General features: G+C 41.3%; 1 protein-coding gene across 1 annotated transcript; it reads left to right on the top strand.

The window, feature by feature from the left end:
- The first annotated feature begins 114,201 nt into the window (after window positions 1–114,201).
- LOC136862082 (aminopeptidase N) lies at window positions 114,202–380,911 on the top strand. Its single transcript, XM_067138861.2, has 16 exons — window positions 114,202–114,231; window positions 182,872–183,016; window positions 191,545–191,665; window positions 205,223–205,412; window positions 210,988–211,143; window positions 235,239–235,547; window positions 257,915–258,098; window positions 265,122–265,278; window positions 286,068–286,336; window positions 295,279–295,495; window positions 302,053–302,330; window positions 319,948–320,141; window positions 352,484–352,651; window positions 365,988–366,131; window positions 374,464–374,545; window positions 380,237–380,911. Exons 1-16 carry the CDS (start codon window positions 114,227–114,229, stop codon window positions 380,390–380,392), a joined length of 2,775 nt encoding a protein of 924 aa, XP_066994962.2. The 5' UTR covers window positions 114,202–114,226; the 3' UTR covers window positions 380,393–380,911.
- Window positions 380,912–576,716: the final 195,805 nt, after the last annotated feature.

Raw genomic sequence — 576,716 nt, 5'->3', positions numbered from 1 at the left:
AACCCTACTGTCAGCAGCCCTGAAGATGGTTTTCCGTGGTTTCCGCTTTTTCACACCAGACAAATGCTGGGACATTACATTAATTATGGCCACGGCTGTTTCCACTCCTAGCCCTTTCCTATCCCATCGTCGCCATAAGACCTCACTGTGTCCGTGCGACGTAAAGCAAATTGTATAATAATAATAATAATAATAATAATAATAATAATAATAATAATAATAATAATAATAATACACTGACTGACAGAGCAAATGCAACACCAAGAAGGAGTGGTCAGAACTTTATGCCAATTGCAGGGTAGACTGACGTCACTGAGGTATGCTCATGATGTGAAATGCGCCGCTGTGCTGCGCACGTAGCGAACGATAAATGGGACACGGCGTTGGCGAATGGCCCACTTCGTACCATGATTTCTCAGCCGACAGTCATTGTAGAACGTGTTGTCGTGTGCCATAGGACACGTGTATAGCTAAGAATGCCAGGCCGCCGTCAACGGAGGCATTTCCAGCAGACAGACGACTTTACGAGGGGTATGGTGATCGGGCTGAGAAGGGCACGTTGGTCGCTTCGTCAAATCGCAGCCGATACCCATAGGGATGTGTCCACGGTGCAGCGCCTGTGGCGAAGATGGTTGGCGCAGGGACATGTGGCACGTGCGAGGGGTCCAGGCGCAGCCCGAGTGACATCAGCACGCGAGGATCGGCGCATCCGCCGCCAAGCGGTGGCAGCCCCGCACGCCACGTCAACCGCCATTCTTCAGCATGTGCAAGACACCCTGGCTGTTCCAATATCGACCAGAACAATTTCCCGTCGATTGGTTGAAGGAGGCCTGCACTCCCGGCGTCCGCTCAGAAGACTACCATTGACTCCACAGCATAGACGTGCACGCCTGGCATGGTGCCGGGCTAGAGCGACTTGGATGAGGGAATGGCGGAACGTCGTGTTCTCCGATGAGTCACGCGTCACGCTTCTGTTCTGTCAGTGATAGTCACCGCAGACGAGTGTGGCGTCGGCGTGGAGAAAGGTCAAATCCGGCAGTAACTGTGGAGAGCCCTACCGCTAGACAACGCGGCATCATGGTTTGGGGCGCTATTGCGTATGATTCCACGTCACCTCTAGTGCGTATTCAAGGCACGTTAAATGCCCACCGCTACGTGCAGCATGTGCTGCGGCCGGTGGCACTCCCGTACCTTCAAGGGCTGCCCAATTCTCTGTTTCAGCAGGATAATGCCCGCCCATACACTGGTCGCATCTCCCAACATGCTCTACGAGGTGTACAGATGCTTCCGTGGCCAGCGTACTCTCCGGATCTCTCACCAATCGAACACGTGTGGGATCTCATTCATTGGACGCCGTTTGCAAACTCTGCCCCAGCCTCGTACGGACGACCAACTGTGTCAAATGGTTGACAGAGAATGGAGAACCATCCCTCAGGACACCATCCGCACTCTTATTGACTCTGTACCTCGACGTGTTTCTGCGTGCATCGCCTCTCGCGGTGGTCCTACATCCTACTGAGTCGATGCCGTGCGCATTGTGTAACCTGCATATCGGTTTGAAATAAACATCAATTATTCGTCCGTGCCGTCTCTGTTTTTTTCCCCAACTTTCATCCCTTTCGAACCACTCCTTCTTGGTGTTGCATTTGCTCTGTCAGTTAGTGTAATAATAGAACAATCGCCAGCTGTAGACAATCATCGCGTGAAAGAAATTAAATGTTTCATAATAATTTTCCCCCTGTAATATCAGCGCTGTGTCCAGTTCAGTATATTGCATTGTTTGGTACGCAGCGTACACTCCTGCTTCTGTAACCAATATGCTCTGCAGTACTTGAAGCTATTCAATATCTGATTATTAATATTGAAATTCCTTCGAGCATAGCACAAATAGCAGAGCGTTTACATGAAAGATACATTTGTTACAGAATACGGTCCGCACTTCGTAGCCGGACCTGAGCTTCTTTGTCCAGAATGAGTTTCACAGTATTCTTTCACATAAAACAACATATCGTTGTATACTGTGCAAAACCCAGAAATACGATCCTCATTATTAGTCAAGCACCACTACATACGAAGAGATGTAGTGAATGGAAAGCTACAGGAAACAATAGACTACACACACAAAACATCCACAATACTCTATGTAGGGTGTTTCTAAATTAAACCAGCAAACTTAGGGATCGGATAGATAATCTTGTTCCAGACACTTTTGTTAAGGAGCCCAAGTGCTGCGACGTATCGTATCAGTGCAAGAAGGTTCTTGTCATTAATGGCGCAACCCAGTTTGGTTACTCTTCGAGCTCAGTGTCACATATTCACCCCTTTTTGATAATGATGATTATTATCATTATTATTAAAAAATACGTCGCGATTGGGAAATATTTCCCCTATGGAAATGATCACGGTAGTGTGATAATAAAATAAAGTAAATTCGTAATTACCCTACAACAACTTCTTCTAATACTACTACTACAAGAACAACAACAAGAGTACAACAATCAGTTCCATGGAAAGTAAATATTACAAGGAATTCTACTAGTTTAATATTCTAAATCCAACATCATCATATACAAATTCACACACAACCCAAGTATTGCCATTGTTTAACACTACGGCTTACAATACCACAGGATGAGCTCAACATTACGAATGGTAATGAACTAAAGTTGAAACATAATTACTTATCAACAATAACAACAAGCAATTCTACGGAAGGAAAATATTACATGAAATACTACTAGTTTAACATTCTAAATGCAGCATCATCATATAAAAATTCACTCACAGCCGTTCGGTCTCACTTTGTCTTGTAGGTACTATGTGAATCATGTGGACTACAATGCAGTGCTTAATTTTAATTTCCATTACGTATGTAGCCTATGTATGTGAGAAAATGGCTGAACAGAATTTAATGAAAATCGGTATGTACATTCGGGGGCCCCGAGCTTCTCAGCGCCGCTGCTGACTACAGACTAGGCTGTAAATAATTTTATTCACGGTGAGTGAAATGGTAGTTTATGGGAAGGCCTACCTTTCAAGTCCCAAATATATATGTAACAATCCGCGCCCCAAGTTCTCGCAACGTTGGGTATTTCACGTCAAGATCTAGCCTAATGTTGATTATGGAGAGCATCATCGCCGATTCCGTAGCCGTCATCCACCATCACATTTATGTGAAGAAATAAGTACGGAAAATAATTGATTATATTTTGTCAAATATAAATGTAAACGCGTGCACAACAGATTGTCAATGTTGATTGATTTTAGTACACTTTGTGTTTTGGCAACTAGATGAAAATCTAGCAGTACATTTGTAAGTAAATATTTTCTCCCTGTCCCTCTCTCAGATCGTATTAATGAATACTACGTAGCAAAATTGGAAGATAATCTAATTTCTGTTCATTTATGTCTTCTAGTGTTTTATCGTACCGGCTATGATAACAGAGATAAGTATTAATGAATTAACCAGGCAAGTTGGCCGTGCGGTTAAGGTCACCATGCTTAGGGCTTGCATTCGGGAGATAGTGGGTTCGAACCCCACTGTCGGCAACCCTGAAGATGGTTTTCCGTGGTCTCCCACTTTAACACTGGGCAAATGCTGGGGATGGGGAGTCCGTACCTTAATTAAGACCACAGTCGCTTCCTTTCCACTCCTAGCCCTTTCCTATCTCATCGTCGCCATAAGACTTATCTGTGTTGGCGCGCTATAAAATATTTTTTTTTTAAATAATAATGGATTTAGATTTTTGTTGCTTAGTCCATATGAACGCCGAACATCACTAACATGGAAATACTGTTCAGTGTTGTAAGTGGTGGTGATTATTGTTTTAAGAGGAAGTACAACTAGGCAACCATCCTCTATTAAACACTAATCAGACGGAAAAATGGAAGGGGGCCGACACTTCGAAAAATGAAGATATCGGCCAAAGGAAGACAAGGGCCACGAAGGGCGTGAAAATGAAAGACTCCCTAGCCCTCGCAAACCTAATAGCGTCGGGGTCGGAAAAGAACAAGAGTTGACCAAGGGAGGTCGGATAGGATAGATGAAAGTGAGGAGCCTGGCACAAGTAAGTGGAAGCAATGCCAGGACTCAGCTGAGGGCCCCGTGGTCGCCAACCCACGCTCCAAAGTTCAGAGCCCCTGGGGCTCAGTGTTGTAAACTGGCGATGGTGGTTGTTTATGAATATTGAATTTTCACGACCGCATTGTAATCGAAACCGACTTTCAACCTATTAGGTCGTGTTCCGTACGTTTAGTACGTGCTGAAGGGATGAAAATAATTATACACCTTCGGAAAATATGTACTATCGCTAAACACCGATATTCATAGTAAATGAAATACGAATGCCACTTTTATACATTTAGAATCAAGGAAATTATGGAAAAGAAAAGGATTAGAGGGACAGGAAAGGTACGGATAGGAAATAATAAGCAATGTTAACAGTGACAAGAAAAAGAGAGAAAAAATAGGAGTGGCGAGGGTGAGATATAGTAAAGATCAGGCTGCAATAATTGAAAGTTATTATATCACTCGCATACAGGTCGCATATAAAAGTTCCTATTAATCAGTCTTTCACTTGATTCAATATTAAAACGTTCGCCCAAGCTATGAGTCCTCGTGGCAGAAATGTGCAAAATTTAGTAACTAAGCGTTGACGATAAAAGCCCTGCAAAGGGCTGAGTTTGAAATACAAATAAGGCCTGAGGGGCAAAGTTCGAGAAGATTAATCCAGAGTATCTAGAGTAACATAATAAAGTTCTGCTCACCCAGCATAGTGAAGATTACACAAAGTCACGCTGAAGATGGAAAAATTTTAAAATCGCAACAGACCGGCCGTGCGTAACAGTTTCTGCTCCCTCCGCTCGAGTTTACACAGAATGCCTGACTGCCGGTAATTTCTTTTTCTTCGGGGGGGTCCCCGAAGCCCGCTCCTCCCGCGTGACCATCCACTCAATCTACAAGGCCTCCGACATGCTATTAGTTCTAAGAAGAGAAAGAGCAGGGAGGAGTGGAAGTGTGATACTACCGGAGTATCTGCCTGTGCCCATGCTCAGCATGCTACCAGGCCAGATATGGTGGTGGGTATAAATAGTGGTGTAATCGGGTAATAAGGGTCAGGACAAAACCACATAGGCAGAAACAGAAAGATGCCTGCATGTAAAACCTGACATTTTTTAGATAGCACATGCAAGGATGTGGTTCTGGAGAGGTCCAGGTAATTGTGTTAGTTGCGAATAGGTATCATGCACTAGTCATAAGCCTATTCCTCGCCATTCCAGTTATTCAGGGGATCAGACCATCTGGGCATTGCTGTGATTAGCGCGGGCCGTGCCAGTTGCCGAGCCATGCGGCAACAGCCACTAGTGCCTGCCGCACTGCCTGACCCTCTTGAGGTCCCTCGTACCTAGTCTCCAATCACGGAGAATGAGGCCAAGCTCGCCGAAGCGAGGACCTGCTGGATGGTTGTGGGACATGGCGCCGGGCCTCCTTGCTCTCTGCCCGCGCCATGGCCCGGTATACAGGGCAACTGCGATGGGAGGCCGGGTGGCCCCCCACGCAATTGGCGTACACCGGCGCCTCCCTAAGTGTAGCGCAGGCCGTGTAATAGTGATCACCACCACAACGGTTGCACCTTACTTGGAGCCCACAGCTGACCTGACGGTGGCCCCACCTCAAACAACGGAAACACTGCAAGAGCTGTTGAGGGGGACGTTCTGCTCTCACCTGACTGCCGCTACCTGCTGAGGTCCTCTCCCGATTGGTTCCTCGGTCGACTGCTGTCCTGGAAGCAGTCCTGGATTGCGGCTGGATGGCCCGCTCCTGGTGGGCCGGCCTCGTCTTCTTCTTTCTCCTGGTCCGGGGGCGTCGTCTCCTCCTCGGGGTTTTCTTCTCGGCAGGGGAAGAGGCCACGTCCTGGTGGCCCTCCTCCCGGCCTGGTGACGCCGGGGTGGCTGGCGATCCCGCTGTGTCGACTGACTGCCGGTAACAGGGCAGTGGCGAATTATATAGTGCAAGAGGAGCGGAGCCGAGAACATGCGAGAACATCCTGACGTAGTAGAATGGGGGCCAGGAAGTAGAGGCAGCAAACAGTCTCATTTGGATCCTGTGAGCAGATGGTGCAAGATGAGTTGAGTTGCAATATAGACAGCAGCAATCCGGCGAAGTAGGTAGAAGGTAGGATCAAGCATCAACGTAGTGAAAATGATTAGGGATCTCGTAACACAACATTGCGGCGCGAAGGGATTATTTAACGTTATTCCGTTGTTTTAACTGAGTTTGGAGTTAGTGTGTAGTGAAGCAGAGGTTTTCTTGATTGTGAGCGTATTATTTGTGTATGTTTCAGACAAACGGATATGAAATGTCAAGTTGAGAAAAGTGAGCATAGACCATTTCCGACACATTTTGAGTTTAACCGAGGATCCAGTGCATCAGGAGCTACGAGAACAATTTGTAAAGTGTACGGGAATGAAGCAATTGCTGAAAGAACAGCACAAACATGTTTCTCCCGCTTTCGAGCAGGACGATTTGACTTGTCTGATGATCCACGTTCTGGAAGACCTTCAGATTTTAACAAAAATTGCTTGAATGAGTTGCTTCATGAGAATCCTCGTCAAACAACGCTGGAAATAGCGAATGTTTTAAATATGATCAGATCAATCTACTATTGTACGCCATGTGTATTCGATGGGTAAGGTACAGAGATTGGGTACATGGGTACCACATGTGCTAAGTGACAGTAACAAAAATCAACGAGTAAACATCTATTCGTCATTGCTTGCCCGGCACCGGTTGGCTTGTGATAGGCACGAAGCATTCCTTTCGCACATTGTCACCGGTGACGACAAATGGTGCCTGTAATGTCAACATGAAGAGGAAAGAGTGGCTCAACCCATCAAAAAAAACTCCTCGTGCCAAGGACAGTGCCCATGTACAGAAAATCATGTTGTGTGTTTAGTGGAACAAAGATGGCATTCCTCACCATGAACTTCTTCCGAAAAACGTAACGATTATTTCTGCTGTGTATGGTGACCAGCTAAGACGGCTTGCCGTTGCTATTGGCAACAAAAGACAAAGACAACAACCAGTCCTATTGCTCCATGAATATGCTTGTCCGCATACAGAGCAATTGACCAAAGGTGTGATTGCTGAACTTGGTTAGGAACCTCTTCCTCATCTTCCGTATTTCCCTGACCCCTCAGATTTCCATCGTTTGCGCTCTTTCTAACCAAATTAAGGGCAAGTGTTTCCTGGCGAAGCTTCTGTTGACCAATGGCTAACAGATTTCTTCCAAACAAAACCGAAACATTTCTATAGGCGATGCATTCAACTGCTACCTGAACGCTGGCAAAAGGTCATGGAGAGTGGAGGTGAATACATCACTGAGTGATTATGATTGTGAGTGACAGTGACAGTAAAATAAAATAAAATAAAATAAAATAAAATAAAATAAAATAAAATAAAATAAAAATTATAAGAACCACACGAACTTATGCATAATAATATTTACAGTATCCTTCTCGGGTATATATGAGTTAACTTGGGAAACTCTAGGCCATTCAGTGTGTAATGCAAAATTGTATAGGTCATGCATCACCTGCTAGCGTCAACTGGGAGATTTTAAACAAGCAGTCACCAACCACGCAGGTTGATTACAATCCGTTCCTGGATATTTCTCCCTACAATTTTCCCTAAACTACCTCCTCCATATAATACTTCTCCCTTGTATATTTTCCCAAAACACTTATTTTTCTAGCCGGACTGAGTGACTCAGATGGTTGTGGCGCTGGCCTTCTGACCGCAACGTGGCAGGTTCGATCCTGGCTCAGTCCGGTGGCATTTGAAAGTGCTCAAATACACCAGCCTCGTGTCGATCGATTTACTGGCACGTAAAAGAACTCCTGCAGGAAAAAATCCAGCTCCTCGGGGTCTCTGAAAACCATAAAAGTAATTAGAGGGACGTCAACCAATAACGTGAGTATTATTATTATTATCCACACGTATTCTTTGCCAGAACTATTCTTCCCAATAAGATTTATTTCTAGGGTAGCGTTAAGAATATTTACCCTAAATGTTCACTATTGTTTGCCAAAATTATATTTTATCTGTCACTTTCATTGAGCAATGAAGGTGGTCATTTGGTTCAAAATGTAAATTGTAAATTGTATGGTGTTTGAAATGGTATGGCAGCGATATTGCTCAAATCAGGAAATAAAACTTCTGGTGTTTCGAACAGCATGTCAAACTACAATAGAATTATCGTCTCAATTCGAGGGAGTCAAAAGCTACTATGCAATGGATATGTGAATAGGAGGGATACGAGAGGGGAAACGGTACTGAACCTGCCTAAAGAATCCAGAATGCAATTCAATAGGTGTGGGCTACATTTTCACATTATGAAATAAATCACCCGGCAGATAATGGATTCGAACTCCACTGTCGGCAGCCCTGAAGAGGGTTTTCCGTGGTTTCCCATTTTCACACCAGGCAAATACTGGGGCTGTACCTTAATTAAGGCCAAAGTTGCTTCCCTCTCACTCCTTCGACTAAAGAAAATTCTGAAAGAAAAAACCTAATTTATGTTCCGATTATAAGCGTTTGACTTTTCAACACATTACACGCATATTCAAATAAAATGACTTCAGGTCGTACCGAACGAACTGGTCATGCTATTAGGGTCGTGCAGCTGTGGGCTCGCTTTGGGGAAATATTGGGTTTGAACCTCATTGATTGTAGCCCTGAATATGGTTTTCCATGGTTTCCCATTTTCACACCAGGCAATGCTGGGGCCACAGCCACTCCCTTCCCTCTCATAGTCCTTTACTATCCCATCGTCACCATAAGACATATCTATGTCGGTGCTACGTAAAAAGATACAAGAAGTAAAAAAAAGAAAATTTGAAACAAACTCTGGACATATTCAGTTGCCTAAGGTGTTAATAAGAGGAAGTCTTTAGAATCTCCTATTTAAGCATACATAGGACACTCCTGAGGGATGTGCTGAACAGTCTATCTATCAGCCCCACATCCACACAGTGGAGAAGAATTGTTCTTCCATTTGAACAGGAGGTCCCAAAGTAATCCATATTTAGTCGAATTGTTAATGATTTTGAAATGTTATAGCGTATGCTGATACATGCGGGATAAATTGATTTTCGGGGAAAATATATTGCGGAAAACTGGCTGTGGGTGGAACAGGTTTTAGGGGAAAATATAATATTGGGTAAAATGGCTCTAGACAAACATTTCTGGGGAAATTGACCGAGAATTGTCTATTAACAATTACTGTACTTAGAAGGAGGAGAGGACGGTGTTGGTTTCCTGTCTGAAGACTTCGCCTTAGAACAAAGCCATGCTGCATGGAATCTGGGAATCTTTACGGGAAACAGAGGAACAGAAGAAAGTTTTGAAAGTTGTTAGAAGAGCAAAGTGCGGAAACTTGTTCCATGGCCCAAGCTGGCGCTACCTTTGACGTTTATCCAGCGTGCTCTTTGTAACGCAGCTTGTGAGATATTACTTTCATATCCCAGATATTACACAGGGCTGACGGTGGAATGAGGTCGTTAGCTCATACTTTCATTGAGAATATCTCACTCCATTGTTCCATGTCTGAATCGACTAATACAGGCGTTCGCACAGTATAGTAAAACAAGCTTTATTGCTAGAGAACATACTATTCAGGGGATCAATACTTGTAAGTAAAAGTTGTTCAAACTGCACCCAGTAATTTAAAAATTCAAGAAAAGGATGCATTGAACCTTGTATTATTTCAGTACGACAGTGCATGGTTAAATAGTGATATAAAAGTGATATTTACTTGGTTTTATGCTGAGTGAAATAAGGGAATAAGGGAAACACCAGAAAATCTCTAATTTTTGTGCTGACTTGGATTTACTTACTCTGACCTCAATAACATATTTGATTTTAAGTTCCATTAATTACTCTTCGGATACGCCTAGGTGCCGAATGTAGTCCCACGGGAGTTCTTTTACATTCTGGTAAATCGAACTGCAATAGGCTGGAATATTTCAGCACCTTCAAATACCACAGGCCTAAGCCTAAATCGAACCCGACAACTTGATCGCAAAAGGCCAGCACTCCACCTTCTGAGTTACTCAAACCGACAAGTAAACCACGGTTGTTCCGTCAGAAGTGGGCCAAGATTGCTCTTAAAGGGAAACTCTCCGTTTCGTGAAGACTTTGTTGCTGTTCCTTAGAATCTGACCACGAGTTTTCTAGATAGATAGATAGATAGATAATGCCTTTATTGGTGGCGAAGTTAGGGCTCAAGGCCCTCTCTTACACTTAACCACTAGGAGAGTATACATGTACAGTACTTATAAATACATTTAACACAAATAATATTAATAGCAAAAACAAGAGTAATAATATGAAAAATGACAATAAAAGATTACTTTATTTTAAAATACTCAAAGTAAAATACACTTAATCCGTTCATTCATCCCATTCACTCAACAATTATCCAGCAAGTTAGCAGGAATCTAATGGAATACTTTGTGATTTGAATGTGACACGTGAAGGAAGGCAACAGAAAAAGCTTCTAGACAAAAGGGAATAGGAGGTATGTTACAAAACGACATTCCAAGATGTCCTGGGGACATTATTGAAGTTTCTTCTGATTGCTCTGAAGCATGTCAATACTGGGATATGTGCAGCATTTGTCAACAACGTTTGTAGCATATTGAAACGGGAATGCCCTGCGAGCATTCACGTTCATGTATTTCTTGAGAGGAACTCGCCAACACCCGACTGTATGCATTCAAAACTAGCGCCGAGCGCGCAGGCATTGTGGGAGACAGCATGCAAACTAGCACTGCTCCAGAACGCCAGCCAAGGCCAAGTGACGTCACACCGAACGTTCTCTCTTGTTCTATGGCATTTTATCATGAACGGAATGTAATATCATAATTCCGAGAACGTCACCTTGTAGGTCTGAACAATAAATGTTGCTAGCCAAAATTTCATGTAAATCGACGGAAGGATGGCCGAGATATATTTTTTTCTAGATGCCCACATGTGCAACCACACCGTCCGACCTTCGGCAATAAAAGGGAGTCGCCAGCCTTGAGTAAAGCAGTGTGTGCAGTATGCGGAGAGTGCGTGTGTCACTCAGTGTGTGTGTACGAGCAAGCACATCGCCGCCTCGCTATACAGTTCGTTACTCTGTCCGGATGAGTACATGGGTTCGAAAGTGTTAGTGTTGAAAGCCTTCTCCGTGGACTTTGACCTTGCGCGTGAACGAAAGCTTATCAGTCTGAAGAGCTGTCCAATTGTATTTCGTTTGTAGATTGTGAATTTAAAGAGATTGTACGTTTGAAACTGTGCTGTAGTTGTTTCCTCTAGTGTGTTAAACTATCTCGTAAAATTGTGCCCTAGCGACTGAACAATTATTTTACGAACAGTGTCGCGTTATTTTGTAAAGAACAGTACCTACTTTTTTCCCCCTTAAAGACTGTGTACTCCGCGTGAAAACAGTGTTAATATTTCCTAACATAAACTGTGCCAACCCTCATTTCATTCAAAGACTATGTCAATTCCCCTCATAAAACTGTCTAAAATTACGCCCCAGTGATAACCTTGCCTCTGAGAAATTACGACATAACAGAATTTGGACTGTCATAAACTGTTTCTTTATATTTTCGTAGAAGCTCTAATTTATTTCAACGAGAGTGTGCGTGCTGTACTCATTGCATACAGTGCAGAGACTGTATCCGAAGAATTTAATTTATTTTTTTGAGTGAAGTGCTTAATTATTGCATCTCGGAAGGTTCCGGATTGCTTTCATTATTTATTATTTCAAGTACGATGATGCCTACTGCATTATTCTCACGGAACTGTGACTTTAATTTCATCTTCGTTTCAAAAGTGCTTCGCCTTAATTCCCTTGACATTCTGTGTGGAAGTTCTTCATTTCTCCGCTCCTTAACAACTATTTCACGCTGCACGATCTGCCTCAGGTTCGAGTCGCCGTCAACGTCCAGTGCTGAAACAACACCAACGACGCGGACGACGCCGACACCGACGATTAAAGATGACGCCGACGCCGCAGAACAACGTCTCCTCCACACCTTCAAGGGCAATCTCACAATACATCTGTAAAAGGTGATATAATTCCTTTGCTTATCTCTTGAATAAACTGCAAGTTCCACTTTAATCATAAATTTGTTTCACTACCCTTTTCTCATACTCTCTAAGCATGAGCCGTACACGCCTTGACGTTATCCATGCTCTCCGACAAATTGAAGTACGGGCGTTCCTGTTTCAATATACAGATAACAATCGAATGAACATTGGCCTATCTTCCCCGTGTTAAGCTGGGTCTCCCCCCTTAACAACTAGATACTTAATTTAACACTTTATTCAGCATTAAATATACTACTGGAATCAGTTCTGAAGGCTAAAGAGAAAGTATTTTGCCCACCTGGTAGCCATGGTTGTTAAGACTGCAAGTGTTTATGGTCTCACACCATGACTAGACGGTGCGAATCCCGTTTTATTATGTTTTCATTCCCCACCCTGAAGGGGTGGGGCGGGCCACCTAAAGGGTACCCTAAGGGTAACGTCCTCTCTCTGGTCAGGAGATTAGACGGGGTTTGGGAAGAAGTGAAAAAATGAAGGAGATGGGTAAAAGGTGATTTAATTAAGAGAGGAGATGTGTAAGCGGGGTGTAGTTATATATAGTGCTTTATTGACAGAATTACAAATGCAAGTGCTTTATAACTGAGATGAAAAGAGGGAAGGTTTAAGCTGGGCTGTAAGGGATAAGATGAAGGGCAAAGGAGGAAAAGTTGACAAGTGAAGTGAGGAGAAGGATGTCAAAGTTAGATGGTGGTGGTGAAAAGTGACTGGGTTGGGGTGGGGGTGCTTAAGGTGGGAATAGGTGGGTTGGGAGGTGGGGCAGGCTGGGGACGGCGACGAGGTGTTGCAGGGATGGTCGAAGGTTGACAAGGAGAACGTGACTCTTCGACCCGGTGGTGGCGGCCGTCGAGCTCTATCCCCTGGTTGATAAGTTGTTGAACATCTTCGAGTGTAGGAAGTTGGAGTCTCATGAGATACGAATCCTGTTTGTGGAAAAAACATATCGCCATCAGGACGTAGCCGCATTGATAGGAGAGGTAGTAGTATACAATCACTAATCACCAGATTGTGTACCGAAATCCTGGGCTCAGTTCTAAACTTCTCTGCAGTGTTCATATAGTGTGTGGACATATGACGCTGCTAATGTTGATTCGTCCGTCGGATGAGGACGTTAAGCCTTAAACAGACCTTAGTGTACTTTGACAGAAATAGGCCTTGTGTCAACACCGCATTTCACACACTCGCTACCTCACTGCCATCATCTCATACTCCGACTCGTTGGATGAATGGTCAGCGTACTGGCCTTCGGTTCAGTGTTCCCGGGTTCGATTCCCGGACGGATCGGGGATTTTAATCTTCATTGGTTAATTCCAATGGCTCGGGGCTGAGTGTTTGTGCTGTCCCCAACATCCCTGCAACTCACGCACCACACATAACACTATCCTCCACCACTATAACACGCAATTACTTACACATGGCATATGCTGCCCACGCTCGTCGGAGTGTCTGCCATACAACGGCTGCACCCCGCTAGAAATAGCCACACAAAATTATTATTATTATCATCTCATACAGACGCGTGCGGGACGTCTATGGGTGTCAAATAGAAAAACCTGAAACAGACGAGACGAACATATCCTCGGACACTCCCAGTACTAGATGATCTAAAAAGTCTTTAGATCTAAAAATCCTAACTAGGTTAATCTTTAAAAGTGAACTTCTAATGGTATATCTCAATCCAGAAATAAAATTCTACATTTCCCTGCACACATTACTTTATTAGAACCCTATTGGTTCAGCATCCTTTCACCTTCCACGGATTTTATGTTTTAAGGAAACATATGTTATTTGTTCTACATCCTTTCAACTTCCATGCACCGGGCGAGTTGGCCGTGTGCTTAGGGGCATACACATGTGTGCCTGCACCCGGGAGATAGTGGGTTCGAACCCAACTGTCGCCGCCTAAAGATGGTTTTCTGTGGTTTTCAATTTCCACAACAGGTAAATACTGGGGCTGTACCTTAATTAAGGCCACGACTGTTTCCTTCCCACTTCTAGGCCTTTCCTATCCCATCGCCGCCATAAAACCTATCTGTGTCGGTGGGACGTAAAGCAAACTTCCAGGGACTTTATGAGACGCAGGAGGTCACATCAGTTACTTACCGTACCAGAAGCAAAGGGTGCAAAAATTACCACATGTAAATGCCTTTAAATAACACCAGTCGCGACTGGCCTCCACTCTGACATCTCTATTCTATTTCCAGCATTCACACTAAAATAATTCATAATCGGTGTGATAATAATGCTATTGCATTCTTCTCCATAACACTCATTGCCTAATAAACCTTCCTTGTTCCTTTAATACGTACATCATTGCACTAAGACTTCCCTAATCGTAATTCCTGTAACCAACAGATCTGCTCACATCATCGTTCACTGATGTGTCTAATAGAAACTAACTGAAGAGTATTTTTGCTCTATCCGCTGGCATTCCATACCAAAATGTCCACGTTCATATTTTGTTTCTTTGCTCTTCACCAATATATCTAACTACATATGATACCCAGCACTGTCAGCGGAATTTAACCGGAATAGGTCTTCCGGGTACGTCTCATTTATAGTCTTGTGGGCGATAGCACAAGTAACTCGAGAGTCAAAACATGCCGCGAACGGAAGACGGCTATTTACAAGTCAAGTTCTGTCATTTTGATGGTGGGAGAAGTGAGGAATGGTGAAGCGAAATAAGGTGCGGCGCTGTTCTAATATGCAGCGGGTTCAGCATCCCAACAAGCGTTTATCCTAGAGCCTTAAATTACGAATTGCTTGGCCCTAAGGACTAGCGTCCTGTACGAAGTATGAATACCACAAATTTAATGAAATACGCTACCTACCAAATATGTAATTGGGCACCTATCTACAATGTCCAAAAAGCAAAGCAAAGCAGTCATCTCCGTAAAGGCCGTGAAGGCCCTTGGAGTGGTGGAAGGTAAAGGCTTCCACTATTCGTAACCTCGGCACTTGATGGGGTAGAGTGGTTACTTCTACGCCGGGCCGACTTTGCCCCCAGGAATTAACCTGGTATTCATTTTTGGTGTAGGTTGAGTGAACCTCAAGGCCACGTGCACCTCCGGAAGTGTAAATCTGTTGTTGTTGTTGTTGTTGTTTGAGTCATCAGTCCATAGACTGGTTTGATGCAGCTCTCCATGCCACCCTATCCTGTGCTAACCTTTTCATTTCTACGTAACTATTGCATCCTACATCTGCTCTAATCTGCTTGTCATATTCATACCTTGGTCTACCCCTACCGTTCTTACCACCTACACTTCCTTCAAAAACCAACTGAACAAGTCCTGGGTGTCTTAAGATGTGTCCTATCATTCTATCTCTTCTTCTCGTCAAATTTAGCCAAATTGATCTCCTCTCACCAATTCGATTCAGCATCTCTTCATTCGTGATTCGATCTATCCATCTCACCTTCAGCATTCTTCTGTAACACCACATTTCAAAAGCTTCTATTCTCTTTCTTTCTGAGCTAGTTATCGTCCATGTTTCACTTCCATACAATGCCACGCTCCACACGAAAGTCTTCAAAAACATCTTTCTAATTCCGATATCAATGTTTGAAGTGAGCAAATTTCTTTTCTTAAGAAAGCTCTTCCTTGCTTGTGCTAGTCTGCATTTTATGTCCTCCTTAATTCTGCCATCGTTAGTTATTTTACTACCCAAGTAACAATATTCATCTACTTCCTTTAGGACTTCATTTCCTAATCTAATATTTCCTGCATCACCTGCCTTCGTTCGACTGCACTCCATTACTTTTGTTTTGGACTTATTTATTTTCATCTGGTACTCCTTACCCAAGACTTCATCCATACCATTCAGCAACTTCTCGAGATCTTCTGCAGTCTCAGATAAAATAACAATATCATCGGCAAATCTCAAGGTTTTGATTTCTTCTCCTTGGACTGTGATTCCCTTTCCAAATTCCTCTTAGATTTCCTTTACTGCCTGTTCTATGTAAATATTGAAAAGGCGAGGGGACAAACTGCAGCCTTGTCTCACTCCTTTCTGCATTGCTGCTTCTTTTTCAAAGCCCTCGATTCTTATCACTGCAGACTGATTTTTATACAGATTGTAGATAATTCTTCGTTCTCGGTATCTGATCCCTATCATCTTCAGAATCATAAATAGCTTGGTCCAATCAACGTTATCGAATGCCTTTTCTAGATCTACGAATGCCATGTACGTGGGCTTGTCCTTCTTGATTCGATCCTCTAAGATCAGACGTAAAGTCAGGATAGCTTCACGTGTTCCTACACTTCTTCTGAAGCCAAATTGATCTTCTCCCAACTCAGCTTCAACTTGTTTTTCCATTCTTCTGTAAATAATACGTGTTAAAATTTTGCAGGCATGAGATACTAAACTAATGGTACGGTAGTTTTCACACCTGTCAGCACCGGCTTTCTTGGGAATAGGTATAACAACATTCTTCCGAAAATCGGATGGGACTTCTCCTGTCTCATACATCTTACACACTAAATGGAATAACCTTGCCATGCTGGTTTCTCCTAAGGCAGTCAGTAATTCAGAGGGAATGTCATCAATTCCAGGTGCCTTGTTCCTATTGAGGTCACTCACAGCTCTGTCAAACTCTGACCTCAAAATTGGGTCTCCCATTTCATCAGCATCAACAGCCTCTTCATGTTCCAGAACCAAATTATCTACATCTTTACCTTGATACAACTGTTGGATATGCTCCTGCCATCTTTCTGCCTTGTCTTCTTTCCCGATAAGTGGTTTTCCATCTGAGCTCTTAATATTCATACACTTAGATTTCCTTTCTCCAAAGGTTTCCTTGATTTTCCTGTATGCAGCATCTACCTTTCCCAGGACCATACAGCCTTCGACATCCTTGCATTTCTCCTTCAGCCATTCCTCCTTAGCTACCTTGCACTTTCTATCCACTTCATTCTTTAATCGCCTGTATTCTTTTCTGCCCTCTTCATTTCTAGCATTCTTGTATTTTCGTCGTTCATCAATCAGGTCTAGTATCTCCTGAGTTACCCACTGATTCTTAGTTGATCTTTTCTTCCTTCCTAACATTTCTTCAGCAGCCCTACAGACTTCATTTTTCATGACTCTCCACTCTTCCTCTATAGTGTTTCCTTCAGCCTTTTCATTTAGTCCTTGTGCAACATGTTCCTTGAAACAATCCCTCACATTCTTTTCTTTCAACTTGTCTAGATCCCATCTTTTTGCATTCTTTCCTTTCTTCAATTTCTTCAACTTCAGATGGCATTTCATGACCAACAAGTTGTGGTCAGAGTCCACGTCTGCTCCTGGGAAAGTTTTGCAATCCAACACCTGGTTTCTGAATCTCTGCCTAATCATAATGAAGTCTATTTGATACCTTCCAGTGTCTCCAGGTCTCGTCCACGTATACAGCCGTCGTTTGTGGTGTTTGAACCAAGTATTGGCAAGGACTAAATTATGATCAGTGCAGAATTCAACCAGACGACTTCCTCTTTCGTTCCTTTGTCCCAATCCAAATTCTCCTACTGTACTACCTTCTCCTCCTTGGCCTACCACTGCATTCCAGTCTCCCATCACAATTAGATTCTCGTCACCTTTTACATATTGTATTAAATCTTCTATCTACTCATATATTCTTTCGATTTCTTCATCATCCGCTGAACTAGTAGGCATATAGACCTGCACTATTGTGGTGGGCATTGGTTTGGTGTCTATCTTGACGACAATAATTCTTTCACTATGCTGGTCGTAGTAGCTTACCCGCTGCCCTATTTTCGTATTCATTATTAAACCAACTCCTGCATTTCCTCTGTTTGATTTCGTGTTGATAATTCGGTAGTCGTCTGACCAAAAATCTTGTTCTTCCTGCCAACGTACTTCACTTATGCCAACTACATCTAACTTTAGCCTATCCATCTCCCTTTTCAGATTCTCTAACCTACCACAACGATTCAAACTTCTAACATTCCACGCTCCGACTCGTAGAATGTCAGTATCCATCTTCCTGATGATCGCCCCCTCTCGTGTAGTCCCCACCCGGAGATCCGAATGGGGGACTAGTTTACCTCCGGAATATTTTACCCGGGAGGAAGCCATCATCAGTACATCATTCATACAGAGAGAGCTGCATGTCCTCGGGAGTTAGTTACGGCTGTAGCTTCCCGTTGCTTTCAGCCGTGTAGCAGTATTAACACAGCTAAGCCATGTTGAGTATTATTACAAGGCCGTATCAGTCAATCATCCAGACTGCCGCCCTTGCAACTACCGAAAGGCTGCTACCGCCCTTTCGATGAACCATTCGTTAGTCTGGTCTCTCAACAGATTCCCATCCGATATGGTTGCACCTGCGGCTCGGCTATCTGCATCATTGGGACACGCAAGCCTCCCCACCGCGGCAAGGTCACATGGTTCGCAGAGGAGGCGTGTAAATCTCGTTTCTTAAATTTTAAAAAAATTAATTTAAAATTTAAAAATTTAATTTAAAATTTAATTTAAAATTTAAAATTAAAAAAAAGTCGTTTCTTAAATTTTACGACTTTCTGACAGGGATTTGAAACCACGTCCTTCCGGGCGAACCGAGCACGCCTTTACCGCCTCGGCCAGGCAGCCCCTACCTACAGTGTCCACCATGTAATAACCTCGTAGTACCAACTCATGTGGTAATAACAGCCACCCAGTCCGGCATTCTCTCGACGAGTTTTTGCAAAACATCCACTAGGGTTCTACACCATTCCTCCTGCAACCATTCCGAGAGATGGACAGTGGAGTTTCGCCTGCTCCTCCCGAGACCTCACTCGGTAGTCCATTTCTTCCCAACGCTGTTCTATTGGGTTGAGTTCGTGACTCCGGGAAGGCCAGTCCAATCGGCGAACACTGTTATCGACGTACCACTGCATAGTACCCCCAAGACGTGTCACCTAGCATTGCCATCCTGGAAGTAACAAGGTTCCATTCCGTAAACATTGCACAATTTTGGGTACACTTCATAATCTAGAATATTACAATATGCATCTGTGAACATGCTGCCACGGACAGACACCAGTGGTCCCACGTCAAAGTACGAGAAATAGTCTCACACCATCACTCCACCCCCACCGAATTTTCTGGTTCGTTCTATACACTCCTGCGGAAGCCGTTTCCCATGTAGACACCACACCCATACACGTCTCTCAGATCAAAATAATGTGATTATCGACCCATCACTTCACATAACCAATTTCCACTGTACCAGTGTCCAACTGCGACAGTCGCCGAACTTTATTTTCTCTCGTATATGGGGCGTATATGCCGCTGTTCCTCCGGAATATCCGAGTTTATGGGCCTCTGTACGCTTGAAACATACTCTTGTTGCTGCAAGAAACTCTTGTCAGATAATGGATTTTAGGTCTCAGAGAGGGTGCGGCATTGGCACAATGCCCATCCACCTTCCACTCACGCAGGACAAATGCTACTGTTGATTTTGAGCTGATTTAACTTCACTGATATCGCCCCGCTTGACAACACTGACAGCCCAGAAATATGCCCTTATCGATGTCCGATAGCTCTGTGCCTCGTGCCATATTTTTCTCAATTTGGTTCTGGTTCGTCCTAAAGAATACCGGTATGTCAGCCACACAAGTCAACTAACATAGATACTAAATTGCTACCCATCTTGGATGACCAATTACATATTCGTAGACAGTGTAGTCTGACACCCGTTATACCGGCAACCCGACAAACACATCTGTGAAGCAGTATTGTATACAACAACCCAGTATGGAAAAAATGGCCGTTTATATTCATGTTCGGTCCTTTCCCTTTGTGTAAAATATGTCCTTTTCTGTCTCCCTTGTCTGCCACAGAATCGTACCTCCATCATAATCACCGTAACAAACAACAACTACAACAACGGCATGTTGTCTTCAGCTTTAACTGCCATTATGAGCGAGAAATGATTTTGTCAGTTATTATACACTGTCTAGTCATTAATTAATTTAAAATTGTCTATTAATATAATGAGAATACAGTGATAATACGAAATTTACAATATTTTAATCGTTTATAACAAGAAGAGATTGCCTCGTTTATAGCATTTATATTGCAGTTTTCAGATCGAATGACAAATTTCTCTGAACACATCCCAGTGTATGTGGCAAAGCTAATGACACTGAAATGATTGCCCATCTGTTGTCAACGTTTCCCTAACAACAAAGTATTTGTGTATCTATACAAATAAAATCGTAACGACCGTGTGTCCGTACATTTACTATTTTTGGCGAAATTTTCATTCAATTATCCGTTTCAGGAGTAATAATGAGCATCTGCGTATTTTTTAGGTGTCTGTTTGTCTGTTTGTCTCAGTTCCAATAACTTGGAAACTTCTGGATATATTCCTACCAAGCTTCATATTTAGAATCCACCTGTCCTTGGGTAGGTTTTAGGGTCAATATTGCTTCTAAAGCCCTGAAATAACTGGGGGTTTATAAGAAACCGAAACAGCGATTTTGCACTCCCACAAAATGTACACAACCAAACTTAATGGAAACCTACCTGCCTTAAAGGAAATCAATTTATAAAACTTTTTCTCATGTGCATCATTTCTATACGAGAATTAATAAGGGAGATATCATTAACGGACCGTTTTTCACTCTAAGTTTGAGCGGACTTAGCCGAAAAGCGCGTCCGTGTAAAGCATATTTCTTAAAACTGCAGAACTACTGAAAATATTTTAGCCAAACTTCATATTTAGCATTCCCCTGTCCAAAGGTAGCTTTCAACGTACATAGCATTTCAAATACTCGGCGTGCATTGGAAGTTTATAGGAAACCGAAACGAAGATTTTACTCTCCCACAAAATATACCTGACCAATCTGGATGGGCATCAACCAACATGATAGAAATCCGTTTCTAAAACTTTTGCCTCGTGTGCACTTTTTCGATAGGGTGATTGATAAGGGAGATATCAATAATGGACAGTTTTATAAGCTAGCCCAAAAGGTGGAGTATGTGGAGCAAATTCCTAATCTGCATACTGTAAATAAAATCGTAAAGACCATGTGCCTGAATATTGACTATTTTGGCAAAGTTTTCATTCACTCATCTGTTTTAGGTGTACCTAATAATGACCATCTGCATATTTTTCAGCTTTGGTGTCTGTTTGCCTTTTCTCTGAGTTCTTATAACTTTAAAACTATTGGATGTATTTCTATTAAATTTCTTATTTATAATCCAACCTTCATTGTGTAGGTTGTAGGGCCAATATTGTTCCTAAATCCCTGAACTGACTGGGGATTTCTACGAAACCGAAACCGTAATTTTGCCCTCACACAAAATATTCACAACCAAACTGAATGAAAATCTACCTACCTTAATGGCAATCAATTTCTAAAACTCTTTTCTCATGTGCATAATTTCTATACGAGGTTTAATAAGGGAAATATCACTAAAAGACCGTTTTACAGTGTAAGTCCGAGCGGACATTTTTAGGGTTTGGTCGATTTGTCTGTTCGTCCGTTTGTTGAGTTCTTATAACTATGCAATTACTCTATAAATTTCCACCAAACTTTAGAACTGTCGTTGAGTAGGTATTAGGGACAATATTATTTCTAAATCCCGGATTGGTTTGGGTTTTATAGCAAGACGAAACAGTGATTTTACCCTCCCACAAAATATACATGAACCAACCTTAATGAAAACTGCCAGCCTTAATGGAAATCAATTTCTTTTCTTTCTCTCGTGTGCACCTTTTCGATAGAAGGGTAACAACGGAATTATCGTTAATGGGCTGTTTTACAGGCTCGTGTCATTGAAAGTTCGGTTAAATGTTTTAACTAAGGAGCCATTTTACTCTTTTCGATAGAACGCATAATAAGGGAGTTTATCGTCAACGATAGGTTTCATGAGTCGTCAGCCCCAGTGTCACTCCCGGTTTCAGATGAACAATCTGTAACCGAGAAGTGGGGAGAATTACGCACAACTTCGGATAAGGGACTGTATTGTTCAATAAACTCTGCGATCCACCCCATTCTGTCTCCACTTTGTTCAGCTTTATCGTACCTCACGTTATTGCCACGTGCTTTCGTAGAAGAATGTCAGTTTAACTTGCCGTATCAAACGTTTGACTACAAGCATGTAACTTCGCATAAATTCATGAAGGAATCGTGAAATCGATTACCAATTCCCGTACGAAGAACGGGTACATTTGCTAGTTGTATATAATAGTTTGACATGTTGTGAATTCAGTGTTATAATGAATTCTGGAATCATAGTTCTCACAAAGAAGAAAATGTTTATCTTACAACATTATGTGCGGACATACAAAGTGAGAGGTCAGAATGGGCCGAATTTGCTTCACGTTAAGGAACAGCATGCAGAGCGGTTTAGGAAAGAAACCCTGACTTATCCGCGAAACAGTAAGATAGTTATAAATGAAACCGTGATATATTGTCGGGAAGGTTTGAAAAATTTATTTAAAATTGTTATAATTAGAATTTTGACAGTATTGAAGTTGCTTCTGGTTGCTAGGAAGCATGCCGGTACTGGGATATGTGCAGCATTTGTCAACCACGTTTGTAGCATATGTAACAATCGAATGAATATTGGCCATTTCCTATCTCATCGTCGTCATAAAACCTATCTTGGGGCGTAAAGCAACTTGTAAAAAAAAAAAAAAAAAAAAAAAAACAACGTTAGCTGCCCTTGAATCAGTCTTACGTTAACACAAGGGGACAACAAGGCGCGCACAGACGATAATCATATACTAATTCTCCAACAGGTGCTACAGTCGCCAAAGCGTGGTCTACGAAGAATACCGCTGAAACACTGGGTCTGTTCAGTAGTTGATTTGGACATCGCATTCGAGTTACTATGCGCCTAACAGAAAGGGACGAACGAGCTCGATGACAAAATTTCACCGAGCGAATTGGCCCTGCGATTACGGGCGCGCAACTGTGAGCTTGCATTCGGGAGTTCGTGGGTTGGAAGCCGACTGTCGGCAGTCCTGAAGAAGCTTTCCCGTGGTTATCCGTTTCCACACAAGGTAAATGCTCGGGCTGTACCTTAATAAATATCACGGTCACTTCCTTCACACTCTTAGCCATTTCCTATCCCATCGTCGTCATAAGACCTATCTTGGGGCGTAAAGCAATTTGAAAAAAAAGCGATTTTTCCTCATCACGTACGAGGAACCAGAGTTCTTTTGCAATTTATCATTTTCATATGAAGGCAAAGTTCACTTTGTTGGCTTCACCAACCCACAGGCTACTTGCTTAATAAGGTCTCAAAGGACTGATGTCCTAATATAGAAGCCGCTACTCAGTTTTTAGTTTACGATTTGGAGCAACGTATCGCATCATGTAATATCGGGCCGTTATTTCATCGAGGATTCTGTACAAATACAAAATAAGTGGACCAAGTAGTATACGGGGACCTCATTATTACCCAATTCGTGCGGTATTTACGTCGATTTTGTCACGCCAGAAACTTTTCCCTCCAGGCACAATGAGAGCATCAAGAATGAACTACAGCCACACCGCCGGTGAGTCACTTACCCATCTGTTACGACACTTTGGACATCGCCTAATTCCTCGTGGAACTTTATTCCCCTACCCCTGTTGTCCCCGGATCTCACGGCCCTAGATGCTTACATATGGGGCATGTTGAAATAATCAATTCTCGAACATGAACCACACACCCCGTAATCTTCTTACCTTCTGATAACGCATTTTATGCGATGTCTTATGTCTGTCTGCCATGGCTGCTTGGCATCATGAAAACCGTGAAGGATGTGTAATTTATCCCTATTTAGACAGAAGGCAGCTCATGCCATGAGGATCGCCAAAGCATTTCTTTTTATCTCCTATGCATGTTATGTGATCTTTGACAGTCTGACGTTAAGAAAGAATAATAAGATGGTGACGGTGTTTTGTAATGTAGTTTTCGTCTGTTACAGAAGGTATTGTAAACGTTTAAAAAATTATTCTGTACGACTCTAAGAGTTTCGAGTCGGTACATGAATACTTCTTCTCGAGGTAATGTTCGTTCCTATCATTCACAGTTTGAAATGTTTGTTCCTATCATTCCTTGTTTGCCATATGTGGTAATCCTGTTTATAAGGAGGTCTCTAGTTTTGTGTGTTATTTCTTTTATATCGTATTGCGGATACTTTTTCCGTTACCTCCCTTCCTTTACATGTCTGCTTATGTGTGCTCATTTCGGCTGAGTGCGAAAGGTGGCATCGGCCCGATTGTTCTTGTACGTAATGGTTTGCTTGCTGTTTTTGGTTGGAGACCTTTTAATTTTCCTTTATTTTCGATGTCTTGGCTAGAGTTTGTGCTCTACATAGTATTTCGTCGCTGATACTGTATGATTAATGTTCGTCTTTCTGTACGATATGGATACGAGTTATGCAGCGAGTAAGCTGTTTACGTTGTGTGTTCTGACTGGGTATGCTATGCCCCTTTTGCGGCAATCCAGGTTACTGATCTGTGTTTTCAGATCGAACACATGAGCCGTTGACAGAAGCATTTTATGCTGCATGATTTTTGTCGTTGTGTGTCGCGGTACTCTTGTGCTTTAAACTTCGTATGCCAGTCTCTATGTCTGTGCTTGAGTGTGGTGTGATTACCGGGCCTATGATACTTTTCATTATCTAGCTAAAATTTATTATTGTCATTGTTCTCATTTTGTATTACTTTCATGTCTGGCCTTCCTAGCCGATTTATCTGTTTGTTTTGGATTTTAACCTCATTTTTACGCCTTTCTGCTGCGGGTTTATTTATTTCTGGTACCTACGCCAACCTTTTTCCTTACTCATTTGTGTTCCATGATAGTTCCTTTCAGCCGGACTTGATTTCGCCGGCATCTTTGATTTTGTTGGGGTTTTAATCTCTGTGTGGAGATTACAAAGAAGTGACTTGAAATTCTGATGATGTACCTCGGGAGAATTATTTTTTCCTATTTCGAGAGGGAAATGCTTTGAATCTGATCTTAAGCGCTGTGCTCACTGTGTGGCGAGAGAAATATTATATTACTAAACTGATTCCTCTACCGTGCTTTGTTGAATCTCATAAAAGAAATATAGATTGTGTAACATTGCTTTCAATGGACTTGTACATCATTAATGTAAGTAACTGACTTCCCATATCCATATTTGTTTATTCTTTTATGCCAGTCTTGGACTGATTTCTTCCCTGCTTATATTAATAAATGTGTTTCATTTAATTATACCTAGATCTGCGTTACTTTGTTATTACTTTTACGTGCCTTTTTCGCTCTCTTTATAAGTCTGAGAGGCCCGGATTCAGCTCCTAGCGATTTTCTTAGCCAGTCTCGACCGATCCAATGAAAATAGGCTGTAGTATGTAAGTTGGCTGAAACTACGCGAGTAAAGCGAGAAGATAACGTCCTTACTAGAGGTCTGCATTTTCTCTGATTTTTACCGGCGAGTACCGCTCGCCTCTCTGGCTCTCGGGAGTATGCGGCCGAGCGTCCTGTGCAGCCGGTTGCGGCCTACCGATCATCAGCGACTGGCCGAGCGCGCCAAACGCTCGGTCGGTCGCCAGTAACCGGCGGACTCAGTGCTAGCCAGCCAGTGAGCTGCGCTTCGCCGGACTCGAGATCATAGGCCACTACTTTACATTAATCCTCACCTATTTCTTTTACAAATGTCTTTGTTTTTACTATCAGTTCTATAACCTAAATATCACAATTGTATGTTACATTTGAAGTGTGTTAAAATGTTGCAGACTATTGGATTTTCGTCTTTGAGGTGATTATGTATTCCAATAATTGTAAAGTTATGAACTGTAATGTCTTCATATAGTATTTTGTTCCGTTTGCTAGATAAACCGGGACACAGTAATAGTGGGCTATGTGTAGCCTATCTCCAGACTCGGCCACATATACACTGTACTAATATCAAATGCAGGATCAAGAAGGAGTGCAGGATTGTTTTTAAACAAATACTCATCAATTTTCATTTTACATGCGTTAATTTATAAACAAATTATGACCTGTAAATAAAGTTATATGTGAATCATAAATATACAATTCGTTTTCGTCATTGGTGCTGGATTCCTTTGTGTTCCTGGAGCTACTACTACAGCTGGCGGTTTGCACTTCTTCATGTGAAGTAAATGTAAGTGGAATCATACATTTATAGCGTTTGAGGAATGTTTCCTTTCTTTTGATTACGTGGTATGTTCAAAATACTTACGAAATTGTGATGGATCAATAAGCAATCATCCACCTTGTCTGATTCCAAGCACGATCTTTCGCTGGATAGCAGGTGACCGGCCTGGCTAAAATTTCTCTCGCTGGTGGCAGGAATGCAGAGTACTCTTTGGCTACTACCAACAGCCTTGGAAATAACTCCGCATGCGTTTTCCACCACTTCAAAAAGTGTCCTTCGGCACAGTTACAGTCGGATTTGGAGAGCGAAAGGTACCTGTCGAGATCATTAGTAGTATTTGTGTGTCCATCTTCGTCGTCCTCATCCGAACTCCAGTCCACCTTGGACTTCTTCATGGGAAGAACTTGGTCAGTGTTTGCTTGAATGGGCTATAGAAATGAACAAAACATCCGTAATGCATTCCTGTCACCTTTAAATATGTATAAAACTTAGGATTACTGGTTACTAAAAAGCTATATTTCCAGTGAATTCCTAAATATATCGCAAAAATTACATCAAAAGGCATTGTGGAATTTTTAGACTGCGAAACTCTTCCCAAATATTGTACATTTTAGACGGCATAATCGCTGATCTAACGAAAGGTGGAAGATTAGACAAACAAACATTCATTTTGTTGTCATTAATGCTTTCTCGGCCCGTACTTAAAGACATGATCCTGTATGGGATTTTGGGCTTATGCCTTATTTTCTTGACACGGCATAAGCCCAAAAGCCTATACAGAAACATTCGTTTACTAAGTTTTTCAGTGATTCGACCTTACCATTTACACGCACATTTACGAGCACAATCGTCGAACTTCAGCATATGCGACCTGCTTTTCTTCTGCTGTGACTTTCTTCAAATGACGTCGTGATGGTCATAGAACCGTGGCTTTTTAATGGATATCCTCCAATTTGCACTTCTGTCTGATGAAGTACGCTGCTCTCGTTTTTATTTTCGTCATGCACTGAAAAGGATAAACAATATATACATAATTTCCGATAATTCAGCAGGTTTATAAACGATCGTAACTTATAAAAATATTTCTTACTTCGTTGTGACTCTTTTCTGGTTCAAAATGATGTAACAGACGCGTGTACCAAGGCAGCACACGTTCCAGCCTTGTTACGGTTTCCAAATCCAAATTCGCTTCTTTAAAGGGGGTTAGAAAAGCGATAACTTCTCGTACGCACTCTTCATGGAAAGTTTCTAAGAGTTTCGATTGCCCACGGGATTCTAGTAGATCTCGAATATCGTCAATTTGACTTATGATGGAATTGAGCATTAATGGTATACTGTTCCACCGCGTTACAGCTTCTTGCTTCACAGAGTGCTGCAGACTCCCCGAGTGACCCGATCTCTTCAAATAGCCTACTATAGCTCTTGCTGATAGCAGACACGACAGGAATTCAGGAACTTCGTCTTCTAAGGACGTCTCTTAAAATGTGTGACGAAGCGCAGTCATCAGGAAGTGATCAAAGCAAGGCAAAAGGTCGTAAGATTCAAGTGCCTTCTTCATATTAGCTCCTTGGTCGGTGCCAAAGTAACATTTTGTAAGATAATTCTTGTTAATTGGTAACTCAAGCAACCGCTCTTCGATTTCGTGCCGAATGTTCTCTCGCTTAGGTATATCCGGAAACTCAGTTGTTAGCAAAACAAGCGTTTCTAGCTGCCACTCATCGTTAACATAATGCGATGTCACAGTCAAAAAATTTCTCTTCTTGTAGTTATCAGACCACAGATCAGCGTCTAACGCGTACATTTTATTCTTTATGGAACATATTAGCTTGGGCACCATTTTCGCCCTATTTTGTCGGCCTTTTCTCTAATATGCCGTGATACAGTGGTAGGGTGCGGAAGAACATCTTCTATTATTGACTTTGCCATAAGTGGCGCTAACATTGATGAGCTCCGGCGAATAATTCTTGAAGCCAATCTTACTACAAATATTTGACGGCAGCAATTCTATTCCACTCATATCGACCAACTTATCAACACCAACTTTCTTTATGCTGCTTGGTACTGTACGTGTTCGGTGGAATTCTGATCCTCAGTTACTTTTGCAGCGCCAAATCATACTGTTGTGCTTGGCTGGTACGAAAGTACAGTATCACATGTGGCACACTGCACGAACCCAGAAGAAGCCTGCGTGACAGGATCCACTACAAGTGCAAACGATTTCCAATCTTCACTCTTCGCCTCCTCTTCCGACATATCTTTCTTCTTCAGGAATAATGAGCCGTTCCTAATTCTCTCCAGAATATTTCTCTTCGTTTCTTGAATGCAGCGTTAACGACCTGTACTTGGTTGATCCATAACGCTGTCTGCACTGCTCAACTGATTTTACACACGATTGCTAATGAATTCCGCACTGTATAGCGCGCGGCGGTTTTACTGTCACCGACCGGGATTATGATTACGCTCGAGAGCCCGGCAGTGCTCGACAGTTCCACTGATCACCGAGAGGTGAAGGACGGCCGGCCACATGGTCCATTAGACGGCCACAGCCTTATCGCAGCGCGGGCTTTTCCCAGCCGTCGAGCAGCGGCACGAAGTGGGCAATGCTCGAGCGGTTGTTTTCTTCCAAATGCAGAGCTCTAGTCCTTACAACAACCCTTGTTCATCAACATGTTCAATAATTTTCAGGACTGTTATGATCAGTGGGTGACACGTGATGGTACACATTTTTAACGCATACTCTACCGAGACAATTATAAGGTGTGATCAAAAAGTTTCCATTTCAGTGTGTTGCTGCAGTGGACATGCAACGTAGCGCGCCTTCGATGCGGGTATATAAGCACGAACATGTTTGTAAATGGATTAGTGAGGCTGTTGTATCGTGCCGAGGTGCGTGCGTTAAATGCGGCCACGTGAACTAAGGCGACGTTGTTATCAAATGCGACCAAACAAGACCAACATGTTGTTATTCTGTTCTTGGCTGAGGAAGAACAAACACCGGTGGACATCCATCGGAAAATGAAGACTGTGTATGGGGCAGCAATACTATCGAAAACCACCGCTGTGGAATGGTGCACCAAGTTCCGTGCGGATCGCGTTTCGACACAAGAAGCAGGTCGATCTGGGAGGTCAGCCTCATCCATTACGGACGACAACAACAAGTAGGCAGTGGATGATGCGATTAGAGAGGACCGGTGCATAACCATTCGTGCGCTAGCAATGCATCTCGACATCATCTTCGGTAGCGCCTTGAAGGGTCGACGCATCCTGTCGGACCAGGATGTGCAGCAGGCGGTTTCGGACTTTTTCCACGCCGCAGGACACGGTGTTTTAGAACACGGGGAAATTCAATATGGTACGTTTTCAGGATGGATGCCTTAATGCATCCCGATTCAGGACTGTACGACAGTCGAACGGACACCTTTTGATTGCCCATTATAAACAGCATCGTTGTTTGGTTTAGAACCAGTACCGCATACGGACCAAATGAAAATTTTACACTAGAAGGAACAACTTATAAAACTGTAACAATGGTACAGAAGTCTCAGAATTGCTATCTTATAAGAAAACAGCTGAGCTAACTTTTAAATAAGATAAAGAACATCATTTATGTACGTAAATGTCAACGCTAGTTCCGCCATAATAAACCGCCGCATTTGTCCGCATTCTGTTAGCTTCGCAGTATTGTTTCTCCAGCTACTATATTTGCAGGGGCAAGATTGGTCAGCCATAAAATGTTCGTCTGAGTGCAAGCGTCCCGTCCTGTTCGATGGTTTGTCGAATTCGAACTGACTCTAAACCAGTTTCTGCAGGATTCTACCATGGATCCACAAGCCATGTTCGTCATATAAAGAGCGTTAAGATGAGCTGAATTTGATCTACATTGATACTTTGACCTTTCCCTTAAACCCTATTGTAAATCAAGCCAGCAAGAGCATAAATATGAAATTCCATGATTATTAAATGAGGAATTTTCCCATATTGAGGTAACACATCAACAATCAGACAAAACAGACTGAAAAATCATTGGATAATGGTTTTAGTCGCCAGAGAATGATAGGCTTACAAAACTCTTTCAGACTCTTCTCTTCTTCTGTGGATGCCGGGCTGAGTGGCTCGGACGGTTGGGTCGCTGGCTTTCTGAACCCAACTTGGCAGGTTCTATCCTGGCTCAGCCCGATGGTATTTGAAGGTGCTCAAATACGTCAGCCTCGTGTCGGTAAAGTTACTAGTACGTAAAGGAACTCCTGCGGAACAAACATACGGCACCTCTGCATCTCCAAAAGGTCAAAAAGTAGTTATTAGGACGTAAAAAAGCTATAAGATTATTATTATTATTATTTTCTGTGGATCAGTGGTAATGTGTTGGCTGCCGAATCCCAAAATTATGGGATCAAACTTGACAGAGGTAGTCGAATTCTTGAAGGACAGAAAAACGCCCATTCGGCCCTCTACGTCGTACGATGTCGGCATGTAAATGATCTCTGATGACTTATTCGATGCTTACCCGACAAAATTAATCTTTTTTCAATAAAATTTCGGTTTCTCTTCCATCTGGTAGAATAAAAGGAAATTATGAAATGCATGCATGATTAGCCTAATGCCATCAAACTTAAATAAAAAACTAAGGAGCAACCAAGTTGTTATTATTATTATTATTATTATTATTATTATTATTATTATTATTATTATTATTATTATTATTATTATTATTATTATTTTGCTAGGGGCTTTACGTCGCACCGACACAGATAGGTCTTATGGCGACGATAGGATAGGAAAGGACTAGGAGTTGGAAGGAAGCGGCCGTGGCCTTAATTAAGGAACAGCCCCAGCATTTGCCTGGTGTGAAAATGGGAAACCACGGAAAACCATTTTCAGGGCTGCCGATAGTGGGATTCGAACCTACTATCTCCCGGATGCAAGCTCACAGCCGCGCGCCTCTACGCGCACGGCCAACTCGCCCGGTATTATTATTATTATTATTATTATTAAGGTAATTTAGGGATATCTCGACACGCTAAGTAAAAACCTGTAATTTTGATCATGCTTTATTTGCAAAATATTTCAATTATTTCCCTGGTGATTTTGTATACAGTTAGTTTATGTTTTCTATCATTTATGGCAAAAACATTTCATAACATGTTAAATTATCAAATAAATAAGAGGTGCAATAATGTCCATTTCTCTCGCACTTAGGGAGAACCTGACACTAGATAAGACCTCCGAATAGTTACACAACTATTGCACACAGTGGGTACATATAAACTGTTCATCGTTTTCATTTTACACTCACATCTCCTGGAACCATTTGCTGCATTCCCCACTACATTGAATCCATCTCTCATTACGGTTGTTGTCACATACTGCGCAATAATTCTCAGACCAAAGAAGACTGTTTCAGAAACTAGCTTCCCCTTTGCACACGCCGAGGTCTCATTGTTGTCCTTCGATTTGAAGGATTCTTTTCATTTTCACGTCCCTCTTTTTAAAATTTTCCCGGTAATCCTGTGAAGTCACCGTGGCGGATTCTTGCGCTCTTCTTCCTCTTCCTTTTCCAGATCGGAGTCTTAATATCGGAACAGGAGACAATTCCTGGCCTGAGCAACTGAGAGGTGTTAATGCACGTGAAGCTTCATGTTCCTGTGATAATGTAAGACTATTGGCATTATCTTCTACAGCAGGGCCTCTCAGGGTGCATGCGCGTGGTGCATGCACTGTGCACGGTGCAAAAGACGACTTGGCCTGGTTGACCAGAGTGCAGACCCCCCACTCCTCGATTTGGAGCAATAGCGCTTACTCACTCTTTCCTCACGCCTCTCTCGCTCGCTCCGCCTGTCTCCCTCTGCCCCACTTGCGCCGTAGCGCTCCAAATCCGGGCTGAGTTGAGCCGAGTATAGCCGAGTTGAGCCGAGCTTAGCCGAGTAGCCCAGAGACGAAGCGTTGATCCGAGCTATACCGAGCGGCACCGATGCACAGTGCACGGAGCTCTTGCGCCTCGCTCTGCACGCTTGAGATTTTGGGCGTTTGAGAGGCCCTGTTCTACAGTAATATTTTCTCCAACATTAAAATAATTTGAACCATTTTCGTCCAGCACAAGGTCATATCGGAATTGTAGGGATAAATGCCACATTTCCGAAATCGGCCGGTAATATTTCCTGACGTTGCCGATTTGTGCTATGCCAGCTTTAGAAGGTCTCCAAAATTATCTTTAGTGATCCCTTTTCCCGGGTGAGCGCGAGCAAAGTTTGTGGTGGGCTCATTGTGAAAATGTTTGAAGCTCTTGCAGTAAGACACATCTAGCTAGTGGCAGCGTTGAACAGTGGGGGGGGGGGGGATCACACCACATCTCTATTCCTAAAGATGATGCCTTATCAAGCACATCTGGATCTTTTCAGTGCGTTGAGTGTTTGTGGATTATCGACCGAATCCTCCCCTGTAGTTTGTAACGGTTGGGGTGATCAAGGAATAATGAAAATACCTCAGTGGTCATATACTCTGATTCGGACATTTTAACAACTGATCTACTGAGCATTCCTTTTGAGTAAGTGTCTCTTTACCTTACCCCTTTCATTATAACAAAGAATGGGATAGCATTACCACACACCGTTACTGTTACCGTAGATCTTTTTCTGCCGTGGTGCTGTGAAACACGTTTTTCTTTCCTTTTTCACTGATAATCTTACCTGCCATAAATATGAGCTCAACGCCAGTTTCATCGGCACTGAAAATAGTAGCAGGCTCTTGCAAAACCATACAACCATTGTATTTTGTTTGTTAAATATTCTTTTTAACACCATTCCTCTGAGTGAACCTAAAAGCCCTTTCTCGTAAGTCGGTCACTGTTAGTCCAAACCCTTTAGAATCGAGAAGAACAAAATGATTGACTAACGAGTCCTCCATAGCTTTGTCCATTGTTGCTCCTTTTCCCAGTTGTCTATTGGTAGATATACCAGATAGTATTCTGGATCTGAGTGTGTTCCTTGGAACACTGAAATACTTCACAGCTGTTGCCAAAGGAGTTCCATTTTCTTTCACGTCCTTAATAGCAGCAGTCATATCTTCTGCATTCCATCGTCCAAGTAGACCTTTGTACACATATTTACGCGGCATCCTCCACATATAACCAGTTGGATGTAAAACTATTAACGCAAAACTTCTACTTTATCATCAGTTTCCAACCTTCGTAATTTGCGTTTAACTTAACAAAACAATACAAATAATATTATTAAAAAATCGTATTACAGAAATATTATAAATATCCTAGTACTCTACATTGTTATCACTGATTAATCCAACTAAACTGTAATATTAATGCACCATTAAACCCTGTCCGCAAAAATGTATCCAGGTTTAGAGATTCAGGGAGATCTCGACAGTGTCGAGATCTCCCAGCTTGTCGTGTCTAGATCTCCTCGAGTTTCACTGACAGGCAAGAGGTGGCAGCACTTACCAAGCTGAAGGTTTGGCGATTTGGATATGACATGACCGCTTCTCCAAAACTTGCTTTGTGCACCTAACCTTAAACAGTATCTTAAAATTATCGCGTATCTACCTATTTCGCTACACAACCTACTCATTATATTATAAAAAGTTACTTTAAATCATACATCACTTACCCATCTTCAAGTGCTCATATGCCTTGTATTTATAGTGATAATCTTCAGCACACACTGAAGAAGAAGATGATTATGAAACCCCCTTCCATTATATCCCTTTCGACTCACCTTTCCCTACATAAGAGAAATGTGACGTCCTCATCCTACCTCTTCAGACATCCGGCCCGATCCCACTCACCAGAAAAACCACCATCCAATCAATTAAACCCATCCTGGAAGATCACATCGCCGTCGCAGAAGAAACCCACAACAACTTACTCCTGATCACTCCAATAAAGAACAAATTCACCCCTATCATCACAGAAGCAATCCTAAAAGCAGGACTTCCTCAACCCATCCTGATAAACCCCCTCCATCTCACTTCAGACCCCGCCTGCACCATACCCAGAAACCCACGATGCCAGCACTCTTACCGATCCAAAACCTCCAACCCGCTCACGAAATTCACAAACAGACCCACCGAAACCTACCCAGATCCAGAAAACCAGACTAAAGACCAAAATAACCCAAACCTACCCACTTACCACAGAACAAACCGAACCAGAACCTTCACCACCCGTCCCACCATCTACCCAATCCACAGTAACTCAAACCAACCCACAGCCAACACTCAGACACAAACAAAGAGCAGACGTAACAAACCTGCTCACACCGCACCAAACCGGCACCGAACCCAGACTCCCTCACACCCAAACCTCATCATACAGTGCTTTAATTGCCTGGAACTAAACCACGTAGCCAGTTTCTGCTCTAAAGCCACCCGATGCAATAGGTGTGGTGGTCCTCACCGCCACACAGATTGTAAGGTGCCACAGGCCCAGGCGAGGTGTGCCAACTGCCAAGGCAGTCATGCAGCCTCATTTCCTGGCTGTCCGTTCATCAAGAGCGCAATTAAGGCACACTACAGACAGTCCAGACAGCTACAGACACACATGCAACCACCCTCATTACTCAGCCTACAGACCCCTCCACCCACGCAACCGAACCCAGGACCTACGACTCCTTACCACACCCCACCCATACCAGACGTAACCGCACTCCTACAGCTCCCCCTACTAAACCTAATCTCATCCCAAACCGGATCACTACCCACGCCCACCCCACAAAACCATGCCAGCCCCCAGTAACCGCCCCCACCAAGTCATTTTCCCCACAAAGACAAGAGCAAGAATCATGAAATTTCTCACTTCCTAAAAACGACCTTCTAGCCTATCAAGTCCACCTACATCCTATAACAGTCAAACCACCCAATCAAAACCAGTACAATCTCCTAAAAATTCAGACTACCACAACTAAAGAAGCACTGGAAACAACCGGAAGTCGAGGCGGATATTCAAAAAAGTTGCAACTTCATATGCTGTCTTTCTAAATTTAAAGTATCTCAAACAGCCGATACTCGTGAATAAAAATTTTATTCTAGCAAAACAATCCAGCGGTAAGGCCCGGTTAAACCAAAGTATCACCGGGCGTGGCTAAGGTTTGGATGGGAGACCACCCTGGCCTTGCCCTTACCGCTGGCTCAAAAGCAATTTAGAAACTTTTACTAACACCCAGCCATGGTCAATACGGTCAATAACGTTATGATTAACCATATTACACACAACCGCACCAACAATACAGTAAAAACTCCACCACTTCTATTATTATTATTATTATTATTATTATTATTATTATTATTATTATTATTATTATTATTATTATTATTATTATTATTATTATTATCAACTTTATATATTTATCCTTTTTATACTTATTTTCACAAACAGGCCAGGTGAGGAGCGCGGCATAGCGCACCGGTACTGGCACCGCACTAGACACCCCCTCGGGGGTGTCCAAACTGACATATGGTTACTAACAGAATGACCATGAGCACAAAACCATATGGCTCCAGTAAGTGTAGTTACAAGTTTGACCTGTAGACCTGTTGACTTTGGTTACCAGTGGCGCTAAGCTTAAAAGTGTCGAGTTCTCCCTCATGTCGGGATTTCCCTAAGTTACCTTATTATTATTATTGTCTGGTTGAGTGGCTCAGGCGGTTGAGGCGCTGGCCTTTTGATCCCAACTTGGCAGGTTCTATCCTGGCACAGTCCCATGGTATTTGAAGGTGCTGAAATACTTCAGCCATGTGTCTGTTAAAAGAACTCCTGCGGTACTAAATTCGGCACTTCGGAGTCTCTGGAAATCGTAAAAGTGGTTAGTGGGACGTAAAGTAATTATTATTATTAGTATGAGTAGTATTACCATTCACCTCACTTCATATCTACCTGTAGAGAAACGGAACGACGGTTGGACACACATAGCATTTGTTGTTATTATTATTATTATTATTATTATTATTATTATTATTATTATTATTGCTAGGGGCTTTACGTCGCACCGACACAGGTAGGTCTTATGGCGACGATGGGATAGGAAAGGCCTAGGAGTTGGAAGAAGCGGCCGTGGCCTTAATTAAGGTACAGCCCCAGCATTTGCCTGGTGTGAAAATGGGAAACCATGGAAAACCATCTTCAGAGCTGCCGATAGTGGGATTCGCACCTACTACACACCGGATGCAAGCTCACAGCCACGCGCCTCTACGCTATTATTATTATTATTATTATTATTATTATTATTATTATTATTATTATTATTATTATTATTATTGTACCGGGTGGTACACCTCCACGCCGCTAATTCAAACTTTGCGCCAGTTAAAATTCCTCTACTGGAGGAGGCCTGAACTTTATCTTCCGTATTAATTCTCAAGTTTCTCAGAAGATGTCCCTACTTGTAAATTTTGAAGTTTTCTGAACTGTGTTGTTTTCGATGTATTTTTGTTTTGCCTGTAGTAAGAAGTGTGGACATTCTCTTCTAGATGGCACTACTTACGAACTACAACTATGCACCCTAGTGTGAAGTGAAAGAACTGTGTTTTTGGAGAAATTTTGGGTTCATAAGTTTGTTCTTTGTTAAATTTCTTTCAGTCATTGTTTAAGTTGGCAATATTAACCCTTTCTTTCCGCCAGTTTTGAATTCGACCAATAAGGAATTTCTGTAATTAATTTTCCACCAATAATGTGTTTCTTCTTCATCTAGTGTAGGGGTTTTCGTTGTTAGCCAATAAAATAATTGTGGGCGGGTGTTCTCATTCCTGAAACGCCTCGAACTTTCCACGAGGGTATATAAACTGCTGATTTTCGGGTCTCCGCGCCACTTCAGTAACATCTATCAGTGTGTAAAGTACGTAGCAGGGGGCGGGAAGCGCCTCTTTCTTCGGGCAGCAGTTCAACCACCAGGTAATGGCCGTTTAATAACTTCTTTTCTTGCTAGCTCAGCAGTTTAACTCTCCGGGCAGGTCCTAAGCCTTTTAACATGTAACTTTCCCATAAAATGTAAAGACCCTTGGTATCAATTCTATCTTTTAAAACTATATATTGGGATAGAGAGTGCTTAACCCTCTCGAGCTCCCACTCATATTGCGTTGAGGTGAACTTATTTTCACAACCGTTTCTTCCTTAACGTAATGTAAATTGTCTCCTTCTATAAGTCACCTCTTTAGTATGGGATTAGCCCTTGCATTAGAGGCCTAGCGCCAAGTAGGTTTTAAATAAGGTGTATTTGGAGTGCAGTTTCGCCTCCTCTCAAGTTGGTATTGTGGAGGCCATGTAATATTTCTGTTTCTTCACTGAATAGGCCTCAGTAGGTTGGGTATTTTTACCCCTGTGTATATGTCCTTGGAGGACAGCTTGAAAGTGGAGTTTGGTGTGGCCTTTGATAGGCTTGAACTTAAGAGCGGGTTGCTCTTTCTTAAAAATATGTTTCCGCGTGCCTCGAGGAGGCTTTACTGTGTAGTTGGGAGCAAGTGCTCCTGGGCATGATTGGGGTTTTCTGCCCCTTTGTCGAACCTTGTATTTTGGTAAAGTTGGGCTAATTGCTCAAGAATTGTGAGTCCGGGGCTCGAAGCCCAAATTCCGTAAAAACTGTAATTGTACATTCTTAAAATGTTGATATTCAACTGTGTTTCTGTTATTCTTGTTATTTTTTGATCTTGATAAGAAAATATAACCTTGTTAAATTTTATCTTAACTTTAATTTCGTATTTTGAGACCTGTTCACCCCCGCACCTTCTTTCACCTCTGCACATCCACAAAACGCGGTAACAAATATTATTATTATTATTATTATTATTATTATTATTATTATTATTATTATTATTATTATTATTATTATTATTATAGTGGTGATAAGGATACAGTAAATTTAGTAGGGCCTCCATTCCGGTGGTATTCACAGATTTTGAAATGGCTAAACATCCTGTATGGGCTGCCGAGCCTAAGCTAACGCATCCATCTCCGTTGACTTTTTTTCTGGTATTAAGAGAGAGAAGTAGATGAAGACGTAATTCAGAATGTTTTTGTGGTAAAGGGAGAGAAAGAGAGGCGATGGAAGAGAAGAACCATATGAAATCAATAGCCAGCCTGCTACATTGAGAAACTGTCTGAAACTTTGTGAATGCAATCCGCATTGGGACTGGATTCACTGTGTTCTATTTACGGATCACGGAACATGCCGTGGATGCAAACATTTGCCCAATATTCGAGCAATCCAACTTGAAAACAGGATTGAAAAATAGCTTGTCTTTTGTTTAGGCTTGCCATTGATTTCCCGTCTCACGCCGGGCGTGCCGAAAGCTGAAATTGCAGTCGCTCTCTTCAGGCGAATTATAAAACCAGCGAGAGCCAGTTTACAAGCCTTATTGTACTAATGGCGTTCGATCATACAGTTACTTTTATTTACTTACTTGGCGATCAAGACAGCCTGGCCTTCAATTACTGATCATAGTGACATTTTGCATATAGTAGATTCGATAGTACCGAGTGAGATGGCCGTGTGGTTAGGATGGTGCAACTGTGAGCTTGCATTCGGGTGAAAGTGGGTTCGAATTCCACTGTCGGCAACCCTGGAGATATACTTCCGTGGTTTGCCATTTTCACACCAGGCAAATGCTGGGGCTGTACCTTAAGTAAGGTCACGGCCGTAACCTTCCCACTCCTAGCTCTTCCCCATCCCCATGTCCCTGAAATCCTTCGATGTGTTTGTGCGACGTTAAACAAGTAAGCTATGTTTGTCCAGTCCTCAGCCCGAAGGCGGGTTGGATCTTCAACAGCTTCGCCATCAGCTGTCATACATGACCTAGGCATAACTGAAGAGGCGTACTAGGGAAATGAGGAGTGAGGCAGTTCCCGTTTCTTTCCTCACTGAGCCAGAAGTTGCTATTACAGATACGTTTTCCAAGCCCACTGAAAATCATGCACCAACCGACACTATCAGTAACATTTTCACACCATCCATATCGGGGACTGCCTGCATAAGAAATGGTATTACTAGCATGACTCAAACCTCCGTCACTTTCATATTGTCAAAGTCAAGGATAAGACGGAGACAGATCAATGAAAGTAACAAAATTGCTCTGGCCTATACCAGAAGACATAGTGCACCGTAAATACTAGGTACCGCCAGTAAAGTCATAGTTAAACAAGTGCCAAAAAAAAAGGACAGTATAGAGGGTAACACTGGGACGTAATTGAAGCTAGATAACTGCAGTCGCTTAAGTGCGGCTAGTATCCAGCATTCGGGAGATAGGTGGTTCGAACCCCACTGTCGGCAGCCCTGAAGATGGTTTTCCGTGGTTTCCCATTTTCACACCAGGCAAATGCTGGGGCTGTACCTTAATTAAGGCCACGACCGCTTCCTTCCCAGTCCTAGCTCTTTCCTTTCCCATCGTCGCCATAAGACCTATCTGTGTCGGTGCGACGTAAAGCCAATAGCAAAAAAAAAAAAAAAAAAAAAAACAAGAAAAAGAGAAGTCAAATCGCAGCATTACATTTGCTAAGAGGCTAAACAAAATAACTGTGGCACATAAGTTCATGCCCCACTTATCACATTCTCAGTCCACTGTTGATGCATTCGCTAATTCAACACCAGCTAAATCCATGCACTGTGTGAAAAAGAAATTACGGAGCCATGCGCGTTGAGGCAAGTTGGAGAATGCATAGAAAACAAGAAATTGGTCATAAGCGAAGACAGGCAGAATATGAGACTTCATATTCTAAGTTAGCCATTCCAAATCAGCTTTTGAGTGCTAAGGAGCCCTGAAGATGCCCCGTGCCTGCCAAAAGCTCATCCTCTAGTATCACCTCTCGCTGCGGCCGTGATGATCTAAGAGCGTGGAGAGTGGAAGAAGGAAAGTCTTTCTCATTGGCTGAATGGTCAGCGATTGAGACCTTAGGTTCAGAGGGTCCCGGGATTGTAACCCCGTCAGATTAATTCTTCTGGCCCGGGGACTGAGTGTATATCTTTTTCCCCACACTTTCCTCTTCATATTCACATAACATACTGTACCCCGAATCACCACAGAAACTCGCAGTAGCGACTGTATTCATCCATATAGCGTTGGTGTCAGACCGATCGTAAAAATCCACATCGGCAACACAGTTCACACCCGTGACGCCACAGATGAGGGAAAAGCGGTAGAAGAAAAAGAGAGGAAGAAGGAAGAGGTCCAATCCTTCAAAAAATGAACGTATCGGTAAAAAAATGATGGGCCAGGAAAGGCGTGAAAGTAAAGACTTCGTGGCCTAATACCATCGGGGTTGGAAGAAAACAAGAGTTGACCTAGGGAGGTCAGATGGAAAGTAATAAAGTTAGTTCCTTGGCACAAGTTTGTGGATGGAATTCTAGAACTCAGATAACGGCCCCATGGTTGCCAACCCATGCTGCCAAGCCCCTGTGGCTCATTTTATTCGCCTCTTACGACTGGCAGGATACCGTGGACGTTATTCTACCACCCTCAGCCAAAAGGTGAGGTGATGTAAGAACGAATGCTCTGTGTTGCTGACCTTGCCTTTTTAGCCGACATTACCAAATATTGTCCGGCTCCATGGCTAAATGGTTAGCGTGCTGGCCTTTGGTCACAGAAGTCCCGGGTTCGATTCCAGGCAGGGTCGGGAATTTTAACCATCAATGGTTAATTTACCTAGCACGGGGGCTGGGTGTCTGTGTTGTCTTCATCATCATTTCATCCTCATCACGACGCGCAGGTCGCCTAAGGGAGTCAAATCAAAACACCTGCACCTGGCAAGCCGAACCCGTCCTGGGATCTCCCGGCACTGAAAACCATACGCCATTTCATTTACCAAATATTATAGTGATTTAAATGTTTTTTGTGAGGTAATTAATAAATTAATTTCACGTGGCTATTTCTAGCCGATTGCAGCCCTTGTAATGCAGACCCTCCGTTGAGGGTGGTCGGCAACAACCATGTGTAGGTGGAGGATAGTGTTATGTGTGGTGTGTGAGTTGCAGGGATGTTGGGGGCAGCACAAACATCCAGCCCCCGGGCCATTGGAATTAACCAATGAAGGTTAAAATCCCCGACCTGGCCGGGAATCGAAAGCGGGACCCTCTGAACCGAAGGCCAGTACGCTGACCATTCAGCCAACGAGTCGGACTTTGCGAGGTAAAATGTAATAATTGGTGCTGTGCAAGACACAATTCGTGAATTACTAGAACTACCATTGTTCAAAAAACGGTTAGGAACACGAGGAAGATTTTGAAGAATTCTCGTCTCTGAGACCATGTGACTTGTCCGATTGTAACACTGATAGTTAATGTGAGGCTCTACAATTACTCAGACATATCGAAGAAATATCACCTGAACAATATTTTCTGTAAATTTTGAGTAGGCTCCTGTCAAATTAAGAGAACGGACAATGCTTTAATGCAACACAATTCGAAAAGAGAGGTATTAAAATATTCCAGGCAAACTCGTTGCATTTTATAAGAAGTTGGAAGAAAAGGAGTTTCCTCGTATCGACGCATTGGCATATAAGTTAGTGACTATATTTGCCTACATACCTTTGTAAATCTCCGCTCCTCTTCTCCAAGGATGAGCTTCATATCTTCCCTTCTGTTATTCTTGTATAGCAACTGAATATATTTTGGGTCTTTGGGATATTTTTTCTTCTGTTGCGTAGAGTCGCCTTGTTGGACAGGGATTTTAACAATGTTCTGAGCATCCTTGGTGAATTTAAGAAGAATCCCTTCGAACTTCTCCCAGTTGTCATGAGAGGTCCCTTACCGAAGAATGGAATCCAGTGCAGGAATATGAACGTGCAGAGGTGACTTGTCGTCCATTTCGATGGCAAAGTTATCTTCTCGGTCCGGCTGATTTTCGCCGTTATGATGTAAAATAATGTCGTCGTCGTCGTTAGCCGTAGGATCTCGAGGAGGGGCGTTCCCGTCGGTGGCACGAGAAAACGGGGGAGTCTCAGTCTCGGCAGGTGTATTACGCAACTCCCTCATGGTCATGCCGTTTTCAGAATTGATGGTATTTTCTGAATTAATTCAATAAAAGATCAATATCAGGCGAGACATTTAGAATTAAATCGTCATCATGACCAATGCTGGGTGATACACTAGAACGCCGCCCGACCCGATGCCCACAAGATTGGATGGGCTCGGTATTGGTGCGGGCACAGCTGAAACTACAGAGCGTTCCGTTGCAAGCACAGCACTCACCTCAGCCTGTTCCGGAGCGTGCACCATCCTGTACCGGTGTGAGCACTGCTGGGACCTCAGCCCGTTCTGGAATTGCACGACCGCCATCCCTCGTTCTACAAGACTTCCTGGTCGCTGGCGTCGGGGCAGTCACATCATTTTGGCATACAAGCTGGTCACGATGCCAGTGCAGGTGGATCCTCAGTCCCCCGGGGCTCGGGAACGTCTGCTCACACTGCGTGTAGGCATAGGCGATAATGGCAGTGTTCACACGAGCTCGCCGTAATGCCTGTGGAGTAGAGTATCCGCATGAGTGATCTGAAGGACGAATGCCTAACTCACATTTACATTGGCAACAAAAATTAATTGTAGATGTGATGCAAATGTTATAGTTCCTCTCTAGATGTCTCTCCAAGGACCTCTGCGTAGCCGTCCAGTCCTTCGTCTTAAAGGTTGACCTGCATTTACAATTACGCTCAGTGCACACATGTACTAAAAGAATAATGTAATGTGGATAAAATATAATATACTTATCCCGTTTCGCAAGTTGCTTTACGTCGCACCGACACAGACAGATCTTATGGCGACGTTAGGACAGGAAGGGGCTAGGAGTGGGAACGAAGCGGCCGTGGCTTTAATTAAGGTACAGCCCCAGCATTTGCCCGGTGTGAAAATGGCAAACCACGGAAGTATATCTCCAGAGCTGCCGACGGTGGAATTCGAACCCACTCTCACCCGAATGCTGGTGTGAAAATGAGCCACGGAAAATTATCTTCAAGCCTGCCGAGAGTGGGGTTCGAACACACTATCTCCCGAATACTGGACACTGGCCGCACTTAAGCGACTGCAGCTATTGAGCTCGGTTATTCCGTTTTGTAGGTCATAATCATCGTTAAAGAGTTGTGCAGTTACTGGCTACAAGGAACCCCATGCTGACTGAATGCATTCCCCTGTGGGTGGGGGTGGTAGAATAACACCCTCGGTATCCCCTGCCTGTCGTAAGAGGCGACTAAAAAAGGTGCCAGGGGTTCTGAACCTTGGAGCGTGGGTTGGCGACCACGGGGCCCTCAGTGAGTCCTGGCATTGCTTCCACTTACTTGTGCCAGGCTCCTCACTTTCATCTCATCTATCCGACCTCTCTTGCTCAACTGTTGTTCTTTTCCTAAACCCGACGGTATTACGTATGGAGGCCTAGGGAGTCTTTTATTTTCACGCCCTTTGTGGCCCTTGTTTCCTTTGGCCGATACCTTCATTTTTCGAAGTGTCGGACCCCCTCCATTATTTTCTCTCTGATTAGAGTTATATAGAGGATGGTTGCTCAGTTGTACTTCCTCTTAAAACAATAATCACCACCACCACCAGTGACTGAATGCACTTCCCCGTCCAGCAAATGGCTGAAACAATAGGCAGCTTCAAGTTCCTAAGCAACCTTGTAAGTGCACAGTCTGTTCATAGTTCCCATGGTACCTAAAACATAAAACAAAATGGGAGGTAGTTCGAGCAATCAATATTAACAAAATGCAACGAGTTACTCGCTAATAAGTGTGTTCTGTGAATCAGTAACTAAGATTGACGAACTTAAGGCAATAAAATGTAAACATATAACGCCCTTTAATACTAATAAATTGATCAAAGACACACGAGATAACACTAACACAAGTTCTTCTTTAAAAGCATGCAAACCACGCAGAGACACTACATATGATCTTTCACGGGGTAACTACACTGTTTTAAGGGTGTCACCTTTAGCAGTTACGCGACCTTCATGGGTGTATGAAAGTTTCTGATCACATGTATTTGTGTAGAATCTATTTTGGTATGGATATTAATTATTGGAGCTAGGTTTGGTAAGGATATGGTCATTGTATTTTTTAGAAATGTACATCTTTAACACCTCTCTGGAGTTCAAATGGGACGCTATAAACGTTTTAGCTCTACGTTCAGGTAAATTTCTGAGTACTGTCTCAGAAGGGCCTTGTTATGTTTAGGGTAGCAAGGACAGTTTTACCTGAATAAATCAATCAATTTGTCATGCTGTTCACAAAAATCTGACTCCAACCAGCCCTTAATGCTACTCTGTATGACCGTACTGAAGTAAATGTACTAGCTCTCTACCTTGAGAGTGAATCGAATACCTTTCAAGGATCATTATACAGTAAAATTAGCATGAACTCGCTTTAGAAGAAACAGTCGCTTAACATGAAAAAAGGTTTGGTTCCGGCAGGAATATTTTACATTTCATCGAGGAACAACACATGGTTTTCGCTATCGCACCTGTAATAGGAAAGGCCATCATCATCTTTTTTCTTGCTAGTGGCTTTACGTCACACCGACACAGATAGGTCTTATGACGACGATGGGATAGGAAAGGCCTAGGAGTTGGACGGAAGTGGCCGTGACCTTAATTAAGGTACAGCCTGGTGTAAAAATGGGAAATCACGGAAAAACCATCTTCAAGGCTGCCGACAATGGGATTCGAAACCACTATCTCCCGGATGCAAGCTCACACCGCGCGCCTCTAACCGCACGCCCAACTCGCCAGGTAAGGCCATTACCAAGTGTTCAATGAATGCATGTGCGAAATCTGCGTACTATACTGTTCATTATACCACCTGTTCGAGAGCACACTAATAATCCTCCCAATTTCCCATTATGCTAACGACGACAATTGGCGAAGACAGTCAAACATTTTTTTTTATTTTTCGGTACACATTGCGTTTAATAAATCTGTTATTTCATGGGAATTCTTATCGCTTAACACGAACATTTTTTTACGTCGTTTGAGGTGAATTGTCAAAATTCCGCCATAGGGCAACCATGTCAAGGAAACGCAGGCAACAGTGAAACATCTTCCTCGATGGTCATATTTCCACTGACCGCGAAGAAACCTCTGCGAATGTTCAATGACGTTATTCCTGTTGGGCCAACGGGCCTCAAACAGAACAATAAACAGTGGATGTTCTAAATAATGAGCCAGTGCAATTAGGTCGACAATCGCGAATGATACCGCCTAAATACCGCTTTTAATCCGCACTTATCCGCCTCCGTAGCGTAACGGTTAGTGGTGTTAGCTGCCGTCGTCGGAGCCCCGGGTTCGATTCCCGGTACAGCCAGAAATTTAGGAATGCCCGGAGGGCTGGTATGTGGTCAAAATGGTAACATGAAGCTGACCACCTCGGGATGAAGACACGAGTTTACTTTACTTTAATCCACACGTCTTTCAGTAGCTAGCGTTCATTTTCAGGAAAGAACTAACATTCGTTAGTGCTGATACTACATGAAAGAATAAAACATGGCTGTTTCTGTAATTCGCTTGCTCGCAGTCAGTATGTAACAATGCAGTGGTTTTAATATTATCCGGAGTAGTAAAATATTAACCCATTTAACACGAACAATTGTAACATAAATTTGATATTTTCCAGTCCTTTCGAGTTCGTGTTAACGCGATTTTACTCTACTTCCAGTCAGCGGTTTTTAACTGTTCACCTTCACAATTGCGAGAAGTTTGTAACACAGGCAATACGTTACAATATAAATAAAAGCTAGCAACAATTCACCTTGAAAGGTTTTGATTAATAAATACAGCTATATCTTCTTATCCATGAAGTCTGTGTGGAAAGCGAATTATTTCAGACTGATTTATACTCAAGGAAGGGTTTTATATGCTGATGTGAGAATTGCGGGGCAACTTGCTAACGTAGTATTTGAGGCCTGTCTCTGTAATGGGCTATTAGGAATAGTCGCTAACCCGCCTGAGGCCCACATCACATCAATCACTCGGAATAAGCCTCTAGTGCTGGGGTTGGAGCGTTCCTCGAATGTGGTAAGGCCGGTCAGAGAATTTGTAGCCGTCCTAATGTGTTTCACACACCACGTGCTAGATTCTCAAACACAGAGCTCTGTGAACCATAGTTCTCTCTTGCACTATTGTTATGATAATAGGAGTTCGAAAAAGACAAACAGTTACAGGCGAAAAGCACTCCAAAAATTTCCACTTAAAAGGTTCCTGAGAAACGAGATCAATAAAACATAAAGGGGCTCAGGTGTTCTTTATGAAAGGTATATTCCGAATGTAGAGCAAGGATTCTCAATTAAAACCTTCGGATGTACATTAGTCTTACATAACCTAGAGTTGAAATCAGCAGCGTTTGTGTTATAGTTACAAGATTATAATAAGACTTAATGAAGGTGCTTGTCGTGTGACACTGATACAAGTGAAATATGTTGATATTCAGATTGCACTACTAGTACGCTACTAAATCTTACATTAAAATACAGAACAAGAACAATATGATCAAGGTCAACAGTTTTACAGCGAATGTGATGGTCAGATTACAATCTAAAACTCAACTTTCGAGGCTTCTTAGAAAATAAATTCAAGAGGTCTGTTGGTTTTACAATTAGCCTATGTCTGTATAAATCTTCAAAAGATCCAAGCCACTGAGTCGATTTTCACTAGTTTATTGTGAGTTTCTGTTTATTTTATTTTGTAAAAATTCCATGAGGATTTCTAACCTCCTCCCCCCCCCCCCCTCCCAACAATCACACCTCTGTTACATTCATGGCTGTAATTAATTGTAAGCAATGAATTTTGAAAAATGTCCAGGATTATATTCTCTCTATAGCCTACATAACTCTTTGAGTGCCAAGGGATGATTTTTTTTTCATTCCTCATGCAGACTCCTTTAGAAACCATCGTAGTTCTTCCTTTTCCGTTAGATGGTAGCACATATCAGTATATTCTTATCAACGAAGGTGTGTAGTCTCCAAATTTACCACTAGGAGCCGCATAAAATCATTTGTTTTCGTGTGACGAAAATTTTAAAATGTGCAGGCCGTGCTTGTGCATATGTCAACAGTGATGGCAGACTTACGGGACGACGTGTTTACAAACAATGATGGTCTAACTGATTACATGCATAGTTTAGGGAATAACTATTTTTTATTATATTAAGTCACAAGGTGAACTGGACTTCATAATAGTGTTGAAAACCACCTCACCCTTTCCTCGAGTTACCTGGACTGAAACATGCCCCTACTCATAATGCTCAGCCTATAGCTTATATTTTGATTTTTAGGACGTATTTATTTTGAAATAATGATCTGAAAATGTACTATTGCGAAATTATTTGCAAAATCGCGTAATATGAGTTCAAAATCAGATGCTGTCAGTGTGTTCCTCGCTCAATCACGCCAAAACCTAAGCTGAAATTCTGTATGGATAAATCTCAGGCATTCAGTTCAAACAAAGGTCTATTATAACCACACTGCTACATTAATAGGGGCATTACCTGGGTCCAGTGGGAGATCACTATTAAAAACCATCGTTAAAATGTGAAAAAAGGCAATTTTATATCATATTTTCGCATATTATTGACCCGTAGATTCCAGTTCAGTCCGCCTCTCTGATGTAGTGGTTCGTATGATTAGCTGCCACCCCCGAAGGCCCGAGTTTGATTCCCCGTTCTGCCACAAAATTTGAAAAGTGGTACGAGAGGGACTGGAACGGGGTGCACTCAGCCTCGAGAGCTGAACTGAGTAGAGGGGGGTTCGATTCCCTCCTCAGCCTTCATCGAAATGGTTTTCTGTGGTTTCCCAAATGTCCTCCAGGCACATGGCACGGTCTCTTCCTTCCCTGTTCCCAGCCGATCCCTTCCAGTCTTCCCCATCTATACAAGGCCCCTGTTCAGCGTAGCAGCTGAGGCCACCTGGGCGAGGTACTGGTCGTCCTCCCCAGTTCTATCCCCCGACCCAAAGTCTCACTCTCCAGGACACTGCCCTTGAGTCGGTAGAGGTGGGTTCCCTCACTGAGTCCAAGGGAAAAGCCAACACTGGAGGATTAAGAAAGAAGGTTCCATATCAATGCACTGTTCCAAGAAAGAACTGAAGGATTAAAATAAATAAGGAGAAATGTTTAGTATTTATCATCATGTAAAATCAATTAAAAACTCCATACATGTGTGCACTTGTGTACATATTATGCTATGCTTTTGCATTAGGCTACGTTGGAAACGTTCTTTATGGCTAACTGAAATGTCAACATATTGCTATAAACAAACTATTAATTATTAATTAAATTACATGGTACTTTATTGAAAATTGAAAACACTTTATATCACCTGGGTCCGGTCTGTAAGACGTACGCAAATGTTCAACAAAATATATCTCGTAATCACCTGAGCGATTGGTGCATTCCAACTGCAGGTTGTTTAAATTCTTGCGCTGAATGATTCCGTGGCCGAACATTTCCATTTTGAAAGGAGAAATAGCGCGGTCTCAAAGGCCAGATCCGTGTAGTTAAGGAATAAATATTTCAAAGTGGTGGCCTTTAATACGTAGGTATTTACTGAATTTACGCATGAATGATATGATAAAACACAAAATAATCGGCGAATAATTAGTCGTATCACAAAATAAGGCCCAGGACGTGTACAGTATTCTACAAAAGAGGTCATATGTATTTTCTTTGTAACTGTAATGTTTATCCAAGAAAACACGTGCTAAAACACACGTACCAGAACCTCTAAAACTAATCATACATACATCATTATGGACCGTTATGCCTTTCAGCGTTCAGTCTGCAAGGCTCTGTGAATTTACTATACGTCACAATCCTCTATTTGCAACTAGTGCTGTGGCCTCATTTAGTTCTACACCTCCTATCTATAAATCGTCAGAAACTGAGTTAAACATCGTCTTCTTGGTCTCCCTCTATTTCTCATACCGTCCAGAACAGAGTACAATAATCTCCTAGATCACATCACCTCACCAAAGAAGCCGATTTATGCGTACAGCTTCACCAATCGAGTTCATTCCTAACTTAGCCTTTATCTCCTCATTGCGAGTAGCCCTACCCTCCTGCCATTGTTCACACCTGTTCCTACTAGTAATCATTCTCGCTACTTTCATTTCTGTCACTTCTAACTTGAATAAAATATCCTGAGTCCACACAAATTTACCTCCTGTAAAGAAAAGTAGGTCTGAGAATAGATCGATGTAAAGATAGTTTCGTCCGGGAGCTGACTTCCTTGTTACAGACTACTGTTGATCGCAACTGCGAGCTCACTGTATTAGGTTTACTGCAACTTGATTAAATCTCACTTACTATATTACCATCCCTGGAGAACACGCATCCTAAATACTTGAAATTATCTACCTGTTCCAGCTTTGTATAACCAATCTGAGATTCAGTTCTCTTGGATTTATTACCTACTACCATCAGTTTAGTTTTTGAAAGGCTAATTTTCATACCATACTCACTGCATCCATTTTCAAGTTACAAGATATTAGACTGCAGGCTTTCGGCACAATCTGCCATTATGACCAAGTCGTCAGCACAGGACAGACTGCTTACTACTTTTCCACCTAACTGAATCCCTCCATGCCACTTTATACTTTGCAGCAGATGATCCATGTAATCTACGAAAAACAAAGGTGAAAGATTACAGTCTTGTCTAACCCCTGTAAGTAACCTGAACCAAACGTTCATTCTACCATCAATTCTCACTGCAGCCCAATTGTCAACATAAATGCCTGTGTTTGATTTTAATAATCTAGCCTTAATCCCATAGTCACCCAGTATGGCGAACATCTTTTCCCTCGGTACCCTGTCATATGCTTTCTCTAGATCTACGAAACATAAACATAACTGTCTATTCCTCTCGTAGCATTTTTCAAATATTGACGCATACTGTGAGTCCGATCCTGACCCACCCCTGTGGTCTGAAACCACACTGGTTTTCATCAACTTCCTCTCAAACACTGATCGCACCCTCCCTTCCAAGATGCCAGTGAATACTTTGCCTGGTATACTAATCAATGAGATACTTCGATAATTGTTGCAATCCTTCCTGTTCCCTTGCCTATAGATAGGTGCAATTACTGCTTTTGTCCAATCCGAATGTACCTTATCAACACTCCACGCTAATTTTACTACTCTATGAAGCCATTTCATCCCTGCATTCCCACTATGCTTCACAATTTCAGGTCTAATTTAATCTATTCCTGCTGCGTTATGACACTGGAGTTTATTTACCACCTTTTCTACTTCTTCAAGCGTAATTTCACCATAATTTTCCACCTCCCCATGAGCTCGGTTGCTCGCGACACCACCAGGAAAATTTCTTTTTACGTTGAGAAAATTTTCAAAATATTCCCTCCGCCTGTCCAGTGATTCCCTGGGTTCTATTATGAGTTTACCATATTTTTTAAAACACTGTTCATTTCCATTTTCCCTCCCTTCCTAAGATTCTTTATTACTGTCCAGAACGGATTCCCTGCGGCTTGACCTAGCCTTTCCAGGTTATTACCAAAATCTTCCCACGACTTCTTTTCTGATTCAACATATATTTGTTTCGCTCTGTTTCTCTCATCTACGAATAATTCCCTGTCTGTCTCAGCCTTTGTTTGAAGCCATTTCTGCTAAGCCTTATTTTTACGTTTACAAGCTGCTCTAACTTCAACATTCCACCAAGATGTCCGCTTTTACACATCTTTACACACAGTTCTTCCTTGGCATTCCCTTGCTATTTCTACTACAGCATCCCTGTATTCTACCCATTCGCTTTCTATATCCTGAACCTGCTCACTGTCCACTGTTCGGAACTTCTCACTAATCATACCTCCTCGTCCTGAATATTCTGCATCCTTATTCGTTTACAGACAGATTTTACTGTCTCTATCTTAGGCCTAGAGATACTTATTTCACTACATATCAGATAGTGGTCTGTATCATCAAAAACTTCACGTAAAACCCGTATATTCCTAACGGATTTCCTGAATTCGAAGTCGGTTAAGATATGGTCTATGATTTGTAGCGGCGAATGGCCTTATGTTTGAAGATTATATTCGTAACTGCTAAACCCATACTAGCACAGAAATCCTGGAAACGCTTCCCATTCCTATCGGCTTCCATATCTTCCCCACATTTACCAATCACTCATTCGTATCCTTCTGGTCTACTTCCAACTCTCGCATTGAAATCACCCATTAGCAGTATCCTATCTTTGTTGTTGACCCTGACTACGATGTTACTCAATGCTTCATAAAACTTATCAACTTCATCCTCATCTGGATCTTCACATGGTGAATAGACTGAGACAGTTCTCGTCCTAATTCCTCCAATAGCCAATTCTACCCGCATCATTCGCTCATTTACGTGCCTACGGAAACTATGTTGCGTAAAATAGCATTCCTGATGAACAGCCCTACCCCACACTCTGCCCTTAACACCCACCAAGTACATTTTATAATCTCCTATCTCTTCATCGTTATCTCCTTTTACCGGAATATTACGTACTCCTAGCATATCCAGACGCATCCTATTTGCTGACACAGTCAGTTCTACCTTCTTTCTTCCATAAGCCCCATTAATATTGATAGCTCCTCATTGAATTCTATTTCGTTCGCCAAGTTGCTAAAACTAATCAACAACAAAAAAATACGATGACACTGTTGTTAGCTGAAATGTGCTTTGTCTCTACTACTGCCATTTTTCTTCGCCACAATTGCATAAAACTAAGCCATCTGCGACGAGTACAGCAGCTAATATAATATATAAATAATTGTATTTCTGCCTGTACAAGTCGAATTTCCGAATAATGCCATGCTTTTGTCGTAGGTGGTGTATGATATATTTCTTCCTTGGTTTCATTTTGTCCGAGGCCGATCACCTATATGTTAGGCCTATTTAAACAACAAGTATCACCATCATCATCATAATCATCATTTTTGGATGTTTGTAGAAGTATTACGCTATATATACTAAAGTGCAGTAATTAAAATAATAAATGGTATGTGCATAAGGAAGGAACTCTTGCCTACAAAGTATTACAATATTACAAATTACAAATTAGAGAGGGTGATTAGAGGGGATTCGTAAATGATTTTGCTCATATTTACATACTGGCTGCTTTTTCGAAACAATATGCATATAACCGTAAATAACCGTTGTGCAAAATTATTTTGAGGATATCGTTTGTTCAGCAAATTGTCTAATGGGAAGAGGTTAGCACAGTGTGTTGTGGCACGGCTAGTTATGGCAGTTATGGCTCTTAGCTCTGTACTCTGGAAAAAAGTTGGTTCGAATCCCCCGTCGGCCACACTCGAAATGCTTTCCCGTGGTTTTCCGTTTCAACTCCAGGCGAAAGCCAAGATGGTTCCTTTCTCAAGACCATGACCGCTTCCCTCCTATTCCTATCTCGTACAATTATACCTACACCCACAGACAACACCCTCACTCAGCGGTTCATATAGCTCACCTCCATGGGGTGTACCGGGAGAACAACTACTAGCAAGCAGAACATGCCCTCAGACACTCTCAGCACTAACAGACATACCAACCAACCAAACCCCATGGCACAAAATCCTGGAAAGGCCTTGGCCTTTGCCTGCCAAGCGACGGCTACTCAGCCCGCAAGTCTGCAGATTGCGACAATACCTCTCGGCCGTTATTCTTGGTTTTCTAGTCCGGGGCCGCTATCTCACTGTCAGATAGCTCCTCAATTGTAATCATGTAGGCTGAGTGGAACTAGATTCAGCTTTCAGGCCCATGTAAAAATCCCTGACCTGTCATTGAATCGAACCAGGGTCCTCCGGGTAAGAGACAGGCACTCTAACCCTACACCGCGAGGTCGGCTACTGAAAAAAATTAAAATGGCGTAGGCCTATGACTTTTGTTGCCAGAAGTGTCCGAGTACATGCTCGGCTCGCCAGGTGCAGGTCTTTTGATTTGAAGCCCGTAGACGACCTGGCCCATCATGATGAGAATGAAATTGTGATGAAGGCGATATATTCACGCAGCCCTCATGCCAGCGGAATTAACCAATGTTGGTTAAAATTTCCGACCCTGCCAAGAATCGAATCCCGGACCCCTGCGACCAAAGTTCAGCATACTAACCAATTTACCCATGGAGCCGGACGGCCGACTACTGAATGATACACTTAACACAATACTATGATTGATACAACTGCGGAATACATTACTAATAATAACAATAATTTCATCCGAGGGAAAAACCAAACCTGGTGGGCAAACGGATTAAGAAAGGGAAAAGACAATAATACCAAAAAAATATAATTTTAATGAAAATAATATGTGTAAAATACTTCTTTTATAACAATGGGACGACACGAACATATAAATGAAAAGTTTAATTTGTAATAGTTAATTATATGTACCACACCTGGTGGCCATGATCGTTAAGGCGTTAAAGTCTAAACGGTCTGGCACCGTGGTTAGCCGGTTCGAGTCCCCTTGTTCGAACAAATTCTCAACATCAGAATGTTGGTCGGCAGGGTAGGGGAGGTGATGGTATACAATTTATAATCACTAGATTGCGTGCCAAAAGCCTGGATTAAATTCCAAACCTCTCCGCAGTGCTCATATGGAGTGAGGGTATATGACGCTCTTAATGGTCATTCGTCCGTCGGGTGGTGATGGTCATTCGTCCGTCGGATGGAGACGTTAAGCCATGAACAGACCCCTCGGTACTATTTGACAGGAGTAGGCTATGTGCCGGCACCGGGTTTCACCCTTTCTCTTCCTACTACCATATGTCATGTCATTCGTTCCATCTCAATAATTCCCCTGATGAGGTTGACGTCAGGAAGGACATCCGGTCATAAAGACCCGCCACGACAGATTCATCTCATACCAGGCACTGTAGAGGAAAGGGACAAATGTTGGACAAACTATCACTAGAGAAACTATCACTAGTCCAAATATCATCTAACAAAGGATTAAACTCGAACGTTACTGTTTGTATTATAAGTATAAGAGAGGGCCGTGAGCCCTAACTTCGCCACAAATGTGAGGAATAAATAAATAAATAAATAAATAAATAAATAAATAAATAAATAAATAAATAAATAAATAAATAAATAAATAAATAAATAAATAAAATAAATAAATAAATAAATAAATAAATAAATAAATAAATAAACATGCGATCCCTCTATATGAAAATAAATTGTGTCTGTCTGTCTGTCTGTCTGTCTGTCTGTCTGTCTGTCTGTCTGTCTGTCTGTCTGTCTGTCTGTCTGTCTGTCTGTCTGTCTGTCTGTCTGTCTGTCTGTCTGTCTGTCTGTCTGTCTGTCTGTCTGTCTGTCTGTCTGTCTGTCTGTCTGTCTGTCTGTCTGTCTGTCTGTCTTACTTCCTAGGTGGCTGCTGGACTATTGAAAAAACTATCTTTACATCGGTTTGTTTTAAGACTGACTTTGCAGTACGGGAGTGAAATGTGGGTGGACTCAGGATATCATATTCGTAAGTCATAACTCATAAGTAACAGATATGAAAGTAGTGAGAATTATTGTTGCTACAAACAGGAGGTAAGAATAGCAGGAGGGTGCTCGAAATGAGGAGATAAAGGCTAAGTTAGGAATAAACTTGTTGAATGACGCTGTGAATGTGAACCGCCTTCGGTGGTGGGGTCGTGTGAGGACAATGGAGGAGGTAGGTTAACTTAGGATAACAATGAACTGATTCTTGAAGGATAAGAGAAATGAAGGGAGACCAAGGTGACGATGATTAGACACAGTTTATAATGATTTAATTAGAAAAGTTGCGGAACTAAAAGACGGGTACATTGTGCTATGTTCGCTTTCAAGCTGTTGACCTGAAGACATAAGGTATAGGGAATTATTTCAAAGAATCGTGTAATAATTTAAAATTAGATTATGACTATTTCCCGCCCAATCACGCTTAAACTACCAGACCAATTCGCCTGAATATAGGCCTATCTCTGAGATTCAGTTCAAATGAAGGCTTATTCTAGTTTTTTATTATTAAACATTTTCTATATGGTGGCTATTAATATACAGGTATTTACGGAGGTTGCACAGATTTTACCTGCTAGAAACGGAGATACTTGGCAAATAGTTAATCCTACCACCAAATAATGCCCGAAGCGCGAACTTAAAATTTATTTTCGACAAGAAAGTCCATTTGCATCTTTTTGACCTAAATATGTCGTATGGCTGGGATTCATCCGAAAATTGGCTATACAAAGTATGTGACGCGATGTTATTTAGCAACCGCGCAGAGCACTTGGGCCCCTTTAGTCACCTCTTACGACAGGCAGGGGATACCGTGTGTGTTATTCTACCACCCCCACGCACAGTGGCCAGATTATTCTCAAAGAAGTGCGATAGAGTACAGATGGTCAATATGATCTTGCAGCCTTGCGTGGGAGTATTGATGGATAGCCATAACTGAGAAGCATATGGACGGCTCTTTCATCAAAGAGACCTCATCTCACCATAGTCTACAGAACTGATTATTTCATTTGTGATAGTTTTATAGGCCCTGAGTCAGATTGTTTGCATGAAGGAACTTTACCAAGTGAATGGAGAGTTGCTATAGTATCCCCTGTATATAAAGGAAAGCGTGATAGACATAAAGCTGAAAATTACAGGCCAGTAAGTTTGACATGCGTTGTATGTAAGCTTTGGGAAAGCATTCATTCTGATTATATAAGACATGTTTGCAAAATTAATAACTGGCTTGATAGAAGTAAGTTTGGATTTAGGAAAGGTTATTAAACTGAAGCCCAACTTGTAGGATTCCAGCAAGATATAGGAGATATCCTGGATTCGCTGCTACTAGAGGCTTTACGTCGCACCGACACAGATAGGTCTTATGGCGACGATGGGATAGGATAGGCCTAGGAATTGGAAGGAATCGGCCGTGGCCTTAATGAAGGTACAGCCCCAGCATTTGCCTGGTGTGAAAATGCTAAACCACGGAAAACCATCTTCAGGACTGCCGACAATGGGATTCGAACCTACTATCTCCCGGATGCAAGCTCACAGCCGCGCGCCTCTACGCGCACGGCCAACTCGCCCGGTATATCCTGGATTCAGGAGGTCAAATGGGCTGTATCGCGATTGACCTGTCCGAGGCATCTGATAGGGTAGATCATGGGAGACTACTGGCAAAAATGAGTGCAATTGGACTAGACAAAAGAGTGACTGAATGGTTGGCTCTGTTTCTAGAAAATAGAACTCAGAGAATTAGAGTAGGTGAAATTTTATCTGTCCCTGTAATAAGAGGGGAATTCCTCAAGGCAGTATTATTGGACCTTTATGTTTTCTTGTATATACACTGACTGACAGAGCAAATGCAACACCAAGAAGGAGTGGTTCGAAAGGGATTAAAGTTGGGGAAAAAAACAGAGACGGCACGGACGAATAATTGATGTTTATTTCAAACCGATATGCAGGTTACACAATGCGCACGGCATCGACTCAGTAGGATGTAGGACCACCGCGAGCGGCGATGCACGCAGAAACACGTCGAGGTACAGAGTCAATAAGAGTGCGGATGGTATCCTGAGGGATGGTTCTCCATTCTCTGTCAACCATTTGCCACAGTTGGTCGTCCGTACGAGGCTGGGGCAGAGTTTGCAAACGGCGTCCAATGAGATCCCACACGTGTTCGATTGGTGAGAGATCCGGAGAGTACGCTGGCCACGGAAGCATCTGTACACCTCGTAGAGCCTGTTGGGAGATGCGAGCAGTGTGTGGGCGGGCATTATCCTGCTGAAACAGAGCATTGGGCAGCCCCTGAAGGTACGGGAGTGCCACCGGCCGCAGCACATGCTGCACGTAGCGGTGGGCATTTAACGTGCCTTGAATACGCACTAGAGGTGACGTGGAATCATACGCAATAGCGCCCCAAACCATGATGCCGCGTTGTCTAGCAGTAGGGCGCTCCACAGTTACTGCCGGATTTGACCTTTCTCCACGCCGACGCCACACTCGTCTGCGGTGACTATCACTGACAGAACAGAAGCGTGACTCATCGGAGAACACGACGTTCAGCCATTCCCTCATCCAAGTCGCTCTAGCCCGGCACCATGCCAGGCGTGCACGTCTATGCTGTGGAGTCAATGGTAGTCTTCTGAGCGGACGCCGGGAGTGCAGGCCTCCTTCAACCAATCGACGGGAAATTGTTCTGGTCGATATTGGAACAGCCAGGGTGTCTTGCACATGCTGAAGAATGGCGGTTGACGTGGCGTGCGGGGCTGCCACCGCTTGGCGGCGGATGCGCCGATCCTCGCGTGCTGACGTCACTCGGGCTGCGCCTGGACCCCTCGCACGTGCCACATGTCCCTGCGCCAACCATCTTCGCCACAGGCGCTGCACCGTGGACACATCCCTATGGGTATCGGCTGCGATTTGACGAAGCGACCAACCTGCCCTTCTCAGCCCGATCACCATACCCCTCGTAAAGTCGTCTGTCTGCTGGAAATGCCTCCGTTGACGGCGGCCTGGCATTCTTAGCTATACACGTGTCCTGTGGCACACGACAACACGTTCTACAATGACTGTCGGCTGAGAAATCACGGTACGAAGTGGGCAATTCGCCAACGCCGTGTCCCATTTATCGTTCGCTACGTGCGCAGCACAGCGGCGCATTTCACATCATGAGCATACCTCAGTGACGTCAGTCTACCCTGCAATTGGCATAAAGTTCTGACCACTCCTTCTTGGTATTGCATTTGCTCTGTCAGTCAGTGTATATATATATATAATATCAATGATATGTGTAAAGAAGCGGAATCAGAGATAAGGCTTTTCGCAGATGATGTTATTCTGTACAGAGTAATAAATAAGTTACAAGGTAGTGAACAACTGAAAAATGACCTCGATAGTGTTGTGAGATGGACAGCAGGCAATGGTATGATAAACGGGGATAAAAGTCAGGTTGTGAGTTTCACAAATAGGAAAAGTTCTCTCAGTTTTAATTACTGCGTTGATGTGGTGAAAGTTCCCTTTAGGGATCATTGTAAATATCTAGGTATTAATATAAGGAAAGATCTTCATTGGGGTAATCACATAAATGTGATTGTAAATAAAGGGTACAGATCTCTGCACATAGTTATGAGGGTATTTAGGGGTTGTAGTAAGAATGTAAAGGAGAGAGCATACTTGTCTCTGGTGAGAACCCAACTAGAGTATGGTTCCAGTGTATGGGACCCTCACCAGGATTACTTGATTGAGGAACTGGAAAAAAATCCAAAGAAATGCAGCTCGATTTGTTCTGGGCGATTTCCGACAAAAGAGTAGCGTTACAAAAATGTTGCAAAGTTTGGGCTGGGAAGACTTGGGAGAAAGGAGATGAGCTGCTCGACTAAGTGGTATGTTCCGAGCTGTCAGCGGAGAGATGGCGTGGGATGACATCAGTAGACGAATAAGTTTGAGTGGTGTCTTTAAAAGTAGGAAAGATCACAATATGAAGATAAAGTTGGAATTCAAGAGGACAAATTGGGGCAAATATTCGTTTATAGGAAGGGGAGTTTGGGATTGGAATAACTTACCAAGGGAGATGTTCAATAAATTTCCGATTTCTTTACAAGCATTTAAGAAAAGGCTAGAAAATCAACAGACAGGGAATCTGCCACCTGGGCGACTGCCCTAAATACAGATCAGTAGTAACTGATGGATTTTTATCTCTGAAGTTATACTTAACAGGGTTTATTGTAACTACGGCCACAGCAGACACCAAATATGCGCTGTACAGCTTTTTATAACGCAGTCCTTGTGTCACTTTTTAACCATGTAAGTCCTGAAATAAAACCTATTCTACGTCAGTAATAATAATTATTGTTATCATCATCATTATTATTATTATTATTATAAAACAGACACCGACAGACACGAAGTCCAAGGTTTGAGGACGCCAAGAACCAAATTCTCATCATTTCTCCCATCAAGAAGAAGTTCATCCCTGCCTTAAGTTCCAACCCTGGTATTCCCTACAAAGACATCTTCTACCGAGCCAAAGTATCAAAACCCTATATATACCGCTACCACAAACCATAACATAATCCCAGTCCGCTTAAACATCAGCTCCCATCACCCAAGCTGAATTACAGACAGAAGACAGCCCATGCAACCACTCAAACCACCACAATAGCCCACCCACCACACCACGCACACCGGCACCCAAACAGAAACCCTATCCGAATACAAAAGCACACAGACCACTAACATCACACTTCCACAACAGAAAACCAAAAATGCATAAACTATTCAACAACATTTTACACTCGTTGGCTGAACGTTCAGCGTACTGGCCTTCGGTTCAGAGGGTCCCGGGTTCGATTCCCGGCCGGGCCGGGGATTTTAACCTTAATTGGTAAATTCCAATGACACGGGGGCTGGGTGTATGTGTTGTCTTCATCATCATTTCATTCTCATCACGACACGCAGATCGCCTACGGGAGTCAAATAGAAAGACCTGCACCTGGCGAGCCGAACCCGTCCTGGGATATCCCGGCACTAAAAGCCATACGAGATTTTTTTTTTTTTTTACTGACTGACTATTCAGTAGGTGTGCTCTGTATTCTGCTGCCTCTCATTCCTGTTAGATGATATTTCTGCTGCAGATTGGAAAGGCCTAATGAGCTTTAAAACTGCATTATTCGCAATTGGTACAATCAGTGTACTGTTTGGCACATTATTCAACTCTTTCGAAAAAATTGTCTCAATTTTCACTATCTTAAAATTAAATACGATAATGATATGAGTGCAGATCTGAAAACCAGATTCAAATACTAGGTGATTCCATAACATAATGCACAGGTTGATAGTAGAGTAGAACTCCGTTTACCCGAAATAGAAGGGGCGGAGCCACTTCGGATGATGCGTTTTTTCGGGATGACACATGGTATCCCCCTGTGGGTGGGGGCGGTAGAATAACATCCACGGTATCCCCTCCTTGTCGTAAGAGGCTACGAATAGGGGACCAAGGGGCTCTGAACGTTGGCGACCACGGGCCCTTAGCTGAGTCCCGGCATTGCTTCCACTTACGTGTACCAAGCTCTTCACTTTCATCTAACCTACCCGACCTCCCTCGGTCAATTCTTGTTCTCTTCCGACCCCGACGGTATTAGAGCACTCGAGACCTAGGGAGTTTTTCTTATTCACGCCAATCGTGGCCGTTGTCTTTGGCCGATATCTTAATTTTTCGGAGTGTAGGATCCCTTCCATTTTCTCTCTGATTGGTGTTATATAGAGGATGGTTGTCTAGTTGTACTTCCTCTTAAAACAACAATAACTACCACCACCTGACACATGGTGAATATTATCGAAAGTTAAATATCGGAATAAAAATGCATAATGTTAAGCAAAGGTGTATATTGACATTAAAATGTTTACATAATGTCACCAATTGTATGAAAATCAGTGAAGTTTTTTGGTGTAGCGCTGTTGTGCAGCTATGTCACGCCACCGTTTAATCAACAGCTGGTCTAGATTCATTGTTTTGTTCAACAAAGCGCAAAGCGACTACTAAACTGAATATTGAACACAGTAATTTTATTACAATACTGTAATTAAAACGTGTGGTACTGTATTTCGAAATCAATCTTACCTCCAATGCATTAAATCTATCATCTGCTGTAACCCGATTCTCAGAACTGCTATTATCAAGGTCGGAGTCGTCTGCTTCAACCCTTGGCAGTAACACAGAATCCACTATTTCTTGGTCTGTTAGATCAAGTTCACCATCATCTGATTGTAACCACCACTCGTTCACCTCACACTGGTTAATATTCTCACATCCTGGAATTTGTTTCACCATCTCTTGCAGGTTGTCATCATTTTCGTCATCTTCCGAAAAAATCCCTCCATATAGTTTGTTCCAGGAATTACAAAGGGTCACTGATGTAATCTTTTCCCAGGAGTGGGCACACCAATAAATCAATGTTTCATGTTCCTAGACTTCAACGAATCCGTAAGACTTTTATCGGATAATTCACAATCATTCAGAATAGATCGTAGCAGAAACGCACGATAGCGGCGTTTGAATGCTTCCAGAACACCCTGGCCCATGCGTTTAACTAACCTCGTCACGTTAGGGGACAGAAACCGAGCAACAATATCACCACTTTCCAACTTCCCTGAGTGTCTTGAGACATTGTCAATCAACAAAATTGCTTTCCTGGACAATCCCTTAGACTTCAAAGAATATTCAACGCTTGGTATAAACTTTTGAAAGAACCATTCTTCAAAAAGTTGCGACGATATCCAGGCACTTCTTTGAGCTCTATAATAAACTGGTAAGGCAGTCAAGCAATATTATAAAGGATAATGCCTTGTCGATGCAACTACTCTCTTCTTTCATTGGCTATTCGTTTCATTCCATGTAATTGTCATAACCTAATCTCTTCTTGATGTCGTCCAAATACTTCATCCTAGTTCTTCCTCTTCCTTTATTTCCCAGAACTTTCCCTTCAAGAATGCTGGTGATGAAAGTGTTGTGTCTGATAATATGTCCAATAAATTTTAATTTCCTGTTTTCCATTTCCTTTAGTAATCTTCTTTAATTTCCCTTAAGACTTCCAGGTTGGTTTTTCTTTCCGGCCAGCTCGTTCTCGTCATTTTCCGCCATATCCAACATTTCAGAAGTTTCAAGTAATTCCTTTCTAATTTACCCAGAGTCCAACTCTCACTTCCATATTGCAGTGTACTCCATAAGGCAGTAGTGGCTGTATTTTTAAGAGCTCTAAGGTTTTTCGATTTTCCTATGCACGTTAGTGGCAGCCTATGAGTGTCTGAAGCATAAAGCACGTGCTAAAACCGTAATCCTCTCCTTATATTTTGTGACCTGGTGCATATTTTTCCTTTATTAATGCTAAGGAAGTAATTGGCAACATTTTTAAATTAATTCTGTTTCGTCAGCATTACACCAGGTGGCTCAAGAACGCCGTACTTTCTACTTACAAATGTCCCGCATGCACAAATTATGAATGGAATGTCTACCAATTGATTTTCACAGGTGCACTACTGCCAGTGGGTAGGTTACGTCAGAATATGAAGAGATAAGGACCAGCCTGTCGGTCGCAGCATGTTACTCAGCACTACAGGTCTAATGCACCCCTTGCAATAGTAAATATCGTTTTCCACCGCATATATCTAGGTTGGTGTATGATACAGCCGCACTATATTTGCTGTCAGCATATCGGCAATGGCTGGAGTGTTCAGCAGCGGCAAATACACAGATTAAAATAATATCTGGACAACCTGACAACCTGGTCGGAATGCAGCCGAAGCTCCAAACAGCCGTAGGCCAATGCCTTCTACACGCGTATTTCACCGAACAGTATTAGTTTTTGTTTCATACAAGCAACTCTGTTATCGAGTGGAATTCCCGCAAGTGAGGCATCGTTAAACACAGTCTACATAATCTTCATGACGAATAATATAATAATAACAAATATGATAATTATAACAATTCAGTAATAATAATAATAACAATTCCTGCTTGTTCAAGGAAAATGTATCATGGAACGAACTAGAGGGTAGGAAACAGTTTTGTTTTGTGTTACACGTGCATTCTGGCATAAGTCATAATATAAAAATAGTTTTTGCCTAGTAGCTCTCAGAACATATAGCAAGGTTTCGGTTAAGCGAAGTTCGGTTAAGCGGGGTTCTACTGCACTGCATATTGGATGGCGCAACTGTAGTGAAGGTGACGATAGTCGTAGTTCAAGGCTTGAGCAAGACACACATATGTTCATTTCTTTCACTTTGCCTTACGTCGTACCGACAGACAGGATGGGAAAGGGCTAAGAGTCACATGGAAGCGACCACGGCCTTGGGTAAGATAGATCCCTAGCATTTGCCTGGTGTGAAAATGGAAAACCATCTTCCGAACTGCCGGGGCTTGAACCCACTATCTTCCGGATACAAGCTGACAGCTACGAGACCCAAACCACATAGCCACTTGCTCCGTAAATGCCCATAACATTTCTTGTGTGTAGATAACGAGAGCTAGAAATGGAGCCTGCAGTTGGGCCGTGTACTCTGGTTAGGACCGAACTTTTTCGTGGTAAAAACCCCACAGATATCCATCAAACATTCAGTGAAGTTTGTGATGATATTCTAGTGGACGTCACGATAGCTTCTCGTTGGGCTATTCGTTTTTGTGTTGGCCGTACCAGCATAGACAATGGCCTAAAACCTGAAAGGCCGAAAACGTCAACAGATGAAAGAAGTGTGAAATTTAAAGGCGGATGCTCTTCATAGAGATCGACATATGAGAAAGTGAGGAACTTTCAGACGGCACAAGGATTTTTCCAGCGCTATTATTCCGCATTTTGACAAATGATGGGCTCCTTGCGGCTCACTGCTGTAAAGAAGCAAAACCGCAAGGGCATGACAAAGTTGCTGAAGCAAAGATTCGACGTTGAAAGTCAAACACATACATCCTTGTGTCGAATTGTTGCTATTTTGAAAGCCGTATTAGAGACTTTAAGCCGAGTTGAAAGCACGTCTTCCCCACGACCAAAAATCATTTTGACGAGCACAGTCAAAGTTCAAGCAAATTATGATCTTTGCTTATGCTTCAAGGAAGCACCATGCCAGATGGAGTTCCATGTAGAACATGCGTCACAGCAGTGTATTACTGTGACTTCAAACAAAACCCGCGCAGAAAATTGCACCAAAATCGAGCTCAATTGCTGGAGGCTGGGCCACTCATCCTCCATCACAACATTTGTGCACACGTTGGGAATGTTGCGACTACTAAGTTTCAAAAAAGACAATTTTTACTATTTGTTTAACATCGCCCCGACACAGATAGGTGTTATGGCGACGATGGGACAGGAAAGGGCTAGGGGAGAGAAGGAAACAGCCATTGCCTTAATTAAGGTACAGTCCCACCATCAACCTAATAACATAACGATGGCCTAGAATGAAAACCTCATATCTCACAAAGTTCTTCCTATCCATTATTTCCCTTAAGACTGGTTACGCCTCCCAGCCACGCATGAACATGCAGTCCATCAGAACAATGTTCGTTGTGTTCTTTATTCCTTTGCCGACGTGTGAAGGAAAATGAACCTTATCATACCGTACTATAGGAAAGTATGTCTGCGTGACTTATTTACTAACTTCTAGAGTATAATTTTTATAAGGTTCATTTTCCTTTACGCGTCAGCATAGGAAAATAAACCCAACGAACATTGTTCTGATGGACGGCATATCCAAATGTGGCTGGGAGGCGTGACCAGTCTTAAGGGAAATAATGGATAGAAAGAACGTTTTGAGATACGAGGTATTCTGTCTAGGCCATCGATAAGTGCGATGAGACTCGAACTTTCACGTCGTCGACTTTCGCAGACAAGTACATACAGTGACCAATCGGCCACCACTCTGGCTGACCGCTGTGTAACTCTCTAAGTATATATGCGTTGCAATGGAATCGGGGATTCATCAATTTTTCGGAAATTATTAGGTTGCGGACTTGACATGTTTAAATAAAATGTGTTCCGCTTTTAGTGTTCTATCACCTTCACTTGGTCGTAAGCGGATCCTGCGTCGTGACATTTGACCTCATTTTTTCGTAAACGAAAGCGTATTGACCTAATGCCGTCCACACGAGTGTTGAGTGTCCCCCAACAGGTTCATCGAACCTCGTTGTAATTGGTTGGATGCAGGTCTATCCTTGTGAGTACTCAACATACACAAATGAAGTTTCAGTACTCGGTGAGAAATAATTGATCACTACTACTACTAAAGTGTTTTCATTTCATACTATAGTGAGGTACGGTAAGCCTCCTAGAGGATGACGTCATCTTTTAGGCCAGGAGATGTGTTGCGATGATTTGACGCGCTGAGAAGGTGACAGGGAAGAGGCCGTGGCCTAAAAGGAACTATCGCAGCAGTCGCCTTAATGAGGAGAATGGAAAGCCACTGAAGATCGTACTCAGGGCAGCCATCGATGGGATCAGTCCACCGTCTTCCGAATGCAATGATGTAAAGCCACGGTAAAGCAGTGGCCACTGTTAGCCGAAGGTTTTCTGTTCGTAATTTGTCACAGTGACACTGGTAATCAACTTACATCCTCTAAGTTTACGTAATGTTTATACAATAGAAAATAATAGAGACCTCAAAATTAATAGGTTGGGATGGAAAAGAGAATTATGAAAGCTTCTTCATTCAAGTAGCTTACTGAGCTTGTACAAATCCACACAATAGACAAAAAAATCTGTTCTATGACATGTAATCACTATCTGATCAATATGTACTGTTGTTATTTTTCTGTTGTTATTTTTGCAATTGTAAATCCTGTATGCATAATTATGAATGTCGCTATATGACTTTCTAAGTTAAAGCGACAATAAATAAACTTTAAAAGAAATCCACACAAATCGGGGAGATCCCGTCATTAAGTCGAAACAAGTTAGGAGTCGATTCAAACAGTGTGACTTCTCTACCTCAGTGTCTCCATCTGTTGGTTGAGACAGTACCTCGCAGCAGTACGGCGCTGCCTTGCTGTCACTGCTGCCATCTAGAGAGTAATGTCACACTACGCCTCCTAGAGATATCGCTATGATTATCACAGGCCCACACAGGCCTGCGCACATAAAATGATTGAACAAAATAATAACAGTTGATTACTATGGTAGATTCCAATCTACCGGAGTAAATGATAGCACTACATAATTGTTCTTAGTTGCTGCCTTTAAACGTTGTGATGATATAGCTAAAACCTCGAAGCTGCAGTCGCTTAAGTGCGGCCACTATGCAGTATTAGGGAGATAGTGGGTTCGAACCCCACTGTCGGCAGCCATGAAGATGGTATTCCGTGGTTTCTCATTTTCACACCAGGTAAATGTTGGGGCTGTACCTTGTATTAAGGCCACGACCGCTTCCTTCCCACTCCTAGTCCTTTCCTGTCCTATCGTCGCCATAAGACCTATACGTGTCTGTGCGACGTAAATCAAATTGTAAAAAAAGATGTAACTTCTTTATTCCTAATGCAGGGTAACAGTTTGTTATTTTGTACAAAGTTATAAAAATTATCTGAAAAAGCAATGGTAGTATTAAGGGAGTGCGTTTCCTTCAGAATGTATCGTTGTTTAGCTTGTTTTATATTTATAATTTCACTAAAATAGCTTAGTAAGTACATTCAGTAAATTGATGCTAACAACGTTGAAAATCTTATGAAGTATTTAGGAGTTAGTACTGTGTGGTGAAATTAAGACAAACATGAGTTTAATAGAGTATCTATTCATCAAAAAAACCTCACTAAGAGAGTATCTATTCATCGAAGAAGCCTCAGTCAGAGAGTATCTATTCATCAAAGAAAAATCAGTTTTCTTACATGCTTCGGCAGTGTCTATTCAGTGGGTCCCGGGTTCGGGTTCAGTTCTGGGCTGGATGGGGGTCTTGTTAATTCCTCTGCCTCGAGGGCTGGGTGCTTCCTTTGGTCCTAATTAGGGAAAGGAATTTTAGGCACTATGAAATGAAATGGCGTATGGCTTATAGTGCCGCGATTGTCCAAGGACATGTTCGGTTCTCCCGTAGGCGACATGCGCGTCGTGATGAGGATGAAATTATGATTAAGACGACGAATACATCCAGCCCCTGTGCCAGCGGAATTAACCAATGACTGTTAAAATTTCCGACCCTACAGGGAATCGAATCCGGGACCCCTATGACAAAAGGCCAGCACGTTTACCATTTAGCCATGGAGCAGGACCACCAGTTATGTAAGTAATTATTTATTTATTTATTTATTTATTTATTTATTTATTTATTTATTTATTTATTTATTTATTTATTTATTTATTTATTTATTTATTTATTTATTTATTTATTTATTTATTTATTTATTTATTTATTTATTTATCCGTTTACCTTCCAGGGTAAGATTTATTCCTCGGACTCAGCGAGGGATCCCACCTCTACCACATCAAGGGCAGTGTCCTGGAGCATGAGACTGACCCAGGCGGCCTCACCTGCTATGCTGAACAAGGGCCTTGTGAGGGATGGTAAGACTGGAAGGGATAGACAGGAAAGAAGGAAGGAAGCGGCCGTGGCCTTAAGTTAGGCATTTACCTGGAGGAGTGGGAAACCACGGAAAACCATTCCGAGGATGGCTGAGGTGGGAATCGAATTCGAACTCCCGAGGCCGAGTCGACCCCGTTCCAGCCCTCGTGCCACTTTTCAAATTTCGTGGCAGAGCCGGGAATCGAATCCGGTCCTCTGGGCGTGGCAGCTAATCACCGAAAAGCAAAGTTATTTCCGAACAGGCCATGAAAGTCCTTGGAGGGGTGGAAGGTAAAGGATTCCACTATTTGTAACCTTTGCCCCCAGGAATTAACCTGGTACTCATTTTTGGTGTAGGCTGAGCGAACCTTAGGGCCATGTGCACCTCCGGAAGTGGAAATCTCATTGGAAATCTCGTTTCTTAAATTTTACGACTTCCTGACGGGGATTCGAACCTACGTCCATCCAGGCGAACCGAACACGGCTTTACCGACTCGGCAGGCAGCCCCTGCTTACAATCGGTGGCAGCATAAAATGCACAATACAAAAAGTACGAAATAAAATGAAATAAATTAACTACGCTACTGATTGTGGATGTCAAGCGAAGATAAAAGTAATAATGGTGATGATATTTTACATGAAATTGATATTAAAGATGCTTCCAATAATACTTTTACTAACGATAAATATAAGAAAACATTAATAAAAACCTATCAACTTAGCAAAGTTAGAATTAAATTAAACCACCGTACTTCCGTAATAATAGATTAATAACAGTAATAATAATCTATATAAATAAAATTGCAACGACTGCATGTCTGTACATTGACTATTTTGGCGAATGTTTCATTCAGTTATCCGTTTCAGGCGATTTCAACCTTCCATTAATAGTTAGTTCAGATTATGATATGTTAAAAGGTGGAATCGCATACAAGTCCCTAGCTAATTTTATGTCTCTGTATCAATTGAAATCTCTCAATAATGTTTTCAATGTTAATGATAGAACTCTTGATCTCGTTTTAACTAATGTAAGTGGTGTTGCTGTGAGTAGAGAGCAATATCCGTTAGTCCCAGAAGATCCACACCACCCTGCACTAACAATTCTTCTAGAATCAAGAGGTGAACGTGATCGAATAAAGCAAACTCGTACTATAGCGTATGATTTTCAGAAAGCAAATTTTCTTGGTATATATAACATGTTTCGAGAAACGGACTGGTTTGATTTGGAAAAAACTGAAGATGTAGATGAAGCAGTAGAACATTTTTACGTGAAAGTAAATTCTGTATTTGAAGCCACGGTCCCCAAAAGAGCATTTTTTGTTGGAGAACTAAATACCCGGTTTGGTTTATTTCTGAAATAATCCATAATATTAAGTTGAAAGAATTGCATAGAAAACGACAAAAATTTTCTGATCATAGTAAACATATATATAAACAACTCAGGAAATATGTTAAAACCTTAATCAACAAAGCGTACAATCGTTATATCTCTGAAATTCAAAACAACATCACGAAAGATACTAAATCATTCTGGAATTTTATTAAAAATAAGCGAACTCAAAAAGATCCACCCTTACAGAGTATGAAACTTAATAATATGACGTTAGATAATAGTCAATGTATTTCCAATGGTTTTGCAACGTTCTTTAAATCTGTTTACTCTTCTTCTCCACCTTCTTACGCTATTCCTGATACACCGCGATTACTGGTAAACGATTCCCAAGGAGTAGAATTTATAACCACAAGTGAGTATAAAGCAGCTATTATGAAATTAAAGTCCAAAAAATCATGTGGCCCTGATGGGATACCTCCCTACATCCTAAAAGCATGTTCTGAAGTGTTCCTCATTCCTCTTCTGAGACTGTATAATTTGATACGTAAGAAGCAGACATTTCCCAAAGCCTGGAAAATATCGAGAGTTTGTCCAATCTTTAAATCTGGGGACAATAAGATGATTGAGAATTATCGACCTGTCTGTATTTTATGCGCTCCGTGCAAATTTTATATTGTCGTATTTTCGCTCATGTAAAGAGGGCTATAAGTGAATATCAGCATGGCTTTATGCCTGGTAGATCAATAATAAGCAATCTTGTTAATTTTGCGCAGTATTCTTTTAATGTTCTACATAGGCAGGGAAATGTTGATGTAATTTACTTGGATTTTTCGAAAGCCTTTGACAAAATTGATCACGATATTTTATTGAAAAAGCTCTCTGAATTTGGAATGACTTCGCCAATGCTATCACTGATTTCATCATACCTTAGGGACAGGCAACAGTATGTAGCATATCGCAATTGTAATTCAGGCATTTTTTCTGTCTATTCTTGTGTTCCACAGGGTTCAAACCTTACTGCTTAACGTTTATGTCAACGATCTCTCATCTAAAGTTAAGTTTTCAAACTGCCTTTTATATGCGGATGATGTAAAACTTTACAAAGAAATAAAATGTGATGGACACATCGACAAACTACAAAGCGATTTAAATCAATTATACGAATGGAGTATAGAAAATAATTTATATTTCAATATAAAGAAATGTTGCTTCATGAAAATTGCACACGGAAAATTCCCTAAAGAACACGTGTACTCTATCGACAACGAATTACTGAAGCAGGTTAATTCAATTAATGATCTAGGAGTGCGCATCACAAACAATTTGTCGTTTAACCCACACATTTATGACACAATTAATGATACCTACAAAAAACTGGGCTTCTTAATCCGACACACTAGAGACCTGAATAATATCCAAGCCCTCACACTTTTGTTCAACACACTTGTGAGGTCCAAACTTGAGTACGCGTCGGTAATTTGGTCTCCCATTTATAAATCTTATCAAAACCATGTGGAGAAAGTTCAAAAACGTTTCTTACGTTATCTTTACTTTAAAAAATATAACAGGTTTGCTCCTAGCGGCATAATTCACTATAACGATCTCCTGAAAGAATTTAACTTCACTTCATTATTAAACAGACGTATAATAAATGATCAAAAATACCTCCATAGAGTTATCAATAATGTGGTAGATAACAGTTATTTTCTACAACAACTCTCGTTCAATACCAGGAAAGGCAGTTTAAAACACAGACATCTCTTGTTTCTTCTTCCTATTTCTAAAACAGTATTTTATAGAAGCTCACCACTGTTCAGAATATGCACTACTTATAACGTCACAGTCCATAAATTTCCTGATATTGATCTAGACTTTGCTGTTAGATACAATTATTATGTAAAATTATTGAAGAAGGCACACAGCTAAAGTAATGGTCGCACTATGCTGGGCACTTTGAGTTCAGTTCACTATTTCTGAAGGTTTACCCTATAGGTGTATACTATATTTATACTTATTTCTTTGTTAATTTGTGTTTCATTTTAGTATTTTATTTTATTTAAATTCATATAATTTAAATATAGATAAAGAAAATGTAGGGAAAACTGCAAACAAATTGTCATTACTAACGTCTATTTGTACTCAAGATCTAATGTGCTGTTCATACCGATTGCCACAACTCATCTCTTACCAAACACATGTATTTCATGCGTTACTTTCCATGATTTTCTTTTTATATGTCAGTTGTCTTAACTGGTGTCAGTCTAAGATTGAAGTTATTTCTTTTGTAGATACTAATTCCTAATTTATTTTAAATTTCTGTATTTCTACTTTTTAATTCATTTTTAGATATTAAGTATTTTAGGTCATAAGTCCACTTCGAACCTGAAAAAGTCTACTTTTTTATTAATTTTTAGATATTAAGTATATTCAAACTTGAAAAAGTATTAATGTGCTGTAAACTCCGTTTGCTAATCTACTTGATAATAATGTTGTATATTTTTATTTTTAGATATTAAGTTCTTTCTGACATTTGTTATTTTTAATAATTAATGCATAGTGACTAAGCCACCTGTAATTGGAGAAACATCTCTGTTGGTGGTATGAAAATAAATTTTAAAAAATAATGACCATCTGCATATTTTTTAGTTTGGTGTCTGTCTGTTCGTCTGTATGTCTGTTTGACTGTGTGAGTTCTTATAATCTGAAAACCCCTGGATATATTTCTACCAAACTTCATATTTAGAATATGTAACCTAGAAATAGGGAGAATTACGCACAACTTCGGTCCAAGTACTGTACCGTTCAATAAACTCTCTGATCTACGCCATTCTGTCCCCACTTTGTTCAGTCTTGTCGTACCTCACATTACCGCCACGTGCCTTCGTAGAAGAATATCAGTTTAACATGCCACCGAGCGAGTTGGCCGTGCGCGTAGAGGCGCGCGACTGTAACTTGCATCCGGGAGATAGTAGGTTCGAATCCCACTATCGGCAGCCCTGAAAATGGTTTTCCGTGGTTTCCCCATTTTCACACCAGGCAAATGCTGGGGCTGTACCTTAATTAAGGCCACGGCCACTTCCTTCCAACTCCTAAGCCTTTCCTATCCCATCGTCGCCACAAGACCTATCTGTGTCGGTGCGACAAAAAAAAGCAAAAAAAAAGTTTAACATGCCGTCAAAAAGTTTGAAAACAGGCATGTAACTTCGCATAAATTCATGAAGAAATCGTGAAATCGATTACCAATTGCCGTGCGAAGAACGGGTACATACGCCAATAATAATAATGATAATAAAGGTCAATTGTAATAACGAAGTATCAATAATAATAATAAAAATCATAGTTATCATTATAATATAGTAGTAATAACAACAAATCCTTAATAATAAAGTAAGTTAATATCAATAAAATAACAATTCTACTGATAATTAAGGTGAGATGAAACTGTATACATTCCATCGAATATGTTAGTAGTCTGTCTGAAATATCAAGGCATGTAAATCCATGGTCACACAACGGGTGTAAAACAGTGAGACAATTGGAAAAAAGCGTAGGACAATTGGAAAAAAGCGTAGGAAATCACAAATTCAGTGCCCATCATTTACGAACTTTTACTTTGCACTATCACCAATGATTTTCTTAAACGTTTTGATATCGGAAGGGAATCTATCAAAGACTGCTGCAGGTAATTCCAATCCCTTATGGTCCTGTTTACGAAGGAAAATTTGCCCACATCAGTATGTTGGTTTCTGGCCCTAATTTTATGCTTGTGATCATTTCACGATAAGTACGAGGGAGGTTCAAACTTATTCCTAATACTACTCCAGGCAGCCCCTCCCGTGTAGCCATAGTTAAGACCACACAGGCGAGCTCTGGTTCTTCTAGATTCAAGACTTCCCAATTAATAGTCTTCCTCCCATTCCCGTTTACGAAACGCACCGCTCTTCCTTGAACTCTTCGACAGGGAATTTATTAAACCTACCCTGTACGGATCCCAGCATGCAGACCCATATAAGAAAATCGGTCTTAACAAACATTTATAAGCTTTAATTTTGACACCAGAGTTAGCCTTCCTGAGATTCCGCATAACAAAATATAACGACCTCCAGGGTTTCTTAACTATATTTTCCACATGCTCTGACCAGTTTAAGTTTTTCTAATAGTAACACCTAACTACTTACAACTATCAACTTCAATAACACTCCCCCACCCTCCACCTTCCAAGTTCGCAATCCATCTTTCCTGTCATTTTGTTTTTCTAATGAAACGCAATTGCTTGCCTTTTCCGCTGTGGATTTTCATTCGATTTTCAAGCGCCCATTTTTCAACCGTATCTAAATCCCGCTGAAGCAATTGTTCGTCCTTCTCGGGGTCTCCCGGTATACAACGCAATATCAGCAAAGAGGCGCGCTTCCGATTTTATAGAATCTGGCATATCATTCATGAAAAGTATGAAAATAACTGGTCCAATAACGTCATCGTGAGTCACGCCAGACGTAACGTTTATTGGAGAAGACAGAGTGTCTCCCACTCGCACCCTCTGAGATCTTCCTTAGAGGAGTTCTCGTATCCATTTTACCACTCTGATGTCAATGTCCGTACGCACTAATTTGTTGAGGAGCATATCATGTGGCACAAGATCGAATGCCTTAGTTAAATCAATCACTACTGCATCAATCCTTGACCCATTGTCGAGCTTATCCGATATGTCTTGACATACGGAACAGAGCTGGCTTTCGCAGAAGCCTTCTCTAAATCCATTCTGCCCTTTACATATAATTCCATAAGAGTCCCATTTTAACCTCAAATAATCTACCATTAATTACTCCATTTGTTTGCATACGTTTGACGTCAAACTTACCGGTCTGTGGTTATTCAAGTCGCTCTTGTCACCCCTTTGTGAATAGGAACTAAAATGGCCGATTTCCGAACGTTCGGAACCTTCGCCTTCTTCAGTCATTCAACAGATTCTTATTAAGTACGGTAGGATTGCCTAAACTCCGAGTTTAAGTGCCTACCGGAAATATAATCTGGCTCAAAAGATTTAATTTTTCTGAGTTTGGAAAGATCTTTACGAAATAATGAAGTTTTACTTTGGAAATCATTATTAATTTTCGGAAAATTGTCTCTGAATAGCTGCGCCGCCGGATTAAAAACCCCTACGTAGTGTTTATTTAATACGCTTTATCTATATCTGTTGCCATCAGTAAATTCCCTCCTATACAAAGAGAAGGAAGTTCTCTCCCTTCAATCTTCGCATACATTTAAAAAAGTGTTCCAGGAATTTCTATCTTCATTTAGGATATTGTCAAGATATTTCTCTTCAGCCACATTCTTTTAAACTAGTAAATGCTTCACCAGACTTCTACACTCCATTTTGCACGCATCATTGTTATTTCTTCGGTTGAACGCTCTCCTAGTCTTCGTTTAAGCTTCCTAACAGTCGCAGTGTAGTATGGCGGATCTGCAGTGTCCCTAATTATCTTTTTGAGAACGAATTTATTCAGCCCAGTATTTAAAATGGTTTTGAAATTTTCCCCAATGTCGTCTATACCCTTGCCCTCCTTTAACCCATATTAGTATAGATCAACCTAAAACAGTTTTGAAAACTTACGGAGTCTCGCCTCGCATAGCACCAATAGTCTTAGAAATTCCCACACGTCTCATATTACAAGTTTCCCAAGAGAGATCAAGTACCACTTCACGATGGTCATTATTCTCCTGAATTAGGTACGTCACAAGGTATAACGACGAGGCCGACGAGAGAGACAGGCCATGGCCCGTTAAAGTCACGTGACGAGGTCAGTCCCAGCAATGGTAGAGTGAAGCCGGTTATTACATGTGTTCTTGCGGTGTTGTTGTCAGTTTATTGTGGATTACTGAAGGATATAACGGAGATTTTGTGTTTATGTGAATATGTTGGTGTTGTGCAACAGTTCCTTACATTCACAGTGTTGTGTGCGGTAGTGTAAGTTAAGTATTTATTTACAAAAAATTGTATATAACCTCAACATTGTTCACGTCGTTCAGCAATGTTGGGCTGCAGTACACGAGTTGGATAAATTACAACACCAGTGCTGAGGATTTAGAACTAATATATTCATATCCTATTTAATTACAGATATATGAAAATGAAAATTTAAGTATTAGGTATGATGCTGAAGCCAGATATAAAGTGGAACAAATGTAAGACTTGTAAATAGCTTACAATAGGCCTACCTTTCACCCTGGATTCAGTAAGATATTCCTTACATGAATGTTATTGTAAATATAGGCTTAATTGTGTATTTAACAGTATCATTAGCATCATTTGATTTATGTGAGTGTGCATATCTTTACTGCAGCAAGATTTTTAGATTTTGTCATCCAAGGCTAGTAAGAGACACTATGTTTCATTTAATTTCTAACTGAGTAGGGTGGTTCCAAGGTAACTTTCAGGAAGGGAGCATAATTTAAGTGTTAAATATGATGCTGAAACCAGATTGTAAATAGCTTACAATAGGCCTACCTTTGATCCTGAATTCAATAAGATATTCCTTACATGAATGTTATTGTAAATATAGGCTTAATTGTACATTATTAACCACTTTCATTAGCAACATTTTACTTATCTGAGTGTGCATCTCTTTACTGCAGTAAGAGTGTTAGATTGTGTCAAACAAGGCAAGTAAGACACACTTTATTTCATTTAATTTCTAATTGAATAGGGTGGTTCCAAGACAACTTCCAGGAAAGTAGCAAAATTTAAGTATTAGATGTGATGCTGAAGCCAGGCATGGAGTGGAACAAATGTAAGACTTGTAAATAGCTTGCAATAGGCCTGCCTTTCACCCTGGATTCAATACGATATTTCTTACATGAAAGTTATTGCGAATATAGTATTACTTGTACATTAACCATTAACATTATTGAGTGAGCATATCTGTACCTCAGTAAGATTTGTAGTGTTTGTTCAACCAAGGATAGTAAGAGACACTCTGTTTCATTTGATCTGTAGTTCAGTAGTGTTATTTTAGTAGGTTGAAATGCGCTGAAATGTATTTTCTTTACTAGGCCTGGGGATGCATTCTCTACAGTAAGACCGGCCGAGTCACGTGACATTCAGTGTACGACGTGCGCGCCGCGGCCTGTCTTTCTCGCCGGCCTCGATATAACTATGACATCCGGTCTGACGAGAAAAACATCTAGAAGTTCTCGTTTACGCGTGTTCTTCGTAACGACTTAGGAAAAGTTATTATTCCACACTAATAAGTTAACTGCTTCCAGCGATACGGCCCCCCCGTACTTGACACAGCCCAGCTTACTGACGGCATCTTTAGATCCCCTGCGATTATAGTTCTTCTTCCGTAGCTCACATTTGCACATATCAATTCTGAAAGACGAGTGATCGTGTTTAAGCCTCATTTCGGCGGGCGATAAGCTCCAATAATAACTATATTTCGTTTATTGGGTGCGTTATTTACTTCCAACTCAATTATTTCGCAGTCATGGAGAACCCATTTTAACGTACTGCTTAGCTCTGACCTAACACAAATGAACATTCCCCGTCCTCTGGACCCCTCTATCTTGTCTAAACGTTAGAAATGTTGACCTGAATATTTCTGAATTATATATTGAACCGTTCTGTTCATGGACCAATAGTATAGATTTTAGTATTGGATATTGGGATTACATAAGACCACCCACGAAGTCATTGTCTTATAGTATATTTCATAAAAGAGTCCAGAAGAAGCGTTCTTGTGTGAAGAGAGCTAGAGCGTCATTATGAAAATCTCCAGAACCTCATTAAAGGGAGTTATGTCCCAAGCCAAGCCTCTTAATGAAGATTGGGGACGCTTCCCGGATCCCGGCAAAACTTACCTTCGGAGGGAAGAAAGAATTAAATTAATATCTTTGGTTACGGAAGAGTTGCATTGGATTTGATACAAGAATTGCAACCTGCATAATTTCTGCTTAATTTTGATATGCATTAGGGCTGCAATCATAAATGCATTCGTTAAGTAGGGTACTTGACGTGCGATGTGCGGGAAAACTTCGAGCCGCGGGCGCGCGTATCCTGCACACGATCAAGCGGCGTGGTTACGCTAACCTGATCATAAAAGCAAGGCCGCCTGGCACATCAGCCTCATTCTTTGACCGTAAGGCTGCTTGAACGAAGTCGTCATGCTACAAGTCGGCACTGCGAACAACATTTTGTCTTCGAGCTGCACATACAACTAGTACTACTGTATCTGCGAGGAAGTAAGTAATCAACTTGCATATGCAGCTAAAGTCTTGATGTTACCTGTGTTGATATGCTATGGTGAGATGAGGTACTGCTGATAAAAGACTGATGAACTAGCAGCTTCATATTTCTGTGAGGTCAAGTTGTAACTGACGTAATGCTAGAATAAGTATAGACTCAGGGTAGTTCTTCCAGAACTACATGTTGTCCGAGTGAAAGGATGGAATAACAGTGTTACTAAGAGTGGTGAAGAAACTATAGTGTACCAGGTTTAAAATTCAGAACAAGACTTGGTCAATGTAACGTGTGAGACACGATAGCAGTGGAAACAGGCATCGAGTCTGGACAGTCTGTAATAAATGAATTTGTTTTCAGTTACCCCTGCATCAAGCCAGAACGAGCTTCTGCATCATCATTGCGAGGAAGCCACAACCGGAGCTGAACCCGACACGACATCGGGAATCAATCCAGGAACGTTGGGCGTACCTGATCAGCGCGACGTCGAAGGGGACATCTTCCAACCATCTAAGGAGCTGTACGAAGGACTCACGCAAGATAGAATGTCTCCAAGTGTTCACCAGTATCTGCTGCAACCGTCGCAGTTTGTCATGATGTGGTAAATTCAGTGGTCCACAGGAAGGGCCGCTCCGTCATGTCATCAATCATATAAGGTCAGAGCTTTCCAATTCTGTTTCAAGCATGTCATTTAAATTTAGATAGGAATAGGGGGGCCGTCAGCCAACAGGTTAGTTATGGTAGGTAAATTCTTGGTAATAAAGAGCTGGGCCTCAAGCTCGAACCCCGTACATTAGGGTAGATGATAGTTTGTAGATTCCTCGTTGGTGTGTTTATATTTCATTTCGATAGTATTATATTAGCGTACGTGTTATCTTCATGGGTCACGTCGAACTCCCTTGGTCATGGTAGGTTAGTCAAACAGGCAGGCACTATTTATTTTGTCGCGTCCAGGCATTCGTCTCTGCAGACGTAGGCTGTATAGTTGAGACCAGGATTTAATCCGTCATTCACCTAGCTTTACTGACAGGGCGAGCGAGTCCGAATGTTTGAGAGATGTGAGTATTATGCATATAGCTGACTGTATGAATTGATATGAGAAAGCCCAGCACAGTTTGTGAGTGTATTGGATGCATTGGAGATGCCTTATTATGGCCATGTGACTATCGCTTACTGATTTGTGTCTTTGTATTATCAAGGTTGAGCCCATGGGAGGCGGAAATAAGATTTGTTATATTGCTGGTGATATTGAGATGAGGGCGGATAGCCCAGGTGTATTTAAAAGAGTGCTTTTAGCAGCCAGATTATGTGAGGTACTGTGAAAGGCGAGGTTTCTTAGCCCGCAGTCAGCTGAGCTCGTAAATTGTGTGGGCTGCCGCTTGTCAAGTGTTCGAATGGTGAGGGTTGTTGTGTCTGACGTCACAGTCTTGGAACTTGGTTATATTGCTGTCTGCAGCTTGTCGAGTGTGTAAGGGGGGAGAAGACGACCTTGATGTTTTGAACGCAGGGAGAGATTTTCGTTCTGTTTGTTCTACTTTAATTTTAACACTGGCCCGTTTGATATTGACCCCTTGGACATGTTGGTTGTGTTCTTTTTATATTGTTTGTATATGAGTATTCTACGCCTTACTCTTCATGGGACCAGGGTTCGTGACCGAGTCAGGACACTGTACATTATGTGTTTATATTTATTTGCACCGGGGTTCGATGGTACGAGGCATAGTAAATTTTATGGGAATTACTGTTAGATGTGTATTTCAGCAGATATCCGTTTTTCTACATTTCATTACTTACTCAATTGTAACATGCTTGTTACAGCACAGCTGTGTCGTGAAGGCAGTGAACTGGTTGTCATCGGCTCAACATTATATTTACCCCAATCATATTTGAAAGCTCTTATATTTGTAAATAGTATATTTTATGTAATAAATCCCTGATTGTTAAACTTTGAATGCAGCGATGTTTTCTGTTAGATATTTTTTTAATTTAGCTGATTCTTACCTGATTAGTCACATATCCTAGTATTTTATCTTAATGTTGTCCATTGATCACCCATGTTATCCCTGAGAAGTGCGCTATTGTACGGCCGAGCGAGGATGTGTGTTCAGGTAAGACTATGTGCACAAGCTCACTACTGTACTACTGTACTCTGGGTTCGAGACCGGCTTTCGCCTGGCCGGAACCATAGGGTCCTGTAGGGCACAATATTGCACCCATAAGCGAATGTGCATAATTACTGTATAAATTAAATGTTTAATAATTCGCATATGGGAATACTGCAGCAGGCTGGGAAAAGCTTGCAGTCTCACAAAGCAACAGTCAGGCGCCGTTCAGACTGAAAATATATCCACAGAATACGTCTTAAGGCACGAACAGGAAGTAGCTAGCCTGAGTGGTACGTCCAATTATGTTTTATGATGCCGACGAGAAGTGGAAACTTTCTATCCAGTTCCCACGTGAATCCGCACGTCGAAATTTGCCCTGCCTAGAAGAGCGAGCGAGACACGAATAATACCCGTCATCCCTTAGCAGAAAATGGATGAATCCAAGCCACCAAGAGCGCGAACGTCTCAGCCAATCACAAAATAGCAAATTTTAATGTCTTGTCATAGCGGGAATCTACAGCTAGTATTTCGTGATTTGGTGCCGGAAGTAGCTGTGAAATATTGTGTCCTGACTTCCAAACAATATTTGGGGATTTATCAGTGCAAATGTGTGGTTAATGAGTGGTTAAATAGGAAATTCTCAATTTTACATGGAAGAGTGGTATCACCCAGGAAATTAACAGTCATGGCGGGAAGGCGCCATACTCTGATAGAAAATAGAGCCAGTGACGCGCACCGTCGTATAAATTAACCTGTGATCGTTTTTCATAACGCAATGTAACACGTAAATTGGACTAAAATTAGGAATGTTTTGAGCACATTTCCTAGAATTCTAACCTACGGACATATGATAAATCGGTCCCAAGTGCAGAATCATTACGCCACATCCCTTCCACAGAACTATTTTCGAAGTGGGGGAGGACTGTTTACAAAAACGAAGACACCAGTGTGGTGAACTTCAGTCTCATCGGAATTCACAGTGTTGTGGTGAATCGCAGTCCTGTGAGAATTTGCAGTCTTGTAAGAATCTTCAGTGTCTTATACAGTAGTTGACATCCGAGTGAGTAATGTATTTATTTATGTGGGTAATATCTTAGCCGAAATGAACACTTTAACAAACTTTTATTCTACTTTAGTTTATGCAGAGATAATCAGGCAATGAAATGAACAAATGACAATGGTAGTTATATTTTCAACACTTGCCTTGAATGAACTTATGACATACTAGGATCGGATGAACAATGAATTTCTTCGTAACACGTAGCTGCATAACATTTCCCTAGTTCACGTGTAGCTTGTATATTTCGTGGAAAGGTCATATTTTGGAGGACGATTATTATAAAATTCTCCACATCAGTGGGAACATTACATTTAATTTTTCCACACTCTCATAGAACTATTATTGCAAGTGAGATATTTGGGAGTAGAATTAGTCAAGCCAGTTACAGGGAGGAAAACTTTGTTTCGCTTGTGGAATGCTGCCGCACTAAGACCTTGAGTCCAATGTTATGGTCAGAGAAGGTGAATAACCAATAATCTATTACACAAACAAACTGAGAGGGGTGAGAGAGAGACGACAGCAGGCAGGTAGCGGAGTCCAGACTTTCAACTTCACGTCAGGTGATCAATGCAGTGTCATTGAATATTCTTCGTAGGAGTGTTAAAATGCGAGTGCTAATATAAATATGGACGTGTGCAACGCTATTGTAAAAATGCATCAAGTTTGCGTGTGTGACCTCTTGGATAACATCAGCTTGAAGATGAAGTGCTAAATTCATCATGACGTGGTCCGGAGGATGATCTGACCTGCCTCCAGCACAAATAAGGTAAATGAGCAAAATGTAAATATGTAGGACTGTGAACAATCGATGATCAAAAATGTAGTTTAGAATTTTAGATAGGATTGTAAATAATTCACGGATCGGATGGTATTAATTATAGTTTGATATCATTTTTATTTTGAGTTAAACTTGAGACTACGACAATTATATTTGGCGATTCCGAATATAAATGCCATAGTGTCACGATAATTGTAATTGTGAAATTAGGATCGTAATAATAATAATAATAATAATAATAATAATAATAATAATAATAATAACAATAAATAAGTGTTAGCCAGTGTTATTTGCACAGTTTCCTTAAGTTTATGTTTTTCATAATATTATTTCTGGATCATTTTGAAGTAAGTCATGTGACATATGAGAATGCTATTTTACTAAGAAATTTACATACGGTGTAGTGCAGATTTTTAAAGTGATAATAATAATAATAATAGTAATAATAATAATAATAATAATAATAATAATAATAATAATTGCGGTAATGAGTGTCATTTTGTTGACGTTTTGATTTTGTAGATGCCGTCATGTTAGTTTAAATGTTTACTTTTGCTATTAGCACATTCAGTTTATTATTTCATGTTCTGTAATCATTCTTCAGATGACCGTTTCCAGTAGCTCTCATACTTTGTATTTCGCGACGATCTGGTTGATACGCGAAAGTTAATTTCTTTATGTAACGTGGTTACACATTTCGATAGCCGTGTTTTTGAGAGGCAATCTCGTTATTTCAGTTAAAGAATTAGTGACAGGAAGCCATTGATAAGTTAGCTCTGATATTTCATAATATAGGAAACGGTGGATGATCAAAATAACGAGCAAAGTAATAGTAATATCCCTGATGTTCTGCGTTGAGAAATGGAAAATGTGATATTTGGACCATGTCATTAATAATGTCGTAAAAAATGGATGTGTGAACGACACAATTATTTCGCCCGCCTGATATGAGCGAGGCCGTACTATGAGTTACTACGTCGAGAATATTGATGAATAAATAGAGTTCAGAGATGAATAATTTAACCGATAGTGTTAAATGTGCGATGACATGTGTTATGGTTGTAGGCGGAAAGCCTGTATTGTTTCAAATAGTTTCCAGGGAAAATAAATGCTCGGAAATATGCAATTTAGAGTCCGAGGTAAGTTGTGAACAGAGCGACCGATCAATGTGTGTTTCGACAGTCATGTATAATCATGCATGACATGTAATACCAATCATTATTGTCCGTAAAGATTGAATAGTGTCATGTCCAGACATTTTCGTCTGAGGTTAGAAGATTGCCATCAAATTCACATAAATTTTGCTACTTGAATCAGGGTAATATTTTATACTCCGATATTGCGTATTTTTTATTGTATTAAGCAGCGATTTTGGGATCTAGATTGTTATTATGATTTCTTTGTATATATTTTGTCACCGTACTATTATAGAATCTGATACGTGAAGAGTGTTTGATTTAATGTCTGTAAATAAAATAAAATAGGTGTAGTCAGGTTATTTTAATTTCAGTATTTCTTGAGAGCAGTGTTTCTCCTTTGACATGTTCATTTATGTAAATAAGACTTCATGTGTTAGGGTAAGAGATCATCGATTAGTTCATAGTCAAAACCATAGTAGTGGTATGCTCATACCAAAAGACAGTCAGTAATCACCAAGCCTTAGAAATCCACTACATTTCAGTTAGGCAAATGAAGCGATATTTAATAAGCAGTTGTATCACAAGTGCCGCAGATGACTTACATAAATAAGATGAAATCTGCCTCCATCTAGAGTTGGTACCACACAAATATGCATTCACAGTGAAAACGCAGACAGCGGCAAACTAGGTAAAGTTAACGATGTAAAGGGATCGCTTTCATCTGAGATGTAAACTTGAGGCACTTGGCCTAATTAATTTAAGTAATTTTAAGCGTCCAGACTATCACAGTTAAGTAATTAAGGTTTAACAAAACAAATGAGTGATGGTAGCACTCAGGTTTTTGGTTCAATAATTTTCTTGTTTTCAGCCACGAGCAGTTTAAATATGTGGCAAAGGTAATATAATGGATAAAGTACCATGTTCATGATTGTTTCATTTTTCCCTCTTTTTCTTTTATTGTTACACATGGTTAGTGTATTCTATTATTATTTTAAAGTTGGGTGTCTCCCAACTGAAGTTGAACATGGGTTAAATGTTTGATAGACACCTCAAGTCAATGTCAATTGGATGAATTAACGAAACTAATTAATTAATTACTGAATTTATTTTGAGAGGACATTTTTCCAAGGTATTGTAAATCATTTATTCAAATGAGACTGTATTTATGACCAGTGTTTAAATGTGGTCATGTCATCGTCATGGAGACAGTGGTTCGATGTAATCCAGAATATTTAAGTCTAATCGACCTTCAGTCAAATTTTATTAAGGCAGATAATTAACTTATTGTAATGCAGATCCTTTAATTGTTTTAAATTTTAATTTCATTCCACGTTATTTTATTTTACACAATTTTACTTTCATTTTACACTTTGCAAATTTTGTTAAATAAACCATTTTATTTATTTAAATTTTAATTCAGTCTTTGTGTACCGTCATTTAATAGTTTAGTTTACCCCATCTTTCATTTCCTCACCCCCCGATCGACGTGTGGCCCATCAACCCGAGGGATCGAAGGACGCACCACCTCTGAGGAAGAAGAGTCTACATGAGGCGGTAGGTATTTTTAAATGTCATTATTTTCAGGAGCAGCCGGCGCACATATCAAGAAAGAAGACCACCTCATTTGGTGCCTTTAAAAGGGCACAATATATTATCCAATAACCAACTTTCTGTTCCCACAATTATGTCAGGGTCACTGGCATCAACTACGTTTTCTAATTTTGCCATTTTATTACCAATACTTCCACAGTTTACCTTCAACAATCTAAGAAACTTACCCGAACCAGTCTCTAGCAGTATTCTGTTGGTGGCCCCGTTGTCGCTGTAGCTGCATCGTATCTGCTCCCGTCGAGGATCTTCACTTGACTGTCCGTTCTGCACCGTCATGCGGTTGTGTGGAAAAGGACTCGGTAACGATCGAAAAAGTTCACCTAGTCTCACCAATCCTCGCTGGTTCAGGTGAAGTCCAGTTCTGCTTAAGTCCCTGTCGTCAATTCAACTGTTGCCGTCTACAGAGAGTGACCCTGAACTTTCGGCCAACCGCTGAAGCTCTTCGTTCAACCGGGCAAACTTCTTCGATGATACGTCTGGTCTCCTTAGTATGCCACTAACTACAATATTTGCCTTCGGGACTTTTTCTTGGTAGAGTTCACTAGATCGTAAATGTCCCCACATTATGTAATCAGTCCGTTGCGTTTTAAAATCATTACTTCCTGCGTGGAGAATTATTACCTTCTCATTCCCGCCGCATTCATCGTCTATTTTCCTGTCCAATTTTTCCACTTGAAATTCGAGTGGGAAAGATCACAGTATAAAGATAAAGTTGAAATTCAAGAGGAAACATTGGGGAAAATATTTATATATAGGACGAGGAGTAAGGGAATGGAAAACAGAAGGTCGTTCGGGATCTCTGGTGACGAGTTTGAATGCCGCTGGTGGCGCTGTTATCAATATGAACACATTAAAACGGGGAATGATGATTCACGTCAGTACTGAGAACGTGTGTGTAGAGTTTCGTGACATTAGCTGCAACGATACCGAAGCGGATTGACCCTTAGTGGGAGGGCTACATAACAGCCCCTTCCGACGTTAAATATAGCTATTCTGAAATCCAAGGAATGTGCAAGAAGGTTATTTCTTGATATCAGAAAACCGGATCAGTGATGTGTTGAATTTAAAAAAAGGCAAAGGCCTACTGGGCTTAATTCCTGGAGGGAGGCAAATCCACGATCAGCCACCAGCCGTACACCAGGAGTGGTGAGGAAAGTGAAGGCCCTTGTCTCAGGTGGTAACCCTGCGCCCCCAAAGGACTATTGCACATAAGTTGGGGGTGTCTGTTTCAACACTGAACACCACAATCAACAAGGACCTGCAATAAAAGCGGCATGAGCGCCGAGTTCACAAGGTGTTGCCTCGTCACATTTCGGAACGTCGCACTAACGCAAGCAAGCTGTATGAGGGCTATCTGGCAGGAGAGAGATGGAAAAAGTGGTGACATTAGACGAAGCATATGTGTAGCTTTGTGATCGGAACATACCCCGCTCGATTTACTAACGCACTAGGAACATTTTTCGGTTTTAATCAAGCATTGTATTACAAATGCCAAGAAAGTTCTCCAAGGGGTTTCATGATCATCGCTGGATACTGCTACAATGGCAAGTTACCCATTCGCCGTGTCGCTAATAATGTGAAAGCGAGCTCTACATACTATCAGCAAGAGTTTTAACACAAATTTATAACATAGATATCTCAGCACTCTATGGGAGGGCGAATAATCAGGTATGGGTTCATGAAGATGAAACATCCAGCCACATCTCTCGTTCGACTGGTCTGTTCTGAGAGAGAATGAAGATAGAAACTGAAATTCATGCAATTTCTTTTACCCTATGGGTCACCCATGGACTTCTGTGCATTCGGACTTCTAAAAATGGCCTTAGAAAATAAACGTCCACGTAATAACAATGGCCTATGGAACGTCTGTCAGGAGTGGGAAAGAATAGACATGCTAGCTCTGCGAAAAAAGTCTGCAGCAATAGAAATGGCCTACTGCTATCAACGCTGCCTTTCCAAATGACCATGATCGTTGCTGGTGACATGGCTTTTCATAAACTAATTACTCTCCAAACATCGTCCCTAGAGATCCCGAACGACCGCCTGTAACTTATCAAGGTAAATGTTCAATCACTTTACCAGACCTTCGAAAAATATTTAAGAAGAGACTTGGTAAACAATTGATAGGGAATCGTCTATCTGGGCCATAGCACTAAATGCACACTCGACTCCTTTCAATCTACGCTCAAGGTTCCATCTTTAACCATTATATTCATCACTTTGAAATTAGAGCTTGGGGTTTGTATCTAGAGTCCGATAATTTCACGAAAAGCAGCAAATCTATATGAGTAGGCAACCATCTTATAGGAGGCCATGGTTCTCAGAGGCCCGCAAAACCAGGCAGTAAAATAAATACATTGCTTGTCACCAGGTGTATAAGAAAGGGTATAGAAAATATCCAGATAAGTAACTATCGACTGGTAGTGCCTGTTCCAGTCTTATCAAAAGTAGTAGAATTCAGTTCGAAAATGCAACTTTCAAAATACTTTGAAAATAGCAACTTAATGAATTTTTCTCAGTTTGGTTTCATGGCAGGGAAATCAACCACTGAAGCTGTAGAGTGTGTTGCCACTGAAATACTTTACAGTCCTACACAATTACTCGTGCCAGACTTATTAATCTTCGGAAAGAAAGCTTTTGGTACAGTATTATGTGAGACACTAATTTCTAAATTTTATCACTATTAAATTAAGGGTCTTTCATTAACTAAATCCTTACTTACAAATTGAAATGAAAAGGTAATATTATCTTTTATATATTAATGATCTTCTTAGGAATTTATGAGCCAAGTTCATACTCGATGCGGAAGATAATACTCTCGTAAAAGCTGACAAAGAATACCAAAATGTAGGTAATCGAAATAGGGAGAGGTTTCAGGAGTCGTTGACATGGTTAAAAGGGTATATATTTTTCTTAAATAACAAAAAGTTGAGGAAATGTTATTTCATCTAAGCAGTAAAACTAGATAGGACAACAACAAGTCAGTGAAACAGTTAGGAATCCATTTAGACTCATAAATGAACTAGAATGATCGCATATAACAATTGGCCGACACCTCAGCTGAATGGTCAGCGTTGAGGCCTTCGGTTCAGAGGGTCCCAAGTACGATTCACGGCCGGGTCGAGGATTATAATCGCGTCTGATTAATTCTTCTGCCTCAGAGGCTTAGTCTTTCTGTTTGTTCCAAAATGTTCCTCTTCATATTCAGAAAACATACTACACTACCAACCACCATAGAAGCACGCAATAATGATAACATCCCTCCATATAAGGTTGGCGTCAGGAACTCATCCGGTCGTAAAACACGGCTAAATCCACTGTCCGCACCCACAACCCCACAAGTGTGGGAGAACCAGTAGAAAAATAAGAAGATCATATACAACAACTGTGTAAGAAACTGTCCGAGTGTTATTTTCATTGCAAAACCTGAAGAAAATGCCTTAGCAATTCATATAATGTCTATTTGCTACTGCAGTATTGAACAGTAATGTGAGGGGAATTCCACAGGGGATCAGGACGTTTTTATATGGCAAAATAAAAACAGTCAGGTGCATACGGGGAATCTGGAACAACAAATCATGTAGGGTTATTTTCCAAGAACTGGGAATAATGACTCTTACCTCAACACATACTTACCAGTGCATAATATGTGTCAATGAAAATCAGCTTAATTACCCACTGAAGAAGAGGAAAGACACCAGAATAATATAAGAAGAAATAATACAGTCGCCTATCATATAGAAAATTGGAAAAATCATAATTAAAAAGGAATATCAAATGTCAGTGAAATCCTTTCAAAAGATTCTAGAAAACTGGCTGACGGTAAACGTTATTTACAGTAAATGGGAATTTGAAGGGAAGTTTTACACTTCCTCGTAAATGAGTATAAATAAATAAATAAATAAATAAATAAATAAATAAATAAATAAATAAATAAATAAATAAATAAATAAATCCATAAATAAATAAATAAGTAGTCTTGACTCCCCTAAGGGCTATGGTCTCGTCAGTTTAACTCATCAGGTGAATAGGTCCTAAGGAGCATTATTATATAGGTCATGTCCTAGTTTGTTACGCTAGAACGTATTACTGCATTTTGTACACTTGTGTAGTCTCACCTCCGAATGAATGCAATTGTGTATTTCGAGATCAACAATTCGCGAAAACGTGTTATTACATTATTGACACTCGTACAGTTCTTCAATAAATCAATCAATCTATCAATCAATCAATAACTACTTATCTGCATTTAGGGCAGTCTCCCAGGTGGCAGATTCCCTATCTGTTGTTTTTCTAGCCTTTTCTTAAATTATTTCGAAGAAATTGGAAATTTATTGAACATCTCCTTTGATAACTTATCCCAATCCCTAACTCTCCTTCCTATAAACGAATATTTGCCCCAATTTGTCCTCTTGAATTCCACCTTTTGTCTTCATATTGTGATTTCCTACTTTTAAAGACACCACTCAAACTTATTCGTCTGCAAATGTCATTCCACGCCATTTCTCCACTGACAGCTCGGAATATACCACTTTTAGTCGAGCAGCTCGCCTCTTTTCTCCCAAATCTTCACAACATAAACTTTGGAACATTTTGTAACGCTACTCTTTTCTCGGAAATCACCCAGAACAAATCGAGCTGCATTTCTTTGGGTATTTCCAGTTCTTGAATCAAGTAATCCTCGTGAGGATTCCATACAATCGCACCATACTCTAATTGGAGTCTTACCAGAGACGTATATGCCCTCTCCTTTACATCCTTACTACAACTCCTAAATACCCTCATATTGATGTACAGAGATCTGTACCTATTTACAATCCCATTTATATGATTACCCTAATGAATATATTTTCTTATATTAACACCTAGGTACTTACAGTGATCCACGTAAGGAACTTTCACCCCATCAACGCAGTAATTAAAACTGATTGGACTTTTCCTATTTATGAAACTCACAACCTTACTTTTAACCCCATTTTTCACCATACCAGTGCCTGTTGTCCATCTCACATTATCGAGGTCATTTTGCAGTTGCTCACAAGCTTGTAACTTACTTTATAAAAGAACATCTCCTTTGGTAAGTTATCCCAATCCCTAACTCCCCTTCCTATAAACGAATATTTGCCCCAATTTGTTTATAAAAGTAGGAAATATCACAATATGAAGATAAAGTTGAAATTCAAGAGGACAAACTGGGGCAAATATTCATTTATAGGAAGGGGAGTTAGGGATTGAAATAACTTACCAAGGGAGACGTTTAATAAATTTCCAATTTCTTTGAAATCATTTAGGAAAAGGCTAGGAAAACAACATATAGGGAATCTGCCACCTGGGCGACTGCCCTAAATGCAGATCAGTATTGATTGATTGATTGATTGATTGATTGATTGATTGATTGATTGATTGATTGATTGATTGATTGATTGATTGATTGATTGATTGATTGATTGATTGATTGATTGATTGATTGATTGATTGATTGATTGATTGATTGATTGATTGATTGATTGATTGATTGATTGATTGATAATTATAACTATACTTATACAGAATATCATCATCCGCAAAAGGCCTTATCTCTGATTCCACTTCCTTACTCATATCATTTATATGTTCATAAGAAAACATAAAGGTCCAATAATACTATCTTGAGGAATTCCGCTCTTAATTATTACAGGTTCAGATAAAGTTTCGCCTACTCTAATTCTCTTACATCTATTTTCTAGAGATATAGAAACCCATTTAGTCACTCTTTTGTCTAGTCCAACAATTGCACTCATTTTTGCCAGTAGTCTCCCATGATCCATCCTATCAAATTCCTTAGACAGGTCATTCGCTATACTGTCCATTTGACCTCCTGAATCCAAGATATCTGCTATATCTTGTTGGAATCCTACAAGTTGAGCTTCAGTAGAATAACGTTTCCTAAACCCTAACTGCCTTCTACCGAACCAGTTGTCAATTTCGCAAACATGTCTAATATAATCAGAAAGAATGATTTCCCAAAGCTTACATGCAACGCATGTCAAACTCACTGGCCTGCAGTTATCAGCTTTCTGTCTATTACCATTACCTTTATACACAGGGACTACTATAGTAACTCTCCATTCATTTGGTATAGCTCCTTCATCAAAGATAATCAAATAAGTACTTCAGAATGCTGCAATATCCCAACTCAATGCCTTTAGTATATCGCGAGATATCTTATCAATTCCAGACGCTTTTCTAGTGCTCAACTTTTGTATCTTTTGGTAAATGTCATTGTTATCATAGGCACTTTTTTAGTATTAGTCACCTCCTTCCCCATGGAGGGTTGAGATTCCTTCTTTGTTTCTTGTTTTTATAATGTTATTGGCTTTACGTCCCACTAACTACTTTTATGGTTTTCTGAGACGCCGAGGTGCCGGAATTTAGTCCCTCAGGAGTTCTTTTACGTGCCAGTAAATCTACCGATACGGGGCTAATGTATTTGACCACCTTACAAGTACTGAGCCAGGACTGAACCTACCAAGTTGGGTCAGAAGGACATTGCCTCAACTGTCCGAGCCACTCAGCAAGGCATTGTTAAAGCGTACCCAGGGACATTTCGTTCTTGCATAATTTATCCTCAGAGTGTTTATAGAGGTGTCTTTTAAGTTCTTGAGCTTGTCCCCACGTGACAATTCTCGAGTACACACTTTAGACTTGCGTGTCCTCTTTTCGCTATGTGTTCCGTGTTGACTTATAAGATCACTACTTCTTGCGAATGTCTATTTGACACCAGTTTTGCTTCATGATTCCCTCTTCATGAAAGCGTGCCATTGTACGTTGTATAAATGAGTAAAGATATGTAAATACTAGCACATACCGCACCCCAGTGAGCCGTAATGCTGAACAGTATGGCTACCGGTTTCAAGGAGTGGTCCGGTTTGACCTCGCTAAGGGATACTCCATTATTCTTCACAGCTCCCTGGGCAAAGTGAATTCACAGACGTACTAGCTACAATGAAATACATATCCGAGACATAATTGTTGGGTTCAATGATATCGTTGTTAGGTTTCTATATTAACGACAGCATACATCATTGAGTGGTGGGGTCGCAATATTTGTGATGTATTAATGTTGGATCTGTGTGCCTTGTCTTATTTTTGCATATCAGTGCCGTAATGTATGGCGGTGTGGGTGAGTGAATGGGTGTGTTGGAGTACATGTGTCATATCGATAACCCATTTCGATTATTCATTTCCATTTTATCTTTTTATACCGATTCTAGGCTTGTAGTTTTCTTACGGGTTGGTCTGGTTCAAATGGTAGCAGATACGCGGTTCTGACTGGGATATCTCCTCCGAAAGAGTATCGGACGAGGTAGAGCTGGAAATTCATGATGCTACACTTGGTTGACTGAATTAGTCCTGATTATTCTTCGGTCCTGTTGTATGAGGCCGTCACGACCCATTTTCAATTGTCAACGTGATTACTTATTTCTATATTCATGCGATCGTTTTATGGTCATCATAACTGAAAGTTCGTTTTTGGTATGGAACGTGATATTATCTTTAACATGAGTAACGAGAGCAAAATTTTCCCTGGTGAAATGTCCAATCTTGAAAAAGAAAAAAGGCAAGTTTTCGAACAAAGCGAGGTTTTATCGGCATCAGGTAGTGATAGGGGTAGGTCCTCGGAAAATAGGGATACCCTTGCCTGTAGAGATAGAGCCCCCGTTGACAATCGTGCGGAATCAATTCCACCGATTACTTGACCTGTTCGTGATCATTTTCCAATTGTCAACCTAGTTTTTGACATGGTCCGTAAATGGCAAATAATTTTTCTTGAGAAGGGAACAGCTCTAGTGTTATTGAGTTTCTTGAGAGATTTCAAGACATTGCTGAATGTAGCTCCTTATCCCTAGACCTTTTCGTCCCGGGCATCCCGGGAATGTTACAAGGACCTGTTTTAAGATGGTATAGGCTAATTAAAGCGAATGTGCGATCGTGGGACAATTTCGCCAAACAAATTAAACAGAGGTTTGTGTTGTCTGACAAGGACTATTGCTTAAAACAAGAACTATTCAACAGAACACAAGGGATTGGTGAATCCATAGATGACTATGCTACTGGCATCCTAACACTATTCAACCGATTGTGTGTTAAGGTCCCTGAATCGGAAGTCTTCGATCAGTTTTACCGAAATTTATCCCCTGTTTACAAGTTGTATATCAAAAGATCCCAGGTTGACAGCACTGAGGAAATTATTAATTTTGGTCGCGAGTTCGAGTCGACCATGTGTTAGAATAAATTGTACCGACCTCCTCCTGCTCCGTTCAGTTGTTCCTTTCCTGACGTCGCCTGTCACACGTCGTCAAAATGTGTCTCCTTTCGCGAAACCCCTTCATCGTCTCGTTCCTCTCGCAACTCTGACCCCCAAACCCACCTCAGTATCCCCTCTTTTACACGGTGCCAATCTTATCCAATCCTGCAACTCGGCCGTCGCCAGGGACAGCGCGAGTAAGAAATGCTGGAATTGTGGGAAATCTGGGCATATTTTTAAGATCTGTAGGTCTGAATCTTATTTAAAATGCTACAATTGTGGTATAAAAGACGTTACCAAGAATGTATGCCCGAGGTGCAATCCGCGGCGGGGAAACTGAATCCGCGCCGGTGTGATGGCCCATCGTCGGCGAAGAATAGGGATGTCGTCAAAAAGATTTGGGGTCTTCCCTCGTCCACACCTCCGGTCAAGATTCTCTTCGGAACGCGCATATTGTATGCGCTATTGGACACCGGTTCTTGTAGATCTTTCGTTAGCCAATCCTTTGTATCTAGCATGAAATTAAAATATCTCCATGGTTGTTAGAGCTCAGGGGATTTTATGTGTGCAGATGGTCGTCAAGTATGCCCTGCAGGTCGCGTGGAATGTCACATTAAAATTCATGACCTATCCTGGAACTGGGTATTCCATGCTGTTCCCGACCTATCTGTCCCTGTCATCATAGGAAGCGATTTTATGCTAGCTACCGGTCTATCTATTGACTTTATCTCCCGGACTTCTGCTTTTCGCTTTAAATCTGGCACAAATTACCCTTTCGAAATGCCTTTCCAAAGTGCTACTGTTTGCTCCGTATCTCAATCCCAACTCCCCCAGGCCTCTTGCGATCTGACTGACCATCGGAATTTATTGTTGAGCAGTTTGCTGGAAGAAATTCGTGATGTGCTAACGGCCGATTTAGGTTGTGCTACAAATTTCTCCTACTCAATTGAATTGAAAGATGATAATCCTGTCCGGTCCCCGACTTTCAGGTGCTCGCCCCCTAAACTGGCCGCTATGGGGGAGTGCGTCGATGATCTCTTGAAGAAAAAGGTAATTACTCCCTCCAAGTCTCCTTTCAGTAGTCCGGCGTTCCTTGTGCCCAAGAAAGATGGTAGATTTAGATTTATTGTTGACTATAGGAAGGAAAATAAAAATATTATCTTCGACATTTTACCTCTGCCCACCATCGAAAGTGCTTTTCAACATTTCCATGGTGCCAAGTTTTGCACTGTTTTCGATTTCAACTCAGCCTACTATCAAATTCCTTTGCATCCCAATAGTCGTTTCTACACTGCTTTTGCTACCCCTTTTGGTCTCTTCGAATTCAATACCGTGCCTAAGGGTATTGCCATTGGCGGACAAGCGCTCAGTCGCATTCTGGACTCTATTCTTGGGGACCTCAAATTTTCTTGTGTGTTTAATTTTCTTGATGACCTTCTTATATTCTCTGCCAATTTTGACGAGCACCTCTATCACCTTCGTGAGGTACTTGGCCGTTTGCGCAAACACGGGTTTACTATAAACCCCGAGAAGGTGTCTCCTTGCTCCAAGCGTTTGAATTTCCTAGGGCATGTCATATCTGACTCGGGTATCGCTGTGCATCCCGACAGGGTCAAATGTGTTCTTGATTTCCCTCACCCCAAAAATGTTCGTGGTCTGAGAAGGTTCTTGGGTATGGTCGACTTTTACAGCCGTTTCATCGAAAATTTATCTCAAATTTCGGCTCCCTAAACAGTCTTAAAAGGAAAAATTGCCGTTTCGTCTGAGGCGAAGACCAAAGTCGCGCTTTCGATATGTTGAAAAAGGCCCTATGCGACGCTCCTGTACTGCACAGTCCGGATTTATCCCGTGATATCGTGCTACAATGCGACTCCAGCGAGATTGCTGTTTCGGCTGTCCTAAATCAAAGTCTTGACGACGGAAAGCTAGCGTCCACTGCCTATTTCAGCAAACTCTTATGTGGAGCCGAATTGCGGTACACCGAGCTCGATAGCTGAAGTCGCTTAAGTGCGGCCAGTATCCAGTATTCGGGAGATAGTAGGTTCGAACCCCACTGTCGGCAGCCTTGAAGATGGTTTTCCGTGGTTTCCCATTTTCACACCTTAATTAAGGCCATGTCCGCTTCCTTCCCAGTCCTAGCCCTTTCCTGTCCCATCGTCGCCGTAAGTCATTTCTATGTCGGTGCGACTAAAGCCAATAGCAAATGAAAAAGAATTGCGGTACTCGATATATGAGAAAGAATGACTAGCCGTAGTTTTGGGTGTGGAAAAATTCCACTCATATTTGGAACACCGCCATTTCTTCATACACACCGACAATCAAGCTTTGTCATGGATGAGCGCCAATGTAAAAGGACTGGGGAGGACGGCTATCGGCCTGTAAATTCACGGTCGTGCACGTTTGCAGAAATGAGAAAGTTGTTGCTGATAGCTTGTCGCGAATTTTCGAAGGAATATGTTCGTTCGACGTCGAATCCCAGGAAAATTGTGATCCCCCTTGGTGGTGTAAACATCCTTCAAAACTATCCTTGGTCTTTCACTGACATCTCCACTCATCAGAAGGAAGACGAGGAGTGCTCTGGCTTAATGAAAGGGATCGCTGAAGGGTTCATTCGTGACGCCTCGTATGCAATCAGTCGCGGGTTATTGGTTCGACGCAACCCCAAAAAGGGGAGCGACAAGATCTTCGTTCCTCAAAAATTGAGGTCCATGATGTTGCATTATTTTTACGACTCCTATCTAGGCGCCCATTTGGGTCAATAAAACCCTACATCGTGTACCTCGGGATTTCTTCTGGCCCAACCTTAAAAAGGATGTTTTGCTATACGTTAAAAGCTGCGACATTTGCCAACGATGTAAGCCTGCTCAAAATTCACAAATCGGCCCTCCATTTTGCTGATGTTGCTTCCTATCCCGGCGAGAAATTATTCGTCGATTTTTTTTATTACTCACAAACAATGTAGGAATATTATCTGTAATAGATGCCTTTTCGAAGTTTGTTTGGTTGTTCCCAGTTCGCAAGATGAATTCGAACACTGCTATCTATATATTGTCCCGGCACATATTTGGAGTTTATAGACCATCCAAAGTGTTGGTGTCCGATAATGCCTCAACCTTTAACTGTGAAAAATTCCGTCACCTATGCTTCGGTTGGGGTGTGAAGCACGTGTTTATAAGCCCACATTACCCGAAAGCATCACACGATGAAAGATTCCACCGGAATTTGAAATCTTGTCTGAGTGCCTTTCACAGCGCTGATCAGCGCAACTGGGATAATAATCTGGCTTTCTTTGTTGTAGCTTTCAATAATGCAGTACACGAATTCCATCGTCACACACCAGCTGACTTGTTTTTAGGTAGGGGCATCCCTGATCCACTCCAACTGAAGTGGGACATCGGATACCTTTGCGAGCCCTCCAGGAGCATTGACATGAAGGGAAAACAGAAAGAAGACGTTGAACATCTGGTCACGTCCCGAAGACGTGTAGCTAAGAGATTTAATCGTGGGAGAAAAGCAGTTTCCTAAAAGGTTGAAGATATGGTAGTGGTAAGAACATTCCCAGTCAGTTCGGCAGCTGACCAAATCACTGCCAAGCTATGTTAAAGGTGGTCTAGTCCTAAAAGAATCATACAATTTCTTGAACCTGTGACGGTTCAACTAGAAGATGTGAAGGATAAAAGGGTATCAAAAGCACACGTATCTATATAAATAAAATTGTAGGGGGTCCGCTGTCTGTAATTTCTTTTGTTTTGCCAATTTTTCAGATATTTATCCGTTTTAGGTCAACTCAAGACCGAATCGGTGGTTTTTACGTTTCGTGTCTGTTTGTCTGTTTGTCTGTCTGTTTGTCTGTTCCACCATCACGTCGAAACGGCTGGATAGATCTCAACCAAACTTCATATTTAGAGTATACTCATCCCGAGGAAGGTTTCGATATGCATATCATTTAAAAATCTTTGAATACTCGGGGGGTTTATAGGAAAACCAGAATGGTTTTTCCACCATCACGTCGAAACGGCTGGATAGATCTCAACCAAACTTCATATTTAGAGTATACTTATCCTGGGGAAGGTTCCGATATGCATATCATTTTAAAATCTTTGAATAGACGGGGGGTTTATAGGAAAACCTGAATGGTTTTTCCACCCTCACGTCGAAACGGCTGGATAAATCTCAACCAAACTTCATATTTAGAGTATACTCATCCCGGGGAAGGTTTCGATATGCACATCATTTTAAAATCTTTGAATAGACGGTTTATAGGAAAACCAGAATGGTTTTCTCCATTTTCTCATACTATTGATTTTCTGTAAAATTTGTTTACCGTACGTGAATGGTCTCTTCATTATAAACAACTTTCGTTATGTTCATAATTTACCTTACTCTTCACATGACGGAGAAATTTACAATTTTCCGCTGGTATCATGCTCTGCATTCAGTGACGGACAGACCGACAACGAACCTACAGGTTACCATGGCAACGTCTCTGACTGCATGCCAGCAGGGAAGTAACGTATTGCCATTTTCCTCATCATGCTTTTAAATTCGTGGTTGTTCTTTGGGTAGAAGGCAAGAGAGGCGTCAATCGGCCTATCTACGGGATATTGGCGGAATATCGTTGGATGTTATAACCGCCCTCGAATAGATTAAGTAATAACACCATTAGTCATCTTCTTATTATTTGTTTACCTAAGAATCACTGGACCTAAATTTCTCCTCTGTTACCGCTTTGTTATATCCATAACTCATACTAGCATAATTTATTGAGGGGAATTTGATTTTCCAATACATTAACTTGGCATTTACATATTTGTCGTTATCCGGCTGTCCTCAGTTATAATCCATTTTCTATTACTTTCAACTTTCTTAACTCTATTATTTCTTCCTTAATTACGCCGTATGTACGCGAGTGCTACAAACTACTGGATGTATTTCCACCAAGATTCATATTTAGAATACACCTGTCCTTGATAGGTTTTTGGGGCAAATATTGTTTCTAAATCCCTGAACTGACTGGGGTTTTATACGAAACCGAAACAGTGATTTTGCACTTCCACAAAATATACACAACCAAAATTAATGGAAATCTACTTACCTTGGTAGAAATTAATTTCTAAACCTTTTTTCTCATGTGCATCATTTCGATACGAGAATTAATAAGGGAGATATCATTAACGGACCGTTTTTCTGTACAAGTCCCATCGGACTTGACTCACGAGCGGGTGCATGTAAAGCGTATTCCTTACAACTTGAAAACTACTGAAGACATTCGAACTAAAATTTATATTTAGCATCCACCTGTCCAAAGGTAGGTTTTAAACGTAAATAACATTTCCTGTTCCGGAATGGACTGGCGGTTTATAGGGAACCGGAATGGTGATTTTACTCTTCCAAAATATATACAGAACAAGACCAACCTGACTGGAAATCGACCAAACGTCATGGAATTCCACCCCTAAATATTTTTTTCATGTGCATTTTCTCGTCAGGAAGATTAATAAGGGAGATATCATGAATGGTCACTTTTGAAGGTTAAGTCCAGCGGACATAGCCCAAAAGGTGTTTTACATGGAGCTGATTCCTTATCTATATAAATCAAATCGTAACGACTGTGTGCCTCTACACTGAATATTTTGGCGAAATTTTCGTACAGCTTTCCGTTTAAGGGGTAATAATGACCATCTCCATAATTTTTGGTTTAGTTTCCTGAAAGTCTTAATTTTTACCCGCTTCGCCCAAAATCCACATTGAGGCATAATCTGCCAGAAGAAAAAGAAGATAATTGAAATTTGACAAAATTATACGTTTTAGCCTGTAACGAACGGAAAACATCCTAGATCATTAAATTTTTCACTTTTTATCCCCGAAGAATATCGAAATATGCAGGCAATTTTAATGATGGTGCAGACCTTTGGAAATTCCTATCACATAACGGATTGCACAATCTCCGTTCAATTTGGAATGATCTACAACCTTGGTCTTATGACTTTTTGCCGTATCTGTATCTCTTTTACGTTTGATTTTTCTCTATTAATCGATGTTAAGTCAATTTGGAATTTTCACATGCATAATTCATACCTTCAATTACTTATATGAAATACAGAATCATCAAACTCTTCACGAAAATTGGCCCACCTAGTAGCCATATGTGAGCCAAATGCTATGTACGTAGATGTCACATAATTATCCGAAAAGTAATGTAATGTGAGATAATCTTACAAAACCATTACCCTGTTCCACGTTTCTAACTCAATCTGACCCAAGAATAGATGACATATCATAGGACCAGCCATTCAAGCCACTAAATCCGGCGTGTCTTATGGTATAATCCTCTGTCGATATGACGTACGTTTAGTAGCAGTTAAACTGTAAATGAAGGTCTTCAATATTGTAAACATGCATATACACTGACTGACAGTGATAATGCAACACCTAGGAGGAGTGGTTCGAAAGGGATGAAAGTTGGGGAAAAAACAGAGACGGCACGGACGAATAATTGATGTTTATTTCAAACCGATATGCAGGTAACACAATGCGCACGGCATCGACTCAGTAGGATGTAGGACCACCGCGACCGGCGATGCACGCAGAAACACGTCGAGGTACAGAGTCAATAAGAGTGCGGATGGTGTCCTGAGGGATGGTTCTCCATTCTCTGTCAACCATTTGCCACAGTTAGTCGTCCGTACGAGGCTGGGGCAGAGTGTGCAAACGGCGTCCAATGAGATCCCACACGTGTTCGATTGGTGAGAGATCCGGAGAGTATGCTGGCCACGGAAGCATCTGTACACCTCGTAGAGCCTGTTGGGAGATGCGAGCAGTGTGTGGGCGGGCATTATCCTGCTGAAACAGAGCATTGGGCAGCCCCTGAGGGTACAGGAGTGCCACCGGCCGCAGCACATGCTGCACGTAGCGGTGGGCATTTAACGTGCCTTGAATACGCACTAGAGGTGACGTGGAATCATACGCAATAGCGCCCCAAACCATGATGCCGCGTTGTCTAGCGGTAGGGCGCTCCACAGTTACTGCCGGATTTGACCTTTCTCCACGCCGACGCCACACTCGTCTGCGGTGACTATCACTAACAGAACAGAAGCGTGACTCATCGGAGAACACGACGTTCCGCCATTCCCTCATCCAAGTCGCTCTAGCCCGGCACCATGCCAGGCGTGCACGTCTATGCTGTGGAGTCAATGGTAGTCTTCTGAGCGAACGCCGGGAGTGCAGGCCTCCTTCAACCAATCGACGGGAAATTGTTCTGGTCGATATTGGAACAGCCAGGGTGTCTTGCACATGCTGAAGAATGGCGGTTGACGTGGCGTGCGGGGCTGCCACCGCTTGGCGGCGGATGCGCCGATCCTCGCGTGCTGACGTCACTCGGGCTGCGCCTGGACCCCTCGCACGTGCCACATGTCCCTGCGCCAACCATCTTCGCCACAGGCAATGCACCGTGGACACATCCCTATGGGTATCGGCTGCGATTTGACGAAGCGACCAACCTGCCCTTCTCAGCCCGATCACCATACCCCTCGTAAAGTCGTCTGTCTGCTGGAAATGCCTCCGTTGACGGCGGCCTGGCATTCTTAGCTATACACGTGTCCTGTGGCACACGACAACACGTTCTACAATGACTGTCGGCTGAGAAATCACGGTACGAAGTGGGCCATTCGCCAACGCCGTGTCCCATTTATCGTTCGCTACGTGCGCAGCACAGCGGCGCATTTCACATCATGAGCATACCTCAGTGACGTCAGTCTACCCTGCAATTGGCATAAAGTTCTGACCACTCCTTCTTGGTGTTGCATTTGCTCCGTCAGTCAGTGTACTTTCGTATGTCGATCTATATATATTCACTGATGTCGATTTGTAGCGATCGAGAAAGGGTGGGTCTGCTATTGTAATCAGTACTCCCCACACCAACTTTGACTGGCAGTAGGAATGGGGTCCTTCTCCAACTCCTGTGTAACTGTCATTAGTAAGGAAGGCCTACAATTGTAATGAATAGTTCCCTTCTCGATTTGACTTGCAGAAGGCAAGTGAGCAAGCAGTTTTGTTTAAAACTCCCCTACCCGATTGTGTTTGGCAGTAGGCAAGGGTGCCCGCCATTATAAAGAAATGTCCTCATCTAAAATGTGACTGGTATTAGGCATAGTGGCCTGCTATTTTGATGGAAACTCACCAACTTGGTGTGACTGGCAGTAAGTTGGCTGGCAGTAGGAAAATGGTCCTGGCATTATAATGATAACTGCACAACTCAATTTCGAGTGATAGTAGGGTAATTGCCTACCATTATAATAGAAACTCCTCAACTGTAATCTGTCTGGAAGTAGGAAAGGGGGGCTGCCATTTTAACGAAAACTCCTCAAATCGATTCTGTCCGCGTAGTAGGCAAGTGAGCCTGCCGTTATATCACAAATCCATAACAAACACTTTACATGGAAACAACGTGCAATTTTAAAACAATCTTATTTACTGCATTTTCACTATTTACTTCGATATTCGAATACAATGTAGAATACCGTAGCGAAGCACGGGTACATTCGCTAGTCACTAATAAAGCCGTATCATCGGCGATGCGTGTAATCCTCATACTTGTTCTATATTATGGTTTGTGTTGTAATGTTTCAATTTGATTGTTGATGGAATATCAGTGTATTGAGATTTCCTCTATTTTTAATGGAAAAAAAGGGGGAGAGGTAATAATGAAGGATTTCAGTATACAAAAAAAAAAGAAGAGAAGAGTCGAACGGAACAAAGCAAATTTTAATTTCCCTTCACGAACATTTATCGACCAAGATGGAATATGTAATTATTAATTTATCCGCATGCTACTAAACAAAATGTGAAAGAGACTGATTCAGTCAGCACGGTGTTACTTGAAAGTGTATGGACCCTTTTGAAAGGGACTGTATATCATTTCTCAATCACCACATCCCTTGGTTATGATCCTGTACATGAGTCTAAGTTAGTAGTTTAGTTATGTTTTTAATCCTTAATGTTAAGCTAAAGCGCGCGTTTTAGATTTAAGTTTTTAACCTCCTTTAAAATGCGTCGCGTTGACTGATCATCAACTAAGGACGCATTTTAAACCGGGACAGTGAGATGATGAGCCATTTGCATTGGCTATTATCATGTCGACATGTTAATTCAATTTAATTCAAACAAAGTTATAGTCTTATTGTATTATTGTAATGGCGTCTTACCACTTCATTTCGAAAGAGTTAAATAATACCAAGTGTGTACGATAGATTGCGGAAATCTCGATGTTGGTCACCGAAGGTCAAACTTCCTGTCACCTGGGAATCTTTTAACTCCTCGACTGTGTTGGTTTTGTTATTTTTCGGGACAGTAAAAAAAAAAAACGGCTTCCCTGCACATTGGAGCAGCTTTTCTGATTTATCAGAATGTTTTTAAACGCTTTAAATGTATCTGCAACAAACTTACATTTTTCTGTTTGAGTCCTTGATAGCTCCAGGTATTTGTTGAATCACTGAATGACATTCGCAGCCCAGCGCTCGTGCAGAGCAGTCCTGACAGCACCACGCTCCGGCCACTAAGAGACTAGTACCCAGAACGCTAGTCCCACTGCCGCTATCTGCGAATACAAGGTACTCCGTGCCAGCCAAGCCAGCGCTCAACTACCAACGAGCCCCTGCACCAAGAGAATAGGCTACCAGCAACAGCCTATTCAAATCAACAATCGACAACTGTCGGCCAAGAATAGGCAGCATCCTACACTGCCTACCCTGCCAGTCACACCAGCCAGCCTGCCAAACCTTGTGCGGGCACACGAGCATTTGTCTAGTACTCAGTGCGGTACTTAGTTCGTACCTTGTCTTGGCGCGATCCAATTAAAAACTACACCTGGTACGACTAGTGCCCACTGAGTACGCCAAGTAAAGACGAAAGTCCTCATACAGAGTTTGACCGTTTCCAGTGATTCACAGCACCCCAGAACCAATCAACCCCCGCAACATGAACCCATATCCCCCAGATTACGACTCCTACCAAGCCCTGTGCGAACTAGCAAGTTAATTTGGTACCGAACCCAGAACAACCTCATCCCAGGCAAGTATGGATAATCCCGGTGGATCGAGTAGCCAGGACCCATACAAATCCCCTCACCATACCGAATCCACTTACCATACCCAATCCACTGAACAAGAAAAAGAAGAAAACTACGAGAATCCGTACCACTACCAACAATTTGACTACCCTTTCCCGATCTCTCCTAAATGCAAGTCAATCATCCTTCCACTCTTCAACCCAGGACCAGTCCCTATCACTCACCGCTTAGTGATAGAATCCATAAAACCTATCATACATCGCCATATTGCAATAATAGAAGAAACTCATAACAACCTGCTAATCATAACCCCACTTAAGAACATATTGCTCAACACCATCCTAAACCGCCTTTCAAGCTCCGGAATACCCACTCCCATCATAATCAATCCATTAAACAGCACCACGAACCAACCACTACCTTCCGAGCCAGCACCTACCAAAAACAACCCTCCACCAACATCCAGGACCACCGAAACACAAACCAATCAACCGCCACCCACCGAATCAACAGAAGCACAAACCAACCCACTTCCCCCTCCACCACCACCTGCCAAGTCCACCTACTCACAAACCAACCAGCCACCAACTAACACCGATTCGTACGCACAGACAGAAAGCAGGCGTAAAAAACCTGCCCCTAAACCACGCACACTCAAAACATCCTCACAGAACCGAACCCAGGCACACACACGCACATCCCTCATCACTCAGTGCTTTAATTGCTTAAAATTAAATCACACAGCAGCTACATGCACTGCAGATACCCGCTGCAATAGGTGTGGTGGTAATCACCGCCACACAGATTGCAAGGTACCACGGGACCAGGCGAAGTGCGCCAACTGCCAAGGCAGTCATGCCGCTTCGTTTCCTGGCTGCCCTTTCATCAAAAAAGCAATTAAGGCACACTACAAACAGTCACGACACCTACAAGCAAAGCCAACACCAACACCACTACTCAGTCTACCACCTCAAAATCCCCCGCAACCGAACCCAGGACCAGTCACTACCTCATCCCACCCACCTATCACAGACACAAACACACTACTACAGTTATTACTGAACCTACTCCTGACCCACTTCACGCAAATACAACCAATACCCAGACCCTTGAACCCAAGTACCACCGAACCCACCTCGCCAAGCATAGCGTAAGAAGCAAGAAATCTCGCCTCACTTCCTAAGAAATGGCCCAGCCTTCTCAACAGCCAGCCTAATAACCTAACACCAGCAAAATCCTCATCCAAAGTCGGCACATCCACAATAAACCAGAACCACCACAATCAACGAAGCACTGGAAACACCGGCAGCCGAGGCGGATAATCACCAAAAGCTGCAATATCAAATGCTGTCTTTCTAAATTTCAAGTATCAACAACACCTGATACGCATGAATATAAATATATTCTAGTACACAACCCAGCGACAGGGCCCGATACAGTTAAGCAACATCGGGCTTGGTCAGAGTATGGATGGGTGACCATCCGGGCTCGACCCCTACCGCTGGTCCGAAAAAATTTAGATATCCACCTAAACAGCCATGGCACGCACCGAATAATGTTGCGTTCTAACCATATCCACAATTACAGTACACAAAATACAGTTAAAACTCCACCATTTTATTATTATTATTATTATTATTATTATTATTATTATTATTATTATTATTATTATTATTATTATTATTATTATCAACTTTTTTATATTTATTCTTTTTATACTTATTTTCACAAACAGGCCAGGTGAGGAGCGCGGCATAGCGCACCGGTACTGGCACCGCACTAGGCACCCCCTCGGGGGTGTCCAAACTGACATATGGTCGAATCACTGAATGCTCCTGTGTTAGTAAGTTACCTTATATTTAAATTTTACTCTTTCTTATTTTCGATATGCAATGTTTACTCCGTTGTATGAATGGACTGTGTGCATGTGATCTTGGTACTTGATTGATATGCTTTTTTGGTTATGAGACGGTCCAGCATATACAGTATTACTGTGTCTGCTTTGTCGCTTGCCATGGACCATTAGATTGTGGTTGCCTTTCGTGTCATCGCGAGAACACTCTTGCCTTGTACGAATCGCGATCGTGATGGGAATACTTTGGTACGTTGGATTACACGGTCTTGCGCACGTTCCTGTGTCCGTCTGAGTGACCCTTGGATGACCTTGGGGTCGCAACACTTGTGATGTTGTATTAATGTGGGATCTGTGTGCCTTGTCTTATTTTTGCATATCAATGCCGTAATGTATGGCGGTGTGGGTGAGTGAATGGGTGTGTTGGAGTACATGTGTCATATCGATAACCCATTTCGATTATTCATTTCCATTTTATCCTTTTATGCCGATTGTAGGCTTGTAGTTTTGTACCCGTGTTGACTTCTCACTATATTATTTCTTTTTATTGCCAACTAGTTTAATTTATTTGGTTCCATCGTTTTTCGCACTGTTTTGACCTCAGTCATTTGTTTTGTTTTGTGATTGGTGAGCGAGCTCATTTACCCTTCTGGGTACGATGCGCATTGGTATCACCCAAATATCACTATAAAATTTGTCACAAATGGAACATAATAATTGCTTTTACACATGCGATGCACGATGCTGTTGGGTTGTTAAAGAAACAAGGGAGAGATAAGGTGTATGCGAGTGGATGGGATTACATGTTTTCGAGGAATAACATATCCCCAGGAAAGTGTGACCTTCGTGGCTTGTAATTATAGGAAATTGTCATTGATTACATTTAAAAAAATTAAAGGTTTTCCCCCTCAGTGCGATTGTGTTGAAGAATTTCATATTACGATGTGGAAATATGTTGGAATTTTAAGTTGTGAATGGCCAGGATACTACCCAAATGCCAGCGATTGTAGTACGTGTGTAATCTTTTTAATCATTTTTCTTGTTTTAATTTAATTCATCTTCTTTTAATTTATTTCTCCTTAATTGAATAAACCTGTTGTTTTCTAGTCGTATTTCATCTAGTAGCATTTGGAATCTTAATTGCTGTAAGATTAGAGCCCGATTTCCAGCTCGGGGCCTTGGTTTGTCGGCCTTTCCCAGTCACGGTCCATGGATTTGTATCCGCATATTATATTCCGGCGATGTTTTGGTTTTTATTGTTTATCGGGGAGTTTTCTTACGGGTGGGGTCTGTTTCAATGTCACGTACGAAAACGTCAGCATTCTTCCTCAGGCAATCCGGATCCACTCTTGGAAATCGGTTGCCTTTCGGCCCGAATCTGTTTGGTTGGAACCTAACCATGATTTGTGTAAGGTAGTGATTCGAATCGACAACTTCTTTCCGTACTTTAACATTCTTAATCTCAAGCATATTCTTTACGGAAATAGCAATATGATCAATTTGGAATTCCCCTAGTAATGGGTTAGGTGATCTCCAAGTTTTCTTTTTATGTAAAAGTCTCATAAAGTGCGTGGACATGAGTCTCAGCATGAATGATGTACAAAAGCTTATTAGACGTTCTCCATTCTTATTAGTCCGCCGATGTACAGGATGAAGTCATACGATTGATCTGTATTTCTTCTCTCTGCCAACCAGTGCATTGAAATCCCCTAATAATATTTTAACGTGATGTTTAGGGATCTTGCTAGTAGTTTCTTCAAGCAGTTCCCAAAAGTCTTCTACTTTCTGAGGATTTTTCTTATTGCCTATATTAGTGGGGGCATGGGCATTTATCAAGGCATATGCTTTGTTGCTTGATTTCACTGTAAGCACTGAGATTCTTTCACATGATGATGTAAAGTCGATGACTGAATCTAAGATGGTTTTCCTTACTGAAAAGGCCGTGCCAAGTATTGATAAAATCCCTTTAAAATTTATGGCTAGTTTAGCCTTAAATATCCGGAAGTTTTCAGAGTCAAAGTTGTTCTCATCTTGGAATCTGGTTTCTTGGATCGCTAGGATTTGAATGTCAAATTTGTCCAAGGCGTCAATCAGTTGTTTAAGCTTTCCCGTTTTCAGCAGGGTGTTGATGTTTATAGTACAGAGAAAGTTCCTTTTTTGGGGGCGAAGAGATTTTGATAAGCTCCAATCCTTCTCTGAAGCATGATGTTCCCGATCCCCCAGAATGCGACGATCGGGAGAAACCGGACCAGCGTCCGGGGCCTGGGGTAGTTGCACTGGTAGCGTGTGTTCCATCATGCTAGGGTTACAAGTTGAAAATACAACTAGTGGTGATCTTTTGGGAAAGATCACGAAAATACAACTCGAGAGGTCGTGGCTGTGAATAGGCATTTCCTCCTAACCCAAAAGGTTATGGTTTTCCCACCAATACTCGGGTGGTTGATTGCAGTGGTTTCCCACTGGGAGATGCGGTCGCCACAACCCTACGCCGATATTATTATTATTATTATTATTATTATTATTATTATTATTATTATTATTATTATTATTATTATTATTATTATTATTACCGTCTTTTGGTGGATCAGCAGAGGTGAAAGAAGGTGCGGGCTGGAATGGGTCTAACTACAAGTCCGAAAGATGCATTAAAATTTCAACAAAGGATATATTTTCAAAAGTTAACAATGGTAACATAGAATTTTTGAGCATACAACAAATAACAACCAGTTAAATCAGGTACACAATCAAGAAGTCCAAGATTAGAGAACAACTTAATGATCTGGGCTTCAAGCCCCACCGTATACAACTCTGAGCTCTAGGCTCACAATCACCAAAGGGCAGAAAATCCTTAATTACCTGGAGCTCTCGCTCCCGCTTAATAATGCCAGAAAGAGCGGACCTGCTCTCAATTTTACAAGCCTATGAAAGGCCACAACAAACTTCACTACTAACTGCCCTCAAGGCACACAAAAAAAACACGGGTATTTAATACCCAACCTACAGGGCCTTCGCATGAAGAAAACAAGACATCAGGTTAAGTTACTGGCCCAAAGTACAGCAAGGAGTGAAGGCGTGAACTTGCACTCCTAAATATACATTTTAAAACCTAAGTGGCTCTAGGCCGATGCACAGGGGCTAATCCCAAGCTAGGGAGGTGACCCGTATGAGAAAACTTTAATACATTAAAGAAGAGAAGAACGTTTATGAAAATGTAGTCACCTCCATTTCAAAATGAAAGGGAGCTCGAGAGAGTAAAGCACTCTCCATCCCCGACTTAAAGTTCAAGATAACATAAGTTTAGTAAGAAAAAGGGTTTACAGTTTAGTTGTTTACATATTAAAGGTTTCGAAGCCTCCCCGAGAGTTACACCGCTGAGCTAGCAAGAAATAAAGATGTTAAAAGGCCATTACCTTGTAGAAGAGCTGCTGCTTGAAGAAAGAGGCGCTTCCTGCCCCCTGCTACATATCCACACACAGAGTTAGATGTTATACGAGTGGCCCCGAGACAAGAAAATCAGCAGTTTTTATACCCTCGTGGAGAATTCGAGACCTTTCAATTTTATTGGGTCGCTAAAAGTTATACATCAACATCGAAGAAGAAAGACACTATTGGTCAAAAATTAATTAAGAAAATTCGGGATTGGCTGAGTTCAAAACTGGCGGACAGAAAGATTAATATTGCCAACCCAAAATTAAAGAACAAAATTTAGTAAAGACAAAACTTAAGAATGTCTTCAAGATAGTTCATTCCATTGCGCCAGAGTGTATTACCATAGTTTTTTGTTTGGTAGAGACATCTGTTAGAGAATATTCACACGTCCTGATCAATGAAAAACTAAAGCAAATCAAAAACACTCAGTGACCTCTTCTGATAAATCGTAGAATTAGTTCAGTAGAAAAGTTCAGAGCTCCTCCTGTAGAGGAGTTTCAATTGGCGCAAGATTTGAACTTGCGTCACGTAGAGGTATACCGCCCGGTACAATTATTATTATTATTATTTTATTTCCTTCACGTCCCACTAACTACTTTTACGGTTTTCGGAGACGCCAAGGTGCCGGAATTTTGTCACGCAGGAGTTCTTTTACGTGACAGAAAATCCACCGACACGAGGCTGACGTCTTTGAGCACCTTCAAATACCACCGGACTGAGCCAGGATCGAACCTGCCAACTTGGGGTCAGAAGGCCAGCGCCTCAACCGTCTGAGCCACTCAGCCCGGCTATTGTTATTATTATTATTATTATTATTATATAATTTCATTTTTTATTGCTAAACAAGGCTAACTTAAAAATGATTGGAGATTAATTTTCTCTACCTCTTAAGTAACCTTTGTGATATTTTATTCAAAAGTAGGCGCAGTCATTCGAAAATATGCATAAAAATTAATTTACAGTACTATAATTACACTGCAGGCACAAACTTTATTACAGTATTCTGCTGTTTCACTTTGTACATAAAAAGTTTAAAACCCTTTTCTCCACTTCACTTTTCCAATAATGCTGAATTTCTCTTAATCAAGTCATGAAATTTCTGACAACTATGAGATCAAAATGAATAGAGACTTGAATTCCTGACTTTATGAGGTTTGATGAACGTCTGTTCCTTTCATAATTCCATTTACGTTTAAGAATTGAAAAAAGAAAAAGAAAAAACCCTCTTTCAACATTTGCATTCGAACCAGGTTTAGAACATAATATACCAACATTAGTATATTTACACTACCGCTCATTAATTTCAATACACCCTGGTATTTAAGATTTACAACACAAATCAAACGTTATTTTTCACAAAAGATAATTATTTTAACTTACACATATATAATACAATCACAAACATTATATTTTACTTTCATCAAAGTATCCTCCTTTGGATTTAATGACTGCCTCACAAACTCGAGGCATGCTGTCAATCAGTTTTTGTAGGTGTCGTGAATCTATATGATTACACACATCCTTAACAATATACCTGAGATGTTCCTTGCTTGATATATTTACTTCCCTGATACGTCTGTCCACTTCATCCCAGACAATTTCAATGGGATTGCAATCGGGCCTTTGGGACGGCCATACCATATATTTCAGTACTTTCTGTTTTTCCTTTGATGCAATGTAGTTCGTACAGTATTCTGACCGATGTTTTGGGTCATTACCCTATTGTAAGGTGAACCCTTTCCATATTAAGCGCAATCCACTTGGTGTTGCATGATACTGGAGTATGCGGTGGTACTGCTTCTGATCCATTCATCCTTCTATTCTCACAATGTCGCCAACTCTATCTCCAGCAAAACATCCACAAACCATAATAGAACCTCCGCCGTGTTTAACTGTAGATAGAACACACTGCTAGGCTACCCTTTTCCCTACAAATCGGCGAACAAATTTTCTCCTTTTGGTTCCAAAAATCTCGAACTTCGATTCATCGGTGAATAACACCTTCGTCCACTCTTCCGATGTCCAATTACGATGTTTTCTAGCCCACTCAAGTCTCTTCTGTTTATTCGTGGGCCTTAGAAGGGGTTTCCTTGCTGTGATACATCATTTCAAGTCGGCTTCTATCAGTCTCCTTTTTACTGTTGCAACAGATATTGCTGTCGTGTTCATTTCTACCAATTATGCACGAATTTGGGGCGCTGTTTTGAATCTATTTCTCTTACTGGTAATTCTGATATATTTATCATCGCTTTTAGTTGTTTTACGAGGTCGTCCTGGTCGTGGAATGTCCTTATTGCTGCCTGTTGTCTTCTGGCGGTGAAGGGTGTATTGCAATCCTCCTAAAGACACACTATACTGTTTCGCAATTTGGCGAACAGGTAAACCTGCTTGGCTAAGTGCTACAATTGCAGCACGTTTTTCTATGGATATACCCACTCGTGGAGCCATACTAGCGATGTGCACACTTCAACTGTCACGAAGGAACTGACATGCAGGAACCACATGTTATGTATCGTAGCAATGCTTGCCGTTCGCTGCAGATATCACATCACTACAGGGAACAACACAGGTGCACCAAATGCGGCGTCCGTCGGTAAATAGGTAAAAAAAAAAAAACATATCCGATACGTACATAACGTTTATGTACACAACATTGTTTGTTGCATACTATTGTATCTTGATGACCACAAACAAAAACCGTGACCTGCGTACAACTGTTGTACTATTCCTTTGCTTCCTCAACCGTACCCACGGTATTAGACCTTATCTATAGAGAAGTAGTTGTCAATAATTGGGTGTATTGAAATTAATGAGCGGTAGTGTAGAACAGTATCTAAATTAACTTTAGAGAAAATTTCCCCCATTTTGAGTTCACATTACAACCCCTATCACTATCAATATCAGTACAGGTATATCTACCTCCAGCATCACGTCATTCAATGTTATGGAAAGAAAATTCTTCGTCAAAGCTATTTATAGTTATGAATTTCACTGGGTTCCGTACTGAAGTGGGATTACAGTAAATTAAATTAAATTCTTTCAAGGTCCACCTATTCAATACAATGACGTTTTATTGTGATTCAATCACATGTCAAATGGTACTAGTTTCGGCATATATGTGCCATCATCAGCCTTAAGTACAAATTAAACAATTATGTATAATCTTAAAACATCTAAAACACATTTTAACACATTATAAAGTACATTGCTATAATGATACATGAGATAATTTAAAATTATGTTACTATTGATTGCTGTAATATAAAATTCTTAAAATTCCGGCTCTTCGTTATATAGTTCAGTCTGTGTACATCCTGGATAAGCGAATTTGTGCTGTTGTATGCTATGTGAGTGACACATTCACTTGATATTAGGTGGTTCCGAGGAAGTTTACTTTGATCATGTAAGATCGTGATATAAATAAAGGTGAATTCCCACTTCAATTTAAACCTTGAGCAGCATGTTGAACGCGTTGTTACACACACGGAGCCGGACGAAGACTGTATCACTCACATTCACAAATTCACTTATCCAGGATTTGCACAGACTGAACTATATAACGAACTGCCGGAATTTTAATTTATATTACAGCAATCAATTGTAACATAATTTAACTTATCTCATGTACCATTATAGCAATGTATTTTATACTGTGTTAAAATGTGTTTTAGATGTTTTAGGAATATATATAATTGTTGAATTTGTACTTAAGGCTGATGATGGCACATAGATGCCGAAACTAGTACCATTTGACCATTTGACATGTGATTGAATCACAATAAAACGTCATTGTATTGAAGAGGTGGACCTTGAAAGAATTTAATTTAATTTACTGTTCATCAAAGCTATTCAAAGCTGGACATTTCTTCAAAATTAGAAAATGTAACATCTTTCAAATATAAAGCCTGTAGTTTCTTATAAATATTACCATTAGTGAAGTCATAAACATTTTCCAGACAATTTATTTCAGCATTGTAATATCTCTTTAGGTCATAATTCACTACATTCTTTCCGAAATTTTGAAAGGAGTTGGTCTATTAATGACTTAAATTCCCTACCGAAACAATTGCCGTATTTCCTACAATTTCTTCCTGTGGGTGGGGGCGATGGAATAACACACACTGCATCCTCTGCCTGTCGTAAGAGGCGAATAAAAGGGGCCCCAGGAGTTCTTAACTTGGGAGCGTGGGTTGGCTGAATCCTGGCATTGCTTCCATTTACTTATGTCAGGTTCCTAACTTTCAACTATCCTATCCGACCTTCCTTGGTCAACTCTTGTTCTTTTCCGACCCCGACGCTATTAGATTTCCGAGGGCTAGGGAGTCCTTCATTTTCACGCCCTTCGTGGCCCTTGTCTTTCTTTGGCCGATACCAACATTATTCGAAGTGTCATATCCCTTTCATTTTTTCTCTCTGATTAGAGTTATACAGAGAATGGTTGCCGGGTTGTACTTCCTCTTAAAGCAATAACCACCACCACAACCACCACTCTTTCCTGCAAATTAACTTGGACCTCAATTTTGACATTGTTCATAAGTTTCAACAGTGGTACGGGCTTTTCCAAGCTCAAGAATCGTTTCATTAAAAGCTACTGTAAACAGATAATTTTAACCTGGCAGGTGTTTAAATATGGGAAAAGAGCGCCCCGTGTGTTGTTAAAACGGAACAGTACATTAGAATCTTGGAAATCCCGTATACAACGGAACACCTGGCAATCCTACAGCAGTTCGACTAAACGGGATGATCCGAGCTGTCGGTGGAGAAATGGTGTAGAGTGACATTAGTAGACGAATAAACTTGAGGACCGTAGAGCTTTTAAACGTAGGAAAGATCATAATATGAAGATAAATGTGGAATTCAAGACGACAAATAATTGGAATAGAGAAAATCAGTTATCAAGAATGGAACAATCTGGTGGTTGATGAGAGTGTAGAAGAATGAAGTCGAAAGACACAAAAATAAATACTAAATATTGTAAAAGAACAAGAGAAATCAGTCAAAAGTTCGATAAATGGCAAGTGGCATGTAACATTGAAAATAAACTTGAAATGTACCCTCTTCTTATATTATTAAAATAATAGAGAATGGATGAAATGAGTCGTCTGGCTCGTCGGCTGAATGGTCAGCATACCGGCCTTCGATTCAGAGTATCCCGGGTTTGATTCCCGACAGACCTGTGGAATTTAGCAGTGGTATGTCAATTCCTCTACCATGAAAGATGGGAGTTTTTGATCGTCTTAGTACACTTCTACGTACATCCTACATATAGTACGCAACGTAGCGTAACGTTTAGCACTATTAGCTGCCATCCTCTGCGGCCCGGGTTTGATTCCCTGTATTGTCAGAGATTTAAGAATGGCAGGAGTGCTGGTAGCGTGGTATAGGGGTAGCGTGCTTGCCCATTACCCGGAGGCCCCGGGTTCGATTCCCGGCCAGGTCAGGGATTTTTACCTGGACCTGAGGGCTGGTTCGAGGTCCACTCAGCCTACGTGATTAGAATTGAGACGGTGAGATAGCGGCTGAGGTCCAGAAAGCCAAGAATAACGGCCGAGAGGATCCGTCGTGCTGACCACACGACACCTCCTAATCTGCAGGCCTCCGGCCTGTAGTGCCATGGGGTTTGGATTGGCTTTAAGAGGGCTGGTACGTGTTTAAATATATGGTAAATATAGCTCACCTCCGTTGGAGGTGTACCTGGAAAGAGCTGCACTACCTTAGGACGAGGACACAAGTTTACATTTTTTCACCCTCCACATAGTGTTGGCGTCAGGAAGGGCATCCTTCAGTAAAACTGGGCTTAATGTCGAATCCAGCTAATCAAGAAAAGGCCAGGAAAGAAAGAGAACGGAAGGTAGAATAGCAAAATTATGTGGTTCCGAGCAAGTTTTCTGTGCAGTCAGGGGTGCGCAACTGTGAGCTTCCATCCGGGAGATAGTGAGTTTGAACCCCACTGTGGGCAGTCCTGAAGATGGTTTCCCGTATTTTCCCAGTTTCACACCAGGCAAATGCTGGGACTGTACCTTAATTAAGGCCACGCCCATTTCCTTCCCACTCCTAGGTCTTTCCTATCCTATCGTCGCCAAAAGATCTATCTGTGTCGACGCGACGTAATAGAAAAATAAAATGTGATATCAGAGGAATCTGATAAAACATATCTAAAAGTAGTAGGCTATTTATGGGATATATTAGTGAGTACAAGTCCGTCTCTGTGGTGTAGTGGTTAGTGTAATTAACTGCCATCCCCGGAGATCCCGGTTCCATTCCCGGCTCTGCCACAAAATTGGAAAACTGGTGCGAGGACTGGAGCGGAGTCCATTCAGCCTCGGGAGGTCAACTGAGTAGACGGGGTTCGATTCCCACCTTAGCCATCCTCGAGGTGGTTGTCCGCAGTTTCCCACTTCTTCTCCAGACAAATGTCGGGATGGTACTTAATCTAAAGCCACGGCCGCTTCCTTCCGTCTTCCTTGTCTATCCCTTCCATTCCCCCATCCCCAACAAGGCCCCTGTTCAACATAGCAGGTGAGGCCGACTGGGCGAGGTAGTGGTCGTGCTCCCCAGTTGTATCCCCGACCAAACGTCTCACGCTCCATGACACTGCCCTTGAGGCGGTAGAGATAGGATCCCTCGTTGAGACCGAGGGAATAACCAACCCTAGAGGTTAAACAGATTAAGTAAATAAATTAGTGGGTATTCTTAACATTTTGTTGGTAGGAATATATTCAGTAGTTACTACCATAAACAAAACCTAACTTCATGTATTAATTATGATTGCAATAAACGAATATTCTCTCCCTACTTGGTGGTTCTGGATTCAGTTATCAAAATGGGCACTGGTAATCCCCGAAATTTAGGGCACTCACTTGACCTTTATTTTGCAGCCCTGTCATGGTGGTAAGATCTTAGGAGGCACGAATGTAAAGGATTGTTGTTATCCTTCATACTATATACCCAGCTGTACGGAAGATTAAGTGAAAACTAGTGTGTTGCTAAGTTTGTTTTATTCCGTGTCCACTGGTGATGTTTGGCTGAGGTGACCTGAGGTCAACGACCTAACACTTGCTCCCAGTACCTATCTAGATTACCGGCAGTCAGGAGATCTGAGCTCAGTGAGCTACCACCTCTGGTTCTTGCAACACCTGCAGTGACAGCAATGAGGTAAGTGTTTTAGTCGAGCTACAGTAGAGAACGGAACTCGTTGCTGCGGAAAAGTTATAATTTCCTTTCAACATAAAAACACATTATGTTTTTCGTGATGGAATTTTATCTTTGAAAACACGCTGTACTTTATCCAATTCTGTCCCCAAATATACTGTATTTCACTTCTCAACATTTTGTGAGACTCAGAACCATTTTTCAATCCAACATTTCTAAATGAGGGATGTGGATATTTTTATTACATTACAGATTATTTTTGGAATCATGCGTTGTTTCAGTTATTATCGCAAATGCTTTTACCGTGTTGAGTTCGTTGTAACCAGACTGAGTGGCTCAGCCGATTGATGTGCTGGCCTTTTGAGCCTAACTTGACAGGTTCCATCTTGGTTCAGTTCGGTGGTATTTGAAGGTGCTCAAATACGTCAGCCTCGTCGTGTCGTTTGATTTACGGGCACGTAAAAGTACTCCTGTGGGACTAAATTCCGGCACCTCGGCGTCTCCGAAAACTGTAGAAGTAGTTAGTGGAACTTAAAACCAATAACATTATTATTATTATTATTATTATTATTATTATTATTATTATTATTTCACTGTATGCCTCGCATCTGAATATGCCTCTTACCCGGAGGCCACGATTCGATTCCCTGCCAGGCCAGGAATTCTAGTTCTAGACTAACGGCTAGCTTAAAGAGACCAACTGACGAACTACGGGCCTGATCACAAAAACCAATTAGTACATGTTCATTAGTATTCCTAAACTTGATAACTAAACACATGCTATAAGTTCATGAGGCTGGTGGCCTCACTACATCCAGCCTTAATATATAGCAACAGTAAAGAACCGTAGGCCGTACTTGAAGTTCTTAAACCGGCCATAAACCAGTTGACCGGATATGACATGCCTCACTACAAGTGGGATGTAGCTCGGGAAGTTTCATGTTACCAACTGGACAAGAGCATTGTGACATACACCGCTGAAATGAAACCCATGCGTTTTTAGTCTCTGATGTAAGTAAACTAGGCAACAAACTAGTTCAACGAAATGAACACCTATTTACCGTTTTTATTCCGCTTACCTTCCAGGATAGGTTTTCCCCTGGACTCAGTGAAGGCTCCCACTTCTACCGCCTCAAGGACAGTGTCCTGGAGGAATAGATATTTGGTCGGGAATACAATTGGAAAGAGGGGACAGTATCTTTATCAAGTGGGCTCACTTGATATGCTGAACAGGGGCGTTGTGGGGGATGGGAAAATAGGAAGTGACAGGCAAGGAAAAGGGAAGAAAGCGGCCAGTGCGTAAAATTAAGTGCCATCCCGGCATTCTCCTCGAGAAGAAGCGAGAAAATCACGGAAAACCACTTCGAGGATGGCTGAGGTGGTAATTGAACCCCTTCTACTCCTCAGCTGAGCTTCCACTCCAGTCCTCGTACCACTTTTCAAATTTCCTGGCAGAGCCGAAAATCGACCCCAGGCCTCCGGGAGTGGCACCTAATCACACTAATCACTTCATCACAGAGGCGGACTGATCTTATCTTAATAGGAGATTATTGAAATTTCAATTAAAATCGTTACTTAATTAAACAGTGAGTAGATTGATCTATCCACGAGCAATTATATTGAAATTCTTCCACTGAAGCAACCTCGTGAAAGTTTTCCAATTTCGTGCCAGAGCCGGAAATGGAACCGGGACCTCCAGGGATGGCAACTAATCACACTAAACACTACACCACAGAAGTGGACTTATGAACACAGACACTAACAAGTTTTCGCGTAGAATTATTATTATTATTATTATTATTATTATTATTATTATTATTATTATTATTATTATTTCTTCGTTATGCCCAACTAGGAATCGCGGCGATTGAACTTATTTAGCTGACGTCGTTGACCTTTTCTTCTCCCAAAATATCTTCATCTTCACGTTGTGGCTTTTCTTGTGATCCTCTGACCAGCTTTTATTGGTGGTAGTGCACGGATGACGTTTAAAGCGGTGATTGTCGATTAATTTTTTGAACTCATATATGACTAACACAATATCACCTGTGATGTGCCAGTTTCATGAAGTCTTTTCCAATTTCGAGCAGCCAATTGTTATTTACTTTCATTGATAGGGCAAGATTCAGAATTATTTTGGTCAATCTCTTATTACTCTGATTTCTCATTACTCACTTCAAACGTATTTTCCTAAATGTATCTGAGATTTTCTCTGAGTGTTTGTACAGGTCATTACATTTCCTTATCATCCAGATTCCCCCTGAGCAGACTGGTCCAGAAATAACTATTATTGTTATTGTTATTTTATGAGATATCAGGGATGTTCCAGCTGGTTTATTGATACTATTCATTATGCGATAGAGCTAATTATATGGATCAGTAGTACAGTGTCGACACGGAATCCCAAGATCGCAGGTTCTAACACGGCAGAGTTAGCCGGTTTTTCGAAATATAATTCTGAGAGTTCTCGTCGTACGATCTAGGCATGTGTAAGATCCCCGGTGACACATTTAACGTTTATCCTGCAAAATTATTTTTTTAAGAACTCAGTCATAGCAGTGGAGGTCCGGTGTACTCTGTCATCTGGTAGAGAAAACGGAACATTTACATTTACACGCAGGTCTGAATGGCGTCAAATTTAAATGCTTGATTCACAAGAGCTGTGGCCATTCGATTTTTTTTTTTTGCTACTGTCTCTTCCTCGCACCAACGCAGATAGGTCTTACAGCGACGATGGCATAGGGCAGGCCTAGGCGTTGGAAGGAAGCAGACATGGCCTTAATTAAGGTACAGCCCCAGCATTTGCCTGGTGTGAAAATGGGAAACCACGGAAAAATATCTTCAAGGCTGCCGAAAGCGGGATTCAAACCCACTATCTCCCGGATGCAAGCTCACAGCCGTGCGCCCCTAAACGCACGGCCAACTCGCCCGGTATTATTATTATTATTATTATTGAAAATGAAAATGAAAATCAACAACCTGTTTTCCAGTCATTAAACGGGTCAGGGATGTAATGAATGAAGCAGATATAGGCTATTAGTACGATGGGGTCACCACTCCCAAAGTGATTTATTAATGACTGATAGATGCTATGAAATGAGAATGGAGAGTGTTGCTGGAATGAAAAGTGATAGGGAAAACCGGAGTACCCGGAGAAAAACCTGTCCCGCCTCCGCTTTGTCCAGCACAAATCTCTCACATGGAGTGACCGGGATTTGAACCACGGTGTCCAGAGGTGAGAGGCCGACGCGCTGCCGTCTGAGCCACGGAGGCTTTTATTGTTATTATTATTATTATTATTATTATTATTATTATTATTATTAACATTTCAATTTGTATAACGTCGCACCGACATAGATAGGTCTTATGGCGACGATGGGATAGGAAAAGGCTAGGAGTGGAAAGGAAGTGGCCGTAGCCTTAATTAAGTTACAGTCCCGGCATTTGCATGGCGTGAAAATGGAAAACCACGGAAAACCATCTTCAAGGCTGCTGACAGTAGGGTTCAAACCCACAATCTCCCGGATGAAAGCTCACAAGCTGCACGCCCCTAACAGCACGGCCAACTCACCCAGTGTATTATTATTATTATTATTATTATTATTATTATTATTATTATTATTATTATTATGCTCAATTAAGGAGTGCGTTTGAAATTATTACAATTTTTGTTTTGCTTCTTCTCTTCTCAGTACCTCCTATCCTCTCGCTGTGTTCGTTTCTTACATTGATCAGTCCACCCTGTATTTACTTCGGCTGTCTGTAAAGAAAATTTGTGTTTGTGAATTAAGGTTCTGAATTTTATTCTATCTTGAATAGTTTCTTCACTAATGCCAATTTCATTTTCTGATTTCACTGATTTCTTTTAGCCAGTTGTAATTTTTCATTCATAAGGCTATATTTAAAATTTTCTTTGTGAGCCTGTTATCATCCATTCTATATATGTGAACATAAAATTGTAATCGCCGTATCCTAGTTGTATAAGTGATTTTTTTCTGTAACTTGATAGATTTCATGTGAGTTCTTTTACATCTACGTTCCATTTTCTCATTTTTGTCCTAAGATTTTCCTTAAGTGTTTTCTTTCTTGTTTTCCGATATTTGCCACCAAATATAGTACTTCATCAACATCATCATCTGTTTACCCTCCAGGTTCGGCTTTTCCCTCGGACTCAGCGAGGGATCCCACCTCTACCGCCTCAAGGGCAGTGTCCTGGAGCTTCAGACTCTTGGTCGGGGGATACAACTGGGGAGTATGACCAGTACCTCGCCCAGGCGGCCTCACCTGCTATGGTGAACAGGGGCCTTGTAGGGGGATGGGAAGATTGGAAGGGATAGGCAAGGATGAGGGAAGGAAGCGGCCGTGGCCTTAAGTTAGGTACCATCCCGGCATTCGCCTGGAGGTGAAGTGGGGAAACCACGGAAAACCACTTCGAGGATGGCTGAGCTGGGAATCGAACCCACCTCTACTCAGTTGACCTCCCGAGGCTGAGTGGACCCGTTCCAGCCCTCGTACCACTTTACAAATTTCGTGGCAGAGCCGGGAATCGAACCCGCACCTCCGGGGGTGGCAGCTAATCACGCTAACCACTACACCACAGAGGCGGACAAATATAGTACTTTCAGATGCATAAAGTGTTTCTGTTTTAACTACCGTGTTATCAATCAATCAATCAATCAATCAATCAATCAATCAATCAATCAATCAATCAATCAATCAAGATCTGCATTTAGTGCAGTCGCCCAGGTGGCATATTACCTATCTGTTATTTTCCTAGCATTTTTTAAATGATTTCAAAGAAATTAGAAATTTATTGAACATCTCCCTTGGTAAGTTATTCCAATCCCTAACTGCTCATCCTATAAATGAATATTTGCCCCAGTTTGTCCTTTTGAATTCCAACTTTATCTTCATATTGTGATTTTTCCTACTTTTAAAGACGCCACTCAAACGTATTCGTCTACTAATGTCATTCCACGCCATCTCTCCGCTGACAGCTCGGAACATACCACTTAGTCGAGCAGATCGTCTTCTCTCAGTTCTTCAATCAATCAATCAATCAATCAATCAATCAATCAATCAATCAATCAATCAATACTGATCTGCATTTAGGGCAGTCGCCCAGGTGGCAGATTCCCTATCTGTTGCTTTCCTAGGTTTTCCTAAATGATTTCAAAGAAATTGGAAATTTATTGAACTTCTCCCTTGGTAAGTTATTCCAATCCCTAACTCCCCTTCCTATAAATGAATATTTGCCCCAGTTTGTTCTCTTGAATTCCAACTTTATCTTCATATTGTGATCTTTCCTACTTTTATAAACGCCATTCAAACTTATTCGTCTACTAATGTCATTCCACGCCATCTCTCCGCTGACAGCTCGGACCATACCACTTAGTCGAGCAGCTCTTCTTCTTTCTCTCAATTCTTCCCAACCCAAACATTGCAACATTTTTGTAACGCTACTCTTTTGTCGGAAATCACCCAGAACAAATCGAGCTGCTTTTCTTTGGATTTTTTCCAGTTCTTGAATCAGGTAATCCTGGTGAGGGTCCCATACACTGGAACCATACTCTAGTTGGGGTCTTACCAGAGACTTATATGCACTCTCCTTTACATCCTTACTACAACCCCTAAACACCCTCATAACCATGTGCAGAAATCTGTACCCTTTATTTACAATCCCATTTTTGTGATTACCCCAATGAAGATCTTTCCTTATATTAACACCTAGATACTTACAATGATCCCCAAAAGGAACTTTCACCCATTCAACGCAGTAATTAAAACTGAGAGGACTTTTCCTATTTGTGAAACTCACAACCTGACTTTTAACCCCGTTTATCAACATACCATTTCCTGCTGTCCATCTCACAACATGTTCGAGGTCACGTTGCAGTTTCTCACAATCTTGTAACTTATTTATCACTCTATAGAGAATAATATCATCCGCAAACAACATCATCCCAGCCCAAGCTGTGCAACATTCTTGTAACGCTACTCTTTTGTTGGAAATCACCCGGAACAAATCGAGCTGCTTTTCCTTGGATTTTTTGCAGTTCTTGAATCAAGTAATCGTAGTAAAGGTCCCATGCACTGGAACCATACTCTATTTGGGGTCTTACCAGAGATTTATATGCCATCTCCTGATTTTGCCTTTTTGATATAGTTATTTCATTGTGTCTGTTCCAAGTAATTTTGTATTCTATTTGATGTTTCGCAATTCTTTCTTTGTTAGTTTGCTGATTTAACCTTCCTATTTCAATAATTCCACCTAAATTCTTAAATGTGTCTGTTGGAGCGATATTTCCATATTTGGTGATAAATAATAATTTCATGTGGCTATTTCTAGCCGAGTGCAGCCCTTGTAAGGCAGATCGTCCGATGAGGGTGGGCGGCATCTGCCATGTGTAGGTAACTGCGCGTTTTTGTGGTGGAGCACAGTGTTATGTGTGGTGTGTGAGTTGCAGGGATGGTGGCGACAGCACAAACACCCAGCCTCCGGGCCACTGGCATTAACCAATGAATTAAGATCCTCGGCCCGGGACCTTCTGAACCGAAGGCCAGTACGCTGGGCCATTCAGTCAACGAGTCGGACTATTTGGTGATTAATGGTGGACTGTTGAAACCTGGTCTAGTCTCTTCCATATTCTTTGCCATACTACAGAGGCGCAGAGCCGTGGCCACCCATCCTCTGCTCGGTTGGTCGGTCGGAATGTACAGCTGTCGGACCATAGACCAGCCGTAGGTCGAAACGTACTCTGGATCCGGCGACCAAATACAGAATTCAATCAATCAAATCAAACAATAAATCAATAAAGATTTTATTCCCCACCCTGAAGGGGCAACATTCTCTCCCTGGCCAAGAAATACAGAGTTGTTTTATTCTGAGTTTAAGCAGTAGCGGAGATTGGGAATTAGAAGTAGGGGGGCAAAAATGTGCAAGCAACAAACAGTACTCGGGTTTGTCGGGTATAGCGGGCGGGGTTACAATATATAAAAACTTTTAAAAAAGCTACAAAGTAGTAAGTTTTTTGGTACTCTCTGAGCGAATTTCGAGAGAGGAGTAAAGGTTGACTGTTTAGTAACTTAAGTGCGATAATAAATTTTATTGTTTTTAAGTCCCACTAACTACTTTTGTCGGCTTTCGGGGAAGCTGAGGTACTGGAATTTAGTTAGGCAGGAGTTGTTTTTACGTGACTCTAAATCTACCGACACGAGGCTTTTGTATTTGAACACTTTCAAATAGCACCGGGTTTAGCCAGGATCGAGTGTGCCAAGTTGGGTTCAGAAGGCCAGCGCCTCAACCATCTGAGCCACTCAGCCCGGCCAATAATAGCTTTTTGTTTTGTGATTGTGAGTCAATAAAATACAATAAAACTTTCGCCAAAAGAACAACAATTACACACGAATTACAACTGAATAGTAGTACGATGTGATTATATAATTAAAAATCATTTAGTATTTGACCATACACTAAGAAACTAACAGACAATAAAGAGCCTCCCAGACTGATGAATGCGCGCGGCAAGCGGGTGAATCATACAACCATACCTCAGTGTCCACGATCTTGGCAACAACAACAAAAAAATGTATATAGCCTACTCCTGCCACCCCTCCTCACAGCAATGCAAAGTCTCCACTACTTGCTGTAGCGCTATGCAAATCGGATAGCCGCGACGCACGACATTTTTTGCGTATTTCTACTGATAATTTTGTTAATAATTAAATAAAATAAAGGAAAGAATTAGATGATAAGACAACAGGGCTAATGAAAAAAAAATGAAATGGCGTATGGCTTTTAGTGCCGGGAGTGTTCGAGGACATGTTCGGCTCGACTGGTGCAGGTCGTTCTATTTGACTCCTGTGGGCGACCTGCGCGTCATGATGAGGATGAAATGATGATGAAGACGACACATACACCCATCCCCCGTGCTAGAGAACTTGACCAATGATGGTTAAAATTCCCGACCTTGCCGGGAATCGAACCCGGGACCCCTTTAACCAAAGCCATGGAGCCGGGCAACAGGGCTAATACAAATGGCTGGTTTTTTAAAAAAATTCCCACTATTCCTATTCTTTGCCGGCTAAAATGGAATAAAAATGTAATGTTGTCTCCAGAATGGTCCCCCCCCCCCCGCCTCGCCCCTCCTCTAATCGGCAATACTGCGTTTAAAGAAAATAAAGAATATTTCTTCTCTAGTGTGTGCCTGAGCATCCAGAACATTAAACAAGTACGTTTATGATTATGGTGATCAGATGGATGAAAAACAGGTTCCTTTTGTTGAACGTCACGAACTTTCTTAACGCGTAATATAATATTACGATACTTCATCAGCATTACTACATCATCTTATAATTTCCTCCTTGCCTGGAGGTTGTGTGACGTTAGGTCGGGATTCTGGAGGCGGACTCACACTAGTTGGCAGCCTTCCCAGTCACGTTAAGTTGCTCTGGAATGGCCTAAACTCACGTACAATGTATGACTGCGTTGGTGTAACATACGTTGATGGTATTTAAGATGGAATTTCCTGGAATCAGTGACGATGCCAGTGCATGCAGTGGGATATCAGAAATTGTAGTATCTCATTAATGATTTATCGTCGACGTCAATGGCGTAGTCGATTCGTAGTTGTCCTTCAGTTCTGAAAAGAGCAGGATCGATCCCAGTTTAGGTTGGTAGCATTTGAAGGTATTTGAATTTGGTAACTCTGTGTCAGTGGCCTCCGACATATTTAAGAGCTTCTGTGTGATAAAGTTCTGCTTACCAGACATCTCTTAAAATCTACAGTAATTGAAGGGACGTTATACAAGCATTATTATTATTATTATTATTATTATTATTATTATTATTATTATTATTATTATTATTATTATTATTATTATTATTATTTATTATTTATGCGCATTTACAGAGCGCGTTTGAACTTGTTCGCTGGTCTGATGGTTTTTGCCTTCTTATCCTCCCAAAATCTCTTCATGAATGCACTGTGTTGCATCTTGCGTTCTGTGGACCACTTCCTACCAGTTTTCTTTTTAAGTTTCTCCACGAATTTGTGCTTGGCTACTGTTGTACAAAAGGCTCCACGATCTTCTATGATGTCCGTGATATGGAGGTCCGCCTTAGTTTCTTCTAGCCAGTTTATTTTGACCTCCTTTGAGTTGATTACTTTAAATAATATTTTGGTGAGTTTGTCGCTGCCCATTCTATAGATATGGCCATATAATTTCAGCCGTCTCCTGGGTACGGCATCAGTGAGGTTCTCAATCCACATTCCATTTTCTCACGTGAGAGCATAAAATTTTACGGAGAATTTATATTTCTTGCCTTTCAATTTCTGTAATAATAATCACACCCTGGTGGGGTCACGGGGTGCGAACTGTGTTTCACACGTGAATTTGGCCCTGTTTAATGGCCGGATGCCCTTCCTGACGCCAACCTTGTGTGTAGGAATGTATTTACTATTGATTTACTATTGTGTGCTTCTGTGGTGGTCGGTACTGTGGTGCGTTGTGTGTATATAAAAAGGAAAGTGTTGGGATGTTGATTTCAGTAGTGTATATGTTTTATATTTTCATTATTATTTAATTATGAATGTAACCTCCCCCCATGCGATGTCGCCTTGAGGGCCGAAGACCCAAGCACAGAGATTATATTATTGAGGGTGAACTGTACTTTATGTCAATTAGATGTATTTAATGTTAATTATATTTTATTACTCTGACAGTGAGAAATTAGAGAGAAAACTGTTATGGATTCTTTTAAAGATATCAAAATATAAATATGTAAATTTTATGTTTCTTTTACATAGGCCTAATATTTTAAAGAGTGGTTAAACCAAGCCTTTCCAACTCGAGCACTTAGTGCTGGGGCGCACCAGCGCTGCACTCAGCAGCACCGTTCCCCTCCTTCTCAACCTACCCCACGCAGTGATCGGTGCATGTGTACGTAGGAGACAGTGCATTCATTCTCTCTCTCTCTCTCTCTCTCTCTCTGCGTGTGTGTGTGTGTGTCATTCTCAGTAGAAAATATTTGATAGAACATACAGTGCAGCAGTTGGTTTCTCCTTCGTTAAAAATGTCGTTTAATCCTTCATGGGTGGATTCATATTTTGTTCTCAATACCGAAGGGTAAGCTCAATGTATAATTTGTCCTGTCGTTGTAAGCGTAAAGTCTTCGACCGTTCGACGACACTACCACGATATACATGTTTCCACCTATGATGACATTGTTGGCGCAGAAAGAACCGAGCAAATTGCTGCGCGCTGACTTGACCTGTGCTCCTGCCTCTGCCACTTCCCCTCCATCCCCCACCACCCCACAGTGCTATAGCACAGCACCGGGGCTGCTGCCGGGGCCGGTCGGGGCCGTGGGAGCACCTCAGTTGGAATCGCTTGGGTTAAACGTTCAAGTGGGAGATTCAAACCCCATAACCCCCACTCCTTGCGTACGACTCTGATTGTACCTGTAGTTTACAACCTAACTCCCAGATATTTGAAGAATGGAACAGTAAAAATGAAGTGAAATGGCCTATGGCTTTTAGTGGCGAGTGTGTCCAAGGACAAGTTCGGCTCGCCAGATGCAGGTCTTTTGATTTGACTCCCGTAGGCGAGCTGCGCGTCGTGGTGAGGACGAAATGATGATGAAGATGATGAGCCCCCGTGCCAGCGAAATCAACCAATTAAGGTTAAAATTCCCGACCTTGCTAGGAATCGAACCCGGGACCCCTGCGACCAAAGGCCAGCACGCTAACCACTTAGCCATGGAGCCGGACAACGGAACAGTCTTAGATGACTACACCAGCACCAAAATTTGGTTTGTGCGATGTATACAATTGTGCACGGCACATCTTGAGGTCTCTTAATTATTCCTACAACCAAATTCCAGCTTCATAATCGGTGTGCATAATTATGCATTGTGAGACTAAAGAGGTTTTAATGTTCTCAGATTTAGTCTTTAATTGCTTAGCTCACACATTAGAAAAAATATTCAGTTTATCTCAGTATTTCTGGAGTCACTGGAGCCACCCGTGCTCATATTGGTTTTGTCTTAGGGTTTAAGGTCGGATGTTCTACCTGACGCCACATAATATTTCAGATTAAAAATTCAAATCTAAGGTCGACTGGTATTCAGATCTCAGCTAAACCGATGAGCTAATCATACCTCCCATGTTAGCTCGTACACAATTCAGCCAAATCACCAATTACGAGGAGTTTCTGAAGTTTTCTTCCATAATGCCCGCTAAGAATTTCTTTGAGGTGACTAAGAACTTGGCAGTGAACAAGATGTGGCCTTCACACGGGAAGTAATCTGCATTGCTGCGAGGTACACGTGTATATGGTATTATATAAGAAGTTCTTACTTGCGGTTGCAGCGCTTGACAATAATAATGTTTAACTAGACTGACAACCTTCTAAACTGTTCTTGTTCTTGTATCTGCTTCTGCTGAACACTAAACATGCGCGGCATTGCTTATGTACAAAAGGGCCTTGACATGCTTAATCTATATTATCTGAGAGAGTTGAGTATTTTATTTCTGCTTTACCAGTTTGCAAAAGAGTGCATTTATTTCTACCTTGTAGATGAATTTGCTACTCCGAGCAGATCGCTATGGTGTAAGTTTGCATTCGGAAAACGAGTGGGTTCAAAGCCCACCGTAGGCTGCTCTGATGTTGGATTCTACGGTTTCCCATTCTTACTTACAGGCAAATGCTAGGACAGTCCCTATTGACAGGCCACGGCCGATCCCTTCTCCTTCGTCCTTCACTGAACCGAAAATCACCAGAAAGCAAATAAGTGCCTCATGAGCGCTGTGGTTATATCATAAAATAATATTATTGGCAAACATTTCTTCGATTACAAGCAAGCTAATTTTTTTCACAACCTGTGCGGTCAAGCAATGAAGGAGGATGAAAGAGCCAATGAATCCTGCAAAAGAGAATAATATTTTACAAACTTTTTTGAAACATGAGATTAGAGAGTATTAGAATAGCATCACTTTCAATGAAATTCTACTCATCTTTAAAATATACATCTCACTACGGCAGTGGCATTGTTTTCTTTCTCCGTGCTTCAGTTAATTGAAATCTTGACTTTCCTATTTATCAATTTGTCGCTCAAGGGAATTTGCAGCTATGATCGCAGGCCCATGCGCCCTGTTATTATATATAGGCTTGATTACTATCAGCCGGTGTGGAGAAGGATCTAAATTTGTCCATAAAGGGATGGTGGGGATTCTAAGAGGAAACAAATTATTGTCGACAAGGAGGAACCTTTTTTTTTTTTGCTAGGGCCTTTACGTCGCGCCGACACCGATAGGTCTTATGGCGACGATGGGATAGGAATGGCCTAGGAGTTGGAAGGAAGCGGCCGTGGCCTCAATTAAGGTACAGCCCCAGCATTTGCCTGGTGTGAAAATGGGAAACAACGGAAAACCATTTTCAGGGCTGCCGATAGTGGGATTCGAACCTACTATCTCCCGGATGCATGCTCACAGCCGCGCGCCTCTACGCGCACGGCCAACTCGCACGGTGATACGGAGGAACTAAGACAGTCATTTGAAACTCATTTTAATTTTCAATGTGCCTTTGTATAAGACAGCACGCGTTCATTCTAACCACTGAAACAACTATTACAGTTCAGTAGCTGGCCGAGGGGCAACAAGTTCTCGAACTTGTCTTCATTAGCATTCAGACTGTGTCGGACATATTTGTGGTAGTGCCAATTCAGCCTGTTAACGGCTAGCTACACGCAATCCTCTAAAAGAAAGATGAAAAGAAACGTATCAGTGGTGGTCATGAACCTTTTACCTAACGGTATCCCCTTCCCGTAAAATAAACTGATGACCGCAACGAGGAACCTCGCAAGAAGATCAAGGAATGAATACGAAATTAGACAAGTGAAGAGAACAATTTTAAAGAAATGTTTGTCTTCGATTCAGGTCAGTAAAGAGGATAATAAATTACATTCTCTTTTGAAACATGAAAAATTGAATGGCATCATATTCTTCTTCTTCTTAATCTGTTTACCCTCCAGCGTGGGCTTTTCCCTCGGACTCAGTGAGGGATTCCACCTCTACCGCCTCAAGGTCAGTGTCCTGGAGCTTCAGACTCTGGGTCAGGGGATACAACTGGGGAGGATGACCAGTACCTCTCCCAGGAGGCCTCACCTGCTAAGCTGAACAGAGGCCTTGCAGGGGGGATGGGAAGATTGGAAGGGACAGACAAGGAAGAGGGAAGGAAGCGGCTGTGGCCCTAAGTTAGGTACCATTCCGGTTTTTGTCTGGAAGGGAAGTGAGAAACCACGTAAAACTATTTCCAGGATGGCTGAAGTGGGAATCGAACCCGCCTCTACTCAGTTGACCTCCCGAGGCTGAGTGGACCCCGTTCCAGCCCTCGTAACTCTTTGCAAAGTTCGTGACAGAGCCGGGAATCGAACTCGGGCCTCCGGGGGTGGCAGCTAATCACACTAACCACTACACCACAGAGGCGGATGAACAGCATCATTTTCAATTAAATTCCATGGATTCCTTTCTAAATTTTACATCTCGCTATGGCAGTGATATTATTTCACTTCTCCGCATTTCACTTAAATTCAATCTTGACTTTCTTCTTTATATATTTGTCGCTCCTGGGAATTTCGATATACTGTATAGTTTTTCTTTCCGTTTTCCTTTTTCCCTAATATTATGAGAGTACGTAAGGCTGCCTACGACAGTCGAATTACTATGTGAAAAGAGAAAGAATGGATCCCGTTTCAATCCTCGTACTGCTTTTCAAATTTCGTGGCAGAACCGGGAGTCGAAACGGCCACCTAATCACACTAATCACTATACCACAGAAGGGGAAATTGTTAAATTGTTAAATTGTTAAATGCAAATTGTATCATCAGGAAACACGTTTACTATCGTCCTGTACAAGTTGATGTTTTTGTTGTAAAGCAGAACAATATTCCTGGACTTATATTACAAAGGTCTCGAAAGATTAACTTCACAGTCCGACTCAAGTTAAACAGTTAAACAGTTGTAGTTTCTCTAAGATAGATCAATGTCAAAAATAAAGAGATACGTATCCGCGAGGTTATGCCATTGTCCATGACTTACTGCGACGCTGGGATAGGAAAGGGCTAGGAGTTGGAAGGAAGTGGCCGTGGCCTTAATTAAGGTACAGCCCCAGTATTTGGCTGGTGTGAACATCGGAAAACATAGAAAATCATCTTTAGGGCTACCGACAGTGGGGTTCGAGCCCACTACCTTCGGAATGCAAGCTCACCACGCCGCCAACTTGCTCGGTCTTTAGTAGAGAGTATGATGCGGAGATCACACACTGTGTATGTTCTACAACAGGATGTTCCATACAACGAAGTAAAAAAAAAAATTAAATTCAAGGACTCAACCTAGAAATAAGAACTAATCCTCAGATATCGCCCCAATGCATTTTTACAAATGTTTTCAAACTCAAATACAGCAAATGCCCTGAATCCTTCGGAGAATTAGAGTAGGTGAAACATAATCTGATCCTGTAAGCATTAAGAGGAAAATTCCTCAAGGCAGTGTTATTGGACCTTTATGTCTTCTTATATACACTGGCGGAAAATATAACTTATACAAACGCCAAGAAGTGGTTGTTCTAGATTAATTAACGTCGGTAGGCGTGTTTATACATCTGAAAGATGACGTTGATTAAAATTTCCCACAAATCGCATTAGCGTGGCGTTAGTAGCGGCCCCATGACATCGCTGCTAAGAAGGTTTGCTTTAAATACGGGCTGTACTATGCGAGAGCGTTAGTTACCTGTGAGATTGGACGAAGTGACTGTGAATCAGTCAAGAATGTCTTTACGAAGACGAAGAGGCCAGTATCAACAGCTCACTGGGGTTGAACCAGACCGTATAATATTTTAAATGCTATTTGTTCGAGGCGTCGACGTATGAAGAACTTTTACCCCTACTTACACCATATGTGAGGAACCTGCGTGTATTATGTAAATGGCGGAAGTGTAACGTGTTGAATGTGAGGAAAGGAACGTTAAAGGACGATACAGGGCGTCTGGCTCGGAGCTGTCGTTTAAGTAACCCATTTCGAACAGTTCGTTGCGTCACTGTGTCAACTGTCGCTCAGTTAATAAGCGCTACGTGAAGGTGGATTTTCCTTCTGCGCTTTGCAGAACGACTTGGCAGGAATGTCTCCACTATGCATGCGTGCCAGCAGCAGTGGTCACGAGTAGTTACGCTTGCAAGAAGACAGGGCACTGGACGTCCCCGTGGCACCACTGGAAGGGAGGACCGCCATATTCGGCGTTTGGCTGTGGCGCAGCGGACTGAGTCTGCAGCAGCAATTCGAGCGGCAGTTGACAGCACAGTGACGCAACGAACTGTTCAAAATGGATTACTTCAAGGACAGCTCCGAGCCAGACGCCGTGCGACGTGTATTCCACTTACACCAAATCATGGCCGTCTGCGACTTCAGTGGTGTCAAGCGAGATCTCATTGGAGGTCCGTTGTGTTTTCCGGTGAAAGCCAGTTCTGCCTTGGTGCCAGTGATGGCCAAGTGTTGGTTAGAAGGAGGCCAGGTGAGCCTGTTTGTGGCGTGGACGCACTGGACCTACACCGGGAGTTTTGATCTGGGGAGCAATTTCCTATGACAGCAGGAGCACAGGGTGGTTATCTCATGCACCTTGACTGCAGATGTGTACGTCCGGCTGGTGATTCGACCAGTTGTGCTTCCGTTCATGAATAGCATTTCCGGGAGTGTTTCCCAACAGGACAGTGCACGGCCCCATGCCGCTGTTGTAATTCAACATGCTCTAGAGAGTGTCAGCATGTTGCCTTGGCCTGCTCGATTCCCCGATCTGTCCCCAATCGAGCACGTATGGGACATCATTGGACAACTGCAGCGTCATCCAAAACAAGCATTAACCGTCCCTGTATTGACCGACCAAGCGCAACAGGTACGGAACTCCATTCCCCAAGCTGACATCCAGCATCTACGACACAATGCATGCACGTTTGCATGCCTATACTCAGTCAGGCGACTGCACCGGTTATTAATGGACCAGCATAGGAATCAGATAGACTTCATACTCATCAAAAGTCATCTGAAAAGATACGTGAAAGCTGTCAAAACCTACCCTGGGGTGGATGTTAACAGCGACCGTAATTCCGTCGTCATGGACTTAACACTTCATCGTTTCGTCAAGAACATACGCTCTGACAGACCTAAGCGCATCGATACAAAGAGCCTTCACAACACCGTATTTCGAGCTCAAACAACCTTGAAGGTCGAAGAAAGTATGAGAACAATAAACAACTTGGAAATAGAGGATATGAATCACAATGGACTACACTAAAGAACATACTCATTGATACTCAAGAGCATGATATAGAACATTCGAACAGTTCAAAAAACCAGCCGTGGATGGCAGTAGATATTCTACAACTTATGAACCAAAGATCGAGAGTGAAAAATGTAACTTCCAATACCAAGAACTAAACAGGACAGTGAGGAGGAAGTGTAGGGAAGCAAAAGAACTATGGTTCGTGGAGAGATGCAGAGAAATAGAACTTCGCCAAGAAAAACATGACTTGTTTAATCTCCACAAGAAGATAAAGGAACTTGTAGGGAAACATCACAGGCCATGTAAAGCTATACTGAGGGATGCCAATAAGACCATTTCGGTAGGAATCGAAGAGAAGTTGAAGTGTTGGAAAGAATATGTTGAAAACCTATTTAGTGATGTAAGACCAGACAAACCACCTTTTATTGGCGAAGGCAGTCCAAATATTACCCAACAGGAAGTACTGTATGCAATCAAACTTCCTGAAGAATGGAAAAGCTGTAGGTCCGGACGAGATTCGTGCAGAAACTCTCATACTCATTGATGAAGGTCATGGCAGACGACTAGAGCTGCTAACTACATTATTCAACGCAATATATAAATCTAGCAGAATTCCATTTGACTGGCTAAGATCTACTTTTGTCACCATACATAAAAAGCCTAGTGTATCACATTGTGATGATTATCGTATGATCAGCCTAATGTCCCATGTGCTAAAGCTATTCCTGCGTATCATCCACACTTGAATCTACCTCAAATGCGAACGTCAAGTAGGACATACTCAGTTTGGCTTTAGGAATGGAATGGGTACTCGCGAGGCTCTTTTGTCCTTGAATATTTTGACCCAGAGATGCCTAGATATGAATGTAGATGTGCACGCTTGCTCCATCGGCTACCGAAAAGCTTTATAGTGAGGGATGCTAATGACACCATTTCGGTAGGAATCGAAGACAAGTTGAAGTGTTGGAAAGGATATGTTGAAAACCTATTTAATGATGTAAGGCCAGACAAACCACCTTTTATTGGCGAAGACAGCGAAACAAGTCCAAATGTTACCCAAGAGGAAGTACTGTATGCAATCACACTCCAGAAGAATGGAAAAGCTGTAGGCCCGGCGAGATTCGTGCAGAAACTCTCATACTAATTGATGAAGACCATGGCAGACGACTAGAGCTGCTAACTACACTATTCAACGCAATATATAAATCTGGTAGAATTCCATTAGACTGGCTAATATCTACTTTTGTCACCATACATAAAAAGCCTAGTGTATCACATTGTGATGATTATTGTATGATCAGCCTAATGTCCCATGTGCTAAAGGTATTTCTGCGTATCATCCACACTCGAATCTACCTCAAATGCGAACGCTAAGTAGGACATACTCAGTTTGGCTTTTGGAATGGAATGGGTACTCGCGAGGCTCTTGTGTCCTTGAATATTTTGACCCAGAGATGCCTAGATATGAATGTAGATGTGCACGCTTGCTCCATCGACGACCGAAAAGCTTTCGATTGAGTATCTCAAGCTAAACTTCTTGAGATTTCAAAATCTACTGGTGTAGATGTTGGTGATCTTCGCATCATTACCCATTTGTACTGGAATCAAAAGGCAGAGGTCAAAATAGAAGGAACTACTATTGAGGACAGCTATACGAAGAGGTGTCTGTCAGGGATGTGTCTTGTCCCCACTCCTTTTCAACATCTACTCTGAAGCTGTGTTCAGAGAGGCTATGGAAGATGATCTAGGTATCAAGATCATTGGCTATGTCGTTAATAACATTCGATTTGCTGATGACACGATTGTGTTAGCCAGCAACCCTAGCGATCTTCAGAACATTATCAATAACATCGTGAGGATCAGTGAAATCTACCGTTTATCATTGAATATTAACAAGGACAGGCTGATTGTATTCTCGAAAACAACAAAACAGGCCTTCCTCTACATCAACAACAACATCGTCCAACAAGTATCTTCCATCATATATCTTGTAACTCTAGTGAACCAGCATTGTGGTTCAAAATGTGAAATATCCAGGACTGGACAGCAAAAAATATGTTCAATATCATGAGGACCTTATTCTCCAGCCGAGAACTCAACCTCCAGCTCAGATTCGAATGCTTGTTGTTATGTCTTTCCCGTCCTTCTGTATGGTTTCGAAGGGTGGACGCTCAGCCCTCTATTGGAGAAGCGGGTTGAATCTTTTGAAATGTACTTATACAGAAGAATACTCCGAATATCTTTGGTAGAAAAGAAGACAAATGAAGAAGTCCTCAACAAGAAAGAGCTTCTCATAACCATCAAGGAGCGTAAGCTCAGCTACCTCGGGCACATCATGAGAGGTGAACGATATGAACTTCTCCGACTGATCATTCAAGAGAAGATTGATGGGAAAAGATCTGTGGGAAGACGGAGAAATTCCTGGCTGAAAGGCTTGCGGCGGTGGTATGAACATACGTCGATAGAAAACTTCCGTGCTGCCGTTTCGCGTGTAATCATAATCAATTCGATCGCCAACCTTCGGAGGGAGGCGGCGTCATAAGAAGACGAAGAAGAAGAAGAAGAAGAAGAAGATGGCATATTTGCGACGATTTTCTCGCGCGGATATTAACCTGCAGTCGTGTACCTTTCGTAAATGAAATATGTTACCTCGACAAATATATTGCCAAAAGTTTCATATAGCCTACTACATTCGTTATTTCATGGTGTTTGGAATGTTTTTCTGCCAGTGTATATAAATGATATGAGTGTAGAACTGGTATCAGAGGTAAGGCTCTTGGCGGATGATGTTACACTGTATAAAGTATTAAGTAAATTACCAGATTGTGAGCAACTGCATTAAGATCTCGACAATGTATTGAAATGGACAGCAGGCCATGGTATGATTATTATAATAATAATAATGCTATTTGCTTTATGTCTAACTACTTTTACGGTTTTCGGAGACAGCGAGGTGCCGGAATTTTGTCCCACAGGAGTTCTTTTACGTGCCAGTAAATCTACCGACACGGGGCTGACGTATTTGAGCACCTTCAAATACCACCGCACTGAGCCAGGATCGAACCTGGCAAGCTGGGGTCAGAAGGCCAGCGCCTCAACCGTCTGAGCCACTCATCCCGGCAGGTATGATTATAAACAGGGTTAAAAGTCAGGTTGTGAGTTTCATTAATAGGTTTAATTACTGTGTTGATGGGGTGAAAGTTCGTTATGGGGATCATTGTAAGTGCCTAGGTGTTAATATAATGAAAGATCTTTATTGGTGTAATCATATAAAGGGTATTGCAAATAAAGGGTACGGATTTCTGCACATGGTTATGAGGGTATTTAGGGGTTGTAGTAAGGGTGCAAAGGAGAAGGCACATAAGTCCCTGGTAAGACCCCCAAGGAAAAGCAACTCGATTTGTTCTGGGTGATTTCTGAGAAAACAGCAGCGTTACGAAAATGTTGAAAAGTTTGGGCTGGGTAGACTTGAGAAAAAGGAAACGAGCTGCTCGACTAAGTGGTATGTTCCTAGCTGTCAGTGGAGAGATGGCCTGGGATGATATTAGTAGACGAATAAGGTTGAGTGGTGTTTTTAAAAGTAGGAATGATGGAATTCAAGAGGACAAATTGGGGCAAATATTTGTTTATCGGAGGAGAAGTTAGGGATTGGAATAATTTACCAAGAGAGATGTTCAATAAGTAATCTTTCAATAGGTAAAAGTACAGAAAGGTAATCTGCCACCTGGGCGACTGCTCTAAATCCAGAACAGTGGTGATTGATTGTGATTGACTGTGATTGTGACTGTAAAGGATCCAAAAGGAAAACGATTTGTTCTGGTTGCTTTGCGACAAAGGAGAAGTGATGCGAAAATGTTACAAACGTTGTCCTGGGAAGACTTGAGAGTATGGAAACGAGATACTCGATTAAGTGGTATGATCCGGGATGTCAATAACCAGATGTCCATTTAATTACTCTGTCGATTAAAATTACGACACAGTAGGTTAAGATGACTCAGAAATATTGGAACAGCAAAGAAAATACCCGATGTCCTGCAGATATTAGAGTGTCGCTTGATCTGTGCGACACTTCCCTTCGCTATATTACTCGGAATTCTCGGCCGGGTTCGTTTCTCTCATTGTTCCTCAGTTGACTTCAAGATACTGAGCAACCCTTAGCCCTGTGTAGCCGGAAATTGAATACAGGGCCTCCGAGTGAAAAGGTAGACACGGTACGCGTGCGCCACGGGACCGGTTATATTGTAACACATTACCGTCAAAATAATGGACGTTTTTGCCTTTGGTCAGTCTTCTCGCTTTTCCTAATTGGGGGCTCTGCCCCAAAACTCCCAGTTCCTCTTCATTAGATTCGGTCATTTGGAAAATTACTGTGACAGAACAAACGGATTGCACCACCAGACGGCCCTTCTTGTGGTCTACGTGTTTGGTCCTATGACATTTTCTCGAATCTCGGCTATTTAGACCATAGATACAGGTAAATGTTCCGATATAGAGGAAATTACGTAAGTTTTTCACTAGGTGAGAAATTATTTTGCCAACTTAGCAGACAGCTAACAGCCTTGAAGCTTGGCAGGCGTATCGAAGACGAAACGATCTACAATTCTTGTTCTTTGAATTTTTGTCGTACCTCCACGGGGTACACCTTAAACTGGTTTAGAGACTCAGATCAGGCTGAAATTTGAGTATAATCTCCCAAAATTCCTTCCAATTTTTCCATACTTACACGGCAGCTAGACACAGGCAATTTGGCTTACATATGTCGTACGGATGTGCACGTATGTCTGCTGATTTTCATGATTCTATCAGTTTTGTGTCACAATCAGCAAACTAAATTATAGATAATGCACAACATTGACGTAAAGTTGTAAAATGCAGTTCTTTCTAAGGTATCAGGGTTTAAGATACGACTAAAAGTCATAGAATCTACGTTTTGATCCCTTAATGATGCGTGCCGAATGTGTTGTCCGGTTTGCGATACGACTTACCATCTAGCGACAAAATACCTCGAAACGATGGTCTGCACCGTCGTCAAAATTGCCTGTATATTTCGGGAGTAAAACGCTAAACATTGTAACGTTTTGGAATTTCTTCGTCGGGTACATGCCAAGAGCTATAATTTTGCCAAATTTCAATTTTCTAGAGCACTGGGAATATTGAATCCGCCGTTTTGTTTAGGGGGCTCAAAATTAGAATTTTGAACTTTTTGGAATATTTCCATGGATTGCAAGATAGAAACTTCTTGTTTGTTAAATTTCAAGTTTCTAGCTTATCTGGAAGTGGGTAGACATTAATGTCAGTTAGTGAGTGAGGGAGTCAGTTAGCCTTCTGGCTTTTTATAATAGAGACATGCATTTGCTCGTTGTGGCTACACCCCCAAACACCCGGTTACTCTGTATTAGAAGTAGTCATTTGGAAAATTACTGTGAAGAAACGGTATGTCGTATCGACAAAGAGATTGCTCCACCGGACCGTCCTTTTAGTGGCCTACATGTTTTGTCCTAGGACATTTTCGATTTATAGATGGAAGTAAACGTTCCGATCTGGGGTAAATTTCGTAAGTTTTTATCACAAATTGAGAAATTGTTTTAGTCACTTAATAGACAGCTAAAGTCTTGAAACTTGGGAGGCGTATCGAGGATGAAACGATATACAATTTTGGTTCCTTGACGTTTTGTCTATCTCCATAGGGCACATCTTAGATTGGTTTTTGAAACTCATATTAGTCTTAGATAAGTTTCCACATATTCCTCTTAGTTTTCCTTACCTACACAGCAGTTAGAATCATGAAATTTGGCTTGCGAATGGCCCATGGGCGTGTCAATGAGCCTGCCGAATTTCATGGTTCTATCAGTCTTATATGTGTACCAAACAGTAAAATGAATTTAAGGAAAAAGTTCAAAATTGACGTAAAATCGGAAAATGTAGCTCTACCTAAGGCATAAGGGATCGAGACACGATTAAAAGTCATAGGAAGAAAATTGTAGATCTTTTCACGTTTAGTGCCGAATGCGTTGTCCATTTCGCGATACGACTTACCATTTAGCCACAAAATACCTCGAAACAATGGTCTGCACCGTCAGAAAAATTGCCTCCACATTTGAACCGCACCCTACCCGCAGGAAACTCCCCGATAAGCAATAAAAATAATAATGTCGGCGGAATATAATACGCGGGTACAAAACCATGGACGTTGTCTGGGAAAAGCCGACAAACTAAGGCCCCCGAGCTGGAAGTAGGGCTCTTATCTAAGTGCTACAAAGAGTCCGATTGCTACTTGAATGAAATACGAATGAACAAATAATAAGGTTTTATTCAATAAAGGTGAATCAAATTAATGGAAGGTGAATTAAATTAAAACAAGAATAGTGATTGAAGCAAATACATACGTAGCACAATCGCCGGCGTTTGGGTAGTATCTTGGCCATTCACAAACTAACATTCCAACATGTTTCCACATCATAATTTGAAATTTTTCAACGCAATCGCACTGAGGGGTAAATTTTTTTTCCCTCTTTTAAATGTTTAAAGACAATTTCTAGCAATTGCAAAACAGAGCCACGAAGGTCATACTTTCCTGGGGTTATGTTATTCCTCGAAAACGTGTAATTCCATCCACCCGCATACATCTTATCTTTCTTCATCATTCCATCACCTTCGTCATCCGTCCCCGCATCAAGGAATAAGCAAAGCTAATATATGTTTCGAGAGCTCCAGGAAGTAAAAAAGGGGTAAACGAGCTCGTTAATCAAAGACCAAACAAAATAAATGACTGAGGTCAAAACAGTGCAAAAAAACGATGGGAACAAATAAATTAAACGAGTTGGCAATAAAAAGAAATAGTATAGTGAGAAGCCAACACGGGTACAAAACTACAAGCCTAAATCGGCATAAAAAGATAAAATACAAATGAATAATCGAAATGGGTTATCGATATGACACATGTACTCCAACATACTCACGCACTCACCCACACCGCCATACATTACGGCACTGATATGCAAACATAAGACAGGGCACACAGATCCAACAGTAATATAACACCACAAATATTGCGACCCCAAGGTCATCCAAGGGTCACTCAGACGGACACAGGAACGTGCGCAAGGAATACGGCAGCAAGACCGTGTAATCCAACGCAACACAGTATTGCCCATCACGAACGCGATTCGAACAAGGCAAGAGTGTTCCCGCGATGACACGAAAGGCAATCACAATATGATGGTTCACGGCAAGCGACAAAGCTGACACAATTATACTGTATATGCTGGACCATCTCATAATCAACAAGCATAACAATCAAGTACCAAGATCACATGCACACAGTCCGTTCATACAACGGAGTAAACATTGCATATCGAAATAAGGAAAAGCCAAATTTAAATATGAGGTAACTTACAAATACAGGAGCATTCAAGGAGTCAACTAATACCTGGAGCTATCAAGGACTCAAACAGAAAAATGAAAGGTAGTTGCAGATACTCTTAATGCATTTAAAAACATTCTGATAAATCAGAAAAGCTGCTCCAATGTGCATGGAAGCAATTTTTCTTACTTTCTAATAACAACCAACACAGTCAAGGAGATAAAAAGGTCCCAGGTGGCAGGAAGTTTGACCTTCGGCGACCAACACCGAGATGTCCGCCATCTCTCGTACACATACGGTACTATTATTTAACTCATACGAAGTGAAGTGGCAAGATGCCATTACAGAATCCAATAAGACTAAAACTTTGTTTAGAATAAATTGAACTAACATGTCGACACGATTATAGCCAATGCAAATGGCTCACATTTCGAAAGTTGGTCTGTTGCAGGCCAAAAGCTATGATTTTGCCAGTTTTTAATTTTATAGCGCACATTGAAGTTTACGTCAGATATTTTGTTTCGGTGGAGAGGTGTAAAGATGTAAAATTTGAACTTTTTGGAATTTTTCCTTGGGTTACAGACTAATAGCTATCACTTGGCCAAATTTCAAGTTTATAGCCCAACTGGAAGTGGGTAAACGTTAATGTCAGTGAGTGAGTGAGTTAGCCTTCTGGCTTTATGTAATAGAGATAACATAACGGGAGACGTGCACGCATGATAGTACAGACCTGCATTTAGAAATTTACTGTGCCAAAACTATGCGTTATGTCGACAAACGGATCACGCCATCACACGGCCCCCTTAGTGGCCTACATTTTTGGTCTTAAGACAGTTTCTCGTATATCACGTATTTATACCATAATGTTTCGAAATAGGCCAAATTTCGTACTTTTTCACAAATTGAGAAATTATTTTGCCAACCTAACCGACAGCTACAGTCTTGAAACTTGAGAGGCCTATCGATAATGCAACTATCTACAATTTTGGTTCTTTGACGTTTTGTCGTATCTCCATCGGCTCCACCTTAGTTTGTTTTAGAAAGGTTAGGCTGAAATTCGGGTAGTTTCCACATGTTCCTTTCGTTTTCAAATACATACATGACTACTAGAATAACGAAAGTTGTTTTACGTATGACCAATAGACGTGGCAAGGGGCCTGCTGAATTTCCTAATTCTACCCGTCTTATAAGTGTTCCAAGCAGTAAAATAATATATGGAAAAGAAAAAAAATTGGCCTAAAATCGTAAAATGAAGCTGAATGTGAGGTAGAAGGAGTTAAGATACAACAAAAAGTCATAGGACCAAAGTTGTAGATCTTTTCATTGTAAGCATTCAACGTTCTACCCGCTTTTCGATACAAATTGCCATTTAGCCATAAAATACCTCAAAACGAAGGTCTGCACCGAAGTTAAAATTGCCTAATTATTTCGATTTTTGGGGCGTAAAATATTAAACAATGTGACTATTTTAATTTCTCCGTCGGTTACGGGCCAAGAACTATAATGTAGCCAAATTTCAATTTTATAGCGCACCTGGAACATGAACTCCGCAGATTTGTTTGGCGGGGGCGGGGGAATCAAAGCCTTCTGACTTTATATAATAGAGATCAAAAAGACATCCTGATCTCAGGAGCAATGTCAGAGCTATAATGCTTGGTAGTCATGTGAGCTTAACAATGGAGAATCCAACAGTGCTACTTTAGTGTTAAGGATACGTCAAATAAGGTATGCCACTCTAACATGGAGTTCCTCAACTACCTCAAAAAAGAAAACCAGTTCTGTTCACAATATATTAGAATTTAAAATGTAGTAGTTTTTTAACCAAGAAATTTTAGATTGAAAGCTTTATTTTGGGAATGAAAATTAGAAAATGAAATCCCTTGGGAGAAAATGTGAATGCTTCTTGTTTAATTCCAAGGAATGGAAATATTTAAATAAAATGAAGTCTTCAGTTAAATGAAACGAAAATCGGCTATTTGAAAACTAAAATAAGGAAAAGATGAATTATAAACATTGAATTATGGTAGGGAAGACAAGGAGAGACAGAGTAAGAAGTGTTTCTTGGTTCATGATAGGGGTAGAAAATCTATTCTTCTTCAAGGAAAAAGTAACATCACAGAAGGAATTAATGAAGAGATAAGGGAAGATGAGGGATGGTCCCCGTTGTCCATAATTTAGTTATCACCCAGGGATGGAGAAGAAAATATTTCAAAATTTGAGGGTACCTCCTAAAGCTCATTCATAATTCAAACTTATGATTACTGAGAGGTTCAATGGTTAGTTCTTGACGCGGTTTCCAATCCAGAACTCTCACGCCCAGACGTCCTCGACGGTATTGACACATCTGGATGCCTCGGAGCCAAGTCCTGGTAGTGTGCAATGTTCATCGTGCACGTGATATAGCAGGCAACTCACCCGCTGGGAGGGCCTCGTGTGATTCTCTATGCTCCGGCGTAAGGGTTTACTTTCTGGCGGGCCTGCTGTGGTGGATTCTCGCAACATGGAGACGTTGACGGACTCTCATCGGACACTCTGGTAAATCGAGATTTTTTGCAATCGCTGCAGCAGGAAGAGAATTCTGATGAAAAAAGTAAAATTACAAAGATACTTCCACGAATGGCGTTGACGTAATCGAAAATACACCAGAAAATGGAGTAAAGGAAAATTACCGGTAAACTAGCCAGCTCATGAAATGATAATTAAAAGACGCTTACATAATTTCAAAAAGAATTAAAATACGATAATAATAACAATATTAATTCAAATAATATAAATAATAGAGGTAAAAATACAATTCAAATAACCGTTGTCTCTCCGAACCATTACATAACGGAAAGTTATCGTTGATATATGCAAAGTGGGTCTCGGCACGTAAGTGGCCACAGCTGGTTCGTGCTCCAACAGCTCTGAACTCTGACCGGCCAACCGAGCAGAGGAGGGGTAGCCACGGCTCTACCGTTGCTCTACGCCTCTGCATTCGGGACAGGGGGACCTCACGGCTGGACCCAACCGTCGGCAGTCCTGAGAATGGTTTTCCGTAGTTTTCCATTGTCCTGCATTATGGTGAATGCCGGGACAGTTCTTAGTATAGGCCACGGCCGCCAACCCCCTCACCTTCTCCGAGCATCTCCTTCGCCTTAATAAATCGCCCGGCCTTCTATCAAACCAGTTATTAATTTCGCAATCATGTATTATATAATCAGAAAGAATGCTTTCCCAAAGCTTACATGCAATTTAAATAAATAAAATCGTAACGAACGTGTGTCTGTACATTGACTATTTTGGCGAAATGTCCGTACAGTTATCCGTTTCAGGTGTAATAATGACCATTCACATATTATGTTTTAGCTTTGGTGTCTGTTTGTCTGTTTGTCTGTTTGTCTATAAATTGAAAACTACTGGATATATTTCTACCAAACTTCATATTTAGAATCCACCTGTCCTTGGGTAGGTTTTAGGTCCAATATTGTTTCTAAATCCTTGAATTGACTGGGGATTTATACGAAACCGAAACCGTGATTTTCTACTCCCTCAAAATATACACACCCAAACTTAATAATCATTTAGATACGAGCATTAATAGGGGAGATATCATTAACAGACCAATTTTCGGTACAAGTCCTACCGGACGTAGCTCAAGAGCGGGTGCGTGTAAAGCGTATTTCTTATAACTTGAAAACTACTCAAGATATTTCAACCAAACTTCATATTTAGCATTACCTGTCCAAAGGTAGGTTTATAGGTCCATACCATTTCAAATTCCCTTAATGGACTGGGGTTTTGTAGGAAACCGAAGCGTTTTACTCTCCCACAATATATAAAAGACTAACCTGACTGGAAATCGACCAACCTTGTCGGATATACATTTCTAAAACTTTTTCCTCATGTGCATTTTTCGACAGGAAGATTAATAAGGGAGATATCATGAACGGTCGGTTTTGCAGGTTAAGTCAGTGGACATAGCCCAAGAAGTGTTGTATGTAGAGGAGATTCCTTTTCTATATAAATAAAATCATAACGACCCTGTGTCTGTACAGTGAACTGTTTTTGCGAAATATTCGTATCTTTATCCCTTTCAAGTGTAATAATGACCATCTGCTTATTTGTTAGCTTTAGTTTCCTGAAAGTCCTCATTTTAACCCTTCCCCCCTCCACCCCCAAATCAAGCTTGAGGCACAATCTGCAGGAAGAGCTAGAAAATTAAAATTTGGTGAAATTATATGTCTCCGCCTGTAATCGTCGGGAAGCTTCCAGGATCTCTAAATATTTCAGTTTTTACTCCCGAAAAGTATCAGAATATTGAGGCAAATGTAGTGTCGGTGCAGACCTTCGTTTCGAGGTGTTTCGCGGCTAAACGGTAAGTCGTATCACAAAACGGATGGCACAATCTCAATTCAATTTGGAGCGATCTATAACTTTGGTCCTATGACGTTTCGTCGTCTCTCTATTCCTTATAATTTAGATAAGGTGCGGAAATCTGGGTGTCAATATACGGAAAGATCTTCATTGGGGTAATCACATAAATGGGATTGTAAATAAAGGGTACAGATCTCTGCACATGGTTGTGAGGATGTTTAGGGGTTGTAGTAAGGATGTAAAGGATATAGTACCATATCTGAAGTACTTATTTGATTATTGTTTGGTCGGAGGAGCTATACCAGATGAATGGAGAGTTGCTATAGTAGCCCCTGTGTATAAAGGAAAGGGTGATAGACATAAAGCTGAAAATTACAGGCCAGTAAGTTTGACATGCATTGTATGTAAGCTTTCAAAAGGCATTCTTTCTGATTATATTAGACATGTTTGTGAAATTAATAACTGGTTCGATAGTAGGCAATTCGGTTTTAGGAAAGGTTATTCCACTGAAGCTCAACTTGTAGGATTCCAGCAAGATATAGCAGATATCTTGGATTCTGGAGCTCAAATGGACTGTATGGCGATTGACCTGTCTAAAGCATTTGATAGGGTGGATCATGGGAGACTACTGGCAAAAATGAGTGCAATTGGACTAGACAAAAGAGTGACTGAATGGGTTGCTATATTTCTAGAAAATAGATCTCAGAGAATTAGAGTAGGTGAAGCTTTATCTGACCCTGTAAAAATTAAGAGGGGAATTCCTCAAGGCAGTATTATCGGACCTTTATGTTTCCTTATATATATAAATGATATGAGTAAAGGAGTGGAATCGGAGGTAAGGCTTTTTGCGGATGATGTTATTCTCTATAGAGTGATAAATAAGTTACAAGATTGTGAGCAACTGCAACGTGACCTCGAAAATGTTGTGAGATGGACAGCAGGCAACGGTATGTTGATAAACGGGGTTAAAAGTCAGGTTGTGAGTTTCACAAATAGGAAAAGTCCTCTCAGTTTTAATTACTGCGTTGATGGGGTGAAAGTTCCTTTTGGGGATCATTGTAAGTATCTGGGTGTTAATATACGGAAAGATCTTCATTGGGGTAATCACATAAATGGGATTGTAAATAAAGGGTACCGATCTCTACACATGGTTATGAGGGTGTTTAGGGGTTGTAGTAAGGATGTAAAGGAGAGTGCATATAAGTCTCTGGTAAGACCCCAACAAGAGTATGGTTCCAGTGTATGGGAACCTCACCAGGATTACCTGATTCAAGAACTGGAAAAAATCCAAAGAAAGGCAGCTCGATTTGTTCTGGGGGATTTCCGACAAAAGAGTAGCGTTACAAAAATGTTGCAATGTTTGGGTTGGGAAGAATTGAGAGAAAGAGGAAGAGCTGCTCGACTAAGTGGTATGTTCCGAGCTGTCAGCGGAGAGATGGCGTGGAATGACATTAGTAGACGAATAAGTTTGAATGGCGTTTATAAAAGTAGGAAAGATCACAATATGAAGATAAAGTTGGAATTCAAGAGGACAAACTGGGGCAAATATTCATTTATAGGAAGGGGAGTTAGGAATTGGAATAACTTACCAAGGGAGATGTTCAATAAATTTCCAATTTCTTTGAAATCATTTAGGAGAAGGCTAGGAAAGCAACAAATAGGGAATCTGCCACCTGGGCGACTGCCCTAAAAGCAGATCAGTATTGATTGATTGATTGATTGATTGATTGATTGATTGATTGATTGATTGATTGATTGATTGATTGATTGATTGATTGATTGATTGATTGATTGATTGATTGATTGATTGATTGATTGATTGATTGATTGATTGATTGATTGATTGATTGATTGATTGGGTATATAGAGAAAGATCAAATGTTGATGTAAAACCTTTAAGAATTAGGAATGTATTTCTTTGCATTCGTTTCTTCCTTCTCTTTTCAAGTTTTAAACATTGCTAGGCAATAACAAATACTCAAGTACAAGTTTAGCTCGTGAGCTCAAAAGACAATCTAGAATAAACAGATTAACAGTTTTGCAGGCTGAGCTTGAATCTCCCAATTTACAACAGTGAAAAGAGCAACCACTGCTCCATTCAGTAACTCCTCTAGGAGACTGAGTTCCCAAACTATATTACAAGAATACCTTTGCTCCACACAATTACCTAGGAGACTACTCTCCAAACTGTACAAGATCCAGGCCTCTTACGGGCACAATCTACACTTTACCAGAAAAACAACAGTCTTCCCTGTCTTATATGTTCAAAAGTCGAATTTATGTAGAAAATAGAAGACTGGTAGTTAACTTCAACAGGGGTAATAAGTACCCATTCTACATGGCCTTATTGAAAATGTTAACGTTACAGGCCTAAAATCAAAATTTTCGGAGGCGAACACTTGCACTCCTTTGAAATTCATATGAAATCATTTAAAACCCTATGGGGGCTTAGGGCCCTACGTTTACAGAAGCTAAGCCTCTACTACGGAGGTGACTAGACGAAAAAAATCTTAAGTTACAGAAATTACGAGATAGAATTTAAAGGTTACAAAATCATAGTCACCTCAATATCAAGTTTAGAGGGAATACAAGAGGGTACCATTCTTTATTCCCTTAGTTGGACTAGAGTCCTCAGACTTATTTGAAATTTACATTTAAGGTTCGAAATTTAAATTGAGAAAAATACAAGTTACATTACGAAAGATTTGAAACCTTCCGCTCCAGTTAGCTTTCACAGACTATTACATAGTTATGCAGAGTCTGCCATTACCTTGAGCTGGTGGACCTCCTGAAGATGGACAAGGCAGCCTTTCCCCTGCGTCCTTTACGAACACACTCTAAACGTCCAGACTGAAGCGATCACAAAGACAACACGGCTCATTAGCCCCCGGCTTTTATAGCTGAGAGAAAGGTTCCAGAAAACTCTGGGCTGAGGTCCTGACACACCCACAATTCCTACTGATTAATTTAATAAGCATTAACAAATTCTGATTGGTGGTTAAATTAATGTACAAAATTTCCTATTGGTTGAAATATAAGGTTGGTGGGAAGAGATAGAAATGTTGTTAACTTCAGAACACCAAAAACAATCAATAAACAATTCATTTTAGGAAACCTTAACACACAAAATTACTTCAGAAATTAATTGTTCATCCTCGCCCCAGAGGGCGTACCTAAGTTGTTAGTAGAGACATCTGCAGGTGAATGTTCAAACAACTTTTACTAGCAGTTTCAAGATTTACGTTATAGATGTCCTTTTATAAGGCGCTTGTTTTCAATGAACGGGGTGGGGTGGGTGTACCTTCGGTAGAGTAGTCATTGCTCTCCACATCGACTTCGACTGGCAGTAGTAATGGAATCTTCTCCAATTCCTTTGTAACTAGCATTAGTAAGGACGGACTGCCGTTGTAATTAATGATTCCCTTCTCGATTTGACTGCCAGAAGTCAAGAGAGCATGCAATTTTGTTCAAAACTCCCCTAACCGATTGTGTTTGGGAGTATGCAAGTGTGCACGCAATTTTAAACAAATTTACCCATCTAAAATGTGACTGGCGTTAGGCGTAGTGGCCTCGCTATAATAATGGTAACTCACCAACTCGGTGTAACTGTCATTAAGAAAAGGGGCCTGTCATTATAATGATAACAGCACAACTAAATTTTAACTGAGAGTAGGGAAGGCGCCTGCTATTATAATAAAAACTCCTGACCTGTAATCTGTCTTGAAGTAGGAAAGGGCGCCTGCCATTTTAACGAAAACTCCCCAAACGCAGTAGGTAATGGGGACTCCCATTTTAATGAAAATTTACCTACTCGATTGTCAATGACAGTAAGCAATTGAGCTTGCCGTTATCGTCACAACTTCGCAACTCCCACTTTACATTGGAAACAGTGTACGGGGAACCTCTCCCTGCCGTTTCTAGATAACGCTAGGAGACATGCAAATTTTAAAAAATCGTGTTCACTGCATGTACAGCAATTTACTTCGATATCCGTATACAACGTAGATTACCGTAGCGAAGCACGGGTAAATTTGCTAGTCATACATATAACAATTATCACCATTTTCCAACAATGGAGCCGTGATGAAACCCTAGTAACGAACATATTCAAATATCTGTCAAGCTGTTCGAATTTGTTTCGTATTTCGATATTACCACGTATGGTGTGAGAAACGTTGTTTATATAAAAGTTTGTCTTTTGAAAGAGAATTGAAGAAAATGCCTATTCATACAAACCCAACATGTGAGTACAAGTAAGTCTCTAATAAAACACAGCTTCAAGAGATTAGAGATTCTGCTATTTTTCACATTGAATAATGAAGATTTTTTCTTACTCATTGACTTAACTGCCTTAGGTTGAGATTTTACCACTGCCATTAACATTATCACAATACAATACAATACACTCACTACTGATATGCATTTAGGGCAGTCGCCCAGGTGGCAGATTCCCTATCTGTTTTTCCCTAGACTTTTCTTAAATGATTGCAAAGAAATTGGAAATTTATTGAACATCTCTCTTGATAAGTTATTCCATTCCCTAACTCCCCTTCCTATAAACGGATATTTCCCCCAATTTGTACCCTTAAATTCCAACTTTATCTTCAAATTGTGATATTTCCTATTTTTAAAGACACCACTCAAACTTATTTGTCTACTGATGTCCTACTAAGCCGTCTCTCCACTGACAACTCGGAACATACCATTTAGTCGAGCAGCTCGTCTCCTTTCCCCCAAGTTTTCCGAGCCCAAATTTTGAAACACTTTTGTAACGTTACTCCTTTGTCGGAAATCACCCAGAACAAATCGAACTGCTTTTCTTTGGATTTCTTACAGTTCTTGAATCAAGTAATCCTGGTGAAGGTCCCATACACTGGAACCATACTCTAGTTGCGGTCTTACCAGATACTTATATTCTCTCTCCTTTGCATCCTTACCACAACCCCTAAATACCCTCATAACCATGTGCAGACGTCTGTAACCTTTATTTAAAATCATATTTATGTGATTACCTCAATGAAGATCTTTCCTTATATTAACACCTAGGTATTTACAATGATCCTCAAAGGGAACTTTCACCCCACCAACGCAGTAATTGAAACTGAGAGGAATATTCCTATTTGTGAAACTCACAACCTGACTTTTAACACTGTTTATCATCATACCATTGCCTACTGTCCACCTCACAACATTATCGACGTCATTTTGTAGTTGCTCACAATCTTAAAATTTATTTATCACTCTGTGCAGAATAACATCATCTGCAAAAAGCCTTAACTCTGAATTCACTTCTTTATACACATCATTGATATATATAAGAAAATATAAAAGTCCAATAATACTGCCTTGAGGAATTTCGCTCTTAATTATTACAGGGACAGATAAAGCTTTGCCTACTCTAATTCTCTGAGTTCTATTTTCTAGAAACATAGCCACCCGTTCAGCCACATTTTTGTCAAATCCAATTGCACTCATTTTTGCCAGTAGTCTCCCATGATCTACCCTATCAAATGCCTTAGACAGGTCAATCGCGATACAGCCCAGTTGACCTCCTGAATCCAGGATATCTGCTATAACTTGATGGAATCCTACAAGTTGAGCTTCAGTGGAATAATCTTTCCTAAACCCAAACTGCCTTCTATCAAACTAGTTACTAATTTCGCAAACATGTCTTATATAATCAGAAAGAATGCTTTCCCAAAGCTTACATGCAATGCATGTCAAACTTACTGGCCTGTAATTTTCAGCTTTATGTCTAACACCCCTTCCTTTATACACAGGGGCTACTATAGCAACTCTCCATTCACTTGGTATAGCTCCTTCATGAAAACAGTAATCAAATAAGTACTTAAGATATGGTACTATATCCCAAACTATTGTCTTTAGTACATCCCCCAAAACATTAACAATTCCGGCTGCTTTTCTAGTTTTCAACTTTTGTATCTTACTTCATGTTTGTGGGTTACTGTAGTCACGTCCTAGTTCGTGAACCATGGGCAACGGCTGAGTGGCCTAGTAAGTAGTCCTGAGAGTCAGGATACCAGTTGCTATTGAGTGGGAGTGGGCATCTCGGACATATTCTGAGTCATGGCCCTCCTTGTGCTCAGGCGGCTGGGACTATACAATTCACCGGTGGTCCATAACCCGCTAGAGGAGACATCCTCACTTGGACTATGTGCAAGTAGGGTAGCATCCTGCTTCAATTTACCGAACTCAGAACATTTTAAGCAAACCTCGGACCTACGGGAGTAATGGAGTCCCACTCCCATTTGACAGGCGAGAGACTCCTCGGAAACAACTTGGCGAACGAAACGGAATTCGATGGGGAGCTATCAATATTAATGGGGCTTATGGAATAAAGAAGGTGGAAGTGGCTGAGTCAGAAAGAGGATGCATCTCGGTGTGCTAGGAGTAAGTGATATTCGGCTAAGGGGAGATAATGAGGAAGATATAGGAGATTATAAAGTGTACTTGACGGGTGTTAGAAAAGGAATGGCAGAGTCTGGGGTAGGGCTCTTTAACAGGAATACCATTGCACGCAACATAGTTTCTGTTAAGCACGTAAATGAGCGAATGGTGTGGGTAGATTTGTCAGTTGGAGGAATTAGGACAAGAATTGTGTCCGTGTGTTCACCATGTGAGGGTGCAGATGAGGATGAAGTTGACAAGTTTTATGAAGCAATGAGCGACATCGTGGTCAGGATCAACAGCAAAGATAGAATAGTGCTAATGGGTGATTTCGATGCGAGAGTTGGTAATAGAACTGAAGGATACGAAAGGGTGATTGGTAAATGTGGGGAAGATATGGAAGCTAATGGGAATGGGGAGCGTTTGCTGGACTTCTGTGCTAGTATGGGTTTAGCTGATACGAATACATTCTTCAGGCATAAGGCTATTCACCGCTACACATGGGAGGCTAGGGATACCACATCCATAATAGACTATATCTTAACAGACTTTGAATTCAGGAATTCTGTTAGGAATGTACGAGTTTTTCGCGGATGTTTCGATGATACAGACCACTATCTGATCTGTAGTGAACTAAGTATCTCTAGGCCTAGTGTAGAGAAAGTGAAATCTGTCTGCAAACGAATAAGGGTAGAAAATCTCCAGGACAAGGAAATTAGACAGAAGTACATGGATATGATTAGTGAGAAGTTTCGAACAGTAGACAGTAATCAGGTTCAGGATATAGAAAGTGAATGGGTGGCATACAGGGATGCTGTAGTAGAAAACCAGTGTGGCTTCAGACCACAGAGAGGCTGTCAGGATCAGATTTTCAGTATGCGCCAGGTAATTGAAAAATGCTACGAGAGGAATAGGCAGTTGTGTTTATGTTACGTAGATCTAGAGAAAGCATATTGTAAATGTCATTGTTATCATAGGTTAATACTTCTTTAGTATTAGTCACCTCCTCTATCTGGACATTATACTTGTAACCAACATTTTTTACATACTGCTGACTGAATACTTCTGCCTTTTGAAAATCCTCGCATACACATTCCCCTTGTTCATTAATGATTCCTGGAATATCCTTCTTGGAACCTGTTTCTGCCTTAAAATACCTATGCATACTCTTCGATTTTTCACTAAAATTTGTATAGCCCCCAATTATGCTTGTCATCATGTTATCCTTAGCTGACTTCTTTGCTAGATTCAATTTCCCAGTATGTTCCTTCAATTTTTCCTTACTTCCACAGCCATTTCTAATTCTTATTTCTTTCCAACCTGCACCTCCTTAGTCTCTTTACTTCTCTGTTATAATATAGTGGATCTTTAACATTCCTCACCACCTTTAAAGGTATAAAACTATTTTCACATTCCTCAACAATTGCTTTAAGTCCATCCCAGAGTCTGTTTACATTTACCGTTTTCCACCGATCATAGTTGCTTATTAAAAACTCGCTCATGTCTGTTTTTTAAGCCATATGGTACTGCCTAATAGTCCTAATTTTAGTATCTTCCTTCCTTTCACGTTTACTTTAACTACCACAAAAACAGCTTCGTGATCACTAATACCATCTATTACTTCTGTTTCTCTATAGAGCTCATCTGGTTTTACCAGCATAACATCCAGTATATTCTTCCCTCTGGTTGGTTCCATCACTTTCTGATTCGGATGCCCTTCCCATATTAACTTATTTGCCATTTGTTGGCCATGCTTCCTGTCGTTCGCATTACCTTCCCAATTGATATTTGGTAAATTGAGATGATCCGCTACAATCATGTTCCTTTCCTTATCGTTTCCCACATAGCTGATGATCTTATCAAATAATTCTGAATCCGTGACAGTGCTACCCTTTCCCGGTCTGTACACTCCAAAGACATCAAGTTGCCTATTATCTTTAGAAATGTGCCTTACACCTAGAATTTCATGTTTTTCATCTTTAACTTTTTCGTAGCTTAAAAATTCTCCTTTCACTGGAATGAATACTCTCCCTCCTACCACTCCTATTCTCTCTCTACGATACACCCTCCAGTTCCGTGAGAATCTACACAATCAGTCTACACATTCACTCAAAATTTTTCTAAAGATTTGTTTTCTTTATCATATTAGTTTTATTATCAGCTCATGCATTGTGCAATAATCATAAACAATATACTCTCTGACACACATTCAGAGGAGCTCAGACTCTGTGTGACCTGTTTGACATTCACATGATCCCATCTCAGTTTGATATCGCTTCCTCTTTCTTGTACTGTCATCGTCCACATCCAACCTTCCTTATTCTCTCTCCGGACTACGAGAATATGGTATTTGCCAGGTCGAATAATCATGTCATTTTCCTCCGGTATACACATTCTGTTTAACATTATACGTATCCGCCTGTTGGGGGGGGGGGCGATAGAATTACATCCAAGGTATCCCTGCCTGTCGTAAAATGCGACTAAAGGGGTCTCGAGTGCTCTCAACTCGGGATCGTGGTTTGGCGATCACGGGTCCCTTAGCTGAGTCCTGTCATTGCTCCCACTTACTTTTAAAAAGCTCCAGACTTGTCCTTTTCCGATCCCGACGGTATTAGATTTGCGAATCCTAAGGAGTCTTTAATTTTCACGCCGTTCGTGGCCCTTGTCTATGTTTGTCCGATACCTCAATTTTTCGAAGCGTCTGATCCTTTCCATTTTTTTCTCTCTGATTAGTATTATATAGAGGATGGTTGCCTAGTTGTACTTCCTCTTGAAACAATAGTCGACCCTCTTGTCCCTTAAACAAACAAGCTCAAACAAGATGTATCTTGGACAACGTCGTAGTAGTCTACACATCTCCCAAAAATAGCAGGATACAACGGAATCCGCATTATGAATTTAATCCCAACAGCTCTTTCCACAGCCAACCATGACAGGGATCCGTAAACCATAGTAATAGATCTAAGACGATCAAACGGTGACTATTTTATGAGTTTACTTAACGACAGGGCCTCCGTGGCTCAGACGGCAGCGCGTCGGCCTCTCACCGCTGGGTTCCATGGTTCAAATCCCGATCACTCCATGTGAGATTTTAGCTGGACAAAGCGGAGGCGGGACAGGTTTTTCTCCGGGTATTCCGGTTTTCCCTGTCATCTTTCATTCCAGCAACACTCTCCATTCTCATTTCATATCATCTATCACTCATTAATATAAATCACTTTGGGAGTGGCGACCCCATCGTAATAACAGCCTATATCTGATTCAGTCATTGCATTCCTGACCCGGTCAAAGACTAAAAAACAGGTTGTAGGTTTTCATTCATTTACTTAACGACAATGAAGCTATCAGAACACAGTGCTGTGGCAACAACTTCCAGTAAAAGTTATTTCACCTTATAAAGCAAACCAAACCCCATGGCACAAGAGCCGCGACAGCTGCTCAGCTCTAAGGCCTACAGATTACGAGGTGTCATGTGGTCAGCACGACGAATCCTCTCGGCCTTTATTCTTAGCTTTCTGGACCGGGGCCGCTATCTTACCATCAGAGTGTAATCACGTAAGCTGAGTGGGCCTCTAACCAGCCCTAAGAACTAAGTAAAATCCCTGACCTGGCCGGGAATCGAACCCAGAGCCTCCGGGTAAGAGGCAGGCACGCTACCTTTGCACCGCGAGGCCGGTGCAATTCACCATAATATACGCTAAAATTAACATTATTCAGTGAGGAAGACTAAGCATATGTTATGATAATAACATATCTACAGTCAAATTTGAAATTACAGGCATAGGAAATAGTCAGCATCATAAAATGTTCATTGCAGGCTTCAATTAATGAAACTATCCAAAATATACGACATCCTACATGTAGTCACAGTAAGATATTATAAGAGCCAATAATCACCTAGGGAGAGGAACCAGTTTACAACAATATGTTTAAGTAGACTGAATATTACTTTAAATGGCGCGATCAGTCACGGGTGACTTCTGGTCACAGTCACGACAGCTCACCATCTACCTCTATTTTGTGCCAGCAAACGTCAGTCATCAGTTTCCCCCACCAGCTGCCATCTTTTGAATTAGGTGGTCACTCGAAAGCGTTCTGACTCTTCCCAGAGGTCTGCTCTCTTCGGACATCCCTGCCATTTTCTCTTCACTGCTCTGTCGTCAGGCATCCATTCTACATGACCGATCCACTGGAGTATTTTACCACGGATCATATTATTGATACTTGGTCTGCCCTATCTTGCATGGATATACTCTTTTTTCCATCATTTACACAACCCATATATGAACTTAGGACCATAAAGCCTGTCACAGACTGCCACGTGGTGTCGATCGAACTTCCTTGAAGGCCTTACTCCAAGGCACAGAGTAAGATGGGTCGGACAACGGTCTCGTAAAGTCGGAACTTCGTGATGTTAAGCATATTGTACACGATCTTTTCTTTTTTATCATATTCAAGACTTCACAAGAATTTTCAATACTTCACAAATTTACTTGTCAAATAGCTTGCAATATTTGAGAAGTGTTCAAAAATCTCGAAAGTGAATTGGAACATGTTCTAATCGATCAAAGAATTGACAAGTCTTTGACAGAATTGTCCTAGAGATTCGAGTAATACGGAGCGCGCTAGACCGCTAGGCATGCTGGGAATTCTGTGAATCAAAACAACAAAAATGGCTTTATCTTTATGACCAAGATATGTTGTGTGTTAATTATTTGCTAAGTATGAGGCACATCCCTGCCTATGTTCCGTGGGATCCGTATAGTACCACAACAAAATGAATAAAACGGCACCGTACGAAGGAGATTGCAAAAGATGTGTCTAAAGGAAGTGGACAGCTTTTATGTTGATTACCGTACGGTAACCTACCGGGTGATTAATTTAAAAGTTCAGAGTGGAGTGCCGAGGATTAAGCGAGCTGGGAAGCGGAGACAGCGAGCGCAGTGCCCGCAATGGCAAGCAGGCATAGTCGGCTCAAAGAAGCGATATGATTACACCTATAGAAACTAAACGAAACTGAACTCACCGGCTACATAGATGCTCTGGACAAATAAGTAAATGAATAAACAAATAAATAAATCAACTAGGAAATTAAACTGAACTCACCAGTAATAAATAAATAAATAAATAAATCAACTAGGAAATTAAACTGAACTCACCAGTATTTACAGACGATGTTGAAAGTGATCTCCTTCAGCTGCAATGCAAGCTTCACATCTTGTAGTGAGATTTCGAAACACACGTTGTAGTTCATGGATACCGATACAACGCACAATGTTCCTAATTTCAATTTTTAATTCTTCTGCAGTTCGAGGATTATTCCAGTAAACTTTACCTTTAAGATTTATCCATAGATAAAATCACCTGTGCTTAAATCAGGTGAATGAGGGGACCATAAGCCTTTACTGATGATCTGATCATCAACGAACACTTCCCGTAACCGTCGCATGGGCTGTAAGGGCTGTTACACTATCCTGCTGGAAATAGCCGTGCCTTTTCTCTTCTTCAGTCAGTTCAGCAAAAAATGGTTCCAGAATGTTGTGAATATAACGGTCAGAAGTAATCGTGTCCTGAAAAAATATCGGACCGATAATTCGTCGGGCACTGATTGCGCACCACACACCCACCTTCCATCGTGCAGAGGTCTCGGCTGTAAAATGTGCGGGTTGTCTGTATCTCAGATTCTATTGTTCTGTGAATTGACATATCCACTCAAATGAAACCAGGCTTCGTCGCTCATAGAAAGAACGGATCCACAATACCGTCCTCGACACCATTCATTAGCCAATTGCAAAATCGTATTCTTGCATTGAAATCTGTAAGTTCTGTTTTATGGACTGAATGAGTCCGATAAGATCGTAAAAGTAACAATTTTGTTGCATTACGTGGTGAAGAAGGTGAAATACCACTTTCCTGAGCTACTCTCCGAAGCGACTTATGTGGACTGACCTGGAGTCTTGCTTGTATACATTCTAACCTCTCCCGTGTGAGAGCTGTTCTCCTTCACTTCTTTTTCTTATTGATTACGAAACCAGTACTACGCCACTTTTAAACGAGCTGATGCACGTAACGTTTTAATGGTACTGTCGCACCGGGAAACTGTCTACGGAATTTTCGAAGGTACCTTTTAACTGGTGTCCGCCTCTGTGGTGTAGTGGTTAGCGTGATTAGCTGCCACCCCCGGAGGTCCGGGTTCGATTCCCGGCTCTGCCACGAAATTTGAAAAGTGGTACGAGGGCTGGAACGGGGTCCACTCAGCCTCGGGAGGTCAACTGAGTAGAGGTGGGTTCGATTCCCACCTCAGCCATCCTCGAAGTGGTTTTCCGTGGTTTCCTACTTCTCCTCCAGGCGAATGCCGGGATGGTACCTAACTTAAGGCCACGGCCGCTTCCTTCCCTCTTCCTTGCCTATCCCATCCGATCTTCCCATCCCTCCACAAGGCCCCTGTTCAGCATAGCAGGTGAGGCCGCCTGGGCGAGGTACTGGTCATACACCCCAGTTGTATCCCACGACCAAGAGTCTGAAGCTCCAGGACACTGCCCTTGAGGCGGTAGAGGTGGGATCCCTCGCTGAGTCCGAGGGAAAAACCGAACCTGGAGGGTAAACAGATGATGATGATGATGATGACCTTTTAACTGGTTTCTTCTTCTTTTGCAAATAACACTCGACCAAAATTATTCTTTGCTCTATAGTGTATTTAACCATCGTGATAATAAACTCACAACACACCTTGAAAGTCCAATAGTTTCTAGCGAACTGAGGGACAGAGCAGGGATGGGCGCGACTGAAGCCTGGAATCGAGAGCGTCGACTCCATCGACTCCGAACACCGGTCTCGGTTCGTATGAAGCCTCCCGACTCCAAGTTAATTTGATGCGCATTGCAGGGCCGCACGTTCGCTTCGCATGAAGCCTCCCGACTCCAAGTTAACTTGATGCGCATTGCGGGGCCGCACGCTCGCTTCGCATGAAGCCTCGCGACTCCAAGCGAACTTGACTCTCATTGCGGGGCCGCTTGCGTGTCGTGGCGCGGAAAATAACATGAAATATCCTTAACCAAGACGACGAGCGTAATGGTGTAGTTGAAATAAAATTAAACGTGTCATGTCAGAAGGTATCGGCAAAGCAGACCACGGACATTTTATTTCACGTCTTTATTTGTCGTGATCAGGAAATTAATAAACAGACATCGATGGTAAATAATTATGAATTGCCCATGTACGATGAAAACAAATCTAATATGGGTAAATCCTCTAACATAATTCGAACATACACTACACCATTATAAGCCTCCGTGGCTCAGGCGGCAGCGCCTTGGCCTCTCATCGCTTGGTTCAGTGGTTCAAATCCCGGTCACTCCAAGTGAGATTTGTTTTTCTCCCGGTACTCCGATTTTCCCTGTCATCTTCCATTCTAGCAACACTCTCCAATATCATTTCATTTTATCTGTCAGTCATTCATCATTGCCCCAGAGGAGTGCGACAGGCCTCGGCAACCGGTACAATTCCTATCCTCGCCGCAGGATGGGGGCTTCATTCATTCCATTCCTGACCCGGTCACTGACTGGAAAACAGGTTGTAGGTTATCATTATAATTCAAGGACCACGTTAAGTCTTGTTGCATTATTATTATTATCAGTAGTAGTAGTAGTAGTACTGTAGTAGTAGTAGCAGTAGTATACACAAAAGCCCCTTTTCGCGACAGCCCTGGTAGGCCTTGGTCTACCAAGTGACCTCCGCCCAGCTCGAAGGCCAGTAGATTACGAGGTGACATGTGTTCAGCACGACGAATCCTCTCGACCGTTATTCTTGGCTTTCTAGACCCGGTCACTACCTCAACGTGATCACGAAACCTGAGATACAGGTAAAAATTCCTGACCTGGCCGGAATCGATACCGGGGCCTCCCTAGACTGCGGAGGCGGCTATTATGACGCACAATGTTTGGTAAAAAATTTGTTGTAAAATCATACTCCACGCACTCGCTTCTATTTTTCTGTTTTATGCCCCAGGCCAGGGGTATTAATCGTTTACAATTAAAAAACCTAACCCGGCCGAGAATCGAACCCGCGACCGCCGGGTGGCAGTCGCACGCGTTGCACCCTATACTATGCGTAACTGAATTCGGTGAAGTCAATATTGGCGATTGTCAGTTGTCTAAAAGTATACTGTCAGATTATTATTACCACTACAATTAGCGTCGTCATTATCATCATCGTCGCCAAAATAGACCTACAACATTAACACTACCGATGATAAAATCTCGAAACAATATTTAATGTTTCATCATCATCATCATCATCTGTTTACCCTCCAGGTTCGGTTTTTCCCTCGGACTTAGCGAGGGATCCCACCTCTACCGCCTCAAGGGCAGTGTCCTGGAGATTCAGACTCTTGGTCGGGGGATACAACTGGGGAGTATGACCAGTACCTCGCCCAGGCGGCCTCACCTGCTATGCTGAACAGGGGCCTTGTGGAGGGACGGGAAGATTGGAAGGGATAGGCAAGGAAGAGGGAAGGAAGCGGCCGTGGCCTTAAGTTAGGTACCATCCCGGCATTCGCCTGGAGGAGAAGTGGGAAACCACGGAAAACCACTTCGAGGATGGCTGAGATGGAAATCGAACCCACCTCTAGTCAGTTGACCTCCCGAGGCTGAGTGGACCCCGTTCCAGCCCTCGTACCACTTTTCAAATTTCGTGGCAGAGCCGGGAACCGAACCCGGGCCTCCGGGGGTGGCAGCTAATCACGCTAACCACTACACCACAGAGGCGGACTATATTTAATGTTTGCTGGCTAATAATCATCTTGTATTCATCGTATCACGTGTTTCCAAGGGAAGAACGTGGAACTATAATTCCAAGCAGTTCCGACAATAGTTGATAGATAGCGTTACTGCATCAGTGGAGTCGACACTGGAGTCGAGAGTGTCGGTTCCAGAGGTAGCAGTGTCGACTCTTCGCGACTCCGTTCGCAGCCCATCCCTAGGACAGAGTGCTAGACAAATGCGCACTTGCAGTGAACACTCCTTATCTCACCAGTGTTGACACAAGCCGTATGGCGCTCGCTCTTGAATTCCCACGGCATGCGAGCAGAAGTCTAAACTCTTAAATTATTCTCCCCGTATAAGTAAATACTATCAGAAAAGATAGATTTATTGATTTATGATGATCTTCATGTATTGTTATTAGGTGGTGGTGGTGGTGGTGATTATTGTTTTAAGAGGAAGTACAACTGGGCAACCATCCGCTATATAACACTAATCAGAGAGGAAAAATGGAAGGGATCCGATATTTCGAAAAATAAAGATATCGGCCAAAGAAAGACAAGGGCCACGAAGGGCGTGAAAATGAAAGACTTCCTAGCCCTCACAAACCTAATAGCGTCGGAGTCGGAAAGGAACAAGAGTTGACCAAGGGAGGTCGAAAAGGATAGATGAAGGTGAGGAGCCTGACACAAGTAAGTGGAAGCAATGCCAGGACTCAGCTATGGGCCCCGTGGTAGCCAACCCACGCTCCAAAGTTCAGAGCCCTTGGGGCCCCTTTTTGTCCCCTCTTACGTATTGTTATTAGGCCTATTATTGTTATGGAAATCCTAACATGTTTCCAAGTAATAAGATGCCAATTTTCGTCGCATTGCTGTCATTTTTATTCAATTCATGTGAGTAAATGCAATGTAACATAACCTCTGCAAATTAAGTCATGGCAGTAAATACATTGCAAAAATGATTTTGAAGATAACTATATTAATATTTTACCCGTGTAAATTATGGCTTATTGCGCATTTCTATTATTTTCAAGAATATATCCCACTGCTAGTGCAAGTACCACAACTGCTGCTTGCCTTTCCTACAAGTTAAAACAAAATGCTATTAAACCTTTTGAAATATTTTCAAATTTTGTCAAGCCTTCAGCAATGTTGAACAATTTTTGACAAGACTGGACATTTTTTTCTTGCAAAGTATTGATTAAAAAGAAAAGTTTTATGGTGTACAACAGGCATCAGACAGGAGGCACGATTGGTACAGTGATTTGAACAAGAAGAAGGCTGTTTCAGTGCCTTTCGTATGTCTCAGTATATACTTCTTGACGATATTATATTTGCCCTTGAGTGTCCGACTACCGAGCTCGATAGCTGCAGTCGCTTAAGTGCGGCCAGTATCCAGTAATCGGGAGATAGTGGGTTCGAGCCCCACTGTCGGCAGCCCTGAAGATGGTTTTCCGTGGTTTCCCATTTTCACACCAGGCAAATGCCGGGGCTGTACCTTAATTAACGCCACGGCCGCTCCCTTCCAATTCCTAGGCCTGTCCTATCCCACCGTCGCCGTAAGACATATCTGTGTCGGTGCGACGTAAAGCAAATAGCAAAATAATAATAATAATAATAATAAAAATAATAAAAATGAGTGTCCGACTTTTTTCTTTGCTTTCAATGCTTAATGTTTTTATCTAGGGTTGGGAATGAAATGACAAATCTATTTAACAATTATTTCACTCTTACTTTGGACGTGCCATTGTGTATCATATTTCTGTAGCAATAGGCACTAATGGGAGCGAAACATACGAAACATTTTAATTATTTGTAATGTTCTAATTAGGGATGCAGTGGTGCCGTAAAGCACCGGAACGGAGTCTAGAATCTATCTATAAAGGCGGAATGCAGTCTCAAACCTATTCCCCTTTAATCTGACTGAAGTTTCTTTGTTTTATAACATTTTCATGTTTTGAATGTCCCACAGTAATTCAAAGGCCAATACTGAAGAACTTCTCTATCAAATCTCTACTGCTAACTGTATTTCTACGTACAGTACACCACTTCATCAAATCTCTGGAATGTGTGATATTGAATATTACCTACTTCGAATTTCAAAAGGTGGCAGAACGTTTAATTTCTAAATTAAGAGAAAAAATACTAGCCGTTTTCAATAGTATCGTTACTTTCTTTCTTTCTTTCATTCTTTCTTTCTTTCTTTCTTTCTTTCTTTCTTTCTTTCTTTCTTTCTTTCTTTCTTTTTGTTTTATTCCTTGATCCTGCTTGTATCAGTTTTTGCTTCTGGAGGTCTTGAGTCTTGATCGAGTTTATAAAGTATATAAAAAGTAGTCCGGCCCCGCGGTGCAGGGGAAAACGCGTCCGCCTGTCACCCGGTGGCCCTGGCTTCGATTTCCGGCCGGTTCAGGGGTTTTTAATTGAAATGATTAATATCCCTGGCCTGGGGACTGGGTGTTTTTGACGTCCTTCATTTTCCTTTCCTCACACAAAACATTCCACACTACCGAATTTCCAATTACACGCAGGTTCATACAATGTGGTACCAGCAGGGGCAAAAGATCCACATGGGTCGACGTCCCGAACAAATAGCATTTTTGTTAAATATATACATACATGCGTGCATTATCGTTATAGACTGTTATGCCTTTCAGCGTTCAGTCTGCAAGCCACTGAGAATTTACTAAACGTCGCCACAATCCTCGATTTGCAACTAGTGTTGTGGCCTCATTTAGTTCTATACCTCTTATCTTTAAATCGTTAGAAACCGAGTCTAACCAACGTCGTCTTGGTCTACCTCTACTTCTCTTACCCTCCATAGCAGAGTCCATTATTCTCCTAGGTAACCTATCCTCCTCCATTCGCCTCACATGACCCCACCACCGAAACCGGTTTATGCGAACAGCTTCATCCATCGAGTTCATTCCTAAATTAGCCTTTATCTCCTCATTCCGAGTACCCTCCTGCCATTGTTCCCACCTGTTTGTACCAGCAATCATTCTAGCCACTTTCATGTCTGTTACTTATAACTTATGAAATAAGATATCCTGTATCCACCCAGCTTTCGCTCCCGTAAAGCAAAGTTGGTCTGAAAACAGACCGATGTAAAGATAGTTTCGTCTGGGAGCTGACTTCCTTCTTACAGAATACTGCTGATCGCAACTGCGAGCTCACTGCATTAGCTTCACTACACCTTGATTCAATCTCACTTACTATATTACCATCCTGAGAGAACACACAACCTAAATACTTGAAATTATCGACCTGTTCTAGCTTTGTATCACCAATCTGACATTCAATTCTGTTGAATTTCTTACCTACTCACAACAATTTAGTCTTCGAGAGGCTAATTTTCATACCATACTCATTGAACCTATTTTCAAGTTCCAAGATATTAGACTGCAGGCTTTCGGTACAGTCTGTCATCAAGACCAAGTCGTCAGCATAGGCCAAACTGCTTACTACATTTCCACCTAACTGAATCCCTCCCTGCCATTTTATACCTTTCAGCAGATAATCCATGTAAACTACGAACAGCAAAGGTGAAAGATTACAGCCTTGTCTAACCCCTGTAAGTACCCTGAACCAAGAACTCATTCTACCATCGATTCTCATTGAAGCCTAATTGTCAACATAAATGCCTTTGATTGATTTTAATAATCTACCTTTAATTCCGTAGTCCCCCAGTATGGCAAACATCTTTTCCCTCGGTACCCTGTCATATGCTTTCTCTAGATCTACGAAACATAAACACAACTGCCTATTCCTCTCGTAGCATTTTTCAATTACCTGGCGCGTACTGAAAATCTGATCCTGACAACCTCTCTGTGGTCTGAAACCACACTGGTTTTCATCCAACTTCCTCTCAACGACTGATCGCACCCTCCCTTCCAAGATGCCAGTGAATACTTTGCCTGGTATACTAATCAATGAGATACCTCGATAGTTGTTGCAATACTTCTTGTTCCCTTGCTTATAGATAGGTGTAATTACTGCTTTTGTCCAATCTGAAGGTACCTTACCAACACTCCACGCTAATTTTACTACTCTATGAAGCCATTTCATTCCTGCCTTCCCACTATACTTCACCATTTCAGGTCTAATTTCATCTATTCCTGCTGCCTTATGACAATGGAGTTTATTTACTATCCTTTCCACTTCCTCAAGCATAATTTCACCAACATCATTTTCCTCCTCCCCATGAGCTTGGCTGTTTGCAACACCACCATGATGATTTCCTTTTACATTGAAAAGATGTTCAAAGTATTTCCTCCACCTCTCCAGTGATTCCCTGGGATCTATTATGAGTTCACCTGAATTACTCAAAACACTGATCATTTCCTTTTTCCCTCCCTTCCTAAGATTCTTTATTACTGTCCAGAAAGGTTTCCCTGCTGCTTGACCTAGCCTTTCCAGGTGATTACCAAAATCTTCCCATGACTTCTTTTTGGATTCAACAACTATTTGTTTCGTTCTGTTTCCTTCATCTACGTACAAATCCCTGTCTGCCTCGGCCCTTGTTTGGAGCCATTTCTGATAAGCCTTCTTTTTACGTTTACAGGCTGCTCTCACTTCGTCATTCCACCAAGATGTTCGCCTTTTCCCATCTTTACACACAGTTGTTCCTAGGCATTCCCTTGCTGTTTCTACTACAGCATCCCTGTATGCCACCCATTCACTTTCTATATCCTGAACCTGCTTACTTTCTACTGTTCGAAACTTCTCACTAATCATATCCTTGTACTTCTGCCTAATTTCCTCGTCCTGGAGATTTTCTACCCTTATTCGTTTGCAGACGGATTTCACTTTCTCTACCCTAGGCCTAGAGATACTTAGTTCACTACAGATCAGATAGTGGTCTGTATCATCGAAAAATCCGCGATAAACTCGCACATTCCTAACAGATTTCCTGAATTCAAAATCTGTTAAGATATAGTCTATTATGGTTCTGGTACCCCTAGCCTCCCATGTGTAGCGGTGAATTGCCTTATGCTTGAAGAATGTATTCGTAACAGCTAAACCCATACTAGCACAGAAGTCCAGCAAACGCTTCCCATTCCCATTAGCTTCCATATCTTCCCCACATTTACCAATCACCCTTTCGTATCCTTCAGTTTTATTCCCAACTCTCGCAATCTAATCGCCCATTAGCACTATTATATCCTTGCTGTTGACCCTGACCACGATGTCACTCAATGCTTCATAAAACTTGTCAACTTCATCCTCATCTGCACCCTGACATGGTGAATATATAAAGTTAACTTTAAGAAACAGTAGATGTTTATTTCACGAATATGAAGAAGACTTTGTTCAGTTATTTTAACGAACGGGCGGACTTTAAGGAATCTGGAGAATCTACTAAGAAAAAGGAATAGAGTTTATTGTATGTGACTTAAGTTCAGATGCCAGTAGTAGTTCTACATGTGCAGCATATGTAATCGAAAGTTTGCTTTAATATCCAAAATACTGCACTGTTAAACAATCAGAAAACTTCTTGAATGCATACCTTTGGCTAGTTATTTATGATCAGAAAATTTGTTGTATGGTTATCCAAAGGGAATGGAACTTGATTTGAGCGTTGAAAGAGAATCAGAGTTCTGTATTTCAAAAGAAAGGGAAAACTCCGAGGTTACCGTATCATGAAAGCAAGAAAGGGGAAGAAAATATTTTAACCATACAAAGCCAAAGCAAACAGAACTATCACAGGTAAAGTTAACATTGCAGAGAAGCAGCAATTACATCTTACAACTCAGTACACAGCATGCAGTGCAGCAAAATGTTGCATTTCGTATGATATAACAAATACCCTGATTTAATAGATCTACAGGTAGCCAGTGAACTTTACCGGGCGAGTTGGCAGTGCGGTTACGAGCGTACAACTGTGATCTCGCATCCGGGAGATAGTGGGTTCGAACCCCACTGTTGGCAGCCCTGAAGATGGTTTTCCATGGTTTCCCATTTTCACACCAGGCACATGCTGGGGCTGTACTTTAATTAAGGCCACGGCAGCTTCCTTCCTACACCTAGACCTTTCCTGCCCCATCGTCGCCATACGACTTCTCTGTGTCGATGCGACGTAAAGCAACTAGCAAAAAAAAAAACCGTGTACTGGAAAAGGGTATAACAGGCCTCCAGAGTGCTACATCAGCCTCCAGTATAATTAACTGTATTAATATTATGCGAGAAATAGTTTCAGCTGATTCTAAATTGTCGGTTATTGTAGATGAATCGACACCAATATCATCAAAAATACTTTTAATAGTATATATCCGTGCATATTTCACTGGTGACGAAACGATACTGTAATATTTTTCTTTAAATTGCTATACAGTTATTTAGTCTGCTTCTTCTGAGAGTAGCTTATAGTGAATACCTTTTTCAACTGATTATATTCTAGTGGCCTCTCACATGAAATTCTGGCAAAAAATTTGATTGGTGTATGTAAAGATGGTGCGAGTTCTATGCAAATGAAAATCTACAGCCTGTTTCCAGTCATTCGACCGGGTCAGGAATGGAATGAATGAAGCCCTCACCTAGCTGCGAGGATAGGAATTGTGCCGGCGGCCAAAGCCTGTCGCACTCCTCTGGGGCGATGATTAATGAATGACAGATGAAATGAATTGATATAGGAGAGTGTTGCTGGAATGAAGTACGACAGGTAAAACCGGAGTACCGGAGAAAAACCTGTCCCGCATTCGCGGGACTTGAACCACGGAACCCAGCGGTGAGAAGCCGACGTGCAGCGCCTGAGCCACCCATGATGGGTAAAAATCTGGTTGCGCTATTCCCAAGTGGCACTTTTAAAAAAAATGCTGTTTGTTCGGGGCGTCGGCCCATGTGGATCTTTTGTCCCTACTGGCAACCTGCTTGTAATTGGAATGGTAGTGTGGAATGTTGTGTGTGAGGAAAGGATGATAAAGGATGTCACAAACACCCAGTCCCCAGGACTGGGATATTAATCATTACAATTAAAAACCCCTGACACAGCCGGGAATCGAACCCAGGGCCACCGGGTGACAGGCGGACGCGTCGCCCCCTACAGCACGGGGCCGGACATCAAGTGGTATAGTCTGCGTCATAGAATGGAACTGAGTGTGGGGAAATCTGTAAACTCCGTGTCTGGAGTAAATGAATTTGAGATTTTCATGGATAAAGTCTATTCATTGTACCATAGATACCTAAAGAAAATCAGTATCAGCTGCAGCCAAATGACCTAGGACTGCTAATAGCAAAAGTATGGAGAATTCTGTTTGTTGCCCTGGGTAGCTTTATCTCACTGAGCTGCTGAGACAACCGTAAAATGTTACAAAGCTCTCTATGAACATTTCCTAATGAAATCAGACGATCAGAATCACAGTTCTAAAGAGCGCTTTTATGCTATTCTATGTTATTTTATGTTATGCAGAACTGTATTATAGATCAGTTAAGTTGGTATTGAACTTTCACGTGAATCTAAAAAAATGCCTTCATTAACGTTTTGTTATTATTGTTACCGTTATATGCATTATTATTATTATTATTATTATTATTATTATTATTATTATTATTATTATTATTATTATTATTATTATTATTATTTACCAGATAATATAGAAAATTAGTAAAATGTACATTATAATAACTAATTGATAGTGCTAGTGTTCTACTACGGTATTCTACACTGTACACGGATTTCTGCGTAAATTACTGTACACGAAGAGAGTAAGATTCTATTACATTGAATATATCTTAGCGTTATCCGAGAAACACTACGGGGAGGTCCCCATACCTTCTTTCCGATGTAAGGTGCGCGTTGGTGAGTTTTGATGATAATATTCCTTTTCAGTGGTCTACATGGTTGATTCTATGATGTTTTCTCGTATCTCCTCTTTTCATGCGTTTGATTGAGTCATAACCTATGAATGGGGTGGAATTTGGGTACAGTTTTCTCACATTACTTTACTTTCGCATACTTATTTAACAGATGGAATCATAAACTTTGGCTCGCATATGGCCACTGTTTGTGCCGATGGGCTACACTCTGCGGTAGTGTTGAAATATTGGCAGCCACCCTTACTGCTATTCAAAGACGATTGTAATCTCGAACGGTATTTCGCAAATATCTCGCAGAATGGCAGCTAGATGTCTCTCTCGCCTTCTACGCAACGAACAACAATGACTTCACAGGAATGATGACGAGAAGGGCATTACGTTATTTCTCTGCAGCCAGAGACGTTACCATGGTAAACGATGGGTTCGTTGTCGGTCTGCGACAGAACACCAAACCCGTTGAAAATAGTAATTTTCTCCGTCATTCGAAGAGTAAGCGAAATTATGGAGATGACAAAAATATTTAAAATGAAGTGGCGTTTCACAGAAAATCAATAGTGTATGACAAAATATCAAACAACTCGTTGATCTCCCTATAATCCCCGGTCTGTTCCGTGATTTTTAAATCATATGCATATCATAACCAGCACCTGGATGAGTATACTAAGTTTGGTCGAGATCTATCCAGCCGTTTTGCCGTGATGGTGGAACAGACAGTTGGACAGACAGACAGACAGACACGAAAGCTAAAAGCTACTGGTATGGTCTTAAGTTGACCTAAAACCGATAAATATCTAAAAAATTGGCAAAATAAACGAAATTACAGGCATCGGACCCCCTAGAAAATTAATTAAGGCACAGCCCCAGCACTTGCCTGGTGTGAAAATGGGAGACCACGGAAATCCATCTTCAGGGCTACCGACAGTGGGATTCTAAACCACTATCTCCCGGATACAAGCTCACATTTGGGTGCCCCTAACCACACGGCCAGCTCGCCGGGTACAATTAAACAGAAGTACGGCATGATTATGCAATTAAAATAATTTAGTATTTGAATACACACTAAGAAACTAATTGGCACTAAAAGAGAGTGCCAGACTGATGGATGCGCGCGGCAAGCGGGTGAATTATAACTCGGTGTCACGACCTTGTCAAAAAAATATGTACCCCTACTACCCTTCCTCACAGCACATACAAAGTCTCCACTACTTGCCGTAGCGCTATACAAATCGTTTAGCCGCGACGGACGGCATTTTGTGCTTATTTCCGCTAATAATTATGTTAGTAATTAAAAAATAAAGGAATTATTTAGCAGATGAGACAACAAGGCTTGTACAAATAGCTTTTATTAGATAATTCCTAGTTCCAGCTGGCTAAAGTGGAAAAAATGTAATGTTTACTCCAAAAAAAAGTGGGGGACGGTGCCACTGTCCCTCCTCGCCCCACCCCCTAATCACCGCTACTGTTTATAAACACACTAATGATGCAGAAAAGAAAATTTAATAACTTATTAATTTATACACGTGTAGACACTCCACTCGATAATAGAGTTGCTTGTATGAAACAAAAACTAATACTGTTCGGTGAAATACGTGTGTTGGGGGCATTGGCCTACGTCTGTTTGTTGCTTCGGCTGCATTCCGACCTGATTGTCCAGATTAAAATAATGTATGTGTTTTTGTCGCTGCTGAACACACTATCCATTGCCGATGTGCTGACAGCAAATATAGTGCGGCTGTACCACACACTAGCCTAGAAATATGTGGTGGAAAACGATGTTTACTATTGCAAGGGGTACATTAGACCTGGAACGCTGTGTAACATGCTGCGAGTGACAGGCTGGTTCTTATCTCTTCATATTCTGACGTAACCTACCAGCTGGCAGTAGTGCGCCTGTGAAAATCAGTTGGTAGATATCCCATTCATCATTTGTGCATGCGGGACATTTTTAAGTAGAAAGTACGGCGTTCTTGAGCCACCTGGTATATAAATTGTCAAAGAATGAAAAATGGTGGATGGGTGAGACGAGATTAGAAGTTGTCAAGAAAGTAGAGTATTTGGGTATGATATTGAGTAGAAATGGAAAATGGTCAGAACAAATAAAAAGATCTATATTAATGGGTATGAGTTCACTGACAGCTATTAACATTTCGGATAAAAAGATGCCCAACACTGATTACAGAGTGTATAAAAATATTTTGAATGCATTATTTAATTCGGGGGTGTTGTACGGAGCAGAGGTCTGGTGAGTTGAAGGGAAAGTTTACACACTTGAAATAATTGCTGAAATAATTATGTAAGTACCCAGTTGTACAGCTAACTGTGGAGTGAGAACGATGTGGGATGGTGTAAGTCTGCAGGCATATATTGTTAAAAATATAATCAAATATTGGCTGAGACTGAAGTTGGGATCATGTGGCGAAGTTTTACAGATAGCCTGCCAACACCAAATGAAATATAAGAACCAAGGGTACTGGGGGGATGGGGTACGGAACATTTTGGAAACGATAGGGATGGGATACTACTGGGAAAGGGATTGCATAGAGTGGGTAACAATATCTAAATAAATATAGATCTAAGAGTTAATGCTATTGAAATACAACAAATTTCCTCACGGTGTGAAAATAAGAGTTCACTAGAGGTATTTTGCAATGCAATTAGGAGAATGAAGATAAATAATATAACAAATGAGGAAACAAGAGGCATAATACAGTGGTTAATGGGAGTACAGAAAAAAAGCATACAGACAAAACAGAGATGAAAAATGTTTACTACGTTCCGAAGAAATAGGATGGGCACACCTTATGAAATATTGTTTAGAAATAAGGGAAATACGAGAGAAATTTATAGACGAGGATGATATGAAAAAATTGGAAACGAAAACCAGCTGTATATGATTATAAAAATATTGAACAGAGAATGGATGCATCGGCAATAATTGCAAAATTATCGTTGTTATTATTATTATTATTAGGGGAATGTGGAGTAGTGAATTGGTGGAAGGACAAGAAGTGATACACACTAGTTAGTAACAAAATTGTGCCTAAGGCAACCTAGAAAATATAACTCCGTTGAAGTCTAGAGCAGTTAGGTACGTAGATTATAGTTTTAGCACAAAATTAATTTATTGTCCTAATTCTATTAGTCTGCGTGTTTTTTGTTTTTCTTTCGATAGTCAATATTAATATTCATTTCAGGAGTCGGATGTGATATAGAGGGACGGAGGATGACTACTGTGGTGACCTCTTTGGGTGGTTGTGTTTCCGGGGTATCTGATGAACCTTCATAGCATGTCCGAGAAGTTTCATTTCTTAGAATAATGTTTTTAACACACTTTTTAGGCCATTCTTTTTTCCTTTGTTCAATATCTAAATCAATTACAAATGCTGAATTTTGATTCATGATATTTTGCGGACAACGTATTATTCGTGTGTTTACTGCATGTTTTTCAGTTATGCTATATTCAATTTAGTAAACTGTATGTATCGAAAATTATTAAAAATAACAATACCCTCTCCTGAATCTACAGTCTCCGAGATTATGGGAGATGGGTATTATCTTTAATAATCTGCTAACCCTATGGTTGTGAGTTTTTTATAACCCATCAGCTACGGATAGTACAGATAGCGTAAATATATTTAGCCTTTTATATTTGATTGAATATTAAAGAATAAAGCAGTTAAGAACAGTAATGTTGAATTTTGTTCAGAGAGTATCATAGGAATAGATAAAATTATCCACACTGTGCCCGTTCACACCTCCGCGACAGCTTTCAAAATGGCGCCGAGAGAAGGTATGGCCCATTTAATCTATAGGAAGCAAAGAATAGACACCAGTTGCGGTGACGTAGAAGGCCATACGCGTCATGGAACGGTCGAGTATTGAGGGTGAAACGGACAGTGGACTGTCTACTGTATTGTTTTACGAAAAACAGTAGAAAACTTGATTGTTAAGAAATCTCCATCTTAATTTTTCTCAACGAAGAGTGAAGACGGAACTAGCAACCGCGGTATAATTTTTTTAAGGAAGAAGAAAGGATCAGAAGCTATACTAAAGGAAAAAGCGTCGGAAACGAGAAGAAAACAAGTCAATTCATCGAAAAAAATAAGCAGAGTTGATTAGAGATATTAAAAGGGAATCAGCTAAGTACCACGAGATACGCGCGGGTGGATACGGAGCGCAGTTGATCTATACTCTGCAAAGGGAGACCAAACCTGCATTAAAAAAAAAGGATCTTATAAAAGAAGAGATACATCTCGAATTATTGAATCAGAATAGAAATAAGTTTCCCAAGATCTACAAGAAGCGGCCGACAGAGATAGATTCACTGAAATCAACACCAACGAGATCGAAGATATACGTCGGAGAGCCACAAAGGAAATAATAAATTTAAGGATTACGGACTTCAAAAAGAATTATATAATGGCTGTTCACTGCACTATAATCCTTAATTTAGTTGCTGATAAGAAGACCATGAGGATGATGTGCTAAATATACATGATGGACCAAGCTGGGGACCAGTACATCTTGCTATACGACCGAGCCATGATGAGGAAGGCGATGGGAAACCATACGACCGAGCCTTGATGAGGAAGGCGAATGGAAACCGACAGCAATCCCGTGATGAGGAAGCAGATGATGTACCAGATGTCCAACCCATGAGCTAACCGCAGACCCAACTACATCCATTTGGGGGGCAGAACAGCTGGACCAGGACCAACCATGAGCGAGCTAAGTCATTTAAAATATTTAATCGCATAATTTTTGGTTTGCCTACACATGTGCCTTAGGCATGTGCCGATGGGCTAAATATAAACCGATATATAAGAAATGCAAGTGAATGTTACCAATGAAGTGTGAGATATTTAAGTCCGTAGTTACGTGATCTAGCAATATAGCATAAGATTCTAATGTGTTGGATATATATGTCATCGTATATCGGTCAAAATACACGTATGTAGCGTGAGGTTTGAAAAAGAATTTTGGAAAACAGCTGATAGTAATGACATACTTGCAGATTACAGAGATTTCGTATTGGCAATGCTACAACTCGACGTCATGATTGGTTGCGCGCGGTGTAAAATAAACATATGGAATCACGCATTATTTTTGATTCGCAATAAGGGCATTGAACTCAATCATAGGTTATGAGATATAGCAACTTTAAAATGTTGTTTTAAGAAACATAGTGTGGTAGTTTGACATGGTCATGTATTTGGGAACGCGACGAGTTAATATTGAGGCTACGATGTTAAGATATTATATGGATGTTGAAGTAAGGTTGCAATTGTGCTAACTTGAGGAAAAGTATGAGTTATATAGTGATATGAGAAGTTTTATACGCACTAAGTAGGGGCCATTGAGTGCCTGCAGTTTAAGATATGCCACACTACATTCTTTAGATTCGTATACGTGAGATTGCCCACACCGCTGGAGTGACCTAAGCCAAGGTATAAACAGAATTTACTATTGTAGAATTATGCTTGTGACGGGATCGTATGTCAACTTTAGATGTGCTGTAATGAATATCGGAATACAACGATCCGTTTTATAGCTGTATTTGACCAAACGCATTCACGACACCGATAAATATGATATTATATTTCTGAATACAGCGACATAGCGCTTGCATTGTAACTGCGTATGAATAAAATAGCTTGCATTGAAGTAGAATGTTATGGAATATAACGAAGGAAAGGGACATTGAGCCTAAAAGACATGTGTGACAGCCAAAGATTATGTTGAAGTTAGTTAGATAGATGAATAGATTAACATATTCTCTGTTTGAACTTGCATTTTCTCAACGAACTACAGCTAGGGAAATGTTAGAGTAGGAGCCGAATTTAACAGGCACTAGGAACAAATGCCTTAGTTCTTAATAGGGATTTATTCATACGGATTTATGCAATTAAATTTTTGCATCTAGATTTACTTATTCGAGTTTACTTATCAGCTACGATTTACTATTTAATATTCTCAACGCTCAATTCTAATATGATTGGCGATTAAATATATCTGTGATATATAGTTTAGTCCTGCAATTTAAAGTTATAATTTGGTTCAATTTCAAGTTTGAGCTTATTAGTGGACTTTATAGACATTTCAGCTTAACCGTGTGTTTAATTCAGACTTGTTTAATTAATCTTAAAGCAAATGAGCTCTCATAACAACTTGATTGTGTTGGTATTGTATTTATGACTTAACTGCAGTATGGACCTTAGATGTCCATTGATCGATTGTAAATATGTACATACGCAAATTTTATTTCACGAAGGAACTGATCTAGATAGTTTAAGTCTACATATTATTTCTCTTTCTACGAGCCAGCGCTGCCTCACAATCCACACTTGTAATATGAAACGTCAAGTAATGCCTTGCAGAAAATTCCAGTTAATAGTCCAATATTTAATCAATAAATATCTTGTTTATTTTCTACAATTTTATGTATCATGAGTTCTTTCATTGTAGCCTAGTTGGTAAGTTAGTCGCTTAGCTAAGAGAATTTTTAATTAAGTACTCCATTCAGTCATGACCAGTTCTCACGTAGTTAAATACTCTGCTTTTAAAAAAATTGGTTGACGATTATTACTATATGTCATGAGTTTCTATAGGCGTCACCCGTGAGTTGTTAATCTCTTCGTACTCACGTTAAGCGTATCTTGAAGTAAGATTACATGTCTTACTTGGCATTTGAAAACCCTGAGGTATCCGCTGAGCGACCCCATTTCATCTGATTAGGCAGCCCAACTACGAGTTAGAAATGGAGGTATCGGGTAAAGAATGATAACGTTTGAATTGACGCACGACGTTACAACACATTAAATTTTATGACCATCCATTGATACCAAATTTTATTGAAGCTCTTCACCGCTACTGAATATTCGTCATTTTGTCGATTCACCGCACGTTTATTATCTCTTGCTCGATAGTGGGTAGAACTTCTCCCAATTCCCTCTGTCGCATCTTTAGTATGTGATAAATCCACGAAGAGCAGCAGCAGCAGCAACAACTATAGCACAGAAAAGCATTGAAGAAACATTGTACACAACACCTTTAAGCAGATCTACTTGGGAGCTATCATTGAAAGGTACTCTGATATCTGTCTTCACTGTGAAGGTGGTCCACGCCCTTATCCGTGGAAATGATCTAGAGATTCAGAGCCTTTATTTCTCCGTTTTTGAACGTCAGTTTGAAAGTTAGGAGGAAGCTGGGAGACACCAGCGGTCTCGCAGCCAAAGGATGTACGTTATGAGGACAAAACCAATCGACCAAGGAGAACTCGTTCAGTCTTGACCTAACTGCTAATGCAGCAAGTTGCAATGATGGGTGCCAATCAGAGAGTGTGTGTGTGTGGGGAGGGGGTACGTTCTTTGTCTCCTTTCGGACGCAAGCCGTACCCAGCACTTATTTGCTGATGCCTCCGAGGCTTGAGTCGTCCCCGCGATTCGGTCGCAGACTGATCCTCAAAACAGATCGCGAGTCCTTGACCTCGTCTGGATTTCAGCTGTCACCCCAAGGACACCACCAAATACGATGAAGGGTGTCTTGCTTCCTTGACCTAAAGCAGGGAGCTTTCGTAGAGGTGATAGCTCCTTCCCGCCATCACCCGTGGCGACCATCCACTAAGTCGATGCGCTTTGTCGCCCCCGGAATCCTTTCGGACGCGCACCTCATCCCGCGTATTTGCTAATATCCCCGAAGTTTCAGTCGTTCGACACTTGGGACTGAATCCCCAAACAGAGAAAACCCATGTTCTGAGGAGCAGTGACCTCATGTCGAGTTCGGCTGTCACCCCAACGTTATTAGCAAGTACAGTGGGGTAGTACCAGCTGCGATTGCAGGAGGCTTCCCCGTAGTGATGGCTCCTCCCCGCCATCACCCGTGGCAACCATCCAGAGAGTCTGCACGCTTGATCGCCCCCGGAATCCTTACGGACGCGTGCTGGGTGAACGGGGAATAACGAAAACATTTCTTACCCTTCTTATATTCACTGAATGCGGACTGCACAGCAAACGACTTGTTCAACAATAGTATGTTTCTGTCGTGTTTTGGTGTTGACTGTGCACCGAATGTGTTGTGACTATAGAGCAGAATGAAGGCTTTTCCCAATCCCATTATTTCCTACCAGGTCTTAAAATTATGTTTCACTAAGGAATAAGGTCTAAGAAAAACGAACTGAGTTTCTCTCGTATATTATCTTGTTTCCTACCGGAGGATTGTTGCATTGGACTGTGAAACTCCTGCTCTCGCACTTTATTCTGGACACATATTCCTTTAAGGATATGAAATACTGTAGTAGTGTTACTACCTCAGTCCTATAAATGGTGCATCACGCTCAATGATCAGTGACTACCATGTATCGCATGTATTACAAGCTGCCATTTCCTCATACATTAATACGTTTTTGTGGCAATAATAAGTGTGTACGTTTCCTTAGAAACAAGCCCGACATAACAAGCTTAAAAAAAACTGAACTCTAATAATATTTCCAGTTATTTAGAGCACTTCCTTCATGATATACAGGCCGTATCGAGGCTTTCATTGAGCCGAGAGTCCACTTGCATGTCCCATAAAATCTAAATACTCCCTTACATAGCTACATAAAATGTTCCCCTCTCACCTTAAATCAGTAGCAATCACAAATAACATTTTCAATTTAACGTAACTTTATCAGAATATGTACAGGCCCGAGCTCTCGCGTATTACGTTTCATTTCAATAATCTTTCAGTAGCCGTAAATTAATCCATTCTTTTCGGTAAGGACCTCTGAATCTTATTGTTTTACAAGAACATAAAAGCCCCAGGGGTTCTTAATTTGGGAACATGGGTGGCGACCACGGGGCCCTTTTGTCTCCTGGCACTTACTTACTTCCACTTACTTGTGCCAGGCTCCTCACTTTCATCTATCCTATCCGGCCTCCGTTGGTCAACTCTTGGTCACTTCCGGCCCCAACGGTATTAGGTTCCCAAGGCCTGTAGATGGTACTTGCAGTGCTTAATTGATCTGGTGATATCATTTATATATAAAGTGAATAGGAGAGGGCCTAGGACTGACCCTTGTGGAACTCCAATAATTTTTGTTCGCCACGTTGATTTATTATTTATTATTTATTATTTATTATTATTATTTGCAACCACGATTCCTTTTTTTCTCTCTCTAATTAGTGTTATATTGAGGACGGTTGCCTAGTTTTACTTCCTCTTAAAACAATAGTCACCACCACAAAACAAGAAAGTAATTAACATAGTGTCCGCCTCCGCACTGTAACGATTAGTGTTAATAGCTGCCGTACTCGAGGACCGGGGTTCGATTCCCGGTACTGTCAGAAATTTAAGAATGGCAAGGGGGCTGGTATGTGGTTGGAATGTACATGCAGCTCACCTCCAATGGGGGTGTAACTGAAAATGGCTGCACCAGCTCAGAATGAAGACAAGAACTTTTCTTACTATTAATATCGTCACTTTTTTGTTCTATTCTTTTGCTGGTAGAACTACAACTATTCAAGATCTACAGGAAATATTATATGAATGGTTGGTAATACATTGCACCCTTCACCGGCGTATGGGTGCAATATATGCGTTTTAAAATTTTAACTTAGCATTTTTTAGCGCTTATACATTCTTGAATGAGCTTTTTATAGTGTTCTGAAGAAATACAGCCTTAGCTACCGTGTGCAGACATTTCAGTTTGACGCCATCTGGCTGTCTGCTCGTCAATTTCGACGTTCCGTTTTACTCTAGGCCCACTAGATGGCAGACCGAGTAAACCGAAACTCTCTTGGGCGTCTATGGCTGAGATTTAATGAATTTTGTCGGGTAAACGCCAACTGTGTCACCAGAGATCTTTTACATGCCGACATCGTACGGCATGGAGTGTCTAATGGACTTTTTACCGCCCTTCAAAAATCCGACTACCTCTGCCATCAATTCAATTAAAACTTGAAATCGTTTCATACTAGATTTTTTCTTTTTTTAATGTAGTTAAATAGACTAGAATTTCTAGTTTTTCTCTTGAAACAACAGTCACCACCATCACAACCGCTACGACTAATGTTTAATAACATCAGCCAATCAAAATACCTTTCCGGCGAATTTATGGTGGAGGGTTCGTCTCCGGGTTCCAGTATCGCATGTTCGAACTCGTCAAAGATAGTCATATATTTGAAGGGTGGAATAATATCCATTCAGCATACCATGTCATACGATGTCAGCATCTAAAAGATTTCTGGTGACACGATAATTACATCTCAGCAGTTGATCGTTCAAGTGAGTTCCAATTTCTCTGCCACCTGGTAAAGAATAGAACATCCGTATTGACATGCAGGCAGTTTACATAATGTCAAGTCAATATGCCTCCACACGGTAGCTGGGTCCGTACATTATTGTTTTCTTTTTCTCAACGGTATGCCCAACTAAAGAGGACGATTGAACTTGCTTAGCACATTAATTTGATTTCTTCTCTTCCCAAAATCTCTTCAATCTTTCGCTCTGGTTTTCTGCCGTTGTTCCGTCCATGCAGTGTTGGTTATCATCTTGGGTTTTTCAGCAAATTGATGTTTGATCACCAACTTTCTAAAGTGACTGCTCCGTGTAATTTCGTCTGTTCTGTTGATTTCTTGAAGATTTTTTTTTTAATTTCGATCATCCAATTATTCTTTACTTTTCGTGAGTAAGCCTTTCAATGTCCTTTCTTTGAATATGTTCATAAATTTTAGGTACTATTTTTTCTAATAGTGTCTGATATTTTCTCATAATACTGGTATCGATCAGGAGACCACCTTTTCATCCTCACCCCTTCTACTGTAGATAGATAGATAGATAGATAGATAAAGCCTTTATTTTCTGTGGTGAAGTTAGGGTTCTTTGCCCTTTTTTACACTTAACCACACACATATTGTTATTATTCCATATAATGACATTGATTAATTTAAAATACCAAGAACTAAAAATAACACTAATTTTTAAGACAAAAATATGAATATATACACGCAAAGAAGAAAGAAAGGAAATGTAACTGCCTACATAATACAGGTTTGAAAAAATTTTCAATACACAACGAAAGAAGTACGAATGTAAAAAATACTAGTAAGCTTAATAAAAATATTAAATGAAATTTAACTAATTTTATCCTTGAATGACTAGATCTAAGTTAAATACTGTACTTACTACTAGCTATTTTTAGGCTACTTCTACTTACAATATGGATGTTTTTAATTAAATTTAAATTATCATATTAAACCAATATTTAATTTATTGTGCAATAATCTCATATCATTTTCACGCACAATCACTCGTTCCACTCATACAGGTATTGTACCTTGCTGGAAGCACTTAACGAGGAACTGCTGGTAGGAGGTTTTAAATATACCTTTTGATGCAGCATCCTCGATGTCTTTGGGAAGAGCATTCCACCATCCCGAAGCGGTGATAGTAAATGATCGATGGTATGTGGTTGTTCGGTGGACAGGTATTTCTAGGAGGGACACTGAGCGAGTATCGTGGAGATGTAAAGAACTAAAGTGACGAAAATTGCTGGAGAGATAAGCAGGGATGTCTTCCGAAAGTACCTGGTACACAAGAGTATTTGCATGTGGTTTACGCCTGTCATCTAGTCGTAACCAAGATAATTGTTTATAGTAGGGAGAAACTCGAGCGTTATACCGTAAATCCATAGCATATCTAAGACAAGCATTTTGAGTGCGTTGTAGTTTCAAGCTTAATTCATTTGTTATATCCGTAAGAATTACATCACAGTAGTCAAAAATGGGAAATAATAATGACCGAACAAGTTGAATTTTTTGTGATCGAGGGAATACATTTCTGAACCGTTTTAAGGGGTGCAAGCCACAATAAACCTTTTTGCAGATATTCTTAACTTGCGCTGACCAGTTTAGAGTTTCCGTTATAATAACACCAAGGTTAGAAACTGATTCACAATAAGGTATAACAGTATTATTTAAAGTTACGGGAGGAATGCAATTTTGTTTTAAAATGTAAAGATTCTTTGATGTACCGATGATAATGGCTTGCGTTTTATGGGGGTTTAATTTAAGGTTGTTTTTAATTGCATAGCTATTAATTTGCTCAAGGTCAGCGTTTACATTACATATTGCTTGTTGTATATTATTAGTTCTAGTGTGGTAATAAATTTTCAGATCATCAGCATAAAGATGGTACTTGCAGTGCTTAATTGATCTGGTGATATCATTTATATATAAAGTGAATAGGAGAGGGCCTAGGACTGACCCTTGTGGAACTCCAATAATTTTTGTTCGCCACGTTGATTTATTATTATTTGCAACCACACACTGCCGGCGGTTTGTTAGATAAGAATAGAAAAAATAATCCAGCACTTTCTGGCTAAAGTTTAAGGACTGTAATTTGGGAAGAAGCAACCTAGGATCGACAGTATCAAATGCGCTACTGAAATCTAAAAGAGTAAGTATTGTCATTTGTTTGTTGTCCATTGCATATCTAATGTCATCTGTCACTTTCAGCAGAGCTGTCATGGTACTATATTTTTTCTTAAAGCCTGATTGGTAAGAGTCGAGTAAAGCATTTTTATGTAAGTTCGTAAGGATTTGCTCATGTACCAGGCGTTCCAGCACTTTGGACAGAGGTGGTAGGATAGAAACTGGGCGGTAATCTGAAGGAATACTGAGTCCATTCTTTTTTGGGATTGGGAGACGAGGGCATCCTTCCACGCCGTAGGGAAAATTCCTTGGGTTAAACAGTAGTTAATATTGTGTGTTACGATCGGCAGAATGGCGCCAATGATATATTTGTAGGAAGACAGAGGTATGCCATCGTGTCCAGCAGCATTTGATCTGAGAAAATACATAACTCGTTTTACGTCATTTATACCAACATCTTTAAACACAAATGTATCTTGAATTGGCATAAAATGAACATTATTATTATTATTATTATTATTATTATTACTGTTATAAAAATTATTACTATTACTTGTACAGTTATGAAAATTATTATTATTGTTATTATTATTATTATTATTTGCTCTTACAGTGGATTCGGCCGACGTGAAGTGTAAATTTAAGTCATCAAGGGATACATTCGGCGCCTGCTCTAATAACTTTCAGCCTATACCCATCATTCGTAATTGTTTCCATATTTCTGTCGAGTTCTTGCATTTGGATACTTGACATATGTGTTTATATTTACTGTTTCTGATTAACTGTTTAACCCTGTTACGGAGAACGCGGTAGTTTTCAAAGTCATTAGCATTACCCGTTCGATTAAACCTTAAACAATGAGTCACGCTTTGCCATTTCTGATTTAATCTCATTAGTCAACCACGGAGAAGGTGGTCGAGTGACCCGGACCTCTTTCTTGGGAGCAAAACTGTCATACAGTTCAAACACCAGCTCAGATAGTTTATTTACTTTTACGTCAATATCATCCATGTGTAAAATATCGTTCTACGGCAGATAATATGCTTCGTGTCGTATTCTTTCCTTGTCCAGATTTTTTATATCCCTGCGTGTTATATATTTAGTTTCATATTTTGGCATATTTAATGAATAGCAGACGTGTATTAGATCATGGGTAGAAATACCTGGCACTGCAAGCTGTCCGTGTTTTAAAACTTTCTGAGTATTGTTAGTTATGATCAAGTCAATCAAAGTATGAGTCGTCCGGTTTACTGTATGTAGGTGATTTGTAGCATTTAGAGGTAGGATGTTCAGGTCTAAGCTAAAGAACATATTTTGTAAATGTAATGAGTCGTTTGTCGCAGTCAGCAGATTTGTATTAAAATCTCCAAGTATAATTATATTTTCGTACAGTGGAATTAACTTGGCTAAGCAAATTTCAAGGTCCGATATATGTCTTACGTCTGGGGGTTTATAAACTACTCCGATCAGTACTTTTTGATTGTTAGCCAAAACTTCTATAAACATAAACTCAGGTCGATTGGGAATTGTCTGGTCTGAAGTAGCCACTATTTTACTTTTGAGATCATTACGACAGTATATAGCACACCCTCCCCCTATACGTTTTCTTCGGTCTAGACGATGTAAAGTCATGTTATTTAATTCAACTAGGCCTGAGTTTAGTGAGGGTTGTAACCAAGTCTCAGTTACACATATGCAGTGCAAGGTATTACTATCATGAAAGAGGGATTGTATTTCGTCAATGTGAGCCATTAACGATTGCGCGTTAATATGACAACACTGTAGGGCTCGCCGATATATTGAAAGACTTTCCCTGAGATTGTATCCCGCTGACGCTGTTGAAGGGTATGGTGAGGGGACTGGGGAGGGGGTGGGAGCGGGTCACTGACAAGGTCACTACAGTCAGTAGAAATAGCACTTGTATTGTGACTAGCCATTATCTAGAAAAGACTTCTGCTTACTCACCTTGTTTTCTCCACAAGTACTTCCAGGCGCACAATCACATTCACTCACACACACACGCAAATTTATTTAAAACTACAACATTATCCATTAATGCCATCTCAGTAATGAGTCCGTATCAATGCTCACTCGTGTTTTACATTAAACTAACAAGTTGTACCATTGTAGTAATTAACACCTTTCGTCCATTGTCACATAGTACAACAATGCGACCGTCCTGGCTCCAGACACGATTTAGGCCAAAGTGATCTCGTGCACGATTTAAAATGTTTTTCCTGGTACCCGTGAGCGATTCCGTCAGGAGAAGGTGCGTGCCTTTTAGCCGACGTTTAGCTCTCCAAATGCGGTCACGATCCTGGTACCGCAGGAACTTAATAATCAATGGGCGTTTACCCGTGGGAACCACATCAGCCGTTGTTCGCTTCGGAACACCTACGCGATGGCAACGGTCAATGTCTGACATATTAAGCTCGATATCCAGTTTTCTTTAATAGTTGATAATACTTTAGCGTACACGCTTTCACCTGGTGCTTCCGGGACGCCATGCAAAATTAGACAGTTTCGGAGGCTGTATTGTTCCGCTTCGTCCATCCGTTCTCTTTGCTCGTCCAGCTTTTCCTCTATTTTTAAAATATTGTTTTTTATGTCTTTCAGTTCACCAGACACTTTCTCTTGAACGCACAGAACTCCTCCTCCAACCGCTGTAGTTTCTCCTCCCGGTTGGCGCTGCTGGTCGCCTCCTGGAGTTGGGCGCGAAAATGCTCCATCACATCTTCAATTGCCGATACCTTTTGAACTAGATCCCGTAGCGTCATGATTTTTGTCAGTATTGGACGGTGATTATGAAAACTATGGAGATTAGTTCACGAATGACACTCAGTTGCTGTTTATCTTGCGGATTTACGAGTTAGCCTTGACACACACTTTATGACTGAGCTCTCCGCCATCTTACCATAAGATCCATCCTACCATAAGATGTATGTATACTGGGTCAAAGATTTTCCTAAGAATTTCCTTTTCTAATTTTTCTAAAGTGTTAGTTAGTGATCTGCCTCCAATGATCAATGTTTATAATGCGTATACAGTAATGTTTCAGGCTTAAATACCGCGTTATAATGTTTTACCGAGATAATGATTTTTTGTACCTGTTCCACATGATTCTATAGGCTTTTTTGTAATTTGGAAATTATTTCTCTTTTTGATTCACGATTCATTACGGATGACTGGATGATTTCCCCTAAGTATCTGAAATTATTTACCTCAGGGATTTTTTCCAAACTGAGTTACCAGAGATTGTTTTAATTTTGGGAACATTTCTTAGCACACAAACTAGGGGTCCCCATACTACGAAAAACGTACAATTAAGCAAATTCCTCAATTGTGACGAAATTTGAAGGGCTAAAGGGCCAGGAAGGATTTCCAATTAATTTCGGAAATCACTTTCGGCCGAAATGCAGTTCCGGAAAAACTGATAAAAATCGCTTGTTTATTTACTCGTTTTCTTTTTTGATTCAAATCCTAGCTAAATTAACCTATTTACATAATTCTTTCTGTAATATGTTCCTCGCTTCAATACCCTCAGCTGATTTTTGATTTTTTGGAAAATCTCCACACCGAATGTTATTATAAGGGCTTAAGTGAAACTTTGCCTTGACTAACATTAGCGCTCGTAGTGGTGGTTAATTGAAATAATGCATTGACTCGCATTAGCACTCGTAGTGGTAGAAAAAGGCAAAGTGTTAATCTAATCGATCGGATAACGATGATTAATAAAGGGATTGCTATTTTTAGGAATAAGTAAAGAATATATTCTTGTCCGATTCATTGGCTGAATGGTCAGCGTTCAGGCCTTCGGTTCAAAGAGTCTGAGTTCGATTCCCGGCTAGGTCGGGGAATTTAATCGTGTTTGATTAATTCTTCTGGCTGGAGGACTGGGTGTCTATGTTTGTTCCAACACTTTCCTCATCATATTCAGATAACACACTACACTACAAACCACCACAGAAACACGCAATAGTGATTGCATCCTCCCATATAAGGTTGACGTCAGAAAGGGCATCCGACAGCAAATCAAGGCCAAATCCAAATGTGCGACACAGTTCGCAACCGCGACCCCACAGGTGTGGGAAAAGCGGTAGAAGAAGTAAGGTAGGGGTGTATTCTGCCTGAAGGCAGGTTCGAACCTCCGCAGAGGTGTGCCTGAGCCGAAGTTTACACACGTAGGGTGGCCAGTTCCTTTCCGCTCCTGCATTCCCTTACCCCCATCAACAGCGCGTGGCAACCCATCCAAATCTTGACCACGCCCAATGTTGCTTAACTGCGGAGATCTCACGGGATCCGGTGTGTCAACACGGCTATGGCCGTTGGCACCATAGAAGAAGAAGAAATACATATTTTCAAACTTTATTATATTTTATTTGCCGTAAAATCGTTACTCATATCCCTAGGATGTTTTCAACACTGAGTTTCTTGCCTGAAAGGCTAGAATTGTGGATTCCTTCAAGAATCGAGGAGATCCTTCCATGTATCCGGTTTTCTCATCTGAGATACGAAGTCCAGTTTTAGATATAATTGCATGAAGTTTATTCCAGGGAGGTAAATAGCTTCTTGCCTATTGTTGGATAACGTTACTAGATCATCTGCGAAAGCCATTATTATCATCGACTAACACTTTATTATTGTTACTGGTTTTAATGTCCCATGAAGTTTTAGGCTTTCGGAGGCACTGAGGTGCCGGAATTTTTACGCCGAAGAAATACTTTTCGCGCCTGTAGTTAAATCGACTGACACGTGACTGGCGTATTTCTACATCTTCAAATAACATCGTTCTGAGCCGGAATCGAACCCGCCAACTTGCATTCGGAAGGCCAACGTTCTACCGTCTGAGCTTTTTTATTTTTATTGCTAGTTGCTTTACGTCGCACCGACACAAATAGGTCTTATGGCGACGATGGGACAGGAAAGGCATAGGATGGGAAGGAGGCGGCCGTGGCCTTAGCTAAGGTACAGCCCCAGCATTTGCCTGGTGTCAAAATGGGAAACCACGGAAAATCAGAGGGCTGCCGACAGTGGGGTTCGAACCCACTATCTCCCGGATGCGAGCTCACAGTACCGTCTGAGCTACCCAGGCCGGCTATCGTTAATCTCTTAGAGGATAGTGAATACTTGTATGCAGTAACTGTATGTTTATTTAAGAAATGTGATGAAGTTGAGTTTGAAACTGTGATGTGTTTCTTCAGCAGGTCCATTAGTCTACTTTTGCTGGTGCTGCTCATCTGGGTGGAGGCTGACCAGACGAGCTTTAGGCTGCCTGGACATGCGGTCCCCATCTTCTATCGTCTCGATCTCGTCACCTTTCTCGAGGGTAACTTCAGTTTCCATGGGAAGGTGAGACCTATAACGTATAATGTAAAAGTGAAGCGCAGAATAAGTGGATTATTTTCTTGTGACACACACGCAAGGTTATTTCCTTTACAAACCTGTAGAAAAGAGATAACCTCTGAGGGTCGACAATGGTCCACCTAATGAACCAGCCATTCTTTCTACTTACTTTTTCAGGCAACTCCGGTAATATTTTATATCCAGTTTAGTTTGGCCAACTCCTGCTTCTTCTCCATGCTAATAGGCCCAGATTTATAGAGATTTTGAGTACTTGGCGCCCCTCTTATTGTATTACAAGTGAAGTCCACAAGATAGCAACAAAACCCGATATTTAAGGATTAAGTGATTATGATTTTTAATTTGCATGTGACAAGCTGGGTTATGAAGTAATCGTAAAAACATGCATTTTGTAATTTTTGGTCGAATAACAAATTACCACTCCAAGTAATATTTAATTCTTCTTTCCTTCTTTATCTGTTTACCCTCCTGGGTTGGTTTTTCCCTCGGACTCAAAGAGGGATCCTACCTCTATCACCTCATGGGCAGTGTCCTGGAGCGTGAGACTTTGGGTCGGGGGATGAAACTGGGAAGGAGGACCAGTACCTCGCCCAGGTGGCCTCACCTGCTATGCTAAACATGGGCCTTGTAGGGGTTGGGACGATTGGAAGGGATAAGCATGGCAGAGGAAGGAAAGTGGCCGTGGTATTTGCCGGCAGGAGAAGTGGGAAAACACGGAAAACCACTTCGAGGATGCCTGAGGAGGGAATCGAAACCCCTCTTCTCAGTTGACCTTCCGAGGCTGCGTGAACCCCGTTCCAGCCCTTGTACCACCTTTCAAATTTCGTGGAGGTAGCAGCTAATAGCACTAACCACTACACCATAGAGGCGGACAATATTTAATGCATTGGAAAAATCTTCTAGGAGATCTACATTCATTAGTGTCACGACTTGAAAGCATAAGCAAAGCAAAGTCACCTCCGTACAGGCCATGAATGCCCTTGGAGGAGTGGAAGGTAAAGGCTTCCACCATTGTTAACCTCGGCAACTGATCGGGTAGAGTGGTTAGCTCTACGCCTTTGCCCCCAAGAATTAACCTGGTACTCATATGCACCTCCGGAAGTGGAAATCTCGTTTCTTAAATTTTACGACTTCCTGACGGAGATTCGAACCCACGTCCTTCCGGGCGAACCACGCACGCCTTTACCGCTTCGGCCAGGCAGCCCCTGTCACTACTGGAAAGTGATTTATTCAAAATGTTCTCTACTGAAAGCTCTTTTAAGATTTAATCAAAATAGTTTGGGATTAATCTGATCCTTTTTTTTAAAAAAAATGACGGGAACCTACAACACGTTTTCAGGCAAACATTTTATCGCAAATGCTTCTTTGTTTGAGGGGGAAAGATAATGATATTAATTACATGTTATTTAGTTAAGGTGTTCAAAGTAACTTCAAGCTCAACTCATTATTTTTCTAAATATGAACCCCGATTATTTGTTAATCATATTTTTATTTTATGCAATAAAGCAAACAAATATTGTCTAAAACATTTTGTGTGAAACCAGCCGTTATTTTATAAAAAATTTATTAAGGTTGAAAAACATTACTATATGCCAATACTTCGAAAGACGTAGATTTCATTTATTTGCGTTAAACAAACAAAAAAGCAACTTAAACACAGAAATTAAGTTTCGTTTGTTTACCTTTGTCATCAGCTTAAGAATAGTAGTTAATAGCATAATAACTGCGTTGGACTTGTAAGTCAGAAGTTGGTACCTATTGCAATATTCTTGCTAGGGGATATTCAGGTCCCAGGACAGCCTGCTGTTTAGGCATACCGATGCTTGCTTGTGTGATCCATTACATAAAATATGTTTTGTTTATCCATGCTTGGGGATTTCCTGATAATTTTTCACTTGTAAGCAACTTTATTTTGCTCGACGCCAACAGCGTTCGCCAATCTGAACGGACTCGATTGGCTGGGATTTCGCCCTCTTCCATTGGGACAAGCGCGGCAAGCGGTTGTCCAGAACAAAACAATAAAGATTACGACTAAACGCCACATTTAACACTTCGGAATCAGGTTTTTCAGCTTGCTCCTAGATAGCAGTACAGTACATTTCTAGTAAAAGGAAAAAAAGCAGTCAGATGGTCAGTTGGGATCTCCCATTTTTCCACTGAGGTACTCAATTAAAATCCTAAGCTACGTTTCTTCTAATTTGACAATTTCGTTTCGTAAAACATTTTGTTACATTGGAATTTTGATGAGTTCAATACGTACATTTATCAAAGTGTAGAATTTTCATCCTTACATACTTGAAATCCCACCTCAGATATCCGTAGTTTCTTAGTTCTTCTTGAGGCAGATGATGGTATGGTACCTAACTTCAAGCCACGGCCACTTTAGTCACTCTTCCTTGCCTATCCTTCCAATATTCCCATCCTCCACAAGGCATGGCAGATGAGGCCACCTGGGGAAGGTACTGGTTCTCCTCTCCAATTGTATACCCTACCAAATGTCTTACGCTGCAGGAAACTGCCCTTGAGGCCGTACAGGTGTGATCCGTCCCTGGAGGGTAAACGTATTAAGTAAATAAATAAATAAATAGATAAATAAAATATACTTGAAGTCGGCCTGCATCAAAAATTGACTAAAGATAATTTTGACTCAAGTGTCGAATTTTGTTGAAGGGACTAAGAGAAATTGCCTGTATTATTAAGAAACATTTGCTTTTCTGATGAGTGAATATTTTAACTTAATGGTTCCGTAAATCAACATCATTGTAGCTACTCAATTAAAAATATATATTTAGGCAGTTTACCGTCCAGATTTCCTGCTCCATCGCTAAATGGTTAGCGTGCTGGCCTTTGGTCACAGGGGTCCCGAGTTCGATTCCCGGCATGATCGGGAATTTTAACCATCATTGGTAATTTCGCTGGCACGGGGGCTGGGTGTACTGTATGTGTTGTCTTCATCATCATTTAATCCTCATCACGACGCGCAGGTCGCCTACGGGAGTCAAATGGAAAGACCTGCACCTGGCGAGCCGAACATGTCCTCGGACATTCCCGGCACTAAAAGCCATATGCCATTTCATTTCATTTACAGTCTAGGTTTGGTTTCTCCCCCAGACTCAGCGAGGGATCCCTCCTCTACAACCTCAAGGGCCGTGTCCTGGAGCGTGAGACATTTGGTCGGAGATACAACGAGGGAGGGGGACTAGTACCGCTCCCAGGTGGCTTCACCGGCTTTGCTGAACAGGGGCCTTATTAGGGATGGGAAGATCAGAAGGGATAGGCAAGGAAGAGAGAAGGATGCGGCGTTGGCCTTCAATTAGGCATCATCCCGGCATTTGCCTGGAGAAGAAGTGGGTGAGGTGGGAATCAAACCTCTGTACTGAGTTGATCTCCCGAGGCTGAGTGGATCCCGTTCCAATATTCGTACCACTTTTCAAATTTCGTGGTACAGCCGTGATTTGAACCCGAGCCTCCGGGGCTGGCAGCTAATCACACCAACCAAAACCCCACAGAGGCGTAACTGTAGGTACTCAATTGATAATACCTTTGTCACCCAGGTATCAGATATCCTATCAATAGTTTGCCTAGTCTTTTCTTAAATTATGTATTTCAAAGAACTCAGGAATTATCGAGCATTTCCCTTGATAGATTATTCCGATCCCTAACATCCTCTTCCTATAAATTAACGTTGCTCTAAATTTGTCCTCTTGAATTCCAAATTTAATATTATGGTCTTTCCTACCTTTTAAAGCTCCATTGAAACTTATTTGTCCACTAATATAATTCCATGCCATCTCTCTACTGACGGCTTGGAACATACCACTTAGTTGAGTAGCTCCTCTCCTTACTCTGAAGTCTCCCCATCGCAAGATTTGACATATTTTTATAATATTACTCTTTTTTCGGAGATTATGCTGCCTTCCTTTGGATCTTTTCCAGTTTTCGTAAGCTTATAAGTATCCAGTTAACGTATCAAGTAATCCTTGTGTGGGCCCTCTAAACTGAAACCATAATGTAATTGAGGTCTTACCAGAGACTTATACTTCCTCTCCTTTACATCCTTACTACAACCCTTAAATACCCTTGTAACTATATGAAGATATCTGTAACCTTCATATATAACCTCCTTAATATAATTACCCCAATGAAGATGTTTCCTTACATTAACACCTAGGCACTTACAATGATTCCTGTGAGGTACTTCCATCCAATCAAACGGAGAGGATTTTTCCTCTTCGTGAAACTTACAACCTCACTTTTCATCCCGTTTGCCATCATACCAATATTTGCTCATTAACGAAGAAATAAAATTAGAATCAGGAAGATGAGAATAGTAGCGTTGCTTTAAATGAAAACTCGCTTATATGCCGTCATGACGGAACACCATAACATTATACACAGAATGCTCGACAGTGGCTCAGTAATGCATTCCGGAATAGATGGATTGAGAGAAGGAGGAATGCCGAATCTCTTGATTTAAGCCCCTGTAATTTCCTTTTATGGGGCACCTAAAACCAGTCGTTTTTGAACACAGCTTGCTACAGTTGATGAACTCCGAAAGAAGATCGATCAATCAATCAATCAATCAATCAATCAATCAATCAATCAATCAATCAATCAATCAATCAATCAATACTGATCTGCATTTAGGGCAGTCGCCCAGGTGGAAGATTCCCTATCTGTTGCTTTCCTAGCCTTTTCTTAAATGATTTCAAAGAAATTGGAAATTTATTGAACATCTCCCTTGGTAAGTTATTCCAATCCCTAACTCCCCTTCCTATAAATGAATATTTGCCCCAGTTTGTCCTCTTGAATTCCAACTTTATCTTCATATTGTGATCTTTCCTACTTTTATAAACGCCATTCAAATTCGTCTACTAATGTCATTCCACGCCATCTCTCCGCTGACAGCCCGGAACATACCACTTAGTCGAGCAGCTCTTCTTCTTTCTCTCAATTCTTCCCAACCCAAACATTGCAACATTTTTGTAACGCTACTCTTTTGTCGGAAATCACCCAGAACAAATCGAGCTGCTTTTCTTTGGATTTTTTCCAGTTCTTGAATCAGGTAATCCTGGTGAGGGTCCCATACACAGGAAAAATACTCTAGTTGGGGTCTTACCAGAGACTTATATGCACTCTCCTTTACATCCTTACTACAACCCCTAAACACCCTCATAACCATGTGCAGAGATCTGTACCCTTTATTTACAATCCCATTTATGTGATTACCCCAATCAAGATCTTTGCTTATATTAACACCTAGATACCTACAATGATCCTCAAAAGGAACTTTCACCCCATCAACGCAGTAATTAAGATTGAGAGGACTTTTCCTATTTGTGAAACTCACAACCTGACTTTTAACCTCGTTTATCAACATACCATTGCCTGCTGTCCATCTCACAACATTTTCGAGGTCACGTTGCAGTTGCTCACAATCTTGTAACTTATTTATCACTCTATAGAGAATAACATCATCCGCAAAAAGCCTTACCTCCGATTCCACTCCTTTACTCATATCATTTATATATATAAGAAAACATAAAGGTCCGATAATACTGCCTTGAGGAATTCCCCTCTTAATTATTACAGGGTCAGATAAAGCTTCACCTACTCTAATTCTCTGAGATCTATTTTCTAGAAATATAGCAACCCATTTAGTCACTCTTTTGTCTAGTCCAATTGCACTCATTTTTGCCAGTAGTCTCCCATGACCCTATCAAATGTTTTAGACAGGTCAATCGCGATACAGTCCATTTGACCTCCAGAGTCCAAAACATCTGCTATATCTTGCTGGAATCCTACAAGTTGAATTTCAGTGGAATAACCTTTCCTAAAACCGAATTGCCTTCTATCGAACCAGTTATTAATTTCACAAACATATCTAATATAATCAGAAAGAATGCCTTCCCAAAGCTTACATACAATGCATGTCAAACTTACTGGCCTGTAATTTTCAGCTTTATCTCTATCACCATTTCCTTTATACACAGGGGCTATTATAGCAACTCTCCATTCGTCTGGTATAGCTCCTCCGACCAAACAATAATCAAATAAGTACTTCAGATATGGTACTATATCCCAACCCATTGTCTTTAGTATATCCCCAGAAATCTGATCAATTCCAGCCGCTTTTCTAGTTTTCAACTTTTGTATCTTATTGTAAATGTCATTGTTATCATAACAACACCCTACAGGAATATTCCTAAATACGTATCTCAGAATGTTAGACTGACGTTTGAAGATACATTAATTTTTATGGAATGAATTGGAGAACATTTCGACCACTTGTTGTCATTCTTATAACATGAACAGCTATTATTCGTAAAAGCAATTTCTATTTCATGTATTATTATATGAACCGAACCAAAACCAAAAACTCAAACCCCATGGCACTACAGCCCTTGAAGGGCCTTGGCCTACCAAGCGACCGCTGCTCAGCCCGAAGGCCTGCAGATTACGAGGTGTCGTGTGGTCAGCACGATGGATCCTCTCGGTCGTTATTCTTGGCTTTCTAGACCGGGTACGCCATCTCACCGTCAGATAGCTCCTCAATTCTAATTACGTAGGCTGAGTGGACTCGAACCAGCCCTCAGGTCCAGGTAAAAGTCCCTGGCCTGGCCGGGAATCGAACCCGGGGCCTCCGGGTAAGAGGCAGGCACGCTACCCCTACACCACGGAGACGGCATTATTATATGAAGTGTATACAAAAGAAACAACGTCTATGTTAAAACTGCGTTTGCATGTGGGTAAACACAAAAAATGAAATTTCCTTCAAAGTTTTAGCGTATCATAATGTTTCTCAAACTTATTTTTTTAAGTAATGGTTAGTTTAATAAAAATATGTTTCAGACGAAAGTTTATTTGCTTACTTTGTTTAAGACTAGGATTTCTATTTACAGACATAACCATAAAACTACATTAAAAACTTTCACTAAATAACATGAAACTAATATTATTGTTTTCGCTCTCAAATGAAGAAATATTTGCCATAAATTTGTTTCTTGTAAACGTATTGCTTACGAGACAGGCAGCTGCAAAATTTTTAAAACACCCTACATCTCATCCAGATTACTTTTCATCTATTGCTTATTTATTTATTTATTTTTTCGTGTCAGAAACATACATTATATTTACAATAATAATAACAGGACAATAACCAATCTGGTACTATAATTATTAATCACTTCTGATGATGGCAGGTAACGATGTTATTTAAGCTCTCCATAAATACAAAATCAATTACATGTGGTGTGACCAGTAAGCGGCTAATGCTTTGTTAATGGGCTGAAATTACGAAGTACAAAGTTATAAAATAAAAATACTTATATTTCTCTGTTGGAAGTTGCACAGTTCCAAGGATCCTTATATACTCGTGCTCGTATCACCGAGGCTGGGTGCAGAAAAGATGATAGAGGATTCTTGAAACCACCAGAATATGGCAGTGATACTTAATCCCCAAGCACTCACATATATAAAAGGTGCAATGTGCCAATCATTCGTTTTGATTTATTTACATTGTCTGCATTCGGTGTAGGAGAAGGAGGAACTCGATAATAATAAAAAATGTTTGATAATCAAACTGTGACATATAATATTATCAATACAAAAGCTCCGGATATTTCCAAAGCTTTTCAGCTTGACTTTACCTCGCACGGACAGAGATAGGTCATATGGTGACAATGGGGCAGGAAAAAGCTAGGAGTGGGAAGGAAGCGGCCGTGACCCAAACATTTGCCCAGTGTGAAAATGGGAAACCACGAGACTGACATCGGCCGTAAGATAAAGGTCTGGAACACGTAAAAGACACCAAGCGAGTTGGCTGTGCGGTTAGGGACGCGCATCTGTGAGCTCACATTCAGGAGATACTGTAGTGGATTCGAACCCCCTGACGGCAGCACTGGAGATGGTTTTCCGTGGTTTCCCATTTTCACAACAGGCAAATGCTGAGGCTGTACCTTAACGCCTTTCTTCTTCCTTCCTTCCTTCCTTCCTTCCTTCTTATTCCCAGCCCTTTCTTATCCCATCGTCGGCATAAGACGTAACTGTGTCGGCGTGACGTAAAGCAACTTGTAAAAAAAGACATACTGTCAGCAATGTCAGAAGTTAGTTCCACTATACGTTTTCTGTCACGTTCTCTGTCGCTCGAGAAAAAAGAACGATTTCAAGGCCATGCTGCCCTATTTATCCAAGGAAGGTAATTATAAAATATTATTTGCTGTTTTGTGAATAACAAATATATGAAATATTTGCAAGACATTGTACATTTCATAAAATTAGGATACTTGCTTATTTATCAGAGTGGTAATTTTAACTTAATCAACAATATATTATTAAAGATCGATCCGAAGGTGTATTTTGTTTATTTGATTCAATACTCAAAAGTAATTAATTAAATTGTTTTTCAGATATTTTTATCAATAACTTATTGTTTATAATTTGGCATTTTGCAACTTTCTACTTATAAATAACCAGTAAAATCTACTTTCAATTACACTAGAGTCTTTTATGTTTAGGTGTGGATCGAGTTGGAAGCAAAGCAGGAGACGGACCGTCTCACACTGCACAGCAAGGATCTTGTTATCAAAGAGAATTCCACCGCTCTTGTGCTTGTAAATGGCTCCAAGGAGGGATCAGGTACGTGTTCACGTAATTATTTCAGCTTGTATACTACAAACATAACTGCAGTGGTTCAACTGAGACAATAATAATAATAATAATAATAATAATAATAATAATAATAATAATAATAATAATAATAATAATAATAATAATAATAATAATAATAATAATAATGGTGTAGTGTTTAGTGTGATTAGCTGCCAACTCGGAAGGCCCAAGATCGATTCCCGGCTCTTTTACGAAATTGAAAAGTGGTACGAGGACTAGAACGGGGTCCATTCAGCCTCCGGTGGTCCGTAGTTTCCCACTTCTTCTCCAGACAAATGCTGGGATTGTACCTAACTTAAGGCCACGGCCTATAGGTACTTACAGTGATCTCCTTAAGAAAATTCCACCTCATCAACGCATTACATAAAACAGACCACGTGTCGTGTTAGTAAAGCTCGCAACCTTTTTAACTCTATTTATCATCAAACCATTGCCTGCTGTCCATCTCATAATGTAGAGGTCCTTTCGTAGCCCCTCGTTATCTTGTAATTTATTACTCTATACATCATCCGTATAATGGAACAGACAACCAGGAAATGAAGTACCTGGAAAATATGTTGGATTGCGTTTCATGGCAGCCAACTCAAAATTTCTGACTACCAGCTAAGGATTCAATTCTTTGTGCAATATTTCGGCCATGGTTTTCTAAAAATGTTAACGTGTGCCTCTTGTGTTTTCTTGATTCAAAGGATGTAAACGAAAGGTAAAACAAAATGTTTGTAGATTCTAAGTATTGTGTAGAACTGTTAAAACATTTTGGGAGCCGTTTAAAACGTCCCATCAGCGAAAATAGCAGGACTGTAACATAAGCTTCGAGTCAGTCAGCTAACGTATATGATAAAATTATATTTTCCTCTTCTCCCATATATTACAATGCAAAAATAATTCATCGCCAATGGTCCTATCATGTTGTTGCTGTTGTTGTTGTTGTTTGAGTCATCAGACCATAGACCAGTTTATTGCAGCTCTCCATGTCACCTTATCCTGCGCTAACTATTTCATTTCTACGTAACCGATATGTCCTACATCTGCTCTAATCTAGTTTTAATATTCGTACCTTGGTCTGCCTCTTCGTTTTTACCACCTACACTTTCCTCGAAAACCAACTGAATAAGTCCTGAATGTCTTAAGATGTATCATATCATTCTCTCTCTTCTTCTCGTCAAATTTAGCCAAATTGATCTCCTCTCACCAATTCGTATCTCTTCATTCGTGATTCGATATATCCGTCTCACCTTCAACATTCCTCTGTAACACCACAATTCGAAACCTCCTATTCTCTTTCTTTCTTTCTTTCTGAGCTAGTTATCGACCCTGTTTCACTTCCATACAATGTCACGCTACAAAAGAAAGTTCTTCAAAAACATATTTCTAATTCCTATAACAATGTTCGAAGTGAACAAATTTCTTTTCTTAAGAAAGGCCTTCCTTGGTTCTGCTAGTCTACATTGTATGTCCTCCTCACTTCTGCCATCGTTAGTTATTTTCCTATTCGAATAACAATATTCATCTACTTCCCTTCAAGGCTTCATTTCCTAATCAAATATTTCCTACATCACCTGACTGCGTTCGACTACACTCTATTACCTTTGTTTTGGATGTATTTATTTTCATCGTGTACAGGCCCGGTGACTGGATTCTCTGGCCCCTGGAAACTGAAGGGTTCGGGTCCCTTAAAATCACCCCCTTCTCACCCTCCGCCCCCCCCCCGCCTTTTCACTTAATTTAGACCATATTTGCGAACTCCCCTGGCGGCGGAGTTTGCACCAAAAATTGGTGTAATAATGGTGCAAAATTGGAGCAAAATTTTTATTGGTGCAGATGTGGTTTTAATTTGGTACAAAAGCAATGGATGCACCGATTTGATATCAATGAAAAATACACCAAAATGCTCCATAATTACACCACATATTTTTTCCGCATTATTTGACACAATTTTTACACAAACAAAGTTGGTGCAAGAGAAGTGACATTTAACACCATAGTTACACCAAAAATGAAGTACATTAATCAGACAATTTTTGCACTAAGTTCACGCCTAAACTACAACAAACTTTTTCTTTCAGCCTTCTTCTTTGTCAACGCCAGTGTTAAACCAAATTTGCTTCACAACTCCTCCATAGTTACACCAAATGTTTTGGGTGCATTTGTGAAATCACCTTGGTATCATTTTAGTGCAAAATTTGGGCAATTTTATTCGTATTTACCCCACAAATTAATGGTTCAAAATTGGTGTAATCTTGATCCAAAGTTGGCGTATTTTCGATGTATCATTCGAAGCAAGAATTGTAGTACATTTGTGGAGTAATCTTTATGCCACTTTGCTCCGAAGTTAATGCATTTTCTTTCGCAATTACCCCATAAAATAAAATACAAGATTGGTATAAAATTGGTAACAACAAGAACACTAACGTCATACTTCTCTGCTGCATACTGGTAGATGCTCTAACTTGGATTATTTTCACTTTTTAAATAACAAAAATGTGTATTCTTATTGGCTTTTAACTGTATTTAATCTTTAAATGATTATTTTTAATTCACACTCTTGGTCCGGGGCCCCTGGGCATATACCCCCTCTATCCCCACTTGTCACCGGCCCTGATCATGTACTCTTTCCCCTAGACAGTCCGGCTCCATGGCTAAATGGTTAGCGTGCTGGCCTTTGGTCACAGGGGTCGCGGGTTCGATTCCCGGCAGAGTCGGGAATTTTAACCATAATCGGTTAATTTCGCTGGCACGGGGGATGGGTGTATGTGTCTTCTTCATCATCATTTCATCCTCATCACGACGCGCAGGTCGCCTGCCGGCGTCAAATGGAAAGACCTGCACCTGGCGAGCCGAACTTGTCCTCGGACACTCCCGGCACTAAAAGCCATACGCCATTTCATTTCCCCTAGACACTGCCCATACCATTCAGCAATTTCTCCATAACTTCTGCAGACTCAGATAAAATAACAATATCATCGGCAAATTTCAGGGTTTTAATTTCCCCTGCTTGAGTTGTGATTCCCTTTTCAAATTCCTCTTTGATTTCCTTTCAAACTCCAACACTGTCTCACAACTTTCTGGAGGGCTGCTTCTTTTTCATAGTCTTCATTCTTATCACTACAGACAAATAATTCTTCTTTCTGAGTATCAGATCACGATCACCTTCAATATCTCAAATAACTTGGTTCAACCAACATTATCGAATGCCTTTTCTAGATCTGTCCTGTTGCCTAGTAGGCACTGGGTCCTCCATGAGCAATGATAACTTGTTCCATGCGTGATGGCATCGACGCGTGTAAGGCGCGAATGGCGTCCTGGGGTATAGGCATCCATGCTGCATTCGCCTGGTTCCACAGTTCATCTTTAGTGGTTGGCATTGAGTCGCAGCGCCGCACCCGTCTTTTCACTATATCCCACACAGTTTCGATTGTCGACAAGTCCGGTGATCGGGTGGGCCAGGGCAACAGTTTGACATCCTGTGACAACAAGAAGGCACGTGTTCGTGCAGCAACTTGTGGTCGCGCATTGTCCTGCTGAAATATGGCATCTAGGGTATCGTGCAGAAAGGGTACGGTTACGGGTCGCAGGATGTCATTCACGCATGTCCAATTGGTCACAGTGCCCTGGACACGCACCAACTGTGATTTGTGGTTGTACCCTATAGCACCCCACACCATAAGGACTTGAGTTGGCGCTGTATGTCTTGTGCGAATGTAGTCAATGTGATGCCTCTCCTCCTGTCTGCGGAGAACCAAAATGCGGCCACCATTTTCAAACAAACAGAACCTGGATTCGTCCAAAAACACGTTCTGCTACCATTCCTGTCCCCAGTGATGTCGTTCCATACACCACTGCAGTCTAGCATGTTTATGCACATTAGGCAAAGGTAGGCGGAGAAGTGGACGACGCCCCGGTAACCCAGTCCGTAATAAACGGCTACGGACTGTCACTCCTGACAGTGTAAGATGTGTTACACTGTTCTACTGTTGTGCCAGAGCCGAGGAGGACGCAGATCTGTCCCGCAATGCCGTTTGGTTGAGGTGTCCATCTTTTCGGGGAGTGGTCTGGATGGTGCGACCAGACCCATCTCGTCATGTTCTACGGCCTTCTGAGAACCATTCTGTACACACCCGTTGCACTGCTGACACACTTCGTCTCTCACGAGCATTAATTTCCCGGATGGATGCATCAGGTTCTCTCTTGCCAATAATGCTCCCTCTTTCAAACTCATTCATATGACGGTACGGTCTTCGCATACGTCTGCGAGGCGTCATGCACGTCTGCTCAAGTCACACTCATCCATTACCTTCGCTTTATAGCGACAACGAGATCCGCAGGCACATTTTACCAGTCGGTGGTGGTGCGCCGAGATATCGATGTGGTTCTTGAACCTGAGGACCGACATGTTTCAGATGCTAATCATTTCTTCAGAACATACTCATGCGCATGTGTTGTGAATATGAACTTCCTATCTCTATTCCTTCATGGCGTTCTGGTTTTTATGAACATGAGTGTAGAATGCCAACAAGAAGTTGTAATGGCAAACAGCCAACGAGTTTGGAACGAGCTCTCTCTGCACTAAGTATATACACTGACTGACAGAGCAAATGCAACACCAAGAAGGAGTGGTTCGAAAGGGATGAAAGTTGGGGAAAAAACAGAGACGGCACGGACGAATAATTGATGTTTATTTCAAACCGATATGCAGGTTACACAATGCGCACGGCATCGACTCAGTAGGATGTAGGACCACCGCGAGCGGCGATGCACGCAGAAACACGTCGAGGTACAGAGTCAATAAGAGTGTGGATGGTATCCTGAGGGATGGTTCTCCATTCTCTGTCAACCATTTGCCACAGTTGGTCGTCCGTACGAGGCTGGGGCAGAGTTTGCAAACGGCGTCCAATGAGATCCCACACGTGTTCGATTGGTGAGAGATCCGGAGAGTACGCTGGCCACGGAAGCATCTGTACACCTCGTAGAGCCTGTTGGGAGATGCGAGCAGTGTGTGGGCGGGCGTTATCCTGCTGAAACAGAGCATTGGGCAGCCCCTGAAGGTACGGGAGTGCCACCGGCCGCAGCACATGCTGCACGTAGCGGTGGGCATTTAACGTGCCTTGAATACGCACTAGAGGTGACGTGGAATCATACGCAATAGCGCCCCAAACCATGATGCCGCGTTGTCTAGCGGTAGGGCGCTTCACAGTTACTGCCGGATTTGACCTTTCTCCACGCCGATGCCACACTCGTCTGCGGTGACTATCACTGACAGAACAGAAGCGTGACTCATCGGAGAACACGACGTTCCGCCATTCCCTCATCCAAGTCGCTCTAGCCCGGTACCATGCCAGGCGTGCACGTCTATGCTGTGGAGTCAATGGTAGTCTTCTGAGCGGACTCCGGGAGTGCAGGCCTCCTTCAGCCAATCGACGGGAAATTGTTCTGGTCGATAATGGAACAGCCAGGGTGTCTTGCACATGCTGAAGAATGGCGGTTGACGTGGCGTGCGGGGCTGCCACCGCTTGGCGGCGGATGCGCCGATCCTCGCGTGCTGACGTCACTCGGGCTGCGCCTGGACCCCTCGCACGTGCCACATGTCCCTGCGCCAACCATCTTCGCCACAGGCGCTGCACCGTGGACACATCCCTATGGGTGTCGGCTGCGATTTGACGAAGCGACCAACCTGCCCTTCTCAGCCCGATCACCATACCCCTCGTAAAGTCGTCTGTCTGCTGGAAATGCCTCCGTTGACGGTGGCCTGGCATTCTTAGCTATACACGTGTCCTGTGGCACACGACAACACGTTCTACAATGACTGTCGGCTGAGAAATCACGGTACGAAGTGGGCATTCGCCAACGCCGTGTCCCATTTATCGTTCGCTACGTGCGCAGCACAGCGGCGCATTTCACATCATGAGCATACCTCAGTGACGTCAGTCTACCCTGCAATTGGTATAAAGTTCTGACCACTCCTTCTTGGTGTTGCATTTGCTCTGTCAGTCAGTGTAATAAAGTAGGGGCTTATCCGTTGTGCTGTTTGACATTTTTCAAAGTTTATTTGAACAGATTTTGATTTAATTTTTTCAATTTTGTTTTTGTTTTGTTTTTTGTTTTCTTTTTGTAACCGAATAAATGATTATAACCGAAACGTCTATAGTTACTGAGAAATGAAACCAATTAAAGTTAAGTACGAACATCTAAGTGATGCTAGTTTGGCAGTTCAGCAGCTTCGCTGTTAAATCACGGAAGCATTGAAATAAAACATATGAAACATTTTTAAATCTTAAGATAACGAATCATCTCTTTGTTCATATAACTTGACAATATATTGCTTTACTTCTACCTGCTGTAATTAAATTTATATTAGTTATTTGGTATTTTTACGTTTTCTTTGAGGGGGTCCAAAATTTTATTTTGGCAGGTGGGCCCGTATCGCATTCATTACCCCCCTGAATTTTTACCAGCATTTCGCCTTATATTAATGTTGTTGTTTGTTGTTGGGCATTCAGCCCGAAGGCTGGTTGGATCCTCAACAGGTCCACCATTTGCTGTTATACATAGCCTAGGTGTCACTGAAGACGCGTACTAGGGAAATGAGGAGTGAGGTCCTTTCCCGTTGCTTTCCTCACTGAGCCAGAAGTTGCCACTGCATATCAGTCTGTCAAGCCCACTGAAATGCGTGCACTAATCGACACTATGAGCGACATTTTCACACCATTCATAGCAGGGACTGGCTGCATAAGGAATGGCATTACTATCATCGCTCATACCTCAGTCACTTTCATATTGTCAAAGCCAAGGATAAGACTGCACTGTAAACACTACATCTTGCCAGCAAAGGCAAATAATAACAATAATAATAATAATAATAATAATAATAATAATAATAATAATAATAATAATAATAATAATAATAATAATAACACAATTTCGCACAATGTGCATGGAATCATTAATTTTCACAGAACATTCTTAGAGAGAAACCGCGTCGGTTTCCCTACAGAATGTGATATCTGCCACATGCCTGTCCACAGTGTTCACACAAAATATTGTAGATCCGGAACGCGGAACTTCTTCACCTTACACACTCTATGATGAAAGACGTGAACCGCAAAGTGGGGATCACTACATGTCGCAGTTTATAGTTTTAAGCTCATTCAGTCAAATGACGTCATTGCGGCGGTCGCATAGAAATCGTCCCATATTTCCTTCCGTTTCCCTTGCATCTCGTGCAATAATTGCTGATAAGGCTCAGTAGAGGGCAGGTGCAACTGCATGCAGAGTTCTTCAATGTAGTATTCCTATCAGTTATCATGACCGTTTTAAATTTACTCATTCTTATCCCACTGAATTTAGACCATTTAAGTAGTTTGTCGAAAGCTGCTCGCAACTGTTCAATCGATTCCGAAGTTAGAACCATGTTGTCCACACACATATACTAGTAATTATAGGACCTTATAAAATTATATAAAACAAAATATTAATTTTTTCTACATAAGAAGACGTCACGAAATGTATTGGAATTATTGGAATTACTATTGTTGTTACTTTAACGAACTGGGCAGAGAAAACAAGAATTTGTGCTCATTACATGAACTGGACGACGAGGCTCAACAACTCATGAACTATCCAAAAATTCACTCATATCTTGAATGTGTATGATGATGCTTGTTGTTTAAAGGGGCCTAACATCTAGGTCATCGACCCCTATCTTGAATGAACACTTAACATACAGTATACAGGATGGAAGGTAACAGATGGACCAAATTAACACAAGTAATATATCTTTGGCGGTAGCTACTGATGAGGCAGCCGGGTTACGTGCACAAGTCTCTAAACTTGTTGCAGCCTTCTGTTGTATGTTCAAGGTCGAGCGTTCGCTGTCAACGAAAACAATAACATACACATCCTCTCCCCAGAGGAACGACAAGTTTCGTTGCAGTACACGGCGTAATTTCACGGTTTAAACTTTACAAACTTAATGAACGTTCGATAACTGCTCAGCATAACGTGGCCTATTCCAATGATTCCTGCCCCTTATTTATACTATGAAGGAAAAAGTCGGGAACCATGAAACACTATCTTCAAGACGACCGGCAGTGGGATTCTAACCACTCACCATCCGATTGCAGCAAACTCGTCACAATAGCCATCCACTGGCAATCGCAGCATGCTGCTCGGATTGGCCAGTCCGTTAATAAATAATACCATAATATGAACACAACTGTCCGGCTGCATAGCTGAATGGCTAGCATACTAGCCTTTCGTCCATCGATTCCCGTTCCCACCAAGGATTTTTGCATTAACAAGTGCATTCCTATGGCTCGCTTTCTGGGTGTTTCTGTCGTCTTCAACACTTCAACAAGACACAACACTCACCACCACCACTACAAGAACACGCAGCATTTCTCCTCTAATTGTTGGCGTCAAGAGGGATATCCGGCCGTAAAACTCTGCCGAATCTCTTGGAACCCTTGACCCCGCAGGAAAAACGGGGTAAAATCGTGTGCAATAGAAACAATCCCACGGCATAGTTGCTGGCTTCTCACCAAGGCAGTCCGTTTTTGATCACTGGCCAATGCATGTCACGTCCTATGGGTCGGATTCCACATATAAATGGAGGTCCCGTGGCTTATGATCACAAAAATAAAGGTCACTTAAAATTATAAGCGTCGTTTACCTTTTCAATAGAAAAAAATGAGAACGCAACGGCAAAGTATTTGTGTGCCTTTTAGAGAGTAACAAACTCGACCAGATTGGTTGTGGAAAATGTTGCACATTTTTACAGCATGTGTACGAAATGTCCACCATGTCAGCGATACATGCTCGGCACCTTTGAAGAAAAATCTCTTGAACTAGACTCAGTACCTCGTGGTTTTGACTGATGTCCTGAGCAGCATTCAAGACACGTTCCCGGAGATCTTGCAGGGTTTCTACTTCTCCACTATACGCCTTATATTTCATGTACCACCAAAACAAGTAATCTAAGGGGTTTAGGTCGGGGATTCTTGCCGACCAGCCGATAGGACCAAACGTCTAATCCATTGCTGCGGACAGGTGGCGTCCAGGTGACGGCGCACTGCTTTTGCATTGTGCAGAAATGCTCTATCTTGTTGGAACACATGTGTCGGGTATTGAATGGAATATCCTTTAGCAGTAGTGGTAGATTGCCTTCTAGAATCTGTAGATACGAAACGCCAGCCAGTCTATGAGGTAACACCAAAGGTTCTATGATAAGGTTTCCCATCCCTGCCCAAATATTAATGGAAAACCGAAACTGGTGTGAAAACTTCTTATAGCATGGAGATTTTTCTCTGACAACACATGCGTGTTGTGAAAATTGCAGATGTCAGACATTCTCTGTATAGATGCTACAATACAACCTCTCACTAGAAGAGACGAGAATGAGGTGAAGCTATTGACCTAGAGAAGTCCGACATCGAACTAGGATAGACAATCCCTCACTGGAAGAGATGGAAATGTAGTGAAGCTATTGGCCTAAAGAGGTCAGAATTTGAACTAGGATACACAACCTCTCATAGGAAGAGACGATAATGAAGTGAAGCTGTTGATCTGGAGAGAGATCAGATTGTGGACTAGGCTAGACAACCTCTTATAGAAATAAAGGAGATGGAGTGAAGCTATTGACCTAGACAGATCAGACTATGGACTGGGATAGAGAACCTCTCACTGAAAGGGACGATGCCCATAGTCTGACCTCTCTAGGTCAAGAGCTTCATTTCATTATCTTCTCTTCCTGTGAGAGGTTGCATATCCTAGTTCAAATTCTGCTCGACAAAGCGGTACTTTCCGAACTGTTCGAAGAGAGATAGCGTGGGATGATTTATTAGCAGACGAATATGCTTGAATGGAAATTTTTGGAATAGGAAAATTCATAATATGAAAATAAAGTTGGAATTTAAGAGGAGAAACTGGGGTAAATATTCGTGTATAAACCTAGCGAGTGGCTGCGTGGTCTGCGTCTCGTAGCTGTCAGCTTGCATTCTTAAGATAATGGGTTCTCCACCGGACACGCACGGACAAACATGAAACATACATATATATACTCACCCATTTACCTCAGCTCCGAGGACTCGGTCGGAACAGGCCAGAAACAGCCTGGAACTGAACCCGTGCCTCTTAAAATTACAGGAAGGAAGTAATAGAGACATGAACCCCCAGTGAAAGATTGAATCGAAAGAAAAGGTTTATTAACACAAATAAAATGCAAATGAATAAAGAACAAAAGAAACAGGGAATGCAGAGAACACATTACTTACATAATTAGTCTCAGAGAATATTATATAATAATATTTCCTTCTGACCCCACATATCGTTTTAACAAACATCAATAAGGTTGGTGTAGTAACGTTACGAAGCTTGGTAAATACATTAGCAATCAAATCAAATCTTTCTCGGAACAAAGAATTAGTTAGTAACATAAAGCATTCCTTTCTCCGTAATAAGGAGTTGGACTCGCGTGAAAGAACACATCTCAATCAAAAAACAATCACGCAAAAAGGGACCTACGGTAATATTAAACTCGAGCCACCATCATAATTTCAAAAGTCGCGGGCCACAATAATCGGCTCCACAGAGACTGCATCCCTAGAGAGCAAAACAAAGAGGCAAAGCAGTAGATAACACAAAACAAATACAAGGCGGATGACAGTTGCCATAGTTACAGAGATCAACAAGGATTCCTAACAATAACGCTTATAAACAGAAAGGAAAAAAATCCTTAAAATAAACGACTAATCAGGCAATTAAAGCCGAGAGCAAGTGTAAATAAGGTGTAACTGTGGAGCTAAACTAGTACCCGCGAGAGACGGAAAATAACACAAATCTTCACAAACAATCCACACGCACAGCATAGAGACCATAGCGAAGCGAACCCAGTATATTGTCAGGGTCAAGACACGATACGAGCACGCCCGTACAGCATGACAGACAAGATCGCAGGCCCCTGAGCTTGAACAAAATCCCAGATTGTGACATTGGATCGCCGCAAAATAGCCCAGGCTCATCCAATCACAATCATAACCATCACACACAATTCACACCCCATATAGAATTCATATCACCCTAACTCAAAGGTGAATATGAAATGTACAGCATTAACGTCAAACCAAATAATATCCGAAGATTCGGAGAAAAATAATCAAGGGTCTCAAATCGAACCCACATGCATGCACACCAGTTACACAGACCGGTATCTCTTTCCGTTCTCACGTATAGAACGAAAACACACAAAATTAATGAAACGTAAACCAAATATATATATACCTCGCAGTCGAACGAAATACATAAAAGTCTGCAGAACAGAAAATCAAAACACAAGATCAGAATAACTATGACAGACTCCAAAGTGTAATAAATACCTTATATTTTGAAAAGCAGAACCCGTAGGCTCTATCTAATAATCAATATAGACTCAATGCAGAGAGTCCAGTTGTCGGACAGTAATTCCACACGAAATACCATTTAAATTCGTACATTCGCCGCGGTCCAACGTCTCAGTCCTTACCACACCAGACATTGTTGCCTCTTCCAGAGAGAGCAAAATAATCAATCGAGAGAGAGAAATGCTCTGACAATTTCAGATGGTCAAAGAGCACCATCTGTCAAAGAGAAGTGAATATTACGTCACATTAGGGAACATTGTACAGACTGGTTGTCATTGACATGGTCAAGAATGCGATAATAGAATGGTGCATCCCAAGGAAACCTTGGTGTGGCACAGTTCGAACCCCACTGTTGGCAGCTTTGAAAATGATTTTCCGTGGTTTCCTATTTCGACGCCAGGCCAATGTTAGGGCTGTACCTTAATTAAGGCCACGTCCGCTTCCTTCCTACTCCTACCCCGTCGTCGCCGTAAGACCTTCTGTGTCGGGGCGACGTAAAGCAAATTGTAAAAAGAATCGTTTAAAAGAAAAGGAATTAACGAGTGGAATAATTTACCAAGGGAGATATTCGATAAATTTCTAACTTCTTTGAAATAATTTAATAAACCAGTAGGTAAACAACCGATAGAGCCGGCCCCGTGGTGTAGGAGTAGCGTGCTTGCTTCTTACCCGGAGGCCCCGGGTTCGATTCCTGACCAGGTAAGGGATTTTTACCTAGACCTGAGGCCTGGTTCGAGGTCCACTCAGCCTACGTGATTAGAATTGAGGAGCTATCTGACGATGAGATAGCGGCCCCGGTCTAGAAAGCCAAAAATAACGGCCGAGAGGATTCGTCGTGCTGACCGCACGACACCTTGTAATCTGCAGGCCTTCAGGCTGAGCAGCGGTTGCTTGGTAGGCCAAGACCCTTCAAGGGCTGTAGTACCATGGGGTTTGTTTTGTTTTGGTTTGGTTTGGAAACAACCGATAGGAAATCTGCCTCCCGAGCTAAGCCCTGAATGCAGATCTGTGAAACTTGGTTGATTGATTGATTGATTGATTGATTGATTGATTGATTGATTGATTGATTGATTGATTGATTGATTGATTGATTGATTGATTGATTGATTGATTGATTGATTGATATTAATGTAGGGACTATCATAAAATAAAGAAAAAGACGTAATTGAAGAGGACAAGTAGAGGCAAATAAATATTCGTTTATAAGAAGAAGAATTAGGGACTGTAATGAAGGGAGAAGTTTGATAAATTTCCAACTCTTTTGAAATAATTTAAGAAAATACTATGTAATCAACTGATAGGGAATCTGCCACACGGGCGGCAGCCCTAAATGCAGATCAAGGATGAATGAGAGGTCGTACGTCGACATGGAGTCCTTCTTTCTGGAAATCAGTCAGCGTACATCTCACAGCTGTCCTACTTCGCCGTAAATTAAAATAATGTCCAAATATTCCATCGATGTGAACTATGGCACAGCTAAGCGGTATGTGTTCACTAGCTGCACACTAGTTATATCCGGGTTGTAAATACTACGTCACTGGTCACTCCTCCCCTCCTGCTAGGGGCTTTACGTCGCACCGACACAGATAGGTCTTATGGCGACGATGGGATAGGAAAGGCCTAGGAGTTGGAAGGAAGCGGCCGTGGCCTTAATTAAGGTACAGCCCCAGCATTTGCCTGGTGTGAAAATGGGAAACCACGGAAAACCATTTTCAGGGCTGCCGATAGTGGGATTCGAACCTACTATCTCCCGGATGCAAGCTCCCTCCCCTCCTAATGAGGCTGTCAACCCTGCATACCGTTCGCTTTATGGTAGCTACGTTGCCACATGATCTTTGCTACGATTCAGATCATAACCTTCTAATTATTTACCGCTAAAGGCATCGAGATATATTACAAATAACCATTAAGCATGTGTTTTGACACTTGTTCTTAGATGTTTATACAACCCGTCGTCTTGCGATTCGAGCCATTAGCCCTTTACACCACTGACTTCAAGCTAAAGACCTGAAACATGCAACATTGTGATCCTCACTCCTAGATCTATTTCTTGTGATAATTTGGTACTTCAGTTACCTTCCACGCTGCATACATCTTTACCACTTTATCTATATCATTTCGTGGTTTCTAGGGGAGCAGCAGATTGCAGTGATCAACCATGAGGAGAACACAACCTACGAGTTCCTCACGTTAAAAATCGACACACCGTTGCAGGTTGGAAAAAGATATATCCTGTTCATAGAATTCACGGGGAAATTGTCCGACGACTTAACAGGGTTTTACAAAATCTCATACCGTGACAACAACACTTCTGAGATCAGGTAAGGTATAATTTCTTATGCATTTTCTCTTCCCTCCCCACTGTTCTAACACATAACATTCAGTACCAAGTGCAGTTCAGTTTCTCTGCTCTTAAGATAATTTCGTTCTTATTGTTGTACGTTGTGAGGATCATGGCATTTTTAAAGTCAACAGCTGTACGCAAAAATAGCAATTTGTTTTAAGAAAAAGTGGGAATTGTGAAAGCGTATTGCTTGTGAAACGGAGCGTATTAAATAGTAAAATAAACAGGTGAACCAGTTCCATAACGTTAATTAAATAAAAGGGCCAAAATACATTTGGTAAGATATGTGTACAGGATGATTCACGATAAATAATAAATGTCGGGAGACTAAACCAAACGAAACGCCATGGAGCAACAGCCCCGAAAGTGCTCGGTCAACTCTACCCGAAGGCCTGCCGATTAGGAGGTGTCATGTGGTCAGCACGACGAATCCTCTCGACCATTATTTTTGGCTTGCTGGATCGGGGCTGCAATCTCACCGTCAGATAGCTCCTGAATTGTAATCACCCCATCAAGCTACCAGAGTCGCAAACATGGTCACCCGGTCCTGGACTAAAGAAGGCAATAAGAATTTTATGTTATACCGTAATTAATGCGATATTAATGAGTCGGAAATGTCCGGCTCCATGGATGAATGGTTATCGTGCTGGCCTTTGATCACAAGGGTCCCGAGTTCGATTCCCGGCAGGGTCGGGCATTTTAACCATAATTAGTTAATTTCGTTGGCACGGGGGTGGGTGTATGTGTCGTCTTCATCCTCATCACGACGCGCAAGCCGCCTACGGGAGTCACATCGAAAACCTGCCTCTGACGAGCCGAACTTGTCCTCGGACACTCCCGGCACTAAAATCCATACGCCATTTCATCAGTCGGAAATGGATTAACCTGTACATCACTGTAGTTTACATGGTAATGGCGGTAGGTTACTTGAGCTAGGAATATACAGACACCATTTTTGCAGTAGATAGATACGAAACTACAGTGCTGCAATCAAGTAGAGAAGCAATTCAACAAGTTAAGTGTTTTCTGATTCATTATCTCTCTGACTATCCGTGTTTACATTACTGTGAAACGAAGTTCAACCAATCGGAGACGATTTCTTATAAAGATCACATACATTTGTTTATATTTCCAAGAAATATATTAATAACATGGAAGATTGTTCTGTTAAAAGAATACCACGTCAGACCTAGGTAATAAAACTGAGAAAAACAAGCAGTGGAGTTACAGTTCTGGGTGAAGTACATTACCGCACTGATCTATGTATCCCTAAAAGTATTCTCAAGAAGGGAAAGAGATTAGGAAAAAATATTCTTCCACTTGATGTCCAAGTGAAAAAAAAAGCTCATAGACACCCTACTGAAAAAGCAATAGAATGGAATAGCAAGAAATGGACAGCCTCAAGTTCTACAAGGACCTCATCGATGCTTGCCATGAAAATCTACCTGAATTAGTCGAAGATGAGGCTGCCTGTGAAGGAAACGGGAGTGAATGTGTGCCTGGTCTGAGAGTTTAAAACAATGTGAATGTTTTTCGATTGTCAAGATCTATTTGTGAACCATAACTAATTCAATTAAAACATTATTCTCGAATTTACACTTGTAGAAAAGCTTTTTATTATTGAAACGCAAATTGTTAACGCAAAATACTTGATTGCAGAGACTTAGCGCCTCATTCATCTACATTAATCTACATGACATAATTTTGTGAATTGTTGATTACTATCATGTTCCAACCAAAACCCTCCAAGTCCAAAATAAAATCCACATTTACAGCAACAACAATAGGTATATGTTTATTTTTCTTCGCTCATATTATTCCCAAACCCCTTACATATCTCTTGTCCAATACACCCACAATAAGAAAAAATTGTAAAGCAGAGGCACGTTTTCCTCAATTTCTGAAAATTTTGTCAATGTGGACTTGGCGGCTTTTGCATATTATGTCCTCACATCCCAACTTGTATTATAATTTGAAGACTTATTAGCACCTTCATTTATAACATATTATTTAATTCTTTATTTATTTGAAGACCCTACTTATTCATTTATTTCATCACCCTAAACAGTATCATGCGAATCAAATTCCTCACTACATTGAATTATTTTCGACGATAGTGCTAAACTTATTTTCAACCACCATGATAATCTCAAATAGTTAAGTACCCATACCATACGTAAATCATTATAATTCGTAAAAGAAGTAAAGTATTCCATGATTTCCTTCTAATTATCATTAAATTAGAGCGTGTTTCGAAAAGATCTTAGCATGTACATTTCAACTCGTTAACAACACTTCTTTGAAGATCCAATTGTGACGTTAATTTTGCAATTACAGCTGACTATCTGTCAAAATGACATAAAAACGTATTTTATCTTACTAGATACGTCACCATCATTCACCCTAGGAGTTATTCTGCAGTACGCAATTCCTCTGGCCATGATTAGTATTGTAAAATACAGATATGTATCTACCCATTGTAAATTATTACCTTCTAAATAGTAATTGATATAAAATAAGAAAATATGACCTTAAAAACTCGAAAACTACTAGAAATCAAAACACAAGAAATATCCTACGAGATAAGAATTTTACAGTAGCAAAGAACTGAGAACAGTGAAAGTAAGATTAAAAAACTCATCTCAACATCTTGATTATATTTCGACTTCGTGAGGATTGGATTATGTTACCATCTCCTCCACCTCGGGTGACCACGAAGTCTGTTAATGTTCCATCATTATCATTTTCTCATATGTGGCGACATTATATTCCTTAAATAAAATGGCTGGTGGTAAGTGGTATGGCTAAATGGTATGCTACGAGCTGTCAGAGGAGAGATGGCGTGCAATGGCATTAGTGGACGTATAAGTTTGAGTGGTGTCTTTAAAAGTACGAACGATCACAACATGAAGATATAGTTGGATTTTTTTTTTTTTGCTAGTGGCTTTACGTTGCACCGACACAGATAGGTCTTACGGCGACGATGGAATAGGAAAGGCCTAGGAGTTGGAAGGAAGCGGCCGTGGCCTTAATTAAGGTACAGCCCCAGCATTTGCTTGATATGAAAATGGGAAACCACGGAAAACCATCTTCAGGGCTGCCGGCAGTGGGATTCGAACCCACTATCTCCCGGATGAAAGCTCACAGCCGCGCGCCTGTAAGCGCACGGCCAACTCGCCCGGTAGTTGGAATTCAAGAGGGCAAATCGGGGCAAGCATTCGTTTATAGGTAGGGGAGCTAGGGATTGGAATAACTTACCAAGGGAGACGTTCAATAAATTTCCAATTTCTTTGCAATCATCTAAGACAAGGCTAGGAAAATAACAGATAGGGAATCTGTCACCTGCGCGACTGCCCTAAACGCAGATCAGTAGTGATTGATTGATTGATTGATTGATTGATTGATTGATTGATTGATTGATTGATTGATTGATTGATTGATTGATTGATTGATTGATTGATTGATTGATTGAAGCTTGAGCCACACCCTCCCCATCTATCACTACATAAATCAGCGATCCAAGCAATAACTTAGTGAAATATTCATGGGGAACAATATTTGAGGCCCGGATCGTGTCGACCGGGCAAGGCACATACATAACCCTGAGCTGAAAACCCCCCCTTGTAATCAGGTAACAAGGGCAAGACTACATCTATTAGAAATAAAAGAAGAAATGGTTTAAACCAGGGGATTTATTAAATAAATATGAGAGAAAAATTAAAGCAAGAAAAGAAAATCACACAAAATAAATAGGGAAATTCATCGTATTACTGATGGACGTACCTTGTTCTTTCTCACATAGTTGAAACATGGCGTGAAAACTCAGTAATACTCTTCAAAAAAAATGATACGTAATTTAAAATGCTCACTGCTCCTCGACACATCGCTATTACAATACCAGCAGCTTCCTTCCATCATAAACTATTCAACCAGGTCGCCTGTTTTACCGAGATTCAAATATCCAAGGCACTGCATCATGTATTCATTAGGCAACTAACAATGCGAAAAGTTCGCATAACAATAAGCCGTGCCGGAGAACAAAAGGCAGATAAGAATAACGACAGATGAGACTGAGCACAGCCTCCATGGACCAATCAAAGCCAAGACAAGACCCAAAGAATACAATAGGTACGCCCATGCGCAAATATGAAACCAACATGGCGGGTACTCAAGCTGAGCATCAGCCATGAATGATAAATAAATATAGGTCTGCGCTGAAAACCAAACAAGGCGCAGAATTTGAAAGACAAATACAACAGGTCAACCGGCATATCAACCTTTCCTCTCCCACACATTCGAACTCACATGCATACCACATTCACGCACACACAATGAGGGTATCGGGAAAATAAAACACGAACGGCCGTTCAGATTTCGTGGTCAAATACAAACCATAAATTGTGACTCCACGGTCATTATCAGTGGGTCTCAATTACTCAAATGTTTGCGTGCGGCGTGCAATTACACATAAGGTCAGAATTGGACATTACTTTATTCACATCACTGGCTTGTTGCGCCTCGTACAACCAGGATTGGTGTCTCCTGCGGTCGAGATAAGGGGCACATCACGAGGATCACGCAGTATTAAAGCACGCAGTGCACCAAATCATAACCACAGAGACCCTTTTTCAATTATAACAACAAGACCACAAATACATTCATCCAAGCACATCGTATGACGGAGCGGAAAGATGTACGCCATCGACCGTAACATACGGGAATAAAACGTCACCAAATTTAAATATAAACCAACTATCACGTACCTGTGATTATCAATGGTAAAATCGAATAGCAGTTAGCGTGAAAGGTCCAGGCTTGAACACATTGAATGAATATTTGAGGCATAAAAATGCCACACCGAACATAGCGGCAGCCATTGTTAGTATCTGCCCCACATAGAACAGCAAAAGAACTCCACAGAGTAAAAATTATCGCTCAGCAAAACGAACGACCTCACAGATAAAAACATAGCGTGTGCTGCTCCCTACTGGACGTCATTAGACTGACACACAAAACTGAAGGAAGCTATTTACATAATTAAATGTCAAATCGTGGAACATGCGATAAGCATGGTTCAAGCTCTGAAGCTGAAAGAACTGAGAGTAATAGGTATTCTGCTTGTAGATGTATTTCACGAAGTTCTTGACTTCTACCCACTTCAAATATTATGTATTTCCTCATTCACAAACTGTAATTTCCATTTACTTTAATATCTTAATATTTTCTCATATGGTATAGATTTTTGAAAGAATCTCCGCTTATTATCATATTTAATCTTTCGTACGGCGGAGTTTTACTTCTAGGTACTCTTCTACTGAGAATATACATTCGGCTACGACCAAATCTTTTTTGAACTCATATCCTTGATATTAATAGACATCTTAAGCCTACTAGTTCGTCATACATCCGTCACGAAATGTATTTTATAATATGCTTTATGCATGGCAATGTCACATTTATCTTTCATCAGCATGACACTTTACCATCCGCCATATTGAATGAAAGGTTTCAATATGGATATATTTATGTACGTATTGCCGGTCTGTTTCCAGGTATGTGGCAGCCACAGTATTTGAGCCAGTACATGCGCGCCGCGCCTTCCCCTGTTTCGACGAACCAGCACTGAAAGCAAGGTTTCAGATCAATCTGGCACGGACGGAAAATGTTACATCTCTCTGCAACATGCCTCTGAAGTCCTCAGAACCTATGTGAGTATCAATCCAGTCCTGGTCTAAATATTATTTCAGACTATTTAATTTATGAATCAGCGACTAATCCGGTGTAAGAATATGAGGAATTTTTAAGTTTTCATTGAATCACTTTGATTTTGTCGCAAATACATGCATTTGCTTTTATATAAATTTATTTCATCATCAGAATAGCGCACTGAAATATAGTTATAGATTCTCTGACTTTAACATTTGACCGCAGTTCGCAGGTCGTAACTCTTATTCTGATGAAGCCAACAGCTGACATATTTTCAGGCTGCGGCCCAAAAGTGTTTGTGGAAAAATAAAAATATATTTCAGTGCTGAAAGGTTTGATCTCTGAATGGAGTATGGCCCTTAGTGGCGGGAGTGTCCGAGGACATGTTCCGCTCGCCAGGTGCAGGTCTTTTGACTTGACTCCCGTAGGCGATCTGCGCGTCATGATGAGGATGAAATGATGATGAAGACGACCTCATACACCAATCCCCAGTGCCAGTGAAATTAACCAATGGTGGTTAAAATTCCCGACCCTGCCTGGAATCGAACCCGGGACCCCTATCACCAAAGGCCAGCACTCGAACCATTTAGTAATGTAGCCGGACGCTATTCTGATAAATTCATATGCGTGTATTTCCAATAAAATGACAGTGATGCACTGAAAACCGAAACATCCTGGTATCTCTGATCTCCAGACCACGGCATAACCAAATCGAATGCCTATGCATTTGTTTTATATTTATTAACTTTTGTTATAATTAATTTTAAGTCAATCACTAAATAGTAAAAATAAATTCGAGTTTCAGATTCACTGAAGATTATTTTATTCTGGAGTTCTCGTTATACAGTATTTCTACAGATAAAACCGATAGTCTTTCGTAAATTTGTAAATTTATTTTTAACTAGCAAATATACTCGTGCTTCGGTACGGTATTCTACATTGTATACGGATTTATCCGTAAATTACTGTAAAGGCAGTGAGGTTTTTCTTTTCTTTTGCTATTTGCTTTACGTCGCACCGACAGATATGTCTTACGGCGACGATGGGATGGGAAAGGCCTAGAAATTGGAAGGAAGCGGCCGTGGCCTTAATTAAGGTACAGCCCCGACATTTGCGTGGTATGAAAATGGGAAACCACGGAAAACCATTTTCAGGGCTGCCGACAGTGGGGCTCGAACCCACTATCTCCCGATTACTGTATACTGGCCGCACTTAAGCGACTGCAGCTATCGAGCTCGGTAAAGGCAGTGAGTAAGATTACATTGAATTGCATGTCTCTTAGGGCTATGCGAGAAACAAAACAGGACGACGTTGTTCCAGATGTAAGGAAGGCATTGGGGAGTTTTGAATATAATGGCAGGCCACATTTCCTACTGCCAATCACAATCGAGGTCGGGAGTTTCTACCATAAAGGTAGGCTCACTTTGCAACTGCTATTCACAATAGAGATGGAGAGTTTTCATTATAAAGACAGGCCCTTTTCCTAATGCCAGACACAACGAATTTGGAGAGATTTGATTATAATCGAGAAATGCAGCGCTACCTAACGTATCAACAACCTAGATACCACAATAAGTCATAGGATCAAAGTTATAGATATCTCCAAATTGAACAGCGATTTTGCTATCTATTTTGTAATACGACTTACAGTTTAGCCACCAGTTACCCCGAAAGGAAGGTCTGCACCGTCATTAAAATGCATCCATATTTCGACATTTTGCGGGGCCAAAAGTTATACATTTGAATAGCTTGCAATTTTTCCTCAAAGAAAAGATTGTTGAGGTTTCGGTATTAGCACTCGCATACATTCGGAGTAATTAAGGAAGAAAGTAATACAGTTAAGAAAGTTGAAATTAATAGAAAATAGGATCATAACCGAGGACAGCAGGATAGGACAAACATGTAAATACCAAATGGATGTATTAGAAAATAAAATGTCCTTCAATAAATTGTGATGGTATGAGTTACATATATAAGAAGGCAGTAAAACAGGAGAAATTGAGGCACAGGGATTCTTAGGTATACAGATAAGATGATGACTTATAGTGCTATCACTTAAGCCTGAAGAGGCAAGCCAGAAGCAAGAAATTAAAGCGGAAAACAGAAGTAGAATAGAAATACAGTAAACACTATAGAAAATGCCAGAAAACACCTTACGATGCGAAATAAGGGTCTGCACTTTGCGGCCCTGTTCAAATATTGGCAGCGCTCCGTAGTGCTATTCAAGGACGATTGTAACCTCCAAAGGTATTCCACCAATATCCCGCAGAATGGCCGATTGAGTCTCGCTTGCTTTCCACCCAAGGAACAACCACTAGTTTACATTAATGATGACGAAAATGGCAATAAGTTATTTCCCTGCTGGCAGTCAGATACGTTGCCATGGTAACCTGTAAGTTCGTTGTCGGTTTGTGGGTAACTCAATGCAGAGCATGAGACCCGCAGAAAATAATGATTTTCTCCGTCATTTGAAGGGTAAGAAAAATTACGAACATAAAGAAAGTTGTTTATAATGAAGTGACGTTTAACATATAGGTCCACGTATTTCAGAGAAAACCAATAGTATAAGAGAAAATGAAAGAAAATTGTTCTGGTTTTCCTATAAACCCCCCGACTGTTCAAAGATTTTAAGAACAGATGAGTATACTCTGAATAGTATATGTTCCGAACTGTCAGCGGAGAGATGGTGTGGAATGACATTAGTAGACGAATAAGTTTGAGTGGTGTCTTTAAAAGTAGGAAAGATCACAATATGAAGATAAAGTTGGAATTCAAGAGGACAAATTGGGGAAAATATTCATTTATAGGAAGGGGAGTTAGGAATTGGAATAACTTACCAAGGGAGATGTTCAATAAATTTCCCATTTCTTTGAAATCATTTAGGAAAAGGCTAGAAAAACAACAGATAGGGAATCTGCCACCTGGGCGACTGCCCTAAATGCAGATCAGTATTGATTGATTGATTTTGAAGATTAGACAAGATATATCCAGCCGTTTCGTCGTGATGGTGGAACAAAAAACAGACACGAAAAATAAAAACCACTGGTACGGTTTTGAGTTGACCTAAAGCGGATAAATTTCTGGAAAATTGGCAAAAGAAATGAAACTGAAGACAGTGGATCCCCACAAATTTATTTATACAGATATAATTTATAAATAATCTCTTTTTGATTTTTTTATACCGCATGACCCTACAGTAGATTGGCGTTTGGTCTGAGAAATGTATAATAAAAATATTTATGTACATATACCTGTATTTACAGTCCTCTCGTAGCACATATAGTCAGTGAACCCTTTCTGGCCTTGCGGTTTCGCTTTGACGCCACCACTTCCTCGCGCGTAGACCATATCCAAACAAATCATACGTTTCTAAACGAAACCAGTGGTGCAGTTTACAAGAAACATCTGGGACCGATTTATTTGGCAATTCTTTGATGTAACCAGTACAAATGTCCTCATCACCTGCAAATAAAATTGTAATGAAATACCAATGACACTGGTTGTCCATAATTTCTGGACCTCAGTCTTCAAATCCTACCCGTAAGACGTCAAAAATATAATGAAGCCCCGTTTCCTTCAGGAGACATGACATGATAAAGGCTCTCATATACTTCACAAATAACGATATTGTGGGCTATAGTACCCCTAACAAATTGCATTTTACAAAATAGGGCTGTATGGCATGCAATATGGGTCTTTGTTTAACAAAAGATGAACAACTGCTTCGTAGAATTCAGAAAGAGAATGTCGCAGTTCATTTTATCACCAATATTTAGAAGTTCCAGATTAAATCACACTAGATGCGCAACAAGTGTAAACGTTTCGATTATTTCTGTGTAATATTAGTATTCTTGAGGTGAAATTTGTGTGTTCTTAGGAAAATTTGTATTTTACATTTTAAATTTCAGTAATGGGCCTGAAAGAGTTAAGGGTCTCAGCCTGCCAAGACAACTATTGCCCATCCAGATGATGTATAGATTTTGTAATGTCATGACGATAACCTCATCCGTATTGCCTGACTTTCTGGATCGACTGGCTCTCATATTAGGTAGATCTCAAATTGGGAGAGTAGATTGGCGGTCACAGGGCTCTTACCTATGTCCAAAATCACTTCACTAACTTATGCCCGGCTCAATTTCTTCTTTTCTATCTGACTTTTATTGAACAACTCTTGTTTCTTCTTGTTCCTTTTCCCTTTAATTCCCCATCTTGGAGGGTCATTCGCCTTAACACCTGTCATGCTACATCCTTTTTTCCTTAATTAATATAAATGTTATTTACTATTTAGACTATTGGTTATGTCTAGAAGGGAGATTTTTTTGTGTTGAATCATATTTTCACATATATATTGTACCCGCATTAGTCAGTCGATCGCGTGCGACAATCACAAGGGGTAGTGCCTCCATAATTACAACTCCCATACGCCATTATTCACGCAATAGCTATTAATAGCGCTACATCCCCAATACCATTACATAGGGCTGTTAATAAACCCGCATTATAAGATTTAACATTTTGATAATAAATAACCAAACAGTAAGAAACAAGCCCCAACCCATCTAATCCCAATAAGATTCTAATTAAATTTGGTCTAATAATCAAAAACATTATTGACAATACAAATATTAATACCAAAATAATAAATCGATTAATAGTTAAATCACCATGCATATATTCATCTCTATAAAAAATTACTAAAGCTGAAATAAACAATCCAAACCCTATAAACAAAAGCGATATTCAATCAAATAAAAAGGTTATAACAATTGAACTTCTATTCAAATTTAATACTTCTCACTCAATAAAAATTACTAAATCGTGTATAATAAAAGAAAATCCTATAATAACCAAAATTATCGCCACAATAAAAAAATAAAAACTTAAAAAACAGATAGACAATGATCATAAAATGGTTTAAAGTAGTTACCTACATCACTGGAATCACAAACCAATATTTTATATTAAACTATTTAAACACAATCATAATATTCATAAATCTCCCTTTAATACTAAAATATTTAATGGTAATCAATGAAGTAGTAACAAAATAAATTCACGACTATATCCTCCTGAACAAGAGTAAATTCCAGAATATATTATACCATGCTGACTATAAGCACATAAATATAAAGTGTATACTGCTCTAAAAAATGACAACAATATTAATATAACCATGGACACTCATGATCAAGCAACTAGTCTATTGAACAGGCCAATCTCACCTATTAAATTTAAAGAAGGAGGCGCAGCTATATTAGAAGAACTAAGAAGAAATCACCATATAGCCATTGAAGGTATATAAGGTATATTGACTTTATAAGAATACGAAAGTAAATAGTTTCACAAGTAGCATCTATCATTCGGAAAGAAAAGTCACAGCCAACACATAATTAAGATAAAAAGAAGTTTTGTTGTTAAGTTCAGAGCATAACTCAAACTAATAGGCTGGGGAAAAAATTGAAAATTACAATCATGAGTTACTCCATTGGCTCTGATTAAAAAATTAAATCTTAGTTCTTTGATTTCTTGAATGTACAACTTTCATTACAAATTATAGGCCTCTGACTCATATCTGTAGTATTTATGTTACTCAATTTCGCAAGTAATTATTCTCGAATTAAACTGTCGACCTACTCTAATTAGGTTAAATAGTTGAATTCGCTAATTGACTCCTCTAGTTATTTGTTTAGCTAGTCTTGACTTGTTACATGGATTTAGAGTTCCTAATACGTAGTAGTACCAAATTTCTCATCAAATATGAGGGATTTGCCTCTCACATGATTTCACTTTAACCTGCTAATAAGATTTTCACAACTCCACTAATAAAATAATTACTATCGAAATTATTATCGATTTTTGAGCCTAATCGTTAATAAATCTGATTACTGATTATAATCAATAATCATAGACTGAAATCTTTATCACGAATTACTATTTAATTTATTAATTTGCTTGAAAAAGTCAGCTTATATCTTCTATTGGTCTGAATCATTAATCACAAATTGTTTTATATTTATTGGCTTATTGTTTTAGTAACCTAAAACCTAGGCCTATCACTGGTCTCGCCTGAAGAATTATATACAAGAAAATTAGAAAATTAGCATCAATATTTAAAGTAATGTTGACTATCAGACACTTCTCTCTATTTACAGAAATCATTTCTTGCCAATGCAGGAAAATCTCAACAATGAAGAATCTAAACAACACGTTATCACAGAAAACTGACACACCGAAATACATTAATAATCATTCAACAATGAACTAGAAACAGCGTTCATAGAATAAGGGACTAAACTAAACTACAAGTTCCAACCGCTACATGGTCCCGACAGATATGTCTTAATTTATAAAGTCTGTTTTTAAGTCATGACTATTAAAACGTTGTCCGACGGGTCACGTCGGAATTGATAACTCTGTCATCGTTAGTTAATCACATATGATCTTCAACATGTGGCAGATATCCAGGGTGTCACTTATTAACATAAACCATTTTCAACAACACAAATACGTCCTACTGTGAGACACGTCAGAGAAGTAAACGCGTACGACATCCTAACTTATAGTAAAATCATGACGACGTCAAACTCACGAAGTATAATAGAGACTGAAATCCACTAGTATCTGCAAAATGTAACTAACATATTACTCAAGCTCACTTTTAGAAAGATACACTCAAATAATTTCACACGACCTAACTGTAATATTCTAACGACGCTTCCCCGTTAAACGTCCACAAAATGAACACATCAAACAATTCAAGTAGTAACAAACACAAAATCACGTTATGATTATTATTCCAACATTAACTCTATTAAATTCCTAAAATCCTTCTTATTATTATCTTGTGATTAGGATCATTCACATTCAAAGTTGCCACGCTGACTTAAAATCTGGATAACGTTAAGAAGGACAATGCCTCGTCGTAGGCGTATAACTTGTGAGGGAGATAGTGAAGTACTGAAGGCCAAGTTTATCTCAATTTTTCAACATGTAGATGATGTCCACTCCTGGGAAGTAGGTGCAAAATGCTTTTCTTGTCAGCATGATGAACTTAGTGAAAAAATAAAAACCACAGGGTGTACAGAAAATAATTCTACGGAAAATGGAATACTGTCGAAAATCACCATGAACAAATGATTCTTGGATAATTTATAACATGTTATTCATTTTTATCACCCAATCAGCCTCCAAATTTACCACAACTAATTATATTATATTCGGAAAAGAATGCATTTCTCTGCTTAACGAATATACGGTACATAAGGTCAATGATAGCAGTACTCGATCATAACACCCAGTGTGACAACATGGATATTGTAGAAATTAGTGTACAATTTTCGAAGGCATCTAGTGAATGGATTTACAAGGAAAAGTACACGAGAAAGTCAATGTTATGGCGCCAAGAATTGCTTGAAAATGTCATATCCGACATGCCTCGAAATACATCCGCGAAATTTGTGATTACTGCAATAACATACAAAAGTGACATTCCAAGAAATTTTAAGTCTCTGCCGAACACAAAACCGAGTACAAGTGAAGCTAAAAGAAATTAGTTTTCTCGATTAGGACTACAAGTGGAGTAACCAGTCGGCAGCTTTTTAATGTAAAGAATACGGACAACTACGGCTCTTTTTGATTAGTGAAAAAAAACGTGTTGGCCAACACAATTCTCAAGTGGAGTACCGGGGTTCGAACCACCGGTGCAGCAGTGAGAGGCATACGTTGTACCGTCTGCGCCATGGAGGGGCCTTGATTAGAGCTTCTATAATAATTATTTACTAAGTTGTTTAATTTTAAGAAATGCAAACTAACTGCTCCTAGAACAAAGATTGTTAATTTTATGATCGAATATTATCTCGTTGGAGAACTTGCAGTACGTGACTCGGTCTCGTGTTGCTGAGTTCCAGACCTCCTACACTGTAATGACACGCAGAGCCACACAATGCGGTAAAAAGGACATGTTATGCCCTATCTAATTGTAGTAAAGACTCTCAGTTTTTGCCATTCGTCTTCTAATTTTCTCTTCCATTTATCGTATGTTTATTTTTTATTTATTTTTTATTTTTATTTATTTATTTAATTTTTTATTCTTATTTTTCAGTTCATTTCTCCTTTAAAAACAGAATGACATGTTTCGTTGTTGAAAGTACATCATCAGATTCCAATAAATAACTTCTATTTTTATTATTAGTTTATTTATTATTTTTAAATTGATGAAACTTATGAACAAGTGTAACAACGTTTACTGTATGTTAAAAGTCTGTGAATACCTTCCTAATAATTGTTGAAACGTTTGAACCTATCTTAATGACGCGCTGATATATGTTTTTCAGGCATATTTCTTTATCAGACGTTTTATTAATTAATTAATTTTATTAATTCTGCATTAGTTTCGACAGACTGAAAACTTCACAGCTGTACATATTAATACATACTAGCAGTTTCCCGTTGGCTCCGCCTGCAATGTACAATGTATGGTGTTGTTCGTTACTATCCTCACGGATGTATTTGCAAACTTCCGACTTAATGAAATAAAACACATGATCTGCTGCGGTAATAGAATGTAATATTGTGTCAAGAAAACACTTGCAAATAAATCACACAAAAAATTGAATTAAAAGTTCCTTGGAACAACACTACGCGCTGAACTATTAAAAAGTCCTTCAAAGATCTTCGTCATGGAGACAAATGTACTCATAACTATTCTCATAATCTACCAATGTAAGTAGTTATTACCTCAAAAGAAAGCGCTTGATCCACTTAGCGTTTTTAGACCAAAACGATCTGCGAACCTCAATTACAACGAACGATATGTTTGGTTCAATGAGAAAAAATGTTGAAGAAATGAGACGTCAAATTTAATGTGCACTCATAACACTACGCGCCGAACTATTAAAAAGTCCTTCAAAGATCTTCATCATGGAGACAAATGTACTCATAACTATTCTCATAATCTACCAGTGTAAGTAGTTATTACCTCAAAAGAAAGCGCTTGATCCACTGAACCAATTTGAATAGTTAAAAGCTGAAATGAAAGAACCTGATCCACTGAGTGTTCTTAGGCCAAAACGAACTCCGTACCTCAATTAGAATCAAAGATATGATTGCTTCAAAGATACAAACAACTGAAAAAAATGAAATAATTTGAGGAAGGTGGAAGTTAAGTGATTTATAGTACCTGATGACAAATTTGTGCATGAATACCTTTAAGTAAAAACAAAAATGAAGGAAATCGACCGGATAGAATGGCCGGACTGACTGACTTTAGTTTTCATCAATTTTTTTAATATATAGATTAATATCTTTTCTTGTAAGCTTAAAATGAACGATTCGGTATTATGAAATGATACAAGCCTATTTACATTATATTTAATCTTGGGAGATTAAAATGAACAAATAATAACCTAACCTGAATACACGCACAGGCCTGTTAAGTAATATTTTATTTCATACTACGATCTAATTGTCTTCATCCCGTACTCAAAATAGTACGGAAAATGACACTTTAGCGTATTGGCTTGTTGTTTTAGCAACAATTTATCGAACATTTCGCTTGATAAATGAATCCAATCCTTTCATCTTTGTCCTATGTAAGTGAATACTTGCCCCAGTTTGTTCATTTGAACTCAAACTTTACCTTCATATTAGGATAGGCTATTTCCTACTTATGAAAGTTCCTTTCTTGGTTTATCCGCTTACCCTCCAAGGTTGTTTTTTCCTTCGAACTCTGCAAGGGATCTCACCTCCATCGTCTTAAGGACAGTGTTCTGGAACGTGAGACTTTGGGTCGGGGATACAACTGGGAAAACCTCTGTTTTATTAGAAATTGTCTCTGATTGTTTAAACTCGCATAGTCATGGAGATCATGAATCAAGGGACACCAAAATTAATCTTGTTCAATTTTTTCTCCGCCTGATTTCAGCACCTTTGTGCCGTATGCATATAAACAAAAAATGGCGTCCCTACATTCCCACCTCATTAATCTACCGCCATCAGAATAATTCTTGGTATCTCTGATCTCCAGACCATGGCATAACCAAATCGAATGCCTCCTGTGACTGCTGGCGAATTTCTGTGAGTGGACACAAGTATGTCTCAGTGACCTGTTACGACCGTTCTACGACATCTTACCTTCTGCCATCTGTTGCATTCTACTGATCGCTCGCCCAGCTGTTTACTGACTGGCTTGTTCTCCGGCACTGCTCTTCCTGCCTGGCCGTGACGTCACACCTACGTGATCTTCGTCGAGTAACTTCTCGAATCTCTTCACTTCGTATATAAGCAAGCCATTCCTTCGTTTCGACGGTCAGACATTTAGTGCATATTAACTCAAGTGGAGAGAGCGAACTGTTCGCTGGCGGCTGGCCCGTAGCGATGTTTTATTTCCTTTTAATTTGTGAATAGCTGCATCGTGCTTCAACAGACTGGGTGAGCAAAATTTTATAAGTTGTTGTGGTCCTTCGTTCTTTTAATCAAGAATTGAACTTTGAATGCTTGATCATTTTGTGGCGTCTCGGTCTCCATTGTAAAGGAGTCCTTCTGACCGAAAATCTGAATCAATTTCATAACTTTAAAAGACTAATTGTGCTTGGACGAATGATAGAAGTGTTGCCACCTTTTGGACATTTTCTACAGGCCCGAGTGGTCGCTTACATCACCGAAGTAGTAGTGTTTAAGCAGTCTGGAAGGACCCCCCCCCCCTCCTCTCTTCCTTTCTTTCCTTTCGTATTCACTCTGTCCCCCTTTTCTTTCCTTTATCCCGATATTGAGTAATGTAATTCTCTTTCCTCCCGATGTGTTTTAGCTCTCTTTCCCTCTTTGAGGTTTCAAATAAAGATTGTAAGAGTGGCCTTTAATTGGTATGGTGAAGCGTACTAATCCCCCCTTTTTATTGGATGTCGTGTAATCTATTAGGTACTAATTGTGTTTTCTCTTTTGAATGCGGGTCTTCAGCTTTAGCTGAATATTATAACTGGTATCCCCAAGAATTCTTAATCATTATTTGTCTCGATTGTATTCTGGTCGTCAAGTGGGCTGAGCCCTTATCATATGTTTGTATTTCCTACCCTTCAACTGATTTATATATTACCTGTTCTAGTCATTTATGCTTAAAATATAGCTTGTTTTAAATTGATTCTTCACTCTTGTATTTGGTTCGATGTATGTATCCTCTGTCCTCTCACTCCTTGCTTATTTTTTTTTTAACTCGGTACCTACCACAGACAGCCCTCTCGGTTAGCCCGCTAAGCTTCCGCTGCCTCTGTCGATTGGATAAAGCTAAGCCCGATATACTAATTTCTCTTGGTGTCTTTCCTGTTTATTGAGGTGTCGGGCATATGCCTTTCAGTGGTTTAGCAAGTTTCCACCAGTGAAATAATATTTGCTCGTATCAAGTGTTCAGCGGTCCACATACTGAACCAATACGCCACAGACCGCAAACCTCCTTGACCGCAAATATCTGGCAACCGCTGGTGTTACTGATCTGCAGGTTTCAAACGACGAGTTGTCGAAGACGCTCGGAATTTTTTGGTTCCAAGGTGTAAACTGCTTGTTTCAAATGCCCCCATAGGGAGAAGTCTATTGGCGTTAAATCCGGTGGCCTGATGGTCCAAGAGACCCATTTTCCCGGATGTGTGTCATTCAGAGGATTACGCCTAACGTCCTTTGAGGTGGAATTCCATCCTGCTGAAACCATATCGTTAAATCTTCTCCAAGTCGCACATCCTCCAGCAGAAGTGGGAAGAAGAAATATGATCCAATAAAGCATTCACCCAAGATTCTACACCATACTTTCACTTCAGTCTGCCTCTGTGGTATAGTGGTTCGTATAGCGATTCCCGGCTCTAACAGGAATTTTTTTGAAAAGTGGTACGAGGGCTGGAACGGGGTCCACTCAGCCTCGGGAGCTCAACTGAGTAGAGGTGGAAGGGTGTTCGACTCCCTCCTCAGCCATCCTCGAAATGGGTTTCCTAGGTTTCTCACTGCTCCTCTAGGTAAATGCCGGATTGATACCTACCTTAAGGCCACGGTACTTCCTTCACTCTTCAATCTTCCCGTCCATCCACAAGCCCCTGATCAGCATAGCAGGTGAGACCGCCTGGGTGAGGTACTGGTCCTCCTTCCCAGTTGTATCCCCGACCCAAAGTATCACGCTCCAGAACACTGTCCTTAAGACGATGGAGGTGGGATCCCTTGCAGACTTCGAAGGAAAAACCAACCTTGGAGTGTAAGCGGATTAACAAAGAAAGGAACTTACAAAAGTAGGAAAGATCCTAATATGAAGATAAAGTTTGAGTTCAAATGGACAAACTGGGGCAAATATTCATTCATATAGGACGAAGATTAAAAGATTGGATTAATTTATCAAGGGAAACGTTCGATAAATTTCCAAGTTCATTGAATTTTTTTTAGGAAAGACCGTGTAAATAACTGACAGGTCATCTGCCCTAAATGCAATCATTGTTTGATTGATCGATCGATCGATCTTTTGATTGATTGATTGATTGATTGATTGATTGATTGATTGATTGATTGATTGATTGATTGATTGATTGATTGATTGATTGATTGATTGATTGATTGATTGATTGATTGATTGATTGATTGATTGATTGATTGATTGATTGATTGATTGATTGATTGATTGATTGATTGATTGATTGATTGATTGATTGATTGATTGATTGATTGATTGATTGATTGATTGATTGATTGATTGATTGATTGATTGATTGATTGATTGATTGATTGATTGATTGATTGATTGATTGATTGATTGATTGATTGATTGATTGATTGATTTTGCTACAATTTTGGAACCAGATCTTAGCATAGTTACATGGTAGACCGACTTAGGGTAAATGTTCGAGAGGATGTTATATTTTTCGAAAGTTCCGTAGTCACATGGCGGGAAAGATAATTGTTATCAGAACCGTTTGCAGGTTGTGCTTACAGATAATATTAACACAGAAATGTCTACCTCACAACGATCTCACACGTTCGTTGGGCTGCAGTATAAAATATTGGTAGGGGCAGTTGATTCACTTGGTAGAGCTCAATGGCGAGTGCATAAATTATGTTTAGTTTTTTACTAGCGCGAGTTCGTGCTTTTCTTAATCATTTTTAACGTCCAGGGTTGGTTTCTACCTCACACTCAGAGACGGATACCACCTCTACCACCTCAAGGGCAGTGTACTGTAGCCTGAGACTTTGAGTTGGGAGGGATATGACTGACAAGGAGGACCAATACCTCTCCTAGGCGGCCTTACCTGCTATGCTGAACAGGGGCCTTGTGGAGGGAGGGGGATGGGAAGATCGGAAGGGATAGATTAGGGAGAGGAAGGAAGCGGCCCTGGCCGTAACTTAAGTATCATCCCGGCATTTGCCTGGAGAAGAAAAGGGAAACCACAGAAAACCACTTCGAGAATGGTTGAGGTGGGAAACGAAGCCCCTCTCCTCAGTAGACCTCCCGAGACTGACTGCACCACATTCCTGCCGTTGTACCACTTCCCAAATGTCGTGTCAGAGCCGAGAATCGAACCCAGGCCTCCGGAAGTTGAAGCTAATCACACTAACCACTACACCACAGATGCGGACGTGACTGCTGTTACTAGTGCTCTCTCGAGCGCGGAGTTGTACAGAGGAACTTCCCTGGAGCATTGTATCTCATTATTATTATTATTAGTAGTAGTTGTAGTAGTAGCAGCAGCATTCTTCTTCTTCTTCTTCTTCTTCTTCTTCTCCTTCGTTTTCTTCTCCTTATTATTATTATATATATTGTAACAGGAACGCCCGTACTTCAGTTTATCGGAGAGCATGAGGAACGACAAGGCGTGTACGGCTCATGCTAAGAGAGTAAGAGAGAAGGGTAGTGAAAGAAAAATTCATGATTAAGTGGATCCTTTAGTTTATTCAATAAATAGGCAAATAATTATGTCACCTTTTATAGCTGAATTGTAGATTTGTCCCTGAGGGCGTAAAGAGGACGTTGTCCCGCGGCGGCTGCGTCGTCTTGCGGTCGGCGTCGGCGTTGTCTTCCGTCGTTGGTGTTTGTATTAGTGTTGATGACTCGAACCAGAGGCAGGAACGGGGAAATGTGGAGCTTCCACATTTGACGTCATGGGGTACTGGTGTGACACTTCCCTATGGCGAAGCACGCCGAAATAGTTCCCACAGTAGCAAGGATAAAGTTAGAGTCACAGTTCGTATTGGGAATAATACGCAAATGAAACAATCTAGAACCTTCCGAGGTGCGGTGATCAAGCACTTCATAAAGAAAATTAAATTTATCGAGTACAGTCTCTGCACTGTACTCCACCAGCATAATACATTTGTTGAAATAAATGGCAGTCCAAATTCCCGTGCGTCGTGATTTTCAGATTAACACTGGCACTTAAGATCATAATGCAACACAGTTCAACGGTTAGACATAGTCTTTAAATGAAATTGGGGCTGGCTAGAAATACTACCGCTGCTTTCACACAGTCTTTGAACGAAATTAATGCTGGCACAGTTAATGCAAGAACACAGTCTTTAAATGAAATAAAGCTGACACAATTAATGCGAGAACACAGTTTTTAAACGAATTCAAAGCTGGCACCGTTTATGGGAGAACACAGTCTTTAAATGAATTCAAGCTGGCGAGAACACAGTCTTTAAACGAATTCAAAGCTGACACAATTAATGCAAGAACACAGTCTTTAAACGAATTCAAAGCTGACACAATTAATGCAAGAACACAGTCTTTAAACGAATTCAAAGCTGGCACAGTTTATGGGAGAACACAGTCTTTAAATGAATTCAAGCTGGCGAGAACACAGTCTTTAAACGAATTCAAAGCTGACACAATTAATGCAAGAACACAGTCTTTAAACGAATTCAAAGCTGGCACAGTTTATGTGAGAACACAGTCTTTAAATGAATTCAAGCTGGCGAGAACACAGTCTTTAAACGAATTCAAAGCTGACACAATTAATGCAAGAACACAGTCTTTAAACGAATTCAAATATACAGCCGGATCGAGAGACGAATTATGTCGCGACGGCTTACTTGCACACACTCGCTGACTCACGGCTTACTGCCGACTCACTCCACTCTCTGCCTTCAGCACACTGCCGTCGCATACCGCGCACTCCCTCTGCTTTACTGCAGGCTCTCTGCTTACATTCTGCCTTACCCCAGGCTGGCGACTCGCTTATATTTCGTTCATGCAGCAATGGAACACGAAGGAACCTTCTGCGTGACGTCGCTTGTCCTTGGCCGGTGTTCTGGAACGTCGCGAACTTGCTCGCAGTTCCCACTATGCCAGTGCGCTCGGCGCAAGCTTACGGTCGGGTATTAGCGAGCTTCTCTTAATAAAAGAATGAAACGTGAATGCTCGTAGGGTGTTACCGTTTCATCTCCCCCCCTGCTCGGGAAAAAGAAAATTGCTGGGCGATTTTCTTTTGCTCACCTCCTAGTAGAGTATTTCAAAAACTTCAACAGTCTTCTCACTATAGCCAGAGGATTAATGTAAAGTGTGACGCATTTTGATATGATTCCATCATTCTCCATCTGTTTAATGATGACCCGTGCTTCTTCCAAGTACTTCATGGGTATCGGATAAGGCCGTTTCTTATAAGGTGATGTGTCAGTAACATCTAAGTGGTGCTTGAAACCCTTAATGACTCCAGGTTTCTCGGAAAATACATCTGGAAACTTCTTGAAAAGCTCTTGGATTGCCTTTATTACTTCATCATCATCGTAATCTGGGCTTTCAGCTACATTGGCGAAAAGCGTGAAGTTGTAGTGGTCCTCGTTAAACTCACCATCGATAATGGGCGCCATCTGGTCCTCTACGGGTCCCACTTCCTCGGGTCGCCCCTCTTTGTGGACGCTTTCTTCGACAGGCGGAGCCTCGTTCATCTTGCCTTCTACTATGCCCACCGGGGTCTCACATTCCGGATTCTTCACGTCATTATAAGTAACCAACTGTAGCCCTACAGATTCGACGTGGAAAAATTTAATCACATTAGCGGGATAATCAATGATTCCCCCATGTTGAATGAGAAAGTCTGATCCAAGAATTAAGTCAAATTTCATTTGCGTCAAAATCAAAAATAGATGTTGGAACTTAACACCACCAATTTCTAACTCAAGAAACGCCTGGAATTTGCATTTAATAGCTTTGTCAGGAACTATGCCTTTAACCTTAACTTGAGCAACCGGCAAGATGGAGATGTAGGTCGTCTCCTGCGCCACATCTATTAATTTCTGCGAAATTAGTGAGGCTTGCGATCCCGAGTCTACTAGAGAGTGGACAATCATATTGCCTAACTTAATGATAATGATCGGTAAGCCGCGTTGTATCTGAGGCTGTCGTGGTGTTGAATCCTCATATAGTAAATCTGCATCCTCTAAATACCAATGGTCAATGAGTGCGCTACATACTACTTCTCCTCCCTCCGGGTTTTCAGGCAGTCTCTTTATTGCTTCGACAAAGTTTTTTTTTTGTACCCGTAGCTCTTGGATCCATTTCCGTTCTCTCATTTCTTCTCTGTATCTCCGCCTGGTATTCCAAAGAAGCTGCTCCAGGCAAACCCTCTTCCCTGTTCTTATTCCTTACATATTCCGTAGTCTCTCTCCAACGTTTCTCTAATTCTTCCCGCTGGGAGTTCCTATTATCATTGGGTTGATTAGCTGCCTGCCTCCATGAAGGTCCAGGTTGAAACTTAGCCCTCCCTTCGTAGGGGCGATTCCTAGATCTTCTATACCGAAACGGAATATCTCGGCGAGTTTCTCTTTCTTCTCGCGGTTCTAGATTTACTTGAACCGGAGTTTTCATTTCCGTAAAGTTGGTTATAGTTTCTTTGGTTCGACCTGCTTTTGCTGCGCTCTGAGTGTGCGCAGTATCAAGTTTCCTCAGGACATCATCGAGCTGCTCCAAGTCCTGGACGTTTGCTGCCACCAATATTTCCTGAACATTTGGTGGAAATTGCAGCGTTATGACCTGAATAAGTTCTTGCTCCGGTAAAGGAGGGTCGAAAAACTGCATCTTTTTAAGCTAAGATATGAGATAATCTGAGTATCGCGAGGAATTGACGGACGTGTTATACTTTCTAGAGTATAATTGAAGTTTTATCAGGTGCTGAGCCTCAGCACTCCAAAATCGTCTAAGTAAGGCTTCCTTAAATTCTTCGTAAGTGTTAATACTGAATTTAAAAGCGGTAAACCACATTAACGCCTTGCCTTCTAACAATCGAGATGCTATTCGTAAACGACGGTCGGTCTTAACGTGATTTTCTTGAAAGAATTCTTCGAGGTTGAGGAGAAACTCCTTAACAGTATACTCCTCTTTCCCCGAAAATTTGGCTGGTTTTTCCTCAGTTATTTTAAAAATTGTGGAAACATTCATGGATTCTCCACTAGTGTTGTGAAGGCTAGATGATGAAACATCCTGTTCGATTTGCGATACTTTGCTGTTGAGAGCTTCTATACCCCCTTGGAGTTCAAGTTTTAGGGTTTTAATTTTCCCCTGTACGGAATTCTCAATTTCCTTGACCTCCTTCTCTATGTCGGTCTTGACTTCTGCTACATCGCGACAGATACGAGTAATCTGCGTGTGAGCATTATCTAACTGAGTCTTGACACGTTTATCGGCCTCCTCTTGCTGACTTTTCAGAAGAGTAATTTCGTTTCCCAACTTCATGAAATTATTTTTAACAGATTCATGAAGTTTGTCTTGAATAGACGCGATTTTAGTTTGCGCAAGAGATAATTGAGCATGGGACTCTTGAAATTCTTCCTTTAAGCTTTCTACTTCTTTAAGGACCTCCTGAGAAGAAGACGGAAAAGCAAGTTTTAAGTCCTCCGCCACCTGTGATTTTATATCTTGCTTAATGGTTTCTAAGTCACGTGTTAATCTTTTATTTATTTCCGTAAACTTAGAATCCATTCTTTTGTTAGATTCTTTAAATCTTTTTTCAATTTCGGCACCTGCACTATTGAGCCTACGTTCCAAATTATTATTAACTTCTGCAAATTTTTGATCAACAGATTCTGTCAATTTTACAATGTTGGCTTCATTAGCCTCCCTTAGTTGAGTGATACTACGATTAGTTGCTTCATTAGCCTCCCTTAGTTGAGTGATACTACGATTAGTTGCTTCATTAGACTCCTTAAGTTGACCTATACTAGCCTTAGTGGCTTCCAGGGTCGCGTTAGATTCTTTAAGTTGAGCTCCTAAAGTATTGTTAGATTCTTTAAGTTGAGCTCCTAAAGTGTTATGAGATTCAGCAATCCTACGCCCGAGATTAGTGTTACTTTCCGTAATCCTGTCATTTAGACTGAGTTTTAAAGCCTCGATGGCAGCTAGTATATTTTCCATATTAATGTCGTTATTTTCACAAAATGCAGAAAATACAATCATTCACCTCATACGTAAAATCACCATTATTGTCCAACGGTAAAGTTCAAAATTTCACCAACACAAAATATCAAACACTTGTGCATAAAATTAAATATCACCATTATTGTCCAATGGTAAAGTTCAAAATTTCACCAACACAAAATATTAAACACTTGTGCATGAAATTAAATATCACCATTATTGTCCAATGGTAAAGTTCAAAATTTCACCAACATAAATATATAAGCCCGTGCATGAACATTATGCCTGAAATGTTTTACATAGCAAGAGGAAAAAAAAATAATCACTTGTGCCATAAATTTGATCAGAGTTCTGTGCCAAAAGTTGAAAATTTCGTCAAAGTCATTGAATTGAACTTCGTAAAATTTTAACACATTCACTGAACTGGAATTAACGTACGTACTATGCACTTTTATTTGAATTGGTAAGTTAAGATATCACTGATTTCAAAGTTAATTTTTATCACTTTACTCTCTTTAATCTGGCCCCAACGTCAGGGGTGCCACTATTCACTACCTTCTCTCTGTAACAGGAACGCCCGTACTTCAGTTTATCGGAGAGCATGAGGAACGACAAGGCGTGTACGGCTCATGCTAAGAGAGTAAGAGAGAAGGGTAGTGAAAGAAAAATTCATGATTAAGTGGATCCTTTAGTTTATTCAATAAATAGGCAAATAATTATGTCACCTTTTATAGCTGAATTGTAGATTTGTCCCTGAGGGCGTAAAGAGGACGTTGTCCCGCGGCGGCTGCGTCGTCTTGCGGTCGGCGTCGGCGTTGTCTTCCGTCGTTGGTGTTTGTATTAGTGTTGATGACTCGAACCAGAGGCAGGAACGGGGAAATGTGGAGCTTCCACATTTGACGTCATGGGGTACTGGTGTGACACTTCCCTATGGCGAAGCACGCCGAAATAGTTCCCACAGTAGCAAGGATAAAGTTAGAGTCACAGTTCGTATTGGGAATAATACGCAAATGAAACAATCTAGAACCTTCCGAGGTGCGGTGATCAAGCACTTCATAAAGAAAATTAAATTTATCGAGTACAGTCTCTGCACTGTACTCCACCAGCATAATACATTTGTTGAAATAAATGGCAGTCCAAATTCCCGTGCGTCGTGATTTTCAGATTAACACTGGCACTTAAGATCATAATGCAACACAGTTCAACGGATAGACATAGTCTTTAAATGAAATTGGGGCTGGCTAGAAATACTACCGCTGCTTTCACACAGTCTTTGAACGAAATTAATGCTGGCACAGTTAATGCAAGAACACAGTCTTTAAATGAAATAAAGCTGACACAATTAATGCGAGAACACAGTTTTTAAACGAATTCAAAGCTGGCACCGTTTATGGGAGAACACAGTCTTTAAATGAATTCAAGCTGGCGAGAACACAGTCTTTAAACGAATTCAAAGCTGACACAATTAATGCAAGAACACAGTCTTTAAACGAATTCAAAGCTGACACAATTAATGCAAGAACACAGTCTTTAAACGAATTCAAAGCTGGCACAGTTTATGTGAGAACACAGTCTTTAAATGAATTCAAGCTGGTGAGAACACAGTCTTTAAACGAATTCAAAGCTGACACAATTAATGCAAGAACACAGTCTTTAAACGAATTCAAATATACAGCCGGATCGAGAGACGAATTATGTCGCGACGGCTTACTTGCACACACTCGCTGACTCACGGCTTACTGCCGACTCACTCCACTCTCTGCCTTCAGCACACTGCCGTCGCATACCGCGCACTCCCTCTGCTTTACTGCAGGCTCTCTGCTTACATTCTGCCTTACCCCAGGCTGGCGACTCGCTTATATTTCGTTCATGCAGCAATGGAACACGAAGGAACCTTCTGCGTGACGTCGCTTGTCCTTGGCCGGTGTTCTGGAACGTCGCGAACTTGCTCGCAGTTCCCACTATGCCAGTGCGCTCGGCGCAAGCTTACGGTCGGGTATTAGCGAGCTTCTCTTAATAAAAGAATGAAACGTGAATGCTCGTAGGGTGTTACCGTTTCAATATATATATATATAATTCGCTGGGGCCATCAAGGACCAGGTTGTCTTGTTGCATTTGACACTGAACATGGCCTTCTTTAAAGCCCAAATTTCCCTCATTCTTTGTGAGTGAGCCTGCTTACGCTCCTCTGCCCAAGGTGCACCGTGTCTTCTCTTCGGTTGCTCGTCTCGGTTTAGCCCGTTCGTCAATATTTTCTTGCGGAAGAGATCTCTGTTAAAGGCGTCTTCAGCTGAGATATGTAGCATTTGCAGGTCTTCTTTGGTATTTCTAAACCAGGGAATTGTGGTTTTGGGGTTTGAATAAAAAAAGTGAAAGATTTCTTTAGTTAACTTTCTTCTGTCCAATCTTTTCAGATGACCGTAAAATCGTGCCCGTCTTTTTCTGATGGTGTCGGTAACTTTCATTATTTTGCTGTAGACTTCCTTGTTGGATCTCTTTTGATGGATTCCATTTCTGTACTTTGATCCCAAGATTCCTCTCACAATTTTGCGTTCTCTTTTCTCCAGTTCTTCAAGGAGTCCTTTGTTGGCATTTAGAGACAGGGTTTCGGCTGCATATAGAACTACTGGCTTCAGAACTGTTTCATAGTGACGTGTCTTGGTGTTTTGGGAAAGGCATATTTTGTTGTAGATTGTGCGGGATGTTTGGTAGGCTATTTCCAGTTTGCGTACTCGCTCCTGAAGTGCTTCTTTGTCCAGTCCATTTTTCATGATGATCTCACCCAGGTATTTGAATTTGCCTACTCGGGTGATGTCCCCGTATTTTGTGTGGAGTTTTCGTGGAGCCTCTTTGATGTTAGTCATTACTTCTGTTTTCTCAAACGATATCTGCAAACCAGTTTGTTCGGCAATTTCCTTTAAAATTTCAACTTGAGCTCTAGCGGTTTCTATGTCGGTTGAGAGAACAGCAATATCATCGGCAAATGCTAAGCAGTCTGTTGCGATCCCCTTGGATGTGGTTCCTATTCTCAATGGACTGTAGTTGGTTTCCTGTAATCTCACCCGCCAGGTTCTGATGATCTTTTCAAGAACACAGTTGAAGAGTATCGGGGATAGCCCATCACCTTGTCGGACTCCTGTTTTGATGTCAAAGGAATGCGAGAGACATCCGTGGAACTTCACCTTGGATTTTGTATCGGTCAGGGTGGCTCTAATTAATGCCAGCAGTTTCAAATCAACTCCAAATTCATTTAAGATGTTTAGCAGGACTTCCCGGTCAATGGAGTCGTACGCTTTCTTAAAGTCCACAAAGACAGACACATACTGCTTGGATCTTAGTGTACAATATCTGATGATCGTTTTGAGATTTTATATCTGTTCAGCTGTTGAGCGACCTTTTCTGAACCCTCCTTGGTATTCACCTATTTGATGTTCGACTTGTGCTTCCAAACGCTCCAGTATGGCAAGTGATAGAATTTTGTAAGTCACGGGTAGCAAAAATATTCCTCTGTAGTTGTTGATGTTCTTCATGCTGCCTTTTTTGTGTAATGGATGGATCAAAGCTATATTCCAATCTTCGGGTAGGGTCTCCTTGTTTCAATTTTCTCCTATTTGCTTTTGAAAGATATCGAGTGATTCTTCTGGGGCATATTTCCATAGTTCTGCTACTACTGAGTCTTCCCCCGGCGCTTTGTTATTTTTGAGACGGGCAATGTGGCGCTTGATTTCATCTCTGTCGGGTGGTCTGGAATCTGGGTACCTGAGTAAGGGTTCCTTGGTCTCAATGGCGCTTTACGGTTTAGAGCAATTAAGTAAATTCTTGAAGTAATCTGCCAGAATGCTGCAATTTTCTTCATTTGACGTCGCCAGTGTGCCGTCCGTTCGCTCAAAGCATAGAGATGGTGGTTTATAGCCAGTGAGTTTGCGTTTGAAGGGTCTGTAGTACTCTCTGCTTTCATACTTCCTAAAGTTTTGTTCTATCTTTTCAATGAGAGATTTTTCGTATTTACGTTTCTCAGTTCTGAACACCCTTGCTGCTTGGGCACGTTGGGTTTTGTAGGTTTCCCAATCATTTTCTGATTTCGTAGAGTTTCCACGCATTGAGTCTTTCTTGGAGGACTGATTCGCAGGTACTATTCCACCAGGTATGCTTTTTGCTTCCCTTGATTTCTACAACGTCTTTGGCGGCCTCAACAAGGAGACTTTTGGCGTTGTTAAAGTCACAGTCATTTGGTCTAGCCTTCTCCTGGAACTCCTCGACCCTTTGCCGAAGTTTATAATTGTCGAAGCGTGTGATTTGTTTGGTTGTCTTCCTTGTGTTTGCGGGAATTGGTTTGAATTTGATAAGAGACATATAATGATCTGAGGCCACATTGATGCCTTTCTTTACCTTGACATTCATTATCTCAGGGCTGTTTCTCCTGGAGATCGCAACATGGTCAATTTGGAACTCTCCGAGAGCTTGGACGGGAGAACGCCAAGTCATTTGCTTTCTGGTAGATGGCGAAAGTGGGTCGACATGACCTGCAGGTTGTGATTTTCGCAAATGGTCACCAGTCTTTTGCCATTGGGATTGGTCCTTTTGTGAGTAGGGTAATTTCCTATAACTTTCTTGTACTTCTGCTCACGACCTAGTTGGGCATTGAAGTCACCCAAAAGAAGCTTGACATGGTGTTTGGGGATTTTGTTCAATTTCTCATACAGTAGGTCCCAGAAATTATCAACTTCGTTTGGATCAGACTTGTTCTTATCGTTTGTAGGAGCATGTGCGTTAACTAGGGCGTAGGTTTTGTTCGCGCATTTAATTGTGAGTATAGACAATCTGTCATTCACAGGTTCGAAATTTGCAACCGATTTAAGGATCTTGGTTCTAACAGCAAACGCGGTTCCAAGCATCACAGCTCCATTGAGGATTCCTCTTTGCGCTTTGTTCTTGAAAAATCGGTAGCCTTCAGATTCAAAAATCTCTTCATCTGGGTACCTTGTTTCCTGTAGGGCCATTATGGATATCTGATTTTCGTGAAGAGCTTTGGTGAGGGTTTTCAGCTTGCCAGTTTGTGTGAATTTATGTTGAAAATTGCTAGAAAGGTTTTAGATTTTGGCCTGAGTTTTTGACACTTCGGGGTACACCGAGACGCTCCGACTCGTCTCTTGCATGATGTCGAGTCTCCCCCAGAATCCGAACGAGACTCGTGCGCCGTGGCGTTCACGACGAGGGATTTAACCGAAGATTTACCCCCTGGGGTATGTTTCTTGAAATGTTGTGCCATCATGCTTTTTGACGTGACTTTGCTTTGGACGGATACCCATCCTTTTACAACTAGGGTTGTTAGCCCTAGAGGTTGCCTCAAGATGTTTTCTGGCTTCTGGTCATTTACCAGTCTTCGCCGTAACCCTGGCAAGGGACCAGTTGTTTTCACGGTGGTATTTTATTTCCCTACTACCCTCTGACTCTGCTGGCGGCAGAGCCAGCGAGCTTCCCCAATTCCAATGGGACGTGCCCGATGGAGGTAACCGGTAAATCCCCACACGGGTATTATTATTATTATTATTATTATTATTATCATTATTATTATTGGTCCACAGTGTATTTTTATTTTCATCTTTTCTATAGGTATTTTCTGTACATCTTAATACATGTGTAACTCTGCTTCTGACACGATATAAATATAAATAAAATAGAGAGTAGGAATACTATTTCGAGGGTATTAAAATACTATTATTCTTTCAGGAAAGAGGCCCCCGGCTGGGTGTGGGACCACTACGAGTCGAGTCCATTAATGTCTTCTTACCTGGCAGCGTGGATGATTGGTTCATTGGAAGGCCGTGAGGCAATCGACGACAGAGGACGTCCTCTTCGAGTGTGGGGGAGGCCCGAGTTGTTGGATCACTCTCAGTATATATTCAAATTAGCTGCTCCCTTGATTACCTCTCTTGAGAACTATCTGGGGGTTAATGATCCCTTACCAAAGACGGATCTATTAGCCCTTCCCAATTTTGTGACAGAGGCGCTGGAGAACTGGGGCATCATTTCATTCAGGTGAGTCTGTCATAATAACACGGTATGTGGGAAAAAAAGACACTGAAGTTATTATTCGCCTGCTGTCCACGTTTTTCTAGCAACGAAGTCTTCATTTACTGTATATCACTCATCTTAGGGAATAAGTTAACGATATAAGTAACCTATAAGGATTAAAGTTCGCAGGGGAGGCAATATTTTTTAGAAGTTACAATACGAAATCGCGGAATCACCAAATGTCGTCAAACCATTCTGCTTTTGTATGAAACACCTTGTTAAATAATGGTTTTAGTTGGATTTTGTTTAAGTAAAAAAATGAATGAAGTGCGGTATCTGCTTCGGATTGCGAAAGAAACGTTTCTGACAAGTCATTTCCGTTCCCCTCGGTCCCATACGGAATATTCTGATAATTACTTTTCCCTGACATCTTCCCGCACACAATCCATCCATCTTCTTCCGGCTGTAGCCTTCGTGGTTCAGATGGCAGGGCGTCGGCCACTCACCGCTGGGTTCCGTGGTTCAAATCCCGGTCACTCCATGTGAGATTTGTTCTGGACAAAGCGGAGGTGACACAGGTTTTTATACGCGTACTCCGGTTTTCACTGTCATCTTTCACTCCAGCAACACTCTCCATTAACATTTCATTTACCTGTTAGTCATTAATCATTGCCCCAGAGGAGTGCGAGAGGCTTCGGCAGCCGGCACAATTCGTATCCTCGCCGCTAGATGGGGGATTCATTCATTCCACTCCTAACCCGGTCGAATAACTGGAAACAGGCTGTGGATTTTCTTTTTTTTTCCGGGTCTACCCCTATCCCTCCTACCTTCCACCTCCACGATAAGCATTCTCCTTCCCACATAGTATTTTTTTAAATCCCTGCGCTTAATGTGTCCATACTGCATTCATAACAAGAGAATCAAGCCAACGGCACATGGTGCTCCCAAGGGGTCATCCATCCAAGTACTGGCCACGCCCAATGTTGCTTAACCGCAGTGATCGGACGCTGCTAATAATAATAATAATAATAATAATAATAATAATAATAATAATATTCGCTTTACGTCCCACTAACTATTTTTACGGTTTTCGGAGACGCTGAGGGGCCGAAATTTTGTCCCGCAGGAGTTCTTTTACGTGCCAATAAACCTACCGACACGAGGCTGACGTATTTGAGCACTTTCAAATACCACCAGACTGAGCCAGGATCGAACCAGCTAATTTGGAATCAGAAGGCCAACGCCTCAACCGTCTGCGCCACTCGGCCCGGCACGTGAACGGACGCAAACCGGTATATTCAACATGGTATGGCCAGTGATGTAGACACTGTAAAACTGCCTCGTATAAAAGTGTCCTTGGTGCGGCCTTTCCTCGTAACCCCACACACCCGTCACAGCATGTTCATTCCAGATACGTCCAACCGCTCACATTGTGGCAGCACACTTGGCCACGTTTCGGCACCGTGAGATTTGTAGGTCCCACCGCACAGTTCCGCTGTGGATGGGGCAGTATAACACTCACTTTATTCCCTGGCTGTCCTAACAGGCGACCAAAAAGGGGCCCCAAGTGCTCTGAACTATGGAGCGTGGTTTGTCGACCACGTGGCCCTTAGCTGAGTCCTGGCATTGCTTCCACTTACTTGTGCCAGGCTCCTCACCTTCATCTATCCTATACGACCTCATTTGGTCAACGCTTGTTCTTTTCCGATCCCCAAGCTATTAGGTTTCCGAGGGCGACGGAGTCTTTCATTTTACACGCCCTTCGTGGCCCTTGCCCTTCCCTGGCCGATACTTTGGGTCGGGGGTTACAACCGGGGAGGATGACCAATACCTCGCCCAGGCGGGGCGATGGGAAGATTGGAAGGGATAGACAAGGAAGAGGGAAGGTAACGGTCGTGGCCTTAAGTTAGATACTATCCCGGCATTTGCCTGGAGGAGAAGTGGGAAATCACGGAAAACCACTTCCAGGATGGCTGTGGTGGGAATCGAACCCACCTCTACTCAGGTGACCTCCCGAGGCTGAGTGGACCCCGTTCCAGCCCTCGTTCCACTTTTCAAATTTCGTGGCAGAGCCGGGAATCGAACCCGGACCTCCGGGGGTGGTAGAAAATCACGCTAACCACTACACCACCGAGGCGGTCTTTTTACCATATACCCCATTTTATTTATGCCAACATTTTGGACGGTGCATTTTCCACCTTGATAATTTATAAAGAAGGATGGAGTGTTGCAAACTTCTGGACGTTTTTTATTCTTCTCCAATCCATGGACTGCCCATGCTATCCTTACCTAATTGGTCAAGCAGTTGTATCATAATGAAAATCTGAACTCTGATTGGTGGAGAACCTGTATCATAATGAAACTTGAATCTTGAACTATAATGAGCCTCATTAATATTCAGTTTTCTGGTGTATAATATTTACTGTATATTTCGGCATCGTCGAGCATTATTTTTTTATGTAGTATAGCACAGTATACAATCTCTCTCTCTCTCTCTCTCTCTCTCTCTTAATCTGTTTGCCCTCTAGGGTTGATTTTTCCCTCGGACAGCGAGGGATCCCAACTCGACCGCCTCAGGGGCAGTGTCCTGGAGCGTGAGACATTGGGTCGGGGGATACAACTGGGGAGGATGACTAGTACCTCGCCCAGGCTGCCTCACCTGCTATGATGAACAGGGACCTTGCTGGGGGATGGGAAGATTGGAAGGGATAGAGACAAGGAAGAGGGACGGAAGCGGCCGTGACCTCAAGTTATGTACCATCCCGGCATTTGCCTGTAGGAGAAGTGGGAAACCACGGAAAACCACTTCCAGGATGGCTGAGGTGAGAATCGAACCCACCTCCACTCATTTGGCGTCCCGGGGCTGAGTGGACCAAGTTCCAGCCCTCGTACCACTTTCCAAATTTCGTGGCAGAGCCGGGAATTGAACCCGCGCCTCCGGGGGAGGCAGCTAATCACAATAACCACTACACCACAGAGGCGGACGTTTACAATCTACGTACAAATAAATTTTGTACCTTTTAACAGTTTCTAATTAGTGCTGCACTGGTAGATCGAACAATTGTACCCATTTTGTTTCTTTAGTCATACCTAACATTGAAACCACAAATAAGATGTGCACTCTACTTTCTATTCACGGTGTTGCCTAGGTCAGAAAGCCTGCCCATACTGTCAGCGATCTTTATTTGCACGGTCATGAATAGGGCCCGGATTTTTAGGTTTTCACCTTTCCTCGCTATTTAATTCACACATTTCAGTATATTCGTCCGTTTCACACTTCCTGGAGGAGAATGAAGGTTTGACGCCCAAAATAACCTAAATAGTTATTTTACCTTCTTTAAATTGACGCAAATGTATTATACTAATATAACTTGGAAAAATATTATGTAACTCATGGGAAAATAATGCAGATACAGATTATTATTATTATTGTTATTATTATTATTATTATTATTATCACTTGTGAGGTGTGGCTGTGAATTGTTTACATTATTGTTATTTACGTAGTTATGTCCGGACTTTATTTGGTATAAATCACGATCGTATTATTTGTGAAGTTATGTCATGAAACATCTGCTGTATATATATTAATATGCGTTTATTTAATGTAAGAACACGTAATTAATAGTATATAATTTATTATTACCTGCATATATGATATCTAATCCAATGCGATATCGTGGAACACACTGTAATAAATCCAGAAGAACGCTAGATTTATGTAAAAACTTCCTTACATTGTAAGTAGACTATTGTAGACTCTCGAATTTACGAGAAAAAATTGTGTCATATTCTTCTAGAAGCCTGGCCAGGCAACGTATACAAAGGGGCAATCTTGTGAGTGAGAGTTTAATTGCTTTGATGAGACCTGTGCTGAAGTCGTGTTTACCGAGTGTTTGAAGTCTAGTGTATAAATTGTTTTTGTTGGGTTGGTAGTTGACATGCATCTGTTGCAGTCTTCTTCTGATCCTTCATAGTAGTGTTTTGTTCATAATGGCAGTTTATCAGATTGTGTGTATATAATTTGTGAAAATAACTTGTAAATAAAATAGTGTACACAACTGATAGCATTATGTGTGCGCGTCTTTGTGAATACATCATTGGCGACAGTGGCAACAGGACTGAAGGATAATTTTAGAGTGAATAGGAGTGTAAGTGCGAATTAGAACAAAATGCAAGTGATACTAGAGAATATGTCCGTACAACAACCCTTAGACGAACTCGCAAAGAGAAATAATCCGACGAACTGCAAGAAGAAATCACTGAAGACGCGCTTACGAGAAGATCTCATCAGAAAGGAAGAAGATCCCGAAAGGTTCTTTATCGAAATGGACGAAACATCAGACTCAGCATCGGAAGAGGAGGTAAATATTACAAAAATATGTTCCAACTTAATGACCATGATGCAGGCACTCAATGAAAAATTATCAGACAAAATCTCAGATGTCAATTACGGCCTAACAAAACAGATTGCAGACCAACTTTCGAATATAAATGACAAACTTTCAGACAAAATTTCAGACGTCAATTGCTGCCTAACAGAACAAATTGCAGACCAAATTTCAAAAGTAAATGACAAAATTTCAGCTGAAATTTCTCAGGGTTATATAGTTTTAACCGGACAAATATCACAAGTGTACAAGCAGGGTTACAAAGTAGAACAATGCATAGAATCGAAAATTTGAACTGTAGATGATAAAATTTTATCCGAGATCAGTGACGTCACCAATCAATTAACACAGCAGATATCGGACATCAGGTCAAAACTGGGACAGGTTTAGTAGATTGATAGTAGAGTAAGCCAGCAGGAAGGGGACATCTTGAACCTCAAGGAGGAGGTGAAAATCCAGGTTTCCAACATAAAACAACAGGTTCAGGAGATAATTTCTACCGTCGAGGGTAATTTTCGTATTTCTGCCGTTGAGGGAATTTTTTGGAGCCGTATTTCTGCCTTGAAGGAAGGTCAGAAAACAGGTTTTCGACCATCAAGGGAGATGGGCGGAATATAGGTGAGATTATCCTTTACGCGGTAGAACAGGACCTATCGCCACACCTCTAACTCCCTCAAACCTAACCGGCAATTCAGGACACCTAGACACGAAGGTGATTATAGAGAACCCTCCGGAATTCGACGGGCGACTGGAAGAGAACCCAACTAGCTTCATCGAAGGATCGGTCTGTCTACTTGTCACACCTCAGTTGAAAGGGGCAAGTCGCTACTTGGTGGAATAACTTGAACGGCTTAAATTTAAAATGGACCGACTTCAAGAGGGAATTCCTTGCTATGTTTAATTCCGAAGGGGTGAAGAGCTCTGTTAATAGGAAGCTATTGACTGAGGCACAACCCACCGGCATGAGAGCTAGCGCTTTCGTCCTACAGAAGTACCAGCTCTTCAAGCGGCTGCACCCGGCAAGAAGCGAGAACGAGATCTTACCAGACATAACGGAGCTACTCCACGATAAGATTCAACCCCTAGTGAAAGTATCACAACCGAGATCCTTTGATGATCTACGTAGAATCACCGCCCAGTTGGAAGAGGAACATAAGAGCAAAGCTACGGAAGAGACCAGCTCAGTTAGGAATTGCTACCAGTGTGGAAGAACAAATGCCCAACCTTGACGTCGGAAAGCTAGATCCGGTCAATTCTGGATTGAGAGGGGATTGGACCGGGAACAGGAATGCGCCTCAAGACACGACAGACAAGCAACCCTGGTCATGTAGGCGAGGTATTGGTCAGATTGTCAGCAGAACAGGCCAACCCCGCCCAGCTATCATCATGAGGATAGGCAACGATAACTTTTCAGCCATACTCGAAAGCCAAAATGGGGCTGTTGCCCGATTACTACCGCCTATGAAGTCTCACTATCTCTGAAGGGTAGTGGTAGCAACGGACGAGGTAACCTATTCCATCCAAGGACAGACTAACCTAATGGCTAAATGCACGGACCTGCCTATTGTAATTGACGTTGCAGTGATTCAGAACATAATATCTGACATCATATTGGGTCTTGACCTTCTGGTAGAATACAAGGTGATCCTAGACTATGCAGCTCATGAAGTCTTTTTGGGAAACGACAGACGTCTGGGGGTCGCCTGGCACGATGAAAATCTCCGGACTCTCAAGGATGCGGAAGCAGACGTAGACCTGGGAGATATCCAATTAACACAACCAACTGCTGAAGAAGAGAATCTGAGACAAACCTCAAAGGATTTTCCGGAAGTCATCACCAATAAAATAGGACGGACTACCACTGTAACGCACACTATTGAATGCAGCACCTCCTCGACCATCAAGCAACGTCCATATCCAATCAACCCGGATAAGCGCAACTTCGTCATTCGGAAGATTTAAGAGATGGAAGACCAAGGTCTCATCGAACCTTCCACATCCTATGAATATTGAATTTTCACGACCGCATTGCAATCGAAAGCGACTTTCAACCTATTAGGTCGTGTTACGTACATTTAGTACGTGTTGAAGAGATGTTAAGTACAGAACAAAAATGGCCAACCAGACACCAGTGGGATCCGAACCCACAACCTCCCGAAGGAAAAGAAACGTTCGGCTCAACGATCCTCTGAATTCTCTGCCCCATTTCAACTACAAGAAACTAAGCAGGCCTTAGAAAGTCTAAAACCTGGCAAAGCGGCAGGTGCTGATGGTATATATCCAGAGTTCCTTCTTCATCTTGGACCAGCTGCTGCTAAATGGCTTACTAACTTCTTCACAAACATACTAGAGACAGGTAACCTACCTTCAGTCTTCAAGAAAACAAAAATAATAGCTGTATTGAAAACATCTAAGGAGCCAAAAAAAGTTGAGAGTTACCGGCCAATAGCACTATTCAGTGTTACAATAAAGCTTATGGAAAGGCTGATACATAACAGGATTTTTGAGACAATAAACCAGCATATTCCAGTTGAGCAAGCTGGATTTAGACCTGGACGAGGATGTGAAGAACAGGTTTTAGCACTAGTTACCCATATTGAAAATGGATTTGAGAACAAAATGGTAAGCACGGGCGTCTTCTTAGATCTGACAGCTTCATATAACACCGTGTGGCAAGATAAGCTCCTTTTCAAATTTATCAGCATCATTCCTTGTCTGAAACTCCCCACATTACTCAGTAACATGCTGAGTAATAGGTACTTCCAGATTTTTTCCGAAGACTCCAGAAGTAAAGTACATAAGATACATGGCGGACTCCCTCAGGGTTCTGTATTGGCCCCTCTTCTATTAAACCTGTACACACATGACCTTCCTGTAACTAAATCCAGAAAATTCATCTACGCAGATGACATCGCATTGGTTGCCCAACACCAACGCTTCGATGAATCTTAGTCGACGCTTACATCAGACTTAAAGATTCTAGACTGTTACTTCTATCACAGCAACCTTATACCAAACCCCAAGAAAACTGTTGTGTCGACCTTCCACTTGCGGAATCGAAGTGCTGGGTACAAACCAACCACACCATTCAGAGGAGAGAATCTACAGTATTGTAGTAACCCAAAATACCTGGGAGTCACCCTGGACAGGTCCGTGACCTACAAGAATCACCTCTATAATGTGTCAGCCAAGATCAAGTCCAGAAATAACATCCTCCAAAAGCTGGCAGGCACATCCTGGGGTGCTAATGCTCAAGTCCTGAGATCCACTGCTCTTGCACTCTCTTATTCCGTCGCTGAATATTGCTGCTCTACCTGGCTTAACAGTGCTCACACTGGATTAGTAAACACCCAGCTGAACCAAGCAATGCGTATCATTACAAGATGCATCCGACCAACTAACACACATTGGCTTCCCACCCTAAGCCACATACCACCTCCATCCCTAAGAAGATCACAGTCACTGCTTAACTTGTGGAAGAAAATTGAAAACAATCCTCACCTCCCTATTCATTCTGACATAGCAGCTTCCCCAGCTAAACGACTGAAATCCAGACACCCTTCTTGGCGTACTGCAATGAATTTACAGGACACCTCTTTTAATGTATCGGACGCCCGGAAAGAACAATGGCAACAGCAATCCTCATTACCACATCACCACATCATTGACAACCCATGCAAGTGCCCAGATGGTTTTTCTCTTCCCAGACGGCAGTGGAGGATGCTAAATCGAATTAGGACCGGCCAAGGTAGATGTGGAGCCACTCTCTTCAAATGGGGATGGAAGACATCACCGCAATGTGACTGCGGACAAGGGAAACAGACAGTGGAACACCTTGCATTTGAGTGTCCTGTGCCGCAAATGAAGCTCTTCTCTGGCTATTAAATTTTGACATGGAACTTTAGTTATGAACTTGAGATGGTAGTTGTATATATTGTAAATAATATTGTATTCATCATACGCTAAATAAATAAATTAATATTATAAACAACAATTGGTGAAACATTTGTTGTAACATTCCATTAGTAAATGAAAGTTGTTTGTATTATGTACTTCAAGTTAACGTTGGCGATTATTGAAGATTATTCTGTCAGAATACATTATTGTTATTACTATTATACACAGGGCTGTCGCGAAAAGGGGCTCCGGTTTGTCACCCATTTTTGGCAATAGTATATATGTATTAAGCTTTGTATATCCAGTCCATCGTCCACAGAGAAGTGTTCACAGGGGTAAGGAATCTGGTAATAAACCATTTTCCATGGCGTAACAGCCCCTAGTGCTATGGCCTACCAAGTGACCTCTGCCCAGCTCGAAGGCCAGTAGATTACGAGGTGATGTGTGTTCAGTACGACGAATCCTCTCGACCGTTATTCTTGGCTTTCTAGACCCGGTCTCTACGTCACCGTCATCACGAAACCTGAGATACAGGTAAAAATTCCTGACCTGGCCGGAATCGATGCCGGGGCCTCCCTAGACTGCGGAGGCGGCTATTATGACGTACAATGATTGGTAAAATATTTGTTATCTAAGCATTCGCCCATTTTTTCTGTTTTACGTCATTGAAGTTTTTAAAAAGTTTTTAATGATGCGGAAGTGTAGAGTGTTGAATGTCAGGAAAGGAACGTTAAGGACAACACAAACATCCAGTGCCCAGGCCAGGGGTAATAATCATTTATAATTACAAAAACTAGACCCAGCCGAGAACCCAACCCTGGGTCGCAGGTTGACTGGCGGACGCGTTGCCCCCTACACCGCAGGGCCGGACTTACTGAAATTGATATTGGCGATTATGTAAATGTATACTGCCAGATTATTATTACCACTACTATTATCGTAATCATCATCATCATCGTCGCCAAAATAGACCTACAACATTAACACTAATCATGATAATATCCCGAAACAATATTTAATGTTTGCCGGCTAATAATCATCTTGTATTCATCGTATCACAAGTTACCTAGGGAGGAACGTGAAACTATAATTCCAAGCAGTTCCGACCATAGTTGTTAGATGGCGTTAGTGCATCAGTGGAGTCGAGAGTGTCGGTTCCAGAGGTAACAGTCTCGACTCTTCACGACTCCGTTCGCAGCCCATCCCTACAGTTTACGACAAAATGTACCTAAAACCATTTCAAAGTATCATATCGAAGGTGCGCGAGGAAAACCTCGTATCTCACAATGCTCTTCCGACCCATTATTCTCCTTAAGTCAGTTCACGCCTCCCAGCCACACATGTATATGCAGTCCATCAGAACAATGTTCGTAGCGTTCATTTTCATATGCCGCTCTGTAAAGGAAAATTATCCTTATTGTACCGTACTGTAGGATTGTATATGTCCATGAAGTATTTACGCACTCCTACAGTATAATGCATTTAAGGTTCATTTTCCTTTACACATTAGCACAGGAAAATGAACACAATGAATGTTGCCCTGATGGACTGTATATCCATATGTGGTTGGGAGGCGTGACTAGTCTTAAGGAGAATAATAAACCGGAAGATCATTGTGAAATACGAGGTTTTCCTCGCGCACTGTCGATATACCTGGGCTAACAGAAGCATAGCGATGAGCAGCGTCAGCTGGGACAGAAGAGAGCACATTCCGTGCAGCTAAAATCAAATGGGCACGTGTTATGAGAGCACCATTTTTCACCATCAGGTATCTTTGAAGTTGAGGGAAATTTGACCAAAGAACGTACTGCTGTCAAAGGCATGGAAGAATTATCCTCTGAAGACAGCTCCAGTGAATACATCAGACACTGGAATACATTTAAGAATACTGCAAATGAGCTGTCACCATTTTATCAACATCATTTAATTCTCTCTCTCTCTCATACACACACACACACACACGCGCGCGCGCGCAAAATAATATAGTCAACCACGAAAGACCACATTCCACTAATTGCCTTCTATTTACAAAGTCTTTTGTCCTCACTCAGCTGGTCTCCAATTGGGCAGTCTTTACCTGGCCGAGCGACTTTCCATAAATATTGATTGATAGCTAGCCCTACTTTCATTTCACTTCGCACGCCCAGTCACCCCCCCATAGAAAGCTGACAGGCTCGAATGCAAGGCTACTGACATCCAAAATACACGACGACTGTACCTTAGCTTGACTCCAGAGGAAGTCGACCATTCACAGAGTCAACTTACGTGGTCGCTCTACACAGTGAGCTACTCAACACTGACAACTAAACGGAGGACACATAACAGCAACAAATCAACAGTGCTAACCAGCACTACAATAATCCTCCCAACAATGGCGGTTAACACCGATTTAAATCTACTCACACCAATTATTCCACACACTGAATCCATGTCGGTCTACAGACCACGGTAGTAAAAACACAGTTCTCCAGTCACTACTCCAAGGCAGCACACACACCGTACTCCACTCAGTACTCTAAGGCAGTAATCCCACAACACTCCAACACGACGATACTCTGACATGGACCCCACCGGGACACCCACCACACCAACGCTGACGTCAGCCAGCACTACTGCCATCCCACTCCTACTACTCACTCAGTCACTCACTCCGACTGGGCGCAGATAGCTTCCTTCCATATCGCTCGTGATGGAGTACTAGAATCTTCGGGGCTCTGCAAGAGATGGAACATTCTTGTTTCGTTTTGGAGAATGCACACGCAAACCAGAAGAAAGCACAACAGAAGGAGAGACTGCGGCATGTCCTCGGGCTTGCTGGGAGGTTTTCGGCCTGACTTAATCATCCCTTCCAGGAAATACTGAAAGGGCTGGCACATAACGGTATACAAGGTAGATCTACCGCGTACCCGAGGCAGGTAAGGAGTAAAAGCTCAGAGGGTAGTTTTAATAGCAAGCAGCCCGCACAAACTGGAATGAGTACAACCTAAAGGTCAACTAAAAGTAGAGAAACCGTTGGATAGACTTATTAACAAAATGTCAGGTGGAAAATCATTGATGAAAACGTCCCTAACTGGTTCTGCATTTTGTGTAGAGAGATAAAGGAAGAAGGCATGATCGAATGTTTCGTACGGAGATTTCTCATTTAGCTGGCCGCTTTACCCTGCTGATCAGATCCTCAACTTCCGTGTTTAAAGTTCTGGGTTCAATTCCTGGTTTGATATATGAACGCGCTTCAATAATGAAGATTTCTTCCAGGAAACTCGTTGGTACATTAAAGTATAATTTTTAAGGAAAACTTGGGTACTCATCAATATTTAAGAACGGATAGTGGTTATTATTATTATTATTATTATTATTATTATTATTATTATTATTATTATTATTATTATTATTGCAATCAGAAGCAACGTCAAGTAACTATAAGGCATTTCTGGAAGCCTTTTTTGCAGCCCCAAAACGTTGCCGTCTTTCTCTGACCGCCTGTCTTCTCTCTTCTGCCCCGCCGCTGTTCTGCTTTTGCTCATCGTGGAAGCCCTTAAAGTTGTTGATCACTGATCTGTATAGTGATTGGTTAGAGATGTCCTCCTGATTTATGTCGCAACAACGCAGGCAGGTCTTATGGCGATGATGGGATAGGAAAGGACTAGGAGTGGGAAAGAAGCACCAGTGACCTCAATTAGAGTACAGCCTGGTAAACCACGAAGAACCATCTTCAGAGCTGCCGACAGTGAGGACAAGTTCCATCGCCGGGTGTGTAGATAAACTGTCTGCTCGTATGTCCGTCGATCCTGAGACGTGACATATACCAAAATCAAATCCTGCGATTAACAGAGCCCGTCGCATCAATTTAGATTTTGAGCCAGAGACCGATTTCAACCAGTTGAGAGCGGCGTTATCGGTGTAGAGCTGGAACTTCCCTCTAAGTAGCCTCTGAATTTACCCATGGCCCACATCACGGCTAAGGCTTTCTTCCCGGCAGTGCAGTAGCGTTCTTCGGTGGGAAAGAGCTTTCTGCTGGCATACTCGATGATGTCTTTTCCACCGTCACTCCTCTTCTGGAATAACACTGCTCCTAGGCCGCAGTCGCTGGCGTCCGTCTGCAGGCATATATTCCCTTGACGGTCGGGATGGGCTAGACCAGGAGCTTTGTATATTGCAGCCTTAATGCTTAGGAAGGCTGCCTCTTCCTTGTTAGTCAATCGGAACTGGCGGTTGTTATGGAGTAGAGCGGTGAGTGGTATTGCCTTCTCTTCAAAGTGTGGCGTGAATCCGCTGTACCAACCACACAAGCCGCGGAACTGACGTACTGTCGCTTGGTCCGCGGGCATTCAGCTTCCTCGACAGCTAGATTCTTCTCCGTTTGCCTTTCTAAGCTTTCAGATGTCAGGTCATGCCAAGACATTCTACACGGGACTGGGAAAATGGCAGTTCTCCAGTTGGCAGGTCAGTCCATGAATTTACAATCGTTCCAGCAATTTCTTCAGGTGTTCAAGGTGTTCTTGAAAATTCTTGCTGTGAATTCAGATGTCGTCGAGATACACTTGGCAGAAATCTCCAACATATCCTGACAATACCTTAGCCATCAGTCCCATGAAGGTGGCAGGAGCATTCATGAGTCCAAAAGGCATTACTGTAAACTCGTACAATTCTCTCCGTGTCATGAAGGCGGTCAGTGGTCTAGAACTTTCCTCGACCTTATCCACCTGCCAGTCTTCGGAGTTGAGATGGAGCGTGCTGAAAATCCTAGACCCACTTACTTGTTTTAGTGAGTCTTTCAGGTCAGGCATGGGGTAAGCGTCACTAACGGTCTTCTTGTTCAACTTGCGGCAGTCCACACACAGTCGATACTCCCCATTTTTTTCGGTAGGACGATAGGCGAGGTCCAACAGGATGTGGAAGCGAAAGCGACTTTCAACCTATTAGGTCATGTTATGTACATTTAGTACGTGTTGAAGAGATGTTAAGTACAGAACAAAAATGGCCAACCAGACACCAGTGAGATCCGAACCCACAACCTCCCGATTTCGCGTCGGTTGCTCTACCAATTGAGCTATGGTGGCTTAGGCGATCTTTGTTCTGTTGGAAAGGATCTAAGCTACAGGTCTGGTACTACTACCATCACACTGTAGAGTGCGTTTAAGTTGCCCGTTGAGGGCCAAGTCAATGAATATTGAATTTTCACGACCGCATTGCAATCGAAAGCGACTTTCAACCTATTAGGTCATGTTACGTACATTTAGTACGTGTTGAAGAGATGTTAAGTACAGAACAAAAATGGCCAACCAGACACTAGTGGGATCCGAACCCACAACCTCGGCCATATCGTCTAGACTGATGCTTGTTTTCGGTCTAATTTTGCTATTTGGTGTGTTCAATTTCCTGATCAGGCTCCAAGCTTCTCTGCTGGAAGGAGTAAAGTCTAGGGACTCTACTGTTTCTTGCCAAATTCTCTTCCTATTTTCATCTAGGGATTGTAACAGTTCCGAAGCTGTATCTGGGTCACCATTGGCCTCAAATTCTTTGAAGAGCCTTTCACTCTCCTCGTTCCAACCGGGGATGTATTGTTTACGATATCCTCTTGGGATACGTCGTTTTGCTGCACTTTTAACCACACCGATGAATCTGCTGTAGTTACTATGGATAGGTCTTATCCATCGCAGGTTGGAGTCAATCTGTTTAGAAAATTCTTCCCAATTGGCTTTTTTAAAATTCCATCTCTTTTTCGGGCAGGAGTGAACGATGGGCACAAGCAATCCAGACTGGAGAATTATTGGTCCGTGCTGACTGTGAGGAAATTTGTTGAGCACTATGCGTCGTTTGTTGCTGAGTGGGTGTCATGACTGCGTTACAAAACAGAGATCCGGGGTGTATTCTTTGTTCCATCGTGCAGAAGAGAAGGAAGCCTTATCCTTGGCATCATAGATAAGCTTAAGGTTTTCAGTTTCCATCCAGTCAGTGAGCTTTTCCTCATTACTCGCATTCTCTTTGTATCCCCATAGTGTGTGATGGCTGTTGAAATCGCCTGCAATTATACTTGGATTTTGCAGAGATGGAATTGGTGGAGACGGCCAGGGAGTTCCAGGAGATTTATATACGTTAACTACTGTCAAATCACAAACTTTGAGGTAGTAAATATTTCATTATCTGAGAAGGATGGCAAGACTTGATAGTGGGTAATATCACTCCTCACATAGGTGGAAATCCCGTACTTTGCGTGATTAACTGCGGACACTAATTTAAATCCTGGAATTCTCCCTCTGGATTGCAGCTGGAGATCATTTTCCGTGTGGGTTTCTTGAAGCAGGATGATATGAGTCTGGTGTTCTTTGAGAATCTTTGCTAGGTGTTCACACTTTGCTCTACTTATGCCCTCGATGTTAAGCTGGCATATTTTTATTGAAGGGCCAATGTTACGAACTTGTAATATGACAGAATCGTAAGTAATCGCAATATGAAATTCAATTACATAACAAAACGTATGGCAACAATTTCTTATCAGTTATTGCTTATTATAATCTATATATATAAAATAAGAGTTTTGTCTGTACATTGCTCAGAATTTTAAAAGAATGGTATTTATGTATCGGTCATGTCCACAGTAACAAGGAAATGCCATTTTTACTTTTCCGTAATGTCTGTCTGTCTGTCTGTCTGTCTGTCTGTCTGTCTGTCTGTCTGTCTGTCTGTCTGTCTGTCTGTCTGTCCGTCTGTTCACACATCACTAGAAAACGGCTGAAGAGAATTTAATAAAAATCAGTATGCAAAGTCGGGGAGTAAGTCGCTACAATCTAGGCTATAAATAACTTTACTCACGCTCATTGAAATGGTAGTTTAGGGGAAGGCCTAAAATTTAATTCTCAAATATGTATGTTATTAGTGGTGATATCTTAATAGAAATTTGTATGCAAAGTCGGGGAATAAGTCGTTACAATCTAGGCTATAAATAATTTTATTTACGCTGAGTGAAATGGTAGTTTAGGGGAAGGCCAAAAATTGTATTCTTAAATATTCACGTTATTAGTGGTCCTTTCTCATTGAAAATTTGTATGAAAAGTCGGAGAACGAGCCACTAAAATCTAGGCTATACATCATTTTATTCACGCTGAGTGAAATGGTACTTTGGGAAGGCCTAAAGTTTAATTCTCGAATATTTATATTATTAGTGGTGGTATCGATAAATACTACATAACGAAAGTCATATAGAATTAAATTTCCGACCATTTATGTCTTGTACATTTTTACCGTACCGGCTATGATAACACAGATATTCACGAATTTGTATTTTTGTTGCTAAGTCCAAATCAACGCCGACCCACGAGAAAATGGGTTAATAGAATTTAATGAAAATCGGTATATAGAGATGGCGAATAAGATACTACAGCCTAAGCTATAAACAATTTTATTCAAACTGGATTAAATTTTAGTTTAGGGGAGGGCGTCTAAAATTTAATTTTTAAATACCTATGTTATTGGTCCTATCGAAAAGTACTACATAACAAATGTTACAGAGATTACAATTTCCGACCATGTATATTTTATTCAGTTTTACCGTACCGACTATGATAGGAGTGGTATTTTAGAGTCGGAAGGAAACTAAATGTGAACGCCTACAATATCGAAAGCGCGTAATATTGATGAGCAATAACATTACATTGACCATTATTAGTGGCGGTGTTCTTTATCTCTTATGCTGCCTCTCAACTTCGATAGATGGGATTACTGCTGCGTACCGAGTATAATAGCCTGACTGATTACTGGCGGAAAACAGCCGGGGAGTTAGAAAACGTTCTTCTTTAGCATGCCAATCCTCTGGTTCATACATTTTCTGATACAGCTGGCACGTAACACACCAGCTCATCGTAGTATTTCAGCTGTTCGATCCCCACTCTGACGCGCTGTTTTGAATGACCAATGTGCATACTTCAAGCAGAGACTCACTTATGAGTAGTAGTAGTAGTAATAGTAGGCCTATGGCCTGGTCTACAATAACAATTTAGGCCTATTCCAAATTATAGCACCACAATTCACTAAATGACTCAAAATTCAACCTTGAAAAGAGCCGTCTCTTAAGCTTCTTCCTCCTCACTTTTATCAAATTCTACATTCATTTTATTCCAAATTAGCAGTGAAGAAGGGGTTTCTCCTCTGGCTTGGAGGAGAAATTTGCCTCCAAGTCAGATAGATTTTTCCCCCGCCAGTGTAGTGAATTGATATTTACCGACTCATTGTGTACTCCTAGGAAATAGATTAGTAATAGGGCATGATTTTTGCCCTAGGAGTCTCCACTATTCGATCTCCTCCCAGCCTGAAAAAAAGACGAAGTGTGTTCACGGATCACGGCTGTCTGCGGCTTGGTCATCCCAGCTCTGAAACTTTGGACTGTAATATCGGGAGCTTAGACCTGTTCGTTAAAAGTGAGAAAATGTGTGGTTTGTGATTTGATCGCGTATTTCATATGAAAGCATTGCTTTTAATTGCGCCATTCCTACTGATGTCACTGTAATGTTTGTTCATTTCAGTTGGGAAAACCAATAAAACAGTCTTTCTGAGGATGTAAAAAGGCAGGTGGAGAGTGAATGTCTACCATTAAAATGAATGCTTCCCAACCTTATTGTGACTCATGGTATGCAAGCGGGTCTACCATTACAGTGAGAATTCCCTAACTCAGTCTTCATATGAGAAAAGATATTTGGTGACATCGCCGTCGCGTTTCTAGGGTAACGTTAAGAACTTTGCAATTTAATACAATCTTGCTCACAACGTGTAAACTACCTAACCTAGAATTCTGTATACAACGTAGAATTCCGCAGCGAAGCACGGGTACATCAGCTAGTAATAAATATAATAATAATGCATCAAGACTTAACGTGATCCTTGATGGCCCCAGCGAATTATAATGAAAACCTACAACCTGTTTCCCAGTCAGTGATCGGATCAGGAATGGAATGAATGAAGCCCCATCTTGCGGCGAGGATAAGAATTGTGCCGGCTGCCGAGGCCTGTCGCACTCCTCTGGGACAATAATGAATGACTGGCAGATGAAATGAAATTATATTGGAGAGTATTGCTGGAATGAAAGATGACAGCGGGAACCGGAGTACACGGAGAAAAACCTGTCCCGCCTCCGCTTTGTCCAGCACAAATCTCACATGGAGTGACCGGGATTTGAAGCACGGATTCCAGCGGTCAGTGTCTGATGTGCTGCCGCCTGAGCCACGGAGGCTTTTAATGGTTTAATCTATGTTCGAATTATGTTAGTGGATTTACCCATATTAGATTTTATTCATCGTTCATGTGCAATTCATAATGATTTACCATAGATATCTGTTTATTAGTTTCCCGATCCACGACAAATAAAGACGTGAAATTAAATACCCGTGGTCTGCTTTGCCGGTACTTTCTGACTTGACACGTTTAATTTCAACTACACCATTACGCTCGTCGTCTTCGTTAACGATACCGTACTTCATTAAAAATCCCAGTGGGCAAATGAGCAGCAACATGTCATATTTTCCGCGCCTCGACATTCCAGCGGCCCCGCAATGAGACGCAAGTTAGCTTGGAGTCGCGAGGCTTCATGCGAAGCGACCGTGCGGCCCCGCAATATGCATCAGGTTTACTTGGAGTCGCGAGGCTTCATGCGAACACCGGGCAGTGTTCGGAGTTGATGGAGTCGACACTCTCTATTCTAGGCTTCAGTCGCGCCCATCCCTAGTAAACACTCGTCTTGGGCTTGGTTGAAGTACGTTTTTAACTCAACGTCAGGTGGTTTCAGTTGATGGGTTGTGTTTCCAGGTAACTGTAGCATGATGATACCGTTATTACGAGCGTAGTCTCTAGAGTTCTGCTATCTGTTATGTGGCCATTATGCATTAGAAGTACAGGTGGGTCTTTAGTATAACTTACATGACTTCTGAAGAGCTTGAGCCATGGCAGAAACAACTCCGAATTTATGTATTCATTGTCAGAAATTTTTATCACGCTATTTAGGACACGAATGTCAAGCTCTTGTGACTTCCTTTTCCGTTTCAATATTATTGGTGGTGTAAGGAACCCCACCGTATTGGCAGCATAGACTAATGCTGTGCTAACTCCTCATCCTCCGCTTATAATGGCTTCAACTTGGTGCTTGCCTGCTTGGGAAATCACTTTTCTTGCACAGTTGAATACCTGGCGGCATAAACGTTGTAACCCTCACTTTTCTAGAATGCTGGGTTTCGGTGCATAAACGATGTATGCGGTCAGAGTGAAGTATGTAGGAAGTTATTTTGGCAAACATGTACGTTATGCGCCTCTTTTCTTTTGTTTAAATTTCGCCACTGGTCGTGCGGGTGCAGAAACGTTGTATCAATGGAGGAGGAAAGTCATGTGTCGCTAAGTCCGAGTGTGTGCAACGATATAAATAGGGGACGAAAACGCAAAATTAAATATAGTAAATGGACGAGGAATGAAAAGAAATACAATCGGAATTCGGGGCAACCATATTTGGCCTAAAATAACAAATCAGAGATAAGGCTTTTTGCAGATTATGTTAAGTCAAGAAATGGTGTGAATTGAATTAATCAATCAATCAGTCACTACTGATCTGCATTTAGGGCAGTCGCCCAGGTGGCAGATTCCCTGTTATACAGAGTAATAAACAAGTTACAAGATTGTGAGCAACTGCAAAATGACCTTGATAATGTTGTGAGATGGACAGTAAGCAATGGTATGATGATAAACGGGGATAAAAGCCAGGTTGTGAGTGTCACAAATAGGAAAAGTCCTCTGTTTTAATTACTGCATTGATAGGGTGAAAGGTCCCTTTGGGGATCATTGTAAATACCTATGTGTTAATATAAGGAAAGATCTTCATTGGGGTAATCACATAAATATGGTTGTAAATAAAGGGTACAGATCTCTGCACATGGTTATGAGGGTATTTAGGGGTTGTAGTAAGGATGTAAAGGAGAGAGAATATTTGCCTCTGGTGAGACCCCAACTAGAGTATGGTTCCAGTGTATGGGACCCTCACCAGGATTACTTGATTCAGGAACTGGAAAAAATCCAAAGAAAAGCAGTTCGATTTGTTCTGGGCGACTTCCGACAAAAGAGTAGCGTTACAAAAATGTTGCAATGTTTGGGTTGGTAAGACTAGGGAGAAAGAAGACGAGCTGCTCGACTAAGTGGTAAGTTCCGAGCTGTCAGTGGAGAGATGGCATGGGAGGATATCAGTAAACGAATAAGTTTGAGTGGTGTGTTTAAAAGTAGGAAAGATCACAATATGAAGATAAAGTTGGAATTCAAGGGGAAAAATTGGGGCAAATATTCGTTTATAGGAAGGGGAGTTAGGGATTGAAATAACTTACCTAGGGATATGTTCAATAAATTTCCAATTTCTTTGCAATCATTTAAGAAAAGGCTAGGAAAAGGACAGATAGGGAATCTGCCACCTGGGCGACTGCGCTAAATGCAGATCAGTAGTGATTGATTGATCAGTGCCTGGGAAAATCCTTGCTGAACAGGCGGGTGCAAAAACGTTGTAAGCCAATGTGAGAAAGTCAACGTGTTTAATGGGAGATTCACATGTCTTATATTTTAATGCGTAATCAGAGATTTTATTCTCGACTGTATTACATACGTATATAATGTATTATATATATTCTATATCCATATAAATATGTCTTGCTCTCTTTACAGATTGCTCATTGTATTCATTAAACGAGGTATTGCCTGTATCTGCGGAAAAAAAGCTAATCTGCTAGACATGTGTCGATACATTCGTGAAAAATATCGAGGTTTTTATGAGAACCCAAAGACAACATTGCTGGTGTTCAGTGAATTCTGTTAAACAATGGGAAGCTCTAACAATGGTTACTGTAAATTAGACGCGTGGTTTATGTTTCATTATTTTTATACAGAATAAAAATAAGTAATATTAAAAGCTATGAATATTAGTATAATAGTATAAACGCTGCAACCCGCAAAAATGTGCTACTTCCCTTACAGTTACAACCTTTTTGCACGGACATCCAACGATCATCTCTTATATTTTGATCATAAAGTCGCACATTGTCAAAATTATTATGCATTAATAAGTAGTGAACTCATTTAAACTACTTGTCAATGGCAGAATAAGCATTCACAAACAATTCACTTTTTGGTTTTCTTCTCTCCTGAAAAATTTGCATTTTGATAGTTACAACGTTTTCGCCGGCAGGTATTCGGTTGTGAAGATGGATTCATCAACTTGGAACACAGTAGTTGCTGTTATACTGCATTATACTTATCATTAGTTTGTTCAAGTAGGTAAAAAAAAAATAAAGTTCTCCCTAAACCCTTTATCTCGTGCCTTTGAAGTTCCTTCTGGCTGACGGACGGAAAGCTATAAATTCCTACGTAAGGACATGATATGAAAGGCTAGCTTACGGGCATCTTCGATTGTGAACCCGGAAAATATCTCCTCAGACATGGGAATATGACTGGCGAGAATTTTTTTCCATTTCTGCAGAAGAAGTTCCTTGCCTACCGAAAGACTTAGTTTTAATTACGAACGCATTTTTACTAGCAGCGTATCTCTTCGTTGTATCTCTTAGCAGTCCATGTGCACGGTCCCGCTCGTTGAGCCCAAAGTCATTGTTCTTGTACGCTGCCACTGTCGTCTGCAGTGTGCCTTCGTCCTGTTTCCCATACGCACTCCTGTTTGCCATCTTGAGGACCGAAACTAAATAATCTCAGAATATATTGGTTACCATAGAAGACTAATTATCTCCTAAAATGAGCATGTCCAATTTTAGAAACACGCACTAGTCCAGCTTCTGCAAGTCATCATCGGACGGTCAAAGATGACGCTATGCTAACACGCGAAATGAAGTACTAATTTTACATGGAGTCAACATGTGGATCCATCAACGTTGAATACAGTAGTGGAAGTGAGCTTTAAAATGTGTCTTCCAAAATTTTAGGACTAACTACATTCAGCAGCTTAGCTTCCGTCACACAATAAAAGTGTATACTAACTATCAAAACACAGTAACGGCAATCCTGGTTGAGATACTGGCAGAAGATCACTGTCCACTGAATCGGGTTTCTACAGCGTTGTTGCATATCAGTAGGGCCAACTTCACTGTTAAAAATATTCTTATGAAAGGGAAAACAAAAATCGTACAAATCAGGCAACGGTCGATTTTCGGCAACCTTACTTACTTACTTACTGTCATTGCTACATCGAGAAGGAATATACGTGGTTTGTGTGTGTGTGTGTGTGTGTGTGTGTGTGTGTGTGTGAGTGAGATGAGAAAACAGTACAAATTTAGAGTGATGTAAACAAAACGCTACAATATGAAAAAATAGGAAAAGTCCTCTCAGTTTTAATTACTGCGTTGATGGGGTGAAAGTTCCTTTTGGGGATCATTGTAAGTATCTAGGTGTTAATATAAGGAAAGATCTTCATTGGGGAAATCACATAAATGGGATTGTAAATAAAGGGTACCGATCTCTACACATGGTAATGAGGGTGTTTAGGGGTTGTAGTAAGGATGTAAAGGAGAGTGCATATAAGGCTCTGGTAAGACCCCAGCTAGAGTATGGTTCCAGTGTATGGGACCCTCACCAGGATTACCTGATTCAAGAACTGGAAAAAATCCAAAGAAAAGCAGCTCGATTTGTTCTGGGTGATTTCCGACAAAAGAGTAGCGTTACAAAAATGTTGCAATGTTTGGGTTGGGAAGAATTGAGAGAAAGAAGAAGAGCTGCTCGACTAAGTGGTATGTTCCGAGCTGTCAGCGGAGAGATGGCGTGGAATGACATTAGTAGACGAATAGGTTTGAATGGCGTTTATAAAAGTAGGAAAGATCACGATATGAAGATAAAGTTGGAATTCAAGAGGACAAACTGGGGCAAATATTCATTTATAGGAAGGGGAGTTAGGGATTGCAATAACTTACCAACGGAGATGTTCAATAAATTTCCAATTTCTTTGAAATCATTTCGGAAAAGGCTAGGAAAGCAACAGATAGGGAATCTGCCACCTGGGCGACTGCCCTAAATGCAGATCAGTATTGACTGATTGATTGAAAAAATTCAAAATACATGTGTCAAAGTGACCTGCTTTACATGTTCCAGTGAACGCCACCTGCTAATTCGACCGGAAGAGATGACCATCTCAACCATGATCTCGAGTGCCTCCATCCTCGCACACGAATTGGCACACACGTGGTTCGGAAACCTCGTGACCATGGACTGGTGGAACGTCACGTGGCTAAATGAGGGAATGGCTACGTACTTCTCAGCTATAGCCGTAAACCAGGTAAGATGCGAGCACAGTTTAGGGAGCAAGTTCATCGCATTTATATCACATGAATTAGCTGCCGCTACCAACTCTTTTTGCTAAGCGCATGTGTATGTAAATCCTGAAAACGCCTGTCCTTCAGGTATGCACAGTGAACCCAGTAAAATGTATATCTTGATATTTATGGTCTACACATAAATAGGAAGCTGTTATGCCACAATATTATTAAATAGAAACCGGGAGTGTGCTCGCTACATGATCTGATAAGTAAATGAAACGTCTGCGAAAGAAGAAGCATACATTGCGCCGCAGTACAGAGCAGACCAAATGCTTCGGTGTACCAGTCTCACATGTCATAGGTTTGAGTCTGGGACAAAAATACTATTCTATTTTGTAAAAATGTACTTTAATGTACTCTTCTCAATATACCTCAAATATTCCCTTTTATACACATTTTCAGTGAACAAAAGTGTATGTGACCCTAAGAAGGGCCGATACAAAATAGGATAGATAGGCCTAGTGGGTGCGATCAAACTGCCCTATGAACTGTTCGTTATGTAAGCATGTGTCCGCCTCCGTAGCGTAACAGTTAGTGTTATTAGCTGCCGTCCTCGGAGCCCCGGGTTCGATTCCTGGTACTGCCAGAAATTTAAGAGTGGCAAGAGGGCTGGTATGGGGTTCAAAAGGTACACGCAACTCACCTCCAACGGGGTGTTCCTGAAAAGATATGCACCACCTCGGGATGAGGACACGAGTTTACTTGTCCGACTCGTTAGCTGAATGGTCAGCGTACTGGACTTCGGTTCAGAGGGTCCCGGGTTCGATTCCCGACTGGGTCGAGGATTTTAACCTTCATTGGTTAATTCCAATGGGTCTGGGGCTGGGTGTTTGTGCTGTCCCCAACATCCCTGTAACTCGCACACCACACATAACACTATCCTCCACCACAATAACACGCAGTTACCTACACATCGCAGATACCGCTCACCCTCATCGGAGGGTCTGCCTTACAAGGGCTGCACTCGGCTAGAAACAGCCACATGAAATTAAAATTAAATGTAAGCATGTGTTCGAAGTACTAACCTGATTGGGTTATGCACATCTGGGCACGCCGCTAAATGGATATTCTAGTGCGCTGTAGCATAGCCGATGTTATTGCTCAGCAGGTTTCGGCGATGAGTTGTCAAAGGCGCACGGAATTTTCTGGTTGCTAGCTGCAAACTGTTGGTTTCAAATGTCCCCACAGGAAGAAGTCTAATGGTGTTAAATTTGGTGGCCTGGTGGACCAAGAGATAGATATGTTTCATTCAGATTGTTACGGATGGCTAGCGTCCAATGTGGTAGTGCTCAATCCCGTTGAAACCACATCGTTAAACTTTCTCCAAGCAGTTCATCCTCCAGTAGAAGTGGGAGTTCATGGCGTAAAAAGCGCAGATAATGTGTATCTCTTAAATGGCCCTCAAAGAAATACGGTCAAATAAGGCGATTACCCAAGATTCTACACCATACATTCACTCCCCATATCACTTGATAGTTTGCTTGTCACACCCAGTAGGGATTGTCAGCACTCCGATAGTGCATATTGTGGCGGTTGACTGTACCATCATAGTAGAATCGCGATTCAGCCGGGAACAGAACGTTCGACAGGTATGCTGCATCATTTTCCATATTTCCTAACAGCCAATGGCACAGATACATTCGAGCTTCGAAATTCCTCCGGTGGAGCTCCTGGCTTAGATGTATCTGGTAGGGGTAGTATTTATGCCCTTACAGTACTCGTAGTACGGAAGCCTGGGTTTTTTTCAACTCTTGTACAATTGTCCGTGCACTCGTGTATGGGTTATTGCGAACTTTGTCCAAAAAAGAGCGTCCTCATTTCCAACAGACGTTATGGTCTTCTCTTCAACAGACAGTATCGTTTGAATTACCCCTGTTGCTCTTAAACGTCTTACAACGCTGCGGCAAGCCTTTGTAGTCGGATGTCGCGTGACCGTATATCTTTTATGATACAGAAGTAGATGATGATGATGCTTGTTGTTTAAAGGGGCCTGACATTGAGTTCGTCGGCCCCATGCAGAAGGAGTGCCTGCAACGAATTCTCTTTTGCTTCCTCGTAGATAAGGAGCATGTTAATGTATTCGTCCGTGGAATACATAGCGAATGACTAAAGCGAGTCCATTCCAACCATATAGAAGTGCAGTGTACGCAGTGCATAAAGCAATAATAGCGGCGTTGCACTGTTTACGTGTGGCACACACTGTGCTATGTTTAACCACTGAAGCTTCATATCAATGTAGAATTTGAACTTCCAATACTACGTGCCGTTAGGTAGGCTAACGTTTGACCATATGCGCTACGCCACAGCTGTGAGTGAGACTTCTATTAAGAATGCCTTAGAGTTTTCTGACTGATATGTTCTCCACAACCCTTCATCGGTCACTTGGTATATCTTAACATTGTTACATGGTAGACTGGCGTACAAGAAAATGATTGAAAGTATGTCATAATTTTCCAACGGTCTCTAGTCACATGGCGGGAATGAAAATAGTGTTCAGAATCGTTTGCGGGATGTGCTTGCAGTGCTTTACTATCATAAGGAATGGTAGCACAGAAATATCGACCTCATGACGTTATCACGCGTTTGTTGGGCTGCAGAACGAGGTATTGGTGGGGACTGCTGATGTCACCTTGTATTCTCCATGACGTTTGCTTGTGTCATCAAACTCTCATCTTCAGTCGTTTTGTTCTTTCCTGAGCGTTGTGACCCTATTGGTGCTTGTAAAATATTTGATGTACAGTCGTCATCTTGGACGCCCATGACTTCTCTGTAAAGTGCGCTGGAGCGGCAAACCGACCATATTATTTGCCGAAGTCGTCTGCTCACAGTAATTCCCGGTGGTCTTCTGCATTTGATCTTCACTTCCACAATATTCTCAATGTTTTCCCCATCTCTCCTCACGATGAGGCCAAGGGATACTACTACTACTACTAAACATTTTCATTCATCCCCTGTAGGGGGAGGCGGGTCTCTTAGACGGTGACGCTGTCTCTCAAGCCAGGAAGATTTGTTACGGTGAAGGAGATGTGCGGAGAAGGTGAGGGGATGGGCGGCTGTGGCCTACACTACGAACTGTCCCGGCATTCGCCTTAGTGCAGGAGAATGGAAAACCACGGAAAACCATTCTCAGGACAGCCGACAGGTGGGGCTAGGCGTGTAGTCCGTTACTGTGCCCCAAACCCGTCTCCCGAATGCCGAGGCGTAGAGCCACGGTAGATCCGTGGCCAACTTTCCTCTGCTCGGTTGGCCGGTCAGAGTACAGAGCTGTTGGACCACGGACAAGCCGTGGCCTCTTAAGGAACGAAATCCAAGGGCCGAAACCCACTCTGCATCTACTGACGCCAAGGGATTGAAGGCTCTCACAGACATGGAAGCAAAAGCGTCAAGGAATTTCGAGTTCCTCGACCAAGGTCCTGGTCAATATAACTTTTATGAATTTTGAATCATCAGATCAAAGGCTGGTTGGATCCTCAGTTCACATCTCCATTAATTATATGATTTTCGGAAAATACCGGAACCGAAAGGAGTACTGAAAATATCCGCAGCCTGTTTCCAGGCATTGGACCGGGTCAGGAATGGTAAGAATGAACCCCAATCTAGCGGTGAGGATAGGAACTGTGCCGGGCTGTTGCAGAAAGGGGTACTAAATAATAATATCAATGTAGGAATACAGTACTGAGTTCACTAGCTGTAGTATGTCTTCGGGAGTTAGTGGGTTCAAACCCCACTGTCGGCAGCCCTGAAGATGGTTTCCAGTGCCTTTCCATTTCAACACAAGGCAAATGCTGGGGCTGTAACTTTATTAAGGCTACGGCCACTTCCTTCCCACTCCTAGGCACTTCTTGTCACATCGTCGCCACAAGACCTATTTATATCGGTGTGACGTAAAACAACTCGTGAAATAAAAGGAATATAGGTTAGTAGAGCAAGGTGAATACTATATACAGTACTGTAAACAATGGAATTTTTACTTGAATCTTTCCTTCAGAACTACATAAGAGGACATGCTCGCATTATTTTAGTAACTCTTTGTGTAAAATAATTATTCCAAAACTATCTCGATGGATCAGCGAAAGACTGTCCAACCCTTGATCCGTAGATCGCTTGTTCTATTCCAGCTGAGTAAATCGACCTTTCATGAGCAGTCACAAATCTTGGTACCCCATGTCTACTGGAAGTTGCTTGTTTCCAAAGATTTCTGGCGTCACCCTCAGCGCCATAGTATCCTTCATCTTTCGGTGCTACATAGCAGCACAATTGGATTGTTGAAATTGGTAGGCAGGCTGCCTAGATGGCATCACTTCAGAAAGTCGGCACCTTCGAAGCTGAGGCCATAATATTATTACAATTTTATTATTATTATTATTATTATTATTATTATTATTATTATTATTGTTGTTGTTGTTACGGAGTTATCCGTGGTAGTTAGAGGTGAAAGAAGGTGCTGGGATGAACAGGTCTCAACTTACGAAATTAAAGTTAATTTAAAATTTAACAAAGGTTATATTTTCTTTTCAAGGTCAAGAAATAACACGTATAACAGGAACTTAGTTGTATATCAACAAGTTAAGAAAGTACAATTACAGTTTATTAATGGATTTTGGGCTTCGAGCCCCAGATTCACAATTCTTGAGCAATTAGCCCAACTTTACTTATGTATAAGGTTCAACAAAGGGGAAGAAAACCCCAATCATACCAAGGAGCACTAGCTCCCAATTACCCAGTAAAGCCTCCTCGAGGCACACAGAACCCAAATTTAAGAAAGAGCAACCCGCTCTCAAAGTTCAAGCCCATCAACGGCCACACCAAACTCCACCTTCAAGCTGTCCTCCGGACACATAAAAACAGGGGTAAAAATACCCAACCTACTGAGGCCTATTCAGTAAAGAAACAGGACAATGACATGGCCCCAAAATACCAACTTGAGTGGAGGCGTACTCAGCACTCCTAATACACTTTATTAAAACCTAATTTGGCCATAGGCCGCTTATGCAAGGGCTAATCCCATACTACGGAGGTGACACGAAATAAAACTTTATTACATTACGAAGAGATGGGAAACTGTTATGAAAATGTAGTCACCTCAAAACAATATGAGTGGGAGCTCGAGAGGGTAAGGCACTCTCTATCCCAATTTGTAGTTAAAGAGACGGAACTTTATACCAAGTGTCTTTTACATTTTAAAGGAAGGTTACATGATAAAAGTTTCGAATATGCCCCGAGGGTTAAACTGCTGAGCTAGCAAACAAAGAAGTTATTAAAAGGCCATTACCTGATGGATGAACTGCCGCCTGAAGAAAGGGGCGCTTCCCGCCCCCTGCTATATGATCACACTAGGAAAGATGTTACTGAAGTGGCCCCGAGACCAGAAAATCAGCAGTTTATATATCCTCGTGGAAGATTCGAGACGTTTCATGAATGATTACAACCCGCCCACAAAATTTTATTGGTTACCGAACACAGTTACAGAGCAGGTTGGGGAAGAAAGCCCCGATTGGTCGAAAATGAATTTAAGAAATTCGGGATTGGCTAATTTCAAAACAGGCGGAACGAACGGATTGCCAACTCAAACAATGACAGAAAGAAATTTAACAAAAAACAAACTTATGACTACAAAATTTCTTCAAAAAAAAGGTTCCTTCACTTCGCACTAGAGTGCACAATTGTAGTTCTTAAGTGGTGCCATCTAGAAGAGAATGTTCACACTTCGTGCTACAGAGAAAGCAAAAACGAATCGAAACTGACATAGTTCAGAACACTTCAAAATTTACAGTAGGGACATCTTCTGAGAAATCTTAGAATTAATGTGGTTGTTAAAGTTCAGGCTTCCTCCAATAGAGGAGTTTCAACTGGCGCAATGTTTGAATTAGCGGCGTGGAGGTGTACATTATTATTATTACTTAGTCCGTTTAGTGTTCAGGGTTGATTTTCCTTCGGACTTTGCGAGGGATCCAACATATACCAAATCAAGGGCAGTGTCCGGGATCGTGAGATATTTAGTCGAGGATGAAACCGAGAAGGAGGGCCAGTACCTCGCTCAGGGCGACCTCAACTGCTACGCTCAACAGGAGCCTTGTGGGGATGCGATGATTGGAAAGCATGGGCTAGAAAGAGGGACGGAAGGGATCGTGGCCTTAAGTTAGGTACCATACCGGCATTTGCCTAGAGAAGAAGTGGGAAACTACGGAAATAATTTCGAGGATGGCAGATGGGGTAATCGAAACCCCTATACTCAGTTGACCTCCTGAGGCTGAATGAACCACGTTCCAGTCCTCGTAACACTTTTAATATCGTGGCTGAGCCGGGAATTGCTCATGGGCCTCCGGGGATTGCAGCTAATCACACTAACCACTACACCACAGAGACGATTATTATTATTAGTATTATTATCCTTCTCTGTGGCGTAGTGGCTAGTGTGATTAGCTGCCACCCCAGGAGGCCCGGGTTCGATTCTTGGCTCTGCTACGAAATTTGAAAAGTGGTACGAGGCCTGGAACGGGGTCATTCAGCCTCGGGAGGTCAAGTGAGTAGAAGGGTTTTAATTCCTACCTGAGCCATCCTCGAAGTGGTTTTCTGTGGTTTCTCACTTCTTCTGGCAAATGCTGGGATGGTACCTAACTTAAGACCAGGACCGCTTCCTTCCCTCTTCTTCGCCTGTCCCTTCCAATCTTTCCATCCCTCTCAACGCCCCTCTTCAGCATAGCAGATATAGCCTGGGCGAGGTACGGGTCCTCCTCTCCAGTTGTATCTCCAACCGAATGTCTCACACTCCAGGACACTGCCAATAAGGTGGCAGGCGTGAGTCCCAAGCAAAAACCAACCCTGGAGGCTAAAAAAGGGATAAAATAAAATACTCGTAAATTATTATTATTATTATTATTATTATTATTATTATTATTATTATTATTATTATTATTATTCTAGCAGGTAAAACAAATAGAAAAATAGAAAACATAATAATTTGCCGTCTTTTATCCGTTTAGGTGGAACCAAGTTACGAGGTTGATCTACGAATCGCAGCAAAGTCTTTCCTCAAGGTGTTCGCCAGAGATGCACTGCGCAGTTCAAGTCCTCTTACACCCAACCTCACCAAGACGTCGGAATTAAAGCAGGTCTTCAATGCAATCACATACTACAAGGGTAATATATTTTGCTTATTCTATCTTGTGTAGACACCATCATCGAGAAACCTCGATTTAATTCTAGACTTGTAGGCATTTTAATTTACAAATCAGAAGTTTTATTGTGTTTAACATTTACTGATATGACCAGAATAACGGAAATACTCGAGTTGTGATTTTTAGACCAACTCTAACTATTTAATCCAGCATGAATAAAATTATCTGTAGCCTAGACTTAAGTACCTTCTACTTCTTCTTCTTAATCTGTTTACCCTCCAGGGTTGGCTTTTCCCTCGGACTCAGTGGCAGTGTCCTGGAGCGTGAGACATTTGGTCGGGGATACAATTGGGGAGGATGACCAGTACCTCGCCCAGGCGACCTCATCTGCTACGCTGAGCAGGGGCCTTGTGGGGGCATGGGAATATAGGAAGGGACAGACAAGGAAGAGGGAAGGAAGCGGCCGTGGCCTTAAGTTAGGTACCATCCCGGAATTTGCCTGGAGGAGAAGTGGGAAACCACGGAAAAGCACTTCCAGGATGCCTGAGGTGGGAATCGAACCCACCTCTACTCAGTTGACCTCCCAAGGCTGAGTGAACCCCGTTCCAGCCCTTATGCCACTTTTCAAATTTCGTGGCAGAGCCGGGATCGAACCCGGTCCTCCGGGGGTGGCAGCTAATCACACTAACCACTACACCACGGAGGCGGACAAGCGCCTTCTACTACGACCTTAAATAGTTCTGTTCAGTCGTTTTCTCGCGATGCGTGTGCATACATACGGAATGCTTCCAGGCATAGGGTGGATGTTGGGGAGAGTGGATAGTACAGTACAGCCCAAAATACACAAGAAGTCCCTATGAACATATGACCTACGGTTGATCGTTTGCGAACTATGCCTGCTTTAATTGTAATAGCAGGAATGGGAGCACAATTCATGTTATACCCGTCGTGATGAAGCGGGGAGTAAAACCCTGCAAAACGAAAATACGCATACCTCCGAAACCGTGCACCGCAAAACGTTGAAATTTGACATAATGATTGCTTCTTTATTTACTGTATAATAATACAATAAAGTGTACTGAGCGAGTTGGCCGTGCGGTTAGGGACACGCGGCTGTGAGTTTGCATTTGGGAGATAGCATGTTCGAACCCCATTATCGGCAGCCCTGAAGATGGTTTTTGCATTTTCACACCAGGCAAAGGCTGATGCTATATCTTAATTAAGGCCACGGCCGCTTCCTCCCAACTCCTACCCCTTTCCTATTCTCGTCGCCATAAGACTTATCTGTGTCGGTGCGACGTAAAGCCAATTGTAAAAAAGGAAGTGTCTGTCTGTCTGTCTGTCTGTCTGTCTGTCTGTCTGTCTGTCTGTCTGTCTGTCTGTCTGTCTGTCTGTCTGTCTGTCTGTCTGTCTGTCTGTCTGTCTGTCTGTCTGTCTGTGCCAGGCCCAGACAAATCTACGGCACGCAGAGATTTGAAATGTTTAACATAGTTGTGTGGGAAGGGGTCTAAATACACTTCTAAGCCGGATTTCTTATTTTCGGGTTCCTTGATGAGTTATGAACGAAAAACCGGCGAATAATTTGTGTTGCGATATGACAATCCATCGGGCAGTCGTCAGGATTAAAGGCATTGTTGCAGTGTTGCTGGGCAACGTACATACTGCACCCTTTACAGGTAGAGCTGCGGTGTCTGGTTGTGGTTCTTGCCTCGGCTTCATATAGAATACTTACCGCTAGTGGAGATTTTCTCTTCAGGGGTGATCAGTTCAATGTCGTCTTTGAGTGCAATTATAGGGATTACCAAAACAAGACTATACTGCTAAATATATAATACCCCGACACAAGCTTATAGTTTAAAATACAAGAAATTTATTAAATGAAATTAAACATTTCCTCGCCCCAAAATTAAAATAAGAAAAATGAAATAAAAGTGGCTATTATAGTGACAGTGTAGCTAAGTAATCAGACCAGCAACTTATTTGTTCTAATATTTACTTCACAAAGATTACATTAAAAGCTCATTAACAATTATTATTAATCTCGATAATTGACTTCCAAGACGGAATTGCATACCCTGATCGTACATAAAAATGACGATTTACTGCCATGGGTCATGTTTACATGACATGAATCACTAAAAAACAAAGTTTAACTTTTGATATAATAAAACAAATGTTAATGACAATTGCAGTAAATTCGCCACCGAAATAACACATAAACTGGTACACTGTGGGTGCTAGAATTTTAATACCTCAAAACATTAAAAAATGACGGATTTACTTCTCCCATTATAATTTCCCTCTATTACATTAACCATTACTAAAGTATCATTTCCAATTAAACACTGGCATCACTGTATAAAACCCAGCACGCAAAGATTACACATTATACCTTAGCCATGGGTCACAGAACAACTGTAATTGGCATTCGTTAATTGACATAAATTGGTCTATTACCTTATAAACTTAATTTACAAATTTTGTGTTCAGTGACACAATTATTGTTGTGGTTGTTGCTTGAATAACATCAACAAATCTAAGAAGTTTGTCCCCCTGTGGGTGGGGGCGGTAGAATAACACCCACGGTATCCCCTGCCTGTCGTAAGAGGCGACTAATAGGAGCCCCAGGGGCTCTGAACTATGGAGCGTGGGTTGGCGACCACGGGGCCCTTAGCTGAGTCCTGGCATTGCTTCCACTTATTTGTGCAAGGCTCCTCACTTTCATCTATACTATCCGACCTCCCTTGGTCAACTCTTGTTCTTTTCCGACCCCGATGCTATTAGATTTGCGAGGGCTAGGGAGTCTTTCATCTTCACGCCCTTCGTGGCCCTTGTCTTCCTTTGGCCGATATCTTCATTCTCGAAGTATCGGATCCCTTCCATTTTTTCCTCTGATTAATGTTATATAGAGGATGGTTGCCTAGTTGTACTTCCTCTTAAAACAATAATCACCACCACCATCATCTAAGAAGTTGTTTTCCTAGTCTTACGCGAGCAGTCTACTTTCTTAATATTAAATGAAATACTGTGAGCAACACTCCCACTCAATAACAGAACAGCCTATATTATACTGGGAGTCAAGTCAAACATCATCTACACTAGCTTATTGAAAATAAACAAAACACATCTGAAATAAAAGACATCCTACTTCTAACACTACTCTATTTATGGGCAGGCTAATCACGCACATGACTGTACAACAAACACTCTAGTACCGAATTGTTTAAATGCCTGATTCTACGAAGCTCGTTAATTTCAGTGTCCATGGAGTTCTAATCACTGAAATTAGCACTCGCCGTGACCAGGAGGGTTGTTTCATGGCTGTTCTCGGGATTTGCAATAGTGAAATTAAATTGCATTATTATTCACAACTGAAATAAATTTTGCTTACGACGAACAAATTATATAAACAGGCGATGTCAACCTAAACCCATATGGTAACAAATCAAAAGCATGGTCAAGATTAATAAAATCCTTTCTCCAAATGTCCTAGTAAACTCAAAAGGATGTTCGGGATAACTCACAATATTACCGTGACTAACCTGCCATGCCTCCCCCGGAGATAGTGAATTCCGTGGCGAGGGGGTCCGTTCCTTCAGATGAAGTGTTGCGCATTTTTGCGGTTTGAATTCAAGGCCGAGCCAGCGTGCCGTGCTGCCCATCCTCTCAAGCATAGATCTCATACGCTCTTCTGACCTGGCTATAAGGGCGATGTCGTCTGCAAAGGCCCGGGCAGATGCGGCGTAGTCACTGATAACGTATCCATGTCTCCTACTGACGTCAGTAGCCGTGCGTAGGAGGTAGTCCATTACGACGTTGAAGAGAATCGGAGACAGTGGGCAACCTTGCCGGATTCCAGCGTTGAAGGGGATGGGATTGGTACCTCCCGTCGTGGACCGAATCCTGGTGGTGCTATTGGTGTACAGATCACTCACAATGTTGATAAGGTGAGGGCCTGCATTGATATTGTTCAGTGCCCGAATGATGGGGGAATGTGGCATTGATCCAAAGACATTGGCGAGGTCAAGCCACGCGATTACAACTTCCTCTCCAGATATTCTTGTATCTACCAGGATTTCTTGTAACACAAAATTGTGTTCTAGGCAGCCCTCTGACAGCATGAATCCCTTCTGCTGCGGGGAGATGATATTGTTGGCTGCTGCGATCGAACCCAGCCTTGCTGCAGTGATGCTGCAGTAGAGCTTCCCGATGGTGTTGGAGAGAGCTATAGATCTCCAGTTCGAAAGGTCACCCTGGTCGCCTTTCTTGAAGATCAACATGGTCTTGCTTTGCTTCCAGGATGTTGGAACCCTGGAGTACCGAAGGCACACGTTGAAAATGGTGGCAAGTAGGACTCTGTCCTTGTCGACCTGCTTCCAGTTGTGGTATAAAATACCGTCAGGTCCGGGTGTGGTGTTGGGGGCCTTGGACAACTTAAGAGCCACCTCTTCTGGTCGAATGTCCTCAGTAGTTACGGGGTCCTCAATTCTCGGTAGCTTCGGTACCCTTTCTGCTGCTGGGTCGGTGGTGCAGCCATCCCTGGCCCGATGAACTCCTACGAAGTGCGTCTCCAGATCTTCTTGTGGGACCGTACAGTAGGGGATTCTTGTTTCAGGATCTGTCTTCATCGCCTTGCGCGGTATAGTCGCTGAATCTTGGCGGCCTCTTTAGGGTCGAATTTTGGCACACCCCTGCGTCTGCGGCGATTGAATGTTGGGTTAGAGTTTTGCCGTCGGTTTTCGTCTTACCTTTGCACGTTCGCAGTGGAAGGTGGTTTGCAGGTCCTGTTGCGGACGGCCTCGGCGAGATCACTGCAGGCCGTTTCGAAGACTCCCATTCATCGATGTTCTGGAATCTTTCCATCCATTCTTGTGTGAACTGGCTTCGTTGTTGTGTGCCAGTGGCTGAGCCACGGTCGTCCTGATTGGATGGTATCGTCGGGACAGTTGTTGACTCTCGGGTGTTTGGGGTGCCACACTCGTTTCCGTCGAGGCCGCCGACGATGTTCCGTGTCGGGGATACCGTAGTATTCGACGACGTGTCTTCGGGCTCGCTCGGTGTCGTCGTGATGGTCGTGGTGTGCAGGTTTCCATCGCTCTTGGTGGGCCGAGTGTGTGAAGCCCGGATGTCACCCTGGGGAGGGTTGGCAGCGTCTCGAGCACGTTCTCTGGAGGAGACGGTAGGTGATTCATCCGTTGGCTGGACTTCAGTATCATCCTGGATGGTGCGGTGTCGTTCGTCATTGCGGAAAATTGGTTGAACGTCTGAAGGAGGCGCTCCATGTAGGCGGTCGTCGGAGACCAGGCATCCTCGGGGGTTGCCGGGTTCCAGCTTCAACCTGGCCTGTCTGGGGGTCTAGGTGTAGAAGTGGTAGGAACTGATGGGCCAGGACGTGAGGAGGCACGGATAGGTGGCGGAGTCGATGGGACTGAGCATCGAGGAGAGGGGCCGGGCGTCGCGTATACTCTGTTAGTGTCGCCGTAGATGGTGAGACGACATCTTCCTGGTTCCAGGGTCTCAATTGACTGGTCCGGATGTTTCTCTCCCTAGTGCTTGTTGTCCTGCTACTTAGCGTATCTGTTGATAGAGGTTGAGAACTGCAGGCCGCAACACTCGAAAATCACCTCCAACGTGTTTGCCTGCACCAGGTGGAACTTCTTGGTGTGATTAATCAGATCCTCCTGGCGCTTGAACGTCTACTGCGGTGCGGAGCAGGCAGGGCAGAGCCATCTCAAGGTCGTGTACTGCAACTGGAAGACGATATCGGTCTCTGTGCGCTGTTCTCCACCTGGAACAGGAACAAAAAACGTAGCCTCGGTGTTCAAGCCAGGGCGAGATGCCGGGGTGTAGGTCTGATGACTAAGACTGCGGCGCAGGCTGGGGGATGCCCCCGCATCTCTCACACACAGGTTCTCGCCCATGTCTCCGTCGGAGTCCCTCATGGTGTCGTTACCGAGCTGGATAGCTGCAGTCGCTTAAGTGCGGCCAGTATGCAGTATTCGGGAGATAGTGAGTGCGAACCCCACTGTCGGCAGCCCTGAAGATGGTTTTCCGCGGTTTCCCATTTTCACACCAGGCTGTACCTTAATTAATGCCACGGCCGCTTCCTTTCCATTCCTAGCCCTTTCCTGTCCCATCGTCGCCATAAGACCTATCTGTGTCGGTGCGACGTAAAGCTACTTGCATGGTGTCGTTCACACAGCCGCACACGAATCCACAAACCCTATTTATTCCACTCGGCCCCACGCACTCCAACACTAATCCCACTCAATCCCACACTCTCCACACAAATACCACTCAATCCCACGCACTTACACAGTTATCTCACTCAATCCCACTCACCTCCACACTTAACCCACTCAACCCCACCCCTCAATCCTACAGAAATCCCACGTACTTTCACAGTTATCCTAGTCAATCCCACTTATTTTCACACTTATCCCACTCGATCCCACACGCTATGGCACCTGTCAAACTCAATCCACAAATTTCCACACTTATCAATCGCAATCCCACACACTCCCACGCTTGCCAGACTCGACCTCACACACTCCTACACTTATTCCACACACTCCCGCAACTATCCCACTCACACCACTAAGCCACGCGGGCTGCCTGAGCCACTCACATACACTCAGACCCACTCTTCCTTCCCCTCGAACTCTCACTCCCGCTCCCACACTCACACCACTAAGCTACACGGGCCAACACACTCACACCACTAAGCCACATTGGCCGCCTAAGGACCCTCGCACACACACTCAGACCCACTCTTCACTTTCCCTCTCACTCCTACTCTCGCTCCCGCACTCGCACACACTCACTCACACATTCACTAAGCCACGCGGGCGGCCTAGGGTGAAACCCTGTACCACTGGGAGCCTTGGCCGCCTCAACGGACCGTGATCAGTGGCTGGATCATAGGCACGCTCCCAGTAACAGGCAAGCCACACCTTCATCGCATAAACTCGAACGCCAATTGAGAGGTGGACCTATCTATACCAGTGTGCGGTTTATATACTTTTGTCACCGAGAGAATCAAACCTGATGTAAACAAAGAAAAATATGTATCCGTATGTATCCAACCGCGGTCTAAACGCTTATTGGAGAATCGCTGGGCTATTCCCGGACACATGGCAGGAACCACGTGGGCAGTCTTGAAACTGTCGTTACTTCGCTTGATTGCGGCGATTACATCAGGATTAGCTCTACACAGACTGTTGTCGGATACCACTGACGTCAATATGTAGTTGACAGGCAATTGTGATGCGGATTACGGCACAAATTACACTCACTGTCCGCGAAAAATAAACAACTATGAATGATAAATGGCATCTCGATATTTAACACATCAGAAAAGAAAGGTAGATTTGAATTTATGGCCGAAACGTGAATACGTAATAAATCAATCATAACAGCGCATATAAGTAAAACTTCACACATTTAATATTCTAATAAAATAAAAATCTAGCGAGGAACTTATAGCATAGAAAAGGCAATATTAAAACAATAAAATGTACAGTACTTTACCTAATCAGAATATGATAAAGGACGAGCGTCTTCCAAGTCGCCACTTCTTCGATTTCCCAGGTGTTCTCACCAATCCGTGGTGCAGTCGTTCGCTGCGCGCGGTACTAATACTCCACTCCGAACACAAGTGAACTCGGATGTCAGCTTCGCAAATCCTTTAAAGCTAAAGTCGGGTATTTCTTACAAAATTTATGAAACACATTCAATGCAATTGCCTTCTCGCCACTTTTCAAAGGTTTGCTTTTGCGATGGTTAACGAACTCAACTCGGTGATCCACATTGCACAAGAACAAGTAATGTCTCACTTATGCACTGTATCTGCTTGCTTGCCATGCTCACAGCTTAACAAAATGGCGGGTCAAGCATTAGCGCATGCGTCCCTGGTGCTCTTCAATTTGAAATGCTTGTTTATAATAAATAACATTGAATACAAATAGTTTTTTGTAAATTTCTCTGACTTAAATTATTTGAGGAATTATATTTCGGACATTTTGCATCTAGGATCACATTAACCATGATGTGGCTAACGGACTAGTTTCATGTGTCCGCGTAGGTGTCCCGCGGCAGCACTAACCAATAAACGTTAACTCAAGCACGTGCTTATGTTTACATCACGACTGGTTCTCTGGGTGAAATCTGTATAGCTGCTATTCGAGCTGCAAAGAAACAGGGTGAACCTTTTCATGTGCACGAATTGTGCAATGAAGATTTCTCTGATGTGAAAAACATTGCTTCTTTCTATTGTCGGTCTTCTTAATCTGACCGCGGTGAAACTGACAGATGTGAAACTTGTCAACGTTATGAGTGATTCTCCATATTCTATATTTGCGAAGAAGTCCTGCAGCGAGGATTTTCAAGAAGCGAGTGTAATTAAGGAAAGGAAGATATTTGCAGACTTTCTACTAAAACCAGCATTTCTTTGCAAACCAGGCCTAGATCCTAAGAAGAAAGAAGACCTTTAAGATTTACTGGAAAAGAATTTCATTCCAAAGGATTAAACACACTTTTATATGTCTTTATAATTTGAGTGATACTACAAAAGCACTGATATCATCTTCATTTCACTTTTGATGACCCTCAGCAGATGCCTATTTTTCGTTGTATTGCATTATACTATTTCAGTATGTTAGGAGACATGGACGCATGTGACATAACTATCTCCAATATGATTCCAATTTCTGTCAAGAATGTCACATTTTGATTTATGTCGTACTTTAAGCTTAATGTTTGTAGCAACAGTGACATTAGTGCGCATCAAGTCTACTCTGAGGCTGATGTTGTCTTTCTTGATAAATCTGATACACTCATAATTATTGCAATCGTTTACTTTGCCACATATTCAAACATGATGTTTGTAAATATATTTGTCTTGAAATGGCAGCCATTTAAATCTTTCAAATGCTCCTCCTGAAAACTAATAGTTTTTGAGTTATGACGTTGTTGTATTTAATGAGCGATATTATTCTCATCAGCTTATCCGCTGGCATTATTTGTTCCATCAGCTTATCCGCTGGCATTGAAATTCCTCCTTCTCCTCTCTTATTTCCATTGAGAAGTCTTTATTATAATGCTCTATATTTCCCTTAGCTTATGCGCTGGAATATATATTAAATCAATTTATCTGGACCTCTTCCACATTCAATAAACCTCGTCACTCAACATCGCACCTTTATGTAGAATGAATGACTCCTTTTTATAAAATTTACTGTCTCCCAATTGGTTTTCCCGCATATTTTCTTAAAATAATACACATGACATAATTTTACTAGACATTCTCTTCTACGGCCCATCCGGTGGGATCAGGAATCAACTATCCACTCGAACCATTGCGTATTATCTAAAGCATCTGAATATTCATCATGATTATCGTTTTGAAATATGTAATAGTTGTATGATCATGACTGTTACCGGCGATACAAATTATTATAACCAACAGTTGCCTGTCTACATCACTTAAATGATCTCCTTAAAACACATAAACAAAAACCACAAAATGTTCCTAATTTACTCATTAATATTGCTATTGTCTTCCACGACGCTACTCGCCTGGTTTAACTTTCTACATCAAATTAATCATTGAATTCAAAATCAAACGTTATTCATCTCTACAATCACGACAAATAAACACTTACGGCACATTATTTAGACTTAAATATAATATATATTAACTTCTAAATCAGTGTTGCAAATATGAATTAATATGATTTCTATAACTGTGCGTGAATAGAGAAAGTTTAATATGCAAGGATATTGACTGCGCTCCTAACTACGACAATAAACAAAGCACTGATTAATCATTAGTACTGACAACTCGCGTAATGATAATATACATTTATTGTAAACTACATCTTAGATTTATATTATGACTTACTCGTTTAGATGCAATCTTGTTCACGCCATGGTCCATCGGTGTCCGTCCTGATGCTTAGAACATATTGTTCTCAATAATGCCATTTCAATAATCTTGCCGTATTCACACATGGCCGTTATTAAATTGATTCTACATACTTACACATATCTTGAAGCCTTAAATCTAACACACATCCTACAACATACAACATTAACACACTTATATTTCTTAACTGGTTTGTTTTTACACTTCGCGCTGCTACAGTTTCCAGTGTGGTTAACGCGAATGTGTTCCTTCTGCGCTACATATTATGGGTCATTTTCCTTCTCCTAACTTTCGAGCAAAACCTGCGATTCTGAGTTTCCCCATTTTAATTTGCTTCGGCTGCAAGGTCGCCTCGTAAAGTCTGTTGGGTCCGGTCGTTAGCCTGAGTTCTAGGAATCCCTACCTGCTGGCTCAATTACATTCCATTGACCACGTCAAAAACACTTTGTACCATTGTTTTCTTGACATTCCTCGGCTCGTCTCCTTTTCCAAATTAATGAAATGTATATTAATTACCGGTTGGTTAACATTGAACATGTGTCCCGTCTGCCTGTGAAAAGTTTATGATTTGAGATTATGTAATAACAGAATACTGAAAAACGATTTGAAGTGTCCATTTCTCTTATAAAACCTCTATTTTATCATAACACTGTTACTTGAAATCTTCCCTTTTATTCTTAATGTCATTGGTGTAAAATCGACAGTGCCGTCGGCGTCGTCCTGTGGCTATGACCCACGAATATTTCCTAAGTATAATACAACTTATTCACATGGTGTAGAGCGATCACAATTCACGTCTCGAAGTACGACTGATTTGACAGGAGCTGATCTTCTCTTACTTCGCCTCGAGTTCTGGTGGTAGGATCCCACTACAACATTTGGGGACTTCAGCTACTCTGATCATCACTTTTCCATGCCAAAAGTCGTATCATTTCACTCTCTGTCTTGCGTAACTCATAAAATCACTGCGTTTCGTTTGAAATGGCTTGACTCGGAAATCGATCGTCTGATTTTTAATGACTTTGATGGCTGGGGTAGTGATATTTTTCTTCGCGGACTTGTTGACGTAGTCAAGATATGGCGGTAGCCTCTAACGTGTGCTTTGCTACAACGCACTATCTCATTATTAATTTCCTGTTACATAGGCCTAATTAACATTGTCACTTGCTCCTAAATTTTCATATTTTTACCTAGTGTTCTGATTACACAAAATCTTTAACTTATGTCACATTTCACAGATCAACTGAATATTTCTGCCCGTTAGTTTTAAAATAGGTAAAATGGCGAATTTTCATTGGCTGAAAGGTGTTCGACTTCTGTCTGGACGATTCCAAGGCAGAGTAAGGGGAGTTGGCTAGGTTATTCGTATCTTCTTTCTCTCTCTAATCTGTTTCTTTGTCTACTGTTCTGTGGAATGTCCCTACGTTTGTTCGTTGTTCCCAAACTTTCTCGAACATGAGCACCGGAAGTGGCAGGCTTTCTTTCCAAAGATAATACCTTTATGATGAAAACAAACCGCCACCTTTGGCGACTCGAGTGTCTTAGCACGCTGCTCTGAAGGTCTTTGAAAATATTGCGCTGTGCTGGAACTGAAATCTGCTGTACTGGCAAAATATCACATTCACTATTTATTGAAAACAAATATTGTATTTCAATCAGACTCGATCAGATGGGTGCAATAATATAGGTATCGGTAATACAAGTCAAGGAGCCATTTTAAGTCCATGGTGTAGGAAGCTATTTTCTGTCCCAGACACGAGGACCCATATTCAGTTAGTCCGTGATATCCGGAAGAGTTTTTCTGTGTGTATGTGTGTGATGCCCAGCCAAATCTACCCCACTAGGAGATTTGAAATATTTAACATAGGCGTATTCTTAGATAGGGGCTGCCCGGCCGAAGCGGTAAAGGCGTGCTCGGTTCGCCCAGAAGGACGTGGATTCGAATCCTCGTCAGAAAGTCGCAAAAATTTAAGAAACAAGTTTTCCACTTCCTGAGGTGCATATGGCCCTGAGGTTCACTCAGCCTACACCAGAAATGAGTACCAGGTTAATTCCTCGGGGTAAAGGCGGCCGGGCTTAGAGCTAACCACTCTACCCCATCACGTGCCGCGGTTATTATTGTGGAAGCCTTTGCCTTCCACTCCTCCAGGGGCCTTCATGGCTTGTACGGAGGTGTCTTTGTCTTTCTATTCTTAGATGAATCTTTATACAGTAATAAAGACCTGCTTCAGTTAATTATTTTCATTACTTTTTATAATATTTATTTATTTATTTATTTATTTATTTATTTATTTATTTATTTATTTATTTATTTATTTATTTATTTATTTATTTATTTATTTATTTATTTATTTCCCCGATATTTATTTCATACAGTTACAATTTGAGGGAATACGAGGTTTTGCTATACCAGCAATAAATCGTGAACCATGCTTTCTTTCAACTAACTCAATATTACATTTTATTTAGAGGAAACTTATTAAGTCCACGTGGTGGGCATGATCCTTAAAGCGTCAATTTTATATGGTCTATCTACGTTGTTAGCTGGTTCGAGTCCCGTTTGTCGAAAAATTTCACCATCAGAATGTTGGTCGGCAGGGTAGAAGGGGTGGTTGTATACAATTTCTAATCACTAGATTACGTGCCAAAAGTCTGAATTAAATTCCAAACCTCTCCTCATTGCTCATATGGAATGAGGGCATATGATGCTGTTGATTGGTGGCGACCGAGCAAGTGGCCGTGCGGTTAGGGTAGCGCAGCTGTGAGCTTGCATTCGGCAGATAGTGGGTTCGAACCCCACTGTCGGCAGCCCTGAAGATGGTTTTCCGTGGTTTCCCATTTTCACACCAGGCAAATGCTGGGGCTGTCCTTAATGAACGCCACGGCCGCTACCTTCCCAATCTCCCATCCTTCCGTCGCCGAAAATCTTCGATGTGTTAGTGCGACATTAAACAAATAGCAAAAAAAAAAAAAATGTTAGCGATTCGTCCATCGGATGGGAACAGAAAACCTTGCTGCTATTCTACAGAGTAGGCTATGTGTCAGCATCGGGCCTGAACCTCTCCATTCCTACTATCATATCAAGTCACTGATTGCATCTCATTAACTCCTCTGAAGAGGTTGACGTCAGGAAGGGCATACGGTCGTAGATACGAAGATTCATCTCACTTCACACCTGACCCCGTAGGGAAACGGGACAAGGGTTGGACATACATGCATTTAGAGGAAATATATAGTGGATAACATAAATAATAATATTAAACAATGAATAGTGATACATATATATCAGTCTAGGTACCATCTTAATTCCATAGTATAGGAAGCCATTTTCGTTCAGTCCGTGATATCCAGAAGTTATTATGAGCATGCGTGCGATGCGCAGCCAAATCTACGTCACGCAGACATCTGAAATGTTTGACCAAAATATGGCTTCCGATTGAGATAGCTAAAATTATAATTCAGGAAACCCAATCGTCAAAAATTACCAGTGTTTCGCCCAGAGTGCGGCATGGGCTCATCAGTTGGATACCGCACCTTTTCCATGACACTGGCCGGCTAGCACGCCGGTAGCGACACCACTGCAAGCCATAAATGTGATAAGTACAATGCAGTGCCGACGTACTAGGGGAGAATTGCATCTCCACTTGCTAGCCAGGGAGGGCAGTATAGCAAGTGGAGATGCAATTTCCTGAATTTTAATTTTATCTGAAATGTTTGTCATACGGGGGCACAGCATTTCACTTGATCACACATGGCTGTGTCAAAGAGCGATTCTCACTCCAAGAAATTATGCTGCCAACGTCATCAACAAGCAACATTTACAAGAACTACCCGGTGTTCTATAAATTTGCAAATATATCGATACAACAATACAGATGAAACTGTCAACTACACGACAGAGCTTCTGAAGAACTTGGCGTCACCTGGAGTACCTTACAATATCTTGGAGTGGACGACTGTGGTACCGATTATTCTTCTTACAATAGGTATATAAATCCTCCTTCCTTTTGCAACGGAACACTGCTCTCAGTCAAGAAAATGATGCCGAATATTATTGAAGCCATCATCATGACTAGAAAGGACGTGGGCTAAGTAGTACTCATTCCTCGGATTCAAATCATCCCTTCGGATATACAGTTTCAATTTAGACGTCTTCAGTTCCACGTTTGACTTTCGCTATATGCATCAATATGGTACGTAGGAGTCGATCTTCGGAAACGGTGCTTCTCCCATTGTCAACTGTACGTGGGTTGTTCAAGAGTTGGAAAGGCAAACACTCTATATACCTCAGCTCCAAATGGAAGGATACTCAACATACACTAGTTTATCCAGAAGCTCTATAAGGAAAAATTAGTTTTTTTGAATAATATGGCATTTTATTTTTTAAATATTATTTGTGCCATACCCCTACCCGGAATCTTAAGCAGTAAAAGTAACAATATTATAATAAAAATAATATATTTAATGCAATTTATGTAAAAGCTGTGTGTGTTAATAAATATAATGTCTTATATTTCGGTTTCAAAGAAATTGTTTAAAAGCATCTAACGGTTGAATTAATAAACGTGGGCGAAGCCGCGGGTACATGCCAATGTTAAATAAAATCAATTGAGAAGATAGACAAATCTAATTATATAAGCTCAGATGGAAGATCTCGTCTTCGTTCCCTGGGGAGAGATCTTTACAACTTTTCCCGACCAGGTTGCTGGCTCAAAACTCCCTATGAAACCCGTCGCAGTTCTGTACTCAAAATTTGTGCAGGTGGAAGTTTTGTATGCTTTTCAGCTACTCTCTTCAAGTTATTCACGACTAATTACGCCTGCACTCTTTCCTGTTTGGGAGAATGATCGTGATCAGTCTCCTTCAGCATAGAGATTTCTTTTCTCAGACAGACTGAGTCCTTACAGTCCAATTTCAGTAAGTAGTATCAATATTCTTTTGCACTTTTAGAATCACGTCAGTAGTTGATGAAACCATTACAGAATAATTTTCTTACTCCTTGAGGAAATGTTATAACTTGTGGATGTTGAGCCATTCTGAAGCAAAACTACTATTACAGCAATACAGATAATTACAATTACGAATTACAAATTACAACTAAACTTATTTGGGACTATTAAATTGGGAAATAAGATCATTAGTAAAAGTTTCCGTTGGAAATACTGTTTTGGGAATAATTTCTTGGAAAAAGTATCCGACAATAACATTCTACGTCAGTGGTTCCCAACCTGGAGGCGATCGCCCCCAAGTGGGCGATTTGGGTTATCAGGAGGGCAATAAATAAGTAGGGGCGATTTGGGGGCGATGAGTATTCAAAGGGGAGGAAATTAAAATAGTACTGTACAGTAGAAATTGCCGGGTAGCACGAGTCACTGGTTATTCTCAGCCGGCCAGTTTACTGCACTCACCCCTCTCCACAGTCCCCACCTGTTGTTGCTCAATGCGGCCAACTGGTGACTCAACCCCCTCTCCCTCCTGTCATCACAACACACTTGCCATTGATCTACATTCGTCTTCAGTCTTAACTAGCCTTTGTGTGCCTCACCACCAGTTTTTGTGCATGTCTTTTCTGTTTTTATGCGTTTGTTTTGAAGTGTAGAAGTTCATGTACAATAGATTAAAAAAGAAGAAGTGTCGTCAATACTCAGCTGAGTATTTAAAATTCGGTTTTATCACGTTACCGCAAAATGTGCACTTTCCACATTGTCCTTTGTGCGATAAAACGTTTACTAGTAATGAAGCCATGAAGTCTCCGCGAATGAAAGATCATTTATCAAGAGTACTCAGTGATAAAGTGAGTAAATAAGTTAGTTATTTTCAACCTCTCAAAGCTAAAGCTCATAAACGGCCCAATGTAAGTGAATTATTTAAAAAACGAGCGACCGGTGTTGACAAAGGTCGTCTTGCTTCTTACGAGGTGTCTTTATTAATCGCTAAATGTGGTAAACCTCACACAATTGGCGAAACTCTTGTTTTACTAGCTACTAAAAAATAAGAGTGGTTGAAATCATGCTAGGCGAGGGCCTTAATTCAATCGGTTCCTTTGAGAAACAATACTGGTTCCAGGAGAATTGACGAAATGGCCACGGACGTTGAATCCAAACTTGCCAATTCGTTGAAGAAAGTAAGTTTGCATTGCAGATTGAGCAATCAACTGTGATTGATAACAAAGCAATTATATTTAATTATCTTACGTGAGGTGTATCAATGAACAAAAGGAAATTACCGAGGAAATGTTGTTTGCTAGAACTTTGGTCACTGATACGAAGGGATCGTCGATTTTTGACGTGGTGCAGGATTGTTGTGAGGAAAAAGAGATTCCCCTTACAAACGTGAGAGCCTGCGCAACAGACAGTGCTACTGCCATGTCAAGTCGCCATGCTTGGTTTCTAGCCCACCTTAAGAAAGAAGTGCCAGAGGTCATCACTATTCACTGTATGATTCATCGTCGACAATTATCTGCGAAAAAATTGAGTGATGTCCTGCATGAAACCCTACAACTGATTATTACTGGTGTCAACAACATCAAAGCTAATTCCCACAATGACCGTCTGTTCCGACAACTTTGCCGTGAAAATGACGAGGAATTCGAACGCTTGCTTCTACAGTATATACGGCCGTGAGGTGGCTTTCCAAAGGAAACTGCTTGCGCCGATTCTTTTAATTATTTGACACGGTTACTGAGTTTCTCGACACATCTGATCCTGTTTTAAGTGAGAATTTGAAGCAACGCAAGTTGGAACTTGCGTACTTTACAGATATTTTGGAAAAAATGAACGAAGTCAGTATAAAGTTTCAAGGAAACAAAATGAACCTTATCAAGGCCAAATGAATTATTTCAAAATTCATCGCCAAGTTTGATATTCACGAGGTAAATATTGGCCGTAAAGTGCTGATTCAGTTTCTGACCCCTAGAAGGTGTTCATTGTCAGACAACGAGACTCCTGAACTCCGAGAAGACAAAATCCTAATTTTTACTGATCACCTTGACCAGTTAAAACTGACATGGAATCAAAATTTGAAGATTTGATCAAGTTACACATTCCCGATTGGATTCTAGATCCATTCTCGTTTGAAGCTTGGATAAGCTTAATAACTCTTTTCAGACGAAGTTTCTAGATCTGAAGTAGGCCTATGACTGTGAGGCGAAAATCATTTTCAAGCAGAGCGGTTACGAGTTAGCCTGGGTGAAGCTCATGGAAACTTACACACAGCTGTGGGGATAATATAAACCACTTCTCATCTCGTTCCCGTCAACATTCTTAGTTGAGAAAGGATTTAGTTCTGTTGTCCAGCTCCTCACAAAACAAAGAAATAAGTCGGACATTTGCCTCAAAGGAGACTTGCACCTGAACTTGACGAACATAAAGCCGGATATGCAATCTATAACTGATATCAACCAAACACAAGTCAGCCATTGAAAAGGTAAAAGTAAAACAATAACAATGATTTCAAAATTTCATTTACCTTTTCAAATTTAACCATCAACTTTCTCAATTTTTCCAGATTCCAATTTAAAAATGAAAACATGTATCCCTGTTCTTTAAATGTACGTCAATGAAATAGTTAATTATTTCACTTCATTGTTCTTAAAAATCTGTAAAAAGAAATGTACATTTTTATTTTTCTATTTTCTTTAAGAGTGACCATGTAAAACTGCTTTGGTTGTTTTTATATATGTAGAACAATTGTTTAAAATTATAAAATTGCTTTATTATTTACACTTTACTTCAAATTAAAATTAAGCATACAATGAGAATGAAAAGGGGGCGAAAGGGGAGACGGGCCACAAAAGGTTGGGAACCACTGTTCTACGTCAAAATGTACACAAGTATGTTTCATAACGTTCCCTGCCAACCAGCACAAATAAATTATTTCGCGTAGTATATATTTGTTTATATAAACATGCAGAAATAACGTGGTTATTTATTTATTTATTTATTTATTTATTTATCTATTTATTTATTTATTAGATATAGCCTATGGAGGGCCATTTTACGCTAATAATATAATTACATTTAAAGAAATAAAATAAGATAACTGGTATAAACAACAATATTAAGTGTCAACAGTAAATTAATAGCAATGGCAATGTAACAAGAATGGCAACGATAAGTGGCAAGGGTCCGTCACAGAGTTAGCAAGGAAAAAGGTAAAAATGGAAACCCGAAGGAGACTTCAAAAAAATCTTTTAATTTTGTGCTTGAAGGATGCAAAGGGTGTGAATATGCCAATATCGGGTAGTGAGCTACCGAGAGTTGGGAGACGGTGGAAGATAGAGCGTTGTTGTAAGTAGGGTTGGGCATTAATTCCCTGTTTCGGCACACTGTGCCGGTGCACAGTTATGTTCCGCTGTTCCAGAACACCGAGTGTCAATTGTTCCGAAACATTCTCGATTGAGACGGAGACACTGGCTCGCTGTCCCTTCAGAAGCGCCACTATGTACTGCCCTTCGCCTACTAGCTGAACTGTGCAGTGGGCACACGGGACTGTAACTGCGCAGTGTAGAGAGAACTTCGAGAGGCAATATTACATCCTCCGCGCCAGCGGGAATGTGCCTCTACGGAACGTGCTGTGTGGTGTGTGCCTGTGTGTAGTTATTTATTTATTTATTTATTTATTTATTTATTTATTTATTTATTTATTTATTTATTTATTTATTTATTTATTTATTTATTTATTTATTTATTTATTTATTTATTTATTTATTTATTTATTTATTAGATATAGCCTCTGTAGGGCCATTTTACGCAGCATAAAGCTGCACGGAACGTGAACAAACAGTCGGAGCACTGGAATTCCCGTCCAATAATCACATTTAAAGGCTGCTTTTAGGTTAAGATTTTCCGGTCAATATGAAATACACATAACACAGTTACAATGGCAGTACAGATGTTTAAAAGTAACTAATTCAAGAATATTTTCACCAGTTGAATGCATTGGCCTGTATTATGAGTAATTAGGGCCAGGATAAAACTTCACGGCACGTGAGAAAGCAGTCGGAACTCTGAATGAAATACTCACCCAATAAATCATGTCTAAATTTTCTTTTTAGGATAAGAATGTTTTCATTCATTCTGAAATACACCTGTCACGATTACACTGGCAGTACAGGTGTTTACAAAAGTCACAATGTTATTTTCACCAATTAAAAGTATACTCGCACAGTTGAAGAAACATTCGTCAGTGCTCTATTCACGCACACAATATACAAGCGGAACACGAAAATAAAAACTGTGGGATGTTTAAGTTTCAAATGTCTTGTCATTGTGCCGGTTGAAGGTCCCTTTGCAGACAAAATAAACATAAATTGCATTTCACTCTGTCCGGTTTTCTTCTAGTAAAAAAGTCCTGAACAGGACTCCGATGCGACATTATGCAAAGTTTAGTATTACGTACGGTTTCATTACTTTCGTGCACTTCGAATTCCTTCCCTCTCAACTTCCTTTTACCTTCTTTAATATCTCGAAAATTTCCCTCAACACCTTTTCGGGGATTGACGTTAAAAATTAATTTGGACTTTAAGGAAATTTTTAAGCCCTAGAAAAATATAGACCATCGCTTTGGAATTAGAAATATAACTGGATGAAAACATTGTTGTACTTTCATGCTCTTATGCTCTCTGCACTTCGAATTCTTTCCCTCTCAACTTCCATTTACTTTCTTCAATATCTCGAAAATTTCCCTCAACACTTTCTCGGGGATTGACGTTAAAAATTAATTTCAACTTTAAGGAAACTTTCAAGCCCAAGAAAAGTATAGGCCATTGCTTTGGAATTAAAAATATAACTGGATGAAAACATTGTTGTACTTTCGTGCTGTTATGCTCTCTGCACTTCGAATTCCTTCCCTCTCAACTTCCATTTACTTTAATATCTCGAAAATTTCCCTCAACACTTTCTCGGAGATTGACGTTAAAAATTAATTCGGACTTTAAGGAAACTTTTAAACCCAAGAAAAATATAGGTCATCGCTTTGGAATTAAAAATATAACTGTATGAAAACATTGTTGTACTTCAGTGCTTTTGTGCTCTTTGCACTTCGAATTCCTTCCCTCTCAACTTCCATTTACTTTCTTCAATATCTCGAAAATTACCCTCAACACTTTCTCGGGGATTGACGTTAAAAATTAATTTGGACTTTAAGGAAACTTTCAAGTCCAAGAAAAATATAGGTCATTGCTTTGGAATTAAAATATAACTGGATGAAAACATTGTTGTACTTTAGTGCTGTTGTGCTCTCTGCACTTCGAACTCCTTCCCTCTCAACTTCCATTTACCTTCTTTAATATCTCGAAAATTTCCCTCAACACTTTCTCGGGGATTGACGTTAAAAATTAATTAGGACTTTAAGGAAACTTTTAAGCCCAAGAAAAATATAGGTCATCGCTTTGGAATTAAAGATATAACTGGATGAAAAAATGTTTACACTCCAGCACAGGGCGGCACACAGCCGGTATCGATAGTCAGACACAGCCAAGGCCAACGAATCTATCTAGTGCGGTCTTCACACAGTACGTTCGGTACAGGCACATTCCTGCTGACGCGGAGCATGTCATGTTGCCTCTCGAAGTTCTCTCTACGACGCAGTTACAGTCCTGTGTCCCGTGTCCCGACACTTTGTATCGAAACACTCCGCCTCAAGCTCCTAATGTTGCGGAACAACTGAATGTTCCGGTCTGCCCAACCCTACTTGTAAGGTTAGGCGCGGACGGGACACATGATGAAAATGCCGCTTGGGTGTTTGGCGGGAAGAAAAGTGTATAGGGAATTATGTTGCATTTGGTATAGCCATTTATTATTTTATGAACGTAACATAGATGGGAGAACTGTAAACGGATTACCCAAGTATAACTTTCAGTTTCTCTTGGTTTCCTATGTTCACAGGATACTATCTTCTCCGCATGCTGAACCACACCCTTGGAGAGCCCACATTCCGGGGAGCCATGGCCCGCTACGTGTCCTCACACCAGTACAAAAGTGTGAAGGAAGATGACTTGTGGTCCGTGCTGTCCGAACAGGCATCTGGTGATGGTATTGTCTTGCCTAAAGGCATGGACATCAAAGGTATAATGAGTGCGTGGAGTAGCCAGCCCGGTTATCCAGTCGTCACAGTCCACAGAAACTACACTGACAATACAGCTACAGTCATGCAGGTAAATATACATCTACCCAATGAAAGACAAAATCTAAAATTTTGTCAAAATTTCTTACCTGTTTTTATTTTAGTTATAACTTATTTTATATAATACGAAATTGTGTTACTGTTTTCTCCTTTTGCTTTCGTTTTACGTCGCACCGACACAGATAGGTCTTATGGCGACGATGGGATAGGAAAGGCCTAGGAATAGGAAGCGGCCGTGGCCTTAATTAAGGTACAGGCCCAGCATTTGCCGGGTGTGAAAATGAGAAACCACGGTAAACCATCTTCAGGGCTGCCGACAGTGGGGCTCGAACCCACTATCTCCCGAATGCTGGATACTGGCCGCACTTAAGCGACTGCAGCTATCGAGCTCAGTGTGTTAGCTGTTTGACGTCGCACCGACTGGCGACGATGGGATAGGACAAGAACTTAAAAGGAAGCGACCATGGCCTTAATTAAGGTACAGTCCTAGTATTTGCCTGAGGTGAAATGGGAAACCACGGAAAATCTTGTTCAAGGTGGGGATCAAACACATTACGCCCCGAAAGCAAGCTCACGGCTACATGACTCGAACCGCGCAATCAGCTCGCTTGATAGAATATTGTGACAATAGTCTGCGGATTATTTGTTTGTTTTTCTTTAATGCTTTACGTCGCACAGACACAGATCTTATGGCGACGATGGGGTATGGAAGGGCTAAGACTGGGAAGGAAACGGCCGTGGCATTAATTAAGATACAGCCCCAGCATTTTACTGGTGCGAAAATGGGAAACCACGGAAAACCACTCTCAGGGCTGCCGACAGTGAGGTTCGAACCCACTATCACCCGGATGCAAGCTCATAGCTGCGCGGCCCTAACCGCACGGCCAACTCGCCCGATTGGATTATGTGTATAGAATCAGGTAATCTGTGTTACTATGTGATGATCTATCTAAAACAGAATTATTATAGTTAATTTACTGCTAGGTTGGAACTGATTACGCAGAACTTGAAATAGCTGTCCACCCCTCAGTCCGTTTTCTTGATACGGGGTCTGGGATGAGGTGGGATGAATTTATACGGCAAGTTTTTACGGACGGATGCCCTTCCTGACGCCAACCTCAGTTGAGGAGCTATTGAAGGAAAGTAAATGATGGTGAATGAAACTCGATAAGGATGTGGCAAGAATTGGTTCTGACTTACGAATAGGAACTATCGAGGCATTTACCTGGAAGTGAAAATATGAATCCACAAAATACAATTCTCAGAACAGCCGACGATTGCAGGCGGTTCAGTTGTATTATTATTAACAAATTCTTCGCAATTGGAAACTATCCCAGTGTCAATAATCACTTACAGTTTTTGATAATAAAGTAAATTTAAAACACAATTACCTAACAGCAACAACAAGAGTACAACAGGCAATTCCATGGAAGGAAAATATTACAAGAAATACCACTAGTTTAACATTCTAAATCCAGCATCATATACAAATTCACTTGCAACTTATTTCCAGTGCTTAACATTACGGCTTACAATACTACTGTTTGAGCTTACTACTAGCTAACATAACAATACCGTCATATACACATTCATACGCACCTTAAGTATTTCAAAATGTTACACTATGGCTTACAACAACAACAAGAGTACAAGAAGCAAGAAAATATTAAAATAAATACTAATAGTTTAATATTCTAAATTCATCATCATCATATACAAATTCACACACAACTTAATTATTCCAGTGCTGAACACTACGACTTACAGTACTATAAGCTGAGCTTACTACTAGCTTAACATTACAATGCCGTCATATACAAATTTTCACGTACCTTAAACACTTCAAAACTTTACACTACGACTTGCAGTAGATTGATTAGCATTGTAAATACAGCACGTTCATATACAAATTCGCACATAGGCCTACCCCATATAATTAAGATGCCTTAATATTAAAATTTACAGAGGATTGAACGTTGCATTAAAATATGACGCCATCAGATAGAAATGTACACATCATTATTACAGAATGCTGGGGACTATTCTTGAGGCATCTTATATTATTGGAAAAGGCTCTAAGACAGCTGCAGGTAATGCATTCCAATCATCAATTCCCCGATTTACAAACGAATATTTATCATAGTTTCCTGTAATCTACCTTATACTTTATGCGGATGGTCTGTTCTGCTTATGTAACAGGGCTTTTTCTAGTCGACTGTTCAATTCTCCCCAAGCTGGCTAATTCGTGTAGGCATTATACATGGCATACAACCGTGTTCGCTTCCTTCTAGTCTCCAGTGTCTCCCACCCAAGTTTTTTTTAAATCATACTTGTCACACTATTTCGAGGGTTGAAATCGTTAAGCGCGAATCTGGCAGCCTTTCGCTGTACAATCTCAAGTTCCTTAATGAGTCGTGTTTGGTATGGATCCCATACGACTGCTCAATATTCAAGGACAGGCCTTATGAGTGATATATAGTCCTGCGGCTTCGCCTGGGAACTGCTGCCCTATAGCAACCTCATCACGAAGTGTAAGGACTTGTACGCTTTAGTAATTACATTTCCTACATGAGTGTCCCGTTTTAGATCTCTCTTTACGCGGATTCCTAGGTTCTTGCATGAATCATTTTCTACCAGGGTGTCCGAGCCAAGATAATATTGAAAATCCCCTTGCCTATGTTTCTTTTCCATTCGTACGAGACTGCATTTTCAAGAATTTATTTTCATTTGGTTATCCAGTACCCAATTATGAAGTATATATCGGCTTGCAATAACCCATTATCGCTATCATTCTGTATTTTATGCAGTCGTACGCAAATAATCTGCATTCACTTCAAATTTCATTCGGCAGATCGTTGATAAACGCCGTAATTAGGAGTGGCGCTATAACACTAACTTGTAATACTCTAGACGTTATAGAAACTTCGTCCTCTGCGTATTGTGTGTCAAAAATTCCTGGATCCATAGAACCACCCTTCTAACAGTGTTTCCACCAATTTTCGGATCACAATGACACGTGGTACTACATCAAATTGTTTAGCAAAATCAATTACAATAGCAGCAACTTGCACACCTTTGTCTAATGAATAGCTAATATCTTGAAAGAGGGACAAAAAGGGCTCTCGCAGGAGAAACCTTACCTAAACCACGTTACCGGTCATAAACCTCGAACTTTTCTCCCATTGTTCCCTTAGATATTCTGAAAAGAGATGTTCCATTTGTCTGCATACAATTTTTCTAATGCAATTTATTCGGGACGTCGACCTATAGAGATCCTTTGCCCCTACTTGCACCCTATGTGAGGAACCTTCGTGTATTGTGTAAATGGCGGAAGTGTAAAGTGTTGAATGTGAGGAAAGGGACGTTAATGGCGACAGAAACACGCAGTCCCCAGGCCAGGGATATTAATCATTTACAATTAAAAACCCCTGACCCGGCCGGGAATAGAAAGCGGGGCCGCCGGGTGATAGGCGGACACGTTGCCCCCTACACCGCGGGGCCAGACTAAACGTAAAGTTAATGGACCGACAGTTGTCAATTAGCATTATCGGGACTACAGTTGCTTTCTTCCAGTCATCTGGAATTTGCGTATTGTTGAGAGACACAGTAAGTAGTATTTCCAAATAGAGTAGAATAGCTCCACCTTTTCAGTTTCAGAACCTCGCCAGCAATATTATCAGGCCCTGTCTACTTATTTTTCCTTGAGTTCTTAATTCTTTCCTGAATTTTTCTACGGCTAATTTGAAAGAGAAAACAATCAGGGTTATTGATAATGTCTATCGCCAGGCTATTCCACTCATTAAATACGTTCCCATACCAATGATTTAATTCATTAGCTATTAGTAAATTATCAGTAATTACCTTACCTTCTCTGGACATTATCATTTGTACATGTGCTGTACCTGGCCTGCTCTATCACTGGTTCGCTTTTCTGACGAACTTCTTGCTATCTGATACATATATGTACTCATTGACATGCCTGTCATGGCCCACCTTGACTTCTATTTGTACACGCATACTTAGCCGAAGGAGATCACAGATGTCGTCTGTGTCATAATATTTTGTTACGACGTTGTTTCCCGATCTTGTCTGTCTGGCTTTTCCATGGCTCTTCTTCTAAAGTTTTATCTTGGTGGAGGGTAATGGAAAGTGACGGAATGTTTCTCGAGGCTTACTTTTACAAGAATTATTTCAAACTTTTAAGATGAAATCACTGTTATTCTCGGAGGTTTCCAACGTGTTTTATTGCACTTGTATAAATGGCCTTATTAAGGTAATTTACTTATTTTTATGGTTCTTCCCTCATTCTTTCCTTTTTGCGTGGAATTTGGCTTCGTGGACCGTGTTTGATTTATATCACCACGTGGCATTATGCTTGGCTACTATTTCTTTATTCTCTGTAGTTATTTATTTATTTTTTGGCCCGTCTTGGTTCGTACTGTTGTTGTCCATGTAACATTATTTATAAAAGCTATGTTTTTTCTTGGTTTCATAACTCGGTACATTGATCTGTGTCTTGCTATCACTGAGTGTCTGTGTTGAGTGAATAAGCTCTGTTGCGCCTTGGAAATGCGTTACGCCGACTTTGTTCTACGTCTTGTGTTGTGGGAGCCTCTATCTTATTATTCATGTGCCAATTTTCTGTCCGATGTCCCCGCTATGTGGCCATATATCGGAAAAGCAAGTACATGGGAGGCTGGTGCTGCGTAAACATTTGAGTTGTATGTGAGAGACGTATTGATTATGTGAATTTGACCTCCGATCTTGTGTGGGTTTGGCTTCGCATATGCGCGTGAGACAGTATTTATGAACCGTACTTCTACACTTTCACGGCTCTTTCTGACCATTGTTTTCTGTTATATTCTCCCTGTTCGTTGACCCCGTTTAATTTATTGCGTGAGTGTTCGAATGTGAGATATGTAGAACGCTTATCGTATTGCCTAGTTGTGTTGTTTGTTTGTTCTTACCTTTGCATTTTCTTGGCCAGTTGCATATTCAATTTTTGGGTTTGACTTTCTATTTCCTTATCAACTCCTTGTTTATCCCTGATCTCGGGCGCCATGCTTGCGCTTGACCCTTCCTTTCTGTTTGTCATCGCCCGGCCATATTTACATTTCCGCCTTCACCTTTTATGAAGTTCGTTGGAAACCATTGTTGTGGGTTATATTTTATTTTATGACCGTGTGTCATGCTCGTTAAATACTAGTACTGTTGAAATGAATATCAAAATGCTATATTGCTTTAGGTCGAGAGCTGCGTAACACAACAAGGATATTTTGTTCTTAAGGTAACAATTTATTTCCCTATATTCTGTATATTGTTATTTATGAGGGTTGAACCTATTGACTAGATCCTTTTATGGGTAGACATGACACTATGGTGGTAGTGAAAAAGTTTATATGTGTTGATCTCAAGAGGCCAGTTTCCATTCATTATTCCATTCATTTCCATTTATTCTTTCTGATTTCCTTGTGGCCACTGGTGTTATTTTAGTTTTCTTATGTTCATTTAGTAAATTCTATGTTTCCTGCTCGGCGTTATTATTGAAGGAGGAGGAGGGGCAGCCTTTTAAATCTTATACTTTTGATTTAATAAGCTCGAGTTCAGTTCATGACTTTTCTTTTTTTTTTTTTTTTTTTTTTGTCGTTTTCGACTCGGTCGCGCAAACTATGATAGGTAAATATGTATTCATCGCTCCGTTACCTCTGGTTGATTGGAGCTTCTACTGATTTAAAAAATATATATTTCTGCCTGTGTATGTGTTGTGTTCTCTGGTTATTTATTCCTCGGTGCTCATTGCGCCCAACTCCGCCTTGGGCATGCGAGAAGAATAACATAGCCTGATCTAGCTGAAACACATGCCATATATATCTACGTAAATAGCAGAGGGGTGCACACATCATGGCTGGCTCCTTTCTTTTTCCTAACATACTTATACAGACTTTTTCACTCATTTTCTCTGGAGGAGATTATACCTTTCGTATATTTAACATGAGCAGTTTTCTTTTCAGAAGCGAGTTTTTGGGAAGCTTGTGAAACTTATTCGTATGCTCCGAACAAAATTGCCTTTTGTTGTACGCTTTCCTTACTTTCCTTTTAAAGCCCCTAATTTTCCTCTTGTATTCCGGATCTGGGTTCCGTTTTAGTAATTTAAAGGGCACAAACTGCTCAATAGCCCTGGTCTGAATTAGATATACGATTAATGTATACAAATGAAACTTGAATATTATAGAACCATAACCTTACCGAACAATATCCTATTATATTATATTTAACTACAATATTTTTATTATATAGATACCTGAAACTTTCTGTAGCATAAAATCTCAGGCAAACAAGAAGCTGCAGTAATGGAGGAAGAGCCAAGCCTCGCTGATTTCGTTTTAATAGAACTGGTTCCAGTTTCGGTAGAATGGCCTCCAAAACAGTGTTTGTATGAAAAAAAAACTCCTATTGATTTCCACTTCACTGTAGAATTCACAAGATTCTGTAATAATTCGTATGTATCGCTTTGGAGCACGGATTTCTTGCTTTTCAATAATTATCCTGCTAATTCTTCCAAATCTTCATTCATTTTATAGGTCCCGTTGACTTGACATAGTTTACATAAGTTCAAATAAGTAGCACTTAAATGACTATGAACTGCAATAAGTTCAGCTTCATAAAATTAGACTTTATGAAGTATATCGCTATTACGACTTATTTGCGCCGGAATCTGGAATGGAGTCGAGATTTAAGTTCAACTTGTATTACATAATACGACTATGAATACCGGCCTAAGTCACAGTTAGGTACATAAATAAAAGTAATTAATGTAATCAAATCCATGAAAAGAAACCAGAACCATACAAGGTTGGTTCAACGTGAAGCATTATTTATAATTCTGTAATGATTAAGAGGGGAGTTTCTCAAAACTATTATTGGACCTTTAACTTGTGTTTTCTTATAGCTGGCCCCCTCGGTGTAGGGGTAGCGTGCCTTCCTCTTACGCGGAGGCCTCGGTACGATTCACGGTCAAGTCAGGGATTTTTACCTGAATCTGAGGGCTGGTCGAGTTCCATTCAGCCTACGTAATTACAATTGAGGAGATATTGAATGTGAGATAGCGGCCACGGTCTAGAGAACCAAGAATAACGGCCGTGAGGATTCGACGTAACACGTACTGATACCACGACACCTTCGGGATGATCAGCGGTCGCTTGGTAGGCCATGGTCCTTCGGGACTGTTGCGCCATGAGACTTGGTTTTTATGTTTTGTTGTATATAAATTATGTGAGAAAAGAACTGGAATCAGAGATACGACTTTTTGCAGATGACGTTATGCTGTATAAAGTAATAAATAAGTTACAGACAGCAGGCAATGGGTGACAGTAAACGGGTTAAAAGTTTTCTCAGTTTTAACTACTATGCTGAGAGGGGTGAAGTACCTCATGGGACTCTAGTACCTATTATAAAGAAATATCTTTACTGGAGTAATCGCATAAACGGGATTATAAATAAATTTATTCTCTTCATATTGTTATGAGGATATTAGGGGCTGTATTAGGGATGCAAAGGAGAGAACTTATAAGCCACGGGTGAGAACAAAATTAGTGTATGGCTCCAGTGTATGAGACTCTAACCACGATTACTTGATTGGAGAACAATAAGAAGTTCAAGTAAAATGAGCGCAAATTGTTCTAGGTGATTCATGGCAAAATAGTAGTGATACCAAATTGTTGCAAACTTTGGGAGAAGAGTTGGGAGTAAGGAGACAATCTGCTCGACTAAACGATATGCTCTGAACTGTCAGCTGCGAGACTGCGTGGAATGACATTCGTAGACGAATAACGTTGAGTGGAGCTATTAAAAGTAGGATACATCAATAAATCATTACTGATCTGCATTTAGGGCAGTCCCCCAGGTGGCAGATTCCATATCTGTCGTATTCCTAGCCTTTCTTAAATTATTGCAAAGAAATTGGAAATTTATTGAACATCTCCCTTGGTAAGTTATTCCAATCCCTAACTCCCCTTCGTATAAACGAATATTTGCCCCTTATTCCACCTCTGTAAACCACTGTATCCCCGTAACAATCACAATAGCAGACGCCCTCCTGCTGAGAGTCACTATCGATATAAAATATTAATTATAATGGCAAACATACCCTTACATCACTAAAAATCGACTTCGATGAATATATATAGATCGACATACGAAGTATATGCATGTGATGCTATTCTGTAAAGAGTAATAAATGAGTTACAAGATTGTGGGCAACTGCAAAATGACCTCGATAATGTTGTAAGATGGACAGGAGGAAATGGTATGATGATGAACGGGGTTAAAAGACAGGTTGTGAGTTTCACAAATAGGAAAAGTCCTCTCGGTTTTAATTACTGCGTTGATGGTATGAAAGTTTCTTTAGGGGATCATGGTAAGTACCTACGTCTTAATATAAGGAATTCTTCATTGAGGTAATCACATAAACATGATTGTAAATAAAGGGTACAGATCACTGCACATGGTTATGAGGGTATTTAGGGGTTGTAGTAAGGATGTAAAGGAGAGGCCATATAAGTCTCTATTAAGACGCCAACTAGAGAATGGTTGCAATGTATGGGGCCCTTACTACGGTAACTTGATTCAAGTACTCGAAAAAATCCAATGAAAAGCAGCTCGATTTGTTCAGGGTGATTTCCGACAAAAGAGTAGCGTTACAAAAATGTTGCAAAGTTTGGGCTGGGAAGATTTGGGAAAAGGAGACGAGCTGCTCGACTAAGTGGTATGTTCCGAGCTGTCAGTGGAGAGAAGGCGTGGAATGACATCAGCAGACGAGTAAGTTTGAGTGGTGTGTTTAAAAGTAGGAAAGATCACAATATGAAGATAAAGTTGGAATTCAAGAGGACACAGTGTAAGATTGTGGTTAACTGAGAAAATTGGTAGACCTATTTATTCTACAATATCGTGTTAATGCGTGTGTTGTACTTCCAGGCACGGTTTCTACGGTCCAAGGGTGACGTGGAGACGAGAACGATCAGCAATGGTAGTGATCAATGGTGGATTCCTGTAACATTCGTAACACAGACCGAACCACTATTGGAGAACTGTACGAAGCCTCGCTTTTGGCTGGATCCTGGAGAGGTCAGCAAGCAACTGGAAGATCTTCCTGGAGGCGAATCCTGGGTGCTCTTCAATATCCACGCTGCAGGTACCGTGCATAAGCATAAGCCTTAACCACTGTTCGCTACAAACCGCTGTTTCACACCACCAGCCACTTCTTCATTACGCCGGGCTGAGTGTCTCAGACGGTTGAGGAGGTGGCCTTCTGACCCCAACTTGGCGAGTTCGATCCTGGCTCAGTCTGGTGGTATTTGAAGGTCCTCAAAATTAGTGATAATAGGACAGGAGCTAATGCGCAAGATGGCCGCTATACATGGGCCTTTATGAGACTAACTCCTTGGACCTGGGCCGGGGGCAAATGCGCAAGATGGCTGCATTATATAGGCTATTATGGAGAATGCTGGCCCAGGGTAGGATAGGCGGTATACATATGACTTAAGGAGATGGCCTAGGGACTAATGCGTAAGATGGCGGTATTATATAGGCTATTATGGAGAATGCTGGCCCAGGATAGGATAGGCGGTATACATATGACTTAAGGAGATGGCCTAGGGACTAATGCGTAAGATGGCGGTCGCGTGCAACTTCCTAGTGCTGGGGCCCCCCGAGGCAAAATGGCCGCTATACATTGGTCATATGAGACAAACTTTATAGCCAACCTCAAACTCTTACTTTCTGTAACATATGGTGGACCGAGTAGCTATAATGTTGCTGACTCCTTCATATTTTCCATCCCTAAGGGTGTTAACTCCGCCCTAGGGTACACCCTAGTTCCGGTCTCAAGCCCGGATAAAGGAGGAAAGGCACCTGAAGAGCATTTAGCATTTATAGTTAAGAGTTTTAGATTCATGGTGTTCCCAAGCTTTAATCGGTCTATGCTAGAGCTCTCGATAGGAAGTAGGGTACTGGCTACACTTTTGTGAGACGGGCTGTGACCCGAGTACAGCTCTCCCCGAGTTAGCCCCATAAGGATCTGTGTATACCCATTTTCCCCTGTGCCCTAGCACACCTCTCCCCGAACAAGCCCCATAAGGGTCTGTGTATACCCATTTTCCCCTGAGCCCTAGCACAGCTCTCCCCGAGTTATTCCTGTAAGAGCCTGTAGGAACAATGTATCACCATTAGCTTCTGGTCCATCTCCTGGTCTGGTCTCATATAACCAATGTGTAGCGGCCATCATGCCTCGAGGGCCCTAGCACTAGGAAGTTGCACGCGACCGCCATCTTGCGCATTAGTCCCTAGGCCATCTCCTTAAGTCCTATGTATACCGCCTATCCTACCCTGGGCCAACTTTCTCCTTAAGAGGCTATATATAGCCGCCTTCTTGCGCATTTGCCCCTGGCTTAGGTCCCAGGAGTTAGTCTCACAACAGCCCATGTATAGCGGCCATCTTGCGCATTAGCTCTTGGGCCAGCTCTGTCTTATTATCACTACTCTCAAATACGTCATCCTCTTGTCGGTAGATTTACTGACAAGTAACAGAATTCCTGCGGGACTAAGTTCCGGCACCTCGGCGTCTCGGAAAACCATAAAAGTAGTTAGATGGAGTAAAGCAAATAACAGTATTATTATTATTATTATTATTATTATTATTATTATTATTATTATTATCACTTCTTCAGTAATGTATATCATAATAACTAATTGTCTGATATAATTACATTCCACGCTATAACACCTACAATTGAAGGTAACTGAATATATCCTAGTCTATATTCTGAATTACGGAGAGGAACTTCCCTCTGAGTCTTACGATCCCTTTTGATTATCATTTGTTTAGGTTAACTTAATGGAAACCGTGTTGAATTTGCGAATATTACTTCTCTACCAGCTGTAAGAAATGTCCGCTCACAATCTAAAAACGCGCCGGCTATTTAGACACATTCCCGTGTGCCGCCCTTGACTCACTAACTGACAACTTCCAATAGAGGAACCTTTCAGCGTTTTCAAGACAATTACTCAAGAAAGTTTTAACGGGAAGCATTAAGGAAACGTGTTTTTAACACGGTGCAATGCATCCAAGGATTTTTAATTCCATTTTATATTTAAGTGCTGTGTACAATGTTCATTTCAGGATTTCTACTGCCTAGATGCCTGTATTTTAATGGAATTTGTGTAAGTTTGTACATTTGTTTTAGTTATTAGATGTGTTTGTATAAATTTGTCCTACGGCTGATGATGGCCAGCCAAGGCTGAAACTAATAATAATTTCGTGTGGCTATTTCTAGCCGAGTGCAGCCCTTGTAAGGCAGACCCTCCGATGAGGGTGGGTGGCATCTGCCGTGTGTAGGTAACTGCGTGTTAGTGTGGTGTGTGCGTTGCAGGGATGTTGGGGAGAGCACAAAAACCCAGTCCCCGCATCATTATAATTAACCAATGAATGTTTAACTCATCGATCCAGCCGGGAATCGAACCCGGGACCCTCTGAACCGAAGGCCAGTACGCTGACCATTCAGCCAACGAGTCGGACAGGCTGAAACTAATTCCTCAAGTAAAAAAAGTGATGCAAACATTACGTAATATAGTATTGAAAAGGTGGACCATTTCAGACTTAATTTTTGTTATTATTGTACAGTACATCAAGTTAGTAACAACGTTTAAGTGAAGAAAATCATACAACTCACCAACGCCGCATAGACCTAAATATACTGGCATAGGAAGCTGACCCTTCCTCGTTCGAGAATTCGTAACGACTAACGGATTCAGGAAAGCCGTATCCACTTCACCAATCCGTCTAAATGTTAATACAATGTATGCTACTACTGTCAAGCAAGGTGATGTTCGACTAGATGTACCATATCTCTAAATGCTATTATATTACAACGGTTCCCGTCTCGGGGGAATGATATCCGCCAGATATATACTGAATATGCAGAGTTTAAACTGCCCGGTATGGCCTCGATATATTATACTGAGGAACTAACCGCAATTGCAGCAACATGGTGTCACCCAATAACAGTGGAACAGTATTCAGTTATAATTGTAAGAACTGCAACATTCTCTTGCTCTTAATACATCCACTCTTCCAGTCTATGAAATCACCGATACTGTTCGACGTTTTCATCTTACCGATGGGCAAGAGTGTGACACTGGTTTGGATAAAGTTACGTATTGGTTTTCTTGTCAATGAATAGGCCAATAGTCTAAGTCTGCCTCCACCAATGGGCGACAGGATTACACCACTGTCCCATCACCTGACTACGTACTTGTTATGAATAAAAGGTTGCTAATCTGTTGGAAAGAAGAATAGGAGGCCTCGTCATAAATGCGAGGACGGGGCTACAAATAAGTGCATCCTATAATTTCCTCTGTGAATTGGTACCAGAAGCATCCGTGCTCCACAAATTTTACTACAACAATCGCACAACTTAAATTAAATCATGGACGATTCACACAGCCTTTCGGGTTGTTCAGTCACCTACTTGTTCCTACTGCAACAACGCTGAAGAGGTCACAAACCATGTTTTCTTCAATTGTAGTATTGTGTGGTCTACGGCTCTGTTGTAGGCACTCGTATCCCTACATAATGCGTTGCCGACTACCATACCAAATATACTAAATTTTCTCAGCTACGCTACTTATGAACTTTTGTATAAATTGCTGATTAGTGTTCAAATGGCAGTGTGAGTGGTTTATTATAGTTTGCTTCTCTGTGAAAGTTTCTTTTCAGGTATGGAGATAAGCAAAAGAACTATGTGATTACTTTGGTCATATTACACAAATCAATCAGTGTACAAACATGTTCTCGGCTGAAGGCAAGACCCCGATTGCCATTAATAAAAAAATTAAAATTTTAGGTTACGACATACTGTATGTTTGTGTCAAGATTTTATCGTAAATTCCATAACACCCGTAAATAATTATATTAGTTTAATATGCTATGCATCAAAATAAACGATTTTAAGATGTCATTTAATTGCTTTAATACAGTATGTTCTCAAAATGAAATTATAACAACATCAGGCCATTCAAACCCTTCAAAAAGTTATATTCGTCTGTCATTTGATGTAATCATCACGATTAATAAGGCTTCCCAGTCATATATTGCAGAAGAAATCTGGATCGTCGTACGTCACGGGCAACACTCGCCTGCTATACTGAAATCGGGCTCATCCTTCCCTTTCTCTTAGACTCTGAGCAACTTGAATGCGGTATGCAAATCCACCCAGCTCTTTAAACATCCGCCGAAGATGCCTATCGCTCAAACCGAGTTCCAGCAATGTTCGTCGTAGACTACGTTTTGAGGACTGCAACACCTGTAGGAGAAGTCGTAAATGATTCTCGTTTAAGGTGACGGTGTTTGGGCGCCATGCTGTCCTCGTTCGTTGATATAAGACTGACCCCGTTTGACGGAACTTATCGACGACAAGAAAGATTGTTCTGTTATTTGGTGCCTTCTTATTAAATCACTCCTCGCACTATTTTCAAGATATAACTGACTACTGATTTAATAATTTGAGAAGTCATTTGTATTCAATGTGAAAAGACCACAGTTATGAAATGTGGGTGGTGTTATGCTTTACATACCACGCGAGAGTATTTAGGGGTTGTAGTAAAAGGATGTAAAGGAGAGGGCGTGAAAGTCTCTGGTAAGACCGCAGTCAAGAGTATGGCTCCAATGTATGTAACCCTCACCAGGACTATTTGACACGAGAAATTGAAAACATTCAAAGAAAAGCATTACGGTTTGTTTTGGATGATTTTCGACAAAACAGTATTGTTACGAAGATGCTGCAAACTTTGGGCTGGGAAGACTTGTAAGTAAGGAGAAAAGATGCTCGACTATGTGGTCTGTTTCGAGCTGTCTGTGGAGCGTTGGCGTGGAATGACATAAGTAGACGAATAATCGTGATTGGAGCTTTTGAAAGTAGGAAAGATAAAGTTCGAATTCAAGAGGACAAAATGGGGCAAATATTCATATAGAGGACGAGGAGTAAGGGATTAGAATAAACAAATCTCTGTCACAGCTGAAGAGTCTACAGTATGTCGCTGATTGCAGACGGAAGTCTTATGAATAAAACGAAACATAAATTCACGTAAGAACTTCGATTATCAAAAGTCTTACTCTCTTCACTCCATTTCTTAAATCAATTTATCTCACAAATTTATTGCATTCGAGCGTCCAAAATTCGCACGAATATATCCTACATTCGATTAAATAAAAATCAATGAAATTTGTATCTGCTCCCATCAGAATGTTTGCTTGTCGGACAGCTTAGCGGTGTGTCTCCGAGCCCTTCTCGTTGGGTTCGATTGAACTCAGCAGTTGATATTTGAAATTAATAAAATGTGCCAACCTCGTGTCAGTAGATCTACCAGCAGGTGAAAGAACTCATGGGCAGGACCGGCGACAATGGGACGCGGAGGAGGGGGCATATTCCCAGGAGCCCGGAAGCAAAAAATAAAAATTTAAACTTTATATAAATGTAAATGTCAATATGAATACGAAATTTTGTTGTTTAAAAAGTGAAGAAACAAATTAAGGTTGAGCGTGTGTCAGTGGGCACCAGAGAAGTATGACGTTAGCGTTGTTGCTGTTTTTGCTGTTGCTAACAATTTTATACCAATTTTGTACTTTATTTTTTGGGGTAAATGCGAAAAAATATACACTAACTTCGCAGCAAAGTGGCACAAAGTTTACTCCCTACATGTACCACAATGCTCGTTTCGAAAGATACACCAAACATACACCAACTTTACACCAAGAATATACCAATTTCGAACCATTTTATTTGTGGGGTAAATACAAAGAAAACTGCACTAAAATAACACCAAGGTGATTCCACAAATGCACCCAAATCTTTGGTATATTTTTTTGAAGGAAAAAATGAAATGGCGTGTGGCTTTTAGTGCCGGGAGTGTCCGAGGACATGTTTGGCTCGCCAGGTGCAGGTCTTTTGATTTGACTCCCGTAGGCGACCTGTGCGTCGTGATGAAGATGAAATGATGATGAAGACGACACATACGCCCAGCCCTCGTGCCAGCGAAATTAACGAATGATGGGTAAAATTCTTGACCCTACCGGGAATCGAACCCTGTGGCCAAAGGTCAGCACGCTAACCACTTAGCCATGGAGCCGGACTTTTTGAAGGAAATTTGGTTCAACAGTGGTGTTTGCAATAAAGATAGTTGAAAGAAAATCTTGGTGTATTTTTGGCGTGAACTTGGTGCAGAAATTGTTTGACCAATGTGTAACTATGGTGTAACTATGGTGTCACTTCTCTTTCACTAACTTTGTTGGTGTAAAAATGGTGTAAATTAATGTGAAAAAATTATGAGGTGTAACTGGTGCAGTTTTAGTGCAATTTTCATTGGTTTTAAATCGGTACATCCATTGTCGCGTTTGCACCAAATTATCACCACAAATAATTACACAACGTTTGCACCGATTGAAACTTTTTACCAATTTTACACCATTATTACACCAATTTTTGGTGCAAACTCTGCCGCCAAGGGCTGATATTTAGATAAGTCTTGGTTATAAAATAACCTTCAGGTTCGCAGTTCTTGTCTAAATTAATTAAGGGACAGACCGGGTTTAGGGGCCCGGACCCCTGAGTTGCCCGGGGCCTGCTCTTGTGGGACAATATTCCACTTCCTGGTGTCTCTAACTAATAACATTACTATATTTATCGAATATTTCAGGTCTTTATCGCGTCAACTACGACACGAGGAACTGGCTGCTGCTTGCCGATCACCTAGATAGCGACCAGTACCTTAGCATCCCAGAACTGAACCGTGCGCTACTCCTGGATGATGCCATGGACTTGGCGCGAGCTGAGCTGCTCCCGTACTCGATAGCATTCAACGTGACGCGCTATTTGTATCGAGAGACCCACTATATACCGTGGATGGCGGCATTCAGCAACCTAGAGTACATCAACCGTATGCTCCGGAACACGGAGAGCACTTTCGCATTCAAGGTAAGAACAAAAAATTCAATATTCTTTCATAAATCACTTTAGGAAGAAAATATTCGTGACAGTGTCTTGGTTTTTTTTGTTTTTTTGTTTTGTTTTTTTCAATTTGCTTTAAGAAGCACTAACACAGATAGGTCTAATGGCGACGATGAGATAGGAAAAGTCTAGAAGTGGGGAAAGGAGGCGGCCGTGGCCTTAATTAAGGCACAGCCCCAGCATTTGCCTGGTTTGGAAATGGGAATCCACGGAAAACCATCTTCAGGGCTGCCGACAGTGAGATTCTAACCCACTATCTCCCAGATGCAAGCTCACAGCTGCGCGCTCCTAAGCGCACAGTCGACTTGCCCGGTCGAGACAGTGTAATGGAGAATTTGTGAGTTAGAAGATAACATAGCTATTGCACGAGTCTATTTTACCTTATACTGCCGACACGAGATTCTTTTATATTTAATTGGGATTTAATGTCGCACTAACATATTCTGGTTTTCAGCGACGATGGGATAGGGAATGGATAGGTGGGTTTAAGAAGCGGCCGTGGCATATTTTTTATATTGGCTGTTGTGAAAATGGCATAGAAAACCATCCTCAGGGATCTCGACGGTGGGGTTCCATGAACGCAAGCTTACAGCTGCACAGTGCTTAACACGCAGCCGATTCTCTCGTTTTACAGGAAATTCACTTGCCATAATGCTTTGTATCAATTATACAGAGCTGAAAGTACTTCTACCGCCAGAATAAAACTTCCAAAATGGCAAGAGAATTGATCGATGTTTTTAAGTTGCTTTGTGTCGCACCGATACAGGTAGGTCTTACGGCGGCGATGGGATAGGAAAGGGCTAGTAGTGGGAAAGAAACAGCCGTGGCCTTAATTAAGGCACAGCCCCAGCATTTGACTGAAGTGAAAATGGGAAACGAAGGACAACTATCCTCAGGGCTGCCGACAGTGGGGTTCGAGCCCACTATCTCCCGAATGCAGCGCCAACTCACTCGGTGACCGATGTTAACTTCCGTGTCTGTAGTTTTACAGTTTTAAATAAAACGGTGGTTGCTCTGCATTGTAAACTGCAACATCACCGCTACTGGTACACTCGCGGTCAGAATAATTCCGGATGGAAAGGGAAACAGGTAACGTTTGGGCGCAGATTTTGGCCACCTCTGCGGATGGAGAAGAAGCAGGTGGGGAGAACGTCATATGTGTTCGTCTTTCAAGTGTGGCTTTGTTCTCTTATTGCTTCCTCACCGCACTTCCGCCTCCTTTCTTTCTTGTTCATCAGAACCTCTGTGTGTTTTGCAATCTGGCTGCACATTCTGGCTATAGGCCTCGTGCGAATGGATGGTGATGCGCTCTGGCGGCAAACATGGAGTTCCTAATTGGGAGAGCAATGCTTGCTTCCTCTATTGTTGCATGCGGTTTTTTTTTTTACATTAGCTTCTATCTCCTATAATATGACGTCCAAAATTGATTGTGGTTCCACTATTTCTAACAGTAACTACAATTTTTGTTCCGGGAGTTAGGTGTAAATTTACGTACAGCAACTCTCCTCATGGAACTAAGGTTTTTCAAGCTTCCGAACGACAAAAAAAATGTGATCAGAAGGAATGAGTGGACTAAATCTTATAAAACTAATCATGAAATTTGAAAAACCGAGGATAGCTACGAACAATTCCGGTATTTACATCCGTCATTTTGTAAAATGAATGCTTTGAAGAGATACTGAGAGCCCTGTGTATGCAGACCTACTTAGATTATTTCTGACCTCAAATTCAAACAGTAAATGGAATTACTATTATTCATTCCACGTTAAGAAAATAGTATTGCTCTTATGACCTACTAGGAGTGAACACACCCCCGCTGAAACATCCATAATTCCTTGTGATGGGGGGATATTGTAGCCTACTGTACTTTGTAATGTTTTATGAAAGATGTATAAAATGATAAGGCATTTTTGCCCGTGAGTCATTAAAATAAAAACATAACATTATATTTTTCCTAAATACATTTGTAGGGAGGAAGCACAATGGCAGGAACAGCCATCGATTCGTTGCCTTCTTTCATTTTCCTTTTCTTTGCTGCTTTGGTATAAGCCTCGTATAGTCCCTCACTCTGTGAACCGTTGGCAGCTCACTTCTGTAGTGAAGTAATCTGCAGTATTTATTTGTTGCGTGTGCGTTCTTAGTCTTTAAATCAGTGCGTAATTGTCTTGTGTTGAGTGAGAGTTATGCGATAAGCCTACGTGTGTGATTTCTTTCTTTAAAATTAATACTTTGATCTTTTGTAGAGTCATCTACAGTATTTATTTGTTATGTCTGTTTTCTAGCTTTTTCGCCTGGAGAAATTTATTAAATACAATTAAATTCATCCCTCCCCCTCGAGCCCATAAACATTATTTGTCTATTTTCTCCCCAAATTTGCTTTAAATCTCAATGCTGAGGTTGAAGTGAATCAATAAATAGAAGTATGCAACAAAATCTGATTTTTTAATCTTCACAATACACGGTGATTTATTAATATTTGTCTCCCCTCAATACAGGCTTGATGTTTATCCCGATCTTTCTTCTACGTGAAAAATACCGGGATTGTCATTCAACTTCTCTACTTTCCTTTCTGTAGAATTCTCGAAATAAGCCGGGTTCCATTTCTCTAATGATTGTCTACGACGTGCGTTCGCTACTCTTCCGTATAGGTTCGCCCTTCCTTGCCACCCGGGGCGCCACGAGTACCAAACAGCTTCATTCGCACGCGGCCTATACTGGGTTTCCATAATGAAGGAAAACAATTAAGTGTAAGTTCATTGCGAAGAAATGTGCACGATGTAGTTTATTATGTTTGATTTAGATTCAATGAAAGCACTTAATATCGTCGCTTCACCGGTAACACGTTGTATTCCACAAAGCTCTTCCTATCCATTATTCTTCTTAAGACTGGTTACGCCTCCCAGCCACATATGGATACGCAGTCCATCAAAACAATGTCCGTTATGTTCGTTTTCCTATGCCGACGAGTAAACGAAAATGAACCTTACATGCATTATACACTAGGAGTGCGTAAATACGTAATGCAAACATACATTCGTATAGTACGGTACAGTAAGGTTAATTTTCATTTACACATGGGCATAGGAAAATAAACACAAAAAAAATTGCTCTGGTGGACTGCATATCCATACGTGGCTGAGAGGCGTGACCAGACTTAAGGAGAATAATCGATAGGAAGAGCATTGTGGAATACAACGTTTTACCGGTGGAGCGACGATATCATACATTTATTTATAATCCAATTGTTCCCATAGTTACATCCAGTTAAATAATATAGTATTTAAAACAGAAATACACTACAGGTTTACCTTTCATTTTTATTTTTTTTAAATTGAAGAGTCCATTCATATCTTCTTGCGTAGGAAGCGTTCAATTTATTTATTTCCTTTTTTCATACAGAATAAACTCTTTTGTTTCCTTAAAACCGTTCATTATGACATTGCGAGAACATCTTATTCTTCGTTATTACAAGTCACCTACCAGTTGTTGTTTTTTGTTGTTATTATTTTTTTTTGGTTGAGGAAAAAGTCTTTGTATCTCTCTGTACTTTACATTAAGACATCATTTTATGCCATTTCATTTCTCTCCCATTTCCCATAATTGTTTGTCTGTTAGATCATCAGCCCAGAGACTGGTTGGATCCTCAAATAGCACCACTAAAGGTTATGCGGTTATAAGGAAACCCCAAAAACCAATGACAGCACCAAAATTAGGCGTACTAGGCAGGATGAGGAGTGAGGTAGTTTGCCATTGCTTTCCTCACCGGGTCAGAAAGTACTATTGCAGCACGACTGACCCTATGAGCAGCACCTTTCGTAACACTCAGATGCACTAGTCGTGCTCTGAATGTCATTACTCAGCGCTACTCATACCCCAGCAGCTTCCATATTGTCACAGCCATGGATGTTGACTGGGACTTCGGTGGAAGCTACACTTTACTCTAGCCTGTGCCCATAATTATATTAAGAAAAATGAAACACGAATCGTCTTTCTAAGCTTTTAGTGAAGGTTACGTTGTTTCATCTTAATTTGTCGCGTTCAAAATTCATATTTCAGTACAAAAAATAGTAGTTTTTCTTTTGACAGCGCTAGCGAAAGTACTAAAGTAATGTAATATATACGGTCTATACTCACGAAAATAAGAGTCATCATTTTGTACAGTATTCTGACACATCTTGTGCTTTTCTATTTCAGTCCGGTGGCATTTAAAGGTGCTTAAATATTCATCCTCGTGTCGGTAGATTTACTGGCACGTAAAAGGTCTCCTGCAGGACTAAACTCCGGCACCTTGGCGTCTCAGAAAACAGTAAAAGTAGTTAGTGGGACGTAAAGCAAACAATATTGCTATTATTATCTTAACCATCTCTATCTATCTGTCTCTCTATCTGTCTGTCTCCCCCTCGCTTTGCAGTTATGAGCATGTGCTTAGCTTCTACATGGCCTTGTTCTGACCAATGAAAGGGAAAAAGAAAGTCAGTACTGGGTAGTTCTGAGTGCTGTACATATTTCCTGGCCTAAAATGAATATTTCTGGTCACTAGTTTCTAATGAACGTCAGTTTACATGCCCGCACACGTGCCAGCCGGCAGTTACATGAAATGAAATGAAATGAAATGAAATGACGTATGGCTTTTAATGCCGGGAGTGTCTGAGGACAAGTTCGGCTCGCCAGGTGCAGGTTTTTGACTTGACTCCCGTACCTGCGCGTCGTGATGATGATGAAATGATGATGAAGACGATACATACACTCAGCTCCCGTGTCAGCGAAATTAACCAATTATCGTTAAAATTCCCGACCCTGCCGGGAATCGAACCCGGGACCCCTGCGATCAAAGGCCAGCACAATAACCATATAGCCATGGAGCCGGACGGCAGTTACATGACCATCTGGCTTCTAGTGAAATGCTCACGTCACATGTAAACAAGCACACATCACCTGGTGCTGTCTTCCGCCTTGTCCCTCTTTTGCCCCTCAGAACCTGCCCAAAATCTCCCGGCCAGAGAGAAGGTGTTACCCTTTAGATGGCTCACCTTCAGGGAGGGGAATAACTACTTTAATTATGATGATGTTCATTTTAGGTTTTATTTCCGGCTAAAAACATGCATTTATGGTAAAATACCGAGATGCCATTGTTACAGTGACATTTATATTTCCGTTTTTACAATCACTTGTCTCGTATTCCAAGTCATGAGTGTGAAAAATTACTGCTAAAATTTGACGGATTTTGTTTTTCGTCCTAATAGTGCCTTAGCAAGAAACGTGTTATACATGGTTTGCTTTACAGTATATATCACGGGGAATACTCTCACGTAGTGTGGTGGTACCCTATATTCTTCAATTCCCGAGCACAGAGTTTTAAATCGAATGTGGTTTGAATATTCATGTATGTGTAGTTAAAGCTACAGCTATTATTTACTATTTCTTCAAGTATGGCAAGTATCATCGATTTGTTACCCAGAGCCACATTAGTTGTTTATGAAGACAGTAGTGATGTGGTAACAACCATTGAACTATTACGCGATCGACGTGTTACAATGTTCCCATATTATTGATAGTGAGAAGATACAATACTTTCAAATTCATGAGTTGGCAGCACTAAACTCCGACTACATAGAAATATAGACTACGTTTCCATGTGACGATTGATCACTCGTTAACTCCACTAGGGAATAAAATAGTAATTAGCTAGTTCAGTGTTACCGTAAATTATTTATTACAAGTGTCCGATCTAGACTAGTAATTAAATATTCACAATGTATATTCTTATTTCTTATAGATATCGGAAGGAGAAAAGCGAAATGGTTTAGCAGTAAAGACCGCGGTCATCAAGGCCCTACAAACGGGGCTGAAGGACTACAAGGCGTCGCGATCCGTCACTCCTCCAAAAGGAAGACATGCTAAGGGTATGTGGCAGAAGTCTTGTGACAAACGTATCATCGATGAAATACCTACGTACAGTACGAAAATTAGAAGGCATTTGTAGCTCATTAATCAGCCATTTACATTCGTACAGTCCGACTCGTTGGATGAATGGTCAGCGTGCTGGCCTTCGCTTCAGAGGGTCCCGGGTTCGATTCCCGGCTGGGTCGGGGATTTAAACCTTCATTGGTTAATTATAATGGTGCGGGAGCTGGGTGTTTGTGCCCTCCCCAACATCCCTGCAACGCACACACCACACTACCCTCCACCACATTAACACGCAATTACCTACACATGGCAGATGCCGCCTACCCTCATCGGAGGGTCTGCCTTACAAGGGCTGCACTAGGCTAGAAATAGACCCACGAAATTATTATTATTATTATTATTATTATTATTATTATTATTATTATTATTATTATTATTATTATTATTATTATTATTACCTTCCGTACAAGATAATGACATGAAATGTCAGACGTAAGTCGTAGCAAATAGAATGAACGACGCACTGCACTATTTTGAATATAAAAGTATCGAGGTGTAAACTATTCTTCATTTCGAATATTAAAGCGAAGTGACGAGCCCCCTGTACCCTCTATATTCAAAGAATTGAGATATTTAAGTTTAGTAAAATATCTATTTCGAATATACGAGGAAAGAACGATGTACAACGATGTACAGATTCATAGAGCCCTGTATCCCAGAGGGACAACTAAACAAAGTTCACAGAAAGAAGCAGTAAAGGGAACTGCCTACCTGCCTTATATCCACAAGACCACAGACCGAATTGCCAAGGTCCTCCGCAAACACATCAGAACCTTATTTGGCACCGTCACCAAAATTGCTCACATTTTATGTAAAAGCAAGGAAAATGTCCCCACTTTACAGCTTGGGGTGTACAAAATTACCTCTACTTGCGGCAAGGTATACATTGGCTACACATGTCGATCCATTGGGACTCGCGTCAAGGAACACCAAAGAAATATCTGTCTCAACCAATCAGACAAATCAGCAATAGTTGAGCACGCCCTGACCTCGGGTCTTCACGTCGTTCTCCATGACGTTCGAGCTCTTACTCTCACTAGACACTGCACGTCCAGAAATATACGAGAAGCTGTGGAAATACATAGAAATCCAAAAAAGTTTAACAGGGACGCTGGCTATCAGTTAAGTAATGCGTGGTTGCCAGCCATTTCCCTGTCCTTTCAATATCGTTATTTCGTTTCGATGTTTTACAAATTCGTACGTTCCTCGTCACTAGATGTTTCACGGTGAGCCATCTGTGTTGGGTTAGACAGTCGCGCACTACTCGTGTCACAGATCCTTGCACCAACATGTATAACTACAGGACGTTATCTACACATGTAAACACAGTTCACAACGCAGAACATATTTTCACACAAGGTTTAATTCTCCAGACCTTTACAAACCACAAACAATCGCACCACTTTCCTTTTTTACACACTCCCAGAGTCCCCCATTTCCAATGAGTACATAACCAACTTCAAAAAAGTAAACAACACAAGGAACACATATCACTGGTTTCTCACATCCTCCCCCCTTGATTGTTGCCTCCCAGCAAGTAGAGTCTCTGTAAAGGCCGAGTAAGTTCACCAGAAAAAGTCTTCAACCGTACCACTCGTACCACCCCTCTCTTCCAGGATATACTTCAAGCACTTTGGCAATAGGCCACTCGATCCGCCTCTTCTGGTCGCAACGAATGAGCACGATGGCCCATTCCTTGATTTTTATTGTTTCAACACATGATTTATGATGACAATGTACAAACTGATCCAGATATTCATCCATGAATCGCTTCCTCAAGTCCTGACGTAGTTGCTGAATATAACTCGTCCTTTTTGATAAACACTTCTCATCTATCAAGTCCAAATCAGGAGTACTCACATTGAACATGTCTTGCAGAAACATGCTAGGCGTGACTGGACTCAAATCTTCAGGATTTTCTGACATGTAAGTGAGAGGTCGAGAGTTTATCAGAGCCTCACAGTCACATATTATACTCAGTAGTTCTTCGTAGTTTAAAGATGTTCTTCCTAGCACACGATGAAGGGCTCTTTTGATTTTTTGGACGATCCATTCCCACCAACCTCCCCACCAGGCAGCGGTTGGAGGGTTGAACTTTCACTGAATTCGTAGCAATGAGTGGTCTTCTTCTATCTTGCTCAAGTCAATGGATCTGAGCAGGTTATTACTCCCAACAAAATTGCTTCCGTTGTCGCTGTAAATTATCATTGGCCTTCCTCTTTGCACAATGAACCTACGAAGACTCATAATAAACCCATTTGTTGACAGAGTGGTTATTATTTCTAAATGTACTGTCCTATACACGGCACAAGTGAATAGTACAATCCACAACTTCCATCCTCTCTTGAGGATCAGTGGACCTGCAAGGTCTGTTCCCACAACTTCAAACACCGATGCGCCCTTCACTCTATCTTCTGGGAGAGGGAATTGTACTTCTGGAACCATACCTTTGGCTTCATGTCGTCTGAATTTCTTGCATGATGCAATCACATTTCTAACAGTTCTTCGACCTTTCAGTATCCAGTATCTCTGTCTCAGGTGAGCTAGTAGTATATGAGTCCACTATGAAACAGTCTTTCATGTTCCTCCTGAATCAAAAGCTGAACTAGTTTATGCTTGTTTGGCAAGATAACGGGGCATTTGAAGTTATCATCGTCCTTCCTTTCCACAATTTTCGTCTTCAGCCACAGGATTCCTTCTGCATCCTTGAAGACACATAGAAGTTTCAAAATAAAAACGCTTTCTTTTGTGAACGTTTCCTCTTGTACCAGTTGTATAAGATCCTTTTCAGCCCTTTCTATTTCTTGCACTGTTAGCTTCCCTTTATACCTTTCATTTGTTTGTTTTGCACTATTCTTCACAAATATGAATATCCATGCCACCATCCTCACCATCTTGGTATACTTCGAAAAGTACTCCAGAACCCATGAGGTAGAACTACCAACTGTCATCACTACCCCTTTCCCCTCTTCCTGACAATAGGACTCTATGCCCACAATCATATTACTGGGCCATTCCTCCTCAGGCAGCCTTAGCCACGCTGGTCCCTCCCACCAGGCAGATTCTAAGAGTTCCTTAACCGAGCATCCTTGCGACGGCAAGTCGGGCTTTGTTTCCCAGGAACGTGGTGCCACTCATCTCTTTGTGTGAAGTTTAGTATCTCCTTTCTTCTGTTCTCTACGAAGGTTCCCCATCTTCCATGCCTCCTAATCCAACTCAATACAATAGTCGAATCAGTCAAACAATACTGAGGAGCCTCCATGAGATCTAAACTGTTCTTGACAGTGACTAGCAGTCGGACACCAATGCAGCAAGATAACAATTCTAGTCCAGGCATAGTTTCTTCACAGGTGAAACTCGTGATTTCGCTAGAAACAACTGCACTGTCATCCCACAATTACTTTCACTTCTTAAAAATACAACAGCAGCGTAGGCTGAAGCACTAGCATCACAGAAGAAATGTAAAGTGTATGATGTTCGATCGCTGCTCGAAGTAAATCATCTAGGAATTTCAACATCAGCCAAACAATGCAATTCTTCCAAACTACCTTTCGAAGTTTCTTTGCAGGACTTCTGAGACCTCAACATCCCAGCTTGTCTTCTCGTCCCACGTTTCCTGCAATAGTTTTCTCGGTACAGCAGTGACAGGACATTGTATACCCTACAGGATCAAATACTGCCTGACGGACAGACAAAATACACTGACTGACAGAGCAAATGCAACACCAAGAAGGAGTGGTCAGAACTTTATGCCAATTGCAGGGTAAACTGACGTCACTGAGGTATGCTCATGATGTGAAATGCGCCGCTGTGCTGCGCACGTAGCGAACGATAAATGGGACACGGCGTTGGCGAATGGCCCACTTCGTACCGTGATTTCTCAGCCGACAGTCATTGTAGAACGTGCTGTCGTGTACCACAGGACACGTGTATAGCTAAGAATGCCAGGCCGCCGTCAACGGAGGCATTTCCAGCTGACAGACGACTTTACGAGGGGTATGGTGATCGGGCTGAGAAGGGCAGGTTGGTCGCTTCGTCAAATCGCAGCCGATACCCATAGGGATGTGTCCACGGTGCAGCGCCTGTGGCGAAGATGGTTGGCGCAGGGACATGTGGCACGTGCGAGGGGTCCAGGCGCAGCCCGAGTGACGTCAGCACGCGAGGATCGGCGCATCCGCCGCCAAGCGGTGGCAGCCCCGCACGCCACGTCAACCGCCATTCTTCAGCATGTGCAAGACACCCTGGCTGTTCCAATATCGACCAGAACAATTTCCCGTCGATTGGTTGAAGGAGGCCTGCACTCCCGGCGTCCGCTCAGAAGACTACCATTGACTCCACAGCATAGACGTGCACGCCTGGCATGGTGCCGGGCTAGAGCGACTTGGATGAGGGAATGGCGGAACGTCGTGTTCTCCGATGAGTCACGCTTCTGTTCTGTCAGTGATAGTCACCGCAGACGAGTGTGGCGTCGGCGTGGAGAAAGGTCAAATCCGGCAGTAACTGTGGAGCTCCCTACCGCTAGACAACGCGGCATCATGGTTTGGGGCGCTATTGCGTATGATTCCACGTCACCTCTAGTGCGTATTCAAGGCACGTTAAATGCCCACCGCTACGTGCAGCATGTGCTGCGGCCGGTGGCACTCCAGTACCTTCAGGGGCTGCCCAATGCTCTGTTTCAGTAGGATAATGCCCGCCCACACTCTGCTCGCATCTCCCAACAGGCTCTACGAGGTGTACAGATGCTTCCGTGGCCAGCGTACTCTCCGGATCTCTCACCAATCGAACACGTGTGGGATCTCATTGGACGCCGTTTGCAAACTCTGCCCCAGCCTCGTACGGACGACCAACTGTGGCAAATGGTTGACAGAGAATGGAGAACCATCCCTCAGGACACCATCCGCACTCTTACTGACTCTGTACCTCGACGTGTTTCTGCGTGCATCGCCGCTCGCGGTGGTCCTACATCCTACTGAGTCGATGCTGTGCGCATTGTGTAACCTGCATATCGGTTTGAAATAAACATCAATTATTCGTCCGTGCTGACTCTGTTTTTTCCCCAACTTTCATCCCTTTCGAACCACTCCTCCTTGGTGTTGCATTTGCTCTGTCAGTCAGTGTATTTCTTCTTGTTACAGGTGGCTCTATATTTTGTACTTTCCCTACACAAGACAGACTATCAGTTGTTCTGTTCCATGGTAATCCGAGTACCGGTGTGGTTTCTTGAATCGCATCGATTTCATTTCGTGCAGTACTCGCATAACCTCTTAACTCAAACTTTGCCATGGCCATCAAAAGAGAAGCCTCCTGAATAAAACAGTTCAATTCTTCTTCCACATAAAATGAATGCTTAAGTTTTTCTGCAGTTTCACGGTACTCAGCAGGACAATTATCAAGATGATGCTCTATAACAGCTTCTAGAATGAACGGGCTGCAATTTACACCAAATACAACGCTACAGTGGCGAAAAATCTTAATCTTCCTGATCGCGTAATCATCCCAGCAAAGGAATTTCAGATAATGACGATCCACTTCGTTCACAGAGATTTTCAGAAAGGCCTTCCTTATACCTGACACTATTCCTATTTTCCTTTCTCGAAATCGCAGCAGGATGGATGATGGTAGAAATTCCAGCAAGTTGGGGCTTTTCTCCAAACAGTCATTTAGGAACAGCTTTCCTCCTTGTTTACTGGAAGCATCAAACACGGATCTGCATGTCGTATTTGAATCACTCTTGAAAACTCTACGATGAGGCATAAAGTATCCCTGTTTGTTTTCTATGTCATCATCAACTTCTTCAATGATATTTTCTTGTAGCCAGGCTTGTAGTACTGAATTATATTCTTCGTACCTGTTCTCGGAGACAAGTCTTGAAGTCATCGATGCAAGTCTTTTCTCTCTCGCCATTCTGTTATTTTCAAGATCCTCTCTTCTTTCACACCAGGGTAGGCAGACTTCATATCTACCATCGTCTTTAACAGCGACTTTTCTCTTGAAATGGCTCAGAACTACTAACTCCATCTCCTCTCTGTTTCTCCTGTCTGCTGGATCTGTAATCCTCAGCACATCTAACCTCCAAAGTATTGCCAGATCTTCACTCTGTGTTAGTTAGGATGTTACCAGGTTAGCCGTGTTACCATGCCCTGTATTTCGTGATGATCCCATTATCACCCAGCCAAGACGAGTTTCTTGTGCCACTTAGCCACACTGTAGTCGCACCATATTTCCCGTGAACAAGTTTCCTGCATAATCACATCGTATTAAAATTTCAATAGTAGAATGACCAGCTCCAGTGTCAGACTACAATGCCTTTCTCCTTTAATTCTTGCAGGCAAGCACTTTGATTAATGCGAGGAAGTGAACCACATATAAAAAGTTGATCTAAGGCTTCAATCTCACATGAATAATTTCCTGTCATACTCTGAAGTGATACTCGATATCTCCTGTGTACTTCTCTTTGCGACGAGATTTCCCCAAAAAGAACTTGTATCAGATTCTCAGATCCAACATAAGAACAAGCCGTTTCCAGAGCAGTCTTCTTTAGAATATAGGAACGGTTGGATCCTGTATATATTATCGCCCTTACCACAACCTTGACAGCCCTTAGCTGTGATAACTGCCTTTAGTGTCTGCAGCAGGACATCTGGAGAACAACAGTGGTTTGCTCCAACGACACTCGTGTTTTTCCTCCTATTATCTTCTGACAATATTAATTTCTCGTTATTTCTAGGCAGATCAGAGCACATTATCGGATAATATTTTTGTCCATAGATCAAATATTTTAGTGAGGATTTACATCCTACAGACATGTGTCCTGGTTTTAAACATGTGAAACAAGCCCGTTTAGATTTTAACATGTCTGTCTTTTCCCTAAGGCACATCCTTTGCCGCCTTAAAACACTCCTTCCTTTGCCGCCTTAAAACACTCCTTACTCTCATAAAACTTCCCACAAAATGCACAAATATTTGATCGCATATTCTGTTTTTCACCTGTCAACAGATTATATGCAGTAGGTACACTTTCATCCTCTGTTTCTTTTCTTTCATTGGATGTCTCACCTGTATCAATTTAAACCTAGTTTTCGCTAACATTATCCTCTCCTCTCCTTCCACCTCAGTCTTTAGAAATTCTAGCAACATCTTCATTTTTTTCTCTGTAATCACTTGCCTGAGTCACACTTGAAATACTCCTCATCCATATTCTCAAAATCACCTCTTGAATGCTTGATTCAACAAGTGAAAACAAAATTGCCGCATGCTTGTCAAAAGTCACTTCAATGGATTCCAGTGCTCATATAAGTAACACTCAAGCTTATCGTACAGTTGTAAAGTATGTCCTTTACTTTCACACTGGTGGCATTTTTATAACCAAACCTAGGAGCTCTCTGATGTAGAACTCTGTGAGCAACTCCTTATTAGCAAATCTTTTAGTTAGTCAGTCAGTCCAGTGCCTTCTAATAGTTTTCTGCAGTCGGTGGATAGCTGTCGATGATTTCTCGTGCTCTTGTTCCTGAAACTGTCGCCTGGATCAGGTACTGAATTTGTCTTCTGCAGCTATATCTTCATGTTCATGGATTCTGCGAAACTGACTCCAAAAGGAAAGCCAGTTCTTTATGTCACCGCTGAATTTTACCAACTCTATTTTTGGTAATTTCATCTTCTTTTGTATATGACCCAACAGAACATGCAATCTCAAACCTATCATTTTCTTGGGTTACACCTAACCTCTGAGTGTGTGCTTCTATTGTGTCCATTTTATCCCTATATTCTTCAATATTGTTATACTTATCATCATATTTCTTATTACTCCCTTTCTGTAAAACCAAGTCCAGTATTTGTCCATATAACATCGAAAGTTCTTGAAATAACCGTTCCAATTTTACGGACATTAACCTAATATCTTCGTCATTTATCGTGTCTTTGTTTTGCTCATCTAGTGAAAGTCGGGAGGTTTTCGTGAATGATATCCTCACAGGTTTCCATTTCTTACACAGTTCTCCATTGTGGCACGTACAGTCAAACTAATCACGTCGGGGTCACCAAATTAAATGTTGGGTTAGACACTCGCGCACTACCCGTGTCACAGATCCTTGCACCAACATTAAAAACTACAGGACGTCATCTACACATGTAAACACAATTCACAACACAGAACATACTTTCACACAAGGTTTAATTCTCCAGACATTTACAAACCACAAACTATCACTCCATTTTCCTTTCTACACACTCCCAGATTCCCCCATTTCCAATGAGTACATAACCAAGTTCAAGGAAGTAAACAACACAAAGAACATATATTACTGGTTTCTCAAAATCTGGTGACGAATGAATGTACCACTTTCACTTCTATTACTAACGTCTAAATTCAAACCCTCATTATTGTAGAAGTCTTCCTCGTGAACAGTCGATATTTTCTTCTGAAGGCGCGGAGCAAAGTTCTCTGCAAAACGTAAAGAGTTTCGCCTTGTTTTCTTGACAGGGCATAAGCCCAAAAGCCGATATCGTGTCTACAAGTATGGGGCGTGAAGGCATAAATGTTAATATTAGGAAAGAACTTAGTTTTCAAATCTTCAGTATCCTGATTATAAAGAAAGTTTTAAATTCTATATTAGAAGAAGATGAAAGGAATATACAGTAGTTCCAAAAATTCTACACTTGAGACGTCGGAGGTACGAGACATTTCATGCTAGAATGACGTAAGAATAGAGTACTAAGTTCTGGAACTCTAAGACTGCATATATAACTACATACGAGGGTTGTAAATAAAGTAGTGGCAACGTAGTCCAGACACTCGCAGGAGATCGCGCATGCGCAAATAAGATATGGGAGCGATCTGGTGGCGCTGTTGTCGATGTGTAGTGTGCATTTGACGGGCATCCAGTTGGGAGTGTTTTTGTTGTGTGGCGTTGAAGTGAAGACTGTCGATTTCACCGCTCTAAAGCATGTTTTCAATAGATGATCTGCATTCGTGGATTATAATCGAGTTTGCCCGTGGAAAAAATGCATCAGAATGTTTTCGAGGATGACGTGAAGCCTGTGGCCAAAATACATTACCGTATAGGACGATTGCACGATAGGTCAAAGCGTTTCGTGCAGGTCGGATTGCGACTACGGATTTGCACGTGACAGGTTGGCTGTCCATTCCTCAAGATCAGATTGATACCGTGAGTGGTCTCGTTTCCGTAGACCATCGACGGGCTGTCCGAGAATTATCCGTAGCAAATAGTCCTCAGTCATCAAGCGGTGTGACACATAGTGATGAAATATCTTACCTTGCTTCCTGTTGGGCTCCTTATCAACTCACGAACGTACAGAAATGGTACAAGTATGTGTTGGTTGACATCCACCTGGACAAATACCGCAAGGAATGAGGCGCATTCCTGCAGCGGATTGTCACCATTGAGGAGACGTGTGCACGAGCCTACGAGCCTGAATTAAGGCATCCATCGAATGAATGGCGTCATCCAGGTTTACCACGCCCACAGAAATTTCGACAGGAACCAGGTTGGGTGGAGCTTGTGCTGTCTGTGGCATACGATTACGAGGGTGTGCCTGAAGGACAAACCGTCAACAGTGACTACTATTGCCGATTTCTGGAGCGACATCCGTGTCCGACTATGTGGCACGAACGTTCACGTTCATTGCGAGACGATCGCCCTATCGCGTTGCATTTTTTATTTCGTGTGGCTATTTCTAGCCGTGTGCAGCCCTTGTAAGACAGACCCCCCTATGAGGGTGGGCGGCATCTGCCATGTGTAGGTAACTGCGTGTTATTGTGGTGGAGGATAGTGTTATGTGTGGTGTGTGAGTTTCAGGGATGTTGGGGACAGCACAAACACCAAGCCTCCGAGTCACTGGAATTACCCAATGAAGGGTAAAATCCCCGACCCGACCGGGAATCGAACCCGGGACCCTCTGAACCGAAGGCCAGTACGCTGACCGTTCAGCCAACGAGTCGGACATCGTGTTGCATGACAACGCACGTTGGCACGCCGCAAGCAATGTCAAACTCTTATTCCAACCGTGGCATTCGGAGCACAGCATGCGTAAGATTAACACCTTCGTCCGTGTGCCACAGACAGCACGAGCTTCACCCGACTGGGTTCCCGTCGAAATTTCTGTGGACACGGTGAACCTGGGAGACGCCATTCGTTCGACTGACGCTTTAATTCAGGCTCGTAGGTTCATGCCCACGTCTCATCAATGGCAGCAAAACGCTGAAGAAATGCGTCTCCTTCGTTGTGGTATCTGTCCAGGTGGATTCCAGCCAGTGCATATTGGTGCCATTTTTGTACGTCGGTGAATTGATGTGATTTTCTTCATGCTAAGACATTTCGTCAGTATGTGCCACACCGTTTGATGACTGAGACCAACCTCCATGGATAATTCCCGGATAGTCCATTGATGGTCTATGGAAACGAAACCACTCACGATATCAATCTGATCTTCAATCAGTCAATACTGATCTGCATTTAGAGCAGTCGCCCAGGTGGCAGACTCCATATCTGTTGTTTTCCTATACTTTTCTTAAATGATTTCAAAGAAATTGGAAATTTACGGAACATCTCCCTTGGTTAGTTATTCCAATCTCTAACTTCGTTCTTGAATTCCAACTTTATCTTCATATTGTGATCTTTCCTACTTTTAAAGACGCCACTCAAACTTATTCGTCTACTAATGTCATTCCACGCCATCTCTCCGCTGAACTTAGTTGAGCAGGTCGTCTTCTTTCTCACAATTCTTCCCAGCCCAAACTGGGAACGGACGGCCGACCTGTGCGGTGCATATCCGCAGTCTCATTTCGAACTGTACGAAACGTCTTGATCCATCGTGCAACCGTCCTGTACGGTAATATATTCTCACCACATGCTTCACGTAATCCTCGGTAACATTCTGCTGCATTTTACAAAGGGCAACCTCGATTTTTATCCATGAACGCTAATCACCTTTGAAAACATGCATTAGAGCGGTGAAATCGACACTCTTCACTTCAACGCTACACAGCAACAACACTCCTAACTGGATGCCTGTCTAAAACACACTACGCATTGACAACAGCGCCTCCCGACCACTCCCATATCCTATTTGATCATGCCCGATCACTTGCGATTGTTGCCACAACATTATTTTAGCCCTCGTATGTGAGATGGAGAGCAGTAACTCATGTGTTTCGTTTGTGTTTACCGCATCCACGTACACTTGCGTAATGAGGCACAGCTCTCCACCTATTCCATATATGCTACAGTGTGACGGAAGAAAAGTTATCGCCACTTACGGTGCTGAATGTTGAAGACATTTTGAGCAAAATATGTCATGTGAACCTGTGTACTGTTCTCAATGCAGAGTTATACATATTTCAAAGTTGTTTGTAAAACGCATGCCTTTAATTCGTTTCGTTTGAAGGGTAAACTTGATCTAAATCACAACGTGATCTACATTACCATATTGTTGTATTCAAAACACTCTGCCTTTCGAACAGTAACTGCTTGGTGAAAATAATTAATTTTGTTCATTTTATTAAATGTATAACATTTTACAAATTCGTCTGAAATAAAATATGAAAGCAGCTTTGTAGATTCTATTTACCATTCAGTAATAGCCATATTTTTTTCTTTAGAATTTCATGACTCAGCTAGTTTCACCCCAGTTCCTAAAGCTCGGCTTCATGGCTGAATCGGAGGAGAAACCAACGGTTAAGCTCCAGAGGAGGCAAATAGTCCAGTGGGCCTGTTCCGTCGATCATCCAGGATGTGTGAGTGGTGCTACTGACCTTTTCAGAAAATGGCGGAAATCCAATGGCAGCAGTAATCCGTGAGTATTATATCTGTGTAAACGCTGGTAATATAAAATTGATATAAAAATAGCAGTACTATTCAATAACCTACAACTGAGTGGACGTTGCATAGAGCCATGATATAATAATAAACTACCCAATGAGAATTTTGCATGAATTTACAGGTTATCGTCGATAAGAGTTGTCTAATTATTAATTGGTTGGTTGTGTTTTGAAGCGTGAATATACTTGCAATATTTTACATGTCCCGCTGCCCAAGAAACAGGCATCAAAACAACTAACGCATATTATTCTTCTTACGACGAGGCCTGCTGGGGAACACATATCAATTACAATTCATCCCTCTTTGTCGTTTCCTCCTCCGTTCTTTACAGTATTCATTCATAATATTGCACTATGCTTTATTCTTCTCACCTCAGATCATTTTGAACCGGGTTTCCTTTTGATTCTTCTTCCTTCCATTCTTAAAACTTTATAAAATTTCCCTTCTATACTTTCCTCTTCTCTGTCCGGCTCCACGGCTAAATGGTTAGCGTGCTTGCCTTCGGTTCAGAGGGTCCTGGGTTCGATTCCCGGGTGGGTCGGAGATTTTAACCTTAAATGGTTAATTCCCTTTGCTCGGGGACTGAGTGTTTGTGTTGTCCCTAGCATCCCTGTAACTCACACACCACGCACAGCACTATCCTCCATCACAATAACACGCAGTTACCTACATATGGCAGAAGCCACCCACCCTCGTCGGAGGATCTACCTTACAAGGGCTGCACCCAGCTAGAAATAGCCACACGAAATAATTAATTATTATCCTCGACTCTTACGTTATTTCTTTCTAAATTTTTCTTGATCTCTTGTATCCAGCTTGTTGTTGACTTTCTTTCCCAAAGATATCTGTTTTGTAAATCTCGTAGCATACATTCTATGGATATGTCCAAACAATACCAATCTCTTCTTTCTTATTATTTATGTTACATTTCCTATGTTCTGGTATATTTCCTTATTACATTTCCTTTGTTCTGGTATATTTCCTTGTTACTTCTTAATTTCCATTGTTCTCTTTGGACCTAAGATTTTTCCGATGATTCTTATTTCTGGTACTTCCAGTCTAGATAAACTATAGTTCAAAACTAGACATTATTATTATTCTTCGTCTTATATTTACCCGCCAGGTTCGGTTTTTCCCTCCGACTCAGCGAGGGATCCCAACTCTACCGCCTCAAGGGCAGAGTCCTGGAACTTCAAACTCTGGGTCGGGGGATACAATTGAGGAGGATGACCAGTACCCCGTCCGGGCGGCCTCACCTGCTATGCTGAACAGGGGCCTTGTGGGGGGGGGATGGAAAGATTGGAAGGGATAGACAAGGAAGAGGGAATGAAGCGGCCGTGGCCTTAACTTAGGCACCATCTCGGCATTTGTCTGGAGGTGAAGTGGGAAACTACGGAATACCACTTTCAGGATAGCTGAGGTGGGAATCGAACCCACCTCCACTCAGTTGAGCTCGCGAGGCTGAGCGGACCCCGTTCCAGCCCTCGTACCACTTTTCAAATTTCATGGCAGAGCCGGGAATCGAACCCGGACCTCCGGGGTGGCAGCTAATCACACTAACCAATACACCACAGAAAATTCTTCCATTCATAAAACTTTATTTTTTAAATCTCTCTTCTATAGTTTCCTCTTATTTTATTTATTTCTAAATCTTTCTTGCGCCGGCCCCGCGGTTTAGGTGTAGCATGCCTGCCTCTTGCACAGAGGCCCCGGGTTCGATTCCCGGCCAGGTCAATGATGTTTACCTTGATCTGAGATCTGGCTCGTGGTCCACTCAGCCTACGTGATTACAATTGAGGAGCTATCTGACGGTGAAATGGCGTCCCCGGTATAGGAAGCCAAAAATAACGGCCGAGAGGATTCGTCATGCTGACCACATGAAACCTTATAATCTGCAGGCCTGCGGGCTGAGCAGCGGTGGCTTGGTAGGCCATGGCCCCGTGGGGCTATAGCGCCATGGGGTTTGGTTTGATTTGGTAAATATTCGTTGATCCCATGTATCCAGTCCTCCTGTGGATGGGGGCGGTAGAATAACACCCACGGTATCCTCTGCCTGTCGTAAGAGGCGACTAAAAGGGGCCCCAGGGGCTCTGAACTCTGGAGCGTGGGTTGGCGACCACGGGGCCCTTAGCTGAGTCCTGACATTGCTTCCACTTAGTTGTGCCGGGCTCCTCACTTTCATCTATCCTATCCGACCTCTCTTGGTCAACTCTTGTTCTTTTCCGACTCCGATTGTATTAGGTTCCCGAGGCCTATCATCATGTATTCAGCACGTTGTTGACTTTCTCTCCCAATGATACTTGAATATCTGTTTTGCCAACATCTTATCATCCATTCTATAGATATGACCAAATAATACCAATCTCCTCTTTCTTATTATTTCTGTTACATTTCCTATGTTCTGGTATATTTCCTTATTCTCAATTTTCATTGTTCTCTTTGTACCTAAGATTTTTCCGTGATCCTTTTTTCTGGTACTTGACGTTTGTGTGAACTATAGGTCAAAACTAGACATTCACTTGCGTAAAGACATATTGGTTTCACCACAGTATTGTACTGTCTTAATTTAAGACTTTTAGATATCAATTTCTTGTAAAAATTCTTAGTGTGCCATACGCTCTTTCCATCTTGTGTTTTTTTTACAAGTTGCTTTACGTCGCACCGACACAGGTAGGTCTTATGGCGATGACCGGAGTTGGTGGTGGTGATTATTATTTTAAGAGGAAGTACAACTTGGCGACCATCCACTATTTAGCATTAATAAGAGAGAAAAATAGAAGGAATCCGACACTTCGAAAATGAAGGTATCGGCCAAATAAAGACAAGGGCCACGAGGGGCGTGAAAATGAAAAACTCCATGGGCCTCGAGTGCTCTAATACGGACGGGGTCGGAAAAGAACGATAGTTGACCAACGGAGGTCGGATAGGGTAGATAAAAGTGAGGAGCCGGCCACAAGTATGTGGAAGTAATGCCAGGACACAGCTGAGGGCCCCATCGTCCTCAACCTACGCTCCCAAGTTAAGAGCCCCTGGTGCCCCATTCAGTCGCCTCTTACGACAGGCAGGGTTTACCGTGGGTGTTAGTCTAGCGCCCCTACCCACAGGGGGCGACGGTAGGACAGGAAAGGGCTAGGAGTGGGAAGGAAGCGGGCGTGGCCTTAATTAAGATACAGCCTAGTGTGAACAATGGAAACCACGGAAAACCATCTTCAGGGATGCCGACAGTGGGGTTCGAACCCACTATCTCCCGAATACAAGCTCACAGCCACGCGTCCCTAACCGCACGGCCAACTCGCTCGGTCCATCTTGTGTAACCTTCTTCTAAGACAGGTTTATTTTGTTTTATGTGGTATTGACTCAGACAGATATGATGGCGACCGTGGCCTTAATTAAGTTACCTGCTGTGGAAATGGGAAACCACTGAAAATCATCTTCAGTGCTGACTAAAGTGGGGTTTGAAACCACTACCTTCCAAATGCAAGGTAACAGCTCATTATTGAAACCACATACCGTAACTAACTCGCTCGCTTTCTTCAAGTTTCACCTTTCGTATAGGCTACTTTGTGGTCCAAGTGCGGTGAGTCATACTGAAATTTTGAATTCCTACTATTTACAACGTATCAGAATTCAAATTTAAAACACAAGGGTTCATTAAATTTGGAGTTGATTAGTCAATTTGTTGCAAAGTGATTGAACAAATAATTTTTATATTTACATGTTGCATGGATAATGCTCCTCGTGGCATAGTTTGCATGGGTTCTTTTGGTGGTGGGATTTAATATGGCAGACTTGTCAAAAATATATACCAGGTGTATGCATAAGTTTTGCCGGTTTTGTGGCAAAGAAAGCACGTAATTTTCAAGGGAAATCTATTTTTTGTTTATTCAAAATATTGGCCATCGGCTTCTACACACTTCGCCCATCTTTCAGGTAAGTTATGAATACCATGCGAGAGAAACTGCTTGCCTTTTGCGGCAAACCATTCTTCGAGCCATTTTCCAACTTTCTCGAAATTGCTGAAGTGCTGCTCAGCGAGCGCGTGCCCCATTGATGCAAAGAGGTAATACTCAGATGACGCCAGGTCAGGGTAGTACGGCGGCTGCAGAAGGATGTTCCATCCAAGCGATTTCAAGGTGTCTTTCAATGGTTTTTTCTGTATGAGGCGGAGCATTGTCGTGTAAAAAATCACTTTGCCATGTCTTCTAGCCCATTCCAGTCGTCTTTCGATCAATGCGTAATTTAAATGAATCATTATTGTTGGCGATAGCGTTGGAGTTGCAGTAACGCCTGCAATTCTTCGTCTTCACACTTTTGTGGTCTACCACAGCGCGCACTGTCTTTCACATTGAAATCACTACGTTTAAATTGTCGAAACCATATCTCACATGTTCTAATCGATGGAGCTTGGTCACCATATGTTTCTACCAGCAAACGATGACTTTCTACAGCCTTTCTTTCTTTTGATTAAGTAAGAAAAGCAATGCGTGCCGTAAATTTTCCTTTTTCAGGCACAAACGTCGACATGATCACCGAACGATACAACGCAGACGCTAGTGTTTGGCGGACTCAACTTGTGTGTATTGGTAGGTCAGACAAACAAACTAACGTATGTATAAAATTCATACGCTGCGTACTGTTCGCTGGCGTCATCTCTTAGTGAAACCGGAAAAGGCATTTTTTCAATTGTTCACTATCCATTCCATAAGCAAATGTCTAGTTTCGTTCTATTTGTTCAAATAATAATAAAATGCAGGACTACTTTTAATTCCTGTCATACACAAATATTTTTTTTTTTAATTTTTAGGTGAATCCGATAAGAACTCTGTTGCAAAGATCTGAAAAAGTGTCAAGGTAGATAAAAGAAATTGAATGTTCTAAGAAACTTACTTCCTTTTAAACTGCCGGGAGTGTCCGAGGACAAGTTCGGCTCGCCAAATGCAGGTCTTTCGATTTGACGCCCGTAGGCGACCTGTGTGCCGTGATGAGGATGAAATGATGACGAAAACGACACATACATCCAGTCCCCGTGCCAGCGAAATTAACCAATTATGGTTAACATTCCCGACCCTGCCGGAAATCGAACCCGGGACTCCTGTGACCAAAGGCCAGCACGCTAACCATGTATCCATGGAGCCAGACAAAACTGCCCTGGACTCTTCTTACAGACAGCGTAGACCTACCGGTACTAAAGTTAAATATATTTCAGCGGTATTATTGGAATGGTAGTCCGAAAGATCTTTGAAGCTAATTTTGTCTGACAACATGAGGGAAAGGAGCGCAAACTTGCTCTATAGGCCTATACGCCGAACCCCTACCCTTTAAATCCATTAATAGCTCTAAAATCTGCGTTAGGGAAACCTGATAAAGCGATCTGAAAGAGGAGTAATTGGAGAATATTTTTAGGTTAAAATTGAACATTCGACTTTTTGGTCAAATATCGCAACATTTCAGTCTCGTCTCTCCTTATGGTGATGTATCCACAAAGACGCACAGAAAATGCTGTCCATTGTGTACACTGTTTTATTTACAAGTTATTCACTCCCACTAATATACTTCCATCTTAAAAGAAAACACTTCTACGAAGAAGTAAAAGAAGACTGTGGAGACTGCAGCACTTGCATGTCAACCAAGTACCAACGTAACAAATTCACATACTTGACTTCAAACATTTGGCTAACACGACTTCCACACAAGTCTCAATAAAACAACTCTCCTCTACTCCTGAGACTGCATCTGCCTGGCCAGGCTTCTAGAGGAATATGACATAACATGTTTTCTCGTAAATTCGACAGCCTCCAATAGCCTACTTGCAATGTAAGAAAGTTTCTACACAATTTTATATATAGTTACACACTGCGTTGTTCTTGACTTACTACAGTGTGTTGCACAATATTGCGGTGGATTATAGATCATACATAGGCCTACAGGTAATAATAAATTATATAATAATAATTAGTTGGTCTTACATTAAATAAACCCATATTAATACATATACAGCAGATGTTTCATGACATAACCTCACAAATATTACGATCATGATTATACCAAATAAAGTTCGTACGCAACTACGTAAATAATAATACTAATAGATGTAAACAACTTCATAGCCACACCTCACAGGTCATAAAAATAAATAATAATAATAATAATAATAATAATAATAATAATAATAATAATAATAATAATAATAATAATATAATAATAATCGATATTTGCATTAGTTACCCGTGGGTTAAAACATATTGTTTCCAAGTTATATTAGTCTATTACTCTAGAGTCAAAGGTTTTCACCTCAACTGTCTTCTGACTAGGTGAAGAGAGCGATAGGCAGTTTTCACTATAAGAATCTGCAATGTGTGTCCCGTGGTTTAATAAGTACCGAGGCAACGATGTCGAATTGCTTTTCTTACTGGAACTATTTCTATCACATACTCAGTTGTTCATGGGTAGCTGTATTCCGCAATGCAGTTATTTCCACAGGTCAGACAAGTAGCACTAGCGAAAAAAAGAACAGGTGTTTAGGGCTATCACCCAGGTGGCAGATTCCCTATCAATTGTTTAACTCATATTTACAAGTATTTATAGTTGTTTATCTAGCTTTTTCTTAAATATTTTATCTAACTTGGAAATGTATCCAACATTTCCCTTGGTAATTTATTCCTATCCCTTAATCCTCGTCCTATAAATGAATATTGTGAATATTTGCCCCATCTTTCCTTTTGAATTCCAACTTTATTCCTACTTTTTAAAATCTCCTACTTGAAAGCTACTATTCCTAATGTCCAGAGTGGTGGTGGTGGTGGTGCTATTTATTATTTTAACAGGAAGTTAAAACTAGGCAACATTCCGTATTAACACTAATCAGATAGAAAATTGAAGGGCAGTATTCGGGAGATAGTAGGTTCGAACCCCACTGTCGGCAGCCCTCAAGATGGTTTTCCGTGGTTTCCCATGTTCACACCAGGCAATGCTGGGGCTGTACCTTAATTAAGACCACGGCCGCTTCCTTCCCACTCCCAGCCCTTCCCTGTCCCATCATCGCCATAAGACTTATCTGTGTCGGTGGGACGTAAAGCAACTAGCAAAAAAATGAAGGGATCCGGCAATTCGCGAAGGTGTCGGCCATATGAAAATAATGGCGACGATGGGCGGTAAAATGAAGGTAGATTCCCTAGGCCTCATGACCTAATACGGCCGGGGTCGAAAAAGAACAAGAGTGGACCAAGGATAGATGAAAGAGAGGGACCGAACTCGATAGCTGCAGTCCAGTTTTCGGGAGATAGTGGATTCGAACCCCATTGTCGGCAGCCCTGAAGATGGTTTTCCGTTCCTTCCCATTTTCACACCAGGCAAATTCTGGTAATTAAGGCCAAGGTCACTTCCTTCCCACTACCAGCCCCTCCCTGTCCCATCGTCACCTTCAGACCTGTCTGTGTCGGAGCGATGTAAAGCAACTTGTAACGATGGGAATGAGGAGCCTGGCACAAGTAAGTGGAAGCAATACCAGGGCCGCGTGATCGCCAACTAACATTCCCCTGAGGTCCCTTTTAGTCGCGTCTTACGACAGGCAGGGAGCATCGTGGGTGTGAATCTATCCCCCACCCCTGTAATGGATTTAGAATTATTCCTCGCTATGGTACGATCTGTTCAGCATTTTATTCATGCGTCCCTTACTATCAGTCTCACGGTGAATTCAAATCTCAAGATTCCTTGAACTTTCTCTGATTTGGTAATGGTGAGCCATCTGGCGGTCGAGTTGGAACTAGTCGTACGAGGTGACCAAGCGGTGCTGCTATCTGGCCGGGAGTAGTTAATACTGCTAGGCCGGTGATCGTGGCTTGCCAATAATGAAATCGATAGCAGTTTTTTTAATAGAATTCTTGTTGCTGAATTGGAAGAAGACGCCTCGAAAACTACGCTTCTGGTCCTGGTTTGAGGATAAAGTACCCGTGAAGAGAAGGAAAATGATTGTGGGATTTGATCCCGGATGAGGATTTCTCCATCAGGGCGTAAGGGCCTGAAGAACTGGTTTGTTTTGTTTAAAGAGATTTCATTTCTTCTTGCGTCTGACCTTGTAAGTAGCTTCAAGCATATCTATAATGGTTAACCTACCCCATCGAAGGCTGCTCATTATTGTGTTAAGAGACATGTTCACTACTAAACGCTACGATATGTGAGATTTTCTACAGCTGATCTTTTGGACTTTTCGAGCTTAAAATTTTTAAGAATTTTAAAAAATCTGGACTTCATCATATCTATGTAATACTTTTATGTAATACTCATACTTTTGGGATTTCAATTCGAGTGTATGAAAGATATTGATGTTTGCTTTAAAGCTGTTATTAAGGTTCCATGTTAGTAAAGGTATATTTACGTTGCGGAGCTCCCAACTAACTACTATATACGAAGTGTCTGCTTAAGCTTATGGTGGTTAACTTCATTTCCTCCTTTAAATCGTAATAATTATGTTATTATTTAAATATATTCAAGCTCTTCCGAGCAAGTAAGAGGAAAAGAATAAGTTTTAGGATGAAAGCTTTTCTGATGAATTACTCGGTACTTGAGTTGGGATTTGATCATGGTGGTTGTCACTCTGTTACACCAACCGTGTAACAGAATACAAACGTAAAGGGGGCGTTGCTCCTTTGTGTCTGACACATGAGTGTCGGCTATTAGTATGTCTTGACTGTCATCTGATTTTTGGGAAGGATTGTTTGCCCGTGTTGCTTACCTTTCTTCAGTCTTGTGTGACTGATTTTATTGAAGTGACTGTTCATTGTGGGATATTTAATTATGGTGGTACTTGTGGATTTATTGCATGTCATTGAATTATGTCTGGCTCATTTCTGAAGTAATGTGGGTTGTGGGTTATGACTGTTTCTTATACCATTTGGGGTAACCGAGATAACCCATTGGAGAAGTTTTCAGCCTGCATATTGAAATATTTAATTCAAGTTTTTTTATTTTGAGTTGGCCTCCCATTACTTAGGGATCAGTATTTGAATTACAGATTGGAAGGTGGCACTTACCTTAAATGATTTGGGTTGATTTAGCATTTTAATTTTGAACTGAACTACATTGATTTATTGTTCTGGAAGATTTTCAGCGCTCATTCTTAAAACTTGATTTTAATATTATAATTCTGAATTGATTTTTCTTTCATTAATTGCTCGGAAATTTAAATTATTATTATAGAGGTCAGATGTTCTTAAATGATTTTGCCTTATTAAAGTTTTTCTTTAAATTGATCAAGGAATTATTATTTCAGCCAATTAGTTAAGCTTATTTTAAGTTGATTCGCTTGGCCTCTTGTGTCCAGTGCTTCCTCAATCAGCGACGGCCTTTGTTGGGATAATTTGTAAGTATTTCCTTTAAATTTGCTTATTTATCCCTGGTCGTGCTAACACTCTTGACATTTATCTTATGTTGAGAGACCCCCACCCATAAGGGGGTAAGACAAAGAATCATGCAGTAAGCGGCAGCTAGCTGTGCACTTCCCCATCCCACTCCTGTATACTGTTTCAGCCAAGTTAAGCGGCACCGGCACGTTACTGTCTGATTCATCAAGTTTAAACTCCTACAAAAAATGAATGGGTCCACCAATCTCAAACTAAATACCACCAAATTATAACTCCATTTTTTCTTCGTTTAGCTTTGGCTTGTTCGTTTCTGCAGCTGTTGTAATCGGAACGAAAAAATAACGTGACTTTTTGGCTTCAAAACTACATATCAAAACGTGTCACCCAAATGTGATGATATTTTTATATGCCATAGCCTTAAGTGTGCCAAACAAGATTTCTAACGAGAGTTTATCACTACGGCTTACAAAGTTGTTATAAATTTAATATGTAATGTGTTTCTCAGTTCTGCAAATTCGGACAAAGCTGTCGTTAACACCGTTATGAGCGCTGAATATACTGCTTTCCAGTAAAACACTTCGGACGGTGGGCCCCAGTTTAGTGTCGTGTAGAATGTTGAGTAATACAGTCATCAAAGTTATTACGATTTATGTGAAGTGTCGAAATATTTTCTTATATTTAATCATTCAAAGAAAACTGACACGTTTAATTTTTGGTTTCAATCTACTAAGATACTGGATTTAAACGTACAAACTACGATTTACAATTTATTTGATGGGAATGAGAGTATTTCCACTTTTTAAATGTGAAATTCCTGTTATTCATAAGCAAAAAGTAATGTGTGTTTGAGTCATCAGTTCATAGACTGGTTTGATGCAGCCCTCCATGCCACCCTAACCTGTGCTAACATTTTTATTTCTACGTAACTATTGCATCCTACATCTGCTCTAATCTGCTTGTCATATTCATACCTTGGTCTACCCCTACCGTTCTTACCACCTACACTTCCTTCCTGGGTGTCTTAAGATGTGTCCTATCATTCTATCTCTTCTTCTCGTCAAATTTAGCCAAATTGATCTCCTCTCACCAATTCGATTCAGTATCTCTTCATTCGTGATTCGATCTATCCATCTCACCTTCAACATTATTCTGTAACACCACATTTCAAAACCTATTCTCTTTCTTTCTGAGCTAGTTACCGTCCATATTTCACTTCCATACAATGCCACGCTCCACACGAAAGTCTTCAAAAACATCTCTCCGATTCCGATATCAATGTTTGAAGTGAGCAAATTTCTTTTCTTAAGAAAGCTCTTCCTTGCTTGAGCTAGTCTGCATTTTATGTCCTCCTTACTTCTGCCATCGTTAGTTATTTTACTACCCAAGTAACAATATTCATCCACTTCCTTTAAGACTTCATTTCCTAATCTAATGTTTCCTACATCACCTGCCTTCGTTCGACTGCACTCCATTACTTTTGTTTTGGACTTATTTATTTTCATCTGGTACTCCTTACCCAAGACTTCATCCATCCCATTTAGCAAATTCTCGAGATCTTCTGCAGTCTCAGATAAAATAACAATATCATCGGCAAATCTCAAGGTTTTGATTTCCTCTCCTTGGACTGTGATTACCTTTCCAAATTTCTCTTTGATTTCCTTTACTGACTGTTCTATGTAAACATTGCAAAGGAGAGGGGACAAACTGCAGCCTTTCTGGATTGCTGCTTCTTTTTCAAAGCCCTCAATTCTTATCACTGCAAACTGATCTTTATACATATTGTAGATAATTCTTCGTTCTCGGTATCTGATCCCAATCATCTTCAGAAAGATAGCTTGGTCCAATCAACATTATCGAATGCCTTTTCTAGATCTACGAATGCCATGTACGTGGGCTTGTCCTTCTTGATTCGATCCTCTAAGATCAGACGTAAAGTCAGAATTGCTTCACGTGTTCCTACATTTCTTCTGAAGCCAAATTGATCTTCTCCCAATGCAACAATGATTTCACACAGTGTTGTAGTGTTGTGCGACCTTCCCTGTTCACTGAATTTAAAATTTAACAGGCGTCCGGTGATAATAGCTAGCCTCTAAATAGTGAAAGGGAGTTTCATCACGAGTGAGGACATAGATATTTACTACCCAAGATTAAAGTACAATAACAATAACAATATCTACCAGATAGTAGTACAGTATCCCTAATTTTATTCCCGGTAAGCATGATTGGATTGTTGATAAGTTTATCAGGTAATTTAAACCCAAACAACCACAAGACACAGCTTATCCATTTTAACTCTGTATTATATTAAAACTCTTTCTAAAGCACCTCTAAAAATATAATGGTGAAATTGTAATTATTTACGTTCGTCGTTCGTAATCTGTTTACCATCCAGGGTCGGTTTTTCCCTCGGACTCAGCGAGGGATCCCACCTCGACCACCTCAAGGGCACTGTCTTTGAGATTCAGACTTCGGGTCAGGGGATACAACTGGGAAGAATGACCAGTTACTCACCCAGGCGGCCTCACCTGCTATGCTGAACAGGGGCCTAGTGGAGGGATGGGAAGATTGGATGGGACAGGCAAGGAAGAGGGAAGGAAGCGGCCGTGGCCTTTTAGTTACCATCCTGGCATTTGCCTGGAGGAGAAGTGGGAAACCACGGAAAACCACTTCCAGGATAGCTGAGGTGGGAATCGAACCCACCTCTACTCAGTTGACCTCCCGAGGCTGAGTGGACCCCGTTCCAGCCCTCGTACCACTTTTCAAATTTCGTGGCAGAGCCGGGAATCGAACCCGGACCTCCGGGGGTGGCAGCTAATCACGCTAACCACTACACCACAGAGGCGGACAATTCTTTACGTACATTATAAAAATATTTGAGGTTGCAAATCTAACTTTTTATTGTATCCAGTCAAAATACAGTAAGGGGCTGCCTGGCCGAGGCGGTAAAGGCGTGCTCAGCTCGCTCGGAAGGACGTGGGTTCGAATCCCCGTCAGGAAGGCGTAAAATTTAAGAAACGAGATTTCCACTTCCGGTGGTGCATATGGCCCTTAGGTTCACTCAGCCTACACCAAAAATGAGTACCAGGTTAATTCCTGGGGCCAAGGCGGCCGGGCGTAGAACTAACCACTCTAATCACGTGCCGCGGTTAACAATGGTGGAAGCCTTTACCTTCCACTCCTCCAAGGGCCTTCATGGCCTGTACGGAGGTGTCTTTGTCTTTGTCAAAATACAGTACATAAACTGCAATGCACATAAATAACATTTCCATTTCAAACTCGGGTATCGAGAGTGACTGAGAGAACTTCACCATTACCGAGCTCGATAGCTGCAGTCGCTTAAGTGTGGCCAGTATCCAGTAATCGGGAGATAGTGCGTCCAAGCCCCACTGTCGGCAGCCCTGAAGATGGTTCTCCGTGGTTTCCCATTTTCACACCAGGCAAATTAAGGCCACGACCGCTTCATTCCACTTCCTAGGCATTTCCTATCCCATCGTCACCATAAGACATATCTGTGTCGGTGTGACGTAAAGCAAAATAACAAAAAAAAAAGAAAAAAAAGAGAACTTCGCCCATCGTCCATGGCCGTCACTGTGCTTGAACAGCGTACGTTCATCGCCTGCCAGGGCGCCCACGGGACGGAATGCCCAGCGTGAACACCTCTCGTTTAGAGAGTGACACACACAACCAGACTGGTCGTGGGAAACTGTGCAAATTGTTACAGCAGGTGTTCAAACTGGATTATTTTCCGCCCTTCAAAAATCCGACTACCTCTGCCGAGTTTGAATCGTCTATCACTAAATCAATCAATCAATCAATCAATCAATCAATCAATCAATCAATGATCAGCATTTAGGGCTGTATCCCATGTGGCAGATTCCCCGTCAATTGTTTGCCTAGCTTTTTCTTAAATATATTCAACGAATTTGGAAATTTATTGAACACTTGCAAATGCACCTGTATACGGATGTAGAAGTAAGATTTTCTTAAAAATTGCATGTCTCTTAGCGTTATCCAGAAACGGCAAGGGGAGGGGGGGTTCCATCCGTTGTTTCCAATGTAAAGTGTGAGTTGCAGAGTTGTGATGATAACGGCAGGGTCACTTGCCAACTGCCATTCACAATCAAGTAAGGAAGTTTTCATTGTAATGGCAGCCCCATTACCTACTGCGCGGCCATAATCGATTTTAGGAGTTTTCGTTAAAATGGCTGGCCCATTTCCTACTTCCAGACAGAGTACAGTTGAGGAGATTTTATTATAATGACAGGCACCTTCCATATTGCCAGTCAAAATTGAGTTGTGCTGTTATCATTATAATGACAGCCCCCTTTCCTTAATGTCAGTCAAACAGAGTTGCTGAGTTTCCATTATAATAGCAGTTCACTATGTCTAATGCCAGTGATATTTTAGATGGGTAAATTTGTTTATAATGGCGGGCGCACTTGCCTACTCCCTAACTCAATCAGTTAGGGGTGTTTTGAACAACATTGCATGCTCCGTAGACTTCTGCCAGTCAAATTGAGAAGGGAATTATTCATTACAATGGTAGTCCCTCCTTACTAATGCCAGTCACACAGGAGTTGGAGAAGGACGTCATTCCTACAGCCGATCAAAGTCGATGTGGAGAGTAATGATTACAATAGCAGACGCACTCCAGCTGAGAGTCATTATCGATCTGTAAAATATAAATTATAATGGCAGACACACACTTTCTACATCCCTACAAATCGACTTCAATGAATATACAGTATATAGATCGACATACGAAATATTTGCATGTTTAAAATTTGGCAAACCTTCATTTACAGATTAACTTCTGCTAAACGATACGTCATATCGACAAACGGATTGTACCAAAAAACGCCCAATTTAGCTGTCTAAATTGCTAATCTTATGATATTTTCTCCTATCACATCTATTTATGGGTAATATTGAGCCGCAAACGTTGAGTAGGGTGAATTTTGGCTAAGGTTCTCACAGTGCATTACTTTCGGATAATTATGTAACAGATACAAACATAGAATTTGGTTCACATATGGAAACTGGGTGGGCCAATTTTCGTGTAGAATAACCTGATTCTGTCTTTCGTATAAGTGATTCAAACTATGAATTATACGTGTACAAATTGCAAAGAGCACGTACAATCGAGAAATAGAGACAAATCAAGCGTATAAGGAATGGAGATAGCAACAAAACATCATAGGACCAAAGTTGTAGATCACTCCAAATTGAACGGAGATTGTGCCATTCGTTTTGTGATTCGACTTACCGTTTAGCCTCGAAATACCTCAAAACGAAGGTCTGCACCGATATTAAAATTGCCCCTAGTATTTCGATATTATTCGGGAGTAAAACGTGAAATATTTAAAGGACTAGGAAGCTTTCCGTCGGTTACAGGCTAAGACATATAATTTTGCCAAATTTCAGTATCCTAGCTCGTCTAGCATTTTGTGCCACAATATTTCTTTGGGAGAGGGGAGTTAAAAATGAGGACTTTCAGGAAACTAAAGCTAACAACTATGCAGATGGTCATTATTACACCTGAAACGAATAACTGTTCGAAAATTTCGCCAAAATAGTCAATGTACAGACACATGGTCGATGAGGATTCTGCTCCACGTACAACACCTCTGGGCTATGTCCGCTGGACTTACCCTGCAAAACCGACCGTTCCCTTACTAATACTCCTATCGAAAAAATGCACATGAAGAAACAGTTTTAGAAACGGATTTCTATCAAGGTTGATCGATTTCCAGTCTCGTTGGTCTTGTATATGTTGTGGAAGAGTAAAATCACTGTTTCAGCTTCCTATAAACCCCCAGTCCATTCCGAAATGTTGACAAAGTATGGACCTAAAACCTACCTTTGGACAGGTGGATGCTAAATATGAAGTTTGGTTGAAATATCTCCAGTAGTTTTCAAGTTATAAGAAATACGCTTTACACGCACCCGCTCTTGAGTTATGTCCAGTGGGACTCGCTCCTGAAGTGCTTCTTTGTCCAGTCCATTTTATTATTATTATTATTATTATTATTATTATTATTATTATTATTATTATTATTATTATTATTATTATTATTATTATTATTATTATTGGCCTCCGAATCCCAAGATAGATAGATAGAATAGATAAGATGTAAAGGAGAGGGCGTATAAGTCTCTGGTAAGACCGCAGTTAGAGTATGGTTCCGTTAATGATATCTCCCTTATTAATCCTCGTGTCGAAATGATGCACACGAGAAGAAAGGTTTAGAAATTTATTTCTATCAAGGCAGGCAGATTTCCATTAATTTGTATATACTGAATTTTGTGGGAGTGCAAAATCAATATTTCGGTTTCATATAAATCCCCAGTCAGTTCAGGGATTTAAAAACAATATTGGCCCCAAAACCTACCCACGGACAGGTGGATTCTAAATATGATGTTTGGTAGAAATATATCCAGTAGTTTTCAAGTTATAGATAAACAGAAAAACAGACAAACAAGGAGACAGACACCAAGGGTAAAAAATATGCAATGGCCATTATTACACCTGAAACGGATAACTGTACGGAAATTTCTCGAAAATAGTCAATGTAAAGACACACGATCGTTACGATATTATTTATATAGATTTCTCTTGGTAATTTATTCCATTCCCTTACACCTTCGTCCTATAAATGAAAGTGTGCCTCAATTTGTCCTCTTGAATTCGAACTTTATCTTCATATTATGATCTTTCCTACTTTTAAAAGCACCACTCAAGCTTATTCTTCCATTTTTATCATTCCACGCCAACTCTCAATTCACAGCTCGAAATGTACCACATAGTCGAGTATCTCGTCTCCTTACTCCCAAGTCCCCCAAGTTTGCAAGATTTTCGTAAGACTGCTTCTTTGTCGGAAATCACCCAAAACAAATCGTGTTGCTTTCCATTGAATTTTTTTCCAGTTATCGTATCAAGTAGTCCTGGTGAGAGTTCCATACACTGGAACCATACTCTAACTGCGGTCTTACCAGAGACTTATACGCCCTTTCCTTTACATCTTATCTATTCTATCTATCTATCTTGGGATTCGGAGGCCAATAATAATAATAATAATAATAATAATAATAATAATAATAATAATAATAATAATAATAATAATAATAATAATAATAATAATAATAATAATAATAAAATGGACTGGACAAAGAAGCACTTCAGGAGCGAGTACGCAAACTGGAAATAGCCTACCAAACATCCCGTACAATCTACAACAAAAAATGCCTTTCCCAAAACACCAAGATACGTCACTATGAAACAGTTCTGAAGCCAGTAGTTCTATATGCAGCCGAAACCCTGTCTCTAAATGCCAACAAGGGACTCCTTGAAGAACTGGAGAAAAGAGAACGCAAAATTGTGAGAGGAATCTTGGGATCAAAGTACAGAAATGGAGTCCATCAAAAGAGATCCAACAAGGAAGTTTACAGCAAAATAGAGAAAATTACCAACACAATCAGAAAAAGATGGGCACAATTTTACGATCATCTGAAAAGAATGGACGGAAGAAAGTTAACTAAAGAAATCTTTCACTTTTTTGATTCAAACCCCAAAACCACAATTCCCTGGTTTAGAAATACCAAAGAAGACCTGCAAATGCTACATATCTCCGCTGAAGACGCCCTTAACAGAGATCTCTTCCGCAAGAAAATATTGACGAACGGGCTAAACCGAGACGAGCAACCGAAGAGAAGACACGGTGCCCCTTGGGCAGAGGAGCGTAAGCAGGCCCACTCACAAAGAATGAGGGAAATTTGGGCTCTAAAGAAGGCCAAGTTCAGTGTCAAATGCAATAAGACTTAACGTGGTCCTTGATGGCCCCAGCGAATTATATATAATAATAATAATAATAATAATAATAATAATAATAATAATAATAATAATAATAATAATAATAATAACAATAATAACAACTATACGAATGAGAATAGTAACTAGCTGAAATCCGTCAAGACATGACGCTCGATGGGGTAAGTATTTATTGAAGGACCGAGCTCGATAGCTGCAGTCGCTTAAGTGTGGCCAGTATCCAGAATTCGGGAGATAGTAGGTTCGAATCCCACTGTCGGCAGCCCTGAAAATGGTTTTCCGTGGTTTCCTATTCTCACACCAGGCAAATGCTGGGGCTGTACCTTAATTAAGGCCACGGCCGCTTCCTTCCCACTCCTAGCCCTTTTCTGTCCCATCGTCGCCGTAAGACCTATCTGTGTCGGTGCGACGTAAAACAACTAGCAGATTTATTGAAGGATTTCCTTACATATACGACATTCCTTGTACTTGATCTTACTTTCTACTACACTACCACCTGTTTCCTAGTCGAAGTGGTCATGGTCTTCGGTAAAGAGGGCCTCGGGTTCGATTTTTGGACGAGCCGGTGGTATTAATATTTTCACTCCCAGGTTCCTTCCAGCGTTATGCAAGTCCCATGCCAGATTTTTCTGGATGTTTCGACAATGCCTGAAACCGGTTAAAACAACTTGTATTTGCATAGCTACTGAACATTCATTGAAAGACATATCCTGGCTCTTTTACCACAACTTCACAATGGCGTGATTAATGTCTGCAGATGTATACATTGCAACTTATCTTCACTGTACTCATGAAAGTCAGACTCATCATAATTCCCTAACATTTGTAAATTATAATCTTCCTTCATGCTTTCTTTACCCGTCTATCCACCCTCCTCACTTGTCTTCCGGGCCTAAGTTAGATTTATAATTTGAAAGTGTTCAAATACACCAAAACTCGAGTATTTACCAGTACATAAAAGCACTTCTCTGGGACAAAATTCAGGCAAGTCGTAAGTGAAGCATCAAGTCAATGTATATATAGATCCCCGTGGCTCTACTAAGGCCCTAACGGTGTCACCTTCTCTCCTCAACCCCACATAATAGGCAAATATCTTAAGTTTAATATTTACAAGTTGCTTTACGTCGCACCGACACAGATAGATCGTATGGCGACGATAGGATAGGAAATGTCTAGGAGTGGGAAGGAAATAGCCGTGGTCTTAATTAAGGTACAACCCCAGCATTTCTCTGGTGTGAAAATGGGAAGCTACGAAAAACCATCTTCTGGGCTTCCAAGAGTGAGGTTCGAACCCACTATCTCCCGAATGCAAGCTCACAGCTGCGTTCCCCTAACCGCACGGCCAACTAGCTATGTTTTAATGTTTATATTACTGATCCAATTAATTATCAAATTTCAAGAGACGAAGAAAATATTCTTTCTTCATAGAACTTTTATTAGGCCTACTTCATAGTGGATAGTTCAGAAACAACAGTTTTAAAAAATCAGGTTTAATAATCTCATATTAATTTCTTCCCGCAAAAATGTAGAAAATTAAATATTTTTACTTTTATTTCTATGGAAAGCATTTCTATTCATTTCAGCTATTTATATCATATATGACATATTATAATCGACCTTATAGGCTTAAAATGAGCAACACAAATTCATATTAAATAGCTCAAGTGCAACGTATTGAATAATTGGAAATGGTGAAACTGATTTTTTATTTACTTCTTCTTCTTCTTCTCCTCCTTAATCCGCTCCTCCAGGGTCGGTTTTTCTCTCGGACTAAGCGAGGGATCCCACATCTGCCGCATCAAGGGTAGTGTTCTGGAGCCTGAGAATTTTTGTCGGGGATACAACTGGGAAGGACAGCCAGTAACTCACCCTGGCGGCCTCACCTGCTATGCTGAACAGGGGCGTTGTGGTAAGGGTGGGAGAATTGGAAGGGATAGAGAAGGAATAGGGAAGGAAGCGGCCGTGGCCTTATGTTAGGTACCATTCCAGCATTTGCCTGGAGGCAAAGTGCGAAACCACGGAAAACCTCTTCTAAGATGGCTGATGATGGAATCGAATCCCCCTCTACTAGTTGACCTCCCGAAGCTGAGTGGACCCCGTTTCAGCCCTCGTATCACTTTTAAAATATCGTGGCAGAGCCGGGAATCGAGGCCGGGTTTCGCGGGGTGGCAGCTAATCACGCTAACCCCTACACCACAGAGGCGGACTTTTTTTCATTTACCCCTCTATTGACGGGCTTCCAGAAAACTACACACCTGGACTGAGGAGGTTATAAATAAATGTCAAACTGACCTTTTGCGAATAACGTCGAGTTGACCATAACTTTTCTAATTAACGATTGGTTACAGAAGATAATAATAACTGCGCACGGTTGTAATAAAGCTGCAATGAATGTTTAATGTGTACCAGTAACTCGCATCACTAGTCAAGACATCTGATTGACTGTTGTTTCAACCAGACAAGATTACGCTTGTTGATATACATTTTGAAATTTATTGATTACTTCGGTGGTCGCGAAGGATATAAAATTGAAATCGTGTTCATGTAACCTTCTTTTGTTCTTCAGGAAAGAGGCCGTCTGCTCGAGGAGAAAAAGTATGCTCGGCTCATCCGGAAACACGCGGATCCGTTTCCTCGTCAGAAAAAATAAAAATAAAATATATACGAGATTTTTATTCTTTTTATTTCACAAGGCCTCTGTTCAACAGAGCAGGTGAGGCCTCCGGGGTGAGGTACTGGTTCACCTTGGCAGTTGTATTCCCGACCCAAAGTCACATGCTCCAGGACACTGCCCTTGAGACGGTAGAGTAGGGATTCCTCGCTGAGTCCGAGCGAAGGTAAACAGATTAAGAAAATAAATATACTAGGCTTTGAATTGTATTGACAAGGCAGGTCTTAAAATAACTAATGACAGTGATTTAAGTCAATACGCTCCATTCATTGGTCATTATGGTCAAAAAGTATAGTAACTGACTGTTACTGACAAAGAGGAGGATTTTATCAAGTTTGTGGGAAGATCAGTGTGTTCATCCACGTCTTTGTATGACACATTGGACATTTTCTATCCCCAAACCCAAACCCCATGACACTACAGCCCTTGAAGGGCCTTGGCCTACCAAGCGACCGCTGCTCAGCCCGAAGGCCTGCAGATTGCGAGGTGTCGTGTAGTCAGCAGGACGAATCCTCTCGGCCGTTATTCTTGGATTTCTAGACCGGGGCCGCTATCTCACCTTCAGATAGTTCCTCAATTCTAATCACGTAGGCTGAGTGGACCTCGAACCAGCCCTCAGGTCCAGGTATAAAATTCCCAACCTGGCCGGGAATCGAACCCTGGGCCTCCGGGTAAGGACATTTTCTATCATGTTCATCAATTCTAGTTATATACTAGCTGCAGTATTCGTCGTCGACGGGACAACCATATAGAATGTTCAAAGCTATCTAACTATCTAGTTACTTTCCGCCAATATTCAGGCATGCCGCTTTACTTAGGACGCAGCAGTAATCCCATCTATAGGAGATGAGTGGCAGCAGAAGAGACACATCACAACAATGGTCAATGCAATGTTATACTAGGATTTGAACTGTGGAACATGCTACTGTAGCATGTTCTCTAAAATGATTTTACCCATGTCTCAATGAATATGTATCTGCCTCACTTAAAGTGGCTTATGTACTTCTGCTTTCAATCGATAGAGGGCAGCTCCCTCAGTCGCGAGCACAAAGGATCATTATTTCGGCGAGACTATTTTATTATCATCTCCTTGGAGAGAATCTTGTTGTGTTTATGCATGCTAATTTAATCATGGAGCTCTCACAAACAGGAGCGGCATTTTTACATTTCAAATGGGTGTTTAATAGATTTAAAGCTGACCTAAACTACCGCATCTTTATCATGCCTCGATGATTGACATTGAAGGTACTGTAATAGTTTGAAATGATATTACTTCTGCATTCTCTGTTTTCTTTTTCTTTTCTTCGTATAATGGCCGACCGATACGCATCTTTGTACTGGGGGCGAGGATGGTTGGTGTGTCAGTTGTGATTGTGGTGCATTAATATCTGGGTCTCTGTTTATTTTGATGAGCTTCATTATGAAATATTTGCCATCGTTTGGAGGTATGCCCTGAGTGTCGGCTGGGAATCCATTCTAGTCGTACGCAATGTGTATGTGATGGGTTTACGCGTGACCGTGGGGTCACGAACGTCCTGTTGGCAATTGCCCTGGCTGAGCTAAGTATCTATAATTAATGTGAGACCTAATTTGTGAAACGATGAGTTGCACTGTACGAGTTGCCTTGATTCATTTAGTCGTACCAATCTGCTGGTATTGTTTGCCTAGGAGGGCAGAAAGTTGTATGTTTGAATGAATGTAAGGATGACATGTCGATCAGCTAAATTATTTTTTATTTATTCCTTACCGTGCCTTGTTATTTCTTGGGTGCGATGTCGTTTATTCGTTTGGTGTCCGTTCTGGTCGTTTGTGACCTGGAGGGCGCCATGTTATTTCGTTTCTTTCGTGGGCGTACGCAGGCTCATGTTATTCTTTGAGATTGGCATTCATTGCTCCAGAGAGCTTTCTCTCTGCCCTTTGATGGAAATCTTCCTTGGTCGTACACTATCTGGTTTAATTTATTATTATTTTATCTGCTCCTTGGTTTGGGGAATCTTTTAACGAGAGGAATTGTTGAAAAATGATTTGAAAAGATAACAGACGCCCACGCTTGGATTTAATTTTTTCTCGCTGATGGAATGATCAAATTAAGCCCGTGCAAAAGATATTAACATCACAGCACTATGTTGCGAGGTCACTGATTATTCGATGGAAACATTATATGAATAACTATGCCTGGTGTTTGAAAGAATTGATGAGGTCACGTAATGTTGACACGTTTTCAATTTGGGTCGACATCAAACATGTATGTAACTTATTGCCCTGTTTCAATGCTGGTATTTTCCCTAAATTGATTTATTTGATTTGCCTTATTTTTCAATAAAACCTTATTTAGTATTTATATGGACTTTTACTCATAGTAGTATTAGTCATTAACTTGAATTGCGTTGATAAGAGGGACATTTCCAGTTCAGGGCTGCGTCGTTCGCCCTTCCTGGTCGGAGATCTACGCCTCGTTTTTCTTTTCGATGCACGCATTTAAACATATATGTATAGTCTTTGGGGTGGGTGCGACTCAACTGTATTGACAACGCGGATCTTCAAATAACTAATAACAGTTATTTAAGTCAATACGGACCATTCAGTGGCCATTATGGTCGAAATTATAGATTTTGTGGATTATTGTCAAAGGCGAGGATGTAATGTTGTGTTCCTTTATGAGCTCTCGATATTGCAGGCCTTCACATTTAATTTTCTTCCTACTCTGGGATATTAGAGCAGGTAATGTCAAGGCAATCCCTCTTTCTTTCATGACTCCCTCTCGACTTATTCTTTAAGCGAGGGCCTCTCAAACGCCGAAAAACTCAAGCGTGCAAATTGAGGCGCAGAGTTCCTGTGCACAGTGCATCGGTCCCACTCGGCTCAGCTCGGAAAAACGCTTCGTCTCTGGGCTACTTGGCTAAGCTCGGCTCAACTTGGCTCGGATTTGGAGCGCTACGGAGCAAGTGAGGAAGAGGGAGACAGGCGGAGCGAGCAAGACAGGCGTGAGGAAAGAGAGATACAGCACTATTGCTCCAGATCGAGGAGTGGGGGTCTGCACTCTGGTCACACAAGCGAAGTCGTCTTTTGCAGCGTGCGCAGTGCATGCACCCTGAGAGGCCCTGCTTTAAGCGATCGTTCCTTTATGGTTTTTCTCATTTTCTATAGTCATTTTCACATTTTCGTTGTCGGTACGGACAGATGACCACGTGGTTTTACACCTTAAGACGATCATGACAAAAACCACCGCCAGTTAACACCATTAAATAATACTTCCATGTTAGCAATGCTTGGCATTGATATGGACAAAGTAACAAAAATCTAAATTCATTATTCAATTATCTTAGTCGGTACGGTATAACTGTATGACATAAATGATGGGAACTTGTATTCTCTATTACTTTTGGTTTGTAATACTTTTCGATAGAACCAATAACATAGGTATTTCTTCTTCTTTATCTGTTTACACTCCAGGGTCGGTTTTTCCCTCGGACTCAGAGAGGGATCCCACCTCTACCGCCTCAAGTGCAGTGCCCTGGAGCTTCAAGCTCTGGGTGGAGGCATACAACTGGGAATGATGGCCAGTACCTCGCCCAGGCTGCCTCACCTGCTGTGCTGAGCAGGGGCCTTGTGGAGAATGGGAAGATTGGAAGGGATAGACAAGGAAGAGGGAAGGAAGCGGCCGTAGCCTTAAGTTAGGTACCATCCCGGCATTTGCCTGGAGGAGAGGTGGGAAACCACGGAAACCACTTCCAGGATGGCTGAGGTGGGAATCGAACCCACCTCTAATCAGTTGACCTACCGAGGCTGAGTGGACCCCGTTCCAGCCTTCGTACCACTTTTCAAATTTAGTGGCAGAGCCGAGAATCGAACCCGGGCCTCCGGGGTGGCAGCTAATCACACTAACCACTACACCACAGAGGCGGACCCATACGTATTTAAAAAATAATTTTTAGTCACCTTCCCCTAAACTACCATTTCATGAATCGTGAATAAAATTATTTAGGCCTACATCCTAGATTATAGTGCATCATTCCCAGACTTCATACCAATTTTAATTAAATTCTGTTCACCCATTTTCTCGTGGTTCGACGTTCATGTGGACTTAGGAACGAAAATCGGAATTCATGAATATCTCTGTTATAATAGTCGGTATGATAAAAATGCTGAAGACACAAAAAGTCGGAAATTTAATTGTATATAACTTTAGTTATGTAGTATTTATCGATAGAACCATTAATAACATAAGTATTAGAAAATTAAATTGTAGGCCTTCCCCTAAACTACCATTTCATTAAGCGTCAATAAAATTATATAAGCCTAGTTTGTAGTGCATAATTGCTCGAATTTCCATACTGATTTTCATTAAATTCTCTTCAGCCATTTTCTCGTGATGCCCGTAAATACATACAGAAATGATGGAAAAAGTAGTAAGTGCATTTCCTTGTTACTGTGGACACGACAGATACAGAAATGCCATAATTTTTAATTCGGAGTAATGTACAGACAAAACTCATATATATATATATATATATATATATACCGAACAGATTAAAGCAGTACTTTGTGGCAAAACTGTACTCGGGAGACTGGTGGGTTCGATTCCTCGTAGGACATCCTCGAATCAGTTTTCCGTTGTATCCCATTTCAACTCCAGTTAATGCCAGGATGATATCTTTGTCAAGGTCATGGCCGCTTCCTTTCCATTCCTAGTCCGTACAATTTCACCTACACCCACAGACAACAATGTGGCGCAGTAGGCCGATGACAGAGTCATTTACAGAGCCATGAAAAAACTGATAAGGTACAATTCCAATCAGATCTGCATAGTATAGCTTTGTGGTGTGATGTAAATAACACTCGTATAAATGTTAAGTAATGTAAATATATACGACTAACCACTAGACAACCACTTCAGAGTCCGACTCCATGGCTAAATGGTTAGCGTACTGGCCTTTGGTCACAGGGGTCCCGGGTTCGATTCCCGGCAGGGTCGGGAATTTAAACCTTAATTGGTTAATTTCGCTGGCACGGGGGCTAGGTGTATGTGTCGTCTTCATCATCATTTCATCCTTATCACGACGCGCAGGTCGCCTACGGGAATCAAATCAAAAACCTGCATCTGACGAGCCGAACTTGTCCTCGGACACTCCCGGCACTAAAAGCCATACGTCATTTCCATTTCAACCACTTCAGAAACAGCCTACTTCGTGTGGAACCCAACTGTCACCTCCCAACTCTATCAAACTGCTTGAGTTTACGAGCAATCTGAAGTGGAACAAGCACTTGGAGAAAGTGAGGTGTAAGGCATACAGGGCAATAGATTTTGTCCGTAGATGTCTTTCCAGAGGAAGAAGTAAAGCCCTGCGAACGGCATACATTTACCTACTACGTTATGATCTTCCTTCCTGGCACCGAACGACAATGGATAATATCAGAAAACTACAGCCCATTCTATGTTAAGAAAACTATTGCTCGTATGACAATAAGGTTGCCATATCGAACAGCTCCCCTCAACAGCATCACGGGAAAACTGTGGCATATGTATTGGTGAAACTCAGTACTTAAATTCAAAATAAAAGAAGGAAGTAAGATGAAAATATTTTTTTGAAATCTAGAGTACGTCCGCCCCCGCGGGGTACTGGTTAGTGTGATTAGCTGCCACCCCCGAAGGCCCGGGTTCGATTCACGGCTCTGTCACGAAATTTGAAATGTGGTACGAGAGCTGGAACGGGGTCCACTCAGACTCCGGAGGTCAATTGAGTAGAGGTGGCTTCGATTCCCACCTCAGCCTTCCTGGAAGTGGTTTTCCGTGGTTTCCTACTTTTCCTCCAGGCAAATTCCGGGAAGGTACCTAACTTAAGACCACGGCCGCTTCCTTCCCTCTTCCTTGTCTATCCTTTCCAAACTTCCCATCCTCCCGCAAGGCCCCTATTCAACATAGCAGGTGAGGCCGTCTGGGCGATGTACTGGCCATCCTCCCCAGTTGTATCCCCGACTCAGAGTCTGAAGCTCCAGGACACTACCCTTGAGGTGGTAGAGGTGGGATCCCTGACTGAGTCCGAGGGAAAAACCTACCCTGGAGGGTAAACAGATAAAGAGGGAGAAGAAAAAGAAATCAAGAGTAGAGGGGTTGTAGACCGGGGGATAAGGGGGGCTGATTTAGATTTATACAGCAACATGGGTAAACTACTGCACATACAAAACCTCAGTATTGAAGTTCAAGGCAAACCGGGATAAAATTGACAACAGATCATTTTTATAGGCTCGGGGTGGGGGATGCAGTTAATCCCATTTACTAAATTTGCCCAGAAAACGGCGGGTACTACTGTGCCGTCATATCGCCCCACGAAATGAATGGTAACAACTTAGTGCGCTTGTGAAAATGTAGTAAAAAAAATTGCAAAAATAAAATGCGCTTAAGTAATAAACGCTAAATAACGAACGAAAGCACAGATAAAAATCATAGCGATTTTCTGTATCAGTACAAGTCATGCCGTGATGTATCGCTACACACCACAGCATTAACATCATCAGTAACAACTGTTGTACAGTACGAGAATATTAGAACATACATATACGTAAATAGACGACTTCTGTTCAACAGTGATAAGCTGCCGGCGATTCACTGCGTAACGGATTACGCGTGTCATGTACCAGAGCAACTCAGAAGAAAAACGAAGGTAACAAAGCGATGGCTGTTTCCACCATTATGCTTCCTCCCTGCAAATCTATACTAATATATAAAGAGGTAAAGTTTGTTTGTATGTAATGGCTAATATCAGGAACTACTAGAGCGATTCAGAAAGAAAAAAAATCACTAATAGAAAGATACATTATTCCTGTGTGCTATAGGCTATATTTTTATTTTCAAAACAATTCGAGGGAAGTGTGGGGGGCGACGTGTGGAGATAAAAAATATTAGGCTAATATAGGCGAAATATCGAATTTGTCGTACAAGGACGAGACAAAGCTCATTTTAAGACCCTTGACGCAAAGAACAAAATTCGGTAACCCGTACGGGCCCTAAAACCAACCGTTATTGAGATATTGGCACCACACTACCCCTGGTCTAGCAAACGGATAAAGAAATGAACTACCGGGCGAGTTGGCCGTGCGGTCAGGGGCACGTGGCTGTGAGCTTGCATTCGGGAGCCCTGAAGATGGTTTTCCGTGGTTTCCCATTTTCACACCAGGCAAATGCTGGGGCTGTACCTTAATTAAGGCCACGGCAGCTTCCTTCCAACTCCTAGGCCTTTCCTATCCCATCGTCGCCATAAGACCTATCTGTGTCGGTGCGACGTAAAGCAACTAGCAAGAAAAGAAAAAAAAAGAAATAATGAACTGCCGTAACCATGGCAACATCAGCTCCGGTATGCTTATAGCAGTGAGATTATGTACAATATATCACAAAAACTTACATGTTACAGTCATAAAATTTGATATTTGGAATATCCTTTAAAATGAAAGAACACAATATTTTTTTCAGAAAATGCACTTAAGGGGTGAGGGTTGAAAAGAAGTGAGGAAGGAGTTGAATTATTTATATGAGGATACATATATCTCAGAAACGGAAGATGTTACAGACGTTAAAATTGGTAGGCCGTACTTGGAATCTCGTTTAAAAATAAATCTACGCACTTTTTTCTGAAAAATCCACTTAGGGGGTGATTTTTTAAAAAACAGGTGATATTTTAAAATGAGTATCTTCTTGTCTCCTATCGGTTTTCCCACACCTGTGGGGTCGCGGGTGCTAACTGTGTCGCACATGTGGATTTGGCGCTGTTTTACGACTGGATGCTCTTCCTGGCGCCAACCCTATGTGTAGGGATGTAATTACTATTGCGTATTCCTGTTGTGGTTGGTAATGTGGTGTGTTGAGTGAATATGAATAGGAGAGTGTTGGGACAAACACAAACAACCTGTCCTCGAGCCAGAAGAATTAATCAAACGCGATTAAAATATCCGACCCAGCCCGGAATCGAAACCGGAAGTCTGTGAACCGAAGGCCTCAACGATGAACTCTCAGCCAAGGAGTGGGGCAGTTTCTAAATTAGTATATCTACAATATATCTCATAAACTTCGCATGTTACAGGCGTGAAAACTGGTATTTGTAATATTTAGAAATAAAGAAACCCCTATTTGTTTCTCACATGTAGAGTTCTATGTCGCATGTTCTAGATTTAGCTCTGCCAGTAGCTTGGTCATCTTAGCCCCAAAAGGCAATGCCACAAACATGGTTTACAAAGAGGTTCTGGTGTAAATGAAATACAATTTTTCGACGAGTTTTTATACTTTAGGGATTTTCAGATAAAGTCTTAGTGCAGTACCGAGGAACAATTAAATTTTATCAACTTACGAAATCCTCGCGAGCGAAGCTGTGGGTAACAGCTGTGTATTTATGAAATAGAGAATGTTAAGTAATTATTTTAATAACTCAAGGGCAAAAAAGCATCATCCATTTTCTTTCTTTCATAATACATTATAAAGTAAATTAGAATATCCCTTGATGACGAAGAAGTATGTATGTCTAAGAGCGAGGTGTGTTCACTCCTTGTGGGTCCATAAGAGCAATACTGTTTTCTTAACATGGAATGAGCTATATGTGTCCAGCGCCGAGCAGAACGTATCTCTTTAAACACAACCACTTCATTGCCACCAGTGAACTCATATCTAAATAAATAGACGTAGCCTTGCTTAAGAAATCCCTGACAGATAACACACATCTCTCGCCTTTCCACCGCCTGCAGCTTAATTACCGCTCTGTTAAGGCAGCTCAAGGAGTTAATCTTGTTCCCCCCTCGTCAGAACAACCCCATACTTAAATGGCTTTTCCGCACGGTCTGCTCGGCTTTGGAACCTTCTATTACCTGAAGTAAAACTCTTTCTTTTCCTCGCATCCTCCATGCTGAAAAGAAAATGTATAGGCTATATAAATAACAACCCATATGTGATGTATATAACTTGTATAGATTAGTATTTGAAGAATGATGAGTGCAAGTATAGTTGAATGTGGGCGAATGCTTATGCGTGCGCATGTGAGAGTGGTTATGAATGACCGGGAGAGTTGGTTGTGCGGGTAGGGCCACGAAGCTGTGAGCTTGCATCCGGGGGATAGTGGGTTCGAACCCCACTGTTGGCAGCCCTGAAGATGGTTTTCCGTTTTCTATTTCCATACCAAGCGAATGCTGGGGCTGTACCTTAATTAAGGCCACGGCCGCTTCTTTCCCACTCCTAGGCCGCTCCTATCCCATCGTTGCCATAAGACCTATCTGTGTCGGTGCGATGTAAAGCAAATTGAAAAATAAGTTATGAAGAAGTGTATACACAGGAGTATAAGTGAGGTATGAATCACTGGGTCTTGTTACTCTTAATATGTATACTATAATTTAAGATAATAATTACTCTACGAGTACAGTGTTTGGAATGTAAATTTAAAATTGTCTATTCATCGGTAAATATTTAGAAGAGTATGTTTATTTATTTAATTAATTTATTTATTTATTTATTTATTTATTTACTTATTTATTTATTTATTTATTTATTTATTTATTTATTTATTTATTTATTTATTTATTTATTTATTTATTTATTTATTTATTTATTTATTTTAGTTCCGTTTGGGCCTGCTATGGACCACGTGGTTCTTATCTCGAGCAGCTTTCTTCTTTGACCAGTACTCCTTCATTCTTGCACTGTGAATGTCTTTTCGCTCCTGAGTCCATTTCACACCTCCTCCCGGACGTACTGTTTTTTCTGTTAGTGACTGGAGAGAGTTTGATGTTCTGATCAACGTTCTGTACCTATTCCTGTCATAAATTTTACTGGGAGCAATGTCCAATTCTTGAAGGTCTTTTCTGACGAGTCTTGCCCACTTGGCATTAGACGCTTTCCCTCTAGAGATGGTGTGGAAGATTCTGGAGGTGAGCCTCTGATTGTCCATTCTCATGACTTGACCGTAGAAGTTCAATCTCCTCTTCCTCATAGATGTTGTAATACTCTCCAATTGTTGGTACAGTTCGTTGTTGTGCCTGATTCTGTACTTGCATTCTTCTTTAATAGGGCCCATGATTTTTCTCAGGATCTTCCTTTCCTTCAGCTCCAGTTTTCTAAGTTGCCCTTTTCTTACCATGTTTAGGCATTCTGAGGCGTATAGTACTGATGGCCTCACTACAGTAGTGTAATGCCTGATTTTGAGGTTAAGGGAGAGGGATTTGGATTTGTACATGCTCTTACATAGGTGGTAGGCATTTTCCAATTTGATGCATCTGCTGTTCATGGCCTGATCTTCATTCATGTTTGGGGTTATCCATTCTCCTAGGTATTTGAAGGAGTTAGTCCTTTGTACTGTTTTGTCCCCCAGTGGGATTGATTTGGGCGCATCTTTGATGTTGGTGATAAACTGTGTTTTGTTGATGGCGATCTTCAGCCCTACTTTAGCTGCTATGTGGTCGAGAGAGGATAGTTGATGGATAGCTTCCTCCACACTGGATGCCAGGAGTGTAAGGTCGTCTGCGAAGGCTAAACAGTTGACTGTTAACTTGTCTTTCTTGTAGCCTATTCTCAATCCAGAGTCATCGTTTAGCATTTTCGTCCACTCACGAATTACTTTTTCAAGTAGACAGTTAAAGAGGATTGGAGATAGGCCATCCCCTTGTCTAACACCTGTTTTGATCTCAAAGCTCTGGGACAGTTCCCCTCTGAATTTATTTATTTATTTATTTTTATTTATTTATTTATTTATTTATTTATTGCACCCTATAGGACTTAGTGTCCCAATTAAATTGCAACTACGTCATACAAACTACAATTAACATGGTGGTACTTATATCTAAAGTATATTCTACAATTTTATCCAATATCCTATAATGTTAATATAAAATATCACAGTATTTTCTAAAAGCTAAAGAACCTTATATTGATACGGTGGAACAACACACGACAAAGTAAAATAACAAAATAAATAAAGCAATACATGTATAAGCATAATATTATAGAACTTCACCTTACAGTTTCCCCTAGTTTTAGGACTTCATACAATTGCGCGAAGTAATTCAGTTACAAACTCGCGCATTGGCAGAATAAAGTCAAGGTCATTATTTTTCAGAATGGCACTATTGAAGGTACTACAGAGCCTGTTCACCGGCGAGTTATCATGGGCACACGTCCTGGCTTTTTTTCTTTCTTCATTTTAAAATGTTACTTCTGGCATTGAAGCGAGATACATGGAAATGTAAGAGAGACAGTAATTTTGGATTATAAATAGCACAGTTAACAATTTTTAAAATAAATTTTGCTGCAACCTTCCGTCTGCCAATTTCTAAACTCTCCTCTCCGAAATTGAAAAGGATATCACTATAGGGTACCATACGGGGATAGCAGCCAGTTTTTGTATATTGTAGGTATTTAAAAAAACCTTTTTTGCTATTTTTTAATCTGATGGACATTGACACCTAGGGATCCAGACAATGCTGGCATATTCTAATTTTGGTCTTAACTATGGTACTGAACAGATGAACGCAAGTTTGTGTGCTTTTGATGGGTTTTGTATTCCTGATAATGAATCCTAGGGTCTTATATGACTCAGCTATTACTTTCAGTATATGCGAATTGAAATTAAGCTCGTGGTCGAATAAAACCCCGAGGTCTTTCTTCTCGCAAACCGATCTAAATCACTGTCAGCTAGCTTGTAAGTGTAGTGGACGGGAGTTTTCCTTGTGGTGAACGACATCGATACACATTTTTCTACATTTAAGTACAGTTTATTTTCAGTCGCCCACTCCAATACACTTTTCAAGTCTAGCTGAAGCTGTTTTCAGTCGTTTGTATTTTATAGATATGTGGGTATTGAGGCACTTCCGTCTATGTGAGGATTGCCCTTTCTCCATCTATCATTCCGGGATTGCACATGCACAATTTAAAGAAAATAAATACACACGTACATACATCATCATTATATAAATAAATAAATAAATAAATAAATAAATAAATAAATAAGAAGAAGAATAACACGCTCACACCGTGTTACACATAACCACCATGAGGTGCAGCAAGAAAGGCATCTGCAAGGCTGACAAGCCTTGGACACTCCCGGCACTAAAAGCTATACGCTAAAATTAAAATAAATTACATCTCTAACCCTCGTGATGTGGTGTACCGTATTTAATAGGTATTTTTTCCTTGCTTGAGATCAATATTTTGTTCATTCATATTTGCGAAGAGAAAGAAAGAAAGAAAGAAAAAAAGAAAGAAGGAAAGAAAGAAAGAAAGAAAGAAAGAAAGAGAGAAATGAAGGAAGGAAGAAAAAGAAAGAGATATTTTAATGTTACGACCATTTGACTTCTACCCATTTTACGAGAATATCGAAGAACTTTCAACAAATTTGTTCAGCTCATATATTACCCTTTGAATGACATTTCAATAGACTGTTCATCGTTTTAGACCAATTTTTCTCTTATATCTTGTTTGCATGTTCCAGTATACCCGTGGAAGTACGGAGTATTGTGTATTGTACTGCTATCGCTCATGGTTCATCAGAAGATTGGGACTTCCTGTGGAAACGCTTCAAGAAGTCCAATCGAAACTTAGAGCGGTCTGACATGCTGGCGGCACTGGGCTGTTCGAAAGATGTTGATATACTCAGCAGGTAATTATTTTAATTTTCTTATTAATTTTATTTCTAACAGTTTAAGGGAATTTATGAGTCAGAAATTATCCAAAAGTGTCATTATTCAGTTTGGTCACAATTGTGTAGGGGAAAGCACCCTGAATTAGAATAGGCCTAAGTAGAGTTTAAGGATGTTCCTTCCAAGTACGTTTAAATAATGCCATGTTAAGTCAATTAATGAAGAGTGAATGCTGTCGTAAATCTTCTTGCTTTCCTGTGAACCTAATATTTTGCACATTAAGATACATTTATTTCCCAAGTAGAAGAAGAAGACCTCCAACCTGTTTTCCAGTCATTGACCGGGTCAGGGATGTAATGAATGAAGCAGATATAGGCTGTTAGTACGATGGGGTCGCCACTCCCAAAGTGATTTATTAATGAATGATAGATGCTATGAAATGAGAATGGAGAGTGTTGCTGGAATGAAAGATGACAGGGAAAACCGGAGTACCCGGAGAAAAACCTGTCCCGCCTCCGCTTTGTCCAGCACAAATCTCACATGGAGTGACCGGGATTTGAACCACGGTATCCAGCGGTGAGAGGCTGACGCGCTGCCGTCTGAGCCACGGAGGCTCTCTTATTTCCCAAGTATTCCTGATAAACTAATACCGTTTTCCAGAAAGGCAGATAATGGAATTTTCTGTTTCCTGTGCCAATATACATTGTTTTTGTTGAATCTATTTCATCATATAGTAAATTATTTCAAAGAATTTCCAATATTTTAAGGTTTAAACTCGATAAACGAAATTATCTGTAATGTATTAGTCCAAAATAAAAAAGTAGTAGAATCCCCGACAGAAAACGGAAATAAGGGGTACACATATAGCCTATATATCAATAGTAGTAGAGTAAAATTACGTGTATATGATTGTAGGCCTATAACTTGAGAAATTTTGCTACTACTGTATTATACGAAATACTTTCTAAATGAAGTGCCTGAACATGTTTCTGTAATTTGATTTTTTTAAGTGCTTCTTTATCTTGAGTGGGAAAGGGATGGGACAGGGAAGGATTTAATAGAAGAACAGTCCCGACATTTGCCTGGTATAAGAATGGAACCACGTAAAACGATCCTCAGGGCTGCCGATGGTGGATTATTTTGTCTTCTTAATCAAGTTACTAGCGTGCAGGTGCTGTGTTACATTATAGATGCTGTTTTCCTTCCTTTCTTTCTTTCTTTCTTTCTTTCTTTCTTTCTTTCTTTCTTTTTTACGTTGCACTGACACGAATAGATTTTATGGAGACGATGGGACTGGAAAGGGCTACGAGTGGGAAGGAAGTGACCATTGCCCTGATTAAGGTACAGCCCCAGCATTTGTCTGGTGTGAAAATGGGAAACCATATGAAAAAAATCGTCAGGGCTGCCGACAGTAGCGTTCGAACCCACTGTCTCCCGAATGCAAACTGACAGCTACTTGACTCAAAGCGCTTAGCCACCCGATGGATAAGTTGTTTTCCTTCATGCACTGTAAATCTGATTGTAGCGACAACAATCTCTACTCCAAACAGGCAAGAGTGTATTTATTACTAAAATTACCGATGATTAGAGCCAAGTTGCACCTGTACCCATTTTGTACCATAAACACTGCAAATGAAGAACTGCATGAGGAGTATCAGCTCGACCCTATCCACCACAGGATCCGTAGGACTGCTACTAAATTTCATGACGCGCTCACCGAGAGCAAAAATGCAATGATTAGGAAAATGGCTACCGTAATTAGGACACCGTAGGTCTTCGATATCGGAGGCCTTGTAAACCACCCCCTTTAAGGTAGTGTAGGCCATTTCCTGGTCTATGCGATTTTATAGTAACAGTCCACAAACTACCAACTGTAATGGCAGTTACTAGGTAGAAAACTGTTAAGCACTAGCACTTGAGGCCCTAATTGGGTCGACGGGTTAGAATTACTCATATGGTACCGGAACCTCCCGGCACTGTTGAAAATTGTGGCTTATGCACTAACCATTGCAGGTTTTCGGCGGCGGCAGGATGAGAAAGCGGTGGGATTGGAAAGGTAGCGGCCGTGGCCTCAATTAAGGTAAAGCCCCAGTGTTTGCCTGGTGTGAAAATGGGAAACCATGGAAAACCATCTACAGAGCTGATGACGGAGGGACTTGAAACCTCCATCTCCCGAATGCAAGCTCACAGTTACACGATCCTAACCGTACAACTAACTCGCTTGGTCTCAGTGTGTCTATGCAGTTTCTGTCACTTTGTTAGTGTGTAGTCAAATACTAAATGATGACTGTTTAATTGTATAATCACGTCTTGCTTCTATGAAACTGTAATATTGTTCCTTTGGTGAAAGTTGTATTGTATAGTACTGAATCAAGTCGTCCTCTGTGGTACAGTGGTTAGTGTGATTAGCTGCCACCCCCCGGAGACCCGGGTTCGATTCCCGGCTCTGCCAGGTAATTTAAAAAGTGGCACGAAGGCTGGAACGGGGTCCACTTAGCCTCGAGAGGTCAACTGAGTAGAGGAGGGTTCGATTCCCACCTCAGTCATCCTGGAAGTGGTTCACCGTGGTTTGCCACTTCTCCTCCAGGCAAAAGCCGGGATGGTACCTAACTTAAGGCCACGGCCGCTCCCTTCCCTCTTTCTTGTCTAGCCCTTCCAATCCTCCCATCCTCCCGCAAGGCCCCTGTTCAGCATACCAGGTGAGACTGCCTGGGAGAGGTACTGGTCATCCTCCCCAGTTGTATCCCCGACCCAAAGTCTGAAACTCCAGGACACTGCCCTTGAGGCGGTAGAGGTGGGATCCCTCGCTGAGTCCGAGAGAAAACAGAGGGTAAACAGATAAAGAAGAAGAATCAAACCCTAAAAAGAAACTGTTATGGCCGCAGTTAAGTTGTTTAACTGTCACCCTTTATTTCTCTGTCAAAATTCTCTCAGATGTCATCAAAATCTTACCATTCTGTAGCTGCTTTTTGTTTGTTTCTTTTTTGAATTTTTTTGTCTATCCCCCCTCCCCCCGTCCCGCCATATCATCAGACACCCGGTACATTTTTTCTGTCTATAAATATTCGAGCTACCGCTTTTAATTCCCGATCGCCGCCATTGGAGTAAGTTATATGTAAACCGGAGAGGTTTCAGACCACAAAGGGGTTGTCAGGATCCGATTTTCACATTCATTCCAGTTTGCTTGTAACAAACAGGAAATTAATCTGCGTGTTGACTGCGATCTTGTGCACATGTTGCTGAGTGGTGTGCGTCTTACAAACAAAGCATTAAAATATTGACACCATGGACACTTGATGGTATGTCACACACGTGCTTTACCTGTATCATTAATGATCTCGAGTAGAAATAATCGTTTGTATCTGTTTATAAATCTCCTGCATTATGAGCATCAATACTCTGATATTCATCCACAACATTACATGAATTTCGTTACAATAGATATTCTCCTTTTCACCGAGTGGAGCGACCGCTCATATTAACACGCAATGGCTGTGGAGTCAAGCTCTGCATTTGGGAGACGGGTGGGTTCGAACCATACTTTCAGCTGTCCTGGGAATGATTTTCTACGGTTCCTCATTTTCACTTCCACGTAAATGCCGGGACAGTTTTAGGCCACAGCCAAATCATTCCACCTGCGTCCCCAATTTAATTCCCCATAATTAATTTCACCTTATTTAGCTCCTCAACTGAGGTTGGCTTGGGTGAGTTGGCCGTGCGGTTAGGGGCGCGCAGCTGTGAGCTCGCATCCGGGAGATAGTGGGTTCCAATCCCGCTGTCGGCAGCCCTGAAGGTGGTTTTCCGTGGTTTCCCATTTTCACACCAGGCAAATGCTGGGGCTGTACCTTAATTAAGGCCACGGCCGCTTACTTCCCATTCCTAAGCCTTTCCTATCCCATCGTCGCTGTAAGACCTTTCTCTGTCGGTGCGACGTAAAACAAATAGCAAAAAAATGAGGTTGGCGTCAGGAAGGCCGTAAAAAGTCCTTATAAATTCATCTCAGCTCATCCCCAACCCCATACCAAGAAACAGGGCTAAGAAGTTATATATATTGTACCCGCTCAAAGCCTGAGTCCCAACCAGCATTTATCTCAGGGAGTGTTACGGTCCGAATCTATCGCAACTAATAAACAATAAAAAAATTATATTTTGAGATATAAGATCTCAAACTAAATGTAAGGGTGCCATCCAATCAGTACTACAGGGTTGAACGGGACACTCTAATCTTTAACTTTAAGGCTCATCATAAAACACACAAATTATATATCTATTCAGATCAAAGGGAAATTATGAAGGCTCCGTCCTAGGGATGAGGACGGATATTTAAACGGTCACCAAGGGTTTACTGTTCTACAAGAACAAGAACCTGGAACTGTTTCCTTGCAAATGCTAAAGGAGCATTTTATTTAAGTAAACAAATTAATTTTTACACACAATCAAAATCTGTTGACCCTTGATTTGCCGGTAATTTGGCAAATTATTCCTGAAAAATGATTACATAATATTTATCACTTTTGACCACCCTTCCATTTGGGTGGTAGAACCGTTGATATCTGAAGGTATCAGATTTACCTTCGTTAATAACATGACCATATTTGGTCGTGGACCAATTACCTGTTGGCTAAGTGGGCGCGATCGCATGAACTATGTTATCGCCTCCACTTTGATTGAGATGAGACCAACCCGGGAGACTACAAACTCTCCCCGGGTTCCTAACCAAGATATGCTAATCGTTAGTTGAAGGAAACGACAAAGCGTCTCTAACCTAATGGTCCAGATGTAGGGATTTGCCTTCATTTTACAACTATTAACTTAACTTATTATTCACAACACTTGACATTATTACGTTAATTCGCCAGCTGACTTCCCTAGTATCATTCATCATCAGCATCCGAAATAATAAAATAAAATAAAATAAAAATATTAAAAAATATTATTATTATTATTATTATTATTATTAACATTATTATTAATAGTGGAAATCGTGATTATCGTAACCCGTAATCATCCTCGCTATAATACTTCAACTTCTCGCTCTTATTATTCTCATCAAAAAAAATTTTAAAAAGTAGCTTCCTTTTTTATTCTTCTTCTCCTTCTTCAAATGTTCTCATTATTATTATTATTATTAGTTAAAAATCTCAAATTTTTCATTACAACTCCCAACATCATCATTATGTCCAAAATATAAAAAAGTAAATTCTTCTTCTTCTTCTTCTTCTTCTTAAAAAGTTACTTCTTTTTTTCCATATATTATCATTATTAAAGTGGTTTGAAAATTTCAATATTTTCAATTCAATTCCCACCATCATTATTGTTTTCATAAATAAAAATGAAAAATTCTTCTTCTTCTTCTTCAAATATTTATTATTATTATTATTATTATTATTATTATTATTATTATTATTATTATTATTAATTTTAAAAAATGAATTTCGCTTGTTACACGGTAGTCCACTCTTAATATGTTTAACGCATAACCCCTTTTACAATTCCGATTTATTTTGGCACTAATCAATCCAGATATGATTTACTTGGAATATTATTATTATTATTATTATTATTATTATTATTATTATTATTATTATTATTATTATTATTATTCTTTCGAGAATTTTTATGTTTATGCCCCAACTTTATAATTTAGTCACATACGTTCTCTCCCAAACAGAAATCACCAAGATCCGAATTCACATCGGTCGGGACATAATAGTGTTCGAACCCGCAACCTTATTTTCGTACTATCGTTAATTCATGGAGACCATATGCTCCTGAGACAATTCTCAAATCCCATAACACCTCGCAGTTGGGCAAATACCTCCAATCTCTGCAAGTGTTAAATTATTCCTTCCTTTTACATTTTGAAGTCCATTTATCCATCGGAACTCTTCAAAACATTTTCACTAATTAACCCTCGGTGTGTGGACTCTATTCTGCCACTCAATACACCGGTATATAAATACAACCTCTATGTGGGCCTTAAGATCCATCTATATCTTCATCAACATCAGTACAATTCACTTTCATTTCCGGCCGGATTTCTGTCCCACAAACTCCAAATCTCAACTTTTGGCTCAAATCACTCTGGGCCTCAAACATAGCGTGACAATATTATCAAAATGCCTATCTCGTTTCTACCAAAATTATTTATGATTATTATGGAGTCCAAAAACGTTAAATCAACAATTAGTGTTAAAATCGGATTCACTGCCCAAATAAAATATTCATGCCACATAATATCTCCACATTTAAATTACTTTGATTTGCAATCATTCTATCCAACTAGGCCCGTGCCTTTATTCTCAAAGATTATTATTAAACACGCCTTTACACATTACCCAATATCAATGTAACTACTTCGACACTTGTACAGATTATTATTATTTTGTCCACTGGCGAACTTCGCGATATTTACAAACAAATCAATGGACTTCATTCCGTCTCACAATAATTTAAATCACTTGGCAACCCTACCTCTGGATTATCTTAACCACATGCCTTAATATCTATAAAAGTTCCGATACTGGAAAAACACTTTGGAAGCACTTCTAAATGAATATTAACATTATCTTTACGTGAAACGTGCTCCATATCATATCAAACAACTCAAGCACTTGAATGAACTACTCAACCCTACTATACTCTATTTAATAATCAAAATTATGATGAGTGCTCGATCTAATCATGTACATATTAATTTGTCCCTTTGTCTATCTATCTTTGAAATTATACGAGCCGGAAACGGCTCGTTTCACAATCAAGTTACCATGATAAAATAATATGATTTCCTCCCCCTAACGATAGCAATCTACAAATATTTGAAAAGGTTACTCATCTCTTTTTTGTAGTCTGCTTAGCCGGACGAGAAGCACCGGCCCCGTCCAGTCTTAGCCCTGCATTCCACTGGTATTCATGCCAGCTTGAAGAATTAATCCTTGACCCTTTTCAACTTTACACATTTTGAATAAAAACAAATAAAATAACTGTTGCACTCTGGAATAATTTCCACCCTAAATTCTACTCACAAATTTTACACTCTCGGCCTTGTATCTAGCCCACTTAATGTAGATATACATTCTTCATTCCTTTCCCGGACACTAGGAACATGGGATACATCGGGATTCCCTTTACAACGGCCCGTGCGCGCACTTGAATTTCCCGTCTCACGTTCGTGTAGCTGACCAGGTGTCAGTTTAGAATCGACTGTTTACTAGGTGACATAAACACTTGTGACCGTTCTCACGTAACGCTCTTCCTAATCTGTTGGTAGAATCTCACACTCCGTAAGTTATGCTTTCCTGAGTCCTGTCTATTTGAAACACTTCATACTAGTATACTGCTCAAGACTGTAATATGAGTTACATCACGTCATGAATCACTGTACTATGTAACAATATAATACTTCGAACCCTACTCAACGAGTAAGTACACACACGCACCCCTGGCGTAATTACGGCTCGAACAAATTATCAGAAGTTGTCACGCACCCCAGGCGTGGTATCAGCTCCGACACTTTGTCAAAAGTAGTTGTCAGTCCTTGTCCACGACCTCATATTTATACTCGTATCCCCTCTCTTCCGAGTTCAAGGGAGGTTATCTTAGGACGCGCAGTCCCGATATCCTCATATGACTATTTGCGCCTTTGCCAGTGGCTTAAATATGATATCCAATGATGTAATTATGTTCTCAAATGCTCTATACCAATTCTCAACTATTATCGTTCGCTGGTAATGGATATATTTGCGAATTTAGCTGCCGTATCCCGGCCTGGGATTTCGCGCTCTATTGTGGCGTCCTTTGCCTCCTGCCAATCATCGGATAGCATTCATGAATTCTCAGAATTACACCATGCAATCTCCCGCAATTATTAACTTTTTATAAGTTTTATAATATAGTAAGGCTCCTAAATTCCACCTTATTCTGAATTGATAACTCACTCCCTTCTATCAATTTAATCCGCGGAGTTAGCCTCGCTAGTGCTTCTTACAATACGAAGTTGTCGCCTTGCTTTGGTCAAGTGAATTTTTCCATTGGTCCACCTAAACCACGTGACCAGGAAGGCTCATATTTTTTCTTCCAGTGCCAACCCCGCGTTCAACTCCCGCTAGTACATGGAGATACTCTGCCTCATTTCTTAGAAATCTGCACCCGGCACTCTGCGCTGTGGCCACTACCTATTCTGCCCGGGGCTATGAAAACTTTCCGCAACTTGTCAACAACTCGTGCCTTTCTCCTTCCCCCTTCGTCACAATTTCTGAGAATTCTAATTCTGCCGTTCATTGTGTTTGTTAATCTCAGTGGAGACAATAGTCTGTGCATGTTTCACCATAGCATCTCGGCCTGGCCTGCTCTTACTGTAACCGAGCTCGATAGCTGCAGTCGCTTAATTGCGGCCAGTATCCAGTATTCGGGAGATAGTAGGTTCGAACCCCACTATCGGCAGCCCTGAAAATGGTTTTCCGTGGTTTCCCATTTTCACACCAGGCAAATGCTGGGGCTGTACCTTAATTAAGGCCACGGCCGATTCCTTCCCACTCCTAGCCCTATCCTGTCCCATCGTCGCCATAAGACCTATCTGAGTCGGTGCGACGTAAAGCAACTAGCTCTTACTGTATGTACAGTACGATCTTCTCGCTTCTGAAAATGAAATATATATTCCTCCATAAATAATTACAATTGCATGACGCTTATCACACCCCCACCAGGGCGCAATATATATATATATATATATATATATATATATATATATATATATATATATTTTCTCTTTGCTTTACGTCGCTTCGACATAGATATGTCTTATGGCGATGATGGGATAGGAAAGGCCTAGGAAGTGGAAGGAAGTGGCCGTGGCCTTAATTAAGGTACAGGTCCGGTATTTTCCTGGTGTGAAAATGGGAAACCACGAAAAACCATCTTCACGGCTACCGACAGTGGGGCTCGAACCTTCTCTCCCGATTACTGGATACTGGCCGCAATTAAGCGACTGCAGCTGTCGAGCTCGGTGGGCTAAGGAGTAGACACACATACAGATGTTCCCCTTTTCAGGTAACTGCCGGATTCACACCCGGGAGGCTGAGGTTCGAATCCCGGCCTATCCTGCGTCGACACTTTCATCTCAAGAATCACGTGACATCAGGAAGGGCAGTCGATCTTAAATCCTCGGCCAGAACCAAAATGGGCCTGGCTGGCTTCAGCGGCCCCAGAAATAACTGGGACAAAGTGAAGAAAATTTTAGATGGCCCCCTTTTCAAAATGTGTGCATCATATGATGTTACGCAAACCCAAAAGAAATCTTGCTGGCAGGGCCTGAACCCGTAATCCTTCACTTTGATGCTCTGCACCTTAACCACTCGTCCACAGCGCAGGACATTAGCTGTGCACGTAGAGCAATATGCGTTGCTGTCATCCATTATATGACGTAGGTACCGACACCTTCGTTCCTTTCATAATTAAGGGATAGCGGCCACAACCTCGATGTTGACACAGCATTTGGTACCATTATCTATCACTTGATGCTAGTTTTGTCACATTTCATTATATATATATGGTGGCCGCCTCCTATAAGTCATAATTTTATTTGTTTTTAATGACGTATGTCTGCCTGGAGTAGTGGTTAGTTTGATTAGCTGCCACCCCCTGAGGCCCGGGTTCGATTTTCGGGTCTGCCACGAAATGTTTTGAAAAGTGGTACGAGTGCTGGAACGGGGTCCACTCAGCATCGAGAAGTCAACTGAGAAGAGGGGGGTTCCATTCCCACATCAACCATCCTCGAAGTGGTCTTCCGTTGTTCCCACTTCTTCTCCAGGCAAAATGCCGGGATCGTACCTAATGTAAAGCCACGACCACTTCCTGCCCGCTCCCTTACCTATCCCAACCAATCTTCCCATCCGCCCCCCCCAACGCCTCTGTTCAGCATAGCAGATGAGGCCACCTGGGTGAGGTACTGGTCCTCCTCCCTATTTGTATCCCCGACCAAATGTCTCACGCTTCAGGACACTGTCCTTCCACCTGCGTCCCCAATTTAATTCTCCATAATTCATTTCACCTTAATTAGCTCCTCAACTCAGGTTGGCTTGGGTAAGTTGGCCATGCATTAGGAGCGCGCAGCTGTGAGCTCGCATCCGTGAGATAGTGGGTTCGAATCCCACTGTCGGCAGCCCGGGGGAAAACCAACCCTAGAGGGTAAACGGATTAAATACCGGTATAAATAATAATTTAATAATGGATTAAATTGAATTTCTGAAGGAAAACGGATATCCTTGCGTCTGTATTTGTTATTGTACTGCACTTGCTCACGCCCGAGTCCCAGACTAGCATTTATCTCAGGGGTGACCGGTTCTTCAGTATGTGTCTAAAACAAACTAATGTATTCAAATAGGTGCTCAAGTAACTACAGGGATGAACGGGGCATGCAAATTTAAATAGGGACAAGGGTTCATTCGTAGACTCTCAAATGAAAGATTCCACAATAGGACTAGGAACTGACAGAATTGATTACCATGAGCATGACTAAATTTCTACAATAAAAAGATAATGTATCTGTTTCCTTTCGAAATTGGCAAAGGAACGCTTTTTTAATTAGGCAATATTATGTCATGGCACAATGTCAAATACGACACTAAACAAACGTGAAAAAATACAACCTGTCTTCTCTCCATCCCACCACTTGATGGTGGGAATAATATTATGTGAGGTCGTATGCTTGTACATGTAAACCTGAATCGGTCGAACACCTATCCGTATGGATCTAACCAATGGCCTGTGTACTTAGATACGTAAACCTGAAACCATCTGAGGAGACGCTGCTCCACGTTCCTTTAGTGACTTACCTCCGGGTTATTCACATATAAGATAGCCCGCAATCCTATCCTAGAAATGTTATCGTAACAAAGGAGAAAACTAGTCGGAAAGATCCTAGCCTAGCTATCCACAGTCATGAGCATGCCAGTCATAGCTCGCCAAATTTGGCCTCAGTTTAATATTTACCATTGTCATTGCGACATATAAAAATATCGGAGGGCGACTCTAAAAACCTCGTATAATCCTGACATTTACCAGCCGTGGTCTCACTCACAAAGTTACGAACCTAGGCTTCCAAGGGAAGGGTAACTTGTTGGTCAAAACCAACCCGACTCACGGCAACTAAAGTATTATTATTATTATTATTATTATTATTATTATTATTATTATTATTATTATTATTATTCCGGGGATTTCGTGGAACGCTGAGGTGTAAGAAGGTGCGGGCATGATTGGGTGAACAGAGTAAAAATCAAAATATAATTTAAAACTCTAAAATTTGAAATTTTATTTCTTTCCTTGACTCTTTGCTTTTTTAGATTGTAACAACTTGCCTTATTTCTAACAATAATAACATTCATTTAAATACATGGGTGAGCGTAACACTCTCCGAAACACAACAGTAAACAAATGATAAACACAAACGAACTCAAAGTACTCGGGTTATACACTGTAGATACCTTAAGTGCGGCGTGGATAATTTTGCGGTGAGCGGCATAACTTCTGCCCTCGGCTAACTGTTCAAGTGTTGTCTGTCAAGTCTGTCGGGAGGCCTTACTTATACTTCCCTGCCCTCGGCTTTTGGTTCATCTGAAATCAGCCCAGGGAAATGGGGGTGGTTTTCTTGAATAGGTATTTTGAGTCCGGCCTGGCTGTTCAAAGTTTTACCAATCAACGATCCGATAATTTAATATCACACGTCGTAATTCTATCAAGAATCGATCGTGGATTTCCGATAGATTTCCGTCTTCCACGTTTCGCGGGTTTCTAGCTTCGCTATTGCCGTGGTGTAGCTCTGCCCATAGCAGTCCATCTAGGGTCAATTCCGAGAAATGGATACCTTAAAATATTAAAGTTATTGCAAATGATCATGATGAAGATCTTTTAAAATCCCCACAGTTGAAGTTCTGTGATTCGAATATGACATTTATTATTAATTGGAAAGATAGCCGGATTTCGTACTTACAGGTTCAAAGCTGGTACATATGAAGATGGTCAACATAGTCACCAGAATTTTTTCATTGGCCTAGAAGATAAAGTTGGAATTCAAGAGGACAAACTGGGGCAATTATTCATTTATAGGAAGGGGAGTTAGGGATTGGAATAACTTACCAATAAATTTCCAGTTTCTTTGAAATCGTTTAAGAAAAGGCTAGGAAAACAACAGATAGAGAATCTGCCTCCTGGGCGACTGCCCTAAATGCAGATCAGGATTGATTGATTGATTGATTGATTGATTGATTGATTGATTGATTGATTGATTGATTGATTGATTGATTGATTGATTGATTGATTGATTGATTGAAAGTAAAGCGGGCCTTTTAAATATTCCTTATTGTTCCCGTAGCCAACCTTACAAATATATGCCCGTAGGCTGGGAAATTTTGTTTCTCCATTTCTAAGAACTTTCTGCGTTTTGCCACTTCGCACTGAGCAGGAATATCGATATTCGTTCCTTGGTAGCAATTAGGGACTTAGTCACGTCTCTCCCCTTTCTTTTCTCGTAGTTTAGGGAGCGGGCACTTCGTGCGATTTGTGCTGCGATAAACAGCTTAACTAGCCGGAAATGTTCATTTCTATTTTCCATATAATCTTCCTGGCTCCAGATCCGTCTGAATGTACTTTTAGGTGTACTAATATTCCCCGAGTAAGCAACCAACTTACCAGTATGCATTTCAATATCATATCAATCGTATCAAATCATGATGAGATGGCCCATCCTGCATGGGTACAGTACAAATTGTATTTAATACTTTATGATGAGGTTTGCTAGGTGCTTTACGTCGCACCGACACAGATAGGTCTTATGGCGACGATGGGACAAGGAAGGGCTAGGAATGGGAAGGAAGCGGCCGTGGCCTTAATTAAGGTACAGCCCCAGCATTTGCCTGGTGTGAAAAAGGGAAACCACGGAAAACCATTTTCAGGGCTGCCGACAGTGGGGTTCGAACCTACTATCTCCCGAATACTGGATACTGGCCGCACTTAAACGACTGAAGTTATCGAGCTCCGTATGATGAAGTTTAGGATGAGGGGGTGCCACTCTATTGATTCATCAGTTATGTGGGCGGCGCTATATGCACGATATTACTCGTAAGTGTTCATTCTACCTAGAAATAACTCGTTAACGTTCCTTACAGAGAGTTTCTTTGTTTGTTTGTTTGTTTGTTTGTTTGTTTGTTTGTTTGTTTGTTTGTTTGTTTGTTTGTTTGTTTGTTTGTTTGTTTGTTTGTTTGTTTGTTTGTTCAACCCTTGTCCAGTTTCTCTACGGGGTCGGGTATGAGTTCGTGATAAAGAATTGGTATAAAATTTGTAAATTAATTCCTTTTCCAGATTCCTGTCCTGGTCCATTAAAGAAGACTCAGGAATCAAGAAGCAGTACAGTAGGGCGGTGTTTGAGGCGGTTGCCAAGAATCCTGCTGGTTACCGAATAGCAACCAACTTTCTCAAGGACAACGTACAGAGCATACAAAAGTAGTAAGTAAACCTTACATCTATGGAACGAGTTTTACTTACTTTAGATTTCCTGAATCAGCATAAGTTACACAGTATGTGACTTCGTAGCCCATATCTATCTCAAGTAAGAAGTAATGTACACAGCGCACTATAACATCGGGTATAGGGATGGAAGAACTTTGTCTCTATCCCCTTGTCTCAGGCTAATGTTTATTCGTCTTTGACGCCACGGCAGTGGCTGGGGTATGAATGATACAATTAACACCATTCTAAGGCACGATAGCCTTAAATATTAAATATAAATCTTCAAAGTTGTAGTGGATGCTTAACTTACATTGCAATCAGTAGCATACAACTAAGAAGCATACTTGTAATCCGTTATGTACCCTTTACCTTCTTTATTTTACTCTTAATACGTTTACCCCCCAGAGTCGTTTTTTCCCTAGGACTTAGCGCCTCTACCGCCTCAAGGGCAGCGTCTTGGAGGACTGGGGAGGAGGACCAGTACCTCTCCCAGGCGGCCTCACTTGCTATGCTGAACAGGGTCCTTATAGATTTTGGGGATGAGAAGATTGTAAGGGATAGATAAGGAAGAGGGAAGGAAGCGGCCGTGGCCTTAAGCTAGGTACCATCCCGGCATTTTCGTGGAGAAGAAGTGGAAAACCATGGAAAACCACTTCTAGGATGGCTGAGATGGGAATCGAACAACACACCTCTACTCTGTTGATATGATATACGCTGAAGTGAAATTTAAAGGTGTGGGTTTGTTTTGTGTATCATGGGAAATATATCTGGAACATACTAATGCATGTAAAGTTTTAAAATCTTCCAATAACATTTTTTTACACTCAACGAGAAACTTATGTAAAGAAATCAGCACGAGCCTCGCCTCATTGAATGTTGCAGTAACCGCTCTAGAATACAAAGAAAGTTCGACTCGAATTGAGAAGAAGAGCTTTTGACAACTGGAGCAAGAAAGAGCATAAAGGCAAAGGTGTAGTCCTGTTTAAACAGTATACGCCAGTGAATACATGGATTCGTGATCATAAAGGATTGTCTTGCAGTGAATGGCGTGATGCAATAAAAATGAACGCCAATGTTTCTGCTGTGCGTACTGTACCTGGCAGATCCCAGGGCAACAGCCTTTGTCGGCGTTGCCACAGAGAGTTCGAAACTCTTTTCACATGTCCTGGGAGTCTGTCCACATGGTGAATTACTACGCGCCTCACGCCATAATGTAGCCAGATCAATGATAGCCAACGCTTTGAGAGGACAAGGTTATAATGTCTATGAAGAAGTACATGGTCTCTCCAACAGAGGAAGCAACCGACGCATTGACATTATTGCTTTTAAGCCATCCTGTTCTGAAGGTTTCATCATTGATCCAACTATTAGATTTTTGAGACCAACGAAAACCAGCCGGAAGAGGTCGATGCAGAAAAAAAGAAGAATTTGTGAAGAAACGGTGGACTTCTATAAGAGAAAGTACAAGCTCTCATCGATCTCTGTAATCGGCTTGATGTTAGGTACTCGAGGAACCATACCTATATTTTTTGTCAACTTCTGCAATACCTTTGGCCTAAACAGAGATTTCACATATAAAATCGCGATTACCATACTCAAGAAGTCCATCATGATCTTCAAGAACCATGCTTGCGGACGTCAAACAAATGTTTGACATGCCTCACTCGATTGCCTACACGTAACATCATACAATATCCATATATTGTTGTTAAGGTACTCTTTGTCTTTGGGCAACCTGCAGCTGTTGCAGGAGATTGTATAATAAATATTCTAGCTTATCGTGCACAGGCTTCCCTTCACTTTGCTAATAATGTCTCCTTTCTTTCGCAGGTCCAGCTTCACTGCTTTTAAGAAATTTTGCTTTATTTGCAGTGGGAAGAGCAGCCACCAAATTCTCCTGCGCAATTTCATAAGCCATAATTCACGACATTGCGCATTGTAGTGACTCTTATATTAGTAAAAAGAGGAGTAAATCATTTTCAAAAGCCAGAATTCACGGCAAAATGCGAGATAAATTACGTGTTTGATATATCGACCGCTCGTTCTTTTGGCGGGGTTTGGCTATGGTTGAAATTTCGACCGCTCGTCCTTTTCGAGGGGTAATTCTCTGGTTGATATTTTGACCGCTCGTCCGATAAAGGCGATCCAACCGAGTTCCTGGTTATGATGGAAGGATCAATAGACTACGTTCGTGGCTTGGATAGTTTGTAAATTGAGATAATTGTAAATATTAATTATTAGTGACGTAGCCATACGCTAAATAAATAATTAACCATAAAGTGAACGCGTCCGCCTCCGTGGTGTAATGTTTGGTGTGATTAGCTGCCACCCCCTGAGGCCCGGGTTCGATTCCTGGCTCTGCCACAAGATTTGCAAAGTGGTACGAGGACTGGAACGGGATCCACTCAGCCTCGAGATGTCAACTGAGTAGAGGTGGGTTTGATTCCCACTCCGGCCATCCTGGAAGTGGTTTTCCACTTCTCCTCCAGGCGAATGCCGGGATGGTACCTAAATTAAGGCCACTGCCGCTTTCTTCCTTCTTCCTTGTCTTTCCCTTCCAATCTTCCCATCCCCCCACAAGGCCTCTGTTCTGCACAGCAGGTGAGGCCACTTGGGCGAGGTAATGGTCATTCTCCCCAATTGTATCCCACGACCCAATGTCTCATGCTCCAGGACATTGCTCCTGAGGCGGTAAAGGCGGGATTCCTTGCTGAGTCCCAGGGCAAAACCAACCGTGGTGGGTAAACAGATTAAGAAGGAAAGAAAGAAAGAAAGAAAGAAAGAAAGAAAGAAAGAAAGAAAGAAAGAAAGAAAGAAAGAAAGTGAACGCACCGTTTATCAATACTTACCTTTCTCAATCTTTGTGCTTAAAAGTTACCTAGTTTATAACCATGGTGAAGGCAACTTTCGCAATCTTTTCGTCTGAAGATATTTTATCTCCTCCATAATGTCTTGCCTTCACCTCTATCACTTGTATATTAGACAATTATTATAAAGAAAATATTAGGTCCTCTAAGAATTGCAGAGTTTTGGAAATTAAGAAGTAACAATGAAATTTACCAGAACATAGAAAACATATCAGAAACAATAAGAAAAAGGAGTTTGCTATTTCTTGGACACTCTTTATAGAATGGATGACAATAGACTAACTAAACGAATCTTCAAGTACCTTTGGGAAAAGAAATCAACCACCACCTGGATTCAAGAAGTCAAGAAAGACCTGGATAGGAACAACATTACGAGAAGAAGAATTATTGGAAAGAAAGAGTTTTAGGAAGAAAGTCTTACAAATGGAAAGATTCCAAGGGAGGAAGGAAAAGAAAACAGGCACAAAGTGGACTAAAGACAGGAGAAAGAAGCACAGTGAAACAATGAAATAATACTGGAAGAAAAGGAAAGAACAACTTAGGAGGAAGAATTGGAATTGCAACGTGGTCCTTAGAAGGCCGGAACGCAAGAAGAAGAAGAAGAAGAAGAAACTGAACGCTTAATACAAATATTTAGTGACATGCAGCAGGCGAAAAAGGACATGAACCTGGGCTGCATGTGAGGTCAGGTGGCAGGATGTCTCATGGAGGACACAAAATGAAGTTTCCAATTATCATCGCCATGGATACCAGATGACGTATCTACTGCGCAGCGGGAAACAGAAGCCCATGCCTTATCTTATCAGCAGTAGACCTTTTGTGGAACTTTTATGAGCCGTCACTTTAGTTCAGGATTTAAAGGTTTGTCTCCTTTATTGACAACCCATGGAGTGTGACATATACTGTACACAAATCCAACATGTAAATTTATAATGTTGAAAACAAGTAGTGGTCTCTATAGTACGAAAAACGTAAAAGTAAGCAATTTTCTCAATTGTGCCAAACGTTGAAGGGTGAAAGGGCCCAGAAATGTTTCAAATTGTGAGTTTTGGATACCTCTAACAAACTAAGAAAACACATTTCGAAAATGACTTCCGGTCTAAATGCAGTTCCAGAAAAACTGCCTAAAATCGCTTGTTTCTTTACTCGTGATCTGTTTCATTCAAATCATTTACTTTTCTTTGCTAGTGGCTTAACGTCGCACCGACACAGGTAGGTCTTATGGCGACGATGGGATAGGAAGGGCCTAGGAGTTTTAAAGAAGTGACCGTGGCCTTAATTAAGGTACACACCGAGATCGATAGCTGCAGTCGCTAAGTGCGGCCAGTATCCAGTATTCGGGAGATAGTAGGTTCGAACTCCACTGTCGGCAGCCCTGAAGATGGTTTTCCGTGGTTTCCCATTTTCACACCAAGCAAATGCTGGGGGCTGTACCTTAATTAAGGCCACGGCCGCTTCCTTCCCACTCCTAGCCCTTCCCTGTCCCATCGTCGCCGTAAGACCTTTCTGTGTCGGTGCGACGTAAAGCAAATAGCAAAAAAAAAAAAAAAAAAGGTACAGACCCAGCATTTGCCTGGTGTGAAAATGGGAAACCACGGAAAACCATATTCAGGGCTGCCTACAGTGGGATTCGAACCCACTATCTCCCGGATGCAAGATCACAGCCGCGCTCCTCCTAACCGCACGGCCAACTCGCCCGGTCATTCAAATCCTAGCCAAATTAATTTATTTACATAATTATGTCTATAATGTGTTCCTTGGTTCAATGCCCTCAAGCTTTTTGATTTTTTTAAATGTCCACACCGAATGTGGTTATAAGGGCTTAAGTGAAACTCTGCAATGACTCACATTAGCGCTCGTAGTGGTAGGGAAAAGCAAACTGCTAATATAATCGACTGGATAACGATGATGAAGAAAGTCCGACTCGTTGGCTGAATGGTCAGCGTGCTGACCTTCGGTTCAGAGGGCCCCGGGTTCGATTCCCGGCCGGGTCGGGGATTTTAATCGCTTCTGATTAATTCTTCTGGCTCGGGGACTGGGTGTATATGTCCGTCCCAACACTCTCCTCATCATATTCAGACAACATACTGCACTACCAACCACCACAGAAACACGTAATAGTGCTTACATCCCTCCATAGAGGGTTGGCGTCAGGAAGGGCATCCGGCCGTAGAACAGGACCAAATCCACATGTGCGACGCAGTTCGCACCCGCGACCCCACAGGTGTGGGAAAAGCGGCAGGAAAAGAAGAACGATGATGAAGAAAAGGATTGTAATTTTTAGGAATAAATAAAGAATATATTCTCATACTTAATTATATTTTATTTACCTAAAATTCGTAGCTCATATCCCTAGGAAGTTTTCAACATTGAGTTGCTTGCCTGAAGGACTTTTTCATACATGCAGTATGTGACTTCGTATCCCAGATCTAAAAAAAAAAAGTAGTGTTCACAGCCCACAATATCTTCAGGTATAGGAGTTAGAAGAGGGGCTGCCTGGCCGAGGCGGTAAAGGCGTGCTCGGTTCCCCCGGAAGGACGTGGGTTCGAATCCCCGTCAGGAAGTTGTAAAATTTTAAAAACGAGATTTCCACTTCCGGAGGTGCATATGGCCCTGAGGTTCACTCAGCCTACACCAGAAATGAGTACCAAGTTTATTCCTGGGGGCAAAGGCGGCCGGGCGTAGAACTAACCACTCTAATCACGTGCCGCGGTTAACAATGGTGGAAGCCTTTACCTTCCACTCCTCCAAGGGCCTTCATGACCTGTATGGAGGTGACTTTGTCTTTTTATAGGGGTTAGAAGAACGTTGTTCCTCTTCAGTCTAATGTGTCTCAGTCTAATGTGTGACTTTGACGTCACGGAAGTGACTGGTGAATGAACGATCCAAAAAACACTACTGAGAGGTATAAAAGCCGAGTAGCATCATCGATGCTATGGTTCGATCCTTGCCAATGCATGTGGGATTTTTGAAATGGAAAGCCAAGTCCCTATGGTCCGTATTTCGCGTGAAACTGGAGGCCACGAGGCTGCGATCACGATATCAAATCACATAAAACTACATCAAGCTTTCTTTGAATAATGCAATTTATTAGGATAAACGGTGTGGTAACACGTCTTGTAGCATCGGCTGGAGTCGGCTTCCTTAGTTCTAAATGTACCAATCAGCTTCTAACGGTCTCAGCTTTGCCTTAACCCCAAACCCCATGGCGTAACAGCCCCGAAGGCCTGCAGATTATGAGGTGTCGTGTAGTCAGCACGACGAATCCTCTCAGCCATTATACCTGGCTTTCTACACCGGGGCCGCTATCTCACCGTCATATGGCTCCTTAATTGTAATCACGTAGGCTGATTGAACCTCGAACCAGCCCTCAGGTCCAGGTAAAAATCCCTGATCTACACATCTGGGCTGGTCGTCTTTCTCTTGTAAATTACCTTTATAAATTATCTGCGTTCTAGTGGGCTGAGGTTTGATAGCTCCTTGATTTTGCGCTGAATATGATGAGAATCTGTATCGGGTTTGTGGTGTGGACGGTTAAATTTGTAGTAGACGCTGCTTTCTAAGATGGTGATGGTAGTGATTATTGTTTTAAGAGGAAGTACAACTAAGCAACCATCCTCTATATAACACAAATCAGAGAGAAAAAATGGAAGGGATACGACACTTCGATAAATGAAGGTATCGGACAAAGAAAGACACGGGCCACGAAGAGTGTGCAAATGAAAAACTCCCTAACCCTCGGAAACCTAATAGCGTCGGGGTCGAAAAAGAGCAAGTGTTGACCAAGGAAGGTCAGATAGGATATGAGGAGCCGTGCACAAGTAAGTGGGAACAATGTCAGGACTCAGCTAAGGGCCCCGTAGTCGCCAACCCACACTCCAAAGTTCAGAACCTTAGGGGCCCTTTTAGTCACCTCTTACGATAGGCAGGGGATACCGTGGGTGTTATCCCACCGCCCCCACCCATAGGGGGTTGTGACCACTGATACACACACAAAGCGTTTTCTAGGGTTATGGTGAAGTTAATTCAAGGCTATTACTGCTTTAGATGATGGCAGTGGTGGGCGTGATTCTATTTGTTACAATTTGCTTTACGTCTCACCGGCACAGATAGGTCTTATGGTGACGATGGATTAGGAAAGGACTAGGAGTGGGAAGGAAGTGGGCGAGGCCTTAATTAAGGTAGAGCCCCAGCATTTACTTGGTGTGAAAATGGAAAACAATGGAAAAGCATCTTCAGTGCTGTCGACAGCGGGGTTCGAAACGTTATCTCCCGAATGCAAACTCCCAGCTGTGCGATTCGAACCGCACGGCCAACTCGCCTTGTAAGAGAAAAGTAAATGGCAAGAAGAGTGTGAAAATGAAGGACTCGCTAGGCGTCGCAAAACAAATCCATCGCGGTCAGAAAGAAACAAGTTGTCCGATAGAAAAGTTGAATGTGAGAAGTCAGGTAAAAGTATATAAATGGAAACAATACCAGACTCAACTATGACCCCGTGGTTGCCAACCTACCCTCAGAAGTTGCGAACCCTGATGTTCGCTTTCAGTCGCCTCTTACGACAGACAGGGGATACTGTGGATGTATTCTACTGCCCTCACCCACAGAGGGAACTGCTTTGGATGGTCCAGTAAGTGAAAATGTCTCTCAGGGACCTTTATCCCCGCTACAAAAGCATCACCTCTTCCATATCATTGGTTTGATGTGTGTATTCTCCTTGTAGTATTCTACGTTATAACACATGAAAATAAATTTCCCATACCTACCCCTCCACGTTTTTTTTGGGGGGGGGGAATTATTATGAACTTGAAATTTATTTCCTGGGTTCATTGGGAACAGTACATATGCCTACATCTTAAGGCGACACACTGGAGATAAAAATCGATAATTTGGTAATTTTCGTGAAATTTTTTATGACTGAAATTGAAAGGATTGAGTTTTTCTCACGAAGTTATTCCGCTGAATTCAAACAATTTATCACTGTAATAATGCTTAGTTTTCCAATTGTAATTTTACATTTAAATCCCGTTATTTTTCTCCCATAATATTCTGCCAAATGTAAAAAAAAGAATTGTATGGCTTATGGTCATATTACGTATGAACGTCTAGGTAGACGAAGAATACTAGTAAGTAAGACAGCTATATTAAGAAAACTGGAATTTTTGATTGCAGAATTTATTCAAGTAGTGGGGATTTTTAAATCCAAAATTTTAGAACGTAAAAATTACACAAACTTTAGTAGGATATATTTCCTTATATAAATTATCTGCAGAAAAATTGATAATTAAACTCTTTTGGAAATGCTTTATCTCTAGACACGTAAAATTATCAATTGCATCAACAATGACTTATTTCCTTGCTGTTTAATAAATTTGTACCTAAACATTACCTCTTAGTTTCTTTTTAAGTTTACATAGTTTTGTACATTTAAATGTGTAATTCTTTATTTTATTTATTTTTTTCAGTCTTGGTCCAAGTCCGCTTCTCTTGACCAAAATGCTGTCGGCTCTAGCATTATCAATGAACCAGCCGGAGCAACTGAACGAGGTACGTTCATTAAAGGTGTGGTTATTATTATGTCTTGTGCACAGTGTTAACCAGTCTTTCTGTGCAAGATAATACCTCTCATGTTACAATTCTGTTTAGGTTTTCATCAATACCTAACTCAAAGAAAACACCTTAAAGGTAAAAATTTATGCTCCCAGGATCCTTATTAATAAGCATGAAAAACCTTTCAAATTTTGCCGTGTTAAAGAAACATAGACTAAAAATTCTCACATCTTCAAATGAAAACAAATCTGTCTAGGACTAAAACTTCTCTAACAATGACTATTGCAATAATGAGTAGCTATATGATAAAGAAAAAGCCGAAAATTACAGAACAGTCAGCTTGACATTTGTTGCATCCTTTTTGATTTGTACTAGACTCGTTTACGAACTTATTCATCATCATCATCATCATCTGTTTACCCTCCAGGTTCGGCTTGTCCCTCGGACTCAGCGAGGGATCCCACCTCTACCGCCTCAAGGGCAGTGTCCTGGAGCTTCAGACTCTTGGTCGGGGGATACAACTGGGGAGAATGACCAGTACCTCGCCCAGGCGGCCTCACCTGCTATGCTGAACAGGGGCCTTGTGGAGGGATGGGAAGATTGGAAGGGATAGACAAGGAAGAGGGAAGGAATCGGCCGTGGCCTTAAGTTAGGTACCATCCCGTCATTCGCCTGGAGGAGAAGTGGGAAACCACGGAAAACCACTTCGAGGATGGCTGAGGTGGGAATCGAACCCACCTCTACTCAGTTGACCTCCCGAGGCTGAGTGGACCCCGTTCCAGCCCTCGTACCACTTTTCAAATTTTCGTGGCAGAGCCGGGAATCGAACCCGGACCTCCGGGGGTGGCAGCTAATCACGCTAACCACTGCACCACAGAGGCGGACTACGAACTTATTAACTGGTTTAATATAGGGCAGTTCGGATTTCAAAAAGGTTATTCCAGTGAGGCTCAACTTGTAGGATTTCAGCGGGATCTAGTTGATATTTTAGATTCAGGAGGTCAAAGAGACTATGTCGCTGTTGGTGTATCCAAGGCTTTCAGTATGGTAGATCATGGGATGCTGACGAAAATGAGGGCTATTGGATTAGACAAGAGAGTGGTTAAATTTCTAGTAAATAGAACTCAGAGAGTTAGAGCAGGTGAAGTATACTGTGATCCTGTAACGATTAAGAAAGGAATCTCACGGGGCAGCGTTATTGAACGCTTATGCTTCCTTATGTATGTAAATGATGTGAGTGAATATCTGGAATCACAGATAAGAATTTTTACAGATGATGTTATACTGTATAGAGTTGTAAATAAATCAGAGGATGGTGAGCAGCTGCAAAAAGACCTCAACAATATTGTGAGATGCATGGTAAAAGGGATGAAAAATTAGTTTGTAAGTTTCACCCAGAGGAGGCCCTCTCAGTTTTAATTGTTGTGTTAATGAGGTGAGAGTACCTCGCGGCGATCACTATAATTACTAAAGTGTCAATATGTGGGAAGATCTTCTTTGGGGTATCACATTAATGAAACTGTAAATAAACTTTAAACATGATGTTGGACAGTAGGCAATGGTATGATGATAAAAGGAGTTAAAAGTCAGGTTGTGATTTTCTCAAACAGGGAAAGTCCTCTCTGATTTAATTACTGCATTGATGGGGTGAAAGTTCCTGCAAAAAGACCTCGACAATATTGTAACATGCATGGTAAAAGGGATTTAAAATATCTCCATTGGGGTAATCACATAAATATGATTGTATATAATAACTGCTTATTTATTTACTGATTTAATTAAAACTCTATACAGTATAACATCATCTGAATTCCAGTTATTCACTCTGCACATGGTTATGAGGATATTTAGGCGTTGTAGCAAAATGTAAAAGAAAGACCCCAACTACTGTATGGTTCGAGTGTATGGGAACCGCAACAGGATTACTTGATTCAAGAACTGGTAAAAATCCAAAGAAAAGCAACTCGATTTGTTCTGGGTGATTTCCGACAAAAGAGTAGCGTTACAAAATTGTTGCAAAGTGTGAGCTGGGAAGACTTGGGGGAAAGGAAACGAGCTGCTCTACTAAGTGCTATGTTCCGAGCTGTCAATGGAGAGATGGCGTAGAATGACATCAGTAGAAGAATACGTTTGAGTGGTGTCTTTAAAAGTAGGAAGGAACACAATATGAAGTTAAAGCTGGAATTCAAGGGAACAAATTGGGGAAAATATTCGCTTATAGGAAGCGAACTTAGGGATTGGAATAACTTACCAAGGGAAATGTTCAATAAATTTCGAGTTTCTTTGCAATCATTTAAGAAAAGGCTAGGAAACCGACAGATATGGAATCTGCCGCCACGGCGACTGCCCTAAATGCAGATCACGATTGATTGATTGATTGATTGATTGATTGATTGATTGATTGATTGATTGATTGATTGATTGATTGATTGATTGATTGATTGATTGATTGATTTCTGTACATAGTTATGAGGGTATTTATGGGGTGTAGTAAGTATGTAAGCCGGCCCCGTGGTGTAGGGGTAGCGTGCCTGTCTCTCACCCGGAGGCCCCGGGTTCGATACCCGACCAGGTCAGAGATTTTTACCTGTACCTGAGGGCTGGTTCGAGGTCCACTCAGCCTACGTGATTAGAATTGAGGAGCTATCTGACGGTGAGATAGCGGTCCCGGTCCCGAAAGCCAAGAATAACGGCCGAGAGGATTCGTCGTGCTGACCACACGACATCTCGTAATCTGCAGGCCTTCGGGCTGAGCAGCGGTCGCTTGGTAGGCCAAGGCCCTTGAAGGGCTGTAGTGCCATGGGGTTTGGTTTGGTTTTTAGTAAGTATGTAAGGGAGAGGGCGTATAAGTCTCTTGTAAGACCGCGTCTTCAGAAGAAAATCTCGACTATTCACGAGAAAGACCTCTCCAATAATGCGGATTTGATTTTAAGAATGCTTTACCGTTGGTCATAGTAAGTGTTACGCCCATTCGTCACCAGATGGCTCGCTGTATGCTTGGCACATTCCAGGCTGGAGCTGACGACACTGTCTAAGCTCCTATAGAATGTTCCTCGATCAACGGTGTTACATGTGTATCAGGAATATCTCATGGAAAGAATTAGCCGACCATAAACAAGCCACACTGGCTCAAATCGCATCCGAATACAATGGAGGAGGTAATAGACGCATATCCAGCAGATTAGTGCAGCGTTCTCCAATGCAAGTGGGATTTGGGAGCAGAAGACTTACAAAAGTGTCCTTATTTACACCACGACACTGCGCCCAGCGTCTCACCTAGTCGCGCGACGTTGCTAATTGGACCCTGGAGGACTGGCAACATGTATCTTGATTCGATTATTCATATAGCAAGTGAGGCTTTCACGGCAGGCGCTACAAATCATATCAGGGTTTTCCAGGCTTGTAGACCGTAGTCCAGGAGCATGTGATGGTCTCGGCGTTTCGCCGAAGACTGCGTTCGGCATTGTCAAGGGTTCCGACTGACTTCGATAGCAGCAAAGCTCTCATTCAATCACATGCTCCTGGACCACGGCCTACAAGCCCATGAGACCTGTGCAGAATCTCTTTTAAGGAATGTTTACTGTATGATGTGGAATGTTGTTGTAGAATATTTTATTTCTATTCCCTTTACTTACCTAGCCTGTATGGTGTAGAATACTATTGTGGAATGTTTTGTTTGTATTCGCTTTATCTACTTAAGTAACTACTAACTTATATTGTAAATTATTGTTCTTATTATCTGTAACAGTTCAGAAAGGTTGTGACGAGGACTTTTGGAACAGAGTGTGTTGGCCCCTGTCGATTCTAGAAGCATGTCCTTTCTAATTCTGGAAGATGAAAAGTTCGCGATTAATGTCTGCCTATGTTCTGAAATATTTGCGAAAACATCGCGACTTGATAAAGAGTTCTGATTGGTAGATCTGGGTGGCGACAGCGAGGTTCCTGTGCTCTGATTGCTCACTCGGTAATCACACCGGAGCTAGCTTTGCCTTTTTAAGAGACCGAGGCAAGATTTTATGTTCTTTCCTTCTCTCGTCAGTCCAGCGATCAGACGCACGTCGGCGAATCCTCGCTCCCGAGATGGGCTACATTGGGGTAGGCACTGTCGATTTCATTTCCACTTTAACTCACATTTAATGTTTGCTTGTACTGTATTTTCACATAGGAGTTAACCCTATTCGCCCACCCTCACCACTCAATTTCTCAGATGTCTTAGAAAGCACGTTCTTTCATTTAATATTGTACTTATCTGTCATCTTACCCTCAATATTGTATTGTAGAACTTGGATTGTGTTAAGATATATTTAGTTAACCTCTTGACCTAATAGCAAAGCTCTTGGCAAAGTACATCTAAATTCGTAAATTATGAAACTGGATTGTGTGGATAGATGAATTTTGTTCGGAATTTACCTTGTAATGTTTATTTTGGAAAATAATATCTTGAATCAAGGGATCACCGTTGATTTTTCTGGAAACCCGCAACTTTCGTATCTCTACGGCGTTGGTAGGTTTCCCAGACCCGTTCCACGTTCCTTTATTATAGTCGTCATATTGCCCAACATGATATTTATTTGTGTATTGGCGCAGTTCATCTGATGTTTGTTGTATGTTAAGGTTTTAAAGTGTCGTGTCATTTGATTTATTTTCCTCTTTTCTTAACTGTGTATCGTGTAACCGCTGGAAACCGGTTACACCTGAAAAAAACTGATATGTTTTGATTCGATGAGTCACTGTTCCAGTTATTTCGAGCTGATGACAGGGTTTGGATATGGCTCAGTCCCCATGAAACAGTGAACTCCAATTGTTAACAAGGCACCATAAAGGCTGGTGGCAGCACATAATGATGCGGGATGCATTCACGTGGCGTGGGCTAGATCCGTTGATTCACCTGAACAAGTCGTTGACCAGTGACTGCTACTATGAACTGCTGACTTGCAGCCCTTCATGGACTTCACATACTCTTACCCAAGTCGTACATAACTGGTTCGAGGAGCGTCCTGGAGAGTTCCAACGACTGCTGTGACCACCTCGTTTGCCTGATATCAACTCTATCGGTCCTTTACTGGACGTGGTGGTGAGGTCCATTCAACACCCCAGACCCTGAACCGACAAATAGCATGAAGCTGTGGGTAGCTATTCAAACGGCATGGATCAGAATCTCTCCATGGGAGTTTCTTCCACTTGTGGAATCGATGCCACGACGAGTGCTGCACTTAGCTGATCTTTTGGCAAGCTAGTGTATAAATTCGTGCTAGCAAGTGATTCAGTCGGCATATTAAAAATATTTTACCAAAATCTTCGTAAAGAAGGATGAAAGTCTGCACTTTTTACTTAAAAACAACTCAATTTTTTCTAGTGGTTTAACGTCACACGTATTAATTTAGGCTATATTTTAATTAGAGAATATCGATAAAACAGGTACAGTTTTATTCGTAACAGTGTATTTTAATAATTAATATCAACACGCAAATTCTCTTACTAGAATATCTTATCATATTAACTAACACACCCACATGCAACCAAATTCAGAGCTGGTCATCCTATGGCAGAGTTACCTATTATGTTGGAGGCAGCCTGATTTATTACATTTACTCGAAAGCTGTATCAATAAATAAATATTCTATTTCAATATTTATATCATACTATTCAATATATTGTGTATTATTATCGACGAATTGCTTGTTCCAGCTCCAGGAGTTCCAGGCCCAACACGAAGACACTCTTCGTGCAGCTTCTGGAACGCTAGATCAGACCAAGGAGATGGTTCAGTTCAACATAGACTGGCTACAAAGAAATTATTTCATAATCTCAGACTGGCTCCAAGAGAGATCTTTATCATTGTGAAAACCGAAGAGACCTCTTTCTCGACGTAAGGAGACACACTGTGCTTTATGACTCCAGCAAACTACTGATTACATAATATCTACAAAGTGAAGCTAATTTCTTATATGGTGAAGGCTCGAGAGTCATTCATCAAGTGTATCTACTTCAATTGTGTTGTCCAAACGAATCACGAAAAGAATTAAATAGATTTTACAGTAGATATTCCGTCCGTTACTTGGATTGATGTAGTTCATCATCGACTTAATTTTCGAAATTTAAGAACCCCTTGCTCGTTCATTGATACAGTAGGAACGAGCTTCCTTGTCTCCTTGTATTATGGTAATAATCGTGTTTACCAGCGACATCTGTAAATCGTCGTAACACTTCATTTGAGTAATATTCAATTCTTCGACTAATGTACGTACATTGTATGCAGTACTAGTTTGCTCTGAGTTACAGTATTATTAACTACTATGTAATAACTGTAATGGAAGATTGTTAATCAACGTTTAAGAAATAAAACATATATTTATAACTCAATTTTTACCTATGTGTTTAGTTCATTACTGAAGGCTTCTGAATGATTTACAGTTATCACTTCTACATCCAAGAATCCATCTTTATAGAAATGTCTGCCACAAACTGAAACTACACTCTACAAGGTGTTTCAAAAGTGAAGGTACCAACTGGAGGGATGTGTACAGAGCAATGAAGCAAAACATTAAGTCCTAATAAACAAAGGACCAGAAGCAAACCCTCTTCGATATATGTAAACGTATTTTGCAACCATTACAACATTGTTCTGTAGTATGGCTTCCAACAGGGGTACTGCAGAGAAATAAATAGTAAGCAGAGTGCTAGCAGTTCATACTAGTGAAGTGATCGTTCCTACACTATCACTCACGTTGCAGCACAAGAACTTGCCCATGTTCGAAACTCGTTTATAGCGCAACTTAGCTTTTGTGCTATCAGACAGTAACCTACTTCTTCTGTTTGAATTGTATGATACAATTGCTTCATTTGCATGCCTCAAAAGAGCAGCTTGTATATTCACAGTAATAATATAGATTTGAGTAAACTCTGCGAATACAAAAACCATTCGAGTTACCTCACTCGCCTCTCTTACAAGACACTACGATGTTCTTGCTCTCCCCCTCTTGCCTGATGGTTGTTTCATGTCGCCAGGCCCTTCTTCCTTCCATTAGTGTTGACGAACATAATTTTGAACGAGTCCAAGAATTTAAATACATGGGGTCATTTCTGTCCAGCTGAAGTGAAGCAGAGAAAGTGGTTCGACAGCGAATACCGAATGCTAACCGCGCCCTTTTTAACTTGAACCACGTAGTCAAATCACGCCATATAAGTTATCACAATAAAATAAGAAACACCTATACAACAATCTCTTGGCCAGAAAGCTTAATTAGATTAGATTAGATTAGACCTATACATTATGTTAATTCAGCCAGTACTTATGTACGGTTGTGAAACATGGGCGACTCTACAAACAACTGAGGAGAAATTTTGTGCTTTTGAGAGGAAGGTACTTAGGAATATCTATGGGCCCGTTTGCAAGAACATAGAAGGACTATAGGAAAGAAGATTGAAAGAGGACCTATTCCAACGATTTTGAGAGACAGATATCGGTAGGATGATGGGAAGGAAGAGGCTGCAGTGTTTTGCCTACTGCCTGAAACTCTACAAGGAGATTAGTCAGCACCGTGCTCATTCACAGAAGTGATTTGTATGAAGTTTTTAACTCAATGCTACACAATGCCCTCGAAATTGAGAATGAAATTTTAGCTCCTATGATAGGTTACCTTCTCGTTGAATTATTTCACATTTTGCTTTCTCCTTAGGACATTCGACAAAAACACTTTTACTGATGTTCTGTACAATATCCTCCAAATGAAAAGGTTCGAAGTCATTTTCTCCCGGAAGACAATTGATGAAATTCGGGAGGCCATTTATTCGTTAAAGGGCGAATTTAAGTCCATCTGTGCAGAACAAGAAATAGGTGAACTAACAAAAATACATACATACATTATCATTATAGACTGTTATGCCTTTCAGCGTTCAGTCTGCAAGCCTCTGAGAATTTACTAAACGTCGCCACAATCCTCGATTTGCAACTAGTGTTGTGGCCTCATTTAGTTCTATACCTCTTATCTTGAAATCGTTAGAAACAGAGTCTAACCATCGTCGTCTTGGTCTCCCTCTACTTCTCTTACCCTCCATAACAGAGTCCATTATTCTCCTAGGTAACCTATCCTCCTCCATTCGCCGAAGCCGGTTTATGCGTACAGCTTCATCCATCGAGTTCATTCCAAAATTAGCCTTTATCTCCTCATTCCGAGTTCTCTCCTGCCATTGTTCCCACCTGTTTGTACCAGCAATCATTCTTGCTACTTTCATGTCTGTTACTTCTAACTTATGAATAAGATATCCTGAGTCCACCCAGCTTTCGCTCCCATAAAGCAAAGTTGGTCTGAAAACAGACCGATGTAAAGAAAGTTTCGTCTGGGAGCTGACTTCCTTCTTACAGAATACTGCTGATCGCAACTGCGAGCTCACTGCATTAGCATTACTACACCTTGATTCAATCTCACGTACTATATTACCATCCTGGGAAAACACACAACCTAAATACTTGAAATTATCGACCTGTTCTAGCTTCGTATCACCAATCTGACATTCAATTCTGTTGGATTTCTTACCTACTGACATCAATTTAGTCTTCGGGAGGCTAATTTTCATACCATACTCATTGTACCTATTTTCAAGTTCCCAGATGTTAGACTGCAGGCTTTCGGCACAGTCTGCCATTAAGACCAAGTCGTCAGCATAGGCCAGGCTGCTTACTACATTTGCACCTAACTGAATCCCTCCCTGCCATTTCATACCTTTCAGCATATGATCCATGTAAACTACAAACAGCAAAGGTGAAAGATTACAGCCTTGTCTAACTCCTGTAAGTACCCTGAACCAAGAACTCATTCTACCATCAATTCTCACTGAAGCCCAATTGTCAACATAAATGCCTTTGATTGATTTTAATAATCTACCTTTAATTCCATAGTACCCCAGTATAGCGAACATCTTTTCCCTCGGTACCCTGTCATATGCTTTCTCTAGATCTACGAAACATAAACACAACTGCCTATTCCTCTCGTAGCATTTTTCAATTACCTGGCGCATACTGAAAATCTGATCCTGACAGCCTCTCTGTGGTCTGAAACCACACTGGTTTTCATCCAACATCCTCTCAACGACTGATCGCGCCCTCCCTTCCAAGATGCCTGTGAATACTTTGCCTGGTATACTAATCAATGAGATACCTCGATAGTTGTTGCAATCCTTCCTGTTCCCTTGCTTATAGATAGGTGCAATTACTGCTTTTGTCCAAGCTGAAGGTACCTTACCAACACTCCACGCTAATTTCACTACTCTATGAAGCCATTTCATCCCTCCCTTCCCACTATACTTCACCATTTCAGGTCTAATTTCATCTATTCCTGCTGCCTTATGACTATGGAGTTTATTTACTATCCTTTCCACTTCCTCAAGCATAATTTCACCAACATCATTTTCCTCCTCCCCATGAGCTTGACTGTTTGCAACACCACCATGATGATTTCCTTTTACATTGAGAAGATGTTCAAAATATTCCCTCCACCTCTCCAGTGATTCCCTGGGATCTGTTATGAGTTCACCTGAATTACTCAAAACACTGTTCATTTCCTTTTTCCCTCCCTTCCTAGGATTCTTTATTACTGTCCAGAAAGGTTTCCCTGCTGCTTGACCTAGCCTTTCCAGGTTATTACCAAAATCTTCCCATGATTTCCTTTTTGGATTCAACAACTATTTGTTTTGCTCTGTTTCTTTCATCTACGTACAAATCCCTGTCTGCCTCGGCCCTTGTTTGGAGCCATTTCTGATAAGCCTTCCTTTTACGTTTACAGGCTGCTCTCACTTCATCATTCCACCAAGATGTTCGCCTTTTCCCATCTTTACACACAGTTGTTCCTAGGCATTCCCTTGCTGTTTCTACTACAGCATCCCTGTATGCCACCCATTCACTTTCTATATCCTGAACCTGCTTACTGTCTACTGTTCGAAACTTCTCACTAATCATATCCATGTACTTCTGTCTAATTTCCTCGTCCTGGAGATTTTCTACCCTTATTCGTTTGCAGACAGATTTCACTTTCTCTACCCTAGGCCTAGAGATACTTAGTTCACTACAGATCAGATAATGGTCTGTATCATCGAAAAATCCCCGAAAAACTCGTACATTCCTAAAAGATTTCCTGAATTCAAAGTCTGTTAAGATATAGTCTATTATGGATCTGGTACCCCTAGCCTCCCATGTGTAGCGGTGAATAGCCCTATGCTTGAAGAATGTATTCGTAACAGCTAAACCCATACTAGCACAGAAGTCCAGCAAACGCTTCCCATTCCCATTAGCTTCCATATCTTCCCCACATTTACCAATCACCCTTTCGTATCCTTCAGTTCTATTCCCAACTCTCGCATTGAAATCGCCCATTAGCACTATTCTATCCTTGCTGTTGACCCTGACCACGATGTCACTCAATGCTTCATAAAACTTGTCAACTTCATCCTCATCTGCACCCTCACATGGTGAATACACGGACACAATTCTTGTCCTAATTCCTCCCACTGACAAATCTACCCACATCATTCGCTCACTTACGTGCCTAACAGAAACTATGTTGCGTGCAATGGTATTCCTGATAAACAGCCCTACCCCAGACTCTGCCCTTCCCTTTCTAACACCCGTCAAGTACACTTTATAATCTCCTATCTCTTCCTCCTTATCTCCCCTTACCCGAATATCACTTACTCCTAGCACATCCAGATGCATCCTCTTTGCTGACTCAGCAAGTTCTACCTTCTTTCTTCCATAAGCCCCATTAATATTGATAGCTCCCCATCGAATTCCATTTCGTTCGCCAAGTTGTTTCCAAGGAGTCCCTTGCCTGTCAAATGGGAGTGGGACTCCATTACTCCCATAGGTCCGAGTCTTGCTTAAAGTGTTCTGAGCTCGGTAAATTCATGAAGCAGGATGCTGCCCTACTTGCACATAGTCCAAGTGAGGATTTCTCCTCTAACGGTTTATGGACCACCGGTGAATTGTGTAGTCCTAGCCGCCTGAGCACAAGGAGGGCCACGACTCAGAATATGTCCGAGATGCCCACTCCCATTCCATAGCAACTGGTATCCCGACTCTCAGGACCACTTACTAGGCCACTCAGCCGTTCCCCATGGTTCACGAACTAGGACGTGACTACAGTAACCCACAAACACGAACACAGTCCTAATTACAAAAAAAATGTTGATAATATTGATGGTCACCTCGAAATGCGCTTTCACGATTATAGGAAATTGAGCTTCTTAGGGCTAATATCTGCGGAGAAGGGAAACTATCAGAAAAGAATCCCTCAAACTGAAATTTCTTGTCTTTTAAATTCATACCCTGGCCAATTCGACGAAATTTGGTTGAGAAACGAACTAATGGTGTTCTACAGTACCACGAAATTTAATGAAAAGATTCCATTTGAATTAATGACCCTCTTTTCAGAACAATCATTAATTTCATGTTTCCAACAACTTTCTAACTTAATTGAGATCATTTGTACTTTGCCAGTGTCTACTGCTTGGGTGAAAAGAAGCTTCTTAGCATTAAGGAGAATAAAACCCTACTGAAGGATCAGGACAGGAGGAAAAGGACTTTCAAGCTTGGCACTGCTTTTCACTGAAATACTGGAAGACGTTCACCAGATTCATTTTTCGAAAGAACTCTTCGCCACTTTGCTACGCAGAATGGAAGAATGTAGTTCACGTTTAAATGATGTCAACGTTGTCGGCATGGTCTAGGACAGATCACTATGTCACTAAGCAGCATAAAATTAATAATCTCGTTATTTAATTTCCACTATTTTGGTGGCCCAAACGGTTGGCAGAATTGCAAAATATCATCCTAGAGGAATTGTTCCTAGTGCACCAAACTCTCTTACACATCACGAACCTAGACTGGATTTGAACCCTCTTACCGATTGCAGAATACTAGCTACTGGACAAATACGCTGCTGAGCTCACCTCATTCAAGTGAGTTATAATTTCATAAGTTCTTTAAAGTGACACTCTGGAGATAAAAATATATGTTTACGTAATGCATGTATTTTCACGAAATTTTGTGGGAATATTACCAACATAAAAGTAGAGATATCACGAACAATTCTTTCATATACAAATAATAGTTTTTCCAAAATATCTTTCTGAAATTTGTAATTCCATTTTTCATGAAATTTAATTAACATGTTAATGTAAATTCGTAATTAGGTAGACAATACGTCTTTTAAAAGCACTACGTACCGATTTTTCTATATATAATTTATATAAGGAGATATATCGTACTACAGTTCGTGTAATTTTTACGTTCTAAAATTTTGGACTTTAAAATCCCTACTACTTGAAAGATTTCGGTTTTTTTTTTTTTTTTTTTTTTTTTTTTTTTTTTTTTTCTTTTTTTTTTTCTATTCGCCTTCACGTCGCATCGACACGGATAGATTTTATGGCGACGATGGGATAGGAAAGGTCTAGGAATGGGAAGGAAGCGGCAGTGGCCTTAATTAAAGTACAGCCCCAGCATTTGTCTGGTGTGAAAATGGGAAACCACGGAAAACCATCTCCAGGGCTGCCGACAGTGGAGTTCGACCCCACTATCCCCCGATTACTGAATACTGGCCGAACTTAAACGACTGCAACTATCGAGCTCGGTTTGAAAGGGTTTTTTTTTTCCTTTTACTAGTTGCTTTACGTCGCATCGACACGAATAGATTTTATGACAACGAATGGATAGGAAAGGCCTAGGAATGGGAAGGAAGCGGCCGTGGCCTTAATTAAGGTCTGGTGTGAAAATGTGAAAATGGGAAACCACGGAAAACCATCTCCAGGGCTGCCGACAGTGGGGTTCGAACCCACTATCTCCCGATTACTGGATACTGGCCGCACTTAAGCGACTGCAGCTATCGAGCTCGGTGAGAAAGAATTCTGCAATTAAAAATTCCATACGCAGTTTTCTCAATATAGGTGTGATACATATACCATACAAATTTTGTTACATTTGGCAGAATATTATGGGAGAAAAATGGGATTTAAATATAAAATTACAATTGGCAAACAAAGCATTATTACAGTGATAAATTGTTTGAATTCAGCGGAATAACTACGTGACAAGAAAAACGAAACTCAATCCTTTCAATTTCAGTCATTAAAAACTTTCGCCAAAATGACCAAAATGTCGATTGTTATCTCCGGAGTGTCGCTTTAATACCTAAAATAATCACATTTATTCATTTATTTATTTATTTATTTATTTATTTATTTATTTTATTTATTTATGGTCTGATCTGTTTGAATGTTATATTTCCACTTAGTTTTATAAAATGATGAAGTTGACTTTAGAGAGTGTGATGGGGATACGATTGCTTAATTTTAAAAACATTTTTGCAACCGGGTTAACGAATGTGTTCACCGCACGCCACGAAAACTGTGTGCCCGCGCTTAATTATAGATAGTGCGACCACTAAAAATTATTCTGTGAGCTGCCCTAGGGCTCGAGTGACAGTTTTAGGAGTGTGAGTACACACAAAACCCCCTCTCTATAAGTGGGCATCGTTTTCTCTTCAGCAAGATTTTTTTCGGCCGGGTGGCCTTCACCTATATCTGCTACTCAGCCGACCTCAATTAGCAAATCAGTTGACGCCTCGTTGGCTGTCGACTTCCCCACGACCATGGCTTTTTGCTTAATTCCCGGCGTGGATCTTGCCATCCCCGAAGACGACATCTTCGACGACCTTTGTGCCGCTGGCCTTCTGGTCCACAATGTCTATCGACTGATTGATGGCCTCACTTCTACACCTTCTTCACAGATTCTGGTTCATCTCAGCGACGAGGCCGCCCTTCAACGTCTTTACACTTCAGGCGCAACGATTCACTGTCGGACCTATGCAGTGGTACCAACCCCTGCATACATTGAAGACCAGCTTTCTGCCAACCCAACTCTTGTCCCAACTGTCAATGAGTCTCCATTTCAGACGATGCTTCTGCCCTCAACTCTCACCATCCCGACAACCACCACAATTACCAGCACAATACCATCCGTATTTCTCCCTTCCTCACTTCCCATCACCACTGTTACCACTTGTCATCCCTCCCCTGTTATGTCGTCCTCTCTCCCTATTTCTGCGCCCCCTGTCTTTCAGCAAGTACCTGCTAACCCACCGGCCTTGTCTGTCGCAGTTACGCCACCGCCATCTCTGCCGCCTAGCACCGCACAGCAGTCATCATCGACCCAGCCGCCTTCACCGTCCACTTCTGCTGTGTACAGCTGTGTGCTCCGTGGAATCCCTCCAGACTTCTCCGACAGGGACATCCTCCAAGAACTCCGTGCAGCCGGCGTTCCCGTCCGACGAGCCATTCGGATCCGGAACGCCTCCGGCCCAACTTTTATGGTACGCCTCCAGCTGCCTACCTCCGAAGCAGTTCAACAGCTCATCGCCACCGGTGCCCGTGTCCACGACCATTTTTATCGCGTCGAGCCCTCTCTTTCCCCGCCTTCACCTGGTCGCCAGAGCTCAGATCGTCCATATCGTCGCTCCCAGCCAATTCCTCTTCCCATTTTTCTACCTCCACCAGTAGGCCCACCCCCTCCTCCCAACGGCTTCCTCCCTTCTCCCCTTCCAACATTTGACCTCCTCCGTCTTCTCACCGCTTCTCTTAACCATTTAACCGCTTCCCTCCATCTTCTTACTTTACACATCTACCCCGGCACTTCCTTCTAAACTCCACTTCCTCCCTTGCATTTCACATCTTCCCTCACGCATACCTTGTATCTTGATAACACATGTATTTGTAATCACATCGTTGTACTTACCATTTGTAAATCTGTCAATAATGCTCTAGATAACCTACACACCCTTAACCTCATCTCCTTAACTTATCCATTCATACTTAGGCATAGGCACAATTCCCCTCCCATCTCCTACATATTCACATCCTTTACCCAACTCCTTCTTCTGTAACATCTCCCCAACCCGCCCGCATCTCTTGGCCAGAGAGAGGGCGTTACCCTTTAGGTGGCCCGCCCCACCCCTTCAGGGTGGGGAATGAAAGCATTGTTTATTAGTTAGTTAGTAAGGAGTGTGTGTAGTGCAGTTGAGTGAAACTGTGTCAACTGAGTAACTGAACATTGAAAACACAGAGAGAGAACGCTGATTAGCGTAATAGTGTGCTGTGTTTAAGTAGCTATAAGTGTCTGCTCTCCATGTCACAATTCTATTCACCATCATGCGTTTCATTTATATTAGCTCCTCAAGGTTGCCGTAAGAAAGGGCATCCCACAGTAAAAACCTACGATATAATTTCATTCACCTCATCCCCGACTCCGTGTCAGGAAACATGACAGTGGGTAGGCATACAATTCAAACAGAATAAGGCCTTTCTATATATTTCCCCAACATGCTATATGTAACTTGTATATTGCATATTACGTCGTTTACACAGAGTATCAGAGATACGAGCCTTATATCCTGAAGTGGATGAATTAATTTTAAACCGCAAAAATGTTTTCATGAAAATCCAACGAGAACTAATTTGTTCAAAGCCAAAAAACTTAATATTGCACTTCTACCTAGATTCATATAATTACCGAGCGAGCTGGCAGTGCAGTTAGGGTCGCCCAACGGCCCTGAAGATGGCTTTCCGTGGTTTACCATTTTCACACCAGGCATGGGCTGGGGCTGGGCGCTGTACGTTAATGAACTTAATTAACTTTCACATCGATAGTATTATAAAGAAATATGTCAGACTCCTGGGGTTTGTCAAAAGGAATTGTAAAGATTTCAGTAATATTGCATGTGCCAACACACTGTTTTCTTTCCCTGGTGAGACCCTGTCTCGAGTATGGTTGTGAGGTGTGGCTCCCGTATCAGAAATGCCACATAAACCATCTCGAGAGAGTACAGATAAGGTTCATGAAGTGGACTAGTTTTGGATTCCTAGGCATGCCACACTCTTCAAGCAGGTATGAGGAATTTGTAAACATACTTGGAATGTATACCAAATACAGTAGAGACAATACAAGACACTCTGACAGATATCGAGGGACAGCGATTAGAGCTCTGTCTAGCGGAGTTCAATCAATCTATACTGATCTGCATATAGGGCAGTCGCCCAGGTGGCAGATCCCCTATCTGTTGTTTTCCTAGCCTTTTCTTAAAAGATTTCAATGATATTGGAAATTCATTGAACTTCTCCCTTGGTAAGTTATTCCAATCCCTAACTCTCCTTCCTATAAATGAATATTTGCCCCAATTTGTCCTCTTGAATTCCAACTTCATCTTCATATTGTGATCTTTCCTACTTTAACCTGGGAGTTACCTGGGAGTTACTGATTCTGTCTTAAGAGCGATTGTATTTGTTTGTGAAGTTTATGGCGTTATTTATGCGTTTGCATTAAGTTGACATAAGTAAATTGTAGCGTGTGTCATTCCTTTATATCTCCTCTCAATATGAGTGGAAAGATACATGCTGTGTTTGGCTGCAATGACTATGAAGTGCAGAGGGATTCTCAGTCTTTCTTCCGTTTACCTCGTGACAAAAAAATGTAAGTAAATATTGTGTTTGAATAGATATTCTTCCAGTTACAAAGAGATTTGTATAGTACTTCCAACATTTCTGACCTGCGCGATCCATATTTTAACTGGTTTAAAATATAATTATATTTTATTGCATAGTGCAGCAGTTAGCCTTCAATACCGATGTGTTGTAAGTGTGATCTGTGGGGTTTGATTTAATTCAAGAAAATGCATATGCATATGTGTGTGGCTGGTTATGTTCCAAGATACCCCATTTGGAAAGCCATAATGGGTTGTCAAGCACTGAAGGAAATATGGGTGATTTAAGAAATGTACATATTTTGTTGAAACAATATGACGATGCAAATTTGCTTTATCCTACTATAATGGCAAGTATTGCTTATAGGGAAATTTTGAATGTTTTTTCGGCTAAATTTGTAGATTTTATTTCTGTTAGTAGGCTTCAAGATAAAAGGAAAATTGTCCAGCTCTTAAATATAAATTCATTGAATCATGAGTGTAGGAATGTGCCGATAATTTTATTGACAAGTGTCTTAATGTGATGATACAATGCTTTTAAATGAGAAAAAAAAAACAAATCTAACCGTGAAAGTTCAGGTAGGAATACTAAAGCTAAAAAAGTAATGCATAAATGAAAGATCGAGCCCTTTCACAGCAGTCCATTTCAAATCTTGGTTGTATGTCTAATTTCAGTCTTTAAATAATAACCTGTTAAGTAAATTTTCATTTATTTATCCAGAATTGGTTTAGCAACTTTGAAGTTAATATTTTAGTAACACTTTCTTTCTAGACGTAATTTATTTATCCATTTCCGCATATGCATTTCTATTCATATTTTAATTTAGCGCTAATTTTCAGGTCACGCCACTAGGAGCGTCACTTGCGATTTGTCTCCCATTTTAACAAGGCAAAATCCGGAAGTGTCGCATATTGTCTATACTGTATTTGTCTGTACGCTGGCAACGCGTCGAAAATATGCGAACGCAATGTTAATGCTTGAAGAGTAAAGTGGATTGTCTGGCTATACTGGTGTTAATTCCACTTCATGTTCCAAGCAGACGAACAAGGCAGAAAACTACATTCCACCTGCCCAAATGTAGGGCGGTTGCATATGGAAATTCTTGGTTCATGCTAACCCTTAGGAGCATAAATCAGCTGGGTCACTGGACATTTTTCACCACCCTTCCACTGCAATTCGGAAAGATTTTCTCAAGGGTGGAACGTGATAATGTTTTCAATTGCGTAAATAATCTGTAGAAAACATGTGAAGATTTATATCTGTATATATATATATCGTATATACGTACAGTATATATTTGTATAAATATTATTTTATTTCATTTTTTATTTAATGGATAAAACCAGAATAGCCATGATGATCGCCAACGTCCGAGGCGGACGCTAAGAAGAAGAAGAATGTATTTTTAAAATTTAATTTTCTATTACATCATCTGTAATTGGGACATGCTGTAGGTGGTAAATAGATATATTCTATTCTGTAATTAAGGCCACAGCCACTTTCTACCCACTACCAGTCCTTTTCTATCCCATCGCTGCCATAAGACATATCTGTCTCGGTGCGACGTTAAGCAAATTGTAAAAAAGGCATATAGACTACTCGTAATTACACATTGCGGGTTAGCAACAGTGACGTGTTATACAGACATTGTTAACCCCTTCATACCCGATGTACATTATAATGTACATCACTTTTCATGACACTTCCATAAATCCCAGTAACTTTTTGATGCTGGTGGCTGTTTGTACACTGTAATGTACATCGTATCTGTGCACTACTTGAGTCGTTGCTGCCCTCTGCCCTCTAGAAGGACTGATCCCCTGAATAACTGGACTGGCATGGAACGGGCTAATGACATGTGCATGATACCTGATCCTAACTAATATTACCAGGACCTTTCAAGACCACACTCTTTGCATGTGCTATGTATAACATACCAGTTTTTACCTGTAGACGTATTTCTATTTTCGCCTGTGGGGTTTTCTCCTGAACCTTACAAAACACCTCCAGTACTACGTAACCTAATACCCAATCTGCTTGATAACATGTTTGACATGGGGACAGGTCGATACTTCTATGGTATCAATTACTCCCAATCCACCCTGCTCTCTCTCTCCCTTCTTACAAATTGCAGCATATCAGAGGCGATGTATATTTATGCTGATCGCCAAGCGGTGAGAGCGGCTTCGGGAGCACTCGCGAAATATATATGTTAGCGACTCGAAGCTTATATGCGATAGTAGAGTGAAAAGAGTGCCATCTACAACTCCTCTTCCAACTTATTTCCCCCACTAACTGCCTCGAAAGCACATAAAATTCAGCTGCTCATGCTACAACATGCCCAGGAACAAGCTGATCGTGATAACGCAAGAACGTACGTACATTTTGCTTAGTCACTCTCCTCGCCAGGGCTTCCCGTAATTTTCAGTACAGCCAGGGCAGTACTTTCAGGACAGCCTTGTCCGTAGAAGTGTACTTTTAAGTACACATCGAGTGAACACTTCTTAGTGCTACTTCTCTTTCATTATCACATTGCAGACGCCCAGCATAAATGGAAAGCGACGGGAAACTTTTCAACTTCGACTACGAGGCCGCAGTGCGGAATGTCATCCAGAAGAGAAATTCCTCGCCAGATCCAGTAGATATATGCCTCCCGGGGCTGATGGTGTACCATCGTTGGGGCAGATACAATCACAAGGAGACTATCTTAATGATAGACACCCTTGCCAAGTTAATGGAGCCACTCCACGAAGGAGGGCGATTGATTACTTTTCGTCCTAGGCACCCGGCCAACGTGAGATTCTACGAGAAGCAGCTTTCTCGCTATTTTAGGTCGTCGCCAGAGAAAGCCCATACGTCAACGGCAGTCAGTAGGCAGCCACCCAAACTTCGCAGGAGGAGAGGGCACGACCGTCACCACCACACTGACCGCTAAGAGGAAGAAACATAAACAGGTGGGCACGGACTGCTTTTCCAAGAGGACGCACACGCCTAAGCCACCACTCAGGAGCGACCCATCACCCAGACGTCCCGGACTAAGGACAGCAGCATGCATGTGGAGAAGGACTCCCCTTGGCATTCCGAGGTTGCTACTCATGTTTCCTGGCCACCATGTCTGCATGTGCTCTACAGGACAGGGACCACACTAAGGCACCTGCACACGCCGCCGACGCCTGCTGGGAGAGGAGGGGGACGAAGAAATTTACAACCTGCCACTCTTGGTCGTAGTGGGAATCACTGCTGGTCTCTGCAGTTGGTCCACCTGCCCTAGGGCTTCAAGCCTGATGAGGAGGAAGACAGCTAAGGAGACCGGCAATTTTAGTGGACCGGGGGATTCTCCAGAGGGGAGAGCCCTCTCCCCGTCCCCAAGTTTTGGTGGACCGGGATATCGTCCAGATGGGAGGGCCTTCTTCCCCCAAATCCAGTCACTAATCTGACCAGTGGGGTTACTCCATGGGAGCCTATGAGTTTAGGTTATGACGTCGTGACCTTGGTGGTGTTAAAGGTCATTGACCTTGCTGACGCTGCACCACTCAAAAATGCTGACTCAGTCAAATTCAAATCGCCCGCCGTGGTCGAGAACCACCCTTGCGCATACTACTGACGCTGTATATCTATGAGCTTACCACCATTTGTTCATCAAAGAAGTGAAACATACACTGCAATCGGCATTCCATGTGGCTGTCTGGAAGAAGCAACAATGAAGATTGGTTTTTGCAAGAGAATAAAGCTGTTAAGTGGTGTGAGATTTATCTCAAAATGTTACAATTCCTTCAACTTAAAGCGCCAAATTTTGGATTATCAGTAAACGTGTTGCTGGTTTCCGTTGACGTCAGATCTCAGGAAAATAATGCTTGCAAATAATAGTGAAGGCCACCAAGTATACGCTTTCAAAATCTTGAAATGTTTCTTCCACCTTTTAGGTGGTGTAATTCAGTAACTCACCTAGACGGCGCATGAAGAGAACTACAGTGGCAGTATGGTCCAAGGAATCCAACTAGGGACCTCTTTCAGTTTTCGGTTGAATGTTGAATTACCCGTGCCGCATTTCAGTTTTAGCACCCTTCGGTCCCTCTTGCTGACTCCTTAACTAATTAACCTAAAAGCTGGAATAAATAATATAGTTTATTTGCGGTCGTGAAAAACTGAACAATTGCCATACAGAACTTCAGCTGCTGATCATCATTAGCTAGATTCGAACAACTCTACCGTCAAATTCGTACCGCAGGAAATCGACTTTACATTACTCATAAAATTCAACTGGATTTTGGTTGAAAACTCAGAATATTTCTAACTGGTTTGATCAGCATAGGCTTACATATTGTTTGTCATTGCCCCTTTACATGAGCAGAATGTCGGCTTCCGAAAAGAAGAGGTTCCAAAAACGGCGCAGATAAACGTAGAACACGGAACACTATGGAGAGCGAAGGCTGCTGTATTCATCGCAGCAACCAATAGAGCTGAAATTGTGGGGCGAATTTTTCAACATAAGTTAATTTTGCATAGTATAGTTTCATCGAAGCTGTTAGGAAAACAGGACGATTTCAAAGCAATGGTAATAATGCACCATCGATTTCTCTAACAAATTTGATCGCATCAACATTTTATGTGCACAATACACAAAACGAGAAGCGTAACAGGAAGCAACGCTGGGGAATAGACAGAGAGGTTTTCAGTGGTAGGTACCCAAGGAAAGAAAACTACCACCCTTCGATAGCTCAAATGAACAAGTGTATTAAATAAAAGAAACCTTGCACAGTACACAGAGACTAATATAGAGTCTAAATAGGTCCGAGATAAAAGTTGGATGGGGACCATTAATACAATTCCTGCTTTCATTAAAGAGAAACACAGTTCGACAATTCACTAATAAGATGGGAGTAAAAAGAACTACTAGCCAGGATCACTTTCAATTTTCAAAATAGTTCACACATTATCAGGAAAACAGGCGTAGACTTTTAAAAGAACAACATTTTACAATGACATCAATAATATTTGGTCACAATCTTAGTAGAACACCTCCAGGGTGTTTACAAAAGTCTAACAATCTAAATGAAAGAAGGAGGGAAGGGTAAAGGGAAGACAATAATAGCAAGGATAAGAGAGGGAAAAGTAGGAAACTAGAGAGAGTTCATCCACCTGTTACTGTCCTCTTTTGAATGCTTGAGTAAATTATGTCGACGTTGGTCACCCTTGGTCCACATTAAAACTTTTCACGACGTAAAAATTTAAATCAGGAGAAAATAGTAAGAGTTACGGCACAGGAGAAGGCCTTGAATAACTAGAGTGAATAAACAGCCAGCACGTCTGAAGGGCTTAGCTTAAAGTTCCAATAATTAACGTGTGGAATTTTTAGCTCACCCAGATCCGACGATGTTAAGTTTCCACTTGGACGGAATAGAAATCCGCATCGCAGGGCAAGGCGCACGAGGTCAGTGGCCCCTCCACACACACACACACACACACACACACACACACACACACACACACACACACACGCACACACACACACAGTACCCAAGTCGATGCTAGGCTGGTTAGACAAGCAAGGCTGTCCATTATATATGCGCAAGGAAGCGAAGACTAGTAATTTCGAGAAGGTTGAGGGGACGTAGCAGATGACGTCAGTAGTGGTAGGTAGACACAGAACGACAGTCAGTATGCAGTGAGTTACAGGAGCGGAGAGATGGGTGAGCACAAAATATGATTAAACCATTAATACGTAAAAGCGTAGATGAGAAAAGCAGGTTGAAATATTAAAGGTAGAAAGTAGATGATCAAGTAGAAGCGTAGATGCGAAGATATTGGCGGAGCATGTAGAGACGTAGATGCGAAGATTATTCCAGAAACTCGTAGAAACGTAGATACAAAGGTTATGGCAGGAGCACGTTACAATTGGCACCAGAGTGACATACCAAACTGCAACGAATAAATTCCTTGAGGTACAGCCCCGAGCCAGACGTCCTGCAGCATTCTTACCATTAAATATTGCATATATTACAGCAGAATGGTTTATCTGTACTGTGCGTTAGTATATGTCCTTTCTTACCCTGCTTGCGAGCAAACGTTTTACTGCACACTTCAAATTTATGCGGTCTAAAATGGGTTGACAAGTGTTCATGGATTAGCACCTTCTCTGAAAAAGATTCATTACACATCTTGCAAACGTAGCGCATTGCTCGAAAGGGAGTTAACACTTCTGCCGTTACATCTCGGTCTTGAGAAAATGTGTTGCTGCACAAGGAAGGAGGATACGCCACTTCTGCAGTTGGAGTTAGCGATTGGGCCTTAGTACGAGTTCCTTGATTGAATGTCTGACTGCTATTATGTGATGAAAACGCTGGACCCTCAGTCAATCGCACAAAATCCTGCAGATTGTTTTCTTCTATGAATGCTTCATCCTTAATGTTGACAGCAGGCTCCTCGAGACTCAGGTCAGCTATTGCAGCATGTGGATCTTCCTTAATCTTAACTCGAATGCCAGAGGTTCGGAGAGCTTTTTCCTCAAAATTCGAGGTTTCTTCTGTATCTGCAGGCCATGCTGGCTCACAATTGACAAACACAGGTTCCTCCATACTTTTCAACATCTGAACATCAGTGTCATCATTCCAAGCTGCATTCTAACCTACATACACAGTCCTTGTCCGCAACGATGTAATACATAGAATACCGTTCATGCCATTAACTCAGAATCGGTGTCCCCTGCGACTTTAGTGGTGTCAAGCTAGAGCTCGTTGGAGGGTGGAGTGGAGATCTGTTGTGTTCTGAGATGATAGCCATTTCTATCTTGGTGACAGTGATGGCTGTAGGTTGGTAAAGAGGATGCCAGGTGAGCGCTTGGAACCAAGCTGACTGCGGCGTCGACACACTGGACTCGTACGAGGGGTTACATCAAAGGAGATATGTCTTTTGACAGCAAGACCACCCTCGTCGTTATCCACAGACACTTGACGACAGTGGATTTGTACGTCAGACTGGTCACTGAACCGGTTGTACTGCCATTCATTCGGAGTATTCAATGGGGTATTTTCCAACAGGATAACACTCGTCCTCATATCGCTGCTGCCACCCAACTTGTTCTACAGAGGATCAACCAGTTTCCTTGTGCTGCGAGATCACCAGATTTTTCGCCTATTGAGCACATGAGGGGCATTCAAATGAAAAACGAACACCCCCACAACACACATTCCACGCGAAAGGTGGCAACACTGTTGTTACGCATCAATATTGCCATCGCTGTGGTATGAGAACTGCATAGTGAAACTCACAGGCGTACGCAGTTGTCGGGTTATGTCTTTGCTGGTGCGCGGACTGGTCTAGTGTGTTCGTCCAGCTGCAGAAATGGAGGCAAGCAAAGAGGAGCAGAGAAGTGTGGCTCGTTTTCTGGTAGCTGAGTGTGCTGGAGTGCGCAAAACTCGTCATCGCATGTCTTCTGTTTATGGCGAACACTGCATATCCATGACGAGTGTACAGGAGTCGCGTTGGAGATTCCGAGAAGGGTGCACATCACTGCAAGACGATGCGCGTCCAGATCAGGCCCATCGAGCCATTACTCCTCATGAGATAGGGCGGAGTGATGGCCTTGTCCGGGAAAAATGACGAATCACAGAGAAAGAAATTCTTTTTCAGGTTGGCATTCGCCGTGGTTCCGTGCATGCCATTACCAAAAATCACTTGCATTTCCTCAAAATTTGCGCGGTAGTTTCCGGATCGACTGACGGAGGAACAAAAGTTTGAGAGAATGGCGTAATGTCCAAGACATCTGCAGCGGTGCTTCAAGAAAATTATGCGTTTCTATCCCGTATCGTCACAGGGGATGAAACTTAGTGCCACCATTTCGAGCTCAAGAGCAAATGGCGTAGCCAACAATGGAAACATCGCTGTTCTCCCCTCCAAAGAAATCCAAAGCTGGTCACACAAGTTCCAATTAAGTCATGATGACCTTTTTCTTTGACTACAAAGGCCTTCTGCTTGTCGACTTCCTCGAGCGTGGAACCACAGTCAATGCGCAGCGTTATGAAGACACTTTGCAGAAAATTCGACGCGCCATAAAATCAAAACGCCCTGAAATGCTGTCGGACTGAGTCAACCAATTGCATGATAATGATACCTCCAATGTGGCGGAGACTACGCATCAGTGATTTGGCTTGGAAACTCTTCACCGTCCTTCGTTACAGACGGAATCTTTCACCTTGTAATTTTCACATTTTTGTTGACCGGAAGTGAAACATTCGTGGACGTCGGTTTCATTCTGGCGAAGAAGTGCGCAAGAGTGGGTGCGGTTGTGGATTCGTCAGCGACCTACCTCGTTCCAAAAACTGGAATTGATCGTGTTGTCTCCCAGTGGGGTAAATTTATTAACTCTTTTGGTAGTTGCTTTAAAATAAAACCATTCCATAGTCACGCTGTAGCGGGTCTTCGGTTTACATTTGCTTTCATTTACTTCCTTATACAGGTTTAGAGGTACACGTGCAGATATTTCTTGTAGCGATAGAATACGATGTGACGAACCACTATATATAAATTTTTAGTAATCGACGGAAGTTACTTTCGTGAGCAAAGTTGTATAATGTTTTAGGGTAGGTAATACGCCTCTTTGATATGAATGGAGTTGAAGGCTGGTGCTACCGGATTATGACAAGCGACGCTCGATTCTCGCCAAACGGGTTTTGTTCATGTGTTTGAGCAGCCTGTCCAAGATAACAGCTGTAGGCTCGTGCTACTGGTTATATAGTGTTCCGTAACATTCTTCCCAAATCAGTGTTGTTTATTAGGGAGCGGCCTGTCCACGATAAATTGTTACCATTTTGTTTCCGTTCCAAGATCCACAGACTCCCTTGGTCATCGACGTCAGTTAAGGGAGATGTTTCGAATAGCCGGTGTTAATGTGGGTTCTGTTGCTGTTAGGTCCTTTTGTGGATTGGTGTATCTGTGGGCATCCGCCCCATACTCTGGTGAGTACAGAAATGACCTGAAAACCTGTGACAGTGCGGAATTTCTACGAGCGTGTGATATGATTATTCGAGCGCAAGGTTTTGATAGGCACTCCCAAGTACGGTACGATTCCCCGTTGTGCATTTCGTAAAGGTAGGAGGAAGAAGGCAAAATCGTGTTGACGTGTACGTAAACAAAGGTTCTTTACGTGAACTAATAATGGACAAGTTGTAAAACTAGACACATTAGACGTACCTACATTTCGTGCTTCCTGCCGGGCGAAGTAGCTCAGACGCTTGAGGTGCTTTCTGACTCCAATTTCGCAGGTTCAATCCTGGCTCAGTACGGTGGTATGTGAATGTGCTTAGATATGTCAGCCTCGTATCGGTAGATATATTGGCAAGTAAAAGAATTCCTGCGAGACTAAATTGTGGCACATCGGGGTCTCCGGAAACCGTAAAATAGTTAGTAGGACGTAAAGCAAAATAACATTAAGATAGATGATTGGTCCAAGTAACCGACCTATTAATACACCCATCCAGAGATTAATTGAGAACCGGTGCTGGAAGTTCCCTTGACGTACTGCGCGGGCTGTTCCACGTCCCATGAGTGAGTGTTGTGCATATTAAACATTCTTTGCCGTGTGAAAATTGCTTCATCTGTTCGAATAGACCCGAAAGAAAGTTTGGATTGCGTGCTAGATAAATTAACCAGTTTTATAACATGTCCATTGTTCTTTGAATCAAAACGTTCGATGTGCTTCGAAAGTTCAGTTCCGACATTGCTCATTTGGACATCTTATCCCATTCATAGATAGGTTTTACAGCGACGACTGGATAGGAAAGTGCTAGGAGTGAGAAGGAAGCGGCCGTTGCCTTAAGTTAGGTACCATCCCGGCATTTGCGCGGAGAAAAGGAGGAAACCATGGAAAACCACTCCGAACATGCTTGAGGTGGGAATCGAACCCCTCTAATCAGTTGACCTCCCGAGGCTGAGTGGACCCCGTTCCAGTCCTCGTACAACTATTCAAATTTTGTGCCAGAGCCGGGAATTGAACCCGGGATTCCGGGGGTGGCACCTAATCACACTAATCACTACACTACAGAGGCTGTCGAACATGTACTTGAACGTCCTAAGTCACTGTTCTATTCCTCCACAGAAAATGCTTGAAATGCCCTCCGTTAGAACGACAAAAAGCTTCCATGCAGTGACCACGAAGCTCTCACCCGCCTCCATACCTCCACATCAACTATCACAGTTGCGACGGCATCCCAGATTCGTTGTCGTAAAGTTGCTTCATTGGCAATTTCTTCTTGGTACACCAAGTTTTTAAGGTGCTTCCAGAAATAAAATTCGAGTGGATTTAAATGGGGGGATATCGATGGCCAGCAGACGGGACCATATCCACCAACCCACTAATTATAAAAACGGCGATCTAGAAATCGACGAACGTCCATCCTGACATCAGGAATTGACCCGTCGTGCATGAACTACATCCGCTGACGTACCTGTAGTGGAACGTCGTCCAGGAGCTCTGGCAAAGAAAACTACAGAAAGTGGAGGTAATTGGAGCCAGTTAGTCGTGCTGGCAGCGCCAATCGTCCAAGAAGTTGATCTCCCAAAATCCCCGCTCAGAGACCTATACAAAACCTGTCCTGGAAATGACCTTGGTGAATGGTATGAGGGTTTCCTTCTGTCCACTTATAGGCTTTGTAAAAATTGATGAAACCCTGCCCGATAAAGGATGCCTCATCTGTAAACAACACGTCATGCGGAGAATCTGCATTACGTTCATATTGTTGCAAGAACCAGATGCGGAATTCAGCTCTTGGTAGGGAATCCGATTCTTGGAGATGTTGAACCCTCTGGTAGTAGTAAGTATGGGTACAACAGCTGTTCACGCAATATACGGTGAACAGTCCAGTTAGATGTATCTACAGTACTTGCCTTGCCAAGATCCTTGGTCTCAGTCGATAAGTCGTAAAATTTCTTCTTCCCGCCGAACCTCCGCAGGACGTGATGCAGTCCACGACCCTCGATCATCCAAGGAGAAAGCGAGCCTGCGTCCCGGAGCCATTGGTGCACAGTGATGAACGTTCGGTTATTAGGAGTGCGGTGGTTTAGAAATCGTTCTCTATACAGCTCCCTCAATAAATGTACAGATTCTCCAGATGCTCCGTGAACGAGGTGAATATCAACTAACTCGGCACAAGTAAATGTTTATAATATGTAATCAACTGGCTACGACTGAGCGCCAGTGGAGCCTAAATCCAGTGCCACCGCCGCATTCACTTGTTCACGCTGAGTGTATCGTCACTTGGATTGTCGGTGTAACAGCTGCGTCAGTTCGTTTCCCATCTGATAAGTATACGTGGAGTTATCAGTGTGTTGAGGATAAAGAGTACATTTACAACAAGAAAACATTATGGAATAATCAGTCGAGCGAAGTCATATATAATGATAATAATGGAAATGAAATGAAAATCTACAGTCTCTTTCCAGTCATTATTCTATAATTATTGAAGCCCCACCTAATGGCGAGGATAGAAATTGTGCCGGCTGTCGAAGCCTGTCCCACTCTTCTGGGGCGATGATTAATAACTAACAGATGAAATGAAATGATACTGGAGAGTGTTTCAGGAAAGAAAAATGACAGAGAAAACCGGAGTACCCGGAGAAAACCTGTCCCGCCTCCGCTTTGTCACGCACAAATCTCACATGCATGGAGTGACCGGGATTTGAACCACGTTACCCAGCGGTGAGAGGCCGACGCGCAGCCGCCTGAGCCACTGGGGCTCATATTATTATTATTATTATTATTATTATTATTATTATTATTATTATTACTGACTACTCGCCAATAATGCCTGCCCAGAAAACACTTCTCATCGTTTATAGCTATGGATCTCAACAGTTGTACAATATTCTAAATATGATGACATTTTAAAATAGGTTTTACGTCGCACCGACACAGATAGGTCTTATAGCATCGATGGGTCAGGAAAGGGACAGGAGTGGGAAGGAATCGGTCTTAGTAAAGATACAGCCCCAGCATTTTACTGGTGTGAAAATCGGAAACCACTGAAAACCATCTTCAGGGATCCCGACAGTACAGTTCGAACCCAATATCTCCCGAATGCAAGCTCACAGCTGCGCGCCCGTAACCGCATAACCAACTTACTCTAAGCCCTAATGCCGGGCCGAATAGCTCGGACGATATAGCACTGGCCTTCTGCTCCCAGCTTGGCAGGTTCGATGGCGGTTCAGTTCGGTGGTATTTGAAGGTGCTCAAATACGCCAGTCTCGTGTCTGCACATATACTGAACCCATAATTCTACGATGAGAAAAATATTTTTTATTTTCTCAATATTTATTTCAAATCAACAAGCTACTTTTATTTTTGAGGGCAGCCATGTTGCGCTCCTAAGAGACTCGATGTCGCGTGGGAAGGATCTCACCCGCGGCAGGCTCGTGAAATACCGTGACACCTCGGCGGGCTTCGAGTGCCCGATAATTCTTTAAATTCACGGAATTCTGCGTAACGAGGGATTTTGGCAATACAGTAAATAAAGAAATAAATAATCTAAATTATTCTTAAACCCTACGTGAAGACAGAACCCCAGGGTAAATTATAAATGCAGTTAAGCCTAAGTACATGTCAGCGTCAGATCAGTGGACTAGCTCCACGTGCCAAGGTCAATGGATGAAGAAAACGCGCGAAACGTCCGGGCAGAAATAATTTATTTCATCTGTTGTGAGTGTGGTAAAATTATGAGATTAACATTGCACCCGCTCATACAGCGGTCAGTGCCAAGTTATCCCGGTAGCTCTCTATTTCTTCTCAGGGTATCCATATTCCGCTCATAAAATCTGTGATTTTATATATAATTATTTTACGTGGTTTCGAAAGAGAATTTGGTCGCTGGGATACGCATCACGGGGATATCTATACGCACAAGTACGAACCTGTGACCGATAACTTCAAAGGGATATCGCTTTTCGTTTGTAGAACTTATCAATTGCTTACATCTAGAAGACTTATCAACTAACTTATAACTAGACGTTACCCGAAAAGAAATTAAAACACAATCACTTACTAAAGAAAAAATATTTAAGATTATTTATTGACTAAAATAATATTCGATGTTAGATATATTGAAATCTGGGTAGTTTTAATTCTGTAATATTCAATCATTGGAAAAAACTAGAGTCAGCGCTGGCTCAAATAAAATTAAATAGTTAAAGCTTAAAAATGTTAACATTCTCTCATTACTAAAGTTCAAATTCGAATTAATACATATCTGAATATTCGTAGCCATGTTCCGAAAGTATTACATTTTCTCCAATTATATTCGAGATCACTGAGCATTCATGGAATCAAATAAAAATACACATTGTGAATACTGTCCCGTTAAATATTAAAATTATCCTCACAACATATAAGACGTCATACTGAGATAAAATGAATGATTTGTTAACTTGAAAACATAATAAAATTACATGAAAAAAAATAAATTGTAAACGTAAATCTGCTCATATTTTCACCTAATTATATCCCAAATATACTCTTTTGTGAGTATTAAATTGTAAAAGTGTCCTCCAACTTTCCAATCATAAGTTATAGTCTTTCATAGATGTGAACTCAGATTATTTGGTCACATATTTCGAGTACGCTCAAGTAACAACCTACGGGCTAAGGCAATACCACCCTAAAGCCTACGACATATGGCTCCTAACTAACCATTGTAATATTCTTCATAATTAAAATACACGAGTTAAAATCATTATTGCATGAATAGAAATAAACATCTAACTAATTATTCAAGTAGTTTCTGATCCACACACTCCTCTATTATTGGCTCAATGTACTCTTGCAATCTGCACTGTCTCAACATTTCACATATATACGTGCTACTGAACTTGTATGGCTAGTATAGAATGAAATTATTTCGTATTATCCTGTAACGTCACCGCACCACGAAATATTAGATGTATACTCAGTCATGAGTCTATTGAATCGTATATTAGAACACTCTCTCATACGCAGTACCTGTTATTCACCTAAATCAGACATAAATATAACTGTCACGATACACAATTCTACATAACACATGTTTATCTTACCTTTAAAATGGTCATCTGCGCGATGTTCTCTCCTTGTCATATTCTTTCAAATATGGCACAGAAACTCACCTTGTATTTCTAATATAACATTATCACGTCGAATAGCAATTCTTACACTTCCCGTAGAACATAAACAAACCTCTATACTTTAACCATTCATCAATATACTCCAATAAATAATCACATTTCAACACTATTCCAAAGACACTTTAACATAATACCGGCTTTCATATAGCCGTATGCATATAGCCATTACTCCCAAACTATATGCTAAATATTCTAGAATTGCCTTGTAAAAATACGCAGTTAATAACCTTTATCTTAACAACAGTAGTACGAGTTCAATGCCCTCTTCCTCTGAAGAAAGGAATAGTTAACTTGACAATAATCATCGTATCGCGCAGGTACTTCGTGACGTAATCTATACTCAGGTAAGCGAGATTAATCGAAATTTCACTAGTAAGTTAGACTCATTGCTACTAGGTCTTCACAAGTAACACTTCTCTCTCTTATCCAAACTAGTTCCACTGTAGATATGCTAGTGCGGTAACCTGTATATGTCATATTAGCATTCTAATTCTACACTTCCATCTTATCTTAAAGCCTTAAGTATTTCACACTTCACTTATATTACACACGCGTTCTTAATTACTTCAAAAATCACCAAATATTCAGCACATGCCAAAATAGATTGAGGGTGCAGATTACAAGAAACTACTCTACTAAAGAAATGTATGGACTTAGCTCGTCAGTTGCTACGTTTGGTCTGGTGGTTGTTCCATCCTTCGGTTGCAGCTAGACCCTTAGATCGGATCTGGACCTCTGGTTGGATTGGATGTTCATGGTCATCAGCTGGTCACAAAGCTCGTCAGACCACTCCTTATCGTCTGGACCTTTTGGCTGGCCGGTGCTCATCCACGTCATCATGTCCACAGGTTGGCCGGTCCAATCATCCACAGCTGGTCATCTGGCTCGACGGTACATATCCCCAGTTCAGTCCATCTTGTTAAATTAGCAGATAGTCATCATCTTGTATCTGTAGACAGCGAAAAGAATTCCATGTGCGCAGTAATTAGTCATGATATTTTCCATATTTCTATTATTTAAGGTAATCGTCGAAGTTTTTCTTTGCTCTGAAAAGATTTCTCCGTAAATAGTTATTAGGTTTACTGCTACGGTAGTTACTATCTTCTCGTATGAAGTTATTTAATATAGTAAAATGGTGAATTCCGATTCTTTCGATCGTTGAATTGCTGCTCACTAAACCAAGTCCGTCGTATATCACCAAAAATTATTTATTTATATATTTTTCTCGCCTCTTCTACTAGCATACACCGGTGAATAATTTAATTGTATGCTATCGCCGATATAAATAGCTAATATTCTTCTTCAGTAGCTAAGAATATTCTTCAGATGTGTAGCTCCGCTCGTTTTTGCGTCTTGCCTCCGCGAAAGTAATTTTTTGAGTATCTTCTTAAACAATCCTCCCGCTGCTATATTTTTTAAAACAATTCAAAATGAGCCTCTACTGTTCTGCAGTGTCTTCGAAATTTATCCTTTCCGTGACGTACATAGCCTCCTATACGCTGCATTGATATGAAGTTCATTGCCTTAGTAGATCGCATGGGCCATACCTTCCTACGCCGCCATTTTGTTGTTGGTCTTCGAAATGCGAACGGGCACAACATCTAAAATAATTACAAGTCTGTCCGGAAGTCTGGGACAAGTCTCATAAAAATCGGTCTATTGGACGCGAAATTAGCAGATTACGCAATCAAGCTTAGTAGTGTGTGTAGCGTCCCTTCTAAGACTATAAGAGGAACACCCCCATTGCATATTTTTCAGTGTCGATCTGGTTTTTGAAGCGGCGGTAGCTTACGCCCGTCGTCAGCAGAAAATTGTACCAGATTGATCTACAAACATCTTAGTACATGTTCGTGGCTGAGGTCCACCCAGTCGGTTATAAAGGGAAGGTGGCAGAAAATTTCTGAACTATTGCCGACAAACTGTGAAAGTATAGGCGTCTGGTAAAGTACACAGCAAATGTTATTATATCACCTCATGTGCGTTTGAAAGTGGCAAGAGAGTTGGGGAAGCTAATCAGAGTAGTTCTGATTTCGCTATCTGCTGAACACCTGTCGTGTTGTGGGTGACAGAGAGAGACAACTCTGGGAAGAAGGCAGACAGTCGCAGTTGATTGCAGAACAAGGGAGGTTCGTGGTACAAATTATAACGAGGAAAGTGCGTGATTTGTGTTGTAATTTAATATCGTGTGAAAAAGGCAGTGTTTGTAAGATTGATATGTTGAAGAAGATGATGTTATTTGTACCAATGTACGGCTAAAGGCACGAGGTCATCTGGCGACAATGTAGCCAGAATACTGAGGATGACTCCATTTTGCAGGTCTGTCTATATTTGTATTATGTTGTAGTTAGATTTTATTGTTCTGTCCCAACATATTTTTCAAGATGATTGTCGGGTTGATATTAGCAATTATCAGGCGAAAGTGTTATAATTTTGGTCAGCGTGTGAAAATTTTAGTTTGTAAATTTCACGTCAAGAAACTAAAATGCGACGTTTAAATCTGGTGTTAATGTTCTATGAGATATTGTCCAAAGTGAGGAAATTTTGGAAAGCTATAATGGTAAAATAGTCGTAGCGAATATCTTAATTTCAAATGTCAGTTGAATTCAGAAATGTTTGTCAATAATAATAATAATAATAATAATAATAATAATAATAATAATAATAATGTCTACCGCGGGTTACAGAAATTCTTCTATGTTAAAAGTGCATTTAACCTGTATATTTTACAAGGATCGCAGGCACTTAGAATATTTCAGTGAAATTCGATAGAGTTATATTTATTCATGGGAAGTATAAAAATTTTGGGACATCGTGTATATCAATGATACGGAAAATCGCGGTGTGTTCTTTGATTTTCGAGGTCCGAAAGTCGTAGTAATAGTAAAATAAAGAGGTGTATTTTATAATGGTTGTTGTTTTCACTAGAGGATTGAAAAATGAAAAGGGTCTTGGAAACATAAGAAAAATGGATTGAGAGCGAAGAATTTATATATGTGAAGATGAGAGGGATAGGAATATTGAAGATGAAATGAAGCCTGGATTTTAAGTGATACCGCTGGGATAAGGCGAGGAGAATGAGTTTGAGACAGGCTGTGTTTGCCGAGGAAGTATTTATGAAACAGACTGTATTGTGACAGGCTGTAGAGTATTCCGCTACCAATCCGAAATTTGAGACGACTACTGTGTGAGGCCTCGTAGATTTCTAGTAAGATCTCAAGTGAAAATGACTCTAGTAAAGGTTAAACATCTTGGTAGTAAAAGTCAAGTGACTAGTTACGTAAAGCCCGTATGAATATTAAGATAATGTGACCTCAAGGATAAAAGAGCATTTTGAATACATGGTTGGTATTGTATTGAATTTCGTTTCACTGGATATGTCATTGATATAAATATTTGGAATTGACGGTAGGCGATTTGAGAGTTTCTAATGCGGTAGTGATGATTATTATTTTGAATACATCCACTAAATGGTAGACGTGTGTTGGAAATTATCATTGCTTCCCTAAAAACTTCATTGCACACGCTGAGATTGTGTTTGAGTTGGAAAATTGTTCGTCACGTATATTTATTTTCGAGTTCACGTATTGTAACGAGATGGAGACTTACTGCATTTTTCGACTTGCATTCGTTTAATAGTAAGAGACGTGGTTCCATGTGTATTGAAATGTCAGAGTTGGTTTGAAATTGTTAGTTCGCCTGATATGCTAAGGGATGCGTCGTACGATCCATTTTGACGCCCGACCATAGAATTAGGATGTCACAGGTTATCCTTGGAGTTACTGATGATGAGACGTCCTAGTTCACGCCCGACGATAGAATTTGGAAGGTATTATGTACATAGAGATTAGTGTTAGGATGTACAGATTTTAAGTGAGCCCGACGATAGGTCTGGGATGTCAGCTGTACATACTCAAGTCTCAGATTAGATGTTTCTTTTGTTTTTGCGAAGTGACCTGGGCGAAGGTAGCACCTACAGTAAAATATGAAATATGAAGAGGGTTAGATCGACAATAATGAGGCCAACTAGTGCGTAGCTCCAACAGCTGAAGGGTGTTCCTTAAGATAAAGGGGCCGCTATCGGTGAATGAGGGTTGCCCAAATATTGGATATCGACCTGACGGAAATTAAATATTTACTGTAATTCTCCATACGTGTTGAGTTTTAATGACTTCGATACGTTATTTTATTTTACGGAATTGATTGTTTTGTCGTTCTGGCGTCCGTTTCGTTTTGTTAGTGTGCATATTGACACTCAGTGTATTAGTGTGAGACTTGAGTTGCGAATGCGGTTTCGATTCGTCAGCCAGTAATACTATTTTATTTTCAATCTTTGTCGAACTTTCATTTTATTCGTAGTTGAATTCGATTAAGTAATCATTTTATAGGTAGTGTGTTGGGACAGACAATAAGTAGATGGATCTGTAATGGTAGTCATTGTTTTTCAAAGCAAAGAATTCCTTAAAGTTGTAGTATTTTTCAATGTGGACTGGTAATTTTATTAAGCGTAACAAAACCATTTCTAACCTGAAAAGCGGTTTGATAATAATACTTTTCAAGTGATTTACCACTTTTTTTATTAACTTCAGTGTTTGGCATTTCTTCTAAATGCGTGATGAATAAGTGTTTCCTGCATTTCGCAGTTTTGTTCCTTTAGAACGATGTAACGTAAGATCCTCGCGGATCATGTTGTTGTTGGTTCCTTCCGAACAGCTGTTTGGGTGATGCATATTTAGCATCGGGATTACCTTATCACTTAATGGTGTCATGAATGACAAATACATGGTGGAATTTTATTTCAATTGTGAATCTGAAGTACTTATTTGATTATTGTTTGGCCGAAGGAGCTATACCAGATGAATGGAGAGTTGCTATAGTAGCCCCTGTGTATAAAGGAAAGGGTGATAGACATAAAGCTGAAAATTACAGGCCAGTAAGTTTGACATGCATTGTATGTAAGCTTTGGGAAGGCATTCTTTCTGATTATATTAGACATGTTTGTGAAATTAATAACTGGTTCGATAGAAGGCAATTCGGTTTTAGGAAAGGTTATTCCACTGAAGCTCAACTTGTAGGACTCCAGCAAGATATAGCAGATATCTTGGATTCTGGAGGTCAAATGGACTGTATCGCGATTGACATGTCTAAAGCATTTGATAGGGTGGATCATTGGAGACTACTGACAAAAATGTGTGCAATTGGACTAGACAAAAGAGTGACTGAATGGGTTGCTATATTTCTAGAAAATAGATCTCAGAGAGTTAGAGTAGGTGAAGCTTTGTCTGACCCTGTAATAGTTGAGAGGGGAGTTCCTCAGGGCAGTGTTATTGGACCTTTATGTTTTCTTATATGTATAAATGATATGAGTAAAGGAGTGGAATCGGAGGTAAGGCTTTTTGCGGATGATGTTATTCTCTATAGAGTGATAAATAAGTTACAAGATTGTGAGCAACTGCAACGTGACCTCGAAAATATTGTGAGATGGACAGCAGGCAATGGTATGTTGATAAACGGGGCTAAAAGTCAGGTTGTGAGTTTTACAAATAGCAAAAGTCCTCTCAGTTTTAATTACTGCGTTGATGGGGTGAAATTTCCTTTTGGGAATCATTGTAAGTATCTAGGTGTTAATATAAGGAAAGATCTTCACTGGGGTAATCACATAAATGGGATTGTAAATAAAGGGTACCGATCTCTGCTCATGGTTATGAGGGTGTTTAGGGGTTGTAGTAAGGATGTAAAGGAGAGTGCATATAAGTCTCTGGTAAGACCCCAACTAGAGTATGGTTCCAGTGTATGGGACCCTCACCAGGATTACCTGATTCAAGAACTGGAAAAAATCCAAAGAAAAGCAGCTCGATTTGTTGTGGGTGATTTCCGACAAAAGAGTAGCGTTACAAAAATGTTGCAATGTTTGGGTTGGGAAGAACTGAGAGAAAGAAGAAGAGCTGCTCGACTAAGTGGTATGTTCCGAGCTGTCAGCGGAGATGGCGTGGAATGACATTAGTAGACGAATAGGTTTGAATGGCGTCTATAAAAGTAGGAAAGATCACAATATGAAGATAAAGTTGGAATTCAAGAGAACAAACTGGGGCAAATATTCATTTATAGGAAGGGGAGTTAGGGATTGGAATAACTTACCAAGGGAGATGTTCAATAAATTTCCAATTTCTTTGAAATCATTTCGGAAAAGGCTAGGAAAGCAACAGATAGGGAATCTGCCACCTGGGCGACTGCCCTAAATGCAGATCAGTATTGATTGATTGATTGATGATGCTGTTAACTCGTAGTGAACATCATGCTTTCCCATAATATTTCGCAACCTGTCCAAAGCAACTGATAGTCAATTTGGTTCGATTAAGGGTCCATTCGGCGGGTGTTCCGTATCCGAAAAGGGTATTCGACTGGTGGATAACCTTAATTGAGAGGAAATCAGGCGTTCTACTTGTTGAAAGTCAGATTTTCCACGGATCGTGTAGATTAATTCTCAGTTCTCGTTTGGAGTAATAGGTGCCCGGTTTTCAGGTCTTTCCTTTTTCAGTTTTTCAGTTTCGCTGTCCACTAATGTACTAATTTCTCCGAAGCAACTCTTCGATATTGTGAGAAATAAATCAACGCTATGCAATGTGACTTCGTTTGAAACATTCAATAATAAATAATTTTAATTTTTTTTCATTTCAAATATTTATATTAAAATAATAATGTTGTCGTGTCATTTCAATTTTTATAAAAGTTAGTAAGCACATATTTGCTCCTCATTTCAAGTAGTTAGGCTCTCTTCTGAACCCCATCGTTTGGTTAAGATCGTGACCGAATTTATTCCCGCAACGACCCATGATTTAAGAGTTCTATATTGTTCTACTGTAGCAGCCGTGGCCGACCAACGATGGAATGGTAAGTTCAAGGGTTCAATACTTGCATGTAAAAAAACTTCTGCGGAAAAACTCTGACACCTCGACGTCTCCGAAAACCATAAATGTTAGTGGAACGTAAAAGCATTTTTGGTAGTAGTAGTAACATTATTTTAAGGTACCCTTAATTAGACATGTCACTTACAATCATTTTACCTATCGGGCCCTACTGTCCAATAATAAGCTTTCTATTATAAATACCCGTCGGCTGGGGCGTGCAGTGAATCCCATCTACCTCAGCGCTGCTGGGGTAAATAATTTTGCATTTACATTTTCTTATGAAATGAAATGTCGTATGGCTTTTAGTGCCGGGATATCCCAGGACGGGTTCGGCTCGCCAGGTGCAGGTCTTTCTATTTGACTCCCGTAGGCGACCTGCGCGTCTTGATGAGGATGAAATGATGATGAAGACAACACATAAACCCAGCCCCCGTGGCATTGGAATTAACCAATTAAGGTTAAAATCCCCGACCCGGCCGAGAATCGAACCCGGGACCCTCTGAACCGAAGGCCAGTACGCTGACTGTTCAGCCAACGAGTCAGACCATTTTCTTATTATTACTTAGAAAACTATTTATAAATTTTAAGAACTGCGAACATCCAAGCCAAGTACAGCTGTCCCGAAAATCCGCTCGCTCTCCCTCAGTTCAGGTTCTCCAGCGAGCTGGGTTTCCCTGCCGGCGCGAAAGAGAGCTACCCAGCGAAATTTAATTCGGTTTGGTTGACGCATGCACATGAAGCTTCCTTGTCCTGGGAGTGTGGTGGGTCTGTGGGCCCTCTCCCGACAGCAATTTACGACGACAGGCCAGCTAGCTTGCGAAAGGCATGTTAGTTTTAATACTTGACACTCGACGTGTTCAGCGCCACACACTAGACACTACGAGAAGAATATCAACATGTTAACAGTATATAGCCACTTACACATCACCAGCCAGTTTTATGAAATCAGTTGTAATATAAAAAATATACTTTTTTCTTGGATTTCGGCAGGTATAATTTCTTTTCGAGCAATATATTGATGACACGTGGAGAGCATGTATTCCGAGAGTCGCAGAAAAATATTCAGGTTGCCCAGCATAAACACAGAACTAAGTGCGAAATAAAAGAATGTTGTAGTTAGTTGTCTGTTATCGTGGTATATGGTGAATATTTTTAGTGTTCCTATTGGGTTATAGGTGAAGTTACCGAGAGTTCTGTGCCATTCTTCATTAATATAACATCTCTTATACGAAGTGACGAATTTTTTCTCTCGTTTGTCGTTGGTGCACGTACACTCAAAGCGAGTGAAAATATAAAACTTCGGCAACGGTGAAATACCAGTTAAATTTTGCTAATTCAGTTTAGGTTAGGCTTTTTTACTTAAAAACAAATAGTCCCAGTGTATTTTTGTAATAATCATGACTGTACTGTACTATCACAAAGTGTCACCGGATGAAACTGTAAGTACATTGTTTAAAATCTGCTATAGATTAAGTTATGATGGTGCCGTCACTGCCATGAATATCAATTTAAAAAAATATGTGCAAGTTTGTGGTTGAAAATATTCTTGAAAGACCTTTCTGAGGTAGACCTTCCCGGGAAAAATGCAGCCTTATAAAATGGCAATGTTGACATTAGACAGTGTAGTGGTGGCTACGATGATTATATTAAAAATATTTTTTGCCGCTGGGGTAACGAATGATTTTACCGCACGCCACTGCCGCCGTCACTTCCATAGTAGCTCTTTATCCCTCGATCAATTTCACGCATGGGTGCAACTACGGTTTCTGAAATTTGTCTTGTTTATAACAATGTCACTGAATACTTATAGCCTTTTCTTTTCAGTGTCCACCGTTCTTTTATTGAACTGAAAATATTATGAACATAGCATACACAACTCGCATTGTCTATTGTCAGAAATACAGCGTAGACTGTCACAATAGCTGTACAGAAATGTTGCACCCACTTTTCATTTTTTTACTAATTTCTTTACGTCGCATCAACACAGATAGTTCTTATGCGGACAATGGGATAGGAGAGGCCTAGGAATGGGAAGGAAGCCTTAATTACGATACAGCCCCAGCATTTGCCCGGTGCGAAAATGGGAAACTACGTAAAACCGTCTTCAGAGCTGCCGAACCTACTCCTCCCCGGATGCAAGCTCACAGCTGCGCGCCCTAACCGCACGGCCAACTCGCCCGGTCCACTTTTCATCAACTCATTAACTACTTGACTTCGTTTCCGTCAGCTTTATTCACTGAGTAATGTCATTGACGTCATAAATCACGCACAACTGCAAAACACTTGATTCTCATGTATGTGCTGGTACGGATATTCGACGTTACATACTGTACGTAACGACTACAAAATAACACTCGGCGGAAATATGAGAAGGCACAAGTGTTTATACCTCGGTAAGGAATATGTGTACTTTTCACACAGAGAACCCTAGACCGGTTTTCAAGTAAAGCAAGTGGTCTGGCACGTGAGTCAACCTCCCCTACTTGCCAAGAGGTTAGGAGAAGACCACAACATTAGTTGGCGTGTGATAAAAGACAGGTTCAAGAACCCCTATACCTCCACTATACGAGGACAGAATGACATAACCGGCGAATCCTACTACGGCCGTTCAAAACACATCAGGTCCTGAAATATTTTGCTCGGTTATGGGAAAACTAAAATGACAAGGTAAAATGTACATAGCATATATTCTGAGATATATTTTTCTTTGCCGACTAGCAAAATATCTGCAAGTATACCCCTAACACTCTGTATATTGGACGTCAAATCCAGTGTCATCCAATACCAGCCATAACCGTTGCTGATTTGACTGATCAAGAGCAACAGGCGTGGAACTCCATCCCATAAAATGACATACGGCACCTCCATGATGCAATGTTTGCACGTTTGCATGCTTGTATTCAAAATCGTGGGGACTACAGCGACTACAGCGACTAGCATGTTACATGCCTTCCCACGCATACTTACGTGTGACCCGGAAACTTTAATCAAATGAATAAGTTACCTGCAAAATTGCTTAGCCTAAACTGCATTACTCTAAACTAATGTCTTCTTGGTGTTGAGATTTTATCTTCCACCTGTTTAGTTTTCCTTGAGTGTTGATTCGACACCAGACATATCTCATACTGGCTAGCTGATTGTAGTTCTTCGGTACGTCTGAGTAACTGATAGTGATGTGGTAGAACGATTCCAGTAGCAGGCCATACTGAGGAAGTGCTTGCCACTGTTGTTTTGTCCTTCCTAACTGACAAAAGAACCTGAGTGGACAGTCCTATGACAATGCCACAAACACATCTGTGTGCTACAAAGGTCTGTGTAGCCTGCGAAGAAGGTATGCGCATATCAGTCGCATGGAGGAAGTTGGACCAGGCAGCCGACACCCTTTTATGCGCGGACGACTCTTCACACTGGCACTTCACTGACTCCGTGGACGAATTAAAGTAAAACTAGCCGCTGTTAAGCTGAAGCCCAATCTACTCATTGTGTACCTAATCGAACACTAGTTTTTTTTTTTTTTTTTTTTTTTTTTGCGAGTTGTTTTACGTCGCACCGACACAGATAGGTCTTACGGCGACGATTGGACAGGAAAGGGCTAGGAGTGGGAAGGAAGTGGCCGTGGCCTTAATTAAGGTACAGCCCCAGCATTTGCCTGGTGTGAAAATGGGAAACCACGGAAAACCATTTTCAGGGCTGCCGACAGTGGGGTTCGAACCTACTATCTCCCGAATACTGGATACTAGCCGCACTTAAGCGACTGCAGCTATCGAGCTCGGTAGAACACTAGTTACATACTCTACTGGAGACTTAGCTTGCACAGGTTACCACTGTCCAAAGATCTCCTATTTGGAGCGGAGAGTGGTGACCACGACGCCTTAGCTTAGCCTGATAATGTTTACTCTTATTCGTACCAGGTTTATAACTTCCAGTTTTACTCAGGCTGTCTTCATGGGGCATGCTTGCCATAGAGTGCTAAAAGTAGTTCGTTAAACAGAGTTATTTTGTCGTACAAGCTGTACGTTGTATCAAGGTATCCTGAGTGCGTCCTCAAAAAAGAAAACCTTCGTTTATTCTTGAAACGGGTCGTAGAAGCCTAACACTCGTTTCAAACACCGCGGCCCTTGGCTAACTTACGATCTCTTTTAACTAGTACCACCCCAATGTTTCGGCCTATTCCAAATTTAAAACACATTTTTCACTAACATCAAAATGTCCCCAAAATGGCCCATTTGCTGCGAAGGTTGGCAGTCCCCCCTTCCATCTCTTCAGTCAAAATTCAACAATGTTATTGGAATTTTAAAATTTTAGTAATAACAGGTTTCTTCTCTGACATGGGGGACAATCCCGCCTCCATGACAGATTGTTTTATACCCCGCCAGTGCAGAGCAATGGAGATTTTCCGACTCGTCGTGTATTTCTCGGAAACAGATGAGTAAACGGGCATAGTTTTCGCCCTGGGACTCTCAAGTACGCGCTGTCAACAGCAACAACAACAAAAAAGATTTCTGAAGTTTCAGTAGGCAATGAATTTAGGCTCCTATTTGAGGCATTTCAGTGAGTATGCTGAAATTAAGTCTTGTCGGAACAGTCCGGGAGCTGAGAGTTGTCAATGAGTCTGCGGCCTGTCAGTATTGTTTGTAATGATCAGACCCAGTAAAATGCTTGACTAATAATAATAATGTCGTATGGCGTTTAGTGCCGGGATATCCCAGAACGGGTTCGGCTCGCCAGGTGCAGGTCCTTCTATTTGACGTCTGTAGGTGACCTGCGCGTCGTGATGAGGATGAAATTGACGATGAAGACAACACATACACCCAGTCCCCGGGCCATTGGAATTAACCAATTAAGGTTAAAATTCCCGACCCAGCCGGGAATCGAACCCGAGACCCTCTGAACCGAAGGCCAGTACGCTGACCGTTCAGCCAACGAGTCGGACAATGCTTGACTAATGTGGATCTTTCTTTGTGGATACAAATAGTAGGATATTCATTTCAATGTTCTGTTGTTTTGACGCTTCTCGAGAAAGGTCAAAGTGTAGTTAGCCGTCTTACTCCTTCCCACTGCTTCTCCGAAGATAATTCTTTTGCGTTTCGTTCCGATTAATTAACAATGCATTATGCAGGGAAGCATTACTTAACGGACACGTGCTCACTAAAATTCTCAAATAAACGATAAATGTTGTAATACTCATATCGTCAATGTTTATTGCATCCAATGTCTCAGCTCATTTACTTCGGTGATAGTCACAGACAGTAGCGTAGCCTGGATTTCAGTTTGAGTAAGGGTGGGGGGAGTGCATTACTGGTATATCTTCATCCAGAATTTTAGTTTGGTGGGTTTCTAACCTTCCAAAGAATTTAGGTGGTATGGAATATCTAATAAGGAAATGAGTGTGTGACGTACCCACTTGGCCCACAGATGTTTGACAAAATTATAACGTGGCGGGTCACTTTAATATTAAAATAAATAAATGATATCTCATTATTTCTCCATAAACAATAACCCATGGGCGCCAGCCTTCAAGCTTGTGGCTTGAAAACGAAAGTAGATAATTCATAATAATAATAATAATAATAATAATAATAATAATAATAATAATAATAATACGTAATGAGACTCAAAAAACTCCCAGGGGTAGGGTGATGGAACACAAATCATTAAGTACACTAACTTGGAATTTAAGGATCATTAATAATAATTTCAGAACATACAAATTAAAACAGCTATTTATTAGGATGAAAACGTGACGTAACGGCATATTAACGAAATCTGAACTTACGGAAGTAAAAGAAAAATTGAATGAAATTAACTCTAAGAAAATGAACTGTTGCGCGAAGACTTGCAGTAACTTATGCCATAAGCTCACCATATGTAGACTCTGTTGTCTAGAAGCTGATGATGGGTGGATCTCTCGTACCGGCTGCCTCATCTGTTGTTGGTTTCCAGTCCTACTTATGCTTTTCCTGCATTAACACTTCCTACTTTACTCCTTACATAAAATCGTAATGAGTCCTACTTTTAAGTGCAAAACCACCATGGGTTATGTTCACGGAGAGAATACACTTGTATTCTTCCGTACTACGGAACAGTAGCGTAGCTAAACTCGTAATAAAAGCTCTCCTCCCCTATACTAGTCAAAACCGGTCTCCCGTTGACTACCTCTCGTCATTGTGACAACAAGTCCCAATGAGGGTAACTTTTGAGTAGTTTATACTCAGATGCGAAGTGAACTAAGTTAAAATCTTCTCCGATGTGCAGACATAGAATCGTAGTAAGAGTGTCTTCCAAGAATCAGCATAAGAATCTCCGAATACGAGTGACAATCTGCTTACGAGTAAGAATAAGACTGCCCTCCCCAGCTCTTGTCTTCGAAGTATATCGGTTCAAAAGTCTCCTTCCATCAGCCATATCACATGGTCCAGTAAGATTCGAGGTCTCATCCCTTCTCCTATGTATTGCTGTGAATCCATCACGTTGCCTCATTACGTTCATTCACATAGGCTGAACTTTCCCGCTGAAATAAAGCGTCAGGTAGCAAAGTTCGAAAAGTGGGCGTTTATAATGTATCAACTGTCTCTTCATGAGGTAGAGAGGGTAAGGTCTCTCGTAACCTAGATGACGTACTTTTCCTGGAAATGGGCTGAAATTAGCCTGCTGACTGTGGTCACCTCACAACGGTTATTGGAAAATTTACTGCATGTTATTAATATGAATGATGTTGAAATACTTACCCAATTATTTGTTCGTTCAGAATACGTTATAGCCGCGATACAAAGAAATGAAATGATGATTGAAATGATGATAAAACCCTATATATATATATATAAATTTTAAAATGACCTATTAGTGATTAAATATATACATCTTATCAATTAATTATATAGTTCAATAATTGAAAACATGCAGTGATGTCCCAAACATCACAAGTGTACTTGGCTCCTAGTAAGAGCGATGGATTCGTGCGGATTTCGGAAGTTAATAATAATATACATTATACCTTCTTCTCCTTTTTCTGCCGCTTTTTCCACACCTGTGGGGTCGCGGGTGCGAACTGTCTCTCACATGTAGAGTTGGCCCTGTTTTATGGCCGGATGCCCTTCCTGACGCCAACCGTATACGGAGGGATGTAACCACTATTGAGTGTCTCTGTGGTGGTTGGTAGTGTAGTGTGTTGTGTGAATGTGAAGAGGAAAGTGTTGGGACAAACACAAACACCCAGTCCCCGAGCCTGAAGAATTAATCGAAGGCGATTAAAATCCCCGGCCCAGCCGGGAATCGAACCCGGGACCCTCTGAAGCGAAGGCCTCAACACTGACCATTCAGCCAATGATTCGGACAATTATATACTATATTTTGGCTCTTAGAACAATATTAGAAAGAAGAATGGAGATGAATAGAAACACGTAGCATTTGTAGATACTGAAAAAGCTTTTGATAATGTAAATTCGGACCAGCTCTTCAAAATGATATAATACTCGGGATTAGACTGGAACGATAGGAGGCCGATACTACGACGTTATGAAGATCATACCACAATAGTAGACATCAAAGGAAGCAGCCAACAAGTAAAAATCAGGAAGGGAGTAAGACAGGGTTGCCCACTATCACCGTATCTCTTTAATGTATTCATCGAAAAAGCTATTAAAAAAGTTCAAGACCAACACAAAGGGAATTAAACTAAATGGACAACAAATCCATTGTATTCGATTTGCAGATGATATAGAAGTGGTTGCAAACTCAGAAAAGGAATTATCCAAGATGCTGAATATACTGTCATCAAATTTAGTACACTAGAGTCCCGTTAATCCGAACCCCATTAATCCGAAAGTCGGGTTAATTCGAACTGAAAAATTCAATTTAAGAAAAGTCTCCTTATTGAAATGAAAGAACGTATTATCGGATGACGATTTACTTGCATTTTAGTAGTCATATTTTACTAGAATAACTTAACGTAAAGAGCCTCCGTGGCTCAGACGGCAGCGCGCCGGCCTCTCACCGCTGGATACCGTGGTTCAAATCCCGGTCACTCCATGTGAGATTTGTGCTGGACAAAGCGGAGAGGGACAGGTTTCTCTCCGGGTACTCCGGTTTTCCCCTGTCATCTTTCATTCCAGCAACACTCTCCATTCTCATTTCGTAGCATCTGAATGAAAATGAATGAAAACCTACAACCTGTTTTCCAGTCATTGACCGGATCAGGGATGAATGAATGAATCATATATAGGCTATTAGTACGATGGGGTCGCCACTCCCAAAGTGATTTATTAATGACTGATAGATGCTATGAAATGAGAATGGAGAGTGTTGCTGGAATGAGAGATGACAGGGAAAACCGGAGTACCCGGAGAAAACACGTCCCGCCTCCGCTTTGTCCAGCACAAATCTCACATGGAGTGACCGGGATTTGAACCTCGGTATCCAGCGGTGAGAGGCCGACGCGCTGCCGTCTGAGCCACGGAGGCTCTTTCGTAGCATCTATCAGTCATTAATAAATCACTTTGGGAGTGGCGACCCCATCGTACTAATAGCCTATATCTGCTTCATTCATTCCATCCCTGACCCGGTCAATGACTGGAAAACAGGTTGTAGGTTTTCATTTTTCATCTTAATGTAAACATAATTACACATCATAAACCATCAATCACTGGTCATTTATAAAGTATGTTAGTTTCTTTTGCCGTAGTGACTGGAACCTACTCGAAGGTGAAGTGTTAAACCAGCGTCTCATAAACATCACATCAGTGGGCGTATCAGCGGAGTGTTGCTCGACGTAGCGTACGGCAAGTTCTAAGACGGCCGCAGCATCTAAATGTGATGCTAGTTGTTCATTGTGGTCTTCTTCGTCGTCGCTCTGTTCCTCATCAACTCCAGATTATTTCTCCACCATAGCTACAATTTCTTGGTCTGTTTGCAATTGATGACAGTCAGCTTCCATCCACGCACTCATGGCATTTTCATTGTCGTTTTCTCCTCTACGAGTTCTTAACTACCCTACTGTAATTTTATACAGTATTTATTTTATTAATGTAACTGCTAAAGAATTGACGTTTCGAATTACAGTGTGTAATGTACTGTATTGTAGAAACTATTTTCCTCTGACGGTTGAGGCGCTGGCCTTCTTTTTTTTTTTTTTTTTTTTGATAGGGGCTTTACGTCGCACCGACACAGATAGGTCTTATGGCGACGATGGGATGGGAAAGGCCTAGGATTTGGAAGGAAGCGGCCGTGGCCTTAATTAAGGTACAGCCTTAATTTGCCTGGTGAAAATGGGAAACCACGGAAAACCATCTTCAGGGCTGCCGATAGTGGGATTCGAACCTACGATCTCCCGGATGCAAGCTCACAGCCGCGCGCCTCTACGCGCACGGCCAACTCGCCCGGTACTGGCCTTCTTACCCCAACTTGGTAGGTTCGATCCTGGCTCATTTCGGTGGTATTTGAAGGTGCTCAAATACGTCAGCCTCGTGTAAGTAGATTTCCTGGCACGTAAAATAACTCCTTCTAAAGAAAATCACCGCACTTTAGGCGTCTCTGGAAACCGTAAAAGTAGTTAGCGGGACATAGAAACAATAACATTATTGCTAGAAAATGTTTTCCTGTTAACCCGAAAATTCCGTAATCCGAACAGACTCAGGTCCCAATTAGTTCGGATTAACGAGACTCTACTGTAGATGTATACTTAAACATTCCACTCTAAAGAACCAAAGAAACAAGGAAAAGCCATTTGGTCCTTGTTTCAATGACGGTGAAATCCTGACATCCACCTCGTCGTGGCAGATAGAGGGCGATGACTGCATATGAAAATGATATTTTATATGCAGGTGGCTAACAAATTAAGGGACCGGTTATCTCCCGGTATAAGGAGATCCCCTATACCAAGTGCCAACAGTATCTTTGAGAGTGGATGAGCGGGTATGGGTAAGGGCACCCTATTGTCCTGGGGACGAGAAATTGTTCCCAAAGGCGGAGAAACCAGTTTGGTCAACGGCATTAGGATGCAGAAGGCAACGGCAAACTACTGCATTAAAGAACTTGAGAGATATTCCAATAAATTCACATGGCATGGCTGCAACGTCAAGATCAGAGCTGGCCGTCTGGATCGTCTACATCCGTTTGGAGACGACGTCTTAACAAGAAGATACTTAAATATTAACGTGAAGGAAACAAAAATATTAGTTGTAAGTAAACATCCTGAGAGAAATCACACCAAGATCAGGCTTGCTAACAAAGTAGTGGAACAAGTCACCGGTTTCCCTTTCCTCAGAAGTCTAATCACAAATGATAACCGTTGCAGCAAAGAGATAAGAAGAAGAATAGCGCTTGTCAAACAAGCATTCAGCAACAAAAGAAGTCTTCTGACCAATAAAAAAGAACCAACGAAAGTATCCTGCGAGAAATAAAGGAGAAGAAACAGCTGATGATAACAATACATGGAAGAGCAGCTAAAATCTTTGGACACACAGTGCGTCATAATACCTTTCTGACCAATCTGCTAGAAGGAAATATCTTAGGAAAGAAGGGAAGAGGTCGACATAGGAAGCAATTCCTTCAAGTATTCATGCAAAACGTTGAATGTAGTTCCTACAGTGACATGAAACGACAAGCTGAAGACAAGGGACAATGGTTGAATCGACAAGGCATTGCCTTTAGATATTGATTGATTGATATAAAATGCTTAATAAAAGTACTGTACATTCGTTAAAACTCCTGGAGTGTCTGGACTCCTCCCCCACCTCTGGATACGCCCTCGTTCTCATCTATTATTCTCTCCCCAAGTACTAGTTCTTAACAGACGCCGGACCGTCGGAATTTTGTCCTTCAGGAGTTTTTAACGTGCCAGAAGCCAACGACACGGAGCTGTTGCCATGACAACACCCTTTTAAGGACCACCGACCCAAGCGGGGATTAGAACCTGCAAACTCGGGACACAGGACAGCTACTCAACCAACTGAGCCGCATGAAAAGGAGGCGTTCGTACTTATTGTTATAGTTATTGTTTTTACAAAGGTGTTATGAGGAGCATTTATTAACACGTACGTTTTCTAACTGTTCTAAATGCACATGACTGGACGGAAGCCCTAACTGGAAACTAAGGAGCCTTGAAGGGAAGTCGCTTTCTTATCGGTCAACTTTTAGGTCTTCGAGAGGTGTGCAAATAGCCTCTTAAAGATAAGTTGATGTGAAGGGATTATACCGCCATCTTGACCCACGACGACTTGGCTATGAATATGTACATTCTTATGGTTTTCGATTTGGACAGTTGTTATTAGTAGGCTGTGTACCTGATCTTGTTATATTTTGTTATGTTTGTTATATTTTATTATGAAAGTTTACGTTTGTTAAATAGCCTGTTGGCAGTGCAAGTGAAATTTGCTCAGTGTAGCTGTATCTTGTGCTTCGTGAATAAATAAATAAATAAATAAATAAATAAATTATTTTAGAATTTGAGTTAAAGCATCCTACATTCCATTCCCGGCATTGACAGAGCTACTGGCCTGAACTTATACTGAAATTATTTTCTGGGTACGCCAATGCTGATCCATTCAGCATACAATGTATAAGGGAAGCCCGAAGAATGGTTACTCAAAATACACCGTCAAAAGTGATGCCGTTATGAGACAAAACAACTAAATAAAAGTAAGCAAGCTTAGGGTTGGTGAGATTTTAAATCTTATAATCATTATCTACAGGGTCTACGGTTTTAAGTAGAATCCGAATCAATAGAACGTGACTTCACATTTCAATTTTTTATACATCGACTGCGATTCAAGCCTCGGCTATCTTGATGAGAAGATAGAACCATTGGAACCAAGCTATAACGCCCGTAAATTACAAAATAGTTACCCGGACTTTTGATGATACTATTAAAGGTTACAATCAGTCCCCGGGCATTTGACAAACAGACAGACCTACCAATAGAACTTACGATCCGCGATCATGTCTTGCTACTACATGCTACTGCTGTTGTTAGAATAAAAAACGTTCTTCATGACTTACCGAGTTTTGGCTTCTTTACGACCAAACGGCCCATCTTCAAAGAAGTCTAATATGGCACAAAACGAGGAACTAACGTGCAGCGCACAATCCTGTCACAGTCTTACCATCACTGTAACTTAAATGCAGCACATTTCTCAACCGCAATACAACCCGACAGTTACGACCATGCTGTGCCAGGATATTGGTACATTGTTGTTTCCAGGAACCGAGGTACAAAACTGACACGATAATGTTTCTGGCAATGGCCCCCGTTATCTCGGTGGTCACGCTCCGGCCCCTTACAGAGTAATCCCTTGCTAATTGCCCTTCCAATCATCTCTTGACTTTTGTTAACACGCGGTTTTATTTTCAGTACTGCGGCCTCTACAGAGGAATACCCAGCGCATAACAATCCTAAGTGCTTTCTTTTATTCAAGCTCCTTCAAGAAGTATAGACAAGGCTAGTAGATTCTTTGTATCCATGTTAATTTAACATTTCGACGTAAGTTCTTAATTTGTTCCTACCGTACGTAAAACGACAGCTGATCCTCGCTCTAGTTTCAGGAAATATTTTGGTAGGGCGTGGAGGCGGCCCCACTGCCAGTGGTCACAGACAATAAAACAGGAATAATATAAAACAGGAGGACACTTACTTACAACAAATTGAATAATCGTTAATCATATTGTCCTTTACTGAAGACATGTGTAGCTGTATTAGTCCAATTTCAACTCAGTACCAGGTCTTGGAAGAATCTCCCACTTAAAAACGAGAAACTAAGAGAATAATAAAATTTCACCTTGTCTGCCAGAGAGTGAAAATTACCTTTAATTATAATTGCAATTATAATAAAATGCAGTTCATTTTACGAAAAGTTAGCCATTTTCTTCATCATTGAAGCAACAACGAGGTCTCCAGCCGTGCATTACGATGACAATTGAGGAAACAAACGAACCGTTGCGTACGGAAAGGCATGTACCTATCCAAGGACGATAGGCTATGTACTGTTATCTCATTTCAGCAATATGCTCTATTCCCATTCTTAGTAATAACGTAATGTTATAAAGGAGTTCACCATCTGTGTACTAATGATGTTAGTACATTATAAACATTCTCATCTACGAGTGTATTAGGTTGAAAGAAGGTATATAATACTATTTCAATACTATTAAAATGAGATATATAAGTTTAGATTCCTATTTAATTAAAATTGGTACCGGTTTCGACCAGTGTTCATGGTCATCACCTTATCTCTTAATTCTCACCTGTATGTTTAAGTCAGTCACTTAAGTGCGGCCAGTATCCAGTATTCGGGAGATAGTAGGTTTGAACCCCATTGTCGGCAGCCCTGAAAATGGTTTTCCGTGGTTTCCCATTTTCACACCAGGCAAATACTGGAGCTGTACCTTAATTAAGGTCACGGCCGCTTCCATCCCACTCCTAGCCCTTTCCTATCCCATCGTCGCCATACGACCTATCTGTGTCGGTGCGACGTAAAGCAACTAGCAAAAAAATGTGTATGTTTAAGTAATTACGAAAAACAGCTTTCCCAGTCCGGCCGGTCATTCTACTCCACTGATTTGCTTCATTAGTTTTTATTCCCCCCGGAATTACCTGCCAGTGAATCTTCAGACATTGATAGGTCTCTACGTTCAATCAACTTTAATGCTAAAATCAAATCACTAAATGACTGTAGTTAACAGGTTGCACACAGTTAAGGGGCAATATCTTTACGTAAAAATATTGGCTAAGCTAAACGAGTACAAATGGCAGACGTTTACATGCAAAACTATAATTTCAGCGAAACTTCGTACACATATGACTTACTACTTGGAGAAAAATAGTGTGGGGTTAAGACAAACCTGGCACCCTTACGTTTGTTCTTTGAAAACAACCAATATTAGCATCGAATTCATAGTATATGGGAGCGCTGAGATCAATTATGACACTCTGGATGCCATGTAAGTTCAAGTTGAGCCTCCATCGGCACGGGAATGAGAAGGGCTGAGAAAGAAAATGTCCCAAATGACCAAGATTAGTGTTGAACTCATAGTTTTCGGGTTCGCTAGGCTAATAGGTGACAGTGCCAGTGACATTTGGAATCGTGTACATCATATCTATTGCGCGACGCGTAAACACATACAACTAGGCCCCACCACTGTCACTTTTATATTATTTGTGTGAAAGGATCTTCTACTTCCCAGACAATATGGGCTGCAACAAGGACAAACTTCCACGCGAAACAAAATGATCTAAAACTTTAAAATAAAACTAAAAAATAGTTTGTAGAATATCAGTCAACAGCACAAGAAATAAATCTATAAAGATTCACTTGGCACACAATTAACAGGTAAGATAAATCCTAAAAGTAAACAACATTCGCGAAAGTACTCGGGCAAAGCGTGGAGTAATTTCAAATGAAGACATTTTATTTGACCTACATTTTACGAATGCTTCGGAGCAGAATAGGTCCCCTGGTTATTATTATTATTATTATTATTATTATTATTATTATTATTATTATTATTATTATTATTATTATTATTATTATTATTATTATTATTATTATTATTATTATCGGACTCAGCGAGGAATACCACCTCTACCGTCCCAAGGGCAGTGTCCTGGAGCGTCAGACATTGGGTTGGGGGTACAATTGAGGAGAGGACTAGTACCTCGCCCAGGCGGCCTTACCTGCTATGCTGAACAGGGGCCTTGCGGGGTGATGGGAAGATTGGAAGGGATAGACAAGGAAGAGAGAAGGAAGCGGCCGTGGCCTTAAGTTAGGTACCATTCCGGCATTTGCCTGGAAGGGAAGTGGGAAACCACGGAAAACGACTTCCAGGATGGCTGAGGTGGGAATCGAATCCCCCTCTACTCAGTTGACCACCCAAGACTGAGTGGAACCCGTTCCAGCCCTCGTGCCACTTTTCAAATTTCGTGGCAGAGTTCACAGGGGTCCCGGGTTCGATTCCCGGCAGAGCCGGGAATTTTAACCATAAGTGATTAATTTCTCTGGCACGTGGGCTGGATGTATGTGTCGTCTTCATCATAATTTGCATCCTCATCAAGACGTGCAGGTCGCCTGCGGGAATCAAATCAAATGACCTGCATTTGGCTAGCCGAACTTGTCCTCGGACACTCCCGGCCATACGCCATTTCATTTTATTTCCATTAATTTCTGGCAAAGTTTACCTGCGAGTAAGCTTTATTAGCTTCCATGTTGTATATTAAGAATTCCATACCTTCGTTTAATGTACATTTATAAAACAATGTCCATGGTTCATACTTTTTGAAGTGTAGCCACTGCATTGCTTGAATTCCCTTAACAGCTTTTGAAAACAATGGTTCAATCGCTTCTAAAGTGACATAAATCCTCGCCATCCATTTTACTACCTTAAATCGTTTTAATAACTTTCAATTACATTAATCTAGTCTTAAGAAACGTAGATGCCCCTATCTGAACGAAACATACACGACAGTAGCATATCTGTGTTCTGAAAGGAACATTATGTACTCGTATGTACATTATGTGTCCGCCTCTGTGGTGTAGTGGTTAGCGTGATTAGCTGCCACCCCCGGAGGTCCGGGTTCGATTCCCGGCTCTGGCAAAAAATTTGAAAAGTGGTACGAGGGCTGGAACGGGGTCCACTCAGCCTCGGGAGGTCAACTGAGTAGAGGTGGGTTCGATTCCCACCTCAGCCATCCTGGAAGTGGTTTTCCGTGGTTTCCCACTTCTCCTCCAGGCAAATGCCGGGATGGTACCTAACTTAAGGCCACGGCCGCTTCCTTCCCTCTTCCTTGTCTATCCCTTCCAATCTTCCCCATCCCCCGCAAGGCCCCTGTTCAGCATAGCAGGTGAGGCCGCCTGGGCGAGGTACTGGTCATTCTCCCCAGTTGTATCCCCCGACCAAGAGTCTGAAGCTCCAGAACACTGCCCTTGAGGCGGTAGAGGTGGTATCCCTCGCTGAGTCCGAGGGAAAAACCGAACCTGGAGGGTAAACAGATGATGATGTACATTATGTATATATTTTATGTGATAAAACGTTAAAAGCAGTAATAGCGTACACTTTTCAGAGTGATTTGTTGCGCCATTGCAGGCTACACAAATCATAGCAGGCACGCAAAGGAACGACACATACACTTTCATTCATTCCCTAAAGCCACTCACCTAAATAAACGGGGAGTCCATGTTTGTAAAAGATGTTATTTTTTTCAACAGGTAACGCAATGGTTTGTTCCAAACATTTCGGACATGAAGATTGTCAACGGGATTTGAAGCCAGAGTTACTTCAGTTAATTCTCAGAAGAAAGCTGAAATCAAACGCTGTTCCACATTTGAAGTTGTCATGTGTCAACGCTAAGGATTATCATTGTTATTATTATTATTATTATTATTATTATTATTATTATTATTATTATTATTATTATTATTATTATTATTATTATTATTATTATAATAACAATGCAATGCCTTTGCTGGCGGGACCTTGTGTTTACAGTGCACTATGTCTTCTGGTATGGGCTAGAGCAATCTTGTTACTTTCATTGAATTGTCTCAGCTTTATCCTTGGCTTTGACAAAATGAAAGTGACTGAGGTATGAGTGATGCTAGTAATGCCATTCCTTCTGCAGCCAGTCCCTGCTATGAATGGTGTGAAAATATTGCTCATAGGGTCGGTTGGTGCATGCATTTCAGTAGGCTTGGCAGACTGATATGCAATAACAACTTATGGCTCGGTGAGGAAAGCAACGGGAAACTACCTCACTCCTCATTTCCCTAGTACGCCTCTTCAGTGATGCCTAGGCCATCTATGACGGCATGGCGGAGCTGTTGAGGGTCCAACCAGCCTTCGGACTGAGGACTAAACGTACATACATACATACATACATACATACATACATACATAACAATGCAAGAAGTCAGAGATTAATGAAGAGAGTTACAAAGAAAGAGGTGGACAGTTTCGTGTGTAAGTTTGACGATTCCGGAAAACAAGGAAAAGTGAAAAATGCCAATGCAATGATTCGACAGATATTTCGCAACTTCCAAACAGACTTTAAACGAAGAATCATTTTCCAAATATATTAATCACATTGAACAATAGAATAATGCATTGACGGAAGAAAATAAGGAGCTCCTTCTCAAATTAGGGAGTGTGGAATAATTAGCGCCCCTTTTTATTGTTGTTCTACTTAGGTGCTTCGAGTAGAAACATGAACATATGGATTGACATTTCGACTGCGATCGCAATCTTAGCATTGTTACAACCTTTTATACAGATATAAATATTTCAGAAATGCTACCTGATTCGCATAGTGTTTGATCTCATATCAGTACTCTGATGTAGCCTAATAGCAGAATACCGTTTCTGAGGTGGGGTTGAAAATGAAAACCTACAACCTGTTTTCCAGTCATTGACCGTCTCAGGGATGGAATGAATGAAACATATATAGGCTGTTATTACAATGGGGTCGCTACTCCCAAGGTGATTTATTAATGAGTGATAAATGCTATGAAATGATAATGGAGAGTGTTGCTGGAGTGAAAGATGACAGGGAAAACCGGAGTACCCGGAGAAAAACCTGTTCCGCCTCCGCTTTGTCCAGCACAAATCTCACATGGAGTCACCGGGATTTGAACCACGGTATCCAGCAGTGAGAGGCCGACGCGCTGCCATCTGAGCCACGGAGGCTCCTGAGGTGGGGTTAAAATATCATTAATGTTCTCTTATCTCTAACTTGTAATTAAAAACAGATTGGCTCACAGCTGTGTATTACCAAATACAGTAGAGACAATACACGACACTTACGGATTTCGCCTTGCTAAAATGGGAGACAATTCGACGGTGGCGCTCCTAGTGACTTGACCTGAACAAATCGCGCTAAATTCAAATATCAATGGAAATGTATATACGGAAATGGATAAATAAATTACGTCTAGAAAGAAAGTGGTATTGAGATATTAACTTCGAAGTTGCTAAAGCAATTCTGGATAAATGAATGAAGAATTATTTAAAAGGTTATTATTCAAAGACTGAAATTAGACATATAAACAAGGTGTGAAATGGACTGCTGTGAAATGGCTTGATCTTTCATTTATGCATTACTTTTTTAGCTTTAGCATACCTGCCTGAAATCTTATGGTTGGATTTGTCTTTTTTCCTCATTTAAAAACAATGTATCATCACATTAAGACATTTGTCAATAAAAACATCGGCACATTCCTTACACATATGATGCAATGAATTAACATTTAATAGCTGGACAATTTTCCTCTTAACATGAAGCCTACTAACAGAAAGAAAATCTATAAAATCCCGGCTTTAATCTGAGAAGAGGGATAAAAGAAAGAAAAGTTTGAAAATGTTGTCGATAGTGATGCTTTGAGGAATATTTACGTACAATTAGAGTAAAAATGTAACATACCCTTGGCTGTATAGTCGAGGATTTTTAAAGTCGCTGGCCTGGAAATGATCTGAACAGATCTTATAATTATTATACAAGCGTAACGTCCCTTCTTTCTTGCACACTTTATCCAAATCGCTTCTGTGACATTTCAAAACCCACAGATCACACCTACAACAACACATCGGTATTGAAGGTTAACTGCTGCACTATACAATAAAATATGCGTATTATATTTTAAGCCCGGTAAAACATGGGTCGAGCAAGTCAGAAGATTATGAAGTACTATAAAAATCTCTGTCACTGGAAGAATATATATGCATACACAATATTACTTACATGTTCTTGTCACGAGGGAACCTGAAGAACGAGCGCGCATTTTTCTCTACTTCGTAATTACTGCAGCCAAACACAGCATATACCTTTCCCCTCATGTTGAGAGGAGATATCAAGGAATGACACACGCTACTATTTAGTTATGTCAACTCACTGAAAACGCATAAATAACACCAGAAACTTCACACAAAAATACACGTGCTCTTATGACAGAATCAGTACCGTTCAGGTCTATCCGCTAGAGTGTGCTCCAATAGCTGTCCCTCGATATCTCGCTCAGTGTCGTGTATTGTCTCTTACTGTATTTGGTATTACCTCATACAGAGGACAAGGCGCTGAGGTGTCTGGTTTCGGATGACTTTACCGACGACCAAGCCTAGTGGGGACAGGGAGTAAAGAATACAGGAAGCTGCCCGCTACACTATACGTCTTTTCACGAGAGTTTAATACTGATGTGAACATGATATGTCCACCCCTCCCCCAAAGAAAGAGTTGTGATTTGCTTGGCGTGTACTACCTATCTCCACACCGTCAACGTCTCCAGGTTGGATGTACAGTGCTGCGAATCGCATGGGACAACTGTGCGAAGTTCTGAACTTCTGAATAAACGACAAAAACTGGATTCTGTTCACTTAGTTTATTGAACACATTCACAATGCACTGCCTATAGCCACTTCGGAGCGGTTTTCCTCTTTTGTGCTTCACTACACCCGATGGTCCAACCTCTTGCTCCATTTCTCTCACTACGAATACCGACTCACTGACTGCTGGAAGATGTAACACCTTATCTCCGCACTGTACAGCTTGGGACTTTCCCCTGTTACGAGAAGACTTCCTGTATTACACCACGCCTTAAGCATTTATTTCTGGTTATTTAATCAATATTTTATTAAAACAAAACCATATATATATACCGGTATATATGACAACCATATTTTAATTCGATTACGTACTCTTCCAGACTCTCTAAATAATAAACTAAAATTAAATAAAATGAATGCGACGCACTAATTTCTTCGAGCTCGTATACAGTCGAGTGAGTGCGACGGTTGCTTCTCCAATCAACTACGTCTATGTCCACGTGTAAAGGCAAGGTGCTCCGCCTATTTGTTTACATCAGGATTAAACTCTCGTGAAAAGCGGTATACTCTCTCAGGCTATCGCTTGAAGCCAACGGCCACGCCTACCAAGGTTACCAAAATATGGCGATTCGTTACGTTGTGGATATATACAAACTAAGGTATTTCCTCGGGAGTAGGGAAACTTCGAATCGCACAATTACGTACAATCGTTTTCAAAATAACACGGCGATCAACTGTAACAAAATTTTCTGGTGAACAGACCTGTTAAAGCTTTTTTAGTAAGCTCTAAGGAAGTGTTTCTCACGACCCGCAGCCTCAAATGGACTCTCTCCCTAGTTGACTATTGGTACTATAAACCGAGTATCTTAAAAGCAGGAGATGCAAATCTTAATCAGATATCAGTTAAGATAAGAGTAGGCTGTTAATAAGGGCATACCGCAATCTGAATGCTCGATGGGAACGCGCAATAAATCACCAAACTGGGCTTAACAACATTGCTTACTACATATTTTGGAGTGGTGGTGGTGGTGGTGGTGATTATTGTTTTAACAGGAAGTACAACCATCAAGTAAATCATCCTCTTACACAAGTGGAAACAGTGCGGGATTCAGCTAAGGGCCCCTTGGACGCCAACCCCTTAGGCCCCGTGGCGGTGACTATTGTTTTAAGAGGGAGTACAACTAGGCAACCATCCTGTATTAACACTAATCGGGGAGAAATGAAGATATCGGCCAAAGAAATACAACGCCCCTGATAGGCGAGAAAATGAAAGACTCCCTAGCCCTCGAAACCTCTTGTAGCCTCGGGGTCGGAAAAGAACAAGAGTTGACCATCGGAGGTCGGACATGATATATTAAATTTAAAAGTAAGTGGAAGCAATGCCAGGATTCAGCTAAGGGCCTCTTGGTTGCCAACCCATGCTCCCAAACTGAGAGCTCCTGGGACCCCTTTCAGTTACCTCTTACGAAAAGCACGGCATACCGTGGGTTTTGTTCTACCACCTCCACAGGGACTTTTACGACAGGCAGGGGACAGCGTGGGCCTTATTCTACCGTCCTTACCCATAGGGGGATATATATTTTAGAGGTAGTGGTAGTGATTATTGTTTTATGAGGAAGTACAACTGGGCAACCATCCTCTATTAACACTAATTGTATGTATATTTAGTCATCAGCCCGAAGGCTGGTTGGATCCTCAACAGCTCTGCCATCAGCTGTCATAGATGGACTAAGCATCACTGAAGAGGCGTACCAGGGAAATGAGGAGTGAGCTAGTTTCCTGTTGCTTTTCTCGCCGAGCCAGAAGTTGCTATTACATATCAGTCTGCCAATCCCATTGAAATGCATGCACCAACCGACCTTATGAGCAACTGTTTCACACCATTCATAGCAGGGACTGGCTGCATAAGGAATGATATTACTAGCATCGCTCGTACCTCAGTCACTTTCATATTGTCAAAGCCAAGTATAAGACAGACAGATCAATGAAAGTCACAAAATTGTTCTAGCCTATACCAGAAGACATAGTACACTGTAAACACTAGGTCCCGCCAGCAAAGACACTAACACTGATTAGGAGTAAAATGGAAGGTATCCGACACTTCGAAAAATGAATGTATCGGCCAAAGGAAGACAAGGGCCACGAAGGACATGAAAATGAAAAATCCCTAGGCCTCGAGTGCTCTCATACTGTCGGGATCGGAAAAGAACAAGAATTGGCTAAAAGAGGCCAGATAGGATAGATAAAAGTGAGGAGCCTGGCACAAGTAAGTGGAAGCAATGCCAGGACTCAGCTAAGGGCCCCATGGTCACCAACTCACGCTCCCAAGATGAGAGCCCCTGGGGCCCCTTTTAGTCACCTCGTACGACAGGCAGGGGATACCGTGGGTGCTATTCTACCTCCCCCCACCCACAGGGGGATACATATTTTAGAAGTCATACATACATTTTATCCTACTGGCCTTGGAGAAGAACAATTTTGTTGTAGGCTACAACTGCCTTTGTGAGGTAATGTAACTGACAAACGATTTGGTAAAATGCTTGATTCTTGCACTGAGGTATCAACTACAGCATGAATCAGGTGGGACAGATGATTGTCAGAAAGCTCAAATTCCATTGAGTGAACATTTAGGCTCCTGAAATGTTCCACAGTTAACAAATCTTAGAGGATGCAGATCTTGAGTTTCAGGATCTTGCTGCTGTTCACTGAAAGACCTCCGGCAGTACTTCTGCTGAAGTGGGTCTCACATATTTTGCATATTTTGAATACATCGTTAGAAATCCTTTGTCTTTATAACATATCAGGGACTTTCTCTGCCTATTAGGATCAAGTATAAATAAGGAATTCACACATGTTACACACCTTAACTTCAACATTAACTTTCTAGGCACAAACCCAGAAATATAATAGACAGCATTTTCAACACAAAGTGACAAGTAATCATGCTTTCCATAATCAGGAAGGGCAGAATACTCTGCATTCTCCACACTCTCATTAGCCTTTGTAGTCACATTGATTAACTCCACGGGTTTTGGTACCGGTACAGAAGAAGAAACTGGCATTATTGACACTGCTGAAAGAGGTAAACAGTTACCATTTTCAGTAGTGCCTATCTGAGAAATTACCAGCAATTTCTTGTATGCTGATGAAAACTGTTGAGCAGTAGGATTATTGTTCCGTCCTCCTTTGAGACGGATGCAAGCAAAGAATAATTCATCATGATCTTGGCTCAGTTTATGCATAGGCAAATACTTCAGAGGGGCACTACTTGGCAAAACAATACTATCATACCTCGGTCTCTTTCATTCATCAGCCATTGCTTTTCCCCTCTGGGATGGGGTGGAAGAATAACATCCACAGTATCCCCTGCCCGTCGTAAGGGAAGCGTGAGTCACCGCGCGGGGTTGGAACACTTGCACGGAGTGACACTTGCACGGAGCCTTTCACTCTAACTGATGAGTCAGAACTAAGATGGTGACACTTGCACGGAGACTTCACTATCTAACATGAGTCCGACATTGTCGTAAAACACCTGTAGATTCTGATTTTCAGGTGTGCTCTCCTGAATACATAGCCAACCATTATCAATCATTTCTAGAGGAATGTGCACTAGTGCTGAACACATTCGAATATGAAGTCTAATTTCTTCATTTTGCCTGTACGCAGTAACAAGGCCACAATCTTGTACTTTCCTACATAGATACTGATTAAAATGATAGTTGCAACCAAAAATCTCAGCTTGACGAAACAGCGTTTTAGCTGATTGGACGATGGCGATTTTGAAGTCCATAATAAGTGTCACAGGGTTCCATCCTGGTACGTTGTTTTTAACAGCTTCGAAGAAACGAGCATATGTTTCCCGTTTCTTGTTTGGTAACGGAGCGTAGACAGCTGGTATCGTGTTGGTTTCTTCCCAAGAAATTCCAAGATCGGCGTGGATTATAAATAACTGCCCAAACTGCTTGCTTGAACTTTTGAAGGTCCTGTCGACAAAGAATGAAGAGCTACTTGATAAAGCAGATTTTCCTTTCTCGCTGGCAAACACTAATATCCTGTCTTTAGGCCCCCTGTTGTCGTCTTCAAGTAGGAATTTTCCACCGTCGTTCATTGCTATGTGTCTTTCCTGTATTATTACACCTCCAGAATAGATCGGGTCTTTTGTAGGTCCCATTCTTTTCCGTCGGATGCGATGTAATGATTGTTTGGCACTTCTATGTGATGGCAGCGATGTCACAAAGTCATAGCCTTTATTGAAGAGCTGGCCTACTTCTTCGGTGTAAATTGTTGGAATCATACTGTCTGTTTCTCTTGCACGTTCTTTTTGCATTTACTACACTTTTTAACTTCATTCACCGCGTCGTCCGGAATGAAAACATGACTTGTCTCGCCTAAAACTGTATTATCTTTCGTTGTTATTTTTCCTTTACATTTACTTTTCTTGAAATATACGCACCGCCAATAAGTCATTTGATTTTTATTGGTATAGTCCACAATATACTGATGTCCGTTGTAAATCAATAACGGCTTTCCCTTGGTGGTCTCAGTGAACTCCATAGCTGCAGAGCAATTATCACCAGTTCAACACGGAACACTAGTTGTCACACAGGTATTAACTGTAGCAATGAACTCCACTTACCGGCTGGGCCTTCCCCTCCCCTGTTTCTGCATTCCAACCCTCCTTGGGCCTCCTTGCAAGTGCAACTGTTTGAAATAGCCATGCTTAGTTATTTCCTGGAATTTTTGACTTTCCGTGCAACTGTCAACACATTCCATCTCCGTGCAAGTGTCACTCCGTGCAAGTGTCACAACTTCTTCTTAGTACAGAACTGAAATCCTAAAAATCCAAATATCCTATTTGACTGAATAATGAAATATCCACTTGTGCTGCATCTGAACTTAACAATGTTTGAAAATGCATCATTCAGAAAACTTAGAATATACTCCCGCTGCTCAGCACATGCTGCTTTTTTCCATGCAACCTGCTTCAATGATCTTAAATTTAGAATGTCATACAGGTCATTGAATAACATAATGAACTTCACAGTTGCTTTTGAACCAAAAAATAAATTCGACCCTCAACACTTTATTGTAAAAATCTATGGCAGCTGCACATGATTTGCTTAAAACTTGAGCAGCCAAAGATACTTTCATTTTGTTTTGGCCTAAATTGACATGATTTGACCTCAGTTTGTTCCCTAAATGGATATCTTCCTTCTCTTGCAAATCAACCAACTCTTTCACATACTTCCATGAAATAACCATACCATCACCATCAACAATACTTCCCTTGTCACCCAGGGCATTTCTGATAAGCTTAAGCTTGTGAGGAGGATCCAATAGCACTGCAATTTCTTCTCCTGATGTAGGATGCTTGAATGTGGTACAGAAATTTGCTGATGAAAAATTACAGCCAAGCTGTCTTGCCATTCCCAAGTTAGAGGCTAGTCCATCAAAAGTATGAGAAACTACTGTTACATTAGCACTATGTAAGAGAGTGTCGTATATATAAACAAGTTTTCTTTATTGCACTTCACTTCGTACCAAGAGAAAAACATAGTGATGTCAAAGAAGATACAAAGAATTCACACACAGAGAAAATAAAGGCATCATTAATCCTCCACATCCTCCCCACCCTGGTCGATCTCCAATGGTACGACCAGCTGTACCGGTCGGGTGATCTCCGTTCCATCGCTGAGTCGGAGGACGAGAGTTCTCGCCTTCCCGTCACGGCCAGGTCTCACTCCAGTGATGCGAGCTCGTTGTCATATGTGACGTGGACGCAGATCGTCTTGAAGCAGGACGACATCCCCCTTCCGGCACTTCGTCGATCTTCTGTCCGGTTGCCGCACCTCGTGGAAACTTCCAGAAGTCGTCTTGCATCTTTGCCCTTAGTCTTGCTTCTTTTCTCAGATCTGTGTAGACGCTAGGTTCTGGACCGTTGGGTAATGTTGTTAATAGTCCCCCGTTTATCAAATGGTTTCGTGTCAGTACGTTGGGACCGTCTCGTGTAATTGGTCTGCTGTTGATGGCGGCTTGTATTTCTGCCAGTATTGTTCTCAGAGTTTCCTCGTCCACTTGAGATGTGCCCAACACTTTTCTCAAGCATCGTTTTGTTGTGCCCACCATTCGTTCCCAGCAGCCTCCCCACCAAGCCGCCCGTGGAACAATAAACTTCCAGGATACACCGTTGTGGGCGAAATGCTGGCCCGTACGTGGGTCCGTGAAGATCCGAGAAAGTTCCGCCAGTTCTCTGTCTGCTGGAGAAGCGTCTGAACGACATGATGAATTTTTCAGTACTCATGTCCGATGTTAATTCCAGGTGCAAAGCCCTTGTAGTGGCGCAAGTGAACAGTACAATATACGATTTCTGTAACATGCTCCCCATCGTGACATACAGTGGACCTGCGAAGTCCACTCCCGTGACCGTGAAAGGTTTAGTGGCTTGTATGCGATCCACAGGTAGGGGCGCTTCTATTTCGTCTCCTCGGTGGTTCTTGGCGATTTTGCAAGGGAGGCAAGCGTGAATGACTTTCTTAATGGACTGGCGTGCCTTTAAGATCCAGTATTGCGAGCGTAGTTCGCACAGCACAATTCTTACTCCCAGATGCTGTAGATGAATATGCGTCTGGTTGATCAACAGTTTTGTAAATTGATGGGATCCGTCGAGGAGGAGTGAATGCTTCTCTTGAGATGTCAGATCTGCATGATCCAGCCGTCCCCCCAGTCTGATGATATCTCCCTCCAGGAAGGGATTGTAGCGTGCAATTTTGGACTTAGATGGGAGATTCCGTTTATCTTGTAGACATGCGAGTTCTGCACCAAAGATTCCCAGTTGTATAATGTAAATCCAACGCAGTTTCGCAGTCTCCAGCTCCGTGGCAGTCAATTCACCGTTGTGTTTCTCCGTGCTTCGAACATTCTTCATAAACCGTAGAATCTAACCCATGACCCGAATCATCTTCCCATAAGAGCTGAATCGACTGGCATCTATGGGATTTTCCCATGTGCTAACTGTTAATACTTGGCCGTTCTTTCGTGCCTCTGGGAGTGGGGTGGTGTTAGACACCGAGTGTTGAGGCCAGGGGTTAGGAGCGTTGGCAAGCCATCGTGATGCGTGCCACCATCATGAGCTCTGCAACTCTTTCGCTAACATCCCCCGTGATAGTATATCTGCTGGATTGTCTTCACCTGGACAATGTCGCCATTGTGCAGGACTGGAGCTCAGCTGGATTTCCGTGACACGATTGGAGACGAATGGTTTCCATCTATTTGGATTGTTGTGAATCCAGCCTAGTGTCAACATAGAGTCACTCTATAGTGTTGCCCTCGTGATATCATATCCTGTAGACCGACAGAAATACTTGAGAAGTCTTATACCCACTAGAGCTGAAAGGAGTTCAAGTCTTGTGAGGGTCACTCGCTTGATAGGCGACAGTCTGTTCTTGCAGCAAACCAAGTGTACCGAGACTGTATTACTCCCCACTGCTCTGAGATAAAGTACGGCACCGTAAGCCCTCTCCGAAGCGTCACAGAATACATGCACTTGATAGTTCTCTTGCGTTGTAGAAGAAGATCCTATGCATCGAGGGATTTGAAAGGCTGACAAGTGAATGAGGCTGGAAATCCAGATTTGCCGCCTTCTTGCTAGGACTATGGGTATGAGATCGTCCCATGCTATCCCTCTACACCAAGTATCCTGGAACAGGATTTTTCCTGTAGTCAATATTGGCGACAGGAGACCAAGCGGATCATAAAATCTTGCTGTAGCTTGTAGTACCTGTCTCTATGTTGCCGGCTCCTCTGGTAGCATTCCAATGATGTCTTTAGGGTCGAAAAGAAGACAGTCCGTGTGCGTGTTCCAGTTAACACCCAAAACTCGTGTCTCCCTCCTCTCCTCGCGCCCTTCGGCTCTCCATATATCCTTTAACTGTGCTGAATAGGTCGCCCACCTTGACATCGGCATTTTTATCTCTCGGAGAAGCCCTGTTATCTCGTAGTACACAGCAATGATTTCATTTTCGTCTTGTATACTGGCTGTGAACTCATCCATGAAGGTCCCTTGATCTAGCAGTTTTGTAGCCAAGGGATACTTGTCACAAAATCTGGAAGCCAATTCACGTAATGTAGCTGATAATAGGAATGGGCTGCATGTAAGTCTCAACGGCAAGCGGGCGAATCGGTATATTGCAGTGTTGTCAATTGTCTTCCAATCTCCGTTTTCCCCTCTCTCCATTCCAAACCATAGAAATCTCGTTAAGTCTCTGTCATTTTTATCCAGACACAACTGCAGGAAGGCTTGGGTTCCGTCCCCAATTAAAGCTAGTCGGTAGAGTCGGAAGCGGAGTAGTGTTGCCAGAATTTCTGGAAGGAGATTAGGCCCTGCCTCCAGGGCATCATTGAGTGATAGGGAACCCTTTTCCTGAAATGAAGCATCAAGAACTATTCTCCACTTCGTCGTGCCGTCTCTTTACTCCTTTATAGCATGGTGAGGCAAATAGAAGGTGTCGGTAACCGATTCAGCCTCGGGGGCCATCTCTACATGTCCCTTCGCAAAGTAGTCTGTCATTAAAGCGTGGTATATCTCTCGGAACTCTTTGTTTCAATTAAGTTTGTTCTTCAGGGAATCAAAACGTTTCTCAGCGTTCTTGCGATTCTAGTGCAGTATTACTCCTTCCTACCTTGGTAGGGAGACAACCCTCCTCCCGTCTTCCATTTTGAATGACTCATGAAAGCCTTCCCAGATTGCAGACTCACTCGCAGTGAGTGCTCGTTTTATCCCTAGTGTCTCTAGATCCCATAACTTGCGTAGATTGTCCTCGGAAGATAGTAATTCTGCATTGATACTGACGTGGTTTACGGACACGTGATTCACTGTAGTACCAGACTTATTCCCACAAAGAAACCAACCAAACCTAGAGGGAAGAAGTACCTTGGAAGTCAAGATGCGTATTGGCTGTTCGTCCTTCATCACCTGCTAGTACTGGTCTCCTCCTATCAAGACTTCAATCATCAGATCGTCTGCATCATCTTGAGGATCTGCTAGTTGCAATTTGTGAAGGCGTGATAGACTCTGGATGTCACGTGGGACGGTTGGGTGTGATGAGTACGTGTTCCTGCTCTCGAATGCCGAGATTCGCACAGAATCTTTCATCCACATTCCACTTATGCTGAATTTGGCCAATCTGCGAGTCATCGATGTACTTAATGGTGCTTCAAATGCTGTGACTGACAGATCTCTCCCGTCAATGACTTTCAGCTTCAAATCATGTACCAGTTCCGAGCTGATGAAGCTTGACTGACTTCTGGCGTCCAGAATTCAAAGTGTTTTCTGAAGACCGGATTTCCTCGTATGCGTCTGCAGTCACCGCTATGCCATCGATTGGCTCCTTAGGTTCTCCCTCCAGGTATCCACGAAGGAAGACGTGTTTGTCGATAGTGTTGATGGTCGGGTTGTTGTCTACCGCTGACTGGAATAGCTCCCAAAACCGGGACCATTTTTCTACATCTCCTGCGAATGGTTTTAGTTTGATAGTGGGTAATTTTACGGAGTGCGTGATGGATAAGTGTGATGGCTCTGGTACTGCGGACAAAGGTCTGGAAGGGTCAATATTCATGTTTTCGAACGACTCAGATAATTTATCACGAATGACGCGTGTCGAATTAAATCAAATAAATAAATCAATCAATCAATCAATCAATCAATCAATCAATCAATACTGATCTGCATTCAGAGCAGTCACTCAGGTGGCAGATTCCCTATCTGTTGTTTTCCTAGCCTTTTCTTAAATGATTGCAAAGAAATTGAAATTTATTGAACATCTCCCTTGGTAAGTTATTCCAATCCCCAACTCCCCTTCCTATAAACGAATATTTGCCCCAATTTGTCCTCTTGAATTCCAACTTTATCTTCATATTGTGATATTTCCTACTTTTAAAGACACCATCCAACCTTATTCGTTTACTGATGTCCTCCCACGCCATCTCTCCACTGACAACTTGGAACATACCACTTAGTCGAGCAGCTCTCTCCTTTCTCCCAAGTCTTCCCAGCCCAAACTTTGCAACATTTTTGTAACGCTATCTTTTGTCGGAAATCGCCCAGAACAAATCGAGCTGCTTTTCTTTGGATTTTTCCAGTTCCTGAATCAAGTAATCCTGGTAAGGGTCCCATACACTGGAACCATACTCTAGTTGGGTTCTCACCAGAGACAAATATGCTCTCTCCTTTACATCCTTACTACAACCCCTAAATATTCTCATAACCATGTGCAGAGATCTGTACCCTTTATTAACAATCATATTTATGTGATTACCCCAATGAATATCTTTCCTTATATTTATACCTAGGTATTTACAATGATCCCCAAAGGGAACTTTCACCCCATCAACGCTGTAATTAAAACTGCGAGGACTTCTCCTATTTGTGTAACTCACAACCTGACTTTTATCCCCGTTTATCATCATATCATTGCCAACTGTCCACCTCACAACATTATCGAGGTCATTTTGCACTTGCTCACAATCTTGTAACTTATTTATTACTCTGTACAGAATAACACCATCTGCGAAAAACCTTATCTCTGATTCCATTTCTTTACACATATCATTGATATATATAAGCAAACATAAAGGTCCAGTAATGCTGCCTTGAGGAATTCCCCTCTTAATTTTTACAGGGACAGAAAAAGCTTCACCTACTCTAATTCTCAGTGTTCTATTTTCTAGAAACAGAGCCACCCATTCACTCACTCTTTTGTCAAGTCCAATTGCACTCATTTTTGCCAGTAGTCTCCCATCATCTACCCAATCAAATGCCTTAGACAGGTCAATCGCGATACAGTCTAATTGACCTCCCTAATCCAGGATATCTGCTATATCTTGCTGGAATCCTACAAGTTGGGCTTCAGTGGAATAACCTTTCCTAAACCCAAACTGCCTTCTATCAAACCAGTTGTTAATTTTGCAAACATGTCTTTAAATATCGCGCGCTTCGCGACCTAGATGTATTTCTCACACTCTATGACGTCTGCGTCATATTCGGCGTCTGATAGAAGTTCGTGAATGCCATTATCGAGGGAAATGAGTTAATCTAATGTCTCCTGCAATCTCGTCTGGTTATATTCGTGATCTATTTCTGCATCCGGCGCTGCCTTTGTAATGCCATTACTGAATTTGGTTACGTTTGCTCGCACTGTCTTTCGTTTTCTCTTCATCAACATTAGCGCCTTATCTCCGTTCTCGTCTGCCATACTCGTGAAATATTACTTTAAACAGACTGCAAGGGAATTTCTTGTTGGTTATGTTGCTATAAGTATCCGATAGATAGCAGCACTAGTTACATGTACCACTGCCTTCATAAGGACATCACGAAGGCAGTGCATATACGTTCTTAGATTCCTTTAGCACTCATTGCATCTAAGAAAAAAAAGATGGCTGCTCTTTTCCTTCAATATTACTGGCCACTCTCTCGCAAATAAAGGAATCTAGCATTTAGCTATACAACCTCAAATCAACCCTTAACTGGCACACGTTCAATGAATCACTCCCGTATAATATCTCAAAGTAAGTCAAAGCATACAGATCGTTACATGTCATAATGAGGCTACTTAAAGGATGCAACAAAGAATTCGTCCATTTTTGGAATATGCAAACAGTGTTTGGGATCCTCACCAAGAACACCTAATAAAAGAAATAGATAGTGTGCAGAGGAAAGCAGCAAGATTTGTAACAGGGGATTTCAGGAGAAACAGTAGTGTATCAGAAATGTTAGAGGAACTTGGGTGGGAAACTTTAAGTAAGAGAAGGGAGAAAACTAGACTTATAGGATTATATAGAGCCTATACAGGAGAAGAAGCATAGGGAGAAATTCGTGAGAGGCTTCAGTTGGAAAATAATTATATTGGCAGAACTGACCACAAGTATAAAATTAGAAGGAATTTTAGCAGAAGCGCCTGGGGTAAATTTTCATTCATTGGGAAGGGCGTGAAGGAGTGGAACAGTTTACCAGGGGTAGTGTTTGATCCTTTTCCAAAATCTGTACAGATATTCAAGAAGAGAATAAACAGCAACAGGGAAATTAAATGTTAGAGGGCGTTCGACCAGTGCAGGCTATTGTAAATAAAAAATGTGTGTTAAAAAAAATAATTCCATCCCCTGGTCCATGGAGTTTGGACAGCCAAAGTAGGGGACTGCCTGTAGGGGTGAAGTACAGTGGGGACTTCGAGGGCCCCGGGACCGCTACGGTAGCTGTGAAGGCCCTTCAGGAACTCTGAAAAGTGGTGGCAAAAGGGGGCTCTGGTTAAGACGCAGCAGGTCGTTATGCTACTTAGGTTCCAAAATGGGTAAAGAAAAAAGTAAATAATTGTAATGTAAATTTTAATCTTATACCAGTTGCATAGTATTATTTGAAGTAATTCCACATACTGTATATGAGTTGACTATGTTTGTAAGTATAGGAGATATTATAAGTAGAATTTTGTAAGCAATATAAATTTATTAAGGATGATCTGTTTGTCTAATAGAAAAAAATTGTTAGCATAAATTGTATATTATTGTATTCTAGAAAAAAAATTCTTCTCTTGTTAATTTAAAATTTAGTGCTTGACAATAATGTATTTTAGTGTACCATTTGCCACCGAGGTAGACACCTCATTCGCAAATAAAGAGATTTTGATTTGATTTGATTTGATTTGATTTGATTTGATTTGATTTGATTTGATTTGATTTGATTTGATTTGATTTGATTTGATTTGATTTGATTTGATTTGATTTGATTTGATTTGATTTGATTTGATTTGATTTGATTTGATTTGATTTGATTTGATTTGATTTGATTTGATTTGATTTGATTTGATTTGATTTGATTTGATTTGATTTGATTTGATTTGATTTGATTTGATTTGATTTGATTTGATTTGATTTGATTTGATTTGATTTGATTTGATTTGATTTGATTTGATTTGATTTGATTTGATTTGATTTGATTTGATTTGATTTGATTTGATTTGATTTGATTTGATTTGATTTGATTTGAAATAGGTAATTTGGATACTTATCAGCGTTCTCGATGTCTCGTGGCAGAGTACCATGTGATCGTGATGTGAAGCTCCTTTAATAAAAAATGTTGACAGTTTCGTTCACTTTCTTCGCCAGTTCTGAAGCCAACTAGTGAAAGTATTCAAACTTGTCGTCTCGTATTCGTATATCTCCGTATTTCCCTAAACGCTTCCCAGGGCGGGTTTCGGCACCAAATTATGTCGTATATATAAACAAGTTTTCTTCATTGCACTTCACTTCGTACCAAGAGAAAAACATAGTGATGTCAAAGAAGATACAAGGAATTCACACAGAGTGAAAATAAAGGCATCATTAATCCTCCACAGAGGGTAAGGCACTGTATAACTAAATTTGCCCTTTGAGGGGCATCAATTGCATCTACAAAGAAATAACCCACTGGAATTTTCCATTTCTCATTAATACACGTCAACATAAACACCAAAACATATTTTGCTATTGGTAGTTCATCACCATTTATCTCAACACCCATATTAATATTACCATGAAATATTTTGCCATCAAAAGTCACTTGCCGCCCAATAGCCATATCATCCATGGATAATACAAATAGTAATTTATAATCACTGTGACTTACTTTCTCTTGCAATGTTTTTGTGGCTTCTGCAGTAAACCCGAGAACACCCTCAATTTGTTCTTACCACATCGAGAGTGTCCTAGGATGTGGGAGACATAAGTTAAACTGCTTTCTTACAAAGCTGTAAGCTCTGGGGGAGTAAAAATGCAGTGTTAAGGCAAATGCTCGAAATTCTTCTGAATACTTACTAGGCAAACTTTCACTCTGAGCTTTTGCCAACTGTCTATTTAGAAATTCTTTATGGGAGCAGCAGCCTTAGCAAGAATATCGAGAGTTGAATCATTTATAACATAATTTTTTTCTGAGATCTTCAATTAGAGATGTCAGTTCTCCAACCTTCTTCTTGCTTCATCTGAGAGTTTGCCGCAAGACTTTAATTTTCTTCAACTGTCGTGCTTCCCTTTCTTGTACTTCCTCAAGTCTTCTTTTATATTCACTTTTGGTTGGTGAAGGAACCGAGGACTCATCTCCACTGGCAACAACTTGCTCAGGTTTTCCTTGGGAGGAGCACGAGCATTTGTTTTCTAAAATCAAAAGAATACTTGGGTAATTATTACTTAATGAATAGTACTATTATAATACATTAATTTTATATCATACTATTATGATACATTAATTTTATATTAGTACAATTTTCACTAATATGCCCAACTAACATTATGTAGGTAAGAAGGGAATGCTTCAAAAATAGTAGGTACTGCATTCTCCTTCAAAACAACTTTCTTCATGGACCGATCAAATAATTCTGGTTTGAAATGCGCAGAACATATTCTGGTGTAAGTAGAAGGTATCCAATTTTCCCTTTTAATGGCCTTAATCCACTCTGTTCTCCTTTCTTCATGAACAGGAAACCTGAGGAAAAATTGACGATAAACAACAAGTCTAACCTAAAAATTCTTACAAAATGCGGACGGTGCTTTTGAGGCTCTGAAATATTAGCACAATAACAGTGGAGGTAATATAATATACTGTACTACATATTACAAGCCATACTTAGAATCTTACCTGTGAAATGTTATTCCAGGTATATTTTTGGATTTCCGATTCGTGCAAGCGTACGCACAACACATTATAAGAGCTACAACATCAACTAAATATTAGTATATCTTAACTTTTAGCGTGTCGTACAGTCTTTGCATCTGAAAATTCCCGCAATTACAATTTACGTTCTCCGTATTCACATCAATGATGTGATAAATTTGACTATCAAAAACGGCATGCGTTCTCGTTGTAATTGTGCTTCACTCTCAGAGCTCCAAGGCCATGGGCGCCAGCAAGGGGGGGGGGGCAAGGGGGGCACTTGCCCCCCCCCCTGGAATTCTAAAGATGTTGATGTTCAATTGTTTAATATCAAACCAGATTATTTCATAAACTGAAATTACTGACAGTCATCTAGCATATGTTATAACTGGAAGTTTCTGTAAACAATTTAATGTTGCTGACGTTATATTGGTTTTTATATTCAAGAAAATTGTTAATGTGCCCCCCCCCCTGGAAAAGATTCTGCGGGCGCCCATGTCCAAGGCATCTCCCTGTATTCATTACTCGCTGGGTGAGAAGACCTGCGCGTGATACCTACCCCTTACTCTAACCAAGACCAACTCCAATACTCAGACCTCACGGCAGGTTTCGATTATTGGCAAGATGGCGGTGAGCGCGGGCCATAAGTGAATTCAGTGTGATCGTGAATGCCAGTTTAAAGTAATCGTTGCGACTGAAGTATTTCGGGTCTGCTTTTGTGGCTGCGTTTAATAGCTTTCAATAGTCACAAGGAAGTATAGGAGTCGTCGGATTCTTTTTGTTCTTGGAAGTTTAATATACCAATTATAGGTTATCTCCTGTTTACACGTGGTCACGAATAGATTATGTGTTTGTTTATCTTTGTGTTCGTGTGTCATTGTTAATATTATTTGTGCCGTTTTAGAATGCAATGTACATATTTTAGATCAACATGGGTCGATCGTGTTGTGAACCTCCCTATAATTCTAATTATGGCAATTCTTCGGGAATTTCTGCTTTCACATTTCCGAAGGATAAAGTCTTACGAGAGAAATGGATTCGTTGTATTCATCGTGAAAATTTCACTGTAAATAATAAGACTGTAGTCTGCATCAAACATTTTAACCCTAAGTTTATTGTGCGTGAAGATGTTTTTCCCGTTGCGAATGGTGAAACGATTCGCATCCCTAGGAAGAATCCTAAATTAGCACCTGATGCCTATCCAGCCATATTTGACAATCAGCCTTCGTATAATACCATAAGTTTGCCTCGAGAAAGAAAGGACCCTGAAATGCGTAAACAGCAATTGCTAGAGAGAGACGAAGAAGCTTTTAAACGTTGGTGTGAAGAGGAAAAGGTAGATAATAAGTGAAGAAGAGAAATGTGAGCCCATTCATTGTGATTGTAATACAAGATATTCCATCAATAGTGGTGAGTTTTAAAGTGATGAGTGACCTAGAAGTGAAAGCGTATTTTAAAAACATTCCTTTGCGTGCAGTAAAATTTAGGTTTGTATTAGAATGTGAAGGGCAGGATGTCCTGAAGTGACAGATGGAGCAAATTCGAAACTCTGGTAAGTCACCTTGGTAATTATGAAGAAAGTAGTATTGAACTGAGTGATGGAGTACTTATTTTGATGGACTTTCTGAAAAAAGCCCTCGTTTTAGATTGTGAAAAATAAAAACTGAAACACAATAAAATTAAGTTTGCAGTAGAACAGTTAGAACTTAGTTTACTGAAGCAAGTGAGATATACTTCTGAGTTACTAATATGGTCAGCAACATTTTACTGTTCTTTTTTGGGGCTTGTCGCATGTTGAGGAATACACATGTGATGACTTTACTACATCATGTCTATTTAGGACACTTTTTGACAAAAATAGGTCCAAATAGCACTGGTATTGGGCCTTCCCAAAAAGAATTTTTGAAGGAGAAGGCTAAATTTCTCCCACACAATGATAAAGTTGTGACATTGCTGTTGGTGAAGTTTTTGTCAGTTCTAAACTGATATAGGAAGCTGGAAAGATTTTAGGAGTGGCAGAAAATAGTTCTGAGCTGGATCCAGCTACCACCAATCAGGTTTTTATGTCGTCTTCAATACTTTCTGACCACAAAGATGTTATTGGTCTCTTCCCGGTAACAAAACTAAATGCAGAAACACTTTTGAAACTCACAATGGAGGCTCTAAAACTTACGAATGAATTAAAGTTTGAAGTTGTGTGCATAATTTCTGACAATCATAGTACAAACAGAAGAATGTTTGAATTGTTGTGTGGTGGTTCTCTAAAACCTTGTATTCCAAACCCATTTCATTCATTGAGTTTCATTTATCTTCTTTTTGATATTGTTCACATACTCAAGTGTATCAGAAATAACTGGTTCAATAGGTCTAATCAAACATTCACTATTCCGAATGTTGAAGAGACTTTTCCAGTAATTAGTAACATGCTCACTATTCCTGATGGTACTGCTGCATGTCAGTATTCTATAGTTGAAGCTAGGTTTTTAGACTTGAAAGATGTATTCCACTCAGAAAAAAAACATGCTTTTGAAACTGGCACCGAATTTATCAAGAAAAGCACTTTTTCTTACTTCAGTGGAACGACAGAACGTTTCCTTGACAGTATATATTTTTATGTAAAGAATATTGCAGCTCTAGAAGTGTTAAAGAGTGAAGGTGTTGATATTTCTATTGGCACAATTCAGTTCTTGAAGTTGATTGGTAGGTGGTGAGCAATATCCAATGTTCAGTATCCAATGAAGGGAAAATTACCAAAAATGATTATTCCAATCTCATTACTGGTCCTGATGATCCTAAACTTACTTTCCTAGAAAGTTTGGAAGTTTACATTGACGTTTGGCATATGTCGCATGCTACAGGGAAACTGAGTAATGAAACTTACCTTGCTTTGACCCATACTTTGACAGCATTAGTTGAGTTGTGTAGATACATTTTTAGTATTTTTGACTGGTCGTATGTACTTACAGCAAAGTTACAGACTGATAGTTTGAGCGTACTAAAAATTCAATCTTGTAAACTTGGTGAATTCACACTCGATGATTGTTCAACTGAACTACACAATGTCCAGAAGAAACAAGTTCATAATTTAGACAAGACAGAACTAGCATTAGGTGACATAGAGTGAGTAACAACCCCACCCCACTCACAGAGGATTCTCATTTGTATTGCCAGCTATACTAGTATGAAGGTTATTGAGAAGCTTAAGAATTATAACAACGGTGCTGATTGTGTTGAGATGCTACAGTCCCAAGAAGAAATGGTGATACACTGTGATGTTGACCAAATGCTCTCATATTTTAGACAGTTAAACAGAGGTGGCTTTGAGTGACCATCACTGATCATGGTTTCTATGTGTATGGTTTCTACGCTCTTTCATGTCCTTATAAGTAGTGCTTATGAAGCAGAAGTGTGGTGTTTCTTTGACCAGAATTATGAAGAAGTGTGTGAAAATTCTGGCCAATATTTTTATTAACAATTACCCAAAGGTCTTAAATGAAAGGAAAATCTCCCAAAAATGGCTAAGAAACTTGAAAAGCAGGGTGCCAAGAGAAAGACTGATGAAACAACTCTCAGGCAGAAACAGCAGATTAGGAAATAATTGAAACTCAGCAACAAGTAACTTTAAGGTAATAAATTAATTAATTTTGAGATTAAATAATGTTCATTTTTTGGTGTAGCAAACTTTCTTAAAAATTGTTGGTTGGATATGCACAGTGCTAGTTTTGTTCGACTGCAATATTTTGGTGCAGGGTGTATAATGAGCTAATGGGTATATTGTGTTAGTGTTATTAAGTTAGGAGGAAAACTGATTTTTTTCTGTGCTTGGTGTTATGTCGCTTAGTCTGTAATTTGTTTGTTGGATGTGTGCACTACCAGTGGCGGCTCGTGACAAAATTTTTATGGGGTTCACAACAACATTTTTGTTCATGTCTCAAATCATCAACAAAGTAACATATGTACATAAATCACTTCACTAAAACTTCCTTGTACGGGTTCCTTTTTTCACAAATAATATGGTAGAACCCCTGTAACCGAGGATAAATTTTATACTGGATTAATCTGTTAGTGTAGAACAAAAGTAAAATTCATAATAATTTAATACACTGCGAATATTGAAGGATGCGAGCACTATTCTTGCTTTTTAAATAACACGAAGTTCACCTGCGTGTTAGTGTAGAACAAAACCAAACCCCATGGCCTACCAAGCGACCGCTGATCAGCCCGGTGGCCTGCAAATTATGAGGTGTCGTGTGGTCAGCACGACGAATCCTCTCGGCCGTTATTCTTGGCTTTCTAGATCGAGGCCGCCATCTCACCTTCAGATAGCTCCTCAATTGTAATCACGTAGGCTGAGTGGACATCGAACCAGCTCTCAAATCCAGGTAAAAATCCCTGACCTGGCCGGGAATCAAACCCGGGGCATCCGGGTAAGAGACAGGCGCACTACTCCTACACTACGGGTCCGGCTGTATTAGTGTAGAACAAAAGTAAAATTCATAAACTTTTACTACACTGCGAATATTGAAGGATTCGAGCACTATTCTTGGTTTTTAAATAGCAAGAATTTCACCTGGGTATGACGAGAAGCGTAGAAATAATGAGTGCCGCATTTACCGGTCGCTTTTAAAATAATTGTTTCCAAATTGATCCCAATAGTCTCTACATTACCTCGGTTAATCAGGGTTCTACTGTATCACATGTTAATTATTCTCGTCTTGGAAATTATAGACAACACTAGCATAGGGAATTCAATACTCGGGCTTTTGTGTGCATGAGAATTTTCATGTTTATTTATTTTTGCACTCAAGTGAGCAACGTCTGTGCACCCAGCTGAATTCCATACATTTGTTCTTTGTTGAACAATAAACAGGGCAAACAAGAATGTGCACTCCTAGATCTACATCCACAGAGCTACTTGTGTGATTTTTACACTTCTCTCTTAAACTTACGCCTATACTCGCGTTTGTCATGTTTTGTAACTTAATTTAATTTCTAACTTATCCTGATAGGTTAAAATTTCGCTGGTTAAAATTACGTGAACTGAATTAATTTCCTCTTACACAAAGAATACCATGGTTACAAAACATACAAACTGAGAAGCAAAACACAACACTCAAATAAATTTCACTTGAAAAGATTTTCAAGTCACAAGGTAAAGCAAACTTCTTCCCGCGATTACGAACACCTGTTCACAATTAGCTAGAAAATGCCTATTCAGAATTACTAGCGAAATCTTCCGGTAATGTAATGCAGTAGTAGCTCCTGGGAAGCTGTGGCTAACCGCAACAGGGGAGGTGGAGGACCCTGGTGGTCAACTGTAATACTGCCACTGGTTTGAGGGTGACTCTAGACAGCAAGGCACGTACCTTACCGTGCTCCTCGCTAATGGGAATATCAGTGTATAAACCATGACGTCTTCTGCTATGCGCATGCGTATAGTCTTCAGCATAATAGCGCATTACCCAGTGTGCTCGCTGCACTGTCAGTCAAAACCACCGCCGTCTCAATCTCTACATAGGATTGAGACGGCGGTGGTCTAAACGAACAACTGTCGGTGTAACGGAGCTTCGATATAAGTCGAATGCTTTCGATCGACTGTCGAAATCAGGTCGAAAGAAAGGAAAGTTTCAAATTATCCATGAATGCGTAAAAATGTATTAAAACTGGGTGTTCACGTGCTCATGTGCTCCTGAGAGCCCACCGCCACTGTGCACTACTAGTTTTGTTCGACTGCAATATTTTGGTGAAGGGAGAATAATGACCTAATAGGTATGTTGTGCTAGTGTTAAGAGGAGGAAAATTGATTTTGTGTGTGTGTGTGTGTGTGTGTATTATGTTATTTAGCCTAGTCTGTAATTTTCTTGAATATGTGTTTACATTTAAATGAAGTCGTACTTTATAACTTGCCGGTACTGTTTGTTGTAAAGCTTTCAAAGTCCGCTCCATGTGACATACTCTCATGGATAAAGCGCAATTTAAATTACCACTGTTATTTTATGTTTCAAATATTGCGTGTTTGATAACTAGGATAAACATTTTCGTACTACAAATTTCTTACGACTATTATTAGGTTATTCGTCGCCATGTCAGCTTTGGACCGGTACGGCAGCCATGTTCTTTTGCATTGTGGTATGAGCATTGGAGTTGGTCTTGCTCTAACTACCTTGGCGTTCTTGCCCTATGCTTGAAACATCGTGGTAAATATTTTCATTATCTACTGTGAACCTGGTAAGTGTACAGAAATCAATTCACTCCTTCTCAAGTTACTTTGTTAGTGGCTTTGTTAACAGTCTATCTTTGTGTAATACTTTCTTACAGAACCGCTGTACTTTTAATCCCTCGATTCACGGTGTTGCACAATATCTCGAGTTGTTCGCTCGCATCTGACCCAGAGCGGACCTGACTACTAACTAACTACAAAAGTTTTCATTCCGTAAGCCTGAAGGGGGCCTCTTAGAGGTTAATGCCCTTTCTCAGGCCAGGGAAATTTGGAGGTGATGTATGGAGAAGGTGAGAGGGTTGGCGGACGTGTCCTGTAATAGAAACTGTCCCGGTATTCGCCTTAGTGCAGGAGAATGGAAATGGAAATCCACGGAAGACCATTCTCAGTATAGCCGACTTTGGGAACCAGCCCCTCCTCATCTCCGAATACAGAAGAATAGAGCACGTGTGTCAACGCTTGCCCGCCCTAAGAACAGTGCCCATGCTAGAAATACCCAACCGAGCTCGATAGCTGCAGTCGCTTAAGTGCGGCCAGTATCCAGTATTCGGGAGATAGTAGGTTCGAGCCCCACTGTCGGCAGCCCTAAAAATGGTTTCCCATTTTCACACCAGCCAAATGCTGGGGCTATACCTTAATTAAGGCCACGGCCGCTTCCTTCCCCCTCCTAGCCCTTCCCTGTCCCATCGTCGCCATAAGACCTGTCTGTGTCGGTGCGACGTAAAGCAACTAGCAAAAAAAAAAAAAATAAAAAAAAAAAAAATACCTGTGCACGAGTGCATAAGTCGCCTCCCCTCAGTCGGCTTGTACTTCCTAACGTTGCTGCCTCGGGGCTGTGTTCGCCTACCGCAGACAGGCTTCATTTACCGGTTTTGGTAGTGATGGGCAGTGTTTCCAACTTATATTTTCAAGATCCGCTAAATACTATTGAAAATCCGCTAAAATTCCGCCAAGAAATCCGATCTTAAATAATGAGCAATAAAAATGGGTAATAATAATAATAATAATAATAATAATAATAATAATAATAATAATAATAATAATAATAATAATAATAATAATAATAAATGTCTGCACTCACCTGATCTGTGAGTTTCACTGGGAGCCGGCGAGCTAAAACTTGTAGGCCTAGGCGTTTTAGTGCCGGGTGCAAACTAGGTGAATCCCCTACCTCAAGGGCCACACACAAAACAGGCCAGTTCATTAAACGGTCTTCCTTCATAGCATAAATATAAATGCTACTCTCTCCCAGTTTCATTATCTGTCGTCATTCGTCAACTAAGAGATAAGTACCCTTTACCCACTCATTACAAATTTATGATACCATGATCTCATAACATCAAATCCAAATAACACGTTCTCCTCATGTGATTACTAGCTCCTGATAAAAAATACGGAATAGCTCGGAGACAGACTGGAGTACAAATTTTTAAAAAACGTAAAATTGATAAAACTCTAAATTATGCTGTAATAAATCTAGAATTTCGCCAAAAAATCCGCTGTCCGCTAAATGATATTTTTCTCCGCCGACAGTCTTCTAATTCCGCCAAATTTAGCGGAAAATCCGCTAAGTTGGCAACACTGGTGATGGGTTTTGTGTAGATCACAGCTCACCGAGAATTTCTGAAGTAGGAACTCTGCCTTTTGCGCATGCGTGCCCAACTTTCCCGTTGTGCTGTGGAAACAACAGTCAAGACATCACTTCAAAGCGAGGCTTCATTCGACCACAGAGAGGCAGCACTAGTTACACTTGCATTTCGACCGAAATTAGAACGTGACAGGTCACCCTCTTGACTCAGCGCTATTATTTAAGAAGAGATTGCTCAAACCAAACGGGAAAACAAAATACTGTACAGGAAGCCATCAGCTGTTCCCGCCAGGTCTTTTAATACTCGCAATTTGCCTATTACATAGCCACCTTTGTAAATCGATGAACTACGTTTTACGTTGTCAAAATAAGAACATGATGTTGTGTTTTCCTTTAATTACAAAATGTCTAGCTTATAAATTTCCCTCCACCGTCGGCAGCCCTGAAGATGGTTTCCCGTGGTTTCCCATTTTCACACCAGACTGTACCTTAATGAAGGCCTCGGCCGCTTCCTTTCCATTCCTAGGCCTTTCCTGTCCGGCCTGTCTGTGTCGGTGCGACGTAAAGCAAATAGCAATATATATATATATATATTTCCCTATAACAATATAACATGTAATTTTGCATAACGACTGTACTAGTTTTATTTCAAAGATCTTGGTAAAATTGAGAAGTACTATTTTTGTGCACTCACGCCAATCGTTTCTGAGTTCGTGAATGTTTTGTCATTGCAGGTGCTTTTGTGTGCTTAATTAGTTTTGTACGAGGAATGTGTATAATGTTGGAGTTGTTTGCATATTTGTTCAGTATGGAAAACTCAGTCCACCTCTGTGGTGTAGTGGTTAGCGTGATTAGCTGTCACCCCCGGAGGTCCGGGTTCGATTCCCGGTTCTGCCACGAAAATTTGAAAAGTGGTACGAGGGCTGGAACGGGGTCCACTCAGCCTCGGGAGGTCAACTGAGTAGAGGTGGGTTCGATTCCCACCTCAGCCATCCTCGAAGTGGTTTTCCATGGTTTCCCACTTCTCCTCCAGGCGAATGCCGGGATGGTTCTTAACTTAAGGCCACGGCCGCTTCCTTCCCTCTTCCTTGTCTATCCGTTCCAATCTTCCCATCCCTTCACAAGGCCCCTGTTCAGCATAGCAGGTGAGGCCGCCTGGGCGAGGTACTGGTCATTCTCCCCAGTTGTATCCCCGACCAAGAGTCTGAAGCTCCAGGACACTGCCCTTGCGGCGGTAGAGGTGGGATCCCTCGCTGTGTCCGAGGGAAAAGCCGACCCTGGAGGGTAAACAGATGATGATGATGATGATGATGGAAAACTCAGTGGATAGCCTCTTGAAAACCGAATATATTTCTAAATATTTTTATTTTTTGTAGGGGTAATGGGTTACAGCACACAACTGATTTCCTGCACCAACCGCCACTGTGCGACTGGAATCACGAAGAGTCGATTCCATATGCCTGGGCAATTGGTTACCCGAATCGAGAATCAGTCCAAGGAACTAGTAGCACCATCTATGATGCAGATACGTAAACACGTGCAGGACGAATGTGTTCTGTAATGCGAGCTCGTTTTGTTTTATAACCAGGTCATTTTACAAGCCATGTCTGCTCTCATTGTAGTGCCCTGGAGTTATATACTCTAATGCGACTGTAATTTGACCAGAATATGTGATTCTCTATTTGTCCGACTCGTTGACTGAATAGTAGCGCACTGACCTTCGGTTCAGAGGGTTCCAGGTTCGATTCCCGGCCGGGTCGGGGATATTAATCGCTTCTAATTAATTCTTCTAGCCCGGGGACTGGGTGTTTGTGTCATTACCAACACTCTCCTCTTCATATTCAGACAACATACCACACTACCAAACACCACAGAAACAAGCAACAGTGAATACATCCCTCCATATAGGGTTGGCGTCAGGAAAGGCATCCGTCCGTAAAACATGGCCAAATGAAAATGAAATTGCGTATGACTTTTAGCGCTGGGGGTGTCCAAGGACAAGTTCGGCTCGTCAGATGCGGGGTTTTTTAAATTTGACTCCCCTAGGCAACCTACGCGTCGTGATGAGGATGAAATGATGATGAAGACGACACATACACCCAGCCCCGTGCCAGCGAAATTAACCAATTAAGGTTAAAATTTCCGGCCATGCTGGGAATCGAACCTGGAACCACAGGGCCAAATTCACATGTGCGACACAGTTCGCACCCGCGACTCCCCAAGTGTGGGGAAAAGGCTGTAGGAAAAGAAGAAGAATATGATTATCTGTTTGAAACATTCAGATTTTATTGATTGTCAATAATTAAAAGAAAAAAACAAGGATTGTGACATAATATAACCTTAGCTAGTATTAAGAAGTGATAAAAAAACAGTAATTCTAACAGTTTCTCATAATAATATTTAGAAGAAGTACGAAATGCTGGCACTGTGGTCTAGGGGTAGCGTGTGTTCGTATTACCCGGAGGCCCCGGGTTCGATTCCCGGCCAGGTCAGGAATTTTTACCTTCATATGAAGGCAGGTTTGAGGTCCACTCAGCCTTCGTGATTAGAATTGAGGAGCTATCTGACGGTGAGATAGCGGCCCCGGTCTAGAAAGCCAAGAATAACGGCCGAGAGGATTCGTCGTGCTGAGCAGCGGTCGTTTTGTAGGCCATGGCCCTTCAGGGCTGTAGTGCCAGGGGGTTAGTTTTTTAGTAACTTAGTATAAAATGTTCATTGCAAATTAAATGTAACGGAAGACAGGTACGCTAGCAAACAAGTTGTGTACTTATTAAAAATGTAATTCCACAGACTTTATATACATAATACTAGCGATATTTGTAAACCACATTAAAACAGAATACAGTATAAGCATAAATAACAACGTAGATTGCTACACCCAGTGTCGAAATTTGTAATGTTATTTCCAAACTACCAGGATAAATTGTTATTTCGTTATTATGTGACATAATTCAATCATGACAACCAATAAGACATACATTTTAAATGGGTGTTCTTTCCTTCTTTCTTTCTTTCCTCCTTCCTTTCTTTCTTTCTTTCTTAATCTATTTACCCTCCAAGGTTGGCTTTTCCCTCGGACTCAGCGAAGGATCCCACCTCTACTGCCTCAAGGGCAGTGTCCTGGAGCGTAAGACTTTGGGCCGGGGATACAACTGGGGAGGATAACCAGTACCTCTCCCAGGCTGCCTCGCCTGCTATGCTGAACAGAGGCCTTGGTGGAGGATGGGAAGTTTGGAAGGGATATACAAGGAAGAGGGAAGGAAGCGGCCGTGAATTTAAGTTAGGGTCCATCCCGGCATTTGCCTGGATGAAAAGTGGGAAACCACGGAAAACCACTTCCAGGATGGTTGAGGTGGGAATTGAACTCACCTCTACTCAGTTGACCTCCCGCCGTCGTACCACTTTTCAAAGTTCGTGGCAGAACCGGGAATCCAACCCGGGCCTCCGAGAGTGGCAGCTAATCACACTAACCACTACACCACAGAGGCGGAAAAAATGGATGTTACGTCATACTAATAATAATAATAATAATAATAATAATAATCGTATGGCCTCAGCTACCGTGTGCAGACATTTCGATTTGACGCCATCTGGCTGTCTGCTCGTCAATTTCGACGTTCCGTTTTACTCTAGGTCCGCTAGATGGCAGACAGAGTAAACCGGATCTCTCTTGGGCGTCTATGGCTGAGATTTAATTAATTTTGTCGGGTAAATACTATTCTGTATTCAAAACAAATAGTAAATATTGCACGTTCGAATTTGCCCCACTTAAGTTAAATACGAACAATACTCTAGTGAATGCGCCCAGCATAGCTTAGCACAGCACAGTCTGGTGACGTCGTCGCGGAACCGATTCTTCGCATGCGACATTGAATGCGACCTCGGAGTCGTAGGAACCGATTCTCGCGATTCCATGCGTCATTCGCGCACATCACTATGTTTTGGTCTACAAGGACTACAAGTAATGTTTGAAACATAAAGCTACATAAGCTGTGGCATAAGGATTGATACAATAATGTGTCAGTGTGTGTTTGTGTACTTCTATATCAACATGGGTGCTTGAAGAGATGCTACTTTTATCATAGCCTACTTTCTCTTGTTTATAAAAGCATGACGTTCTGCTACAGAAGCGATATGACAGCGGCATAGTACTCGGTATTATTCTACTTTATAATTATTCATAGGAGAGTTGAGCATGTTAATCCCCTAAAAAAATAAGTGTCTTTCATTTCGTACTTCATTGCTTACGGCAACTTTTAGAGTAATTTCCTTATTTATTTTCCTGGTGCGCGGTGATTACAAAGCATGTTGTTCGGCACATTTTATACGAACGCCGTGTTGAACACATTTAATTATCTACGTCCATATATGAAAGAATATACAGTATACCGTACATGTTTTGCACGGAGCACTATAGTTATGAACGTGTAATGTACAGGCTTGCGCTATCTGAAAACGTCCTGGGCTAACGCTCGTAACAGCTGTTTCTCGTGCATGTAATGTTTTCGGTCTCTTCGTGGCCTTCACCTGCCTGACGCAGAGCCATGACAAAGCAGTGACCATTGCTCCTCTGTTTGGTTGGTCGGTTGGAATGCAGAGCTGTCGGACCACCGAGTAGCCGTGATAACCTGTAGGCTGAAATCTACTCTCCATTCGCCGACCTGCCACCCGAACTTTGCACTGGGATAGGCCGCAGCTGCATTGCTTGCTGCGAACACTCATTTTTCTGTTTCTGCTTCATGGTCATTCCGAAGCATCATCGGGTCCAGCTGCTTAGACCACTGGCGTATCCAAGAATGTTTCCTGAAACTAGAACGAGAATCAGCCGTTGTTTTACGTACGGTACGAACTACTTAAAAACTTACGCCGAAATGTTAAATTAACGTAGCGACAAATAATCTACTAGCAAGGCTCAGTAGGGCCATACATAATTCTCCATGTTTGATATTGTACTGCTTGAGTTATAGGAAAACACTTAGGATTGTGATGCGCGGGGATATTTCCCCGTAGAGGCCTCAGTATTGGGTATATAACCGTGTGTTGACAAATGTCAAGAGATGAGGAAAAGGGCAATTAGCAAGAGATTACTCAGTAGAGGGCCGAAACGTGACCACCGAGATAACGGGGGCCACGGCAAAAAACAGTTGCAAGCTTACAACATCGTGTCAACTTGTGCACATCGGCTCCAGGAAACAACAATGTCCTAGGAATCCTGGAGTTGTACCGTGGCTGAGAGATGTGCTGCGTTTAACCCTCGAAGTGCTATCGTCTCACTACGAGACGATTCGGATCCCAGCTGAAGTGCTATCATCTCGCAGTAAAATCGATATAACTCCTAAAATCAGTATAACAATCAATTTTAGGAATATTCTCGCTGCGAAATTAAATTCTTACGAATCGTCTCACTGCGAGACGATAGCACTTCAGCTGGGATCCGAATCGTCTCGTAGTGAGACGATAGCACTTCGAGGGTTTTAAGTTGCAGCGTTGGGAAGACTGTAACAGGATTGTGAGCTGCACGTAGGTTCCTCATTTTGTGCTATGTAAGTTTTTTTTTTTTTTTAATGACGGACCGTTTTGTTATAAAGAAGCCAAAACTATGTGCATCCTCGGTAAGTTATGAAAAAGGTATTTTTTTATTCTAACAGTAGCAAGGCAGATCGCGGGTGAGTGTCTTAAGTTCTATAGGTAGGCCTATATATAAGGTCAAATGTCCGGGGACTGATTGGAATCTCAAATGGCACCATGAAATATGCGGGTAATTATTTTGTAATTAGCGGGCGTGATAACTCAGTTCCAATGGTTCTATCTTCTCATCAAGACGGCCGAGGCTTGAATCACGGTCTATGCAAGAAACATTTTTAAATGGGAAGTCACATTCTATTGATTCGGATTCTACAGTACTTAAAACACTATATCCCGTCCTTTACCTTTCTTTGTACTTTTGAGCCATAACCGCATCATTTTAAGTATCCAACCATTCTTCGGGCTTACCTTGTACTTTAAATGGTGAGTGGATGCAGTGGCGTACCCACAAAATAAGTTCAATGGGTGGGGTATAAGTTCAGGCCAGTAGCGTAGATACAACTTTTCCTTGGAAGAGGTTGTGAAAAGATTGTTTCGTTTTTATTGAGAATTTGCTTTGCATCGCACCGTAGATCTTAAGGCGACGATGGGAAAGGAAAGGGCTAGGAGAGGGAAGGAATCGGCCGTGGCCTTAATTAAGGTACAGCCCCAGCATTCGCCTGGTGTGAAAATGGGAAACCACAGAAAACCGTCTTCAGGGCTGCCGACAGTGGGATTCGAACCTACTATCTCCCGGTGGATGTTAAAATATAGCCAGTCCTCCCGAGTGCAGTGACGGATCTTCAGTAGATATCGATGGTTTTGATTGTTACCATGTAATTATGTTATATCCACTAATTGAAATCATAGCTTCTGTACTCTTAACATAAACCGGCTACATTATTGAAACTGTTCGTAAAATTGATAATATCTTCCTTCGTTGGTGAGGAAGTAGAATCTTCATTTAATTTGTCTTCTTAAAAAAAAGGAACCATTTTAGTACTACGCCCCGTGAAGGTGACTGTATATTCCAGGTCGTAGATATTCCGATTACGGGAGACTCAAGTTCAGCTCTATTGCACCCCCAAACAAGGCTGTATCTTCCCCATCCCATGCCTTTCTTAACTCTGTCAGTGCCAGGAATCGAATGCAAGATGCCTTAAGTCAAATTCTAAAATAAGGAGATATAAAGGTAAACAGTCGGTCCCGCGGAGCAGGGGTAGCGTGGCTCCCTCTTACCGGAGGCCCCGGGTTCGATTCCCGGCCAAGTCAGGTATTTTTACCTGGATCTCAGGGCTCGTTCGAGATCCACTCAGCCCACGTTCTTATAATTGCGGAGCTATATGAACAGCGGTCGCTTTGTAGGTGATGGTCCTTCGGAGGTATTACGCCATGGAGTTTGGCTTGGAAAAGTAAATGGAGAAGGAAGCGACATCCCTGTGAGGCTCTTTGCTTCCATCTAGTTCTTCCATCCGGTCCCGTACATTTAGGACAGATGGAAAACCTACGCCTGAATAAATGCTCCTCATAAAACATTCGTAAAAATTGTAACTTCATCTATTTATAACCTAATCCCAAACGCCTCCTTTTTATGTGGCTCAGCTGGTTGAGTCGCTGTCCTTCTGAGTCCAAGTTCGCAGGTTCAAATTCCGGATTGGGTCTGTGGCCCTTGAAGCGGTGTTGAAATGGCAACAGCTCCATGTCGTTGGTTCCTGGCACGTTCATAAAAATCATACATACGAATATTAGCGTCACAAAACTGTAACTTTATACTACTATACTCTATATCTCAGACTTGCGAGGGAAACTAATACCCCAAATAAAAACCAAACCCCACGCCACTTAACGCCCTTGAAAGGGCTCTGGCCTGCCCAGCGACCGCTGCTCAGCCCGAAGGCCTGCAGATTACGAGGGGCCGTGTGGCCAGCACGACGCATCCTCTCGGCCGTTATTCTGGGCTTTCGAGACCGGGGCCGCCATCTCAGCGTCAGATAACTCATCAATTCTAATCACGTAGGCTGAGTGGACCTCGGACCAGCCCTCAGGTCGAGAGAAAAATCCATGAACTGGCCGGGAATCGAACCCGGGGCCTCCGGGAGGGGAAACAGGCTCGCTGCCCCTACACCACGGGGGCCGGCGAGGGAAACTAATAGGACAAGATATACCCTACCTAGCGTATGTTGTGACTTGTATTTCTTTACCAACTAACAAAATATCTATTCCCATACCCCTTACATTATATAATATATGTTGTGTGTGTGTGTCTTTGCTGCATTATTTGTATAAAATGTCGCTTCTTTATAGCTTATAGCTTTATAGCTTATCACATGACCATCTATCTTCTATCTATAATAATAAAAAAAGGAAGTGTTTGTCTGTCTGTGCGCGATGCCCAGCAAAATCTACAGCATGCAAAGATCTGAAATTTTAAACATAGTTAGATGGAATTTTCATTTTCGCTTTCATTGGTGACTTATGAACGAAAAACCATCGGAAAACGTGTATGGGGTATGACAATCCAACGTGCTGTCACCAAGATTAAATGCATAGACTCACTGTCGCTAGGCAACGTACATAAGATAGGTAGAGAACACAATTCAAGGAGCCATTTTACGTCCAAGACGTAGGAAGCCGTTTTGGTCTCATATGGTGTGAGGGCATACGACGCTGTTGGTGATTCGTCCGTCGGATCGGGACGTAAAGTCTTGAGCTACTCGAGAGGAGTGAGCTATGTGCCGGCGCCGGGTTTCATCCTCTTCATTCTTACTATCATATATTATGTCATTCATTTCATCTCATTAACTCATCTGAGTTAGGCTCCATGGCTAAATGGTTAGCGTGCTGGCCTTTGGTCATAGGGGTCCCGGGTTCGATGCCTGGCAGGAGCGGGAATTTTAACCATAATTGGTTAATTTCGCTGGCACGGGGGCTGGGTAAATGTGTCGTCTTCATCATTTCATCCTCATCACGACGCGCAGGTCGCCTATGGTCGTCAAATGAAAAGACATGCATCTGGTGAGCCGAACTTGTCCTCCGACACTCCCAGCACTAAAAGCCATCCGCCATTTCATTTCATCTGATTAGGTTGACGTCATGAAAGTCATCCGGTCGTAAAAACTCGCTACGAAGATTCATCTCACTTCATACCCAAACCCCGTAGAGAAAGGGGACAAGGGTTGGGCATGTATACATTTTTTTAGAGGAAACATATACCGTCTTACTAATAAACGGTGTATAACTTTTATACAAGGTTTATACACCGTTTATGTGAAATTCGTTACCAATAAACCGTATAGGCCTATAAGCCTCCTGTGTATACATCTGTTATAGTTATTCATTGAATTGGTTATACAGACCAGGATCCTTGTATAAGCGTTGTATAGCAGCGAATAGCCTCCTGTGTATACATCTGTTATAGTTATTCATTGAATTGGTTATACAGACCAGGACACTTGTATAAGCGTTGTATAGCAGCGAATAGCGGAAAAAGAAACGAGTGAGCATTTTATTTTCGTGCTATTTATTGTCTACAGTAATGTAATCGTGGTGAAATATTCGACTTATCTATTTAACATTGAACACACATTAAAAGAATGGACGATAACGTTGATGATCTTCACGATATTTTAAACATAGAAGACATACACCATTCAGAGGTTATGGAGGCTAGACATCTTCGTAAAGTAAAACACTTTAAAGAGACGGAATGATAATCAATAACTATGAAAGAAATGATGGTTGGGCGTATTTTTTTGTACTAATGTGTTACTGCTTAATAGACTTTTGATATTGCGAGTTTATTATACATTATCTGCCCCTACAAAGATCTTTCTCAAATTTGAGTACCTATAAAAGGGGAAATATTCCTCGAGATATAAAATGGCATAACTTGAAAACCATACGTAATATGATTTCCATACTTTGTAGTTGAATACGCAGAAATATGATGTATAAATGCCTAATAGAAACTTTTTTGATTAAACCTTTCTTTTAAGCTAAAAGAACAGTTTTTCCTTTCTCCTGAAAAGTAAGGATTTTGGAATGTATACCCTTTTCAACTCGCCGATTCAATTACAATTGCTTACGATTTCCGTACTACCCCAGTTAGGAGCTTTTGATCCTTTCTTAAGCTTTTTCATTTCTTTTTTGGCGTTCATTACACAAGCAAGCTGAAGAAATGTTGATATCAATATAAGTCAATTTCCAGCTGTCTCACGGAATGACAATGAATAACTATAAAATAAATGATGGTTGGGCGTATGTTTGTGTAATAATGCGTTACTGGTTAAAAGACTTATGAAATTGAGAGTTTATTATACATTATCTGCCTCTACAAAGATCTTAGATCTTTCTCAAATTTGAGTATAAAAGGCACATATTCCTTGACATAAAAAATGGTGTTACTTGAAAACCATACGTAATATGATTTCCATACTTTGTAGTTGAATACGCGGAAACCTTTCTTTTAGCTACAAAACAGGTTTTCTTTTCTCCTGAAAAGTTAGAATTTTGGAATGTGTACCCTTTTCAACTCGCCGATTCAATTACAATTGCTTACGTTTTCCGTATTATCCCATTTAGGAGCTATTGATATTTTCTTAAGCTTTTCCATTTCTTTCTTGGCGTTCATTACACAAGCAAGCTGAAGAAATGTTGATATCAGTATAAGCCAATTTCCAGCTGACTCACTTAGTGTTGCCACTGCCTTTTCGATCTGCCGTGCTACTGTGCGACTTTCCGGAAAGTTTTGCTCGTAGATAACCAGCAGAAGCGATCATAAAGGAACGAACGTGCGAAATACGTCAGTGAACTGCAGGAAGAGATCCTACGCCTTGGAACGAGTGTATATGTGCTGTATAGTACTACAATGCGTATACAACGTTTATTAGTAAGAAAAATGTAAAACGCTTATACAGCGTTTATTCACTGTATAACTATACAAGAGTTAAACAACTGTATAAGGACTTTTTATTAGTAAGACGGATAGGACACATGGTATAAGATAATAATAAACAAGGAATAATACATGTATCAGTCAAGATGCAATTTTAAGTCCATAGAATAGGGAGCCATTTTCCTTCAATCCATGATGTCTGTCTGTCTGTCTGTCTGTCTGTCTGTCTGTCTGTCTGTCTGTGCCCAGCCAAATCCACGGCAAACAAAGATCTAAAATGTTTATCATAGGTGGGCACAGGTTTTCACATAAGACGCATGGCTGTGTCTAACAAGGGAACATCCACAATGGTGAAGTCGCCGATCGCGATAAAACTTAGCAAACACATTGCGGTACATGTAAAAACAATGCCAGCATCAATTTTAGGCGCCAACATTCATTAGCGCGTTAACTAAGGGGCCTAAAAGTTGCGACATTTCAAGTTCCGCGCGAACAGCGATGAATTCTTCCTGACCAGTGCTTAGCCGGAACACTGCTTTGTGCCACACCTCTGCTCCTCCTCCCCTCCACCCGCCTGGTTCAGCACCACTTGTTTCCCTCTCCCCGCGCTGCCGTCTGCTTAGCTGTCGAACAGAACCTGTGCTACACTGCGTACGCTATCAGCCTTCCTCATAGCTCTCCCTTGGAATTTCCACATTGTATAGGCAGTTTACATTTTAGGAAATATTTATGAAAACGTTTGCAACGAGTCCTTAAGGGCAATGTCACTGAGCGTGTCAAAAATTATTTTTCATCTTCAAGCAAAGCACGGAAGTCACGGTGAAGAAGGTCCGCTGAACTTTCGGGAGCTGCAGCTTTATGACGCGATTGAGGGTGAGTGTTAAGCAGTCACCTATTGTCAAATAGGTTTTGACGCTCACGGGGAGATGTCACACTGCGGACATAGGCCGTAATAACGTAGATTGAAGCGTGGTCTTTTGCGCTGCATGTGAAATTGTAGGTTTATGATATGTTGATACTGATAACTCTGTCCGACTCGCTGGCTGAACGGTCAGCGTACTGGCCTTCGGTTCAGAGGGTCCCGGGTTCGATTCCCGGCCGGGTCGGGGATTGTAACCTTAATTGGTTGTATCCTACGGCACGGGGTCTGGGTGTATGTGTTGTCTTCATCATTATTTCATCCTCATCACGACGCACAGGTCGCCTACGGGTGTCAAATAGAAAGACCTGCACTTGGCGAGCCGAACCCGTCCTGGGATATCCCGGCACTAAAAGCCATACGACATTTCATTTCATTACCGATAACACTCTCGTTGTTTTCAAACGAACAGTTGTGTTCTCCGTTGTTCCTGTCAATACATATACACATAACAACTAGCGCTGTGAAGAGGAGGCGGACCTCCTGTTGATTGAATCGGATAATACGATTACAGCGCTCCTCCGGAGACCTCCGGTAGTCCTCCGATTGAATTCACTGGCGGAAAATTCAAATGCTTTGATGTGGGCAATGTTGCAACGGTGATCTTAGGAGGAATTACAATTTAGATTTCAGTACTAATTCCACAGATGCATGTGTTCCCCTACGTTTGTCATTCAAATGATGTAGTCGTTTCAAGATCGCCGCATTATTTGTTACGTTATGAATAACAGATTTTGATCTGCTGACGTTCAGTTTGCAATAGGTGCAGGTGGATAGAATACTGTAGATTGAATATTGGCATATATTATACTGTTGCAAATGCGTTAACAATATTATTAATACTGGTAGTAAAATAGTTTAAGTGGTAATTATATTCCATTGCATGTAAACATGTATTATATACGATGTTCTTACATTAATTATACTCGTAGCTCATTTATTACGGAACAGTACATCCGGCTCCATGGCTAAATGGTTAGCGTGCTGGCCTTTGGTCACAGGGGTCCCGGGTTCGATTCCCGGCAGGTTCGGGAATTTTGACCTTAATTGGCTAATTTCGCTGGCGCTGGAACTGGGTGTATGTGTCGTCTTCATCATCATTTCATCCACATCACAACGCGCAGATCGCCTAAAGACATGAAATCAAAGGACCTGCATCTAGTGAGCCGAACTTGTCCTCAGACACTCTCGGCACTAAAAGTCATACGCCATTTCAATTTTTACTGAAGAGTACGAACTGACTGAAACAGGGCCGGATTAGGAGGGAGGCTAAAGGGGCTGCAGCTCCGGGCCCCGCGAGCCAAGGGGCCCCGGCCTTTGGCCAAACCTAAAATTGTATAAAAAGGCCTTCTGCTCCACCTCCGTGCATGTATATGAATATTTACGCTCGCAAAGTATCGAACACGCACTCTTCCTTCCTTCTTATCAGTTGTCCGCGTTAGTATTTCATTACTGCTAGAATCAATTACCGTCCAGAGACATGAATCCTCGCTACTTACGCGCTGTAATTATTGTAAAGGTTATTGTTGACAAAAATTTAAATCTGGTAGCTTGCGAGTACGGGCAGAGGGGGAAGGGGGTGAAGAGGTCTAGGAAGTGAGCAGGAGGAGACAGGGGAAGCACGGTGGAATGTGCATGTATACTATATCTTTGCATCAGGAAGAGAACTTCCAGTTCACCTCTGATTATTGAACCATTCGTAAGTTACAAATGTATTATTTTTGTAAAATTGATAGAAAATATCCTGGTGGTGCCAAAAAACGTAAGTTCTATTTTGTATGTCGATTTGATAGTGATGATGAGACAAATGTGAAATATCTTTTGGCATTATGAAATATTAACGTGAAAAATAGAGAAAAATTGTAGTCTATTTCAATACTTCCCTATTCATCAATTTAAGTGCAAGTAGTTCTATAACGACTTCAGTATGCTAGTCGTACGTGATGTTACGAAGAAGGGGCCCCACATTTTTAAATAGCCCAGGGCCCCCAAACACCTTAATCCAGCACTGGATTGAAACTGGTTATATGCTGTACCGGGCTGAGTAGTTCAGACGGTAGAGCGCTGGCCTTCTGACCTCAAGCTTGCGGTTTCAATTCCGACTTTGCTCGGCGGTACCTGAAGGTGGTCAGGTGTACCGGCAGTAGCGGCGATTGGGAATTAGAAGTAGGGGGGAAATGTAAAGACATATAGCGGGGGGGGGGGGGGTATATACGTTATACATTAAAACTGAAAAAAAAGCTACTAAATGGAATTTCGACAGAGAGGTAAAGATTCTCAGCCTACCAACTTATCTGTGTTGATAATATTTATTTGAGATTTTGATTCAATACTATACAATAAAACTTTCACGAGAGGAACAATATTACACATGTATTACAATTAAATAGACGTACGGCGTGATTATATAATTAAAATCATTTAGTATTTGACTACAAACTAAAAAAAAAAAAAACTAACTGACACTAAATAGACTGCCAGACTAACGAATGCACGCGTACCCTTCCTCACAGCACATACAAAGTCTCCACTACAATACTCGCTGTGGCGCTATACAAATCGGTTAACCGCGTGAACGACTTTGTTGCGTATTTCCGCTAATAATTTCGTTATTAATTAAAGCAAATAATTAGCTGATAAGACAACAAGGCTTGTACAAATTGCTTGTTTTAATAATTCCTATAATACCTTGTTTCATCCAGCTAAAATGGAATACAAATGTAAAGTTTTCTCCACAAAGTAGGGGGGCGACTGTCCCCTCTCGCCCCCCCCCCTAATCGCCGCTACTGTACCGGCACATGAAAGAACTCCTGTGGGACAAAATGTCGGCACCTTAACGTCACAGAAAACCACAGAAGTGGTTATGGGAGTACAATAATAATAATAATAATAATAATAATAATAATAATAATAATAATAATAATAATAATAATAATAATAATAATAATAATAATAATAATAATCCTTCCATCAATTTACCCTCCAGGATTGGGTGTTCCCTCGGACGTAGAGAGGGATCCCACCTATACCGCCTCAAGGACAGTGTCCTGGAGCGTGAGACTTTGGGTTTTGTTTTATGTCGCACCGACACAGATAAGTCTTACGGCGACGATGGGATAGGGAAGGTTTGGGAGTGGGAACGAAGCGGCCGTGGCCTTCAGTTAGGTACCATCCCGGCATTTTCCTGGAGGAGAAGTGGGAAACCACGGAAAACCATCTTCAAGGCTGCCGACAGTGGGATTCGATCCCACTATCTTCCGGATGAAAGTGGGTTCGAACCCCACTGTCGGCAGCTCTGAAGATGGTTTTACGTCGTTTTCCATTTTCACGCCTAGAAATTACTCTCCTTAGCCGTTCCTATCACATCGTCGTCATAAGACGGCATGACGTAAAGCAAATTTTTACAAAAGTAATCGACAAATGAAACACGAACGACAAATGAGAATGTATATATTTCCTATATTCTCCTTCGTCATACTTATAAAGCAGTATTTACTATGTCGCTAGCACATCCGTTGCGCACCACGGATGGAACGGCAAGCGAGGCACACATTCAGTACTGTTGCTCCGTCCTCCGCTCGCCCTCCGCTCGCGTGCCGAAGCACCGATTGGTTTCCCAGCAACAGTTTACTACCGGAGAATACCGGAGGGAGCGCTCACTCGCACTACCGATTGCAATCATAGGAGCAACTGCTCCGTTCCCAGCTCTATTCGCAACAGTAGCTCCGAGTGTAAGGACTTAGTGGGCTGTAATTTCAAACTTACGTCCATGAATGTAGGCGCCCTATAAAAATCGTTACCTACATAAACCAAAAATTGATCTATATCACCGATATTCCATACAATACCCCTTAACAAAGAACGTATAGTCATTCAGAATAATTAATGCATCCTTTCATTTGTTATCAAGAAAATGCAATTAAATCGACATATAATACATACCCCATATACCTGTAGGTATAAACCCTGTAGATACAACAAACAATATATCTTAATAGGTTCAGTTGTTCCTCAGAAAAGTACAGGCCCTACCTGTGCAGAACTTACACAGTGGTTCGTTCATTATTATTATCATTATTATGGAAATATTCCCATTATATTGGCGCTAGAATACAGTAATTTCAAGTTAAATTTGAATTCGTTTTTAATTTCTGGACATATGTAAAACACGTGAAAGACGTGGCAGAAGTAAGGGATGATTATTTACGAGCGGAGGGAGGAGTTCAAGCGGTTCAAATCTGTAAATGCTGCTCTGTAAAACATGGCACAAATAACTCCTAACCACTGGTCTTGCGGTGTAGGTGGCAACGCGTCCGCCTGTCACTCGGCGGCCCGGGGTTCGATTCCCGGCCAGGTCAGCTTTTTAATTGTAAATTATTAATATCCCTGGCCTGGGGACTGGGTGTTTGTGTCATCCTTAACGTTCCTTTCCTCGCATTCAACACTTTACCCTACCGCCATTTACATAATACACGCAGGTTTCCTCATATATGGTGCAAATAGGGGCAAAGGATCTTCATAGGTCGACGCCCCGAACAAATAGCATTAAAAAAAGTTAAAGAAGGAGTGTAGTTTCGCGCAAAAACAGCGACAAGTCATAAATTCCTGTGAAAATGCTCGTTCATTCCTCCCGTATGAAGTTCACACTACGCGCTTCTCATTCAATGTTTTTTTTTTCTTTGCTAGTTGTTTTACGTCGCACCAACACGGATAGGTCTTATGCGACGATGGGATAGGAAAGGTCTAGGAAGTGGAAGGAAGCGGCCGTGGCTTTAATTAAGGTACAGTACCGGCATTTGCCTGGAGTGAAAATGAGAAACCACGGAGAACCATCGTCAGGGCTGCCGACAGTGGGGCTCGAACCCATCATCTCCCGAATACCATCTTCAGGGTTGCCGGCAATGGGGTTCGAATCCACTATCTCCCGGATGCAATCTCACAGCTGCGCGCCCCTAACCACACGGCCAACTCGCTTGGTCGTACCGACTGTAACAGCCTGCCTGTATATTGGTGGGAAGTAGCTGGGGTGTAAGAAAACTTTCTTCTTTAGCATGCCATTCCTCTGGTTCATACATTTTCTGATATATCTGGTACGTAACACACTGGTTCATCATTGTATTCGAGCTATAAAATCCCTACTCTGAGCCACTGATTGGAATGAGTAGTGTGCACATTTAACGAAATAATGACAGAGGAGTGGTCACGGCAGTCTGCGACCTGGTTATTCCAGTTCGGGAACTTTGGACTCTTAGATCGGCACCGTAGTACTGTTCGTTGAAAGTGAGAAAGTGTGCGGTTTTTCATTTGATCGAGTATTTTATATGACAACATTGCTTTCAATCGCTACATTCCTACTGACGTTTTTGTAATGATCTATGTTGAATTCAGTTAGGGAAACCACCAAGTCTGTCTTTCTGAGAATCCCGTAGCGAAGCATGGGTACATCAGCTAGTAATAATAATAATAATAATAATAATAATAATAATAATAATAATAATAATAGTCCGCCTCTGTGGTGTAGTGGTTAGCGTGATTAGCTGCCACCCCCGGAGGTCCGGGTTCGATTCCCGGCTCTGCCACGAAAATTTGAAAAGTGGTACGAGGGCTGGAACGGGGTCCACTCAGCCTCGGGAGGTCAACTGAGTAGAGGTGGGTTCGATTCCCACCTCAGCCATCCTGGAAGTGGTTTTCCGTGGTTTCCCACTTCTCCTCCAGGCGAATGCCGGGATGGTACCTAACTTCAGGCCACGGCCGCTTCCTTCCCTCTTCCTTGCCTATCCCTTCCAATCTTCCCATCCCTCCACAAGGCCCCTGTTCAGCATAGCAGGTGAGGCCGCCTGGGCGAGGTACTGGTCATACTCCCCAGTTGTATTCCCCGACCAAGAGTCTGAAGCTCCAGGACACTGCCCTTGAGGCGGTAGAGGTGGGATCCCTCGCTCAGTCCGAGGGAAAAGCCGAACCTGGAGGGTAAACAGATGATGATGATGATGATGATAATAATAATAATAATAATAATAATAATAATAATATTGGCTTTACGTCCCACTAACTACTTATAAGGTTTTCGGGGACGCCGTGATGCCAGAATTTGGTTACGCAGGAGTTCTTTTACGTGTAATTAAATCTACCAACACGAGGCAGACGAATTTGAGCATCTTCAAATATCACCGGACTGAGCCAGAATCGAACCTGCGAAGTTGGGGTCAGAAAGCCAATGCCTCAAACGTCCGAGCCACTCAGCCCGGCATGCAATGATAATAGTATTAATTATTTCATAGCGAAGTAATTTACAGTCACGGACAAGGCCTAAATTATAACATGTTTATATTTAAGAAAATACATAATTATGTTTGTACGTAAGAATGCTATGTGTAATATCGATAAATAGTTAAGGTATTAACTGAGGGGCCTAGTTTCGCACAATAGTAGCGACAAGTTTTAAATTCCTGAGAAAATGCTCTTCCATTTCTCCCGTACCAAGTTCACACTACGCGCTTGTCATTCAATCGGAGGTTCTGTTACATAATTATTATGTCTGTACGTAAGAATGCTAGGCCTATTTGTAATATCGCCAAATAACTGAAGTATTAACCGAGGGGCGTAGTTTTTCACATTAATAGCGACAAGTTATAAATTCATGTACAAATGTTCGTTCATTTCTCCCATGCCAAGTTCAAACTACGCGCTTGCAATTCAATCGGAGGTTCTCCGGAGGCAAACGATTGAAAGCGCCCGGAGCCTCCGCTCCGTAAACAACCGCTCCGTTAACAGCGCTAATAACAACATGTATTTTAGTTATTTGTTTTATTTCTCCTCGCAAGCGCGAGGAGAAGGGAGGGGAACGTGCCGGGGAGAACCATTTGGAGGGTAAAAGGCGGTGCAGAGGGTGTGTCTCCAGACGGGAAGTGTGTGTGCCGGCTTAGCATTGGCCAGCAGGTATTCATCGTTGATCACGCGGAACTTGAAATGTCGCAACTTTTAGGCCCCTTAGTTAACGCGCTAATGAATGTTGGCGCCTAAAATTGATACTGGCATTGTTTTTACATGTACCTTAATGTGTTTGCTAAGTTTCATCACGATCGGCGACTTCACCATTGTGGATGTTCCCTTGTAAGAGCAATTATTGCATCAAGACGTGAAGTTTTCAACGTCATCAACAAGCAACACTCACTAGAATTGTCCGGTTTTCTATAAATTGAAAAGTCTAAATACACGACATGTCATACAGATGAGGCTATCTACTACACGACAGAGATTTTGAACAATTTTGAGTCACCTGGAGTACCCTCGAACATCTTGGGGTGGACGATTGTGGTACCGATTATCATTCTCAGGAATATGAATGCTCTCCTCTGCAATGAACAATTTTGAGTCATCTGGAGTACCCTCAAACATCTTGAGGTGGACGATTGTGGCACCGATTATCATTCTCAGGAATATGAATGCTCTCCTCTGCAATGAGCACGGCTCTGAAACTGATGACGAATATTATTGAAGCCACCATCATGACTGAGCATGCTGCGTGCGAAGTAGTATTCCTCGGACTGTAAGTCCATTGAGTAGGAAGCCATTTTCGGCCCGCGACACGAGAAGCCATCAGCCTGTAATATTCGGAAATGTTTGTGTGGATGTGTGCGAAGCCCAGTCAAATCTACGACACACAGAGGTCTGAAATTTTGACATAGGACAATCGATTAAAGTTGTAGGACTCCATATTCGAAAACGGTGCATTTGCCATTGTCAACTGTACGTGGATTGTTCGAGAGTTCAAAAGGCAAACACAATACAGTATGCATCTTACCTCCAAATGGAAGGACATTAATATAGTTTATTCCGAAGCTCTATAAGGAAACAATATATTTTGTATTATACAACATGGACTTTTACATGGTTTTAATATTACTTGTACCATCCATCAACCCGTTATCTTAAGCATTGAAAGTAGCAATATAATAAACGTAAAATAATTTATTTCATGTAATTTACGTCAAAACGATGCGAGTTAATAAATATGTTTTAATTTGCGTTTAAATAAATAGTTTAGAAACATCTAACGGTTGAATTAATAAACGCGGGAGAAGGCGCGGGCACATGCTAGTTATTATAATAAAATTACCGTATTTATTCTAAACCACAATATTTCATCTTTACTCAAACTATATATTCTTGCTTTCATTTCACTTGTACTTGGAATATATGAAATGCTGCAGTTATGTTGGGATGAGAAGATGTGAGGTTGGCGGTGGGGTTGTCGTCCAAGGAGTCCAGACACCCCAGGAGGTTTAACAATGTGAATTTTTATTAAGCATTTTACATATAATGTATATTATTTTTATTAGCTTCCGGAATCAGTACGAATCCACCACTCTTACTTGGATCCAAGGACACTCATTTCCTTTTTAGGTATTCTATACAACCTAAATTCTGGAAGTTTTTACACCTATCAAAATAAAATTCTGGATGAAGAACTATCTTAATGGACCTCTCTCCCACGCCCCCCCCCCCCCCCACAACTGAAATCCTGGCTAAGCTACTGGTTTAGACGACATGTTTCCCAACACAAACGCAATAGTCACCACCGCCTCAAATCTATGGAAATATCCCTGGCTCAACATATCTAAATGTATTCAGTAATGCACAAATAAGTTGGGCGCTAAAAGCACGACTTTACCCGGTGCAAGCTTGATTTAAGTGTGGGAACAGTGAGCAGGGCACTGCCTGCACTATGATAAAGTAGTTCCTTAGCTCTAAACCACTGTGTACAATTATTCAATCGTCAAACTGGTTTATATACTCTCAATGCTTTAATTGTCCAGCTGAAGGATCTTCTTTTTTGTTTAACTTTATCCCCCTGTAGATGGGGGCGGCAGAATAACACTTAGGCTGATGACACACGGATCGGTTTTTGCCGAGTCGGCAGCCGCGTCGGCCGCCGCCTGTGATTGATACACAGAGCAGTTTTTGCCGACTGTGACGAAACCACTGCCTGCTCGAACTGCATCTAAAAGCAGTCATCGGGTGCGTATCGAGCAGGCAGTGGACAAAACACATTAGTGAGCGTGACGTAAGGTGATGAAGCCAGCTAAAATTACCGAAAAATAAAGGATTGTTCTTATTCTTATTCCAAAAGACTACTTACTCTATATGTCCTTTTACGTGTATATTATTGAATTTCAAAGATACTTCATGATATCTAATACAAGAATACCTACCAATGATGCAATCGCCGCGTAAATTCAGCCACGCCCGACTAGTGTGAAGCATCAAGTCAGCCGTGATTCAGCTGAATGTAATAAATCTATGGCTCTAGAGCGCGCACAAAGTCTTCAAAACGCTCGCTGCACCGCCAGCTACACGACAGGCCGAGTCGGCAAATCTGCCGCCTGTCGGCGAGCACCGCTGTGTCTGTTTCATCCCATCTGATACAATAGAAACATGCGCCGACGCGGCGGATGACTCGGCGAAAACCGCTCCGTGTGTCATCAGCCTTACGGTGTCCCCTGCCTATCATAAGAGGCGACTAAAATGGGCTCCAGGGGCTCTGAACTTTGGAGCGTCTGGGCGAGTTGGCTGTGCGATTAGGGGCGTGCAGCTGTGAGCTTGCATCCGGGAGATAGTAGGTGCAAACCCCACTGTCGGCAGCCCTGGATATGGTTTTGGGGCTGTACCTTAATTAAGGCCACGGTCGCTTCCTTCCCACTCCTAGCCCTTTCCTATCCCATATTCGCTATAAGACATATCTGTGTCGGTGTGATGTAAAAGATTTTGTAAAAAATACTGTGGAGCGTGGGTTGGCGACCACGGCGTCCTTATCAGAGTCCTGGCATTGCTTCCACATACTGGTGTTAGGCTCCTCATTTTTATCTATCCTACCCGACCTTTGTTGGTTAACTCCTGTTCTTTTCCGAACCCGATGCTGTTAGGTCGTGACGCCTCTTGTCTTTCTTTGGCTGACACCTTCATTAAGTCTCTGCTTAGTGTTATACAGGGGATGGTTGCCTAGATGTACTTCCTCTTAATAATCAACACCACCACCTGTTTTAATTTACTGCATCTTAGCTACAAACCAGTCGGAACAACAGTGAGGAAATATAACAAGTATCTGAGCTGTTTCCATGGATATGCTATTTGTGAATCTAGTCGCTGAAGAGTTCTGTGGCTAATCGAGTTAAAGTAAGTATATTTACATACTATAGAATAATGATAATATAAGCTACCTTTCTTTAGAGGCCGTAGTATGGATCGGCGTCATTTACATAGGGAATGAGAATACTAGAAAGTCATGACACGTATTTTATCCACTTTTTTGTTAAGTGGTCGATTACTCTTTTTAGTAGATGAATACCATTCTGCTCCGAAAAGGATTGCAATAAACGTGATATGATAACAACTTCCGATACGTTACAGCAGTTCTTTCACACTGTCGTATATTCATAATGTTATAATTAATTTATACGTGCGTATTACCAGATTCGCCCGCCCCGCGGTATAGGGGTAGTGTCTTACCTCTTACCCGGAGGCCCCGGATTCGATTCCCGGCCGGGTCAGGGGTTTTTACCTGGTTCTGAGGGCTGGTTTAAGCTCCACTCTGACTACGTGATTACAACTGAAGAGCTATCTGACGGTGAGATGGTGGCCCCGAGCTCTAAAGCCAAGAATAACGGCCGAGAGGAGTCGTCGTTCTCACCTCACAACACCTCATAATCTGCAGACCTTGGGGCTGAGCAGCGATCGCTTGGTAGGTTATAGCCCTTCGGGGCTGTTGCACCATGGGGGATTGGTTTATTAACAGATTCCTTTCCCCTGTGAACATTTCTCTGAGGACCACCGACTGAATACACAAATCTTAATACATATATACTATTGCCAAAAAGGGTGACTTACCAATTGCTTACAAAGTCATCGGGGTCTCATTTTGTCTGGATTGGTGACCACGGCGTCCTTAGCTGAGTCCTGGCACTGCTTTCACTTACTTGTGCAAGGCTCCTCGATTTTTTCCATCCTGACCGACCTCCCTTAGTCAACTCTTGTTCTATTCCGACCCCGATGGTATTAGATCTTTTAGTTGCTTTACGTCGCACTGAAACAGATAGGTCCTATGGCGACGATGGGACAATAAAGCGCTAGGAATCGGAAGGAAGAGGCCGTAGCCTGAAATAAGGTGCAGCCCCAACTTTTGCCAGGTGTGAAAATGGGAAACCACGGAAAATCATCTACAGGGCTGCCGGCAGTGTGGTTCAAACCAACTATGTTTCCAAATACTGGATACTGGCCGCACTTTGGTATATTACCAGATTTATTACCAGGAAAGTGGGATAGGATAGATAAAAGTGAACAACCTTAACACAAGTAAGCGGAAGCAGTGCCAGAACTCAGCTAAGGCCGCCGTGGTCACCAACCGAGCTCGATACGGTGTCAGGTTTTCGAGGCCCGTGGAGTCTTTCATTCTCACGCCCTTCGTGGCCCTCGTTATTCTTTGGCCGATACCTTCGCCAGCTGTTTCATTCCAGGCTTGTGTCAATTTCATACACCTGTCAGTGTCATACGTTACGTACACATGTTATGTGACCCTCTTAGACTGATTCTGATGGTTCGGTCAGCTTCCACTTCGAATGCTAGCGCTGTGCCGCGTCCGGGGAGCAATCTGGTGACGAATTAACATGCCATTTCCACTTCTATTAAAAATGAAAATCCACAGCCTGTTTCCAGTCATTCGACTGGGGCAGGAATGGAATGAATGAAGCCCTCATCTAGCGGCGAGGATAGGAATTGTGCCGGCTGCCGAAGCCTGTCGCACTCCTCTGAGGCAATGATTAATGAATGACAGATGAAACGAAACGACATTGGAGAGTGTTGCTAGAATGGTATATTTCAGGGAAAACCGGAGTACCCGGAGGAAAACCTGTCCCGTCTCCGCTTTGTCCAGCACAAATCTCACATGGAATGACCGGGATTTGAACCACGGACCCCAGCGGTGAGAGGCCGGCGCTGCCACCTGAACCACGGACGCTCTTCCACTTCTATTATAACGTCTAACTTTCAAAAGCTCATTGTTTAAGAAGCCTTGTGGACAGTCGTGATTTTCTCCTGATGACGCAGAGTACAGTTCTCTGCGAAACATAAAGAATTTGACCTTATTTTCTTAACACGGCGTAAACCTAAAAGCCTATATCATGTCTATAAGTGCGGGCTGTGAAAGCATCAATGGCAACATTGCTGTAAGATGTTGCGCAAGATGAGACTAAGAGATATTTTATTCCTAGCTGGTTGGATATGCTTGGAATAAAATATTGGCAGCTGTACCACCCGGTACCTTCATTGTCCCTGTGTATCAACACAACTTGCATATTCCCATTATCGGCATTTGTTATATCACATCGATACTGTACCTTTATAATTCTGTGTTCACTGATTCTAACACTTGGTTTAAAGGTACTTTCACTTGAGCAACACACGCTTGTTGTTCCAGAACATAAATTATGGAAAGTCTGAAATACAGCACCCCATAAATCTCACCAACATATAAGACACTAAACTGCCACAAGTGATATAATACCAAGTGCCTAAGCACTCCTCAAAATTTCACGTCAACAACGTCAACAAAAGTTTTAAGGCAAGTCCTCTCCACAAAAGGTAGCCTACATCTCCTCTTCGTTCCACCAGAGATACATCACCTCTAAAGTTTTAAGTCTCTCCGCCGTTTTCTCACATGCCTAATCAGACCTCATCTTCTCCCTTCTCTCACATGATACGTCTAGATTGGTCTTCATTGCCATCCAATCACAAATGGAAGATCCTCTTGCCATACCAAGACCATGTCCCGAACCTCTTCCGGGTCCCAAGATAATAACAACCAGGCCGCGTCATCGGATTGTGGGCTGTCAGCATGACTCACAGAAACTTTCCGAGTTGTAAATAGCACAGTTTTCCCTCCGCTTGTATAAAACAAATTACTCATATCATATATGAATACCTTCTGGTTTAAAATATTAAGGATAAATATACAAATGAAATAATAATAATAATAATAATAATAATAATAATAATAATAATAATAATACTTCTGAATACACAGCGAAGGTGTGATATATGTACTATCACAGCATGCATGCAAACTTTCATTTTAATATATTAAAAATTTTCCGAGTTATCAGGGAAACGGTGCTGAAAAACAAAAGTTACTGGAAAGGAGCAACAAATTTATCGATAAAACGCTTGTTTGGGTGAGAAGGCCTTACGTTTTTGGTCGTAACTCCAACAATATAGGAGACATTAACAATATTTGCACTGTTTTAAACATAAAAGTTCATTTTTTTTAAAAAGTGAATATCTCATTTTTGGTCGGTCAAATGTGTTGGTTCCCCCTTAAAACAATAATCACCATCACATCACAAGCCATGTACTTCGCCTCTATTTTCTTTCCATTCCCGATGATAGTTGCCTCCTTTCTTTATGTTTGTCCTTCCGTAGCTGACACTTTCTTCGAAGAGTTGAAAATGTTTGAGTACGGGACAGTAACCTCGTTGCCTTTTACTTGAAAGCAACGACTATAACCATCACTAATCCTAACTCATACAATCACACCGCAACAAAAATTATACTGTACTAAATACGTTTATTTCGGAAGTTAGATTAGTAACTTCCCAGCAGTTTAGCCGGTATTCGAGTTCTGGCTTTACCATGAATTTAAGACTAGTCTAACCCTTTTCTTCATAGTGATATTGCCATGCTAACGCAATTTGCGAGAATTCTCCCTTGAGTTGCACAGTGGTATTTTACTTCTACCGGAAACTGTAACAAGTACGTGCTACCCTCTGTTGACCAATGTAGAAATGTTTTGAAAAGTAGCATTTCTCACGCTTCCAGTCCAGTCCAGCTCCATGGCTAAATGGTTAGCGTTCTGTCCTTTGGTCGCAGGAGTCCCGGGTTCGATTCCCGGCAGGGTCGGGAATTTTAACCATCATTGATTAATTTTCCTGACAACGGGGCTGGGTGTATGTGTCGTCTTTGTCATCATTCCATCCTCATCACAACGCGCAGATCGCCTATGGGTGTCAAATCAAAATATCTGCACTTGGCGAGCGGAACATGTCCTCGGACACTCCCGGCTCTAAAAGCTGCACGCCATTTCATTTCCCGCCTCCGGTCACATGAAGTGCATGTTCTATTCCCTTGTGATTTGTGCTACTGTGAATGGATTTTTACATTATTTTAAGTGTTGATAATACATCGTAAGAGTAAGTTACTCTCGTGTATCTCTTGTAACTACGCTAGAGTCACAATGAGTATTAATAATAGTAATAGAGCACACAAACTGTGCGTTGATTAGAGAGAATCAATGTGGGATATCGAGCGGTTCACTCGGTATTCGTACAGAACTCTATTACAGACTTGGGTAGTTCTTCGCGCTTCACAACGTGGTAGCGTTCGCAGAGATTATCAGAGAGTTCACACTCGCACTTGTCGCCTGGGTCGTGGAAGCATTTTAACTTACAAGCCCTGTGGTGGTATCCGTGTACTGCCATGGAAGTCACGAAAAGTATTAAATTACTGCAATGATAATTTACTGTCAGAATAGTCACTACCCATATATTATTTCAATACCAGTAAGCACCATAGGAGAGGGCATGCTTCATGAACCATATAATTTTACTGTGATCATAAAATGACTTGCAGGCTTTCGGTCGTATACTCGAGATCTTTTCTATCTCGTGGCCAGAAATATTCGTTTCAGGCAAGAAATCAGTACAGCCCTCAGAAGCACCCAGTACCTGCTCACACAATCTCTCTCATTGGGCACATCAATTCGACGCGTAAGACATGCACACACCTGAAGGGTGAGGGAGGGTGGAGAGAGCAAAGTACGGGATATGTAGCATGAACGAAACACACGCGGAGGGGAAGGTACTTGCTTCTCCACCTGCCCGCTCGTCTCCGTGGCTGGGAGACAAATTAAATGGGATAAATTGCATATAAAAAAAAAAAGACAGAGACAATGCTTATATTTACAAAGACTTGAAAACGAATATTCTTCACAATCCAAAAACTATGAATAAGTGAGTTTTAATAAAGAAAAGTAAGATATTCTCATAATATTCGTATCATAATAAAATGTCCTAAAGAAACAAAGGAGTAAATTTTTAAGAAAATGTAAATATAAAATGAACGCCTCCTGCACACGAAAATAATTATACCGGGTGAGTCAGCCGCGTCCGCCTCTGTGGTGTAGTGGTTAGTGTGATTAGCTCCCACCCCGGAGGCCCGGGTTCGATTCCCGACACTACCACGAAAATTTTGCAAAGTGGTACGGTGTCCACTCAGCCTCGGGAGGTTAACTGAGTAGAGATGGGTTCGATTCCCACCTCAGCCATCCTGGAAGTGGTTTTCCGTGGTTTCCCACTTCTCCTCCAGGCAAATGCCGGGATGGTACCTAACATAAGGCCATGGCCGCTTCCTTCCCTCTTCCTTGTCTATCCCTTCCAATCTTCCCATCCCCTCCGCAAGGCCCCCGTTCAGCATAGCAAGTGAGGCCGCCTGTGCGAGGTACTGGTCATCCTCCCCAGTTGTATCCCCGACCCATTGTCTCACGCTCCAGGACACTGCCCTTGAGGCGGTAGAGGTGGGATCCGTCGCTGAGTCCGAGGGAAAAACCAACCCTGGAGGATAAGCAGATTAAGAAAGAATCGGCCGTGTCTGAGGTTTTATGCTGTTAGACATTCCACCGAACGTCAGTTGGGTGATGGTCGATCTTCCTTTGCCGTACACCAAGCTACAGTCGTCTTTAAAGCACTTACTGCGTCATCACTGCACGACTTTTGCAAAAACATGTATGCGGCAGGTATTTACACAATACATCAAACTGCCATACGGTTATGTAAAATGTACGTGCCAACTATGAGCTTTCGATTGGTTATAAAATTATCGCTAAAGACTATGGCAAACTGATGGAAGACGTGTGTGAGTTTGTGAAGCGGAACGTAGTTTTACACCAAGGAAGCTTTCTGATGTCCGTCACTGTGGTGTAGTGGTTAGTGTGATTAGCTGCTACCCCCGGAGGCGCGGGTTCGATTCCCGGCTCTGCCACGAAATTTGAAAAGTGGTACGAGGGCTGGAACGGGGTCCACTCAGCCTCGCGAGGTAAACTGAGTGGAGGTGGGTTCGATTCCCGCCTCAGCCACCCTGGAAGTGGTTTTCCGTGGTTCCCACTTCTCCTCCAGGCAAATGGAGGGATGGTACCTAACTTAAGGCCACGGCTGCTTCCTACCCTCTTCCTTGTCTATCCCTTCCAATCTTTCAATCCCCCACCAAGGCCCCTGTTCAGCATAGTAGGTGAGGCCGCCTGTGCGAGGTATTGGTCATCCTACCCAGTTGTATGCCCCGACCCTATGACTCACGCTCCAGGACACTGCCCTTGAGGCGGTAGAGGTGGTATCCCTCGCTGAGTCCGAGGGAAAAACCGACCCTGGAGGGTAAACAGATAAAAAGGAGAAGAAGAAGACTACAGCAATGAGATATAAAGGTACACTCTGGTCACAATATATTATTATTTAATCCGTTTACCCTCCAGGGTTGACTCCCCCCCCCCCCCGCGGGCTCAGCGAGCGATCCCACCTCTACCGCCTCAAGGGCAGTGTCCTTGAGTGTAAGACATTTGGTCGGGTGGGGGTACAAATGGGGAAGAATACAGTACCTCGCCAAGGCGGCCTCATCTACTATGCTGAACAGGGGCCTTGTGGGGGATGGGAAGATTGGAAAGGATAGGTAAGAAAGAGGGAAGGAAGCAATCATGGCCTTAAGTTAGGTACCATCCTGGAATTTGCCTGGAGAAAATCACTTCGAGATTGGCTGATGAGGAAACCGAACCTCCCTCTACTGAGCTGACCTCCCGAGGCTGAGCGGACCATGTTCCAGCCGTCGTACCACTTTTCAAAATTCGTGGCAGAGCCGGGAATCAAGCCTGGGCCTCCAAGAGTAACAGCTAATCACACTAACCATACATCACAGAGGCGGACATTCCTAACAAAATAAAAGAGAATAAATGGAAATAAGATTGAAGAACCAGCAAGCTAACCTGGCGTTCAACAAGCACTCACACAAATCAACCAACGCGCTAATGGACTTCTCCTTGCATTTCGTTCCGCTTACACATCTAGCAATTTAATGGCTCATAAAGTCTCATCACCTAACAGACTATTCTGTTATTACAGAGAAAGCCTTACACTGTACGTCCAAGCTTTCTAATCTCTGCTAATTTTTCTTCTCCATGCTCTTACAGTTACGTCGAGTTTCCTCCGATGTCCGAGAAGAAAAGATCGCCTTCTCGTCTGTTGTTGAATCCATACTCGGATATCATTGCGACAGGTGAGATATTTCTTTGAATTGTTGATAAACACGTTAGTTGTAAGGAAACTGACAAGAATATCTTTTTACTTCACCTGTGCTTAGCAGGATGAAAATTATGTCACGTACACAGTACTACACAACACTAGCATAACTATGGGGAAGGTTTATTTATTTAATCGTGTCAGAAACACACATTACAACTTGCAGTAATATCAGGACAGTAACAAATCCGGAACTATGACCATTAATCATTTCTGATGATGGCAGGTAACGATGTGATTTAGCTCTACATAAATACAAATTTAATTAAATGTGGTGCGACCAATATGCGGCTATTTCACATGCTTCCTTGGTGGCGTCGATCACATTCTGGAGAGAGGTAGTAGTTGGACACAAGTTACAAACAAGGAGATGGCTCATTGTATGTTCTTCACCACATTAACATAGAGTGGAGTCACAGACAAAACCCCACTTTCTCATGTTGGTCTTTGTTCTTCCAATGCCCGAACGTAACCTGCTGAGCGTCTTCCAAGTTCACTAGCTTTCCTCGTGGCCTGAAGGAAGTCTTTCAAACGGCGTCATCCATCCTGCAAGGTGGCTAGATGTGGAACGCCATGAATTCACTCTGAAGTTCGAAGGTGATTCAGTGAGGCTTTCGGTTGTATGGAGAAAGCTTTTCCTTGACTTGAGCCGTTGGGTTGCTGGTTGGTACCCATATAAAGTATAGGTCGTCAGGCTCAGTGCTTTAGATTTCTCCAGTCTAGATGCACACTCACGGCGAATTTCTGGAGGTGGGATACCTGCTAGACAATAAACTTTATCAAGTGGTGTAGGTCTCAAACATCCTGTCATGAGTCTGCAGGTCTCATTTAAGGCGACATCCACTTGATTAGCATGACTAGATCTACACCAGACAGGGAAGGCGTACCCTGCTGCTGAATAACAGAGGTCTATTGCTGAAGTTCTTAAAAGGAGAGGATGTGTCCCCCACGTTGAACCCGATAATTTTCTGATAATATTGTTCCTTGCAAATAAATTCCTTTTGGTGTTCAGACAGTGTTTTCTATAAGTTAGTGCTCGTTCAAGAGTTACTTCTAGATATTTGGGAGTGAAGCAGTGTTCTAATATTTTACCTTCCCAAATCACTTGCAATTTTCTCGCTGTCTGTCGATTGTTTAGGTGGAAGGCACAGACCTGTGTTTTTGATGGGTTTAGCTTTAGTTGGTTCTCTTGGTAATAACCACTTAGAATTTGTAGAGAATGGGAGAGCTTCTCTTCAGCAAGTTCAAACGTCTCCTCTTGAGCTGCCAGAGTGACATCATCTGCATGTCCTTTGTGGGTGTGGCTGATCATTGGTGTAGATGTTGAAAAGTATAGAAGCTAGCACACTCCCTTGTGGAAGGCCATTATTTAAGTTCCTCCATCTACTCTGGCCTGGGAATTCAACAAAAAGTCTTCTGTTCTCTAGAAAGCATTCAATCATTTGAGTGAGTATATAGCCCTTAGTTATACTGTGCATTTTAAGAAGCAGTATATGGTGATTAAGTCTATCGTAGGCTGATATCAAGTCAACAGAAAACTACCCCAGTGACTTTGTTGTTTTCTTAGCCGTCTTCTGTATATTCTGTGAGGCACAGTACTTGGGAAGTACAACTTTATGGGAAAGGTTATAACTGCTAATGATCACAGAGAATAGGGAAAAGTGTAGAAGTGCAACGTTTGGCAATCGGTATGTGTGAATCACTGTATTTATTGTGGCATGAACGATAACATCCGATAGCTTTAACTCCATCAAAAGTAAATAACTGAATCACACATCCCAGTGAATAACAAGATAGTTCACCGAGCTCGATAGCTGCAGTCGCTTAAGTGCGGCCAGTATCCAGTATTCGGGAGATCGTGGGTTCGAGCCCCACTGTCGGCAGCCCTGAAGATGGTTTTCCGTGGTTTCCCATTTTCACACAGGCAAATGCTGGGGCTGTACCTTAATTAAGGCCACGGCCGCTTCCTTCCCACTCCTAGCCCCTTCCTGTCTCATCGTCGCCATAAGACCTATCTGTGTCGGCGCGACGTAAAGCAAATAACAAGATAGTTCAAAAAATAAAGTTCTCAAGGATAGCATATTTTTAAACAACACAAAATCACCGATTCACCAAATGCTGTCAAACCATTCTGCGTTACATGAAACAGATTTGTAAATAATCGTTTCCGTTTGACTTTGTTTAATTCAAAATATTCGTGAATTATTTGCTCTGGATCGTGAATGAAAGTGATTGTATTGATCAGGCATTACAGTATTTTCTGATGTGGTCCAGTGAAAACCAAACTGGGGTAAATGTGAGTATTGTTAGCTAGTGAAAATTTTAACCGACCTCTTTAATGAAGGCAGCTGTGTAATTTACTACCAATAATTCATTTACAAGGTAACAATGACAACGTCCACAATAACACCAGAAAATATACTACACCCAAGACATAATGACTTGTCTGGTTGAAACCACTTTTATTAACGACTAGCTATACTACCCGGCGCTGCCAGGGCATTTTATTGATTGTTTACTTTAGGTATTTTATTGCCTGTTAATTATATGTGAAGATAATTTTTGTAGATTTCGTTATTGTGACAGTAGTTATTTTTTGAGAGTTCTGCGGCATCCGGAATCCGGTGGCCCCTGGACGAGGCCTGATCCGGTTAGTGACGTCACAGCGCCGTGCGGGTTGCCAGCTAAGCGCGTGCCCTTAACCTTATTTGGCTAAGAGCGTGCTTTTTACCTTACATGACCTTACGCCGGCTACGTGTCCAGGCTTAACCGTATAGACCTCGGGTTCGACCCTACGCTTAAGGGCCTTAACCTTACAGACCCAAGTTCGATGCCAAAAAATGTAAGCTTACCTTAACAGCCAACGTGTTTACGGTTAAGAGGGCAAACTTAACCTAAAAGGCATGGCGTGTCAAGACTTAACCTCGCAGATTCCGGGTTCGACTCCGGGGTTAAGTGCGTTAACCGTACAGATCGCAGTTCGAAGCCTAAAAGTGCAAGATTTAACCTAAGAGACTCGAAGTTCAACACACGGGCTAACCGCATAAGAATGGAAGCTTAACCTAACAGACTTCAAGTTCGATACCCGGACTAACTGCAGGCCTAACGTTACGCTGACCACCCGTTAACCTAACTTAACCTCCGAGGTCTTGGAGCTGAACTTGGAATAAGATGGCGACTATAAGTCTTAATACATATGCTTTATTCATAGGGGCGTAACATTGGAAAGCAACTTAAGGGAGCTTGGAGCTGAACTCGGAACATGATGGTGGCTATAAGTCAATACATATGCTTTATCTATAGAGGCGTTACATTGAAAAGCTACTTAAGGGAGTTTGAAGCTGAACTTGAAACAATATGGCGGCTATAACACTTAATACACATGCTTTATTCATAGGGACATGACATTGGAAAGCGACTTAAGGGAGCTTGGAGCTGAACTCGGAACAAGATGGCAGCACGGGACTGGGGAGCTAGGCTTAATACATATGCTTTATTCATACGGGGCGTAAAGTTCGAAAGCGGCTTAAGAGAGCTTGGAGCTGAACTTGGAACAAGATAGCACCTATAAGGCTTAATACATGTACTTTATTCATAAGGGGTGTAACATTTAGGAAGCATCCTTGGGGCTCTAAGCTGAACCTAACCTCCCAGGCTAACCGCAAAAATAGTGTTAGCTTAACTTAACAGAATTAAAATTCGATAACCGGACTAACCTCATAAAAGTTCTATCTTAACCTAACGGGGCTAAGCATGTAACATAATGAGACCATACATTTTTTGACACGGAGTGATCACGTGGTCATGGATATGCATGCCTAGAGTTGTTCACTATCAGGCTCTCTCTCTCTCTCTCTCTCTCTCTCTCTCTCTCTCTCTCTCTCTCTTGTAAATTCAAGTCTTTATTTATGCTATGAGTAGACATTGTTTTACTTAGACGGTAAAATACTGCAACACAGAGTTGCTCGCTTTGTAGTTCGTCACGACAAGAACATTGATAGTTGATGTTTAGGCTTTAAAGAAAACGGAAACAAATTTGTGTTCAAAGAGGTAGCTCTGTTGGACTGCATCGTATTGTGGGCACCAAAAGTCGTGAGTTTAGTATTTAGTCCAACTTTTCCTTACTGCTTGTAAACGGATGAAGATAAAAGGCAGACGCAATGGGTGAAAAACATTTAGGACTTCGGTGGAAAGAAAAAGGATGCCCATACCGCTTTCTAGCTATGATCTTGAACGCTCATTTCTCAAGAGCAGATCTAGTTTTTACAAAGGGTCATGAAAAGAAGGAATAGCTACTCGAGTAACTACCATCAACATGTGAAGTTTTCGATCTGCATAAATTAGGATGCCCACTATTAAAAACTCTTCTAAAAGGGCATAGTGCGGAAACTAGGAAACAGTCTTTACATCATGTTTGTATGCTCTTTGATTGATTGTGTAGCAATGCATGCCGAGAAGTGAGCTACATATGTAAAGTGCAGTGTTCAAACGTCGACAGTGAGGGTTGGTGGTGGTGGTGATGATTATTGTTTTAAGAGGAAGTACAACTAGTCAACCATCGTCTGTATAACACTAATCAAAGAGAAAAATGGAAGGGGTTTGACACTTCGAAAAGAAAGACAAGGGCCACGATGGTAGTAAAAATGAAAGACTCCCTAGGCCTTGGAAACTAATAGCGTTGGGGTCGGAAAAGGAAAATAGTTGACCATGGGAGGTCGGATTGGATAGATGAAGGTGAGGAGACTGGCACAAGTAATTGGAAGCAATGCCAGGACACAACTAAGGGCCCCGCAGTCGCCAGCCCGCGCTCCAAAATTCAGATCCCCTGGAGCCCCTTTTAGTCGCCTCTTACGACAGGTAGGGGATACTGTTGGTGTTATTCTACCGCCCCCACCCACAGGGGGATCGACAGTAAGAAATGAACCTTTGTAGAATGAAGACATAATGCCATTTTATCCTATACTAAGTGCAACGTAGTTGAAAAGGCAATCGTAAAGCATTATGCTTGCAAAATGAAATTAAACAATCTTATTGCAGAAGTGTTGAATGCATTACCAAGGGCATCTTTGGTCAATGCAGCTGCGAATGCTGTAAAGAAGATCTGGGATAAAGTGCCTCGTGAGTGGACTCAAGATCCTCTCTTGTCAGAGCTCCAAACGTGTAATTTACATCATGAAGACGTGAGTTTAATTAAAAGACCTTCAGTGAGACATTACCGTACATGTCAACTCATTAAACGGTATCACGGACCTAAAACTAAGGAGTTGATTTGGCTCATAAACATTTACCATGGCTGCGAGAAGGGCGAGCAAACTGTCGCAGATAAGGGTGAAGAAATGCTCTGGGAGAAAGGTGAGGAAGCATGCTGGACATAGACTCATCAATAAGCTGATTGATCTTCTTCCTTTTGAGTTTCATCTTCCTTGTTACCAGTACTGAGGGCCTGGAACTCGACGTCAGCTTGGCACGCGGTGAATTAATATGTTAGATGCTGCCTGAAAAGAGCATGGCATTGCTTATCGTCAAAACAAACCTCAATTAAGATGTGTAGCTGATGAAAATCTGCTTCGTAAAGCTATGCAGCATGTATCGTCACCTAACGCTACAGTTGCTGAGACGATAGCAGCATTTGTCGTTGCAGGTGTAATGAAAGGGAAATGGTTCCTGGGTGGAGGACTTAAAAGACGATAACAGCAGAGAAATATCTAAGGATTAAACACATTTACTTTAGTGAAAGAAGAAATCGGACACATACGCTGAAGTAAATAAGATTTGTATAGCGCAGTTATTGCTTCATTACTTTTTAACTTGCCCCTTGTCAAACACTATTCCAAATCATAACTAATAGTAGTGATGTTGACTAACGAGTTTATCAATCTTAACTAGTAGTAGTATTGACTAACAAGTGTGTGTAATAGTAGACAGGAGAGGTAGTGATTCTAAAGCAAAAAGAAAATTCAACAAAAGTTTTAAAGTGCACCCTCTTTATTAATCCAGGAACTGAAGGTGTTAATTTAATATAATTTAATTTAATTTAATTTCGCACAATGTGCATAAATAGAGGACATACTCTTAAGCATTTTCACAGAATTTTGTCAGAGATATTTCTCTGCGTTTACATGTCATTACGTGATATCTGTCACATGGGTTATCACAAAGTTTGCACACGCATAGTTCATCCGGTTGGTGGTAGATGTCTCTCGTGCAGATACCGTGGTGAAAACCATGAACAGCAAAACGCGTCATGAAGTGTCTCAATGCGTAATTGGCTTTTATCCATTCTCTGTTGACCATAGAATCTGTAGCGTAAAATTCAGGAAATAAAGAAAAAAGTGAGGCAGAGCACGCAATTAAAATCGTGTCTTACAAATACGAAATAAAACAGTGATACAATTCATAAGAGTAAGTGCTATCTATTTAAGTGAAGTGCCGTTAATACTATTTGTGTCAGGAAGTGTAATCTTTGATAATCCTAGTGTATAATAGACAATATCTATTTCAAAAGAGCACTAGGCAAGATTTTTTACAGGATCTGCCATCTTGGAGACCGCTTTGCGAAGAACACAGAAAAAACAGATATACCAACCAGGCATGCCGAAAGAAAGCAATCAGCACACTGCGACACCTATCGAGGAAATTGATAAGCATGAAATCTGTTCAATATGCAACAAACGAGTTGAAGAAAATGATGCAGCTGTGACATCCGATGGGTTATGCCAACGATGGCACCACCTGTCATGTACGGGCCTACAACAAGGTCAATTTAATGCTCTTAAATCAACCAATAAAAAGAAATCAAAACTTCTATGGTTATGTATTAGCTGTGAACAAGATTTCAGCTTATATAAAGCAGGAAAGAACATGCAGAGAGCACTGGAAGACATGCGTACGGAACTTACTATGAAAATAAATGAAATGGCCGAAGCACTTTCCAAGCTAACTGTAGAATGCCTCAAAAAGAAAAGTGAACAACGAGACAAAATCAACATAGAACTCGATTACAGCCCTCGGAAGATAAAGACAAACCAAATGACAGAGGAAAGTCCAAAATCGGTAGAACAACCTATCATCAGCGAAACAAAAGCTACCATCCACGACTCAACATAGAATAAGTAGGACAAAACGTGGAACACCATTGCAATAAAAATGGTGAACAATATGAACATAACAGTTACAAAGAGATAAATAACAGAAGAAGAAGTAAGCGCTACCAACAGGTCATCATAGGAACCTCTATGGACAACACGATTCTAGCAGCAGAAAGGAATGCATAGCTATACTTGGGTAAACTATCCAAAAGCACCACAACAGAAAGCGTCAAAAACTTCCTTCAACAGAAAGGAATAGAAGAAAATATAGTATGTGAGGAATTAAATTCACCGGGTACTTATAAACCGTTCAAAATAGGATTCCATATAGGCAACTAAAGGCAACAGAAGACTCAAGATTTTGGCCTAAAGGAGTGATTGTGAGGCCTTTTCGTTTCCAACGTCGGCACAGAAACAGGCCAATTCAGGGAAACAACCTGGAAACTTACATGTGAAGGTAAAACCAATGCAAACAAAAATAAGAACGTCCACAAAAATGCAAAAATTGATACCGTAAAAATTAATAAAAATTGCACCTCAGATTCATTAAAGAAACTACTTTGGAACATTGAAGGATTGAAAAACTCCCTGGATTTGATACCAGAAATCTTATTCCAACCATATGACGCAGTAATCTTAACTGAAACATTCCTCAACGTAGAATGGAACACCCAAAACTTTTACTCCATACATTCTCATGCAACACAAGGTCTACGCAGCAGACCTAAAGGCGGTATCGGTTACGTGAACGATGCTGATCCACGAAATATCTCTGTAACAATTGTCACAAACGAAAGGTAATCATTGATTAACTCAAATGAAGTCTCAAATCCTAGGTTGATTAAGAAATACCGTCGTTACTAGCAAGAAATATGTACTGTATACGTATTTACTGGCTGTAAAAAGAGTCCATGGTGTTGCATTCCGCTGCTTGCGCCGTCTTTTGTTTCTTTCTTGAGGTCTAGGGCTGGCACCGATGAATGAGAGTGCTATGTCTGCGATTTTTGTTATCTTTGGCCATATGTCTTGCATTCCGCTGCTCGCGCCGTCGTCTTTTTTTTTTCTTCTTGAGGTCCAGGGCTGGCACCTACGTGCTCTCTTTCTAGCGAATGGGAGTGCGGGTATTTTGTTGAAAAATAGCATGATCGTGGACCAATACATATATATATATATATATATGTATATTTTAAAAGGGAAATAGCATGATCCCTGGACCAATAAATCGTTTAATGAATCAGTTAATGCACATGAAGTGACAACCCACCAAATTACATCGAATGAGAAAAATCAATAAAACGACACCAAAGAACTTCAGTGAGCAAAGAGTGTTGGACAAACAAAACACTTACGGAAGCGCTGCGACGTAGCAGAAATAGTTGTTGTAAGGCAGTAAAGTATGTATTCTCTAAAATAAAATATTTCGTATTACGGTATTTCTTAATTAACCTGGGATTTGAGACTTTATTTGAGTAAAGGCAATTACGATCTTCCATTTGTGAGAAATATTACAGTGATATTTCGTGGATCACCATCATTCACGTAACCGGCGGTATCACCTTGCTGTTAAAAGCCAGACTGTCACCATTCAGTGTTATGATGGAAACAGATACCATTATAATGGTGAAAACAAAGCTATGCATAATAATCGCTGTCTACTTTCAGGCTGAATATAAAGAAGAAGATATCATCGATGAGCTGGCCAAAGCAATAAATATGATACATCGGAACGAAAGAACCATATTAATGGGAGATTTAATCTGCAGAGTCGACATTAGTCAAAAGAAATCGGAAAAACGTAGTCGAGTATTTAGAAAGCGAAGGCTTTATAATGGTAAATAAAAGAGACTCTGAAACATATATATGTGTAAATGGTTGCAGCGCAATTGATCTAGTCTTCAGCAATGTAAGGTCAACGCAACAGAAGGTGTTAATTTAAACCAAGCCATTTGACGTACAGTTTATTACCACGACAACGGATAACACGTTCTATTAAATAGTGATGAGGATGTTTTGTTTTCTGCGGCTCTTCGATGTAGAATGCTCCTTTGATAGGTTGTCCTGAAAGATCGTGAAGTAAACAGGTAACCGGATTAGTAAGCTTATCTCTGCTGATTTGAAAAATTTCTGTGCTCCAGTTAGAGGTGTATCCCTTTTGGAAGACAGACTTATGTTTGCTGATGCGAACAAAATCACCTGTTTGAAAGCGATGGCGACGTGGATCAGCTGTTTTGATTATGTGATGAATAGCGTCTAAGCGTAGTGTATTATATTAACAGGACGTGGCATTGTGCCGATAGTGCGATGAAGTGTATCGGTGTAGGTAGACACAAGTCTAGGTAGGAGATCAATCCAGCGATAAGAGCCTTGACCTCTCAATTCTCGCCACATCATGGTTTTAAGCGTACGATTAGAGTTCTACTACGCTAGCTTTGAGATTGCTGTACGTAGAATACTGATGAATGCCGATTGACTTTGGATAAGTAGGAAAAAGTTGTTGTAAAACGCTTTACCTTGATCAGTTTGAAGAAGCCGTGGGCAGCGTTTTTATTGTTGAAAAAACGTTCGAAAGCGTCTTTGACATGAGCTGCTGCCTTAAAAAGCACTGATTGTGCAAAAGCAAACTTAGAGTACTCATCGATGACAGTAAGTAGATAATTATACTGTTTATTGCTAGAGGTATTCTGAATCATTTCTATTAAGGCAGCTTGCCATAGTTCATCCTTACCACTTGTAAAGACACGCCTGCGACGGTAGATGCAACGAAGTGGTTTATGTAACTCGTATGCGATGCTTAGCTTTACAGGCGAGGTTTTGTTTTGAGGAGCCATTACGCAATACCAGCATGACGTAATTCGTCTTCTATTTCTAGAATCTCTGATTCATGACCTGTGTGACAGGCATATCGAGAAGTTCTTAGAAGTTGCAAACTTTTTATTAGTTAGGGTCGTCCCAGTACCTTACGTCTTCATAGGGTAACAGAGGATTGTAGACAACACTAAGACCACGTGCAGACAGTTGATGCGAAAGAAACAGCTTAGAAATAAAATTATGGGACTTTCCACTCTAATTTGCATTTACAGTTTCTGTCCTCTTATAATTACGTCGAGTAGCGACAGTAGTAAAAAGTATTGCTCTATTTTGTTAAGATCATTTTGCGAAATTATATCTTTGTCAGGTATCCGAGGTTGTGTCGGTTTCTCCTGTAAGGAGTTTTTCTATGTAAGGTGCAAATAGAGAGCCACAGGAGTTTTGAATAAAAGTCTTTAACTGCAACCTTAGACAAGGAAGATAAATTGTGTTTTGTTGTAGTAGGTATTTCAGCAACAATGTCTGTAGTTAAAAACTTAACTCGCTTGGATGGTAAAGAGACGTTAAGATCTTCCTCCTCGTCCTCTTCTTTCCCATGCTTACCCTGCTTCTCCTCTTCCCCGTCTTGCTTCTTCTTTTTGTTCTTCTTCAGGCTTCACTTCTTCCTTCTCATAGCTTTTATATGTTTGCATAGTACTAGAACTTGTAGTAGACTCAGACGATGACGTAGAATTAATCTCTTTTAGTGGTGAACCGAGTTGCGTTTTCAGTATCTGTTTTAATAAGTATATACTCTTTAAATTTACGTTGAATATTGTCTCGCGCACGGATGATACGTTGTCTAATCCCTTTACTTGATGTGGACATGATGTTGATTTTAGATCTGTCTATAGTGGCTGTGTTGTTGCTTATAAAATGATCATGCCCATGCGATATGGTCCGCGTTGAACATTACTCTCTTTATCCATAACTAAGAAGCCGTAACGTTGTGATGACCAACATGTAGCGCACAATCGTTCAAAGTCATTGAATGCCACATCAGTGTCAACATGATCGTCATACACATGTCGCATGTGGAGATCATCTTGTCAAAAAAGCACAATGATATTAGCGTTGTCACGTATCTACTGCTTAGACATACGAGAATAGGTTTGATATAAAAACACTCAGCGTATTTATGACGTCCCATACTAAAGTATGCACAAATAACATCTTGCTGTTCTGTAGAGACATTGTCAAAGATCAGAAGAGAATTGGATAGCAGATCATCTGGTGGCAATGCTTGCTCGCGCACATTAAATTCAAAATATCTCAAACTAGCTTTTACGAGATCTTGCATAATAAGTTGTAGAATAGTATACAGCGATTGATAGAGTGACTTTGCGAAAATCACTCTAATAAAGAAGTGGCACATCATAAGAATATATAAAGAATGGTGAAACAACGGTATCCTGACATTATGAAGAAGAAAACTAAGACTGTTGGATGGAAAGAAGTTGAATCGGCTGCGCGAAAAGCTATTCGAGGAGAATACAATCCACGAGTAGCTATTACTAAAGCACCACGCGCAGCTAGAGCGAGAAATTCTCCTAAGAGTAAAGCAATGTTTAGCAATCGTGCTCGAATTATTCCTGTACCGAAGCGATGCGGATTCCTTCCAGCGCTGTTTGCAGGACTAGCGACTTTATGATCTCTGCTAGGTGGTGCCAGTGCTGCAGCAAGAACTTTTAAGGCTGTAGAAGAGACGAAGAGCAATTGAAAGAATGTGAGCGTCATAATAAGACTGTGGAAGCAATTGCATTGCGAACTAAAGGTGTGCACTTTAAGCTAGCGCCGTACAAAAAAGGGCTTGGTATCTGCATATCGCCAAAAGATGTCTACTGAATGCACTGCAACATCGATCTCTAACCTAACAAGAAGTTGCTACGTATGCTAAACAACTAGGAATTCATGATCTTCACGCTGTGTATATGCGAGATCTGCTACCAGCATGCCCACGGAATCATGAGAGTGTTGTTATCAACTTAGACGACAGTCTTGGGCCTGGAGCTCATTACATTGCCTACTCAAAATGTAACTCTAAGGTATGGTATGTCGATAGTTACCCTCCATCCAAGCTCATACAATATTTCGGAAGCAGTGCAAACATTGCTTGCATTAAAAACCGTATGCAAAAATTCAATACACCCATGCGTGGGCGTTTATGTCTAATGTTCTTATATCAAACCCTGACTGCAGACAAAAGGCATTAGTGTGCAAGTGATGATGAACGTTGAAAGAACGTTTACTGTACGCGGGGAAAGTGCTGAAACAGCTGTCTACTTTAATCCAGTAACGAACTCAATCATCGACTACATAGTCTTGGGCTGGTATAATTTGAAAGATACAATAAAATCTATAACGTGCGAGACGGCAGAAACAAGTTCCACTATGATGAGTATGTCCTAAACCTGCCGTCATGCATTTATTCTGTAGAAGATGATCATGAATACATTGAAAGTGTGATGATTGAACAGTTTGGATATGAGAATTTTAGTAACAACAATTACAAGTCCTCTCTTTCGGTAAGCAGCATTACACGTAAATGTGTTATTGAATCTTACTTCAAGATTGACTTTAAATCACAACCTGATTCTACTGGACCGTTGCTCGTATTTTCATCAAGATAACTAACACCGAACGGACGTCATGAGTCTGATCAATATATAACACTTTTCGATGATCATCACGTAAGCATCACTTGTAATATTATTATAGACTTTTACAGTAATCAACAACCTTCTTACAGCCTGGGCGACTTTTTCATTACAGAAGAAGGTAGTTACAGTATTCATGAGAAACCGTCAGTTGTGCTTTATCACCCAGTGACTTTAAAACACATCAGTAACATTACTCTCAGACTTGTGATAAACATAATCAGCTCGATAATTTATATCGTCACACATACGTAGCTTACAAACTTAACCTTAAATCAATATGAAACAAACCTATAAAACACGGCGTATATCGAGGAGACATGCCACATGCTTGCGAGGAGTTATCGAGTTAACAGATGTGCATAGGCAGATCCTCCTAAACTTAGGTTATACGCTACCACAACAACAATATGGAAGTGATGTTAAACATCACGAACACAGTAGAAACTCGAGACCGGGCGAGTTAGCCATGCAGTTAAGGGCGCGCGGCTGTGAGCTTGCATTCGGGAGATAGTGGGTTCGAACCCCACTATTGACAGCCCTGAAGATGGTTTTCCGTGTTTTCCCATTTCACTCCAGGCAAATGCTGGGGCTGAACCTAATTTAGGCCACGGCAACTTCCTTCACACTCTTAGCCCTTTCCTATACCAGTGTCGCCATACGACCTATCTGTGTCGTTGCGACGTAAAGCAGATTGCAAAGAAAAAGCTCAAGAAGGTGTAGTACGAAGTGAGTTCCATTCTTATCAACCTTTCACGTTTGGACTTAATAACAATGATGAAATTCGTATGATTATCAATTATCAAGATGTATACACACTACCTCGTGAAAGCTACCTCTATATCGAAGGACGAACAGATAAGGCTGATGGGAATGGGTCGAGCTCATCTCAACTAAACAACCATGGTCTAGCTTTTCTCTTTTCGGAGGCGCGTTATGAAGTAAATAGTGTTGAAATAGATAGTTGGAGGAACGTTGGTATTACAAGTGCAATGAAACTTTGTCATTCTTTTAGTGTTACAGAATGTAATCTTTTACGGATGGCAGGATGGTGTCCAAAAGCAAACAACAAGTGGATTACCGGTATTTGGCTATTGGCTTTACGTCGCACCGACACAGATATGGCGACGATGGGACAGGAAATGGCTAGGACTGGGAAGGAAGCAGCCGTGGCCTTAATTAAGGTACAGCCCCAGCATTTGCCTGGTGTGAAAATGGGAAACCACGGAAAACCATCTGCAGGGCTGCCGACAGTGGGGTTCGAACCTACTATCTCCCGAATACTGGATACTGGCCTCACTTAAGCGACTGCAGCTATCGAGCTCGGTGGATTACCGGTATTAATAAAGACGGTACTTTTACAGGTATGATGTCATTGAAACATATTCTTGCCTTCGCTGAAAGCTATAGAGGCATTATAATCAACGCAAAACAAGAGCTAATTCTGATCCGTGATCGCAGTAATTACAATGCTCTTAAAGCAGCAGCAGTACCTGTAGACTCAAAAATTACCATTCAACGTATCCTGTAGATGATTCCACATGTAACATTATCTGATAAAGAAAATGATACACCATTACTAATGCGGTTTCGAAGTCGGGAGCTACATCAGTATCCTGTGTTACCACCTACAAGCAAGCATAGCTGGGCAATAAAAACATCACGTTTCACTGAAAAACATCTGTACATTATTTATGGATTTCAAACGGATCGCAAATTTTATTCAACCATGAAAAAAATAGCTCTGAGTTTGATCACTGCAAATTAAGAAATATCAGACTATGCCTCAACGGAGTTACTTACCCTTACGGAAACATGGATATTAATTTCGAGAAAAATAAATTTGTCTTGGTATATGACATGTTTTGTAAATTTCAATCATCATATTACCAGAAAAAGGATCGCCCGCTATTTTCTCCTGAAGAATTTAAGAATACAGCACCGATCGTTATAGGATGCTCTTATCACGAAGAGTCTATAAAAAAATCTCCTGCCGATATTCGTCTAGAATTTGAGGCATCTGAAAATATCCCTGCTAACACTACAGCCTATTGTCTTATTATTCACATGACTGATGTTACTTACCATCCACTGTCGAAGACTATAAAAGTCATATTTTTACTTCATTATTATTAGTGTGTGTGTGCTTCTACATTGAGGATCATGGATAGAAAAGAAGAAAGCAGAGACGATGTAGTAAGAAAAACTTGTTTGTGCAAATCTTGCATTGAACCTAATGATACACTAGTAAGGCTATTACAGCTTTCTATAATCATAAACGCTTACACTGTATGCCGCAGCATTTGATTATGATTTTCCATCTTGTTTTCTATCAACGTACGCTGCTTACGATACACATTCCGCTTGGAGAATGCTACCTTTCCATTGTAAGGTGTTTTAGAAGTAGCCGCATGCTGACGTTCCCAGCAACACTACAAGAATCGAGGTAAAAACGGTCCTACTAATTGGGATGGATTAAATCCAATGACTAAGGATTGCAGACTGTGTATGCGTGAATTAAGCCATGTATTTTAAAGCTGTGTATTTTAAATCTGTATCTTAGATTTGTTAATATATATGCTAAACTAAAAACTTTTATTTATTTATTTATTTATTTATTTATTTATGTATTTATTTATTTATTTATTTATTTATTTATGTATTTATTTATTTATTTATTTATTTATTTGTTTGTTTGTTTGTTTAAATAAACCTATCCCTTTATTCACCACTCCTAATACCGCAATCTACTTTCCACTTTCATCAGTGAACATATACACAGCTATCTAGTATATTTCTTTTTGCAACATGCTACGGGAAAGTATTATATATGTTCCAGTTACATGTCCTCAAAATTTCGTCTGCATGTATCACGAAACTCTTAACCTCTCTTGTTAGATACCCGGTAAGTAGCGCAAAACAGTTTTCGGATCTGAACACAAAGGTTTAGTCTCCAGATAATATCAACAGTATTGCAAGCTACTGTAAGTCTCTAGAGTTCAAATCTATAAGCTCTAAATTTCAAATCAAAAATGGTGTTCCATTCTGTCATGTTAAGCTCATACTATCTTTTCGGTTAGCCTGGGAGGTTAGGTTCACCACCGATCCCGAAGGATGCTTCCCAAATGTTTCACCCCCCTATCAATAAAGTACATGTATTAAACCTTATAGTGCTATCTTGTTCCAAGTTCAGCTCCAAACTCCTTTAAGTCCCTTTCCAATGTTACCCCCCTATGAATAAAACATATGTATTAAGTGTTATAGCCGCCATGTTGTTCCAAGTTTAGCTCCAGGCTCCCTTAAGACGCTTTCCAATGTTACGCCCGTATGCATAAAGCATATGTATTAAGTCTTATAGCCGCCATCTTGTTCCAAGTTCAGCTCCGAGTCCTGGGGGTTAAAGTTAGGTTAACGCGTCGTCAGAGTAACGTTAGGCCTGCAGTTGGTCCGGGTATCGAATTTGAGGTCTGTTAGGTTAAGCTTCCACTCTTATGCGGTTGGCCCGAGTGTTGAACTTTGAGTCTCTTAGGTTAAAGCTTGTACTCTTAGGCTTCGAACTACGGTCTGTACGGTTAACGCCCTTAGGCCCGGAGTCGAACCCGGGATCTTGAAGTTAAGTCTAGAAACGTCATGCCTATTAGCTTAAGCTTGCCCTCTTAACCATAATCACATTGGCTGTTAGGGTAAGCTTGTACTTTTCGGTATCGAACTTGGGTCTGTAAGGTTAAGGCCCTTAAGCGTAGGGTCAAACCGAGGTCTGTAAGGTTAATCCTGGACACGTAGCCAGCGGAAGGTCATGTAAGGTAAACAACTCGCTCTTAGTTAGCAGCCCGCATCGCGCTGTGACGTCGCTCACCGAATCAGGCCTCGCCCAGGGGCCACCGGATTCCGGATGCCGCAGAACCCTCAAAACATAACTGCTTGTGACGTTCACTGATTATGAACTATTTTGTAGTTTAGAAGTTATTGCTATGTGTTTAATTACAATGTTATAGATTATTTTGTTTCTCGTTAATTAAACTAATCTCGGTATGTTTGGACGTTTTCGTCGTCACCAATTTTCGCCATGCCTACGCAGCTGAACTGGTGCTTAAACGGATCCAGGGTACCACAATACAACTCAGCTACCACGGATACTATGGATTCGAAGCTAATATTGATCGTTTCCGATTATTCTTGTACGTCATTCCCTCCCCTAGATTTTCTAGAAGGTGTGTTACTCCTCTAGTATCTTTTCGAGATAGTAATTCGTATTTGTATGATGTTTGGTTGAGAACTATTCTGGCAGATACTATACACACGTACTTCTACAATTTTGGTAATTTCCTCTTCCACACCTTTTTACTTTTAGGATTTGAATTACCTGTTTCAAGTGTTTTCGTTTTTAAGTTTTCTTAATTGTGACGTTGATTGATTGTTTATGAACCCTTTTGGAAATTTGAAAATTTAGAAATATTGTTATGTTTATAATTGTACGTTCTAGCTTAAGATTATTTTGTTTTGCGTTAAAGTATTTCCTTGTGGTAGCCCAGATGGTCTGGAATGTAGTTTACCACTTCAAATAACAAATCAATATAAGGTATAACGTAATGTATTTACGCGTCGCATTATAGATATGATGTACACGATTCCAACTGTCTCTGGAACTGTCACCAATCAGCCGATCGACACCAAAAATTGTGTAAAAAACTTTAATCTCGGTGAATTTGGACATTTTCTTTATCACCCCTTCTGAATCACCATGCCGATGGGCGCTGAACTTGGTCTTAAACGACATCCGGAGTGCCACTATTCATCTCTAACCCCAGAAACTATGGATTCGACACTAATATCGGCTGTTTAACATTATTTTACATGTCACCCCCTCCCTTAGGGGTGTTTCGCCCCTACGGTATCCTTTCGAGATAGTAACTCATAGCCTCCATGGCTCAGGCGGCAACGCGCCGGTCTCTTACCGCTGAATACCGTGGTTCAAATCCCGGTCACTCCACATGAGATTTGTGCTGGACAAAGCGGAGGCAGGACAGGTTTTTCTCTGGGTACTCCGGTTTTCCTTGTCATATTTCATACCAGCTACACTCTCCATTAATATTTCATTTCATCTATCAGTCATTTATTATTGCCCCAGAGGAGTGCGACAGGCTTCGGCAACCGGCACATTTCCTATCCTCGCCGCTAGATGGGGGCTTCATTCATTCCATTCCTGACCCGGTCGAATGAATGGAAACAGGCTGTCTATTTTCATTTTCATCCGTACCGAGTCTGGTTGAGATCTGTGATGGTGTTTGACCTTCAACTTAAAGGCATCCGGAGTGTCAGTATTTATCTAAGCGACCCCGAAAACTATGGATTCGGCAGTAATATTCGACGTTTTCGATTATTTTTAGGAGCATCCCCTCCACCAGGAGTGCAATGAGTGTCTTACCCCACGTAATTTTTTTTTCAGTTAATATAGTAATTCATGTGTACACAATTTTAGTTGAGAGCTATGCTGGAATATAACACATATATCCATAGTCTCGGTCATTTTGGACATTACTTTTTTTCAACCCTTCTCGATCTCCATTCCGACTAGGCCTGAACTATGACTTAAACGGCATCCAAAGTGTCGCGGTGTTGAGGGAGTCCTGCCCCGACAGTCATTTTTGTTTGTTTGTTTGTTTTGTGTTTGTTTGTTTGTTTGTTTGTTTGTCTGTCTGTTTGTTTGTCTGTTTGTTTGTTTGTTTGTTTGTTTGTTTGTTTGTTTGCTTGCTTGTTTGTTTGTTTGTTTGTTTGTTTGTTTGTTTGTTTGTTTGTTTGTTTGTTTGTTTGTTTGTTTGTTTGTTTGTTTGTTTGTTTGTTTGTTTGTTTGTTTGTTTGTTTGTTTGTTTGTTTGTTTGTTTGAAAACTATCCTGAAACATACATTCACCCATAATCCTGGTTATATTGGATATTTTCTTTTTGACCTCTTCTCACCCCCGTGCCGATACGAGTGAACTTCGACCTAAACGACACCTGGAATGTCACTATTCATCTCAGAGACGCCGAAAACTATGGATTCTACATTAATATTTGTCGTTTTATATTACTTTTTTTACTTCATCCCATTTCCACTCCCGCTCAGAGGAGTGCACAGACATAAATCCAAAAATTGGGCCATTTTGGACTTTTTTCAGTCCTTCTCACCCCCATGCCAACGGGGACTGAACTTGGACTTAAACGACAAGCGGATTGTCACTGTTCATCTCAGCAACCCCGAAACCTATGGTTTCGAACAATTTTCGATTATTTCTATATATGCCACTCCCTCCCAACCACAACCCCTAGGGGTGGTTTATCCCACAGTGCTTTTTCCGAGACAGTCATATGTGTAGCAGAATCTCTCCTTCGCTTAGCCTACATTTAGGCACGTGCCTGCTTCGAACACCAGGCCTGTATTCTATTGCAGGATCCTTGATATGACGTTGCCATGGTTATTGCTGGTCATTTCTTCATCCATTTCTTAGAGCGGGGAAGTTTGATGCCAATGTCTCCAAAACGGTTGGTTCTAGGCCCTTAAACATTGTTTTCGGGGCCCGTAGGGCATTACCGAGTTTTGTTCTACACGTCGTGAGGCTCAAACTGAGCTTTGTCTCGTCCTTGTACAAAAAATTGAATATTTCGCCTACATTAGGTTATGTTAATGTGCCAAAGGGCCTAAATCTAGGGAATGGAGAAGGATGTTAAAATTTCTTGTAGATGGGGTTACCCACAGGGTCTTAAAAGTTAAGTATACAAAACGTGGTTCAAATTGGCGGAGCGGTATGGATTTGTATTAAGAACAGACAGCCAGACATTCTGTTGGTTCGAACCTCACTGTCGGCAGCCGTGAAGATGATTTTCCGTGGTTTCTCCTTTTCACACCAGGCAAATGCTGGAGTTGTTTCCTTCCCACTCCTAGGCCCTTCCTCTCCCATCGTCGCCATAAGATCTACTTGTGTAGGTGCAGCGTAAAGCAACTTGCAAAAAAAGAGACATTCTGTTATATATATATATATATACAGAATGTCCCACCCAACTCTGCGACCCCAAATATCTCCGAAATGAAACAAAATATGAAAACTCCAATTGGCCAGGAACGTACCCATGTCAGGAGCTCACACAATGAGAATACACGCACAATCCACAAAGGCAAACAAATAAAACCTCCAACACCAAGTTGCGCTTTTTTTAATGGAATATGTATATTTATTCTGGAAAAATGACAACTAGAGCTACTAGTGATAACGCACTTGGTTTCACTTTTATAAACACATTTACTAGTGGCCTATAGCCCTCAGAAACTTCATTGTTGTGCAGTACATCTGGCTTGGAAAATTCACCCACAAATCACCAGTAGCGTCTTGTCCGATGAAACCGTGTCACTTCAACAGATGTTCGAGGTGCCCTCCGTTTGCATCAATACACTTTTGGAATCAGGTAACAAGAGAGTGTTGCACGGATTGCAGTGTTTCTACAGATATTGCCGCACACGCCGCAGTAATACGATGTTGCATATCCTCTACTGTCGTTGGCAGTTCCTGAAACACTCTATCTTTCACTGTGTCCCAAAGAAAGAAGTCTAATGGCGTCAAGTCTGGAGACCGAGGTGGCCATCGCACAGGACCTTCCCGTCCTATCCAGCTATTTGAAAACGTCGCATCCACAACGTCTCTAGAAACTCGTGCAGAATGTGCGGGACATCCATCATGCTGGAACCACATTGATAGACGCGTTTCCAATCCCACATCCTCCATGAGGAGGGGTAGAGTGTGTTGCAGAAATGATGAATATCGCTGTCCGTTTAATGTTCCCTGATAAAAATAAAGACCTAAAATACGGTTACCAATGATACGGAACCAGACATTGGCACTCCACTGTCGTTGATAAGCAACTTGGCAAATCCAGTGGGAATTTTGCTCGGACCAGTAGTCCATGTTCCACAGATTCACATGACCATGATTTGTAAATGAAGCTTCGTCCTTAAACAACGTATTACGTAGGAATGCTGGATTACCTTGCAACTGCTGAAGTGCAAAACGACAAAATGCAATGCGGGATTCAAAGTCCGTCCCGTACAGTTCCTGGTGCAGTGAGATATGGAACGGATGAAACCGATGCCTTTGCTAAATTCTGCTCACACTACTGCGGCTTATTCCAGAACCTCGTGCAATCTGTCGGACACTCACCTGAGGATTGTGCGCTACAGCAGTTAGAACAGCAATTTCGTTTCCAGTGCCAATCGCTGTCTTTGTATGTTGTCGCTTTGTGGGAGCCCAGTTTCCTGTTTCTCTGAGTTTCGTGCAGATGTTGGCAATGGTACGAGGCGAAGGACACCGTCGATCTGGGTAGCGTTCAGCGTACAGCTGTGGTTGCATTTCTGCGACATTCGCCGTAAATTAAAATAATATCCAGGTATTCTTCGTTACTGAAGACCGGTATATCGACTAGATAACGGCAATTGCTACACGCCACACGAAAACACGGTTTAATGTGTCAATATGGAAAGCAATATCCGAAACGTACGTGAATTACGGTACAGTATGACAGCAGACCAGATTAGGAGACACTAGTACACTGAAGCTAGAACGTGCCGAGCTGATATCGGTTTGTTTACAGCAGGCTACAGACCAGTGCAAGCAACCCCTGCTCTGTGCACAGAAGTACATGCGTTGCAGTACGTCAGAAACGGTGGCACCATTGCCATCCTCTAACAGCCACGTGTTTCAGAACGTATGAGGTTTAGAAACATGAAACCAAGTGTGTTATCACCAATTGCAGCTCTGGTTTTCATTTTGCTAGAACAAGCATACATGTCCCATTTAAAAAACGCAACTTGGCGTTGGAAGTGCTACTTGTTCACCTTTATGGATTGTGCACACCTTCTCATTGTGTGAGCTTCTGACATGAGTACGTTCCTGGCCAATTGGAATTTTCATATTTTGTTTTATTTCGGAGATATTTGGGGTCGCAGAGTTGGGTGGGACATTCTGTATATATATATATATATATACTACGATCCTTCTTGCCGGAAATATTTCCAAGAATGATAAATTTTCAATGCTGTTATTCCCACGTCTCATAGTTAGTCCGACCGGGAGAGTTAACCGTGCGATTGGAGTCACGCAGCTGCGAGCTTGCAACCGGGAGATAGTGGGTTCGAGCCTCACTGTCGGCAGCCCTAGTTTTCCGTGATTTTCCATTTTCATACCAGGCAAACTCTGGGGCTGTACCTTAATTAAGATCACTGACGCTTCCTTCCCATTCCTAAGCCGTATTTATCCCACCATCGCCATAAAACCTATCTGTGTCGGCGCGAGGTAAAACAAATTAAAAAATAGTGAGTCCAAAGAATCTTTAAACTCGTTGTTTACGTACTGATGATACTCTGATTCTGAGATTGAGCTGGTTTATAATGGAATGATTGGTAAGAAGTGTTGTCCATGGTATGCGTAACATTCTCCACCGACACCACATTTCCACGTCTCGGCTCCATAGAGGAAAACTGAAAATACCAGAGAATATACAACCCTCATTTACAGTGGTAACGAGACAGAGTATCCTTCCATTAATGGGACAAATTTTTCGTTACATTTTTGGTTATAGCTCTTCTTCTCTCAATTTCAGGGGCACAGCTACCTGAACTGTAAATGACTGAACCAAGGTATAATATTACTGAGACGTAATTCCTTGAAGATATCTCTGCTGGCTAATTTCTCCGTTCTTTCTTTTTTCTTTTCCTTTCGTTCTTTCTTTCTTTCTTTCTTTCTTTCTTAATCGGTTTACCCTCCAGGGTTGGTTTTCCCTCCTACTCAGTGAGGGATCCCACCTCTACCACCTCAAGCGCAATGTCCTGAAGCGTGATACTTTGGGTCGGAGGATACAACTGCGGAGGAAGACCAGTACCTCGCCCAGCCTGCCTCACCTGCTATGCTGAACGATGGCCTTGGGGGGATGAGAAGATTGGAAGGAAGAAATGAAGAATAGGGAAGGAAACGGCCTCGGCCTTAAGTTAGGTCCCATCCCGGCATTTGCCTGGAGGAGATTTGGGAAACCACGGAAAAACCACTTCTAGGTTGGCTGAGGTGAGATTCGAACCCACATCTACTCAGTTGACCTCCAGAAGCTGAGTAGTCCTAGTTCCAGTCCTCGTACCACTTTTCAAATTTCATGACAGGGCCGGGAATCTAACCCGGACCTCCGGGGATAGCAGCTAATCACGCTAACCACTACATCTCAGCCATGTCTTCTTCTTCTCCTTCCTCCTCTACTTCTTCTTCTTATCATTTTACCCTCCAGGGTTGGTTTTTCCCTCGGACTCAGCGAGGGATCCCACCTCTACCGCCTCAAGGGCAGTGTCCTGGAGCGTGAGATATTGGGTCGGCGGATACAACTGGGGAGAATGACCAGTACCTCGCACAGGCGGCCTCACCTGCTATGCTGAACAGGGGCCTTGTGGGGGGTGGGAAGATTGAAACGGATAGACAAGGAAGAGGGAAGGAAGCAGTCGTGGCCTTAAGTTAGGTACCATCCCGGCATTTCCTGGAGGTGAAGTGGATAACCACGGAAAACCACTTCCAGGATGGCTGAGGTGGGAACCGAAACCATCTCTACTCATTTGACCTCCTGAGGCTGAGTGGACCCCGTTCCAGCCCTCGTACCACTTTTCAAATTTCGTGGCAGAGCCGGGAATCAAACCCGGGCCTCTGGGGCTGGCAGCTAATCACACTAACCACTACACCACAAAGGTGGACCTCGTCCATTTCAACAATCATTATTTAGGTCTTGTTCATAGTAACTTTTATTTTTTATTTATTTGTTTATTTATTTTTTGCTATTGGTTTTACGTCGCGCCGACACAGATAGGTCTTATGGTGGCGACGGACGAGGAATGGGCTAGGAATGGGAAGGAAGTGGACGTGGCCTTCATTAAGGTACAGCCCCAGCGTTTGCCTGGTGTGAAAATGGGAAACGACGGAAACCATCTTCAGGACTGCCGACAGTCGTGCTCGAACGCACTATCTCCCGGATGCAAGCTCACAACTGCGCGCCTTTAACCGCAAGGCTAACTCGCCCAGTTGCTAATTAGTTGCCCCATTTGAGCACTGTGCCGGCCCCGTGGTGTAGGGGTAGCGTGCCTGCTTCCTACCCAGAGGCCCCGAGTTCGATTCCCACCCAGGTCAGGGACTTTTACCTACATCTGAGGGCTGGTTCTAGGTCCACTCAGCCTACGAGATTAAAATTGAGGAGCTATCTGACGGTGAGATAGCGGCCCCGGTCTAGAAAGCCAAGAATAACGGCCGATAGTATCCGTCGTGCTGACCACACGGCACCTCGTAGTCTGTAGGCCTTCGGGCTGAGCAGCGGTCGCTTGGTAGCACATGGTCCTTCGGGGCTGTTGCGCCATGGGGTTTGGTTTTTTATGTGAGCACTGCCATATATGACACGAGAAATGCGCTCTGCTATATTCTTCTCATCACTAGCAATAAGTGCAGTATCGTCTGTATGACGGAGGTTGGATATTTTTTTACCACCAACAGTAAATCGGCCATCCCATTCCTGGGGAGTTAGGGATAGGAATGGAATAACTTACCAAGGGAGATGATCAATAAATAGCCAAGTCCTTTAAAACCATTCAAGAAAATGCTAGGAAAACAACAGAAAGGGAATCTGACACTTGGACGACTGCCCTAAATGCAGATCAGTATTGATTGACAAGTGAAGCTCTCATTATACAGTGTGTTTCAGCAGCCCCTTCCATTATCGGTTGCTGCAGCCCAACTAACGAGCACATGGTTATAGGGGTGCTACTCCCCTGCAGGCGAACTGTATGGTACTAATGTTCAGTGAGCACATGTTGCACACGATTCTGAACCCTAGAGAAATGTTGTATCATCCGTTCTCAAAACATGACGCCTTGAAATTATGTAGCAACGAACATTTATCATGTAACTACATTAATATGTCGTGCCTCGTGACCGGGTGTAACGAAGAGAGGAATCAATGCATAAAAGTAGCTAACAATGCAGTAATTAATGTCTTAAGCATCGAACCGGATGGCGTATGTTCTCTGCTCTCGTCGTACTAGCAGCATGTTTCCGGCAGTGTGGGGTAGCGGGTGTGGTTAGACGTTCGGCTGACACTCGACGGAATGTGCCAACGGTGGAACGAATTCTGCATCGATCAGGTATTTTTGCATCGGTATGATGTTTGAATACGTAAACAGGCCCACGTTCGCCACATTCAAACAGTAGAATGTCGCTGTTATTCATCTTGTGCCCTGCGCATACTGCACTTGTTAGGGCCTAAGTGGGGGCGGTAGAATAACACCCACGGTATCCTCTGCCTGTCGTAAGAGGCGACTAAAAGGGTCCCCAGGGGCTCTGAACTGTGTAGCGTGGGTTGCAACCACGGGGCCCTTAGCTGAGTCCTGGTATTGCTTCCACTTACTTGTGCCAGTCTCCTCACTTTCATCTATCCTATCCGACCTTCCTTGGTCAACTCTTGTTCTTTTCCGACCCCGACGCTATTAGGTTTGCGAGGGCTAGGGAGTCTTTTATTTTCACGCCCTTCGTGGCCCTTGTCTTCCTTTGGCCGACACCTTAATTTTTCGAAGCGTCAGATTCCTTCCATTTCTTTCCTCTCTGATTAGTGTTATATAGAGGATGGTTGCCTAGTTTTACTTCCTCTTAAAACAATAATCACCGCCACCGTCACCACCTGAATGTACGGTCATCTCTGCTGTCATTCGGCATTAGTACCATACAGTACGCCTGCAGGAGAAAAGCACCCCTGTAACCATGTGCACGTTAATTGGGCTGCAATAAACGATATTGGAAGGAGCTGCTGAATCACACTGTATAATGAGGAATACGTTGACATGCTCCTCATTTATGGGGGAGTAAGGCAAAACACGTGCGAGGCACTACGCCTGTACCAGGAACGCAATCCCGACAGGCGACACCCGGCTGCTACAACATTCCGCCGTGTTGAAAGACGCCTAAGGACAACAGGCGTGATTTCCAGCCAGCCACCAGTCCGCGATAGGCCCGTTAAGTCGGATAAAACAGAAGAAGCCGTTGCAGCTCGTAATAATCCACACATCAGTACAAGGGCGATTGCACGACAGGTGAACACCAGCCAGCCGTCCGCCTGGCGAATACTGCATGAACATAAATTTCACCCATACTATCTTGAGCTTCAAGAGCTCCATGGGCAGGATTTCTAAGCTCGAATGGAGTTCTGTCTGTGGCTATTAGGCGAGCTGGGCAATGGTGGAGCATTCGTATCGCATACCTTGTTCTCGTACGAATCGCGCTTCCACAAGAATGGGAACGTCAACCGCCACACCATGTACTATTGGAGTCCGGGCAATCCTCACTGGTTGCGACAGACGGCCCATTAAGTACAGTGGGAAGTGAAAGTTTGGTGTGGAATCTTGGGAGATCGCCTGATTGGACCTTATTTCTTTGTGGGCTATTGGAGGGGCCCACACTACCTGCACTTTCTGCGTCAGGAACTCCCACAGCTGCTGGAGGATGTGCCCTTGCACGATCGTTTGACTATGTGGTTGCAACAGGATGGAGCTACACCACATTTGACTTTTCCCGTCCGTACCCATCAGAACGAGGAACTTCCAGGGAAATGAATAGGGCGAGGAGGTCCTGTTTCTTGGACTGCCAGATCCCCGGATTTAAGCCATTAGACTTCTTCTTGTGGCAATATTTGAAGAACGTCGTTTACACTTGTGCCCGTTCACGCCTCCGCGACAGCTTTCAAAATGGCGCCGAGTGAAGGTATGGCCCATTTGATCTATAGGAAGCAAAGAATAGACACCAGTTGCGGTGACATAGAAGGCCATATACGTCATGGAACGGTCGAGTATTGAGAGTGAAACGGACAGTGGACTGTCTACTGTATTGTTTTACGAAAAAAGTACAAAACTACGGATTGTTAAGAAAACTCCATCTTAATTTTTTCAACGGAGAGTGAAGACGGAACTGCCGACCACGCTATAATTTTAAAGGAAGAAGAAGCAATCTGAGGCTATACTGAAAGAAATACCGTCGGGAAAGAAAGGAAAACTAGTTAATTCACCGGAAAATAAGCAGAGTTGAATAGAGGTACAAAAAAGGAAATCAGCTACGTACCACGAAATACGCGTGGGCGGATACAGAGCCCACTTGATATATACCCTGCAAAGGAAGACCAAGCCAGCATCTAAAAGAAAAGGGATCTCATACAAGAAGAGATACATCTCGATATATTGAAACAGAATAAAAATAAGTTTTCAAGATCCACAAGAAGCAGCCGACAGAGATAAATTCACTGAAATTAACACCAACGAGACCGAAGATATACGTCGGAGACCAACAAAAGAAATCATAATTCAAGGATTACAAACTTCAAAAAGGATTATATAATGGCTGTTCACTGCGCTGTGATCCTTATTTTAGTTGCTGACAAGAATACCATGAAGATGATGTGCTAAATATACATGCTGGACCAAGCTGGGGACCAGTACATCTTGCCATATGACCGAGCCATGATGAGGAAGGCGACGGGAAACCATTCGACCAACCCATGATGAGGAAGGGAATGAGAAACCAGATAGCCATTCCGTGATGAGGAAGCAGACGATGTACCAGATGTCCAACCCATGACCTGACCGCAGACCCAACTACATCCACTTGGGAAGCAGAACAGCTGGACCACGACCAACCATGAGCGAGCTAAGTCATTTACAATACTTAATCGCATAATTTTTGGTTTGCCTACACATGTGCCTTAGGCATGTGCCGATAGGTTGAATATAATTCCGATATATAAGGAATGCAAGTGAGTGTTACCAGTGAAGTGTGAGATACTTAAGTCCGTAGTTACATGATCTAGCAATATAGCATAAGATTCTAATGTGTTGGATATATACGTCATCGTATATCGGTCAAAATAACATGGATGTAGCCAGAGGTTTGAAAAGGAAATTTGGAAACAGCTGATAGTAATGATATACTGGCAGATTACAGAGATTTCGTATTGGTAATGCTACAAGTCGACGTCACATTTGGTTGCGCGCGGTGTAAAATAAACATATGGAATCACGCATTATTTTGCTTCGCAATAAGGGCATTGAACTCAATCATAGGTTATGATGTATAGCAACTTTAAAATATTGTTTTAAGAAACATAGTGTGGTAGTTTGACATGGTCATGTATATGGAAACGCGACGAGTTAATATTGAGGCTACGATGTTAAGATATTATATGAATGTTGAAATAAGGTAACAATTGTGTTAACTTGAGGAAAAGTATGAGTTATATAGTGATATGAGGAGATTTATATGCACTACGTAGGGGCCATTGAGTGCCCGCAGTTTAAGATATGCCACGCTACATTCTTTAGACTCGTATACGTGAGATTGCCCACACCGCAGGATTGACCTAAGCCAAGGTATGAATAGAATTTACTATTGTAGAATTATGCTTGTGACGGGATCGTGTGTCAACTTTAGATGTGCTGTAATAAATATCGGAATACTACGATACGTTTTATAGCTGTGTTTTGACCAAATGCATTCACGACACCGATAAATATGATATTATGTTTCTGAATACAGCGACATAGTACTTGCATTGTAACTGCGCGCATGAATTAAATAGTTTGCATTGAAGTAGAATGTTATGGAATATAACGAAGGAAAGGGACATTGAGCCTAAAAGACATGTGTATGACAGCCAAAGGTTATGTTGAAGTTAGTTAGATAGCTGAATAGACTAACATATACTCTGTTTGAACTTGCATTTTCTCAACGAACAACATCTGGGGAAATGTTAGAGTAGGAGCCAAATTTAACAGGCACTAGGAACAAATGCCTTAGTCCGTAAGTAGTTGTCCGTGCACAACGTGAAAGAAGTAATAAAGCATGAGTTCGGATTTATTCATATGGATTTATGCATTCATATACACTCATACAGATTTACTCATATGGATTTACGCATCCAGATTTACCTATTCGAGTTTACTTATGTGGATTTACTTAATAGTGACTCGTCATTTACTGAGTATCAGCTACGATTTACTATTTAATATTCTCAACGCTCAATTCTGATATGATTGGTGATTAAATATAACTGTGATATACAGTTCACTTTTGCAATTTAAAGTTAAAATTTGGTTTAATTTCAAGTTTGAGCTTATTAGTGGACTTTATATACACTTCAGCTTAACCGTGTGTTTTATTCAGACTTGTTTAATTGGTCTTAAAGCAAATGAGCTCTCGTAACAACTTAATTATATCGGTGTTGTATCTATGACTTAACTTCAGAATGGACGTTAGATGTCCAGTGATCGATTGTAAATATGTACATACCCCATTTTGATTTCATGATGGAACTGATCTACATAATTTAATACTAGATATTATTTCTCTTTCTACGAGCCAGCGCTGACTCACAATCCACACTTGTAAATACGCAATGACAAGTAATGCCATGGATTAAATTCCAATTTAATAGTCCAATATTTAGTCAATAAATATCTTGTTTATTTTTCTACAGTTTTATGTGTCATGAATTCTTAAAATGTAGCCTAGTTGGTAAGTTAGTTGCTTAGCTAAGTGAATTGTTGATTAATTAAGTACTCCATTTAGTCATGACCAGTTCTCACGTCGGTGAATACTTTGATTTAAGAAATTGGTTGACGGTTATTACTATTATGTCATGAGATATTATAGGCGTCTCCCGCGCGTTGTTAATCTTTTCATACTCACGTAAAGCGTAACTTGAAGTAAGATTTCATGTCTTACTTGGCATCTGAACACCCTGAGGTATCCGCTGAGCGACCCCATTTCGTCTGATTAGGCAGCCCAACTACGAGTTCGAAATGGAGGTATCGGGTGAAGAATGTAAGGAGGTTACACACTCAAGCGCCGGAAAACCTCGACCAGCTCCGGCAACTCATCATGCCCAAGATAGTCATCTCAGTGGTTTGATAGGCATGCATGTTATCGCGAACTGTCGACCAAGAACGGATAATGAACGGATAATGAAGACAATATGAAACCTCGGGTCGCGAAATTCACCCTACAAAGTGTGGGTAACAGGAGAAGATATTGTTGTTTGAAAAATGCGTTTGTAAGTTTACATGGAGTTACTTGCGACAGAGTGAGAAGACTGCAAAATAACTTAGTTCACTGTGGGAGCTCTTCTCGAGACAATCGTAGTAAACATTCTAATCGGCCACGCCAAGCTCCAGAACAGCTTTTACAGGTTATTGAGGCCCATATCATGTCCTTCCCTGCCCGGAAATCAGATTACTCACTCTGGGATAATCCAAACAGGCGCAATTTGCCAGAAGATGTCACTGTCACCGATTTTCATACAGAGTCCCTTAACGCCTACCAAATAAATGTGCCCTACAAACTTTATGGCAGATTTTTAAAACTTTCAACATCCATTTCGGATATCCCAGATCTGAACCTTGCAAGAAATGCGATTCGCTTCAGCAAAAACAAACGCATTTAAAGATTATGGGGAGAAACAAGCTTCTGAGGTTGAGGTAGCCGTTCACCTCAGGAAAGTGGAGGCTTTCTTGGCTGACAAATGAGCGTTCATTCGGAAAGCCAGACACGGAAGAGTTAACTGCATCTCGTTTGATTTTATGCAAAATTTACCTCTTCCTCATTTACCAACGAGTGTTGTATACTACATGCATCAGTTGTGGTATTATGTCTTTGGGATAAACAATTTGGGAACACGAAACGTCAAAACATACAGATATTTGGGAAATGAGGGAAAGAAGGTCCGAATGAGGTTACCTCAATGCTGCTACATTTCATAAATAGCATCCCACAATCCGAGTTAAGAGATGAGCTGGTTTTAATAAGTGACAGATGTCCTGATCAAAACAAAAATAAAAGAATGGTTTACTTCTTCTTCTGTGTAGTCACATTCTCAAACTTTTTAAAAGAGTTACAACCTTTTGCCGTTTTGGTCATAGCTACCTAAGAAACGACCAAGACTTCTCACTTATTTCTGCTCAACGCAGGAAGACTACCATCGCCGAACTTTCTGAAGACTGGGATGAAAGAATTCTGAAGGCCCGAACGCGTCCATCTCCATTTGGGTTGGAGATATTCATTCACACACCATGATTTCATGGATTTTAAAAAAGCAACTGACAGTTTGTTTTGTAAAAAGCCAAAGCCAGCATTCAGGCTTCAGGGTGTTCGATATATGCGATGTGAGTTCAAACATAAAGTTGTATAATTGCGAGAAAAGTACCGTGGTCTTTGGAGCCGTCACGTCATCACAGATCTAAAGTCCAAACTTTTCATACAATCAACTTACCAGGAGCTTTCACATCCCCTCCTGCAGTGAAACCTGTGAAGGCTAAAGACATGTTAAAACTCACCGAATACCTCGCAAATCCTGCAAGCAAGAGTACTACTCACGCCTCTTTGGCACAGCTGCACCAGTGGATGTATCTACAACCGCTTGTGACTATGAAACCAACAATGATGACAATAGTGATGGATGTGAAGATTAATGTTTTGAGTTGTCATTGTATGCTGTATATCACATTTTCCTCCTCTTTCTTTAATTAATAACATTTCTATTTATAGGGCATATAAATATAATTTTTATGGTGTGGGTTACTGTATTCACGTCCTAGTTCGTGAACCATGGGCAACGGTTGAGTGGCCTAGTAAGTTGTCCTAAGAGTCGGGATACCAGTTGCTATGGAATGGGAGTGGGCATCTCAGACATATTTTGTGTCATGGCCCTACTTGTGCTCAGGCGGCGAGGACTATACAATTCACCGGTGGTCCATAACCCGTTAGCCGAGAGATCCTCACTTGGACTATGTGCAAGTAGGGTAGCATCCTGTTTCATGAATTTACCGAGCTCAGAACAATTTAGGCAAGCCTCGGACCTATGGGAGTAACGGAGTCCCACTCCCATTTGACAGGCGTGGGACTCCTTGGAAACAACTTGGCGAACGAAATGGAAGTCGATGGCGAGCTATCAATATTAATGGGGCTTATGGAAGAAAGAAACTAGAACTGGCTGAGTCAGCAAAGCGGATGCATGTGGATGTGCTAGGAGTAAGTGATATTCGGGTAAGGGGAGATAACGAGGAAGAGATAGGAGATTATAAAGTGTACTTGACAGGTGTTAGAAAGGGAAGGGCAGAGTCTGGGGTAGGGCTTTTTATCAGGATTACCATTGAACGCAACATAGTTCCTGTTAGGCACGTAAATGAGCGAATGATGTGGGTAGATTTGTCAGTGGAAGGAATTAGGACTAGAATTGTCTCCGTGTATTCACCATGTGGGGGTGCAGATGAGGATGAAGTTGACAAGTTTTATGAAGCATTGAGTGACATCATTGTCATGGTCAACAGCAAGGATAGAATAGTGCTAATGGGCGATTTCAATGCGAGAGTTGGGAATAGAACTGAAGGATACGAAGGGGTGATTGGTAAATGTGGGGAAGATATGGAAGCTAATGGGAATGGGAAGGGTTTGCTGGACTTCTGTGCTAGTATGGGTTTAGCAGTTACGAATACATTCTTCAGGCATAAGGCTGTGAAGGCATCAGAAGTGTTTGGTATGATGACTGAAGTAGGAACATAGTGTAGGGGAAATTGAAAGATATAAAGTTGTAAAGTAAAGGGCATAATATTATTTTTGGACTGTATATTGAATTTCATGAAGCTGTAGGCATAACATGGGAGGCTAGGGGTACCAGATCCAGAGGAAGCATATGACAGAGTACCGAGAGAAAATATGTTCGCTATACTGGGGGACTTTCGAATTAAAGGTAGATTATTAAAATCAATCAAAGGCATTTATGTTGACAATTGGGCTTCAGTGAGAATTGATGGTAGAATGAGTTCTTGGTTCAGGGTACTTACAGGGGTTAGACAAGGCTGCAATCTTTCACCTTTGCTGTTCGTAGTTTACATGGATCATCTGCTGAAAGGTCTTAATGGCAGATTGTGCCGAAAGCCTGCAGTCTAATGTCTTAAAACTTGAAAATAGGTGCAATGAGTATGGTGTGAAAATTAGCCTCTCGAAGACTAAATTGATGTCAGTAGGTAAGAAATTCAACAGAATTGATTGTCAGATTGGTGATGCAAAGCTAGAACAGGTCGATAATTTCATGTATTTAGGTTATGTGTTCTCCCAGGATGGTAATATAGTAAGTGAGATTGAATCAAGGTGTCGTAAAGCTAATGCAGTGAGCTCGCAGTTGCGATCAACAGTATTCTGTAAGAAGGAAGTCAGCTCCCAGACGAACTATCTTTACATCAGTCTGTTTTCAGACCATCTTTGCTTTACGGGAGCGAAAGCTGGGTGGACTCAGGATATCTTATTCATAAGTTAGAAGTAACAGCAAGAATGATTGCTGGTACAAACAGGTGGGAACAATGGCAAGAGGGTACTCGGAATGAGGAGATAAAGGCCAATTTAGGGTCTTGTTATCTTAATATCAGAAGTGTTTGGTATGATGACTGAAGTAGGAACATAGTGTAGGGGAAATTGAAAGATATAAAGTTGTAAAGTAAAGGGCATAATATTATTTTTGAACTGTATATTGAATTTCATGAAGCTGTAGGCATAAACCGGCTTCGGTGGTGGGGTCATGTGAAGCGAATGGAGGAGGATAGGTTACCTAGGAGAATATAGGACTCTGTTATGGAGGGTAAGAGAAGCAGAGGTAGACCAAGATGACGATGGATAGACTCAGTTTCTAACGATTTAAAGATAAGAGGTATAGAACTAAATGAGGCCATAACACTAGTTGCAAATCGACGATTGTGGCGACGTTTTGTAAATGCACAGAGGCTTGCAGACCGAACGCTGAAAGGCATAAAACCCTATAATGATAATGTATGTATGTATGTATGTATGTATGTATGTATGTATGTATGTATGTATGTATGTATGTATGTATGTATGTATGTATGTATGTATGTATGTATGTATGTATGTATGTATGTATGTATGTATGTATGTATGTATGTATGTATGTATGTATGTATGTATGTATGTATGTATGCATGCATTATCTTAGTGGTGTTGTATTGAATTCTGCAACAACAAAAAACCCTAGTCCAATACATTTTCCTTCGTTACGCCCAGAGAATATAATTTGGTATCACTCCATGAGTTCTGATAACATCCCTGATCCCTACAGAGTATTTAGACAAAACAAGAAATTTATGGGACGAATATATGGGGTTTTCTCATTTTCCGATAATTATGATTTTCTGACTAGTGGGTTTCTTGCCGGCAACCCTTCAATTCTTTTCAATCAATTAAAGGAGTGTATCTGTAATAATGTATGTATTCTAAGGTTTATTTGTTGATTTCAAACCACCTTAGTTTGAAGATTTTAAAATTACAATTTTTATTTGATAATGACCTAGGTTATGGACTGACGGTGTTGATCTAATTCTTTTCTGCAATTGAAAGTTTCTAAAATTTTCTCTTAAACTAGTGTTCTCATTTCAGTCAGCAATTTGCTTGCTAATTTTCACTTAATCCGCCTGACCTCTTTGGACTTAGTTTGTTGTCTTGTTCTTTTTCATGACCTTGTATTGGGACTGACTTAAGGTAAGTGTGCTTCCATTTCTCTTATTGTTGTGAATGTTGTTTATTGTATGTCCCGTGTCGTGTAACACTTGTCGCGTGTGAATACCCTGAAGGTACGAGACAGTGTTTTGGTAGCAGAGCTCTGAGGTAATTTTCCTAATGTTCGTAGCTACTGTTTTATCCATATGATTAATTTAGGGTCTTGTTATCCTAATATCAGAAGTGTTTGGTATGATGACTGAAGTAGGAACATAGTGTAGGGGAAATTGAAAGATATAAAGTTGTAAAGTAAAGGGCATAATATTATTTTTGGTCTGTATATTGAATTTCATCTGTTTTATTTTCACTATGTCGTCTCGACCTATCCCGTATCCTCGCATGTTGAGAAAATCGTGAAGTATCATGTGAGTTGGAAATTCTAGCTATTGAGCCTTCCGGATGTGTTTCCAGTAATGAAGCTTACTTCTTTCTGCCCTTGATAATATAATTTATCCTGCTAATTTAGCCTGCAATATCGGTGAATGAATTAATTCTGTTTTCCTTAATTGCTTTAATTTAATCGGTGCTATCATGTTTGAATTTGATTTTGTGAACTTCATTATGATTTATTACGTAAGTTCTGAGAACATTTTGTATTATTATGTGTCCTGGTATAAATATATTGTCCTCAGACTTGTTTTTATCATTTTACCTTCTGGTAAACTACCTGATTCAGTAGTGTACCTTGCAATTAATAATACGGTCATCTTTCCGAGGGTAACTTTCCTGTCTGCCTTTGAGCTGGCATGTTAACCTTATGAGAATGTCAAACTAACATATTATTTCCTATGTACCATGTTGTTGATTTCAGTTTCACTGAGCATATGACATTCGTATGAATGTTTGTCATAATACTGATGTGTATGGTGTTGCAGGATTGCCTGCCACCATGTTACTATCTGAGACATTTGTGTATTTTATTAATTTGATAGTTTCATGTGGTTTATGTTATCTGTGTTACGTGCGCGGCCAATGTTTATTTATTGGCAATGACTATCATATGGCCTAACTTGTCCTGTTATCTTGTCAGTAACTGGTTCTCCTAAATTATTATAATCTAAGGGTTGTGTATTATCGGCACACTTTTTAGCGATAGATTTGTGTACAGGGGTGAGGAGTAAGGAGAGAGCTCTCCCGGTTCCGGTAATACTGCCAACTGAATGGAAATGAAATCTGAATTGAATCGATAATATGATCGATTGATATGAATTTTCTAAACCTTTATTACCTTAAGCCAACAACTGTGTCATACACACATTATATAACATTTCTCGATGCGAATATTGTTCCTAGCATGAATTCTATAGTTTGGCTTTTCTGTGTAAACAACAACAGTACTAGTACGTAAAGTGTACGCCAGATGTCACACAGCGATGCATAAGCGATTCATAGTTTGTATTCAAAGGTTGCCAATACGAATCTCGAAGATTGACGAGGTCTACCGATTCAGCACTGGGGTGTAAATCTATCGCTAAAAAGTGTGCCCATGGCTAGCAATTTGACTCAATATCTGTTCTGCGATGGCACGCCCGTGCTGGTAATGAAAAGTAGTGTGCATCCTTGCATGAATGGTTTACCATTTTTAACTGTTTCCTTGGCTAGTGTAGGTTTGTGGATTGCTGAGCAGTGGTTGATGTTATTTCCTCTGTGTGACCTTCTTTGGGCATGTTTGTTGTGAAGTGCTATCGGATGGTGCTGGAAAAGTTTACCTGCTTGCTTTGTTCATAAAACCTGTGTCTTTATAGTGTTTCCAATTCTGGTAACAATTGTATGGGTTTTCCAATTTCAAATATGTCTTTATGCTCTCCAGTTAATTATATTTGTTACCTTGGTGTAAATTATACATACCTGGAAGAGGGTCAATCATAAGTTTTACCTTGTTCATATCCTTCCTGATGTCAAATTAAATTGACCTAACCTGTTCTCTTTAAAATACTAATTCTGTTGTTTATTTTATGTAATGGGCGTTGAATGTGTTATCTTTGGCAGAATTAAGTAATTCCCTGGGTATTTCGTTCTGTTGCACTACTGCAATCATTGTTTTACTAAATAATTTGTTCTAGTATTGGCAACCTATTTGACTATTGTATTATTCGGTATGGGTTGTAGATTTGCATGAGATGTACATTATCTACTTGTTGCTGTTATTTTGTGAAGATAGGATTCATGACCTGAGGAGTTTATCTCCTTTTAACCTTAATGATTTGGTTATTGTTCCTCTGTTTAGTGAATCTGCATTGTGATATTGTGGGTTTGACTTTGGGTTGAAATTGTATATAATTTGATGGCATGTTGTCGATGATGGTGATGGTTCTTTTAACCTTTGTGGGCTGGCACATGTAATCTGGTGATCATTAATGTGGTTAGATATGGTTGTTGTTTAATTTTCTTGTGTTAGTGGTGTAGTTCAGGCACTTTGGTGAGGTTGTGCGTCGCCTTTTGAAATTTTATCTCGGTGTCTTAGTGGATTAGGGTGTTACTTGTTTCGGTATGTCTGGAGCTTATTTGGAATAATATTGTCTTCCTAAAAGTAACTTGTGAGGAAAGCAACGAGAAACTACCTCACTCATCATTTCCCTTGTACACCTCTTGAGTGATGCCTAGGCAATCTATGACAGCTGATGGCAGAGCTGTTGAGGATCCCACTAGCGGCACCGCTGACGGACTGAACATACAATAAAAGTAACTTACTGGTTCTTTGAATGTTCTTGTTTCTTCATTTGGTGTTTACGTACGTAACATGTTGTTTTGATGTCATAATTAATTTAATTTCTGTAACCGTAAAGTCCATCTTTTAATAATCTACCTGTCTACGGTGATTTAGTAGGAATTTTTAATACCTGTTGATATTTTTAATTTTACACCTTATCGTTCTGTGATTTCTGCCGGATAAGTATGGGATAGTTTGGCAATTCTCAGTCGGTACTGAAGTCATCAATCTGCTGTTTGATTATGGGGTCATTTAGTGATTTTTCACCTCCTTCATTGCATGGTTGAGCATCTTCGTTCGAACTAACTCATTCTCTGCTAATGTTTTATTTACCTCGTTTTACTCGGTAATTGGAGAGGTACCTGTATTTGCTGGTATGCTACAGGGTAAATCTGTTGATGCCACATATTTTTAGCCCAGGTTTTCCCTAGGTCTTTCATGAACAATCGGTAATGTATGATGTAGTCTAACTGCTCTTTTATTTTCCTGTTTGTCATCTGATTTGAGATGTATTTCGTAACCTTTTCACTTTAATTGGTTGTCCCATGGTGGCATTAATAGTTTAGTTATCTCTCTGAAGTTGGTTGGTTATATGACTTAAGGTTTCGTTCCTCTTCTGAGCTTTCTTCTCTAAACTATTCCAGTCCAGTCCTTGCCATGGTGTTTGTGGTTATGTTATGATAAATAATTCCCATTCCATCTTCGTTCTATTTCCTGTTAGGTGTCATTTGGTGAGTATGTTGTTGATGACAAACGAATCGCGAACCAACGATCTTTTAAATATAAAGAGCTCTCCAACTGTTTCTACCAACATTATCCTTGCTTAGAATGATGGTTACCCGGTTACACATACACCTTGAATTTTGCCACTATTTTGTTACTAATTCGTCAGTGCATTTGTTCCAGATCTTCATACCCTTTCTTCTATGTTATGTATGGTTAATATGAGGTGTTGAACCAGACTAAGGAGAAAATTAATTAAACGATTTTGGTTGCGTGTTTGAGAAATTTAAAACATCAATAAGCTCACCGATTTGCATTTCTCCCTCTTTCTTTTCTGTTTTCCGTAATTGTTTGGGTATGTTTTGAAACTTAACCATATGGGGACATAAGATGCAAAAGCCGCCAAGTCCACACTGACAAAATTTTCAGAAATTGAGAAAAACGTGCCTCTGCTATAAAATTTGTTCTTACTGCGCCGTTCCCGCGTTCAGGTCGAGTCGCAATAAGATCCAGACTAGCTCGAAATTATTCTTTAAATCTTCAATCGGTGTTGAAACGTGTTCTTGAGTTCGTATAGAGAGTAGGCAAATGGAATAAGAGATTGGCTGTCTTAAATTAACGCGCTGGACGTCTCCATCTCGCGATCCGATTCATTTTCTCAAAAATTCCTGCAATTTTTAGCCTAGGTTCACTTAAAACTACATGCTTAACTTAAGAAGTCAGTGAAAGAGGGGATACATTTTATCTAACATTACTTTATTAAATAAAAAAGGAATTACAAGATTTGAAATGCTTAATATCATAAAAGGGAATCTAATTCTCTCGTCAGCTGACTTTAAATCTACTTGTCGTTCGTAAAATATTTGTAAAAGCCTTTGATCAACTGACAAAATATAAATTCACATTATTTAAAAGCTCTCACTGGGGTCTAGAAAATGTCTCTGATGCACATTAATCAACATATCATTCAAATCTAAAATCACGCTTCATTCTTGCCTCAAACTTTTTGGAAATTAATTTCTTAAATTGTTCAATTAATTTACATATATATCATATTTATCAATCAATTCACAAGATTTAAGTTATCTTTTATTTATTTATTTATTTATTTATTTATTTATTTATTTATTTATTTATTTATTTATTTATTTAGGATCAGCAACAGCATAACGCCGAATTACAGAGATCCAAGCTATATACAATAGATATGAATCTAAAATGAAAGATATATAAATATATACAAAGGACACAAATATACACAATAAAAACTGTACAATCATATATAATACATATTTACATAAACAACGATATTAACAAGGAAAAATACATTTACGATAAAAACAGGAGCAGAACGGGAAAGAACAAGAAGGAAAATTAAGTTATATTAGAAATATCATGACAGAAGGAAGGAAACGTTACGAAGATGTCTAGGTTCTTGTTGAGAGATAATGTATTAAACATTGCTGGAATACGTATGGAAAGGGACCTTTGGGTGAGATAAAGCCGGGAGTAAGGAATATGGAATAGTGTCTTCATTTGGTACTACGGGATGGGACGTGGAGGGGGAATAAGGAAGCTAAATCTGGAGACCTAAATAGACCATTAGCTGCTTTGTATAGCAGCTTTAGGCCGGCTACTTTCCTCCGAGCAGAAAAAGTCTTGAGGTTCAGTTTCCCAAGCACTTGGGAAGTGTTTAGGTTCCAACATGCAGGGACCCTGGCTCTGACGAAAGCACAGAAAAAAGATGTACACAGTCAAGGTGGCAGAGGTTTGAAGAAGCAGAAATGGACCAGACTGGAGAGCCGTATTCAACAATAGGTAAGATACAGAAAACGTAGAATGCTCGGAGGGTATTTACATCTGTGATGTTAGAAAACCTGTAGAGTAAACCGAGGAGTGACATAGCACGTGAGGTGACCCTGTTTATGTGCGAGATAAACAACAATTTACTAGCTGTTAATATTTCATTTTCAGAATCATTCTGTTTGTTAAGTATCATAAAAAGAAAAACTGTGATCTTCTCACTCGCATAAATTAATCTTCACATTAACATAAAGTTCTCGAGTATTTCAATGTTTTCACATTTTAGGAAGAATTCCTTACATCATCATTCTGCTCCAAAATAACCAAAATTACCATTACTACTGTTTACTTAAGTTATTCATCAAGAATAAAAATCAATTTCAAAATTTAAATTAAGTGTCAAGGTATATGTTATACACGATCTGTCCTGCTGCCATAATTTACATCCGACATCTATTTAATGTTATATTTCTGGATATTCAGTGGTCTGATTTGCAAGAAGACTCTACTAATCAATGTCAAACGACCTTCAATTATGGACAACCTTACCAGTGATACCATTTGATGTGACTAAACAAGCATCCTAACTTCTCTTATTTGAGTAAAAATATTTGTGGTTAGAAATTCATGTTGATGATCTACAGGTATTTAATTAACATACACACGCTATAAGGATCATACATTATGTTATATATGGAATACTGAAGGATTAATATGCATTATGGGATCAAATATAACTATTCTCAACCTTAAAGTGCGTCCACTGATTTAACATCATCAATAAAATATCTCTTCAATCTCGACGAAACAATAATCATTACCGACATTACTTTTGTTAATACTCGACAATTCTTCACATATATATCATCTACTTCATACTGCACATCTCGTATTTCACTCTTCATTACAATAACCACAATAATCCATCTTCATTTGACGTATATAACTATATAATCACTATTCATCCACTTAATTATCCCATTCTGTTCTCAATTTTCCTCCAGATTCCTCTGATCCTCTTCATATGTCTTTCTATGACCTCGATGTAACCTGTACATGACCTTACTTTAACTCCCTTTCGTAGTGTCCTAATGTAGACCTAATATTAACCACAATGTCATATGATATCAGCAGCAGAGATACGTTAACCTCTTCACTCAATATTGACAGTATTGCTAACGCACAGTTTGGTTATCACTGGTTAAATATATCCTAGCTCAAAGAACTTGTCATTCAGGTCAGATGACTACCTAATAACCTCTTATGTTATTAACTTGATTGTATTGCCGCTAACATGACTTCTTTAAATATAATTTACAATAGCACTTCACATGTACATTTCACAAGAATAAAAATGGCACTTCTTAAAAACATGACATTTAAATTACTTACATAATTTATACTTTTGTAAACCTACCTTTTCTTCCTGTCTTCCCACGCTGCTGTGTATGACCAAATGCTTAGGACATGGTCAATGCGATTGCTTCATCGTCTCAGCCTATGGGAACATCTGGGAAGGTCTCCATTTCGTCTCTGTCATCAGGGAATAGATTTGTCGGCTTCAAGTCCCCATCACCAGGCAGCCTTTGCCTCAGTCTTCTTAGCACATGACGTGGACCATTTCTTGCGCAGTTGAAACAGAAATATACGTTAAGTTGGTCAGTTTCGTCATCTTAGAGTACAAAGCCTTCTATGATTTAGGGATGTGTTGCTACTAATGCCTATTGTAATTATATCGTATTGAAACTCTACCGTTTTCCAACAAAATTATTAAAACTTCAATTAGAATGAGACTGAAATTCCTATGGCTTCTTTAAATCGCTATTACTCTTTATAATTTCTCAAGAATGAATTATAATGCTGGGTGTCTCGTCTTCTTGGTATCTTGTGACGTAAGGGATTACGTAATTATCTTGCTAGCTGTCCTGTTTCTCAGTTTTATTAAATTGCAAATATGCGGTGTTCTCGTTAACGCGTAGAATTTCTCCGCCGAATATTGCTATTTAATCTTCAGTTAAACCTCCTTTTATGAATCTGGTCTTCTTTTTATCAATCTGCCTTAGCGATCTGCTTGGGTTGCTCTTTCTCGAATGGGAAATTTTTCAATAATATATTTTTAACAATATTCCATCTTTCATTCTTTTCCACCGCCTTCTATATTTATTTCTCTACTTACACCTGGTAAAAGTATCATCTTCATGACATTTGCGATTATTTTAGAGTTTATTTCTAACGTCCTCGCGGCGTAGCGACCATTTTCGCTCCAAAATATACACTGCTAACAGTGAAAATGGCACATTATTGTGTGTGCATTGGACAAGAGATATGTAAGGGGTTTGGGAATAATATGAGCAAAGAAAAATAAACATATACCCACCATTTTTGCTGTAAATGTGGATTATATTTTTCACTGGGAGGGTTTTGGTTGAAATATGATAGTAATTATCAATTCAAAATTCTGTCATGTAGATGAATGAGACGCTAAGTTTCTGTAATCAAGTATGTTGCGTTAACAATGAAACATTCCAATAATAAAAAGCTTTTTACAAGGGTAAATTCCAGAATAATGTTTAATTGAATTAGTTATATTTCACCAAATAGATCTTAACAATCAAAAAACATTCACATCAGGCACAGATTCACTCCCATTCCCTTCACAGGCAGCCTCATCTTCCACTAAGTCAGATAGATTTTCATTGGAAGCATCGACGAGGTCCTTGTAGAATTTGAGTTTCTCCGTTTCTTGCTATTCCATTCCATTGCTTTTTCAGGAGGTTGTCTATGTCTGTGAGCTTTTCTTTTTTCACTTGAATACCATTTGGAAGAATATTATGAATAGTGTTTCCTAATCTCTTTCCCTTCTTGAGAATACTCTTAGTGATATACAGATCAGTGAGGTAATGTGCTTCACCCTAAACTGTAACTCCACTGCTTGTTTTTCTCAGTATCAGTCTCTTGATTTGACATGAAATTATCTTAACAGAACAATCTTCCAAGTTATTCATATATTTCTTGATAATTTAAACAAATGTATGTGATCTTACGACCTGATAAACATCTTTGAAATGAAACCTATAAAATATGTCACGTGAGACGGATGAGCAGTTTCATTGGCTCCTGTGGACTTGGTGGTTCTTGCTTGCCATAACCCTAAAGACTTTGCGGTTATTGCTTGAAACTGCAAATTTCTACATGCATTTATAACATAAAATGGCAGGTTTTGCTTATGAGTAACAAAATGTAAACAAAGAATTCTCCATTGCGCACATAATGGCGTATACAGCTTCAAAATGTCAGAAAATGGACTTGGCGGCTTTTGCATATTATGTCCTCATGAAATTATATGATATTTATCAAAGTTAATCGTGCCATTCTCTCTCATTGAAACCAAACTGTACTGATAAGATTGAAGTTCAACGACTGCGTATTAAGTGAACATGAGTTCTAACAAATGTAATGTTTGAAAAACACTGAAATTGTGTTCGTGATTTCTTAAGCCACCAATTTTCAGTTTACCCTATATCACTTCGAAACTTGATATAATGTCAAACAGTTTAAAAATTTTACCTATTATTGTTCTACCGCTCTTAAAATTGACTGTTACCGAAGGACAACTTAAAAGTCTGAACTTTGATGTAGTAGGTACCAGTTGTAGGATATGTTTTTCGGTGTAATCAAGAAATGCTGACTCATGGACTTAAAAAGGATACCAACCAAAATGGTAACTTTCGGCGTCTGGGCTCCAGCATATCAATCTTCATATCTCAGAAAAATGACTATTGTATGTTATTTCTACCAGTATCAAGTAAGAACCTTATCATTGTATTTTAACTATGGAAAGAAGCTATAAAGGAATTTCGGTCTAGAATTCAAAAGGTATTAATGTCGTATCCTATCACTTGATCACTCATGCCTTTTGGCATGCTAGGTCCAGCCCGGTGTCCGCCATTTGTGGGAGGAGGCTGTAATGTGTTTTGGAGCAGATATGTTTTAAAACCATGGTCAAAATCTTGTATCTGTAAACATTAATATATGTGCTATATGGTTGGCCTTACGGCCCAATTTCATTTTCCTACAATTTCAATCTGCTGGTTTTAAAATCTGTATGAGTCTTGTTATTAGTACATATCATTTACGTTGGGCGCTAAACGATAGAGGTTGTTCACCGTTCACCGTACTTTGGTACTATCTAGTGGTTAGTCGCGCAACTTCCAGAACAGTCACCTATCGAGTTTAAACTGCTGTTGACAATGGTGTGATTGTCGGTTGTCCTTTCCTCTCTGTAAGAAAAGTGTCACGTATTCTACGGAGCTCCGAAGTGTCTTTAATTTTATGATGGAAATGTGTGAGAAGGAAGCTTATCTGGATCCTGGGTGATTAAATCATCCTTGGGCAATATGCCTTTACGTTCTTCTTGAAAGGATTGTTTCAAATTTCTGTATTTTGATTTGTATTGTCGTCGATCTTCCCATGGAGCCTCGATGGATACATTTAAGTAAGGTCAACATCTTATTCCACCTGGAATTTTTGCTTACTACGATTTTAGTATGTACTAAAAACATGAAAACCCTAATTTATTCTGAAGCTATATGACTACCGTAAATGAGAAATAGTGGTGGACTGAAAACCGTACAAATTTATTTCAAATTGTTCATGAAGTATTTTTGGGCTTATGCCGTGTAATTAATTATAAACGCACTTTACGCGTTTCAAGAGGAACCTTGCCTTTCTTCATCAGGAGACAACAGAGCAATGAAACGACGCATTAAAGGTTGCTACGAGAAAGCCACAAGGAACTTAAAATGGCAACATTTAATGCGACGTTTCATTTCTGTTTCTCCCGATGGAGAAAGGCAAGGTTCCTTTGGAAACGCGTAGCGTGCATTTATAACTAATTACACGGCATAAGCCCAAAATATACTTCATGAATAGTTACACGGGCCGTGAAAGTCTAAATGATAATATTATTTAAAATTGATCCGGACGTTTGGAAGATTTATCTTATCATTAGAAATTAAAAATGAGTTTCACTTATTGTAATTTAAGTAATAATATTTTTCGGTAACATGTATACAATTCCCTTCGAGGATATATTTATATCGTAGTAATGAGAACATAACTTACTCGGCTCGAATTATGCTTTAAATTTAACTAACATCTGTGACCTATCCTGTAAATTTAATGTTTATTATTATCTTTTCGGCAGAATCTGGTTATTTCACTTTGTTTTAATACATTCTATTGTATGCGTCGTCCATGTGGATGTTATTTCGTAATTGAATTATCTTGGCAAGTCTATTTTCTAATTACATTGACTCGATGATGGTTTAAGTTACTTGATTTTCTTCTAAATTTATATTTTATTTCTTAAAGACCACCAAAGGTTACCTCTCATTAGGCCCGAGCCACGGAACCGCTCCGTGCTTCGTCTCAGTGGACCAAATGCCTGACCACGGAACTGTTCCGTTGTCTCATTTTACTACGTAATTCAACTTTTCCTCAAGAGATGGCAGAGTGGGTTGCATTTGTGATTTGTGTACGGACTCTTTCTTTGCAATGTTATATGCTCTTTGCTAATATATTGAAACGGGAACGCCCTACGAGCATTCACGTTTCATTCTTTTATTAAGAGGAGCTCGCTAACACCCGGTCGTAAGCATTTAAAACTTGCGCCGAGCGCACAGGCATAATGGGAACTGCAAGCAAGCTCGCGATGTTCTAGAACACCGGCCAAGGACAAGCGACGTCACGCAGAAGGTTCCTTCGTGTTCCATAGCATTGCTGCATGAACGAAATATAATCTCAATATTTCAATAACGTCACCTTGCAGGCAGGAATAATGAACGCTGCTAGCCGAAATTTCGTGTCAATCGGTGTGAAGATGGCCAAGATATAAAATTTTCTTGGGGCCCACATGTGTAGCCACGCCCACCGGCCTTCGGCAATATAAGCGAGTCGCCAGCCTGGGGTAAGGCAGAATGTGTGCAGTGTGCAGTAGGCAGAGAGTGAGGGAAGTCGGCAGTAAGCCGTGAGTTCAGTGAGTGTGTGCAAGTAAGCACGTCGCGACATAACTCGTCACTCGGTCCGGCTGTATACTTGAGTTCAGAACGTTCGTGTTAAAAGCTTTCTCCGTGGGCTTGACTTCATTTAAAGACTGTGTTCTCGCATAAACTGTGCCAGCCTTGATTTCATTTAAAGACTGTGTTTCTCGCATAAACTGTGCCAGCCTTGATTTCATTTAAAGACTGTGTTTCTAGCATAAACTGTGCCAACCTCAATTTCATTTAAAGACTGCGATAGTGTTTCTAGCCAGCCTTGATTTCATTTAAAGACTGTGTTTCTAGCATAAACTGTGCCAACCTCAATTTCATTTAAAGACTGTGTGAAAACAGCGATAGTGTTTCTAGCCAGCCTTGATTTCATTTAAAGACTGTGTTTCTAGCATAAACTGTGCCAACCTCAATTTCATTTTAAAGACTGTGTGAAAACAGCGATAGTGTTTCTAGCCAGCCTTGATTTCATTTAAAGACTGTGTGAAAACAGCGATAGTGTTTCTAGCCAGCCTTGATTTCATTTAAAGACTGTGTGAGAACAGCGACAGTGTTTCTAGCATAGACTGTGCTGACCTTCATTTCATTTAAAGACTGTGTCTATCCGTTGAACTGTGTTCATAATAAACTGTGCCAACATTCCCTCTTAAAGACAGTGGAATGCAGTATCGTGATTTCTTTCCGAGGCACCATGCCAATTCCCATCATAACCTGTTCAGAATCACGTATGATCTTAAGTGCCAGTGATAATCTTCTAAAAATTACGACGTAATAGAACTTGGACTGTCATTTATTTCAACAAGTGTATTGTGCTGATGGAGTACAGTGCAGAGACTGTACCCGGTAAATTTAATTTTCTTTATGAAGTGCTTAATCACTGCACCTCGGAAGGTCCTAGATTGTTTTCGTTTGTTTATTATTCCAAATACGATAATTCCTTCCATCTTGTCCTCGTGGAACTGTGACTCTAACTTTATCCTTGCTGCTAAAGTGCGTTCAACATCATTGACTGTGGAACTATTTCGGCGTGCTTCGCCTTAGAGAAGTGTCACACCAGTGTCCCATGACGTCAAATGTGGAAGCTCCACATTTCCCCGTTCCTGCCTCAGGTTCGAGTCATCAACACTAATACAGAGAAACACCAACGAGGGAAGACAACGCCGACGCCGACCGCAAGACGACGCAGCCGCCGCAGGACGACGTCCTCTCCACGCCTTCAGGGACAACTCCACGATTCAGCTGTAAAAGGTGACATAATTCTTTGCATATCTATTGAATAAACTGAAGGATCCGCTTAATCATGAAATTTTTTTTCACTACCCTTCTCTCTCACTCTCTTAGCATGGGCCGTACACGCCTTGTCGTTCCTCATGCTCTCCGATAAACTGAAGTACGGGCGTTCCTGTTACAATATATCGATAGTGTTGTAACAATTGGGTCTATTCGAACGTTACATTCTTTACCCGATACCTCCATTTCAACTCGTCGTTGGGCAGCCTAGTCAGACGAAATGGGGTCGCTCAGCGGATACCTCAGGGTTTTCTAATGGCAAGTAAGACATGTAATCTTACTACAAGATACGCTTAACGTGAGTACGAAGAGATTATCAACTCACGGGTGACGCCTATAGAAACTCACGACGTAATAGTAGTAACCGTCGACAAATTTTATCTGAATATTTGACTACGTGAGAACTGGTCATGATTAAATGGAATACTTAATTACTCAATACTTCTCTTAGCTAGCAACTAACTTATGAACTAGGCTGTAATGGAAGAATTCATGACACATACAATTGTAGAAAATAAATAAGATATTTATTGATAAAATATTGGATTATTAAATTGGCATTTTATGCGAGACATTATTTGGAATTGCGTAAAAACAAGTATGGATTATGAGTCAGCGCTGGCTCGTAGAAAGGAAAATAATATCCAGTATTAAACTATGAAGATCAGTTCCTTCGTGAAGTAAAATTTGAGTATGTACATATTTACAATAGATCACTGGACATCTAAGGTCCATACTGCAGTTGAGACATAGGTGTAATACCAACACAATCAACTTGTTACGATAGCTCATTTGTTTTAAGACTAATTAAACAAGTCTCACTTAGACACAATGTTAAGCCGAAGTGTATCTCAAGTCCACTAATAAGTTCAACCTTAAATTGAACCCAAACATCATTTTAAATCGGAGGACTGAACTGTATCACGGATATATTTACTCGCCGATCCAGTTAGAATTGAGCGTTGAGAACATCACATGGTAAATTGTAGCTAATACTCAGTCAATGACGAGTCACTAATAAGTAAATTCATATAAGCAAACTGAAATAAGTAAATCTAGATGCGTAAATTTAACTGGATGAATACATATGAGTGAACTTAAATGCATAATTCCACGTGAATAAATCTGAATAAATCTGAGTAAATCTGAGTAAATCTGAGTAAGTCCGAACTCATGTTTTATTGCTACGTTCTCGTTGTGCATGGATAACTTCTTACGAACTAAGGCATTCGTTCCTAGTGCCTGTTAAATACGGCTCCTATTCTAGCTTTTCCCTAGCTATAGTTCGTTGAGAAAATGTAAGTTCAAACAGAGAATGTTAATCTATTTACCTATCTAACTAATTTCAACATAATCTTTGGCTGTCATACACATGTCCTTTTAGGTTCAATGTTCCTTTCCTTCGTTATATTCCATAACATTTTACTTCAATGCAAGGTACTTTATTCATACGCAGTTACTATGCAAGCGCTATGTCGCGGTGTTCAGAAACATACTTTCATATATATCGGTGTCGTGAATGCATTTGGTCAAATACAGCTATCAAACGTATCGTTGTATTCCGATATTCATTACAACACATCTAAAGTTGACATACGATTCCGTCACAAGCATACTTATACAATAGTAAATTCTGTTCATACCTTGGCTTAGGTCGCTCTAGCGGTGTGGGCAATCTTACGTATACGAATCTAAAAAAAATGCAGTGTGGCATATCTTAAACTGCAGGCACTCAATGGCCCCTGCGTAGTGCGAATAAAACTTCTCACAGCACTATATAACTCATACCTTTCCTCCAGTTAGCACAATCGTAACCTTATTTCAACATCCATATAATATCTTAACATCGTAGCCTCAATAATAACTCGTCGCGTTCCCAAATACACGACCATGTCAAAGTACCACACTGTTTCTTAAGACAACATTTAAAAGTTGCTATATCTCATAAACTATGATTGAGTTCAATGCCCTTATTGTGAAGCAAAACAATGCGTGATTCCATCTGTTTATTTTTACACCGCGCGCAACCAATCGTGACGTCAACTTGTAACATTACCTCTATGAAATCTCTGTAATCTGCCAGTATGTCATTATAATCAGCTGTTTCCAAATTTCTCTTTCAAACCTCACGCTACATACGAGTATTTTGACCGATATACGTTGACGTATATATCCATTACATCAGAAACTACTGCTATATTGCTAAATCATGTAACTACGGACTTAAATATCTCACACTTCGTTGGTAACATTCACTTGCATTTCTTATGTATCGGTCTATAATTGGCCCATCGGCACATACCTAAGGTACATGTGTAGGCAAACCAAAAATTATGCGATTAAATATTGTAAATGACTTAGCTCGCTCATGGTTGTCCCTGGTCCAGCTTTTCTGCTCCCAAATGGATGTAGTTGGGTCTTCGGTAAGGACATGGGTTGGACATCTGGTACATCATCCGCTTCTTCATCACGGAAGTGCTGTCTGGATTCCCGTCGCCTTCCTCATCATGGCCCGGTCGGATGGTTTCCCGTCGCCTTCCTTATCATGGCTCGGTCGGATGATTTCCCGTCGTCTTCCTCATCATGGCTCGGTCGTATAGCAAGATGTACTGGTCCCCAGCTTGGTCCATCATGTGTACTTAGCACATCATCCTCATGGTCCTCTTGTCAGCATCTAAATTAATGATTATAGTGCAGTGTACAGCCATTATACAATTCTTTTTTGACGTCTGTAATCCTTAATTTTATTATTTCTTTCGTGGCTCTCCGACGTATCCTCGATTTCGTTGGTAATGATTTCAGTGCATCTATTCTCTGTCTGCCCTTCTTGTAGATCTTGAGGAAAACTTATTTTTATTCTGATTCAATCATTGGAGATGTTTCTCTTCTTGTGTGTGATCCTTTTTATGTTGGCTTGGTCTCCCTTTGCAGACTATAGATCACTGCGCTGAGTATCCACCCACGCGTATCTCGTAGCTCTTGTAGGTGATTCCTTCTTAATATCTCGAGTCAACTATGTTATTTTTCGGTGATTTGACTTGTTTCTTCTCGTTTCCGATGCTTTTTCCTTTAATATATCTTTAGATCCTTTGTTATTCCTAAAAGAATTATACCGCGGTCGGTAATTCCGTCCTCACTCTCCGTTGAGAAAATTTAAGATGGAGTTTCCTTAACAATCAAGTTTTCTACTTTTTTGTAAAACAATACAGTAGACAGTCCACTGTCCGTTTCACCCTGAATACTTGACCGTTCCATGACGTGTATGGCCTTCTGTGTCATCGCAACTGGTATCCATTCTTTGCTTCCTATAGATTACATGGCCCATACCTTCAGTCGGCGCCATTTTGAAAGCTGTCGCGGACGTGTGAACGGGCACAGTGTGCTTGGTAATATTAGTTTGAATTGGGCTATCTCTCGACTTTGAGATTCGCTTGTAAACAAGATGGCTGCCAGTATAGAACTGATATTTATTGATATATAACCCCTTTTAGGAAGTAATGATGATTAGGAATGTAATTTTTTCAGTGAAATTAGTAGTAATATTAGTACTAGTGTGAGCAATGCTCCTGAAGAGTAAATAGATGTGGAAATTGAAGAGGAAATGTAAAGAGAAGGCTGTGATATAGCTCAGTAGGCGGACTGAGTACGGACCGTGATGCTAATAAAATAAAATGTTTTACTGCATTCCTTGTTCCGCAGTTTGTGGTATGAAAGCCTTTTGTTTTCATGTACATTTAAATCTTTAATGGTCTTGTAAATAAGAAATTTCTCACGATATGAAGCGACACTATATTTCCTCCAAAATAATCCCAGCACCAATGAAGTTTGAATCCAAGAAATATGCAGGGCTCAATGGGGTTAAGTAAATGAGTTGAAAATATTTTATCTAGCTTCAGTTATGACATGGGACGTCATGTTCTTTTCTTCTATGTCACGTGATCTGGTTGCTAAGGCAGCTATGATTTACATTTTAGGGGCGTGTCCTATTGTTCGTTGGGATGACATATGACCTTCCACCATTGAGTCTGGGCTCATCTGTTCTGATTCGAATATATTTGCATTTTGTACATGCCCAGATCTGGGAAAGTGCTATTTGATTTTAATCGAATTGCTCCTTTTGAATAGTATTAATATTTCTAACATGCATTTTACAGTCGATCGTCGGTTTAATTTTCCATATTCTAATCATATTCTTGTGCTGCGTGATATAGGCATGTTTCTTGTGCTCAACTTAATTCTTCACATTTTCTTATTGATGGCATGTGTTTATCCGTCTTATTTTCTTAATTGTTTTGGAGCGAGTCATACAGAGACCGTTTTCAACTCAACTAATTATTTTCAATCAGTTCAAGAAGTATATCTGTACCAGGAATAATGGTCCGAGGTAGAGTCCCCGATGTATAAAGTTCTATTCCGCGCCAAGCGATCACATCCGGCAACCTACAAGCACGACAGCTGAGAGCGAGGTGGTGCTGTGACGTCACGACCTGAGGAACACGGTCAAGGCCAGATTGCGTCAGCCGATGGAAAATTCGATACGTTCTATCGTCAATATATCTTGATTGGATTATCGTACGGAAAAATGAACTACATCATCGTATAACCCAATTTTTTGTGATCATTATCCCCGACATTGGAAGAAATATATCAAATATTAAGGGAGATATTAATTCAATTTTCCGAGATCCCGTAAAAAGGGCAGGCATTTCGCTTGTGAAACCAGTGTACCTTGTGCCACAGTCGAGGTCGGTCGGTCGGCTGATGGTCATACTTCGCCGCCGTAATGCGAGTCTCCAGTTCGACCTCGACGAAAGTTCAAGTCCGCATTACGGAACTCTAACTCTGCAACGCTTCGATCAGACTTAGAATAATCTCGTATCGTGTTGCGTGTGACAATAGAAGTTCTACCAGATGACGAATACATTTTGAATGATTAACTATTTATGTGAACAGTATGATTCAAATTTATACTTCTCATGAGTACGATTCTACTTTACCAAGCACTTGAGCATAATGTTTGAATTACATGAGGTGATAGAACTTTTTATGACAGTGAAACAACAAACTGTACGTTTTCATGACTCAGTGATTTAACTCTAAAAGTGATAAAACTTTTCTGACTGTGAAATATCAACTTGTACATAATTCAGCCTTTATATTTAACAAGTGTTAGAACTTTTCTGACAGTGAAATATCAAACTGTACATAATTTAGTTTACCAAGGGATAGAGTACTTTTACGAATACGCTTACTTTACCAAGTTACTGACATAATTAATAGAGTCTAACCGTGCCAACGAACTTAGATTTTTTCAAGTGATCAGAATCTTGATAAAACTGAGACTTAAGTGTATGTTTAAATGAAGTGGTGTAATAAACACGCATAAAACGTTTATTAATTATTAGGATAAGACTTGTGCCAAACTCTGGACAGTTCTAGAACAAGCAGTATTTTATTTCAACCTTATTCAATAGTGAACGGATCTAAATTCACAGCATAAGATTCTTTAGTTTATTTCGTAATTGAACTGTGTGAACCTGAAGGTGATCATAAGTGAAATAGTTTCCTTTCCTTTCTTTTCGTTATTATTCTGCCAACAGTATTCATATTTGACTGTGATAAAGTGACATGTTTATTTTCTTCCTTGGTGATACCTCACAGATTCAATCTCAATTAACATTACAAGTTCAATTTGATTTTTTGACTGTGTTAACTTCAATATCAGTGGCAGTATATCGTAATCGTCAAGTTCGATCAGACTTCTTCGTTACCTGTGAACTGTTCGAAATCGTCAGTGATAATAACCTTGTTTGTGCAGAGATTGAATATCTTACGAGTTCGTTCGAACACTAGTTCTACAAGTGCTCCTTAATCATCGAGATCTTCCAGAAATTCAAGTCATCCCAGAAATTCGAGATATTCCAGACCTGCTCGGAAGATGGTGCAGCTGGAATTGAACGTTGCGAACTCGCAGTGTACCAGTTCCAGCCCAGCACAAAGAAGGACACATACTGTGAGCACTTTAATCAGGTGATGTTGAACTTTGAACTTCATTTCATGAATAAACTTTTCAACAAACTTAGAAATTCCTTTATACTTATTTCTTGCTACTCTCTTTTCTGTAATGATTCAGATAGAGACCGGACGCACCCTGTATCAAGTCTCATGCCTAGCTAGCCGATACAACATAAATTTATTGTTACAGAGAGAACAAGAATAAGCATAATTGGCGCCCAACTTGGGGCCCGATCTGAATAAGTATAAAAGGGCTTACAAGTATAAATGGCGTGCCAGACATGTCAGGGACCTATCTGAATAAGTATAAAAGAGCGTATAAATATAAATGCCGCCCCAGACATATAAGGGCCTATTTGAATAAGTATAAATGAGCGTAAAAGTATAAATCGATCTCAATTAGCATAATAAACTCTTAAATATTGAATGAAGCTCTTTCAGGACTTGATAAATATCATAAGTGTACAAACAGAACTTACAGACAGTTTGATCTGAATCAAAGAAATACTAATGAATCATTTCGTGTTAACTTTACTGAAGTGCAGTGATAAAATATCAACTCTGATCAAGTGTCATTTCATCAGAATAAATTTTTAAATCAACAGATACATTTTTGAACTTAGTGGGATTTATTTAGAAGTGACACTTGGTACTATAAGGAACAGTGAACTCCAAAAATATTTTTCAAAGTGATACAATTTGACTGTCTTGATCTTTGATGTTTTATGTTGAAATATTTGCCAGTGTCTAAGTAATAATAATAATAATAATAATAATAATAATAATAATAATAATAATAATAATAATAATAATAATCGTATGGCCTCAGCTACCGTGTGCAGACATTTCAATTTGACGCCATCTGGCTGTCTGCTCGTCAATTTCGACGTTCCGTTTTACTCTACGCCACCACTAGATGGCAGACCGAGTAAACCGAAACTCTCTTGGGCGTCTATGGCTGAGATTTTTAATGAATTTTGTCGGCTAAACACCAAATGTGTCACCAGAGATCTTTTACATGCCGACATCGTACGACATGGAGTGTCGAATGGACTTTTTTCCGCCCTTCAAAAATCCGACTACCTCTGCCGGGTTTGAACCCGCTATCTTGGGATCCGGAGGTCGACACTCTACCGCTGATTCACAGAGGCAGCTAGTGTCTAAGTGATATACCTTTTTACAAACTGTCTACCATTGAGCAATAATGGTGATACAAGTTTAATAAATGCTTGATAATTGCTTGTTTATCAAATTTCTGTTCAAATATAAATTTTCAAAATGGAAAACATATTAGCAGCCATAGAAGCTCTAAAAATTAGCTTGAATGAAATACGGAATTTAACATCAATTTATGACGACGTATTCAGGAATCTAATATTAATTTGGAGACGCGTATTAATGAGTCCATCGCTGCCACTAATCAACTCGGTGTTAATTTGGAGGCACGTATTAATGAATCCAACGCTAGCCTAAAAGACCGTATTAACGAGTCTAATACCGCCTTAAAATCTAGTACAAAACAACTCAAGAAGCTAAATACTGAAACCAATACCCATCTTGAAACTCGTATTACTCAGATGACAGAAAATAGAGATAGTAAGTTTTCTGAAGTAAATACGAATCTTGAGCGTAGACTTGCTAAAGCTGGTTCGGAGATCGAGAAAAGATTTTCTGAAACCACTGCCAAAATGAATTCCCAGTTTTTCGAAATTAATGAACGCCTTACTCGCGATTTTGACGTGATAAAAGATATCATGGCAAGTAGTTGCAGATTTAAAAACTGCTTTTCCTACTTCACAATAATTAATTGAGCAAGTAGGGAACTTAAAAGCAGAATTTCAAGAATCGCATGGACATCTTTCTGAAGCACAAGCTAAGATAGCTTCAATACAAGATAATATTCGCGAATTAACAATGGCATTCACAAATTAACTAGCGAAGTCGACTTATTAAAATCTAAACAAGAAGAGACCGACAAGCATGTTAGATCCCAACTAGATAGCGCGCAGACACAGATCACCCGTATAAGCCGCGATGTTGCCGAAGTCAAACAAGACCTCGAAAAAGTAGTTCAGGAGGTAGAAGTTTCAATTAGTGGTCAGGTCTGAACCATTAAAGTAGAACTTCAAGGTAAAATTGAGACACTTAGTAACGAAGTTTCTCAAATTGAAAAGGACAGAACGGCGCCAAATTTCGAAGTACTAGCGGAGAAACTCCTAATATTTTTCCTGTTATAAGAATGTCAGATGACAAACCTGCGAAATTCTCTGGGAAAGAAGAATATACCGCGAAGGAATTTCTCCTTAATCTTGATGAATATTTTTTGGAAAATCAAGTTAGATCTGATTGCAAATTACGAATAGCTTCGCGATTTCTAGAACGAAGAGTGCTAACATGGTACTCAGCGTTCAAGTTCAATATTAAAACGTATGATGACTTTAAAGAAGCATTACTGAAAATATTTTGAACTCAAAAATTCAGCATTTAATCGAGCTGCAATTATGTTCAAGAAAATACAACACGGCAATTAATTCCTCATGTTACTCAGATTTTTTACTTTCACAATTAAAGACGATGCAGTTTTTCGATCCGCCTCTACCCGAGCATGAATTAATTCAGGTAGTGACACTTCAATTTCCTGCACACGTTCAAGAGATTCTCGTAACAGCTAATGTACAGGACTTAGAGCACCTTGATGATGTTCTGAGAAGATTGAACACTGCTGACAGGCAGAATCCAACTAAAACTAACAAACAGAAGAATGTCATAAATGACCATTTGGAAATAAAGTCACAGCCGCGATCGAACCCTGAACCTCGCGCGGAAATGGAACAGAGAAGAGATCCACCTTCTCGTTTTCGAAGATTTCGAAGACGCCCATATGAGAGTAGAACGCCCTATGAGCGTAATCAAACTTGGAAAAAGCCCACTGAATCACCTGACCCAGACCAAGGTGCTCAAAGGGCCGAAATAGAAAGAAGGTGGGAGACACTCGTGAATACGTTCAACGTAGGAATCAGGACGAAGAATTACCAGGCGCCGCTTCACTGGAGTATAAAGAAAATATTGGTAGACGGAATGAGACGTCCAAGCCAAATATTGAATTGAAGGGCGCAATAAAAAACTTTAATTTCCCAGCAATAGGATTGCCTAAAAACCGCTGTGAAGAAGAGATCTTTTGTATCACGAACATCAACTATTGGCACCTAGATGATAATGAACTACTGTACGAAGATTCTACAATTGTTATCCCTAGAATGTAACGTAGTCTCCCAGTCATTAATGTCACTCTAGTCCATCTCATTAGAACTGCCTTAGTCGACTCCGGAGCCCAAGTTTCATTAGTCTCCGACAGATTGATTGACCAATTAAAGAAGACAGAGGATGTACTCCTAATGCCAGTCGCCCAACTTAAGGTTAAAGGGATTGTACCTGACAAATTCATCAAGTGTAAGACGCAGGCATTCCTGACAGTTGAAATTGAAGGTGTCTACTTCGAACACATATTCCTAGTAATCACACAGATGAAATTTAACATTGTTATGGGGTTTGATTTTATTGTCAAGTATGGTGGTGTTATTGACTATCGTGCTAATAGCTTGAAGTTTTTCAGTGTTAACTCTGTAGAATTACAACTGTTGAATAGTAAAGATATGAAGTGCCAGGGTCTGGATGCCCCTATAATTAATTCCGAAGACAATAAGAGCGATGCTCCGCCTATCGATGAAGAGGGTATACCCGATGAAGAGGGACAAGTCGAGGGCCAGGAAGTGCCCATCATTAAAGATGAGTTCGACTTGGGTAGACTTGACTTCGCATTTTCTGTCAGTGTAACTGGAAGCCCAGAGTTAAATTCTCAGGTGGCAGAGGCGATCCATACATTGTTCAATGAATATTCAGATGTCTTCATTGACAAACCTGGTGTGATGAAGAATTTTCAATACCATTTGAATGTCCGGGATAAAAAACGACCTTACTCTATTCCAGAAAATATCGGGAAGAAGCTAGGGCTTTAATCCGGCAGATGGAAAACAATTGCATTAATTCTAAGTGTGTTACTCCTTATTTAAATCCTCTGATTATTATAAAGTCCTTATAGGATCACAGAAGTCCTTGATAATGGAGCCTATAAAGTAAGCGAATTAATGGAAACCTGGAAGGAATCTACGATTCCGCCAATTTACAGAAATATTATCATCGGGAACACTAGACAAAAGAAAACCATGATCGGATTTTCTTTCTCATGGAGAGAGCGGGAAAATGTACCAGGAATGTTAGCCCGAGATAGAGTCCTCGATGTATAAAGTTCTATTCCGCGCCAAGCGATCACATCCGGCAACCTACAAGCACACCAGCTGAGAGTAGGGTGGTGCTGTGACGTCACGACCTGAGGGACACGGTCAAGGCCAGATTGCGTCAGCCGATGGAAAATTCGATACGTTCTATCGTCAATATCTCTTGATTGGATTACCGTACGGGAAAACGAACTACATCATCGTGTAGTCCAATTTCTTGTGATCATTATCCCCGACATTGGAAGAAATATATCAAATATTAAAGAAGATATTAATTCAATTTTCCGAGATCCCGTAAAAAAGGGCAGGCATTTCGCTTGTGAAATCAGTGTACTTTGTGCCACAGTCGAGGTCTGTCGTTCGGCTGATGGTCATACTTCGCCGCCGTAATGTGAGACTCCAGTTCGACCTCGACGAACGTTGAAGTCCGCGTTACGGAACTCTAACTCTGCAACGCTTCGATCAGACTTAAAATATTTTCGCATCGTGTTGCGTGTGACAATAGCAGTTCTACTAAATGACGAATACATTTTGAGTGATTAACTATTTATGTGAACAGTGTAGTTCAAACTTATACTTCTCATGAGTACGATTCTACTTTACCAAGCTCTTGAGCATAATTTTATGTCAGAATTTCATGAGGTGACAGAACTTTTTATGACAGTGAAACAACAAGCTGTACATTTTCATGACTCAGTGATTTAACTCTAAAAGTGATAAAACTTTTCTGACTGTGAAATATCAACTTGTACATAATTCAGCCTTTATATTTAACAAGTGTTAGAACTTTTCTGACAGTGAAATATCAAACTGTACATAATTTAGTTTACCAAGGGATAGAGTACTTTTACGAATACGCTTACTTTACCAAGTTACTGACATAATTAATAGAGTCTAACCGTGCCAACGAACTTCGATTTTTTCAAGTGATCAGAATCTTGATAAAACTGAGACTAAAGTGTGTGTTTAAATGAAGAGGTGTAATAAACACGCATAAAACGTTTATTAATTATTAGGATAAGACTTGTGCCAAACTCTGGACAGTTCTAGAACAAGCAGTATTTTATTTCAACCTTATTCAATAGTGAACGGAACTAAATTTACAGAATAAGATTCTTTAGTTTATTTCGTAATCGAACTGTGTGAACCTGAAGGTGTTCATAAGTGAAATAGTTTCCTTTCCTTTCTTTTCGTTATTATTCAGCCAACTGTGATAAAGTGACATGTTTATTTTCTTCCTTGGCTGATACCTCACAGATTCAATCTCAATTAACATTACAAGTTCAATTTGATTTTTCTTGACTGTGTTAACTTCAGTGTCAGTGGCATTATATCGTAATCGTCAAGTTCAATCAGACTTCTTCGTTACCTGTGAACTGTTCGAAATCGTCAGTGATAATAACCTTGTTTGTGCAGAGAATGAATATCTTACGAGTTCGTTCGAACACTAGTTCTACAAGTGCTCCTAAATCATCGAGATCTTCCAGAAATTCAAGACATCCTAAGACGACGTTGATCTAATTCTTTTCTGAAAATTAAAGTTTCTAAAATTTTCTGTTAAACTAGTTTTGTCATTTCAGTCGGTAATTTGCTGGCTAATTTTTACTTAATGCGCCTGACCTCTTTGGGCCCAGTTTGTTGTCTTGTTCTTTTTCACGACATTTTATTAGGGCTGACTTTAGGTAAGTGTGCTTCCATTTCTCTTATTGTTGTGAATGTTGTTTATTTTGTTTCCCGTGTCGTGTAAAACCTATCGCGTTTGAAAACCCTGAAGGTACGGGACATGCTTTTAACGAGTATAGTATAAAAATAAAATTAAAAATCTTGTGAACAGATTCGAACTCTGAATAAGACCACACGCTGACTATGATTAGTAGCACGTAACCAGTCCAGGCGACAGAGAGTATGTCTCGTATCTCTGTACTAATGGAATAATCTAAGCTATTGCTTCGAAACTGATCACGTATATTACAAGTTCTGAACTCGAATGTGCAGACAGGTTTGACCTACTGCAAAGACCGCAGTGTGTTAAAGAATCATGTCTCCCTTAAGCCTTCTCTTTATTAAAATGCTATTTGTTCGGGGCGTCGACCCTGAAAGATTGTTTGCCCCTACTTGCACTATATGTTATGAACCTGCGTGTAATTGCAATCGCGGAAGTGTAAAGTGTTGAATGTGAGGAAAGAAACGTTAATAATAATAATAATAATAATCGTATGGCCTCAGCTACCGTGTGCAGACATTTCGATTTGACGCCATCTGGCTGTCTGCTCGTCAATTTCGACGTCCCGTTTTACTCTAGGTCCGCTAGATGGCAGACAGAGTAAACCGGATCTCTCTTGGGCGTCTATGGCCGAGATTTAATTAATTTTGTCGGGTAAATACCAAATGTATCACCAGAGATCTTTTACATGCCGACATCGTACGACATGGAGTGTCGAATGGACTTTTTTCCGCCCTTCAAAAATCCGACTACCTCTGCCGGGTTTGAACCCGCTATCTTGGGATCCGGAAGCCGACACTCTACCACGGATCCACAGAGGCACGTTAAGGACGACACAAACACCCAGTGCCCATGCCAGGGATATTAATCATTTACAATTAAAAACCATTGACCCAGCCGGAAATCGAACCCGTGGCCGCGAGGTGACAGGTGGACGCGTTGCCCCTACAACGCGAGGCCGAACCTCCCTTAAGCCTAGATAGTTGCAACCATTGCCTACGCATGGAGTATCACTTGGCTGAACGAGTCCAGAATAATGTTTCAGGTGTATTTGTCCGTAGTCGGTGCTTACGTGGCGATATTTATTATGTCTGTTTATTATAACTTCCTTAGAATAATATCTGAGACTTCAGAAAAGTCAAGTCTTCGTAAAGGACTCCTAGGAGAGTACGAAATGAAAAATGGAAAAAGGCATGACTCAATAAGAGTTCAACACTTCACTGCTCCAAGTACCCTACTCAGCTAAGCCTACCCTGCATTATTCCGCGCAGCTTCTTCCAGGGTAAATGTTCCAACCTTATAACTCTGTATTCACGATGAGAGCGAAAGTTCTCGCTTCGGAAAGTTACTGATGCTTTACACTCTCGTGGCCCGGTTTTATGCTTCCACTGAACGCTCTAATGGTAGTAATTGCACGGCGTAACCTATCACATCTGCTGTACAGCATTTACCTGACGTAAATTATAAACTACTGTAAAATACACGTTGTCCGCCTCTGTGGTGTAGTGGTTAGTGTAATTAGCTGTCACCCCCGGAGGCCCGGGTTCGATTCCTGGCTCTGCCACGAAATTTGAAATGTGGTACGAGGGCTGGAACGGAGTCCATTCAGCCTCGGGAGGACAACTGAGTAGAGGTGGGTTCGATTCCCACCTCAGCCATCCTGGAAGTGGTTTTCCGTGGTTTCCGACTTCTCCTCCAGGCAAGTGGCGGGATGGTACCTAACTTAAGGCCACGGCCGCTTCCTTCCCTCTTCCTTGTCTATCCCTTCCAATCTTCCCATTCCCACCAAGGCCCCTGTTCAGTATAGCAGATGAGGCCGCCTGGGCGAGGTACTGGTCATTCTCCCCAGTTGTATCCCCGACCCGATATCTAAAACTCCAGGACACTGCCCTTGAGGCGGTAGAGGTGGGATCCCTCGCTAAGTCCGAGGGAAAAGCCAACCCTGGACGATAAACAGATTAAGAAGGAAGAAGAAAAACATTTCGATGTAATGAGATTATACAAAATAGCGGTGAATTGGCATGTCTGTAATTGGTACTAAACTATCACGTTTGGTATGATACCGTGACCGCCCATTTATATCAAAAGAAACTGGCCTCTTGGACCAGTCAGCTGCGCAATTCCTTGTCGATAGATGTAAAAGTGGCTATGGTTTGTACAGTACAGTAACATTTCGTGAAACTGACTAGAGTATTGGACTCCGATCTACATAAAATGGTACAGTGTTTTATAGATGGGCCTCACTTACTTCCTCTTGTACCGTTTTTGCATTATGCTGGAAAATCTACATCGGGCTAACTGCATATAAAATTGCTGTAAATGTTGCGAAGGATAGGACTAAGAGATATTTAATTCCTAGCAGGTTTCATATGTTCGTGAAAAGACAGAGGCAGTTGTACCACCCGGTATAACAGGATCTTACTTGCTTGTAAAAAGAGGACTAAGGTTCTATAATTGTCACTTTTGGCTGTGCAACCCTTCTTGTGCAGAGGGACAAAAATGTATGCAACCCAGTCAGCTGGCCACATGTCGTGTCTCCAAACCTTGTTGTATGTGATGATCTGCACACCTATGTCGCCTGCTACGCCATCTGGGCATAGTGCCTTACCGAACTTTATTGATGCAATTGCCTGTTTCATCTCTTGAGTAAGGATGTCTGGTTCCATTTCAAGTCTGTGCTTGGTTGTAATATTCTTCCTTTGTAGAGATCCTCACAGTATCCCTTACATCTACTTAATACACACTCGAACCTCGATATCTCGAACCTCCATTACTTCCATTTTCAGTATCTAGAAGTAACTTAAATTTCCCGGCCGTTCATCCCATTCTTCACATGTATTTATTTCTCTATTACTCGAAATTCGGATACACGAACGTCTAGATTTATCGAAGCAAACATTTCCTCCCTTGAAGCAAAAAGTACCATGTATCTCGAATTTTGTGGCAATATTAACTGTGCAATACGGCATTTGTGGTTTGTGAGGAACAGTTAACAAGTAGGCCTAGTTTGCAGTGATCCCGGTAGTCAATGTGAATTGAACTGAAAAACTAAAACTTCTAATTATCGGAAAATCGGCGAAGCCTGGCTGTTCCTCGGGTGTGAATTAATTTCCTGTCATGAACGAAAGCAACCCCCGAAGTTGCGGAAGACTAGCTCCATGTACGAATCTATTCTTTTTTTTTTTTTTTTTTGGCTAGTTGTTTTACGTCGCACCGACACAGATAGGTCTTACGGCAACGATGGAATAGGAAAGGGCTAGGAGTGGGAAGGAAGCGGCCGTGGCCTTAATTAAGGTACAGCCCCAGCATTTGCCTGGTGTGAAAATGGGAAACCACGAAAAACCATTTTCAGGGCTGCCGACAGTGGAGTTCGAAACTACTATCTCCCGAATACTGGATACTGGCCGCACTTAAGCGACAGCAGCTATCGAACTCGGCGTACGAATCTCGGCTGCGTTTTATTGACGAGAAGTTTCAACGCGAGGGGAGGAAACAGAAGAGACTAACGGCTTTTTTTTTTTTGAAAGGTATTAAACAAGATATGTTTCTTCTTTCACTACTGTATGTAGGCCACAGTATTTTGTCTCCTAGAAAATTATTATAATAAGGGTTATAATTAGTGATGCCGTAAAATAGAGTTAGGGGCTAACTGGCCGAGGCGGTAAAGGCGCGCTCGGCTCGCCCGGAAGGACCTGGGTTCGAATCGCCGTCAGGAAGTCGTAAAATTTAAGAAATGAGATTTCCACTTCCGGAGGTGCATATGCCCGTGAGGTTCACCCAGCCTACACCAAAAATGAGTACCAGGTTAATTCCTGGGGGCAAAGGTGGCCGGGCGTAGAGCTAATCACTCTACACTATCAAGTGCCGAGGTTACGGATAGTGAAAGTTTTTACCTTTCACCCCTCCAAGGGCCTTCATGGCCTGTACAGAAATGATTTTGCTTTGTTTTGTAAAATAGAGTTTCTATATTTTTAAATACTGTTAAAAATAATGTATTCAATATAAGCCCGCAAAAACATATGATTCAATTATGTGCTATACATGCTCAAAAACTGTATTGTCTATATCTCGAAATTTCGATAACCCGAAACAAAATTTAGCTCCCGAGGTGGTTCGAGATATCGAAGTTCTACTGTATTCACAAAGTCATGTATTTTACTACCCCTGGCATCTTCTATTGACCACATTCTGGGTTTCAATTTATTTGATAACAGCCTAACTTTGCGGTAAAGGTCACGTGTTCCTCCGTTACGATTGATGTGTGCCTCGATTTCTTCACAAAAGCCAGTTATGTATTCATGTTTATCTTGACGACAATTTAGTTGAATTTCACAGGACAGTTCGGCAGCCTTTACCGATTGTATAATCCGGACTTTTGGAGCTGTTTTCGCTGTTCTAGTATCTGCTATTCGTGATCACGATCCTGCATTTTCGATGACTCGATGTCGTGGGAGAAAGCCTCATCTCGGTTGTTGTTGTTGTTGTTGTTGTTGTTTAAGTCATCAGTCCATAGACTGGTTTGATGCAGCCCTCCATGTCACCCTATCATGTGCTAACCTTTTCATTTCTACATAACTATTGCATCCTACATCTGCTCTAATCTGCTTGTCAAATTCATACCTTGGTCTACCCCTACCGTTCTTACCACCTACACTTCCTTCAAAAACCAACTGAACAAGTCCTGAGTTTCTTAAGATGTGTCCTATCATTCTATCTCTTATTCTCGTCAAATTTAGCCAAATCGATCTTCTCTCACCAATTCGATTCAGTATCGCTTCATTCGTGATTCGATCTATCCATCTCACCTTCAACATTCTTCTGTAACACCACATTTCAAAAGCTTCTATTCTCTTTCTTTCTGAGCCAGTTATCGTCCATGTTTCACTTCCATACAATGCCATGCTCCACACGAAAGTCTTCAAAAACATCTTTCTAATTCCGATATCCATGTTTGAAGTGAGCAAATTTCTTTTCTTAAGAAAGCTCTTCCTTGCTTGTGCTAGTCTGCATTTTATGTCATCCTTACTTCTGCCATCGTTAGTTATTTTACTACCCAAGTAACAATATTCATCTACTTCCTTTAAGACTTCATTTCCTAATCTAATATTTCCTGCATCACCTGCCTTCGTTCGATTGCACTCCATTACTTTTGTTTTGGACTTATTTATTTTCATCTTGTACTCCTTACCCAAGACTTCATCCATACCATTCAGCAACTTCTCAAGATCTTCTGCAGTCTCAGATAAAATAACAATATCATCGGCAAATCTTAAGGTTTTGATTTCCTCTCCTTGGACTGTGATTCCCTCTCCAAATTTCTCTTTGATTTCCTTTACTGCCTGTTCTATGTAAACATTGAAAAGGAGAGGGGACAAACTGCAGCCTTGCCTCACTCCTTTCTGGATTGCTGCTTCTTTTTCAAAGCCCTCGATTCTTATCACTGCAGACTGATTTTTATACAGATTGTAGATAATTCTTCGTTCTCGGTATCTGATCCCTATCATCTTCAGAATCATAAATAGCTTGGTCCAATAAGGCGTGATTCAAAAGTTTCCGTTTTAGGGTGTTACTGCAGTGGACATGCAACGTACCGGAACTCCGCGTCGGGTATATAAGCACGGACATGCAGGCCAATGGATTAGTGTGGCAGTCGTGTCGTGCAGAGGTGCGTGCATTAAATGCGGCCAGGGGAAGTATGGCGACGTTATTACCAAATACGTCCAAACAGGACCAACGTGCTGTTATTCAGTTCTTGGCTGCCGAACTCCAAATACCGGTGGTCATCCATCTAACAATGAAGACTGTGTATAGGGCAGCATGTCTGTCGAAAACCACCGTTGTGGAATGGTGCACCATGTTCCTTGTGCGTCGCGTTTCGACATAAGACGCCGGACGATCTGGGAGGCCAGCCTCAACCATTACGGACAACAACAAGTGGGAGGTGGATGAGGCCTATAGTCCTGATTTCTCCATCTTGATATTCGGTCCCCTCAGAAAAGGTCTTGAAGGGTCGAGGCTTCTTCTCGGACGAGGATGTGCAGCAGACGGTTACGGACTTCTTCACGCAGCGGGACCCGGTGTTTTACCACACGGAGATCTTCAACCCGTGCGTCGGTGGGATGACTACCTCAATGTTCACGGTGAATTTAATTCACTGGCATCCCGATTCAGGACTGTACGGCCGTCGAACGGAAACATTCTGATCGCTCCTTATGCTATATTATTCCTGAGGAGTTCCCGTGCGAATTTTGCGTCTGTATTTCAGTCTCTTCGGGTCTTTGAGGGACTTGTAGTATTTCCACTCCAAATGTCTTAAGATTGTCTTCATTCAGCACCTTTCTCGACACTGCACACGATGTATATTCCTGAATCGTAGTTTAAAGGTCATAAATAGCAGTCGATGATTTATTCCACAGTCATCTCCTGGTTTTGTCATGAACGACAGACGATCTGGATCGAGTTTTGGTCAATATGAAGCCTATTTGAATCCTATAAAGATAACCAGGCGAACTCCATGTGTACAACCTACGAATATCATGTTGTAAAACAGTATTCGTCACACATAATTGATGTGCAATACAAAACTGGAGAAGTCTTTCTCCTCTGTCATTTCTCTCTCCAGTACCGAATTTACCGATGACATTTCTGAATTCAACAACAGTGGTGGTTGCGCTAATTTTTGCATTGAAATTTCAAAGAGCTACTGTTATTCTTCTACTTGAACAATGATCAATCAGTCACTACTGATCTGCATTTAGGGCAGTCGCCCAGGTGGCAGATTCCTTATCTGTCGTTTTTCCTAGCCTTTTCTTAAATGATGGCAAAGAAATTGGAAATTTAGTGAACATCTCCCTTGGTAAGTTATTCAAATCCCAAACTCTCCTTCCTATAAACGAATATTTGCCCCAATTTCTCCTCTTGAATTCCAACTTCATATTGTGATCTTTCCGACTTTTAAAGACGCCACCCAAACTTATTCGTCTACTGAAATCCTCCCACGCCATCTCTCCACTGATAGCTCGGAATATGCCACTTAGTCGAACAGCTCGTCTCCTTTCTCCCAAGTCTTCCCAGCCCAAACTTTACAACATTTTTGTAACGCTACTCTTTTGTCGGAAATCGCCCAGAACAAATCGAGCTGCTTTTCTTTGGAATTTTCCAGTTCCTGAGTCAAGTAATCCTGGTGAGGGTCCCATACCCTGCAACCATACTCTAGTTGGGGTCTCACCAGAGACAAATATGCTGTCTCCTTTACATCCTTACTACAACCTCTAAATACACTCATAACCATGTGCAGAGATCTGTACCCTTTATTAACAATCATATTTATGTGATTACCCCAATGAAGATCTTTCCTTATATTAATACCTAGGCATTTGTAATGATCCCCAAAAGGGAACTTTCACCCCATCAACGCAGTAATTAAAACTGAGAGGACTTCTCCTATTTGTGAAACTCACAACTTGACTTTTATTCCCATTTATAATCATACCATTGCCTACTGTCCACCTCACAACATTATCGAGGTCATTTTGCACTTGCTCACCATCTTGTAACTTATTTATTACTCTGTGCAGAATAACATCATCTGCGAAAAGTCTTATCTCTGATTCCACTTCTTTACACATATCATTGATATATATAAGAAAACATAAAGATCCAATAATACTGCCTTGAGGAATTCCCCTCTTAATTATTACAGGGACAGATTAAGCTTCACCTACTCTAATTCTCTGAGTTCTATTTTCTAGAAACAGAGCCACCCATTCAGTCACTCTTTTGTCAAGTCCAATTGCGCTCATTATTGCCAGTAGTCCCCCATGATCTACCCTAATCTAGACAGGTTAATCGCGATACAGTCCAATTGACCTCCTGAATCCAGGATATCTGCTATATTTTGCTGGAATCCTACAAGTTGGGCTTCAGTGGAATAACCTTTCCTAAATCCAAACTGCCTTTTATCAAACCAGTTATTAATTTCGCAAACATGTCTTATATAATCAGAAAGAATGTTTTCCCAGAGCTTACATGCAATTCATGTCACACTGACTGGCCTGTAATTTTCAGCTTTATGTCTATCACCCTTTCTTTTATACACAGGGGCTACTATAGCAACTCTCCATTCATTTGGTTAAAGTTCCTTCATGCAAACAATAATCAAACAAGTACTTCAGATATGGTACTATATCCCAACCCATTGTCTTAAGTATATCCCCCGAAACCTTATCAATTCCAGCTGCTTTTCTAGTTTTCAACTTTTGTATCTTACTGTAAATGTCATTGCTATCATAGGTAAATTTTAATACTTCTTTATTATTAGTCACCACCTCTATCGGGACATTATCCTTGTAACCAACAATCTTTACATACTGGTGGCTGAATACTTCTGCCTTTTGAAGATCCTCGCATACACTCTCCCCTTGTTCATTAATGACTCCTGGAATGTCCTTCTTGGAACCTGTTTCTGCTTTAAAGTACCTATACTTACTGTTCCATTTTTCACTAAAATTTGTATGGCCACCAATTATGCTTGCCATCATGTTATCCTTATCTGACTTCTTTCCTAGATTCAATTTCCTTGTAAGTTCCTTCAATTTCTCCTTACTTCCACTGCCATTTCTAACTCTATTTCTTTCCAACCTGCACATCCTTCTTAGTCTCTTTACTTCCCTGTTATAATATAGTGGATCTTTACCATTCCTCACCACCTTTAAAGGTACAAACCTATTTTCATATTCCTTAACAATTGCTTTAAACCCATCCCAGAGTCTGTTTACATTTTTATTTACCGTTTTTCGCCGATCATAGTTACTTTTTAAAAACTCCCTCAGGCCTGTTCTATCAGGCATGTGGTACTGTCTAATAGTACTGCCTAATAGATAGCAACGCCATTTGTACTTAGGTCTTCGGGTCCAGAAAAAAAAACCGTGTTACCTTTGGCACTGTTAAAAAATTCATTTTTTCACCATTTCTTACCCAATATGTCGAAGTTGTGATTGACCATATCCAATAATATCATACGTTGTTAATACGAAAAGCAGAAGCTTTATGGCATTTTTATGATTCATTACGTCGAGTCAACTTGTATTCATCATGCATTGAAATTATTGTTTAATACTCATAAAGGAAATGCAGATAATTTACAGTCATAATTCCATGCTGTAGGCTATATTTCTCATACCTTTATATATTACGTAATTCATAAATCTCTCCGTTAGTTCTGAAAGAAACTAGAAGGAGGACGCACGCTGTGTATGGCACCCATTTCTATAGAGATTCATGGTGAAAGCTCCTTGAAAGCTATAGAACTCATATCATATTCTGGTAAGTGGAAAAACAATAAGAAAAATGTGTTTTTTATGTCAGTTTAAAATTTAAATACTTTCAATATATGATAGTATTTAAAGGTTTGGAATGCAAAGTGTTTCAAAGCTTGTTCTAATCTCCAGTTCCACATCTCTATCGGACATACGCCCGGCTCAGTGGCTAAATGATTTGTGCTCTGGCATTTGGTCCAGGCGTCCCGGATTCGATTCCCGTTCGGGTCGGGGTTGTCCTTAGTTTTACTCAGACTGTGAGCAATTTTAGTGGCGGTGCCAAACACGGTTTTATATTGTGTTTGCGGAGGATCTTGTCAATTCGATCTGTGGTGTTGTGAATGTAAGGCAAATAGGCAGTTCCCTTCACTTCTTCCTTCTGTGAGCTTTGCTTGGTCGTTTCTCTGGGATGTAGGACTCCATGAATCTGCAAACCGCTGTAACCATTACCCTTGAACGCGACTTTGAGCGTGTCCATCTTCACCTGGATATATGATGGCTCACAAATTCGTCTCGCCCTCTTGGCGAGTGTCGTGAGAATGCCTTGTTTTTGTGCTGAATGGTGGTGAGAATCTGCATGAAGATAGCGATTTGTGTGGGTAGGCTTACGATAGACGGTATGTCCTAAGCAGCCGTCTGGTTTCTTTCTTACCAGAACATCCAAGAAAGGAAGGCATCCGTCCCACTCCATCTCCATAGTGAATTTTATTGACGGATGTTGCTGATAAACTTCATTGTTAGGTTCCGTATTGAGTTGAGACTAAGCTTAAAGTAAATACAAAATTTTAATATTCCACCTTCTCAATACTAAAAAATCATTTGATGTTTTTACAAAAACATTACAATGATATTAATAGGTGCTAGTTTCGGTCCAATGTAGACCATCATCCCATCCTTCTAGGTCCTCTCTCATTTCTCCACATTATTTTACTTTATATTATTACTATGTCTTTTACTATTGTAATTTGGCTAGGCTGTTGATTGTATTTACTTTAAGGATGTTGCTGATTTAGGTGGTTTAGAAATAGATGAAGTTTCTCAGGACCTTCTGTCCAGACCACAAATGCATCATCAACATACCTCCACCATATCATAGGCTTGACGGGCGCCGAAGCAATAGCCTCTTCCTCAAAATGCCCCTAGGAATTAGCCACTACGGGCGAAAGTGGACTTCCCATAGCCACTCCGTCCGTCTGTTCGTAAAAATTCCCACCCCACAAGGAATAGCTAGACGTCATGCAGTGGTAAAATAGCTTAGTAATGTACTCAGGGAACAGATGTTCAATGAGAGACATGGCCGAGTCAATCGGCACTTTAGTGAACAAGGACTCCACATCGAAACTCACCAAAAGTGCATTAGGTTGAAGGGTTATGGTTGACAGCTTGTTGACGAAATACCGAGAGTCCCTGACGTATGATTCAGTACGTCCTATGTGTGGCTTAAGCAATTTGTTTAGGTATTTAGCCAGAGCATACGTAGGAGAATCTATCGCACTAATAATAGGTCTGAGGGGAACATCTTCTTTATGGATCTTAGGCAGTCCATATAATCTAGGTGGCACTGCATCCCCCGGGGACAGATGTTTAGTCTCCTCTTTTGGAAGTGAAATTGCCTTAAGAGCTTCACGGTGTCGTTGGACACACGAGTGGTGGGATCACGTGAGCTCATTCTGTAGACAGGCTCTGACAATATAGGCCTAGCCGAGATCTTATTCTTATACTCATCAGTGTCCATAACCACTGTCGCATTACCCTTATCAGCTAAGAGCGAAACGTTAAGAATTTTCACCTTTTTCTTGACACGGCATTAGCCCAAAAGCCTATACACTGTTATGTCTAAAAGATACACTAGTTAAGTATATATTTTATCTTATTTTAATTCGTTTTATAAAATAAGGTAGTATTAAATCACCTTTTCACTTATCCCCATATTAACAGAGAGTAATTGTATTGTTAGAAGAAATGTCAAGCGCTGGAAATACCTAAGTTGTGTGTGAATTTGTATATGATACTCGATTTAGAATGTTAAACTAGTAGCTTTCTGGAATACTTTTTTTTCCGCGGAATTGCTTGTTGCACTCTTGTTGTTGTTATTGTTGGGTAATAATTTTTTATACTTTATTATTACGCTACTGTAAGTGGCCATTGCCACCGGGATATTTCCCAGTTGCGATGCATTTTTAATAATAATAATAATAATAATAATAATAATAATAATAATAATAATAAATATAATGATAAACCGAACTCCATGGCGCAACGGCCCCGGAGGACCATGGCCTACCACGCGACCGCTGCTCAACCCGAAGGACCGGGCGAGCTGGCCGCGCGGTTAGAGGCGCCCAGCTGTGAGCGTGCATCCGGGAGATAGTGGGATCAAACCCCACTGTCGGCAGCCCTGAAGATTGTTTTCCGTGGTTTCCAACGTTTACACCAGGCAAATGCTGAGGCTGTGAAAATGGGAAACCATGGAAAAACTTCAGGGCGATATATGATGGCTCACAAATTCATCTCGCCCTCTTGGCGAGTGTCGTGAGAATGCCTTGTTTTTGTGCTGGATGGTGGTGAGAATCTGCATGAAGATAGCAATTTCTGTGGGTGGGCTTACGATAGACGGTATGCCCTAAGGAGCTGTCCGGTTTTTTCCTTACTAGAAAATCAAAGAAAGGAAGGCATCCGTCCCACTCCATCTCCATGGTGAATTTTATTGAAGGATATTGCTGATTTAGATGATTTAGAAACAGATGAAGTTTCTCAGGACCTTCTGTCCAGACCACAAATGCATCATCAACATACCTCCACCATATCATAGGTTTGACGGGCGCGAAGAAATAGCCTCCTACTCAAAATGCTCCATAAAAAATTATCCACTACGGGCGAAAGTTGACTTCCCATGGCCACTCCGTCCGTCTGTTCGTAAAAATTCCCACACCACAAGAGATAGCTGGAAGTCATGCAGTGGTAAAATAGCTTAGTAATGTACTCAGGGAATAGGTGTTCAGTGACAGAAATGACCGATTCAATCGGCACTTTAGTGAACAAGGACTCCTCATCGAAACTCACCAAAAGTGCATTAGTTTGAAGGGTCATGGTTGACAGCTTGTTGACGAAATACCGAGAGTCCCTGACGTATGATTCAGTTCGTCGTATGTGTGGCTGAAGTAATTTGCTTCGGTATTTAGCCAGAGCTAACGTAGGAGAATCTATCGCACTAACAATTGGTCTGAGGGTAGCATCTTTTTTATTGATCTTAGGCAGCCCATATAATCTAGGTGGCACTGCATTCCCCGGGGACAGATGTTTGGCCTTCTCATTTGGAATTGAAGATTGCCTTAAGAGCTTCACGGTGGCGTTGGACACACGAGTGGTGGGGTCACGTGAGCTCAGTCTGTAAACAGACTCTGACAATATAGCCGAGATCTTATTCTCATATTCGTCAGTGTCCATAACCACTGTCGCATTACCCTTATCAGCCGAAAGAATGGTCAGTACAGGATCATCTCTAAGTTCCTTCAGAATTCTCCTTTCGCCTCTTGTTAAATTGGGCGCGGGTACAACAGCGGACCTTATGAGTCCCACACATTTCTGTCTTAACTCCTCAGCCTCAACCGTAGGTAGTTTGTGGATGGCTGCCTCAACGAAAGTAATTAACTCCCCAGTTGGAATTTTGGAGGGAGCGACAGAGAAATTAAGGCCCCTAGCTAGAATTGCCGTTTGGTTCTCGTCCAAGGATTTCTTGTAAATAATGACGACAGTTTTACTAGCATCCGGGTTTGTGCGAGAGACCACCTGTTTTTGAGCTAGACGAAGGAACTTTGATTTCTGTCTGAACGACACCTGGTTGAATTTTCGTTCAGCCTGTATAGTAGTAATGCGATCGAAAGTCAACCACAATTCCTGCGAGAGAGTGTTGCTTAACAGCAGGTGTAAACGGAAAAGCTCTCGGGAGACTGAATCCAGTTCCCTACGAGTGGAAGGCACTCTCTCGGTCACCAGAGCCTTGCTAGCGCGTTGATATATTCTCCTGGCCTTCGGTGTATTTAACGTGTGCTTCCGCTTCACGCAGTTGGGAATGATGTTATGGTCCCTGCAGCACAGTAGAAAGCACAAAGAAGAATAGAATTCTTTCTCCTTAATTTGCTGAATTTTGAATCCTCCTTAAAAGTATCCTCCCCATAGAGGTTTTTAATGTTGCCATTGATGCTTTCACGTTTCGAGTTATTCACATGAATATTTTATTCCTTACTTCGATTCATTTCTTCTTGAGCTTGATCGAATTTTAAGTACAAGTCATCCCATAACCAAACAACTTCCTGATAATTTCACAATAACTTATCTAAATTTTCCCAGACCTCAGGAGCAAAATAGCATGCCGCGACTTTATTACTCAAATACATCGTGTCGCGAAAATAAATTTCCAAATGCCAAAAGTTATCTCACTTCACTGGATTTCGATATGAAATTGTAAACATCGCTCACACAAACACTGAATGCATTATTTTAGTATTATTACTATTATGTCAATTTAGTCCTAGCGTGAATATTGTTATTATTTCACTTTAACACACTTATAATTGTTACCTTTACTTTATCATTATTACCACTTTTACCGGCGTGAATATATATTAACTGATTTTTATTGTAATATATGTTTAATTTCACATTTTAAGAAAATTAACACATTTTTACGCGTCTTGCAGCTAAGAAATGACCGAAAAACGCACCTACAGTTTTTCCTAGGACACATCCTGTGGACTTGACACAAAATCATCATCGCAACAAACTTAATTCTGCACACGCCACATATAGAACGCAGTGTCATGCTTTGCTTATTTAAGAGGACAAGCATTTACATTTCTAATTACAAATACATAATAATGGAATTAGACAGACCTGTAATTGTGCTGATTGACGTGGCGTCATTTTGGCTCCATTTAGCAAGCCAGAAACCTCCTATACTTAGTGCCTCGTAATGATAGGTGGCATTCTTCACTTAAATACTAACTTATCAATTACACTGACTCTGCACTTGTCTTGATGAACACAAAGTAATTATTTTTCTGATGAATTATAGTCTAATATAATAACACTTTGAAACATACAGAATTTAAAGGTACGATGCACAACTCTTCCAACCTCGTGACTGCTTAGACCGCATGAAGCTACTAACGTCTAACGGCCAGGTGTTCGTTCCTGCGTATCCGTGGGAAGATATAACGTTCGCCTCGCCTTCTCAATCGAAACCAAATGCTCCCCTGTGGTAAGGTAAATAAAAGATCGTGTTAACAGACTACACAGACAGACTTTAATCTCCTTTACAAAAGTTCGTTAAAACCTTCGTAATCGCTATTACACGGTGTCACAATATTCCCGTCGAACTACGATGACTGCAGCATTACTGTTGTTAAACTTTATTTAAAGTTGTCTCAGCACTTTACTTTTCTTGCCTCTCTCAAGCCCATACGGCTTTCGAGATCAAAAGTCTATGAACTTCTTGAATTTTTGTAAGTTATCTTCTTGGTGTCGATTGTCGCAGGTTCGCCCTCTCGGACCGATGAAAGCTGAGTGGGTTCTGTCGTGGAAGAGGGAGTGTTTGTACGAAATCTACTGCCAAAGGACAACGCGTCCCCTTTGTTGTGCAATCACCCCATCTTCTATACCGCTAGACCAATTTTTTCTGAAAAACACTCACATCAGAGGTTCCGCCTATTTTCCCGATCACAATGGTTGTTCGTTGATTTCTACTGCTTCTTTCACAGGCGTAATGAATTAATTCCGTGAGTGACTTTCCCGCGTCTCATGAATGGATGACCCTACCTCGTGTCGTTTCCACTCTGGCGATGGACAGGTGAACTTCTCTCTGGGCGTAATTAATTATATTTTTCCCTGTGACGTGAGCTTTACCAAATGATTCCAAAACTTATTGATTAATTCCTCTCTAATGGCATTGCAGAAATCTCTCTCAATAGGGGTTATTAGCCAAACATTTACTATCAATTTCCGAAATCTTCCGTTCTTGCTCGATGCTTGGGTCACCTCCTGCCGTGAGTAATAAGCAAGGAACATCAGGATGACTATTTACCATCATGGATGCGCGCTTTCCCCTCTCTCAGCTGGTCCTACATAGCCGTGCGTCGGTTGTTCTGTAATCTAGAATTATGAGCTCAGTATGTATGTATGTATGTATGTATGTATGTATGTATGTATGTATGTATGTATGTATGTATGTATGTATGTATGTATGTATGTATGTATGTATGTATGTATGTATGTATGTATGTATGTATGTATGTATGTATGTATTGCTCCCTCTTCCGGGGTCGCTCAGTCAGTGAAATGAAATGGCGTATGGCTTTTAGTGCCGGGAGTGTCCGAGAACATGTTCGGCTCGCCAGGTGCAGGTCTTTCGATTTGACCCCCGTAGGCGACCTGCACGTCGTGATGAGGATGAAATGATTATGAAGACGACACTTACACCCAGCCTCCGTGCCAGCGTAACTAACCAATGAAGGTTAAAATTCCCATCCCGGGTTGCAGAAATCGCTCTCAATAGGGGCTATTAGCCAAACCTTTACTATCAATTTCCGAAATCTTCCGTTCTTGCTCGATGCTTGGGTCACCTCCTGCCATGAGTAATAAGCAAGGAACATCAGGATGACTATTTACCATCATGGATGCGCGCTTTCCCCTCTCCCAGCTGGTCCTACATAGCCGTGCGTCGGTTCTTCTGTAATCTAGAATTATGAGAATTATTATCCCAGGATGGGAATTTTAACCTTCATTGGTTAGTTTCGCTGGCACGGGGGCTGGGTGAACACAAGGTATCCTAGTATGAAACAGTGCCGGGAGTGTCCGAGAACATGTTCGGCTCGCCAGGTGCAGGTCTTTCGATTTGACCCCCGTAGGCGACCTGCACGTCGTGATGAGGATGAAATGATTATGAAGACGACACTTACACCCAGCCTCCGTGCCAGCGAAACTAACCAATGAAGGTTAAAATTCCCATCCCGGGTTGCAGAAATCGCTCTCAATAGGGGCTATTAGCCAAACCTTTACTATCAATTTCCGAAATCTTCCGTTCTTGCTCGATGCTTGGGTCACCTCCTGCCATGAGTAATAAGCAAGGAACATCAGGATGACTATTTACCATCATGGATGCGCGCTTTCCCCTCTCCCAGCTGGTCCTACATAGCCGTGCGTTGGTTCTTCTGTAATCTAGAATTATGAGAATTATTATCCCAGGATGGGAATTTTAACCTTCATTGGTTAGTTTCGCTGGCACGGGGGCTGGGTGAACACAAGGTATCCTAGTATGAAACATGCGTGAGGCCGATAAAACTGTATTGAGGCATTTAATTCAAATTCAAATTAATTCAATTTTTTTACAAAAGGGGATGTGACTTGATAGGCTTGTGTCTAAATAACGAAGAAATTACAAACAATGGTGGACTTTTTTGAATAAACTTAACGAATAAACAATTTTCTTCTTGATGTACTATAGGCTTGAGTTGAATTGTTTTACAAAATTTGAAATCTCACTTCTTTATGACTTTAAAACAATAATTGAATAAATTAAATAGGCCTTTGGTTTCTCTTCTCCCTTGTTTCAACCTCGAAGATTTAGGATGAGCTGAACCGAACATGGTATTCATTAATTGGAATACTGAAAATAATTCCCATAATAAATTACTTAATCCTTCCTAGCTCTGATATAAAATCAACCAAATGAAGCTCTTGGAACATCTGATAGCGAGCATGTCACGTCGCTGCGACGCATGTGTGGCCGTTAGGGGTAACCATTCACCCTATTAATAGCATATTTTGTTGTGGAAGACATTGCCAAGTTCTGTTAGTTGTTGTCAAAAGTTACTTTAGCTATCAGAACTTTTCTGACACTTCTTTTGGGCAAGTTGTGTGACATATGGTGTGTGATTCAGCTTCCGTTTGTTCAGCAATCCGTCTGACATTCCTATCAGGCAGTATGGCTTCGTTTAGTGATTATGCTTACCTTTTGGACACTAGTTTATAATAGGAGTATATTGTGTTCAAAGCTCTTCCCGTAATAAAATAGGAAATGTTTTCGCATTTTGCACCTGAGCAGTATCAATGACACTGGTAGCCCCCTTCGATACTATATTACCTAGCTCGAGTGTGTCAACATCCCTGGATTGGGGTTCCTTCGTTTTCTGAAAAATGTTATTATTTCGAATGTCATCCAAACGTAACGATAAAACATATCAGCTACTTAATTTAAGTCCTCAAGTGATAATTACCTTAAGCGCTGATGCATGTAAGTAGCTGGGATAGGCAGGGAATACGTTCGGGAACGTATTCTCTCTCAGTCTTGGCCTGGTTAAGTACTGTGTGTAATGTTCACTTGGTCAGGGCTAAAGCGCTCTGTACACACTACACTATGAATACCAGGTATCCAGTTCTTTCTTTCAACTGCCTTCGTTCACAAGGCCCGACGGTCTGCGTTCTTAGGGAACCTACACCAATCCATATTTTAAAACAATGCCGTTCTCTCCATGAAAAAATAAACACGCGTGTCTACGTTTGATATATGCTAGCCTGCGAGAAAACAACTTACCGATGACAAGCGATGCCGGCTTTTCTCTTCCTGTCACTTCTGTTGTTCCACCCATACACACAACAAAGACCCATGGTAAACAACGATGACATTTGGCAGCTTGTCACAGATAACTCAGTGGGTGATTACAAACCTATGACTAGCAACTGGTTCACACTGCTCCCCAGCTGGCCGTGGTCCCGAACAATACGTCTGCCTCCTTCAAAGAGAGGTCACGTTTGACCTGGCATTACTCTTCTCACCTCCCTGCTCCTAAACTAGCCCCAGACTATCTTTTTGCGTATTGTATGAATAATGAAAAACTGAAAAGCTTGTATCTCCAATAGTTTATATCTAACTTCAAAACACAGAGTTTTTATTAAGTACAGTATATTTATTTGTTATCCATGAAAAAAGCCCTACTTTGTCTAGCATATTAGGGCTGTAGGTTATAACTAGTTACCTTAAATATTACAAACATATAATACAACATTTTTGAAGTGAGTGATTACACACACAATTAATTAAACTGGGAGAAAAGTAAAACTATCCTTAATTTTTTTCTAAAATAAACTGCATAAACTTAAAAAATTCTTTCAAACAACAGATCTTGTGAAATATCCAAAAAATAGGTTTGACTAACATTACTGTACAACAATTTAAGTGCTGTTCCAAAATATATCTAGCTTTGCTGAAGAATGGACAATCAAAAATAAGATGAGTTGCAGTTTCTTCATCTCCACAAACACAACTGTTATTACTACTAATTTTGAATTTATATAAATAAAATTTAAATTTTCCGTGATCCGAAAGAAACTGAGTGCTGGTGAAGTTTGGTTTCAATAAACTGCAGTCCAAACGGTCCTGTGCCGTGGGAAAAAAGATTGTTCTTGTAACTTCACCCTTGTTACTTGAGTTCCACGCTTTGACCATTCACTGATTGTGAATTTATAAAATGCATGTTTCACTTTTGATATAGGGGCTCTTTTGTATACGGTTTCATTGTCACTAAATGCTGCAAGTTTAGCAGTATACTAGTACGTTTGACAAGTCTGGCAAATTATAACCCAAAAATAATGAAAACTGAGCCGCAAGTAGCATTTTCAATTCAACACATAAAACATTTGGTTATAACTTTGCTACAAATTAATTAATCAACTCCAAATTGTGTGTAGTTCTATATCTTATTAATATTCGCTTGTGTTTTAAATTTGGTTGTAATGAGTAGTAAATTGCAGTAGCGGCGCTAAGAAGCTCGCTGCCCCCCCCCCCCCCGCAATAATTAAAAATAGGCCCCTCCTCTCCTGTAAGGAATGTTACAAGTTTATTTCGTAGTACAAGGTTTTATATTATTACAACGAATAACAACGACGCAACGACAATAATGATAATGATAATAATAATAATAATAATAATAATAATAATAATAATAATAATAATAATAATAATAATAAATTTGTATGACGCTTTTTAAGGCACCGATTCTCTTATTAGCAGATTTTTACTTTTAGCTCAGATGTTGTTAAGAATTCGGAAAGAAGACGTCTGCGGCTCTCGTAAGAGTACCGTTCCCTGCTCCAATACTTCCCTGGTAATGAAAGTGAGAAAGGCATTTGGAAGACAGGCAACGTGGGATTTGAACCCGCAATCTCCCAGAGACCCAGAGAGCACACGAACGCTCTGACATAAGTGTGCTGAAGACGATAATGTCCTTTTTACCACTTAGTCCGGTTTCGGATATGAACTCGGGAGTTGAGTGTTGCGATGAGATTCACACACAGTAGTAAGGCTACAAGTATGCCTTTTCTTAGAGAGCAGTGATGAACTGGCTGAAACTAGCCAGTATTGGAGTGTGTGGGCAGAATGAAACAGGAAAATATTCATCGCCTACGCTTTTTAAAAAGTTGATACATTACAGTCATGGGCCCCTCACGAGCCATGCCCCCCCCCCCCACCCTCCGCGGGGTCTGCGGGGTCCTTATCGCCGCCACTGGTAAATTGTAAATTTCAGTCATCACTTCCCTTAAGCACAAAACTGAAAGTAACTTGGAACACTGCACTATCAAGCAAATGAAAATAATTGGCCGTCATAAGAGTGTGAAGTCATTCCTAGCAGTATGATTGGCTTATATTAGGCACCTCAGTCTGTTTAATATTAATTTTATTTTCGTAGAATGTTCGTAAAGTATCAAACGAATAGCGTTTTATGTGAATCTGGAAAGCACCTCCAATTATAAGTATCACAGTACATAGTAGCTTAGTGGCCGTGGGTTTCACTGAATTTCGTTAAGCAGTCCTCACTATCTGAAAGGTTCAAGACTCCTGTCTTAAATCAGTAATCACCAATCAATCAGCCAGAACAACGTTACATATTATCAGAAAAGCTTCAGCACACAAGGATGCTGACCATCATGTTTCGAATTCCTTAAGTGGAAAGTAACAGCATCGGCAAATGGATTCTTCTTCTTCATTTTCTACCGCTTTTCCCACACCTGTGGGGTCGCAGGTGCGAACTGTGTCGCACATGTGGATTTGGCCCTGTTTTGCGGCCGGATGCCCTTCCTGACGCCAACCGTATATGGAGGGATGTAATCACTAATGCGTGTTTCTGTGGTGGTTGGTAGTGTAGTGTGTTGTCCGAATATGAATATGAAAGTGTTGGGACAAACACAAATACCCAATCCAATAATGCCGAGCTGCTTGCAGTTCGATATTTATCAATGCATGGGAACATCATATTCTCTGTTCCCTTGACTCTATGAAGCGGAAGATCGAAGCAGTGACGTGTAGTAATTTCCAGTAAGAAATGAATCCTTCTACTCTCAGGAGAGGTGTAGTCGTAGTAACTACAAGAATTTGAGGTTGGGCCCTCTTGGATTTTGGTAGTGTCGTGCTCAAGCTGTTATCATTGGGAGGCCAAGACGTGTGTTCTTCCGAAAACCATTGTGGCCCGCTCCACCAGCTGTCGAGTGAATATAACGTATGTGCTTCAACACCACATGTAAGGTGATCCGCTGGGTTCTGGGTTCCTGGCCAGTATCTCCATTGGCTGGGTGTAGTGTACTCCAGTATTTCAGTTTCTCTATTACATACAACGGTTTTCCATTTGTTAAGATCGTTTCTTATCCATCCCAGGGTAACTGTCGAATCACTCCACATGATGGCCTTCGTTACGTCCATAGCAGTTGCTATACAAAAGTAGCGAAGCAGACATGAGCCAATAAATGCGGCGAGCAGTTCCCAGTGAAGATGAGTGAATAAAGGTGCAAGTCTAGTCTTGCTGCAAACCAATCGTGCCGAAGAGGTTGTGTTGGAGGCAGATCGTATGTACGAAACAGCGCTATAAGCTCTTCCTGAACCATCGGAAAAGACGTGTATCTCTTTTCTTGTTGCATATGTCAATCCATCTGGGAATATGTGTATCCTATAAACTGTTGCTTCGATGTCCAGGATTGCCATCTCTGTGCAAGATCTCTTGGCAGTATCTCTTTCCAATCGAGCCCCTTAACAAAGATCTTGGAAGGGTATCTTAGCAATGATAAACACTGGAATGAACAATATTAGTGGATCGTATAATTTGGCTCACGAAAAACGTTCCGCTTTGTTCTTGCCTTTATTGATTGGGATTCTGTAATGTTTTGCTGATCAGTGAATATACAATCTTCTTCTGCATTTTAGTCTACTCCATGTACACCTGCCTCTTACTTGAGTTCTTGACCTTCACTTTCCCATATCTCTTTCAGAAGTTCCGAGCTTGTAGCCCATTTCGCAAGTGTGCTTCAATAATGCAGCGAGTTCAAAGTAGAGGAAATGTTGTCATCATCTCCACTTGCGGTGAAGTCAGCCCTGAATGTGGAATTATCCAATATTGCTGATGCGACTAGATATCTTTCAAAGTACTGATCTGAATCTTCTCGTAGTGTGGCTGATAATAGAAATGGACTGCTAGCGAGGCCAAACAGTAATCGTGTAAACCGGTAAGGTACGACATCACTTGTGGTCTTGTAGTTTCCTTCCGTGTCTGGTTCCACATAATACGAGAGGAATAGTGTTAAGTTCCTGTCATCTTCATTAAGAGTCAATTGCAGAAATGCTTGTCTGGCGTCACAAACAATTGCCTTGGGATATGTCCGAAATCGTAATAAAGTGGCAAAAATCTCAGGTAGTAAGTTCGGACCCATTTCCAGAGCGTTGTTTAATGATGGGGAATGTTTATCGTGAGAAGATGTGTCAAAAAAGGATTATATATTTCGTACTGTCCTTCTTTTGCTTCTTCACTGCGTGGTAGGGTAAGTGAAATACGTCTTCGCTAGTGTCATCGTCAGCAACCAATTCAACTTTCTCCTTTAAGATGTAATTCAGCATCTGTTGATGGTACTTGATTCTGCACTCTTCAGATGTTTGCAGTCTTTTCTCTACTGTAAAGAAACGTATTTCGGTTGTGGATAGATTATCCGTGAAGAGTACATCTTTCTTTATTGGGAGTGACATTACTCTTCTTCCTTCTTCATTCCGATAGGAGCCGTGAAATTGTTGGAGAATGGCGCCATCTTTAGCTGTCAATGTACGATCTTGGTGCTCCTTTATGCCGATAGTTTATCCAATCAAAGAATTCTCGTAGCTTTACATCAGATGCATATCCAGTGTCGTCAGTTGTCTCGTAGCAAAGTGAAATGTGCTGAACTGTGGTTTAGTTCGCACTAGTGCCAGAACGATTCCAATTGAGGATCAATCCAAAGAGTGTTGGAAGTAAGACTAAGGATGGCGAGACTCTTATTTGTTATTCCATCTTCACTATCTTCCAATAATGGCGGCGCCAGTTAGAATGTGGGTATTTCAGACGAATCGTCATTCGAATCAGCTAGCTTAATTTTACCAGTTGACATGAGTATACTGTTGTCTTGCGGCACAGCTGGATGAGGTTAATATGTGTTGTTACTCTCAAAGGCTGTAACTGTGAGAGCTGTCTTTGTTGAGAATCCCGTTGTGACTAAGCTTACTTGCCGTCTAGATATTTTTATTATGGGAGACGACTCAAACGTCTTCACCAATAAAATTTTGCTATCAGTGATTGTCAGCTGCAGCGAATCAGTCAGGGAGGAATTGATAAAACTGGACTGGTTACCGACGTCTTGGATACATCATGTAAGTCTGCTGCTTCCGGTAGGCCCCATTCTCCAAATTTGTGCTATCTGAAGATACATAAAGTTCGGAGTTTTGACACTTAAGTTTTCCTACTGAGGTGGGTAGCGAGTCTTCGCCATTACAGATCTACACATTGTGTAGCTTCTTACACCTTCTGCATGACACCTTGTCTCGTTTTCCGCATTGTCGAACGTTATGACCTCAATTAAGACAAAGGAAACATCTATTAATACTCTTGAGTGTTCCTGTTTTTTTCCTGTAGGTTTGTCATTCGTTGACATTCTTGAGCCCAGTGTCCTCGATTGTCGCAGAATACGCAGAACGGGTCTGGAACTTGTGCCGCACCTCATGAAAATGAAAACCTACAACCTGTTTTCCAGTCTTATACCAGGTCAGGAATGTGATGAATGAAACATATATAGGCTACTATTACAATGGGGTCGCCACTCCCAACGTGATTATTAATGACTGATAGATGCAATGAAATGAGAATGGAGAGTGTTGCCGGAATGAAAGATGACAGGGAAATCCGGAGTACCCGGAGAAAAACCTGTCCCGCCTCCGCTTTGTCCAGCACAAATCTCACATGGAGTGACCGGGATTTGAACCACGGTATGCAGGCAAATACTGGGGCTGTACCTTAGTTAAGGCCACGGCCGCTTCCTTCCCAGTCCTAGACCTTTCCTGTCCCATCGTCGCCATAAGACCTATCGGTGTGACTTAAAGCAAATAGCAAATATATCTTACTTTACTGATATCGCATTCTTTACGATGTCATAGATCAGTCAGTTATGACTGGTTAGTATTCTCTATACCTAACTTGACGTGTAGTTCATTCCAATTGCAGAGGGCACCTTATTTAACGGAGAATTGCCAAAGCATTTCTTTCTAGCTTATCTTTGATTCGTGTGATCTCTGATCTGGGGACAATAATGGTTTGGATAAAAAAGATGGAGACGTTAGTCTACGAGATGATTTTCATCTCATATAAATGATATTTCAGAAAGATTCATACACTGACTGACAGAGCAAATGCAACACCAAGAAGGAGTGGTCAGAACATTATGCCAATTGCAGGGTAGACTGACGTCACTGAGGTATGCTCATGATGTAAAATGCGCCGCTGTGCTGCGCACGTAGCGAACGATAAATGGGACACGGCGTTGGCGAATGGCCCACTTTGTACCGTGATTTCTCAGCCGACAGTCATTGTAGAACGTGTTGTCGTGTGCCACAGGACACGTGTATAGCTAAGAATGCCAGGCCGCCGTCAACGGAGGCATTTCCAGCAGACAGACGACTTTACGAGGGGTATGGTGATCGGGCTGAGAAGGGCAGGTTGGTCGCTTCGTCAAATCGCAGCCGATACCCATAGGGATGTGTCCACGGTGCAGCGCCTGTGGCGAAGATGGTTGGCGCAGGGACATGTGGCACGTGCGAGGGGTCCAGGCGCAGCCCGAGTGACGTCAGCACGCGAGGATCGGCGCATCCGCCGCCAAGCGGTGGCAGCCCCGCACGCCACGTCAACCGCCATTCTTCAGCATGTGCAAGACACCCTGGCTGTTCCAATATCGACCAGAACAATTTCCCGTCGATTGGTTGAAGGAGGCCTGCACTCCCGGCGTCCGCTCAGAAGACTACCATTGACTCCACAGTATAGACGTGCACGCCTGGCATGGTGCCGGGCTAGAGCGACTTGGATGAGGGAATGGCGGAACGTCGTGTTCTCCGATGAGTCACGCTTCTGTTCTGTCAGTGAAAGTCACCGCAGACGAGTGTGGCGTCGGCGTGGAGAAAGGTCAAATCCGGCAGTAACTGTGGAGCGCCCTACCGCTAGACAACGCGGCATCATGGTTTGGGGCGCTATTGCGTATGATTCCACGTCACCTCTAGTGCGTATTCAAGGCACGTTAAATGCCCACCGCTACGTGCAGCATGTGCTGCGGCCGGTGGCACTCCCGTACCTTCAGGGGCTGCCCAATGCTCTGTTTCAGCAGGATAATGCCCGCCCACACACTGCTCGCATCTCCCAACAGGCTCTACGAGGTGTACAGATGCTTCCGTGGCCAGCGTACTCTCCGGATCTCTCACCAATCGAACACGTGTGGGATCTCATTGGACGCCGTTTGCAAACTCTGCCCCAGCCTCGTACAGACGACCAACTGTGGCAAATGGTTGACAGATAATGGAGAACCATCCCTCAGGACACCATCCGCACTCTTATTGACTCTGTACCTCGACGTGTTTCTGCGTGCATCGCCGCTCGCGGTGGTCCTACATCCTACTGAGTCGATGCCGTGCGCATTGTGTAACCTGCATATCGGTTTGAAATAAACATCAATTATTCGTCCGTGCCGTCTCTGTTTTTTCCCCAACTTTCATCCCTTTCGAACCACTCCTTCTTGGCGTTGCATTTGCTCTGTCAGTCAGTGTACTTTACCTCTCAGTCCAGAGTCAATGAATATGATTACTTAGAATCAATGCAATTGATTTCTTCTGTCTCCAGGTATTTATCCTTCCTTGGCTTGCCATAGTTATGCTGGTTTTGTTTACTGAGAGATCCCTTTTCTGTGTATTATTCTTTGCAGACTTATTTCAGTGTCCTTCATTTCCCTTCATGTCTGCTTATTATGTTATGGTTCCTACGTTGAGCGAAAGGTAGCACTTATCCTATTGTTTCGTGTGTGTGATGAGTTTGTTTTGTGGGTTTTGGTTGGAAACCTTTGATTTCTCTTCAGTTTCGACGTCTGGCTTGAACTTATTTTCTGTAATATGGTTTAACGCTGATGATCTACGATTCATGTTCGCCTTGATATGCGATATGAAATCGTTTCATGCGGCGTGTAAGTTATTTTGGTTGTGGAGTCGATTGGTTGAGCCAGGCCTATTTTCGGCGGCCCAGATACCTGATCTGTGTTCTCAGATCAAGCTCATGAGCCATCGAATTATTCTTGTCATGCTGTTACGATTCTTATCGTAACGTGTCTTGATTTTATATTGTTCATTCATTCTGCTTCGCATATTTGGTGTGTGTGAGTGTGTGTGTGTGCGCGCATGTGTGTGTGTAGTATGGTTGTCGGACCTGTGTTATTTTTCAGTATCTTACGGATATTAGCTTTTAACATTATTTTTATTTAATCTCGCCTTTGTTTCCGGCTTGTTCAGCCGATTTACATGCTCATTTAGAGATTTTACTCTCATTTTACTTGTTTCATTTGACTCATGTTTATTTGTTTCCGTAACTATGGCAAATCCTTTTTAACCTCCTTGTGTTCCATATATCTTTTCTTTTCTGCCAACATTGCTTCACTGGCGTATTTTATTTCTGGGGATACAGTCTCTATGGAGATTGTTGGAGATATGTTTCTTTTTATAAAAGCCTTGACTTTATCTGGGAAGAGGTGATAATATTTGTTCTTGTGTGAAGTTGCTACTTTCACCTCTTTATGATATCTGGCCTCTAAGAAAGAAATACTTTGGATCACGGTTTAATTACCACTGTCTGGTAATGATGATTGAATATAAATGTGTCACTTTTCATGATACCTCTGTTGCTACAGTGTAAAATTTCATGAGATCCAGTTTGATGAGTCATACGACTCGATTGCGATTGATGTATCTTCACAAACTATGTATGTGAGTATTCGACTCCATGTGTTTCCCCATTTTGCTTGTTCTATGCCCATTTCTTAATCTGTTCCTGCTAAGCTTATGTTAATAAACCTCATTCGTTTTAATTGACCTCTGCTCTACGTTATTGTCTCTCTGCTTTTGGGATATGCCTCTTACACTTTGTTTCTCTAGTCTAAGAGGCCAGGATTCAGCTCCTAGTAGTTTGTAGCCAGTTTCGATCGATCCAGAGTAAATAGGTAAGTGGTGTAAATTTGTTTGCCCCTTTTCTGCTTTAAATTGTTGGTTCTGGTGTTAACATGAAGCAGAACAACTGCGCCTCGTATTTTCTGAGAGTTTAAAGCACTCTCAACTTCTTCATTCAGGAACTCAAGTGTGCCATGCTGCTTTCTTGTATGTTTGACATCTTTGCATGGGTAAGCTAACGGTGACAAAGATCGTCAGGAAACGCGCGAGGGACTTTAGGTGCTAGCATCCTTCCTTATATGTCTACATCTTCAATCCAGGGCTGTGAGTGCTTGGATGTGCCACTAGCATTCAATGTACGAGGTGTTCAAAACTTCTGGGCTGTCACTAAATGTGGGTTGCAGGTGTCTCAAGTAGTCTAGATGAGATCCTGTTTTCATCACCATTACGGCTTAAAAGTATTTTCTTGCTTTGTTCATATGTATCTGCACTGACTGTAATTCCATCTACGAGAAGTTTTGGTTCGCCTTCTAGATAACCTCGTAGGAATGAGTGCTGATCAATGTGTGAGATAGTCGAATTTTTGTCCACTGATGACTGAAGAATCACGACTATGACTCTACTTCGCCGGAGAAGGGTTCGAGTCGAATGGTGGGTAATTTAATTTCCCGTCGACAGCTGGTTGAACCTGTGTACTGGGAGTGGTAACTGATGCGACAACAGTGTGTTAATGTTTCCGTCCTAGTAGTTTGCCAGCCGTTCGGATGGCACGCTTTGAAGAGTCAATATTGTACCAGTAAAAGAGCCCGACTTTACGATTTATTTTTAACGCAAGCATGGAATAGTTCTCAGGACTAAACTGGATGAATAATAGCTAGGGCTTGGTACAGGAGGAAGGCTCCTATCTACAAGAAAAATTTGAATCTGATTTGATAAAAGTTTATTCATGTAATGCATGATAAATTGCACATCACCTCATGGTAGATAGGGGTTGTCTTCCATACTGTCCTTTAAATGGCCCGGGTCTCCAGCTCACCAGGCCGCACCGGCTGGAACACGTTCCAGAAGATGCCCAAGTACTCCATCAAGATGCGGACGGACCATCCAGGTTGGTTGCATGGAATACGCCTCAAGTTCCCGATGCTCGTGATGACCTTCGCTGGTTCCTGACGATGTTGAGGGTAATTACATTACCCAAGTACAATGAGGTTGGTAGAATCAATGCAAACTCCGTAAATGTGCTCTTCGTCACTCGCAGAATAAATCAAAGTTCATGAAAACCTTGAATAATGAGTTTTCTCACCACTAATAAAATCACGAGACAAAGTTCATAAAGACTTTCAAGAATCCACTCTTTAACACTCATGGAAATGACGAGTCCGTGGTCATGAAGACTTTCAATAATGTTATAGTTCATCAATGAAAAATAATTACAAGTCTTTAAGTGATCACTAGCAAAGATCAGAAGTCTATGCTCATGGAACCTTCGAATAAATATAGAGTTCTTCACTCGTGAATATTACAAGTCTTTCAATAATCACTGGCGAAAAGTTAGAGTCCATCACTGCTGAATATGACAAGTCTTTGAATAATCACTGGCGAAAAGTTAAAGTCCCACACTGGTAAATATGACAAGTTTTTGAATAATCACTGGCGAAAAGTTAAAGTCCAACACTGGTAAATATTACAAGTCTTATTTATAAAGACTTAGAAAAATTCAGAGTTCCTCACCACTCGTAAATATTGCAAGTCCCATTTATAAAAACTTAGAAAAATTCAGAGTTCCTCAACGATACTATAACCACACGAAGATAGCTTCCGACGATAATGGCAGCGAGTAAGGCCACGTTGACTACTCGACTGTCACTGACTGACTGAGATATCAGGCTATATTGAGCCCTCCTTATATTTGGTTTGGGACATCTACGTCACATATGCCGTGAATCCTGAATCCCTCGACGGATTTTCTTGAAATTCAAGCATTGCGACGTTTATATAACTCCCTTTAAGATGAAATGTTGATCAAGTCGCTACCACAATTATTATGGGAGTTGTAATTTTTTTCTCCTTCGAATGTTCCGGAAGGTGTGACGCTTGAATCTGGAACATACGAGTTCAGGCTAGCTGCACGTGGCATGACAGGCGGGTGATCTAACTAGCCCCTGCGGCTACGTCACGCATACAGCTGTTCTCAGCTTGCTTGCTCGTCCCGCTGAATGTAAACAAACCAGGCTTGCACGGAGTAATACGCGTGGTGATAAAATACGATCAACTCTCAAAAAAATATGCATGTACAGGGCGTAACCGGTACATAATATTCTTCGCAAACTACTGTATCTACTTCGTATTCAGCGTCATTTAAGAAATTTTGTATTGAGTCATCTAATATTAGTAAAGACTGTAAGGTCTCTTCGAGGCGATCACCAGTGTGTGCTATGTCGTTTAAGTCATTTGTACACTAGAGTCCAAAAGTTAAGAATAAGTTACGAGTAAGCAGGGCAACAGGAAATAGACCGCAAATCGTGCGACATATGCACCTATCAACCTTACGTGTTCGCTCTGTATAGGAAATGAGTGTTCCTTGCTTTGACTAGCGGCGTAACCGCAAGCTAAACACAGCCAGTGCCTGCGCCCCATATTCCCTCAGTCGTGTTTTTCCTGTTATAGTGTGCGGAGTGTATCCTCGTGGTGAACGTGACAACATAATGGCACAACGGCGCCATTTGGACCCCGTTTTGCAGTGTAGAATACTCGGCCGCCTGGAAGCAGGCCAGACACAGATCGAAGTCACCGTGTTCTTTGAATGTGCCAAAAAAGTCATTTCCCGGCTTTGGAGACGATTTCGAGATACAGGAGATGTTGGTTGTAGGCCAGTACCAGGTCGACCAAGGGTAACGACCCCACAGAAGGACCTATATCTGGCCTTAACCGCCTGACGAAATCGCAGTGCACCTGCAAGACAATTGTCGGCGGAGCTTGCAACCGTCTCAGGGGTTGTCGTTTCCCGTGTAACTGTGCACCGGAGGCTCAGAACATCAGGGCTGTTTGCGCGACGTCCAGCGGTGTGCGTCTCGCTCACTCCAGCACAGAGACTGGCCCGTTTACTGTTGAGCCATCAACATCGAAACTGGACCATGAAGGAATGGAGGCATGTGCTTTTCACAGATGAATCCCGCTTCAGTTTTCAGAACGATTCCCGTCGCACATTAATCTAGAGAGAACCGGTTAGCCGATACAACCACAGGAACATCGTGGAACGAGACCAGTATGGTGGTGGTGGCGGCATGGTGTGGAGTGGCATCATGTTGAATATCCGTACGGAACTGCGTATCTTCATGGGTGGTCCGAGGAACATTGTTATTGCTCGGAGATACAGAGATGAGGTACTGAGACCACATGTTCGACTCTTCAGAGGTGCGGTTGGTCCAGACTTCCTCTTAATGGACGATAATGCCCGACCGCACCGCGCTGCTCTGGTGGATGAATTTCTGGCTGGAGAAGACATTCATCGCATGGACTAGCCAGCGAGGTCTGCGGATCTGAACCCTATAGAAGATGCCTGGGATGAATTGGGGAGGCGAATTGCATCCCGTCAGCCTCCACCAAGGGCCCGCCAAGACCTTCGCATTGCCCTTTCGGAATAATGGGATCGACTGCCACAAGACCTCTTGGACCATCTCATACAGAGCATGCCACATCGCTGCAAAGCATGTGTGGCCGTTATGGGTAACCATACACCCTACTAACAGCATTTTTTTTTTTGTGGAAGACGTTGCCAAGTTTTGTTAGTTGTTGTCAAAGGTGTACCTTAGCTATCAGAACCTTTCTGACATTTTTTTGGACAAGTTGTGTGACATATGGTGTGTGAGTCAGCTTCCATTTGTTCAGCAATCCGTCTGACATTCCTATCAGGCGGTATGGCCTCCTTTAGTGATTATGGTTAACTATTGGACACTAGTGTATTATTAGCTTCCTCTATTGTATTTGTGAAACGAGTGCCGGTATTCCTAAAAGTGGTGAGTTGCCTTTTAAGTTTCTTGAGTTTTTCATTGTCATTATGAAGGTCTGGCAGTTAGCGGTCGGCTAGAAATATCTATGGACCCCCCCCCCAAGTCGATCAGCAGGCAGGGCTGTGGGATGAGGGAGCCACAGCGTGACAATGAAATGAAATGGCGTATGGCTTTTATTTGAATGTTACATTTATTTGCTGAACATAACAGGCTTACGCCCAAATACATGTTCCCATACAAACCCAAATAATAAAAATATAATACAAGTAAAAACCTAAATCTAACCCTACCCCTTCATCTCTCTCATATACATCTATCTTAACTCATACACACACTTATTTCAACAGAGCACTGCTTTCCATATCCGCTGACTTCACATTTCGTCATCCTCAACGCATGTGTATGACTTTTAATGCCGGGAGTGTCTGAGGACATGTTCGGCTCGCCAGGTGCAGGAATGTAACAATTAGAGCTGGGAACGAAGCAGTTGCTCCTACTGTATGATTGCAATCGGTAGTGCGAGTGCAGCGCTCCATCCGGTATTCGCCGGTAGTAAACTTTTGCTTAGAAACCATTCAGTGCTTCGGAGGGCGAGCGGAGGCCGGAGGAACAGTACTGAATGTGTACTCGCTTGCAGTTCCAGTAGTTGTGCGTAACGGATGTGCTAGCGACGTAGTAAATACAGCTTTATAAGTACGAAGGAGGCAAACATAAGAAATATATACATTCTCATTTATCGTTAGTGTTTAATAATAATATAATTAATAATCATAATAATAATAACGTAACGCCCTTGAGGCGGTAGAGGTGGAATCCCTCCCTGAGTCCGAGGGTACAACCAACCCTGGAGGGTAAACGGAAAGATTATTATTATTATTATTATTATTATTATTATTATTATTATTATTGTACGTTCTACTAACCTCTTCTGTGGTTTTCTGGGACGTCGAGGTGCCGGAATTTTGTCCCGCAAGGAGTTCTTTAATGTGCCATTAAACCTGCCGACGTGAGGCTGTCGTATTTGAGCACGTTCAAGTACCACCGAGCAAAGTCGGAATTGAAATCGCAAACTTGAGCTCAGTAGGCCAGCGCTCTACCGTCTGAACAACTCAGCCCGGTACAGCATTTAAAAATTCGAATCTGTTCTTACTCTTCAGTAATAAATGAGCTACGTGTATAATTCATGTAAGAGCATCGTACATAATACACGTTTACATGTAATGGAATATCATTATTACTTCAACATTTTTACTATTAATAATATTGTAAATGCATTTGCAAGGGTATAATATACGGCAATATTCAGTCTACATTATTCTATCCACCTGTACCTATTGCAAACTGAATTTCAGCAGATCAAAATCTGTTATTCATAGCGTAACAAATAATGCGGCAATCTTGAAACGACTGCAGCATTTCAATGACAAACGTTGTAAAACACATGCATCTGTGGAATTAGTACTGACACCTAAATTGTATTTCCACCCAAGATCACTGTTACAACATTGCCCACATTAAAGCATTTGAATTTTCCGCCAGTGAATTCAATCGGAGGACTACCAGAAGTCTCCGGAGGAAGAACGAAAACAACTGCTCCGCTCCGCTCCTACCGTTCCCAGCTCTAGTGACAATACATACGATGGCAAATACACTAAGGTAAACACAGTTGTACAAACTATGAGTACCAGATGGCAGCACAAGTCACGTACCGGTACTCATGCGTGAAATGTTCTCTGATTGGTCCACACAGCCAAATGGCTACTTTTTGCAACGTAGGATTGCTTTCTATCATGTAAACATGTGGAAAAAACGAATTTCCTAATAAATTTATTAAGTTCATAGCATGTGCATTTACGGTTTATTATTTCGTTAAACAATAAAAAGCACCGGTACATCAATCTCCAAGTCGATGTCAAGTAAACCGAGCTCGATAGCTGCAGTCGCTTAAGTGCGGACAGTATCCAGTATTCGGGAGATAGTGGGTTCGAACCCCATTGTCGGTAGCCCTGAAGATGGTTTTCCGTGGTTTCCCATTTTACACCAGGCAAATGCTGAGGCTGTACCTTAATTGAGGCGCTCGGGGCTAGATAATGGTAAGCAACATTGAGGAAATTTTACAGGAGAGCCATATGAAGGTTCAAAATATTCCATAAATCAGGTGATGGACATAAGAGATATGTTTGTTGAATGATAAGGTACTATATACATTAAGGTATTGTGCCCTCATGTAGAAAAAGGGTAGGCAGATAATTTCCAGCCGCTCAGTTTCTTCTCAGGGTATCCATCTCTCAAGTAAAATCTGAAGATTTTATATTAGGTCTCGCTTAACGTGAGTTCGAAGAGAATGCCGGTTCACCGAGGATGTAATACCAAATAATTAATTCACCTGACTAAGGTACCAACGATGTAAGTCCTTGATAAATTCAAATCAGGTATCAACTCAGTCAATTACTTTCTTGGCTTACCAACTAGCTTATCAACTACGTAAAAGGGAAAGAATTCATCACACACAAATTCTAGAAAACATAATAATAATATTTAATTGAATAAAAGATTGCCCTAGGAAAAAGTAATGTGATTTAGGGTAGTATTCGCGTTGTTACTATGTACAGATAATAATTCAGAGTCACCGGTGGCTCGTAGAAAAGAAAAATAAATGCAATGTTAAGCTATTTACACCAATTCCGAAATAAAGTCAAAAATGAATATTACTATTTACAATTGATCACTGGACATCCACAGTCTTCATTGAAAACAAGTCATTAAGTTGACGCAAATATCGTTATGATGTTTAGATTGCTCATTATCATCAAAATCAGGCTAATTAGATCTGAATAAAATGTATAGTTTAGCAGAATAAAACGTAAAATGAACAAATAGATCTGAGTTTGAATATGAATATAAATATAAATCTGCTTATAAATCTGAACATAAGTTTGAACATAAATTTGAATATAAATCTGAACTCATTTAATTTGGTCTTTCTTCTATGATGCGCTTCGGTAACGACTTCCGGGCTAAGGCATATTTCCCTAATGCCTGTTAAATCTGGCTCCTAGCCTATCATTTCCCTATCCATTATTCTCTTAAAGAATGTAAATTCAAATAAACTCTGTGTCAGAATAAATAAGTTATCTATCTAGCTTTCCACATAATTTTTGATTCACATACACATCTATTTCAGGCTCTATGTGCTTTCCCTTTGTCATATTCCATAACATTTCTCATCTTCGCAAGTTACTCAATTCATTTGGGCAGTCAGAATGTAAATACTACGCATTTATGCTCGGAAATATATTACCGCATTTATAAATATCATATTTACATTTGGCCATGAACACCGTTATAAAATACATCATAATATTCTCGTACTTGAAATACAGCATCTACTATTGTCATATAATCCCATCAAAATCTCAATTCTACTCCAATGTATATCACTCATACCTTAGTTTAGGTCATTCCCGCGGTGTGCTCAATTTCACGTACATGTATCATTTCACACAAATCCTTACCTCTTATAAATGTGACATGGCATTTCCTTAGATGCAGGCAATCCTTGCCCTCTCCGTAACACATAAATAAACATCCGCATTTCATTAGATTTATTTCGCCGAGTTATCAATACTGTAACATGATTTCAACATTCAACTAACAACTTCATTATCATAACCTCCACTACAACATGTCGCGATTACTCTTATATTACCATGCCAAATATGTCACAATTGCCTTTCTTATAAACACATCTCAATAACGTTATATATCATAACCCCAAACTGAGTTCCATACACTTAAGTTGCGGAGCAAAGAGTACGTGATTCTACACATTCATCTCAGACGCGCGGACCAAACATGACGTAAACATTTAGTATAACCAATACAAGATTTATCAAAATTCCACAATGTGTCAAATCATTGCTATCAGCTGTTATAAAAGACACTTCCTTCAAATTCTCGTAACTCATTAGTTATTCTGACCAAAAGTGCGGTGGCGTATATGTAATGTACTAGAATCTTATTCTACATTGCTCGATCAAATTACTATAGACTTAAATATCTCACACTTCACTTCCATTATTCACTTGCACTCTTAATTAAATGGTTTTTATCACCAACTTATCAGCACATGCCACAAGTAAATGTATACGCAAATCAAAAACTACGTAATTAAAAATGTAAAGACTTAGCTCGCTTGTCGTTACATTTGGTCCAGTTGTTCCGCCTCCACTCGGATGTCGTTAGCTCTGCGGTCAGGATGTGGGCTAGTCATCTGGTTGGCAGTTGCCTTCCTCATCATGGGTTGATCATCTGGTTGGCCGTTGCCTTCCTCATTGTGGGTTGGTCATCTGGTTAGCCG

The sequence above is a fragment of the Anabrus simplex genome, chromosome 1 (assembly GCF_040414725.1).
Source record: "Anabrus simplex isolate iqAnaSimp1 chromosome 1, ASM4041472v1, whole genome shotgun sequence".
NCBI lineage: Eukaryota > Metazoa > Arthropoda > Insecta > Orthoptera > Tettigoniidae > Anabrus > Anabrus simplex.
This window is presented reverse-complemented; position numbering and strand designations above follow the sequence as displayed.

Excerpts from the sequence above, each read along its gene's own strand:
- LOC136862082 (XM_067138861.2), top strand. Across the intron at positions 235,548-257,914 it reads TGGGGCATCATTTCATTCAG|TGAACGCCACCTGCTAATTC; the intron begins GTGAGTCTGTCA and ends TACATGTTCCAG. Across the intron at positions 374,546-380,236 it reads AGCCGGAGCAACTGAACGAG|CTCCAGGAGTTCCAGGCCCA; the intron begins GTACGTTCATTA and ends TGCTTGTTCCAG.